At 38.9% G+C, this 576716-nt stretch overlaps 6 protein-coding genes and 2 long non-coding RNA genes across 22 annotated transcripts in view; 3 read left to right on the plus strand and 5 right to left on the minus strand.

Annotated features, from left to right (window-relative positions):
- Positions 1-10632: 10632 nt before the first annotated feature.
- Positions 10633-16253, minus strand: RAN (RAN, member RAS oncogene family). The gene is made up of 7 exons (XM_061355373.1): positions 16078-16253; positions 15114-15156; positions 14151-14235; positions 13937-14062; positions 12718-12905; positions 12019-12189; positions 10633-11912 (listed from the first exon to the last, which is right to left on the minus strand). Exons 2-7 carry the CDS (start codon positions 15147-15149, stop codon positions 11868-11870), a joined length of 651 nt encoding a protein of 216 aa, XP_061211357.1. The 5' UTR covers positions 15150-15156; positions 16078-16253; the 3' UTR covers positions 10633-11867.
- A 115-nt stretch (positions 16254-16368) lies between these two features.
- LOC133213245 (uncharacterized) lies at positions 16369-19523 on the minus strand. Its single transcript, XR_009725740.1, has 3 exons — positions 19409-19523; positions 18277-18376; positions 16369-16534 (listed from the first exon to the last, which is right to left on the minus strand). It is a non-coding gene; the product is annotated as an uncharacterized LOC133213245 (long non-coding RNA).
- An 80-nt stretch (positions 19524-19603) lies between these two features.
- On the plus strand, positions 19604-36491 carry STX2 (syntaxin 2). 3 transcript variants are annotated; one of them, XM_061355376.1, is made up of 11 exons: positions 23545-24347; positions 26185-26256; positions 26441-26540; positions 27974-28048; positions 28956-29029; positions 29221-29329; positions 30392-30465; positions 30573-30710; positions 32123-32233; positions 33536-33596; positions 35046-36491. In XM_061355376.1, the coding sequence occupies exons 1-11, from the start codon at positions 24270-24272 to the stop codon at positions 35144-35146; spliced, it is 993 nt and encodes a 330-aa protein (XP_061211360.1). In that variant the 5' UTR covers positions 23545-24269; the 3' UTR covers positions 35147-36491. The 3 variants fall into 3 exon arrangements, with proteins under 3 accessions (XP_061211359.1, XP_061211360.1, XP_061211358.1); XM_061355375.1 differs by lacking the exons at positions 23545-24347; positions 33536-33596 and adding an exon at positions 19604-19772; XM_061355374.1 differs by lacking the exon at positions 33536-33596 and having other exon boundaries at positions 23549-24347.
- Positions 36492-44798: 8307 nt separating this feature from the next.
- On the plus strand, positions 44799-176872 carry RIMBP2 (RIMS binding protein 2). 10 transcript variants are annotated; one of them, XM_061355380.1, is made up of 28 exons: positions 44799-44920; positions 48809-48919; positions 53038-53262; positions 53943-54077; positions 87036-87173; positions 123324-123413; positions 127919-128041; positions 133308-133412; positions 135704-135754; positions 141557-141761; positions 147290-147441; positions 150065-150141; positions 151093-151202; positions 151615-152424; positions 154502-154653; positions 155019-155486; positions 156944-157093; positions 158329-158487; positions 161384-162109; positions 163794-163911; positions 166945-167097; positions 169938-170122; positions 172201-172369; positions 173061-173164; positions 173743-173814; positions 173971-174105; positions 174683-174729; positions 176506-176644. In XM_061355380.1, the coding sequence occupies exons 1-27, from the start codon at positions 44885-44887 to the stop codon at positions 174707-174709; spliced, it is 4986 nt and encodes a 1661-aa protein (XP_061211364.1). In that variant the 5' UTR covers positions 44799-44884; the 3' UTR covers positions 174710-174729; positions 176506-176644. The 10 variants fall into 10 exon arrangements, 9 of the variants coding, with proteins under 9 accessions (XP_061211364.1, XP_061211363.1, XP_061211365.1 ...); XM_061355379.1 differs by lacking the exon at positions 176506-176644 and having other exon boundaries at positions 174683-175777; XM_061355377.1 differs by lacking the exon at positions 174683-174729 and having other exon boundaries at positions 44802-44920; positions 176506-176872.
- Positions 176873-179327: 2455 nt separating this feature from the next.
- On the minus strand, positions 179328-194643 carry PIWIL1 (piwi like RNA-mediated gene silencing 1). Its single transcript, XM_061355387.1, has 20 exons — positions 194533-194643; positions 193609-193738; positions 192789-192914; positions 191093-191307; positions 190153-190274; positions 189412-189492; positions 188401-188598; positions 187902-188013; positions 186853-186973; positions 186118-186235; positions 185848-185962; positions 184773-184960; positions 184005-184077; positions 183470-183670; positions 183044-183147; positions 182492-182562; positions 181847-182000; positions 180968-181093; positions 180293-180440; positions 179328-179612 (listed from the first exon to the last, which is right to left on the minus strand). Exons 1-20 carry the CDS (start codon positions 194611-194613, stop codon positions 179496-179498), a joined length of 2601 nt encoding a protein of 866 aa, XP_061211371.1. The 5' UTR covers positions 194614-194643; the 3' UTR covers positions 179328-179495.
- A 1942-nt stretch (positions 194644-196585) lies between these two features.
- On the minus strand, positions 196586-337810 carry LOC133213267 (uncharacterized). Of its 2 annotated transcripts, XR_009725752.1 has the most exons (5): positions 337718-337810; positions 332300-332353; positions 302021-302128; positions 197882-197955; positions 196586-196783 (listed from the first exon to the last, which is right to left on the minus strand). It is a non-coding gene; the product is annotated as an uncharacterized LOC133213267 (long non-coding RNA). The 2 variants fall into 2 exon arrangements; XR_009725753.1 differs by lacking the exon at positions 197882-197955.
- FZD10 (frizzled class receptor 10) lies at positions 270468-274346 on the minus strand. The gene has a single exon (XM_061355388.1). It carries the CDS (start codon positions 273309-273311, stop codon positions 271554-271556), a length of 1758 nt encoding a protein of 585 aa, XP_061211372.1. The 5' UTR covers positions 273312-274346; the 3' UTR covers positions 270468-271553.
- Positions 337811-341710: 3900 nt separating the features above from the next.
- The window catches only part of TMEM132D (transmembrane protein 132D), a 269350-nt gene continuing 34344 nt past the window's right edge, over positions 341711-576716 (plus strand). Inside the window, exons 1-5 of one of the 3 annotated variants that reach the window (XM_061355391.1) lie at positions 341711-341837; positions 428491-429379; positions 470500-470646; positions 519363-519546; positions 568369-568512. In XM_061355391.1, the coding sequence (XP_061211375.1) occupies positions 341819-341837; positions 428491-429379; positions 470500-470646; positions 519363-519546; positions 568369-568512 (1383 nt within the window). In that variant the 5' untranslated portion in view covers positions 341711-341818. Of the gene's footprint in view, positions 341838-371203; positions 372173-413975; positions 414105-428490; positions 429380-470499; positions 470647-519362; positions 519547-568368; positions 568513-576716 lie in introns of those variants that run through there. The other 2 variants (XM_061355389.1, XM_061355390.1) reach the window with 2 other exon arrangements.

Consider the following 576716-nt stretch of genomic DNA (forward strand, 5'->3'; position numbering starts at 1 on the left):
AGCTGGTGCTTAATTGGGACTGAAATGTTTTAACAAACATCTTAGGCATTATTTTAAGAATAACCACTAGCTAGATTTTGTAAAACTTATCTAACATCAGAGTCTGTACTAATAAACTAATAAATATTCTGGATTCAAATGACTCCCTGATCAATCTGTTTCTCTGTCAGTAATGGACAGTATTAATATGGTGGATACAGCTGATATATCAACATTCATCCACTTAAATTCAAAACTTTAGTGCTGAGTTTTCTAGCTTGTTACGAACATCCAAGGTAAGTAGTTACAGAATTGATATAATTTGCTTACACAAAACCCCTCATAATTTTATACACTAATTTAGCTAACCTTTGCTACAGAGAACATCCTTCTACCAACTCTCTTTACTCAGATGTACGTAGGTGCAAATTGACTAGATTTGTACAACTGCAAGGAACCAGAATAAGATTCTGTACTAAGCTTGCCACCTTGTCAATGCACACCTTTACAGCAGCAGTTATTTTTGTGATAAGTTATTTATTCACAGACCTCTAAAGCAGACACAGGTTCATAGATTAAGGGCTCACCTCTAACAGTTTGTTACCTTTTCCTTATACCATCTTACCCCAATATAGATTTGTGAGTCCATTCCAAGGAAGACATTTGATAACCAAATGGATTATTAAAACAAACAAACAAACAAACCAACCAACCCAACCCCATTCATTCTTACAAAGTTGGTCTTGATAAGACTGTACCAATGGGAAGGTTTTGCACTAGCTCTCAGACCAAGTTTGACATATTCACTACCAAAGCAGCACACTGGACCTGTATTTAGAAACTCTTGCAGTATTAACACTCAACAAGGTTGACTCAGCGAAGTTTTCTCCCTCTAGCTACTGTACAAGGACAAACAATACAGGATGAAGATGCTGCCCCTGCTAACTGCACTCCCATGATCTGATATGAAAACCAGCTGTGTCAGTCACCTGCCTTGCCACTTGTGTGTGCATGCCTGTCCCACAGCCTCTGCTGTCTCTGGATTGTGTAGTCACCTTCCTAAACTGGGGACTGTGGCCACAGCTGCTACACTGGCTTTCCCCCCCATTTCTAAGGCTTAACTGCCTGCAAGCAAAGCCACTTCACCACAGCCGAGACTTAAACACTGATTACTAAGACAGCATGGTCTACCACACCAAGAATCTGATTAGTTTTGGTTGCTACATTATGCAAACGCTTGCTACAGTTTTACTTTTATTGCTCTTTGCACTATTCAGTTCATTGAACTACAAAACTACTTATTTTTGCATTGAGGCCCAAGATGAATTTCATCTTAACGTCCTATCAACCTGTTTTTACACAATCTATTAAAAGGATGTTGGGTTCGGAGGAATTGGGTGTTCTTTTGTGAGTTTGGCTTTTAATCAGAAATGAACTCATAGATCTAAAGTTCCCTGGAAAGAGCCACCATTTCTTAAGTTTGTATGCTGCCTAGAGCAGTAACAGTCTCTTCTGGGTCTCAAACCTAGGTACAACAACTGTCAAAATAATAAACTCACTACATAAATGCAGGTTAAGAACAAGATGACTAAGGCCGTTCTTGAGGGGGAAAAAATAAAAACTTTTGTGTGCTTGGGTGTGGGGACAGGGTCACCAGCAAACCAGGAGTCAAGAGTGAGAAGCTACAAAGTACAGAGGGACTTGATCATGTGTAAAGAGCCAAATTTGATTTTCCACACTCAGCAAAGAGGAGTAAGAGGTAGCAAAGCTTGGTGTTGGTGTAGAACATCACAGGAGTTAATGAGAGAAAGGGCTGCTCAATCTCCATTACTGGATGTATTGAAGGACAGACTAGACAAACACTTGTCAACTATGAAAACAGTCTTACCCTGCAGCAGAAGGATGAGCTAGATTATTTTTTCAGTCCCATCCATTTGCATTTTGCTATGACATCATGGATATAATTCTCATTTTTTCCTCATAATCAGTTTCAACTTTGGCTAGTATCAACACTAATACTTTCAATGCAAATCCTGAAATATAGATTTGAATTCTCAATACATAGCCAACAAAGCTCCTCCATGCATTATAAAGAACAACTTTAATTAAAAAGAGAATAAAAGCAAGACTTTCTAGATCTTATGGGAAACAATTATGCATGATTTTGTACAGACTATAAAAGCTACTACTGCCTTTGAGAGAATGCATGCTATGGGAGGGACATGGAAGCTTTACTAGCATGGGAAACAGTTATGAATATACAGATTTTATTAGCCTTACAGTACTGCTGTGATTAACAGGCTTATTCTTGATGAAGTGCAGCTCCTCGAAGTTGTGACTTTCAAGAGCTCAAAGATAATGTTGCGAATAAGCAGCTACTACATGTAGCGTAACAAGCTACTATGAGCTTTTAACTGGGTCCCCCACTTTGGTATGGATCCACCTGCAGAAAGATAGCTGCTGAAGAGCAACTCAAATGATTCTCAGATCAGTGAAGAACCACAAAAGCTATGAAGAAAGCTTCACAGGTAGAAAATCTCCAGGCATTACAGTTCTTATTTGCACAATGCCAACTAACAGAAGATGATCAAAGGGTGGCAGTGGCCATTGCATAATCCGGTTGTTAGGATACATCAAGTGGTAAAGACTGTTTTGCCAAAATTAATCAGAAAATAAACTACACTCATGAAAACACTGCATGAAGTTGTCTGACTATACTGAAAAGCACAAACTAAACAGTTCTGACTGCGGAAAAAGCAAACAAAAAATCCTGGAGTTCATTCAAAAAGGCAAACACTACCATGGAAAAATATTTTTCTAATTAAGAAAATGAGAAGTTGCTGACTGATGCCAGAAAACAAAATACAGCTTTTTGAGAAAGAAATTTAGGCCTAATCAGATGAAAATACTTTTACTGTGCTATATATGTAATGTGAATCTGATTAATGTATTCTTTCTGAAAACATTAAGAACTTGATGATTCAGAGACCAAGTAAGCAGGTTAATGACATCATACAATTATACATTTCACTTTTCTTTGAATAAAGGCCCATTTACTAATTAATAGTTAGCAGACTTATCTATTGTATATTTACTCTATCATCCTGTTCATTAGACTTGTGGCAGACTGTGGCAGTGCCTTCAACATCTTTATCCATACACTGAAGAAAACATTTGGGTTTTGAAAAATAGTTTAGACTTTTATGCAAATCCCAAAGATTTAATCAAATCCAATTATCTCAGTGTTAATGTCAAGCTTACATGTAATTAGATAATGATATAAATTAAACATTATACAGACTCTTTTTTACGTGATTAAACCAAATCTTACTTGCCAAAATGCCATTGCTTGTAACTGTATGTTTTGGTATCATTCAAGCAGTGAGACTTTCTTAATTACCTACGTATTTTGTCATTATAAACTTCTGCCTTTCAAGTTTGTGCCAATTTTTCCTCTTACAGATTTACTTAATTATTTGTTGCTCTTCTGGATAAAAGCAACTCCATGAAAGTTTCATTCAGCTGTTTTGTCAAACAAGTTTACAAGCACAAATGGAGAGAACACACCCAGAAGCCAATGCAAATTACTCTGCAGTAAGAACATCTGAGCCTAATTATTGATGTGCATATTAAAGACTTTCCATTCTATACGGAATAGCACAGTTCCTGTCTTTTGTAGTTTTTTACTCTTAAATGGCAAAAGCAATGAGGGTGGGGCCTGAAATCAAAAAGCGAACTAAAACATTGGCAGTTGCTTCCAAATCTGCCAGATCTGAAGAGTCATCAAATCTGGCATGCAACCCATTCATTTAAAAGGATGAAAACTGAACTCCAGAATGAAGATCCAGCCTAAGCCCTGCAATTTCAGATACTGAGTCTTGGGGTTTTAGTTCTCCATTGATAGGAGGATCAATACATAAACCAAACTCTAGCACAAATTCTCTTGCCTGCACTCTCTTGACCAGTGAGATTCCTATTGGTTCAGTCATCACTGTGCTGTAATGCTTATAAATCTGACAGGAGAAATCACATGTTGGCTGCAAGAGCCATCCCAAAGATTATAAAACCACAAAACACACCCTAAAATCATGGAACTAGCTAAACTTATGTTTTCAAAAGAATAAATAAAAGAAAAAAAATCCCATTTATATCTGCCACTGTTTTTACTGCATACTGCAGGAAAGCAAACTAAAATAAAATGAAATGTTCAAAATGTGGTTTTGACCACATAAACAGGCATGATATAGAGATAAAAAAAAAAAAAAATCACCTCTTTTCTTTTTCTAGAGGATTTGTAACTGAGATTTTCATAGACTTAAGTAAATGTCATTTCAGATGTCACTTGCAGCTGGAGACGACTCACATGACATTCTTCAGATCCTTCTTAACTAGAAATACTGATTTTTCAAGATATCGTTTCCCTTCTTTCTCTTGGGCTCCAACCCTTTTTTTAGCACATGCTAATTCAGCTGGGGTAAACAACAGGACATAAAATAATCAAGGAATACCTACATCAACATTCACATCTGTAGAATATAGAATAGTTTTGTAGTCAAGGCAGTACCTGTCAAAATGGCATGACAAAACTTAAAATGTCAGATTTTGAGTAATCAGAGATACAGGCCATGTATCTATACCAGTTTTACCAGTTGCTCAGTGGGGATAAAAACATCAGTCCTCTGCTAGTGGTAAACCACTAGCAGGCAAGTATCCACTCAATAGAGGTCAACAGAACTGAAATACAAAGTTTTGAAAGCATAATTAACCCAAGCAGATAGCACAGTTTTCTTCTATTAGTTTTACAAATGCAGAAGATTTTTATACCTATACATTTTTATTTGCACTTATTCTGCAAGTCTGATCTAGAATATTTCCATGAAAAGTAAGTTTTTCTTCACATGTTGCACTGAAACTTCCAGGTCAGGACCTGGTCTTGGTTGTACAAGGCACTACACACCTATCAAAGAGACAGCACCTACATGTTTAAAAGCCTGTAACAGAAGCAGTTGACAAGCACTTGCAAAATGAATTAAAAGGGAAGAAGCAATAAAACAGGTAATAGAAAAAAGCCTGCCCCAGGGTATGTGTCTTCCAAACTGCAACACAGAATGTTACATGCCTAAAGCATATTTATCCTTCCCATGGTACTAAATGCCCCAGCTGTTTACCTATCTGGAAATTGCAAAGTTAATCACCTACAAGAAAGTGGCAAAACATCTACCTGACAAGTAATCTTCAAGTTGCAGGGTGTTAATTTTCCTAAGCAGCTTACATCTAAATCACAGAAGTTCCAGCAAAGTCAACTGACTGGCACAAAACAAGTGATGGAACCTACTCAATTATGTTCTATTAGTTCTATTTCTTCTATTTAAAGCTTTTTGCTATGGCATAACATCAGCACTACCTTAAGTGCTTTCCAGCAAAGAGCAGTGGGTGATCAGCCCCTCTCATGTAAAGGTACAGGAAGTTCTCACAATCTCTTGGATACTAGGTAGTCTTTATTTTAAATTATCTGTTGTGGAGTACCATTTAGACACTCTCAGTTGCCAGGACAGTTTTGACATTTCCCCTCCCACTCCAATCTGCATCTTTCTTTCCCCCTACTGCCTTCATTGATTTGCTTTGAAATCCACAGCAGACTTCTATTAAGTAAAATGGCTACTAGCTAGTTAAGTTTTGGAATCATAGAATCAACTAGGTTAGAAAAGGCCTTTAAGATCCAAGTCACACCTACAGTTACCCTGTCAAGTCTACCACTAAACCATGAAATTCTGTATTTTATATTATTAATCATTAGTACGCTATTAACATAGGAGTATATTGTTCTCTAGATATTTCTTCATACCTTTTCTGGCAACCCACCTTGTAGAATGCTTTCTTCTTCCCGCTTTTGAGGTCCTTCATACTCCTTCTCACAAATTTGGCCCTTTACAACAAAGTTGTCATCTCACTGCCTCATGCAACATTCTGCTTGCTTTATCTTACCAGCAGTTCTTCTGGCCCCCATGTTAAATTTGAAGGTCTCAGTGGAGGGACATCTCTCTCCCTTATTTACAGTCTCTTTACAGCAAGATCTTCAAGCTTTTTTCTTTACAGCAAGCTCTTCAAGCTTTCTATTAATTTTGTTATTTATACTTCAACTTGACTACGAGATCAAGACATGAGTTACACAACACAGTACTGTAACTAGATTTAACTATTATGTATTCCTTACCATATTTTTGCTTTGCACTTAATGTACAGATACTATATTTCCCCACACTAATGCTATACTTTAATTCCACGTCAGTTATCAGTACATTGGCTGGTTCCTTATAAATTTCAATTTTTTATGTTTTAATCTAAATGTACTATAAAGTAGGCAAAGAAACAAGTACATGATGGCAGTGCCAGTGCAGTGCTATGCTAACAGCATTAGAAAAACAAAAAATGTCCCATAATTAACTGTCCTGGTCTCTTTCAAATACTTAATGGATTTAACTTAAAAAAAAGTAAAATAGCCTTATTAAAATTTCTATTTAAAGTGTTAAAAAAACAACAAAAAACAACAAAACAACAAACCCACAAACTTCTTACATACTCCCATTTTAAATTTTTATCAAGTAGCATCTGCTACTGCATATGCATAGCTATTGCTACTGTTAATAAACCTAAGAGCATCCCTTCTGGAATACATGACACTTGGGCAGCCCCAACAGGTATGTTGCGACTTAACACAATAGTGCTGGAGCTAAGCAGCTACGCAGACAGTGTGCCCCACCATGCGGCTGCAACTGGTACCACAAAAGCATTCCTCAATGTTCCTCACATACCTGGCCAACAACTTCTGCACTTCAAGTTACAGATGCATCTCCAACAGCTCTCTTTTTATACATGATGGTTGAGTAACTACTGCACTTGTCTGCTACATCTTGAAAAAAGTTTTATAATTAGACATCATTTCAGGTATTCAAGTAAAACTGATACAAGTAATTAAAAGGCATAATCAAAAGGCAATGGGTATGTAAAAGTTCTCCTTTACTATGATCCACCTTTTTATTTATAAATTGAACAAGCCTCTTTAGTTTGCTTTCTTTCCCCTAAATACTTGTCCTGCAAAGGCAATCTGAAAGGTGGAAATTTCAGCAGTTTTATGGTGTAATCCATCAAAAAAAGCCTGATAGGAAAGCTGTCTCTCATATTTTCAGTATAAGGAAAACACACATATGCTCCCTCCCTTGTTCTTTTTCAAATGTCACCAAGATGTGAAAGAGTCATCACCAAGTTACCACTGGGCTTGCATAGTGAAAAGATACACAGTAACCACAATAGAACTCAGTATTTCAGCTGGGAAAAGAATCAGACTGTGGCACTGGCTCCAGCAACTTCTCACCTTAGAAACAGAAACCAAACAAGAACTATTTACATTTGTCACTTCACTTGCTACCTTTAGCTTAATACTTAAATCCAGAAAATTTAAATAGTCATATCAAGAGAGATCCTGATGCTTCAGATTATAATCAGTGATTCCATCACTTAGAAAATCATGATCAGGACATTGGCTGACACAGATTAGTTTTCTTAAATATTATTTATCACAACCATCTTATGAGGTTTCTGTGGCTGAAAAGTTTAGCTGACCTTTTCAGTCCTGATTAACATGTCAACAGACAACTAAGAGTAAGCCGAGTTCATGCCTTCTATACTAAGGAAATTCAATTTTGAATATTTGCATTAAATATATTAAGCCCGTGACTTCAGAGATAGTGGATCCAAAATTAAAACTTTTGTTAGTTTTATAAAATATGAAATTCTGTATGAGGACATTTGTTCTCATACTCCCTGCACCCCAAGCAAGTAGGAGAAATACAGGAATATGATTAAATCCCAGAATTCCAGGATCACAGCAATGTAGACATCAACATAGGGCTAATCAAAACAAAATCAAACAACCTGCTCCTATACTGAACTAGTGCTCCAATATAACATTGGCCCTTTTTAGTGATGCAGCTTGTAAAACATAAGAATTTCTGGAAAGTGGCATTCACTCACTGAACAACGTATTCACTTTGTGAAATACAAGAAAGTTACCCACATAACCCAATTAAAACTATTGGGCTTGAATACTCAGATCTGTACCCGAAGATTTAGACTCCTTACCAAATAACAAGCCTTCTATCTCAACATTCCTACAATCATTCAGTAACTAGACATATAAAGAGTACAGTCTGAATCATCAGCAAGTCCCATGAAGTCTTTCCAACAGTTTATCCTATGAAGCTTTCTTCAGCTTAAAATTCTTCCAAGTTTACCTGTACCATTTATCAAGCAGTCAAGTGAGCTATAAATCAAATGAGGAAACTGGACTTTTTTTTTGCCATCTTTGCTGGAAAGGCAATAGTTTGCACCAAGGGACAGCTGCCAACAAATCAGAGGGCAATGAAGACTCAGAACCACTACTGCCTTTCCTAGTCTAAGGACCTAGGTGCTCTCTGAAAAAGCTGCTGGTACAGAACAGCATAGTCATCCATATCCTCCCAACACAAATATCAGGAATGTTTCCTGATTTTGACCACTTGTAAATTATCAGAAGTGCTACAAGACACATTCAAGGAAAAACTCCTTCACAACATGCTCAAATAGATGCTTGTGCTAGGAAAAACATTATTAAAGGCAAAGTTTTCAGCTTAGCGCTAAAATGACCACATATACAAAACTGGCCTATAGTTTAATGCACCCATATGAAAACCAACTCACCAAAGCAGGAACAGACTTAGCTTTTCAGTTACTTCTAAGACACAGGGCCCTCTTAAATCAGGACTGATAGCAATCAGCTCCTGCCACTAAACGAGGTGAATAAAACAACCAGTGCTACCACCCCAGGTCAGAATAACTGGCTTCTATTAGACAGTTTTTTCTTCTTTCAGGAAAGCAAAGATATGAAGAACAATTTGCCTCAGCACTGTTCCCTCCACTAGTTTAGACTAAGGTTGTATGAGCCAAACAACAGAATCAATTCTAAAGGAAAAAGACAAATTTAACCTGCAGGCATAGGAGGGGCAGTTTTCATCCTTCCTGGCAAACGTATTTTCTGTTTCTGCAGACAAGTGTTCTCCACTGTTTCTAAAAAATATTCTGTTTAACATCCTTAAAGCTAGGGTTGCCACTGAAGCTCCTAAGGGAGCCTCTCATACTCCTGCATTTAAAGGTTCAGTGAAAAGTAGCAAAACATTTCCTCTACCAGTTTCTTCAACTGAAGCTTTTGCCTTACCTATTTTGTACTTGCACTAGTTCAACTGCTCTTCTAATACAACACTCTGGGCTTGGACACTTAAAACATCCAAGAGTTTTACCAGAACTAGGAACAATAAATGGCTGAGTGGCTCATCCTGCTTTTGAAAGTTTAAGCTGAGCAAGTTCTGTACTGACAAGTCACTAAAAAACAATTTGAAAATAGAGATCTTCGTGTTGGAAAACTCACCAGTGTGTAGGGAACAAAACTCCCACGATTAACCTGATCAAATCACAGAGCAACCAAGTAGAGCAAAGTCAGTACTGCAACAAAGGATTTAGGTCTCACCAATTCAGTCCTAGTAACAGTAGAATACTGATACAGACTGATGTAACTATTCAGTACAGATGGTCTTAGGATGCAAGTTTTATTTTCCTCATTACTTGACTACATAGAAAAAAACTATTTTGCTTAAACTCAACCACTGGAAAACATCTAAGAAATGTTATTACATAGTTAACTATAACTGAGAAGTGTGCATACACATATTAAGGCTACCTGCATTATTTAGAATGAACAATTTACAGGGACTGAATGTGACAAAGTGTAACACTGTGAACTTAATTCCACTTCCAAAACAGTTCCAGCTCAAGAGATTACTTTATAGCAGGCCTAGTACTACTGCCTGCTTCAGGTAAGATTTTTTGAGTGGGAAGTAACACTGAAGATTACAAAGCAAAGCTCACCATAGTCATACTAGTCCTTAAAACAGCTATTTCACCTTCCATAGACCTTTTCAGGTTTTGTAAGAACTCATACTTGGTACCTTTGTGCAGCAGGCGAGTTGCAAAGATGACACCATACACACACTGAAACAATACAAATGTAACTTCAATGTTGCTTTTTTTCTTCTTAAGGTGTATCAATACTGCAGAAGTATGGAAGTCTTCCAAGTCAGTTTGTGGGTTTTAAGCAGTGCATTTTCAGAAGCCAGACAGCTTGAAGAGACAAAAAAAAGCTACCACACCTAGTAAAGCAGCAGCAAATAGTTAACCTAACACTATTAACTAAGACACACAAACACACAGGTAAATTAGTAGACACAAAGAACCTACGATAGGAAGTTAAAGCAAGAGGATGCAGCAAAAAGATCCAATGAAATGGTAAGTGGGAGTTTGCTTTTTGATCAACTAAGTACATAACATCCCTCATCTTCATTAAGAGTTCCAGGTCCTAAACACAACCCATTTTCATTGTCTTGCTAAAAAAACAAAACCCAAACAAAACAATACCACCACCAAAATCCACAGAACTCCAACCTGCATGAAGTTAAGTGATTCCTTTACAACAGTACTGCAAAAATAGTTACCAGTTAACTTTTTGCTACCATGAGTAAATATTCAAGTAGGCATTACGTACACAAACATGCAAGTTAAAAGGAGTAAATGAAATGCTCCACTTTATTAAGAAACCAAAAATACAAAACTGAAGATTCCAAGGCTTCATGTACTCAACCACTACTGAAAAATGGTATTTTCAACTCAGTTTTGTTTACTAGTGTACTAATATTGATCAAGATTCGTCTCTACAAGGTAGTGTTAGAAGTTGACATGTTCCACCATTTGTGCTGTAACAAGCTAGTTTCAAATTAAGAACTTGGTGCAGTTACAGTAAAGTCTAGGTATTTATATAAATGTGGTTTTAGTAAATATGCTGTTTGTAGCCAAGAGCTTTTTGGCTCAAACTACATCTGTTTCTTAGTTAGTGAATTTTAAGATGCTTAGAAAGAGTTTCTTCTTTAATAAGCTATAGCTCTACTAAATGATGTTCCATGCAAAGATACAGCTCTTATGTCACCTAGAAGACCCAGATGACATTTGTTTCTGGCTACTAAAAACAGAGCTCTGTGAAAGCATATTCTAGAACATATTAGAAGTTAAAGATCCAAAAGACTGTATCTAATGGTAGCATACATAATCGGAACTACACTTTTCCCTCCAAACACCCTGCAGACCACACACATTCCCATTTACACAGGAATGTTGATCCAGTCATGCTTACCAGTCAATTGTTCACTGTTTTAGTTCTACCTGCAGGTAGTTCAGCTTTCCTCAGGTGCTTTATCTGATTGAGGAAATCAAGGGAAGGTTAACTGTTAGCTCTGATTTAGCAAGAGAAGTGTAACATGAGAAGCAGGAGGGAAAAGAACAGAGAATGAAAATTGTAGCAGACAAAGTATTATCAACTGAACAACAGAGACACTTTGAAGAGTTTTCCTAACAATTCATGAAAAGTTCACTTGCTTAGAGATACTTGAAATACAACTTTATTATCTAAACAAAAAAGAATGGGAATGACAAAAACAAGATTTACCACTTAACACTCTGATGTGACTGCAGCAGTCTTACATTTGAAACTCAAAAGGGGAAGTAATTGCAGTCCAAAAAACAGCTAAATATGCAGGTCCAAAATATGAAGTGTTTTGTTTTAGTTTTTTTCTTTTTTTTTTAAACTGCCACATTCACTCCGAAGCCCATTCATCTCTTTCAGCATCCCAAAGATTAAGCACATGTTCTGCTCAGCTAGATAATAAAGTGGCAAACACGCTGCACCACTGACATCACAGGACAGTTGCCTATAAAACTAGACTTCTGACGCTGGGCTCCAGCTTCATCCTTCACAGGTCGTCATCTTCATCTGGCAGTGCAGTGGTTTGAGCAATCTGTAACAAAGAAGCTACACTTAAGAACTGTTTTTTAGTTTCTTGCCCCAGGAGTTTGAATACATTAACAGGGCACAAAGGCAATCACCTGACCTTCTTCACTTACCTGTAAGTCTTGCTCATACTGTGCTGCCAGTGCTGGGTCCATAACAACTTCAGGTGGTGCAAGAGCAGGCATGGCAACAAACTCCAAGTTAGGATCTCCAATTAGCTTTCTAGCAAGCCAGAGGAAAGGCTTCTCAAAGTTGTAGTTACTCTTAGCGGAAATGTCGTAATACTGCAAAAAAGCGTGTATTATACTTCATTAAAAAAAATAATGCATCTCTAACTGATAATTAGGGCATACTGATATTAACATGCATATCATCAGCTCTACTTTTACATCAGTGCTTTCTGACCACAACTGCTCTTTATGCTTTCAGAAACAGCTATGCTGTAAGTGTCTAGAAGCGTACCATTTCAGGCACATAGGTGGAAACAGATAACCGAAAAGGTACCCAATCTGATCAAAGGTGGAACTTTAAGGAAACAACATGCATCTATCTTTTCCTGCGACTTTAGTTTCACTTGTGTCATCTGAGGAGATTCTGAGCAGTGAAAGCAGATGTACACAAGCTTTTTAACAGCTTATCACAGCTTCTGCTCAAAACCAGTGATGACCATTGTTACTTGTCCATTCCCTGATGTTTGGCCAACAGGATACAAAGTTGGCTATTACAACCTGGAGTGACAAAGGCAGTAGACACCATTACTGCACAGAATCCAACCTAACAAATTTGATTCCTACAAATTCATGCCAACATACCTGGAGATTCTTCTTCCTGTGGAAGACAATGGACTTGGCCTTGACTTTTCTGTCCTTAATATCCACTTTGTTGCCACACAACACTATAGGGATGTTTTCACATACTCGTACCAGATCTCTGTGCCAATTAGGTACATTCTTGTAAGTAACTCTTGATGTTACATCAAACATTATGATGGCACACTGAGCTGCAAGAAAATAGTCACAAGTTACCTCAGGAGAGTAAGCACTTGCTTATTAAACACAAGAAAGAAGATGTACATACAGAAATCATTTACATTTAGGGTTAAACAACTGCATTTACTTCTCCCCCTCAGCTTCACAGTTCTGGGAGCCGGTGATTCTGTTAACAAGTTCAAGGCCTAAGTCCACAGCACTCGACCCATCATCACAACACCTTACATCTTTAGTGCCTCATCTTAAAGACCAGCTGTTTTTACCAGTGCAACTGCTCCACTGAGTCACACAGTGTTGTATGCTATGAGACTATACAAGGATTACAAAAGTCAACTTTGATTTAACATATTTGACAGAACTTAGTTAACACCTATTTAACTAATCTCTGGATTCCTACTGAAGGTTTTGGGTAGGTTGAGAACTCATAGCCCACATCTCAGGACACCCTTGTCCAGAACAGCTCTTCGAAGAACATGGGGGCTTGACTCAATACTGATACTTCTAAAGGAAAAGCAACAATATCTAACTCTAATAATACCTTGCAAAATTTTGAAGAGATGCAGGTGACTGACGTACACACAGAAGAGAACCTGACCAAGCAGAAATAAGGGACATATTCTTTAGAAAGGTAACTAGACTCTGGCATACAAATGTGTAACTTCATCACTGTATCCAAAAATCTGTCTGTGCATTTCAAGTCTCTGCCTCAGCCGAGTAGACTAATACAGACATAAATCCGTGCTAAATGATCTTTTAACAACTGAGTTTCATCAGCAATACCCTGTAATTTAAGGTGCACCGCTATTCTTCATTAATATCAAAGCCTGCAATAGCACACCGAAATGCAATCTTAGGTTGTTCCTACACCGAGACAAGTTGCCCGACAAAGGAAATCATTGTACCTACATGAAGAATTTGAAAACCCAGAAACCAGTTCACCACTGCAAGCCACGCTAAAGTTTTCAGAGTGGCCAAAAGGAACAGAATGAAGGACTGAACTGCAAGAGATTCCAAATATTCCCAACATACACACACTTCTTACCTTGGATGTAATAGCCATCGCGCAGGCCACCAAATTTCTCCTGTCCAGCTGTGTCCCATACGTTAAATTTAATAGGACCTCTGTTAGTATGGAACACCAGAGGATGAACTTCAACACCCAGCGTTGCTATAGTAAAAGGAAAAACCAACACACTTGGTAAATCATGAACTGCACTTTAAATTTTATATTAGATCTCAAGTTTCTTCAGACATACCTACATACTTCTTTTCAAATTCACCAGTCAAATGACGTTTTACAAATGTTGTTTTACCAGTGCCACCATCACCAACCAGGACAAGCTGTTGACAGATGAAAGCAAGAAAGTCAGAGCAGTACACTTCTAGAGACATTTACTGGTTATTTTAGTGCACATACTAATTATTCCTACAAAGACCTTTGTTCTACAAGATGCTGTAAACAAAAGACTGGGTTCTCCATAAAGTAACCCACTGTACCAGGACCCAATTTGTTAAGCCTGTTGTGCTATAACTGTAGTCGGCTTGTCTAGCTCCTGTAGCTGAAAACTACAATGCACTACAAATACAGTTCTACTACGCTACAAGTCAGTGAATGAAGAATATTTGGGATTTTTAACCTGAAGGTGACCATATTTAGACAGGAACTCATGTAAGCCCTTAAAGTGAAGAAACCCACCATAACCTTACAATTAAAAAAGCCTGCACTACTAACAATTTGAATACTCTAGCTAAGTATTGTACAAGATGCAATTAACAGCCTCTGAAGAAGCAATCTGAAAGACCTCTGTTAAAAAAAAAAAAAAAAAGAAAAAACAATCAACCCTTCCTGTCCAAATAAATGAAAACATTAGGAAGTTCTGTTCTGAAACATTTTCACTTATCTTCCCTAGAAAAAATAATATATATATATAAAACCCAACAGAAGAGAGTCAATTTTTAAATCAGTTTAAGTACATTTTGCTGTCAGCTTCACTTCTGAAATTTAAGTCACTTTTTCAGCAAAGCACCACTAAAACTTTTTAAACTACAAGTTACATACTCTGCTACCATAAACTAAGCACACCACTAAGCAAATGCCATCAGTTCAAAACCAAACCTACCATCCACGTTGGCACTTCATAGTCGTTCGTCCTACTTTTTTACTGAAAGAAAAAAAAAAAAATAGAAAAAAAACAACCCACAGCAAACCACTCCCTTACCTTAAACTGCACTTGGGGCTCTCCTTGGGCGGCCATGCTGGGTCTGCAGGGGAAATGGCAGCATGTGAGCTCACAACGGGCGAGCCGATCTCAGGCCCCGCCGGAAGGGGACGGGCGCCGTTTCCCGTTCCCAGCTCGCCCGGAAAGGCGCGTGCTCCGCGCGCCAGGCGGCTAGGACGGGCCCGCGCCGCCCCCCACACCCGACCGCACGAGGCGCCCGTGGTGCCGGGGCCATTCATGAGGCAGGAAGCGGCGCCGCGTCTCCCCGCATGTGGCGGGAACGCGCGATAATGGCGGCGGCACCTCCCCGCCCACCCCGGCGCCTCGTAACGGTAGGCGGCTGCCGCATCGCCTCGGTGTCGGGCTCGAGAAAGGAGACACCGATCCGCGGCCTCCGAAGGACACCTCCGCGAGGGCCGAGCCCAGCCTCGCTCTGCAGAAAGTCCTCCCCAGCCCGCCCAGAATCCCTATCCCAGCCAGCACAAGAATCTATTCAATGACTGGGAGCGCCCAGAGCGAGTCCTCGGGGGGGTCCAGAGAGAAGCGGTCCTCTGACCGGGCCCCAGCCCCGCCAACGGGCCTAAACACTCTCCCAGCCCGCCATGAGCCACCATGACTGAGCAGCGCGCGCCTCCTCCCCTCCCCCCCCCCAGGCTCGGGTGGCTGGAGGCCCCGCTCTGTTCCTCCGCTCCAATCTCGCCAGCCCTTTTTCCCGGGACTAAGCACAGTACCGCTCCTACCCTTCCACCTCTCCATTTCCAAGGGCTGAGAGGAGAAAAGCCGCCACAACAGTCAGCTACCACAGCTGCAGCGGTCACTCAGGCCCACCTCACTACAACCCAACCCATCCTCTAGTACTGCTCCTGGCGGTAACTAACGGTGACCGCCATTACCATCATTCAAGGATTTTAAAACGGCCACACCCGCTCCTACAAGGATGAGGGGGACGCCCCAGCCCCGTTACCTTTCCCGAGGCGTCTCTCCGCGCCGCTCCGCTCAGTGCCGAGGCGCTAGGAAGATGGCGGAAGCGAGGTTCAAATACCCAGACAGCGACGCCGCGCGGCCACAGAGAAGAGGAGGAGCCGGCGTCACGTGGTAAGAGGCGGGCGGGAGGCGGCTGGTAGTCCTCAGCAGCCCTGAGAGAGCGGGGTCTGACGGTTCTGGGGCCGGGCTCAGTGTTTCGCTGGTGGCGGCGGCGGATCGGTCGGACACCCCTTCGCGGGGTCAGAGCCCCGGCGAGACTCGGTCTGTCCGACAGCGGGGAGCAGCTTCTCTGTGGTACGGCAGGAAGGACGCGCGCGCACAGCTACCCCCTGAGGGGCTTCCCGCCACGAGCAGCACCTTCCGCTGTAGTGGCCGAGCTTCGCTGGTGAGGGGTGAGGCAGTCTCGGAACCGAGCTGAGCTCAAGGAGCCCGGCATCCTCCCTGCTCCGGCATTAAAATCGCATCAAGAAGCGTTTCAGTCACTTGATGGCACTCATTCTGCAGACAAAGTTTGAAAATTGCATGGAGTTACTTAAAAAACTTCCACACCGCCTCAGGTGTGGCTTAATAAAGCCTTTAAAAGCAGCAGGTGAATTTAATTGAAGAGCATTCAAGTGGAAACAGCTGTGTTCAAAATGGTTTCTCTCAAATGTGCCTCATGACCATGATTGTCAGCAATTCACGCAAACCCAGCTGCACCCACTGGAGAGTACATTGACGAAAATAAACGTTATTTTGTAATCCCTAGAATTAGAGTAGTTCTCTAAGGTCTCAACCCCAAACTTCAGTGGAATCAAGCTGTTCAAAAACTGACTTTCAAAGACCACTGGTGTTTTACATTGGCTGCAAGTACGAAAGTTCATGGATATACACTGACTTTTAAGGTTTGGGTTTGTTTTTTTCATTTTAGTCCCGTATACTTAAACCAACTTTTATGCAGTTTGCATAACGTTTGTTGCGCACCCTATAATCTAGAATAAATAAGTGATAAGATATATGCATATCTTATATTTTATATACATATATATATGTATATATCTGGATTGAACTAACAATCTTTCACAGCACATTATAAATGCAAACACAAATTCCTTCTTGCTTACTTTCTACAGGCATAGATGCAACGTGTACAGAAAGCTTCACAAGAGTGGCTGTACTGTGCTGTAATTTTTGTTTATTTGACACTGCAATGCCAATCCAAACGTTGCATAAGATTTTGTTTGTTTAAAGAATCACTGGCTTGTTGGATTTGCCTTCACTTTTTTTGGATGGGTTGGGTCTGTGGGCTCTCCAGCATTTTTGCTGATCGCCTCTAGGTGTCAGGAAGGATATTTTTCAGAACGCACAACTCAAGTGTTTCTCAGCACAATGCTATCTTTATAAAATCCTCATGAATTCCACCTCTCTTCTTGACAAATAGGCACATTTTTTTATAAATAGGAGCCCATAAACCCACATTAGCCGAGTTTGGCAGCTGTTAATATACACAATTCCAGGGGGAAAAAACAAAATCAATTTGTAACTGTGTGTAGAATACTCTGTATACTTAAGAAACTTCTCAATATTGTTCAAATGTATTAGTAACCTACTTTTTTTTTCTCTGCAAATGAAATTGTTATAATATTTAATACTTTACTTTGAAATAATTAAAATAGGTTTCTAATTTTAAAGGCCCCTAACATGCCATTTGAGCTCCTGGCAAATATTTATTCTGTTATCAGTGGAATCCAGTTTTTATTATCTGTTTCAGCATCATCTATATGTAGGTGTTCTGTTCAGAGGATGCGCAAAGCATCTGCTCCAGATAACCCCATTCAGCTAAGGCAACAAAATGCTTCTAGGCATTCATCAGCAGTGTAAGATTACTATCTAAAGGATTAGAGTCACTAACGTATCAGCATAATAATTACTTTTAAAAGATCTTTTACATTTCCTGTATCTTGACTCAGGTCAACTGTGAACAAATTTAGAAACTCACTGACCAGATAAATGCACAAGGTAAAAGGCAGCCCCTACTATGTGTCTGAAGACACAAATGAGGAATGTTACAAAAGGTAGCATTGGAGATAAATGGGGTATGTGACTAGAACTGCTATCAGTAGGAAGTAAACCATTTTGTAAACTGTAAATGAAGGCAATGATATATGCAGGCAAGCAATGAGAAAAAACACAATTGTACTTCCCAGTTATAGCAGCGATGCGGAAATGTCTCTGGAATATGAGCTCAGGCAGGAACAGAGATCTGCATGCTGGTGTTCAAGGCGACACAGGAAATGACACTGAAAGGTTTGAAGAGGAAATTAGTCACTCTCAGCACAGATTGGTAAAATGGACCATACAGTAGCAAAATTCAATTAAGAGAAGAATTTGAAGGACAAGCTTTATTCATTTTTCACCAAGTAAACCACATCTGACTAGGTTTTGCTAAGACTACATTCTCAGAAGATAAGCATATACTAGGTCAATGATGAAGGGCAGATGTAGACCTTAACTGTTTCAGAAAACAAAAATTCAGCCATTTACTGTAATTAAACTGGTTTACATTGCTAATTCAGGATCTTTAAATTCCCGATCCAGAATAAACTTCTTCAACTACACGACGAAAATTATGCATTGATTATACTCAGCATCCAAAAGTAAGTTTTAGCATTTACAGTTGCTGAACATGTAGTTTAGAAGATAAAGTCTGCACATATAGAACTGAGACACTGATAGAGGCAATCGACTGTATCCTGAAATAATACTTTTTAGATAGCACCTGAGAACACAATACCACTGAGGATTTTCTGCCTTCCACAGTAAGTGCATGCTGTATTTCCTAGAAGCTCCCAGGCTTTGAACACATACCTGGTTTTGTACAGATTTGGGCAAAGTTTGGCAAAGTTTTGGTGTTTTACTAGAGCCCTAATTACCACCACAAGGAAATGTGTCAGCATGTTTTAACTGAAGAATTAAAGTCAGCAGGTTGTCTTCCTCTTTGTGGAATGGAAGCATATAGCCTTGTTTTCATTTCCAGTCATTATATTTATCACTCCTAGCTGTTCTGTGGGTGAACAGCAGGCTGCAGGCTATAACTTCATATTCTTAGATGGTGCCTGTGGCAAGCAGAAGCATCAGCAAAGGGAGGATGCAGCCTGTGCATTTTTCAGACTAAACATAAATAGCACCCAGTCCGATTGCAGCCGAGCCACATCATGGCCCAGGGAAGAGCTAAATAAAACTAAACTCCAAAATAACATCACAACTCGTCCTCTCATGATGCCCCAACGCAGCCGCCATACCCCTGCTCCCTCACGGCTCCCGCCAGTTACCTCAGCCAGCGCCCCGCCCAAGCCACCGGCTCGCTGACGTCAGCAGCGCGAGGCGGGCTCCCGACGAGACGGTTGCCGCCCCCGCCCGCCCCTTTCCCCGCATGCGCGGCCTGGGGTTGCGGCTGCGTGGGGCGGGGCTGGGGGTGTGGCCGCTGCGCAGCGCGCCGCGGAAGGAGGGTGGGGCGGTAACGCAGCGGCCGGCCCAGAGACCGAGAGAGGCGAGGTGGCCCCGGCGGCAGCGGGCCGGGCGCGGGCGGCCCTCAGCGGGGAGCTGGAGAAGGAGGAGAAGGAGGACTGCACCGCGGGGAGCCGCTGAGCTGCTGAGGGGATGAAGGACCGGCTGGCTGACCTGGCAGACGCGAGGGTTCGGCTTAGGGGCGAGCGGGGCGCCGTCCGGGGCAGGGCGGCGGCTGGCGGGAGGGCACCAAACGGCGGAGCGCGGGGGAGTTCGGGCCGCTATCGCCGCTGAGGTAACGGACAGCGGCGGGAAGGCCGGTGTTCCGCGACGGGATCCGCGCAGGCAGCGCCGCGGCCGCACCGCGCTTCCCTGCTCCCTTCTCGGGCAGGGGCGGCTTCCACCGGGAGCCGGGGAGGGTCTGGGGGCCTGGCAGTAAGACGTCAGGTTTCTCCGGTTTAGTAGAACACTTTCCCCCGCTGCCTCCTGACCTCCAGCGCGTCCCAGCCGTTACAGTTCCGAATGGCAGATAAACCGGATAATAGAGTTGTTTTCGAGTTGCCTGTGGTGTCGTGGGGTAGATCTATCCGCTTGGGAACGGTTTAACCAGTAACGCGTCAATAAAGCTATCTGCAGATTTTATTTCCTGCGTCTTTACAAAATGGTAGCTGGCTATGTTTATGCACTCTTTTCCTTTCCCTTATTTGTGCTTTGAAAACGGTATCCTAAAAAAGAAGGGAGAGTTTGAGGGAGGTACCATCCTGTCTCTCTACAGCAGGATATGGCTTGGGTAAAGTAAAAGGATATTTGGCTTGTTTTGGTTTTTCTTCCTGGAAAGAAATGGAAGTGGAAATCACGAAGGACTTCTGTGATAGTTCTGGGACTCTGCATGTATGTAGAAGTTGGCCTGCGTCAACATGCAGGCATGTTTGGGGCTCATTCATCTTAAAATTAAGTTCATATCTTCTGGATCACAAAATACATTTTGGAAGCTCTGTTTCTAAGTGGTGGAATTATCAGTACCTCCCATCTTCCTTCCTAAAAAGATGAATTGGCATCTGAAAAGATTTTGCCTTATCAGATTACAGTATCTTTATCAGGAAAGATGTTTTGGAGGCATGCCAAAGAATTGTGTAATTTGTTTCAGATTTACTTCTTCCTTTTTCCTATTTTTAAACATGTCCAGGTTGTAGGAATATGTGCCAAATGTTGGTGATGGTGCCTGCTTCCTGGAAAGAGGAAGCAGCAAGTAGTGATCTGCCTTGACTTTTTCATGTATAGCCCTAAACAAGTAGACTTCAATCTGACTGAGGGGAAGCAGCAGTGGTCTGTTGAATGGGTTTTATTAATGTAAAAACCAAAAACACGCACACACAAAAAAAGAAACAACAGAAAATAAACCCTAACACCTCCTTTTAGGTATTGTTAACAGTTTTTAAAGCAACTATGAATAGAGGCTTTTAAGCCAGATTTAGTATGTGATATCTGAAAATGTTGTGGTACTGCAGCGCTTCAACTGAAACGTCGCTTCAGGAAGCTGCTGCTTAAAAGTGTTCAGTATTGCTGCCTATAGAATTAACAAATAGCTTAGAGACTTAAAAGTTTTCTTCTAACTAGAAGAAAATATTTAAACATCAACTGAAGTTATTGAAGATCCAGTCTAAATTTTATCATGTAAAAGTGTGCAGTTGACATGAAGTTTTGAAAAGTTGCATACCTGAGGGAGGTGCCTTTTGTAAAACTTGGTTTCCTCAGGGAACTCATGGAAGTAGCAACTTCCACCTTTCATCTATATGAGAAATACTGAATGAGATCAAGTTTTTGTGATGTTCCTTCACTAGTGTAAGCACTTTCAGCTGTGATGCTTGACCACATTTAGATAAGATTGCTTTGAAAAGGAATAAATAAACTGAGTGAGGAACTAATGTATTAACATTTATTTGCCTATTTTCCAAACTGTTTCAGTTTGATTAGTGTAGTTTCATTATGTTTTATTTGGCTGAATCATTAAGTAGAGCATATAAGCCATGGTTTTTGAGCAGGCCTGGGCCTGCAAGATCTTCAGGAATAGCTGTGCCTTGCCTCTTTCCTTTAATACAAGACTTTCATTGTGTTTTACTTTGGTTGGACCTTGCCAAAATAAGTTTCATCCACCCTATTTCCCCCAAAGACCCTTTGAGGTACAGAAATAGTTGAAGAGATGCTGGCCAGTCAACATTGACCCATTTTTACAGTATTCCCTTTAGCAGAAATAGATTCATAGAATCACAGAATAGTTAGGGTTGGAAAGCACCTTAAGATCATCTAGTTCCAACCCCCCTGCCACGGGCAGGGACACCTCACACTAAACCATACCACCCAAGGCCTCGTCCAACCTGGTCTTGAAAATTGTTCATTGAAGTTAACATGTTCTTTTTTTGTGAGCTCCTGGATTTTATATGACAGCAAGCAAACTTTTGTAATTAAAAGTTGTAACTTTTTTCCTAGATTGCCCTTTATCATTCATAAAGAGAGAGAAATGTTACTTATCAGTATTTGTGGTCCATCAACATAAAATGATCATAACTTTTTGATACTTTTGTTAATACACTGTTTTTTAAGCAGTTAAACAGGGCTAAAGTAGCTGCTGGAGAATAGATGATGTTGCATCCTCTTATTTTCTTGCTAGAAAAATTCTTGTACAGTGCATGCTTTTACAGGAGAGAGCAACCATAATTGTATTTGTCCACTTGTAGGGGATTATTTTAATGTACTGTCTAAATGAATCTAAGCAGGCCAAGATGAACTTCTTTTCAGCTGTTAGAATTGTCCTTGAATGCAATTAACTGGATAATTGATCAAATCCCAGACTGGTATTAGTTATTTTGAGCACAAATTAGTGTAAGAATAAAAGATTCTCTCTGATCCCATATGCTGTTTTCAGCAGTGGTGAATGGTATATATTTATGGAAGAGGAAAAAACAAACCCAAGGCAAGTACGTAGCACTGATTGTAAAGCATTCTCCCAGCCTTCAGTGGTTTGCTGTTCACGGATACAAATCCATCTTAAAATGGCTTGAAAAGAGCCATAGGGTCTATGTTCAGACAGTCAGCTTAGCACATTTAGCTAGTGTCAGATGTTAAAAACAGATGCCCTTTTAAAGGCCTGTTAATAAAACTCATTCAAACGTTTTTTTGTTGTACTTGCTGAATCATTTAAGAAAGCATTAAGATGTAAAAAAACCTCTGTTTAGGAGTGATGGTTTGGGTCTCAAGATAGGGAGCATTATTCATATGGCTTTAAAATTACTATCTTGTTTCTGAAATGGATGCAGAGCTATCTGTTGAAATCCAGTTTTCTTGCTTGATTGGTTAACAATTTTAAATACATGCTTTTACATTTCCTTACTCTTCAGTGTTACTGAGGATATCTCTGACAAAACTTTTCAAAATGTATGGTTATAGCTTTTGTTGTTGTTAAAGACCTGTAACTTGAACAGAGCTGCATTGATGTTTTGTAAGCTATCTCTCGGGCATTCACTTAGTGCCCCCAGAGCTGTTTAGGAGCAAGTGAAGAACCACAAAGTCCTGACATTTAAAATTGTTAGAATTGGGTGGAATGGAAACAAAATTGCAAAAGGAACTATTTCAGAAGGAGGAAAACATTACGGGGTTTCCCTCCTCGGGAGTTAACTTCTTACATTAGTCTTTGTTCAGACATGGAATTTTCTGAAGATGAGCTTTATGTTTTCCATGTCATAACAGGCTAATTTCATATAGATGGTTACCATATGATGCTGTTCTGGCTGTATGATAATGCTACTAAATGCATGTTAAAGATTGACCTGCTGGAGCTGCCTGTTTGATCATCTTGGCTGTCTTTAAGTCCTTCTTGGCTGCTGGGATAGAAAAGAATTTCTGGAAACACTGATGCCATAAGGAGAAACTGTAACACTGTAACGTGCTCCTTGGGGTTGAGTCCTTGGAGCCTGCCAGAGGAGTACACATGATCTGGACTGAGAAATAACTAACCTTGGATGGGATTTAAAGGGCAGGTAATAGTTGTGGGTTTAGGTCAAAAGCTGTTTCAGTTTCAAAGGTCGATAATTAATGTGGTAGGGAATCTCAAGCTAGACTGACTTTTGCAATTCTATAAGGTATGGGAAATGTCAGAAGTTTCATAGCCACCAGGATAGCTTCTACTTGAAGCTAAGAAATTATATTGTCTGAGTATCTGGATTCTGTGATACAAACCAGTTTCTAAGGAACTTGATACATTTTACAAGTCTATGACTGTTTATAGAGTTGTATGGGCCAGACTTTGAGTCCCAAGGTCAAGGTATGAGCTGAAAACAGGCTTCATTAGTTTGCTCTTGGCATTGACGTGGAACTTTTATCAGCTTTTTCTGATACTGCTTATGCTGGGGAGGCAAGGTCTAGGAGAAACAATGTGTTTCTGTTGATGATAAAAGTGAGTCCTTGGTTACATTGTGTTGTCGTCAGAAGAGGTGCATCACTGAAGTTCAAGAGTTAGCAGGTAAGCTGTATTTTAGGGACATGGTGATTTAAGAATGTAGAGATGAGAGGTTGACAAGTCATCAGGTATCTCAAGTGCTGATGTTCAAAGTAGGATGTCCATAAATCCTTCACCGCATTGTAGACAGGGGATCTGTCAATGGTGTCATTGCAACCAAATGCAAAAGTGAAATGAACGTGGAACTGCCTATAGGGTGGGGAATCCTGATTGCTCCCTTCCAGCCTGGCATCTACAAACAGGGCTTCCCAGTAAGCTTTTTGTATCTTTAAGATTCACTCAGGTGTTTAATGTTTTACTAAGATCATCTGACCAAGCTGAAAGCTGACATTTGCATCTCTAAGCTAATGCTGTTTTCGTTATTTTCAGTTCAATTAACTAAATACAGTATGTGGTTATAAACAAGTAGAAAAAATATTCTTTACTCAGTAAATGTAAGCAGAAGTTGTTCTTTTACGTAAGTAATGAAATTAAATGTCTTTAATGTGTAGCTCATTCTTAACTTTCAACTGGTAGCTTTGTAGTCTCTGGCATGGGTAAAAGTTGGGTGACTTCAGTTGGGCACTGACTGTCTCACTTGTGTGTGTTAAGCAAGACTGTTGATTAATTACAGTCCCTGAGGACCAATTCTTTAATACTGAATTCTAACAGTCATGTCCTCAAAATGAGTAACTGCAAAAAGTCTTCAATGACACACAGTGCTGTGAGTGATGGGAGGGTGGGCAGGGAAAGTAGTAACATCTACATTTCTGTATTTCAGCTGGGGCTTTATGGGTTTCCATAAGTATAAAAAATACAGATGATTTCTGACAAAGATTGTCAGGGCTTTATGCACTCCCTGAATTTGCAGGAAAAGAACTGTCACAAAGTCTGAGTAATAACTCCTTGAAGATTTGGGGCACTCCTAGATCTTCATTAAATATAACCTTCTCAATTAGATAATAGCAGTGCTTGACATGGGATTAAATTGCAGAATTGTCTTGCAAATAATATACATCTCACCTACTGTAATAAAACCAGAAACAAAGGGCCTATGGGTAAATAGGATCAGGGTTTAGGAACAGAAAGCAGGTGTTAGAAGACCAAAGACAGAGGGACTTGTATGAAGAAAAGTGTCTAGGATGTGAAAATCCCTTGATGGTACCTGTCTTGTATTTTATTTTCCTAGCAGATAACCCTTTGACTATCTGCTAGAATAATACTTTGTTCTAATTTTGGTTTAATGCTGTTCAAACACCAGTGCTTTACAGAGGGAACTAGAGAACATGGAGGCTGGAGCTCTTTGCCTTTCTAGGATGCATGTTTTCTCTTTTCCTTTGATAAAACTTGAATATCTGTTCCTTTGAGGATCTGTGTATTCTGCAGGGCTGGCTCCAAGGGTTAGGGCAGTGTGACAGAGGCAGTGTTTTGGGCTGGATGCCCTGGCGAGCTGCGACAGCCTGTCAGCTTGAGCTGCTGCTGCCTTGGCTGCTGTTCCAGGGTTTATCAATTATGTAATGTGTGTATAGTTTAGTGTGTGTAATTATGTCTAAAGTGGTGTGGAATGGCAGCCTTGAGACATCCAAGGGCAAAACTAATAAGCAGATGTTGGTAGCTTTTACTTCTAGCTTGTATTAGATGTTGAGCTTTCACCATCACAAGGCAGTCATCAGCACCTCTCTTAGCATTTCTTTGAGAGGGATTGATTTACTGTCTCAGTAAACTGAATGTTCATATGGGACTCGCTGTGCAAGTATCTTTATGCTGTGAGAGAACACTTGGATGCCAAATACTGTTTGAATAGTTTTTATGACAGGTACTGAAACTGTGACATCACTCACAGACTGGTTCTGTCCTGAAGGTGTTTACAGAGGAGTACATGTAAATGCCTGAGCATTCACTACTTCATGGTAGTTGGGTGGTTTCTTTCTTTGACCTCTCTGCTTGTTTGTTTTTGAATTGTGGCCCTCAGAAGAAGGAAACTTACTTTTGTGACTTGGCAGACTGTTGGCAGAAATGTGTCAGCAGTAGCAGTGGTGAAGAGGGTGTCATTGTGTTGAACAGGAGCCTGAGTTTTATTTCATAGATTTGTTTTGTTGTCTTTTACAGTATAAAGGAAATGAAGATGGGGAGACAGTTATTGTTGAAAAAGACCATTTTATGGATGACTTTTTCCAACAGGTAAGGTTATAGTTTTCACCATGCATTAACGACTTAGTTATTTTTCTGTGCCTTTTAACTTCTGTAATTAGGCTTAACAAATTCATCTACACCCCATCCCCAGTATGCTTTGTAATGGTGTTCTAAATGAAATGTTGCTCTGAATTATTGTACTGTTCTCATTGCCATATTTCTCTTCCTCTAGGTTGAGGAACTTAGAAATAATATAGCAAAAATAGCACAAAATGTGGAAGAAGTGAAGAAGCAGCACAGCATTATCCTGTCAGCACCAAATCCTGAAGGAAGTGCGTATCACTTTTTTTGGATTTCAGATATGTGTAGCTATGGGAATAGAACTTGAGGTGTTCAGAATGCGAAATGTAACACAATTCATTAAATATTTCCATTTTTAATCTTGGATTAATGTTTTCATTTGCTTATTTTTCATTCTGTAAGTCTCATTTGATTAACTACATTTTCAGCGTATTTGTTGCATGATCCACATCTTTGCTAGAGCAAAACTCCAGTTCAATATGGTATCATGAAATGGATTGTCTTCAGAAACATAAAGGCTATTTGCATTTCTTTTAATTGATGACAGTGTTGAAGTGTCAGCTGACACTCATACAGTACAGCCATCATGGTCTCTTATTCTTAAGTAGGGGCAAGATCCTGCCTAACAGTAACACTATAACCAGCTGCTTCAGCAGTAGTAGACAGTTCGATGATGGAGCCCTATTTTTAGAAGTGCTGGAAGTGCAGATGTGCTTTCTGAACAGAGAACGTAAAAGTTTAGGGAACTTACCCAGAAACCTGATGTGTTCTCAGCACTTGTTAATTCAAGGAATGCCTCTGTTTACGGGAGAAGCTTAAAGAAAAGGGAAGAAAAGATGGGGAGATATTTTTGTGAAATGTTGCAACTCTTTCTTGTTGATGACAACTGAACTTTCTGTGTTAGTTTTTCTCTCCCTCCTATTTTCTTTGTTTACAGATGGGCATACAATTGTATTCTTAAATGATTTTGCAGGCTGCTTTTTGTCTTAACAACTGTACACAGTCATACATACACCTTGGGTTCATTTGAGTGTTTTAACATCTGTGGTCTCAGCTCATGTATCAGCTTGTGTTTGTGCTAAAAATTGTGCTCAATCATGCATTTGAATTGTGTAGGAACATGACCTTGCCTGTAAATAACGTAGGCTCTTGTGAATCTAGCGTCTTCAGTAAACCCAGTAGCAGAGATGTAGTGAAATTCTTTGTGAATTCTTTGTGTAGTATTCTTAATAATATGGAGTGCATGGTTCAGATGTGTTAATAAAGGTAAAAGCCATGAGCCCATGTTAAACAACAGAAGCAGAAGTGGGGAAAAATCGGTATCGTCACTTGATAGACTTCAGTGAACTTTCATTTTGATGAGCGAATGAATGTTACTCTGAAAGTGTTACATTAAGAAAAAATGTGGAATATTTCATCACCTGGTTTAGTTCATGACTTGGTAATAACATTTCCTAACTGTAAGAGCTTCTCATAAGTAGCAGGAACCTAATAATATGCTGCTACAAAAATGGTAAAGTGTTTAGGAGTATAATAAACAAGTCCTCTGCATTGTTATACTGGATGCAGTTATGACATTGCACGGTAGAATTCTAGATAGTTGCTGGCTTACCATTATCAACAGTTCTGACGAGAAAAAAAAAAAAAAAACAACATGTTTTTCATTTTCTCTTTTTTCTTTCAGGAACAAAAGAAGAACTTGAAGAATTAAATGAGGAAATAAAGAAGATTGCTAATAAAGTCCGAGCCAGGTTAAAGGGTAAATTGTGAGGAGAAATAGAACTGCTGTCATGTCTAATGATTCAGGATGTAGCAGTTTTACAGACTTAGCACATTGCAGCTGAACTCCTAAACTTCAAAAGTTGCATTGTGTATGCATAAACCATATTGGATGGCTCTTTAAACTAGAAAACCTCCCCCTCCCTGCCAACTAATGTACAGCCCATGTCAGGAACAGTATTGTCCTCTACTTTAGTCCTCCTTGGCAACCTTCACCGCTGACAAATACCAGGTCTCAGCACATCCCAGTCTGTGGAACAGGACAAAGAGCTTGCTTGCTTTCAGGAATAGCCTAGAAAATTAAAGTGCAAAGTAATTCCTCTGTGTAGAAGTGAATTCTGCAGCTTAAATGCTGGGTTTTGGTCATGGTGTCTTGGAAGATTTACCGCAAGAACAGTCTCCGTAGCATACATACCTACACAGGGAATTGCTTTAGAGTATTTAGTGTGTTTTAAATTCAAACTAGCTATTTTTGCTGTGGCTTTCCCCTATGGCTATGTCTGCATTGTTTAGCATCGGTTTTGAAATATATTGAATGTTTTAATGTTGCTGTATTACAATTACTTCCATAAACACTAGGGTATGGTGTTTATTGTTCAAACAATAAAAGCAGCCAGTATTGTTAGAACTTTGGATATTTTTCTATAGTAACAGGCAGTAGTGTGACTCTGTAAAAGTATTGAAGTGGTTACTGTGTTACAAGAGCTGTACCAATTACCGAAATTATTTTGTATTATCTATATATCACTGCCACACACCAAATGTTAAACATGTCTGTGGGGATCTTATACATGAAGAAAGTATTAATTAACACTATTTACAAAGTAACTGAGCTATTAAGTAATTATACTGACCATTGACTCATAACATTCTTCTATTGTTCTTAGCTATTGAGCAGACTTTTGATCAGGGCGAAAATGCTAATCGGACATCAGTGGACCTCAGGATAAGAAAAACACAGGTATGATCACTTAAGTTTAAATAAAAGGATTCTAGTAAATTGGAGAATGAGTTTTCACCACTGTGAAATTATTTCAGAGGTTCATGTTCTGTTTTGCTGGAATGTAACTTTCAGTTGCTGTGCAGTATTGTGCTGTGTTAAAAAAAAAAATAATAGGTTTTGTTCCACATTTTTATATCCTTATAAAACAGCACTCTGTATTGGCTCACAAGTTTGTGGAGGTCATGATGGAATACAACGAGACGCAAACTCTCTTTCGAGAACGCAGCAAAGGTCGGATACAGAGGCAGTTGGAGATAAGTAAGTGACCTGAATACACGTTTTTAAAAAGTTAATTGTGTTGTTAATATCTACTTTGTTTCTTGCTGCTTAAAGATGGTACAAAGCATTATAGATCTTGAATGTCTTCTTGCAGGATGTGAGAGGAAAAACTATCACATGGCATAAACTCTTTAGTGTTGCTGTTCAGAGCAGCTGTAAAGAAGATAAGGTTAAACTCCATACATTTTTTTTTGTTGTTGAAAACTATTCAAATAACTGTCTTTTCCTTTTGTATCATTTATTTCTGATGCTACAACTTTTGATGAAACATTGAGAAAAGCTGTGTTCTGAAAGTAGTATTAGTAAAAGCCATTCTAAAATTAACGTGTTAAACAGAACATCTCTTTTTATCCTGTGACATTTTTGTCAGTAAGAACATTTGTTAAATTCAGCTGATGTAAAATCAGTGCTGCTGTTAATTTACATTCATCATTTGTTGACTGACTTGCATCTAAGTTATTTCATCATTGATAACTATGAGGAGTATTCAGAAAGGTAATTGTACTCTGAACTACAGCATCTACCTCAGAAGGTGTCTAAAATATCCATAACATATTGTACCTAAAATTAGCCTTTATTATCTCCTGTAAAAGCAAGTACATATATTGCTGAAATAGGAAATGCAAACAGAAAGTTGGCAAATTACAAGGTAACTTTGCTTTTCATGTGATTCTCAAGTTTGTCATTAGCCTCTCATGCTTATGGTTCAGTTCAGCTTTTCAGTTAGGTTTATTGGGCGAGTTGAGTTCTTTACCTATATGTTTAAGGAGAGAGATCCTAATACTTCAGGACATGGTTATGTGTTGCTATTACTCAGAGCCTTCAGCTTTTCCTCAGCATTGTCTTCTGGCTATTACTTGATATTTTCTGTTTTGGGTTGCTTTGCGCGGGTTTTTTTCCATATGCAAAATGGCATTTGATAATGGCTGAAAACAATGCTTAATAGAATAATTTTCTTTGAATTGTCATCCTTCTGGTATGGCAAAATTTTATGTTCAATAATGAGTGATGTTACGTAAAGTATTGTTGTTTCTATCCTAGCTGGAAAGACCACCACTGATGAGGAGCTGGAAGAAATGTTAGAGAGCGGTAATCCTTCAATTTTCACTTCAGATGTATGTATTTCTAGTCCAGTTTATGCCTCTCTTCTATTTTGCTGCTTCTCGTATTTGGAAGTATGTCAGCACATATTTATGTCCATATCTTTTTCGATCTTCCAAAGATTATATCAGACTCTCAGATCACTAGGCAAGCTCTGAATGAAATTGAGTCGCGTCACAAGGATATCATGAAACTGGAATCCAGCATACGGGAACTACATGAAATGTTTATGGACATGGCAACATTTGTTGAGACTCAGGTAAATGAACCAATTCAAACACATTTATCTAAGAGGGATTTTTTATTTTTTTTCTTCCCCTCAGTATTCCTCTGTGAAATATGCAGGAACAATTGCTTCTATTCAGATAGTACAGACTTAGGGTGGGTTTTGACTATGATTAGAATATACGGAAGTTGATCACTAAAGGTTTTTTAGACAAACACAATCTGGATGTACTCGTGGTATATCTATGAATAACTAAGCATAGCCTTTATTTTCACTTGGTGTACTTAATATTTTCTTCAACGTGCTTATATTGCAATAAGCTTGAACATTTTATCCCTGGTTAAGAAAGAACAGCATTCTGCTGGAATGTTTGCCTGTATCTTGGGTGTTCAGGATTCTTATAGGTGTGGTAAAGGACTATTGTGGTAGAATAAAATGTGCATTAGCAAGAATGTATGCAACTTGCACATAATACAAAGGTCTGATTACGGTTCTAAGGTGAATATACAGAGATTGAAAAGTCATTCAAGTAGTTTCTTATGTTTATAAGCTTTATCTTATCTACATAAATTTGTTCATGTCTTTACGTACTAATTATCTAACAAAAATATTTTTAACTTATGTTCTTATAATTCTTTGCCTTATGCAGCAAAGTGGAAAGAGTCGTGTTCAGGGGAGGCACTTCCTGGAAAGGACTATTTTATTTGTTTTTTTTTAATTGGGTCTTGTTCTCCAAGTCCTACATTGCTTTAATGTTAACTATCTAGCCAAGGCAAAAACCCAAAAGGTAGCAGTTTTCTTTCGAATTAGAAATGAACAAAAGTTACTTGTGCATCATTTTTTAATGCTTTGCTGTTTACTGCTGCTGATTATTTCTTCTGATGGACAGAAACACAGGTAATAGAGTTACTGTAATTTTTCACCAATCCTCCATTTCATTACCAAACTTCATTCATCATACTTAATTTGAATTTCTTGTGTCCTGATATGGTGAACCCTCAATTCCACGGAACTTCTGAGGTTGCTATTATATGTGTGTGTGTTCTTAGATAACTGTTGAACCTTGTGTCAAAAGAAGTCAGTATCTTTTCCCACTTGCAGGCACCTCAGAGATTTCTCATCTCTTTAGTGTGTCAGCTTTAGTTTTGGCTGTTAAAACATACCTCACATTCAGTGGTATGTTTTCAGATGTTCAGTATTTGTTCGTGCTAAAGGGAGAAATATGCCTGCCCTGCCCATGAATGCTCCTTGTTTAGTTAGACCTTTGTGCCCTTGCTTCTCATTCCCTTTTCCATTTACACATCAAAGCAGAAAAAACGTCAGCTGCCAATATGTACATTATTTACTGTTTAATCACTTATGTCCTATAGCCTTCCTTCTCTTCAGTTCATTAAGCAAGGATCCATGTATTCTAATAAATTTTATGTTCAAAACTTCATTTTAAGGGTGAAATGATCAACAACATAGAGAAGAACGTGATGAATGCATCAGATTACGTGGAACATGCAAAAGAAGAGACAAAAAAGGCAGTTAAATATCGAAGTAAAGCACGAAGGGTATGCTATCTTTCTGTAATTGTGCTAGTCAGTATATTAACTTAGCACAGTATGAAGTGACCTTCAGTTTTAGTTGTGTTGTTGTATTCAGTCCATTAAGGTAGAATTAATGCACATTTTACTTTTCTGTAGTTATGATATTTTAAATTACAAAACGTTGTTATAAAATAGTATATGACAGGAAGATTTACCAAAGGATTTTACAAGCAACACCACAGTCCCATCAGGAAAAAATCAGAACCTTTCCAAAGTGATTTGTTATAGTTACTAAAAATTTGTATTGCCAGTAGAGGACAGAAACTTGTCTTACTACAGAAACGTACAAGCAATTCATACACAGATAAGGCTATGTTTTCTATTTAAAAAAGCTGTTATTACAGAATGTAAAAACCCCGAAAGAATTAATGTACTATGCCAGTAGATAAATTCACAGGTGGTTCTTATCCATTACTGTGCTACTTTTTAATTATTCAGACTCTAAATAAGCTTAAAGGTTTTTGGATCTTTATCACTGGTAAACTTACCTGGATTTAGAGCTGTAAAACTGCCATGTTAGCAGGAAAAACAAAATTGCTGGTTTTGCTGAAGCAGGCTTTTTTAGAATTCCATCTGCAATTACTCTTTTTACAAATAAGTAATTCTGTACTCTTGTACAAGTACTAGATAAGGGAGATCTTCCCTCTGGAAAGGGTGTGATATTAAACCACTATTCTGAATTTTGTGGAGGAATGCAGTAACGTTCAGGTGTTTGCCATTGCTGTGAAAACTTTTGTGTTTCAACATCTTCCTTCCCATCAGAAAGCCAAATAATATATTCTGGAATCAGACTACTGAGTAATTTATATTTTGTAACTGTATGATTGCAGAGTGAATGAATTGTTCCTTTGACTTCATAATTTCCCCTTTTGAGAAGCTGTGCAATTTTGTGAGGCTTTTTATGGTGAGTTGGATTTGAGGGAATAATATATCTTTCTACAGACAGACAGATATCTACATATAGGTAACACACTGTATTTAAAGAAAATATGCAAGAAGTATCAAAAGAGCCCACTTAATGTATATGTAAATGGTGGTTTTCTCATCTTTGGCAACTATATAAATATTAACTACAGTAGTTTATCTGTAAACAGTGTTTATTCTTACGCAGGCAAGAGTATACAGGTAAATTTATCTTGATTGGAGAACACTGCAGGCTTTAACAAAAATGAGCGTGGATCTAAAACGTGACTATTTTTAACATTAAAAAGAAATGCAAATCGTTGTGCTTAATCTTAAAATAATAAATACCTTGTTTTTTGACAGAAAATGTGGATAATTGTCATTGTGTCATTGGTGTTGATTGCTGTAGTTGCTCTAATTATTGGTTTGTCTGTTGGTTTTCGGTGATGCATGGATAACCGCAGCATGTGTGACTTCCTGCCACAGTGGCAGTAAGTAACTAATCAACTAATTATGCTCTTGTTTTGGCCTGGTAACTTGTATTGTTCTACTAACCCCTAATATCCATGCAGTTAGTACTGGAGAGTAGGCTTAAGATGCATTGGGGGATCTTGTTCATCTCTGGATACTGTAAAAGTGCTGTGCATGTCAGTATTGAAACTGACACCTAGTGGTAAGCTGCCACATGCACAGAATGTGATCACTACATGAGACTCATAAATGCAGAAGGAAATGAGACCAAAAATGCAGTTACTGTCTTGCAGCCCTTTGGAATTCTTTTATACTGAAACTTTACATCAGCAAAAAATCTACACCAATATATGGAATACCAGTTACACTTGGAACTTTATCAGATGGGGTGTTACATGGTTTTAGGCAGAGCTTTCATAAAAGTAAATGTCTACAACCATGTAGTTGGCTATATGCCTTGTAGAACATCCTACAATTTCTTACTCTCAAGCTATTTATTAATACCGGACTAAATGAAGCAGTGGGAAATAATATATTTGTAAAAGGAAGTCTACAAAGATTCCAGCTGGAATTTTAGTACATAAATTTGATAATTTGTTCAATCTTCAGATTCTTGCTATACTAAGCTACCATTTCTTGTCAAGATAACACCTAACCAAGCCACTTAACTCCTCCTGAGTCCAACAGAAAGTCAACTTCTGCATGCAGGATCCTCAAACTATGCATAAGGCACTATGAACAGGGTATCACTCTGAACAGCTTATCAGAAACTCAGTTTTCTGTACTAACACTCTTTTAATAGTAAGGCTTTTACTTTTGTTGTTAGAGTTTCTTCTCAGCTTTGGGTTATAGGCAGGTAACAGATTTACTGTATCATTGCTTAGAATCAGAAACACCTGACCTAATGTCAGACTTCCATGCATGTACATAGAACCGATCAATTTTTCCCCCCTGCAGCTCTTCTGAGGTATTACCTACACAGTGTTTTTACTTATGTTTTATTGAGTTCTATGAATTCCATTAAGCATGCCATCTTAAAGAGTTGAGCAGACTACAAATATTTATCCAGGGAGGGTGGCAGTAACCAATGTAACTGTACTTAGACATGACCCTGATAAGTAAATGTTCACTATTGCATGTTTCTGTATGTAATATCTACAAAAAGTTGGCTGTGAGTAATAACAATTCTACTGTGAAATAAAACACAGAAATGTTTCACAGAGCTCCATCTTCTAAATATGGTTACATGTATGTTAGGAAAGAATAAATGCAGTAAGCATTTATCTTAATTTTTCTAGAAAGAAAATCGAAGCACTGAGATGAGGTATCAGTTTTTCTGTGGCTGTACGTGTATGTGAACAGGGTATTTCAATCTCAACTTTTCTTTTTACTTTTTTTGCAGAAACTGATGTTCATCATTATCTGTGTTACTGTACTGCTTCTGATACTTGGAATTATCCTAGCGACAACACTATCCTAGCAAGCACATTCCAAGAGTTATGAACCTTCAGAAACTCCAAAATACATCTTCTGTAAAACCAAACCTGTTTTAATAAGTGATGCCTTACACTGTTCCATGATGATGACCTATCACTAATGGTTAAAAATCTAAACAAAGTTGCTCTTATTGTTTACTTATAAATGAATACGAGAATGTATTAGGATATGGATGGATTTGCATCATAAACTCTATAAGACTGAAACTTCTCTTAATTGTTTTGAACTAAAGTAAATTAGAATTTTTTTTCTTATCTCAGTGTTACAAACAGTTTAAATAGGGAGTTGAGAGACTTTAGAGTTTTGACTGTTTGGAGCTTTTTCCTATTGCAAATCTGATTCGAATCATGAAATGTAGTACCATACCCATTCTGCTTTTGTTAGCACTCGTGTGAACATTTTTGACATGTAGCCTTGTCTGTAAGTATAATTATTTAGTCACCTATCTAAGCTTTATACTTGAATTTTTTTTTCCCAACAAGTGCTAAAGTATTTTAGCCTGAAAAGACTCCTTATTTAACTGTCTGCCTATTGCAGTCCACTTGAGAAGGAAAAAAACAAAAGCCTTTTTTACATTTCCAGGCTTTTTGGTTTTTTTCTTCAATTTCAAACTTTAATTGCTTTAAATGTTTCGTTGCCTTTGTAATAAAATGTTAGTTGCAACATTTCTGGTAAAAGAATGCAATAATGAAGCACATTAAATTTGAACCTTAGCAGATAATTTTACAAATAACCCTTGTTCAAACACAAATAACCCTGATGGATCAGTTTAGCCTTACTATTAATGTGACAAAAATCATATTTTCTCTATAAAGCCAAGTCACAATTTCTTATTCAGAAGCTTGCTAATGTTGATGTGTGAGTATAGCACATAAACTCCTTCAGGAAAGTCTGAAACATAATAAAAACTAAGACACTGATCTGTTATGAAATTAGTCTTAACATGTATGAAGTGTTTTAGTGTATACACACCCGTTGTACTGCTAGTTTGCAACACTTACAGGCTTGAAAGATTTCAAACGTAACTAAATAACTGCATTTAATGTTACAAGTTATTTTTGTACTTTGTGTGTAAAATATTTGTAACTTGACTTTTTGACTTTTCATTGTTGAAGCATATCTATGTAGATATGTAGATATATTTACACTGTGAGAGAATTAGAGGGAAGTATAATGTGTGCCTTTTAAATACAGTCTAAAAATACACTTGTCAATGTTTCAAATAATTATAATGTTAACTGCAATGACTCCTTAAACTCATGTTTTGTTGAAGGTGTCCAAGATGGAAGTTACTCAGTCAACTGTAAGTCAGTCTGTGGACTTCATTAAATTCAGCAAAGTTTACAGTGAATATTGTATGTATGACTGTTCTTGCTTTGCTGTCCAAATACACTGTGAATGTGCTGGAGCTGTTCAGATGTCAAACATGTTTAAAAAGAAAAAAAATTACTATTATTGGTCTTTTTGCAATAACGAAGTCACTTGAAAAATTTTGGCTTCATCAATGAACAAATTTCTTTACCTCCAAGTCCTTACAAACATGGGTGAGTGTTCTGGAAGTTTACATGCAAAGTAGGGAAAGATTGGTTGCCTTAGTACTCAGTCTAGGTAAAATATATTTTTTATTCTATAGTTTTCTAGATTTTTATCAGTAAATATTATTTATACATATACACAAATTAAGGGGAAAAGAAACTGGTTCTGCTGTTTAACAGCTGATCACCTAAAACGACCCTCAGAATCCCATCATGTTGAGTTTTTTATTTATAATCCAATAATTTCCCCAAAGACAAGAAATTTGAATAGCCTACTCCATAGCTTTTTGTTATACAGCTGTCTCAGAGTTTGTTTTAAAACAAAACTTGTTTTTCACATGAACTTTTTTGTTCTTGTTAATATTGGAGAGGAATATATCTCTAACCTATGCACTAATAAATTTACCTAAGCAAGTATCTTGTGGCTGTTTTTATATTTATGATGTTATTGTGACCTTTGAATATTTCCAGTAAGTGTGTGAATTAGGCTGGTATGTTTTTGTGAAGACGTGTGTCAAACAACTGGTACTTAGAGTAAAAGTAGTATATTTCCTGAACCTTGTTACCAAAAAAGGTGTAGAGATGGTCAAAGTAGATGTAGAGAGAAATATGAAGACATCAGTGGGATTTATACCTTTTTAATATACCCATGGAATTTTGCTTAATATTGAACTTGAAAAATATGTGAATTATTTATTTGAATGAAGCTGTTCATGTATTCTCAAAAAATCCTCATAGAAGTGCATATTTATCACTGCAGAATGAAAATAACTTCCTCTTACCTGCTCACCCCAGAACTGGAATTTCTGGTATGGATCGAGGGTTTTGGTGTCCAGGTGGTAACTGGAGTTATTCCCATTCGCTCGTGTTTGAAACTGGTGTGCCACTCTTGAGAGCTTTTTGCTGGCATTGAGTGCTGTTACCCAAGTACCTGTGGAAAAAGCATCAAATCTGAACACAAATGAATCCAACAGAATGAACTAGAGTTGTTTCCAAATTAATCTGTCTTTATTCTGCTTCTCTTTGCTCTGTAGTGTAAAACACAGAGAAGACATTTCTAGGCAACAGAGGATTTGTTAAACATGGTTTTGATGAATGCAAGCCTGATAAATAAGATTTAAAAGACAAAGGGAAATGAGGGAACTGCTGCCTAGGAGGAAGGATGTTTTTCTGTATAAAGATATTATTTTAAAACAACCCACACCCTTTCAGACAGTTGTGCTGCATGTAGTTTGGAGGGAACAGTTTGGATGTGGGTTTTGTTTTGTTGGGTTTGGAGGGGGAGCAGTGGAGGGTGTGAAAGGGGGTTTAGAGACTTGGGTTACCCAATGTTAAATTTGATTTGATGCGTTAATGTGGCTTGTATGCAACTTCTGAAAATAACCATGGCATTCTTCCCCAAGTGGGTCAGCCTTTGCACCTGTGAATCAGCTCAGTCTTTTCTGTCATGTACAGTAAGCAATTGGCTGCTCAGCTACATAGTGCCAGTTGCAGCCTCTTTAGCTGCCTCTCTCCAACACACAGAGTCCTTCTGCCAGTAGTGAAGCACTTGGACATGAGCATTTTGGAATAAAAAGAGCATTTGGTATGCACTTGTAGCTAGGTTCTGAAGAACAAAAGAACTTCTTGAATAAACTTTTTTACAAAGGAGAATACATGGAAATGGTAAGTAATTACAAAATAATTGTATTTACATGTTGTAAAGAGTGATTGATTTTATTGTCTGTGTTTGAATGCATTTTACTGCAAATCAGGGGAAAGGAGGATTTTTATGCTTAAGCATAGTTAGAGAATGGCTAAGTTCTGATGCGAGTAGTTACTGTACAACGTAGTTTCCAGCTGCGAAGAAAACAAGGATTATTTTGCATGCAAAGATTTAGTTCCTGTCCATGCTTTAGAGAGAACATGGGTCAGCCTGTGCCAATTACTGTCAGTTAACAGTAAACTGAGCTGGACAGCATTATACTAACAGAGTGCAACTCAGTGTGGAGTGTATGTCAGAATGAATAGGAGCTCAACAGAGGTGCTGTTTATGTAACAGCTCACTTTATAGCCTTTTTATGTAATCTTACAGAAAACGGAGAGGCAGCTTCCATACATATTTGACAAGGTTATTTGGTGTTATTACACAGTTGTGTTAACTTTTTGCAGTTACCAGGTTTTTACTTTTTTGAGTCTGCTACTATGTAATTTTCATCAGTGTTTCTAACACTGGATAAGAGTTAAAGGAGTCGTATTTGCCATTTCTGAAATGAGATGTGAAAGCTCATAGGTGAGAAGGCATACAAAAGCTGGTGTCTGGATAACAACACTGACAGCTTGTTGTAAAGAAATCTTAAAGAAATCTTTGTCTTCTTTTTCAAACCTTTTCCTTTCTGAATTGTGGCGTAAGCCTACGGTGAGCATCTCTGTATCAGAGAATCGGAGAATTACGCTGGAAGTGATCTCTGCAGGTCACCTAGTGCAAAAGCAGTGTCAGTGGTGAGATGAGACCAGAATCTCATACTGTTCTACATCACAGAATGAAACACTTCTGATTGTGGTTAACAGAATCTTTTAAATATAAGCATGATTTTATTTATTTATTTATTTATTTATTTAGGGTTGTGTTTTTGGTTTTTTTTTAAACCTCAGACCTTCTGTCATGACTGTTCATACAGTTGGTCTCTGTATCTTAATGTTCTATGCATTAATATAATTGTTTTTATAGGAAGTCTTATCAAACAAAATATTTGCCACTCTAAGAATTTGTAAGAAGAAAATCTGGCCTTGGGAAGAATTTTTTCCTTGGCCTGTTTGTGGAACAGATTTCAGTTATCTGAGGGATGTAAATGGTTATTTTGAAGGGCACAGTCTAGACTAAACATAAAATATATGAACTTGACAAAAGGAGCGGGGGGTGGCAATGATATTTCACAACAGATACAACCAGACAATGGTTTCCTCACTGTGAGTAGTTTCATACTACCTGAAGTATCTTTGTCCAGTCAGATGTTGCTAAGTAGAAGTGAAGATATTGCAACTACTTGAAAGCCTGTTCTAGGCTTTATTTGGATCCCATTTGTAGGTCACTGTAGAATTAAATACTCGTCAGAACTACTACAGAGCTGTTCTACTTGGATGTAGCATTGGAAGATTAAATCCTAGTTTGTCCAAGTGCCTGAAATGACTTGTCCAGGATCCCACATGATCTGTGTGGCAGAGCACAGAGCTTGTACATGGGTGCCCATTTCAGCTTATAAGACTGCTGCTGCCTTCAGACCAGTCTGCACACAGGTGAGTAAAAATGTAAAACAAATCAAATATGTGATAAATGCATCTTTATTAGAGTGGTAGTCTGACTTGCTTAGACATTCAGCTGGTTGTTGCTGTACATTTAAACAAAGCTCAAGCTCTCAGACTGAAGCACTGAAGCTCTGTGATTAGACACAAGGGATAAAAAAGAGGTTAGCTGGCCTGGTGTGTTACATCTCAAGCTGTGAAGTGCTACCTGCTGAAGGTACCACTCAAAGATGCATCTGCAGGTTGACAACTTTGGCTTGTTTTGAGGTTTTACATCACTAAGAAGCCAATGGGAGTTAGCAGTCCAATCCTCTTGTTCTAACTGAAGTAGCATTACATTTTTAGTTACAAACTATGATCGTTAGAATATGGTTTAACAAAGACTATCAAGTTCACAACACAGATGTCTTTATCACTCAGTACAGGAGCACCATGGTCTCTTATTTAGGTGGTCGATAGTGTAATAAAGCAGGAAAGGAAGATAAATGGAAATTGCAGGAAAAAAGTAGTCCCAGCTTGGTAAGGTGGCAGGCTCTTGCCAGGTTAATGTTCGATCCGGAATCCGCCACCGTGTGGAAACTGCTTGTAAGTGCTGACAGGGCTGAAAAAGTGGGTCGTGGAGGAATGCTTCCTTGGATTCGAGTCTATTTTCTTTTTTCATATAGCCTATTTAGCACTGCTCAGCATCTGACACTGACGGAAAGACCAGAGAAAGAAGCTCCTTTTCCCTACACTATCCACTTTATTTTTTTTCCCTTAAAAACCAAAACCAATTAGGATTTAGAAACCACTTTCTGGGATGCACTTTTTTCTACACTTTTTGTTGGTGGTTGATTTAATGGCTAGTAACATCTTTAGGACAGCTTTCAGAATTTTTTAATAATACAGTCTCTTTAATGCTTATTACTTCACTTTTTATACACCACAGCATTATATCAGGGCATACACCAGTCTAGTCAGGCATATTTACCTATTGTTAGCATTTTAGCCTCAAATAATGTCTATATAATGCAAATTAACTTAAATAACTTCAGTATCTCTGGGTTTCCTCTTTGAAGAGGAACTTAAGTGCCATAAAATTTGCTTCTTTCTTCCAACACCAGCACAAACTGGTTTTTAAAAAGGAAGCTGCACCTCTGCAAGATGTGTTTCAACCATCTCTCAGTTTCATGGTTGCTGCTGCTTTGCCTTTTCAAAACGTCAGTAATCACCTCTGTGAAAAAATTAATTCTCAGTTTCAAGTAGTGCTGATTTGCCTTTTGCCTTTTCTATGTAAAGGATTGGATGATGGCTGACTTGCTCTGCAGACTTAGCACTTGTTACTTAATTTCTTTAATGGACATTTGGCAAAGGCCATTTCAAACCCTGTGACTTGTAAACATCAGCCTTCTGCAGTGCTGCAGATTGGCTGGGACCTCACCAGGAAAACATTTGCCATTTTTTCCTACCATTGCTTTAGTTACTGGCACTGCTCACAGGATGCTGCTAGGAAATAAAAAGTTACTCGCTTTCCAAATGGAGTTTCTTTGCTATTGAGCCATCTAATTGCAGGGGTTTGATTTTTCCGCCCATTTCTTCTCTTGGTCTTTGGCTTTCCTTTTGCTTAGATGGTTGCTTATAGACACATTGTCTCTTCTATTATTGAGTCTACTTTATGGTATTTGTACTGAAGAAAAATGGCAATGTGTATTTAGTTAAAAAGGACAGTCGTCCATAATATAGACTTTTCTTTGTTCTATCCATACTGCTGTCAACCATCTCTAAATGGAGAAATACGGCAGCTAGCAAATGAATAACTGCATGAGAAGGCAACCTGAAGAAAAAAATACATACACTCAAAAAACCCATGCTTTTAACCTTCTGAAAATTAGCAAAAAAAAAACCAAAAAAAAAAACCAAAACAAAATAACCAAAAAAACCCATTTCAAAAACTGCTGGGTTTAAATCAGTTCTTACAACAAGTACACATCGCATTTCCAGCTCGTATGTTTGTTCTGCTTTTGATTTTCCCTTTTGGCAATTTATTCAGAGTAGAGTTAGCGGATGGAATCTCAGAGGAAAATAAAAGCTAGTGTTTTGAGAACTAATGAAGTAATTATCTAAAGCATTATTTACAATGATTATTTAGAAGATAATGAGACCCTTTAATTATGTTTGTTCTGCACAGCTAGCCTTTCAATAATTCAGGGTATTGCCATACAATTTTCTCTGTATTTACTTTGCACATTTTTGGTTAGAAAAATGTCACAACTGCCTGTGATGCACAAAGCCAGGACCTCCTCTTTGGTATCAGTTGTCACAGGAGAATCACCTGCTCACTTGGGTTGGAGCAGAAGGCTTTTCTGTTCAGGCTCCTCCAATATGATATGGTACAAATTAAATTATGGGTGAAATAAAGCTAGGCCTATTAAAGGCTTTTATGGCTTTATGGGAGCATTACTTTAGTATTTAAAATACATGCCTTAGTCTAATAATGTTTCTGTTAGTCTTTATCTCACTGGATAACTAGTTATTACTGATATTAAGATAAATAGTTGAATTTGTTATATATTAAGATAACTATTTATCTTGGTTTGACTTGCAGTTTATTTTTATTTTGTGAGTCTTGGTAATTTTCTTTCAAACCAAAGTTTTTTTTTCTAAAAGACCCTTACTCATTTGTCTGTAAGAAATTCATAACATCATTAGCATTTTAGCAGCTAATAACAATTTCACCAGTATTTTCATATGTCTCTGTGAACTTACTGGTAAAATAGGCAATTACACTTGAGTCCATCGTTAGCAATGTCTAAATAGCATATAGACCCTGAGGAAATGCATCTTTTGTCACAGGCTAGATCCTCATTTGGTATGCCAATGAAGTATTGTTTCAGTGACTGCAGTGGTGCTGCTTCACTTGGCTGAGGATGTAGTCCTTGGTAATAAGAAATTGATAAGAAAAAATTAATCTCAGAGAGGGTTTGAAGGTTGGAGTTTTGGTTCCAGTATGGCTGGCTGTTTATTTAGAATCAAATCAACTCCTATGGGAATCTTTCCACTGATTTCAAGAGATGCTGCAAAGGGCGGCTGATCTCCTACCTACCTTATGTTCCTTTGAGGCAAGTACACAGCATGAGGAGGAGTAGGTTTTAATTTTACTGGAGTAGATTTAAAATATGTAACAGGGGACTATTCTAGAATATAGTAGAAGTCTTATCAAACAATATAATTTTGCATGTCACAGGGTTACTATAAAATAAAATCTAAAAACAATGCATTTAAATAGTGGTGAAGACTATAAGTAATTATGAATGAGAAGATAGGTAAGTGAGCTTTGGAAGTACCTGCACATGTACAAATGAGCTGCTTCAATCTAGTTTCTCTGCTGGACTTCTTGTCTGCTGAAGGAGGGGCTTCTCTGGCTCTGTTAATGAAATTCACAGCAATGCTCCTGTTAGCCTCAAAGGTACTTGGTTTAGGCCTACATGTGAAGTAGAAATAAACCTGTGATTCAGAAGATGAGTAATTTGTGCATTAATCTATTGTGCCAGCAAGCACAATTCTAATTTAAATCTGCTAATTCCCCCCAAACTTTTTCCTCCTGTTACCCTCAGAAAGGACATCTTTTGCCTTTATGAAGTGTGCAATACAAGCACATACTGCAGATGAATGCCAGTAAGGGTATTCACACTATCATTAAACAAGCAATGCAGGTATTAGTGAAAGTGCATCTTCAGTATGAATCTTTTAATTGCATACTGTAGACACTGGCTTTTTAGTCCCTGCTGGACAACCCCAAACAGACTAGATAGGAAGCTCTGTGTGGTGCTCAGCAGGAGCAGTCATGCTTCTGATGGCTTTCTCTTTTCAACTGAGGCAAGAAGCTTAGATTGAATTGCTCTTTACAAATGTTGCAAGAATAACTTCTCCTGATGTTAGTTTTAGCTATTATTGAAATGTAAGGGTTGTAACTGGAAATGCATGGTTCAGTGCCTTCGTGACTGACCCATGATTTTAGATAAGGGAAGTGATCTTTGCTTTGTAACTGAATCACTGATTCTGTACTGAATTGCTGGAATCACCTGATATGAATCTTTTAGGACTGCTGGCCTAAGAATACGTTATTTACCTCTGTCCCACTTCTGGATGGGAGGAAGATTACTCCCCTTCTAAAACTAAACCTGTAAGATTTGCTTTGTCTATGGACATGCCTTCAGCTGGCATAGGCTGCCTTGTTGTATGGACATAATACTCTGCTGTTACATACACAAACGTAAGAACTATCTATTATTCCTGGATATAAAACACTTCATTGTTCGCATTGGGTGGAGAATCTCTGAGTCCTGACAGGAAGCTACTTGCTCTCCAACAGGCAAGAGTGCTACTGCTTTTAAGGAGTTTGACCTACTGTCTCACAATACCTACCAAACATTTGGGAAGCTATCTTTCTAACTAGCTCCCAACAATCAAAACCATTTTGGCTGCTTATCTGCAATAAAACTCCTTAGAGGGAAAGGGAAACTTTGAGCCATGCTTATTTCTGTTGTGACTAAGTATCTTGGTTGTCTTTTGAAAAGCACTGGGAGGAGAAAGGCAAAGGCAATTTAATATACAGGTGTGTCAGAATACCCACAAAGCATTGCCAAAGCTTGAATTAAAGACGCAAGACAGGCCATTAACATTTTGGAAGAAGAGGAAACAAAGGCATATCAAAAGGGAAGAAGAAATAACCCAGTAATGTGTTACCTTGAAGCTTAATTAGTGAAACGGTGCTGGCTGACTTTATTAGAAGTCAGAAGTCCCATAAGCCAATATAGGTTTCTCTCTGGAGGGTTTAAATGCTCTCAAGACACTCTTCCCTCTGTTACAGAAGGCAGCTACCAGTTGCATTCTGGATCGTGGCTATTCTGTACTGGATTCCCACAAGGCAAATCAATCACTTTCAGAAATGGATAAGCCCTTGACTAAAGAGGAAGACAGAGTGGTGAGTAATCATTTCCAGTTCAGGATGTGCCAGAATTTGGCTGAAAAATTGCCTAGATTTGTTTTTCGAGGTTTTGGGTTTGGTTGGGTTTTTTTTAGGGGTGGGGTTTTGAAGAATTATTTAAAGTAAGTTTGGGGGTTCTTTGATGTGTTTTTGTTTTGGGTTTTTGTTTATTTGTTTGGTTGTTTTGTTTTGTTTTGTTTTTAATCTTCCCATGCAGAAGAAAAACTATGTAAAGCCTTACTGTTAAAAAGCTTTATATTGTAGGATAGGCCTCAGGTATGCAAAATAATTAATTAAAAAGAACCAGAAATTCTACTATTTGATTGACAACTTAGAAAGTAGAGATATTTTTTTCAAGCAGAAAGTACATGGACAATAAGCAGAATCAGAATGCAGCTTCTTTGTGAGGTGTAAGGCTGTAACATTTACACACATTCTTAGGCTTCAGAGACAGGGTATTCTGGTTATGATGTGGCTGTAATCACAACGCAAATTCTATCAAACAATTGCTCTAAAGCTTGTGGAACTTTTGACAACCGGTAAATTTTGGTGCCCTGATAAGTCTGAAGTGATTATTAGATCCAGATTGTTGAGATCCTAGCTCACAGTCCCAGGTGGCCATGGCTGCTCTCTCAATCTACCCCTATTTTTTGCCCTTCTACTGAGGAAATATTTTTATACCCACAACAAGTAATCCATGTTAAGAATTCTAGTTTAGTACGTGCCTCTCCCTCTTCTGAGTTTGCCACAATGCATAATAATAATATAATGGTTTATACAAAATGTTTCCCTGTTCTGTCTTCAACTGTGTTACCCACATGGGATATCAACATTTGTGGAGAACTGATGTTATTGTCCCTGATGCATTCATTTTAAGTATTCACTGTTGAGATAACTGTAGGTCCTTTTCATATTCCCCACACAAGAAAGTCTCTGCTTCCGAAGCTGCCTACCAAGTGGTACATTTATTTTAAAATACATTAATTTGCATGTGTAGAAGAGTACATTTAGTGTACTCCTGCAATATAAATTTTTCCCACCATGTATTTACACTGTTCTTCAGTAGTTACTGATGGCAAGATTAAAGAAAAAAGTTTGCCTAAAATTAGGTTCAGATCCATTATAAGAACTACATCAAGTTTCTACAAAAGCCTTTCAAAGTGCATAGCAGAATATTGTCATCAGCATTTCTGAAGTGAAGTTGGATAGTTGACAGCCTGTGTGTGAACTTAGGAGGCTAATTTTAGGTTACAGTCATCTTGCCCTGTTCCTGAAGATCCATCCCAGAGAGTCACCCACTTTGTGTGCCAGGACAAGATGGGAGAAAAACTCTGATGTTGTGCTCAGACCCAGAGCCTGACAGCTGGGCATACTTGTGCTCACTTGACTTTGAAGCTATTTATAAGGTTTTAGTCAGAATTCCCATTTATACAGTTTTCCCTAGATTATTTTTGGGTCTGATTTTCGTTCCAATATGAGGCAAACAAAACCATGGAACTAATTAGTCTTTGAAAGAAAACAGACAAAATCACAGGATGATAAAATTCAGCAAGTGTTGAAATGCATTTTTAATTACAGCTGATACATATTGATGCCTAAAAATAATAGAAATGCCTGTAAACTTCAAGTGAGTTTGAAGAACATAAAGGCAACGTCTCAGCATTTCCTTGGAATCCAACTGGGTTCACATATCCATATACAAGAGCTGGTTTTAGATTATATATTTGCTCTTTACATTTTTTTCTCCTCTCTCAGTTGGCTTGTTGCTAAGCTATAAGCAAGCATGTGCTACGCAGAATGACTCAGACTTATAGGCCAGGATGCTTTTCTTGGATTTCCATTGAGCAGTCTTCTTATCCTACACAGATATAAATAAGTGCCCTTGTTGCCTTCCTTATCATTTAGTATGAGAAAGTAAATCTGAAATTACTTTAACTGCATTAAAATACATCTTCTGTGATTAAAGGGGAACAGTTTCATTACTATCTGTTACAACCTTAGAAGTTCTGTTCTTACGTATGGATATATGTAGCAACACAATATAGTAACATATATGAGAAAAATATCAACTGAATTACTGAAAAATAGTAGTTATTTGAAGGAAAAAAATGACTCTGAATGTAACATTCTTATTAAAATGAATAATCTTACTGCACTTTAAGAAAAATCTGACAGCTTTAGGAGGAGGCAGTGAGGTTGCACAGACCTCACTGGTTTGGAAATGAGTGCTTGGGAAGGCAAAAGGTTTTCCCACTTCTTCCTTTACTCTTGGTAGGCTATAGGAACAGAAAGGGAAAGAGGTGTGAGCAAGGTCGTGAAATACTTGCTACCCCTCCAGTTTCAATGCTGTTTTAGATGTGGAGGGTTCCCATCAGTGGCACATCAGATGAAAACAAGAAAAATTCAGAGAATATGGGGAACAGAATATCGTTTTAATCTTCTTCCCAAGCATCCTGGCCTATAGCAGAAACCATCACAGCTCGAACAGTGACAGATGGTTGGTGTTTGTAATTTCTAGTAACCACCTTTGGTTCACAGACAGTGACTATAGAACAGCTCCATAAAAGGGTTTTCAATTGCAAGCAGCTATCTGCCTTATTAGAACCAATTCACTTTTCCTTTCCATTTGGCTTGTTTTGTTGCTATTTCCTCCTACCATTTTGTGCTGGGGGGTAATTAAATAGTTTTGAGCCTGATTAGAAAAACTAATACACTCTGAATTTCCTTTTCCAAATACAGCTTCTTGCTTGTTATTGCAAGTTTCAACCTTTTTTCGAACATGAAATCCAGACCTCAAACAATACAAAATGCCAAGTCATGCTTGCTAAACAGAGACAGCCTGAGTCACCATCAGCAAAGGATGGAAATAAGGGTAGTGATGTTTGGAAAGAGATCTCATCAGTCTTTACTCCCTGGGAGTGGTTTTGGCTATCCAAGATTAAATGTTACGTAAAGTAAAAAAAAAAAAAAACGAGCTGTTTTGCTAGTGCTTATAGGCAGCACATAGAGTGAGGGACAAAAGGAAATGCTATTATCAAATTTCCCTTAAATATGCATGAAGAGAGAAAGAGGGATTAACCTTTCTAAAACAAAGAATACTGAGTTTTACTATATACCTTTAACTGAAAAATACAGTATGGGGCAAATTCCCTACCTCCCTTTATCTTTATTTAGGTTTTAAGTTCTAGGAGACAAGACCGTCTTACATTGAATGTAGCATGCTGTAAAATTGACACCAACTTGAAATTAAAGAAATGAATCAATGCTAAAATGTCCAGCACACTTAGAATAATACTGCATCTTTATTCTGTGACCTGTCAGTCTGTATTGCATAACAGCAGAAGGAACAAAGGTCCCTCTTTGTGTGCTTCTTTATCCCGCTTAATGCCAGGGATGTAGCAGAAAGTGCCCTCTTTTGATTGTAAGTAATCTGATGAAGCAGTGCCATTTAGCATTTAACCACATGCTACTTATATCCCTGTTGTTTTATCCATCTTCTGCATAAACCAAAATCAGAGATTCTTCCTGAGATTGACGAAGAGACCAAATGCCATGTAAGGAACAAATTGCTCCTAGTAATATGAGTTCTTATTTGGATTGCAGTGATATCTGGTCTCACATTCTGTAGCATTAGCACAGTTCCCATCATGTTAACCACTGCACAGGCAAAGAACCAGTAAGAAAGCTCTGCCACAGTGATGTTGTGTCCTCTGCTGTTGACTGAATGCCATGTCTAATCTGTTCTTTTAATTCTCCTAAGCATCAAATCTATACTTTGAAACTTGTGCTTTACTATGAAAGAACCGATTAAAGACCATGGGAATCGCTGAGACATTTTACATGTGTTGTAATATATTTTAATGAGTTATTAATTTTGTCCCACAGTCCAAAAAGGGCAACAAGAAAGCAAAACGAACATCTGAGAAGTCTCCACGCTACAGATCTGAGGGCAGAAGCAAACTGAAAAGCAGCTCAGTGAATGTTAAGAAGAGCAAGGTGAGTGCTACATGCTCTAAAATCTTCCAGTGGCTTTACTGTCAACTGCTGAAATGGTTGTCACAGCATTGATGCGAATCAGAAGTGACTGCATGTAGGGTCAAACGACTGCCAGCACCTTCCCTGGCACCTGATGCACTGAGATTACTCTCACATTTTGCTTCCCAGATAGGTTTGGTTGTTCTGGGGGGGGGTTTATGGCCCAGCACAATTTCTTTTCTTATAATTTTTCTACTCACAGTTACCTGCTGCTTTCATTGTGAGATACCCAGTTTAAAATATTGGTCAATTTGAAGTAACCGCTCAATAAAAAAATGGCATGCTGATGTTAAATTCCTTCTGTTGCAATTCCAGTGTAGTAGTTTGCACATGAGGCTTCTGAAAGAGAGGGATTAACACCTTCCCAAAAAGCACCGAGTGTGAGATTGGCACAGAGACCGGGAACAGTGAGGATAACCTGAGGATACCCTTGTGGTTGAGACGGAGGGCCCTGTTTATCTACAGAGAAACTGCTTTTCCAGTGACACTGGGGTGCATTAGTGATGATAGGGAACTTTATCTGATGTTTATTGTGATTCATCTTTTCTATTCACTAATGGATTCACTCTCCAGAGCTTTCAGTGCTGCTCCCTTCAGTAGATACAAACATGATAAAAATAGCTTAAAAAAATCAATACACACTTAAGTGTCTGGCAACTTCCTGAATTTTTCCTGTATCATTTACTCAACAGTTTAATGCCTAATAGAAGAAACCTGCCTGTTAAATATTCATGTGCAGACTTAGCAGATAAAACACACCACAGTTTGATTCAGGTTTTCCAGCTCTTTTCATTAATGACAAAATTAATCGTTTGAGAGCATAGAAACTGCATTTGCTGGAGAGTAACACCTGATTGACCTGTCTGAGGTCTGTGTCAGGATCTATTTGCGACAAGCTGCCAGTATTCCAGTTTGGGGCAGCAAAGCTTTCAAAATTCAAAATTCGGGGACCTTTTGTTTCTCAAAATTATAAGTCAACTCAAGTCACCTCGGTTTACACACTGTATCGTTAACGTTACCTGAGGCCTCCCTCACCCTGAGGGGCCAGGTGCTGTGCTTGGGTCCGTGCTGACACAGGAGGTGCAGAACGCTGAGCACTTCGGCAGAGGTGTCTCCTCATGGTCGGAGGTGGTGTCGGTCTCTGGTTTAAACTCATGTACTCAAGGGATGGCCGTGCTGAGGCTGCGGCGGCCCCCGTGAGGGGCTGCTCCGCCCCGGGCAAGGCCTGTTCCCGCCAATTCCACCACGGGGCGCGGTCGAGTCCCGGGGCGGGGCTGGTGGCGGCTGAGGGAAAACACATCGGAAACCGGGCAAAACCTGCCCAAAATGACGAGAAAAGTGTGAGAAAGAGCCCTGCGAGCGCCCAGGTAAGAGAGGGGTGAGGAGGAGGGGAAACGGGAGTCCCCTGCAGCAGTGATGGGAGCACACATCCACGCTGCAGCCCATCCCAGAGCAGGTTGCTCCTGAGGGGAAAGGTAGAGCAGTTGGGAATGGAGGTGTGAAGTTGGGCCTGAGAGGACGTGTGTGTGTGTGTGTGTGTGTGTCTGTGTGTGTGTGTGTGTGTGTGTCTGTGTGTGTGTCTGTGTGTTAAGAAGTGGTGTTTTAATGCTTGTCTTTGTTTCTCGCTATCCAAACTTACTCTAATTGCCACTAAATTCAGTGAATCTTCTCAAGTGAAATCTTTTTTTGCCTTGTGATGGTAAATTATGGTTTCCCAGTTTCATCTCAACCCACGAGCTTTCTCATCTGTTTTTTGCCTCCGCAATCTGTTGGGGGGGGGATGTTGGTGAAAGAGCAGCCAGGGGGCACATCACGCTGCAGTAAAAAGAATTAATGTAAATGTTTAAACAATCCAAGATTAAATCTATAATTTGACAGCTATAGCAGTATTTCAGGCTGCTATTAAAATACAAGTATCTGTGATATGACTCACTTGGGGATGTATTTAAGTTTTTATGCAATACATATATCCTTCAGGTTCTTTAATATTTGGGAAGTAAACATTAGTCTGCCATTTTGTGAAGAACGAGAGCTGGTGCTTAAAGACTGGGTTATTTCTGATCAAGTTTTGATCTTGCTCAACGCATCCAATGTTCAGGGGTTTTTATTTAGTATATTACAAATGTAAATGATACTACAAATTAGTTTATTTTTATTTTTGTTGAGCATTTGCAAACTTTGGGTATGCATTAGTGATGTGTATCTGGCAGAGATTTACCAGGTTCATGTTAAGTGACTTCATCCTATTCTTTTCCCTTGTTTTGCACTTCCAATTTAAAAAAAATATATACATATATATGTCAGGAAAGCTAGATGGTACAATAAACAGATACACTTGGTCTGTGGTAATACTATCTCAGTCAGATCTCTGAGGTTTCCAATGGTTAATGCTTCAAAATTAAGAGAATCCTGTGTTGTTGGGTTTTTTTTTTAATCTTATTTGAATATTAGTGTTTCTCATTTTTTATGTAAAATACTGCTTATAATTACTGTAGTTTTAATGAATTTTACTCAGGTTTCTAGATCTCTCTATCAAACTAGTGTTGAATGGTGCTTCATGTATGCCCTTGGAGGGTCTGTTATGGTCCTCCTGAGGTAGTGGGCAGGGCTGGGTTTTTCGAGAGCTTCTGCCCTGAGGAGGAGGAGCCATACTGTGGGCTGACTGAACAGACACTGAGAGAAAGGGAGTGCCTTGCATCGAAATCAGGTCAGTTGAAAGGTGTTTTTTCACCTGTGATCAGTGTTTGGGCCTTCGTCAAAATTAGGGTTAGAGAAATATAATAAAATTGAGTGGGGTTTTTTCCTCTCTAACCCAAACATAAGGGGAAAAAAAACCCAACAAAACCATACCACAAAAACCCAATTTCATAAGGAAAACAAGAAAACTTACCTTATAGACTTGGGGGATTGCACATCACAGCATAATGAACCAAGAAGTCAGTTATCCTCTCTAAAATCAACTGTGAATACATGAACAAAATTTAAACAAAGTGATAACCAAAATAATGTTTTACTCGTCTGCAAGTGAAATCCTACACAATCTTAAATTATAATGTCAGCTTCCAGCTACATTAATATTCTCAGCTGAATATGACACAAATTGAGACAAGTTATTATTTCTCTGATGAAGTTACACCAAGCCAGTCTTACATGTAGACTGTTGAAAATGAGTGACTTGTTCAAGTGATGTGCTGGTTTTAAGAGCAAAACCAGGCTGGAAGCGGTATTCTCACAAGCATGTAATAAGAAGTTAGCTTTTTTTGTCTCTTGCCTTTTTGAGCTTTATAGTAAAATGAAGGAGTTTTAAATGGGTCTGCCTTTGTATATCAGTTATTGAGTGCACAGAATTAACATGTTAATAGGCTAAGTTCTAATACTGTTGCTGAAGGGGTGTACTATCTTACTGCACCAGAGTGCCACTGGGACAAGCCAAGGAGTAAGGTAATTACTGGGTGTAAAGCAAGAGGATTTGGGACATAAGGAGCTGTCAACTGCCAAGCCTCAGAAGGGAGCTTCAGTTTCTTTTACCACTCACAAGGTAAGTTTGACTGGATAGCAGTCAAGTGGCAAGTGACATGACAGATTCCTGGTGAAGGTTTTGCAGAGTGGTCAAGCATGCCTTTTGTAATACAGTACCTTGGATGTAGCTGGAGCTCAGCTTCCAACTGAGCTGCATGTTCAGCAGCAAGGATAACTTATTAGTTGGGTGTGTGATAACAATGCTGAGTGAAGGACCAGAAGCCATGGCTAAGCAGCAGCCCTGTGTTGCCATCAAGTGGTAAATACATTGATACCCATACCGTCAAGAGTGATCCTGGCTGGCTGGCATCCATGGAATGAAGAAAAAAACAAATACAAAAAAATTGCTTTGTATTTCTTTGTGTTATGCCTGTCTCTTTACTGGTGATTGAGCAAGTGAAATTCTCTTGCTCACTTACTGTTTGAATGAAAGATCTGAAGAAGAAAATTCCCAAATAGTGCGTTTATAGTATGACTTTTGAAAGAACTTGAATTACATTCTTTCCTTCAGACAAAGCTTTAGCAAAAATGACATGAAAAATGTATTTTCTCTTTACCAGGATGTCAGCCCTTCAACTTCATTGACATTGTCATCCAATAACACTGCTGTCATCACAAAAACAATTACCAAAACACTTCCTCTACAGCAGAAAATGCACTTTGGCAATGTTAAGGCCCAGCATCTGCAAAATATCAACGAACAACCTGAAAGCATAAAGGATCTGGAGATCCAGCTGCTGCAAGTGGAGTGTGAAGAACTGAAAAATCAGCTAGGATGCCTGAGGGTAGGTAAAAATCCAGTTCTGCTCTTAATATCTAAATTAGCTAGTAAAGAGTTATACTGCAAATTTTACACTGAAGTTTATTCATAAAGGTGTTAAAACCAAGTAGAAAAAAATATCAGTAAAGCTGATTGATTTTAAGTATCTTGCAGTTTATCATGCGTAGAAAAGAGTTTGGGCCTGAATTCACGATACTTGTGGTTTATCATCAAGACTTCGACTAAGAATGTAAATTTGTACTTTGGATTACTGAGTGGCTTTCCTATACATAGTAATTTTTATACATGCCTCAAACTCTTGTCAGCCTTGTCTTGTAACTGATTTTTCCCCTAACAGCAGCATCTCCAAGCCCTTTGTTTACAGCATTGTAAGAGGAACTTCTTCCAGCTCCCAAAGGTTGGAATTGCTCATGTTTTCTACCCCAACCTGACCTGGCGTGACTAATAGCCAGAGTACTAGGGTACTTGAAATACAGGATTTTGTGCTGCTGATGCTATGAAGAGGCACCTTACTTTTTAGGTAGCAGAGGTTTGTTAAACTGAGCACACAAAGTCACTTGCATGGATACAGATATATTGTATAACAGATGTTTCTGTTTAGTTAGAAATCCAGCAATGACAAGTCATATATTACTATTGCCATATAGTTGAGAAAACAGAAATTGAAAATTTCCTGTCTTGCAGGAAGGGCTAATGGGGCAGAAGCCAAGTGACATGGAGCAGTTACTGAAACAATCTCAGAAAGAGCTATTGTGGCTTCAGAGACAGCTGTCCTTTATTTCTGCAGGAGGCCCTCTGTGTGTTTTGGCAGCTAGTAAGGTGAGCTGCTTTATTATTACCCCAGTCTATCTCACTGTTCAAAGTTTAATTTGGATGGGAAGGATTTATCATCACTTTGGCTTCTTTGGTTGTACCAATGCACTGCAAGATTTATTTTGTATTCTAAAGGTACTAAAGTAAAATTAATCTTTTAGGATGTATTTTAAATAAATATTTCATGTAATTCAGGAAGACAAGAAAGAACATGAAATTCATTATGTCCCGTGAAAGGTTACATGGTTAAAATGGCATTTCGTAGAGCCCTGTTGTCTACAGAAAGATCTCTGATGTTCTGTCTCTTTTTCTGAAGAAAATTGTCTGTCAGAAGGCAGGGTCATTATATGGGGATTGCTATTCTGGGGGGATTTCTTGGCCTGGCATAAAGGACTGTAATTCCCTTTTCTCTCTCTGTGGCACTGTTACATGTGCATTTCTGCTTACCACCAACTCTGTCATCAGCATAGCTGCGTCCTGAAAGGGCAGAAATTACTAGCAAGCTATATACTTGATGCTGATATTTGGCCACATAAACTACCAAATTAATAATAATTTGTTTGCTAACAGTGTTCTTAACATCTCACAGTTCCAGTAAAATGTGAGTTCTCATCTGCTGTGGCATAACAAGTTGAATATGTCAAGTTTTCATGACTGAAGTTTCTAAATGTTTTCTTGAGATAAAGAATATGTTTTAAAATCTTCATAGCACTTAAGATGTGCTGATAATGTAAAAAAAGTGTTGATATTTTATTTTTAAAGTGACTTACTAATATAATTTTTTATAATTTTTAAAACAAAATTTCTGGAAAGTTTATGATAATTTACATGTTTTATATATACTTACTCATGGCCGTGTGCAGGTATGTTTTAAATCCACCTATGAAAAGGAATTAGGAGAGTTGGTTTGGTTCAGTGTAGCACATGAATAATGCCATTTTAATAGTGATACCACTTATTTCCAAGTATCAGGTTGGCTCATCAAGTCTTTATTTTGTTTGTACAAATGCACATGAAGCAGCAGGTACGTTCACCTGGTCTCCAGCCTAGACAAGCTAGATTTCCAGAACGTGTCACCTGGAATCTTCTGGTATCACTTTGTGTCATATGCTGCAGATCTGTATGTAAGCGCTGATACAGTCATAGTCAGAAAGAACGTTTGGATTTGACACTTACATGTAGCTCAACTGAGGAAAAAAAGTGATTTTCCAAAATTAGATATTTTTTTATTTAATGTGTTTTGTTTTATTTTATTTTTTTAAGGAAACCATTTATGCCACAAACTGGTTTTAAAAGTAAGAGTGCACTTGCCTGGTGATCACAGCCATAATCTAATCTGGGAAGGAACATAAGAATCCGAGTATGAACAGCTTTTCTTTCCAAAAATATCAGTTTTGTTGTTCCCGCTGCAGTCATGAGTAGTCTCAGGCAAAACCATTTGGGGCTGAGATTGCACAAAAGAGGGGTCTCGGGTATCTTATTTTGAGATGTTGGACTTTCTATTCAGAAAACTCTGATCTTTCTAACACGTGCCATGGTAGACCTTAGCGAAGAAAGTGCAGGTTGTCTGTAACCCTCTTTTTCATCTTGATTTTTCTTTTTTTTTTAATACCACAGAACCAAGGATCAGTTTTTTAGCTGTTTCATTTGTTTAATGAGGGACAGATTTTTCAGAAGCAGTCAGTTACTTCAGAGATCACACTGTGATACTCTGCACCATATTCTAAGCCTCTGAAGGGAAATGCTTTCAATACAGGTGAGAGAGGTGGTACTTGGTGTTGCTAGAAGCTTTGGGGGTAGCAGTCTTAACCACGTGCTCAAATAGATTGATGCTTGGGAACTGGAATATCCAGAAATATAGGCAGTGCCATTTTATAAAGATTCATTAGCTGTGTAATAAACTTCATGGTTCAGGATTCAAATTTACCATGAACTGGAAATCTAGGTAAGACAAAACTTGAGAAAGAGATCATCTGAGGAGTCTCTCTTTCATGGCTTTTAATACTTTGCAGTGAAGCATCTGATATGACAGTTCCTGCAGATCAGGGTACTCTCCATGCGCTTCAACTTCATAAATAACTCTCAAACTTTGGAGAAAATCTGGCTCCTTTTGTTAATGGCAAAGTTTTCTGAGAATTCTCCTCGTGCATGTTAGTAAAATGAGGCGGGGGGGGGGGGAAGGAATTGTAAAATAATGCAGGTATACAGTATAAATGGAGAGATGTATTTCTGCAGATACTTTAATAGAATTCAGTAAAATAGTGCCTTTAGAGTGCAGTATTTCAGAGCTGAACAGAAAATACAGAAGTTCCACTCAGTATAACTTCATACGTTTTCTTAATAATTTAACCTTCTTCAGCCTTGAGAATTCAGCTGTGTTTTAGTGAATGCACTCCCAAAGTGATCAGATCATCTCTCGGGTGAGTGAGTTGGGAAAAGGGGGGGGAAGAAAAGGATTTTTTTAAAAAAGAGGGTAAAAAAATATTAAAGATTAAAAAAAAAATGGATTTATTAAAATCTGTCCCAGTATCCCCTTACAGTGTCTCCCTCTAGCTGCTGGGGAGTTGATTGTTGCACACTTAGAAGTTTTGTGTGAATATACTGTATACAGTTTTCTTGAGAAGAGGGAAGACAGAATGGTTAGGATGCTCCAGGTAATCTGTCTTAATACCCTTCTGCATTTGAGTTTCTAAGCCTTCCATTGGGCAGGCTTGGGAGTGAAAAAAACATTGCAGCTCACAATTACAGTTCATTGGTTCGTGCCAGTAGGCCACAGATGACCTACTGAGAAGATCCTGTGATAGCATTACTTGGAGGTAAAATAAAATCTCCCAACACCCACCTCCTCCCGTGCCCTCCCTCACTGAAACACATCCTTGCTGCGATCCCACTTGCTGCTTGTCAGCTACTGTCCGTGCTCCCTGCTGCTGTGTCGGGGTTAATACTATGTGAAAGAGAAACTGGCAAATAGGGAAAGCCATCTTTGTGTGCGTATGTGTGTGCGAGCACTGCTGTTTCATAGGCTCTGGCAGCTGCTGCATGGCCGATGATGCTTGCTCTCTCTTTTTCACCCTGCCTCCCTGCAGACAACTAATGAATCATTTCTAGCTTGAATACTAGCAGTGCAAACACACCAATGCTGCTGCTGCCGACGCTGCCGCCTTTCTCTACAAGGTTGTAATTTGACACAGTAGACTGCAGTTCTCTCTCTCGGCAATGATCTTGCTGAACATCGGAAGCACTTGATTTGAAGGTATGCTGAGATTTCACCCTTTCTAAAAATAGGTATTTCTGTTAAATGCTTTATGGGCCAAATGAGGGTGGGAGGGCTGAAGATTTGTAAGTGTGGGGGGGGGAGAATCTTCTTTTTAGTTAGCAGTAATGCAGCAGTAACTCTTGGTGGAGGCAGACAAACTTTATTATTCTGCTGCAATTTGATGATGCCCTTCACTGGATCTTTTCTTCTAGGTGCTGTTTAGAATAATAAAATGTGTTAATAGCGTGCACGAACACTAGGTAAAGGGATTAAACTCTTGCTAGATTATTCCATCCTCCCTCCTATTGATGTTTAATCTGATGTCATTCTCCATTCACTTTTAAGGTTTGTAAGGTTTGCAATAAAATAAATACTGTATTGACAGGTTTGATGGTGCCATGTTTCCTTTCTGTGTTAGTGCAAAGTTAGTAGTCATACTGGCTAGCAGCTTCCCCCTCCCAGACCCCAAGCATGGTGCATATTCACAGTATCTGTTTGCTTTGCATCTGTATATTGTTATGTCATGGCTAAGGCATCAGTGTGACTACTCTTCTATAAGGATATTATCAATAAAATTATATGTGGTGTTTGTCTGGCATCTAATGCTAAATTAGACCTATTGCAAGTAAATATCTCATCCTTTTTTGGTGGAAGGGAGAGCTCTTCTGCAGCTATATATGTACATATGTGGACACTCTATACATAGCAGATTTGTGGGAAGTATGCTATGTATATGTACGTAGAACAGAACAACCACGTTTTATTATAGCATATGCATATAAATACCAGTTAATTAGTTAGCACGTACTAGCATGCTGTGCTCAGTGTTATAGGGGATACTGCAGGTTTTTTTTGTTAACCTCTTTCCAAAATTGGCCATTGCTTATAGCATTGAGCAGATAAGGTATGCCTTTCCAAGAGTGATGTGATGGTCGACATTACATTCGTACATGATGTTAAAATAATGAGGAAAGTCCAAGTGCCTGTGAAAGCTTTTGTTTTTCTTTTTAAGCTGATGCTGTCTGTTATTTTAGCAGTAAAACACTGACTGAGCTTTTTTGTCCAGTGCAGGTAGTGATGCAGAATTTATATATAAAATAACTCAGCATAATAACTGATTAATGAGTCTTGTCACTGCATCTAGGAAATGCAGAGTCTGTTCTTTAAGTGATCTTACATATTTTGGAGAAATACCTAAAATCAAAGCCATTGATCTTAACATAAAAAATTGTACCAAGTATGCTGAGGCAGGGAAAGAATGCTGTGACTGCCAACATCAAAATACAAATAAGGACTATTGCTGAGCAAGACTTAGCAAGATAGAAGAGCTGTCTTAAGAAAACATCGTGAAATATTAAAACACAGACCAAGTGGTAAGAGGGAAATTAAAACATCTCCATAAATTCAGTACAATGAAAAATCACAGTATACATGAACTGATAGGAAAGTTACTGTAGTAACTTTGTATTTCAGCTTTTTTAATCAGGCAGTGTTATGTTTTTATTAGAGGAGGGCTTTCAAGTCTACCCAGCAGACATGCGAGAAGGTAATTCAGACCAAATATTACAGATATCAGCCAGGATTCACCACTGTAGACATTCTCTGATACACATACGTGTTACTTCTAGTACCTTAGAGGAGGATGTCAGTCTTTTATAGGTGACTCTTGGTTATTTTTGTCAGACATATGGTGGTCCTGCCCAGTGCCTTTGTGCACTACTTTCTTTTTAATAGGAAAAAGGCCTACTCTGAACTGGTGAAGTGATCGTGCTGCCTGTGGACGAGAGAGCGACCCTGATTTTTCGTAGCTGAGTTCCAGCCTCCTGACATTGAGCATGGCTCTGTGCTAGAGGTAGTGGACAGAGGTGCAGTGTTGTTACATACATCTTTATATATTTGGGTATACCTGGAGCACCTTCTTGAAAAAAAGTAATGTGTTGATTTTTCTAGAATTGTAATTGCATTATAGCTTTAAAATGGCACATGGCTTTTAGGGGTAGGAAAAGTGAGATCAAGCAAAATATGGGACAGTGCAGTGCCACAGATTTTGCATGAGAATGATCTGAATACCTGATACATGCTACTTGGGTTAACTGACAATTAGAAGCTCAGAAATCTTTAAGCATCTCTATATGTGGCCAATCCCATACTGATAAAAGCTAGGTTTGTATTTCTGCATATATCTAAAATACCTATCCAGCTCATTCTATTTTAGGTATATGTTAGATGTGCATACTCATTGTAGTTTAGATAAGTGTGTGATATTGAGTATGCAACAAATGTATAAACACAAGAGACTAGGGTTTTTATGAACTATTAATAACGAGCAATAGTTTATTACAAAAGTCTGAGCTTTTCTGGATTGATGCAGGTAGAAATAAGATACCTGCCATCATGGGATAATTGGTATCCTCTGGTGTAATGGGTTTACCTTTATGTGTGTCAAATGCCGCACTGCTTATCAAAATTAAATACCCAAAATCACGCTGACTTTCTTCTGAAATAAGAAACTAGTTGGTCATGCATCACTGTCCTGTCCTTTATTTACATTGAATGAAGTATGGTTTGAGAGCCAAGGCTGTTTTTCACCATCACAAAGCATGTCAGAGTAACTGAAATGTTAGTCATGACTTTTTTTTCCTGGGACATGGTTTTGGTTTAATATTTAGCAAAAGCTTCTGACTAAAGTGCAAGTTAGTGTAAATTCTTTTGTTTCCCCTTTCATAGCATTAGCGTGTCGTGTCCAGTGAGCTCTTTGACAGAATGGTAAGCTGTATAGGTAGCATTTACTCTCTAATTTGGAAAATTTTTCCATGCGTAGTACTATGTAACTGAAATTTTTCTGGAAAACACCTGGTGCTACTGATGATTCTCTCTCTTCTGACTCTTCTGGTGTTGTAAGCTGACTGTTTGCCACACATGAGAACTGTCATGAAGCATTGCTGACAGTAGCATTTGCTCATTGCTGTTAGAAGTGAAAAATACGTATTAATATTGCGATTAGAAATTGATTAGGAACGTAGCCACAGTGCTGGAAAAATGCAGCTTCGTCACAGCAGCATGTCAGGAAACTTGTTTCTGTACACCAGTGAAAAAGAGGAGTTTTATCAGGCTTATTTGCACAGAGTGGACTCTTGGGAAATGACAGTGGTAACATTGCCCTGGGAGAACAGCTCATGATCTTGTGGAGCAGCTGGTTGACCCTGAAGTTTGAATGTGGTCATCCAGGGTTTCTTTGTTGCCAGTAGCCATCCTGTCAAATAACCTGTTGGAGTTACATTCATTCTGTAAAGTATGATTGTAAAGCCACCTGTGGTTAGCATTTTGCTGGAGAAATCAGAGTGGCTTACAGGCTTGTGGCTCCATACTTTGGCTTGTGCTTGTGATGTGGCACTTGATGAGGAAATCAGTGTGTGACTTCCAACTCTGCCACAGATTCTGTGAATGGCTCTGGGCAAAGCACTTAGTATCCCTTGGGGTCTGTTCTCTTTTTGTAAATGGGAATAATAATGAACCCTTTACACTGCATTGTACTTATTTTATCTTCTTAAAAAAATGAGATCTTCGGACCAAAGACTGTTTTCTCTGTGAGGATACTAAACCCCAATAGAGGCTTCTAGATGCTACTTATAAATCACTTGATGGTCTGTGTTGTATGTTGTTATATATAGAAGAATACTTCCAAGTATCAGAAGAACCTAAACTGGTTCTGAGCTTTTCAGAATAACATTTGATTTTCTAAACTTTATACAGTGCTCACAGGTATGTTCAGTTTGAAGTGAAGAGCCTAGTTTCCCTAATGCTCGCAGAGGTCTGGTAAGAACATTTACAATGCAAAAGTCAGGACAGAGGAAATGCAACTGTAGGTCAGATTTTTCATTTCTTTTTAATTGTCATGAAGTTTTGTATTTTCTGTTACAAACAGTGTAACATTTGGTTATATAGGCACTAAGTATTACTGTGCCAAATGTTTGATGTTGATTAGCAAGCAGCAGGGGTGCACGGTATTATGGTGAAGAGTCAAGGGGAAGGCGTTGCAGATGGTATGGCAGAGTCTCCTTTCTCTGTTCTCATCTACTGATAGTTACAAACTATCTTATGTTTCTTTCTTTGAAGATCATCTTGTAGCAAGCTGTTCAGTATGATACCTTCCTTAAGGCCTGATCTGAGGCACAGTGGTTTGACAGGCAGTCAGCATATGCACCCCTTTTCTTCCACCTCCACTGGGACTACACTGATTTATTCAGTTGTTTGTTTGGCATTATTTTTTTTTATTGCTAAGGAGCATAAATAATTTTTATAGACAGCTTCGAGTAAGTTTGGTTTTTTTTAACTGCATGTGTGGGGAGAAAAATGACAGTAATGCCCCCTCTTGCCAATTTTGAGAGGAACATAAGCCCTTTTAGAGCTAGGTTAGCTTAGAAGAATCCTACCTTGAAACTTAATTCCTTCAGAATCAGGAATTCATTTTGGGGCTTCACCATTTCATCTCTTGACGGATGTTTCTGTACCTCCTTATACAGTTGAAAAAAATGCCATGTTTTTACTCCTGTGTGGAATATCATGGTGCCTTTTCACCAACATGTGAAATGCATCTTTAGTAAGCACATTTTTTGACTCACTTAAAAATATTCTCTGATATTAATTCACAGGGACTTTATAGGTCTCTGCCAGCTTAAACCAGGAGGGGTAGCTCAGCACAGTATCTCTGGGAGTGTGTTAATGTGCTAAACTGTTACTGGAGATGGATAGAGTTGATGGTGCTTAGAGTTCAGCTGGATAAAGCTCACAGTTGTCAATATAACAAGCAGTACGTGATTGAAACTGTCCTGTTTACTGTATTTTCCCTGTTCTGTGACAGTTGTGATTATAAATGTTCGTTAAATCCTGCTTTCTCTTCTCCCTACTTCCCTGCCCCCAATTCTGCATATAGTTTAGAATGTTCAGAATATTTGGTGTCGGTTCCAGGCATGTGTTTCTTCCTTTCTCTCTTGTTTACTGCTTGCTAATTAAATTTTGTAGGTGGCAGTTTGAAATCTTAGTGGGATGTGTCATGTGACTGCTAATGCTCTGCAGATCTCTATTACATAACCTTTAAGTAGTTAGGGAAAATGTGCTTGTGTCATACTGGGCCTGACATAAGGCTCTGTCTGAAGCCAACAGTCTGATCATGTTTTTTTTTTATGTACAATGACTGTAGAAATCTTGTGGATGGTTTGTTCTGGCACAAGATTTGTGCCCTCAGTTGTCAGGCCACTTGTCTCATTTCCCTGAAATGCTTTGCTGTCTGCACTGCCTGCCTTTGCTGCAGGGGAGAAGAGGGGAGGGGTTAGATTTAAACACTAGCACTCCAGGTAATGATCAAATGATATTAAATGCAGTATGCTAGGATACCTTCTCTTTGTTCATTTTAGTTTTGAAGTGACCAGAGTACAGAACAAACATTGAGAACCTCTCTGTCCCCCCCTCTTCTTTACCTCCTACTGATCTTAATTGGGCTCTGGTGCATAATGCAAAATTAAAACATCAATCAGTAAAGAAATTAAAAAAAATGCTATGTAAGGATGATACATTTTTAATGCATGGTAATTCATTAGGTTGCTGTTTTGCAAAAGGAGCACTTTTGTAAGTGACAGCAATGTATCCACTCATAGAGTATTAGCTTCTCTCACTTTTTCTTTGCTTATTGTTTCACATTTTTGTTGCTTAAAACGTATTTATAGACTGCCCAATGCAGTTTAAGCACTCCATTGTTGATGGACCAGCTCTGTGCCTGGAAGAATGTCTCATTTTGGTTTTCTGGCCAGGGTATGGGCCTTGGAGGCTGTGTCTTTTTTATGGCGCTCACATTTGGTGTGCTGTGTGTTCTCAAGTAAATAACAGGAGATCTTTGTGCCTCATGTTCAGTATCTGCTGGGAAGGCTGAGTGTGCAATGAGCTGCTGCAGCCTTATAACAGAAGTTGCAGTTAGAGACTAGGAACAACTAAACTAAATTTTGGGTAGTGGTGTGTTTTGGTTTTTTTAAATTCAGATTTTAAAGTTTATAATTTCTTACTGAAATCAGTGATGTGTGAACCTGCATTTTGTTACAGAGTAGCTGTTAGTCTGCAACAGCAAATTTCATTAAAAAATCTTCAGAAAATGCCTAAGAATAAGGGTTGATACCATTTTGCAGAGGAGAAATTTCAGTGTGCTTCAAGTTTATTTACTAAGATCATTCAGCAAGTTCAATGCAAATCTATGGATATTGTTTGCAGAGTCGTGTCCACCATGTTAGCCATTGTATTCCTTCCCTTAATTAAATCTTGTATAAGAAGGGAGGGGGGGGAATATTGATCTTCTAAAGACAGTCTTTCACATTAAGTTAACTGACTGCCCATGTGATACTCATAGTAAAGAGCTTCCATATTTATTAATTATTTAAAAAATTCCTGCTATGATAAATCATGGTGACTACAGTCAGTCTGTCTGTTCTCCTAATGGCTTATGTACTGGGTACACTGAAACTACAAATGTTTCATTGTTGGAAGGGGTCTCTGTTGCTCAACAGGCTTAAATCATCTATACAAATGTATCTACCATAGGCTCCCTGTGATTTGGTAGCTGAGTCGTATTTGAAGCCTAAGTGGGTGCGCTGCTGTGTAATCATGGTGCTTGGCTTTTGTATGAATTAGGAGGAAAACAAAGAAGCAACTGTAAAGCAGTTTTGTGTTTGTGTGATAGGACAGATGGGTACAGCTAAAGCTTTTGTGGTTTAAAGGAAACCTGTCATTAGGGCAGTTGTTTCTGTTAATGACATGCATAGATGAGCTCTTCAGGATCTGGACCTCTTCCAGTTAATGTCTTTACAATCAGAGTGAGAAGAGAGCTGTCACCCAGGCTCCATCCTGAATGGTTTCAGGATGTTACAGGTGGCTGCCCTGAACAAATGAAGGTATGAAACATGAAAACTTAGAATAGAAGATCTTTTCTTAAACTCTCAGCCATAATCTAGTGCTTGTTTATCTGAACTGCCTGTGCTGTGTGGTACCTTGCCAGTGATGAATGTTGGGGAGCAGCAGCTGTGATGGTCTTTTCTTGAGGATTCCTGCCAGGGAGGAAATACAAACATGGATTTTGTGTGCTTTAGAGTAACATCCTATATATAGAGTGCTGATAGTGAGAAGGGATTTGGAAGAAAGGGTAGGTCCTTCATGTCACAGCAATTGTCATAGCTCTGATGGCTCAAATAGACTTAAGCTTATTTTCTGTAGTGGTGGTAGGTAACTCCTTTTCTTCTTAATTCCAAAAGGTGAAGTGTCTCATGCAGCCAGAGAAAAGCAACCCTGCTTAATGACTTCTTTGTAGATATTGATCCCAGCTGTTGGATGCAAATAAAAGTTTTGCCAGCTTTGATATTGATAGTTACTAATAATCAGAAACCATAAATCTTATGCTTAGCTTGCAACCTTTCTAGCTTTCATTTTGAAAAATTTGTTTCATTTCAGTAAATACTCTTAAAAGGAAATGAAGTATAAAGAGCTCCAAGCTGCTGATATTCTTACTTTACATTATTCTTTACATTCTGTAAATACACATTTTTTTCTTGATACACGGATTATGTAAATTGTCTTAGAACAATTCAGAAAACAACACAAGAAGCAGTCTGATAAGAGCTAAAAGAATCAAATAGGGGAAGATACAGTGTACTGCTGACCCCAGCGGTGTAACAGTGTGTCTGCAAGGCTCAGGTAGTTTTAATGATTCTTTGTGCAAAGCTGCTGTGAGCAGAGAGCAGTAATCATGACTGTAAGCATAACATTTGTACTGCAAATACCCACATTTTGTTAAATATAACTGTCAACATTGATGCAACAAGTATGTGACGCTAAAAGTGACAACAACTGGAACATTTCCTGTTTCTGATCTGCAGGAAGAGCTGCTGGCAAGGTCCTGAGCATCAGTCTCATTGAAAGAGGCACAGAGCACTTCACAGCTGACAGTCAAAGTATACAATTAAACAGAGCAGAGTGATGCAGTATTTGGGGGAGCATAAAGGAGAAGCCTCATTCTTCCACCTTACCCCATTCTTTAGCCACTTTGTGTTGTGTTTTCTTTCCCCTGTCTTCAGATATTCTGGTTTGTGTAGCTAAAATTTAATCTGTTAGGTGAAATGTTACCAGCACATGTAGACAACAGTGTTGTTTTTTTAATACAGTTTTGTTTAAGAGACTGTGCTGGTATTGAAAAGGATATTTTCTCAGCTTTGATTTCCTGTAACTAAGTAACAGGAAATTTTCCTGAACATGACTGAGTTACATTCTGCAATGCGTGAATGGAACTGGACTGTACTTGTATTGGAGGGGTTGTTGAGCCCTGTGTACTTTGGTGTTCTGTTAGTATTTATTATACCTTATTTCAGCCCCTGTAAGAGACTAGAGATTATCCTACAAGCATTTACTGTAGTTTACTTGTGCCTTATTCTTGAGCATCTGATACAAAATTTTTTCTGTATCAAATAGGTCTCAAATCTGATCTAGTATGGCCATTTCTATCCCTTTTCCTTACAGTCTCAAATAATGACTGTTAGAAAAGTGTCTGGATATACATTACTATCTGAATATGGTTTGTGGTTTTTTGTTTTTGGTTTTTGTTATGTTTTTTTTTAATGGGAGTAGTTATTTAGCCACAATAGGGGAAAACCAAAATCAGGTATTGATTTTTCCGTTTACTTTCTTCCAGGAGCCAGAGGTAGTAGGTTTGTGGGTCTTGAGAGGTTCTAATACCATAGTTAGTTTTTAGTCCCCTTACTTACAAGAAATCACTGTTTGAAAGATAAAATGTCGTGCAACTCCTTACAATGATTTTATATGTGCGATAGCTTGGTTGATTCAATGCAGAGTTAAAAATGTTCTCTGTTAAATGATGATGAGTGACAGTATTCTCCTTAATTCCTTGTCATTGGTCCTGTCTTTGTCCTCAGTAATATACTATAGTTTAGCTTTTTGGAAGCTTATCATTTGTGGACTGCTTCCCCTTCAAAACTAAAATTCACAAGTCAGCAAAATGGGATTGTCCTTGGCGTCAAACCTGCCTTGAGGATAAAAATGATCTTTTGTTTGTGAAGTGTAGTAATTGCCAAGAGGATGGAATTTTCATTGCATTCATGGGTTGTAGAAAAGTACAGATTTGAGGCACGTAGCACTACATTTATTATCTGCAACATGCATTAAAAATATAATTGCTGGCATTAACTAGGGCGAATATTAATGCATGCCCGTGAGCTGCAGTGCTTTTGAAGGTGTGTGTTGTTCCTGTTATTAGAATGTCTTAATTTCTTTGAATAACTTGAGGGTGAAAAAGTTTTTTCGTAATGGGTCAGCACAGTACATCTCTCTCACATAAGTGATAAATCTTTTCTCATATGCCTGAATCCCACAGTTGTAATCCAGTACAAGTATGAATGAGAAGAAATACATTTGAATTTTTATAGTCCCATCAAACCTACTTTATGGAAGAAGGCCTGCGAAGTCCCACAGTCACTCTCCATCATTATTGGATTGATAATAGTCTACTTTTACATAAATAATACAAGCATCAAGTAAATACTTCAGGGGAATTACTACAACATCCTACTCTGTGTTGCATGTCTCTTACAATTACCATACACATTTAAAAGGGAAGCAGAGAAATGTAAGAAACGAGCCATATTATTTCCATAATGAATAATTGAACTAATTTATGTATACTGTGAAATACTTAAAATACATTTTAAAGCTCTAACTTTTTGTGTTAGTGTAGAGTTTATGTTCCAGAAAGGTCAATTGGAACAAGCAAAAAGAATGGGCAGTATGAATAAACCAGGAATTTATACAGCTTATATTATGTAAGAAAACTAATGCAGCTTACTCTCTGTAGTCTAATAAATAACTATAAAACTAATAACAAAATAACTAGGTAGTAGTCTGGTTTCATCAGTAATTCTGCCTCTTACAATCTTGAACTTAGTGCTTCCTAGGAAATGCAGATTCTCATTTCAAATTGTTATTCCTGTGGGGTCAAATACATTGGGTTATTATTTCTGCTGTCTCAAGAATATATGCTTGGGGTTTATGCCAAATGAAAGTCAGTCATGAAGACTGCGGGGGGAAATATGCAGGGAAATTTTACACATTAACAGCAAGCCCAGAGGGGAACGTATGTTATTAAGCTGAAGAAATGGGGAAGTGTTTTAAAGAACGTAGTCGATAGAACTCACTAATAGCGATGTAAGAGTAATTTAAAACATGATGTATCTTCATGCCAACCAGATGCAAGGCATCAGCAGTATCTGCACAAAAGCTAATGAAGAATTGTTTAGTGCATCTCTCCACATGCGTTAAGCTCACAGAGTTTGTTTTTTCTGGACTGCAGGCAGCAAGGGTAGTAGAGGTTGTGCTTTGACCCGTATGGCTTGACCACAGGCTGTATCTTAAATTCAGGCCAGTTCTTGGAGGCCCACATTAGCAGAAATCATGATGATCTGATGTAAGAAGTTTTCTTGCCTCTGCTTTTTCGTCACTGTGATGGGCTGTGTCTGGTGCAGGGAAGCTCCAGCCTCTCCCCAGAAAGGTCCCTGCAGCCCTTCTGCCATAACCTGAGCATGGGCACCCAGTGTGTGCATTCTGAAGAGGTCACTTCCGTGTGATCACTCAGATCTCCTGTGTGATGAGAAGCTGGCAAGTATGGGCGTACACACATACTTGCCAGCTTCTCATAGTAACATGTGTCTTGATTTCCACTCCTGGAAAAGAATTCAGGATATTCTGAGGATTCTTTCAGGAAATGGATCAGCTGGATTGATGGTTAGGTGGATGTTGATGGCAGTAGCGATTTTAAGTCTTTGATTAGAGTAAGCAATAGGTAAGGAACCTTCTTTCAGTCAGTTTATGCATGCAAATTCTCCATTTTTGAGGAGATCTGAGCTTGATTCTGGAGCAAAGAGTTTGAAGAAGCCACCAACATAAAACGTTCTTTGAACTGAGTATCATGTAATGACCTCTTTGTTTGATTCAATTGTGAAGATAAAATTCAAGTTACATCTCTAAAGTTAGCAGCAAAACTTCATTACAGTTAAAAACCACAAACAAATAATGTGTCTCAAAGGAAACATATGGGCCATAGTCATGTGAAGGGAGAAAAGGGAGCATGCACAGAACTGAAGATAGTATTTCCTGACAGCCTGTCATGCATCTGTTTCAAGTAGGAGTTATTAATGGATACTCAATTTTTCTCCATAAAGATATAAGAGAAGATCATGCTAATAAGTAGCTACCTTTATGGTAAGCTTTCTGTGTTAAAGATGATCTACTTTTTGCCATTATTTTGTGGTCTTTTAGGTTTGTATTTGTTACCTGAACTGGTCATCATGGGTTATTGCTGACCTTTCCATCTTTTCAGTCTTCAGAAGGGTTGTAGAATAGTTCTGCTGGAGCCCAGCCTGAAAATCAGGTTGCACATGATTAAGCATATAGCAAACAGGCTTATTTGTTTTCCTAGTTGTAGGGTTGGTTTTGTTCCTGCATGTTTTTATCCAGGCAGTTTTGTTTGATACTGGTGGTGCTTAAATAATTCCACCTTAATGAGGTGAAAGAAGGTTTGGAGGCAGAGTCCCTAGCTTTTACAGGCTTCTGGCTCTGTTTAGAAAGCATGGTAGTTTGCCTTTTACAAGCATAGGGTTAATGGTTAAGAAGTGTTAAATTCTTTATTCCTTATTGTTAAATGCTAATAATAGATTTTTATGTTTTATGGTTTCATATGATGCACTTTGTCTTTCATCTTGGGATTCTATAGTACTGAACAGACATTAATTAACAAAGTCTTACTGCACATCTGTTTGCTAAGAACGATTATTATCCCCATTTTGTTTAGAAGGGCATGTGATTTCCCCAAGTTTCTGCAGGGAGTCAGTGACAGAGCTGAGAAAGAAACCTGAATATTCCACCCACATAGCTCTGCTCCACTGAGCAAATTACAGGTGAATGTGTAGATTTTTGTATGTATGAAATGTTTTCAATCATTTTCTGATGCAGAAATTAAAACCGATCAACCTAAAAAAAATCCAGCAGTTGTATAGTGCTGTATACAGCTGGTAGTCATGGAGGGTGGGTGATGAAACAACATTTTGTGAACAAGACACGGATACTTCTATTGGCTTCTTAACAGGTGCTTGTAGTTCCCTCCAGGAAGAGAGTAACTATGTCTGACTCATTCTGCAAGTAGTCCTTTTATCTTTTTTTCTGGATACAGTGGAGGCAGAAGTCAAGATTTAGGTCTAGCAGGGAGTTGTTCCTGTTGCAGAAAAGTAAACTCCATTTATTGCAGTTGCTGGAAGAAGTATTCCTTGCTGATGGTTCAGAGTGATTGATGAAGCAATGTGGCTTGTAATACATTGCTTGCAATTCTCCCTCGGTGTTGTTAGCAAATGTTTTGCCTGTTACCAAATGTGAACGTTTTCTTACTTGTATGTAACATAACAGGATTCCATTGCTCCTCATCCTTATGTAATAATTAGTAGTTTGTAAGATACACTTGGGATTGTGTGTAGCTCAATCTGATTGCTTACAGTTCTGTTTATTTTGGAGTTGACTTGAAGAGTTCTGGACTGACCTATGATGAGCTAAATAAATCTCTGATTATAAGTCATTGCTGATGATTTACTCTCTTAGCTTGAATAGTACAGGTGTATGTATGCTTTTGGCCTTGAAGTCTTCAAACTGATTTGTAGGGATATGACTGGGATCTGAAATATGTAGACCTGTGGTGGGTGACAGGTAGGAATGTTTTATCTGCTGCTACAACCTTAAAAATGAAGAGAAAAAACCCAAACCTTCTTTGGCTCACTGGGAATCATCCTGGTCCTAAAAATCCTGCTGAGAATGAAGAGGTTGACAGAGGTTTCTAACAAATGGTTCTTCCTGAGAAAATCAGGCCAGGATTTGCCTTTTTATTTAGAAGAGAAAGTGTATTTTAAGGCTTCCATCCTCTTCCTACATGAACAGTGGCTGGAGTTTAGCATACTGTCTGTACTGGAAGTTTATTAATCACTCAAGCTGCAGATAGTTAAAACATTGAAGGACTCAGGCTGGCAGTGAGCCTAAATCACTATGCAAAACCAAGCCATACCACAGCAATATTAACCTTTACTTCTGGAGCATTCTTAGTTTCCTTCTAGTGTGCTTATCTAAGCTTGCCAGCAGAGCATGCAAGGAGATGTGTTGTGGTTTTATTGTTAGTTTATTTTAAATTGGAGTTAGGTATTCCAATCTTCGCACTAATGGCTTTCACATAGAATTAAAATAGAATGTGCACTAATCTGCTCTGCGGAAGGTGAGGAGGTGGAAGGTTGGTGTAAAGATTGTACTCTGATTCCTTTGCTTGTATTGTTTTCTTATTCCAGGAAGGAAATGGCAGTACAAGGCTCAGCAGCTCACTTAGGGATAGTGTGGTGCTTTCTTTAACACACCAGAACTCTCTCCAAACAAGGGCTTTCCCAACCTATTTACAGACCTTTCAAATTGATACAGCCCAAGTGAGACTTTCACAAGCTAACTTAGCCTCTTTCTTTTCTCTCACCTATGGCTGTTTCTCTGATGTTTGCGGCATGACGTGGTGTATTTCACTGATGTCATATGCTAAGTGCATCTTGTCAGCCTGACCTGCTGCCTCCTCCCTGCATTCATGACTGTTACGAGTGGCATCACGGAGCAGAGGAAGGTCCATGGGCAAACAGGCAGTTGGGAATTTGCTAGTTAGGAAGGCCTTTTTCAGAGGAATTGCACTGATTGTACATCAGCTAGCAGCAGCTGTGGGCCTTGGCTTTTCCTGTGATGTGATCTGGTTATCTTGTTCTTGTCACTAACTCATGGAGAGAAGAAACATCTTTCTCGTTATGTCATGTGTACAGTCATGACTTGACTGGATTTCGTATTCTGGTAGAGAAAGGGTAGAGTCCTGGCCTGTCAACTGACGTATCAGTTGAACCATGAACTTGATGAAGACTCCTTTTCAGCCATTTTAGTATGCATGAGGTCCTAGTTTAAACGCTACCCCCCTGCTTGCATCAGTAGTTAAAAACATATGATGCCTGTGTGTGAGAGAGAAAAGGCAAAAAAATGTCTATAAAAATTTCAGTACAAATTCAAGGTGGAATTTAAGTTTGTGGAGCTCAGTCTAGATTATTTTAGACAAAAGATTAATATTAACAACATATACTGGCAGTGGTAAAGAAATAAGATATCCAGGAGAAATAGAATCTAGTTACGAGGAAAAATACTGTAAGCTTCAAGGAATCTTCAAAGTAACCTCATTCCTTACACGATGGAAAGCACAAAATTGCAATGAATCTTGATTTCATTAACGGGATCAAAGAGGAAGATAGATGTGACCTGCATACTATCAATTCTATCCTTTTACTTATCCAGGATGCAAATGGAGGCTGGAGAAAAAGAAAATCCTTTAACTAATCTTCATATAACTTAATAGGAAAGTCAAAGAAAATTGATTCTCACTTTCTGAGCTTAATTTTGGACCTGTGATAATTTAGTCATTTAACTTATTCATAAAGCTCCCCTGGAAAAGGCTGATTGTCAGCAGCTATTACAGGCACAGTTTCATGTGAAATGAAGGTGCATGCATAAGTGTATATGGGGTTCAGGTATCTGTTAAATGACTCATAAGAAAAGCAAGTGGGAGGCTAAGGTAAATTTCCTTTAAGCCTAGACGAGAAAGAACTGGTTACACCACCATTACAGAGGGTCCATGACGAATGACTGGTGCTCAGACAGTGTGGTACTCCAGTAATGAGTTACAAAAATTGGATGGAATAGGAAAGCTTTCTATTTTTAGTATCTATCTTGCAGTGGAGATAAATTACTTCTTAGAAGTGCCAATTTTTCCATTGGCTGTAAAAAGGTCCAGACAACTAGATCAAGTGTAGGTGTTTATATACCTCTAATAATAAAAGATTCCCATGAAGAATATTCAATTACTTATTCAATTTTATATTAAAAATGTGATTATTTTTTATATTAAGCACCTTTTAAATGCTTGTTTCTGATAAATGTTGATGCATCATTCGTGATTTCCATGTAGATGGTCCAAAATTCTTATTATCTGAAAAAACAGTTGTATTTCTTACACCAAGTGGTGTTTAGGACCTGAAGGCTTCACTCTGATCTTGACACATATCTTTCTGATCTTAGAGTGAAGCAGTCCTGTTTTATACTCCACAGGCTGAAAATCTCTTTTGATTAGCCCATTAGTGCCTGGCCAGAATGACAGATTATTCACCTGTAGAGCTAAAGCTGTGGACTGCAGTGTTTTTGGAACACAGAGGGAAGCCTGCAGTGCTCAGGTGGCTGTGCTGTAGGGCTAGTCTGTTTGCTAATGTTTTTGGCTGCATATGTAGGCACAGATCCAGCGGGGCTTATGTGAAAGACTTGCATTAGAAAAAAAAATGCTTTCTCTCTGCAGGTTCAATTTCTGTTTTGGCAGATGCATTTAAGCTTGGTCATGAAATCATTTATAATTATCAACAGAGGCCTTATGCCATGTGATCAGACAAACATCACTGATACTGGTCATTGAAGTACTGCACACAGGAAAGGATAGAATAATCATGGACTGTACAATACAGGTTCAGGATGCTGTTTGTTTAGTGAGGGGAGATGCTGATTTTTGCCAAATTGATACATTTGCTATTGCCAAAATAAGGATGTCCAACTCAGATGGTTTGGCTATTGAAAGATACCAGCTGTTATCAGAAGCCTTCTGGCTTTTGTTTGGGTTTCAGATTTCTTTGCAGAGATGAATCTTTAATTCTTATCCTGTTGTTTATATCAAAGGGAGCTGAATGTTTTCCTGACTCTCATTTTCCCATAAAAAGCCACCTTAAATCCTTTTTAAAGGATTTACATTTTATGTTAATAATACTTAGGGCTTAAAGTCCTGATTCTCCTTAGACTTCTGGTAATATCACTTAGAGATAATGCCAGTAAGAAAAATATTAGTTACATGTGTGCAAATGAAAGAAAAAATTATCTGACTGATATATAAGTAAAAATCAGCAGCCCCATGGAAAACATAGTTATTACTTTTGTTAGTGTGTGGCTTCTGCAGAGTGGTACAGTAGCTTGTTCATACATGTTGCTAAAAATTGAGGTTTCAGTGCTGTGCCGAGTGGTGATGTGGTTGTGACAGTCAGTTCATCTCTTAACATGTGGACCATGGAATCACTTCTACTTTTATAAAATCTGTATGTGATGTGTGCATTCATATGTGATGTGGATTTTTAAATTAAAACAAGTATTTTAGAATACTTAACATTGCTGGATATTGAGTTTTCATAAAGACTTCTTTTTCAGTCAGGTGTTTTATACAGAGTTGAGTTGGTGGCTAGTGCAGAGGTTCCTTATAGTCCATGAAAAACAGTTACGGGCACATTCATCACAAGAGTGATTTCTTAGACCAGTTTTCAGTTGCATGAAGGTTGTCCATACTTGCAGCATGAATAAAATGGAGAAATCATCCAGAGTTATGCTAAATAAGCTTTTTCTAATTTGCAGATCAGGCAAATTAATTGATATTCATACTTCATGAAAGAAATAGCTGGTAGGATACAGATGTCATTTGTGTCTTTATCTCAGTTTATGCTTGTAGTTTTTATTTCAGAGCATTAAAAAATCTAGATAGTCAGATGGGTGTTTTCCCAGTAATCACGTTTCTTGCTGTTGCACAGTTTTTATTGATATGTTCTGTGGTACTCTGGGTTTTGAGACCTATAGTTAGAAGTGCTTTTTATATGTAAGACACGACTCGTTTGCATCAGGGCCTCATGAGCAGAAGGTACAAAGTAATGTGGCTTTGAATTTATCATAAAAACTTTGACAGCAGACTCGCATTGAATTTAGGATATATTTCTGCAGCTAGGTGTTTAATTAAATTCAGAGCAATTAGGCACAGTAGCTATAAATATGGGAGCCCTCAAGACTGCAGTGCTTTGGAGAACTGGTGTCAGCTAAAGCAAGAGCCATTAAGAAAATTGGAGTGATTGAGAATGTTTTAAGCTGAAAGGGCAAACCAATGTAATACTGAATGCATAAAGAAGAGTAAAATGAAGGCAAGCATTTGAGGAGTGCTAAGAGGCTTTTGTAAATACAAGTTTGCTCAGTGGAGCTCCCACCAGTCTTAGTTCTTGTGAAGAGGTATCAGTTTGATGGAGGAAATATTTTTGTGTGAAGATTACAGAGTATCTGCTTCAAGAAGTGAAGCAGATGATGAGCATTGATAGGAAAAACTGTGTAAAACTGGTCTGGGAATTGCACTAATATAGTTGCAGACTTCACTGCTCTGTAACAGTGACTTAATGTAATTTGTCAACTTCTGAGGACAACAGTTGGCTTGTTGGTCATGACAATATAAACCACTGGGAGGTGGCCTGCATAGTAGCTGGGCTTGAGATGCAGTGTGGAGCAGAAAATAGTATCAAAATCGAAGTGGAAATGTGCAAAGACTTTTTGCATCTGGTGGCCCTGGTTCTGAAAGCTGAGATCACTCTGTTCTAGGAAGAGTTTTTCAGGTAACACACAAACACAGCTCTTCAAAGGTCTTCAATGATACGTGTTTTGAGTGGCTAATTATCTACAGGCTGGCATTGCTGTCCTGTTCAGGAGCCTAGGGTAAAGCAGGTATCATGACAGCAGTGTACTGGGCTTTTAGCAAATTGGGTCACAAATAGTTGTGGAGGTACACTCTGGAGGGGAATATCAGAAGTGGAATATCTCAGCCCTTACAAGTACATATAATCATCCCAGTCAAATGCAAGTGCCTGCTTATTGGCTGAGACAGTAAGGTGCTAGTATTTTGCCCCATATAATATGGAGCTGGAACCCTTCAGTGAAGATAATATTGCACATTTGAATACACTGTCAAGGCTGTTAGTGGGAATTGAACTGAATGGAAATGCTGACCAATTCCATATGACTGTGGCTCCCACATACCTTCTCTTGTAATAGCTGCATGTGCTGGAAAGCACAGGTTCTATCTTAGCTGCCAAATGCTGTGTTTAAGAAAGGAGGGTTAAGCTAAGTTTGTCACAAATGTGACCAGTGTGTAATTGGATAAATTCCTGTTACTTAAACACCACGTACCAGGTAGATGAGGGAAGAGTAACCCCATTACTATAGATCCTGTGTTTATTGACTATTAAAATGTAACTTTGTGGCTGGGATTCAACTTTTTGAAAGTGTTGAGTAGAAAAGAGATCTCACTTATCCATGTTACAGGAAGGGTAAGGTAGAAATAGACCCTAGGACTTTTCTTATGCCATACCTGGTGACATAAACTACGCAGCCACAGCTGTGTGGTAGCTGTAGGGTTTTGTTTTTTTTTTTTTAATATTTATTGTTCTTATTTTAAAAACCAAATAAAACCCAAGCTTTAGGTAACTTAGGTTACTTTCATTTGAGAGTCATTCACTTTGCCAGGGAGTTCAGTTATCAAATCAAAGGCAATAACAATTTTTTTTCTACAGTTTCTCCCATTGCCTGATTGTGCATTCTTCTGCTGCTCAAGTGTTTTTCTTGTGTCAACTGTTTTTATGTTACCATTCTGGTGATGTAGACTATGGGATGCTTCTGTTCCAGTGCTGTGATTGCATGCCTGGATAGCCTCCAGTACAGCCTATTGTTCTTTCTTACTTTGAGTTGCAAGTGACAAGCGAGCTCTAATTTTTAAATTTATTTATTAAAAACTCTGAACAACAATCCTCCTATTCACAATCAAGATCACCATTCATCCAAAGCTAAATCTGTATAATTACCCTCAAGCTAAACTTAGCATTTTCAGTAATGTTTCCTATTCCTGTCATAATGGGAATTGTTCAATCTGGCTAAGATTGGAAAGATCACTGAACAGACGTTTAAGGAATCAAACACTTCCAGTGAGTGGTTGTACGGATACAGAAAATTAGGAATCATTTTTTCCAATGGATGTGTCATGCCTGGGTTCTTTTACCTACTGAGATACTTCTGTAGTCCATTGTCACTATGGTACTTCCATGGTTCCATGTCACTAATATAGCTTATTCATAAACTGCTTGGCTTGACCAGTTTTTTCTTCTTTACAAAGAGGCTGAATTAATTGTCCAAGGGCAGAGGCTGAGTCTTAGTAGCCAGGAAGTAGATCTGCATCCCCTGAATCCCGTTCTTGTGGTCTGATGACAAATATTTTTTGCTTATTCATTCTTGATCCTGTGAAAGAGGGGACAAGAGTCACGAAGGTACTTTTCATTAGCAACCCAAACTAGTGGAGGAAGCAAAGGTCTCCTTCTTGTCTCACCCAGAAGAGGGCAGTGGCAATACACCAGTCATTTCTTACTACGCAACAAAATGCATGAAGGTTTCCTTCAAGATGGCAGACCTTGTGGAAGACCTGTCTATATTGAGTATTGAGATAGATTTTTGTAACTCAGTTAAGGTGTACTGATAGGAAGTGGGGCAGGTGTATTGTCACCAGAGCCTGAGCCAGTCAGGAGCGTAGTTAATACATGTGAAACGCAGATCTTATCCTACGAAACCTGGCATAAAGACTGCTTGGTACGAGCATCTGCCCAAGTAGAAGAGTTCACTGATGATAGCATTTAATTAGAGCTAGGTAAAATATTGTCTTCTTCCTTCAATCTCATTCTAAGAACATAAAATTATTTCAGAAAAAAAGGTCTACTTGGTTCAGTATACCTTCTTCAGCAGTAGTTAACAGTCTGCTTGCACAAGAGTAAGAACAAGGCAAATGCCTAATTTTATTTTTTGTGCATATTCTTGAGTCTTCAGCAATTTGCTGCTGAGGATACTTTCTGAACAAGAGGCTATGTCCATAATATGGACCTTGGTCATATTGTATCTTGCTTGTATTTTATAGGCTGGACACCTTGTTTTGTATCGTATTGGTTTGTACAGGAAGAATGGAGTGTGAATTCTCTGAGCATTTTGTTTTTCTTGTGGTGCTGAATAGAATAAATTACTTGGAACTGGGTTTCAAACTAGAGGGACAAGCACGAATTTAGTTTAATTAAAGGCACTAAAATCCATCAGGAAGGGAGATTATCTAGCAAGAACCCATAATCTGCTGGGAGATAGCTGTGTTGCTGGTAGCAAGCCCAGTTAATACATGCAGCAGTGTCTGGAACATTTTTGTTTTCTCTTAACTTTGTCATATATGCAGCTGTTTCTCTTGCCATTTTTCTTTATATTTGTTGACACTATCTCCACATATATTGTTTAAAAATACAAAAATGAAACATGGTTCCATCTACTACTTGTCATTCAAAACTATTTTGCCTTTTTTTTATTTTTCCACCAGTTTTCAATGGCTAGTGAGGGTCTGAATTTTTCTTCTGTGTCTGTTTGCAAACAGACCCCAAAAGTAACAGTTCAGGCCACCTACTTATGCAACCTGATTCAGAAGTGATTTAAAATGCCACGTTAGTGCTCCTTTCCTTCACCCACATCTTCCTCTAGTGGAATATCTCCCATGTTGCAAATATTTTCAGTTTCCTGTATTGTACATACAGAGTTCTCTCACAGCTCTCAGCCTGCAATTACAGCTCTCCCTTATAAATATTTAAAAGGCAGTTCAGCTTTCAGACAGAGTACACCAGTGACAAAGATCAAGCTTTCTGACCTTTTGTTAATTTGCTCAGTGAAATAGGATTCCCTTGGTCTCACTTTTTGTATTTAATGGAAGAAATTTGCATGCAGGGAGGGTGTTGGCATTTCTCATGTTTGTTGCTGATTTGGTACGTGTATTCGAAGGGATCTTAAAGCAAAGTCACTAGAAAGTTTTATTGGACTCTGAAAGACAGGATTTAAGGAAAAAAACGTCTAGGCTCTTTATCAAGAAACGACAAGAAATTTCTGTTGTATCATGATGCGAGGAGAATTTCAGCAAACAAAGCAAAAGTGGAAATGCATTTAGAGAATACAAAAATTTGCTATTACTATCCCAAATACACTTGGTGTTTCATAGCCCTCCCTGAGAGATCAATTCCTGCTTAGCACATCAGAAAATTCAGAAGTAATTTACAGGCGAAAAATAAAGTAATAGCTGCTTACTTCACAGATGGAAAAGGGCAAATCGTGTGTCTGGGATGGCAAGGATTTTGTCCTCATCAAGAAGCAGTCTGATGAGAGCCTGAAAACAAGTTTTGGTAATCAAAGGGATTTGGAGAGACAGAAGGCAGGTTAAAAAAAATGGCAGTGTGTGTTGTAAAGAAGAAAGAAATGGCAAAAATAGCTCCCAGGTTGTAGGATCTAATGATCGGGAGGATATGGCTGTGCTTATCTGCAACACTGCAGTAAGGAAGGAACATAAATGAGCTTTAGCTTTCTTCTTTGAGAGAGGGGAAAAAAGAATTGGGTAGAGCTGGTTAGAGATAACAAAAGGACAGAGGCTATTCCTGGTCATTCCAATCTCTTCTTTCACTGGATGTCACTGAAAAGCAGGACCTTTCCCTTACAGTCAGTTAAAAAGTGTCAAATACTTATAAGTTCATTTTAGGAGACAGAGCCTTTCATGTCTCTGGTCACATGCCTACCAAATAAAAAAGATTCTGCAGGCTGATTCTGCTACTTTATATAGTACCATTATTGCAAAAGGGTTATTAATCTTTGGTGTTAAAATATCAAATTATGGTATTAGATTATGGTATTAGATGTTGATATTGAGCAATTCTGTATTGACATGCTTCTCTTTAAATCCAGTAAGTATTTTTCACCATGAGAATGTGTATGTCTTAGTACGTTTATGGAGTTGTTTTTTTGCTAGCAACTCCACTGATACTCATTTAGAGAATGCTTTGCCTTGTAGAGAAGGCTATACTTGCTGCATATGTGCCTTCAAGGGAAGTGAGTTTGTAACTATCACCAGAGAGCTGGTTTGGAAAAAATCACATCTGATTTGAGAAGTATGAACAATGGTTTTGTTTGAATCAGAATACTGCCCCTTTCATTTGAAGCAGTCCTTTGTTAAAAAAAGTATATATCTGCTTGTGTAGATGTTGTAGATATATGAGGGTCTGCAAAAACGGGATTAAATTTGGGCTTTCCTGGTGGAAGGATTGAGGTCAGGATTTATATACAGCAACATGATTTTCAAAGCTTGTCTCTTGTAGGTTAGAAATGCCAGAAATACTAGGAATGGCAAATATTCTGTAAGCCAATACGTTTTCGAAACTTCGTGTTTAAATCTTCCCACCTGATGCAAACAAATGCAAATACAATGCCAAATCAATCTGAACTTCAAGGAATGTCTAAAATCCTATTGAACAGAAGTTCATGTAAGATATACACTGCGATCTTTTCAGCCTGATGGGATCAGTCAGTGGCTCAAATATTAACTCCTCCTAAAAATTGGAATTGGATTTTACTGCAAACTGTGTAAAGGGAAGGTCTATATTTTCATTCATTAATGAAAAGCACTTATGTATATGTGTGTGTATCAGGTCTTTAATGATTGAGTAATAAGAAAAAAAATTGCCAATACAAGTATGTGTACATATCTGTATAGAGTATGTTATTAAGTGTGCTGAATGAATCTGAATGACTTCTACATCTTCCTAGTGCAAAATGGTTGAAAAAGGCAGCTTTCAAAGGAAGTGGCATATTAATTTCATGGCTAAAATGCCAGAAATTGCAAAGGACTTTGCTCTGGAAAGAACCACGAACTACTTACGATAACAGTAAAGCATGCATTTGGAAAATCTCAATTATTGCTTTGGAGAATAAATAACCTATTCTGAAAAATGCAATACCTGCATACCCTGAAGAGTTACTGTTTCAATCATCAAATTGAAAAATTTTGCAGAAATACAGAATGGACTTCATGCATTCACTGAAACGCTGGTGAAAATATGTAAAAGTGTTTGTGTACATAGATACAGCTCTTTTAAGAAACATAGAGGCTTATATAGGAGTAAAGGCAGGCTTAATGTATCTGAACAGCTTATAACTATTTTTCTTGCCAAACAGTCCTTACTGATTGTTTCAGATTCAAATGTAGTAGATTTGTTTGAGTGAATTAGTACTTGGAGACAGCCTGAAAATAGTTTTGCCAACTTAGCTGAACCTCCCACATCAGTTTACCTCAAACAGCAAAGCTTCCTATAATACATCACCTATACTGTACTGACACTCCTTTCCTCTATATAGATTGGTGTTGTCTGTGTCAGGACAGGATGTCGAAGTGTGTGATGAAAATTGTGATCTAAAAATCCTGGTGTATCCTCACAATATGTAGATAACAGACCTGCCATCTAAACTCAGCTGTGAAAACTGTGACCAAGCTACAGGTTCTTAAAATTGGCAGAGAACTTAACAATAAAGTGTGTAAATAAAATCCCTAATTCATCAGATTTTCAGGAACTGCAAAATCATGTTTTTATGAGTCATGGTTTTGTGATACCTAGCTAAAACTTTCGTTTTCTTTGTTATAAATTTATTCTGGATATTTAGAAGGAAGGAATACCTGCAGTTCTCAGAGCAGAGGGTAAGGCCATCCCAGTACTGTGAAAGCACTTGTGCTGGCCCCGTAGTTTTGCAATTTATTCTTTGTTTCTTATTTTATATACATCCATATATGAATGGACAGAGCTATAAAGTTGATTAAAGAAGGGACTTAATTAAGGATTGTAATTAAAGTAGTGGAGGAAATTACAAATGAATTGAAAATTCAAAAAGAGCCTGTGTGATGTAAAGGCTAATGGTGTTAAGGCACTAATCTCTATGAAATAATTGATTCTGTAGCCATTAGTCTTTTCTAATGAGATTAAGGACGACATGGTATGATCTTGCTAATTAAGTTGTTTTGAGACTTTGAAATATGAAGAAATAGTAAAAAACTAGGGGTTGTTCAATATACCATGAAACTCAAATTGTGTGACAAATATCCTCAAAATATTTCCATATGTTCTCAGTTGTAATAAGGATGGAGGATAATATTTGACTAGATACTAGAAAATAAAAACAAATATATGTAATATAGAGTTAATCTCAGCCCTATAGCTGTGTCAGTCAGCTGTTTTGGGTAGGATTTGTTGAAAATGTAGAATTGTAATAAATACTGGTTTGTTTTTTCTTTTTCATTGGAAAAGTAAAACACAAAGTAAGATTTCGAAGCACATGAAGTGTTTTTTCTGACCTCAAAGCTGTATGACGAATAAAGTGTGTGTTTATGTGCATCATTTTTAAAGGTGACTGCCTGCAGCAGATGACTTCACTGTGACCCTGTCAGATGTAAACTGCACAGGGTGAGGTATGGGACAGTGATATAGGAAAATGAGGAGCCATCCTGGAAACTGCAGGCAGTTGTGCAGAGAAAAAAGATAACGTTTTGTGTTTCCTTGGGATTTAACTTTCGGATCAGTTTTTTGTTATGGACCTAGGACCAACTGTGTGTGTGGTGTGCTGGGAATAGTGATAATGCAGTACTCCCCCCCCTTTTTTTTTAGGGTCATAAAGATCACATTGGTTTTTGCACATAATGTAATATTATTTCAGTGCCACTTCAGTGCCACAATGGCTTCAGTTTTTCTTCTTTTCAGAAGTAAAATGTCATAGTTTTTCATTTTTTAAAAAGGTGCCATATACTATGAACAGAGGTTTTAAGCTGCTTGAGGCGTGCAGTATTTCTCTGAGCTATGGGTAGTACAGTGTGCCACGTCCCTTGACTGACGCTGCACTATTGTATTGCATTACCACAATGAAGAGGAGATTGTTCTCTGTGATATTTTTAATATAAGAAATTAAGAGGTGTTTCTACAGCGCTGCTAGACCAGGGTTTGCCTTATTGTTACCTATTTAGAGTTAATAGGACAGTAATAAATTCTAATGAATTAATTATACCCAGTAAATAAAATCTATTGTCTTGCTTAACATGTGTATTAAATATATCTTTCTCTGCACCCATGCATGCACCCACACAGAGTGTAGAGCTGCATAATTATTATACATTGTAATGCTACTGATTATTTCACTAATACTGAATATTTCTCTGATAGAGCCAGAAGAAAAAGGGCATGTATTAAAAGCAGAGGCAAGTCAGGGTAATCCTTTCAATTTAAGAGGAAAGATTGAAATGTATTTTATGAAGGATTTATTGAAGTGTCTTATATTACAAACACCATTTTAAGAGCTGCTTCAGCAGACTGATAAGTTGATAATTGTTGACATTTTGCCTTCCATGTTGAATAATAGTCTCATGTAACTTGGCTACTGATTCTTCAGTCGCAGTCCATTTATCATTTGTAATCTAAGATCAAATTCAAATGCTGAATTATTTTTAATGTATAGTTAGAAATTGTAAAAATATGTGACATGATGTCAACATCTTTCAAATTAATTTCCAAAACACTGTTTCACAACTGTGTCATGTAAGGAGTATTACTGTAATTTGGTTTCGTAGTTATATTGGTGTCTCTTCGAAGGTGATATTTACGCCTCACTAATCAGAAGAAGTTTAGCTGTCATAAAATACATTGGTGGTTGTGATCTGCATGAAATTCTGGTGTAGACTCCAGTATGACTTACAGTTTTAAGGAAAACATAATGAAGGTGTGACTTTATAGATGCTCCTTAGAATATCGGTATTCTGGTTTAGACCTCGGCCTTTTACTGGCATTTGCCTCTTGCTGATTTCAGCTGGAAAATAAATACTCAAACTGATAAAAACCTACACCTCCAATGGACCATGATAAGAAGTCTTGTTATGCTGCACCTTTATGTATCAATACTTTGTATCACTGTATTATGAAATAGCATAATAACTAAGTAATGTTAAAGCTCCTCTGTATTGTGCTTTCTTTGTAAACTTACTGTGCTCTTTGAGCTTCAAACATAGCTGTTCAGCAGTAACTTTAGTCTATCACCTGACCATGTCTGCTCTGCCTTCTAGGTGGTTTTCCTAGAACAACTGTTTTGGTTCTTGAACTGACTTTCGTATCATGTGTATGCTATAGCAGTGATCTCTGGAAAAGATCTGGTTTTAAAGGGTCAACTGTACTTGCTGTGTATGTCACCTGACAATTTCCTGAATAGAAACTGTAACGAGTGTTATCATAAATATAGTCCCCTAAGAGGTCATTTCTTAACCTGCATTTATAGTAATGCAGTAGATACTAGAGCTGTAGATCTTTGAAACTTCAGTTGACTCATTGTAGTTTATACGTAAGAAATAGTAGAATTTCAGAGGAATGGCAGCAGCTCTGTTTGAAAAGTTGGTTGCATATCGCAGGCTTGAGTACCAAGCCTAGAAACTATCCTGTCCCAGTGTTCCTGCAGCTGTGAGCTTGCATTTTCAAGACCTGTGCCCATAAAACATCCTTCTGCCCATTGACACAGACCTTGCAGGAAAATGTTACTTACAGGTGTGAATGTGCTTTACTTCTTTATGTTTTCAAGAAATAAAAAACAAACTTCTATAAACTCATACTGCATGAAGCGACTTCTCAAAACATATCTTCCCCTGTTGAAAGGCTTTAGTACTATGAAACAGTTCTTTAGCAGTCTGCTTGCGCCTTAATGAGTCATTCAGATAAACAGGTTCCAGTGGAGATTGAATTACGATCCTATTCAGCTGACACAAAGCAACCACTAGTTCTTCTCAAGAAACTCATGAATAAATAAAGAAAATATCCTGTGCTTCCGGGCCGAAGCCCAACAGAAATTGAAGGATGCATGTTTTTCAGTGTGATTTCCCATGTCCTACAAGTACAGCCTGATCTTGCCATCAGAATTAGATTGTTGCTGATGAAGACATCAAACATTATGTAAGTAAAGACATACAAAAATAGGTGGAAAAGTGGGGTATGAGTGGAAGTATCTATCATTAACTCTGAGCAATCTGTTAGACAGTAACCTCTGATATTTAGCTTATACATATAGGATGCAATTTTGTGTGTGGAGCGGCATTCTCCAAAGTTATTTTTAGAGTTCTATTTCAGTGAAAAATACAAGTTTTAATGTCTTCATAAGAGCTTAATCGTGTTTATCATCTACCGAGGCCAATAGATATGTCAGCTCTTCTCTGTTGTTTACATTATAGTTTTAGCACAAATTCAGACTCCAGACTGCTGTGCTGCATACATGTAGCAACCAGCGTTATTTCACTGAGAAGTTCACATTTTAGTGGGTGATATGATTAATAAGAGAGAAAAAGGGGGTGGAAGTCATGGAACAACACCAGTGGGAATAAGAGTAACCTTGGGTGTGTGTGGTGTGTCCACCTGGCTGAATTTGACCTATGAAAGCTGCTGAGAATTTTAGGGACAGTTGGATACCTTTGACAAATGCTTATGGAGACGCTTTTTGGGGCCTAAGGAAGAAGCACAGAGATGCTTATGTGGAAGTGCTATTGCGGGATGAAGGTGGAATTGTTGGCTGAACAGAGGAAGGAACTGATACTTTGATAGTTTTTAACAGGGTTTAAGTGGGACAGTGCTGTTTACTGGGTGGAAGGAAGCTATTGTCATGTTTCCTCTGCTGACTGGACTGCACAGTGTAGTGCTGGATCCCAAGCACCCTACACTGTCTGGACTGATTTGAGTGTTTCTGGAATCCTTTCCTACGCTCTCACAGGGTAGCTGAAGTGAACCATCTCTGCAAAGATGGGGGCTCATCTGAATTTAATTTGCTGAGCTTAGTCAGAATATCTTTTCTACTCAAATTTTTTATTTTCTAGTTTTTGAAATGCAACTCAAATAAAATCCCATGTAAAGATGCCTTACTGTTTCATAGCTCTGGTTGCAACACCATTTGTTCCTGAAACAGTTCTTTCAAGATCTCTAACATAATTTTGACCTGAATATTATGAAAAGAGGGGTGTGCAGATAAAGTATGTGGTTCAGAGTGGTGAAGACTTTGTGCTGAAGTAAGGACACAACACAAGTTCTTAAAAGAAATTAAGTGCAGAACACGCCTGTTTTCTGCAGGAGTTGGTCTGTGTGGTGGGTTGACCTTGGCTGGATGTATTTAATCTTAAGAGTGAGAAATTCTTACGGGGAAAAAAGTTACCTTTACATCTGTGTTTTTTCTGTTCTTTTAATCAGTGCACCTAATACTGTAGCACTGTTAAATACTCAGTTTTTCTAGTGCGTGTATCTGACAAGGAGTGTGCTCTACATAATTCAAGGCATATAAATCTACTGACCCCATGCACTTCTCAAATGCTTGATGTGTTCATCTTCTGGAAGTTCTGAATTGGAGTTTTAGTAGTTTTCACCATGCCAATGAAAGTTTTTCTCATACCTGCATGCTGTACTTCCTTTCAGTTCATTCCATCACTTGAATTATAGTCTTGTAAATTAAGTCTTAAAAATCATAGGGCTTTTTTGACAGATCTACATCTGATGATTTTTATGTAGTGAAAAGAGCCATGAATTCGTTACTGTCCATGAAGGGGACAGTCACATAGGTATCTTTATATGTAATCATCTTAGTGATTTGCTAAGCTGCTTCTGGCAATGGGAAGAACAAGTTAATTGCATTTCATGCACAAACAAACTTTGATTCATTTAAAGCTGTCATAATGGTGATGCTGTGTTCCTTTTTTTTTTTAATCTTTTATTTTTTATAAAACTTCTTCAGTATTTTTTGTTTCCTGAGGAAGCTGTTAAAATGCAATTGTTACTTGCTGCAGGTGGTATTAAAACTGATTGACTTACGGTGTAAGGAAGGGAAGCTAATTTTGCCTGAGGGAAGAACTGCTTTACTGGATTTTTCTTGGTTTATGAAGCTAAACCGTCAACAATTAGGACCTCACCCAATGATCAGGGGGAGGTTTTCCATTGGTTTCCATGCCTTTGGGGTTGTGCCTATCTCAGTAACTTACAGTCTCTAATAAGTCATTTTGAAAATGGTGCTTGATTGCTCAGAAAATGCTAAACAAGTATTAAGTAGTTTTGAACTATCCAAAATTCAGGATCTTTTAAGGTTCCTCAGAAACATGTGCATTTCAAATTATATTTACATGAAAATACAGTGCATTTGGGGCGGTTGTTCACAAATCTTCTTTAAAAAGGAAATGTTGATTTTTAAAAAGAGAATGTTGATGTTGCTAACTCCATCCAGAAAAAAGTGAAATATCAAACCGGTGATTGCTCTTAATCTAGGCAGCTATGTGGGTGAGCTGGCAAAAAATCCTCAGGATTTCAAATGGTACTTTGTATAAGTTTTGGTGGAACTTTGTTGCTAATACAAAGAGATACACTGACAAACTCCAGCCTCTAACCATAAGTACTAGTCAGGGGTTTTCTGCTCAGTTTTATGTCCCTACATTTTATAGAGAAAATACTGAAACCGATTTTTTTTTTTTAATTTACTCTCTGAAATGGATTTCCAGCAAGGGACCAATAACCACACTATTTAAGCCTTATTTTGGAGGTTTATGTTGGGCTTGAGGTTTGTTCCCTGCCCTGACAAAGTGTTTGTTCAGCAAGGTTGAATTCACTAGTTTAGATTGGCTTCTGTCATATGTAATGTATATCAAGCCATCACTTTCAAGCAGCTTTTGGGAGCACAGGCAATGTAAAATATATTAATGAAACATGCTGTGTTGTAGGAAGAGCAACTGCTAGTCAGCTAATACAAATGCCATTTTAACAGACTGGTCACTTGACTTACTCTGTTTTTATTCTACACAGTTTGGATATGATCCATCATGTCTGCAGCCTGCAGCATCACAGAAAGTATTTGATCAGACTCAGTTTTTAGAAGAGACCCAGATTTCTAAGTCTCATGTCGCCACCTTAAATCAAGATCATCAGCATTGGCAGCTTTTAGTAAGTCTTATTTCTTTTTACTATTTTATGGCTGATGGATTTAAAGACAAATCTTGTTCTGCATTCTTGCTGCTTTTGTTTGTTCATTTGGTTTTGTTTGGGGTGGTTTTGTTTGCATGTCATTAACAGGGGGCTGGGCTTTTCTGAGGGGGAGTGTTTGGGAGATGGAGGGTTCACCTCAACAGTCTTTATAGCAATAGATTTTGTATTGATTTCTTAGGATCTTTTGGAACAGTAGTAGTACTTAAATGATACATATGTAGTAGGGACATAATTTAAGTGTGAAATGAGAGTTGAGTAAACAAAAATGTCATAGAAATTGTAATTACAATGATTTGTTCTGGATGCATGAGTACAGAAGTGCAGGGCATAGTGCTTAGTGCTTGTGGTCAGCACATTCCAGACTGTTTTGGTATCTACATCCTGACACTTGATTCTGAATGTCAGGAGACTTTTTTCCATTAGGATTTCTGTGTTTGCACGCATTCTGAGTTTCAGTCGCCTTTTTAAATCAGAGAAGGGTCCTTTGAATATAAAAGCTATAGAATAATGTCAGTGTACCTAAAGAGAACTTCCAGAGAGGAATATGTGTGCCAGTGAGGTTTCTTGAATTCTTTCTTTTATATAAAATACTTTCACTTAAGAACAAAGATACTTCAATACATAAATGGTCAAATTCCTGTTTCTTCTTAAAATCAGAGGTGCAGATGGAACACTACATTTTGTTTCCTGTAATTAATTGCTGCTTTGTCTGATTTTGCTTTCATTACACCAAGGAATTTACTTCTTTTTGGACTGTGAAACTATAATGGGTGTGATGTCTCTTTTTAAACTTGTTAATGTAAACAGAAATGCTGTGAAAAGGAAGGCAAGCTTTTTGAAATTGCTAGAGAAACTAGATTGAACTTGTTGTTTTGAGTTGAATTTTGGAGTCAATTTAGTCAATTTTAAGTAGTAAATGCAGCTTGGTGAGTAGAGATGTACTGTGTATAGGGTTATCCTCTAAACACTTGTCAGTTGCTCAGGATAGCAAAGCCATGATTGCATGGTTGTCCTTTTCACAGAACTGCCTGCTTAGTCAAGCTACTTCTGCATCTCTCTGCCCCAGCATTGGTTTTTGTACAGATCAGGTCCTTCTACAGCAGCAGAAGCAGTTGTAATGGCACACCTCGGAATGTGTAGCATGCCTAAAAGGGGTGAGCAATGGGCAGGTGACTGCTCTCATGCTGCTGCCAGCACAAACAAGTCCTAGCACTTCAGATTAATCCTGGGACATGAGAATCCTTCTATGAACTTAAAAGTTGCAGAAACTCTCCATACTTTATCTGTCTTTTCAGAAACACTGAAAAAAACTACAATTGACTTAATTTGATAATGATAATGAAGCAAATAATATAAGAACTCTGCATGCCTTTATTCAGTGTCTGTTCATTGTCCATGACTGAGTTATAAGATCTAGTTCATGTAGCACCTTTGATCTTCAAAGGACTTTGCAACCAGTAACTAATGGAATAATTTAAAGAGAATTCTTTAAAAGATACCATTTTTAAAAGTAGTGTTCTCACTGTTCTTACACTGTACCTCACTGAACTGAAAGTAAAGGCTTAAAGCTTTGCTTCAAGAGCCTGATACTTGAAGCTTGAGGTTCTAAATCTGGTGCTGGATTTATCCATTTGAAGGATATTAGTTTGATTGCATCAAAAGTAATGGTATTTAATATGACAAGAGAAAAGTGCATAAATGTGGTCTTTTGAATGGCTGTTAGAGCCTTCTCTGCATTTCTGCTTCTGAAAAGAATAATTATATAGTTGTGACGTGAACTGAATGTTAAGGTCTGGTGAAAGATACCTCTGGTAAAAGAAGTGAAGTCAATCTCCTAACATTGTGGTTAGAAGTTCCCTTAACAGAAGGCATTTGAGAAGTTAGCTTTTGTGTGTAGACCTAGACCCAGTACATATATAAAAACCAACTTGAGACAAAAATAGGATGTGAATGAAATTAGTGGGAATTTTTGCTGTTCATTTCATTCACATAAATAATTCATGCTTTCAAGCAGCATAAGGTGTTGTAAAACAAAAAGCATTGGTTTGGATTAGGGTCTTCAGAACAGAATAGAGAAATGATTATTTGCAGCAGTTCGTTTAAGTCCGGCATAGGCTGTCATTGAGTCCACTCAGAATCTGTTCTCCCAGCTTAAGTTGTCAGTGTTTAAGTGGAACACAAGAAATGTAAATGATTGCTGGTCAGTGGCAGCCTTCTGGGTGAAGAGTAAACTTTGGGCTTGATACCAGCCTTCTCTTAAAACACTGTTGTTTATATAGTATTGGAGTGAGAGAGGTACTCTGATGACAGGATTAAAATTTCCTAACAACATATTAAGCACGGTTTCTTTCATACTGTAGTTGCAGTGTTTGAGGCTAAATTTTCACCTACTGTTCACTCCTATTTTTTACTTTCTGCAGCTGTATCAGGAAAAATAACTTTTAATCATTTACACTGAGAATCAGAAGCAGTAAGTTCAGTTTTCATTTTGGACTGTATGTTTCGGGAGTGGTTTCACTGCAGGCGGAAAATCCTGTGTTTTAGTAAACAGAGACCAAATTTGTTATTTACAGACAAATGTTCCCTTCGCCTTCTGTCACAAGCTTTCTGTGTACATAAATAGAACAGACTTGTACCACTTACCTGTTAGTTACCATGCAACAGCAGCATTTGACACTGCCTGCAGCTGCACTGAATGACGTGCATCTCCCTGACTGTAAATTCAAGTGCTCTGTGTTTAGAAGTGGGGTTGATGAAAAGGACATTAGTGTGGGTATAATGCCACTTTTGCCGTGCTAGCAACATGTCAGCAGAGTTTCTATAACAACAGCACTTTGCTGAGAGATATAGCCCTCTATCACATGTTCATGATGGAAAAATTGTAATGGCTTTATTCTATTGCAATATGTAGTTTTCTCTAAAATACACACTGAGCTCAATTTAAGCCTTTTTGCCTCAGTGCAAACCAGGAATCTGTCATGTTTTCCAAAGATTAGCTTGAATTTATTTTTTCCTGAGGTCAGAGTACTAGGTGTTTTAAATTTTTTTGTGAATATTTTAGTATTATTTGCTATTCAGAGCTGGTTTTCAGGCTCTCAATGATGGCAGAACACTGGGGCTTGGTGTAGTGGGGTAATAATTAAAAATATGAATGCATCTGATATAGACCTTAGTGTTTAAGCTGGATAGCCCACTCTGTAAAAGGAACTTTTTGAGCTCACTTGTCTTTCCTGTACCCTGGACATGTGTGAGATTTTTAGCAATGACACCAGCAATATCCATGGGCAAAAACAGTGTCTGGATTTGGATAAATGCTGAAATGAATCATAATGTATTTGAATTTTTAATATGTTTGGTCTCTTGTATTTTTAAACGTATAGCATGAAGTGCCAATGAGCTATTTCAATAGTTTATTTCCCTTTACCATTCCAGCATCAGTTTTCTTCTCCATAGCAATGAAATTACTTAGATAATGTTCCATTTCTAATGGTATTTTCTCAATTGACTGTTCGCATTCTAGATTGATTGTTCACATGTAGAATTCTGTTTTGATTTGGTTGATGCAGTGCCAGTATAATAAAAGCCTTTCCTGTCTGCTAGCTGTGAAGAGAACTTCCATCAAAAATAGATCTTTATGTGGTTTTAAAAACCATTTCTTTTTCTAATCGGGGTTAGAGCAGGTTGTTACTTTCCTGAATGAGTGAGAGCAGGGAAAGGTATTTAGAAGCCCAAACAATGAGGTATGTCCAGTGCCACACTGGATTAAATCAGTAGCCATGAAAGCAGGCTGACCTTTTTTCTTTCTTCCCTTGAACATAATATTCTTACTCCCTGAGTTTAAAAAGGTTGTTGACTCAAATATGACCTTTCAATGAAACACTCTTGTAATACAGTTTCCATTTTTTTTTCTTTTATGGAGTAGTCAGTCAAGGGTAGGTCAGGAGAGGCACCAGCTGGGAGCAGGTACTCTCAAGCACTGTTGCTGTTGCTGCCTGGGACTGAGTGGCTTGCATGTGAGAGAGTGGCTGTTAAAGGAGCTCTGGAGAGATGAGGCGTGCTCAGATGTCCAAAAGAACATAGGTGAGTGAGGCCTTTAGCAGACTCAGGGCAGTTTTGTCTGTGCTGGATGCCATGCTGTCTTGTTATGATTCTGGAAAATATATGATATGTATTTTTCAAGTGTATGTCATTGTGGTTTATCTTGTGAATACATCCATTAATCCTGGTGAATTATAAAATTCAAATCTAAGGCCTTCTGATAAGCTTTATTGTATATATTAAAACTGTGAAGATTCTTTTATTAAAAACTAGGCATTTGGGGTTTGTGATTGCAGATTTAGGAGACATCCCAAAATTATCTCAGAATAACTGAGATAACTGAGCAGTGAATTTGGTCTAAACAGACAAGAACAACCAAACACTTTTATCTCTGCTCCTTTATAAGGAACAGAACAAATGAGCTAAGTAATATCTAAAGAAAGTCTAAGATAGACTCAGGAACTGAATGCAGATTATATGGGTAGTGCTTGCAGGGCACGTTTTTCTTTTTGCATACTGTCATTTAAATGCATCCAGCCGACAACCAGCCAGTGATTCAAACCTTCAAAGGTTCCACTTCCCCTAAAACAATTATTTTCTGAACCTGGGATATAAAGTGGGGTTCTGTCTAAGAGACACTGCATATATATTTTTATATATACACATATATATATATGCACAGTCAGTGCAATATATATATGCATATATATACTCTTTTTAATCTTGGTTTTGTGTTTATGGATGTAGTCTATATTTTCATATATCTTACTACCCAGCGTTCTGTTCATTTCTCTCTGAAGAGCTGCCATCTGCATAAGCCTTAGCTGTGTATATTATCTTTCTCCTAAATGTACTGTGTGTTGTCCCGGTCCCAGTTTCCTCCTAAATTGCTTCAATAAATGTAATACTAGTATCAGATAAGAAAACTGAAGAATCTCAATGCACTCTCTGTTACAGCAAAACAAAAGGGTTATGGAGCAAGGTGATTTATTACTTCATTTTTCTGAAATGCATTATAAGATTAATTTTTTTGCTTATACTTTTTCATATCCTAATTACATTTGCCTCTTGTTTAATCATCTTTAAGACAAAATAGTATGTCTGAGGAGAGAACATTATTTAATTAACTTTTCCTAATGAATCAGACTGCAGAATTTTCTGGTAGCTGCATTTGCTAGGCTGCTTGTCCAGTAAATTTTGAGAAAGATATTTTAAATGAAATCCCTTTCTGATATTAGAGTCTGTAATGAGCCCATGGCTTGGTGGTGTAAATCAGAGATAAAATGCATATTGGGGAAAAGCATATTGGATGTCAAAAAGATACATAAAACTGTATTTCTGAGCTGTCCTCTTTCATCAGGCATAACCAAAAAACCAGCTGTGTGAATAGGAGCATATTAGTGTGTGGTGAAGTTTACAGACTCCTGTCTTAACCTGTGCTTAGCACTTATCAATATTTTATATGCACAGATACTGTGTTTTCAACTAAGTTTGGGGATCTCTATGTAAATGGCCACTTTTCTCTCCCTGGGGAATATGTGCCACTAGTGGTACATCATTTGTGGCCTTGGTATGGCTTATTTGATTTTGAAGGGCCAGAAATTAGCTACATTGGTTAAAAGAGTTTTAAAGCAATCATCATTTGGAATGTTCTCACTCTTTCCTTATTCACACAGCTGTCCATAGGTATCTGCATTGCTCTTGAAGAAGCCTTGATAAGCGATTTTCTGTATTTGGGGGAAAGGTGCAATGTAAGTGCCTTGCCTCTTAAACCTAATGACAGTGAGGTCTCATTTTTGGATTTCACGGAAAGTTCCTCCAGAGTGGCTGCACTGGTTCATTTCTTTCTTCTTAGAGAAGTAATAGTTTCAGTCACTGTCAAACCATGAGTTCATCACTACCTGAGAGGCAGTGGGTGGGTGAAGGAAATGAATTGTGCTCAGCAATAATAAGGAGATAATGAGCTATATAAATAATTAGCAACACATTTTAAAAATATGCTCATATAGAGCCAAAAGTATCTTGGCTTAAGTGCACGGTCTCAGAGATGTAATTGAGACTATTCATTTCAGCAAGGCAAATATGGGGAATTTTAGAATTCATAAAATCTGCAGTAATAGTCACGAAGGAGCAGAGTATGATTCAAAGCAGAGCACACTGCATAAAGACCACTCATGAATATATTTGGAAACTTCCTGGTTCCTTCTTTCACAGTAGACAGCGTGTTTTGTGTAGTTGCCATGAAGATTTGCAGATCATATCTATCAGTTTAAATTACAGAAACAAATGGTGTAGGCATCTTCACCTGGAGGTAAAAAGAAAGGCAAACATGTGGAATCTATTGTAACAGCTGTATTGTTTCAGTTAACAGAATAAAATATAAATAAAAGACAAGGCAATTCTAGACACAACCAGTGCTTCCAGAGATGACTGGAGGGTTCATTTCAATGGGATTTGATCTTTTACAAAAATCCAAGGCTAGTATTATATATGAATTTTATTGAGATAAGAAAACAGCTGTATAACTGTTAAGAAGGGAAAGGGTCTGTTATCTCTTCACTGATAGCTCCCTATGGGTAGGCAGGATTTTACATGAATATGGCAAGAAGGTGTCTGAGGAAGCTCTTAGTCACTGTTGTGGTTTAACCCCAGCCAACAACAAAGTGCCACCCCCTGCAGCCCCCAGTGTGATGGGGAGGAGAATCAGGAAAATGTAAGACTTCTTGGTTGAGATAAGAACAGTTTAATAATTGAAATAAAGTAAAATATTCTAATAGTAATAGTAATGTAAAAGAAAAAAGAGTAGAGAGAAAATAGTAATAGTAATGTAAACACACAAATAGTAATAGCAAAGACATAAACAAATAGTAATAGTAAACTCATAAACAAATAGTAATAGTAATGTAAAAGAAATGAGAGACAGGAATAAAACCAAAGACAGACAAGCGATGCACAATCCAGTTGTGTTCGTGTAGCCACATGACTAATCCAGGTAGCTCTGTTCTAAGTATTCTGGCTGAGCTACTTGTGGTATTTTAAAATCCTGTGGGTTTGTTTATTTCCATGCTGTCATATTCTCCCCTAATTGCTGACGTATTTGTGTGTCATTAAAGAATGATATCTGTTCTTTACATTTCTAGTCCAGTTTTATAGGTAGGAGTTAAAAAGTGGTTTGGACAAGTGTCTGAGCCTTGGCTTTCAAGTGATGCTTGCTCCTATATTCCTTATGATAGATGAGTTAAATCCAAAGTATTTTCCAGTATTTTGGTCACATTGCTAATAAAATATATATTCATTCATGAATAATAGTGTCAAAATTGAGAGTTATGTAGACCTCCTGAAGAAAATACTCATCTTTCCTGATCTGCTTTCAAAGAAGTAGTGCTGAAGCCAAGTAAGATCCAGTAACTTTACCTCAGTGCTTTAGCAGATAAAATTAATGTAATCTTTTAACTACACACTGAAGTTCCATGTGCTGGCCTACAGGTGTTGTGTGGCTGCTGGATTTAAATGTGTGCTACAAAGCAGCTCACGGGCAGCAGTCTAACCCCAGAAATGCACTGTTTTCCTTGATTACTTTCTCCTAGTACAAATAGGAAGCAAGGCCAAGGATATGAGCAGGCAGAGGCAGGCTGTGACTTAAGAGATGTGATATGTGTGTTGGTTGGGTTTTTTCTTTTTCTCTTATGGATTTAAATGGAGATGTACTGGAGGGAAGTTGGCCCAGCTACTGCCCTGACAGCACCTTGTTTTCTTTGTGGATTAACAGGGAACTTCAATCTGCAAGGCCTCAATCTGGCCCCTTTCATCAGCACTGAATCACTTTAAAAACAGTGCATGTGATTATCAAAAGCATTTCCATTTATAACATGCTGTGGCAATTCAGCTTAGACACCAGAAAATAAGAACATTATATATTAAAAGGATGTTGAATGTGAAAATTCATTAAATCTATAAACGTGGCAGTAAAATGCACGTATAGCTGTCACTACATGGATTTGTGACTAGCTATTGACACTTTAAATGATCATGTTCCCTTTACTTAGCCTATGATAAGTACACATAAGTAAAGACATTAGAGACTGGAGTCCAAAGAAACAGTGATTAGCATATTTTAAAGTTTCCTGCACTGACTGCTTAAATACATTTGCATTAATAGAAAGATGAGACTCTTCATGAGGTTCTCTGCATGACAAAGGCTAAAAATAGTTTTATTAGAACTTTGGCTGCTGTTCTGCTAAATTTTAACAGTTTGGGGGAAAGGAAAACACACTTTTGAAAGGTTATAATTAATGAGTTATGTGTTGTTGAGTTTTTTAAAGTGTACCAAAATACCATGAAGAAATTGGGACAAGCATGCTATTTTGTGCCTTTGGCATTTTGTTGGTTTGCAGCCTGGCTTCCCACTTGAGATGGGGGCGGGCTTTGCTGTTGCCTGCTCTTAGCAGCGAGCCCTCTGCAGCTGGTGAGAAGAATTCGGTGTGTAGGTTCTGAAGATGATGGCACAGAAAGAAAATTCTGTTCTGAATTTACAAAGCAAAACATTATGCCTGCCACTGTCCCATATTGAAAGGAAATCCAGCATGGTGTAACTTTATTTGAGAGACTGTAAATTGCGTTCGTATAGTTGACAGTTTGAAAACATAAAACAAAGTTTCTTGTTGTGATGGTAGCAAAAAACTTCATCTGTGGCAGTAAAGCATCCATGTAATGCTAGGTGTACTGTTGTGAAGAGAAATGAATGAGGCTGCTGGAGTCAAAGTGAAGAAGCCAGTGTTAGATCATGCATGGAAGTTGTGATGTGTGGAGTGCAGGTTTAGGCCTGCTGCTTCCATTAAGTGCTGTCTGGGATGTGAAAATATTATTTAGGGAGAATAGGAGCTGCTCTTTTCAATTCACTGCTGTAATTGTAAGTGGTATCATAATGGGCAGGGAGATGATTATTAGAACAGGAGCTCACCAGTATTGTCATTGCCATCATTGCTTCATGCTCTAGGGTTTGTGCATGTGCACTGGTAATTGCATTTCCGTTATGAGCATAACTGTCCTGGCACATACGCTTCTGAGAGGGGAAAGACATGATGTTGTAAAAAAGGCTTTTTCTTATTTTCTGTGAATGAACATTCTGCTTTTCTAATGAAGTATATACTTATTTGTTAAGAAGAGTTTAACAGCTATATTCTTAGCTGTCTTTGGAGGCAAGCCCATGCTAAAAATTCAGAGAATAAAAGCTGTAATATTTCATAACTTATCCTTGTAATACATGCCTGTAGAATTCAAAACAGAATGTGCAGGAACCCTCTAAAACTGGAGTAAAAACATAAGAGTTTTCTTGCTTCTGAAAAAGTTTTCATGGTATGAGAAACATGGCATTGCAGGTAGCTAACAAAGCAGTGTTGTAGGTTATATGGGAACAATGCGTTTGTTAAGGAAAGGATGTAGCAGTCCAGTGATGTATACAGATGTAAAGGAAATGTTTATTAGTGTGGATTACTTGTGTGGATGCAAGGCTGGAGAATTAAAGCTCAGTCTTATATATAAAACCTAATTAGCCTTTTTAATTTAGGTACAGATGCTTACAATAATTTTCTCATAACTTTAAGAATGCGTGTGATCAAATGCTTAATGAGATTTCTGGATGTCTGACTCCATGTTGCAGTACTCTGAACACACTCATTAAAGGACTTGGTGTCATTTTATATATTGTATGTAAACTCAGCTGAGAAATACTTAATACATGAGACTTACTAGGAATGACAAGCTATAATTGAAGACTTTGTTGGGTTTTTTTTCCTTTGAACATGCATTTTTCATCTTTTCAGTTTACCTCCTGTATTTAAACAATTACATTATGCAAGTGATGACTACTAAAACATCCATCCACTGCATTACGTTTAACATGTAGCTCATCATGTCTGTGCATTTTTAGAGTTTTTTGGGGATTGGTTTGGTATTTCAGAATTCTGATTGCTTTACCTTTGGTGCATGCTTGAGTTCTGACAACAGCGTATTCCTTAACCTAAATACTAAGAAACAAGAGTTTGCTATTAGCTAAGGATTTTCTTCATACAAATTGTTTAATGAACGTGGGCTTGGTGTATTTTAGACTTGTACTGTATCTTTACTTACACATAAGCTTCATCATGTTAACCCATGAGTTTCATTTAACCATGAACAGGGAGTGTATTCTTCCACCATATGTGCAGATCAGCTCTTGGTGAAGGTGTAGGACTGCAAAAGGGTCCTGTCTGCACAATTCTGAATGTATCCAAATTCATTTTACCCTTAGAAGAAAGGAACTTTTGCATCTATCTTTCTTAAGTTCAGTACATAAAGTATTCCATGTAGTGATGTAGTGCTTCTTTAGAAGTACTTAGACTAAAATAAAGGAGGAAAGCTGTAAGGTTATATCCAAATAAAGGGAAAAAAAAGGAGGAGGTTAAAAACAAAAGAAGGGGAAAGGGTGAGGGGGAGAAGAAATGGGGGAAAAACATGAAAAAAAAGAATTAGTCCTTAGTGCTGAAAAAAGAAGCATTTGGATGTATTAGTAGCATTGTGCCAGATGTGATTTAAATACGGGCAGGTGACAGAATGGGAGGCATAAGGTTGATTCATATCTTAGCAGGAAAAAAGGAGTAAAATAGGTAAGCTGTGGTGATGATGTGGTGTTGAAAGCACTTCTAGGAGTTTCCCCCAGGATATTATGACAACCAGTGGTAATTTGCAGAGCATCTGGAATATTTCAGCCCAGATAAACACCCCATGTGAGAAGCTTATTTATATGTATTGAAAGGCTGGAGCCTCTGAGATCGCTAAAACCTGGCCTTAAAAGCTTAAGAGAATAGTTCTTATACCCTTATTTCTGGCATAACATTTTCTATTTCAGCACTTTTATTATTCTATCAGTTGGCTTCTAGCAGAAAATGTGGATTGATTTTATTTTCAAGGATAATAAAGGTCTGTTAAATTTCAGATTTCTAACAGAAGGTTCAGTTCATAGTTGATTTTTAAAGTTTTAACCTCTTTCGTTTTCAGCTGTGCTCCTGTAGAAAGAAGTCTGTAATCATACTGACCATCGTAAAGCAGAAATAAAGCATTTTTGTTTTAAAACTTTTTGTCTCTTTTTATTAAGTTTTCTATGTTTCAGTTATGAAAGGACAAGAGACAATGTGTTAGTCACACACTGGCCTATATTTACACGCTAGTCTTTGTATTCATGCAAGTACAGTTTCTCTGGGAGATGTAGCTGGAAGAGGAGGAGAGTCAAATGCATGCTCTGAAGTTCAAACCCCTGAGCTATAACTTTGTAATGTGAGCAGTAAGCTTGCTAGAGGCAGTTCCTGATTGCATGAGAGAGATGTTGGTTTTGCTGGATGACGATTATGTAATGGATCTCTGAAACTTGTCTTGAGATGCAGCAGGCTCTGGGGCAGTATTAGGCTCCAGAGCTCTCTACCAATTTTGTAGCAAACTTGATTAAGCCATTAAATTGCAGATCATTGCTGACAGTAAATTAATTCTTAATCTGAGTTCTATTCTGCATGACATTGGGAGACTTTTGCCAGGAGGCCAGTGGCTTGAAAATGGGTAATTAAATTCTGCTGTAAATATATTTTTATCTACCCTTCTGCATGCAGAAGCTGGCAAACAAGCGAGAGCCATTAATTAATACCTGTAATTTGGTTTAGTGGAATAAGCCCTGCTTCTGTCAGATTCTGAAATGGAAACCAAGGCTGTAAAGTGGAGAGTAAGATAAAGAAAGCTGACAAACATGTATTCATAAGATTTCCTGTTCTTATTTCACTTTGTCAAAGATGTTGGCTAGTTTACAAATTTGGAAATACTTGGGTTTGAAGTCAGTGTAGAAGACAAGTCAAAAGCCTCCTAAGTAGAGCAAAAGTAGCAACAGTGGCAAGATGTACTCCGAGCATTTCTGAATTGTGTAGTTAATCCCTATGACCCAATTTGACAACTTCAGGAGGCGATTTTGGCAGATTGTTCATCTTTGCTGAAGATAGAGTTGTGCACTGGTTGTCACACGTGGGTTTTATTATTGTTTGGACTTGAACCAAGAAGTATTGTTTGCAGGTTTTATTCAGAAGTATCAGAGGGAAACTAGAACCTGTTTGCTAGCACTGTATTAGCACTATTCTCTTTCCATTGCTCGGAAACAAACCCAGTTTTCCTACTTTTCTTGCATAGCTTTTCCGTTTCCTTAAGGTCCTGAAAGTTGGATAATTATAAGACTTATTCCTTAAGGTAAGATGCTTCCTAATTCTTGTTAAAGACAGAAGCAACTTTCTCCACAGTGTTTACCTATGGTAAATAGTGTCTAATATCTCAAGAGTTTAGGGGTAGTTCCTGCTCTCCAATCTGGTTTAAGTCCTTCATTGGGCGTCTGACTTTCATTTATGTACTCCTGAGGTTCCTTTCAGAGGATTGAGGCTCATCTAGAGCTCAAATAGAAAATTATATAGCAAGAGGGATGTCAAAATTGCGAGACATCCTTTTTAAAGGATGGTGCTAGTGACCAGTGGTTAGTGATGCCTTGAGAAAGGATTGAGCGTGAGCAGCTTCGTATGTCTGTATCCGAATCATGGAGGGAGCTATCTTCATTGCTTTCCAGTACTCTTCTTAAAATTGTTTTGACTATTTTGTAATTGTGTGAATAATTTTTCCAGAAAAGAAAGAGCAAGAAGCCTGTGGGGATGTTTTAACAGCATTACTGGCTGGCTGTCTTTAGCTATGAGTCAATCTGGGTTATAGTCAAGGTGTCTCCTGGCAACCTAATGACATTAGCCCTAGCAGTGTTGAGACTCATTTACTCTTTTGTGGTTAACATTGCAGACAGGCCTGATTTGTTTTGAAAATGGATGTTTGGAAACATCAGAAGCTAAAAGGTTTGCTCGGCAACAAACATGTCTATAAACTTTATCTGAAATGACCGGATCATATAAAATGGAAGATATCTGATAGTCATAGAGCCAAGAAAACCTCATTTTTTTTGGCACAAATCATAAGAAAAAGAGCTGTGCTATACTTAACTTGCTATATTTAACTTACCTCTGCTTTCTAGGGTTAGGGTTAGAACAAAGGTAAAAATAATTTGAAGATGTAGTGTAGAAAGTTGGGTAAGTTGTTAAAATGCAGTTTAGAAAAGTCCTCAGAGAGCCACAGAGAGACAAGGAGGAAACATAGGTGCTGATTATCTACAGTAAGTGTTTGGGGCAATAAATGTTGTATTTAGTGATCTCAAGTGCCCATTTCAACTGTAGAATTGCAAAGTGTTTGACATTTGAGGAGGTAGTAAAAAAAAAAAAAAGGCAAACTAGTTGTTTGGGAAACAGTGCTTTTTAATGGACCAGGTTATTGATAGCTTGCTTGATACATGAGTAAAATAATTCATGTGAGGGGTTTTCTTTGAAGTGATTGCTTTCCACTAGACCTGTGAAATGCATGGTGAGCAAGCCTGTCACACCATGATCTCTAGTAGCCTCAGTATTCTAACAAAATTCCACAAAATAAAGGTATGGTAAGACAGGCTTTTTTAGGGGTCTGTGCAATTGTTTTTGTTTGAGCTTGTGGAGTCTAAAAGCCTTCGGAGCTTCAATTCCGTTTTGCCTTCTCAACATAATCATCCTGAGATTTCCTTAAGCATACATGCAGGAAAACATATATATATATGTTTTTATGTTTATATATATATAGAGAGAGAATTTTATACATCTTTATATAGATAATAATTTATCTATAAATACACATGCATATAATTTTGTGTATGTTGAAAATCCACAGTCTTGAGATTTGCCGCTTTGGTTTCCAGTGTTATTAAAAATTTAACCATGTCTCCAGCTGAGACACTTTGTCATTTTGAGAGCAATGTAAATGTTAATAATTAAAAGCAATTAAAAATGTGTTAAAAGTCATGTAATTTTTATAGGCTGGCTGACTAAATAATGGATGCCTCCTAGATTTTCTAGAGTGGCAGAGCATTACTAAACAAAGATTTTCTCCCATCCTAGAAGTCCTGTAGGAAGGAAATAACCTATTTGGTCAATTTGGGAATCCAGCTGAGGTTTTGGAGTGAAATTACAAATTACGATTCCTGGTGAGTCCTATAATCACTGTGCCATGTACTACTCTGAAGGAGCTCTTTCTTTCCAGGAATCCAGAGGTACAGGAATCCAAGTAACAGGTCAGATAGAAGCAATGTATGTGAAAAAACCATCCTGAATACATCGTTTCATGTATTCTGTAGTGACCATAAAGCCTATGTGTAACCATATTTTACAGGGCTCAGTGCTGAGCAGTAATTCTTAGGTTTTTAGCAAAGAGGAAATTATCTCCTTTTCTCAAGGCTGATGAGGAAGCTAAGAAACAAAATGCCTCTGCCCTTCTATCTTCTAAAAATAAATGAATAAGTAAATTTAAAAAACCATAGCTGCATGATTAGGTCAAGAGAATTTGACACAAGAATAATAGAATTACTGTGTGGGTCAAGGTAATTGTAGCAAAGAGCAGTCCAACCAGAAGTTTTAGGTCAGCATTTCTTGACTGTATATAAGTACTTCTTACTGTTTGTCCATTACAGCACTGGCGCCATTGTCTCTTACAATGAATCTGTACCCAAGAAACATTGGGTTAAGGGATGTTCCAAAGAGAAGCTTTTGGCTATCATAAAAGGCTCTTCCCTAAAATCTTACTGTTTTGCAGTGTGGTGTGTTTACTACAGTTCCTTGGTTCAGAGAACTGGACAGCAGGCTGCAATACCACCCATACTAAGGTTGGCACTTTAATCCTGGATTTCCTTTAGGGTAAACATTCTCCTAGATGTTGACATCAGTTCCAGAATCAGCATGCATATTGCCACTGTACTGGGTCCAAAGTTTTATTAGAAATTGTATTTTCCTTTATTAACTACTGCAGATATTTTGTAAAATTTTGGTTTTGAATGGCAGTTTTTGAATGTCAGCTTTTCTAGGGCAGAAGTAAATGGGGCTTCTCTGGTAAGGAAGAGCAAGTGAGCTGATGTGTGGCTTGTGCATTTCTGTTGTATGTGAGTTCACAATACTGTGGAAAAGTCTTCAGATTAGGTTTGTAAGCAGGGATGATGTCATAAATGTCAGTGACAAAGCATGGATTTAACAGAAAGTGATGTTAAATAGCAGCACTGATCAGTAAGTAAAAGTAGTTTCACTGAGCATACCGATCAATGATTCATCATTTTCTTGGTTTATATGGCCACTGTCTTTTAAAATATCACTGGGGTTGGATTGTTCCGGGCTGTAATTGCTTTGTTATTCCAGTGAATAAAAAATTCCTGGGTAGTCACCAGTTGTGGAAGACAGTTGGAAAAGGAAGAGCTTATACTCTGGGTTTATGAGACCATACACGCGGAAGGGGCCTCTGGGCTCACACCTTTCTGTGTATTTTTTGTGATGGTAGGAGATGACTGAAAGATCAATACCAGCCTGGGCAGTATATTGAAAAAACAGTAAATATAAATGAAAAAGTTGATTGTTTCTGAATTATTTCATCCCTCTGAACCAACCACGTATTCTATTGAAACCTCATCTTGTTCATTTAGTAGGATAGTTCATATTTTGCAGCACAGCTAAGTATTACTTTGAAAGAGAAAGGTATTCTCTTAGCTCTTCAGTGCCCAAAGGGAAATGATGCAGTGCCTGGATTTCTTCATGTCCTTGCAATGTCTGCATGCCATGTAAATTCTGTCTGCTGTTATGTCTGCAGTGAAACCATTGCCAGCCTCAGAGCTAGACTTGTAGATCAGAAAAAATCTGGTGAATCAAATGCCTGGCTTTCCTAGTTACATTCTGTGAACTGCAGTTTGTGTTTCTCCTTGGCAGATAACAGAAGGGAAAAAAGTACTTTTGCAAAACATCACCAATACGGTAAATCACTGCGAGTTTTCCCCACCCCACTCCCTTGTGCTGCTGTATCAGTGGGGTATTTCTGTTTGTTAGTGAGCTTTCTTTACTTACATTTTGGAATTTAGTTTCAGTTCTGTTTCTTGGATTCTAGCCTCCTGAGTGTCACACGAACCAAATGAGATAGACAGATGAGCTGGGACATACCCTTTACAAGATCTCAACTATTCAGATTCTGGAAATAATTTTCCTGAAATAGGACTGCATCTTTATCTGTAAAATGAATAAGACTGCAGTCCTCCCATGGAACACCATTTTTAGCACATTACTGTATAATTAGGTTGAAAACCAAGACAACCCCTCGAGTGTGATGGGGAAATCTCTACCTCTGGGAAAAAGCAAAAGCATATTTATTAAGCTAAAAAAAATAATAAAAAAAAAAAGTTGGAAAGGCACTGTAAAAATTTTATTAAACCAGGTTTAACACAGCTGAGTACCATGGGGTGTCATCTAGGTGGGGTATTTCTGTTACAGGGAGTGAAGCCCTTTATTTTCAGGCTCAGTATTAACTATTTGAAATTAGTCAGGATTTTAATCTTGCTGTCTTGGGTGGTGCATAAGGAAATAGTCTGTGCTTTAGCAGAATAGGTATTTTAGGACTGCAGTTCCTCTGACAGAAAGCATATGGTAATGTCAGTTCCAGCTTTCATTTGCAGGTTCTGATTTATATACCTCTGATCTATTCAAAATGATAGATGTACAATGGTCAATACTGAAGAAAAGTATGATGATGACTTTCAAGGAAAGCAGAATTTTTGTAAATTTACATTTTGGCAAATTCAAAATAACAGTTTCAACTTATTTATCTGAAAATGTATTTTAAGGGCTTAATTTTGCTTGTATACTGCAAATCGTACACGTGGTGTTTTAGAAACCATATGTTGATGGGTACTTGGTACAAAAATTAAATTGATATTAAGAAAACCCTCCATAGTTCTAAAATACTGATGAAATAAGAAGCTCCAGAAGCTCTGCAATAATGTGCTTATTATCCTTTTCCAAGGCCAAGTCGCCAACTGTGATCTGTGAATCATTAGAAGTCCTCTGGGCATGTTGCTGATTTATCCATCTGGTTTCCATCAGTCGTGTCCTTCTCCAAACTTCACAGTTCTAAGAGCATCTGTCAGTGAAGGAGAAGGGAGCTTGTGTCCCACTCAGCAGTTGCAGAGACTTGATCCAACTGTGAATCGGATGATCAGAAACCAGGGGGTATGCTGGGTGTTCCACGCAATAGCATATGAATGGGTAGGTGTCTGCTTGAGAGCAGTGGCTCACCCTGTGGGAAGGTGTTGCTTGCCCATAGTCTTAGCCCATTAATGGAATGAAAGATACAGACATCTGATGGAGATGACTAAGGTGTATAACTAGATTGCACTTTCAATGAAGAAATGGAGATTGTTCTTTTTATTTTCAGTTGCAAGCACCAAGTCTATGAATAAAGGCAAGATGGTTATTTCTGCTAATGAACAACAGCTTTAATATTTTTATTCCCATTTTCTTCCTCCACAATTCCTGTTTTGAATCTTTTACTTAGAATATGGCAATAAAAGTTCTCAAGCAGCTTTGATTCAAGTGACATTAATGTCCCACCCTGCAAACGTCTCTTCTGGTTCCTTAGCAGGCTGAAAATCAGAGCCTGGGTTGAGCTGTTAGAACACACGCAGAATCTGTGAAGAAAAATTAGCCTTCCTCTCAGACTGCAAGAACAGTGAAAGGAATAATGATGAAAGCTATTGCTGAACAAAACAAATTATTTTTAGAACGCTGTTCTCTTAGCTCACCTAGTTGAAAAGAGAAGCTGTTCTGTGCTTATGTATTTGCCTCTGTCTGTAGTGTAGACCCACTGATAAACCTTTTGTAGAAGAAAAGGAAAATACCTCAGGTTGAGAATGCATCTCAATGACAAATTCAGTCTACAGGAAGAATCTGCTTTGCATCAAAGAAAGATTGTCTTACTGAAAGGGTAAACACTAATGTCTAATTTGTGGTGATGTTTTACTATATGTTTGTAGTAGTTTTCCCATGTTCAAGAGGAATGTGTCAACACCTCAAAAGCAGTAAAAAGCATTTTGCCTTTGAAAATGTGTATAAAGCAGGGTCAGTACCTTGCCAGGGGCTAGCAAGGTGATTGAGCCTGCTGAAGGAGTTTATTGTAGAGGACAGGAGCAATGTGTAGAGGACAGGCCAATGCACACCTTTATGAATAGGACTAAATTTCCTTGCCTTCCCCTAACTAGTCACTATTTGAAGATCATAAAGCACTTCAGGAGTTTCCTGTGCTTTCCACAGAAGCTTCTGCTTATTAATGGTTAGAGGGACACCATTTTTTCTCTCTTTATTTCTCTGTGATTTCACTTCACAGAATGCTCTGGGCAGTTTCATTTGGGTTTCACCGTGATTCTTTTGACTTATTAAGAAAATGCATAGGAAATATGGTCTCTGGGGGTTTTATTTAAACTTTTTATCTTATCCCCTGCCCCCAGCAGGACTGGTGTCATAGAATCATAGAATAGTTAGGGTTGGAAAGGACCTTAAGATCATCAAGTTCCACCCCCCCTGCCATGGGCAGGGACACCTCACACTAAACCATATCAGCCAAGGCCTCGTCCAGCCTGGCCTTGAGCACTGCCAGGGATGGAGCATCCACAACCTCCCTGGGTAACCCATTCCAGTACCTCATCACCCTAACGGTAAAGAATTTCCTCCTTCTATCCAATCTAAACTTCCCCTGTTTAAGTTGTCCAGTTCTAAGATTTGTAAAACCGAAATTCAAATGTGGTATGTGTTTATCATGGAATATTTTATTCTGTCTTAATCCATAGAGTATCAAACATATGTAAAGCTAAAATCTGTAAATAGTAAATGCATGTAGACCATTGCTGATACTTTCTTAAAATCAGAAATTTCACTAACTAATTGGGTTGGGATTTGGCAGGGCATTTGAAACCCGTGTTGTAGGGTTACTGAAAGAGTAACTTAAATTGGAAGATGGCAAACTATTCTGATGCCAGCTTGTTTACTTGGTTGGTCACCTTGGTCTCTTTCATATTTTAGAAGCTAAGAATTCAATCCTCTGAATTCCTGAAATCAAAGACTTAGTGTTCCCAAGATTCAAGTTGGCAAGGAACTGCTCTAGGGCAACAGTGTCAGGTAGATTGTATTTAAAACAAGAACCTTTCCTTCCTTTTATTTGCACAAAGAATTTGAAATGTCAAGCTTTTGTTCAGAGTTCTTATAAAACCACAACTAAAATGTCAGAATCCTCCACAAAAAGGAATATTACCCAAGAGAATTGTAGAGCTTTATTTGCAAAGCACTTTATAACTCTGTATTGGATGACATCTAAGCACTGAATATTGCAATTTTGATTGTGTTGTGATACAGAACAAGCGCAGATGAAAGCACTAAATTGCAACAATGGAATTGTACAGCTTCATTTTTTTTCCAGACATTTAGTGCTGGTGTTCGCTGAAGTCTGAATTGGTGTTTAAAATGAGGACTTGCCTAGAGGAGATTATTTCTTTTTGTTGTGTATGCTTCATTGGACAGCAAAGCAATTAATTCCTAAATTTAGGAATTATTCTCTACATTATAGCAGGATTAGACACATTTTGGCATTTGAGCAACTTTCAACACACATTTTGCACATAAGAAGTAATAATGCCATTTGACAGTCTGGCACAGAAAAAATATTCAAAATTTGGACTGTTTTCCAACCTGTCCTGGGAACAGGACTGGGATTTTCAGGTGTTCTATGCAAAGATGTAGGTTGCCATAACATTCAGTTTGCCATCTTCGCCCTGCGGAGGCAGATCACTTCATTGTGTGCAATTTGGGACCCTCAGGGAGAACTGCTCTGTCATTTTCTAGGTGTGGTTCAGCTAGCAATGGTTGAGTTAAGGAGACAACATTAACTCAAATCCAGTCATTCTTAAGGAAAGTCTAAAGTGATGTGAAGTCATTTGGTTAATGATGTAGTTAAAGCCCAATTAAGGTGATACAGTCTTGGCAATACCAGGACTGAATCATGCTGAAAACAGTAAAGGCCCAGATTCTGATCCTCTGCATCAGTCATGGAAAGTGAATACAAAACAGGCTGGCAGTGAGCTTCATTTCCTCTGGGTAAATAAAACATCATCTGAGTGTTTGAGGGCTGCAGTATTTTGCATTTGGTCAAGATCCTAATCAGGTGGCAGTTTTCATTTTGACAAGGACTGAAACAGAATCTTAAGTCTGAAGAAACGAAGCTAACAAGCTTCCTTCAGCAGCTGCTTTTTCAGCAGAAAATAAAAGGAGAAAGGTAACATGAATTCTCTTGCTAGTTACAATGTCAGTAAGATGTAACTCAAAATTTCTCCCTTGTAGTCCAATTTTGCTACACTTTTTTTCTTTTTTAAACCACCCTAAGGCTGTGTATTTTTTCTCCTGACTCTTCTGCTTTGTGAAGAGCTTCACAAGTCTGTTAAGCAGAACTAAACTTTGCATAGTTGCATGCAATCTGAAATGCCTGAGTGAAAGAAATGGATTAAGCAGATAATCTCCTATCATACTTCAAACAATTTGAAGCATAGCAATTTAAAAAGTAATAATTACATATGAAGAATTTTTTTTTAAAGGAAAGTTATATTCATGACATGCTGCCAGTAAATAATAACTTTCTTAAAAGAATTTCAGAACACTTTGAAACAGTAAAGGAATTACTTTATGTGTAGGTTTGGCCACAAGTAGATTGCTTGTCCATAACAAGAAGAGTTTATTCTACATCCAGTTTCCTTGGATGATAATGATTTATTTCTACCTCTTCTGTCCAATTCTCCACCATTTGCCAGTATTACTTGTGAAAGAAGGAAATATGGGAGGACTTTGTGCCTTCTGCCACATGCTGGGTGTAGTGCTGTAAAGGGGAAGTAGACAGGGAAAGAAATTGTGGAAGTACCACTTTTGGCCTTCACAAGTTGTTCAAGATCAAGTCTTTGAGAATTAGCCAAAGATAGGGATAATAATCCTCTGAAATGTAACAGGCCTTATCATCAGAAATAGATCTTAAAAATAATTTCCACTATTAAATGTAGCATAAATTGAAGAAGAAAATGTGTCTAAATCAGGTACGGGGGAGAAAGCCTGTAACATCTTTTTCTGTGGAATTCAATTAAGTGTTAATTTGCTGGAAGCTTACAAAATAGAACAACAGTAAACCAGTAATGCTGGGAAGGGATCTCTAATGAGGGGATGAGCAAATTGAGGAGAAAGCCGATTCATTGTTCAAAATGAAGTTTTCTTTTTAGCAACTGAAAATGCTCATAGTTTTTCTTACATGCATGTAAACTGAACAAATGAAACTCTGCCTTCCTGTTTGCTTGTGCTTACAAGCTTTAGGCTCCTAAATTTCTAAGGCCCAAGCATGCAGGGAAGTAAAGAACATGTTCATCAGAGCCTCTGTTTGAGAGCACAGAGCTGAAATTAGTTTACCTATGAAGATTGGAGCACTAAATCAAAACTGAATATGTATGATGAAATAAAACATTTGATCAAAACCATCATGTTTAACCACTGCTTCTCCTTCAACAGATCATGAGAGTAAGCCCATGATACTTCCATATTTACATCCACATTTACAGTTCCTCCCTTCTGAAATGCACATTAATACTGAAATGATAGTTCACGGAAAGAAAGCCTCCTCACAAATGCAGGATCTCACAGATGTGCATTCCTGTCAAAATATTTTTGTGAAAATAGAAGTTATTTTAGTGCTAAAGGCAATGGAAACACTTTGCAGTTCCAGAGCTAAATATTCTGCATTATGGAATTAGAAGAAATATTGGTATTTTATGTGCTAATATGCCTACTGGAATGACAAGTATTTTGATTGTTGCTGGAGCAGGGGAATCTGTTAAGAGATCTGATCTCTGGTACCTCAGTGATCTCTGGTAATCACTTCTTTTGCAAGCAGGTGTCATTCTTCAGTAGATAGGAGGGAAAAAGAATCAATGATATGAAATCTGTGTTTTGGAAAACTTCACAAATGTGCAGGCATCTGAAGCTATCTTTAATTTTCAATTTCATTCTTCACTTTGCTGATAGCAGAGAGACTTCAGTGATGCTCAACTTCATTTAAACCTAGTGTCAGTATGATGAGATTTCATCTGGATCTCAAGAAGAGAAAAGACTTGGCATCATTTGCATTTGACATCCCTGCACTACAACATTTAAATTGCATGCATAACTAATATCCCAGTCTATATTTAAAAATGCAGAGGGTAGCTAGCTGCATTTGCTTCTGTGTTACAGTGACAGGTAAGACATGATGCAGTGTCCCTTCAAAGTGCAGAAGCAGAGTTCATCATCAGCTAATACAATTGATATTTTTCAATTAAATGCAGCTAAGCTATGTTCTTTTGAATATTCCCTACTGTCTTGTGGTCTGCTTGTGTTTATCCTGAGGTTTCCTGATAGCCATCCTATGAACACATAGGCTCTCACTGTCTTTTTCAGTTCTTCATGTGCTTAGAAATGCTGCCTAATTCAAAATCTTCATTCATAATGGGAGATAAATTGAACCTCCCTTTTGATTAACCTTCCATTTTGAAATTCACACCATTACAATTCAGAAGCATCACTTAACTTTGTTATCTGTTAATATTTAACCAGAACTAATTTCTTTTTGGCTTTATTAGAGCTGATTAGTTTGCTTGAAGACTGAAGATCTCTCAGCATTTCTTGTTACAAATGAATACATATGGGGTGGGGGTGGGGGGGGGAGGGCGAAACTAATAATTGAAAATGCTTTAATATGAATAAAAATATATGTTAATGAAATTCATAATAGGTAGAAATAGAGTTGACAGTATCTGGTCTCAAGTGTCTGAAGTGCCAGAAACTTTGTGTAGTTTTCAAATGTTCTCCAAGGATTTGTGTGTTGCATAGAGAATTACAGTTTCCTTGTGAGAGATCCATTTCTTGTTTCATTAATAGATTTTCAGCTGTAGGTTAGGTTTTAATTGGTGGGTAGAAAGAGCAGAAATCATGCTGATGTTGTCTGTGTATGGCTTGGGAGATTGCTGTACAAAGATGAAACAGTTAATCAAATATAATTTTTTCTCTTTTTTCAGTTGATAATCATGAGAAAAAGATAATTTTGATAGTTTTAAGAATCACAGCAAACAAATATTTAATAAACAAAGATAAGTTATTTCTGTTCATTGTTTTTCTCTCTTGCACTGATAATGCACAGCAAGTGAGGTTCAGAAACTGTGATGTGAATATAAGTTCAGGTGGAATGAAACTGCACGAAATACATCTTGGTTTCTATCACAAAGGGAAGCCCAAAAACTAGTACTCAAACAGCATTTGTTAGCATATACTAGTTGGCAGTATCTTTCAGTTAGAGTACTGGGAGTTTAAAATCATAATTCATTTAGAAGTAAGTTTTTAAATGCATGAGATTGATATTTGGACATTGTTTTGATGAGTAGCAATATGATATATGTACGAGTAGCAAGTAAGACATTCTCTGTAATTGGTGGTTTTCAGTATCTTTCTTCTTTTTCTTGCCTCTCCTCAAAGCCTTTCCTGAGAACTTCCACCAGGCTTTAAATGTGTAGCTGCCACAACAATTGATTTATATGAGCTCAAAAAATTGAATACAACGAGCCCTAAAGCTAAATATCATTAGCATTGGAATTATTTTCTTTTTGATCTTTAATTCAGCATGAGAAATTTTCAACGCTTATTGTTGTAAAGCGGAATACTGTATTCCAGTAGTAGCAGCAGTAATCCTTTATATTGTCCAATGATTTTCAGAGATGTCCTCGAGTAGGGTTGTTTTCACTCTCCAAAGTTGGGATTTTTTTTCTCCCTTAATATATCATTTGAGTCATGATTTATTTTCAGTTCAAAAATCAAATATTTTGCATCAGTATTCCTCTCCTTTCTATTTCTCTCATGATTATTTGCTGATCAACTGGCATTTTACACCAAAGATGAATTCTGTGCTCTGATTAGACTCTTCCTGGTTGGTTTTCCTGATGGCCTTCAGATTTCTGGGCTGTTCTCAGGTTGTTTATGTTTTAATTATAAAACTCTGATGAAATACCCACAAATGCACAAATCACAATAACAAAGACTGCATATGTTTTTAAGGGGGACATAAAATCATTGGAATTTTATATGAAGTGACATCAAGAAAGATTATAAGAGCTATATTCAGGATATGAGTAATGCATGCTTATGTTAAAAGATTTTATGGGCAAAGAGAATTTGAATTTCCTAGTGCTCCGATTGAGTGGCATAAGTCAAAATCCCTTTTCAGTCTCTAACTATTTTGAACATTTCAAAAAATGAGCAAGTAGCAAAAATATAACACTGTGCTTCCACAGTGTGTCAAGGTTTTATCTTGGAAACAACTATGAATAAACTTTCGTTATTTAAATAATACAGATGCCTTAAGTCCCAGAATGTCTGGTCTAGTTAAGGAATATAGTAATAAGCAGCTGGATACAGCAACTGAGTGAAACCTTGCCGAATCTTCCTGTTCAGCCTCAAGCAGTTAATAATTGACTTAAATAATAAACCAAACTGTAAATATTTACAGATGTATCACAAAAAGCTTCCTTTCCTCATGTACTGTGATACTGTGATACTTGAGGAAGTGAGAAGCTGAGTGTGGCTTGTATAAATAATATTAATCGTACCTTACTGAATTACCCGTTTTAATGTGCTTTTGCCTGATCTCATCTGGTGCCTGAGAGGTGTCAGGCACAAGAAGACCCTCCCCTTGAACAGCCCCCAGGGGAGTGATACTGTCTTTCCAGCCAGTGGCTAAAAGGTCAGCTTTGGCTATTAAGGAAGATTGATTTTAATTAAGGGTATGATGTGGTACAGCTTGAATGAGCAGAAAGAGACTCTGACTCCTTCTGTTTGCCTGTGTCATTAAGGAGGGAAGATGGATGCAGTTGCATATATACAGGACTGCTTTCTGAGTAAGTGGGAGTGAAATATGTTTTACTGTTGCCACATGTAATACTAGGTAATGAAATAATTAATTTTTTAAGACTGAGGGTAAGATACACCTGATTAGTCATGGTGAAGGACATTTAAGATTAATTGGAGATGCAAAGTAATATGCTTGCCAAGACTTGAGAATAGCAAAGAAGTAAGTGTGACTGCAACTTTAATGCAGATTTGTAACTGATGATTTTCTCCATTGTTGAAAGCAGTCAGGACTCTTGTTGGGATTTGTGTCAGAGTTTAATGAAGGGGAAAATACTAGGGGGTTCAGATATTTTGCTTCAGTATTCCACTGCTTTTAAGGTGTTACTTCCTTGTCTGAATTAGGGCCTTGATGATTTAGTTTTCTTTTTATTTTATACTAAGCAGACTAGTTTATCACTATCTCCCTGGCAGCATTAATTAGATTTAGAAAAGATAAAGAAAAACTGCAAATACGTTGTTTAGACTTTGTTTCTTATGTTAACACAAATATGTTAATACAAAGTATTTTGTCTGTGTTCTGCTCTCGTCAAAAATGCCTGGAAAATTGTTCTTATAAACTGCAGAGATACAGAGCAGATTTGTGACAGCAAAATAAGAAATTGTGGTCGTTCTTAAAGGCTTAAAGGCTTGTGTGTTTGTGTAGGGTGTGATATACAGGAGGAATTTTGTGTGTTAGTATCTGTCTCTGACTCTGCTTTTCTATTGCTGTTCAGTGCCAGTCAAATAATCCAGGACCCTATTTACAGAGTGTTCCTTGCTGGTGACTGTTGCAGCTTGCCAGGGATGTCTGCAACCAGGAGGGGAATCCAAAATCAACATACTTAGAAGTACGATTCTTGTGGAGATGCTGCTCCCATTGTCTTCATTTGCACTCTGTCAAATAACCTTTCCTAATGCCATTTTTGTAACTCCAAGCCGCAGAGTTGTCTTCAAGTAGCCACTATTCCTTTTTCCATATGCAGAAGATTTCTTGCTTCCAGAACTATGTATTAATTAGACTTGATTCTAAAATGATTTGAAAACAGCTTTGATTAACAGAATGTGATACATGGTGATTTCCATTTGTTTGAGAGCCCTGCAGATGGCGAAGGGTCATGGCTTACCTGTGTGTTTGTTCTCCCCAAGGCAGGAAAACGAAGCGCTGTGATCTCTGTAAATGGGAGTGAAGTGGTTTGAGGTAGATTTGGAAGGTTTAGAGGTAGATGAAATTTGGTTTGATTCTAGAAGGATTAATGCAGAGTTTTGTACAGCTTTTGTTAAAAAAATCATGCAGGGAAAGCAGTGGCCCATAATACTAACTCATACGTTTGTTTGGTGTTTATATGTACTATCTTAGCTTAACAGAAGATGGAAAAATCAATTGTACAGTTTTACCTGAAGGCTTTACCTGTTCTGGAAAAAGAACTTTTAGAGCATGAAGAGCTATTTCTTGAATGATGCTTCTAGCATCAAACCCTAAAACTATTTAGCAAATTCTTGTCATTATCTGCCTTGAAATGAAAAACTACCTTTTGTTTCCAAGTCATTTATAATTATTTTTTTAATTTGCTAAACTTTGCATAGAGATTGCCAAAATTATGCAACATGAATTTCTACCTAATAAAATTACTCTGAGACAACTGAATAACTGCTAGTGTCACCAGAGTTCACGCGGGTTTTTAACATTTACCTTTCTAAATGTGTTGCTTAAAAATATGCAAGTCTACAAAAAAGCACTGAGCTTGTTGAGCTGTAGCTGATGTTATGCTTAGGTTCAGCACATTTCATCCTTTTTTAGTGCCACAGGACTGAGTTGTTCACCTGCTGGGGCATGATGTTACCATGACAACAGCTGATCTGGTTTGCTGTTCTTTCCTCTTTCTGCATGACAAAAAGGAAAGCTTTTTGAGAAATATTTGTGAAAGCTGATCTAACTAACTGCATTTTAATTATCTCGTGAAAGAGAGCAAGAAACGGTTTTGTTCATTTCCAGTAAGAGTAAGAAATGTCTGTTATAAGAAATAGCACAATGAACTCAACAGTTTAATCAAAGTTGACAAGATCTCTCCGTGAGCTATACCTATCTAAAAGCGTCTGCAACTGGTGTGCTAGCAGAATAATAATATACATGGTCTTTAGAGGATGCTGTAAGGTATTCTATTGAGAGATCTCCAAATTCACATTGCTGTTTACCAGTCTCCACTCTGTGTTTGGTTGATCAGCAAATGGAAACCTTAATGACTTAGTAGATAATTGAATAGATGCTTTCTTTTGCAGCCTTAGCCCTAATGAGCTCCGGTCGTTACCAAAACAGCTTTGCTCATGCTTTTTAGCTAATCAGTTTTGTTCTGCCACTAGTGAAATGGAAGTAAGTGGAAAATGCGGATAGCAAGTTCCTTATGAATTATCTGAAAGTGTGAATGAAGATTCCTGCCTGTGCAGAAAGCACTAAAACCATGCTATGAATTTTAATTAGTCTTAAATATTTGGTGGTGTTTGGTTTGACCTACAGAAATGTTAGATCTGTGGCACATTCAATGGACTCAACACAACGATTCACTAAAATTGGAGATGTGAAAAAAAAATATGTGGTATTGATAGTAAAATAAAAAAAAAATGTTAAGGTGGCAGTGGGGAATGCCCCCTTCAGATCATGCCAGCTTGATAACAGCATTCAAGGGGGGTTAATGTTTAAACCTACACTGTGTTTTCTTTGTGCCTTTATACAAGACCAGGGACCTTTTTCACTCCGTTCTCCTTTCGCAGTGGATAATTTTTCTTTTCCCTTGGGTATAAGCTGTCCCTGAAGGAACTAGAACTGTGCCACAGCAAATGAGAATTAGACCTTCTGTCAGATATAGGGATTAATTTATTGTGTTGAGAAGTGAGTGTAAAAATAATTGAAAGAAACCCCCCTGAGTAAATATTGATTTTACTTCATCCCTCAAATCAAATTGATTAACTTTAATACTGTCCAAGGGAAAACACTGCTGTAATATTAATTTTAAGATTGATTCACTACTAAAGGCTGCAGGAATGTATTTTTTATTGTATCTTTGGCTATGTTTATATTCCCAGCAGCTGGATGTTATTTGAAAGGTAGAGTCTTTCAAATGACCAAATATGCTTGTTTGTTAAGGAAACACTAAGTAGTAGCTTGGCTAACTTGAGGTAAGTGGCTATCTTCAGGAGGGTAACCTGGACAAAAGCTGGAGCACATTGTAAAGGTGCTGTGGGTGGCTGAATTATGAACAGTTGTGTTGTCAGTGGTAGAATTACTTTGGTATGAAGCTTGTATTAAAACTTATGCCTGTCAAAGTATTTTTTGTATGGTCACTGATGAAAGCATTATTAATACTGCATAATTTTGTTCTTTGAACAGTGATCAGTTGAAAGTATTATGATGTTAACGTATGTAAATAACTCACCATTAATGAGAACCAACCTCTCCCTTCCCCTTATTTTGTTGATAGGCCTAAAATTACCTTGAATTGATTCTTCAGTTATCAGCTATACGTATGTATAGTAAGTTTCCACAACAAGATTATGTATGATTTTGCCATTAAGGAATTAAGTGGCTATCCAATGCTAACATTTCATTGCAAATGATGAGAAGGTTTTAAAAGGGTATATTGGAAACATACGATTGCTGTCTTTGCTTGTTGGGATACCGTTTGTTACTTTCTGCAGAAGTTAACAGGAAAAAAAAGTAATACCACCTACTGCCAATTAGAGGCTTTATTCTGTCTGTGTTGTGACCTGATGTGTGAGAAGACACTGGGGCTTTTGAGTGTAGACTCTGGTGATGCATTCCACATACCTTGTGGAGGAAACAAGGCATCATAAAATATGAACATAATAGCAAATATTAAATAATGCTTTCTTGGGGAGTGTCTGCTTTTTTACTGCCTTCATGATTGTTTCCTTCAGCTGTGGCAGGTATAAAGTCCAAAACTAGTCTTGAAGAGGACTTGCATATGGTAATTCATTATAAACATCTGCAAGTGGTATTTATTCACCAGTATGGATGCTAATCAAGCCATTGCACTTAGAGCTATCTAAAGTTATCACTTTACCCATTTTCATTATGGAAAGGGATGAGGGGGTTTTATCATGTACATATGATGTGCCATAGGTGAAGAAAATAATAGGGAGAATAATTTTCAGTCATGGCTGTAGTCTGAGCAGAAGCAAATCAAACATGGGTACATGTGATTTAAAAATGGGAGAATCTTCCAGAGGTTCAGTTCTCTGATCCTGCAGAACATGGCAGTGTAAATAAGTGTTCCCATGGGGGTGATGGATTTGAGATGGTAGAAAAAAGATTGTGTGGGCAGGTTATGAGAAACAGACAAAAAGAGTGTGAATGAAATGAGTTGGTAGCGCAAAGCTTGTTATCCTAAGAGACTTATTGAAGTATAAAATACCATGCAATAACTGTTTGTGCTTCCTCCATAACATCTGGTCTGGTGGCTGTAGTGCCAAGACACTGGTGATTTCCAAGTCCAATAAACTGCTGCGGTTCCTGTGTCCCTTATTTAGTACCACTTTTTAAGGAGTGCTATTTTTATACAGTGTTTCTTATGCTAAATTCAGCCTACTGATTAGAGGGGTAGAGCTGCATTTGTTTTCTTTAGTTAGAACAAAGTATAATTTGCATAGAAAAGGTGCTATTTTTAAAATAAAGGAAATTAAATTGTGATTCTGTTTAAAATGCAAGCATTACTGAGTACGTCTTCCTTAAGAGTAGTAGTAGAAAAACTTATGATGCTTGTTAATGTTGTCTGCAGAAATTCTTAGTTTTTAAATGTTAGTATCATAAAATGTCTACTTCCCTGTACTGCTTGCTAACATGTAGTTTATCATGGCAATTGAAAGGATGAATCAAATGGAAATTGTAAAACACTAAAAAGGAGTCTTAAGTTTGATTATTTTTCAGTGCATTTAATAGTTTTCCACTAACTTATAATGTGTAATTTATTGGAATTGCAACCTTCTAACTCAGAGTTAACTGTGGAAGCCAGTACTGAGCAGAAGTGTACCCTTCATGGAACAGGGAGGTGACATTCAGCATCTTTCAGTGCTTCCTTTGGCTTGACCTACTGGTATGCAGCCAAAGCTGTCAGATATAATGTAAGTTGTGTCAGAACATGAACTAACAGTACCAGAACAGCAGCACCTCTTGTGAAAAGTGCTTGCTCCTGATTCCGTGCTATACTATATAGTGGTTAGAGTTATGCAGGACAGCCTGTATTTTTCTTGCGTCATCCACATGCTAATTACAAAGAGAAAATCAGAAAGGTTTTAATGGCAGTTTGCTGTACAGGCTGTGTCTCTCAGCCTAGCTCTGCTAGCTTGTCCATGTTAAGATTCTTAAATAGCTCTACTGTGTACTATCCAGGATGAGTCAGTTTTGCCTTTAAAATCTAGCTCTTAGAAGAAGAAAAAAATGAATTGGTGGTGATGAACTTGACCTTAGAAGTGAGTCATTTACAGGGCAAAAATACATGAGAGAAGATCAGAAGAGTCTTCATTTTTCCTTTTTAAGTACCTGTGGACTGGAGGTTTTCACTATTCTCTTGGATTAATTCTATTCATGTAACATCAAAATAGAGAACTATCACAGGGGATTATCATCAGAGTGTTCTAATACAGTCATTCCAGGTTACTGGCAGAAATAAGTCTCAAAGAAAAGAGCTACAAATAAATGAATAGTGCATAGCATTTTTTATTTTTTTTTTTTAAGAAAAATAATTGATGGATGAGCACACTAGCACACAGGGCAACAGATGCCTTTCTCCAGGCAATGTAGAGCCTTGTTACCCAGGCAGTGGTGTCAGATTGTATTAAATCTGCGGAAGCCATCCTCCTACCGTGTGTTTTATAGTCAGTCCTTATATCTGTAGGAGAATTTTTACTTTTGCTCTGTTACGAACACACATTTCTGCCTTCTGTTCTGCACTTTAAAAGATGCAACTTATATATAAGGTAACACCATTTATTTTTAATATCTCTCTTTTTTATATATTTTTAATGGGTATTTCTTTAATTGTCTCATGTTTTGTGAAGTATGTACTGGTGTGTGAGCCTTTATATCTGTGTAGTGATTTGGGCACCCCTTAAAAATAGCACACTGTAGGATTGCTTGTGTTTGTATGCATTTGGGAGGGCTGTCAGTTTTCTGATTCAGTTTACTTTGCAGATGCTGAAAAGATCATCCATAGTGGTGTTTTCTCAACTCAAAATGCCTGTCTGAGCTGAATGCCTGAAGCATTCCTTACATCCAGCAGGAAGTATCCTTGCTGTTTGGAATTTTGACTGGCATGCTAAAAACCTTTCAGATTCTTTTTCCAATTATGCTAGTTACGGTCCTGACATGAATAAAGCTTGACTGGCATACCACCACATATGTAACACATGGAAGTATGGTTTGCACTTCATGCATTTAACTTGGTAAAGAAGCTTAAGCTGTGTGCAACTTTTGCCTACATACATCAGGAAAAGCTTGGGTTTGGTTTGTTCTGGAGCTAGTTGATGATAATCTGGGACAATGCTTTCAATGCTACATAGTGCTTCTATGGTTTCTTTCCTTATCATTAATTCTCCACTTTTATTTCCTTGTTTGTAAAATTTTTGGGTGCGTGCTAGACTAGTAATTAAATTTCTTCAAGCCCTTGAAGGAGATTGGTGAGAAGCTTTTCTGGAATATGAAGTACTGCTTCCTTTTCCCTTGCATGTTAGCCTGCTAACATTTAGTCAGTGTTTGCTTTTATGCTGTGTCTTGGACTAACTGGCTTGATGAGTTCTTAATCTTCCCTCTACTTGTCTTTATTAACAGATACAGTGGATTGATTTGCATAGGTTAAATGGTAGACCTCATTTGACTCCAGTTAAGTGTTGCTTCCTAGGCACAATTAAATTGCCAGAATTGTTGCATACAATGAATAAATGAAGAACAGGGGAGAGGGCAGCAGGGGAAAAAGGACAAAACTCTCATTAAACTTGTAAGAAGAAGTCAGAACTATTTATATAAAAAATTAGAAAGGATGAGGGAAGAGTGTGTTGTAATGATTTCCACAAGCTGTTTTTTTGACTGGTACTGGTTTGTTGTCAAGAAGTTTAAAAATCTAGATCAAGTTCCAAAGTTAACTGTGAAATCCCACAAAATCCCCTCTTAGGTCCAGGCAATAACAGTGGTGCCTCTTCGCATGTCCCTTTTAGAATTTGGTAGCTATTAAATTGAGAGGAGGAAGTCTGTAGCAGGGAATCCCTGGCATTCACAAGCAGCCTGGAGGCAAGAAGCTCATGTCCAGCCTATTGCTAATAAGTCTGTCATTTGTGATGTATTTGCTGACCTCTTCATTCTGTTGACTTGGAGGTTCTGTTTGGAACTGGCAGCTGTAAGAGCTGAAGTGAGAAGTGCTGCCCTGTTGTTAATGAATTCAATGCTAGCTGCCAAGTAAAGGAGAGAGAATAGAAAAATACTTTTTTCAGTGTAGCATCTTAAGGAAGTGTAGCCTTCATGTGTGAGAACCTGGGGACTTTTTGTCTCGCTTAAAGCGTGTTTGAAGTTTCAGAGCTGCTTCAGGATCCAGCCATAAATCCAAATTAAACCAACTCACAACATAGTAAAAAGGTAATCAATCAAATGTGTCAGATTCCCTCCAGATGAAAAATACCTTCTTGTGTGTCACTCTGGCCCCAGTCAAATGAATGTATACAAAGTGGTGGTATGACATCACTTTTGAGAGGAGCAGCCATAATCTGGCAACTTTAAGAGCCTGACCATGGGCCAGTAAGAATTTATACTGGAAATCTGAGTTATCTGGTCTGTACATAGAAAAAAACAGTAAAATTGTCATCTTCCTGTATGTGATTTCAGTTCTCTTTTTAATATATTAATTGCCTATTTGTTGAATTTTAGTTTTGGGGTAGCTGGGACTAAGTTTGGTCTGGTTTTGTTGAAGGTTTATATTTAACCAATCTGGAAAATACTGAGGTAAATATTGTTAAGGGACCAAATAGCTGAAATCAATGCATTAAGCAGAAAGTCACAAACTGCAACGATGCATAGCTATTACAGCCATGAGAGAACATGAGATGTAGAAAGAGTACTATAGAATAAGTGTGCTTCTCCAAGTAATAGCATCTGGAAACATTCAACAGTGGAGAAACGGGTTGTGAGGAGCTTCGAGAGAGAGCATAACTGTTGAAGTACTATTTATACATACTGCACAGAAACTAGCTGGTGCTTTGGGCAGTAGTATGTGCTGCTTCAGTCAACCACATCATGGGTTACTTCCAGGGATATGACTGCTAGTACTATGTAATAGCTAAACTATTGAACCTATCAGGATTCTTCTGTCAGAACCCCTGTTTTAAAGGTCCATTGTTGAGAAATGACTGAAGTCAACAAATTGAAGCATATTGTGGGAATTTCTGAGTCCACAGTAATTATGACTTGAATAATTTCTGGAAGCCATAGCCCAATAAAGGAACTTGGCTAAATAATTTACGAGACTTTGGTTCAGTTTCTGGCTTTTACTATATGTTTTTGCTCTGAGACCTTTGGTGCATTGTTTATTCTTTGTTCCTTAATGCTTTTTCTGAGAGCAAGCAAGCTAAATGTTGTAAGTATGCCTGTAACTAAGGACCAGTGAAACTGGGGTAGTTACTGCCCTGCTTCTATTCATCCTTGCAAATAACATGATAAAATGTATTTTCTTTAGATAGGACTAAAACCCAGCCCAGTTGCTGTGCCAGCTTTCATAAACTGTTTTTCATTATGGAGAATTGAAGTAGGGTGTGAAAGATGCTGGCCTAGATTGCCATCAATTACTACTCCTCTCCTTTCCCTTCCCACCACCCCATTTCTGGTTGAGTTCCTTTTAATAACATTATTAAAACCTGGTAACTCATTGTCACTTGTGCCTCATTAAAGTCAGCTGAGTAATATTGATTTGTAACAAGTGGAAATGGATTCATTAAAGTCAATGTCAAATCTGTCTTGACAAGAGCCTGCTGATGTAAAGGTTTCAGAGCAGATAGTGTAGCTTGTTTTCACCTTGTAAGATGCAGAATAGATACGTAATGCTTTACAAGTGACTTTCAGCAGTTAATAGGACGCAGTGATTTATTTGCATATCCAAGGAGCTGTTCTGTGCAGCTTGTTGCTATTATAAAAATATTTACTGATTTAATTCACCCCTTTGCAATGGAAGCTAAGAAATCCTTCTCATTTTGGCCCTCAGGACTGTCTAGCATCTCTCAGAACCTGACTGTCACTTTAATTGCACCCTGAATAACAGCTTTAACAGAGTTGAGAAATTATAATTGCTGAGCTCCATATGTGCCAGGTACATCTGCAGTCAGAAGACTGAACATGCTGCAGTTTGTCCTCTTAGTTTAGTTCAGTGCAGGAGTACTTGATGTGTAGTCAGGAGAACAGCTTCCAAAAGCTGATGAGATGTTCTGATACTGTACCATGGTGGTGCTGTAACATGTCATTATTTAAACTGAACTGATTTTCTCTATCCTTTGTGTTCAAATTTAACTGTAAGACTGGCACTCCAGGTGTGGGCATAACAGGATCGTATGTGGAATTCATTCATATGTTAAAATTGCTGGTACTCGGAATGGTATTTTCTGTGTGAAATGTTTTATAAAACATTTTAATCTCATTTTCTGTAGACAGAAACTATTCATATGATCATACTATTTGTTTAGCTGACCTTATAATTTTGAACCCAGTGGCTGATTTCAAACAGATTTGGATGTCCTGCCTTCTTAGATGTTAGTCACGTAACCAGTAGGCAACAATCTGTCTGCTTCACTGGTTAATGAAGCTTAGGAAACAATTTAGGTACACAGTTTAATAACTTCTGTTAATTGAAGACACTAGTGTTCTATTTAAAGCATGAATCTTGTGTGCAGGGATTTAAGAAAGGTATGCTTGGTACAAAACATTTTTGGTTCAGGCAGTATGAAAACCATTTCAATATCAGAATGTTTAATTTCTTTTTTTTTAAGGCTTATATTGGTAAATCAAGAATTGGCAACTTGGGTTTTTTTATATTGAGAATTTTAAAGAGAAATTGTGATAAAACATGTGAACAGTTTTTCTTTACACCTCAGCAGAATTACTAGAGAAATCTGCTGATAGTAGTGTGGGTTTTAATGGTGCAATATTGGAAATAATTTTAAATCAGTCAGAAGTGGGCCCAGTGTCACCAATCTTAGCATAGTTTTTGGCAAATATAACCAGTGTGTTCAGAAGAGAATGTCTAGTGCACACTGTTGGATGGAAAGATTACAGATTGCCCAGCATGACTGATTGCAACTTTCATAAGGAATTGAATTGAAGATTGAAGCGCAGACAGCTACCTTTGTCAGCTCCTGTGAAACAGAAATTGTGAGATACATTAGAGGATTATGCTGCTTTCTCCTGAGCTGCATGTATTTTGATTTGTGTGACCTGACAAAGCACTTCTGCATGTCTAGTTTGACCTTTGACTGTATATTTGAGTTCTATTTACTTGTCCTTTTTTCCTCCTTATAGTGCTGCCAGTGTAGTACACAGATGGTCTACCCAGATTCTAAAAATACTTGTGCTAGAATGTGTATATATTCATATATTATATATTATATATTATATATTATAAATAAAGTGAAATAGGAGTGCATAAAAATGTGTGCATGATTATACATTGCAGCTGTGGGCTTTTGACCTCAGAATGCCTTCTGAAGACCTAAGTTTGATAGCATGACATTTTTCTGGAAGCCAAGTCCCTCTCTCGTCCCAGCTGTGAGACAGCCAGGTCTGAGCTCTTCGTTACATCCACAAGGAGACCTTTTTTATTATTGTTTTTATTTGCACCAGGCCTGTGAACTCAGATCATCTCTCTTTGCTTGCACATCTTTAATCAGATCATCTACTGAAAACGTGGTTTTATGAGAGAGCCAACTGTAATTGCAAGCTAATCTGCTGCTTCTGTGCTTTCTGCACCTTCAGTGCCTTTTGGCTCTGTGCCTGATATTACTCTTAATAGTTTGTTAATACCAAATAATGCAAAAACATTGCTTCCTTAAGCACTTAATAGGATGTGCTGTAATGGAGATGAATGGTCTATAACACTCTTTACTTGTGTTTTAGGAAAATGAACTGAAGGATGCTGGGCAAGAAAAGAATCGCCTGAGCCTTCAGTATGCAAGTGTGTCCCACAAAGCACTGCAATATGACCAGGTAACATAATGAGCACAGATCTCATACATTCATTTGTTACAGAGATCAGACTGCAGAGTGGATAAAAGTGGATTGTTTCCCTGTGTTTTTTCTTTGCATTTTAATATTTCACAATATAATGTTGAAAATCTCTTGTCCAGCACCAAATGTCCTAAGCTCTATTTAGTAGTTGTTATTTCCCCTGTAGCATGGCACATGGCATAGTCTCAGTTATTCCAGATCCTGATATAAAAGCTATTTTAATAGTAAGCATTTTTCTTCGGTTCTTCTTTGTACCTTTTATGGGACAAGGCATACCTTTCTGACTAGAGTGTGATTATATCTATGGCAAATACTGCATGGTGACCAGCATGGAAGGAGAGGCTGATGTGCCTTATCTCACCACATATGCATCCAGTGGAAGAAACATTACGAACCAGCCAATTTACAGGGCTACATTTAGCTAAAAATAAAACTCCACTCTAGGATTTCTACAGGGCTGAAGTGAGTTGCTCGGCAACCTCATTCATATCAGAAGAGCTGTAACTTACATAGACTCTGATGAAAGCCCATCCTCAAAGCTTGCAAAACAGTGGTAGCTGTACCTTTTCATATCTCTGACATGCGAGTGTCCCAGGGTAGCCCACTGCTGAATTTCCAAACCAGAGGAGCTCTGATAAGTCCCCGAGACAATGCAAATGACTAAAATTCAGAGGTGGATATGGATGTACTCTGCATTTTCTGTGTAGTACCTGGTTTCGAAGCAGACCCGAAATTTCCTGTTGCTGAGGTTTCATATAAAAAGACTCTATGACAGGAGGAAGACATGTATAACAGGATCACTTAATCTTGTTCATGTCTAGAATTTCTCCCTTTCCTAACGTTTTTCCTCTTTGTTGTTTACACATCGCCTTCACTCTTCACAAGGCACATCAAGTCTTACTTGGGTGGTTTTATTTTCTAGCTGACACAGAAATAGCACGGAGCATTAATGTAGTGAAGGCTCAGTATGTTGGTGACACGAAAAATGTTAGCCCTCTTACTATTAGAAAGGCAAGAACTACGTGGTTAATAATGCTTTATTTTAGGTAGTGCTTACAGCAGTGAAGTGCTTGAGGTACCTTGAAATATCCAGTAAAATGAATTTAAAATATGAAGGTAAAATATCAACCTTTGACACATTAGCCACTGAATAATAAAATTACCATTTACTGTTACAGTGTCAGAATTTGTCATACTGTGGGTGTTTGTGTCTTCAGATCTATTCGATACTATGAAAGGCACAAGGCTACAGTTCTGGATGCCTACACTGGTAATTTAATATCCCAGCCTCAGCAGAATCAGAGACTTGCTGCAAGCGTAGCCTCTCACTTCTAGCAACGTTAACTACATGCCATCCTTGCAGTGTGCTCTTATTGCTAACAGACCTCATGTTTTCCTTCTTGCATATAAGAGATTTTCAGAGGGAATTATTCGGGGTTTTCTCTTTGGTTTTGTTTTGTTTTGACTACAAACAGTGAGCTCGAGGATAGGTTGTGCAGTTTAGATTACATTTTACTAATCACAAAGTGGGAAACTGTGCAACTTTGGATGGAGGCTGGAGCAGAATACTGACAGAGTTAGGGCTCAGCCCTGAAGGGGAAAACCTGCCTAAAATAACTTATTCTTGTTCACCCTTGAGAGCTGTCCTGAAAAACAGGCCAACTGCATCCAGTCATATGGGGCTGGAGGAGTATTTATGCATTCTGTTATGTAGCACAGATAAAACTGCTGCTCATTTATGCACAAGGTAGTGGCTGAAATTTGACTCTAGAAAGGAGGAGAGAAAGAAGCTAGCTACCTTAAATCCACAAAATGAAGCTGAAATTTAAATAGCTTACATGATTTAGTTTTGGTACTCTGCATAAGAGAAAGTTTTATTCCGGGAGTCCAGTACATGTGAAAAGATTCTGTGTTCTCTTAGGAGTGCTGTGACACTGGGCTCTTATTTTCCTGTTCATCTGAATGTATATGGGATAGTGCTTTTATGTAAAAAGAGAATAGGTGTTACACATTCAGAATTTATTTCCGTAATACTTGAAACCATACCATTTTCATGGTAGTTTTGTCAGTCATGTTCTCTGAACAGTTGTTTGAGAAATCGGCAGGTCTTTAATGTCCAGAATCAAGGCATATGGTGGGTTATAAGGCTGGTGGAGCTTTTCACCAGTGAAACAAACTGCTGGTTTGCTCTGGGGAGCTGGTGTTCAACTAGTAGTTTCTGTTCAAGTTTTCAGCAAGTGGAAGATGCTTTAGCAGCATACTGGCTGTCATAGCTGACTTAAATGAGGGCACATTTAGCAGGTGTGAAGGTATGGGATGAAAACTGAATTGATTGGGGCATTGAACAGAAGAACATCAGAGATCAAAATGTTCCCTGTTTCTGCCATGAAATTAAAACTGTTTATGATGGCACTTTATTTAGGTCAACTGTTTTTGCCACTGGGAGCATTGATATTTTAATGTGCTCTCTGTGTAATTCAAGTTCATGTATATCCCATATGTTCTTAAACAGCCTATTTGGAGAGAGCATTTAATTCACATTGAAGAACAAATGTTATCTAAAAAAAAAAGAGCAAATGATAGACTCAAGTTTTATGCTGCCTTATGGGTTGTATAAATGTGTCTATCACCACCTTCTATGTGGTATACAGTCTTCAAAGCAGAAAGTATTGGTAAGAATGCCCTTTAGGAATATTTAAAGTTATCAGTATTCCTGGGAAAAACATATAGCAGAAAGGTACCATGCTCAGTAGCTCCCCAGAATGACTCAGGTTGTGATGACAGTAAGTTTCAGCAAATTCTTTACAAAGGTAGTAAGTTGGTGTCAACTGTTTTAGAGACAGGGAAAACTAAAGACTGAGGAAAATAACCTTTTCTTGAAACTTGATCAAAATATTGTACTTCATTCACCCTCAGTAAATAAACTGGGAATCACAGACAATAACAAAATTGTGTTGTTGACAGTGATGCTTCATTGCTTCCTTTTTTTCCACTCCATTATTCTTCAACAATATACACTGACTGATCTGAGCAACGAAATGCAATCCAAAGGATGCAGGAAGTTAATAGATTCTGAAAATCCAACGTTTAATAGTTTCCTTAGTTATAAAGAAAAGAGGGAGGAGGAAAAGAAAAAATCTCTGCACAGAAAAAAAAAATCATGAGGTTGACAATAATTGCATCAGTTCTTGTGGAAAACATGATTTGTTCCATTTTCCTGTTTCTTTTTTCTAGTCCACTGCACCCTAAAGAGCCCTCTTGCAAAGATGAATACCAGGGCTGGCTGCAGCCATTTAGATTGTTTGGTCTATGGCAAAATTTGCAAGTTAACAAACTGAGGCCAGAAGGCAAATAAAAAGCCTGAAGAGTTTCCAAAACATTCCTTTAGAAAAAGTTCAGGAGATCTGCATGTCAGAGACTGCTTAATGCCACTCATTCCTTAAAAATCCTAAGGAATTACAATAATTAAATTGGGAAAACAAAAAAAAGAACTTGTCACTTCCTTTACTAAAGTGAGAAGGAAACATGAGCTGCACCCAGATGAAAGGCTGTGCTGTATCCCAGTACTTGGTACTGGTTTGCCTTTCTTTAGTCCATAAACCTGCCAGCATTGTTCGTGCTTCTGTGCTGTGTTGCACCTAACAAAGGAAAACAGATGCTTCTCAGAACACTTCACTAAAAATAATATGGATCTTTCTTTTGCTTTCTTACCTTCTAAAAGCATGGCAGGGAAGTGGAAATAGTATGTCAACATGATGTATTTGATTTACCCAGGTGTTTATTGCTGATGGGTTTTCAGTCTTAATGTAAAAGTTGCAGCTCCTGATATGATACAAACTATGACATTCCTATTGTTATATATCAATACGTGACACAAAGTTATAAGATGGTCAGAGATAAGAAATAAAATTTTCAGCTGATCTGATTTAAAGAAAGAACTTTTCCATGGCAGGATAAAATAGTTTAGTATTTTATTTTCTTATTTTCTATGTGTGTTTATGAAGTAGTCACTATCACTGGTTCACAAAATCCTCTTATCGAAAGACTTAGTCATACTGAAATGGTTAAGATAGCACCAAGGTACTTAAATTAAGTCAATTTACATTAAAGAATAAAGGTGACTTACATTTCTATGTTTACATTAGATTTCTGCGTCTATATAGTATACCCATTTCTGATGCCTCTGAAATCCAGAGAAATTAGGAGTTGATTGTCATTTATTTTGATAACTTATTTAAATTTGCATAGCTACAGTTTGGCTGCCAGATTGTAGTCCTTGTTGAAAGATGTTTCCTGTATGCATGTATATGAGATGCACACAATTTCCTCAGTGAACATTTCATTCCATCTTTCATGCTTCTTTCCTAAGTTCTTTGAACTTTTTCTCCTTTTCCCATTTTAACATGCAGAAGTGTTTGTGACAGATACAGTTTTCCTTTTGTTAATTAGCAGTTTGGACAATGATTACATTCTGTTTTTTCTAGGTAAAATCAGACTATGACCATCTTAGAGAAACCCTTCTCAGAGTGACCAAAGAACGAGATTTGGCTGTAAAGGGAAAACACCAGCTCCAAGCCAAGCTGGAGAACTTAGAGCAGGTCCTAAAGGTATGTATAATGCCATAAAATCCAACAATCCAGTACCTCTATTACTTGATTAATAGTGCTGATGTTCATTGATTAAATAAGATGGAAGTCAGTAGCTTGGTAAGCCAAACCTTGATAGATGGCCCAAGAGTAATGGAGGATCTGTGATGTGGTAGAAACACAAACTAGTTTGAATGAGCCACAGTTCCCAGTTTTTCTTAGTTGTAGAAAATATGGAAGCTGTGATGTGGAAAGCTGCCACTAAAACATGTCTTGAAGAGCATTAAGCAGCTAAGGTTATTAAAAAACAAAACCCCAAACCAAAACCCCCAACAAAGAAGCCATGCAGTTACAGCTTTTTGCATCAGTGAGTGAACTGCACTGGTGAGTACTACAGTGAGAATTCTTGAGAGAGAAAACAATTGTAAACACTTGTCTGTAATTCAGCCCATTTAGAAAAATGAAGGATGTTTTCAGTCTGTTTAGAATGTAAAATTGATCTGGTGCTGAAACTTTTCTGACAAACTGCCAAAGAGCTGCTTATTTTTCATCTTCTCAAGCCCAAAATTTTCCTTTTTCAAACCACTGAAGTGACTAGCAAAGGAGGGATGAATGCCCTGGGAGTAGGAGATGGAAGTGCAAGTAGATGGTCCGAGATCTGAAATTGTGAGCAACCTTTTCTTTGCAGAGTGTTTTAATAATGCTAAGTGGCTTCAGCCAGTGCTTGTCATAAGTGCAATCACTTATGTAAAGTTGGATTTGTTAATGATTTTGACTTGCATCAGACTCACTCTAAAAATGGGCAAAGTAGTTTTGCAGTTGGCTGCATCAGAATAGATCTGAGCATTTGGAGGTGATTGTAGTTATGCAAATGGATACCTATCTGGATTTTAAGGAGAGGTTTTGTTTTGGCTTGTTGCATTGCTAGGATGTTGTTGAAACCCTCTCTCAAGCTTTATTTGACATTGTTTAAGAGATGAGGAGGAGGTCTTCCAGCCACAGGTGGAAATGAAAGGTGGTTATAAGTCACATCCTTCTTTCTGAGCCTCCAAAAGACTGGGATTATCGGAGGTAAACTGACTGCTCTGTTGAACCAGCTTACTATAGCAGCCTCTAGAAGCATGAGCTGTTGAAATAACCAATTTAGGCAATGCTGAGGGGAGTTTCCTGTTCTATGTATTGTTGTGCAGTGAATTATCAGTGTCCTATTTACCAGTCAATAGGTGGTACTGATGGAAAAAATCTAGAATTATAATAAAAATAAGAAACACATCTATTGGGAAAGGAAAAATGAAACTGTCAAATTAAACAGAAGAGTGATACACTGCTATCTGTCTTTACACTAATACAGCTTTTCCCATGAATAAGTAGGAAGTTATTTCCTTCCTTTTCTTCTCTGGAATGCAAACCTGGCAGTTCCGCAGACCTTTATTATTAATTTGCTCTTTCACTGTGAGCCATGCGCTAGTACCTATAAAGTAGGATCAACACCTAGAAGCTGTGCACCCTCTATCATGACTATGGGATTCCAGCTTGATAGCTACAGAAATTCACTTCAGAGAGCTCGTAGTGTAGAAACATATGAGGAAAAAAGTCATAGAAAAGAAATGAACTGTGAATTCATGGCTCATAAAACAGTTGAGGATTAGATTTTGCTCTATGTAAATTGGCATTAATTCTCATTTCATCAAATTAAAATACAAATTATTATTGTCTGAACTCCTGTGTTGCTAAAAAAACCCACTTTCATGAGCAATAAACCTCTGTTCAGATGCTGATTTTGTGAGGCTTATATGGCTTTGAACACTTGAAACTACTCTTAATAATGGATTTTGTTCTGTTTTCTTAAAACAAATTAAAGAACATACTTTCCTCTTTGGCCATACCAAACAGTTCCACTCTTTAATTAGGTTATCTGCTGGCATTTGACTTAATGATTTTCCCAAATTTCTTCTGTAGAAGAGCTGAATCTGGTTATTTGACTGATTTTCTTTAACTACTACTGCAATAATACTTCTAATGTTAGTGAGAGAAATATCCTGTACATCTCATAGTTCTTACTGTTCTGCTTAACAACTCCTTCAGAGTTTTCCTTCACTGAAAAAATAACCCCAAACTTGTCTGGTGGGTATAGGAATCCTGGCTTTTCATGTTCAGTAGTTTTGTCCCTTGAGCAGAACTCTTATGAGCTGGCAGAATTTGAACTTGAATAGTCTTGAAACCTTTTTGGCACTAAACTATGCCCAAGCAGATGCAGTTAATTGTATATTTCACATGTGTCCTCATATGCTCAGAAAATAAGTAGTTTGAAAAAATGGTTTACAGTTTTCCAGTCATTGGTGAGACAAGGGGAGACAAGTTTAGAGAAATATTTACCCTTGCTTTCCTGTCAGAAGAGGAATTCAGTTTCTCTTTTGAGAAATTCAGGATGTATCAGCACAGCAGAAAAGGGAAGATAAAGAACTGCTGAACTAGCTAACTTCTGAGAATCTTCACAGTGCCTCTCACATAGAACAGCCCTGATTTTCTGATGTGTTCTGCCAGCTTTTCCCATTCATTCCACTGTAATGGTGCCCACCCATCTGCAAGCGCAGATGAAGAGTCCTTTTGTAAGAGTACTTGGGTGGGAATTAAATTTGCTCCCCATTCAGCATCATGTATGAGTTCTGTCTCATAAACAAGACTTTAGGACTTTAGTACGTGAAAGCCATTTGAGTTTGTTCTAGCACTAACCAGTTTCACATTTTAGAACTGTGTGAGTCCCTGCTATCGGAAAGGATGGGTTCCTTTGTTTTGTTTGCAGCTGTAGTCAACTGAAATGTTTGGAACTAGGATGGACTACTCACTGTCAAATGCGGAAGCTGGAAAAACAAGTTTTTGAGCAGGTCCCTGAATTGTTATTTCAGAAACAGCTTATACTGCAGGACCATCTGGATCTGTAGTTTGAAAGAAGCTATTTCAGATGCGGATTTGCTTTCTGATGTTAGAGTAACATTATTAGGACCTCTAGAAAGGGTGCAGAAAGGGAAGTGCAAGTATACATGTCTAAAAAGTTCTAACCCACTTCACATTAAGGACAGTGATAGCAAGGGCAAATGGATTGTAACCACCTTCAAAAACCATGGCAATGTGATCACTGTAAAAGTCAGTCCTGAAGGAAGATGCAGAAGAAATTCAGCAGCTTAGAGCTTTCTCCCTGCTGGTCTTCCAGTGATTCCTGGAGTCCTTCTCTACTTCCCTAACCTATTCCCCTCAGGCTTGGAAGAAGAAATGACAGCAGCTGATGTGCAGATACGAAGTGCAAAACAGATTTGCAGACAGAACAGGTTTGTGAGCAGAGCAGGAGGGGAGGAACTGCTTCTGGTTTGGGGGAGATTTAATTGCTGTGCCGGGGGGGATGGACAGATGCTGGGGTGAAGAGATCCTTGCTGCTTTAAATAGTAAGTAGATCATGACAATACTAAAAATGACAGAGAGGTACTTTAAGGTTAACATAGATGACCAAATAGTTTCTTTTGACCTTAACATCTGTGAACTGTAGATCATTAAATATGTATTTTAGGAAACAGAGAAATTAAAAGCCAAATTTTATAGATTCACTGTGTGGTCATGGTATTAATTATTTATTGATGTCTCCAAAGGACTAGAAATGTTCTGTAGTAGCTTTTGTAAAAGTAATAAGAACTTAACAGTATTAAATAATGCTGTACCAAATCTGGTACTAAATCTTGAGAGAATGAAGGGAGACCTTTGGTTTCTTACTGATAATTAAAGGTGTAAGAATGACTTGATTGCCTCACCATTTCTTGAATATAAGAAATGTGTTGATGCTCCATCAGTGTCAAGTTTTACATAAGACTTGATGGAAGCTGTTGAGCTCAGTAAATTTAAATCATAATACTGGTTAGCAAAAATAGGTGATGTTCATTCAGATGAGGTGAGAATCGGAACCATTATTTTTGGTCATTGTTAAATAGAGAGAATAGATTCTACTCACTAACAGATCCATTTAGCTTTTCTATTACATGCATACTTTCCTATGTGCATACTTCAGAAATGCTGACAGTCAAGACACTGAATCCTCACAACACTCCTGGAAAATAAGCCATAGCTGAGAGTGAAAACTGATAAATTGGAAAGATCTTTGATTTTGTTGTTGTTGTTTCTAATTGATACCTCAAATAAAAATAGAAGCTTCCCAAGCAGAGGCCAAGGGGAGTATTGGAGACATTTCTGCTTCCTTTGCAAACGTACCCAGGTTGAGAGAAGTCAGCCCCCCTGTGCTGTCCCTTTTTGTTGTGAGTAACATGTAGCAGAGAATAACACCTCATTAAAGGTTAGCAATATGCTTGATAAAATTTTCTCCCATACACAATTAGGTATTTTGGGCTCCTCTTGTCAATTTTAGCCATGTGTTGCTATTTCAAAGTGCTGATTCCTAAAAGGTTTGTGTGAAATAACTCATGGTGCTGCAGGTAAGATATTGTGCCTCTGCTCTGTGAGTATTATAGGAATAATATGTAATTTGGAAAATAAAAATCTTTAGTACCAGTTTCGCCAGAGAGATCAGAATCTATAGATATCTTTCTTAACTCCCATTTATGAACAGGGTGTTCGAAAGTTATAATGATATTGGGAGAATAATATTAACTTGTAATGAAAAAGATTTCTATCTGCAAGGGTATCTTGACAAGGGTTCAGTTTCTGCTCTTCCCAAGAACCTTTACCATATTGCTTTGAATTAGTAGCAACTGTACTTTGAAAGTTGTTTTTGAGTACTGTGTAGTCACTTCCGTTCAAATTGACCTCTGTTAGTTTTGCTTTAATTTGCTATAAATAATAGAGATTAGCAAAGGTAAGCTATTTCTGTGGGTCATCATTTGCAAGACAAATCACAAAAGCGTATCATAGATAAAGAGGCATTTAGGGAATTGCCAAGCTATTTTTAGTCCCAATCTTTAATTTTTCAGCAAAATGCCATATATAAATGTGTGCCTGATGAATAAAGTGGGTACTGTTCACTTGTGCATCACAGAGGCCATATCACTGCAATGACAGTCGTATATTGTAACAGAGATTGCTGTTCAGAATGCCTGAGTTTAGCATTGGCAATGTGCCTCTAAGTACTGACCATATTAAAATCCCATCCAGTTTCCCTGTTGCCTAACAGTGATACCAGAGATCTTTAATGTTGAGAACATCTGCATGCCTGGGAATAGCAGCATGTTTGACTGCAGGTAGAATGTGTTAAAGTCTCCTGATAATTTTTCTGCTTCCTTTGAAACAGCATATGCGAGAGGCTGCTGAACGGCGGCAACAGCTGGAGTTGGAGCATGAGCAAGCCTTGGCTGTTCTCAACGCCAAACAGCAGGAAATTGAACTCCTGCAGAAGGTAAGTGGAGAAAGGGAAAGTCAGGGGGAAAGGTGAATTGCAATGACAAGAGTCATGGAACAGATTTCTTGGTTTGAAGGAATTTAAACCGCAGCTGCCAAACTGGTTCCTGCATGATTGCTTGATGCACTTGTAACAAGTGGATGTTTACTGTTGGGTTTACGTGGCTGTACTAATGGATTTATAAATGTTACTGCCAGCAAACATTAACCTGAGCAATATATGTAACTCCTCAGTAGGGAGAAAATTGATACAAATATATCTATTTCCTCTGTATTTCCATTGCTTCCCTCTATATTGGGCTCAGGAATATTTGTTCATTTTTTAAATGTCGGGAAGGAAGGAATCCAGTCTTAATTCCATGATAATCAAAATAGGGGAATCCACCATTTTCTTGTCAGTTGGCTGGAGCAATTAATCATTAAGATTAATTAAATAAGCACAGATTAATTTGTCCTTCTGTAGCCTCTAGGCTGTGGATGTCCAACACACCTCCTTTCCATCATTACAGTGCAATGTATATTGACAGAAAAGTAATTTAAGTAAATGTGTTACCTAAGTAACTATAAAGCTTTCCATCATTAAACAGGAATTGCTGACTCACATTTCATCCAGAGATGACCTCCCAACGTACCAAGTACATGTGTGTTAAATTCCTTCTTCCTTTTTTTTATTGAAGTCACCTAATTACTTTAAAAAGTACCATAAAATTAAAGTAGTGACTCCCCAGGCAGTAACAGGTGACGTTTCACAGTGGGTCTATCTTGTTGCTGTTGTAAAGTTCCTAATGAAACACAGAAATGTGCACTTCAAAACAAAGGAAGTTGCTGGTGCAGTCTGATGCATTTGGTGATACATTTAGATATTCTAAATAAAAAATCCACTGTGTTTTTTAATATGTGTACACACTGATCAGATTTCCAGCCTAAAAGGAAGAATATAATATTGTTCATCAAGGTTTTCTGTTGATGGGGAATCAGATGGTCTTTTTCTCCAAGAAAGCCTTGATGCAAGACAGTTTGATGTAAAAGAGAGATAGCTATTGATGCAGGTTTTCTAATCCTTTATCAAGAACTCATATTCTGGGTAGATTTTATTAAACTTGTAATGATGGACAACACAAGGCTTTATGTCACCTGTTATCATATATTTGGTAATGCTCATGGAGCCAATATTTATCAGGTGCTATCAGTAAGACTTATTACAGTATAGGAAGAAATATGACTGCGTGCAGGTCTGAAGGAGGATTTATTACTGTGCATGACAGTGAAGTATAGCTTGCATGTATGTTTTCAGTTGTGACTTTATGGCTTGACCCAGCTTCCGCTGAAACCAGTAATAGAGTAGGGTAGCCGTCACAGATGATGAAAATGAAGTTAACATAGCTGTGTCAGTGTCCATCATGGGAATTTCTGGCCCATTAAATTAGAAAGTCTGTAGGGTGTTGACTTTTGCAAAACTGGAGTTTTAAGACTTGCCTTTGATGAGGAATGTGCAGATTGTGGTCTTTGGGTTACACTAATAAAGGAGCAAAGAGGCAAAGTTAGTGTATCATACTGCTCTCAGCCTCATAAAATGGTTAATAAAAAACATTTTGCTTACCTTGGGCAGGCTTCAGTAAAGAAGATAGTGAAAACTTAAATGGAAATAAAGTAAGCATAAAACAAGATTTAGACTTTTCCCTACCAAAAATTTATAATTCAATTTCTTAGCATAAAATAAACTTTTCTGCAATTCCTTCTTTTCTTCTTTGTCTCAGTTAAATAGACTAATGTTGCACACCTGTTTGCAGACAAGCTTTCTTGTGGTTGCCTTGAAGTGTTTTGTGAACTATTTATTTAGATGATAATACTGTTGCTACATGTAAAGAATGAGCTTAGGTTTTGTGTTGCTTTCTCCTAGCTGGTGTTGTAGGTGTCTGCACCTCCTGCAATGTAGAATAACAGCTCATTTTTCAGTTTTAATGTAAAGGGTTTCAGAGATACTTCTGGTATGTTCTTGTCTCACAGCGTGTTGAGCATGCTTGTCTTTGTCCCACAAAATACCAGTGCTGCTAACATTTGCTGAGATTCAGTCTCCTAAAAATAAGCAGTTATTTCAGTGGCTTGGAACCAAATCTCTGTAGTAATATTGGCAGAGCCACCCCTTCAAAATCATAATTGGCTTGGGATTTGGGTATACAGTATGCTGCTTTCTGTGGTTAGAGCATACTACTTGTGGTATGACTAACTGATTTTTTTTTTCTTTCTATTTCCTTTTCCCTTTCCCTTTTCTGTTTTTATAAAATCAAGGCTCAGGTTGAAGCTAAGAAGGAACATGAAGGAGCAGTTCAATTGCTAGAGGTAAGAAGATACCCTTAGTGTTACCTTTGCTTGTGGAGGTTCCACTCTGTATGTGATAACTGTACAGTATCATCACTTTGAAAGTTCAAGTAATATGTAGGCATATACTTTATTATTTTTTCTCTTCCAATGGAATTGCATCCTTTAAAGATTATAATTCAGATAGGAGTGTATTAAGCTGAGCTGTTGGAAGTGACGATGTGTGTACCTCACTTTTTCCTTGTATAGAATAGAAATGTTGGTACTGTTTTTTGTAAAATACTGTCAGGTATATAAAAAGGAAGTGATTAATTGTGGAAGTTATTACTATCTGGACTGGAAATATAGCTGCAAATACCAATAAGTTACCTAATATTCCTAATTAAATACTGTGTAGTAAGCCTATGCAACATGCTAAAGAGCCAAAATTTTTAAACCTAATAAAAGAATTTGGACACTGAAAAGCCTTCAAAGGGCGTAGTAGACAGAGAACACTTTATTCTTCTTATTGGAAAACTGTATTTTCTAGGCAGCCTGAACTGGGCAGATACACATTCAGATTTTCAGTTAGAATCATCAGATGATTCTGTTTGGAAGGGACCTCCCTGCTCAAAGAAGGGCCCTCTTCAAAATCACTGTAGGCTGCTCAAGGCTTTGCCCAGTCCATTTTTAAACATCTCTGGGAATGGAGATATGACAGCTGTCATGGGCAGCCTCTTTCAGTCTTTGAGCACTTTCATTATGAAAAATATTATTCTTGTATCGTGTCAGCATTTTTCTCTGGATGCTGCCCATGTTCATTGCCTCTAATCCTATTGCTGTTTATCACCAGCAGTGGCCTTTCTTAGCATTTCCCAGCTATGCTGCAATATGTTTGTAGAATTTGCCAGTGACTATTGGATTTAGTAGGTAAATGCTGTTAAATAAATAAAATTTTGAGAGATGGTTCAGCTATCTGATTTACTAACTTTTAAGGCACTAACTAGCTGCACATACTGACATCATCCATAAAGGCAACATCCTTCATAAAGATAAAAAAAATCAGTGTTTTCATTACTAATTGCTCATAGCAGTTATGACCTTGGCACAAGATATTGCCTCTAAATTCAATAGTAGCTTTTCAAGCCTTCCTTCAACTCCTTATTCCTAAAAATCTCCAGTCTAGTCTTTGATTTAGTCTTTGCCTAGATACAGAACTGCATGTGTCTTGTATAGAAGTGATATGAAGAACAGGAGGAAATTCTTGCTCATATTCAAAACCCATTAGATTTTCTGTCAGTTTTAGTTTGAATAAGGAAAGGTGTGCAAAACCCCTTTGTTCTAGGTTTGAGTTAAATTTTACCAGTTTTAAACTGAGACTCTTATAATAATGGAACCTTTAGAATGGATACATACAATTATGGTTAAATTACATAGGAAACCACAAAAAATGAATTGAAATAAATTAATACACTCAAATATCTGACTGCTGCTGACAGAACAGTTTATTCCCTTTGCTGCTTCTGTTTAGAAATGCAGGTTGACCTACAGTTTTGTGCAAGATAGGACAAATTACAACAAAGTGAAGGAGAAATTATAACTCCTGTAAGGAGATTCCTAAAGCAAACAATTCCTCCCTAGTTTTTCAGCTTGAAGAACAGATTCCTTAATTTCCAATCCTATTTTTTGAAGGGTAAGGTTAAGTGTCAGAAAATACAGATGCAGAAGTAAACCAGTTTTTCTGCCTGAGGAAAAGAAAAGCCACTGAATGGTTATTTGGTCTTAACATAAAATACATATCATAAATAACATGGGATATTATAGATTATAGCAGTGCGTTGTCAACATTTCAGTTAGAAATCTGTTCTAAGCAGAAGGTGATTTCTTTTTACCTTTTTCTGTCTGAGCACTTACTGGTCATGCATTGACAGAAGGTGTTTTTTGTGATGCACTGATCATCTTAAAATATATAACTGTTTATTTGTATCTGTGAAAGTTATTATTCCCACAGAATACGTTTTACTCATTGGCTTTCGTTATCATCACGTATGTTAAGTTTGTCTTTCCTTTAAGGTTATAATATTAAATTATTATTTAATGCCTGGTGGAAAGTGTGTGATGCAGGAAAAGAGAAGTAGAAACAAAGCAGGCAAATGGTTGTTTACCCGCCTCAAGCTAATCAGAATTCCCATTTAGCTGATTTGTCTGTGACCTCTGATTTGCATAACCCCATTGTTTCCTAAGCTTTTGCTTTTCATTGCCATGAGCCTGTTTATTTTCAGTGTTTTATTTAATGTGCCTTTTGCAATGTAAGATCAGCAGTGGTACTGATTTCTGGAATGTTCTGTAGTGCGGTTTGTGTTAATGCATGTTTTTATGCGTGTTAACTGTTCTAATGTATTTTGCTTTGAAATGTAAAAGAAGTGTTCAAAACTGTTTTTCTTTGTTTGTTTCACATCTCTTTGTTTACTATGTCCTATTTGGAATTTATTGCTTTGCACTTCATCCAGAACACCTTGGACAGCATGCAGGTATTTTAGGGCATAAATTCTCCTTTCCCTGTCATGAATCCTGCGCTTTGACCTTTAAAATGAGTATGATAGCCCTGCCTAACCTTGCATGGGATGTGTGCTAGAACCATTGTTACGCAAGCATGCTTGGCATTTATTGGCCTCATACCAAGTCACTTATATCAGAAGTTTTTTTCTACAAGAGATTGATTTTCAAATCTGGCATGACCTAATGAAAACCCAGAAGCTGGTTTTGACAGCTTATTTCTGATGAGCATGCCCAGTAGGAATGGTTTGGTAGCTTATTCAAGAGGGTGCCTTTCTGACTGTGTGGATTTTGTCTGAATTCAGATTGTTTCTTTGTTAATACAGAGATAATTTTATGTGATGTTTTCTCCTTAAGTTGAATTATTGAACCATCTATTGAAAGCCATTGCTTCTGTGTAAACAGTTAAACCATGAAATGGTATCTCCATAGCAGAATATGTGAGCTAATTACTAGTCTGAATTCAAGCTGTCCACCTGGAAAGTTGCTCATTGTCATACCTGTCTTGTGTGAACAGTATTTTTTGTAATGGATGAAGTCTGCTTCATTTTCCATTTAAGAAGCTGTTTACATTTTAGAAATAGCACTATGTATTGTATGAGAAACTTGGCAAGTCCTAGGTGGCATACATTCAAGTGTGGTCTGCAGTAGAGAATGTGTTTTGATACAGCCACTGCTATAGACCCAGGTTTCAGGAGATCTGGTAGACCTGGCACTTTTATGTCATTGTTAGGATAGGCTGTACCACGATATAGAATAAAAATTCTTCTGAGAGCATAAGCACATGCCTTGCTCTGCAGTAACATCCAACACGTAGGTTTTCCACAGGAAGGTGAGTCTGTCTGGGTAACAATAAACCTGCCTCAACTGAAAAAACAAAGATGGGGATGGGCTGCCTCCTACCAGCACTGTTGTGGATTTTAGGACAATTTGTTCTTTACGTAGTAACAGCTTTGTACTCGCTTCTAACTCACAACCTTGATAAAAAAGGTAGTGAAGGCATTTTTCATCCACGCTTCGTACTGTCATAAAAGAACAACTTGAAGTTTGTAGATGCTCAAAAAAAAAAAAAAGTCAAATATAAAGTTGCATATGAAATGCAAAGAAGTTTTAAATTAATAAATAATAATAATACATGAAAATAATTATCTTTTTTCCAAAATTTTTTTATTTTAAGCCAGCCTTAGCATCTTGTTCAGGTCTGGATTGTGATGCTTTTATTTTTTATTTTATGCTAGAGTTTCCATAACTGCATGTGGAAAGGTCAGTATATATTCTTAGTGAGTTGAATACCTCATCCTTAAGTTTCCCATTGGAAAGAAGGGATCTAAAAACCCACATCAGTTTACTACTTTGTTTGTTTAATGTTCTTTTAAAATTGTACATAGATGAATTATTCATGCAGCAAATTAACAAGTAGCAAAGGTTTATATTTTGGTTACTCAAAACCACAGTGAAAAGATGAAAGACAAAAAACCCACCAAAAGTCAAAGCACTTAATGTTTGTGTAAAACTCCCACAAGGTCTCTGTAACCGTATTGTTTTCGATTTCATAATGAGGCAGGTAGATACCCCTGAGACTTCTTTGGCAGAACTAAATTAATTTGTGTTTTATGAATATGAAGAAATTATCCCCTCAAAATTCACTGTATCTTTAAAACTGTATTTGTTACGAAAGAAAGGAGCAAACAGTACCACCTGCTGTAGTAGGAAATTGAGATTTTTGTGTTCTTCTGGGGACTATAAGTGTTTTGTTTGTCTTTAGCTGTGCTAAGATCTTTTTATAATGGTATGTAATATATGTAGTTTTCTTGATATGTAGTATGTGCAAGTCTTTTTATATGAACTGAGAACATTTTTCTTTCAAGAAAAAGACGTTTAATACAATTAAATGAATCCAATTGATATCCAGACTTCAATTGTTAGCTCAGTTGTTTAACTAGGCATATACTATAAAGGGGGTTTTAATGAAGGGAAGTCATGTTTGTTCATCATAAAGCATCAGATTAGGATATAATTTATTAGCTTTTTACATAAGGAGCTTATTACTGTCTTTGTGGAGCTACTTCTACTTGTTCGGGTGGCAGCACATAAGACCATGAGTGCTCCCTAGGTCTAAAATGGTACTTTTGCTCTGACACATTTTCAGAGTACAGAACAACTGTTTGCTCCTATGTGAAAATCAGACTTCACAACTGAGCTTCTCAGGAGCTTTACTGGTTCTTCATTATTTGCAGCACGTGTTATTATGCTCTTTCCTTACTCTCTGGGCATTGTAGATTTGTGGGTTTTCTCTTTGGGAATATCTGATAGTGTATACAAAAAGATATGCAGGCTGTTTATAAATACAGATTGAAATTTAAATGCATTCTATTGAAAAAATCATTGTATCTTTAATTTAGCTGGTACAATGAATGTGCAGATTTGGATTTCACGTTTTGACTCCCCTTATGTATGTTTTGAGTGGAAGTTGTAAAGTCATAAATTCTCATGCACTTTGTCATTTCAGCCAAGGAATCTTTCCATCACTTCATCCATTTTTTCACATCAGGAATTCGTAAACTGTATGTAGGCAGATTTCCCAAGTCAGCACACAAGTTTATCTTTGAAGTTCTGTTTTGTTGAAGGCTGATGCCTCAAAATAAAAATGTTTGCCAACAATGACATTTTGGTACTTCTCACAAGCTTACACACATTCTCCTCTCGGCTGGTGTCTGGATTACTTCTCTGTGGTTTGGCATCTATAGTGAGGAGCATTATTTTTGCAAGGGAATTCAGCCAGTAGCTAGGCTCATATTCTACATGAACCACTGTGGGCCTTTTTTTGTTGTTGTTGGGTTTTAATACATAAATGTTAATCTAGCAACTCAGGAGTCTTCAGCTTAATAGCAGAGGATTGGCAAACCTCAGAAATACATCTGAGGTTTAGGAAAAGTTGGAAGAGTGCACTAAAGTGACATTCAGATGTGTGTAGAAGTCACAAAGCTGCAGGATCTGTTTGCAGGTGTTCTTGGCAGTGATTTTGTTCTAGCACTGCCAAAAATACAATGAGGAAATTTCCCTTTGGAAATTGGGGATTAAAGGAATATTTACTGCAATATTACAGGGCTACTAAAAGGTTTTGTTCTAAACATGGGTGAGAATTTAGGGGCAGAAAAATGTGATTGTAGGCCTGTGTATCCCAAATAGTTTGCCTATCCTGGCTTCCTCGTACTGTAGGAGAATCTGATGCAGTCACAGCTCACTCTGAACTCAGTCAAATGTCTGTGTGATGTCTTGCCTGTGCAGGCCAAGGTCCGAGAGCTAGAGGAGAAATGCCGGATGCAGAGCGAGCAGTTTAACCTGTTATCCAGAGAGCTGGAGAAGTTCCGACAGCAAGCAGGGAAGATTGATCTCCTGAGCAGTAACTCGGTGGCATCCTCAGATATCTCTGGTTCTCCCGGTAAATCTCTGTCCCAGTTAATGAATGGAATAGCCACCTCTATAGGCAAAGGTAAGGACCAGCATTTTATCTGTAGTTACCTGTTGTACCCTATACGTTTTAAGGTGTAACTCGATGTAAATAGAGTTTGCTTGTACAAATGGAGGGCAGAATTTGCTTTGCTCCTGTTTTGTGACTTGTTTAAATTTCAGAGTATCTTTTAAGTCTTCACTGAGGTTGTTCCAGTTTTATTCAGAACTGTAGAGTAGAATTCTCTCTTGTTGAATATAGTGACAAGAAACGTGTTTAGAGTGTTGTATTCTTTATGTAAATATCTGCTTTTCTCCTGGAAGAATAAAGACTGACCTTCACTGTTTCAAGGAGAGGGTCAGATCTGCTGTCTTACTAAAATAGCAGTTCATGAGGAAAGAAAGCACACACCCTCCCACATTGCATTAGCTATTACATAAAAGAAACTTGTAAATAGACCTGGATACAAAATGGAAAAACTGCATGGAATATTTTTGACAAACATGGAAATGTATTTGGTTTAGTTGCATTTGCTCAACAGAAAAGGCATTTCCCCGTACAAACTTGTAAGTAGAACATTAGGAAAACATTTCAGTGCAAGCAAACACTGACTACAAAAACACAGGTATAGTCACAGTGATTTTGGTTGGAAAGGGGCTTCATGGGATATATTTTAACAGAACAGAATAGGGATAATATCTACAGTTGCTTATTAAATTACACCTATATTGTTGGTCTTTCACATATAGCGCTCAGTAACTTCAACACAGTATATATTTTTCTAAGTGAATTTCTGTCTGGTCATATCCTGTTGCCAGAAGCAACTTCTCCTCCTAAGTACACGACTTTGCTAACCATTCATTATTCATAAGAAAATTGCAAAGATGAAGGCAAGAGGTTACCTGAAGACACTTGAAACTAACTTGCACGCAAATCATGTTAGATTGTACATTTTAACTGTGTTGTTATCAAGGCTGAGGAGTATGCTCACCAGCTCCATATCACCCATGCTAGAATGACTTTGTAACTACCCATTCCACAAAGGAACGCTTGTCAGGTAATTTCCATTACTTACAAATTCCCCCCAGGTTGTTTTAAAATAAGTATGAAGAGGAACTGGAAAAATGAAGTAGTCTTGACTTTTATTTATTTCATCTTCCTAAGCTTTGAGAGAAAATTTGAGGCATAGTGCCTAGAAATCACAAATCATTTCCCTATCATTACAGATGAGCAGTTATTTTCAGTGAAGGGTGCTAAACTCAATGTGAAATCAAGTCAAAAGGAACCAAGGTGACATCCTTCTTTCATTTCACTTCAGTAACTTTGTACATTGTATGCCTCGGGTTTTTGAGCACAAAATTTGAGCTGTTTGCAGGCTTGCCCACTGTGCTGCATACTTGTTTAGAGGCGTATCTGGAGCTGCGAGTCTTACATAAGTGGGTATTAAAGTGTGCTGAATAGAGAATTCAGAAGGCATTACCTGATAGCTGTAAGATTTTGTAGAAATTTAATATAAACAGGATTAGCTGCTCATGTCTCCAAGGGCGGGATTTTCAAAGCAACAATTAATTTTAAAGGAAAGGTAATTAGGTATTGGGATGTCCTTTAGGGAGCTAGTGAAGGTCAGTCTGTATCTCTGGATAGCTTAAATCTGGATTGAGATCTGGAATTGATATAAATAGGCCCCAGTCCTCAAGTAAAAACCAAGTAAACTTTCTGAGGTCCTCAGGCAAACTCTCCAAATTAACTTACTTTTATTCTTGAAATGCTAATGGAAACAGCTTTGAAAAAAGCCTTCAAAACCTAACAAACAGACATCTTCCAAGAAATCCTTGAATTAAAACCACAGAAAACACAGCTAAGTGCGTACTGATGTCATTTGAAGGCCTTGCTCTATAAACCTTTTCTTATAACCTACTGATTTTTATATGACTTATTGTTCAGGGACTGCAGCACTGGTGTATAAACATCAGAAATCCTAGGACAATATTCATTCTCAGGATGAACGCACTGATAACGGTAATGTTTGAGCCAGTGGGGAGGATTTCTAATTATTGAAATCAACTGTTTGACACTAATGATGGTAATGCTACAGCAAGTTCTTCAAACCAGAAGTGCAGTTATTTTTATTATGTGTGAGGAAGAAAGAGCACAAGAGGGAACACAAGGACAGCTTTCAAAGCAAAGCAAATGACGGAAACAAGATCAATTTATGACCAGATGCTTTGCCCTAATGGGTGATGTTTGAATGGAAATGAAATAAACCTAGCCAGAGTAGATTAGAATCTAAAAAGTTCACTCTATAGATATAATAGTATCACAATCAGATATAGAAACTTTAAGATCTATTATTAATCAGATAAAAGACTCATTTAAATGGCATTTCTAGATAATTTAGGTAGTCCATAATGAATCAGTAGTTCCAATAAATAAAATGGAGGTTGTACTGATTTTACTTACAAGTATGGCCAGCGCTACTTGTGTTGGGACATTTAAATTAAGTCTGGTGCTCTTCCTTGCCTCTTTCCACAAAAGGGTAGACTTCCTTAACAGATACTTGGCAGTCAGGGGAAAATAAAGGCCGTTTTGAGGGTATATGGATTTTATGAGACTTTGTAGACAAAATCCCTTTGGCTTCATAAGGTTCTTCTCAAGTATTTAGAGGGGAGGGGGGAAAGAGACATTCCTAGAAGCTGCTGTGTGTTCTTAGAAACTGACCTTGTGAATTTTCCATTTTTAAATCTTGGGTTTTTTTCCAGAATGCAAATATAAAAGGAAAGGGTTCTTTGGGGGCTTTTTTTTTTTTTTTTTTTTCCTTAGTTTCCAGTGAGTTAACAAGTTTTAATAGGTCTGATTCTTCCACATTCTGTTGTTCAAGCCCAGGGACAGCAGTGAAATTGTCTAGGATGAACAAGAGAACCCCGTTTGAAATAGTATTCTGGAGGTAAAGTTAGGCCAGGTTTTAAATGTAGCCATTTTTGTCTACTCATGTGTTCCTGATCCCCAGAACAGACAATTGGGAGATTACCAAGGTTCAGGAGAACTCAGGAGGTTTCAGGAGGAATGTGCTTCATGCAAAATGGACCTGTTTCTCTTCTTGCCAAGGCATTGCTCAATGATGCTATGTTGGTTTTTTAAATCCAAATATGACTCTACATACATAGAATCAACATGAATTTTCATGTATTATTTAGGCATCTTCTGACCTTTTTTTTAAAGTCTCCTGTCCAGAATACACAGAAACTGCTACTGTTTTATGGTATTGCTTATGATATGATCTGTTCTTTCCAATATATTGCACATATTAGAATTCATTGAATCTGCATTAGTTTTTAAGATGCTTTAAGAAATATCTCCAATTGTGGTCCCAGATAAAAGCAGTCCCACAGCATGGGATAGAGCCTTAGAGGATCAGCTCCTGTTATTTCACACACTTTTTCATAAAGAGACAGGAGTTGGTGGCACCCATTACAGGTTTTATTGAGCAGGGAGATGTTACATTGCGCAAGTAGCCAAAATCACAGAGAAACAGAGGGCTCTGAATGCAGCAATAAGTTCACTTAGGAAGACAGATCCATTTTGCATAGCTATTTCTGTGACAGAAGCTATATTTAGACATACATTGAGGGATATGGGTATAGTCTTACTCTCCTGAGCAGTGAGGTATCTGAGTAGGCTGTATCTAGTTATTAGCGCCTTCTGGAGCCATAGATGTGTACAGTCATATGAGGCAATTACAACTAGCACAGTTTTCTGTCCTACGTATTAAGGACTCAATTTTACATACCCTTTTTAACAAGTGGAAAAAATAAGGGAGTTGAATAGCTTCCAGCATCTTGATATTTCTGGGGTTCTTGATAATGAGTGTTCCTATCGTGATTATTATCCTGTTTGTATGCAAAGCAAGGGCTGTGTTGTCAAAAAGTCTTTCTCTACATTTTGTATGTAGTGAAACTAATATAATAATAAAGCCTGAAAAATCCAGGAGGTATGAGACCAAACAGCAGTTTCTTTTGAATGAATAATCACAGTTGGGCCGGTTATTCATAGGCTTGGCACTGATGGGCTGATATGGCAAGCACATTAACAGCAAACAGAAGGAGCTAAATTGGCTAAAGGTTTCTGAATGGGGATGACTTTTCTGTTATATATGTGAGAGAGGTTCCAAGAATAAAAAATGTGCCCTTTTTCAGCCTGGGGACTGCTGTAAGCAGGGCTGGTTGTAATTAATCTTTTATATGATGACTTGTATATTTCCCTGCTGTCAATGTGCTTAAGCTGTCCTGCTGTAAATTACAGTGATGCAGAGAAAATTAATCATATCGGACTAAGGAGAACACCAGAAAAACCCTCTGATGATATGTTTTGGAGCTTATTCTCCTCTGCAATATGAACAAAGAAGTTCCACTCATAATTCCTGTGGCCTGTGTCTGGAAAGCTTACAATTCAGTAGCAAAACACTGCTGGCCAGAATTCTGCAGAACTGGAGAGGAAATGCTGAACCTACACATATCCATGGTCTGAAAAAATTAGGGCATAGATTCACTATGTTAATGAGAGAGAGAGAGAAAGGAGAAGGCATTCTTTGTATCTGATTGTGTCAGCAATGCCCTAGCTCTCCGCTTTGCTGTAATTTTTGCAGATGCTGCAAGAATAATTAGGTTCAGTTTACAATATCCTGCTTGTTTTCATGTCATCTGGGGAATAAACTAACAGTAAAAGGGAAAAAATGTACAAGTATTTTTTATTACACTTTATTAGTCCCTCTTGCAACATTGATGGAGTTGTTTTAACTTGTCTCTCCTCACCTCTGGGCCCAGTTTTCACTTGAGTCGAGACAAGAGTGTTCAGCCTCTTGTAAGGCTGCCTCCCTGGGTCCTTTAAATGTGCAGTATAAGCTGTCATCTTCTTTTTATTTTTAAGTGGAGGTGGGATGTCTTCTGTTTTTCAGAAACTGAAGAGATGGCCCTGGGATCAAACTGTGTGTTTTGGTACCAGTGTAAATGAGGAGCTCCTAAGAAATGTGAAGCAGGTGTTCTTGGAACTTTGTCCTGCAAAAAGCCAAATCACTTCCCTTCATTTCCAAATGAATATCCTGCCAACTAAATTACTAGCATTTCAGCTGCTTTCTTAGAAGATAAATGCATGACTTGATTCTACTTTACAGTACATGACAAAGTCCCCAAGGGAAATAGAAGGGTTCCAACAGCAGCTTTTAGTGCTGGGCATGTTAAGCAGAGTCAGACAACTCGTCTGAAGCTATCAAAGAACACAGGTGGATTTTTTTATTTTTTATTTTTTCATTAGGGCAAACTTAAACTTTTATCTGATTTATTTATTAAAATACCTTCACTTTCTACATTATATTCCATTACATATTGTTGACTTATGCAATTTGCTGAAAGGCTGGGAACTAGCAGGCTTAGCAGCTTTTATGTGCTGCAGTCTACCTACCTTATTCTTTTTCTAGAAGGATTTTTAACAGTATGAGGAAATAACTCACTGCTTCTTATTACTTGGCAATGTTTCTGCTTGAGAACAATACTTACGTGTGTTTTGGTCATTGCCAGGTCATGAAAGTCCTTCTGGAAGTCGTTGTGTGATTTCAGAGTTTATCCGACCCCTTCAAATATCTGGAGACAAACCAGAACAATTGTCTGTCAAACCTACATTCCTGTCCAAGTCAAGATCTGGTACCCCAAGATGCAGATTTGATTCAGACGTGAGTCTTTGTCCTTTAAAATTTGTTACTGAAAATATATGTTATGGGGCCAAGACTTCTCCACTCCAGGGGACCAGTGCAGGTTGGTCCACCTGCTTTTAGAAGGTCAAGACATGAATGGTCTCATTTTCTGAGACAGCTTGGTTACCATGGGAATTGACTTGGTTAACCAGTGGGAATTAATCTGGTATTTTCAAAGAAGTCTTAGCTGATACCCTAGTTACACAACATTAAAAAATGGGTGTGAGAGAGCCTTGAGATTCTGTGGAAACCTCAGCCTCCAGTGATGCATTCACTGTTGTACTGCTTCTGTGCGTAGTAAGTCAGCATTTCTGTTTGTGTTTCTTTTGGTGTATGTCTGTGTTATGCAGCTTTATTATTATTTTATCTGCCAAAAGGTGTGATTTTGATACAGCCTGGACAGGTGAAAGAGAAATTCCATGCAGTGCCCTGTCCAGGCAGGTATGCTGTGACAGTGAAGTAGCTCATTCTGCAGGACATCTTTCTAGCAGTCTCCTAAACTGATATTGAGCCTGTAACCTGGAATTGAAAATTGCAGGATGTGGGCAGACAGCTATAAGGAAGTGATCTTCAGATTTTGCTCTCTACCCTGCTGTCTAAATCCCATTCTTATTCATTATGGAAGTAAATAAATTGAAACTGTGTGCATACTTTATATTCATTGCCACTGAACCTGTGGAAGTTGGTAAAATGTTTTAAAATGGATCACAAGCCTGAGTATGGTGCAGGATATTCTTGTACAGTAGGAATTCCATGGGCATATGTAAGGAGAATCCACAAATAAATATATGTGTATATTTATGTGTAGCAGCATAGCTGAGAAGTGGGAACATTCACTGCTTTTCGAAGAGGCCACAGAAAAAGCACCCTGAAGTAGTCAAACCAGAAAAAACAGCTTAACAACGTGACTTAGGGAGGCAAAACTAACAACAAGAAATAGAAGTGCACATCAAGTTTAACTCCCTCTTTCTATTTTGGGTTATCTCACAGAGAATGTCAAGCCCTCTTGCAGAATTGTTCATCGTGTGTCTTCTAGAGTGTAATTATGTGATACATACTTACATTATGCAAGCTCATAGAAATTAAGCTTCATTCTTTCAGGGATACCCAGGACCCAGGAAGAGTGTATGAATAAAACCCAAAAATGGTGCATAATGCTGTGAAGTGTGAAATAAAAGCAATTAACACTGTGAAAATACATCTGCAACTTCCCTGATTGTTACTAGTAACAGAGTCTTCTAGAATAAGCATTATCAGGTTAGGTAGGAGCTTTGTGACATGCCTGTAAAAACTTTTCAGAATGATAACACTTGAAAATGTCTTCATTCCCAAATGCTACACAGGGGGGAGTACCTGTTAGCTGACTTACTGTCTCACCACTGGAAGTGCAGTGTTGGCAGAATAACCCAACAGGATTGAGTGACTTGACTCAGTAATTTTCTGGTGCACTTTTCTTCCGCAGAAAACCAGGCAGGGACCAGTTTAGGCCTGAAAGTTACAGTTCAATATTCACATTTTCCTGATCATAAAATTATGTTCAGTTTTTCTCTTATTTGATCCCACTGTTAAAACTAGTATTTCTATCTTGAAGTTCTCTCAAGCTCAGGTGAAAAGTTGTTCATTTTTCCTGAAAGAGTTCACAGCATACTGTAAAATGAGGAAAGTGCGTCTCTCTGTAAAAACTCTACTAGGCTCAAAGCGTAACAGAAAGCATTGCTGTTTTACCTAGAGATCCCTGGCACAGAGCTAGAATAGGTGGAGTCTGTGTTGATTCAGCATTACAGTTTAATCTCCAGGGTTTGTAGACTGGATTTATAATGGAATAAATGTGTGGCCTTGCAGAATTGAATTAAATGTGATGGTAAATTCAGAGGAAATACATTACTTCTTTCAGTTAGGGGAAAGATGGAATTCAGCAGATGCTGCTGAGGATTGGACTGCCAAGGGGGTTATATCTTACATGATTCTCATGTTTCGAGATGTTTGGAAGTTGACACTTGCACCAGCTCTAAACTCAGCCTTTGTCTTAAGTACTTAGTCACTGGTATGAGGTTTCTACTATGACTTCTGATGAAAACATTAGGGTTATCACCCTAGATTGTCCATGTGATCATGTTGCTGTATTATGCCTGGAAACACTAGGCATACCACTTACAACAGGTCATCTTGAAATAACTGAGTTTACTATATTTTAATGAAGACTTTAGTAAAAACTTAGAAGGGTTAGGTGGTCAGTAAGACTGGTATGGTAAAAACATGTCTTTAGTTGGCAGCATGAAAGGAATGGTGTGGTCAGCATCACATCTCCTTCAGCCATTTCCACTGACCAATTTAGCAAGCTTTTGAGGAAAACCACCATCCATTCTTAGGCAGTGGTCTGACTCTCTAGCAAGATGTCAAGGAATTAGCTCTATTTCTTTGCCCTGTTAGAATTTGACTTGCAGTTCCTTTGTAGCCTAAGCTCTTCCAAGTAAAATTAACCCTGTTATAACAGAATTTATTTATTCTTAAATGTTGCATGTTTGCTGTGTGATTTCTATCACCCATCAGGAAAACAGTGCTTTTTGAAATACCGTTGTATTTTTTTTTGTTGTCTTTACAGATGGATAATGATCAGAATTCCAATACCTCAAAGCAGAGATATTCTGGGAAAGTCCATCTTTGCATTGCCCGATATAGGTACACCCCCCCCCCCCCCAGCTCATTACTTCTATAATACATGTTTGTAATATTCAGTGTTTGGTTTTGCTTCGCTTTTATTCATGCACTAAATTACTACCAGGAACCAGTGTTATGCATGACAGACCCCTTTCCTGTTTGCAGTGGCTGCACAATACTGCCATTTCCATGTGCTTTTATTGTCAGAGAAAGTTTAGCATGGCATGCCTCTTTTAGCCACTCCTGTATTTCTACCCTTCAAGGTCTAAATGAGATGAGGTGTACTTCCTCCTTCATGAAGGATGTCTCAATCTGTTCTTACAGATTTTTTTTCATCAGTGCACGAAAGATTTGAAATTTCCTCTTATCTTTTTTTGCCCATTAAAATTTCAGATATGAAGTACTGTGACAATAAAATTTTCTGTGACTTAACAATTTCTTTCCAGATGGATATGGATTTTAAAACTTTGTAAGAAGTTTTTCTCTATGAGTACCTTGTTTTAGGTGTAAACTCCCTGGTTTTGTCTCTATTAAACTTGTTTCTGTTGAAGTTAAACTTGTATAAAAGACTGTCTGATAGATGGAATATGGGTACAGAAAAAGACCTCCACAACAGAGTGCTTTAATTCACTTTAAAAAAAGAAAATACTATGGCCAGTGTATTCCAAGAGTCCCAACTGAGAAACGTGTGAGTAAATTCTATAGAAGAAGATGTGCTTTTAAGTGTGGAGCACTTCAGCAAATAGGTCGTTTCATGGCAGCCTGTTGGTACGCTTGCAGTTCACAACAAACTGACCTAGACTGAGCTCAGAATGTATGTTTCAGAAGGGAAAGAAGCAAAAAGATTGAACTGAGGAATTACCATGCTGTGTAGGCCTAGAACTATACATCTTTTTCTGATTAATACGCAGTTGTGTGGTAGTTGTGGTGGTTGTAAGTGAACACACATTTTCCATCTGTATTCCATTGCAGTTATAACCCTTTTGATGGACCAAATGAAAATCCAGAAGCAGAGCTCCCCCTTACGGCAGGAAAGTACCTGTATGTGTATGGAGATATGGATGAAGATGGTTTTTATGAAGGTACTTTTTTTCAATCTGTGAATTCATGCTAATTCATGCAGATTGAAAGCAGTTCATCTGTCAAACACACTCCTGATTCCTTCCTTCATCTACTACCAAATAAGTTGCTAAAATTATTCCATCATCATTGTGTCAATTAACAGAGTTTCTGCACCAGCAAAGCCGCTCCTTGCAGGCAAAGCTAATTATAAGATATTTTATGTTGTCAGCTTTTCCTACTGGCAAGCTTTAAGTCGACAAGAAAGCTTACCGGCATTTCTGGGTTTTGCCTCACTGAGCCTTTCTATTCTGAAACTGTGAACGTTGTTTATATGCAGTTTTCACTTATATCTTCTTCCTTATCTTGTCTCTTGCAAGGCATTGACATGTAAAAGGTATGCTCCTTTTTAACGGCGTTGTTCTTTCTTACCAGGGGAACTTCTAGATGGACAAAGAGGACTAGTCCCTTCAAACTTTGTGGATTTTGTTCAAGACAACGAGACCCGATTATCAAGCACATTAAGCAGTGAACAAGATCAGAATTTTATCAACCATTCTGGTCCTGTTTTGGAAGGAGATCTCTTGGAGATAAGTCCACCAAGTCATGTAGACTCTAGTGTAATCAGCAATGGTGCAGGGACTCTGGATGTGAACATTGATGAAATTGGAGAAGACATTGTGCCTTATCCTAGAAAAATCACCCTTATTAAACAACTAGCCAAAAGTGTCATTGTGGGCTGGGAGCCACCGGTAGTGCCACCCGGATGGGGAACCATTAGCAGCTACAATGTTCTGGTTGACAAAGAAGTACGGATGAACGTAACCTTGGGAAGCAGAACAAAAGCTCTTATAGAGAAGCTTAATATTTCTACTTGTACATACAGAATATCAATTCAGAGCATCACAAACAAGGGTAACTCAGATGAACTGCAGTGCACTTTGTTAGTTGGGAAGGATGTCATAGTGGCCCCCTCTAATCTTAAAGTGGACAACATAACCCAGATTTCTGCTGAGCTGTCCTGGCTCCCTACAAATAGTAATTACAGTCATGTGATCTTTCTAAATGAAGAAGAATTTGACATTGTCAAGGCTGCTAGCTACAAGTATCATTTTTTTAATTTGAAGCCCAATATGGCCTACAAGGTGAAGGTCATGGCAAAGCCCCATCAGATGCCCTGGCAGCTTCCCCTGGAACAGCGAGAAAAAAAGGAGGCCTTTGTGGAATTTTCTACGTTGCCAGCAGGTTTGATATTTTCCTCCCTACCCAAAAACGCTTGTTATGTTTCTCTGAAAATACTAAATAATTTAACATTTAGCTTTATGTCACTTTCGTGAGCAGACTGGGGATTAACAGTTTGCTTTATGGCATCTAAAACTAATTCTGTCCTGTGTTACTCTCTTCTTTGTTCTGACTGGAACATTTTGGGGAGATAACTAGGGAAAGCCATGCTTACCATCATCACAGATTGCACAGTTTGTCAGGGTAATCTCCATTTGTATTTAGTATGTCCAGGTATAGTATTTCTAGTAGTAATTTATTTTCATTGGTATGAACAACACTGGGAAAAATACAGTTATTACTTGTGACACATTATTTGAGTGTTGTTTGTATGTCTTAAAGCACTTTTTACTGAAAATGAACACAGACATCTTAGAGAAGCAACAGTCATTTAGGGGATGCAAATGCGTTTTGATTGTTAAGTTGCAATCACATTGTACAATTTGAATTTGTAAAGATAGCAAATTGGCTGTGTTTTGGAAAGTGCTTTCACATTAGGAATGTTGATAAGTGTTAACAGTCCTTTCCCAGTGTTTAAGAACAGTGAAGTAATGTTGAAAACTAGAGCAGAAATAATGTAATGCAATTTAAAGGATAATCTCACAATTTTGGGGGTGTACCTGAAAAATTTGATCATCTCTCTTTATAAATCTATCTCACCAAGGTCATCTAATCAAGGGCAAGTAGAAGACTGTATATATTCAGACTTTCAAAGCACTGAATGTCTCTGAAGCAGGGATAGTCAAATACAAGTGACTCCTGGCAAGTGAAATTTCAACAGCATGTACCATGCTATGGCTTAATTGACTCCCTGCTGAGATTTGATTCTAGAAAAGGGACAGGAATTAGTTCTGGTCTCTTCCTTGGCTTGCGTGACTTATGTGTAAGGAGACATGCAGGAGCGTGATGCTGGTTGAGTAGAGAGGGAGTTAAGCTTGTATGTCTACTGCTTTTGATGTTGATTTATAGTTCCAGTAAAAATGTTCTCAACTCAGGCATTCACTCTTTTGTCTACAGTCATTTCAGTGAGATAAGTGTAGTGCTATTACAGAATCTGCTTGAAGGGGAGTGTGTTTTAAATTTGTGTTGTGTGGCACTTGGGAGATACTGCCTACATGGTGGCTTGAACTTATTAGCTATGTTGACTTTATTATTTGGGAAAGGAAGGCCTTTCCAGTGATGTTTTTTCAGGGCAAACACTTCCCATGCTGTATCTCCCTCTAGCTGCTGAAGTATGCTAAAGCAATAAATGAGCAAACTCACAGCAACCAAGGTTTGCATTCTTCTGGCTATTACACAGAGATGGTTACAGCTGAACCCTGCTTCTGAAGTTTTAGCATGAAACACTTCTCAAGATTTGACTGTTAAACTAATACAACAGGATGCCTGGAAACCAATGACTATAAATTCAACGATATTTTTACTTTGACTTTCTGTCAAAAGTAGAGCTATTTTTAGTAGGGTAATAATGTCTTTTAAGTATGTATTTCAACACTAACATGTTGCAAATGCCTTAAAAGGTTAGTAGGTGTCTTTTTTTCCCTTCAGTGCAAACACATTGAGTCCAGTCATCCTTTAAACCAGTTTGCTGCTGGTTGAAAAGGTTAAAGTTCTGGCTTGTAGTTCACATGGCACCTTAGCATCAATGGGCTTCTGGCCTGTAAATCATTACTTGGAGTCACACACAGTCCAGAGACTTTTGAAAGTGATTCCTGAGTCTGTAGTGTTCATTCAGTGCAGAGATTTATACCAAAAGGTCATTTGCTGTCAGCTGCAGCAGTTTTCCACCAACAGTGCCACTCCGGGGCCTTTCTCTCCGTCCTTCTGTTAACTTTCTTATTATGGGTACGTAACAGTTATGCAGCCTGGAGGGATAAAAAATAGGTCCATGGCAAGTTGCAAGTACAGACCATCTTGTAAAGAAGTTTAGCTTACTTAATGGCTGTAAGCTGAGGGCCAGTTCCTGGCTCCATAACCTACTGAGCCTATGCTTCTATAAGTGCTTTTGAACCTGTATAGTTACTGTTCTGTTCTTTCATAGGTCCTCCAGCTCCACCTCAAGATGTTACTGTACGGGGTGGGTCCACCCCAGCAACTGTACTGGTATCCTGGAAACCACCAACTCTGACAGCAACAGGGACCTCCCATGGGGCCAATGTTACAGGCTATGGTGTTTATGCAAAAGGTCAACGGGTGAGTTCTCCTTTTGGCGTTATAGTGGCTATCCACATTACGTGAATTTCAACTGACAGGTAAAGGCAACAATAAGCATGTGGCAGCACTTGGATGCGTGCAGGCTTTTCTCAGCTTTCAGTAGAACCTACTGTTGTTTGTGTATTATCTTGCTCATTAGCTGCCTTTCTATAAGCACTTCAACTTTTGGACAAATGGATTGAAAGGGTTAAAGATAACTGGTGCTAACTGGTGTGGGGTGTTCCAGCCTGCTCTGTGTTGGCAGTAATTCTCTCCATGTTAAGACTTGAAAGGCTGTACTTTAGTGGGGTTGGAGGGGAGGGAATTAGGTATCTTCATGCTAATATGTTGCTTGTTTACTTCAGGTGGCAGAGGTGATCTTTCCAACAGCAGAGAACACCTTGGTGGAGCTAATGAGACTAAGGAGTTTGGAAGCCAAGGAAGTTACTGTTCGAACACTCTCTGCACAAGGGGAATCAGTGGATTCTTCTGTTGCTGCCATTCCAGCTGATCTACTGGTGCCTCCAACCCCTCACCCCAGAACTGCTCCCAAATCTAAGCCATTAGCAAGTGCCGGAGCCCCAGAAACCAAAGAAGAACATTTAGGTCCACATTTGAAAATGGATGAGTCATGGGAGCAGACTCGTTCGGCATCCCCTGTTCATGGACACATGCTTGAGCCCCCTGCTCCCAACTTCCACAGCCCGCTCCAGGGGAGGAGGTCTCCATCACCTAACCGAATACTCCCTCAACCTCAAGGCACGCCTGTCCCAAATACTGTTGCAAAAGCCATGGCAAGAGAAGCTGCACAACGAGTTGCAGAAAGCAGTAGGGTAAAGGCAAACTTTTTCTTTCAAAAAGGCTTTTTTTTTTTTAGTCTGGCTTTATTCATTGTGGATTTTTTTCATCATATGCTTTAAGGAACAGCTAATTGTTCCTAAACCCCAAAGAACCGTAGTTTGAGAAGAAGCAGTGTGCTGAAATTCTGTGCCATCTTCCACAAGTATGGCTGTAACCATAAAGGTCAGCTTTTGATTGGCATAGAAAGCCCATAACAGCACTAGAAATGTTGTCTCCAAAAATGCAGAGCCTTAGTTCTGGGCAGGGGGTAGTAATCATCAAAGTTTGTGCTTGGATCCTGCAGGACTCAAAAGGGAGGTTTATGCTTGTGTGAGAAAAGTCAGCCAAGTTCAGAAGTACTTTGAAAGAGACCAAAGCAATAAAGGGCAGTTTAAAAATGGGTCCCTAAATAGACAGCTAGACGACAGTCCTGAGCAGCAGAGTCACTGTGAGAGCTAATCTTTCTGACAGTTCACGAAATGACAATTCACCAAAAAAAAGTCTCATAAGGGAATCTAACCAGCAGACAGAGGCATGCTTGTATGCTAAACCCAGCTGAGTAATTCTGGGTCAGTAAGGTTTGCTAAATACATCTATAGGCATGTGTGTATTTCTTGCTCTTCTTTATAAATAAAGCAGACTGGCATAAATGTAATAGAGGGAGAAAAGGCAATAAGTCTGTTTGGCATTCTGAGGTGAAAGTTGATTTAAAAACCATATAGGGAAAGAATTAAAATACTTCCTCTGGTTTTGAAAATTGCTGACATGAGCTGAACCATATTTAATTACATTAATTTTAGTGATGCTTGAAAGGTTTAATTCAGGGATCTGGACAGAATTTTACAGGTGGATTCACTCTAAATTAAATCAAATAGTGCCAATGATATTTGTCATGTTTAGTGCCCAAAAGTAGAAATCCTTCCCTTGCAGTAGGCTGCTGCAGAAGAAGCTGTGTGTCTTCTTCCTGCCCTTCGTCCAGCTTGTTAGGTGGCTGATGGTTATTGTCATGAGAGTAAGCAGAAGGAATCAAGTAGCTGAGGGTTAGAGTCAGAGCAGAGGAAGAACACATTCTATAGATTCTTTTTGTACAGAGGTAAAAAATGCTGCTGTAGTGACTAGGCTGTCTCCTAAACCTTTGCCAAGGGGAAATTGGCATCTTTGTTAGCAACCTCTGACTGTAGAATACTGAGAACTTTGACATAAGTGGTACAGGGAAGAAGGCTGGCAGCTGATCTGATGCTCACATAAAAGTGTATAATTGTTTATGAGCAAGAGGAATACAACAAGCAAAAAATTCTTGAAAACTGAGGTTACAGTCAGGAAACCAACATTGCTTTAAACCGTGAGTGTGTTTAAATGTTGTGTTCTTGAGTCCTAATGTCTTACATTTGCCGTTTCTTCCACTGATTGCAGGAGCTGGCTGCTTCACAATTCTCTTGTTGCTTTCTAGATGGAGAGGAGGAGTGTTTTTAGTGAAAGGAGTAATGTCGCCCAGTACGCCAACTCAGATGAGGAGGAAGATGGCTATGATTCTCCTAATGTCAAAAGAAGGGGGACTTCAGTTGATGATTTCCTGAAAGGGTCAGAACTTGGAAAGCAAGTAAGTAGCCTGATCTTGTTACTGTCTCAGGTGTCTCATGTGAAACAAGGGCTCAATGAAGTTAAATTCTTTGAAGCCTAAAATGATTAAGCTCTGTTACCTACTAGGAATTTCGTCAAAGCTAGATGTGAAATCTCTGTGGCTGCAAGTATTCTCAGATCTGGTTAGGTTTCAGATTTAGTTTTCATGTAAGGCTGAAAGAATTCCTCATTGCTTTAAAAGACTGTGTCAAGAAATGCACTTTGAGAAATAGAGCTGAAATTATGCCTGGCCAAACAGCTAGAGTGTGTTAAGAGTATAGCTTGATTATTAGACATTTATTTTATAGCTTCACCTACTTGTGTTTTAATTGCTCGTTTCCATCGTTTATGAAAAATGCTCACTTCTACTACTGGGTTTGTTAGGGAAGAAATAATTGGAGAAAATTGGTGAAATCTCATCTATGATGGCCTTCTCCATAAGAAATTATTAGCTGCTAATTTCATTATAATGGCCATGTGCTGCCAGTATCTTCCAGAAGGAACTGCTATTCCATGTGCTGATTCCCTATCTAAAGTCTTTTCTTCATTACTACTTGGGGAGGAAGGAATGCAGTAACTTCTAGACTTCTAGTGCTTCTAGAATACCTGATTGTTCAAAGATTCCCCTGCAATCTGACAGTCAGGTGACTCCATTTGAAAATTCAGGAATACTGAGTTCTGTTCATGGTCTGATTTGTTAAGATGTTTACAGAGGCCACTCCTGTTTGAGAGAATGAAAGCTTCGAGTTTCATTAGCTGGCTGTATCATACAATGATGGTACCATCCTGCAAGAATTAAATGCTGATCAGTTTTAAATTACAATGTGATGCAGCAAACATCTGTGAAGAGCAGGTGATATGAGAATTATCCTAGGGCCTTTGCAGTTTGGTCAGCAAGTGCACTGATGCATGAAGGACCTCATGGTTTAAGAATCAAGGCTAAAACTAGGTTGGGTGCTGTGAGTGCAGACATCGTTTTTTTGTATCACCAATGGGATTAAGATTGGATTTCTTGAGTTGGGAGCATAAGTGGGCAAAAAAAACTGAAATGTGATCTCTCCACTAGAACAGACCAGCAAGCTGCATGCTATTATGTATATGTAGCTACTAGTCTGCTGTGCAAACCTAGGATATGCTCTCGTCCTCATTGGTGTTAAACAAGGATTTTCAGCTTTACAGTCAGTAAAGATTTTTCTCTTTCATCCTGTCAATTAGCCTCACTATTGCCATGGTGAAGAGTACCATACAGAGAGCAGCAGAGGTTCTGACTTGTCTGATATTATGGAAGAAGATGAGGAAGAGCTGTACTCAGAAATGCAGCTGGAGGATGGAGGAAGGCGACGAGTCAGTGTGACTTCACACAATGCACTTAAGGTAAGTGTGGCTGTAGAGAAACCTTCTTTGAACATTTCTGTTAGTTATGGATTTTGCAGAGCATTAAAAATCACACTGTTTCCTAGTCCTAGAACTGGGGTGAACCTTGTTTATGATGTCATTATTTATGATGTAAAGTAATACGTGTAATTGCTTTTGGGTTTTGCATTATTTGATAGCTGATCTTTTAACTGACTGTTTTCCTATATGTAATTGTTGAAGTTGCAATTTCTGTTCTGTACCTGGGGACCTTTCCCATGTCCATACAACAACAACAGTGTGCTGTTTCTGAGCAGGGAGTTTTATATAAACATCTATGCATACAGTGAAAGAACAACCTAGGTTTTAAACGTCTGAGTAATTTGTCCCTGTCCTAGTACTAGTCCCATCTCCTCCACAGGCTTTAAAGCATGCTTGTAAGAAAGGGAGTTGGGTCAGCTTTGTTTGAGAAATGCTTTAGTAGCGATTCTTGTGCTCTAAGGAATCACGAGAGACAGGAAACACCTATCAGAAATACTGCTTTAACACTGCACAGCAATGCTCATCCTGAAAGACAGCTTCAGCATTAACAACTAAAGCACACTTAGAATGTTGAACCTACCCAATACAGAATATGTATTTCCCATAGTATATTAATGCATGTAAATTGTGTTTGCTTTTAATGTGTCTAGCAATTACACTAAATTGTGTTTTCATAGAAAGCTGGATGACTTGAACTGCAGGGAAACTCAGAAGTTGATTTTTTGTCCTGTATGCTCTTATTTAACTAAAATCCAATACTAGTTTCTCATGCATACAAGAATTTTGACCATTCTTGTAACTGTTTTCATTCAGTTCTTTGATACTATCATCTATCTTTGATATCTTTGTATCTTTGATACTATCATCTGGAATGAGACAGGTATTTCTGAAAAAGAAAAAATAATCTATTATTCTGCTATTACAAAGGTTGAAAATTGAATCGTAATGCATGCCTCTTCTGTCCCCTTACTCTGGGAAAGAGTGAATTATTATCCCTAGACTGTTCTTGTTCTTTGTGCTTCAGAAAGTATATTTACTTCTTGGTTTTAAATTAGTATTGCCAGTGTTGCTACTTAAAGGAAAGGTTCAGACTGTTAGTTGGTGTAGTAAATCATTTCAGACCTGTTCAAGTCTGCAGACAGACTCCTCTTATGTAGTGGTGCATGGGAAGGGTACGGTTGGTTGACTCATTCTGCAGAAGTGGAATTCAGTATATGAATACTGCCTGGGGAGTTATGAGCCCAAGTCTCATTTGGAGGATATGGCCCACCATGCTGATATGATTTCTGATAGAAAATGCAGGTCAGATTCTGCTCTCAAAGTGCTTGGTCATTTCCCCTTCTTCACTAGATGCAGTTTCCCTTTGCAATAGCAGGAATTAACAAAAGAAATGAAGCCGTGTTTGCAGAATTTTCCATGTCAGCAGATTCCTGTTCCTCTTGCAGCTGAAAGCATGCCAGCCATGCCTTGCAGCTGTAATTGAGAATTCTCTCCCAAATTAATAGATGCTCCAAGAAAACATTTTGCATGCAGGTATATATTTGCCTTATTGGGAGGCTATTATTCAGTCCAGTGGTTCCCCAAAACAAAGGCTGACATGGGTGATCAAGGGAAGATTCAACTCGCTCACCTGATCTAGGATTCTAAAATGGGGGATGTTTGAGCTCCAGTCAAAACTAACCATATTCATATTCATTGACTTTTTTCTACTTTTATGGCAGTTTGTCTCAAAAGTTTCACAAGAGTGATGCATGTTTTAAAAAGGAATGAAAACAGATGAAACAAATATAAAGTAACTTTGAAAGTTCCTAGTGCCTGAAAAAGGAAGATGTCCAAAACCCAGTGAATTTTAATATGCTCAGAGAGAGAGGTATTGCTGAAGTCTTCAAGGTGATCTTGTCATTATTTATGGGTGCAGTTGTGTCCAGAGACTTACTCGATCTGGGCATTGAGTGAAGTACAAGGAGGGGTGATCTCGGTCATGTAACCTCTATAAACCATGTCAGTCAAACCTGACACCTCCTGCATCATTTTTCGCTCGTCTCAAAGTCCAGCGAAGACACTCACATCAGCCCATGTCTGTATAGATGTAATAGAAAAATGACAAAACGTGCCTGTTGTGTTCTGAATGCTTGTTTTAGCCAGTCTGGGATAGTTTTTACCTACTTCTGGTATAAACAGAGGCTTTTGCTTCTGCTGATGGGTTGATTTCAAGTACTGGTTTTATCAAGCAGGTATGAGATTATGAAGGTTTGATGGCAGTGCTGTCAGTGCAGGCTGCCTCTCAGGGTCCTTTCTGTGGAAGCCAAGCTGTAAAAATGGTGCAGGTGTTTTACAAAGGATGTCTGCAGAATAGCTCTCCTCTGGCAGCAGATTTAATATTCCCTATTCATAGGATGCTTTAGTAGATGCAAAGCAAGAAAGCTTGCTAGAGCAGAATTTTAATTCTCAGACATGGGTTCTGGTTACAAAATAAAATCACATTGCAGTTTGGCATGGGGCAAGGAACGTACTAAGCATTAGTGCTGTGTTTTAATGCCATTCTCATTCACCATGCTGAAACCTGTATGTGGCTTTTATTGTTTTGTTTTAAATGCATGGGTTTATTCTTGTAAGAGCATCACTCAGTTGTTTGTACTGACTTCTCATGTTGTATCTGACATCCGGCAACTTCTTAATCATGTCTTTATTTTTCACAGATTCTCATTCAAAGCATGACATCCTTTTCACTAAATAAGCTGCATGTCTTATGTTTGCCATTGCTCTAAAACTAATTCTGTATTTATTTTCTTTTCTTCTCCCTTTTCCCTCCCATTTTATTTTTGTCACGCACTGTTTGTTCCCTGTCTGGTTTTTAACATTACACAATTTTAAGGAGTGCGATAAGACCACTGAAGCCACTTATTTGGAACAGCCTGACTTTACACAGCAGATACATCACAGTAAAAAGCTTTTCAGTATTCCAGAAGTAGCTGAAGAGGATGGTGAATACTCTGAACTGCTGTACAAGCAGGGTTTAGGTATGCCCTATAAAAAGAAACCCACAATAGCTAGAGGCTCTAGACCACCTAGGCCCTACAATCAAGACCAGCATCACAACTTCTGGTACCCAGCCAAGCACAGAATTTCAGGCATGGAGGATTTTGCTGCAGACGACAAAGGATGTAAATATAGCCGGTCTTTATCGAGGAGCCCAGACAGTGGACTAGACTGTGGAAGTGAAGAAGAAGAATCTCGCTTTAATTTCAGATATACTTGTGATTCAGTTTCTGCCAACGTTGCATCTAGCTGTTGTGCAGAGACTGCTAACTGTTCGTGCAGGAAAAGCATGAGGCCACTGCTTGCTCGCAGGAAAACCTTAACCAGACAAACCAGCATTGAAGAGGATTTTGGTGACCTGGGTCCTTCCTTTGTAGAGCCCAGGAGTGAACAGGTCAAGCCCAGTTATGACAAAAAGTATGAGACTCAGAAATGCACTAGACCAGATAATTTGACTAATGAAGATGTTCAGGGAGGCTGGAAGACCGACTTAAAAATGGCTGACTCTAGGGCAGCTGGTCCACTTGCAAAGCCATCCCACAGAGATGCAGAAGACTCTCTGGTGTGTGAAATAAATCTTCCTTCTAACATCTGCTTGCCAAATCAGTCTGGTTTCTTTCTTTTTTCTTTTTCCTCTTTTTTTTTCCCTCCTCAGTTAATTTTTAGAGTCCATCTTTTGTGCCTCTCTGCTACATTTTTTCCTCTTTTTTCTTTTCCCCTCCCCATTCATTTTTATTATTTATTATTCCACATTTTTCTTTCCAGTCCTTTTTGTGTCATGCTGCAATCAGTTTCATTTGCTTTACAATGATTTTCCCACAGAACAAATTACAATAATGGCTGCTTTTATTAAAGGACAACTGAATCTAAATTTTAATTAAGGGTTAGCTGAACTATAATTCTTCCAAAAGACTGTTTTTCTTTATTTTGCCCATCTAAATGTCGCTTTTTTAAAAAAAAGCTTCATTTTAACTGGAAAAATGTTTCATCAGTCATTTTTTATTTGATTTTTTTTTGATGTCAAGGATGTCATTTCATCATGTTGTTTTTATTCACCTCATTCCCAGAATTTTCAGGATATGCTCTTTATCATGAAATATCTCTGGACAAGAATCAAGATTCTCCCCCAAGTGTGACAGTGACCCAGATTTATGGAGTCACAGGTTTCATCATATTTCCATTTGCTACCTTATCTGCACTGTCACTACTTTGCCTTCCTTTTTAGACCATCTCTTCTTGCCTTTGAAGTTGCAGACTGCATCTCTGCATGAGAATGCAGGCAAACAGCTTCTTCCAAAGGGAGAGGCCAGGGCCATTCCATATCTTTCAAGGATGCCTCTGTGTGATCTTGCCTATTTGCATTTCTGTCCATTAATCTATAGAAGAGTCTCCACGCTTTGATAGATGCATCCTTAGGCTTCCCTGCTCCCTAAAGACCAAAGCAAGTTCTTTACCCTCTCAGTCTGCAACAGTGGAAACCTCAAATCTAATGTGTAGAAACCAGCTGCCTGCTCTTCTAGTCTAGCAGTTTATGCTGAAATGATCCTTAAAAATTTCACCCACTGAAATTGGTGCCCAAGCTGAATTAATCTCAATGACTGCATGATAAATGCTCTGGAGAGCATTAAAATAGTACCATTTGGTTATTAAAATAGCAACACTTTCTGCAAGGGTAGTGAACAGAAAGAGCCAGCTGCAATGCGAGATGAAGTGTCTGCACTCCCTTCTACATATTTCAGTGACCTTTAAAAGGCTTTAACAACTGAAGGCCATTATAGCAAAGCAGTGTGCTCAAAGAACAGAAGGATGTACACTTGTTCCCATGCAGCAAACTGGACAAAACTCTATAGCTGAATGCAAAGAAAGGCTTGCCTTTCAGTGCAGGCCGATTTCCACAGCTCTCATGACTGATTGTACTGCTCTTCAGGAGACTGTAACATCATCTTAGCAGCAACAACAAAGGCAAAAGAATATGTCAAAAATTATTCTTTTCTTTTCTTTTTGTTCCGATGTGTGACTGCTGGTTACAAAACTCTGCCATAAATCAAGGAACCATTTTTTCTTTTGCAGGTTTGCAAGGCAACAGTATTTACTTTTCAGCTAACCTTTCAGTTAAAAACTAAGTTTAGTTGCCTTTAGAGCTTATGCTTCCAAATGTGATTGACCTGATTAATGTCCGACCACGTAACCATAATATTGCCATGCATGTAACTTACAAACCTGTTTTTTCTGTTGTTGTCTTTTAGCTTTTAGGTAATCCATCATCTGCAGGACGGCCTGAAAGGGTGGAGCATGCAGGGCGAAGGTCCTCTCATGGCAGTGCAGTGCCACAAAGGTCTCGACCAATGTTGGTCCCTTCCATTGGTTAGTTGGAGAGATTGGTGCATTTCTGTTCTTTGCAGCTCAGAGTTGGGAAGGTGGTCCTTGAAAAAGAAACATCAGACACTTACTTCTATTGAACTGGGGTTCCTCTTAGTTTAAATGGGATGAAATGGAACTAAAACCATCTCCATCTAAATATGAGTGTTCCGGGGTCTCACAGGGGGCTGAATCAGTAGCCATTGACATCACTGGGAGTCTTCATTGAATTTAGTGGGTATTGCAGCTTTTCTAAGCTTGGTTAAACTTAGATACTGTTAGATTTTACCTAAGAAGAAAGCTTAGAAAGCTTTACCTAAGCTTTACCTAAGAAGAAAGCAGCAGGCAGGCTGCTATAGGGTCAGTAAAATGAATGTGTACCCATTCAGCCATCCTTTCAGCCATCCATCTTTCCATTCATCAGCCGTCATTTTGCATTCACTTTCCATTTTCTTGACTACTTTTTGGAATTCAGCTAGGAAAATGGAAGCTGTTAAATGTAACGAGTTTGTGGAGCTTCCAATATATTTACTGGATTTGGTATTTCTTACAGAATCATCCCTATTCTGATTTACTCATGACTTAAACTATATGCTGGTGTATACCAGAAAATCCAAAAAGTAGTGCAGAAAGGATAATGGAATCAAGACACTGTGAACAAATACTTATCTGTTAAAACTTGCACTCTGTACTGACAAATAAGAAACATTCACACTGAAAACCAGGAAACACATCAAAAACCAGTGCAGGAAGAGTTCTGTGAGCTGTTAGCAGAACGTTACTCCATGAAGAGGTAAATTTGGTCTGGTTCCTGTCCCTGACCTGAACTTTAATTTGTGAATACTGTAGGCAATGTCAGGCAATTCTCACCTGACATTTCTGTGAATAAGAGCCGTCACAAATGGGGATTATCAGAAGGGAAGAAACTGATCATTAAGGAATGCTTTCATTTTTAAATGTTATTTTTCCCTTTTCATAGAATCCTCCTAAAATGCCTGTACTGTAAACTAAAAGCAAAATCCTACTGATGGGCACAACTATTTGATATCTATAAATAATAATAATTATTGAAACCATAGAGCAGAGCACACACACAGCTGTCATGCATGAAGCTGTCTTCCTGTGTTCAGTGTAGCACAAGTGTTCAGAGGCTGATCGTCATCCCACACCCTGGAGTAAACCAGGGCAATCTTCACAGATGTCAAGGAATTACTCTGCTGTGAAAAGGGGGAGAGTCAGCTCCAGGCTGGCTGTTGAGCTCCTGGTCACAGGTTATTGTTAGCCGAGCCAAGTAGCTTTTGGGTGCTGCTGTGAAGAACATGAGATTTTCATGTTACATTTATCTGAAAGCCGCCTTTTCTTTCCTCAGGAGTAAAGAATTCTGGTTTATGTTTGTAATACTTAAAGCAAGTTTTGTATCGAAGTTCTTCCTATTATTTGCTAAAACACTTTTTTATGACTAGCGAGCAGCCAGGTTTGCATTAACCCTTTGGGCTCCTTTTAATGTTCATTTTATTTGGAAAGTGTTTAAATTTACCGAGGCTCACTTTATATCAACAAAGTCAGGACATGGAAAGCACTGGGTTCTGAGCTCGCTGCTCGGTAGCTCAAGAGCAACAGCTTAGGAATGAGAGAAATTAATTACTGTGCTCAAACAGGTGAATAGAAAAAAATCTCAGATTTTGTTTCTTTCAGTGGAACTAAAGGAATGATTTGGTGTTTTCTGTATTTTGGACAACCCATTGATGCTCTCTGGGGAAGTTCCATAAGGAATAAGTTAAAACTTTGTCTAATGCCGGTAACAAGCAAACCAATGAGCAATAGGTACAGTAGCTAACAAATAAAATGGTTTGCTGTGAAGCTGTTGAAAGGCCTCATGTGGTTTAGAGTCTGAGTCCTAATTTCTGTCTGAAAGGCCAGTGATTAAAATTGCTGAGAGGTCTGTATGCGATACTTGACTTTCAGCATCATTCTGTATTAAATCACTTTGAGGACAAGTGAAGCAAATGTAAACACTTGATGAAACTCTGCACAGAAGTTGCTTCCTGTAAGCCTGCTGAGAAAAAAAACCCTGGAAGATGGGAAATGTATCAAGAGTTCAGATGATGAGGTAAAACTAGGGCAGTGCATTGTAGAAACCTGAACCCACTGTTCAGAACTCCCACTGACAGAGGAAGTTAACCCTGAATGAGGACCGCAAGCATGGGGTTTGGAGAAGGAAGGTATTATAACTGCATCATTGTAATATGTAGTTCCACAAAGTGCAAAGCAGAGTAAAATAAAGGGAAAGGAGGAAGTAAATACAACTGAGCCAAAGTTAAAACTGCTTAAATACATGAAACTGGTGTTGGTCTCAGCATCCAGCTTAAAACCACAGGTTACAAATTTCTTGGCAGCAGCTTATTCCTTTCCATGCATGCCTGGAGTCTTTGCTGTGCTGTTCAACAAAGGGGTCACCTTAGTGATGAAAAGTTCGTAGGGCAGCTCTGGGAAGCTTAATGAGCGGGAAAGACTTTCAAAATGCAATGTTCTTAGGATTCAGTGACCAAACCTTTCTCCACAATGTTCCAGAATTTATATTCTGGGAGGTAATTTCTCTGTTAAGCTGTAAATACTTGAGTATCTTCTTGCAGGTAGGACTGAAGTAAATGAATGAATTTTTGTTTTTAGGTTGATACTTTAGAAGGTGAAACACAGTTTACAGTGCTCTTGACCTTGCAGATCTGGCAGGTAGGATTGCTTAAACCTCGTAATAAACGATGATTCCTATCCAACAACTTAACAGACGATATTTACAGTGTGTGAACTTTCAAAAGCACAAAATTCAGATGCTTTAAAAAGAGAAGGTGCGCATTTCTGTGATACCCCTGCTGAAGAAGGATTTCTAGAGGCTGAGACATCTGGCAAAGCTTATGCAGTGTTTATCTGTCCTACTATATGCAAGTGAGAAACCAAAGGTAGGCAAAGCCTGCCCGCAGGAGCCTCCGCAAAGGCAACTATACAATATGTTTTAATAGATCATTCCCTTTTTCTCCATAGAAATTACAATGGACAGTAACAGTGAAGGCGCTCGGTCTCGGTCAGGTAGTGAGGGAAATATTTCACCTGTAGAAGAAGAAGCTTATTATCGCAGCATTGGTGGACACAAGAAATGGCCTCAGCAGCGTACCATGGCCTCTGAATCTAGATACGGTATGCCGAACGTTATTCCTCCTTTGACAGACACATTGTAGAGCTGCGTGTTAACAAGTGTGGGTTCTGTATGACAACATTGCATGCAATGCACAATGCCAGGGGAACCTAGCTCTTGAGTCCTGCCTGCTCCCAGGTAAGTTTCTCCAGCTCAGCTGTAAGGGACAAACAGCCCTTAGTCCTCTCTCCTGACACTGCTGTGCAGCCTCTCCATACCTGACTGAGCCCAAGCCCAGTGCATTGCATGAACCTCTGTGAAGCTATGCTGCTACTAATGCCAGTCAGTATGTACTGTACACACCTGAACAGCATCCATCCATGTGACCACATTTCCCTTTGATTCATACAGCCTGGGTAGGGACAAACAGTAGCTGGTATATCACAACCCAATGCCCTATAATAGGAAGCAGTTCAAATATTGTTCTGATTTACAGCTTTGGGCTAAATGAACGTTTGGGATCTTTTCAGTGACCACACAGGACTTTGGCTGTGTCACTTGAAGACAAAAATTATTCTTATTTTTAGGGATAATTACATCATAATGACAAACTTGTGTTGCATAACTAAGGCAATTATACCTACTACTGATAGTATTTGTTGCTTCATCAACATAGAAATCATCACATGATCAACATCTCAGTTTTCATAGCTCATAACACCCTAAATTGAAGTGAAACAGTTAACCCATAAATGCAGCCCAGGCCATATATAGAATTTAGAAACACATAAGGCATTAGGGGTTTTTTTGTTGGTATCTGCAATGAAACAAAAGGGGTCCTGAAATTTTAGTGTAATCATAATGTAATGTTGAGTTTTAAACAAATCTGACTTGCAACCAGATCATCAGCTTGCGTATGTTGGTGTGTATGTGGTAAATATCATGCAGCTGTGGTTGTCACTGTGCATCAGTTGGGAATCCGGCTGGCTGCATCCAAAGACTGAACTTTACATACATGGTTCTGTGTGTACGTGTATGATACACAGCTTTGCCTCTTGAAAATATTGGATAAGTGGCTGACGAGCTAATCATGAGATTGCTTTCTGGTTCACTGAAGCAAATGTGACTGAGTCAGACTGTTACAGGCAGTGCTTTTACCAGAGACACCTTTGGCTACAATTGATGTTTGCAACAAACCCCCAGTAACTGCACTTGGGGTTGGATGCACACATTGGTACTTTTAATTTACAAAACACCCCTCAGCCTACCTGGTGGGCCTGAGTATGACTGTAACCTGACTGTGGGAGGAGGGCAGAACAGGGGAGAATCCCATCCTTATTGTCCCATTGCTTTCTGTCCCATATACGTCCTTTTCTGACACTTCCTTTCTGTGCTTTGTGCCTGCGTAAAGCTTCTTGGCTGGAATTTTTCCCTGCCCTTTTGCTGTTCTGCACTTTTTCCCTGTTCATACTCTCTTTTGCACTCTGGACCCAAGAGTTCATAGCTGTTCCCTTAAAGCTGTGACCCTCAACAGTTTTTTCCTGGTAGTTTAAAAATATCAAATGTTAAATGCATCTCATGTAGAGGCAAAAAGGGGAATTTTACCTAAAATGTTCCATATTGAATGTTTGAACTACTACCAAAAAATGGGAGAGCTCCATTTGTAAGGGGAGATTACAGTAAAAGTTGTGTTAGTATGAAAGTTGGTTGGGAAGACTTTGATACAGTTGAACTACATTTCCATCATAATTCATAACATCGCTTTCTCAGTTGATTCACTGTGAAGGATCTTGTGAACTGGATGATAAGTGTTGACTGAGCAAAGAACAAAAGTAGGTGACCCGCTGATGTGAGTGGGATGTGCACTGTAAGCCAAGGGTTTCGCAAGTGGCTTGTGGTTTGGAGGGCTTTATGTCTGGGGACTTCATATGTGTTGAAAGAGCCTTTTCTTTGGGAAGGCGCTGCCACATGCTCTTTCAAATAAAACCAAAAGCCTTTGAAACCAATCAGTCAAACACTGTTTGCCATTTGGGCTTGATTTTCTAATTCAGGTTTACTGCAGTCCCTCCTTGAGTGTGTTGTTGAATCATGGACATTCTCCAAGTCATTTGGAAAGTGTGAAAGATAGGAGCCAAAATGCCAGTTCTCATTTTTTATGCCCTAATTGATTTGGTGCCAGATTCCAGTGCAGTGTCATTCGGGGATGGTCTTTCCTCAGGAGCCTGTTAATGTGGTTAAATACAGCCATAGCTAACTATTTCTAATGGATTTTAACACATCTGATAAGTGTTTGGGGTTGGTCTGGGGCACTGCCAGCTATGTTAACTACTGACTGCGTTTAAACAAAGTCATAGGCAGTGTATCTCCAACACTGAAGTAATAACTACTGAAGTGTTTCTTCTTGCCTGTCTGGAGAGAAGAGGTTATAACCATGTTTTAAACCTGGTACCTAAAACATGGTCTGCCAACACAGCTGGGATGGGTGTTCTTGTGTCCATGAAGAGCAGAAGCAGCTGTGCTGGAAATCAGGTGGATCCAAAGCATGGTTCTTTTTGCAGTAATGATAAAGCCTATCAGGCTCCTCATATCACTCTTAATGTGCATCATTAATTTATGGCAAGCTCTAGTAAATCTAACAGAAACGGCTTTCTTACCTGAGCTGCATTCACGTGTGTAAATGTCAGTGTGGTGTCAGAGATCAGCACCACGTTCCGTGCATGCTCATCATTACATGCTTTCTAGAAAAATAACAACTTGCTAATCCAAAACCCAACACTGAGCTGAATAGGAGGTGCAGTGAGGCACTGGGGTTTCACTGGAATGCTGAGTGTTTTTAACTGGAATAGGTTGAAGCTGAGGCCAGCTTGTTCTGAATTGTTCTTTTCTGGATTTACTTCCATAGATGGCTATGGTGGTCATGACCATCTTTCTCCAGATATTTATGAAGAATCAGAAACAGATCCTGGCACAGAAGATCTTTCTACTCGAATATTTGTTGCCCTCTTTGACTACGATCCACTGACAATGTCCCCAAATCCTGATGCTGCGGAAGAGGAGCTGCCATTTAAAGAAGGACAGATCATTAAGGTGGGATCTAAACCCAAAGGAAAGGAAGGATTTGTTTTACAAGCAGGTGTCCTTTGTTCCCTGTGGAGAAAGCAACTTGTGTGACTAGTGACTAAGGGGTTTATTCCTCCAGAGGTTCAGGATGTAAATCTGAGTGGATCTGGAACCTAGTATCTAATGCTAGTGGCTTAAAAGTAATTAGGGAATGGACAAAAATCTCAGTGTTGCTATAGTTAGGGGCAGACTCAATGAGAGATTTAGGTGCCAAGACCAAAATCGTGACTCTGAAGCCCTCTTTGCCCATAGCCACAAGTCCTGCAGGAAGAACTGCTTCAGAGAGGATGTCTTTTCTGCAGAGGTAGCACAGAAGTGTTTAGTGTTGCACCTTCATACATACAGGAGCTGCTGTAGTTTTTAAGTGCCAAGCACTCCTAGTTTAATTAATGGAAGTACAGAAGTTAGGTATTTCTCTTTCCCAGTCTTCTGAAGCTGGGAAAACCACCCCCTTTCCTGTCTGTGTGATGTCAAACACACAAGCTGCCTCGGAACTGGGCATGGAAGAGAACTCTGCTGTTTGAAGTGGCAGGGACAGTGTTCTAGCCAGCCCTCCAGCCCAGCTTGCCTCGTCATATGCTTGTGCAGCTGCAAGGCAAAGCTGTTCCGTTTGCTGTGCTCAGTTTTAAACACCAGCAGGTTTTCTGCTGACTCAGCAAATGTAAACATCTCCTCCAGCAGCCTTTTGTGTAATTGATGTGGTGCAGGATGAGCAGAAATGAGAGCGGCAGAAGGAGCAGCTGCTGTGGTCCAGAGGGGGATTGAGATTTAACTGTGCTCTGGGACAGAAGCAATAAAAACACAGGCCCATTTGTTGCATTGCCTATTTCAAAGATAAAATTGTAACTTGGGCTATTAAAATACCGACTGCCTTCCAGTGTGTTGGATTGGATCCTAGCACAGATGTCCATGTCACAATTTGTAATATTGAATACTTTGTTAGATATGTTACTTCCCTCCTTATGTCAGATAAGACTTATGCCAAAAACATTAAGCTTGTTGAAAAGGGCTTGTTTTTCTTTGCTCAGGTATTTTAATTATTTAATCACAAATTGTGTACTTGTTTAGCACTGAGAAGTCTGGAGAGATCCCACATCTGATACTAACTCAGTGCTGTTTATATTTGGGACCATGGTGGTTACTGTTGGATCTGCTGCTTTGAATCTCTCATCACATTGCTCTGGAGATGGGTTAGTTTGTCTTTTGGAGACCCCCACTCTACATGAGCTGAGCTGGGGGGTGGGGAAGCTCCCTCCCTCTGTCTCCCCCTTCCCACCCTTGCTGGCAGTTGGGATTTATTGCCTTTTTTTGGGGGGGGGGGGGTTGTGTTTTTTTTCCCTGAGCAGAGCCACTTGAGCCTCGATAAGGAGCAGCCTGACCTGAGTCATCAGTGTGGCCTTAATAACACTGCTCTTGCTCAGTACAGGCCCTGACCCAGCCCTCTCATTGTTATCAGCCTTTAGGAATTGACTGCGCTTTTGGAAGCTAAGAGAACTTTGGGGTTTACCTGTTCTCGCTGATGAATTTCACACTATTTTGATACCTTGGTTCACATCAGACAGCAGCAGAGCTCAAATAAGTAAATCCATCAAGTGTATTAACTGTCACACAGACATCTCTGATCTTATACAAGCAATTCTATTCAAAACACCATGGCTTTGGCATAGTTTGGCAAATGATTCAGTTTGAAAGGAAGTTTTGATGCCATGTGAATAATTCCATAAACATCAGTGTAATCCCATAACTATACTTTTGGCTCAGCACAGGGAGAAACTGGTGGCTTCTAATGGTGCTTCTCAGGTTTTGTGCATTTCGCTGCTAATGAAAAAAGACATTTCTGTCTTGACATTCTGCTTATGTATCTGAAGTTATAATTCAGATTAACCAGAATTCCAGTTCTGTAGCATCAGCAGTAGTCAAAAGGTAACAGAATCCCCCATCTAAACTGTAGTCATTTGTCTATGCTTTAGTAACCATTTAACCTGCATCAGAATTCCAAGTGCTAAAGCCTTTATTGACCAACATTATCGCTCTTTGAATAACAGGTTTATGGGGACAAAGATGCTGATGGATTCTACCGTGGAGAAACCTGTACAAGGATTGGCCTTATTCCATGTAATATGGTTTCTGAGATCCAAGCAGATGACGAAGAGATGATGGATCAGCTCCTAAAACAAGGCTTTCTTCCTTTGAACACACCAGTGGAGAAAATAGGTAAGAGAAAATATGCACACTTCACTGCTCCTGACTTTGGAGTGCTCTTAACTGGGCTGGAGCTGCTTTGCCTTTTGCTTTCACTGTATGCAGATGCATCTTTTACAGCCATTTACTACGATACCAGTCAGTATCTGGAAGACTTTATTCAACGAAAATTTAATCTTGGTCACATCTTTTTATATTTTGCCAATATAAGTGGATTTTTTTGTTGTGCTCGACTGTCAGTGTCCTGTGAAGTATCTGAGAAAGCAAAAGGACTTTAGCTTGGAAAGGAGGAGAGGCGGTTTGTGACAGAAATGTTGCCCTAGCTGATAATTTTTAGGCAGTTCTTCAGTTCTGGGATGTTTCTGAGAGCTGTTAGCGTCCTGCCCCCAGCAGTTCATCTGTTTTAACACTTTAAAGCATTGTGTGTGTTCTCTTTGATTTAAATTGTTAGCCACTTAAATAAAGGAATGCTGTGCAGAGGATGCAGTGGCTCAGGAGATCGAGGGCAGGCAACTGTCCAGAAAGTATGAAGCATATGTGCGTTTGGAAACCCTTACCTGTATTAATAGGTTTGGTAATCTGTGACCTTTTATCCCTGTGCTAGAGAGTATCAACACTGGGTGATTGACAAGCTGCAGCCTGTTGTCTGTTCAAAGTAACTTTAACAGCTTTCCTTCCCTTCCTCTCCTTGCTGCCGGAACAGAAAGAAACCGGCGGAGTGGCAGACAGCACTCGGTGTCCACGCGGAGGATGGTGGCTCTGTACGATTATGATCCCAGAGAAAGCTCTCCCAACGTTGATGTAGAGGTACTGACAGCCCATGGCTCTGCTCCGGGAGCTGCACTGCTCCCTGAGCTGGTGTGCTCAAGCATAGCTCAGAATTACAACCACTGGTCAAGTGCTTTGGGACAAGCTCATGGTTCCTGAGCAAGTAGATTTCTGGTTCCTGTTCAGTGAAAATCAATGAACAGGCCTTTGTAGGATTTATTTAATACAGCTCATGCTACATTGGCTTTGGATGTATGCTGTGCAATATATCTGCATACCTATGTACAGAACACAACTCTATATGCAGTTATAGAGTAGGGAATTATTATTTTCCAAATATTGTTTTTAAATTCCTGTTGTATGTTCCCACATTTTACTTGCCACAGGAAGTAAAAATATGTTCCAAAACCTAAATGACATGGAAACCCTGGGGGTGTCTGGAACGCAAGTGGAGAGGTGCCGGGGTTAGCAAGCTAAAAAAAAAAATACATTTGAAAAACAAAACAAAGGTTTTGCTCTCAGAAGTTTCATTTGGAAAAGTATTAATGGATTTAGTATTAAAAATGTTCACCTCTGCCCAGCAAAACCTGCTCTGTCACCTCTTTCCTTTCCTGCAGGCAGAGCTGACGTTCTGCACAGGGGACATCATTACTGTCTTTGGCGAAATTGATGAAGATGGGTTTTACTATGTAAGTTGGTGGCTCTTCAGTCACTCTGACTGCTACAGACTGTCAGAGAAACTGGTTCCACTCCTCCTCCTCGGCAGTCAGAAGTATCTCCCTTTCTCTTGGGAACCTACGGTTGCTTCAATTAAAAAATTCACTGGAACTTTTATCCTGCTGCAGGGAGAACTCAACGGACAAAAGGGGCTGGTTCCTTCCAACTTCCTTGAAGAAGTGCCTGACGATGTGGAAGTGTTTCTGTCTGACGCGCCCTCGCGCTACGCTCACGATACACCGATGCGTACAAAAGCAAAAAGGGTAAGCACCCGACTAAGAAAATCTTCATGTCTTATTTTCCATTCCATTCTGTCTCATCTATAATTTAGACATTACTTTTAACATTTTAAATCCATCTGCCCGTTTAAAATTGTTTCAAATATATAAAATAAAACATGAGGGAAAATGCCTTGACTGAGCCTCCCACTAGCTCCTTACCGTTGTCAGTGGAGAAACCAAATTTGCCATCTGATTGCAGTTGTTACATTACCTTCAGTTATAACTGGAGTAAGCAAGTAGTTACCTCGTAATGCTCCTAAACTACTACTATTACATGCAGTACCTAGGGGCAGGCAAAAGTTACTGTGGAGGGAAGTCTGGACCAGGTGTTCCTCTGACCAGGAACTGTAACTGCAGCTGACTGCCAGTATTCATCTCTTGGTCCTTACGGCTCCCTGTTCCAACTGGCAGTAGTTAATTGCCCAGAGACTTGTCTTTTATCAAAGACTAATCATGTTTAGAGTATCTCATTTTTGGTTTTGTTTCATCACTGCAATACTTTTATATATTATATATTTTGTATATATTTTTATTTCTTTGCTCATCTGCTTGGAAACAGAAGAAGAGTGTTCATTTCACACCTTAATAAGGCAATGTAGCCTTCACGTAAGTGAGCAACTGAAGATACCAATAGAGATTTCAGTTAAGCTACCTGGCTCTCTAATGCAAGTCTTGAAACTTAATTGTGGGGAGAAAGAAAAGAAATATGTCTCCAAACCCCTTGGCCACAGAAGAACAGGCTCTACGCTTGCACTGTACCTGGTCAAGTCAATCTAGTTTTTGCAGGAGACAAATCCTTTCAGAAGGAGTCCTCAGTCAATTAGACCTCCCTTGATGAAGGTCAGCGTTTGGAACATATTTCTTCCCAAGCTAAATGTTTGTTTCCATAGAAAGGCGCGTTTGGTGTCTAACTGCCCTACAAACCACAGCTGCATATTGCATTGTTAGCCAAGCCGGGAGGGAGGAATTTCAAGCTCCTGTGTGGAGACAAAAGCACAGACCCCCAACCCTTACCGAGCACACAGATGAGCCGTAAGCCAACACGTGCGGTAGCTGCCGAGGGTATAGTTGGTTTTGAAATTCACTACACTCAAATCTAGCTACTTAAATTATCTGCCTTAAAATGTGTTTTCCATAATCGATTATACCCCAGTTTGCCTAAGGCCAATGATTCAGCAATTCTGAAACCATCCCCTCACATGGTACGGTGTACCTGGATCTTTCCTAGAAAGAGCACGTTTGAAATATCGGCAACTGTTTGGTTTACCAATGCAATACATGTCTGTTATGGAACATGCAGCTCACTGGATGAATGCATTAGACTAAACATATGGTATCTTCAGGTGTACGTTGGGGTGCTTTTACCAAGCTGTTTGTTTTTTTTTTCATTAGAATTAGACCTTGATTTAAAATCAAAGTAGGCTTGAAGCCCCTTTGCTTATCTCACTGTTGCACACGCAGCCAGTAAATTGTAGTGTTTTAACCTGAACTACAAAGCTAGCAGGGGTCCCCATGGCATGGATTCTACTGTGAAAATAGCATTTTTTGAATTGGTAGTAGCGCATTTTGCCAGCCGGGCACTGTAGTTAGGGTAGGCTGAGTATGAGCAATTTCAGCATTTTCATCCAAGTGCTTTTGATGATTAAAATACAAACAAGAACAAAAAACCAAACTAGCTGCTTAAAATGTTTAGGAATGCTGTCATCTAAGTATCGTACAAATGCTCACCTTCATTCAGCAACCTCATAGCTGCAGCACACACATCAAGCAGCCAGGGTCTTTAAGCTTTCTTTGATTGCAATTAAGGTTCATTTTAGTTTTTGTTTTTTCTTTTTTCCTTTTTTTTTTGTTTTGTTTTCTTTCAAGCCAGTGTGCCATCTTCTCAATCTGTACATAAAGTTTGCTAGCCAATTTTACAGAAAAGGCATTTAAAACAAATATCATGTAGCATTTTAAGTCATTTCCTCTGAAACGGTTTGGCTTCTATGGACTGCTGATCTGTAGTAATTAACACACTTCTCTTAATTCCCTAGCTAAAAGTACCCCTCTCTTCATTTCTGTACTCTCACGAGTACTGAAATGCAAAACCAAAACCAGTTTTGTGGCTTTTGTGGCCAGAATTATGGCAAAAGGAGTGTCTCCAACTCCTCGTTTAAAGATGTGTAACCAAACCAGGGCTCTTGGAGTGTTTCCTGTCGTCTCTACTTCCTCTCAAAATGTGTCTTTTTCTGTAAGCCTGTACACTGTTCTAAGCCACAAAGACGAAAGGAACCAGCCCTTTGTTTAAGTGGGTGATGGGACAAGGGATGTTACCAACGTTCTTGATGATAACAGCTTTTAAGCTTTCAGACATTCAATAAATTATAACAATGTACCTAATAGGTTCCTCCTGAGAATACAGGTACATCACGGAGAGCACCATCCCCCACAGTCCATCTCCATTCTGGGTCACCTACGTCACCTATGGGTTCTGGTAGTCCCGGGAGAGGCAGGGATATGTCCTCGAAAAAGAAAAAGGGGCTGCTTTCCAAAGGCAAGAAACTGCTGAAAAAGCTGGGTGCAGTGAAATGAGTCATGTTCTCCTGGACAACTTGTAAAGCTTCCAGTCTGTGTATTTATTTTTTCTTTAAACGTCAAAACTAGGGCTTTCATGACTATGCAGTGCAACTTCCCCAAACCTTTGCATTTTTAACTCTGACATCAATACAATCATGGGAATTGCTTAATCAAAACAGCAAGAAAAAAAGAAATGTAAACCAAAATTGACTAAAATTTTGGGGGATTAAGACCAGAAGAACGTGGTTTTACTTGAAGTCAACTTCACACCTGCAACTCCACTGGATAAATCTCAGCCTTTAGTCTCCTTTAACCACGAGTGGGGCAAGAAAACTCTGTTCATTGACTCCAAGTGCAGAGAGATCACCCTACTCTATCTAATCTTTATCATTAACAAAAATGGTCTTGAAACTCCTAGTTTAATCAGCCTTGATGTTTTGCCTTATTAATGCACAATGATTTGTACTGTCTAATAAATATACAGCGTATACTTTGTATGTACTGTGTATTCAGCTGTCTTCATCTTCCCTCACACATGGTAATTTAAGATCAAGTACTCTGTTACTGACTCCATCCACTGTCTGATGTAACTCCTGGGAGTTTGAAAGTGCTGTGCAAAATGCTTTTTTTTCCTGGTTTTGCTTCTTTTTTTTCTTTTTCTTTTCCAAACCAAACCCCTTGTACTGATTTCTTTTGTCAACTTTTTCACTAAGCTGAACTCAGACACACTGTAAGTTATTCAGCAACTCACCTAGTTCCAACTGTACCACCTCCAGCTTTGGGAGTTCCTGGTTCGATGTTCTAAATTAGGGGGGAGGAAAAAACACAACCCACACCCAAAACCTCCACCACAACCACCCTTCACTCCCCAGTGTGGAGGTACAGTACTGAGTTAAAGGCATTTTGATATTGCTGATGTCAGATTGAACATCGAGTGCATGTCTACAGTAAAAAAGTGAAAAACTGTGTTACATACCCGAGCCGTAGCCAGTAAAAAGGCTGCACCAGGTGATAATCAAATATCAGCTGCAGTATTGGCATCTTCAGCAAACCAATCGTACACACTGATGGCAGTCATTGGCTGGTACTATTTTGTAATTCTTGTCCATTTGTAAATTGTTTTTACTGTTTATACATACTTTTCAGACTGCCTTTCTTTTTGTAATTTCTGGAAGGTTTATAAATGAATGATCAAAGCTTCCCCATTGTGTCTTCAGATAATAATGTAAATTCCTGTAAGATACCGTGTGCTAGATTATAACAGTTAATTAAAGAAAATAACTGGCCTAACTGTGTGGTAAAGTACTGTGTGGGTGTGTGCATGTGTACAACTGTTGTGTATTATATTTTATATAAATAAATAATTTGATATTTTGTACAGTGCAGTATGTTTCGTGAATGTACTGTGTCAGCCCCCACTCCCCTCAGGAAGAATTAGCCACCTGCCCAGGGATAGTGTTCCAAGAGGAACAGGCCACAGCCGCCATTTCCTACCTTTCTGTGGTGGATAAGGACGCAGTTTCCTACTGATCCCAATGCTAGAAACCAGATCACAATGAGTACCTGTAACAAGTATAAGTAAGTGATACAGAACTAGGAAGCAATACTGAATCCTAATAGTGAACAGGGAAAGCTATCACTGTGTGACAGCAGAAGGACGAAAACCCTGCTGCCTCTCTTCATTACAAATTTCGTGTGGAAGAAGCTGGTACAGTGCTGTCAGCCCAGGAAATTAAAAACCTGAACTGAACACAAGCTCTGGTGCTCCCTCATCTTTCAGCGCTGTTGGTGGCTGCTGAAGTTCACTGTAGATAAAGGCTTCTCTGGACACACAGCTCCAGGAGCTTTCCAGAGGTAAAAATGGTTAGCAAGTTCGTTATTCTAGCACATGTCACACCACATGCCCTTGAAGTATTGTAAGCAAATACATCTAACATGAGCAAAACAGCACAGATTACAGCAACAACTTTATTTAACTCTTACAACAAACAGGAACAAGGTTCAACATGCATTAGTTAAAAAAACCACCAAAAACCAGCACTAATCCAAATTAGGCACACCCAGGCCTAAGCACTGCTCATTACTGGGAACTGGGCTGTGCAGCCAAAAACTACTTACTTTCTTGCTCATCAGTGCACTTACATTCTTTAATGGAAATTATGTCTAACAAGAATGCCCTTAAACAGTATCAACCACAAAGTTTAATTCATTCCAATTACAAACTGGCAGCTGTAAAACAACAATTTACTCTGCTGCAGTAAATAGGAAGTGACAAGACTAAGAAAATGCACCTCAGTCCAGTGCAAGTCACACGGCCCCCACAACAGCATTTCAGTTCTAAGCCATACCTTCTTGTTGGAAGCATTCCCTAGCCTTGGCTCATAAATGTGTTCCTGGAGCTGTGATAAGATACAGGAATAATTCTGCCCTCATTTCAATAGCCAAGAAAAACATGGAGGCAACAACTGCATTTTGAATTTGGCAGTGTAATATGCTAGCCTGAATGCTAATCATTCAGTGTAAGGCTTCCCTAAAACTTAAGAACAGATAACCTTTTGTGAAGATTCCCAGGAACACTATTAAATAAGTATTAAAAAATAATGCCAAATAATGTAATTTTTATAGGCAGCAGATGCACGATGCAGACTGTGATCTCAAGCTTCTTCCTGCTACCATGAAAAACTTCCACAACTGCCCATGCTCATTATGCCATGCACATGTCCCTTCAGAAGAAAACCAAACCAAAACCAGATCTCAGACAATTTCCTATGCCCCAGAAAGGAACTACAATGTTTTTTTTAGCTGGTAACTCAACTTTAAAGATAGTAGAGTTTGTCTGCAAGTAACAGGTCTGGCTCTCTGTGAATGCTCTGACCAACAAGGAAAGCCAGTTTATGAGCATACTGGCAGGGAGCAGGTACTCTGATAATACCCTGCAGAGGGAAAAAGAAAAAAGGAATTACTTTCAAGTCATTTAAATAAGCACACATTCACTGTAGCAGAGACCTGGAGTTCGACAGTCTGGGTACATGTAAAATGTACAATTCTTGTAGACGATGCCCATTTGTGAAATAAACATCACATACACTGAGCATGATGAAGAAATCTGCTACACAAAACAACAGATGCCCAAACTGCCAAACTCCATTCCCCTCCTCACTCCAAAAGCCTCTCACACAGGTTTACATTTGACACTGAAGTGTAAGTCACATGCAGAATTTCTGATCACTGAACTGACAGATACAAAGCACATCTCGGGCATGAGCCAACTGCGTGCTGATCTGGGTATGCAACAGAAGAAGCCTTAAGGGAAACGGAAGAACGCTGTTCCATCCCCATACAAAGAACTAAGTATTTCTGCAGGTAAGGAAAAAAATCATTTCAGTTTTGCTTTTGACAGAGAATTTGGAAATAATATTTAAAGCAAGTATTTCCTAGTAAGAATAAAGATTATTTTAATCTCCAGACTTCATCACTCTAGGTCAAGAGCATACCTGCAGGCTTTTTGGATTGTTTTAAGGATGCCTTTTTCTACTTTCTTATGGGTTGTAACTGCACACTGACATGCAATCTTAGAAGAAAAACATTATCATTTCCCAGAGGAAATACTTACCGACCAGTTATAATACATGTGGCAAAGCTTGTAGGTTAAACGTTGTATATGATCAGGTTTCAGTTTGCTAGTGTCATAAATTACGTTGTAATGAGTGGGTGAAACACAACCAATTCTCACTGCCTGACTCACAATGTAGAAATCATACCTGTAATAGAAGAAACAGAACCTCAGCAGTCTGGTACAGAAATAGCTGCTTTGCGTGGATTTGTCTTTCTTACTTTATTCAAGTCACTTTATGCATATTGAGTAAACCCCCAAAATATGCTTATCCTTTGATCACAAAAATCACCTTCCCCTATTCCTGAAAGGCCAGGAGATCTGGAAGAACATAAATAATCTTATGCTATGGAACAAGTCTTAAGACCATGGAGATAATTCACCTTTCTTCACAGAGAGTTTTCCTCCCCATACCCAGCCTGCATGTTTCCTTAAAGCGTATGTGACACTGCGAAGTATACAAATCCTGGGTGTTGGAAACCATGAAGTGTTGCATAATGAAAACTTAAGTTTGTCCATTTCCTTCATCTACACAGTCACTGTGATTTCTTTCCCAAAGGACAGAAGTACAGAAAGCACTACCCTACATGATCTCCCAATCAATTTAATATCAGATACATTTCCTTTATTATCAGGTGGCCAGCAAACAGACATGCTACTTCTATACAAACTCACCATTCTGGTCTGGTAACCTCCACATCAACAACAGTACCAGGGGGTGGGTTTTTAAGTGTTCCCGTACTCTCTGCAAAGAACCTGCTATTCACTCGTTTCTTCACAACTATCACAGTAAGCCTTGGACTAAAATAAGTGAAAATAAAAGAAAACAAAACTAAAATTATGGTTAAAAAAATATACTAGGTATTTCAGAAGATTCTTTAGAACTTCAAATTACAAACAAGCTTAAAAGTTCTCCAGAACATTTAACTTCACATGTAAGTCTTCACCAATTCATTGATTTAAATACAATGTTCATACTTGAGATTTTTAGTTTCAGGTGTAACTGTGGTACTATTACTCACCAACCCAGCTTATATTTAACTTAATAGGGAGACACAAAACTGACTAAAAAGGGATCTAACTACAGACTTTACTTATACTCTCTCCCCCTCAATTTTCATAGAAGAGACAATGTATTTTAATAATGGTTTTGGTAAAGAGCGAACGATTACAGAAGCCAAACAAAAGTAGTTAAGCACTTCAATTTCTACCATAAGTGACTGGATGAGCATCAGTCCTTTCAGAAGTGGTAATTAAAGAACTGACCTACCAGACATGATCAACCACTTGGAAAAAAAGGTGTTGACGACCATATGGATGATGAATGCCTGAAGAGTGTGTGCACTGAACACTCAAGTGGTGTGTGTACTAAAAACTTTTCCTGATATATTACAAGTTAGGTATCTCAAATCATGTAAAGAGCAGTTACTTGAGCTCAAATCAAAATAAATAAGGATGAAAAGACAACATAATCTTCATCAGTAACCACTTTTTGTACCCAGGTGCGTATTTCTCTTGTAGCGTAAAAAAGGGGGTTGCTGGAAACAGACTTACTTGTAGTCTTTACCAACACTCTTCAAGCAATCCAGAAATTGAGGCACTTCGTAATTAACCAAAGTATATAGTTGTCCATCTCCTACACCATCACGATACACAATAATACGAGAGGGCAAATACTTATTCCACTTGAACCAGTCTCTTAGAGCAGCTTAATAAAAATAAAAAAAAAATTAAAAAAAAAAGAGTAAAAGCTGTTAGCTATAATGAAAAATCTTTCCACAACAAACAATGGGTTTTTATTGCTGCAAAACCAGCCCTAAGTTTTGAAACCTAAGGTCCTCACAGTCTTTCACTAATCAGGAACAGGTATGCATCATGATACACAAGTGTTACCCGCAAAAAAAAAAAGAGCACAAGGAGAATCTGCTGGCCTCTATCACAGCAAGGAGCTGTCATCCTTTAAATCCATCTCCTTTAAAGCATTCTTTGAGGCTCCCTGATAAGTAGCATATGCTTATCAAGAAATATGTGAATCAATGGAGGAATGCATACAAAACACTATTAATTTTCAGCAATATTATCAACCGCATTTTTAGTTTGGTAATGACTCCCCTCAAGGCAGCTGAGGAAATGTGTTTTGAGGAAGCTAAACTGTCTTTCTTAGATCTGAATCAAGAAGAACAGAAAGCCTTCCCTTACTCTGCAAGCAGACTTTGAGCCCATCCACAAGTTCTTGCCCACGACTTTGAACAACACAGCGGGAGAACCACCTGTGAAGAACAAAATCATAGATGAGTTTCCAAGCATTTCCCAGGCTTACCTCAATCAAGTTATTTTTAAAATGGCTATGAGCACTTAAGTCTTATTGCAGGTCAATGCAGTCAAGCAAGAGTTAGTGTGCTAGTGCAGCATTTCCCTTGCAAAGCCCCTTAGCAACAATTGCAACTCCGTTCAAAAAGCTTTTACACAAGTCAGCCAAAGGCAGAGGATCCCCAGCTCTGATGCCCTCTATCCATCCCAGCCCTTGTCCCACTACTTGGCCCCTCTCCCAAGCACTGTGGGAGAAGGACAAGGCTATTTCTTAAGGGATAGAGTGGAAAAAATAATTCACAGTATAAAGTTCTCATTAACTATGTACAGGAAATCAATCTGGACACTTTCATGATGACAATATACAAACTACTTCTCAGTTAAGGAAGATACAAAGATTATTTCTTCCCCCCAATCCCCTTACTCCCATTCAAATCTTACCGTGTCATTGTTTGATTCAGGCTAGAGACAAATCCTGCAATTGACTGCTTTCCAGATAGCGTGTCATGGTAACAATCAATTCCCACAACCATTACCTGTTTCAGCTTAAAAGGGATCAATGCAGAACATGTATTAGTACATGAAGACATGCCAAAGCACCCATCATCTCCATCCTACAGCCAAACAAGATCCTAACATAAGGTCTGTGGTTTCAGGATACTTCAGTAAACCTCAGGCACAGAGTTCTTGAATTAAATATCTCCTTATGTCATATTTAACTGCACACCTCATAGACACGAAAGAAACTACACAAACAATACTCAATTATTATTTTTTTTAGGGGGGAGGCTTTGTTTTGAAGTAAGGCTCTAAAAAAAAAAAAAAAAAAGCCATTACCATTAAAAAAAAATTAAAATAATCACTTACTGGGATCTCAACACTCCAAAGTTCTCCACCCATTTTACAGTTCATTTGTAAGGCAATTTTTGTTGCTATGGCCATAACAGTCTGAGACTTGCTTAAAGTGCGAGCCATCACACATTGACTTGGAACAGGACAATCTGTACACAAGTACTTCTTGATAGCATCGTATTTATCCTTTCGGCTACTAGACAAAATACAAACTACCTTTAAAGAAAAAAAAGGAATGTTTTTAAGAAAGTGCACTCTCAGATTTACATAACAGTTGTAGATCTTTAAGTTTCTTACATTAAAGAGGAATATTCAAGTGTTCACAGTGAAAGAAATACCTGTAAAGTTTCAGTGCCCATGCTCCAGAGCTAAGTACAAAGGCTCTTTTCCCAGAGGGATACTCATAGCTAGTCTGGAGTTTGAACAGCAGTATGAGTAGGCATACACCAGATACTCAGGAGCCAAGAGTTCTGAGAATAAATCCCACTAGTCTTAAAACACCAGTAACAAGAGTTTAACGCAATTTGAAATTACAGGTTCAAATACATACTATGTTTGTGTCAGAAGTAATACTTTGATGTAAACCCCTTAAATAAGCTTCTGTTCTATCATCTACTTCAATCCTGAAAAGGAAGAGAAAAATGCTTACAGAAAAAAAACCAACAGCTACTGAAACTTCAGCAAAAACGTAAGTGCTCATTATGCATCAGTGCTGTATGAAGTGTCACTTTTACAGCTATTAATAAACATACAACATTCACACATTTTGAAGATTTTAAGAGGAATCACCCATAACTCAGGCTTCCAACAGCAATGAAATTCAAAGTTAAAAGAAAGCACAGCTACTCAAAGGAAGATGTTTGCAATGAGAACAAATCAGAATACATCCAAAGTCAGCAAGAAAATACACAGAATCACAGAACAGTTAGGGCTGGAAAGGATCTTAAGACTATCCAGTTTCAAACCCCTGTCATAGGCAGGGACACCACACACTAAACCATGTAACCCAAGACTCCTTTTCATATTAAATACAGCTTCACTTGAGAAGGATTTGCTCAACAGCTTTACATCTGACATGGTTTGGTTTTGTCATGTTTGAACCTCCAGTGAAACTCTTACCAATAAAAGTGTAAGAAGTCAGTCACTGGATAAAACTGAACAATTTGCTTATGGAAAGCAACTTTCCTTTAGCACAAATCTCATAGAACTTGGTAGTGTGACACACTACACTATACTCCTCATTTAATAGCCTAAGCATGCTAACAGATATGCCTTAAGAATAAAATGATTTTTCCATCAGCTTTTTAAAGACACTTACATGGTTGCCTTGTTCATTCTGATTCCCATAGCTGGTGTGACTTTAAACAGACTTTGAAGCAATGTATTAGCAGTGTCATAGTTGCGGCGTGTGTATATTAATAACCAGTTGTCCAAGGGCTTGGGACATATCAAGGGAGCTGCCCTCAATTCCTTTGACCAATCAGCACACTGAGGATTGTAATCAAACTGTAAATAAGAGACAGTAAAGGAAGAAAATCAACACCCTCCTGAACAAGCTATACCACAACTACTTCTGATACACATTAAGAACAGATTGGAATGCTTCTGCCTAGAAAAATATAAATGATTCTGAACTGTTCCTTTACTGCTCTTGTCACTGACTGAAAATAAGCTTTACTAGCCCTTTCAAAAAAAATCACACACTCTTCAAATGCTTCATTCATAATGATGCAAAGATACTTAGGATTTTTAGCCCAGATAAGTTCTTGCCATTTGCCACACAGATTCTGTGCTATAAAGACACAGCTGTTCTCAATGCTAGAAACCAGATCTTTTCAGTAACACCCAACACACGCAAAAAAGCTCTTTACCAAATACAGACATACAAAGATACTGTAGCATGCCCTTTTGCATCTCTTGAAAACAAAGACTTCTAATAAAGAACAAATACATAATGTTTTATGGCGACCTTACTGAAATCCAAGTTATTCACCGCTAAGTTACCTCACCTCTGACTGAACAGATAGTGTATGTATTCTATGTACTAAAAAACACAACAGTGGGTTCTCATTTTAAAGCACTGGTGTTTTAATAAATGGAAGCTAGTTAGAAACATCTATAGTCTCCTGTTTGTGTATCTGAAATGACTTTTAGACAGAGAGACTGCTTTGCAAGGAAGACACTATTGTAACACAAGACAGGAAAACCTCCAGGGGCTTCTAAACAGAAGCTGTAAACAAGTTAAGAAGTTTGAATGTCTCCTGTTCGGACAGAGATTTGTGTATAAGGTCTTCACTTAGAATCCTTCATTTATCAACCAACACATGGTACCTCCTTCCTTAAGAACTTGCTTTATCAGTTTATCCAAAATATTTAGAAGTTGCTTTATTTACCGCATTTCCCGACTGAAGGATCTTTTCTCCTTGAACAACTCTTCCCTTAAAGGATAATAAATGAGAATCAAAGCTTAAACCCCAGTCTCGGAGCTCCTTCTGAACATTGTCGTCTCTGTTTAAAAACAGGATTTAAATTAAAACAAAAAAAACTGTTCTTGCTGAAACTTCTTAAAACCAGTACGATTTCCAAAGTTTTGTTACAGGAAAGTAGTTTGTCATGAAAAATTTGTATGATAAAATAGTACAAAAGACATTAAGGTAGCATACTTCTGTATATAGTCAACAAGTCTTCCAATTTCACGTTGCCTTTGCTCAGGTGGCAGTCGTGTATGGAAAGCCAAGTCTTTCATCATGTTAAAATCATTACGCATCTTCTCAGTTAATCCTGTTAACAGCAAAATCTTTTTCTGAGTAAAAAGACTAAGAAAAGCAAGCTTGAAAGTCATGCAGATTAACTATATGTGCACTGCAGACATGTAAAGTGTCAGCAGTAATCAAGGTTTTCAGTTGCTCCCTGTACACACATTCCCATCTCACAGAAAGAAATAAATTCTGGATTTTTTCACTTGAGAGGAAACCACACAACACATGCAGCTCTTGAGTTACATTTTCCGAAGGAAAACAAAACAGTGCTGAGATGGACAGGTACGGTTAGTGCAAAGTCAGTATCTCAGAGGAATAAGGTACTTAAATATCTTACAAAATTATCAATTTATAGTAAATTTACCTTTTTTCTTCAGCAGAAGTTCTATCTCCAATAAACTCTTGAAGTTTATTGTGTGTTTAACACCACGCATAATGACTACACAACATCAAAACCCCTCAAACTCTTCACCTGCATTTATATAACCTAAACTTTTGGCTACAAAACTTCAGTCTAAACTCATGTTTACACAAAGAAAACACTTCTACTTAACTTGGCAAGAGGCTGCTGTCAAAATACCATTTTCAGTATGAATTATGATTTAACAGATGGTTTGATATGAAACAATGGTACAGTACCTGTTAGGAAGCACAGCTCTGGAATTAGAACCACAGGTCCCGGCATCATGTTTCCTCCCTTCCTTCTGCACTGACTGACCAAGACAGGCTGGTTCAAGTCAGTAATTTCTTGATTATATTGCTGTATTACAAATGTATATTGTACATTACTTGATTCATAACAGTTTTCTTAATAATCATGCTCACTTTAGAAAATTAGTATTTTTCCTAAAACAAACAAAACAAAACAAAACAAAAAAAAAGCAACCAGCAACTTTTTCAAGTTAGTACATCTAACCTGAAAGGAATAGGTTTTGTCAGAAAAGGCCAAACAGGGAAGCACTATTGTCTCTACTGGTGAGATCAAATTATTGGCTTTTAAGAGAAAACAGCAATAATGCTTCTGCCTTGCTCTAGGCTGTATCACCCACAGTACCCAGTTCAAGATTACTATGCTCATTTCAGTTCTGTAATAGGCAAAGTTCCTGCCCTACAGAACAATTTAATTCAAGACAACACAAGAATCAAAAAAGATTCCCAGTGAAGTTTCTGAAACTCAATAACCCTTCCCTGCATTTGGCAAGAGTTGGTCTGTAGCAGTTATTCATGTCAACAAACATACTTCATAGATTAACTTTTTCTTAAAGAGAATGATACCTCAGAAATGATCCAAAGGGTAACGTTTATAAACAAAAAGTGAGATCACAGCAAAGTTGAAAAAAGCAGAGAAATTTATCATTTATCCTGAACTAGAATGGATATCCTAAGTTTTGCTTCTAGTTTTTTTAAGCTTCATCCTGTTTTACAGTTGAAACTGATGAGCAGAAAGATTACACAATTACAGCAGTAGGCCTCCATGGTAGAGAAGGTTAAGCTATGAAAGACATATGTAAATTTTGTTTCAAAGGACCAAAGGTATCAAAGAGTAATTCCTTTAAAGACTGCCCATATATTCTACCTCCAGTAAATTATCAGCAAACTTGCTGACAGTACACTCTGCTCCATCATCCAGATCATTAATGAAGATGTTCAAGAGGACTGGACACACACTGACAGTTCAGTTTCCATACCCTTTTGTAGTAGTCGATGTAGCTGATCTCAGAACCATCTGATTTTTTAAAGGTACACTGTGGGTTTGCATCCCAGTCGATGTCATCAACTCTGTATGTTCTGTTATTGTACCTAAATAAATAATTTAATCTTTTTTCCTTTTCTTTTTTTACTTCTTAACTCAAACAGAAAAGAAGTAAAACTGCAGGACAAAAAGGTTAATCGCAATACTCATGTAAGCTGGCAGTTCTGTTCCTATCAGCAGCAGTAACATCAAGTTTTCTGTTGTAACAGGATAACAATTCAGCTGAAAGCTAAACTGTGACAAAAGTAAATGAAAAAACAGAACTAATCCAGCATGTACTTTCTGCCTTTGTAAATGCTGTCACTTTGATTAGCTTGCTGCTTGACAATGATATAATTTTCATCTTTCTGATGCTTCATTGTAGACTTCAGGACATGCAACATCCCCAAAAAATAAACAGATCTCCAAGATAACAAGAATACAAAGAGACTTACTTTGTAAGAATAATTAAACCTATCAGCTCTTTAGCACAGGTATCTCTAAATCTTTGCTCTTCAACCTGGTAATATAGACTATACATAAAATCCAACACTGTTTCACTGCGAAGAACCTTATGGCTCACATCTACACATAACATAATGCTTTCCTCATATTGGAGGATAGAACTTGTGAAGCCTGGCCAAACCATCAACCTGTCAAAGAAGAACAAACAGAATCTTAATATGCTTTAAAGCATCCCTATTCTCACCCCTGGAGTCATCTCTGCCTAATTTCCCAGACATCAGAAAGCAGTCAATCATATGATCACAGAATAGTTAGGGTTGGAAAAAGATCATCTAGTTCCAACCCCCCCCGCCATGGGCACAGACACCTCATGCGATACATTGAGAAAAATTATCCAAATACAAACAATGTTCTGAAAGTAAAAAAAAAAAAAAAAGAAAGGAAAAAGAAAAATATTAATGTTTTACATGAAGATATCTTTAGTCAGTGTCGTGGTATTTTAGTACAGGTATTCAAAACACTTTAAAACCACCAACAGTTTATATGATGGGGCTCCAGTCAAAACTCAAGCTTATTAACTTGTACAGGAGGCCTAGGGCTAGCCATAAGCAACAGTCACACTATCGGATCCTGTAGGAGGTAAATGACATGGCAGCTAGCAAGAGGCAAGTTCCAGAACTACCCATACAGCCAGCTATGACCAGGTATGAAAGGCAAGACACTTCTGAGCTTTAAAATCAAAGTACTCAAGAGATCTCAGCCTTACAGACATTTAAGCAAGGTTTCTGACACTGGAGTTAAATGTAGTATCAGGATACACACTGGTAACGAGTAACAAGATCTTCCACATACAGAAAACTAAGTGAGAAGGAGGTCTCACGCTTCCCAGGAATACCAATTTAAGTCCATGGTTTTATTACAAAATAAACCACCAGAACAGTACCAAAATATCATCCTTTCTCCCTGCACACCCCTAAGCTCAAGTATCCTTTTTTCCAAACCTGTGATTAGGGATGCTGATTGGGTCATTGGGGTTGTAGTAATTGCGTCCAATCTGCTGTAAATTCAACATCTTCAAAAGCCTGGAAGTTGAAATACAGATGTCATTTACCATTATTATTCATTTTATCAAACTATGCATGACCCCATCCCTCTGCCCAACCTCACTTTTTGTCCATCTGACCAGATAAAACAATCACACATGACCTTTTAATTAAACTCAATTTAGAAAGGCCACGGACACTTATTAACGACAATTAACCACTTCAGAATATTAGCATACAACCCAACCTTTCACCAACCAGCTGAAGGTAGCAGTCTAAACAAGCCACACTTCAGATGAAGCAGGCAGCCCAAGTACCAAGGTTAAGTGCAAAGACTACAGCAAAAGAAGTAATTTGCCAGGTCAAAGTCCTGCACCACCATTTGCTTTAAGCAGCAAATCCACAGACACAAAAGGAGGGCAGATATAGGACTAACTGCCCACAAATTAGCACCTTAGTATAAATCTGCTTCCACAGGAAAAAAGTATGAACTCATTTCATACTAACATGGGCCAGAAACATGCATATAACTGCACACTAAGATGTTCCCAGATGTGACTGGCCACACAGTAACAGCAGCTGCAAAAGCTTACAAATTTATATTTGTAATATTGGTTTGCAGTCCTCTCCTTGGAAAGGAAAAACAGGTCATACATTTTTAGAATGGCTTCTTATAAAGATACAACTTGGACAGCAAACCTTCTAAAAATGATGTTGTAAAATTGCAGACATGTAGGGGAAGAAGGTGGCAACTCATTAGTCAATGTGATTGTTATCTTCACATCCTCTCCATTTCGAGTCCTACTAAACACTTCAGTAACCTGAGAAAAGCAAAGTTAGGTCAATGAAACTAGAGGCAAACTAGGCTTTTTCTGCACTTTGCTCCATTAATATCCAACTGGACTTGCATGTTAAGATTCCAAGACTTTGCTCAAATGGGAATTTTATTTCTACTATGACTGTAAACTACTTTAGGATTCATTCATTTGGGTAAAGATGACTAACAGAGAAGAATGGAGCCTTAAAAAAGCAGCTGAATTCAGTGAGACAACAGAAAGATCCCTTACTAATTACAATCGCAGGAAAAAGAATCAACTTGAAGAAATAAACTTAATATATTACCATCAGTACATGGCGTTTCCCTCCCATTTTAGACAGAGCGGAGCCATCAACTTTCCTGACAGGCTCAGCTCTGGTCTAGTCATTCTGTTGTGAAGCCAGCTGGAAATTTCCAGCACAGGGCAGGCCCACAGTTTTTCCCACTGGGGCCATCCAAGACCACCCAGGTATCAAAACCGTGCCACATACACCCACTACATCTACCCTTTTGATTATTTTAGATGTTAAAATACAGAAGTTATGCAAAGATATAAGCAGAAAGAAAACTAAAGGAAAAATACTGTATGTACCATCTACTTCTATGCAGAGGATTATTCTTGCCTGCAGAACCTAAGCGTGAGAACTAGAAGTTTATCACCAAATTTCTCTACACAAGCAAATTAGCTTACACCAATATATTCAACCCAACTAAACACTGCTTGTGGGACATCAATTCTCTAGCTTCCAGACCAGTAAGAAACAAGATGCATCATAAAATGCATGTCAAAAGAAAAAACAAGATAGCATTCTTGTATCACACCTTATTCACTAGTTTTTTTGGCAAGAATAATATGGATCCATCAAATGCATGAGTCTTTCCAATTAGCTCTTCATGCTGGAAGAGCAAAGCTGATCGAAGCCGGCGTGCTTCCATCTCAGGATTATAGCCAACATGGTACTGATATAAAGCCCACTGTGGTCGAGACGTCAAACGGAAGTAATTTGCAGTTAGTTTAATCGTAACACCCGAAGTACCTAAAATGAGAGGAAAAAACGTCAATAGCTACAAACTTTTACCAGTTAATCAGAATTCAACAGTTCTGGGACATTTAAAAAAACTGAGGCGTTCAGAAAAAGATTAGAGGTCTGTTGTGTCCGGCAACTCAGTAAACTATATGAAATGCTCACACAGGTGTAGTGTTATCCTACACTCACTTATTAGAGCTTTTTTTTCCTTCAGTTGTCAGAAAAACTCTCACAGCAAGCATTTAGATCAGTAACCTCTTTCCCAAAGGATTTGTACTGGGTACGAGAAAGATGAATTTTCACCAAAAACTAAACTTCTTTTGTGGACAAATTAATCTTGCCTTACACAAATCATAAACATAGAACAAAACCTAACAGTGTCAATCACTAGAGATATCCACATTCCCATTCACATGTTACAAGATGACATCTTTTTAGGTATTTCAAGATTTTTCAAATGAACAAACAAGCAAACAAAAAACCCACAACAGTAAGAAGTGGCTTCAGATCACTTATTTAAAGTATTTCTTCTGATTTTTTCATATCTCATTTCAATTTCTCTTAAAGACACAAGTCTCATTTAAAAAGTACATTGCAGACAATTATGGATCATCCATTTTAATTTGGGTTTCATTATTCATTTTTCCCATCTGAAATACAACATCTCAGGTGAAAATAAAAAATAATGAAAACATACAAAGCATAACTGTATGAAGCTATAAAGAGAAAACAAAAGGCCAGGAATACAGCTGCCTGCAAAGTACAGTGATCCATGACCTAGCATCAGCACAGATCTAGACAGAAAAGCTAGGCGTGAATGAAAACTGTACTGCTTCTGGCCTAAAGTGACTTGAGTAGAACCAAGCCTTGCCATTCTTGGGCCTGTGGCATGCTCCAGTCATTATTCAGTTAGTCAAAAAGGGACTACAGTTGCTGTTACATTGTTGTGACACTTCACAGCTCACTTGCAATACAAAACTACTATCAGAACAGAAACTACACTGTTGAACATTAAGAAGGATTGTGTTCTACCAAGAAGGCAGAACAACTGCTTTTTCTTCTTTTCATATGCACAATTTCATCTCAGGGAGAGAAGTGCATCACCTGTTATTTACACTACAAAGTTTCTTCAGAAGAAGTCTCAAAATCCATATTTATCAGATCTTTAGGTTAGGCCAATGCATTACAAACCAGAACTTCTATAAGCAAACCTACAGAGTCCTGCCTGAAGAAGTGGACATCAGGAACATATAAGGGTCATCGCTTGTATATAAACAGTTGCAACTGAAAATGCAACACAACTTCTGTCTGAAGCCCTCTGTCATCAGACATATCATCTTCAGATACTGGGAGCAACTTTCATCTTTACCTAGTACACAATAAAGATGTTTTTTTTACTTGATCCTCTAGAGGATACTAAAAGCAGAAATAAAGCAAAACTGTTGTTCATTTCAACTTGCTTACAAGCCTACAGTTTAATACAAACATACCAGTTTTTGATTCTTGAACATGTTCTATGGCTTGCCGAGTGTTCACCCCAAGGTCATTGAAATCTCTGCGACGCCCACCCCTGTCTGCTAAAGACAATTCCTGAAATCCCACAGAAATCTGTAATCCTATTGTTTCAAAATTTGAGGAAGAGAAAGAATTACAGTCAACAGTTAAATACAAATAAATACAATTCCATTTGAAAATGAGATATATGTAAGACCAAGAGAAATCATGAAATGTTAAGCTACAGCTTTTGCTATGTAGTAAATCATCTCATAATAACATTCAGGTAACACATAACAAATTCCTAAAACTTACAGACAGCTAACTAGTAAGCAAACAGAACAGCTCACAAGCCAGATAAAAAAAGGAATGTAAATCCTCCAAATCAATTCTTTTGCAAACACAGGGAGAACAGATCTTTCATTTCTGCTCCAGCTGGCACCAAAATGTTTAAATACACTGTGATCTGAAATAGGCAAATTTAATTTCCTTATTAAGATTCAAAAAGCATAACAAAACAACAAAATGAAACTGATGATTGGTATTCATGCAGGTAACTGTCACAACTGCTTCCTAATTTATTGTTTTTAGAGAAGAGATGGTACAGATGGAGTAGAGCACACTTAAGATAGTTTTCATAATTCCTGGTTCAGTTACACTGAATCTTAGAATGACAATACTATTATCTCAAAGGATGTAGAGTGAATGTTTCCAAATCTCAGTAACAAATCTCATTTTGAGAAGAAAAATTCAAAATATAGTCTAAGGAATGTCTTAATTGTGCTGAGGGCAATGAACTTTTTCACTCTTTCTGACCTTCTGGCCGCCTCTCGCTCTGGCCCTGTGGAACACTCTGGCGTGCACGGCCACCAGGTTCTTCTGATAGTGATGCATGAACATGTGGCTGATGATGGCCAGGTGGCTGAACTGGCAAAGCCTGACGAATCTGCAATAGTTGGGAATAACTTTTCCTACTGCAACTGAAGAAACAGCATACTCCCAAGAGTAAAGCAAAACAAAGTCAGTAACCAAGTACAGAATACTCAAGTACTAAAGTGTAACAGTTGCAAAAGTTTAAATCTTTTTCCTGTATTAAGTAGCAGAGTTATTACTTTGTACCTCAAACTCCAAAATAATTTTATTTTTTTGCAAGTTAATACTCATTTAAATAGTAGTAAATTCAAACCTCTTTCCAACTCTATAACTAAAATTTCTGGACTTCTCATTTTTAACAATCCCTCTGATACTTCAAGTACTTACTTATTGTATAGAAACAGACTAATGACATGAAAGATGATTACTGACAACTGACAGATTTGAGAAACTGCTTTAAAAAAATCTCCAGCTACGTGGCAATGGCTTCAAATACAGATCAGCCATTTTCAAGCTAGAGTTTGAGCAGGGCAGATATGCAATAAAACAAGTCCTAGACACTAATTCAAATGCAGAGACAAAGTCCTGCATATTAAAATTAAAACCAACAGGAACAGGTCAGAACACCTGCTACACACAGGTTCTGCCCAAATCTTTATCAGCAGCAGCAGCCTTGTATGTTCTGCTTCTCTGTCCTTTCCAACCCTAACTATTCTATGATTCTACACCACAGTGAACAAAACAGGCTATGAAAATATTACCTATTTCCACTAGCTCTATTATGACAGCAAAATAGTAAAATAGGAAGTAGTTAAGCTATTAGATTTCAAAGCCTAGTATCATTCATTAAAAAAGAAATCAACTTACAGATGCAGCTCCTGCAGAAGAAATGGCAGTCTCCTTCCCTGGAGGTCTTCCTCTTGATCTCGCTCTAGCTCTTCCCGTCATCTTCTAAGACAGACCACCTACAGCATTAGCGTTCAACCTTCTCCTTCCCCCATCCTTTTTCCAATAAATATTATGAACAGCACTATCGTATTTGCCCTTAATAAACAAATAATAAAATATACCCCCCTCTGCAAAAATCCCTGCTACTGAATCTCCACACACAGCCACAACACGTAGCATGGGGAAATTACAGCTTCTTGTATTCAAGTCTGAACTGACTCCATAAGCTGTGAAGAAAGTTAACTATACTGGAGAGCATAGCAGATCTGCAGCCTCAGACAGGTGTAACTCAGGGTCTACTGATGTTACTTGCAAGTCACACCTGAGACTCAGCCCAATGTGTTCCACTACCGCACAACGCATGCAAGACACACCAGCCCTTGCTGCCAGAGCAGTGCCCCAGTGATGCAAACCAGCCTTAGAGACTTCTCTGTTCTCTTCCCCTTCCCAGCAACCCTTCTTTCCCGCTTGTGCTCAGCCTGAAGTCCTCCACCAGCCTCAAACAGCTTGCACGGCCCAAATCCCCATCCCGAGGCGTCCCCGCCCCTGCGGGCCTTCAGCGTCACCTCAGCCTGCCCTCAGGCCGCGAAGGAATTGCTTCCACCCCAGCCACACACAGCCGGCCGTCCTCCTCCCAGCGCTACAGAACTTCGTTCCCACTCAGACTAACAACCACTCCCACAGCCGGTATTGCCCGCAGGTCACTCCTCCGGGACACAAACCCCTCACAAAGCCCGCCGACTACCACCGTCCGACCCTCCCCACAGGCCGAGCGCTCCGTGCGCAGACGCGCGGCTTCTGGCCGGCACGCGCTAGTAGGGCAAGGCGGGAACGCACACTCTCCTCTGATTGGCTCCTGAGACCCGAGCGCTGCCGGAAAGTCCCGAAGAGTGGGGCTGGTCGTGGTGGACCGAGTTGAAGGTGGGGCTATGGCGGCCGTTAGGGCTGTGTACGTGGGGCCTTAGGCGCCGCACGGTGAGGTGCGGGTGTCCCCAGCACCCCTGTGCACCCTGGCAGGAGCGGCCCCCGGGCAGCGCTGGGCTGGAGGATGACGTTGTCAGCTGGGAGAGGGTGAGGTTCCCGCTGAAAATCTCTCATCCCCCGTAAATCTCAGTTAACCAGAAGGTGGAGCAGTAAAACAAGAAATAAAACTTGTTTTAGTGAAGGGCTGCGCTTGTCGGCTACATTTAACAACGGTGCCGCTTGCACTTCCTGTGTTTCTCCAGAGGTGTACAGAACACGAACAGGAGCGGCTGGAAACGAGCACAGTGTGCGTGGCATCTAAACTGCCAGCAGACAAATCAGATCAAACACGGACAGTTCAAAACACATGAGCATCTGTCCTCTCATTCAGATACATATAAAAGGGGGGGAAAAAGCACCTTTAAGTACTGAGACTGATTCAATCGCTATGATCGTTACAGAGAATCACAACTTGTATTTTAGGTCACAAACTAGCAAATCCTATGACTTAGAAGTGTCCTGAACTGGGAATGAAGCTCTGTGGGAAGCTTTTCCATGCTTCTGTGGAAAGACGGGATGTCTAGACAGCACCAGGGCTCAAGTGCACCTTTGCTTAAAGTTCGATGGCTCTGATGCGTCTGCAGACACTGACTTCAAGGGACAAGAGATAACACTGTCTAGTTAAAACCTTACCTTTATAAAAGACTAGTCTGATCTCATGAGGTCATTTACAGTTTTCCAGGTACCTGCAGTGAATAGAGGACAAGGTTCCATTTCCCTTGTTCTCTGTTATGTCAGGTAGAAACGGGTGACACTGTTAACATTAATTCTTAACATAATTAATACAAATATCTCTTCTTGTTTTATTTAGATTGTCCCTAAAGCTAGTTTTATTGTGTGTACTGACATCAGTGTAGTACCCACTTAAGCGCAATTTTCTTTTACAAGTTAAAAAGCAGAGCCTTCAAACTATGAAAGTGTAGGTATTGCTACTTAAAAATAGCTGGAGTACTGTTAGCATGTGGTTTTTATTATTCTCATCTAAATCTGGATAAATATTTAACAAACTCCATACATACACTTAGATTGGGCATTTTCAGTGCTTCTGAGAGTGCTGACTACTGCTTGCCGAGGGCTCTTCACCCACAGTGGCAGCTTTTATTGCTCTGTTGCCTGCAGAACTTTCCAGTGCGTCAGCGGGTTAGAGCTGCAGAAACACAAGATGCAAATTTTCTTGGCTGAGCAGTATATAAACATAAACAGAATATAAAGATGTTGTCAAAGTCATTTACCTGGCTTAAATCATGAGAAAGCAGCATGTGTGTGTAGGAAATAGTAATGTTTGTTTATTCATTAAAAATATCTGCTGTACTTAATGTTTATTTTTTTATGCCAGATTCCTTACATTTCACTGCAGAACTTAATTATCTTTAGACGGGAGTTGTTAAAAGTACTTAATCAGGCTTGCTACCTACAGCAGCTCCTCTAAAGTGAAAACAAGCACCAACAATAAGCACCCTCACTTTTATATGTGGGCTGTCAGACAGTTAATTAGTAGTTAATGAAAGATAGGTTCCAATTTGGTTTTCACAGTCTTTCAGACTTGCTTTTTTTATACATATTTATTTTTTTAGCAAGCCAAGCCCAGTAAGAACTGTGACTCTGCAGGTAAGCATAATGAATTTTCACAGGGGCAATGGCAATTCACCAATTGCAGCAGGTGCAGCATGTCCTTCATCCTGCCTGGTTTCTGAGAGGCACTGAGAAAAACAAGAGTTAGCCCATGGTAACTGTTTGGTAACCTTTTGCATCATATTTTTTGTGTGTTGCCAAAATCCTACCAATGCTAGACTTCAACACGTTGAAATACCACATATGAAATAACTTTTTCACAGCTACTTGGCTCACACTTCGCTTTGATGTTTGTTTTACCCATGATGCAATTGGTTTTGCCTTCTGTCTCCTGTTGCTACAATAAGCCATTTCCCATACATGTCACCTCCAAAAGGGAAAAGACCACATGGAAACAGAACAAAGAAAACAGAACAAAAGAAAACCAGGGATTTTTCCAAAGGCCCATTTGATGTACAAGTATAAACAGGAAAAAGATGCCTGAGGAGGTGGGAGCCAGGAACTGTGCTAGCAGACAGCTGTTAACTTACGTAGCAAGCAGCACTTTGGGGTTGTGAATGGTCAATAAATAAGTGATTCCAATGCACACAGTGAAGAAAACACTCACTGCAATACCTCTAGCGTAATGTTTAAGTGTATTGCAAACTCATAGCAATATAAGTTGAACTCTTACCTTCATGTCTGTCTTGTAACACTGAGTCCAGGTACCAGTAGCTCTTTTGGTTCTAGCCTCAGAAAAGGCAATACCTCGAGAAACCGGAATAAAAAGTATTGTCTGCTGTGATGAAGCAAGAAAAGTAAAGAACACAACAGAACAGAGCAAATAGACTTTTAAAAGCCCAACATCTTGCTCCTGAATTTTATTAAATATTTGTTCAAAAATATTCAAAGGGGAATTGCTCAAAACTAACCTTTAAAATAAGTTCCTGTGGTAGGTGATAAGTAGTCACAAATTTGGACCACAGTGTTTTTACATTCTTAATTAGTTTTCTTCTGAAGTGAGAGCGCAAGGTTTTAAAGACTGACCTACTATCCAAAATAGTATCTTGTGAGTTAATAGCCCTGCTTCTTCCCAATGCAAGTTTTTAATATCACATTTAATTTATTATAATTATGCTTGAATAGAGGACCTGATCTGAATACACAGTGAAGCCCAGTTTACTTACTGCTTTGGGTAGAGTATGTGGGGGCTAGTCTTTACATACCTAAACAGAAAGCAAAAGGCACGTTATGGAAAAAACCTGCTACTAAGGAGATAATACCCAATTCTCAGCATAACAAATCAAATGCATGTATTTTCCGTCAGGAAGAGAGAAAATGTGTTTTTCAGGGTTGTATTTCCTCTACTGTTTGAGGGCATATATTTTTCTATCCCTAATTTCTGTTTTTCACTTCAGATCCTTATTTTGGTCTGAGCCCTTCTTTCAAACTCATAAAACATCCCTCACTCTATTCGTGGAATCTGTGTAGGACTCTCTCCCGTTCCCCTTGACAACAATGTGTTTTGTTTCAACAGAAGCAAACTGTTTCTGTTTCATGTGTTCCCTGTTTACCAGGGTATCTAATCACAGCAGTTATCACTGCTCATTCCAAGCCCTGTTTTGTCAGACTGTGCCCTGAGCCCTCTTTTCCTGACAAGAAAATGGCCTCATTTAAAACCATCACATCCCTGCCAAAATTTCCTGCACTGTATCAACTTCACTCTATTTTCTGTTAATTTCTGCCCATTAGAAACTCACATCAGTCATAGCTGACATTTCATTTGTATCCAAATCCTGAGCGAAGTGAGCAAGCACTGATTTGATGTAAGTTCTCAGTAAACAGCCCATATTAAATGGAGAGGTCACATTAAACAGACAGGAACAAGGCCACCAGAACTTAAAACTATAATTAGATTTATAAAGTGTATTGTATATGTAAGTATGAAATTCTGTAAGATGTGGTCCAATCCTTTTTTATTTACATTTTTCAGCTAATAAGGGGAGATGGAGACTTAGTATATGGAGTATGTTAAAATACAATGGAAACAGTATTTTGATTCAGGTTTTACATAGTAAAATATTGTATTATTCCAAAAAGCAATGGGATATATTTCAGGAGAGAGACTAGCAAGAATTCTAAGTTTAGACAGATTGATTTCAGCTTATGTAGCAACCTGGTTTGATCTAATTGTCTTGTTATTGCTCTGAACTTTCATTCCTGAATTATGCAGAGAATTTGGGTTATGTGATTTAGTGTTGGATTAAAAAAATGTCACAGCTTAACTTTCTTTAAAATAGTAGAGAACTTTGTTCACAGTCAACGAAGTTCATTATTTTTTTGTTCAAAGCCCAGCTGCAGGCCTGGAGCATTTCTCATAAATATCAGGAAGTACCCGAAGCCACAGTCAGGATTAAAGAGTTGATCTGAACCTTAGATCTCAGCTTTAAAGCTGTAATGTACAGTGAATTTGGTTTCATGGTAAAGGAAATGGTAATTGCTGAAGTATGTTTTCTTAAGTTGCAAAATCATTTTTGAAATGTTTTCACTGAAACCTCTGTCAGCGCTGTGCATGAGAATGAGTGGCCTTGCAGCACAGCATTTACGTGCGACCACAGCACCGAGTTTGTGTGTTGGTGCCACTGATACAGGGACACCAGGGTGGCTGCTCCTTTGTGCACACACTGAGATCTACAGTCACAATATAGAGCACTATCCAAGCAAGTGAATTAACAACTTTAGTACACTATTTTAAGAATTACTTCTGAAAAATGGTCAAGATCTTAGTTATCTGGCAAATACACTGTCATGAGAAGCAATAACACAAATGCACAACTGATATCCTTAGTTACAGAAGTGCAGAGCAAATTCCTCAATATAGTATTAAAGTATTAGAAAAAGCACTTTGCTCCTGGCTCACTACAAATACTACGTCTGGTCTGCAGGGATGAAAGGAGTGGAAGAGCACAACTAAATTACAAACACGTTCCTACATGTCTCTTACACCTGGGTAGCTCCATCAACCAAACCACACGCCCTGTATTCTGTTTCCATAGCAGTTTATTTAATCAGAGTATTTCATTGCATGAAGGGAACTGTCTATTGAATTGACAAGAAAAATAAAATATGAGCATTTGGTGCTCCCTGACCTTTTTCAAAGGATGTTGCATTTAAACATGTACTTCTTTCCACAAGTGGCAGCATTTACTCATATTCTATGGCTTCATTCATAAGTGATGCAGATAAAATATAATTCTTAAGACTGCTGCACTCTTGAAAACTTGACTTTCTTGTGTACTTCATATAGCAGGCATAGAAGGTATGCTTCAGATAGCTCTTACAGAAATAGGAAGCATGGACAGAAGTATTATCTACAGTCTACATAAGCAAAGACACATGCCTGTTTTTGCATTTTCAGTGAATTTATCACAAGCTGCCTATAAAGGCAATAGGTTTTAGTTAGGTGGCTTGTGAATTCATTGCTGTGATACCAAAACCTAGCCCCAGTTCTGTGGGATTCCATATAGATGGATGCTTTAAGATCCTGACCAACAGTTGTAGACTTCCTTCAAAGGTTCATAGTTTTTAGAAACTTTGATAGCTCATGTCAAAGCCATTAGTAAGAGTTTCTTATCTTTTCCTCCTATGTCTGATTGTCAAGACCTAGAGTCACTTTTGTAGTCTCATATTGCACCCTCTCTACAACAACATGAATATTTCAGAGGTGTCTTAGCATTTAACTTCACTCCAGATGCAGTCTAGTAAGTACCTTGAAATTAAATGCATTGCTGCAGAGTTAAGGATGTCATTTTAAATTATTGAACAGCAAAATAATGAAGGCTTGATCCCAATTTTAAACCTTTTCCTTAAATCTTCTTCTAGCACCTCTCATTTAGAATTAATCAATCACAACGACTTGATATATAATACAGTAAGTTAAAATTAATAGGCCTCAGTCTCTACTGTTACATATTTAAAGGGAGCACATTTGTCACTACGGAAAGATATTCCTCCTACGTGTAAAATGAATTTAAAACAAGCAGCACAGAATAAAGTGATGCAAAGATTGCATGAGAAAGAAAAACAAGTGCATTGTTTCATTATGAAATGTTTCAGCCTAGACCTTCCTCTCAGGGCACAGGAGCGAGGCAATGTGCTAAACCAGAGCTATTGAGGAGCTGGGAGCACAAGGTATATAAACATGTTAACAGAGGCTGCTCCCTCTGCAGCAATGGCATCTGATTTCCATGATAGTGGTCATGTTGGGAAGGTGGTGGTGATTAGGAGAACGAGAAACAATTGGAATGGCTTTTTTTTCAGTACTTCCTAAGTATAGCTGTAACCTCAGATACCAAAGATGCATTTCAGTTCAGGGTCTGAATGTATTTCTTACTGCTTACTGTAACACTAGTTTGGTTTTCATATTAGCTCAGTCTTTCATTTGTGTGTTTGAATTACTGACACAGATGTCAATAACAGGGGAATTCACAGGAGCTATTATCTGGACTCTGATGGGAATCAGCTCTCACAAGTGAACTAATTTTGCTGTAGATAGTATGAGCAACTGTTTTTAAATAGCCCTACCTTAGCAGCTGGGTCATTCTGGTAACCAGTAGCAAGCAGGGCTTTGTCTACTGGGAAAGTGGCAGGTTTCTGCAGAGCTCCTAATTTATTCTAAGCACTCCAGAAATAAAGACATGGATTTTAATTACCTAAATCACTTACGTGACAAACTTTCCATTGAGGTAGATGGAGGAACTGTGTGCTTATGGTGTACAATACAGAACTTGAATCCCAAATGGATACTGGAATCTCCTGCTTAGGTGGTGCCTGTTCTTGAGAGTGCCTAATTTCATATGCACTTAACTTTTTGATTTTCAATTTCCTCAAGCACTCTTAGTTACTATTTTGTACTTTCCCAGCATAAAATTGCCTTGACAAAACTGATCCTGAACAGTGACTGATCCTCGAGGAGCAACTTAGGAGAAAGCAGGTCTCCACAAGCCAGGAGCATGCAGTCTGTGGATCACATGCATGACAGTACAGGCAAGATACTGAAAGGCCCATAAGAGAGAGAGTGACCAGGAACAAGCAGCAGTCACGGAATATTTTGCCTTCTGAAAAACTAGTTTCTGCGTGCTCTCAAATTCAGCCTAAGCAAAAGATACGCCAGCTACATGGGCTTACTCCCATAGGGGCAGCCCAACCTTAGCCATTCTTCATCTTGGACATCTTTCAAGCAAGTGCCTGATTGGCATGAATTACCTGTGAACTGACTGCACAGTGACATTTCAGCCAAGAAATGAGGAAACAAGAGAGAAAAGGGACCATAAGCATCAGCTCTGCCTTTGAAAAATCTACATGACTTGTATGATCAAAAAGGATGGACACCACTATTTGAAGACAAGAGCCAGAGGGCATTCACTTGAGAGGGGGGTCTAGTGGAATCTAAGTGGATGACAGTACACTCTTGAAGCCCTGAACAAGGCCAGGAAATAATTTTTGAGAGTGGTAGACAACAGGACTGTAGCCTCCTCCATGGCATGTGCTACTGCACGTGCTTCAGGTGATGTGATGCGGGAACTACTGTTCCTCTGCAGAGCTTTCCAAGCTTGCATTCATCTGTAAACGCAAAGAAGAGGACAGAGGGAGGCAGTTCAGCATGCAGATGTTAGGCTGGCTATTTGGGACTCCCCCTGTGCAGGAGAACTGTGGCCAAAAGCCAGGCATATTTATTACCTTGTGAACCCGGTTTTTAAACTCAGTGCAAAGTCTGCAATAATTTGTTAGTTTCTATTGTAGTTATAAACTCCTTGAAGTGGGTCCTTTCAGCGACAGAAAAATTATATGGTGTCCAAGTCTGCAGGAGCATCTCTGAGATGGTCTGGGAACCCCCACAGGGTGTTGGGAATGTACAAATCCCTGCCCGCCAGCACATAGGGAGAACAGGCAGTGTTTTGCTGTGTGTTATGTACACACAGACAGGCAATAGTCAGCTCCCCGAGATGTAGGTCAGAAATGCCTGCTACATTCAGACTTCTGTCAAGGGAAACAAAACCCCGTCCAGAACAGAGAAAGATGTTTGAAAACAGGTTCCCTTTCACATTGCTTTGTTTTGTTTTTCTCACTCTCAAACATATAGTAACTCCTGCCTGACACTGTGCTGTGGAAAGCAGTCTGGCAGATGCTTTAAAAACACAGTGAAATCTTCCAACCTCCCAGTAAGGGAAAAAGGCCCTGCTTCCAGCCCTTAGAAGTCATTAAGTGCATTTTTAAAGAATTTAGTTTTTGTTTTAGAAGAACACAAATTTTTCCTAAACTTCGAGTTTTCAATGGTTCCCCCCAAATTCAGGTTTATGGTCTTACAATGACAAAGACAACATGTGGTTGTACAGAGCAAAAACTACAAATCAATCCTAATACCAAGCCAGAAAAACCTCTGAGCCATTGCAGTTTTTCTGTACTGCTGGTAGCAAACAGGAAGGTAAAGGATAGAGCAGTGGTGCTGGAAGATTGATCAGCATTAATCTGAAATGAGCTACAAAATGAATTCTTAAGATTTATCATTTGTAATTAGTGAAGAAAAATTCATGCTAAATTCTACTTCCTATCATTTTACATATCCCTGGCCCATTTCATTGATTTCATCTCACAGAGTGCATTTGCCCCTATTTCAGCCAAAGGCACTGGTGACTCTAGTCTTAACTAATGGCCTTGTGACAGTTCCCTGATCAAAATCAGGTTTTTGCGCTAATTTTTTAGCCTGGTGTTTCCTTATTTCTGTGTGACTCACTTCTCTGAGAGACGCTACAAACAGAAGTTCTTTTAAGCAAAGGAAGGATGCCCTTTTGTACAGGAAGGATGCTTTTCCTGAAACAAAGATAATCAATGGACCCATCAGCAATAGCCTTCAAGGAAAAATAAAAGAACAATCATATTTATTAGCTGGTCTCCAACTGCTGTTGTTGCATTCAAGACTTCCATACTTCAAATTTGCTTTACTCAGACTGTGCTGTTATTTCATCATTGTCATTACTAACCTTTTAATTTCCATAGATTTTCATCTCTAAGTATTTTAATTAAGCAGAAATAATGGACTAGTGAATTCACTTGATAACACCTCGTGAGCCAAGTACAAGATGGGTGATGCTAAAAATACTTACTCTGCATTTTAGACAGGAATCATGAGCTAAATGTCATTGCTGCTGTTCAGGAAAGAAAAAAGAAACAAAAATCATAATACAAAAAAAAAAAAAAATACACAAACCATATACACAGATTCACTTCCATTTTTCCTTTCCATTTGGCTTCTCTGTCAGCTTCAATGGAAAACTGGAGGGACTGTATGGACCATTGCTCTTGGAACAGATAGCTACCTAGATGCTACCTAGATAATTAAAACTGTACTAATTTTTTGCCTTAAAGCTGTTTAGCAGATTCATTACAATGGCTATATTGATACTGCCTGACAGTCTGTTTTATTATAGCCTACACAAATGCTAATCCTTTACTTAATTAAGAAGATATATAGATTAAAGCAGATGCAATGTCTTTTTGTAACAAAGAGCCTGCCCAGTGTTTTTGGAAGCTGACAGAATATAAGACATGTCACATTTGAGCCAAATAAAAAAAAAATGCAAGTAGGGCATTAGTCCAAGGCTTTTGTATTGTGCATTTCAAAGTTTGCACCCAGTGGGTGGGGCAAAAATAAATCAGGGCCTCCTATGGTGAAAATATATTTCGGATTCAAGCATCTAGGATCTGACCGTATCTTCTGCTCCCTAGGAGTGTCAGCTGCTTCAGGGGTCATCTGATATATACCTCCTTTTCTCACTTCTGAGAATTTTTAGCTTGGAGTGTGTTTGAAAACACTTCAGAAAAAGGGTGGAAAACAGAGAGTGCCTTCTTTGAAATACACTCCTTTGTTAAATTCCTTTCCCAAGGGTAAAGAGACTCTCAAACACCTGAGGGCAACAAATGACTCTATTCAACCCTCTCACAAATGACCTAATAAACTCCCAAAGGGTTACAATAGCTTATTTGTCATCATTTCTTGTCAGCTATTTATAGCACCAATGTAAATTAAAGCAAAACAATAAATACCTGGGTTATTTTCTTTATTTTGAAGATTCTTTAAAGCCCAAATGGTGCTTTACAATTTTAACCCCCCAATAATTAATTTTGCAATTGAATTTAATATAATACTCACACATTTTATGTTATGTTCAAAAAAGTTTTTATCTACTTACATGCAAAACATGTGTCACCATTTCACTCACCTCCCTTAGAATGCTTTCAGGTAATGACTTTATAAATTCTGGTTTGCGTAACTTTTAAAATGTCAAATGCCTGATGGACCCTATTACAAATGATCCTGGTCAATGAATTTCCACATGGACTTCTGTGAGAAAGCATGGTGATCAATATCATAGCAGAGATCCTGATCTCAGCAACAGTAATTTGAAGATATAATAACTCCATTGTATTTTAAATGTGTTCTAAATTCTTATCCATGTTGCTAGCTATTGCATGGCTTTGGCATGTATCAAATACAGATGTACTATCAAATATATAATCATATATTTATCACATCAAGTGGGTGATGTACTTACGTACATGGATTCACTGACTTGAGTTGGGTAGATACATGTTAAGTGAGTCTAGGACAAATGGCTTTACCACTGTCTCTAATGCTGTGTAAGCAATACCTTGGAAGTATCACCATGCCTCTAGATGCAACTGAATAAATTACTGAGAGCTCATCAAGCTTTCTTTTGGTGTCTCCTTTGTTGCAATTTATTTGCCCAAATCAGTTCAAGTCAGTGGAGCTGTGCCAATTTACACTATCCCGCTAAAGTGGCCCTAAGAAATCAAGACACATAGTGTATTCTCTGAGATGTCTCTAGAGTATTTTATGTGGAGTGCATAATTTGTAATGCAGCACAACATGTAAAATATGCCTTTCCATCTCTTGCAACATCTTCTGCAATATCCTTTGACTTATCAGCTTCATTGTCATCCCCACCTCCTTGATATATTTCTTTTGATGTCTGTGATGAAAACACCCATCTCCTGGCTGCAGGAGTCAAACATCTTGGTTACTAGTTTCACTGGTCTGTATACATATGTATATATGCACATATATCTATGTATGTATTTAAATTTCTGTAGTTATTACATGGATTCCTCCTGGGAAAAAGAAGAAAGAGGCAGAATTCACATGAGGCAATTCTGAACGGCACTCAGATACCGCTGTGGTCATGCTGCAGCAGACACCAAATTGAGAAGAGTAAGGAGGCATTAGGGGCTGTGAAAAGAAACATTCCTGTGCCCCAAATAAGTTTCAGAGAGAAACAGGCACATAAATCCTTAACTTCAGTCTGCATAATTTCTTCAGCATATGTCTAACCCTGGATAGGCCTAAAATCATTCTTTGACCACTTAGTTTCTATGTCCTCACAGTTTTGTTTTCTGGACAGAGGTGGTTGAGCAGCTGGGTGCAGCTCCTGCCTAAGCCCTCCTGGAACACAGGACCTAGTAGGAGTACAGTGCTGACTCCTGAAGGAACATGCCAGATACACATCCATAGCCTTGAGCTTGGCACAACTGCAGTGTTTGTGGCCATTTGTATTTTAAAATAACACATCTGACTTTTACATGCCATGGTTTCATGGTGAGAAAGCTCAGCAAGGAGGTATAGGTTCAGAAAACATACCATTATTTTATATTCATTAGGAACAGGAAACTGTGGGTGCCCATGTAGGTGTGAAGTTCTTCTTCACAGTGCTGTGCTGTGTCTGTTACTCCTAGTAACCTCCTTGTAAGCAGATTAAAGATGTCCCAAAGGAGAAATACATTTCACTAAAAGTACCAAAGAAGAAAAATATTTTTTTCAGAGTTTTCAGGGACGAAAATAGGAAACAAAAGAGGAAATTTAGCTGTTAATGAAATGGTAGCTGTTAATTTTAAGAAGAATTAATGATTCTGATCACTGCATCAAATCATACTTAATAAGAGTGAATCATCTCATCCAGTCTCTGCTATCTACAAATTAGGAGTTTGATCCAAATGAGTTATGTGGACTCTTTCAGTGGGGACAGAATACCTAGAGGATATTCTTCTGCATTGTAAGTATTGATAGAATGGTCATATTCTGCAGGTGCTGGTTTCTTTCCATTAGTGATACATTCTTCTCAACTAATCATCAAGGTTCATGCCTGTTTTAGATGGCTAAAGTTAAAAGAAAGTAAGTCTGCCTTTTTGTAGACATTATAATTTTGTGTGTAGTCAGTATGTTCAAGGAAAGAGGAATGCCTTCAGGCAGCTGCAGACAAAGCAGCAAAGGAAAATATATATGCTCACTAATATCTGGAAAAGCTCTTCATGTTGCAATTGTATTCCTGTATCCATAATGGCTTTTGGGACTGAGAGACCCAGGTTTGTATGCAACTCATCTTTTGTAAGATCACATGACAAAAAAGTGGGCTAGATTTCAGGCGCACAAAACTGTCTGCTATTTATCTTTGTTCTGCACAAGGAGAACTTCTTTTCCATGATTCTGAAGCATCATCTAATAGGTATGAGTAATAATAGCAATAAAATATTACAAACATACACAGGTAGCTAATGTCAAGTAACAAAATATAAATAAATAAAGCCTGTTCAGATCTGGATTCAAAGTGCTAACAGTGATGATGATAAATGTTATTGAAATACTATTAATGCAGACACATGCTAACATATGTCCTCTACATCTTTTCTAACTTAATATATGATAAACAAAACTTCAAGCAGGCCTAAGGAAAAAGAACAAAAAAGATGCTATAATATGGCCATAATACAGTGATAAAACCGAGTGCCTCTCCAAGCCTCAATTTACGTATTTAAATGATCTTTGCCTTAAACAATGGGTGTAAGCGGACAGACATATGGTAAATACCTCCCGATCCATTCTGTGCTATTCAGAGCCAGCAAGCTGGTCAGGGAGGGGGAGGTTCGGTATGAAAAGTGATCTGGTGTTATGTACACTCAAGTAACCCCTTCATGGGGAAGAGGAGGGAGGGGAAGAAAAGAAAGAAAAAAACTTTGTGAAAAGAGGGGAAAAAAAAAAAAAAAGCGCCTTGCAAAGCAAAGCTGAACACTTTGCTGCTGTGCAGCGAGAGTGAGGAACGGTCCCCCCTGCCGGGGAAGTTGATGAATAATCCGCAGATCTCAAGCTGAGCCTTGGGCTCCGAGCGGCTGGTATCCCATACTAACACTAATCAACCAGTATGAAACATCCATTTTAAACGCAAATGAGGGGGGCCTTTTCAAAGGAGACCCAAGGAGGGGAGGGAGGGGGAGTTCAAAGCTCAAAATGGTGCTTTCTTTCTCTCTCTCTCCCTTTTTTCCTAAAGAAGACAGAAATATGGTTGGTTATTATCTAAGTTATTGCTACAAAGAATTTTGAAATTAAAAGATAAGCTTTCAGAGGAAGCTCAGTAATTTTCATAAAGAAGGACTTAAAACAGATGTGCCCTCTTTAATCGGGGTGTGCTTGAAAAAATACAAATGCATTTTTAACATAGCAGGGGGAGAAATCATATGGTTACACATTTGTCTCCTGGGCAAAAATAATTAAAAAAACCTCTCACTGCATGAAGCCTCTCACAAATAGCCACCACCAGAACTTTCTTATCTAGCAAAAAGTCGGGTGGGTGATTAGCCACTGTTTAGAAAGCAGGAAAATGTCTTATGTTGTTTGCTGTTTTTTTCACTCTAGCTTTTTCCTATTCAAATAACAGCTAAAGTGAATTAACATCTTCATCAGGGTCACTAGGGGACTGCCAGTAAACCCCTAATATTTACTGATAGACTACTGGTTGGTTTTCATCTCAGTAAACTTTTTCTTATCATTTCTGTGTCCAGGAGCATGCTGTGGCAAATCAATTCTCTGTCCAAAGTCTGGTCTCTTACCTGTCTTCTGGCAACAAGGGACTGCCCTTACGGATTCTGCCCTGGAAAAAAGGTGCCACAGAGACTGTTTCCTTGAATAAAGGCTAGGCACTGAGATGTTAAGGATCCAATTCGTTCTAAATGTCCTTCCTGTACACTACTAGCTTTGAATGAGCTATTTTTCTGCTTGTTTTCCTAAGTCCCCACTGAAGGAGGGTGCCTTTTCAGTAGGAAGTTATTGCTAGAATATAGAATAGCAAGGAGCTAATTTAATTTTCTGGAATAAACACAACCTTCATAACAATCCTCTCCCCAAGAAAACCACATGTTCTGACTGGTTGCTCAACTACAACTTGTAACAAGTCTGACAGCTGCCACGGGAAAGCTTATATATAGGTCATTACTGACATGTTTTGTTAATTACACAAAGAGCAAATAATCCTGCAGCATTAAACCTCTGTACCTTTTGGCTGGGGTAGTAAGAAGTTGTAACTTCTTCCTTTTCAAGAATGCCTCTTGAAGTGGCTCTTTCTGAGAAGCACCCTTTCCATATATCACACCTGGCTTTCAAGTGCGGAGGAGATCTCCCGCTTATGTCTGAGGGAACAGCACCTCCTACATCTATGCTTGCTTCTTGTTGCCATCCAAATTGTTTCAGGCAACAAGAGGTGTCTAGAATGACCACTGTGGGCCACATCCATGACTGATTGTGCAGGGGGAAACACAGACCTGTGTCCTTGAAGTACACCTTGCGAAGAGTCACCTCAAGCAGATCAGCTCCTGGTGTGGCCCATGCAGTGGGGCACCAATCATTCCATAAGCCCACTTTCCCAAGACAGCTTATTTACTTTCACCCAGGAAACAACTTCAGCAAAGTAAGCCTTTCTATTGCCACCTGAAGCCTTCAAAGAAAAGATATGTCAGGACAGGAAGGTTCTCCTTTATTAGTTATCAGGCCCAGCAGAAGTTTTTTGACCTTCAAAGTACCACAGGAGCCTATAGAGAGAATCTGAAGTAGGATGGTAAAACACCTTTCAAACAGCAGCAAGACAAGCAAGGTGTAAATGGCTATTGCACTTTTCCTTAGGCAAATACAGAAGGGAGCCTTCTGTCTACATGTGGATGGGCTCCCAACATGATCCCCTTATTTTGTATGAATATTTTTTTTTTATGTTAAATTCACATACTTAACAGTGCAGGCACATCAGTTCAGATATTATTTTGCAGGGCACAGTTATAGTCTGGAACCTGATACTGCAAATCTGATGGCTGTAAATATGCTGTGAATTTTGAAGGGAGTTGTCTAGCTATGAGGAATGCGGTCCTTCCATTACCAGTTATGTCAGCTGACAGCTGTACTCACAACTAAGCCACAGAACAATAAAACAGCACCTAATTATTAGAGGGAGTCAGGCACAGCAGGAGACCTGCTTTGACATTTGCCCATTTATGACTTAAATATTATGACCACCCAGCAGTAGGAGAAAAAGCAATACAATCTTTTGACATAAAAAACACCTATTATCTAGTTTTCCTTTTGTATAAGTACCATAATGTTCTCGATACACATTACAGCTCTTTTAGTGAGAAAGTCAGAGGAAAGAAATTTGCGGAAGAAAAATGAGATGCCAAATGCAAATGTTTCTGTTCTCAGCATATAGAAATCATAGGCTTGAGGTATGGCAGTAGCCTCAAGAGTTATGTTCCCTTTTCTGTAAACATGAATATTTTCATTTGGAATTCCTCCTTTAATTTCACGGCAGTATAGTTTTAGTATAACAGAAAATGATGCTGTATTCTGCTCCTGCATTGAAGAGCCTGATTTCAGGGCTGAATGATCTCTGTACTAACACTTTATGTGTTCACACTAAACCAGCTGCTTCCCATAAATTGTTTGTGGATCATGAAGTCGATCTTCTTTATGTCCCATGTTAGATCTCATTCATGACCAGCAGCCTGAGAATGGACCAAGTTAACAAAATCCTGAACACAAATAGCAAGCAGTTGACCATGTTTCCCCTTTGGGTAAGCCAGGCAAAGAGGGGGACAAGAACTAGAGTGCCCATAAAATGAATTGTTGTCACCTCTCAAACTACTGGTTCTCTACCCTGCTCTGTAGTAAACTAAATAATAGTATTCTTTAATAATAAAATCTTAAAGTGTTTTGTAATGCTGATGATAAACATGAATTCACTGGAGTTTTTTGGTGTTGTTTTTTTTTATTGAGGAATCTTTCAAGTTCTCTGGCCTTCACTTAATAGCTTGCCTAGCTGATAAAGTGATGCTGCTGTGTCACAGCTATTACAGTGGCACACATTCAATATGGATACAGTATGTCAGTCAAGCATGATTTGCAACTAAACACAGAAACTTAAGAGTTGTTGTAACTGATGTACCTCTATATTAAGGATTACAATAATGTAATGTGCTTATTTTATACAAATTTTTCTCCTATAGACAGGAATTTACTACGGATTTGCTCTTGTAGGCCACTGCAATATTTACATTTTACAATTCTGGAAAAAAAGCCAGCTCTTGTTTGCTGTACTCCCATGAGATATCTCATGGAGCACAAAAGTAGAACAGCATTTGGGCCAAAAATCCAACATATTTCAGAACAATCTGCTGCCCTGTGTACCTCTCAAATTTCTTTGGAATTCTTTTAATTCAAAGTTCTTTTAGCTTCTTTCAGCTTCAGCACAAGTTAATCTTATAATAGAACAGCACTCATTAAGAAAATGTTAGTTACACTGTAGCTGTGATTAAGACTAGTCCTTGATGTTATAAAAGCAGTACACAATTTTCAAGATATAATTGATACCCATGATGATTTATTCAATCTATGCACACATTTTGCTAAATCTTTTAAACACTTTACATTTTCTTTTTAGGAAACTAATCGTTAAAATGGAGTGATTTCTGCAGATTATACATATTTTATGGTCAACTTCATTTCAAGTTCCGTTATGTAGCATATTAGACGTCTCTTGATTCTGTTTATGGATTGGTTTGAGTTGATATAAGCTGTATAGTTCTTAAGTGCCACTGATTGCCTCTACAGAACAATAGTCTACCACTTGGATGTCCTACATTTGTAAAATAAATCACTGCATTTAAGCTGTATTTGGTTTCTAGTCCAGTATTTGTAGCATTAACACTTTTGAGCTGTCATATCTGTTGTAAAAGAAAACAAGTATGAAATCTCCTTCATGATTTGCTTTTAAAACGTAATCGAATTCTACAGCCAAGTGCATTAATCATGGTTGGTTATTTAATAGAAGTTTTCAAGTCTGTGAAGTACTTCTTGAAGTTAATATTACCACCCTGTTTTTCTTAAGAATGATTATTTACAGCCAGTTTGGATGGGGCTACCAAAGCAGTGGGGTTTTTATACTCAAGCTAGAGAGAAGTGGGTCATCTGGTCTCTTGATTTCTGTAGCATTTGCCTGACATAGGGTCTCTGGAGAATCCAAGTCAGATCAGAACTCACAATTCATGCTGAAATGACTATATTAGTTGAAGTTTGCTTTCATATAGTATTTTGCAGTATTTCTGCATGCAGGCACATCCTGTGGTATTCTGCCCATACACAAATGATATTACTGTAAAATCTTCAAGTTTAGACAAGTACGTCCTCATTATCTGTATTTTAGGTCCTCTCAGACTCATCTTTTCCACATGCTGATTCCACTTCATGCTGAAGTTGTCATTATTTCTGTGGTCTTAACTCCTTCCCCAAATGGAAAATTGCCTCCTTGGTTAAGATTTAGCTGCAGAGAGGAAGTATAAAGTGAAGGAACTGAGGGAAGGAATAACAGCTTTGTTTTGTTAGGAAAGAAGGCTGAGAGATACCTCTCTCATATCAAGCAGAGATTAAACAGAAGGGGCAACACAAAACAGGGAGGAAATAATTTTCTCACAGAGTGCTCTCTCAGCATAAAAGAGTTTAAAGGAAATTATGTCTGTAGGTTTCCGTGGGACAGTGGCAGAGCTGTGCAGCTGTGGCAGAAAAGAAGCATCACTGGGTTCAGAGCAAATTTTGGTGGGTGGGTACATAGCCTGTATGGGGACAGCCTCTTCTTGATTTGAAGAATCTAGTTGGTTTATGTTCATATTTCTCAAACTAAGAGAAAAAACTTATAGCAAGTCAGTGAGAAGATACTTTTAATGATTTTGCTCTTTATTTTTTCCTCCACACACATTTCTGGTGATCTAAAGCAGTGATTCAGTCCTAAGGCAACCAGGAGAGGTGACTTTCCATGTAACCTACAAACATCCTCATTCTGGTTTCATCTGGGCTTTGTCTATGTTAGCAGAACTGGTGGCTCTTCTTTTGTTTGCCTTGCACTGGAGCCAAAGGAAATAGTCACTCTTATGTAAGAGTGGAATGGAGCAAAAGAAAAAAGAAGCATTTGAGTAACCAGAGTAATGGCCAAATATACACAGGCTGATCCGTGAGGTGGAGATCTGTAAAACCATGGTAGGGAGGGATGGTTCTGCAAAATCATCAGCTTCAGCTCCATCTTTCTAATAATGGAGCTATTTATTACTAGAAAATGCATTTTAATCTCTTTTATCAGTATTAATTTCATTCAAAGAAAAAAACTTGCTCACAAGCTTAGAAACATGATCGTTTCCAAAAACTGTATTGTCAATTTTCCAGGACCTGAATCCCCTAGTGCCAAAAATGTGTATTGCTGTATGCCTGTGGCCATAATCCTTTATGTATGAGAAGGTAATAAATAGATTGTGCTTCTAATAGGAAAAAAGGAAACAATATAAAACGATTCTTCAGCTTAATTAAAAGCATAATTCTTAAAGGGGCAACTAGACCGAGAATCCAGATTGTCTGAGAAAAAAAGTTTATGGATGTTTTGCATGTCCTACCCTCGGTTCAGATATCGGATCCTCACTGAGCAGCAATGGTACTACACTGGAACCTGTGCCAGGTTACAGCAATAATTGCAAGCCCCCCAGGATCCAAGCTCAGAAATTTTTGTATGTTCTCAGGAGACAAAGATGAGTGATCATCAAAGGCAGAGGAACACAGCATGACTGTCATAAGCCTGAAGTTACAACTTAGACATGCAATAGAAAATATCATTGGTACCTCTCCAGTGCATAGCCTGTAGTAATTAAAAACTTGATCCCTGCTGTTTTATCATCTCATTAGCAATGGGGGCACAAGACTTTTATCCTTGTTTGTCAGGAATCAAATATACCAGAGGAACTCTGATTATAAATTGATGAAAGTAAAGTTAAACTTTTAAATAAGAGCAGTTTCAGCTCACAATGTTTTCAAAGCTGATTAAAGAGATCTCATTTCAGTAAGAAATAATACCTAAGTCCAGCACAGATAGTAGAGGTCATCACTGGGAAAAGGATATGAAATAGCACTTGGAAAAGTGCACAGACTTCTAAAATGTGCTGGTTGGGAAGTAAATATAAGCCTTTTCTGATAGCTTTAATACAACAGGTTTCAAACTTCTGATGAATTTTAATTCTTCAAACATTTACAAAATCTGAAGATTGTCATGGGTTTCATTACATGAAGTTACTGTACAGAGTGGTGGTGTCACCATGTCAGGGAATAGTGGTGTTTCATTTCTATTAATGATCAATTCTGTTAGTAACAGTGGAAGTGGCTTCCCCACAAATACCTTGCCAACAACCAATTCAGCATTTGTTTCAACAGTGCAGGATTGTGGGGTAATTGAAAGCCTCTTGAAATCAATGCAGAAGGTCCTATTTACTTCTGTGGGTTTGGGATCCGCCCCCCTAAGAATTCTTCAAGTAGTTCCAAGATGATTCCAGTTTTCCAGAAATATTATCATTTTACTGCATTTTAATACATCTCTGACCTGAGCAGTGGAACCAGCACTGAACTGGGCAGAGATAAATTTGGTGGGAGAGGACTGACAGTAACATTCTTTTCTTTTGTTTGATACCATCTAAAATCACATTCCCCCCCCCTTTCTTTCTCCCATGAATCTCTGTTTCCTGCCCTTTCTTCTTCTTCTTCTTAAGATCTATGACTTTCCTGTCAGAGCTCTAACAGGCTAACGTATCTGAACTACTGTGCTGATTTTATTAACTAGTTTTTTATCCCAATGAAAAAGCTGGACCTATGCCTTTTCATAGTGAGTAGGAAGCCACCCTTGATGTTTTGGGTCATTATAAGAAAGGATACCGTTCATTATTTCAGAGCAATGGTGAATCAAATGTAAAGAATCTGAATAATTCCTTTCTTTTAACCTGGCAGAAGACAAGTCCTTTAAAACAAGAAGACTAATCAAGAACTCAAGGACTTTCAAGTGAAAAAGGCAAGCAAAAATGATGATACAGTAACTCATTATTTTACTGTGATTACGTTATGAGAAATAAAGTTATCAGATTCAGCAGAATTCATTATGTCTGAGCAAACGATCCTACAAAGACAGAAGAGAATTACATGTTGAACTAGATTCTTCCACAGAAAATAGCAATTTTAAAATACTGTTTTACAGCAGATCAGTGAGGTGGTTGCTTAAATAATCTGTCATCAGTGTAAAAACTCAGAATTACTCCAGATGAAATATACAGAAGTAGATAGGGTATTTTCTGAAAAGTTACAACAAGGGATTTATTTTCAAGATGGAAAAATATCCTTTAATTTTTGAGCATTTAATTAAATTGAAACGGATCAAACAGACAAGTGACAATGAGGAGATCTCTTTCATAATGAGCATAATTGGTTTATTGAACTGTACAAACTGTGGAGACAAGAACTTAATGGGACTCTATGAAAAAACAGATACTTCACAAAAAGTTTTGTGAAATTATGCTAGCTGTTTTTTAAAGGGATATAAAACTTTATACTTCTGGGCATAGTCTGTCTCAAACTGTTGTGGCTCGGGGAGAAATCTGTCCCCACAGGCAGGTTACCCCTGGGTTACTAACTGAAGCATTCCTTTTCCCTTCCTATGCAGCATCTGTTACTAGCTTCTGTTAAAGACAGGATACTGGGCTAACTGTACCACTAGTCTGATCAAGTATGGAATTTTGACTATGCTCTAAATGAAAACAGAACTCAGCAAAGTAAAAACGTTTTGAGCAGTGGGATATTTTTTCTGTACAGGGACGTTTAGTCAGAATTGTGTAGCTCCTAAATGGAGAAAGGACTAAGAGGAAACGTGCTACCAAAACCAAGGTATTTACACTGAGTCCTGAAAACATATTTAAGAACATATCTTAAAAGGTTGAAGACAATGAGCCCAGATAGTTGGATAGATAATGATATAGGCCCGAGGTTTCCATTTACAAAAGCAAAAGCCAAAATAATCTAAAATCTTAACTGTCTGGATACAGATATTTTCCTGTGGCACATGGAAAATCTGAAATCTGCATGATTTCCTCCTCTTAGCAAAACTAACATTTCCTCTTACCATTCCTAGTGAAATACACTGTACAATCTCCCAAACAGAAAGTATTTTCTATCTATGCACATCTAAAACCTCCTCTATTTGTTATGATCTAAGGTATGAATTGTTTTTCATAATAGTGCTAACAATCTGCTGCACATAATTCTAATATTAAATCTTGTCAGTCTTGATTTTCAGATTAAAGAGAAATAGTAGAGAGAACAAAACAAGTCTGCCACCAAGTCACTTTGAATCCTCAAGCTGAAAATGCAGATACCTCAGACTAAGTTAACCCACATGGACCAGCATGACATTTCCAGAATATCCTTTCTTCAGCCTCAAACCTTTAAATTAACAACAGTTGAGGAATGCATCATGGTATGCATGCTGCAGCTAAGGAAGAAATGGTCTGACAAGATTGCCATTCAATTCTACATGTGACTTTTCATAATGATTAGTATTAGCAGGAATGATTTATCACACTAGATTTGGTCTCAGGTCTCTGTGAGGGAGCATTGCTAAAGGAAGGAAAAGGAAGCCTGTTTATTCATTTATGTCATTTTCCAGAGTGGCTAGTAATCTTCATATTAGGCTGTGTGGTTTGCTTCAGTAACTTTCTGTTTGTTTTCCCAGGTTGATAAGAATAGGATGCGTACATCTGTTAAGGGTTTCTTGAACAAAATATTAAAATATAAACTATTTCTACTTCTTCCATCCCTTTCTTTAACCCATTAATTCATTAAACATTATCTAAAGACATCTATGAAGAAGTCTTATTTTCTATGCATATGCTCGGTGTTCAAGGCTATGTGCTTCTGCCAGTAAATCTCAACACAGGATGGTCAAATGAAAGGAAAGCACAAAAAAGAGACATCAGCTAAATAGTCCAAATCCTGTCTTAGAGGATAGAAAAAAAGTCCAAGAAAGAAGGGTAAAATAATGAATTCTCAAAGCTTTAGCAGTTTTCCTACCATCAATTTCACTGGAAATTGCACCATACATGGGTTATTATTTGGTCATGATAGTTCTTCTACTTCCACATGAACCCTGTTTCCTCCCACACTCTGTTCACAGGTATGTAGCTTGAAAGCTAGCACTCCAGGAAAGTAGGGAAACAGATTTTCTGCAGAAGTCATGGAGCAACAAGGCCTGAGAGAAAACTCCCCTGACGCACTCTAGAAGTGGCTGGCTTCCATGAAGCTTTCAGAAATACAAAATCACTGCCAAGTTTACAAGAGTCTGGAGCACAAAGCAGTGGCAATCGGATCAACATCCTTTTCAACACCTGGCAAGTCAGTGGTGGAAATGCTCTGAGCACTGAAAAGCAGTGCAAGGTGAAGCTATACTTGTTAGCATCATACTCTTGAATTATTTTGTACCAGTACTGTGGAATTTCCTGTCCCTTTGTCCAAATTTCCCATCCAAGGAGAAACTGTGCAAGTAGCAGCTACTGCTGTCGCCCTTTGACTTCAGCCTGGATAATGTTCTCTGTGCCAGAGCTGATCTCCACTGTGTGCTTTTCTGATCTTGAAACCGAGGTTAGTGCACATGGGAAAACATGCAAGTTTCCATTAAATTAGTAAAACTAATTGTTTACTAAGGCAACATTCAGTGTGAAGACAGAAGTGGCCATTACAGTGATTCTCTCAATTGGCATAAATTGCAACAGTTCAGTGGAAATAAATGACAGCAGTTTGCATCTGGCGAGTATGTGCCTTTCTCTATTTAGCCATTAATGTCTGCACTGGTGCAGTTCTAAAAGCTTTTAAGCAGTAACATTTCTATTACAAGCCAAAATGCACCACTATTTTAATATGAATTTGTATGATATATCTCTATAGACGTGGTTTTTTTCATTTTAATGACAGTAAGAACAAGTTATAATTACATATTGTTAGGACCAAAACATTCCTCTAGTTAATTCAAGTTCATGTGGATATACCACATAGCTGCATTTGACCCCAAGTCATTCAGAAACTTAAAGAGAGCTTGTACACTTTAGATATTCCAGTAATGCAGGCCCCAGATATCATTAGTACTTGCACAGAATAATAGTTTTGCATATACAGTAGCTTTTCCCCATGGACACATGCATATGAATTACTTGTCCACTGTTCCTTTTTTTGTGCAACCCAGCTCCTCCCATGAGTTCATTTTCCAAAAGGATTGTCCAGTGAAAGGGAATATAGTAATGGCACTGGAGAGAATATACCTTGCAGAAACGTAGCAATTGCAACACTCAAACTGGGATTTGCAATAAAGAAATCAAAAGACTGCCTCCAAAAATTACCAGAAGAACTTTCTAATTCCCTGATCTACCTAAATGCAGCTGGATAAGTAATAGAAAAAGCAAGTTCCACCTCCAAATCTGCCATAAACACATCTGAATTGTTTTGTTGCATAATTCAGAATAATCTGAAACTACATATCCAATCTTCTTGTTTGTATTTGTAGAACTAGCAGGCTACTTGCTAAGCCTATGTCATGAATGTAGTGTAAAATCCTTGTGGCTAACTCTCAGAGATGCTGAGCACCACCCACTGCTTACATTCTGCATCTGCTCCAAGACCCTCTTCTTTCAAATTGCGCATTTGGTTAAAATAAGGAAATCAAAGCTCACAGCGGTATCTCTGAAGTATACTTGAAATTCATTCTTTCTAGTTTAGCCATACTAAGAAAATAGAGTGCTAGTTCAAATACTAAAGGAAGATGAAGCAAATACTGCTTGCTCTGAGATACAAAATGTTAGGAGTTTCTTACCAGACTACAACGTACACCATGTGAGATCCTGTGTAACAGCCTGGCACTGGTGATACCAGGCATACTTACAGGCCAGTTACTATGGGTACAGCAAGGGAAGACCACAGAAGCCAAGAACATTACAAAGACCCTTGTCAGGACGTCCAATACTCACAAAGAACCACAGCCAAGAATAGCATATGCTTGCTCCTCAATGTGCACAGCCCTCTGAAGAGATAGGCAGCTGCACTGATGGCACGTACTCCTGCCCAAGGGCAGAAGCTATGGGGACAAAAGAATTCAGTCATGAAGACCGTGGAGATACCTGTTAAGAGTCTGAGAACCAGCATGTTTCCAGGGTTTCCAGGCTTCTAAGCAGTTTTGTTTCCACCAAAACTGCAGAAGGAGGCAGGAAGAGGATGATCGAACCATGCAAAATCTCAGTTTATTCTTGATAGGCATTCACATTGTGATGAGTGCTGCATTTGGCTTTTCCCTTGGGGCATCAACAGCAAAGCCTCATTGGCCCATGTTAAACTGGGGATTTCAAAGCTGCCTGCAGCATTTGCAGGCCTGCTGAGCTCTCCCTAAAACCCATGTATGGTTCTCAAGAGGATTGCTCCCTAAATTGTTTTTTTTCTTTCACTACCCGACAAGTGGTCCAGATTAAGGCTTGAGTGCTTCCTGCGACTATGGAATGCCAGCAAAAATAAAACACATCTTAAACAGGGTGAGTACTAGGTCAAGTCTATCTGCTGTAACAACCTTCTGAGCTGAGCAGAGTTTAGAACAAAATCTGGAGTACAGATCTCTTTCTATAAACAAACTATAAACAGTGTCACAGAGAAACTAAAGAAGTCTCTTAAAATCATATATGTACCAGCAACATATAAACTGGGCCTGCTATACAGCAGGTAAAACAAACACCTTCATTACCTCTTCTTCTTTTTTCTTGGCACTGCTATTATTTAAAATATGTCTCTTTCCTCTGAGATGAGGAGAAACACTTCATTCCCAGGCACAGAAGGGGAATTTCAGAGATAAATATGTTTCTGACTCACCCAAATCAAAGCTGACCCTGTGGTTGAAGTTGGTGATAAAAAAAAGAGAGAGTAAAAGAAAACTGTTCCCCTTCACTACAAGCGGAAAAGAAACTTCAGCAAAGATAGGGTAAAAAAGGAAAGAAAAAGATTGCTCACCTCCGACCGGCTCTTTTAGGATCTTATCATTAATATAACATTTAACAGACAGCCGTCTCAAGCCTGAACCAGCCATTCCCCCTCTTGAAAAGTCTTTTTGCTTAGCCAAGCTTAAATCTCTTCTTTTCAAGATAAACATTACACAAAGTGAAGCATAAATGCAGTAAAAGTCACAAAGCTGCAGCATGCGGCCAGACTGTATGTAGTGTTAAAATACAATCTTTCCCTATGCTTACATCCATGACACATGCCCAGGCCTGATCCAGAGGCCACTGAAGTCAGGAAGACTGCAAGAGGGAAGTTTGCTGCCAAAATACCAGGATAATGTCCCTGCTGATGGGATAGCGCAGATCCCATGGCCGGGAAGGACACCCCGGTGATGCTCTTGTTTCTGCATCCCTGCTCAGGTTCTGCAGAATTTACTCTCTGTCCTGTCCAGCTGGAAACCCCATCAGAAAATTTGAGAGATGGAAACAATTTTTCAGGGAAGGAGCCATTCTACCTGAAACGGATGCAATTCATACAGCTGCTCAAATGAAATATTTGCATTTTGCATTGTTGCACTAGTCTCTAGTATTTATTATACACACAGAGAGACAAGTTAGGTGACAGTTACTCAGGTCAAACTCAAGCACTTAAAAATAAGAAAATGCCAGGAGCTGAGGTGCTCCTGGAGCAGGATAAGCCTCCTGCTTCCTTATACATTATGGCAGAGTTATGAATTACATGATCACTTTTTTCCCCCCCGAGAACCCAGGCCTCATTCAGTACATGGAGGTGCTGGTTAATGCTTCTCTTTATCTCCAGTGTTTGGTGTGTACACAGCACTAACTGGCCTTGAGACAGAGTTATTAATTTCCTAATGCACCTTTCTGTAGCACTTAACACTGAAGTATCAGTATTTTAAAAACATAACTTACGCTTTCCTGCTCTGTTTGATAGAGTATTTTAACGCAAAACCACCAAAAATTTATTCTTCACCATACTCCCAGAAATGCCTGAGCCAGCCATCTGAGATCCGACTTTTCAAGACAAACAGATACAATTTGGTAGAACTAGGAGCAACCAAAAAGTGTTTGGTAACAGCAAGCATTGGGCAACCTGCCTCCCAAAGAGTGCAACTGCCTCCAGTTGCTAATTTGTGCAGGAAATATATGTTGCTTCTTGAAAAACCCAAAAGGGATAATGGCCATGCCCTTTCCTCCTGCCCCAAAGAATTTATGGGCTAACTCAGACAAATAAAATACATAGTTTATTAGAAGTCAGGGAGCCATTATTCATCATAGAAACAGCATAATAGACTTCCCCTGAAAAGGGTTTTAAAGAAGGAATTTAAGATATCTGTCATATTTGGCATACACGAGAATGTATATACGCCTTATGCAAACACTGTTGGATTAAATGTAAGTTATATGATGAATTTTGAATCTTGCCCAGAGGGAATAGTTAGAGGAGATAATGGATATGAGCGTGACAGGGAGATGTTGGGGGAAATACACTCTGGGGAAAGTAGCCAAATTTATTTGCAGTTGTTATGCATTAATAGCCTGGTGTACGTAGAAAAAGAACTTCACAGGGACAAATGGGATATATCTGCGTCATTTGGTAATATGGATTCAAAAGGGCAGATCCAGGTGGTGCTGCCATAGGGGACTGAATGACAGCAGATGGAATAAAATAGATTATTTCCAGTTATAGTTTAAAAATATCTACTCCCTTTATATGAAGAATAGTTCCATAAACTGCACGGAAATTTTCAGCTGGTACTTTCTCATCCCATTTTATACCCAAGACATTACAGCAGGTCAGCAGAGGCCTGGAGTCCAGTGCCTGTATGTTAGACATTAGTGTTATAGATGTTACTAGCCAGACCTGACACTGGAAGTGCTTTGCTTTTGCAGGAATAGAACTTCCAGCTACTATAGGACTGGCCATTTGCAGATTTTAACTCCAAGGTTTGTCTTTCCATCTGGTCTGTGCAGAAGCGCAAGTGGGGATTTTTGTCCTCCCAGTTGTGCACAGCCAGCTGCACTGGTGGGTAAAGCCAGGCCTCTCCATCTCCCTGTGCCTATGCCATTTGGGTAGCCTTGTCTGCTTTCAGCTGACCAACCAGACACCACTGCTTACACATGCAGCATCTGCCACAGCAGCTGTTCTGTGTGGATGTGGGAAGGTTCTTTGGGCTTTACAATTACTGTGCCCAAGACAAGTTGCACTGAAACCCAGGAAATAAAGGTACTCAAAGCCTGGGAGGCCTTGCTTTGCATGGTCACGCATCTATTTCCTCACTATCCACTTAAGGAAAAAGGCTGAAGGCTGACCGTGCAATGGAGACTGAGCTATTTCTTTATCAGAAAAAGCAAAATACATGGAACATTTTCTCCCTTTGCCACACATGCACACCAAGCAACATGGATTTACATGAGCCTGCACCACACAACTCAGCCAAGCACATTAAGCTATCAGCACATCATCAAACCATCACAAACACTTCCTGCCTTCCTTTTCCCTGCTTCTTGTTATGTACCCTTCGCCAGGCAGAGGCAACCACAAGCTGCAGCTTAACAGCTTGCACTACACTGACAAGAAACCCCTGCACAAAGAGAAGTAACCACAAAATTATGTCACTCAGTAGCAATTAGCTTTGTTTTCAATATACACAAACTTTAGGGCTGGGGAGGAATTTAAAATGTAAGAGCAATTGTGCAGGGAAGCAGGTGAGTGACTCTGTGGCTTATGGGGGATCTATTACTTCTCCTGGGATGGATAAAGTCCGTATTTCACTGAAGCTATTGCAAATCCAAACACTCTGGCATATAGGGAAAACTGGTGATTTGTATCTGATCCGAAACCACAGAACAAACAGGAGCAATGTTACAGACTTCTGCCCTCATGCAGTGGCTGACACGATTTTTTGAACAGCTATTACATGTCTGAAAATTGACATACTAGTGGTAGAAGCACAAAAGGCACTCTCTTTCAATAGCTGTTACTCAGCAATCAGTGTCCAAGCCTTAATGTTTTCTTTTGTTGGAGAAAAAAAATCAGAAAAACTAAAGTAAACCACAATCTGGTTCTGTGCCAACAATATTAACCAGCTTCTTCTCGAGCCTTTGAAGTTAGCAGGGGGCATCCAATCTTGTGGTGCAAGTAAAGAATGATACTTTAAGCGATTCCTTTTCATCCCTTTAACTTAATGAAAGATTAATAGCCTTGTTATTTTTGTTTCTGCTTTATTTTTTATACTGGGGGGGGGTGGGATTTTTGGCACTTGTTGAAACTGAAATGTTGCCTATAATGGTTTTATGGATCAGCGAAGCACTGCGTTGTTTGGGTGTTGGGGTGTTTTTTTCCCTGTCTGTGAATCCTGTTTAACAATAAAAGGCACAAAGTTATTTACACAGGCACAAAGTCCAAAAAACGAACCATGGATATACTTTTGGGAAGTGGGTGGAAGAAGGTGGAAGGAAGCTTTTATTGTGCACAGACCTAGAAGAGAGAGAGTAGCGAGGGGGGGCTTAGAAAATCTTTTCAGTCCAAGAGCTGTGGATTAGTTATAAAAATGTAATCCACTTCCTAGCTGAAGAAAGCAGCTTTATGTCGCTGCTGGCTGTGAAGATACAATGTGGGTTTTATAACCACCATTTATTTATATATTTTCAACCAAAGCCAACAAGGCAGCATTCCTGGCTCGTTGTTGCCATTCAGGGCATAGGAGATAGGTAGCTTTTATTTTGTCTTTCTGTTTTCATTGTGTGTTCCTTTTAGGAGGTGGAGAAGGACTATAGGTCTCACACATACTTCCTAAAAATATTATTGCATCCATCTATTCAGTCTGCTTTTGTAGTCCCATTATCTGGGCTACATTGTGTAGTTACATGTTACCATGTATGCAAGCCCATACAGAAAAATGCAGTGAATGCGTGGTGTAATGTTGTGACCCACAAGAGTTCATTTTGCCAGCTAAGGATCTGGCCAGACACCTCCCCTGAGCTTGCAGAGCGTTGAATACGAAAATGCAGTTGTTACTTGTAGTATTACACCTCAGACATTTGATTCTGAGCATGGGTAGGATGGATGCAAATGTGGCCTGTGAGCGAGACACCTGACAGTGCTCTAAATAAACCCATTATAATCAGCACTTACAATTTGGTTTTTGACTTTGGATCTTTTATTCAAAAGCTCTTTGCACATAATAAACTTCGGGTAGAGTGTGCATATTTGCTCCAGCTTAAGCAAACCAGAAGAATATGTATTTTGACTTTCATTTTATGAAACTAAAGCCATTACTGTTTCAATTCCACCACCAGGAGCAAGGCAGCTTTAACTGGGCAGGCCTGTATTATATTTATGTATTTTATATAATGTAAATTATAGTAATGTAATTATAGTATAATACCTTCATACACTTATAATAGACTAAATTATTATATTCAACAAATTACTCTCTCAAAATCATACAGAGATTTGTGACGGAGCCAAGACCTTATTCCAGATTTCTGATCTCCTATACCAGGGTTTTATCCATTTATCCAGCATAAAGTTTCATTCAGAATTTCACATTAGCATTACAATTGGTGAGATCTCTGCGGCATCTTATAGCCATTATTTACAACACTGCTAAAGTTTGTGGAATTCCTTGATGGTCTGTTTTACTTCAGATTTCCTCTTTAACACGGTACTAAATTTTGCATCTGATGTCTGCTTCAGCTCTTCAGGTAATTGTAAATAAGAGTGAATCAGACACATCAATACAATTACTACAAGCAGTAAATTAACTCCCTTCCTCATGAATTGTCCATCAGTGTCTGACAGAGAGAGGATGGGATCCAGCATTTTGAAAGGGGAGAAGTACTGAGCACTGTGATATACATTAGCAAAGAGATGGCAGAAATGCAATAGTGGGTATTGCGTGCATGACTTACCTAAGCGTGCAGTCAAAGTTCTGTGTATCAGCTAGCCCTAAGCTTGGCAAATCCACTGAGCCAGCCTACCTTCCTGACATGTAGCCATCCTGACATGTAACCGTCCTGACAGACAGAGTATTACATGCTTCAAAAGTTGTCTTCATCAGAATTCAGAGGAAAGATGGTCCCAATGTACAAAATAAAACACATCACTGCTCTTGATAACTTGTCTATTTCAAATGAGAAATCACAGTAGTGTAATGCTGTAAAAATTAGACAGATTTTTTCTGCTATTATACCAAACAGCCTACTTAATAAATGGGTAATGAAAAAGAATAATTTATTACAGCTTGTGAATTTTGACAGTTCTAAAAAGATGTTCTTAGAGTTTCCCCAAAGGGAGAAGAAGAATGTTTCTTCCTTAACACACTGGCGTTAGATGTAATTTCTCTGTCTGTAGAATTTTGCTCCTGCCTGGTAGAAGGGATTATATTTTTTTTTCTTACATCATAACCTATTTTAAGCAATTATAATCTGTGAGTAATAAATCATTTTCATTCACCTCTCATGGGGAGAGAAAAGATGTGAGAGAGCGTTCCAGAGTTTTAATTTATATCAATGTTTGCATTACTATTAAATGAATTAAATGGAATCTACAAATGTTCTCTCATAGATCTGCAATAAATTATGGAGCATCTCAACCTAAGACATGTAATTGTCTCATTTACCAGCTTTTGGTTTTGTTTTGTCAAGTGGATACCACAGTCATAAACCACACTGGAAAACTCAGAAGACTCTTGGGTATTGCAATATAGGACATAACTTCAATCATTATAAACATTACAGATCCATTTGAATTGCAGGAATTTGTAGACACACGGGTTCTGCCTCAGAAGCACATTACCTTCTGCAAGTACTGACACTTCTACTGGTGTCTCCAGGGGAGACCATTCCTAAACAAAAACACCCACCCTGGGAAAATCAATTGGGATTTTCATCCATGGTTCATTCCCAGCTTATCTTCTGATGGCACTGCATAATTATTAAATAGCAAGAGAGAATAAATAAACTACGCTGACTAAAGGTAAAGCAGGGCTAAAGCATACATCAAGGGGAATAAATATTTGAATTTACTAACTATTGAACTGAATTTGAACTAACTTTCTTGTTAGGTTTTGAAGGAACCTAGAACATGTGCACAAGGGTTTCATAAGAGCATCACAATTTTACTTAGAACACATTGCAGACATGGGACTCTATCAGACAGATCATCTGTGCTGTTTCCTGCTTCTGACTACAGTCAATGGCAGAAGCTTCCTAGCAAATTAAAAGAAATCACATGCTGTTATTATCTGCCAATAGAAGATGTCCAACTTCATGCATGTATCACAAAGCAAACCCTTTTAAAGATTTTTATTTCAACCTGTTTAACAGAACATCAGAGTTTTTAGCTCACTTCCCCATACTCTCTCAAAGGTTTTAGTGTCACTTATGTATCTTTCCAAGGGATAACTGTTCTTGCAGCACAGCAAAGTGTTTTACTTCCATTCTTTTATTCTCTTTGCAGTATAGTAGAAATTCTATTTTGCCCTCACCGAACCATGTAATACAAATCTAATGTTTTTATGCTATCATCAGGCCAAATAAATCAATTCACATATTTTACGGAGTGAAACCTTGCACTTAAGTCCTCATACTAAAAAAAAAAAAAAAAAGACTTGTCCTATTTATGTCCATTTTTACCCTTTGAAATAATTCATCTTTGAAGAAGGAACAATTTGACAGGGAATGAAACTGCTAACCTCAGAAATATTTCTTTAGTTCAATTTGCTCTCTCTGTCCAAAACATCCTATTTCTTCAACTTTTCAGAACTGCTTTGCACCAAGCTATAGTCACTATATAACGTGATTACTTTTGAACAGCTAAACAGTTTCTCTTCAAGTCTTTCTTAGCTTATGACTTTATTGAAGGTTTTACTTTGCTTGGTTATTGGATTTTCCTTATCAGCCACTGCAACACAAATCTTTATACTGACATGTTTTGTACAGAAAAATAAAATAATTCCATTTCAGAACAACCGTTTTAAATGGTCAGTGTGATGTAGAAGAGCTACTTACTCATTATAGCATTTACATGTACATTGACATAAAGCAGAACATATGGTAAAGCTCATCATACTTAATTACACCAAAATTCACCATTTCCCATTTCAGTTCTAAGTGTATAAAGTGTGAACATGAATTAGCAAACAACCTAAAACTGAGAGCAAGTGACTGAATCTTCACTACTTTGCAATAGGACAAATGAGCCTAGGTAAAGTCTGGTGCTGCTGAAGCCGAGGAAATATTTATAAGTCTCTTAGATCTTTCTACCATCCATGACAGTGTGCAGTATTTTTGGAGTGACTTGAGTGAAAAGCTCCAATGAAATCCCTTCAGAAGACCCAGATGCTGAAGGAAGCCCTCCTATTAAGGAACTCCATGGTACAGCCTAGTGAAAACTGGGCCTGGGGGGAATGCAAGGAGGAGTCTCTGCTGGCCCTCCTGCCCTCCAGCCCAGAATTTCTTAGTACTTTTTGGTCTCCTTCTAGCAGAGATTACATTTAACACTTCAGTTTCCTTCTGCAGTGTTTTATGTCATTAGTGCTCTGTATAAAGGTATAATTAGTTTATACCAGTAAAGCCCATTAATGAAATTTGCTGGTATACCTTTCCAGTAACAATATCCACATTTTATAGAGGCAGAAAGATTAAACAAATTCCGTAAAGCCTGAGCCAATGTCTACCTGCAATTAGAAAGTCCGCAAGTTACCTCATTCTGTGAACGAAATACTGACTACTGCTGGTGTCTGATGTCTTTAAGGACTTACTAAATGTTAGGATGAATTTTTACCCAATGCATATTTAAAAACACATTTTCATTTATCTGGAAATTAATCATTTGTTTTGCACTTTGCTGAATTGAGCCCCAAATGCATAAAGACAGATCACATTCTAAACGTCTTTTCCATTAATTCTTACTGTACAAGTGCAGTGCATTATTCTGCGAATTCCAGAGTAAAGGATATACTCATTTAGATCTAAAGCAAACATCCATAAGTGGAAAAGCCACAGAACTGGTGAGCTGTAGGTTTTTTGCTTGTTAGTTTAACCAAACATGGGGCTGCCTTGTAAATATACATTCCCAAAGCTGGCAATGGCATTTGGTGCCATTTCGATGTCACATTAGTCTGGATATACCTCTGCAGTGGGATACTCTTTTAATGTCAAATTGAGGGGAATGGAAGGAGACCTAAGGATTCTGAAGGAAGCAAGAACATAAGATACCAGGAAAGGATAATGATACCAAGGACGTAAGGACATAAAACTATGTAGCATATGACTGAATTAGGAGCAGCTGATCCACATCCACACAAATTCATGGAGCCATCATGAACATTCTTAATAATGCAATTGTATCCAGAATGTGGTATTAGTTCAACAGAGACTTTACTCCCAGAGCATCTGCAGACTTTGATTTGCACCCAGGGAATTGCTTAACAGCTGGAAAATTTTAAAAGCAGAATGGGGATTTTGTGTTATGCAATTTTCTCATCTTGATGAATGGGGAAATTAGAAATGAGACATTAGTTAGCACCCGTGGAAGTCACCCTTGCATTAGTAGGTACAGAAAGGAGACTGATACCTCAAGATCTTGGTGTGTGCTAGCTTGAGCTATGTATGTGATACACACATACATCCGTGTGCATGCTATAAAGATCAGTAATGACTTCAGTGCTGGCATGAAGTCTCATGAAATAGTCTAAGATTTTTAAGCAAGCATCTCAATTAGACATCAACAGATGAAGATTTTGAACCAGTACAGTTGTATTGAGGAACTACTTGTGAGGACTATGTGTGACTAGAGAACGACTTGCGAAATGTAGGTCTCACATGTGACATGGGGTTCCATCAAGAGGAAAACTGCAGATCTTCATTTGCTTGTCTCTGCCACTGATCAAAACCTCCCGTGCATTCTACCTCCTGTCCTGCTGTATAAATTTCTGTCATGGGTCTTCAATTAGCACTAATTATGTATTCAAAGGAAGAGCAAGGATGTTCCTGTTTTTCTAGAGGGGGTGAAAAATCATGTTTCTCTGAGCTTAGCTTTAATATCTCTGTACCCTCATTCTCTATTTCAAAAGCAAGGCTGATGCCATGAGGCACTGCAGGAATTTGGAAAATATGCTTTGCTTTTGAAACAGAAGCTTCAAATCCACTTTAAATCCCATATAAAAGTTAGTCCAAAAAAGTCAATGAATGGATTATGATCAAAGTCTCCTTATTGAATTTTCTAACAGCTTCCAACAAAATATGTTTTAAAAGGAACTGACTGCATCAAGTGCTTTCCAGAAACCTGAAATGATAACTCTCAGTTCATGATAGCTGAAAGGAGTAAGAGATGAAACGTCTGTGCCTATGTAGCATATGGATTATTTTATATGATTTCAAAAATATACTATGGGAAATTTATCATTTCAACTTTCAACAGAGCAATGCAAACATTGTGTTTCTTAAGGACTACTGCCAACCAAAAACTCTCACAGTGCACAGTGCAGTGTTCTGGGAGGACCTCTGACTTACTTGTGCTGTGCTATCACTAAGACACACTTTGCCTATAAAGAAAGGTGCTGGTTCTTACATTTATTGAATCTAATTGCTCATCTTGGACATTTTAAATGTGATCTGTCATTGCTTCTTTCCTTCTGCACAGCAGGACACAGTTGATATGAAAAGCTCAGAATGATCAGGATGGAAGAGTCTAACAACTAGTTTGTTCCACCATGACTGCTCAAGATACAAAGCAAAGAAGAATCAACTGTGATGCTACAAATAGCCAAATGCATAGGTGGTTACTGAGCAACTATTTGAGTTTACAATTCTACTAAAAAGCCTTAGGATGAAATACTTCCGCCATTCAACAGGGTTGTATTTTTTGTTGCTTATATATTGACATGGGAAAGGTCAAATTTTTGTATTTTGCAGACAACTTTGGTCCTGTGAGTAACAAGGCAAACCACTGTATTCTGCTGAAGAGGTTGTGCTTATCAGGAAGCCTCGGGAAACAATTCCAAAAATCGCTGTCATGCCAGGGCACAGGAACATTGGTAAAGGCACTACAACCTAAACCCCCTCAGAAGATACGGCCAAAGATTAAAGCAGTGGTGTGGAATACACAGACATCACTGTAAAATGACAGCTACTTATATTTACCTGTACAGAAAAGGAGAATTATGACGTAAAATAGAGTGCGAAGGTTGAGACTGTTCCTTGTAAGGCCCCTTCTAAGTAAGATCTTGGACTGAGAAATTCAAGGGCAGGTATGGTTTTCCAATACCTGGAATTTGGCTGTGAAGTGAGTAATGCTTCACAGCCCCACTGTGATACAAATCTGTGAGTTGACTGTCAAATGAGATTTCAAGGAGCTTTTGTACTGTGACTGTTAACACAATTACTGATACCTTTCTTGATACAGAGTTGTACTACCTTCAATAATTTTTTTGGTAGCATTCAACAGGATGCTCCATAATGCCAACCAACAACAGCAAGGGTGCTGGAATCCAGCCTTTAAGTTTTTGCTAACTGAGTCATTGCTGAGGTGAATAATTTACTATGAGGACAGAAAGTTGAGCAGTGATAGAAGGAATTTGCTGAATTACGATTTCTGGTTCTTTTCTTCAAGTCTCTGCCAATAAAAATTCTAAATGCTGAGTTAGACAAAGTTAGGTTCCATTTATTGTTTCAAGACTGTTGTGCCCACAGCATTTTCCTGCATTTAAATCCCAGTCTAGGAATTGTACTGCACAACAAATCTCACAATAAACATTCACAAAAAAATCACCTTCAGAGGGTATGTGAAAGCTTCCTGTGTTTATAGAATGTCTGTGGCTTCACAGGGAATTGAAAATATTCCTCATCTCTTACATGGCACTTAGCATTTCTTGGTGTTTAATAGTAATGCCTCAGTTTCTCTAAATGTTGCCCATCTGTTTCCGAAAGATAATCAAAAATGGGTATTTCTATTTGTGAAGTGCAGTATTGTGCTAATGGAAGATATTGTGGAAATGTGAAACATTTTTAGCACTAGATTCAGGGAGAAGCTATTTCTCTCTTAGGCTCAGATGTTCCTCTGTTGTTTTCTGATAGACAGTCTGGCCCCCATTGTACAACATAACACCTAGACTGAAGGTACGAGAGTTTGAGGGTTGGCTGGATACCAGCAAGGAAGGGAGAAAGATGCTGCGGGAGAAAGGCTGATTATGGGAAAATGTTCATGACAGATTGGTATTGGTGCACTGCAGGACAACATTTCAGGGAGCAAAGAAAACACAGAGAAAGAGAGGGACAGAGAAAAACTGGTCAGGTAGGAATGGCTTTCCAGTATAATTTCCAACAAGCATGGGTATTCTTGACCACGATTCAAACAAGTTGTAATCTCAGATTGTTTCAGCAATTGAGTTTATGTCTCATTTCCTGTTGTCCCTAGATTTATATCCTATCCTGTGTGCAACCATCTCTTCCTTGGGTTTTGGGACCCTAAGAAATTTTGATAGAAAGAATGATGTTTACCTTTAAATCATTCTCCATGTAGCCCTTTTTTCTTCTGTGCATTTTGTGTTAAATTCAATAGTTGAGCACCCTACGTTTTTAGCTACCACCTCATAGCCCTGACCTATAGCTTTCCCCATATTGTATATAACCACAGAGAGGACTGTGATGTTAAATACAAAAGAGAAATAGGAGTGTTGTAAGGTCATGTGCTTCTTGCATAAGGGATTTCAAAGGAAGCAATTGTTTAAAGGACTGGAAGATGACAGAAAATAATCTGTGTAATCCAACAATCAAAACCTGTATTCATTAGCACAGGGAACTTTGTTGGGTGCCTCAGAAAATGGAAAGGTGAGTAGTCAAACTGAGAGCAGCTCTTTAATTTCCCACATTTCAAGGCGCAAAGAATAGGCTCTGTGTGTTTGGACTATTGTAGTTTTGACTTTCATATTTCTAAACCTCAGGATTTAGATCTGAATCTTGAAAGTGATTCAGACTTTCGCCAGTTCTCCTGTCCTCAGCTGAAATACAATGTGGAGTTTTTTTGAAATAATTGTGTAGCTATGACCATTCCCTCAATAAGGCATTTTCTACACGAGCAGGATTCTTTGAAGTGCGGAGCCATGAAGATGGTGAGGGCCAAAGGTGAAAGCTGTGCAATAGAAGTGTACATTCCAGTCAGAGGACGGGTTGGAGGGGTGAAGGTATTAGTCTATTGATATTCAGTGCTTTGACCTGCTAACAATAACTGTGGCGCAGGGGTTATAACAGCGGCACATCCCTGCATTGTGTGTCAGTGGAGAGAGACAGACCTTATCTGCTTTAGTTCGCTTCGGAGGAAAAACCAGCAGGGCTCTTGCCATGTGGCCACCAGTCCCTGATACTGGGGAGAAAGGGGGAGAAATCGTTTCTGATTCCTCCATCCTTGCATTGGGTGTAATAATAATTCAACTGCACATCTGCAATATGAGGGGCATTTTTTCAAAACGTGATGCTGGAAAAGAGGAAATAAATTAATAGGGTATTCTGTGCTGGATTTTAAAGGGCAGATAGACTAAGGAAAGCAACTCCCTGCTGCTTTTTCCCCTTTAAGATTAAAAAAAAGAAAAAAAAGAAAAAGAAATCCTCTTTTTTACTTTGAAAGTGTTTTTTCTAAGAAATAATCAAAGCAACACCAACAATTTTTTGACACCAGAGAGTACTTTTCCCTTGGTATACAGCACATTTCTAACACAGCTCAGCTAGCCCTGCGGGTAAAATATAGTGCTGGGGATCTGCAATTTTCCTAACACAAACCCATCAAGATTTAGGCCATACGGGAAAAGGCCAGTTGACATTTAGCTAGCAAGGCACTCTGGGGTCTGGTTCTGCCTCCAACCTCTACCTGTAGCAATCACTTCCCAAATCTCAGGTTCTGCTATGCTGCCTGTCATTTTCACCACCTTGGCAAGCATGGCATATCAGCTAGAAACTAGCAGAATGCATAGAATAAAGTAGTAAAATATGATGTAACATGAGGCACACGTCAGTGAACAGTTTAGATTCCATTTGCTCTTAGGATTGCAATATTTAGACATGTAGGTAACTTGTTTAAATCACCTAGTTCACTTTCTTGGCCACTGTAGGGCTGTTTTCAGGCTTTGGTCTGCCTTCTTTTTTTATGAATTCAGACTGGAAACTTTCCCCTTTTTCCCCCATATATAATAAATCTTGAGCTTAGTATTCTACCTTACCTAATACACCCCTCCTCCAGAGCTGCCAGCCCACAGAAGTCACAGGCCTAAGACCAGCGGCTGCCTACACTGGTCCCCTGTTGGCAGCAAAAGTGCTGTGTTGTCACTGTCCAGAATCCCAGGTCAGGCAGTGAAATCCCTGCCAGCCTATTAAAGGGCAGTCAAACAGCAGTCATAGCACTGTAAGAAATGGTGTGGTGAATGCAAACTATGCTCGTTCCCAAGGATTTTGAAAAGATGAAAAAGGGCTTTTTACATGGCAACAGGATGCCAACATTTCAGAAAAGCATGGCAGAGCTCCCAAGACATGATGGGGAGATGAAGACCTGTTGTTTCTTAAGAATAAATAGTATCCTTTCTTTCCAGAAGCTGGTCAGAGATGAAGCAGTGACTCAGTACCTGGTTGGTACTCTACCTATTGAGTCAATCTGCACTATATTAACTTGCTTCTCAACAAATATGTGAAAACCCCAGGACAGAAAACTGCCTAGTGTCTTTTGTTTAACATAGTCAAGAAACAGCTTCATAATGGAAACCCAAAGGACAGAGAGATCACCTTTAATTTTATTTGTGCTTATTCAAAAGCTACCTCAGTCAGAAGGAAAGGTATTTGAGTAAGAAAAGCGTCCAGCGTGGCTGTAATTGCAGGTGAGGTACTATCTGGGCAATAACCAGCCTAATCTCCAATGCAAAGCCAACTGCAAAGCTACTGTAAAACCTACTCCCAAGCAAACAAAAAACAGTAACAGGTTTTCATTTAAAATGGAGATTTTAATCCTTCCAGTGTTGTCTTGAATCTTACATTAAACTAAAGCAAGCCTTACAAGCCCCTCATTAATAATTCTTAAACATAACACAAAGTGAACTAATGTGCTGAGCTAGCAAACTGAGCTGTGTGAATGGCTGGAGTGGAACATTCAGCCCAGCTTGTACAAGCAGTTTTCTTCAGAAGATCATAAACCCTATCATTTCAATAATCATTTTTGTATATTGCTGCAACCACATCTCTCTTTGCAGGGCCGCTGATGCAATGGAAGTTAGCTACAGGCAATGGTGGCACTTCAGCATGCTACAAGGCAGCAGTGCTCAAAAAATCACAGGCTTTGCCCAGTGTGGCAATTTACTTTACCCTGAGGTGAACTTTAGAGAGGCAATTCAGGAGGAGAAACACTCCCCAACTGTTTGAGTAGAGCTCTGATATGCCAAAGGCTATCTACAGTTAGTTAGATAGACCCTGTTTTAAAAAAGACTAGAGTTGATTCAATTCTTGTTAGTATTTTAGATGTCAAGCCTAGTTACTGATTTTGAATAGTTTTAACTACATATATGCATATATATATATACATAGTTTTCTAAAATAAACTCAAAGTTGACATAGTGGTCAATATATTTAGCCCTGGACTTGCAAAAGGTATATTCAAATCCCTACTCTCCCCAGACCCCTTTTGTGACCCTGAGTAAGTCACTTCACACCTCCCTGCCTCAGTTTCCCATTTGTATAATGGAGATAAAATTGTTTGTCTAACTCCCGGGGAGATAGTGAACACGATAATCTGACAAATCTCAGCCTATTTAGATTATTGACTTGTGCATTACTGCGGTGCTGAAGATGTGTCACAGGATTCCACGGAGGTAGGTTTTATGAAAAACATAAGAAAATGAGGGAGTTTGTCTAAGAGAGAGCTGCCATTTGAAATAAGAAATGGATACAGATGGGAGAGTCCAGCAAAATAGTGAAACTATCTTAATCAATATGACAGGTTGTGATCTTCAAAAGGCAGCAGTCAAATAGTCAAAAATGAAAGCTTTCAGTGGTGCAATGTAAGGCTGTACCATGAATATTTAAGAGATGCCTCTCAAGAATGAAGGCAAGTGTGGGAGATAACACAAAGGTGTTTGAAATCGAACAATTAGGTTGGTTAGTTAAAGTTTATGTATTTTTCTGCATCTGCAGAATAAACAACTAGCACACCGGTGAGAGACAGTGAGCAGCACACATCAGTTAAATGTGATTTATAATCCAGTCATGTTTTCAGCTCTGCTATTATCCTTTCATTAAAGTTATTAAGAGAGATTTGTTACGAAACTACTGTTGTGAGCACTGTCCAGCACAGCCTGCTCGGCTAGTGGTCAGTTAATGGTGTGAATGAACTGTGAGAGGAGAAGCCACGTCTTTTTCTCAGCTGCCCCTGTTTCACTTCCCCCTCCCAACCCCATACTGAATTTCTAGTGGTTTTCTTTAATTTCACATGTTGAAAAGATTGAGTGATCCCTTTCCTCAGATGGTCTTTCTAGAACCCCCAACAGAGTGTGAATAATTATTCCCACTCTGTTGGGGCTTTGATAAGACTCTTATGGCTGCCTTTTGCTCAGCCTCTCAGCCTTTGTTCCTGCTAAAGTTATTTTCCTTCTTAGGAAATGGGGGGAAAAGAAAAAAAAAAAAGTAAAAACTGTAACAAGATCCAGCGAAACTGCAAATTTAATAATAGTAAAAACAATAAAAATACTGACTTGAAAACTATAAATGCTTGGTCAAATCCTCTGATAAGTGCTTAATCATCACGTGTTTGTTTCTGTTTCTAAAGAGAACACAATTTAGAAACTGAATGAATTGGCTTGAAAAGAGTTTGAGAGGTGTCTGCATATGAACTTTGACTTCTGTCTGGAAGTAGTATCCTGGCCACCTAGTTCAGCCTGAACACAATCTGTAATGTTTAAGGGATGTCATAGGTTTGACAGTTTTTGCAGCCTTGTTGCCAGTACTGAGAAACAAGCACATTTAGAAACATATGTGACTAAACCGGGAGGCCCTGTGACACAGGAATCAAAGCACAGAGCTGCCTTCTCTTCCCCATTGAAAGAAGCATAGAAGGTATTACTGTTGACCAAACAAAAAGCTTTGTCTGAACGTATGTATGCTCTGATGCTCACGGGACTCCGGAACGAGGTTAATCCTAAATTCAAACATCCCTTCAAATACTGATTAGCTATCTTAATACAAAGGACCACACATTACAAAGGAGACCATTTTAACCTTTCTACCTCAGTTCACGTTCTACCAAACAACCAGGGCCAACTGTGCTCACTGTTACTGTAACTGCGGTCAGAGGTAATTCAATAAGGCTTACCCAGGTGTAACTGCAGGCACAATGCGTCCTAATGCACACACACACAATGACAGGAGGATAAAAGAAGGAATAGCTTCAAGAAAATAGGTTATTCCAGACTTTTCAAAAGCAACCTGTAGTTATGTTTAGGTCTATTATTGGAATTAAATATACCTGAAGCCTATAGGTTTCCACAGCCATCTTATTTTAGGCGTTGCAGTGCTGGGTAGCACATGAGATCAAAGTAATGGTGCATACAGATATATTGGTGTTTGGAGATTGGAAGATAAATAATTCATACACTGAAAACAGAGTTGGGTTGGGGATATTATAGATTAATTCCATATCACTTTTTTTCCTCTCTCTCCTCCCCCCCTTTTTTTTTTGCTAGTGGGAGACCTACTGCCCTTGTCCCTTTCTTCTGATTTCTGAATCCGCCACAGGCACTGTTAGAATTACAGCAGTGATAAGAAAATATCAGGCGTGGGATTTGAATTAATGCTTTTAGACAAATCTCCATTCCATCTCTAATTCTAATGCTAATTACATTTGCAGATCAAAGCCTGTTCGTTAAAGTTTTGCTTTTGAATACATGTAAAGATTTTACTTTTTTGTTTGATTCCCCCCCCCCCCCCCAGTTTTTGGAGAAATGCTTCTTCCAGTGCAGACCAGATGTTCCTAAAATATCCCTTTGGAACAGCACAGCTTTGGTGCTCTGTTTTCCTTTCTTTGACTCTTTTGTATGCGTTGGGCACAGCATTGTTCTGTTACTGTATAGGCAATCCATCTTTCTGACTGATTTGGTTTCTAAAAATCCAGCAGTAACTTAGTGAGTGCAAATAATTGCAGATATGTGTAACTGCATGCTCAGCATTGCCAACTGCAGGTATTCAAAATCTGTATCAGCTTCAATAAGATTATGAGATTACAATGAAGAGGTTTACATATATTTAAAATACATATAGAGGGAGACAACTGAGTTGTTTTCCCTCCGACTTTCAGATTTACATGATTTACACTTAACTGTCTCCTACAAGTAGGAGGATTAGAAGTTATTTCTTTTCTTCCTTATTTTTTCCATATGTGAAGCAGAACCTTTCTAACATGGACTCCTTATTTGGATTTTCAGAAACAGAAACATAGACAAAATGCAACTCGTGATAAAACCATAAAAGCTGGCAACACAGGCACAAGTCTCATGGCACTCAAATTTAAGGTTAGCATGTCCATACATGTTTGTAGGATCAGAGCCTATTTCGCAAGTGTCAGATAATGAAAGTCAGAGAAAGTCAGACATTTTTAACACCACAACATAAGTCTGAGATTTTTAACACCAGAGCCTCAGGGGTTGTAGCAAAAGAGAACAAACTCATTTCAGGAGGAAATAAAAAGAAGGGAAAAGAGAATGGTGGAATCGAAGTGTGGAAAGAGGGGATTAGGTGGTGAAAGGGGCTGGGGGTTGCGTGCAGGAGGAAGCAGAAAAGGTTCAGAGGGTGAAAAAGCCAATTAGTGGAGTATAAATCTAAAAAAGCCAATTTCTGAAATAAAGAGGTGTTAACTTAAAGCAGCTATAGGGAGGATTAGTCAAGGAAGTGACAGGCTGCAGTTAGCAAAGGGTGGGATTCTCAAAGCTGATCAGAACTGGAAACAACTACACTATATTACATATATCTATAAGATATTTGAACTACATAATGAAAACTGGTCCTTTTCTAGGCACAATGCAGGCTCCCTCCATCACACCTCCCCCCCACCCCAAGAGGTGTGCTTTAGATAGCCCAATTCTAGCTCATGTCTTCTATCTGCAGGCAGCAGCAGCAAAGGGCCTGCTGACTCAGGCGAATTGCTTGTGGAATCTCCTTAGATGTCAGGCACAGTGTGACTCTTCCTATCTTTGCAGCAACAGGAAAACAGTCAACAAGAATCATTACCTCAGCTACGACAGAGCTGTTCAGTGGCTTCCTTTCCGTCAGATCTGACAGTTACAGAGTACAAAAGGTCCTTGCTCAGCATGGGGCAGCCTTTCTGTTCCTTTCCCCAAACACCGAGGAGTATTGCAGACTCAATTCTGGTATAGTAGCTAAAATCCTCCTGCACACATAATAGTAGTAGCATTATAAATGCTTATTGCCCCTCCAAAAAGCTTTGGGTTCCTATCACCAGGAAGCCTTCCCTTGGATTTTTTTTTTTCTCCAACATGTGCATTGAGTTACAGCATCTTGGTTTTCTCCCATGGCAGTCTGTTACTATCTCCCTGCCACTTGTGCAAAAGCCTGCAGCTCATCTACTCAGGCAGGCATGATGTGTTATTCATACATACCTGTGTAAGGAAAGAGTAACAGACATCGCTTCTTGCCCATTTGATAGGGATACATTTTTTTGCAATGGAAAGCTGAAAAATCTGGAAGGGGAAAAATCAAACCAGAATCAACTTCTGCTCACATGCATCCACACGTATTTGCAACCAAGTCAGTAATTTCCAGTTTTAGTCAATGCATTCAGAGACCTCTGGTTATAAATCGGCAACCTTGAAAATCTCTCCCCAAAGATTGTGTATTTGGCAGGAAGTGTGCAATTACCTGGGTGTTAGGAGATCATATAAAGTGCTGCAAGAAAAAGCTGCCTGCAATATACACCTACTTCTACTGATACACAATCCCCAGGAATTATAGTATTTATTTTTGAATAGCATTTGCTGCTCTCTCATCTATTCCCTAGAAGTTTACATACGTAGACATAGAGATCAAACTTGCAACTATAGGGATTTCCCATTGACACAAGATTACTAGAAAATATCTAACTTAAAGAAATCCTCTTCCCTTCTGTCTTCTACAAGGCTGCAGGATGGAAGAAGATACGTTAGGCAGATTCAATCCACCATCCTAAGGCTTATGCTTAGGAAGCATCTGTATTCAGTCAGAAGACATAGCTCCATATGGAAAAAAAGAATAAAAAAATTAAAACATGAAATGTAACAGGCCAAGCTTTCAGCTGAGTAGATCAGCATTTCTCCCTTAAACTCACTGGAAGCGTGCCTATTTATATCACCTAAGAATCTAGACAGTTATCTGGGCTTGCCAGCTCACTGTAGGGGTAAACATAGCTTGAACCAATTGTTCATTAGAGGCAAGACGGAAAGGATAGCAGAAGCCAAAACTCAGAACCAGTCAGCACTTATGCTCTTGTTCTTTTATCAAACGAAACACAAACATTTTGTGGAACATCTTTTTCTGCAAGGGTAAGCGTAAAGCCTACTGTAAATACTGGTTTAGATCTACTGGGGGTTATTTTATCTATGAGTTTGGGTTGGGGTTTTTTTGCTTACTGGTGTGTCATCCTTCTTAGCATAGCACAGTTATCTCAGTATAAAAGTACCTCTCACTTATCACTAAACTTACAGGAGTCAGAGATGTGATATAGATACCTTAATCTGTAAAACTACTTCATAATAGTTTCAAACTGCCATGCTGTGATACAGAATCGCATGGATACAAGCCCTAACGTGCATCCTACCTCTTAACATTAATCTGACAGTGAACACCTGGAAATCAGAAAAGAACAGGAGCAGTTAGCCCAAAATGTAATTTCCATGTTATGCTTAGGAGACTGAAATTTACCCTAGTATAAAGTAATAGCAAAAAGGCTCATACACCATGGATGTCTCATTTAAACCACAGTCAGATTCAGCACCATATGCCCTTTCACAGTCACCCTTGATTCATGACTTGCAACTTAATGGAGGGTTCTAGCCACAAGGAATATAAACCAATAATCATGAAGAGTCAGCAATCCCTGACATCTATCCTTTCGTGGGTTTTATCACTCGAGGTCGTCTCCCCGTGTGTTGGAGCACTGCCATCATGACTCACACACAATTGCATTGCAAACTTGGACATGCACATGTTACAAGCTGTTCTTCAAAGGAGTGCAAGAAGGCATCTCATAATCCTGAAGCAGAACTCTTTCAGAAGGTACACAGCCAGAATGTTGGCTGTTTTTTTCAAAGATTATAAAAAAAGGTGGTAGAAAGCAGTAAGAGCTGATAATTCAAAATAAACAGGAAAAGAAATACTCAGCTATCTTAGAAACAAACCCTTCTTCAAGTCTGGTGCTCTCTTTTACCCACATAATATCTGGTTCAGCTGTTGGTTAGCTTTTCCCTAATGTTGTGGTTCTAAAGCATTTTTTTTACTGACATCCATGGGATTGGATATGGTGGCTGCTTATGACTGACAATAAATTACAGTCATCACCCTTAGACCATGGCTCTCACATTTACAATATCTATTTAATACATTTCTCACTTTTCTTATTCAAAGTTCTACTTTCAGATTTTCAAATATTTTGGAGTTGGAAGAGGACAGGGTGATTGTTTTGATGATCATCATGCTTCTAAAGGCATGAAGAAACTCAGCTAATAAAGAAGGTACTACAGCATTTTCTTAATATAGGTGAACGGAAAAGAATCTCTGGCTGAGGAATGAAGAAGGAAACCTAAGAGGACTTGTCAAGTCTTCGTCATTAATTTCTGTGGTTTCTCAGCCAATAATGAAGTCTCATTATCAGCACATTTTGTTCCAGTTATGCAGTCTCTCTGAAATGATGACACTGTATTGTGGACCATTGCTATAACAATGGCTATCCTAATATTGAGCAATAGTACATGGGAGATGCAAAAGCAGTACAGCAGGAACCAGCAGTACTGCCACCAACACTGCAACGGGTGTGTCTGCAGGTGTGTTCTATTGCAACAGAATCAACCAGCAAATAGCAGCATCATTGCTGAACAAAAGGGGCATTTATAGAGCCCTCTCTGCACCATTAGCAGCAGTTATTACAATATGATGCCTATTTTTCCTTGTATAACTTATTTTTCCTATGATTTTTATCATTCAATACATAGGATGAATTAGTTTTACAATATGACATTGAGATGAGAGAATATTATCCTTTTTAACAGACGGAGCATTGCAGAGATATGAAGTCTGGAAATATTCATTAAGCTTTGAGATATGGAAGGCCTGATCTTCTTCAGAGTAGTTTTTATTATTAAGTGCAAATTGCTTTGCTCTTCTGCAAATCAGACTTAAGAGTCTCCAGTTAGATGTGGACTGGGAAATACCTAAATTAATAATGTTTTCTGAAAAATGTGGTTTAAATGTTTGCACTGGCATCACGCTCCACAGCTGAATTCAGCTCCCCAGGACAGATTCCTAACTAGGAAACCATCTTCCCTCTTTATGCGAGCTTGTGATTAAACACACTTTAAATTCTTCATGAACCCTTCTTTAATTCTTGGTCCCATTGACTCCAAGTGTCAGTCTCCTTATCCTGACAATTCCAGTCTTACCAAGATCTTTATGCAAACTAAAATTCTCCAGCAACTTCATGTCTCCCTCTCACCTTGACACTTCTGCTTTCTCCTGACATTCTGTAGTGACCTCCTTCTCTATTTTCAGTGTTCTTTGCCCAGCCATTCTCAGGGCTAGAGGAGGTGAAATGACAGTTCGATCAAATCAAAACTTGCTGAGAGATTCAGGTATTCATACTGCTCATTTATGGATAATGAACTATAGCAAGTTTTATCTTCAATAACTTCATGTGAGTTTTCAAAGGAAAATCAAGAAGCCTATGCACAATGCAAAGAACATCCTCCTGCCAAATTCCAAGTCTTTACTCCAAAGTATAATTTGTCTAGAGTGTTTCAAAGTAAAAATTATCCGTTTTCTTAGCACAGGATCATATTATGGCTAATGCTGGTCACTTTTAATAATAGGTTGCAATACCAGCTCTGTCTATGATGCAAGCCTTTGAATCCATAGACAAAGTTATATTCCTGGAGGCATCTCTGCACCTTTTATCTACATCTGTAGCTGCCACATGTATGCATCTAAAGACAATTTTTTCCTTTCAAATTGAAGTCACGATTCCAGTTTGCTTTCACTTTACTTTATAATCTGTCTGTAAGATCCCCAGATGATATTTCCCCACATTATCAGCAAGGTCTGATTAGTTCATGGTAGCTGCAATAAAATTGTGACAGAGAAAATCTTTGTCTTTTGAAGTGTCCATCCTTTCTGCTCTGCTTGTTCTCCACTTGCAGTAATTTCCTCCACCATTCAGGCACCACGGAAGTTGTAATTGCCAAATGGGAAAACTAATCTTGTTATTAGCTGCAGCTCAGACTTTTCAGCAGCTTCCCAGGGTGAGCTGTACAAAGAGCTTTCTTACTAGGGAAAATATTGACCTGGGCGTTGTCAAATCTCTTGCAGAGACAGGTCAGGTGAGTCTCTGATCATGTATGAAACAAAAGTAATTATTTTAATACAAAGTAGTTTAAAGGAGAGAGAAAAAAAAGACCTCCTTCCAAAAGCTTAATAGCAGAATTCATATTAAGGAGTTTAAATGTGGACTTAAGTTCACTAAGATGGAAAATTACTACATGAAATATGCATGAAAAATTGAAGTTGCTCACAAAGAAGGACAGTTTACTGTTAATTTCTCCAATCTAGGCAGTTAAAGAACAGTTTAAGTGTCCAGGATTTCAGGAAATGAGCCAGTTTATAAAGAGTAGAAACCCAGGACAAGTTCTGTTCTCAGGGTGAAATTCACAGCTGTAAAATATCTATGCATATCCTAAAAGAAAGCTAGTTTGGTACATGCAGGCTTGGCCTGGAGTCCACATCATGCCCAAATTCTCTTTCAGTGGGGCTTGGAAGTAAAATCTGCAGCAGAATAAATGTCAGCATATTTTGTTGTAGATTTCCTGTACCTGTATTTTCATGCACACTTTCAACAAGCTAGTGGTCCAAATATACATAAAATCCAAAATGAAGTGTAAGTACATTAGTTTATAAAGTCATTACAAATAGACTGATTTCTGCATTACAAACAATATCTACTGATCTCTGATATCTTCTAAACTAATGTTTTGTTTTCCCATTGACCATTCCAATTCACAATGTTCAGTTCTGCAAATGAGAGCATTTTTCAACAGCCAAGTGCCTTGTGTCTTTCATAACAACCAGCAACGATGTTTAGAACCTGGACCTGACACACCAGGTTTCATCTCAATACCTGTATTACTCCAGAAGTAAAAGCACTATTTTCTAAGAGGAAAATTAATAAACTGGATGAATGTGTACATCATGAAAGACAGCTGAGCTTGCACTGACCCAAAGGAAGGAGGTTTCCAGCAAACTGACAAGCTCACATAGCTCCCATTAGTAGTGCAAGTTATGCACATACAGAGTGAGGAAAATGGACTCCAATTAATGTGTTTATAGAGGAAAATGCTACTTCCAGTATGCTGTTCCCCAGCTGAGCTGAGAGTGACTTTCCAAGATAAGACCCTGCTGTTACTCAGTTCTAAATAAGGTAAGGGAAGATTGGGCGATGGGAGGTTCAGATGGCAAAGTGAATTTGCCGTGGTGAATTTGAAGTGCTTACATTGCAGTCTGCAGTTCAGCCATTTACCTGGTTTCTGGGTGCTTTTTTATTTACTGTCAATTTAACAAACCTTGTCCTCTGTTGATAAGGATTCCTAGTGCTCAGCTTAGTCCACCAATTTCCCCTTTGCTGTCCCAAGCTTTTAGAATGTCACATTTCTTTTGGTGACTACAATGTGTTTGTCTGTAAGCCCTCAGACTGGGCAGCACTGTATGTTGATTCATTAAGCCTGACAGAATGTAAAATTACGACACAACAGTAAGAATGTTGTCCCTGTACTGATGTATAACTAAGGCATGGTCATCCAGGTAAACTTGAGTTCCCTTCTTCAGGGAAACCTTTGCAATTCAGAGCAGTTAAAACCACTAGTTATTCAAGTAGGTTAATTCTCTCTCCGTATCTTCTCTTAGATAGGTATCTTGTGAAGGATCTCTGATGTGGGCAAATAGTATGATCTTCATCTATTCCACCTCGGGCTCTGATTTCGCAAGCTGAACAAAGCTGGACTGACTCCACACTGGATTAACAGACTTCTAGCAAAAACAACTTGCGCTACAGGAAATGTGGTGACATAACAAATTCAGCTTGGTCCTGATCACATACGGTCATCAGAGGATTTGTTGGAACTTTCAGTAGGAACTGAGGTGCTGCACACTCTCTTCTGAGCAAATCTTTTTGGATTCTTTTTATCAAAATGGATTAAGTTACACTGTGCCTGCTTAAAGCTTCCTTGTAGCCTCACTTGGATGAACTGTTCTTTCTCATTTTCTATGCTGGGTTGCTATGGCTGGATAAATTTAAATAGTTGTCATGCCTTGCCTGAAGTACAGATTAAGAAGTATATTAAATGATCTAGAGTAGATAAATAAATACAACAACAAATTCAAATTCGGCTCCTTTTCTGTTTCTAGCAGCAAATCACATCATTCACAAAGAAATCAAAATCAACATGAATGAGATAGGCCCCTTCTTTCAGAAGGATGGTATGAGTTAGTGGTAAAGGTGTAGGCTGTTGTTGGCTAAAAACACATGTTGTTACATCTCACTCTCACTGCAGGGGTGTTGAAGGCAGAGGGCCAAAGTCAGAAGAGTAAAGTCCCACTCCACTAAGTGTGGGATTTCAGCAGTAGCAGCACAGTCTGCAGCCACCTCACCTGCTAGCAAGCATCTGTGCTAATTTCTGACATTCATTTCATGTGCACACGAAGCACAAAGGATATATACTGCTTAAATTCCAACATCCATGATGCAGACCAGGGCTTGTCCCAGCGTGCTGCAAAAGAGGTAAAAGTCTGCAGGAGCACTTTGCTGACATGGGTTAGGAATTGAAAGAATGATTAGGAATGGCTATTTTTGTTTTCAGTAACACAAACAGTTTTAATCTTACAGCAGCAGAATCCTCATCCCAGTCTCCACTCATCACCAGTCTGGCCCATGTTCTCGGAGGCCTGTGTTATTCTGACCATAATTTGCCTGCACAAACCCACACAAAACTGTGGAAGCAACAGAAGTGGCTGCATGAAGCAGAGATGCAGCGCCACAGATCCTCTCTTGCCATATGCCTGGAGACTGTGGGACAAATGATCCAAGGGAAAAATAGACCACTTTCATTTTTTTTTTATAGCTGAGTATGCCCTTTCTTTTAATTGTACAGCCATCTGGCTAAAGAGTTTACCTGGTGTGAATACAATGATTCACACTGGTGGAGCACCGGGTTATACCAGTGAAGTTTCAGGGAGTAAAGAATGAGGAGAATATAGAAGTAGTTCATGGGATATCACATATTTTGGAAAAACAGAAACTTCCAGGAGTGCCAGAACTGTTCCCTTTCCTTTGTTCTGACTCTTCAAATTTTTCCTCTTGCACCAAAATAGACTATTTGTTTATTACAGCAGGAACTAATATTTTCCCTGTAGCCAGTTAAAAGAAATACATCCTCTTTGTGGCTCTGAAAATCCCTACAGGATTATGAATGAATACTTCAAGAGTGTATTATAAATTCAGACATGTCTATTGGGCTTTCAAGTATCACAGCAGGAGCTTCTTACTGAGGCAACCTGAGGGTAAAGGCTTTCCCACCTTTCCAAAGTGACTCCTCCCACAAAATTTTCCTAGGCTGAAGTTAAAAAAAACCCACCACCCTACCTAGTTGAGCTTCTTACAGCCACTTCATTCTAAGCAGAACTGAATATAGATATAATTTAGTACAATCACATACCTAGACATTGCTCTAGAGCCTGCTCAGTTTTCCTGCCACTTGCACTATCTTGCACACTCTTTAACAGCTATTCATTTTGAAGTCTGAGCAGGTAGGTAAAGGACTTGTTTTGCAGCACGTGCTGTCCTAGATGTGCTATAAGCACCTGTCATTACCTCCTCCAAATTCCGCTGTTGCTCCTACGTGCCAACTGGCAGCGTCACAGCGTTGTGACAGCGATTACAAAGTAGGATTAGACATAGCCTATTTCTCCCATCCCCTGCTGCGAGTGCTGAACCAGCAACTTTCCCATGTTTTGATCAGATGCACTCCGCTCTGACATATAAATCAGGGACAGTACTAAAGGGAGAGGGGGAGAAATCAGCAACAAAGAGGCAAAATCAAGGGCAACTTGGAAGGAAAAAAACAGGACTAAAGAGAGTTTAAAAAGCGCATAGCTTTGAATCCATATGTACTTACTTCTAAAGGGGATGAGGGGTGTTGCTACTTTCAAAAGAACTCAACTTTTTCAGGTTTTTGAATGCACATCGCCCCAGTAAAAAAACCTCCCGTGGGCTGAGCCTCAAAATGAACTGCAAGATGAAAATGAGTTTTAGCTGGAAATTGAAGGGCAGTTGTTAAGAAGTCCTGACAGACAGTCTTTGAAATTTAAGAACCACCTGCAGCAACTGGTGTAGGTGGTACTTGTAACACTATGCATGGGGCTGACTTAATGGCTCAGCAGATGTTGTGCATGGGTGTAACATCTTCATAAAGATTACCAGAAAGGCTTAAAGACATAAAGACATTATCTTTATGGATGTCAGCTAAAAATACAAGACAGTATCAGGAAAAAGTCAAAGAGGATGGTGATCTTCCAAGAATTTTCCTTGATCTGTTAGGTACCCATAAAGCAAAGCTGGTGGCAAGGTGCTCCAACACTATAGCAATGCATCAAGATTTGGGATTGGTAACTATTCTTACAATATACAGGACACAGCACATGAAGATGAGGAAAGGTGTTGTATTTGATCATGTCTAGTGCCTAAGTGTGTATTCCCAGCACTTCACTAGCATTTTTGTGGAAGTAGCTACAATTAAAGAAATTAGTTTTCAAAAGAAACATTCGGAGTACGAGCTGTAAAGAAAACCTCCAAAACAAGACATACTTGTTCCTGCACTATGTTGCTATACAATTTTCCATACTGCAATTGTAGTTGAATCTAAGTATCTGTAGAAATCTTGACTTTACAATGCAAAATCCCATGGGTGCAGCAGGAAAACTTGCATAGGACAACTAATGTACACACACTTCCAAACTCTTCAACTTTAAATGTGTATGAAATTTCTCTCAAGTCCCTTGAAGCGTATTTAAAGGACGTAATATATGCAGGCACTTTTGCAGGAAAGTGGTCTAAGACACAGTCACTCCTCAAATACTTTACCATGCATATAATCTGACATGGGCCTATGAGATTTAAGATCAGCAGAGTGAAATGACAACAAAATCCCCTGATTTCATCCAAGCTTAAGTAGTAGGCAAAAGCCTTCTCTTAGTTATTCCATTTCATAGTGAACTTCTTGGTCTGAATGCAAGCTTTGTGCATTTTCACTGTTGAAATGATATGACTGGCTTTGTCCTATGTTCTCTGTCTGGCTTATTAAACCTGCTAATTTGTATTTTTTACTATAACTACATATATCAGACCCCAGGTCAAGCATTTTCTAAAATTCTCTGGTATAGACTCACCCAGTACAATACATCCTTTAGTTTTACTTGGCAAATGTAACAGAAACACAAATGAAAGCAGTAAGATCTTAGGTACTTGAAAAAACAAGATTGTTATCTCCAGTTTTCAATTGCTATTAGTGAGAAAAGTAGCCAGCAATATGTAGGTCATCATCAGTAGCTGCTTTGGTAGTTTGAGAACAGTTTAAAGGAAGGAAAAGGTTTCTCTTTGTGGTTGAATAAGTTACTCTATATCCATGAAGTAGCTGTGTCTCACCCCCAAAGGGAGAAGCATTATCAGCAAATGAATGCACAGGGCATTCTGTGTTATGCCAGTAGCACTGTCTTTGAAAACAAGGGAGACAAGAAAAGTAGATTCAGTGTGGCTTTTATTTGCCTGTCTACCATTGTAATGGAGCTACTCCATTAACTCATTCTTGTCAGGTTCAATTGAAAGTGACAGTTAATAACTTACACCAGCATCTGCTAGCACTCGATGCAATAGCAGTAGAGCTCTGCAGTGTCCTCACTGTGTGTGGGCAGACCTGGTTCATGGGAAAAGGTAGTAATTAATACTATCAGAGTATTAGACACCGCTGGAGGAAACATATAGGTGTTCTTGGGCCAACAAGCTCTCCTTTAGGTCACCTGGAAACTCCAGTTCTTGCTGATATACCGGTAAAATCTGATGAATATAAATATTCTGCTTCAACTAAGTTATCAGAAGTTCATTTCCTTACTGATACCACACCACCCACTTCATTACGCTGCACTGAGTTTTCCCAACAGGCAGGAGCTGGATCTGAGCTAGAAAAATAATGAATATTTTGATTTTACAGCCATATGCAATGACTGATTCAGGTGATAGCCTCTTCCACAATGTGGGAATTCAGCAACTCAGATCAGTGACAGGGAAAACTCCACTTTGGTGGTACTATTACTCAGTGTGATGGTGCCACACAGTGATCTGCCCAGTTGAGACCTGCATTACAATATGATGGGTAGGCATGTCATCTGGCAGTGAGTGCTTCAGTCTTGTCTTAATTATCTTTTTAATCCCTTAGACAATTTATATCATTACCACTGTATATTATACCATCACTATATATTATATCATCTCCTCAAATCTGTTCTAACCTAGAAAAAATTCACATTAGCCAATACGTTGCTGTACCTGACCTGGCCGTGCAAGCAAAACTTCAGTACTGCTCCAAAATTCACATTTGGGCTTTTCCATGAGACTTTTTAGTGCTCAACTCAAAGAAGTAACAGATCTGTAATAGGTTTGAAGGCATGCCTGGATCAAGTCATTACCTATCATTGCATAATGAGATATATCACACCCTTTAGTCAAACTGTTTAAGCCTTCCTTACCATTTGCTTTTATCATGACACTTTCAGTAATTTTCAAACATCAGCATCTGTTGGTGTCAAGCTTTGTTTTGTCCTTCCATCAGTGTGTAGGACAGCAGGTTTTGGTACATTCACTTTATTTCCCCTGTCAGGTAAGATAAATTCTGCCTTTAATTATACCCTGCTCTCAGTGAACACTTGTGTCTGGAGTGCTGATGTTTCCAGTATTGCTGCAGCGATTGTCTCACAAACCATTTGTCTGGGTTTTTTCACATTGTCACATTGCCATTTTTTTGTGATGTGATTTATAGTATTTCCCTTTCATCTTCACCTGTGCCCTTTTCTGAATGGGGAACATGGGGGAAAAAAACCCTCAAAAGTGGGACATATTTTCCCAGTGATAATCTTTACTATTTCACTTTCTTTCCTTCCTTTTCCATCCCTCCCCTTATTTCACTAGATTCTTTTGCAGTGGCCTAGATTTAATATCCTTTTACAGCTGATTCTTGCAGCTGCAAAGCCCTGCTAATATCATATTGTACTAGCTAGAAAAAGTTATTTAGGGCAGGGACAGTCTTTTTGGTCTATGTTAGCACACAGATGTCTTGAGCCAGAACTGAAACTCTGAGGTACTGCTACAATATGAGGGGTAGCAGGACAGCTAAATATATTTGTATAACCGTAACTGTATAGAGAAAGGGGAAGGTAAATGTGTCTAAAGTTTGAACAAAAGCTATCCTGTTTACTCACTTGATTTCTGATCCATAATGACCCTACTCTCCTCCAGTTTTTCAGAGGTCACCTACTTCCTTACTTGCCCTTCTGCAGTCTCAACATTTTTATTTCCTCAAGCTCCTTGCTCCTCAATTATTGGTGTATTGTTCACAGCTACTCACCATAGCAGAAGGTAACAATGGTAATGATCCACTGAAACAACTCTTAACACTGTTAGCTAAAATTTCTAGTGTACCAAAGCAGTCTAAAGGAGACAATGCACAAACGTGGCAGTAAAAGGCCATGCAGGAGTTGGCATTACTATTCCACTGGCCACAAGTCCAGCAAAACCGATTCCTGGTTTCCCTTACAACAGAAGCTCATTTCTGCATGTTTGTCACAGATTACCATCTGTTCCATTTTGCTGATTCAGTGTTTGGATGGTTGAGCTCTGTACTGGGCCTTGTGTCAGTTTTGAAAACAAAACCAACAAAAGTGAACCTTGCTTCTACTTTAGTTACTATTTTTAAATCAGAAAATGTCACAGTTCTGCTTTGAGACACAACCAAAATAAAGTACTCATTCAGCAGAAGAGAATAAAGGGGCCAAGAATAAGCAGGAATGAGATTTTCATCCTAACTTGTTCTAACAGGACATGGAATCATGGGCTAACAGTATGCAGAGGCAAAAAAAAAGGAAGCCTTGTCTGAAGAGCTTGCAAGTAACTCAGCAGCTGCTGTTCCCTTCCCCTCCGTTGAGTGACTGTATCATCAAAGGGCTTTTTGCATCCATAACATCCAACAAACTAGCTTGAAAGTCTCAGGAATTTAGATAGCATCCTCTTCTTGGGTTTTGAATGGGGCCTGCTGGATGTGATACCAAAGCTTTGTTCCCTGGTAAGCTAAAGATCCTTTTCTCTATTTAAGTGTGGCTGTGTCAGAATGGATGATCTCAGCTTCTTGAGTGGTTTTAACTGTACAGGCTAATCATCCCATATAGGCTGATTTCATTTAGTCTGTCTGTGACACAGTAAGCCTCTATGTAGCACAAACAATACAGAATAAATAAACCCAGACATTAATTATTCCTGGCATCGTAACTGCTGAGTGTTGCAGGGGACCTATGTGAAAACGCTGACAAGCGATGCAGGGAGGTTGGAAACAGACATATGTCTCCATTGGTATCACTTCTCTATGCTAAATTATTTTGGACAAAAGAACCTTTAATCCTTACTGATATCTGAAAAGCATCTGATTCACACTGAAATGGGATGGACTGCACGGGCACTCTGTACTGTCAGAATATTTCGCAAGGAGAATATAGTCCTGTCCTGGCTTCAGACTATGATCAGAAAACCTAAAAATTAATCCGTATGGGGACTCAGACTTCCTGTATCACAGTGGGCAAGTCATTAATTACTTTCCAATTACTTACGGTGTTATGAGCAGAAAACCTTTTGAACCCCTCCTCTCAGAACGGTCCATTCGCTTATTCTTTCACCCAGGCTGCATGTGTGAAATACACGTTTGTGCATGACAGCAAGGACTGTTTGGCAGACACATCACACATACCTTAGTATGTAACTTGCTGACTATTATTAGAATGATTTAGGAAACAGCTTAATGAAAACAGTTTAAAGCCATGTTTGCCATTAAGGATCAGGAGCCTGTTAAACAATCCGTACAAACACAGCCTTTTCAGCCTCTGCCATTTACTGCCTGGCTCCATCTTCGGACTCCCTTTCTTTCCAGACACTCACAGAAACTTAATCTCCCTCCTGTCAGGCATAACCCAGATGTGCAGCTTCTCTTCCTGGGCCGCAGGAGGAGGTAGGGCTCAAATACATTTGTCTTCAGTGGTATCCCACTGTACTTGTGGTTTGCTTGCTTGCACTTGCCTCTTTAGATGTATAGCTGTACAGAGACTGTTCTACTCCAGTGCAGACAGTGGAGGATAATAATACAACTTCCTCCACAAACAGAAACATATTTTACCTGTAAGCAGCTGGAACTACCCTGTCTCCAGCAGAACTGCATGAAAAAGAGAGCTCTCTCAAAAGCAAAGTGTGAGAGTTCATAGGCTAGACTATGGGGACTCTAGGATTTTCTGACTTGTTCTGATTTTAACTCAGAGGTTGAATTAGTAGAATATCTTTACACTAATAAACTCATTTTAACTAAAGGGAAAAATGAAACTGAATGTGCTTAATCATGTTGGTATTTAAATTGTTCTAGTTAGATTTTGAAGTTCATGTATAATGTAGGTAAAAGGGATAAAAGATGGCCATGGCTCCATTTTCGTGGGTTTGCTTCCAATTCTTTAATTTAGACTATGGTGAGGCAGGCGTGTTTACACTGTACCAGCTGCTCTTTGGTAACAATGCTGACTTTAGAGTTAATAAGAGCTTTGAATTTGTTGAATAAGGAAAAGTACAAATAAATTATCAAATCACTGTAGAGATCTACAATATCTGTCCCTTTTTTCTTTGTTGCCCCTCTTGATTTTTTATTTCTGATTTTAATGTTCTCACAGGAAAAAGAAAAAGGCAAAATTAAAGAAATCAAAGTTTACAATTTTCTGTCTTATGTTTTCACCTTTTTTCCAGAATGAAAAGCAAGCCCTATGCCTGTCTCCGTGTTGCTTCTTTCCATCACCAGAGACAATACCTCTAGGTAAAAGCAACTTCAACCCTTGCAATACCTCCAGGGGTCCTCCCACTATCAAACCAAGCCTTAAGTCCTTTTCCATAATACACCCTGGTTTTTCTCATTGCCTTTATGATTCCCCAAAACAGCTTTCTCCCACCTTCCCCAGCCACCTTTGTTTGCTCTTCTGGATGAGCAAGAAATAGGAAAAGCTTTGACAGGCACAAATCAACATTTGCGCTTGCTAAGCAGCTGGTATGTATATACCGCTAGGCCATCAGATATGCCTGCAATACCAGGCTGCCTATACTGAGCATAGGAGAACAAAGCCCTCCCTGACTTCTACTCACTTACTTCTGAACTCCTGAAATATGTGGGAATTCTTCAGATCTCCACCCTTCTTTTAAGTTTAGTGGAAATTAGCTGATAGGATGAACAAAAACAGAGGGAGGGAACAGACAAACACTGTGAATATATTAGCCTTATCTCCTTGGTACAGCAAGTTCAAAATGGGTCAAAAACCTCACCTACAGTTTTGTCTACCCTTTAAAACTAATAGGTTTTCTGTTTCTTATATAGATTTATATGGTCTCTATTGCCAAAGCAATAGCATCCTCATACCATTTAATGAATTCCCCCGTCTCCTCCAATAAAGATGAACAATACTGTCTTCCCAATTTTAAATGTAGGAACTGGGCCAGAGAGAGACTAAAGCCTTAGTGTGGAAAGGTCTAAGCTAAGGGAGACGTGCGCCGCAGCACACAGCACACTTCATTGTGTGTAAAACCTTAGAAACCCGTCCTATGGTGTGGTTCCCTTCAGCAACCACCATCTCAAAAATAACATCACTTTCTTCTTGCCACATTGATGCTGAAGAGCAAATGCAGAGCAGAATGGGAGGTAATCAGATCAGGACCTGGTTTTAGTTTCTTGCTCCATTTCTCACTCTCCTTTCTTTCCTGTTCCATTTCTATATTTTACTGCTCTTTCCTCTATTTTTCCTCTTCTCTTATTAAACCAGCCATTAAAAAGAGGCATTTCCTATCTGTAACACTTGAGAAAGAGCTTATTTCAATAGAGCTTGACTCAGAGCCTTCCAGCTCACACCTGTGGCTCCACAAAGGCAGGAAAAACTTCCTATTAGTAGCTTTCTTGAATTGTTTTATGCTTGTCATAAATCAGTGGCTCTCTTGACTCTGGGACCTCCTTATTCAGAATGCTTAGCTTTCCACCTTAAGAGGCTCTATTGACCTTGCTCTGTAAAAAGTTCATACTTTGAAAACCAAAATGGCATCCAGTTTTGATTAGGTCAGTGAAGGCTCTCATTGTACAGTTTTTCCACAAGCTTCTGATGCACCTGACTTATTACAGATATAGATAAGTAAACAAAATATCCTTCTTTTGTTAAAGAGGTTGAGCTGTGTAATCAAAAGTAATTCAGTACCTGTTTAGCCTTGGTACTGGCTAACAAGAGGCAGATTCCATGCCCTCGTGGAAGAAAGATCAAAGGCTCTTTTGGCATTAATGAATGCTAAGCAAAAACCCCAAATATTTAATCAAGAGGGAACAAAACCTTACGAATCATGCAGCTGTGAGCATTTTTACACATTTTCATAGTTTATACTTGAATCATATCTAAGGGTTTGTTGCCATAAAGATGAACAGGATTAAAGTAAAGTAACAAAGGGTGGGATTTTCAAAGTGTTTTTAAAACAGACCTGAATGGGGCCCTGGTTGGGACAACAGGGGAAGAGCTATTATTACAGGCTGTCACTTCTGAAAAAGCATTTAATGTGATGGAGTGTGATTATGACTCAGAAACACAACAAATGCTTTAGACCGAGGCAAAAAGGAAAGGATGCACCTGACTGGTTTTGTGAGGCTTAGTTACAAGTGTTACAATAATTCTTTCCCAACCAAAGAGGCAATCAGCCGATATCCTGAAGCAGAACATTTGATTAGCCAGCTTACAAAACACAATGCCAGTTGTCACATAATTACCCCAAATAATTATCATCATGTATTATTTTCACTGCAGTTATGCTAGAGAGCCTTGGTGATGGATCAGAATCCACTCTGCAATGGCCCAACACATACAAAAGAACTGGGGGCTCTACCCAGGAAAAACACATGCAAGCTGGCCACTGATACCAGTCAGCACAACAGGAAGCAATTATATTACACCAGATGTTTAAGCAACGCTATTTTTGCATAGACATCACAGCAGAGCAGACATCTTGAAAGGTATTACAAAGATTACAGTGCAATTACTTAGGAGATGCTTAAGAGATGTTCCACCTGTACGCAGAGGTAATACAAAAAAAAGCAAAGGGGCTTAACTGAAAAATAATAATCAAGTGATAAAGGTGACATCAAAAGGAGTAGTTGTGGATATGACACAGGTAGTGTGTGAAAGACGTTAGCTAATGAAATCCACAAACAGCCTTGTAAATATTTGAAGTGGTGGAGAAGGGGCATCTTGTAAAGGCAAGCCACAAGCAGATCATGCCACAACACAATCCAACCAAGATATTAGGAAGATAATCTCTGTAGTAACGTGTTGATGATAAAATTGAGATAAGATGGAATTCATTGGGATGGGCAGAAATACATTATACGTACTAAGGTACAATATGCAGTATCTGCATTTCACCCATATATATGGGAAGAAAAGAAGGATTTTAGATGTGTTTTTCAAGCAGAAAATTAAGCCTTTCCATACAGCTTGGATGTGATGATCTACAGCGAAAAAAGACAAGGCAAAAATAGAGTTCAGGTTGTACACCTGGTGTTGCTTGAGGATGACAAAAGGAAAGGAAGCATCAAAGTTTATTGGCAAACTATTGTGAAAAAGCAGTGTTGAGATTTTAACTTGGATAGGGCAGGAGTTTCCTTTGTAAGCAGAAAAAAAACCCCACAAAAACTACCGAAAGCCAAAACAAAAAATAGCATCCTGGTAAAAAAAATGAAATAAATAAAAAGACAACAGAATGAAATCAATATTCCAGTTAAAAGAAATGAAATCAGTTAGGCCATCATTTCTGGTTTGGCCACACTTAGTAATGTCAGTTGTCATCTTTCTGTCCATCACAGGACAATTGTTTATGCTTGTGAAAAATCATTAATTGCAAAAGAACCTTTCAAGTGTTGATGAAATCAGTGTAACAGAGGAGTATTACTAAAGGTATACTCTTGCATATGAGACTCTAATTACAGTGATGAAGTACTGACTGGAGAGAATCCCACTCTCCCAGTCCAAAATGAACGTGGAGGACTGGCAGTCAAAAAAGCATTATTTAACTGTGGCAACTGGTACATTTACCGTGGAAATCAATGAGCCAGAAAAAAAGCAGAAGATTCTGTGCAATTTGTAAGTGTCCACTTTTAATATAAACCACATGAAATATTCATTTAAATATTGTGGAGTGAAATGTTCAGGTGATAAAAGCTGGGGAATCTCCTACAAAATCAATGAAGCTTTGAAGGAGCTGAATGTGCCTTGGTTACCACTTTACCTTTTTTTTTTTTTTAATATGGTTGAAAGCTAATATTATTTACGTGGACTACATAACACTACAAAAATTGAGAAATCACCTGGCAGATAATGTTTTAATGTGGATAAACCCAACCAAAAGTGAACTGCTAGAAAAATCTTGTTGAACTGATACTTATGTGAAGTACTCAGCTTCTTAGAATAGAACATACATGATGTTGAGTATTTTTATTACCCCTTATTAAGAATTACAAAGAGATACTGCTCTTTTAAGCCACCAAAGCCAAAAAGGAATTTTTGGTACAGAAAGTGAATAGAAGGAAGTACATGACATATAGAATGAGGTCAATGTCCATTCTTGGAGATCCAGAAAATGCACTTTTCAGCACATAAATTCTGTGTGGGAAATGATCTATAGAACTGCAGAGGCGGAAAAGAAACTTCATGGAGGCCAGAAGACGTGCCAAAGGCTTCACCAGGATTTTGGGTATCTGTAGGGTTGTACCCAGAGTTCAAATTGCTCAAAGAAAAGAAATAAACATTCTTCTTGCATTTCCACATGCTTACCTCTGAGTTTGTAACTGGGGCAATTACCAACTCAGTGACCTGCCTGCATCTGTAACTAGGTGATCTGCATATTCAGTTTGCATTTTTGTGGTACTGACAACAGCCTTCATACTCGTGTCCTGTACTTTCACTGAGGTCTGGTAACTGAATCAAAGGACAGAGAGCTTAGAGGTTTCCAGATCCTTATACAGGCTGAGTCACCTGTTGATTCTGTTGTGTCACACAGGAACCTGAGTAGGAGTGACATGGATTAGTGATTCTCACTGGGAAGAAGTTGTCTGCAGAAACAGATATTGCCATGTTTACAGATATCAGAAAGGATGCAATGCTGAAGATTTCTACTGTAGGGCAAAGCTTAGTACTGACCCAGAATCTCCCCGCCCTCTACAAAATTCTGCATCATCTGAGTTTGAAACCAACATATATCTGCAAAGTAGCATTATTTTGGTATTGTGCAGATATAATATCCAAAGATAAACAGATCAATTGTTTAGTTTCATAGCAACATTTGTCTCAAACATTCTTTCTCATAGGAGCTTTTTGTTGGAAAAGAGCATCTGAATCATCAAACCCAGGACCCCCCAGTTAGAGATAATTGTGCAATAGATGCTCATCCAGAAGGGTCCACAAAATTGCTGCTCCCAACCTTTCACAGACACCCCACCATCACATAGAGAAGTTTAGACCTGAAGTAAAAGGCTGAAGAACACAGTAGTAATTACTATGAGGAATGGGGCAGAAAAAATGAAGTCCATTACCAGTGATTTATGCTTCTGCTAAGCACTGTATTTGTTCAATTACTGTACAAGTGTGTATTGCACATTGCAGAAGGAAAAAAAAAACCAAAACAACAAACAAAAAGCAGTCTAAAGAAGTCAATGATCTGTGCCAGTCTGACCCAAGAGAAAATTCCTTCTTTCCTGACCCCAAATCAGGCAATCAGCCTAACTCTGGGTGTGTGAGCAAGACTCATCAGCCAGGAATTTGTAAGAGTTTAATACCACTTGCCAAATCCACCCTCAAGCTGTGGCCAACCTCCAGTGCTTCAGAGAAAGATAGAAAAGGGGGTTTAGAATCACCATGCAAAAAGAAATTTGGGACTTTCCATAGAGCTTAATTGTCATGGACTAGAAAGAAGCGGGGGGGGATTCACTCTGTACGCTCTGAGGATGACAATATTTCCACTCCATTCCTTTTTTAGAGACTTTAACTGTTGTCAGAGAAATGTGATGAGATTTTAGTCTGGACAGAAGGGGAGAATTTCTTTTGTAAGAGCTATCCCTTCCCCACATTAGCAAAATAACAACATTTAATACTCAAGGGTTTAAAATAGTCAGAACAGCCCATTAAAAAAAAAATAATAATCCAATAATGTGGGTTTTTTTTCATTGAGTTTTGATTACCCCTGAGGACAAAAAGTAGTCAAATTATACATAAAAATGGAAAACATCCTTTCTGTCTCTTACAGTTAGCTAGTGAAATACCTACCTCCAGATTCCCTCCTAAACTATGATACCTTCCATACACTTACTCAGCTCATTTCATTTAGTTTCAGAGCTTGCCAATGGAAAACAATGCCTGCTTTCCAACGAAGTCTAACTAGGAAAAGAAGCTAAGAGAAAAGGCACATACATAGTTTATAAGAGTACTTTCTCAGCTATCATAGAATACATCTATGTAGCTTGTTGAAGCTGATGGGATAACTTCTCAATGATATTGTTATCAGAAAGAACAGAATCTGTCCTGTCAGCCGGAAAATGTATGATCATTCTGTATGGTCCATTACTGATAAAAGTTTTGCCAAGATCTGATTTGCCTTTTTACTCAAGCTGATGCATTTCATCTTAAAAAACTGCATAATCGAAGTAGAAAACTGCACTCACTTCTGAGAAATTCTATGGCCCACCTAAAACTGGGGTTGCTGTCTTAAAGCCTGCAGCTCACCAGAGGAACCCTTTAGCAGTTGGGGTCCTAGCTCAGCTAGGAACTGAGCCTTTGTGTCTTACGTGGCATTCTCCTTTTTTTTAACCTGTTTGTTTGTAAGGCACAATATACTGGGAAAAGACAAAGCAGACCAGTGAAGCACTACTCAACAAATGCTGCTTCCACAGGAATCGATTTCAATGGCTTCAAGTCACATATTATTCTGGGCATGATGTGGATATCCATGTCATAAACCAGTCACATCTACCCTGCCCTCTATAAAAGGATTGGCATGAATGTCAGCTCAGCACAGGAGATAGACTAGCTGAGATTCATGTTTCCTCACTAATAACATGCCTATTTCTTTGATTTTGCTCAACTTGTATGATGTACTTTCAGCCCCGCTTTTATCCTACCTGCATGTATATTATGGTGAGTTGTTAATAGACAAGAATATTGATTGTGGCTGATACTGATTTGTTTGATAACTCCATGAATTCAGTCATCATGTGTACAGCTGCACAACGATGAACAGACCAGTCATTCTGGAGAAAAGGCAACAGAAAGTGGGAGGCTGTTGCAGCAGCATGGAAAGATAGTGCAAAAGTCATGAGTGGGTGAAGGAAACCAAAGCTCGGGTGGAGCAAAAAAAGAAAGGGGTAGGGTGTGAATTGAGATGATGGGGAAGCTTCAGGCAACGGTGACACATTCTATACAGTTATTACAATGCTTTTAATTATCTCCCATGCCTAACATTCCATGAGCACCATGCTGCCATGGGTGGAGACTGATGGGTGGAAAGGGGCATCACTCCCCTCCCACCCTTATGCAATTCAAACCACAATGATAACTGATAAATCACTGGAGATAAAGCCCTCTTATTTATTCATTCCTCCTATATATGAGTTGAGCTTTCTCTAGGTGTTCTGTGTTTCCTCTCTCCCTGAATGTTATTTATCTGCTGAAGCCCAAGTGCAACAGACATACTGGTGTTTGCAGTTATTAAGATTACTGAGGCCAGTCTTTCTTGTCCATACTATGCTTACTGAGGGTGTGTAGCCTAATTAACAGGTGGAGCAGGTTAAAGTCAAAAATAGAAACATAGGCCATTTTTTCCTTTTCCTCACTGACAAAATTCCTAACTGACTGGAAAAGATGCTTTTACAGTAATTGCATCAGCTCTATTGCTGATTGGCACAGGCACTCCCAAACCATAGCCACCAACCCTAGCCTGTGCCGGAAGCATGAACAAAGAGAACTCAGTTCAAAATCCCCCTCAACCTACAGCAGTTTTACAGGCACTGCAATAAAATACAATGTGGTTGCATTATTTCCAACATGTTTTAAAGATTCCTATTTGGGGAATAAGAGCTAGAATAGGATTTTGTAAACTTGCCTTATAATTTATTCTTCTCTTGACAAGATTGATTCACAGTGCTCATGGGATCAGCTGCCTCAAATCTCTCTTACAGTTACCTAACTTTTAGAGGCTGGACAGAGCACGGACTCTATGGCAGCAGATCTCAGCTGCTATCTTCACTGCCTGTGAAACGGCTCTGAAAACAAGATGTCCTCTTCATGCAGTGAAGATCATCTCTGGTTTTCACCATTTCTTTCATGAAAATTCCAGGGAATGCTTGCAAATAATCCTACATCTTGTAATTCAAACCCTTTCTCAGAAATATTCCACAAGCTTAAGTTTTTGAAAGGGAAAAAGAGATACTTTGCCTGTCTTTTTGCAGTTCTGAACTCAGTTCTAGAGGCACCATTATACGTATATATACAAAATGAACTAATGAAAACTAAGTCTTAAATTCCTGATGGAGATTATCTTCTTAGATAACATGGGCAAATTCTAGATTTTGGCAGATGAATGAAACTTCTGCAGCAAAAAGGAGTGACTGCAATGAAGAATCTCTTGACTATACAGTAAGTATACACTAGCAGAATAAATAATCAATAATTAATAGTTATATTGGAATATCCAAAGCTGAGGTGCAGCTAATTCATGAAGTGCCAGACTGGAGATGCTAGCGTAATATGTTACGATCATATTGTCACGGGAAAAGCTATTTACTATCTTTAGTGCCCATGTTAGGAAGTTCTGATTATTCCCAGAACCTCATCATAGATACTATTTTCTGAGCATTTATAAAATAAGAAAATAGAATTTTAGACACCCAATAATGTTTTTGATTTTATAAAACAATGAGAATTCAGGAAGTCACCAAGCGTTCACATATCTTACATAGACTGAGCTCCACTCTCTCCCAACCTTCTACCATTCAAACTCCCCTTCAAAAGCCATACATCTCCGCTTGCTGTCTTAGCTTCACTCCTACTTTTGAAACTGGTAATTCAAGGTTTTGTTCTCACTGAGTTTATGAAGATGAAAGAGCCAGCACCGAGGCAAGATATCAGTCTTGCCCTTATACAAAAAAGCTGGTTCCCAATTACCCACAGGAATCCAGGAGGATATGGAAGCCCTGCCAAGATATCAGCCTGCCCCATGAGAGACAACAAGTCTAGTGGCTTGCTTTATGAATTCTCTGGAACTGGGAGCACACTGGCTAGATATCATCAGTCAGCTCTAACTAGTTCCTGAAAGACACTGACACTCTGCTCTTTCTGTGATCCCAAAGCACATCTTCCACAGCACCTGTGGGAACCACTGCTCCATGTAGATGTATGATATTGTTGATGCTGTATCTAAAAACTGGGGCTCCCAGCTCAGCTGACTGGGGGTGATTTGTCCCTCCATCCAGTGTGAGTCAGCTGCCCCACAGTGCCTGCAGCCATTCAGCTGTGCCTGTCTTTTAACCTGTTCCTGCCTTACTACCTGGGAACGATTTGTCCACACTTGGTTGCTTTTCAGTTCGCTACCTGTAGTAGGATGATGTAGCTTTGGTGTTAATATTTAGATGAACAAATGCTAGTTTGAAGTAAGCAGATACTACATTAACTGAAGCCATATAAAGATCTAAGATAGCAGATGCAAATTTATGAAAATCTGAGCAATTATTGTGGTTACTGCCGCATGGTTCTGGGCCCTGCTCAACAGCACCACAGAGTGACACAGTATACTTAAAGGGATTACTTTACTGTCATTTTTATTGTACTAGCATTTATTTTTCATCAGAGGTCTAAGATATACCAGTAGCACGTAAGTCATGTGTCACTCATGTGTCACGGGAAAAACAGAAAAGAAATGGAAACCAGTCATTCCTTTCCTAACATGAACAGGTCTCAGTAACTTGGGAATTTGCTTTGCTAATCAGTTTTCTTGTTTTCAGAAACTACTTCTGCAAATAACCAGAATAAAGAGGAGATAATTTAGGGAGGCCTTCGTAAAAATGACAAAGAAAAAACTCACCACATAGTTTCCTGAAGTGCTGCTTGTACATTTAAAGTACAAATCCAAAAGATAAACCTGCCTTGAAATAAGATTCACTGATGTGAAATATCAACATACTCAATATTCTCATAGTGAGAGTTTTATGTATGGTCAGATTGTGATGATAGGAAAGGATATTCTGTTGCATACATTTACTAAACTACTCACAGACTACAGCTATTTGAGTCCTGTATAGTTTTGAACAGATATAATGTAAAACCAAGTCAGGAATCACTCACTGGAGTGACCTGAGGTTCTTACTGGAACTGTGTTATGAATTCTAATCAGTCACAAACTAATTCTGTACTTGTTAAAATCAGTTGCGAAGCTTGCCCTAGATCAGTGCTTTAAAAAGACAACTTCAAGAAAAATGTACCATGGTAGAGCCCCAGCAGTTTTTTGTTTGGTTTGGTTTTAAATGCCCTAACATGAGGCAGGTATAGATTTGACTCACTGAAATGGCTGTGCCCCTGACTGGCCAGATCCCTCTCCTATCAATGACAGAAACAATTGTGCATTTCAAAGGAACCTCCCTGCAAGTCCAAGAAACTTTTTGTTATGCAGATGAAACCAACTTGTTTGGTTTTGTTGATGTTTCTAAATGCCAAGTTGTAGATATGTCTGTTGTGTTAAACACATCAAACAAGGAACCAGAACATCAGTCTCTTGCATTATGAGTTCTGCTGTAGACAAGGATAGTTTGCTTAAGCTTGCATTTCAAACAGCAACTCTTTGATGCTGTAAATACCCAGCTAAACAGTGATCATTAACACAAGAAGGTGGGAACATGCAGTCAAATGGAGATTACTTGCAGGAAAGGGACATCAACAAGGGTTGCCAAACTGAAACAGCTTATACCTCAAAATTACTTCAAACTAGCACAAAAACATACACAAAACCAAAACCTGTTACTGCCATTGTTGATATTTTAAACATCCACTGCTACTGTAAGTGAAAAAGGGGGGGGGAAGAAGTCGTCATCCTCTTCAATCTGGAAACAGGAATTCTTCCATGGACATGGACTGTGGCTTAGGTACCATAGGATTCACCACAAGATGGGAAATGACAGGACCTGAGCTATGCTCCTGACTGGCATTACAGTGAGTCTGGGCATGTCCACATTGCACAATGGAGATCTCCAATCTGCACAGCTGCAGTGCAGAGATGAAAGCTGCAAACTGTGTCCCAACACTTCAGCAAGTTTCACAGAAAGGTCACTGACACTTTCAGCCCTTTTGAGCCTTATGGTTCCCAAGTTAAAAAGAAAGCCACTAGTTTGCTTTCTGCTCTTCACAGATACATGGGAGTTTCAGCAGGCAGAGATTTGAGTGCAGATTTTGTACAATGAAAACAGAAGCTTGAGTTCTCAAAGTAACTTCTGAATTGCTGCTTTCAGAATTTTGATTTTCTAGGAAACACATAATATTTATAGATAAATGGAATCTGCTTTTTTATCCGAGAGTGTATGATCCACTGAGCACTTACTCTGGCTGTGATTCTGCTTTGGTGTTGTGTCATGCTTTGCAACCCTGTGGATGATGGCAGTTGGAAGAGGGCAAGGCAAACTCACAACTGTTCCATTTCATAATATTTCCAATACACACAAGAGAGCAGATTACCTAGGGCTGAAATAAACAAACAGTTGGACCCTGTCCAGTCATTCTTATGCTGATCTCCACTTCACTCTAAATGCAACAATACCCCAGTCTCATTGTTTTCCTGTACTACCTAATAAAAGCAGAAGCTGGTTTATTAAGTACCTTGTTCAGAGGTCACTAACCATCAACAGCTCATCTGAAGCCAAATGTGGATGTTAAAAAATGAGTAGAGAACATACCTTTTTCTGCCTTTAAAATGTTGGTTTGATCATATCCTGCAAATGAAGGGCTCTGAGTAGTTTTCAAAACTGATCAAAGAGCTGCATAACACAGCCCTTCACAGACCAAACTATGTGGGCTCTAAGAGTAGAAATCTGAAAGCACCATGCAGGAGAACCTGTTGCCCCAGATAAGTTAATTAACAAAACCAGTAATGGCTGGAGTTCTGAACTGGATTAGTCTTCAAACCTTCCCCTGTCACCGCACTGGAATTTGTTTCAAAAGTGTACATATGTTAGTTAGCAGAATGGTGCTATTGCATTGAGAGCGTATGGTCCTCACATTATGCTTCAACAGACAAAATTTTTAAGAGGGAAATCACTAATACACCCTCCCCCCCCCCCCAAAAAAAAAAAAATTAAAAAAATCTGCAAAACATCTAAAGTGAGACTTGATCTTCCAAACCCTATAGTTCAAATTTACTCTACATGGTACATGGTAGGGTGCTGTCCTTAAAACTACCTTTGCAGTTATCAGCATGCCTACACTGGGAATTTCATCAACCTAATGAAATACTTTTTTTAATCTGGTTTTCAATTGATCAAGTTAAGTTAGCATAAAAATCACATGCAGACATGTAACTTGGGTTTTATTCTCTACTAAGTGTCTATAAATAACTTATGAAAATGTTACCAACATGTCTTATGTCAAACAAGAAAGGCTTATTGAAGAAACTAAAAGGCTGCATTGAGAGTGTAGCAAAAGGATGATAAGTCTAGGGAAACTGTCATATCTCATTACTAAAATCAGTATCCCAAAGAACAAAAAGGATCTTTTATCTAATTTTAAAAAGAAAAAAAAGATGACAGGATTAAAAAAAACCCAACAACTCAACACCTACAGTAATTAAAAAGCCTAAAACCTCAATAGAAAACTGTCCTTTCTTGAAAAATCCATTTACAAGACAAAATAATGACAATATGAAATTGAAATATTTTTTTACCAGATTCACTAAAATCTTAAAAAGAAGATAAATGGACTAACTGAAAGAATATCAAGGGTTCAGATTTCAATACCATGACTTCTAATGTTATCAAATTACTGTAGGGATCATAGTCCAGTTTTTAAATCTGTTTAAAGAGCCATGAAGGTCAAAATCAGTCTCATGGATTCTATTCGTAATGCAGTTGTAAGGGTAGCATTCCTATAGCTGTGAGGAACTAAAGATATGAGAAAGACGGGCTGAAGGCAGACAGAATGTTCCTATTAGACCAGCTGGGTTAAACTGGGAAAAACTTGCAAGCTTTGAGGCATACAAAACTCTCCTCAGGCTAAAAGCTTTTGAGTGCAAGGTGAGGTTTTTTTCCCATTTTATCAATTGATCAAATGTTCTTTCTCCCTTTGCTGTTTATTATTTCACAAAGGTATTAGTCTCAGATAAAGGAAATAGAAAATAACAAATATACAAGACAGAACCAAACAATGCTTGTGTTCCACAAAGTGTATTTTGAAGTCTCAGGCACCTGCTCAGAGCTGGCAGTCTCTTCTCAACAGTCGCCTGTGTTCATCTGCACCTTTGGTAGCTCAGAACTTTGAACCTCTATTTCTTGCCACAGTCCTTACCCAAAAAGAAAGATAAAACACAAGTTTTGAAATATCTTTTCGTTTATGTCAAACAAAAAAAACCTCAAAGCAGTCATAGCTACTGGCCAGTACCACAGAAAGCTGTGTGTGGGCAGATTAGAGACTAAAAGGATGGGATCACTTGAGAGGAGGGTAACAGAAGCAAGTCACATGCAGATGATGAAAGACTGATCAGCAGTCGAAGAGAGGGGAAGGGGAACAGAAGTGCTGATCAGTGAAGAAAGCAGGAAACAAGGAGCACATTGTGGGCCTAACTCAAAATGTTGCTGCTCATCAATAGCTCCCACAGATAATATAGGTCTAAGTAAAAGGCATGCTCATGAGCAGAGATATAAAATGAGTGAAGAATGATTGATAGGGTATCCTGCCAGTAGGAAATCCAGATTTATTAATACTGAGCATTCTGCAGTAAATAGATGTGCAGTGTTCTCAAAAAGCCTATGTTAAATAAATAAATACAAAACTTCCACTCCATCCCAACATGATCAACATCCATTTTGAAATGACACTTGGTTTTGCAACACACTATTCTTTATGCATTTTAACACAGTCTCACATTATGAAAATATAATTGAAATCATTTCCCTCACTGATTTATTTTCTTTTTATATAACGAATTTATGTCCTATCAGGACTTGCAAAATAATGCTCTGATGTGGGGGAAAAAAATAGTCAAAATAATGACTTTTCCTGTAGCACATGCTTTCCTTGGGATAGGAAGTCCAATTCAAAGCGTATGCTGAAATTAGCTGGACACCCATTGACTTCAGTGGAGCAGATCTGTGAGGAGATCTTGAAGAATAGAAGGAAGAAACTAGTGACAACAAATAAAAGGAATTCCTTTTTAAACAATGCCTTACAAATATACACAATGATCACTCAGTCCAGCCTTTGATGTCCAGCTCCTAAAGCTTTAACTTTGTTACTACAGGAAAAACAGAATTGGGCTCCCAAACCAGACCGGCACGAATCACATCTGTTCTTAGACACACCAGAATTAACTAATGAGACACTGCTGACTGCAGCATGTATTTGCATCTAGATTGGCAAGTCCATACCGAAGTCCTCCATAGACAACATTAAACAATCTGTAGCAATTTGCTTATGTGATCTGCCATATGGCCCTTGGTGAAGTCAAGGACTTGTGTTGTGCTATTTTGTAGAAATGTTCATTGCATTTCACAAGTAAGAAAAAGCTATTTGGAACAGTACTTACTAAAGCTAAAATCTAACCTTACAAACCAGGACCTGTTTTGTTTCTCAAACCTGATCATCCGTCCCTTCTAGATACACATGTAAAGATACAGAAAGCTCGAGCAGAACAGATTCATGGGCAATATATACTATACTGTTTGGACAAAAAACCCCAAACAGGTTCATATGAGCACCCAGGCTAATTTAACTTGCAGCTCACTGAAAATAAAGCTTTTGTTATGGGAATGTTGATACAACCTTAACTGTAACAGCACAAACACTGCTACTGAAATACAGTTTTGAGTAAGCCTCATCAAGGAGTATTTTGTAAATGAATAATGACTTTGCTTATAGCTAATCAACATCAAGTGTGTTAGAAAAGATGAAATAGTGCTGGAAGGCAGTGGGAGGTAGAGGAGCCTCAAAGTGCAAACAGGTGCTGATCTCCCTTCAGGGGGGATTGAGTGGCACAGACCTTACAGGCCTGTCACTTCTGATCAAAGCAAGCTGCAAGACCACATAATCACCATCACCCACCTTTTAAAGGATGCCCTGATTTATCATCTGTCAGTGTTAATAACTCAGCTACTCTGTCTAAAATACTTAAGAACATTACACAAGGATAACATTTCAAATTTTTTTTAAAGAAATGTGTAAATGTTTTAAACTAAAATACACTAAAGTTCCTCTTTTGAGGCCATCTGTTTTTGGAGACCACCTGTCGTCAAAAGACCACCTGAGCACATAATATCCCATCATTACAGAACTATCCCCTTGAAGCCATGGCTTTTCAGTGTTAGAATAAGAGAAGTGTATGTTACAGACACTGTTGTTACTGGGCTTTTCATAGTTTGAAGCCATGGGATGACAGCCATATGTGAAAAATAGCTTTTTTATAGCACACATATAAAATGCAACTTTGGGGAAAATCTGATAACAGATCTGAACATTCCTTGATAGAGCTCTTCACATCCTTTCAACCATGGTGCTTGCACTGTACTTAATGCTGAGACAGTCTGCATCCTAAGAACCTACCTACTTTGAGACAATTTCTACCCTCATGGGTCATCTACAGCTCTGACCAAAGAGAACAGAGCACTTGTACACAGGCCTATGGCAAACGCCTGATTCTTGATTTACAGTGTATCTATACACTAACAGAATGATTTTTTTTGAGCTATTTTTACCTGATAAATGCCACTGGACTGTGATGAAACTTCCTTTCCAGAAGGACATTTGGACTCGTATTACTTCCTCAACAAGTTTGCAATGGAGTGACTGCATTGTTAATACATCTACATGGAGATATTTTTCTTAAAAGTCTGCTGATAAGCAAATACCCTACAGGCCTTGACAGTACTAAGAGAAAAATCCAATAAAATTCAACAAATATGAACATGATTTTACTAAAATATAAAATTACTGTGACAAGTAAATAAGTTTAATATAGAATATTTTTGTGATAGTTTCTTAGACTTTGTTTTATCATTATCATTTTACTAATATGCAGCCTTCTAAGACAAGATTCTCTGTTAAATTATTAATAATGTTATATTCAATCACTGAAATGTTGTGAGAATAAGTATATCACTTTCCATTAACAGTTGTAAGCTTCCATTTCCTTAAGTAGCAACTTCAGTATGAAACTGGTAAGGCTATCTGGAGTTATGGGACAGCAAGAAGTACGATTTCTGAAATAATTCACTCTTTAAGATGTCCTTGAAGACAATCGTTATACTTGGCTGCATCTACAGTACATTAGATCTGATGTGATAAAATCAACATCATTATACACTTTAAGAATCTAGCTTGCTTACCAGTAAAATAAAACAAAATAATTGAATAACTGCAAAGCTGAAATAAAATCTAAATACTTAAGTTTACAGTTCAGCGAGAATCTATTTGTAACGTGATACATCTAGCCAAGCATTCGTATTTGGTATTTTCATAGAAGAACTTGCAGTTCTGCTGTGCTGACAATGAAGGGCCTAAGCTGACAATGATTAAATTCAGAAAGGCAGCAGGAATTCAGCCACTGCTGAACATCTTTCTTCATTTTTTGCCTCTTCCAGACTCCTAGTAGCAGACTGTAAAAATACATGATCAACAATGAAAGCAAGTAATTGTCTATAGTCTACAAAAATAGTGAGCTGTTTATTTCAGTGGCTAATGTATTTTGGAGTGAAGCCTGAAACCATTCTCTAAACAAATCTTGTCACTGGTAAAACCAGCACTAACATTTATATCAGAGATGAAATTGGCATAAGTCAGGTAGGTTACTGACAACGTGCCACGCACCATCACAAACACATACTTGAAGGATTCCTGTAGCAATTTGCAATACACAGGTGATTTAAAAACTGTATTTCTCAGATCTAATATAATTCGTCTCAACTAGAACATACACAGATGGAGAGGCATTAATTCAGTAGTTTCAGGAGTGGTTTTGGTTCATGGAATGTCCTACTTTGGCTCCGGCAGGGTGTCCTCTGACAGGATTCACTTCCAGGGCATCTAAAAGCTGTGTATCAAACAGTGCATAACATGTATTTCCTCCTCCCCCAAAAGATAAATTTTACATTGAAAGCTGCTTTGCACATACGCAATTTAGACAAAGATTATTAATAATACCTGCAACCTAATTTTTGTCATTCAAGTTCCTAGCTGTTGCTAGAAACATTTTAAAAGCTTACAAGAAGACAAACATTTATCTGTCACACTTGCACAGATAAACGGAAAAACCAGACCACTAAAAAGGATCCTTTTGTTAGAGTTCCTAGACACAAGATGACTGTCACAGGGATCCTCACTCCACCAAAGCCCATTAAGGCCTCTCTTCTTTCTGTGATGAGACACCTGATAAAGGGTTTTCTAGAACAGCCAGTGTGAGAAAGTGAGGTTATGTTACTATCTCCCCAGGTGATCACACTGCCCGTCAGTCAACTGCATGGAAAACTTCAAGTTCATTCAAAGTCGTGCTCCACTCTAAACTTTTTGAAAGTGCATATATATTTTTAACAGCTAGCTTTCCAAAAGCAGTATTCAAACAGTGTGGTTTTATTTCCCCTCTTATTTCTCCCGATCTTCCCTAAGTCTTTTCCCAAATAACACTGATACTTTCAGTAGTGGTAGAAGAAAAATCCCTGAAGAGTCGAGGCTGAGTCACATTCACACTGTGCTGAAGTGAGCCAGCTATCTTTAATATGCTGAACATACCCCATGCAAATCTGAAAGGGGTGTTAACCGAGGGTCACTGCTGTAATCTCGGCGCTCTGTAAACACGGTACTACTCTCCATCTCTGCAGCTTTTTTACATCACTAAAGCTTCTTCCCATTCAGATTTCTCAGTTGCCGGGGCTCACAGAAAGATGCAACTTCAAAATCCCATTTGTTTAATTCCAACTTGCACTATCTTTGGAGGAGATTCTTCTTCTATCTGTTTATACTTGCAGGCAAATACAAGTATTATATTCAGTGTGTGCTTTTAGCAAGTTATTGAGAAAACAAGTTTATTAACCACATAGCACATCAGAGAAAGTTTAGAACACACAAAATTATCAAACTAAAGAACATATTTTATTTTTAATAAAATAGTGGAGCATGAAAAATAATTGTATATTACAAATATATACAGCACACACTGTGCACCCCAGCACAGTAAAGAGCATCACTCTATACAAAGCTTCCCTTTGCAGAATCTAGTGCTTCTTGATCTATTCATAGTGAGAATTTGTTTAACAATAGAAAGAGTCAATAAGCCCTTTGGGTCTCTTTGAATTGATCCCCCTATTTTTTTTTTGCACAAATCAGTCCCAACGTGTATAACATTGGCTTGATTTCCATTAAAAAGCCACAAAATGTAACACTAAAGGGTTTCTGAGGACTAGACCTCTTAGTTCTTTTGTTAAGAGATTTCTTTTGTTGTCTTTATGTACAGCAAAATACTTGTTTCTCTTTTCATGTCATGGTAAGAAAAAAAATGTATTGCACATTATTCTTATTCACAAAGTTTGTGTCTGGTGCAGGAAGTTTCTCTGTTAGTGAAAGAATATTGGTGAGCATTATAGATTGAACCTATTTTTAGGCACTCCAAACCCACTAGGCTGAGATGAGCTGTAAAGGATTTCTTTCTTTCTCTTGTTAGGTTAGTACAGAGTTGCTCTCCCGGATAGTGCACTCACTGAGGACAGGCCTCTTCGGGACCTTAGTTTCCCTGCAGAGACAATGCTCACTGGGCACTTTCAAAATCAAATCATTGCTCCAGAAAACTCGACTATAGCTTGTTACTCAGAAACCTGCAGGAAATCCAGCTCAGCTACATGAAAAAGTTAAATAGGGTGTTTTTATGTCTTTTAAATAAATCTGAGGGCTGGGTGAAGTACATAACTACAGATTAGTAACAGAAGAGACTGGTTTAATACACAATATTCCTTTCTTGAAAACCTTTCCATGAGTACATTTACCTTCAGCTTCTCACCAGGTCCTGAATTCAGCGTGATACATTTTTTGCCTTGAGATATTAAACTGTTCTGAGAGAGAGAGAAAAAAAAAAAAAGCACCATTTACTTATTTAATTTCTGACTGCTACTGTGGGCATCTGTAAGTCTGCCAGGTGAGATAAAGTCTTTTCTAAAACCTGGTCACACACAAGTGGGTGGTTGTAATGTCGATTCGTATTTTGCAAGGTGAGTTTTCTGTGGATGTTGAGGTTTTTTGTAGATGCCGCTACTTGTGATAACACTCGCAGGTTTTCTCCTGCTCCTCTTCTTTAATCTTCGACTACAAACATTTTGCCAGGACTGAAGGGTCTTGGAAGTCCAGATCCACATCCCGCTAGTAATGCCCACCACTAACAACATAAAAATCTTTACCATAAAGATTTCTACTGCAGGAATAGAGTTATTCATCATGCAGTCTAAATTTTTTGTCTGGTTGTTCATCTTGCATTTCTGCTGAGTTGCCACAATTTTCCAATAATCCATATTAAGTCTTTCATAAAAGTAGCAAGCTATCACACAAGTTGCAGGCACTGTATACAAGACTGAGAAGACACCAATCCTGACCATAAGTTTCTCCAACTTGTCAGTATTTTCTCCACCTGTTTTCATCACCCTCCTGATATGAAAAAGGGCCACAAAACCAGAGAGAATAAAAGAAGTGCCAATGATTAGATAACAAGCCAAAGGAATGAGTACAAACCCTGTTAAGGCATTCACATCCATGCTTCCAACATAACACAACCCTGTCAGCTCATCTCCAGCCACCCTTCTCATAACTAGGATCATGATAGTCTTCACAGCCGGAATGGCCCACGCTGCCAAATGGAAGTAGCTACTGTTTGCTTCAATCGCTTCATGCCCCCACTTTTTCCCAGCTGCTAGAAACCAAGTTAAAGTCAAGATTACCCACCATAAGGAACTTGCCATACCAAAATAATACAGAACCAGGAACACAATGGTGCAGCCAGTGCTCTCCAGTCCTTCCTGGATGACATAGAGTTGGCCGCTATCCCTATCACAGGCAATATTTTCAGCACCTGAAAAGAGGCGAATAATGTACCCCACTGAATAGACACAGTAGCACATGGAGAGAAAGATGATGGGCCTCTCGGGGTACTTGAAACGTTGAGGATCTATCAGAAAAGTGAGTACAGTAAAAGCACTGGAGAAGAAGCACAGAATGGACCAGATGGCAATCCAAATGACAGCAAATTTTTTGTCATCCTTGCTCCAGTAAACATCAACCCCTGGCGTGCAGAGAGGCGCGCAGGAAGCACTCTTTTCCACATGGTGGAACTTGCCAGGATTTTCACAGGAGGTTCTGCTCAGACTGTCCTTATGCTGCTGCAGATCGTGGCCACTGCTGGGCCGCTGCGGCCGAAACATGGGTGGCAGCATGCTAGATCCTCTCGGTGGCTCATCCGACCCGTTGTTGGGGGCTTCCATGCAAAGGTAATTGGGGTCATTCTTGTTGGGCAGTTTGCTGCAGTCTAAGGAGTCTGGCCATTTGAAATTGAACTGCTCCATAATAGGAGAGCATTTCAGCCTGGCCTGCTCGCACATAACCCTGCAGGCTGGGATCGGCGTAGAAACCTGCTCTGTGCACATAGGGGCATAGAGGGAGCACAGGAAAAATTTCAGATGGCTGTGGCAACCGTACTCCACCAAAGGAGCAAACTCGTGCAGCTGAATAGCAGCTTCCCTTTGGTTTTCGTGTCCCATCAGGTTAGGCATCCTTGTCATGTTGTACCCTATATCCTTGCACATGGGGATTTCTATCGGCTGGCACCTTCCGTCACCGGGGCGGTCAATGTCTATGGAGCTTATCCCCGCGCAGAGGCCGCTCAGCCCGCAGAGCACCAGCAGGGGCTGCAGGACGCTCCTCGCCGCCAGCCCCATTGCGGCGGCCGCAGCGGCGCGGGCCCCAAGCGTGCGGCCGGAGCTCGGCTCCCGCCGGCGGAGTCACTTGAGCGGCTGCTGCCCGGGACGACACCAGTACCGGGCCCGGCCCGCCCGCGGGGGCTCGGCGGCGGGCGGCGGCGGCGCGCAGGTCACCATAGCCCGGGCCAGGCAGCGGGGGAGGCGGGCGGGCAACTTCCCAAAGAGCCGGGGAAAGGGAAAGTACCCGCAGTCCACAGATGCGCAGCACTTACTGCGGGGAGCCCGGCAACTTTCTTTTCCCTGGGCTTTCACTTTTACGATCCGTCTTCCCACCACCCTTCCTCCTCCCGCCGCTGCATCCTCGGAGCACGGGCTGAGCGATGACGGAGCCGTTCGGGTCTGGGCAGATCCGAGCGACCACTGCTCCAAACTGCACACGTCCCGGCCGGCGTTTCGGTCCAGCGGGTTTCCTCCGGGGATTTTCCTCTCCCTAGAGCGGGTCACGGCTCTGGACTTTCTTGTCGAGAGGTGGGGATTGGTTTATCCGAGCGCAGAATGAAGGAGGAGGAGAAGGAAATATCTAAGCCACTGCAGAGGGGGGCCTAAATGCCCCCCCACCCCGTTCTCGCCGCCCTCTGCTCTGGGTTTGCAATAGGCCGGCCCGTGTTGTGTGAGCGCTGCCCGCTCCGCTCCCCGCCTTAGCAGGAGCTCCCGCGGCCCGAGCAGCTGGGGCTTAGGGGCGGCTGAGTCCGAGGGTGAAATAAAATAGGAAAGAAAAAAAAAAAACCATAAAAAACAACCCTGTGCAGGATCCGCCTCGCATACGACATCCACTTTGCATGAGAAAGGTGAAGCTGACACGGTGATTACTTTCCAATCACTCGGAACGCCTTGAAACCTCCTTAAGGACCCCTACAGGTTTTCCTTGATCAGCACAGATTAGAAAAAGCCCCGTTTGTTTCTCTCCGCTCCCGCCTGTCCTCCCGTCCCTTCTCCTTGCCCTCTCTCGAAAGTTTAGCGAGCCCCGGTCCGCAGAAGGCGCCGGCCGAGCCCCCGCTCAGGTAGGCAGCGGAGAGGAGGAGCCGCGGCCGGGGGGGTGGTGCCTCCCGGGGTGGGGGGAGTGGTGCCTCTCGGGCTGCACCCCCCGGGGCAGGGGGGGTGATGCTGTAGCAGAGAGGAGGATGTTTTATGGCGAGTGCTGTAAAGTCTTCGCTGTCAGGGCCATAAACCAGAGCTGCTTTCAGCTGTTTTCAAATGTCGTGCTTTGTCTCGACTCCCTGCATGAGCAGGACAGGCAGGCTTTTGCAAGTACCTGGCTATGGTTTTAATCACAGGATGGCATCACTCAAAAGTTGCTTGCATTTTTTTTTTCCTTTTTTCCTCTTCCTTAAATAAGGAACCCTAAGAGAACTCGAGACATCCCCTTGGGAAAGTTACTTCATCCACTGTAGAAAAGGTACTTAACAGGTTTTGCAGACAGGGATCGTTCTGAAGTGAGTTGTGTTTACTTTTTAAGTTAAGCTTTGAGATTTATCCTGCTTACTGGTCTATCAGAGCTAGAAGAAGGAAGTTAAATCCCACGCCAAACTAGAATTCCCAGTTTTACAGACCAAAAAGGAGCACTGTGATCAGAAGTCAAAAGATTAGTTCTACTTTTTTTTTTTTTCTCTCTCTCTCTTTTTCCTTTGAGCTTAGTTTTAGCGAACATATTAATGAGGAAGGAAAATCTCCCTTCTCTGCATTCGTGCTCGCCCACACAGCCCGGGCTCCTCTCCATTAGTGCCTGTTTCTTATCGAAGCGAACACGGATTCTCCTGGAAACCACCAAATCCCGCAGGGTCGGAGTTAATACCCCGCTAGGCTCTAGAAAGGAAACTCTTGGCTTCCTCAACTGTGATAAGGGTGACACGGAGCCAAGCAAGGACAACAGACTAGGGCTAATGGCTGTCTTTAAGCCCCTGAAGATGTGGCTAGTTACTGCCTAAAAGTAAAAGCCCTCATAAAAATGTTTTAAATGAGTAGTCCTCCTTCTTGTGGCTTTTCAGTGGATGGAGGAGATAATACTTATAGAGTGTTGGTCTTAGGGGCTGACCTTTCCTTGAGCACTTTGAAATTCCTTAGGGAATGTTACAAAAGCAGGCAGGGTTATGGGCAAACCCCCTTTATTTAGTTTAGTGTGTCTCTGTGTATGTATGTGTGTGAGAGAGTGTGTGTTGGGGCATCTCCATTCTTCATTAATCTAAGCCTGTTTTCTTAGTATTTGTATGCATCCTGATTCCTTTTCTGGAGAGCTCAGCTGGGGGTAGGAGGGAAGTGTGGGGAAAGCTTTTACATGGGACAAGTAAATTCTACTTTTAAAAAGTAGGATTTAAATAATAATGAAAAGTAGAATTCAAATAACGTGCAAGATGAACATATGCAATATTTGGTTTGTTCAACTTGTTTGGAAGCTTGGTTTTTATTTTTTAGTAAAAATATGGGTTTTTTCAACAAGTATTTTCATAAAGCACATTATATCACCATTCATATTAATCTAAATACATGAACTAAACCATGGCCTGTTTTCCTCTATAGCACTGATAGCAACCCTTTTTTCCTAAGGGGCAAAAAGAAATACAAAAGAAAGTGAGAAAAGAAAAAGGGGGCAGGGGGGAACCCTCAACCTTTGTAGTTGTGTCTCTCTTAATTGATCTTTTATGTGGCAATTTAAACCAGCCTTGTTTTTTCCAGCCATTACTTTAGCATCCTGCTTTAGATCATTTCTTTTACTTTCTGTATTTTAAAAGAGCTGTCTGGGGTTCTCTCCCATTCAAGGAGCTGGAGTCAGTGAGATCAACAAATAGAACGTTATTATAGAAAAAATGAGAGCGCTGAGAAATCAGCAACTGGAAGATACCTCTGTAACTAATAAATGAAAAGAGCCTTTTGATGGCTCCAGCTGAAAAGATATTTTATTTTATTTTTTTTTCTCCTGTGTGTGGGATTTGAGATGTGTGATTCTATGGAGCAGCCAGGCACCCCTGCTGCTAGGCCCTGGCTAGGAGTTGGCCCCCCTCTGGCAAATGTTATGGAGAATTGGGAGGAATTTTATGGCTGTCTTTTCCCTCAGCTCTTTTTTCTTTTGTCTTCTTTGAAGAATGACTTTAGACATTTTATTTACATATTTAACCATGGATGAAAGAGGAAAAAGAAAGCATTTGGGCCGTTGTGGGAATAGTGATATGTTTAAATTAATGGAAATCTTATTAGGCTTCTAAAATTTTAAGCAAAAGATTTTTAATGAAACTTTATAATTAAACATGATTTCAAATAATGTGCCAACTCACAGGAAAGATGCATTCCTCCCTCTAGCTATCTATCTCCCCACCTCTCCAAAATGTGCAGAGGAATCATCTATATCTTAAAGTCCAGCTCTGCTGTCCCATAAGCAAAAGATTATAAACCCCTGAGTATTTAATAAGGCCTGTGATAACTCAAACCATAACTGAATATTTTGTAGGTAAAGCAAACCATAAACAAGAGAAGAAAAAAAAAGACACCATTCTTCCCTGCAATGCCAAAGTTTAAGCTGTGTAATCTATTGCAGTGACAGTTTAATAAAATACTTTGATATGGGCGACTGTAGAAATCAAAGTTTCATCTATTCTGTACATGTTGGAGTCAATGGAAATTACAGCGCTGGGCATGTTTTTCTGAAATGGGATTAAAGAAAACCAAAATAATCCATTTGAGATAAAATGTTCTGACACTTCAGCAGCAAAGAGGAATGAAATGATAAGTTCAGGGAGTTGAAGAGTTAATTAATACATTAAAGATTTTCAGTAAAACAGTCTAAATTACTTACGATTAACAACAGTGTTGTGGCAGACCATGAACAATCTTATACTGAAGCCTGTACCTATACCTTGTTTTCAGGTTTCATATTTTTAGCCAGCTGTTTATTATGCAAAATATAGAGATCAGTTTAATGTTACTCCCATTCAGTAATCTTGTCCTCGTCTTTAATTGTATTCATTCATTCAGGCACTTTTGAACTGCTTACATCTGCCACATCGTTCATTCTGGTAACAAATTCTAAAATACATATATACACACACACACACACACACACATATATATATATATATAAAATTATCCATTTAGAACATAGCAACTGTAAAAGAAAAACATCACCCACGAGAAAAAGCAAGCTGGGAACTGTTTTAGCAATTTTAGAAGCCTGCCTTTCTTACTTCATTTCCACTGGCCATTCACAAAATAAAATGGCATGCAGCAAAAATGTTTATTTTTAAACCAAATGGGCTTATTCTTTCATAGCCCCAAAGTCCTTGTAGTAGTTTTCCTCCAATATTTAAATAAACATGTCGGCCTAATAGGACAGGCATACTGAGAAATATTCCCAAGCAAGCGCGAATATTCACAATGCACAAAAGTTTTGCTTGCCTTAGAAAGCCACCACCACCAACAGTTAAAAGAATTAAAACCAAAAACAAATCATAAATGGATGAGTGGGTTGTATAGTATTGCTCTAATACAATTTAGCTGGCTATTTTAAGGGCACTTCCCTTGAAATGTGGTTTGAAATATTACCAAAGGTTCGACGGGGTGCATTAGTGTGAATTGCAAATCAGAACATTTCTTTAATCCCCTTTTCATGGCCTGGCTTCGGATCAGTGGCATCTAAGGGACTCCCCACTGATTCTGGCTCAGGAGGAACCATTCACTGGGGCAGCTTCCCTCCTCTATTCCCACAGTCCAGAAAACAACACCACAGACAGACACCCTCCAACTAAATTAGATTAAACTCCTTCTCTTCCACAGCACATTAGCCTTTTCACTGCCCAAGATTCATTATTCAGCTACTCCTAATTTAAAGATACAGTATTTTTCTCCTCTTAGGAACAAAAACAACAAACAAAACTAAAGCCAAAGTAGAATAAAAAGGATCCTCGGTCAGAAATAAACCCAATAATTCTAAAATGACACAAATATCCTTTCAGTTACAATCTAATATTACAGGGATATTATCATTTTAAAGCACAGGCCACAGCAGACAGTTCTATAGGGACTAAAACCAAGGACAGGCTTAGTAAAAAAGAAAATGCACAGATTTTCATTTCCTATATACACCATTCAATAGACTTCATTCATCATTCTTTTTGCATGCACTGTTTGCATGTCTTGCAGCCAAATCTAGGCTCGGCACGGCATAAACGTACAGAAAGCCGCATATGATAGTGAGGATTAGTTAGTTCTCTTCCAGTCACTTTCTCCCTTGTTTTCCATATGGAAATTTCCCAATCTTAGTTTTCAAGATAAACCCAACATTTTTAAAACTCTCATTCAGACACAAATCTGTAACTTCACAAATAAAAATGCAAGCGGCTAATAATAGATGGGAGTATTAAAATCTCAAGCAAACAGTCTCTTGGGTCTGAAGGGTCTACATGGCTACTGCTGCACTTGCATCAGGCACTGCAGGCACAAGAACCAGGTCCATGGAACTCCCACTTCTGGGCACCGTTTTGTATAACTTACGTTACTTGTGTACAACCTGGATGATGCAAGAGAAGAAAAATGCTAATCTCCAGCCCTTAATCTTCTCTGATTTAAGAAAAAATGAACCACCCTGCTACAGAAGAATCTTGATTCCTTATGCTCTCATGTGCCCAAGTAGCCAAGAAGGCCAACAGCATCCTGGCCTGTATCAGCAACAGCACAGCCAGCAGGACCAGGGCAGTGATCATCCCCCTGTACCGGGCACTGGTTCTGGGCCCCTCACAAGGACATTTTGGTGCTGAAGCAGGTCCAAAGAAAAAGCGAAGCTGGTGAAGGGTGTGGAGCACAAGTCTCATGAAGGCCTGAGGAAACTGGGGTTCTTTAGCCTCAGAAAAGGAGGTGGAGAGGAGACCTTACTGCTCTCTACAACTACCTGAAAGAAGGTTGTAGTGAGGTGGGGTCAGTCTCTTCTCTAAGTAACAAACAATAGGACAAGAGAAAATGACCTCAAGTTGTATCAGGGGAGGTTTAGATTGGATATTAGAAAAAATTTCTTCACTGGAAGAGTTGTTAAGTGTTGGAACAGAGAAGTCACCATCCCTGGAGGTATTTAAAAGATGTGTAGATGTGGCACTTGGGGACATGGCTTAGGGGTGGACTTGGCAGTGCTAGGTTAACAGTTGGACTTGATAATCTTAGAGGTATTTTCCAGCCTAAATAACTCTATGATTCTATGTTGTTTTGTAAAGCATCACTAAAGTATCTTTCTAATAAAATTCCAGTGCAACTATTTGCGTCATCTAGCTTGAACGGAACTGGTACTTTGACATGAAGTGTTTTCATCCTCAGCTCCAGGATTTGAAAGTGTCAAAGATGCCACCAAGTGTTCTGTGTCCATCACTCACAACCTGTTTCTTACCAAAGTAATCTGTTTTCAGTATCTTACATCTTCAATTTCAATACTTTCACATTTTTTACATCAAAGTAGAAAGTTGTTTAAAGCTTTATAAAGATCACCCAACTTGTGACCTAGAAGGCAATAAATAAGATGATATGTTCTTTTGGTACTTCTGTAACTATCCAGATTTAAGAAAACATGAAGATGATGCACTTATCTAGAAACAAAGAAAAAAAATCTGAAAATCAGTGTATTTTCACTTTTTCTACACTTCTTGGTATACTATTAAAAAGAAAGAAAGACCCCAGTGACTTAGAAGCTTTGACCTACAAAACTTGAAAAATTTCCCTCACTGAAAACCACTGACAACTACACTCTTTAATTCTCTTACATGCTTTTTGCAATAGCCCTATTTTATAAGATGGCATTGTCTTTCATCAACTGTTCAGCAGCAGAGAGTTGGGATGCAATAGACAAGGCAGTTCTCTTTATCTTGTGTCTTCCCAAACCACTGATTATTCTGGTATTATTTCTATGGTCTTTGTCACTTCAGAAGACTGGTTTAGACTTTCACAGTGCCTTACTTCTTAATGCCTGTATGTTTATCCCATACAAGAAGAAGAGAACAGTTCTAGAGTTTTATCAGCAGTCTCTACAGTGTCATGCAGTGAACTCGGGTTAGCAATCTATTTAATGAATGGAAGGTGATTTTCTATTTTGAGAGGCAGGCTAAAATTGCAGACCTCGTTATGCAAACCCTCATGCCTTTTAACCATCTTTAACTAAAGTTGTTGTCTTAAGGTAATTTGCGTTTGCATGATTTAATAATAGTATCAATTTCAACCTTTAACAGTCCATGAGCCACTTACCTGAATGTCAAATTAATAGTAGTAATCCTTGCAGGAGGGACAAAAGCATACTGGAAGAGTTGGAAAGTGATTTGCAACCTAATGCAAGGGCCATTCTGGCCCAACTTCAGCCCGAGAGCACTACAAGAGCTTGCAGCAGCTTGCTGACATATCCTCCCTTTGTCCTTGTTGCTCCACTATGTGAGCCAGAGAGGCCTAGGCCAGCTCCTTTGCCTGCTGCAGAGATACAGGATTCTCACATGTTCATGGAGTAAATGGTAAAGATCTCTCAGGTCCTTTTATCTAACAGAGTTCCTTTATAGCACTACATGTTACATTGTATGGCACTTCACAGTAAAGGTGGTGGCAGCCACAGTAGCACCCTTTTCTGAAGTTCTGAATAAAGGTTTTCAAACAATTTTTCAGAAGATGGGTAAGAGACATTTACTTTACTAATACTAGACTGGTTTTCTTTGATTTATCACATTATCTCTTTGGAAAGTTTTTACTCTTAACATTATTTAAAAAAAAATCTGAAATAATCAGTTTGGAAACCTGCAAGGTACCTTCTCTCATGCTCCATGTAGACCACTATAATAAAACCAGCCCGATACATCAGCTGCCTTAGCATGTAGAAACCAATCCTAGCATAAGTTACCCTCCTGCCTCAAGTTCTATTCTCTTCGTAAGAGCCTTTTAAAAGAGACTATAATAGAGACCCACATCTCTCAGTGTTTTGCAGGTATGGATTAATAAATTCCTTGTTCAGTATTGCAGGTAAGTCCTTTGATAATCAATATAAAGAGGATAAAATGTGATACAGAGTATGTACACTGTGTAAGAAACCAAAAGAAGAACATAGTGAAAAATAAAATGCTGCCATTCTAGTTCAAACCTTGCTCCTTCTCCTGAATGAATTTTTTTCTCAGATCTTTAGCAACACCTTCTAGTCACTGGACAACCCTCCAAAGCCAGATCTGAAAGGCACATATGGTGCCTGTGGACTTTCAGAACTGGCTATCTTGTCTCCCTACAGCATTGGATTCTTTGTTGGTGATGCCAAAATGGAGGGCATGTCCTGGTAGCTTCACATTAAATTCTACCCTCACCTATTCCAGAATAAAATAATATCTACTTGAATTTCACTAGTATCCAGCAGTTTGGGTGAAATCTGACTTCCATGATGCAGCTCCTGTGGTGGATTTGAACTAGAATCTAGTAATTCAAAGTTTCCCATCTGTATATGGTAGGTATATGACATTCCCCACAGGTATATGTTAATTCCTCAAAATATAGTATGATATATTGAGAAAGTACCAAATCCACAATAGCTTTGTGTTTTACCCATTCTCAGACCTTACCCTGGGCATTTGCTAGAGGACACAGTCAGAGACAGGGTACCATGCTAGATAGACTTTTGCCCTGACCTACATATCCAAACCACATTCCTATGTTCTTAGGTACCACAAATGGGTGATATGGGTTTAATCACTGCTGTGTGTTGCTCTTGGACATTCTCCATCTGGCATTTTAAGGGCGTGATGACAATCACACATTCTCTGATGCAAGTATGAAAAGTGAGACATTTAAATAACATTGTTTGGAATGTTATTTATTATTTCCAGATCACAAAAAAGAGATGCTTAGTGTATCTCGCAAGTAAGAGTCACTAGAGAGACTGGGCCAGAAGCTAAGGCAGGCATGTCAAGTTTCACAAAATAAAGGTCACATATAGAAGTTGGTTCTGTCCAAAAGCCACAGCTGATGTATTTGTAGTGCAGCCTGTCATTCATCTGATGACACTAAAAGCTATTACAGCTGGCTGGCAGAATCTCTACTCTAGGATGTCAGGCTGCAGGACAAGAGAGACCTGACCAGCCTATGTTTTAGCCAGAGTATCTGTAACCTATTTGAGCCCCACATTCACTCACAGCCTAAACCACAGTCCACCCTCACGTCACAAAATCCAGTATCTGTATTGGGCTGTATTTCCCATGCCAAAGCACAAAACTGAGTCAAGCTGGCTTAAATACACGAACTGCCAGCATGGTGCAGAGTAAGACACACAAAGCTGTCCTATATAGTGAAGTTATACCAGCATAAAATACGGTGAGGAAGTGTTACATTTAGATCACTTTCAGATGTCCAGACTTCTTTTTTTTTTTCATATTTAGTTTTATTATTTGGAAATTATTGAAAGAAGGTGGAGGAAAAGACTCACTTAGTATGAAATACTTGTTTCTGCATACAGAAGTGCACAGACAACAGCATGGGTTAACTATAATGATATAGTATTACTGGAAAATGCCTCTGTGTACACAAGCCCATTGTCTAACTTTGTGTTTCCCTGTCTTTAAATGAGGAGCATTCTGCTTTATGTTAGTGAGTGGGAAGTGCTCAGACACTGCAGTGTTGGAGTATACTGTTACTCCATGAGAAAGTAATTAGAAAATTCAGACATTTGGGACAAATGGGACAAATAGACCTTTCCAGACTGATTGCAAGTTTAGTACACAAAATAGTCCAGTTTTGTTAATCTCCTGTCCAAGAGCACAGAACCAGTATTACATGTTGCACACATTAGGTAACCAAGTATACAGAATCAATTCAAAGCAGCTGTTGAAGTTCAGACATTTTAGGGGAGCTATAGGGTGAATTCCTCCATCTATACATCTTTTATTTTTTTTTGGGAAGGGGAATGCAAAGGAGGAGGGAATGAAAAATTGATACTGCTCTGTGCTCCAGATGAAAGAACAAACATAATTTTATTTTCTTTAATGACTGCACTGGATTCTGAAATTAAACCCAGCGGGTAAAAAGATCCTGCGCAGATTTCAAAAGAGATCATGTAGTCTGTCCGTGTGCTAAGGCAGGCACATTTTTTAAGCCCTGCCATGTTCTGTAAAACTGAAAAAGGGTTATCCCTGTGAGCAGTCTGCTTTTCAAAGCTGTCTATCTCCACCTACCCCGAGTTAGTGGATATTCCAAATAAATGTCATCCTAACTCTAAATGTCATTTCATGGTGCCTCCCTCTAACTTTAGAAGGAGAATTCCTGTACTCCCTGCATTAAATATTATTAGAGCTCAGCATTCAGATAGCATTCCTTCTTTTTTTTTTTAAACATTTCAGCAGAGCCACACAAAAAAAAGCGCCCTGAAAACAACAACAAAAAAAAAACCCAACCCCAGCCGTATAAATAACTGAATATAATCCTCAGCAGAGATTTTAAACCAACTGAACTGAGCATAGCTAACCTTCGCTCTGAACTCACTCCAGCTGCAGGTTAATGCAGTTAATTGCAGAGCACCTGGTCAGAGCCTCAGGTATATGAATCATCCCCACAGCACACCTTTCAATCTTTTATTCTTAGGTAATGCCCTGGGGCAGCTGACAGTGCCTGTTGAAGCTTTGTTCCTGGTGGGTGTGCCAATACGCTGTCAGAATTCCCTTATTATATGCAAAAGGAAGGTTGTACTTTGAAGCGTATATACGGATCTCCAAGGCTGTGGTTTGAGGATACGCCGTCTCCAGCAGCAATACCGACCTAACACGTACCTACCCTCCCTCCAGAGGAGCCTCTGCTGCGTGCTGCTGCTCCCAGGCTAGCTCACATTCCACCAGTTTTGCTAACACAGCTGTTTGTGGGGTCGTGCTGGGAGCAGGATCGGAAAATTGAGACATCTTAAAAATCAACCCTAACAATATTTATGTTTTTAACACCAAAACAAGGCATAACATTAAGCTAGTATTGATTCTGGAATCATCACATTCTCAAATGGCAGCCTGTGAGCGTGGATACATAAAGCAATAAGTATATGCATTTGCATACCTATGTACTTTTATTTGTATGTATTTGTAAGACAAATTTTTTTTTGGTGTCTATGTACATACACGTCACTTCAGATCTCCTACAATACCTCCTTTTAAAACCAAGGCAGTCCTCCTTAGTTTGGTAAGTTCTTTTATAACTCTAAATTATTGCATAGCCTTTACCCATGGAAAGCCTGTTCTTGGACAGAGATTTATTTATAAACATCAATAGTAAATAGGCAAACTGAATTAACTGCTTATCTAAATACTGCAATGCATATACTACATGCACATAACGTAGGTACAACCATGTGTGTTTTATAAATAAATACCTATGTGCACATGTATCAGGCACTGAAATGCCTACAGGGTCTTTTGGTATGGGTGAACTACTTGTGGATACTTGTAAATTCTTGCTAGTCTGGGATTGATTATGTCCTGCTATTAAAGTGGTTTGCAGCTTTAAACTGGTAAATATAATTTTTAAAGGGCGGGACAGTGTTTTCAAAACACTTGGTCACTGTGACTATGAAAGTAAAATCTTATCACATATTAACTGAATTACATTTCTTTACACAGGTTTAATGCAATTCTTATTACATGACGTCCTTCAACTATAGGTTATACATAGCTAGAGAACTTGAAACTAAGGGCTATAAGGAAGGTTAGTGGAGGAAAAGTTTTGGAGAAGGCAAATGAGCTACACTGAAAATGTACTTTAGGCACAAAATTAATGATAGTTTGTACAAGAATAGTGTTATAAGAATGACAGTCTGGAAATTATAAAACTGCCCTCTCTTTCAATACTGATTTGTTTCTTTGATGTGTGCTAGCACAGAAGATTAGGTTACTCCTTAAATTACACACAAATAACAATCAGACATTGTCACAACAATCTTGATGTTGTCATCTTTTCCATTATGCTATTCCACTACAGTGGTTGGCAAACTACCACTCAAATATCAAAGTACACACTCACAATGATTACGATTTCAAGCTACTTATTTTCAGTCTGCCTCATACTCATTTTTGGCCTCTCGCTTCATTAAATATCTCCATATAATGGGTATGTTGCAAGGGTAAAATACTAAGATCCTGATTTCATAGCATCTGATGTTTGCTTTGTCCAAGCCCAATGGGGGAGCAAATGCAAGGGAAGCGTTGAGCTTCGTATTGTAAACCTCCACAGGCAGGAGCCTTCTGAGAAACGGGGCTGCTGGTCTTGCAGACAGAAAAAGACCAAATCTGCCTTCAAGGAAATCAGCATTAAAACTTCTGCTGACTGATGCAGAATCAGAACTTTGTAGCTGGAGAGGTCATGTTCAAATGCGACATTGGAGCCTACCGTGAGAACACACCTCAAGGGTGAGTGACAGATCCAAAAGGGCAGACCATTCAGATACCCTTTCAGGTTAGAGGTGAGTGCCAGTATATAGAAACAAGAATTTCTATCTATTATGCCTAGTTTAAGACATAGTTACCCTTGATGACCTATAGGAAGACTGGTGACTTTATCTAAAGCTATGGCAAGATTTAAATAATCTAAACAGTTTCATGGAATAGTTAGGATTGGAAAGGACCTTAAGTTACCTGTATTTACCATCAGTCACAACACTATAATCCCATCAATATTTAATCAATCTGAGGTCATCACAGTGTTATCTTCCCCCTTTGTAATCAGCACTGGCTTCTTCAATAGGGTGGGACACTTCATATATTGTAATGACACAGATATGCATCTACCCTGATGTGACAGGAGAATCCAAATCATGCAATTTATCATCTAAAATGATAACATTTACTGTAAATTAAGATCATCTTTCTGTAAGGGCCTGAGCAAGGTCTATGCATCATTTGAGCTCCTTAAGTAATGCCTAAGTGATGCACAGTAGAGAATTCCACCATGAGAAACAGGGTTCCTCTTATATCCTGTCTCTAAAACAGAATATTTTAAAGTCAGAAGCGATTCAAAGTCCATGACACAACTGGGAAGTTGCTCCAGCATCCCTAATTTTGCGCAGTTACAGTTCCTAGAATCTAGTCTAATGCTTTTGATGTTTCCACTGTCCTTGGCTTTAGCTTTATTAAAAATTCAACTTTAAATTCAATTAGATGATACTTTATGGTATTAGAATAAATATAATTTTATCATCAGTTTGGTTACTTCTCATTTTGCTTCTCCATGTCAAACAGCAAAATAATATAGTTACCATAATCTCCCTATTTCTACTGGTCCCAGGTATTCTTGCAGTCTTTTTTTCCAATTGTAGACCAAGTGCTCACAAAAATACTCTGTCAAAGGTAAATCAGAAAACAGACACATCCCTTCTTGACTCTTACGATGAATGCTTGCTAGCATAGGTCATAAACTTTATAGCGTTTATTCCAGATGAAAGCCTGCTACTATGTAGTGGGGGTTATCTTTCACAGGAAAGAAAAGAGGAATGCTTGTCCTTGTTTCTATAGGTCAGTTTGATTTTAATACTATTTAGATGTTATTATAGTGTTTGGGGCTTTTTTTTTTTTTTAAAGAGGGAAAGAGTGAAGTTCATCTTGCTCAGCTTCTAATCTCTTGCCAGATGAGTTAGCTAGAAGCATTTATACTGAGAAAATACAGTCTAAGATGCAGCAGGTCTGACTCATCTGTTGCTGTTCAGTCTCCTTTGAGAACGTTTATTGTAGTCAAGGCAAGTTTTGGTCCACAGAGTATCTATTAATCTTCCTCATTAGTGGAGATACTTCTTCAAGCCTGGGATCTCACTGCCTTATGAAATGATAGCACAGGAGAAACCCACCCAAGCTTACGGGCTAAGGCAGGTAATCAATCACTGTGAACAACAGTGCCATACAGACAAGTTTTAATAAGAAGAATGAATGGAACCAGCTAAGCCCCGAGGGACAGATGAACCTACTTCTCATTTTCTGTTTATTAAAACCATTCATATCAATTTGTCATGTGGAAGCATTTAGTTCATTCAAGCACAAGTGTAATTTAAAAATCCTATTCATAATACTTTAAAATACAGACTGTCAAATTCTTTACACACAGGTGATAAGGGAACCAGAATAGCAGTTTAACGTATCTAATCCAATCTCAGTGCAAGATTTACTAAACAATGGGTCAAACTCACTTGTTCTCCAAATTCTGAAGCTAATAGTCACAGAAGGCATGAATTCAGGAACACTCATCCATTCACTGCCCTCCAAAGGTCTGATGCCAGCTTCTCTGAAGTTGCCTTCCCCCCCCCATAAATTTCCTGAGATTTATCTTTCTATTTGCTCTAACTGGTTGTGAACTAAGTTCAGGAAACTTGAAAGAGTTCCTAGAAATTCAAAAAAGCTTTTTTTTTGGTCAGGAGTAAGAAGTATCTTTCAAGCTCTTCCATTAGCAAGGCTGAATGATACCCATTACGGCTGAAAGACACTTGATGGATTTTCATACTTACTGCAGGTCTCTCTACCCAGGCCACAAAAGGAGTCAAACCCCAGACCTGCTCTGCTCAGACCGTGAACAGCTGTGGATGTTGCTCTTGGGAGAATGCTCTTTCCAAGACATTTAATTGGAAAGTTTATGCAGGAAAAGTAAATTGCTAGGGAGCAAGCCCTGTCACCCTCTTTCTCTGCACTAGTCCTTGTGCAAATGTATGTATTTTTATGAATTAGATCACATTTGAATCAGAGTTGTACCTGTCCCTGCAGTGAATTGTGCTTTTAGGCATTATCCAAAGCTTGCTGAAATGATAGTCTCTTCATTTACTGGAACTACCTATAATTCAGGCCCTACATGTCAGGATAAGAATATGATAAATGTCTGTTTGTGGACTTTGGGAGTGTAATTGCCAAAGCAATTTAAGATGCAAACCAGAATTTTTCCTGGTGTGGCCTTGCCTTTGCCTTACCCTCTTACATTCATCACCAGTAAGCCAGACACTTAGCCCTGGCACAACATCCATCTTCACATATGTAATTAGTATCACACCTACAGGCTCTGTTTCTTTTAAATAATCCTTTGATGAATGCTAGAGATATTAACCATATTATTAGAAGGAGATGGTGTTTAGAAGCAGCAAAAAAATGGTATGCTACCTGACTGCTTTGTTCTTTTGAGCTATTGCATGGAAGAGAGAGAAAACAAAACCCTTTCTCTCTTCCAAAAGAATATACAAAATCCTGTTACATATTTGGTGGAATTGCTTCAGGTTCAAGTAGGTACTAATAATCTAAGGCAGGAAGGAGAGGAAAGACAATCTCAACCTCTCAAAGTATTCAAATAAAGTCATGGTTCAGGAACAGCTCAATACATGACAGCTTATAAACCTCAAGGCTGGGAAGTTGAACAGCGGCTTGGTATGAAATGACCAGACCAGACCTCCCTCCTTAAACTAAGAGACTGCAGTACCTGGTAAAGTTTTATAGCCCTAACAAGATCTTTAACAAATTAAAGCCACTGGAATGATGACTTTGTTCTTTCTTTTCAAGCTGCCCACCTTCCCATTCCTACCCAGCAATGCTACTGCCCAACGGATGGTTTTAATTCAGGTCCCAGAATGGTCCAAAGCCTGGTATTCATACAATAAACCTTTCAAAGAAGAATTAAGGTTTATTGGTGCTGTTAAAGTGTTGTAGAAGCTCCACTACAATAAATAGAGACTTCTGTCATTTTTGTCTCTTTGTTATAATTGGCTAAATCTATTGGAATATATTCATAGCTGAGGGAAGACTGGGATCCCTGTGACTGCACTTATATTTGCATTATTTATGTAGCAACAAGAACTAAATAAGGCAAAGAAATAAGATCCTTGATCATCATCTCCTTTGATCATCTTCTCCTTCCCCCAGCACTTATGCAGAGCATACCATAGAGGTATTCTGGTTCATAACTGGAGCTCCACACGTCAGTTCCAGGAATACTAATCCAAAATTTACCCAACATTTGAAGGTACATAGGGTTGCTACATTATGAGGTTTTACTGAAAGATTGTGTTTTTGATTGTGGCAATACTAGTACCCCATATAATGGCCTGCAAATAGATGAGCATATATACATGCAGTGTAAGTTATGCTGTGTTGCCTCCCTGTCCAGTAAGCAGGTAGTCAACATGCAGTTCAAGCATGAGACTGAAATACACATTATGTAAATATCTTACAAATTAGGCAGATCAGTCTTCATCAGAGCTCAGTCTAAAGTGGTCATATAGAAAAGACTTGACCAGCAGCAGTTCAGTTTACCCTCAAAGATACACAAGCTCTCAGCAGAGTCCAGGTTCTGTCTGCTTTTGCTCTCCCAGGTAGGCAGATGTGCCTGTGCTGTGTTTTCCATAGTGCTGTGGATGTTCTGTAATTTTCTTTAACTTCCTCTAAGAACCTGCTATTTTCTGTGGACTTTCACTGTTTAAATTACCAGACAAAGAAAGAAGCCCATCAGAACACAGGCAACAGCCCAAGGAAGTCTCTAGGCATACAAATACGAGACAGACACAGCAAGCTTTTTCCTTCACTTTGAATTCAAGTTTCAGCTTTAAATGACATTTCATAAATGGTTTTTTTTGCACTCTGTTCAGGATAGCTCTTGGTTTTAGTACAAGGCTACAGGAAAAAAAGCAAATTGGTACCAAGATTTTGCATAAAGGAATGCAAAAACAGATTCATACCCATATAGGGTGTAAGCCATCTCAGTGAGCAGAAAGAACATGCTAGGAAAAACTTTGTATGAAGATTTGGGTTTAGTTCTAGGTATTTTGCATTTTGAATTCATCATCAGGTTTGGCATGTGCCCTTCTATTTCCTGCACAGGAGCCTAAGAATCAAAGAGAAATCCTGAGGATGTTGCAGTTGAAATCAGATCCACATTTCTTAGGAGCTTTCATGGTCCAGGTGTAAAACCTTCCATAAACATTAGACATAGCTCAAACAGAGAAAACCACCCCTCAGTTTGACAAGCTGCTAACCACAAGGCCAAAAAGTAAAAAGCAGCAGCTTCTGACATCAAAACACATGGTATTCTTAACTGACACCCATAAAACAAAAATCAGTTGAAACACATTCTTCACGAGGCTGAAGCTGCATTTACTGCACACTGAATGAAAATCCCAACAAAAAGGTTCCAGTTGCTGAGACTGAACTTGGAAGTTACATTCTCAGAATATCCTCACTGCAGGTTTAAACTTGATTTAATGCACTTCCAGAGGCTCTTCACTGACTTTAGTGATTATTCTCAAAACATTAAACCAAGTTTTACCCCGACAAACCAGAAAATAACACTATCTACAAACAAAAGAAAACCCCAACCCCAGGAGTTCTTAGGGTGTTGCTCCTCATTAAAAGTGCAGGACTGACAAATAAGTTTACAAGACTATGTAGTGAAAGTCTATACTAATACTAGTCCACTTCCACTTAGCTGAACATTTCTTCCTGATGACTGCAAACACGCACTTCCCAGTGATGAGTTGTCTTCACATTTTCCATAATACATCCCACTCAAAATGGGACAGTGTGCATGCAGACTGCACTGTGGAAATGTATACATTCTCTTACATTCCACTTTAAATTACAAGCAGCTAATGAGCCATGTGTTAATGGATGACAGTTGCTCATTGCAGAATTTAAGAGACTGATGGTTTATAACTGCAGGTTATTAATGTCTATAGCAAATGTATTTGTTGTTCCTTGCTGCAGTTTCCAAGCTCTGAAACAGCAGCACTGTGCAGTGGACTATCTTGACGACTTGCAGTGAGAATTAAGTCTTATGACTTGAACTATCATTAGGAGAACCAGACTTGATAAAATTCTCTTTCCATACGTGCAACAATGTCAACACAGACAATATTTCAAAAACCATCAACCATATCTCCAGGTCCACAAAGTTGTTTTTTCTTTTCCTATAGCTAAGTCATCTAATTTCATTTTCATTTCAATAGATGCATTTTCAATTCATGGTTCTACTGTATGCAAATACCAACACAATTACATTTGCACAAATAGTTGTGCATATACAAAAATAAATATATACACACAGTGCTTGAATCATATCTTTTTGCATTTATGTTATTTGAAGTTTGCATATGCTTTATTTAATGTTGGATACCTTATTCTTCTGGTCTACATATATGGCAGCTCACAGACCTCTTTTCATTTGTTCAGTTGGTTGAGCTTGAGTGTTTGTTCTTAATTCTGTCTACTCTAACAGATCAACCATTGTATCCTTTGGCACCAATACAGGGAAGAAAGGAACACAAAATATACATTACAGTGGGGGTAACCATGACTTTGGAATGACACGGAATTCATTCCTTCTTTTTAGTGTCTGTACTTCTGTGTCATAAAACACAGACTTTCTTATAAATTAAATTTGTATATGTGCTTGTGCTTGGCTCTTTTTATACCTATATAGCTGTGATTGTACAGAAAAATCCTCATAAATGTAGGGTCCTGTATCAGGGATTGAATACCTGCTGATAGTCAAACCTCAACTCAGACTGTCGCAAAGCAGGAAAAACCACACCAGTTCTGCAATGTCTTCCTCACTTGAATAACCTCAAAGGCTTTACTGGAGGTACATGCATGGGATATAAAAATCATGATTTTTCTAAGTAAAGCAGCATGCCAACATTTTGGACTTCTTTCCCAGCAAATGCTGTGCAAGGCCAAGATGTGTTCAGCTTCCACTGAGTAGGTGACAGAGCAAAGACCCACGGCCCACATTCAAACAGAAGACTGCTGCAACTCAGACCCCATATTAACATCTTGCCACCACTGAGCTAAATGCAAACATTGTGATAGCAGTATAAGGTTTTGTAGCACTTCAGAAAAAGTATTCATTTTCTTGCAACCTCCCCTGATACCAAATGTGGTAAGGTAAAAGCTGGAGGGGTGAAGCACTGTGCCAGTAAAAGTTTGTTTTCTTCTGCCAAGGAAACGGCTGGTTTCAAGGCAGATTCAATTAAAGGCAATGGATGTTACCTTGAGAGCTACTTTGTTTACATTTCAAAGGCCTAGTCCTCTTGTTAGACTGATACTGTTTCATGCAGCTCCTTAATGAAAAGCATTTGTTTGGTATTATACCTCAACAGCAAATTAGATTCTCCCAGGACAGTTTGACTATGTGAGAAAGCCTTTGTGACTGCCCAGACTTTTGTGGTGTCATTAAGATAACGATCCTCACATCTGCACTTTCAAATGCTGTTCTCAAGGAAAACAAAAATTATTCACATCTATTACAAATTTAGAGGATTTACCACCCCAAGTGGATTTAGACAACTTATCTGCCCCCTAAACTGCTGAACTCAAAATAAATTATAATAGTGAACATCTTGAAAGCTTTCCTTACCCGCTAACTTTAGCCAATGTCCCTTTCAGACTCTGGCAGTGTCAAGCAAGCAGCAGTGGCAGATTGTTTCAGAGGGTTTTGGAAGGGTTCTCACTGTACCAAGAAATGAAAATGACAGAAAAATGGCCAGGCAAATGACTGCAACCATGTTAGGCATTTCCTGCCTCTTGCTTCTCTTGTATTGCCATTTCCACTGCCAATCCTAGAAACTAAAGTAAAAGTCTACCTGTAAAGTTACATTCAAAGAATTTTTGTTATAAGATCCACAGAAAACTACAAGAAGTGCACCTACTTTGAGGAGCAAACTGTGCTGTAATGTGAAGTAGCTATAAAATAGTTACATATACGGAAGCTAGCAAGGAAGCATTTTAATAACCATCACTTTAGTGTCAAGCACATGGTAGAAAATAACTATCTATTGAGAGATATATGTGGTGAATGCTGTTGTCGAGTACATGTTAATAAAAAATCCCGCAGTTAAATGATAACTAAAATCTAAAAGCTGTGTAATCCTTTCTGTTATTGCTGGTATGCTATTCCAGTCAAGTTTGGAGTGCTCCCTGAATGAAGCATGGAAAATTCATCCCAATACTGCAAATATATTTAGAGGAAAACACCATAATTATGATTTATTTATACTCAAACCTCAAAATCACTCTAGTATTATTCGCCACCTACAGAAATTGAACACATGCAAGTTACTTGCCAGCTTCACATTCAGTCCCTGGCCCCTGATAAACAAGGTAATTTCACTTTGCCAAAGAAAGCCAAAAACACTGTATCCCCAACCAGAAGATCTTGAACGACAAGTGACTTGTATTAGGAATTCCTTGTGTTCAATCAGCTACCCTTGATGTGAGATAAAGGGTGTTGATGAAAACAGAACCCAGTTTCAGTCTTCTCTTGGGAAGAGTGAGGACCTTTTTTACATAGGGACCAATGCATTCCTGGCATAAGGCTTTTTACTTTAGTGGAATTATACCAAGGATGAAAACAGGTCATCTTGTTTTGTTCTACATGCTTCACATCAATGATGAAATAAACTGGGTCTCAAAGGAGAGGTGATAAAAAGTCAGCACTCATGCTTTGTTGTGATTTCTTTTAAACTACAAAACCTTCTAACGCTTCGTTTTTAAAATCTATTAGTTTGATTTATCATTGACTTATGCAACACTCTGTGCAATGACAACTAAAAGCTTTTCATGAAAAATAAAACACTACTTTCTGAAATCATCCAGACCCAGCAAAGCATATGTATCACAGCCCTCACAAAGAAAGCAGAAGTCACCTGCCTTAAGTACCCAACTGGAAGGAGAAAAAAACATCAAAACAACAAAGACTTTCTAATTATTCTGGAATCTCCGTGTTTGTATGCTTGATTTGTGCTGCTTCAATGAATCCTAATTCTCAAATAAATGCTGGGAACCTGTTTACTGCAAATTAGGCATATTATACAAGGCATTGAAAGACAGTTTTTGGCAATATTCAAGGAGAACAAATTGAGCTGGATATTTATTTTATTATTCTACCCTGGTCTGAACTATAGTTTTTGTAACCTGAACATCTCTTTTGTGCTATTCCAAATATATTTAAAGTGCTCTGCAGTAATGGTTGCAAATGCTGCAGTCACACTATCATGCAGAGTCAGTGATACTGCTTTGATCACCCTGTTATTTGGGTTATTTTATGACAGTTTTAAATGGCTGAGAACTGCACAGAGATGCCTCAATTGTACCATTAACCATAAACAACAACTACATGTTAACAATCTGTAACTACCCCTGAACAATGTAAACAGGAAGCTGGTGCTGGAAACTCATTTTGAAGATTTCCACTCTTCTTGCAGATAAAGTTTCAATGATCCAGGTCACAGGCACAAATTAGAAGTGCCAGTCAGGAGTTTTCACTGTTGCTGGACCAAAAGAACGAACATTTCAGCAGTTCTTACAGAGGTTTTATGTCATTACCTTCAATAGAACTGTATGTGAAGTATCACAGCATTTTAATTTAGTTAAACTCCCAGTGATCTCTTACAATGTATATAGTTGTGATGCATTTTTATTATTAAAAAGATAATCTCTATTAAATATGAACAAGAGCATTACATAAGTCAAAATAAAGTTTAGAGATCAGAAATGGTCCTCTCAAAATCAAGGTAGTCATGATCCATTCTTGTACATCTAGAAACTAGAAACTAGGTCTACTCTAGGGATTGGCCAGATATTTGGCCACTGAGGTAATCAGAGTTTTAAAATGTGAAGAGAAATGGAGATAACTGAGGCTTACATGATATGTATTGAGAAAAAGAAGAAAGTTTTATTGGATGGGAAAGTAGTTTCAAATCCAGTCCAGAACCAAGGCACGTGGATTTGATCATGGCTTCTTTGTCCATATACAAAACACACTCTAAGGTATACCCTGGTTTCTTGATCTCTTAACTTATTCTTGGGGATCACCTGCACACTCCAGCTCCCTCAGACCTCTACCCACATTTTGCAGCTTCATTGCCTGACTGCTCCCACACCTCCCTTCTGTCTGCCCCTACAACATAATTTGCCACTGCCACAAAACAGAATTACATTCATTTTGCTGAGAAGCCTGAAGCCAGGTACATTTAGATCTGTTTCCAAATACTGTGTGTGGAGGTTCTGGAAGTACAGCAAGACATCCCTTTGGAACATCTATTGGCTTAACTGACTTCAATAGGAGTTTTAGTGACCTAAAGCAACAAAGAGAAACCATTTTCTACTGTGTGTTCCAGCCAGTTTGATATAATCTAGAGAGCAGAGCAAGTTGTGTCAATAATTATATTGGATTTTACTGAAAAGCAACCTCTATATAAACAACAGAGCAGATCAGATGAAAACAGTAATCTGAACAAATGTATTCAGTACTAGAAAGTGTAAGGTGAGCAAATTGCTGCCCTAAGGACAAGGCGAAAATCCGTAGCCCCCCTTTCCAAAGCAAACAAATAGTAGTGAAATGTAATGTGATGCTCATTTTCACCAAGAGAAAACATTTTGCTAGTCACCTTTGTTTTTGAGATTGCCTTAACATTGTTTTCTTGTAATGTGATACTAACAACTACCCTCAGTAAGGATCTTAATGGCTCTCAGGGGAAGGCAGTTGACCAGTAAGTATACTAACAAGGCTGAATTATGCTGGACACTTCAGTACTCCCCTTGCTCAAAGATGCTCAAACAACTCAGTAAATATAAAGCTAGATATGTTTTACTGCTCTTTGGCCACAACACCCATTTTACATGTGGATCAAATGTGGTATTTTTCAAAAGCATCAGTTTCAAAACCAGCAGAATGTTCAGGCTTTAAAAACTCTGTAGAAACTGCAGGATTGCAGTGAGTGAAGATGTTTCTCCCCAGATACCTCAAATTTTAAAGCACTACAAATTGAGAACTTTTCAAAAACCCGGACATAATCGCTACCTGAAAATCAAAAAATCAACAACAAGAAATAGAATCCAGAAATTTTACAATTTAGTACTTTATTCCATCCAGATTAGTAGTGATCAGCTGAGATAGCTTGTGATTGTGTGTTGAGGACTATGGTATGTTTTGGGTTTTTTTTAAGTGGGCTTACCAGCAAATCAAAGCACCACCAAAGCTGGTACCAAAGTTACAGGGTTTTTATGCTTTGATGAAAAACTATTTCACTTTGATTTCAGAGTTTCTTTATAGCTTTTGAGTGACAGGCAGCCCTTTACATTATTAATAAATGTTTTGAATTTAAAGTCCTTAAACTAAAAGGTTTTTTGGGAGGAGCTTTGAAAAAACCTAGAAATAAAGCAACTCATAACACTTAAGAGAAATCCCCCCCCCCCCGACTTTGGTTTAATATATCAGAGCCATGATTTTAATCACAAATTCTATCTAATGTTGAAATAAATGCTGAGGATAATGACTAGAGGAGCTCTGTCTTTATAAGTCTCCCATCAAATGAAAAAGGAAGGTGAAATTCACAAGTGTGTACCAGGAGGGATCACTTCATCCTCTCAGAACAAAACTCAGTCCTGTACAGTGGGTAAGTCCAGAGCTTGTGCACTGAGCAGAGCGGAAGAATAGCAAACTTCAGCCTGAGAAGCTCCTGCTCTGATCCATGGCTGAGAGCAGCCTGTTTTCCACCAGTGCCTGTGGAAGGAGTGGAAGAATTCCTATCCCCCAAGCTAAAATTAGCCTTTGAAAAAAAAAAACCAACCCAAAACTTAACCTGGTTCAATGTCTAGCACCAGTGGAAAAGCTCTTCCTGAACTGCACAGAAGCAAAATACTGTACGAAGACTGTGAGATAATGCATCTGGCCCTAGGGAATTCCTCTAGATCTGCTGCTATTTTCTTTTATTGATCTGAATTCCTTTACTCATTAAGTAGACAGGCTTAGTGCAGTAAAGAGTTTTCTTTTCCCTTAGGTCACAAAACAGCAATAGATCTACTTCTGCCACAGCCTCTCAACACCACATAAAATCCAAGCATCTATATTGGCTCAGATTAAGGTCCATGCGGCCCAGCATCCCATTCAGCTCTGTGTAACTGACTCTCCCTAGGCACAGCCAACCATATACAGACCAAGACTGATCTGCAAAGCAAAGCAGATCAGATTAAGCAAACAAAACAGAATTCTGTGGTCCAGAGGTAAAGAACACCACATTATTAAATGAAGCAACACATAGTTACTGTAGGAATGTCTTTAGGAAAGTAGGAAAAATGGGAAGGCTAGTCAGCAACCTAACCAGTTTGGGCTGGAGAAAGAGGTAATAAGAGGCTGCTCTGTGAAGGAAAATGAAAGAACACGGAGAAAATTAAAGCCAGGGGTGAGAAGTAGAGTTTTGGGAAAGTTAAGCAAGAAGGCTCAAGGGCCAAGTGTGTTTAAATGCCTTTGTGTAGGTGAATGGAGAGAAAACTGAAGTTGACCTCAAAGCAGCCCCACTCTTTCTTCCGTACTCTTGGCTATTGCCATCCAACACTTTATTGGAAAGAAAAAAACAAAGGAAGGGGATGGGCCTGATTCTGTCTCAGCAAGGGAGAAGGTGTGAGGTGGAACCAAAAGCCCTTACTAATGGTGTTCTTCTACAGTTATTAAAAAATGGGTCTGACAACTGCAGATGATCTCCTAATCACTCTCTTCCCCAGACACTGTCAACTCTATACACCTAACTTAACAGCTTCCTTGGCTACAGCAAAAGTAATAGAAAGGAGGAAACAAATGGTGCTTGAGCAGCTGGTCTCCTCTTGCCCAAGGAAGACAATCTGGTACCCACCAGTCTGTGCTGCATATGCCTAAAGCACCCTCGTGCATTTAGACTGACTCATAGGAACATCATCCTTGATGCAAGCATGCACACACATACACAGGTCAGAGGTGTCTGAAGTGTCAAGAAGAGAGATTTTTAATACAGAGATTATGTCATCTATCAAACTAGCAATGAACTTTGCAAGAGGACCCTCATTTCCCAGTCTCACAGTTAAGGGAGGCAGTACAAATCATCCTTGCTTAACACCCAGTGTACTATCATTCAGTATGATATTACATCAGCAAAGCTCACTTACATTTTCTGCTTTCAAAGGAAATTTCTACTTTGTTGTTGTTCTCGTTTATGGTTTCACCCTGAAAATTCTTACGTATGAGCAGCAAAATTTGCAAATCGTTTGCATGCCAGAAGTGTGAACAGCAACCAAATGTCACAGCCCATTGCAAAGTCCTTCACAATAATTATCAGTAAAAGTGTTTTGGTTTCAAACAAGCAATATGCAGCAGCAGTAGCATCATTCATGTTAGAACCATGCCTCACTTTTAGCAAGAGGGTTGGCATTTGACATACAGGAAGCTTACATTTTGGGAACATAAAATGTTAAAGTATGGTAATAAATACAAGTTTTAATCGTATGTTTTGTTTCATCATAAACTGACAGGAATGAGTGAATTAACCATACCTCTCTATCTCTTTTTACATAACTCTCTTACTAGTTACTCACCTTTCATAACATAAGGGTTTTTTAAGCACATTTTAACTTAAAAGAGCTTCAGTGTTTATGCAGGGTTTGTACAGATTGATCTGCTGTAATCTATCTAGAGTTCTTTGCCTTGATGAGAGATATTTGAAGTGGTCCTTACTGTATTCTGATGCTTCACCCATTGCATAAAGAACTACTTCTGAAAAAGCCCATGATGTACTGGGCTAAACATCAAGAGCAATTAGATTTAGCAAAATTATTCAGAAGAGGCCCAAGATCAAATAAACATTGCTTTTCCACAGCAGAGGGGAACACTCTCTTACTTTCTGCCTAACAACAAGGTACTGACAGCAGTGTTTCAAGCTGGATGGGGCCAGACTTTGATCTCAGCAGGGGGGCTAGTGTTAACCACAACTGTGAGCTGCCTTAAAACCCACAGGTCAAGCAGGTATTTTTAGTTCTATTTTGAAGATATAGAAACATACTTTCTCTTATTTCAACAACAGGTCTATTTATTTTGGGGCAGGAAGGGAGCAGGAACTGCAGACATATATTCAGATAAAACCAAAAGACATTCAATATTTATCCATTTTGAAAAAAATAGAACAGTTCCTGCGTGACAGAATGCCGCCCACCCATTTTAACAGCTCTATCCCTCAAAAATTAATTGTCAAGAATTAAAGAACAATGCTTCTCAGCCGCAGTCCTGAACATTGCAGTAAGACTTTAAATTGTAGTATTTTGGATAATACTTGTAGATCATTTCAGTATTCACTGAAAGAAAATAATCAGACTAATTCAACAATTGAAATACTGCTAGGGTGGGAGCAAGCTATTGATTAATCCAACACACAAAGACGAAGAAAAAATGTGAATGGAGACCAATTCTTGAAAGTATCGAGCTTCCACTGCAGATACATATAAGTCAGGTTTAATAAGGCAGCCCCTAATTGACCAAGCAAGAATTGATCCCACTGCCTTAGGCAGTGGTCATCAGTTCCTGTTCTTCCAGTCTTAAGTCCAAATAGACATAACAGTTTATGAAATCACATACATAATCTAAGTCTGTATCACTGTGTGATGTAGTATGCAGCAAGTCAGATGATCAAGGTTTTCTAATGTTGTCAATTTATAGAGAATAAACTAGAAGGAAAGAAAGAAAACCAGAAGAAAGTGATCGAGCAGAAAGAAGACTGGGAGAAGTGTCTGAAACTCAAGTGACAAACAGTGAAGAAGGGGTGGGCTGAGGACAGACATTGCCTGACAGACAAAAACCTGCCATGACTGCAGGTCTTTCAGAATATTCAAAGGTCCCTGCAGCATGGACTGACTGGACTATACACTTGTCTTCCCTCCACGCTTTTACCTCAACACCAAAAAGCAGTGGGAGACGAAGAGGTACCACTTGCGTCCTCAGTCTCCTCCTTGCAAAGGTCTGAACGCAAAGGATTCTGGCAAAAGCTGTACCGGAAATAGCCTGCATGTGGTTATGGCCCCAAGCCTGCAAAACTTGCACACATGAGATTCCCACCAACTTGCATGGGAATTTTGTGCCTAATCATTTCAGTGTCTGACCACAAAAGCCATAATTGGAATTAAAACATCAAGTGAATTGTTAAATATCCAGAACATTGGCACCAAGATAATATGCTTTAGCTTCAGACTGAATACATGACATTTACATCTATATATTATCTTATGGAATCCTGGGCATTTTAGTAGATTTTAATTTTCTGCACAGAAAGAATGAATTAAATGTTGCCCTATATGGTGGTAGTAAGGATATTATAAACATATTTTACAGCAATTTGCCACCAAACACCCACTTAACCCATGGAAGTTGTTTTTATAAGTACAGTGCAAATCATAACTTTTCCCTTGCATTTATTATAAAAGCTTTCTTTCCCTTAATGTTTGATCTAGCTGTAAAAGGCAAAAATGTTTTGTTAGTAAGCCATAACCTTTGGCAGCCAACAAAGCGACTAAATTTCCTGCAAATAATTTTAGTTACTCTTTTGTTTAACAATGTGCTTGTTTCCCATAATTCCCCTGGGAAGGTATAATGTCCCTGTGCAGATGTTCAATGTTATAATTGGGGAGCATTCAGCAGAGATGTCATCAGTGACACAACACTTTAACAATGAAAGAAAATGAAATAGACATCACAGGGGACTCCCATTTCAAAGCAAACCTTCAAGGATCTGAACAGGAAGCATATTTTCCATATTACAAGTTCTCATTTAAATTACAAAAGTACATTGACATTTATTTCCTAAGCAGATGAGTTTATCACTAGTTTAGTAATGAGTATCAATGGCAACTGAAATTACACTTCCTTTCATACAGAGCTTCTTTTGATAAGTGCCTTTCCTTTACTCACATTCTCATACAGACTTATCTGAACTAGAACAGCCAACATTTTGTATAATTTTTCATGTTACCAGAAATGGATGCTGCAATGACACGTTTTTGCAGGACAGCATGAACAACCCATTTCAGCCTGGACTTGTGCCAAACCCTACTTTCCAGTCAGTCCAACTGTAGCTGAGTATCTGGTCTCATGGTCTGAGACCAAAGGGATATAGCAATAGTGGCTGCACCACTCTCATGTTTGGTACTGGCTACAGAAGCTGATGTAGTAACAAGACTAGTCACACTGCAGCACCCCAAACTCAGGGAAACTGTGCTGAAAAGCCTTTCTGTGCTTGAACAATTATATTCAGCTAAGTGGACAGCAGGACACAAAGGCAATAGTTGGTTTCTTTTTGCTATTGTGAGACTACCCACTTAGAAATCCGAGGCTCCCCTTAGGAGATATGCTCCATGAACCATCATCTCACTAATAACCAGCCACATGGCAACCTAATGTGAAGAGTACTGCATAAAATAAAAGCAATCCCACAAACTAATATCAAGAGGATCAATCTAGAGGTATGTCTAAAAAGTTATGGAATCCAAATTCTGTTCTCAGATATACACAGGGTAATCCTACTACCCTTATACAGTTAAGAAATCAGAGAAATCCAGAAACAGAGCAAAACACATCTATATTCTACCAGCTTCACCCAGAAGACAAGTAAAACTGGCTTCTACAGTCTGTCCCATTTATACAATGGTGATCCTTGCCCAACTCAGTAACAGATTACCCAGAAGTGTACTTAAATAGTTACTACAAGTATTCTACAGGGAAGCTTTGAGGCACATCAATGTTGATGTTATAAACCATTGATAGTCATGCCATACACAGTATGAACCTTTGCCATTTTTGAGGCTGACAGGATACACCAATTAAGTAACTCAATGCTGAATAAAATAATACCCAATTTTCACCAGATGCCAAACAAAACCAGCATATAACAATCTTTTGTGCTCTCTCACCTCTTATTCCACATGTATGGCAGTGCACCATTTCAGAATCTCTATGGAAAGTTCAGAAGGATGATCCTCAGTTAAACTCTCCTCAGCTGGAGAAGGTTTTGCATCTGGCTGCAGAACAAACAAACAAATTTAGTGCAGTGCAAGAAAGAAAACTTTGAAGTAACTGATGCAGTCTGGCGTACAACATGATAAAGAAGTCTCAAATGAAGAAATGCAGGAGTCTATACCTGAAGGGGAAATCAGGGAGTATATACATTGAAGGAATTCACACACCACATTCTTCTTCAAAGCATCATGTACATTTGCAAGCCTTGAAGCTATAAAGTGCGGTTTGGTCATAAACATTTCGGTAACATGTGGAAAAATACCAGTATATAGTCTATATCACAGCTACCATCATCTGCTGTATTAACTGAACCTCAGCTATGAAGCCTGTTACCCTAGACGAAGCCTCCAGCATAACAAAGATCTCCATGCAATATTCTTAGGTAACAATACACCACACAGTTACCACCACCACAGTGGTATTTCTCAGCTGCTATAGTAATTTTCTCCAGAATTAGAAGACTTTCCTTAGAATTTCTGTAAGTTCTTCTGGCCCTCTCTGTGCTTTGCCCTTCTGGAAGTGGACAACCAAGCAAGATGCTAAGAATAACTGCAAATTTATTAGATGAAGTGGCATATGTTGGAGGAAGAACCCCTCATGTCCAAGATTTCAGTCACCAAACTAACAGCCTTTAGGTTGCTGCACTCCTACAGAGTAACAGCTGAACAAAAAAAAATCTAAACCCAAATCCTATCCTGTCTTTCCCCAGCAGAGTTTGACCCTTCCAAAGGAGACATTCCTGGGATTTTATGAAGTCCACAGGAACCTGGTTTTGGTCTTTTGTGGAAGTCATACAAATGCTGCTATCTAAGGATGGCTCTAAGATAAATGATGTTTCATACACACGCATGACACACACGACCTCTAATGACAGGGAAGGAATAAATGTAGTCATTCAGCCGCCCCCTCTGCCCTCCTCAACTCAAGCCATCTTGAGAATTTGTTGCTTTCTTAAGCTCTTGCTGTTCTGCCTTTTCCCACCTTCTCCAATCCTTTTATTCAACTGCATTTTTTTTCTAAATTAAATTCAAATACTTGTTCAAGTCTCTGCAGCTGAAGGCAAAATTCCGTGTCTTACTGCAGATTTTCTTCCCCTCCTCAGTCTCTCTCCTGAAGGTTCACATACCACCAGCTCAAGTCTCCATGCTAAGTTCTTATGCTGACAATAAGGGAGTTTTGCCATCTCGTGTTCCTCTTTCCTGGACAAAACCAACATACAGACTCTACAGTGACTTCCATATCTAGTGACCATATTTTCCCCTTCTTTTAACTATTGCCATAGTTGTCAACTATGGGTTTAGTAACACAAGACTATTTCAGCACAAGCAACTAACTGCGTGCTTCTGATTGCTCCATTTTGAACTATAAACCAGTTAATTCAGCTGTATTGGTGTGTGACACCAATTATTCCACATGGAACCAAAACACATCATACAAATCCAGAATGCTGAGATGAAAGGAAAGTAAAAAGGCAGTGGGAAAGCTGAAAAATGATAAGTAGAAGGGGATCAATTTCGTATGGAGGTTCTGATAATGAGTAGACCCTGATTCCATTACATTCTCCTGACTGTAAAAGCTGACCTTGACACTGCAAATTTTTAGATTTTGAGATAAAATGGAGCAACACTTCCAGGAAAGCAGTTATAAAACTTTTCCCAGGTAATGCTTGCATGTATGAGATACTGACCTATTACTCTGAATTTAACAGTGGAATTTTCAAAATCAGTGAACACCTTTTAGAAGTTACATTGCATTGCCTGTTTTTTAATGAATCAGATCTCAGTTTGTTTATGTGCTTTGGTATCTCAACAGGAATACAGCAGCTGGAAATGAGGAATTCAAGAGCCTACCCCACTGATTCCTTTGCCATAATCCACAAACTCAGATTCTGCATTTAGATCCTTTAAAATAAACTATCAAGGGCAGAGGAAGGTGTTGAAAACAGCTTAGAAAGTTACCTTAGATCCTCTACCATACACTACAATGTATTTACATCTGCTGGCTCTAGCAGATGGTGGAAAGTTTGCTTTTTATTTTTTATTTTAAGTGTAAAAGAGACAACCAGGCCTCTAACAGACCCTCTTTGATCTCACCTGGGAGGAAAGTTATAATCTGTCCCTGAGAATCTCTACAGTTCAAGCTTAAAAGACAAAAGAGAGGAGAATGTGAAAAGAACAGGAAGCAGCACATAAAATAAAGCAAATGGGCTCTGAAAGGCAGGCTGGTTCCAGGGAATGGCAGTGTCTAGTTATGTCCTTGGAACATTGTTTTTTTAAAAAAAGCTATCTCAGAGATGTGCCAAATCACTTGCTTTTGATTGGGGTGGCAGCAAATGGGACATGACAAGTAGAACAGAGCATAGCTGCTGCACTGCCCACAGCAAAGAAAATGCCGTTTAGAGGCTAGGAAGAAAAAGAAAGGTGAAATTGTCCATCCACAAGAGAAGGTTTAAAGAAAATGCCTAGAAAGCTGTATTTTAGAAAAAAAAAAAAAGCCCATTGGAACATAAATGTTAGCATATCTTTAATTGTATTTTGTTTCCTGCAAACACAAGAAAAATTTGTAACTAGTTACTGTGATTAATAGCCCTTAGATTATAGCCAAAAGTAAGTGTAACAAGTTAAAAGGTACTGAAAATCTGTAATAGAAAATTAACAGTAGCTGCTACACATCAGAACCTGTCCATTAATGCCAGCTGACACAAGCTGCTGTTGAAGCTGTCCCATTACCACCCTGACAAAAACTGCACTGCACTGATACACTCACACAGTGCCTTTTAGCCCAAGTGTCGACCTCATCCAAAATTAGTCCCCTCAATAGTCAATTGCTGAGCTACAGAAATTCAAATACTGTATTTAACTTTATTTTTCTAATCCTGGTGTCTGTGTTGACTCCTATGGTCTTTCCCAAGGTATTAGAAAGAGAAATGCTGTCCTAACAGTAATCACAATTTCAGCAGGAAAAGGCACTCTCAGAAAACCCACAGATAAACCTACACATTCTTAATGAAGACCGTGCTTCCTCTCTTATATACAGAAAAAAACTTGATACTAACAGTGTTAGGATCTAGCATCTGTGGCCTTGAAAGAGCTTCACAAAAAAGGAATTGCCATTTCTGAGTTTGCAGCAAGACCAAAACTTTCCCAAATTAGCCTAGCTCTATTGATCAGGTTAAAGTATCCAGCCACTGTATGGGTACATAAGCTCCTCTTGAGAGAGAAAGGAAAGGCTGCACTTTCTTGGACACATTTTATGTTCACATTTGAAAATCTGGGGACTCAGTGGGATACATCCATAACAACCTCTGTGTGCCCATCCTTTTAGTGTTTCACACCCTCCCAGCTGTCCTCACAATACTGATATACCTGTTGGTTTGGCTTCAAGAAGCACTCTCCCCTTTTGATCATCAGGTAGAGTTTCATGCATGCCATCACATGCCTAACTATTGCGTCCATGGCTTTGCTGTATTGACACATCCAGTTTGTACTTGCACCCTTTACAAATATCACTCAACCTGCCTGAAGATGATGCACACCCACTTGATATCAACGCTCAATCAAGCCTGTGTTTCTGCTTAACTTAAAAATAAATCAAGGAAAGATCTCTTACATCATTTTCTATGCCTTTATGCCATAAGATTGCTCCACATAGAATTTTATCAAGAGAACTTGTATCCAGTGAATGAAATATGGAGTGATAGGGCCTGGTTTTAGGTGGGGCTATTCACCTACCCTAAAAGAAACATTCAATTACTAGGAGTGTCTAAGTATTTACTTTTCAATTTTCCTAAGTGACACTTAATGTACCATTGTGATTAAAAGACTGGCTCACAATATTCCACTTAGCCAGTAGTTTGTCCATATCAACCACTGAGTGATGCGTTTGGCTTTTCACCACATTTCTGTACAACAAAAGATTTCCTGCTGTCAATATTCAGTATGAGATTTTTTTTTTATTTTTAATTTTTTGCTATTTGTATCTAAAATGAGAGTCTCTCCTCTTTGGTTTGTACAACAAAACCTATTTCTATAGGCCCCTTCAGTAAGCAGGTATTGCTCTCACAGTTCAAATACATCAGCAATCACTTGTGTCTACTACTAGTGTACGGAACCAAATCCTTATCTTGTTCAAACTGGCTTAGCTCCACTGACTCCACAGCAACAGCTGCCTACCCTCATTGAAGATCCAGCTCAAATACTAGAAAGAACTTCCACTTGATTCACAGCAACTGCTGCATAACAGAATGCATGCATTATCCAAAGCAAAATTATTTCATCATATCAAACCTCTTATTATGCTTTATAACAGTATAGGCAATTCTCAGGAAAGGACAGTGATATCCAAGTACGACCATAGTCTATGTACCAGCACACAACTTACAGCAATAGCTAAATAGCATAGTGAGTAAAGTCTAAACCAGATAATTCCAATCCTGTATGCTCTCAGAAGCCTTCACTGATGACACGGTACTGTTGTATCTCATATATTGCTCCATCACAGGGCTCACAAGGCTGCACATTTACTCTTTCTTCACAGTAAGGAGTTGTTCCTTCTCAGTTCATGGTAACAGGGAAGGAACTCCACCAAGTTATCTCTTTTTGAAGTCTTTATAGTTCTTTCTCCTAGCTTCATTAATGAGCTGATGGCCATGGTACACCTTTCAAAAGTAGTTTAGCAACCTGAGTAAGAGTGATTCCACTCCAGCAATTCTACCTCCTCCCCCCATCACACACCCTTTTTAATTGCACATTTTCTAAAATAGTCTGAGATCTGGATCAGTAAATGGTCTTTTCTGTGCCAGCACAGAACATATTAATATGTGAAAACATCCTGTGCAAACTCATATCTCTGCATATCACAGATCTGACATATATATGTTTGGTTTCAAACAAATACATTTCCAACCACACTTTCTCATAGAAGAAAATGGTGTGTGGTAGCTTGTTCTTTCTTTTCTTGGTTTTGGATGTCCATGTTTTTCTGTTGGTGTTTGGTTTTAGTTTGGGTTTGTTTGGGTTTTTTACTCCTTATTAACAAGGCAAATCCTGTTTTACCCGTTTACCCTCAAGGAACTCTATTAAAATTATTTTCATAATTTTAATTGTAGTGCAAATGTATGAAAAACTTCTTTCTAAAATACTAGCTGCATTTACAACAGTACAGTGTCCATTGCATATTCAGGACTTGTTGTATTATTATATTATTATTATTCACTGTCAGAATGTACAGCAAATCTCACGTCAGAGGTAATAAAAATCTCAGTACAATACTGCTTCCAAACCTCAGTCACTCTCAAAAGGCCAGTGTGTGTGTTGCACACAGCCCTCAGTGTGGCTGTTTCCAGGAAAGTTTAAAAGCTTGGGCACACAGCCATACAAATGCACAAAGCCAGCTCAGGTGTATCTACAAGCTTCCCAAAGCTTCTGATTCCAGATACATGGCACAGGCACACCTAAACTGTCTTAATATCTGAATAGGTTTATTACCTTGGGCCCAGCCTTAGCTGAATGGAGATCTGAGCTGACAGCAGAATCAGTCATCTGCATATCACTTGCAGTCTGTGTGTCTAGCAAGCCTTTCTAGGGTAGAATGTGTTGAGAGCTGGTTTGAGTGGCTTGGTACCTGTGATTCCACTTCCCTGTAAGCAGGACAGTAAGGCTGCAGATGTAGAACTGAAGGTAGACAGTATGGAAGAATGGCCTATGAAGTTACAGAGAAGAGGTACAAGAGCTTGCTAAGAACTCCACAGCTTGCTTGTGGAAATTTCTGCCACTTTTTCAATTCATAGTCCAGATACTTATGATTATGACTATCCTTTCTTTAAAAAAAAAAAAATAACAAATTATAATCTCAGTCTTAAAATTTTGCTTACAATGAAAAGAAGCTATGAAGTAATTAAAGGAATACATATCAGATATATCAACATACACTGTATTTTTTCTCACTACAGGGAAAAAATTTGACATAAAAATAGAAATACTATAGTTTCACATAGTGAAATAGAAGGCAAATGAAACTAGCAATGCATAAAAGATTCATATATGTATGAACTGACAGGCATTAAACAAACACTCATTAGTCAAAATCTTGATCTAGTTTGTAGGATGTCAACATGCACATCAGGAATATCTCTGAAATTGTCACTCTGTAGACAGGAAGAGAAATCCAATTTGCATGAAGATAGTAAACATTAAACTAATATCGATTTCCGCACATCAAATTTATATCTTTATTTTGATTTACTGGATATCAGGTCTCAATTTAAAGTGAATGTCAAAGAATATTAATTTTCAAACTTATGAAAAGAAGAAATCCCCCAGAGCAGTCAGCAAAACAGATCATGTTTCCTATTCCAAGAGATTCTAGTTATAGAACTTTGATGGTAAAATAAAACTCTTTAATCTGTGGCATAATCCTGAAGATAGCATGCTAAAACTTGAAGGACACCAGCACGCAGATGTTCCAAGAGACATGACTTTAACCCCTGGGCTACCTTGCTTGCCAAGAAAATTTAATCTTCTAACATGTACATTCATGAACAGTCTACTGCTAATAGTGTCTATGGACAGCAATGCTTCCTGCTGAGAAGAGTCTGATCCTGAAGCTACTGCGTCTGGCATTTAAATATGGTGGTGAAGAGATTATTTTGAATTTAACACTTTCTGCAAAGATTGCAGCCTGGTTTGTGGATGTTTTCTTAAAAATCTTTATTGCAAAAGCTCCAATATCATATATTCAATGAAAAAGTTAAGAAAACCATTTCAGATTTGTGCACCTGGCAAACACTGAACTTCAGTGATGGAATAATCACCTCAAAAATCAGCAGATGACACTTGCGAGTAAAATGAAGCACATGGTACAAGGCTTTATAGAACTGAAGCCTACTAATCAAACAGACTTCTACAGAAAACTCATGAGCTGTATGTATATAAACCTTCTTGTACTTTCTCTTTAAAAATAAAGTAAAAAAATGTAAAAATTGACTGCTGAGCATAAAGCATATTACCAGGTAATGGTGCAGACATGCTGTTTGAAGTGATCACAGCAGAAGTTTTTAGATGCAATCGCTTAAAATATTACAGGCAATGCTGCATGAAGTGCACACTCTGAAAACCCCACAGGGGCTGTGAACTGGGAAGTAGTTTGTGCTGCCCACTGTACAGAAGTTAGAAACAAACAGTTCATGGTTCAAATTCTTCAAGAACCAGTAAGCCCTACTTTTTGTAAAGTTTACTGCATCTTCCCAATGTGGAAAGGATGGAGAATTACAGGCTACCAAGTGCATATACATGCTGTTGAGATCATTGTAGCCAGGTTCTAAAGAAGGAGACGCTGTGCAGTGCTGCTTTCAGGTGCAGGTAAGATCTGAACAACTAACCAATATAGCTCGTTTCACAAGAACACACAGAAGATGGGGAATCCAATAAAGAAGTAATCCTATAAACAGCACTAGTAAACAGCACATTTGATTAAGCTCTCAGTTGAACAGATGCAGTTTCCAGCATAATCCATAAATACACAAAGATCTCAAAAAAAAAAAAAAAAGATAATTGAGAAAATTATAACAAAGATGAGAAAATACTGTTACTATTTCCTAAAATTTCGAAAGATAGGCATGGGACTGCATTTTCATCTCACCTGCTAGAATCTTTACAGTATTTCATACTCCACCAATGTATTTCATGTGAAAGCCTAACTTTCACGATTTCATCATGTCCTAGTGGGGAGTTTTACACTGTCCATTAGTAATTTTCTTTAAAAGGGCACATATCAGGTTATTCCATCTAGCATACAGACTGATAATGGAATGGACTGTCTACAGATTTACTAAGGTAAATCTTACAATTACATATCACAGCTGCAATAATGAAAGCTGTCAGAAAGCTGACTGCTGGAGATACTCAAATTCCTCTGTAATTAGCACACTGGTAAAATTCAAATGCCAAACTCTAGCAACCTCAAGGAGCATGCAAAGATCTAAGTAACAGAGCAAAGAAGTGACATCTACATGACCCTGGCTTTTTTTACACAGTATCAGGCAACTGAAAGACTGCTGCTCCTGGAGGAAGACGGATGCAGGAAGGAGAGCAAGAATAACAAGCTACTGCTTTGAGAATTTAGTACTTTTATAATGGGGACTTTAGCCTTGAACAATTTTCCAGAATTTTTTTGTTACCGAACTAGGAAGTAAAATAGGAAGCATTTTTATCTTAACTTGTTTTGATTAGTCATTATGAAGTCATTACTCATTATGACTAATATAGTCATTAGTCAATACAACCCAGGACTCTACTGCACTGTAGATCTACTTATGACCTAAAATTGCACCAAATTTGAGTCTTGTTTTGATTTTTTTGTAGATATTGTTCTTAAAGTCGATGCAACTTTGCAATAATCTTTGGGAATGCATATTGGTATAGATCTAAGCCAATTAAAGCATAAGTTTATTCTACACCCCTCAACAGCTGATCCAGGTTTAGGTTTCAGGTAATATGTGCTCATGACAACAGACCTGCACCTATTATATGACAGAGATGCACCAAATTCCCGTTAGTTTGATAAGCAGAAAAAGCTCACTTCATGTATTCCTCTAGTCAATAGGAGTCATCCAAGGAGAACTGTTTCTAGTTGGAGATTCATGTATGGAAAATGACATTGAAGAGGAGTGAAGAGTATATTTCTTACAAGCATAAATGCCCCCAAAACATCAGACTACCTCAAGACAAGGAGGTCGGGCCTATATACCTTCATACAGGATCCTAGGTCTTTTAATTCACTTTCGTTAGATTCTTTCCCAGTGGCCAGTACAGGTCAGCCAGCATTTGAATGTTAGGTGTTGTAATCTGTCACTACCACAGACCAGCAGCAAAACTGCAATGTTCTAAGAGCAGCAGCAGCAAAGCAAGGCGGGAATTCTGACTCGGGGATGTGTTTGAATCATGGGGCCTCCTGAAGGAGAGGGATGCAGTTTATGCAATTCTTGATCAGGGCTCTGCTTTGAGCAATGTCTAGTCTTTCAGATCACAATGGAATGGAAGAGCAATATATGGCCTTTAGCAAATATCACAAATGAACATCTCATGAGAGCTCAAGACAGTAAATGTTTATTACATGTTATGCAATTTATATAGCATAAAGAATTATATCCTTACCTAATCTGAGGCTGCTTCTGTAATAAACAGCTTCAAGAAATAAGGAAATCATTATTTGATGGGGAGTGTACCAATACTGAAGATATATTTCAGAGCAGACCAGATTTAGATGCTCAGCCTCTTTTAACAGACTTTGAACCTCAGCCTTGATTTTTTTCCCCACATATATTAATAAACATGAAACATTATAGAAGCCTTATGCTTCTAGGGTAGGAACATCAAATTTTCCTTTGCATATGTACACTATAGAATCTAGTACATAATAGCAGATCTCCCCAAACAATAGGTTAACTGACGATCTAGAGTAAAACTATTTTGAAACCAAGACTGAGTATGGCACATTGAAGACTTCAATAACATAATTTATACTATGCCTCATAATTCACCAGAATTCAGATGCATTAAGGCATGAGTCTCCTTTATCTCTTGTCATCAGGCAGTTGGCTGCAAATGCAGTTGGTATAAGTAATAGAATGTATACTCCAAAAGGAGAGGAAAGCTGATTCAGAACTCCTACAGCTGCCAATGCCTCCTCCAAAAGGCATGTCTTATAAAATTCATCTAATTCTTGAAATTAATCTGAAACTCAGAAAAATAATGAAGGGAAAACCAGCCTTTTTTCACTAGTTTACACTTCGAGGTGTGATAAAAAAGAAGAGCAGAAGTGATAGTTTTCCGGCTTGTCAGGAAAACATGAATTATAAGGGCCTCTAGTTATGATTTGGAATAATGCCACTTTGGACTCAAAGTTGAGCTTGGGAAACAGAAGTTGAACTGGGTTTCAATTCAGCTGCAGCTCAGGTGCAAAATTAAAGCTGCAAACATCCAGCTCAGCAAACATCCTAGCAGCTGCTTCCATCCAGCCATGGTTTGTAACCTCCTGTAGGCTCTGGCTATACTTCTGAGAGACTTGCAGCCCACATATAACACTGAAGCAGGAAGAGGCAGTAACTAACCTTTTTGTGTGCTTTTGTCCCAGGGACAGTGCCTCAGAGTTGTCTAACACACTGCAAGGCTCGAACTCATAGAAGGCTTTCTCGTTATTTAACAGTACACAATGTCCTTGCTTCTACATGAGCAACAGAAGCAAAATGCCTCTCCAAGACTATCAGAATTATTTTACATTACACATACATCTGAATTGTGCTGAATACACTGACAACGTTAAATTTACACATTAAATTTACAAGTAAACATTTCAGCAAGTTTCCATCTTTTTTTTCCTGCTCTTAATCCTTTGTCCTTCAAATTTGGAGTAGAGCTCACATACTCAAAGATTTAGCCTTCACTAGAAAAAGGAACACAAAATACCTCCAGTAGGGGTTTACAGCAGAACAGTTATGCTCACTTTTCGCTAATTTCTTGCATTCTCTATGATACACCCTTCTTCTGGCAAAGACTGAGGCAAATGGGTTTGTACTCTTTTTTTATAACATTTTGTATTTTTAAGTTAATGCAAAAGCCTTCATAATCAAAACATACATAGAAACAACTGAAACAAATTAGCTCTTTGTGTTGTCAGTGCTTTATCCAACATACTACTAAAGACACTTATGAACCAATGCAAGAAGCAAAATTGTCTTTACATAAACTGCCAAAGGAGATAGAATTGTGAAGGGTTAGTGATTAAGCACTATGCTTTCAGCTCCTTATCTGAAGTTGAAGTTGCTTTACAGAGCAGTGCAAAGTCTGATGTATCAATGTAATTGAAGACTGTAACACTACATTTGCCTGTGACATGTTATCATGTCCACTGAAACATTTTTTGATCTATAATATTATGGACAAGTTTCTGCAGTCTACTTGCAGCCCAATATGAGCCGTTGTTTGAGTAAATGCTTTTGCTTGCTTTACATTGTGTGCTATGTCCTGTTACGGAAGAGCACTGCTTCCTCTCAGAAGTATGGCAATAGCATAGAATCAGTCAGAATTTCAGGGCTGGACACTCAGCTGTCATGCTAATACAAACCAGACACACAGAAACTTGAAAATTAAACAACTCCATCCTTGCTTTATTTCCTCAGCTATAAAATTGGGATAATTATCAGCTACTTATCAGGTGTGATTTGCAGTTTGGTATTTATCACATTCCTTGGTATTCTCAGATAAAAGGAGTTTTGTCTTTATGTATTTTAATGAACAATATTTCAGAGAACAAAGGAAGCCAAAAGCCAAAGGTATCATCTTTTCAAAGATACTTCTTGTACTAGTTTCTCTAGATGACCAAGTAAACATGTAATATTATATCATTATGGAATATAAGTAAGACAGAATCTGACCCGAAGTAGCTAGGTAGTCCAGCAGGAAACACATTTATAAGGAGCTGATGAAGATGGGGAAACAAGAAACCTTATTGCCACTGACTTGCTATAAGCCTTGAAACAGACTGCTTTATTCCTCTACTTCCACCACATTCCCTTTTGTGTGTCCATTTAGACTGTAATTGCTTTGAGACAGAAACTGTCCCAGCTTTAATAATAGTCAATAAGCAACCTCTCTAATAATACTTGAAAATCTGAGGTTATTACATTCTAGAAAACAGTTTTTTTCTGTGATAATTATTCCTAGCATAGCACAGCCTGAGTTACCACCTGCTTTAATATAAGCAGCAGACAAACATTTAGAGCTACAGAGGCAGAAAGACAAGAGAGTTATTTGCCCAAGTTTATTTAGCAGGTCAGTGACTGAATCAGGAATAGAAATCCTGGTTCCTGAGAGCCGCTGGACTGCATCATTTCTCTAAAGATCCCAATACTTGGCTCTTCTACAATTGTGCCATTCACCCGGAAAGCTACAGGCACAGGATTTTACTTTGCAGAGCCCATATGAAGCAGATAAGGATCATATACTGTGCATTTGGAAAACATGAAAGAAACAAGCTCTGTTTAGCATGATTGTTTTCGGTCTAAACAGCCAGTTGGAACGACTGAAACCAAATCCAGGTAAGAGCGCTAAAGCACTTAAGGGTGTGCTCAGCTCTCCAAAGGTTTAAGACAGACATTAAGAGAAGCTACTTTGATACATGTTTTAGACAACAGCTCAATAGTTTGCAGGAAGGTTAGAAATACACACACTTCTGTGCCAGGAACACTCTAACAGAGCTTTTCCTGCAAAATGGCTGTATCACAGCTGAAGTCAAGATGATGCCAGTATTTCCTGGTATGCTCTGTGTGGTTATATAGCTTTCCCACGTAGAATATCATAGCTTCTTAAACTGTCTTGGAAAGAGACAGACATCAGGTGAAAAAATCATGTAAGTACTAGGACAAGGAAGAGAAATAGAAAATCTACATTTTACCACAGAATGACAGCAATATCAGCTTCCTGTACCAATCCATAAATATCCTCTCCATGACAAGACAGTATCTTTCTCTCATAGTGTATTCTCACCTTTCATTTATTCTACAATCCAATATAAAGTGGGCTTAAAATGAAGCCAATCAAGCAACTTTACTCTTTCTGCTGCTATGGTTTTCCTCTAGAAAATTTAAAAGGACTACTTACACTGTACATATCCCTATGGCATGTCATATTAGAGAGAATGGTAAGTACAAGGATGATAACAATAAGAAAATCAAGGAAGCAATGAAGTTGAGGTCAAGAATACAGCTGTCCTGATTCTCTTCACAGATTTTTTCTCTTGTCCTTCCACAACAGAGCTGCAATAACAGCCCTTTATTTGGCTCTGTAAGGTATAGCTAAGGAATGCTCAGTAAATCAAACAGGTGTGAAGTGGATGCAGGAAGCCTAACCCTTGCTTTCCACATAGAGATTTTATACAAAGGAACTGTGTCTGAAAAGAAATGCAGGTTTTTAAAATTAGATTTATTTTATATACAGAAGGTATAAAAAATTTTAAGGACGTGAAGTGCTTTCTACTAAGTCTAAATGTCACTGTAAGATTTCTCTGAATTAGAGGATTTCTTGAGGAACATAGATACTGCTCTGTGTGTGAAAAGCTAAACACGTACCTACACTATTCACAAGGTAGCTTCTGATTCCAATCAAAGTAACCTGGGACTAACATAAATGGATGGTATATAAAAAATGGACAAATCAAAAGGTGTCAAAAAGCCTCTTGCTCCTTTCCCTGGTTCTATGCAGCTTACCACAGGCACTGACACACCTTAATGCCATTCAGCAGCTAGAGGCAAGTGATCTTTTCCTGCAGGCTCAGTATGCACTGTAGGTCTGTAGTTTCTTCTCCGTCTCTCACATACTATTGCAGTGCATTTTCCATACAAAAGTTTGATTTCTCTTTTGGTTGATCTTAAATTAGATTTGGAAACTGTACTTAAAACTACATACCCTAAGGTGTCTAACTGGCAGTCTCCTGATCCCTAAGGACCCTTGGAGCTGCTAATATTAATATCAGTACTGTAAATTGACAGTAATCATTGAACTGGTGTCACAGAGGATGGATTTAATCCATACACAGTTTGAGCTACAGTCTAGTTACAGTGGTAACTATATACAGCTCAATGACTTCAATACAGCTTTACTAATCAGAACAATAATTGAGGTTCTGATGCATTGTACTACTAAATCTAGAATTATTTCCATCCTCATTTCCTGTTTTGGTTTGTAAGTGTCTAAAGTATTGTAATTTATGTGGAAGCTTTTCTTTTGTACAGGTGAGCAGAGTGACTGTAGTGCTTGATATAATAGGATATAATTCTTACATGCAGGAAATACATTACTTCTATTTTATAAGGATAAAATATTTATTTGTTTGTGCCTGGCTGAAACTATTATTGCACATTAGCAGTCAGTAAAGCACAGTTGCTGAATGAATGTCAATATTCTCATTAAGAATGGTTTCATATGCACCCACCAAAACTCCAGCTCATGTTCTACATTCTTTACCTTTCTTTTCATTACAACACCAGCACAGTATCTATTTCTTTGAGCTCCACGAATGCCCTTTCCATTAGAGGCAGCACAGGTTCCAAACTGTGGGTGTGCTGACTGGTTAGCCTACAAGAGAAGGCTTCCTGGTTGAAAGGCAGGGCAAATGAGAACTGTTCATATTATTTGGTAATATTTACTTATAAACAAACATCAAAATACATAATACTAAAACCCCCAGAAATGGATGCTTTAAATATGCACTCATGTAACATTGCTTTTGTACATTTTTTTGACTTGTTCGCAATTCTGCCCAAACTGTAATCACCACAAACCAGCACTAAACAGAAGGCTTACAGGGAATAGTATCTTCTGTTGGATCTACTGACTAGAAAATACATATGGGTCCATGGTCCTTCCATCAGCTTTGACAACAAATGGCTAAAACAGGTTTAACCTAATTATGCTAATCAGCTAGACAACTTAAAAGAAAAAAGTCAGTGTGGAACAAAGAAAATGCTAGCAAAGAGGTGAAAGTTCCTGAAACAAACTTTAAAACTCTGAAAGTCAAAGCATATGAAGTTCCTGAGTTCCTGTGAATGCCTGTCAACGTTTGCACTTATTAGATTAGTTCATTTTGTTATACCACAGCTTCATTAAAGATTAAAAACCTCAACAATTCCCTAAATCTCTCTATTTGTCTTTCTGCCTTTGTCTTTAAACTAATTGATAAGAGCAGGTAAACAACAAAAAAAAAAAAGGCACTATGATTTGCAGAATCCTACTCCTGCTTCTTCACAGCTACATATGTGGTGGAACCAACAAGTATTCCCCTAGTACCTTTTTTAAACAAGGCCAATGGGAAAGCACCCTTGATATAAAATAATCACTGAATGGACGTGTGGCATATAGTGTGTATAGCAACAAAATGAGCTACATCAAAGAAAGGACAGCAGCAAAAGGAGCGTGGGATAATGGCAGGGTGCATCACTATAAATACAATGACATTAAACTCAGTAGTTTAGGGCAGTAGGGGCAAGACTGTCTGAGAACACCACCTGAGCAAGATAAAAATGTATCTTCTTAAAAGGACCATGCTATTAATTTCTAAAAAAATATGAGCTCCTAATCTAAGGAATCTGAGAACTAACCTAACAAAATATAGATTAAGGACATGTTTGGCCAGATTATTACATATCTAATTTATATCAACTTTATCTGAAATCATGTCACTGACACCCGACAGTAAAGTACAGCATTTGCAGATTCATTGATAAGAAATCAATCTTTCTTTTTTTTTTTTTATACTGTTTTTTACTGAATGGAGGTCTGTCTGGCATTTGTATACTCGAGTGTTGTTAGATGGCGTTCTCCAAGGTATATTTATCTCTTATATATAGTAAGAAATTTAAGAAAGGAAAAATATTAGACATCTTTTTACTCTCATTTTTAAATTAACCTCTTAAAAATCATTCATGTGTCAGTATCCACCTGGGATGTATGTTTCAGCTTTAGGCAACGTTAGACTGGTAACTCTGCCCCTGTGTGGCTGCAAATACATGAAGATAAAAAGCAGTATGTATTTTACATGACTTTCCTAGCTCTCTTCATTTAAGTAAAGGTAATTTAGTGAAACCCAAAACCCATCTTAGGCGACTTACAGCAGATGCTCACTGGAAGCTAAGACCAGGGTGAATACAAATTCATTCCTGTGTCTCTTCCAAAAACATCTCTGCCACCGTAAAAAACCTTACTTATCTGTTGAAGCACCGAATGAATACAGGCAATAGTCATGGGACAAGTTTATGAGAGCAAATTCTTACTTTTACAGCTTTCAGGTGCAGACTTCTGGAATAATGGGAATAAAAGAAATTAAAATGAAAAAAGAATGTTCAAGTATTTGTGCTTATGCATATCAATCCCATCACAAGTTTGCTGATAATCTACCATAACACTACTTTTACTGGCAACATAAGCTTGTCACACATCTGGAGTTCACAAACAAGTGGCTACCAGAATGAGCACAGAAATATCTATATGTTGTAGAATTGATCTGCAAGCATATAGCAAGTTTGACAATATCAGGAATAAAGACCTGGAAAGCATACTTTCCAGATGGTTTTCCTCCACAAGTTTTGGTGAGTTTGGAAATAAAGCTTTGAATATGTAACCCACTCTAGCTGATTGTACAGTTTACAGTGGTTTTGGTTTGGGTTTTTTTTTTCTACATTTTCATAGTCTTTTTGTAGGATTAACTTTTTTTTTTTTTTGAGAAAGTAGCAGATAGAAGGCTTTATTCTTCCACTGATTTCAGCAAAGTTTGGCATTTAGCTTGTTTCAAAATTTACCCTTCTTAGTTGCAGCTTCAAAAAAATCTTAATCTGCACAAGGGGAATAATGGAACTGTTCTACTTGAAAGAGACACTGGGAAGATAGCTTCTCTGGGGACATGCTCATACTGCTTGACAAGACCAAAAGAATAAAAACGAACAGACCAAAAGAGTAGAAATCCCATGTGTTTATGACATCTTTAACACAAGACAGCAACATAGCACATTTCCCATGACATAGCTTGGTTGTATTTATTAGGATAGTACAAGCTATTTTGTATCAAGATCTAGACACAACCTGCACTGGAACTGTGATCTGAATTACAGAGCTGAAGAGGTCAAAAGCCTTATTGCTGGACCTGAGCTCCCATGGGAAAACTATTTACTGGCTATTGTAATCAATGTGAGGCTACCTAAAACTGCAATCATTATCATTTTTACAAAATGCAGACTAGATTAAGGGGATGGCACAGGGGGAAATGGTAGTATACCAACATATACTTCTAAACTCTATCAAACAAACTGATAACAATAGTCTGTGTTCCAATTAATTTACATTTCAATATGTCCCCTCTGCTGACTGTGCCCAAAGGACATGCTTTCAACCTGGTTACAATCTGTTCTATTCCGTTATAGATTCAATTTATATTAGTTTTCATATCTAGACTTATATGTAACTTCCAGAATCAGGGAGGATTACCACATTGCCTTGGGGTACTTAGCTGAAATGGAGCATATGGCTATTAACATTATTATGAATCTCTTGCTTTAGGCTACATTAGACTGCCTTTGGGGTTCCGATTCTTTAGAAGAAAGGATTGAAATAGTCACCCTCTTTTGGTGCAAAAGAGTTGGAACAAATAATCACTCTTTTCCACTTTTCTATTTACATGCCTCACTTTATGTAACTTTCAACATGGAAAAAATCTAGACAGGGTTCTGACTCATCATAGTGTTTGTAGCATATTTAGCTTTAAGCATTTTTTTGTTTTCCCTCTTTTGTTAAAAAGTTCATTATATTCCTATACGACTTAATACTTTAAAGTCATTGTGTTAAGAGTCATTTAGCTTTAGAATTGCCTGCTTTTCTTCAATTCAACGTCTTGGATCAATTACTGCACTTTCATTCACTGTAACACCTAACACAAGTTACTTTCTTGAACTACTGTATTTCAAACTATTATGTCTTATGCAAGAATAACCAAACTGAAAAGAGTTGATCTGCAAAGAGAAGCTAAATTAACATAATTTATAAGCTGGGTAACTTGAATTGCTGAGAGCCAAGTACATCAAGCATCAGTTGCAATCAAAGCTTCGACTTTTCACCAAACTAACTAGCTTGTATTTAAAGCATCAGATCAACCGAGATAGATATTTGCATGGGTGAATAAGTTGAATTAGAAACAAATCTTAAGGACTATTTTGGTGTTACGATATACTGCAGGTAAATCCCAGATTTCCATCACTCACCAAGCTGGGGAACAACACACACAGTAACAAAATTATGTCAGAGGTCTGGAAAGTGTCAAAGGGTATCTAAGGCAAATGGAAGAGTGGTATTTGGACAGACAGATTTACACAGAATTAAAGAACTGGACTTTCTAACTTTTGTCTCTAATAACCCCTTTTTACTCCCTTAATAAAATAATACTAAAGGAATGCTCAAGGAAGGGGGGAGAATTGAGATTGCTTAGTACCTTAAGTCCCACAGCATGAATAAATGAACCCTCTTTTAACAGTGAGAGGGGGAGAAGAAGGAACAAAGATTTACTAGACTGAGAGAACGTGAGCTCTGGAATTGCTCTGATTTGCAAGACAGAAAGATCCAAAAAAGAAGCAACTGTGCAACCATTTTTTAATTTTAAACTTCACATTGTGATTACTTGGTATCTGTCCTCAAACAAGAACAACAACCTAACATGACTGAGAGTAAGGAAAAGAATGTGAGTGGTGGTATTATAGTACAGAGTCACCTGAAAATGAACTGTCAGCAGATACAGCTGACAAAAGCAAGATAAAAATCAATCCTTACCTAGTACATAGCACTGTCCTCAGGGAACTGTGCTCCTGTATGTGGGGTGGATCTTGTTTTACAGTTTGGCAATGCTTAGCATGGACAGAAACAACTGATATTATATAAAGCAACCTACCACTGAGCTCACACAAGGCTAAATGTCCCAAGAAATAATACCCACAAAAAATATAGAAGTCATCATCTAATTGCAAACTGCAAAGCTGCATGTCTGAACAGGCCCTTGGAAATGCCAATATTAATCTACAAGTTCACATAATTTTACACACAATAAAGTATGCTGTCTCTCAAGGTATGTAGTTTATTTTGCGGGTCCCAGTTTGCATACTGACCTGCAGAATGCAAAAAATACTACTTAAAAGTATCTCGTGTAACCACATTATGAGACCCATTCTGCACCTTAGTTTACAGCACATCTTGCACAGTATTTCAAACGATCACTCATACTGTAAAAGTCTCCTTCACACTGCCACAGCCTGAGTGTCTTGCCCTGTATACAGCACACTTTCAAAGTGTTGATTCACAACCAAGATTTACCTTCTCCCTCCCTCCTGAAACAAGAGATAGGCATTCTCCCTGTAACTGATACTATAAGATTTTATTTTGATAAATCTTTTTGTCCTGCAATGTTTCACTACCCAGCAGCACTCTGCTAATCTACACTTCAATGGCAGAATTCACCAGAGGTATAGGTTTAAATAACACATCTTGATATGTGAACAATGAAGGGGGGGATGGCTCTACAATAAATAAATAAATAAAGCCCTATCACACACTTAAAGCCAAATGCCTGCTGGGACTTAGGTTCAAAAGCGCATTTGGAAACTGATCCCTAGAGGAGATATGTTTGTTACGGTCTTTGGCCTCAGGATTTAAAAGGATTTGCTTTTAAGCTGTTACTTTACTGCAAGTATGTGACTGGAGGCCTCAGGTGTGAAAGTCCTTTGATAAAAGAAACTAGTGTGTGCCAGATACAGCAAATGAAAAGCATTAAGACTAACAGGAGCTGGGAAGTGGAAAGCAGGGAAAGGAGGTGGACAAAGTCCATCACATTTAAGGCAAGCAAATGCTTGGAATGCAAGAGGGATGAGAGACCACAAAAGCCCTTGAACTTGTTGCTTTGCACACATGAGTGATTACACTAACTTAAAGAACTGAACAAAGTTGCAAGGAAGGGTCATTTCCACTTCATCAGGTGAAGACGGGATGGAAGCCACACACAGAAACCTCCATAAAATACTGTCTGGAAGAAACCACAGGGGTCATCTAGACCCTTTGCTCTACTGCAAGATCAGCTCGACTTAAGACACTCCAGACAGACAAATGCTTGCCTACCTGTGCTTAAAGACCTTTAACACTGGAGGCACTGTAGTTTTGCCACAGGAAAGCCTATTCCAATACTTGTTTCTATGTCCATCAGTAAGTGTTTCTTAAGGTCTGATTTGGATACTTTGTGATGAAATGCATGACTGGTACTGCTCAGCCTGTCTGTAGGGGATAAAAGAAGAGCCTAATCCTTTTCTCTTTGCCAATCTTATGTATATTAAGATGCTTTGGTCTCTGAACTACATTAGTCTCACAATACTGTGCTCCTCATACACCACTGATTACATGAGCAAAACTGCACCAGTTCTCTAATCAGAGAATCCCTGTATTATTTGCATTTTAAAAGTTAGGTGCACTTCAAATGATTATACTTTATTTCCACAACCATTCCTATATAACAGAAGTTTTCCTTCCACATTAAAAACTGCTCCACAAGAAACTGCAGCATGTTGCATTGAAATTTGGAAGACTCTCCACAATCTGCTTCATACTGGAATTAAGCACTGTAAATTATTACCCCCCCTGCATTCCCTGTAGTATGTCACTGCAGACTCTTTCAGTGCTCTAAAATGGCTACACCTGCCAAACCTGTGGTCTGCACTTATAGTCTGCAAGATGCTGGACAGCTTAATGTATCAAAATCCAGCATCAGAAGCTTACGCTTATAGTACAAGCAATATATTTATTGGCTTTTTTTAACTTGAAAATCGTGAAGAACTATGTATACACGAACCTAAACTAGATGTAGGCACATGAAAAAAATATATATATTCCTTGATATCTAACAAATTTGACTTAATCTGTAGAAAGTGCATACAGTCCTAGAACAGAGCTCTTGTTAGCTGTTATTCTTCTACTGAGATAAGAAATAAACTGAGCTCTATTACATCTTAACTACTTCAGGTCATTCAACCACGTTTGTTGTCATTACCCATGCCATCATTTTCAGAGAAACAAAGATTTCCCAGCTATGACTATAAACTCCTCAGCACCAAAACTCTGCTTATCACATTGTGGTTCCAACCACAAGTTACAGGTACATGGCCTCCAAGAAAAGTCAGGCTATCTACCTTCTGCGTAAGAATGTTCTCGGGGCACTACTTCACTGTAAGAGACTGTCAGAATATATAGACATCATGCTCTGGAATGGCACATAGGCATTAAGCTGACTGAAGGGAAAAGAACATTTTTACATGACAAATTCAGAGCTGCCTTGCCAGATAAACACTGCACATACTGTTACACATCACACAGTTCAAGATCAAACTCAATATATACTATATAACTTCAAGGTATGAAGGTATAAGGAAAATAAAGTTTTTTTTTCCTTTCTGACAAACAGTTGCTTTCTGGGAAAGAAGAGATATATTGACTTTATAGATTGGGATTACATGAGAAGAGAAATGTAAGAGAAGGTGCAACGGGAGCAACATTAATCATTCTAGGCTTTTGGTGAAATACTTAACGTTATGCAACAAAACTTTTTCAAAATAGTATAATGTCCTAATGATACAAGCACACTGATGCAAAGAATGCAAGCTCTCTGACCAACAAGTTCACAGCTGTGAAACAGCACTGAAGAAACTCATGCACTCCTGAGAGGACAACCTGTTTTCTTAGCATACCATTAGTTTATCATTAATATATCATTAGATGTATTGTGTCTAAAAAATATGACCTTAATCAACTAGTCATTCTTTTCTTGGGTGCAAACATATCTCAGGAATTTTTGAAGTCATAATCAAGCAATAACCTACACTTCAGCTGCTTCATAGTTAGAACAACCTATCCTAAATGTAAAATACTCACTCTTAATGTAGAAACTGGAACCTGAATCATCTTAAATGCTATTCGTAATGAAAGCCTCTGAACGGTCACAACCACACCTCTCTTTGTAGTGACACCACCCCCACCCCAAATGTTTTTTTAAACGGCAGTCTATTTCAGCTTTGGTGACCAAATGGTCTTCATGCATGTCACACAGTATCACACAGTATCACTTCGTCTACTGAGAAGCAAAATCTCACCACTAACAAGTATACAGCCATTATTTCACATTACTTCAGTGAAAAGCCATTCTCAAACATACTTGTCAGAGCGACCGAAAACCTTGAAAATTTACATAGCACAAACCCGATTTTAATCATTGGATGTAGCGCTACCTGGTGGCCTAACATATGTACTGCATCAGCATTAGCCAAACTAACCACCTTGCAACAAATACATGCTTACCTTACTTCATTTCACTTTCATTGCCAAAACCCACTTTTTAATTTCAGCATCAAGCAACAGAAGTAAAATAGAGATCTTTTAAAAACAAAATGTTATTTGTACATTAACAATCTTGAACCGTGAATTTAAGACCACCCCCTAACAGATCTAGATTATTCCCTAGACACGAGTTCAAATAAAAATGCTTAGTTGCAGCTATGATCCAAGTGTAATATATACGTAATATATAACCATACAAATAGAAATTGTGACTCATTTTGCTTTAAGATAACGCAGCAAATACTCCCAAAAGCTAGCAAACACAGGGCTGCTGCAAGACTATGTGTCACTGCTCCAGAACAGGGCGTAACAGTGGATTAAGGCCTTTAAACATCAAGGAATATAGGTGGATGACAGCCCTTCTGACAGTGCAGCAACAGATACAAAATTACATGATGAAAACCATGGCAGAGGCTCAGATACCCGATTTTGCCACCATTCAGGTCTAAAATGTTACGGTTTTGAATTTTGCAAAACAGCAAATGTTTTTTCAGTTTTATCTAGCTGAGATTCTGCACACAATACAATTAAATGCTAAAGGGTGCATCTTAACCTTCTCTGTACTTCCTGTTACCATTGATCTTTTTCCAAAGAGGGAAATTAAACTGACGTGTAGAATACAGATGAAGACAATGGTTAATCGCGTCAGGCAATTTTGAATTCAGCAGCCCATACATGCCAGGGAAGACAGATTTATGTGGTCTTTAGAATGTAACACAATCGTTTGCATTTCTTTATATTAGAACTCTTTCTAGATTTTTATTCATGAGATAGAACTGCAGAGTACATCTCTAAAATGTGAGACAAAACAAATTATCTCACTCAAAGCAACAAAATGGAAAAAGAATGGTTGTGATGCTTAGTTAAGGATGTTACAACTTAGAAAATGAAAATATTATTCCTTTAATCACAAGGAATGACTTATTAGATCATACCAAAGACATAGTAGCCTAGTACCCCACCTCTGGCCACAGCACCAGCAAAGGCATAAGAATAAGGCACAGAAAGAGTGATACTTCTGAGAACACTTCTCCAGTATGTAAAAAATTGTGACTATACAAGCTTCCAAAACAGTAAATGTGCTTGAATTTAACAGTTCTTGGTAACTGTTTCTTGCATGAAGTCACTAATGACTGACAAATACAAAATTCATATATTGTCAGTATTGTTTTTGGAAAGCAAATTCTGAATATACTTCTCTGAACAGGATGTCACGATTTTGTCTATGTATCTTGGAACAGCCATTGGTCAGGGTGCAAGCTCTTAATGCCTTCTCTGTAATACCATTCTATTCCTACATGAAAATCTAAGAACCATTTAAAGGCTTTTCTATTGCATTGCAATCAGATAACCACATACATTCATATGTTGAACTCACATGAAAATCGAAGTATTTTCTTTTACAGAGTATTTAGACTACATGATGTTGAGAAGCTAGAGAAACATGAAGTTGATAATTATTAAAACCATGCACTACAAAGCCTTTAAAAGTAAAAAATGCAGACTGAAAGAAACTGCATTTAAAAAAAACAAAGCTTACTACCCAGCTGGAAAGCACGGTTCAATCCTTTAACAAAATACAGGTGACCAAGTTGAATTCTCCCCTGTGCCCCATAACCACTAGATGTCAGCATCCACTACCGCCATCATTTCACTACATCTTTCCCTGACAAGTGGAAGGCTGAGGATGGCATGCACAGGGAATTCGGCTTTGCATAAAATCTTGGTATCTCCCCATTACTGTTCATCTGATCTTCTTGAAGACATTTCAGATCTTCAGAGATAAAATTTATATCTTTGTGTAAGTATAACTATTACCCAGCACTGATCTCTGTGAGATTTTGGCTAGACATTCTTCAGAAGCATCTACATGTATATACAAAAAATATTTATATATAATCTCCTACCTTCTAAGAACATTTAAAGAAGGAAAAAGCCATCTGTATTTCAAATTCTACGCTGACATCATGCACTCATGTGCAAGACTTGGGGATTTTTTCAATTTTGTTAAAGTTTTGACTATTTGGGGTACGTTAAGGTGTATTGGGTGTACAGGATGAAGAACAATGGACTGCTGTTGCACTTCTATGAGGCAGTAACACATGACTAGCTTAACAGTAGTCAGCTGTTTTTGCTTCAGAGCAGGTACTCAAGCAAACATTTACTGGAATTACACAACATCAATGAACTTGGCTTAATTCATCTTATTCTTACCAGTCTTATTCTTCCATGAGTCTGACTCAAATGCAATCAGGTCTGTAACATCGCAGGAATGAAGCTTTTGTTATTTTTATAACATGGAATACAATTCCTAGCCAGTGTGAGCAATTGGTAAAGTTTTCCACTTAGAAGATTTTCAAAGAGTTCTTGGCTTCCACAAACTCAATTGGGAACCCTCTAATTTGTTTTCAACAGGCAGCAGGTTAGACCCCATGACTTACAGCACCTTCAGACTGCTGTGGCAGATACACACAGCTCAGATAATGCCAAAGAATAAATTACTTATGTAATTTGCATAAAAAGTACTCCAAGCTGATATATCCTTCCCTGTTACATTTTATGTGCCATTTCAGAAATCATTCATAGATCAATGAACTCAGTTACTTTAATTCTCCCAAATTTTACAGTAAGGATGAACCAAACATAAAATACATTGGCAGATTCGGGCAAAACAAAATTCTATATTCTATAAGCTATGAACATTTTATCACATCACTTCAACAAAGGGCTGATGAATGATCCTGGCATTTCTGAATTTAGCAATTCTTCCTTGCTCAGATATGAAGCATTGCAGAAGCTATAAATGTCCAAAGTCCTGCCATTCAATCTCACTAAATTATCAGATATTCATTTCTCTTTCAGCTACATTACTTAAGAAAGGTTGCATTTACGGAAAGAAATTTGACAAATAGCATCTTGGTAGGCTGGTGGGGCAGGCCTAAGCTACAGAGCACTTCCCAAACTGAATCCAAGATAATGTTTCTGCTGAGAAATGACACAGTAATTTGTGTACTGATTGTAGGTGCAAGCAAGGTGCCAGTGTCACCCCTAACCAAAGTCAATATATTTGGGTTGTAATTCTATCTGTGGTTTCAAACAAGGCAAATCATTCAAATCTGCATTTTAAAAATATAAAGAGTTGATTCTAGAAAGGAGTGAAAACATGTTCTCTCCTTAAATGTGAGGTGTACATTTTACTGAACCATGACAGTATGAACAACCACGTTGATCAAAATATCAGCCAGCACAAGAATACTACAACAGGCTTAAGAATAACTAACTAATACACAAGATAAAACAATAAAAGCAACATAACTTATCCTAAGCTGAAATCTTGACCCAATATAAGTCTGTTAAAACTTACTCTTTTCTTTAAAATGCCAGGAAGTCAATCTGTATTATCTTTATTGAATATTAGTAGATTAGGTCCTAATTTAAGGGCTTTGACTTAATCTGAAGTATATGTCTATCTACTAGGTGGAATACTAGGAGATGAAAAGCAGCAGCACAATGTACTCCATAATGCCAACATTCACAGATTTAGCTTGACGTTCACTACAGGCTATTTCATATTTTGTGTAGAAATATTAAAATTATTTTCAACATGTGAGTTACTTTTCATGTACTTTTTTCCTAAGCCACACAAATATTTTGCAAAAGACACTGTGATTTGAAAAAGTCACTGATCATTACACATACTTGGACTACATTAAGTTACTTCACTGGTAAAGACAAATTTGCCATTAAACACTTGCCAATTCCATTAATTTCAATAAACAATGTCTGTATCTCATCTCTTTTCCTTAGTCAACTAAGTATGGGCATTTGTATACCACAGTCTTTACTGCAGAAACTCATAAGTAGTTCAAGCCCTGCTGTGGGTTAACACTGTGCCTGTTCAAAGCACCCATCCATTGTGCCCAAGGTCACAGAAGGGGCCTGGGAGGAGGTGCAGATCTTTCTCCTAAAGGCCTTGTTTACACTGGATTCTTTTTTTTATACTGCTCTCCACAGCTATAACATAGCTGCAGCAGCTCAGCTAGTGGCAGTCTTGCATTACACAGGCCACTGGCACTTTAGATAAAAGTTTTTGAATTTGGGCCATGTGCCAAGTCCCATTAGCTTCCAGAAGGCCTGACTTCAGTAAGTGGCTTTGAAAACCCAAATCCTGACACTTGTTGTTTCTTGACCTCTTTAGATCTTTTTTCTTCCATTATTAGTTGTGAGTTCAGGACTACATCTAGAAGAATCATGGTTAAAATGCCTGCAGTACTTCCATCAGGACCATCTTTACTGGAAATGTAATAAATCCATGAGTAAATTTGGAAATTTGATATAGAATTTGGCTGGCTGTACAGTACTGTACTGAGTACAGTAAGAACCTTCTGATGTCTGGACATAAAGTATTAGGATCTATACTTTCATCCAGGAGTCCTGGCTAAAATTAAACTAGAAATTAAACAACCTTGCTGCTGAGCAACAAGTATGATTTGCTCTAACAGAAAAGCAGAAAATAAAAGTTACGTTCTGCTTGGTCTTTCCCACTCTAGAAAAGTAATTCTGTCCATAATGCTTTATAGGCAGATATTTTGAAAAAGTTAATCCTATTGTGATAATTACATACAAAGAAGTGTTCTGTTCAAAAAACCAAGCAAAGATACTTCCTTGAGAGACATTATCAAGAAGAGATACTACCTTGATTTTTATTAAGACCCAGTATTTTGATATTATTTTAGAGCACACATGCCCAAAATTACAATGTTACTCATGTTGATTTTCAGACATGAAAGCCTGAATAAAGTTGTCCCTCTACATTTGCTTAGTGGATACAATACTTGCTATTGAAGGTACTAAAATAAAGTATATAAGTTATGTAGGCTAAACAATCAGAAGGCTGTTAAGTGTACTAAATTCTCACAGTCTAAAAGCATTGTCATTTTATTTGTACCTGGTTTCTAGGTATTGTAAAAGCAACTGCTGCTAATAGTATAATTAGAAAATGGACTGAGGTCTGATTGTGATTAACAGTGAAGAAATCTTTTCCTCCGCACTACCATGTCCAAACTGCCTTTCCGACTGCTGTTATGGAATTAGAGCATAGGAGGAAAGGTGTTTCTCAAACATTCATATAACTAATGTCCATAAAACAAGCTCAACAATTTATGATGCTCTTTTTGAGCAGAAGTTCATTCAGGAAATCCCCATTTGTTAGGGTGTAGCTTCCTCCAGTTGATGAGATTGAGCTGCATATTTTAATCAAGAGTTGATTAACATTTTTTTTGCCCATCTTCCAATAAAGGCTCAGTAATAGGTTCTGCCCAAGGACTCCATGCTCTATTGTTTCCAGTGGAGACAGATGAAGCTATATTCTCTGTGGACAGCCTAATTTCCCAAGAACACATCAGCTGATCACCTGCTAACACTCTTCTGTAGCAGAGACATTTCTTTTTGTACTACTTGTAATTTTTTATTTAGCATATCTGAAATAGTACAATTAAAACCAGACGTAATCACATTGTTTAATATGCCAAAGGAGTGTGAGCTCTTGCAGGCATGACTTTGGGCATTGAGCTTCGTGACCAAACAAGGAATGCAAGCAAATAACATTTGAACATGGGTTGAAAATAATCAGCTTCACTGGAAAGTAATTCTCAGTGTGTGCAAAAATCAAGTCACCTCTGTATGCACAGAGTACACAGTATCTCACATTATCGCTTGCTTCCACCTCCTGATTAACTGAAAACCAGAAGATGGGACTAAACATTATTTCTGAAGGTACATTTATCACAGCAGCTCTTCATTTCCTGCCCACTCAACTCAGATCTTGTTTAAACCCCCCAAAATTATCTGTTCATATAACTGGCAGGTTATATTTTACCTTTTGCATTACCTAGAAGAGATACAGCAATCAAGACAGTTGCAAGGAAGCAACCGTACAGCTGACCCCCTATTTCTCCAGTAAGGATGACATAAAAGCTGTATGTAGGAAACAAGATTACATGGGATGACCAGTAGATGACAGCATATACTTAACACTAAATTGCTTCCAGTCTTAAATCCCTTAGTTTTTATTAAGCTGAATGAATACACTGTGCAACTCATTAGATACACCTGACAGCAACACAAAAACCTGCTCAAAAATAAAGCCAATATATAATGCCAATAAAAAGTATTCTAATTTACCAAATGATTTTAAACTGAAGAAAGAGTGGCCCATCTCATATACAATGTTTAGATTAGTGGAGATTAGTGGAGTTTTAGCCAAGTACACCAAATACACATCAGTTTTCTGTCTACAGAACAGTTTCATTCCCTTTTTTGTTTCAGTTGGTCTCCGCCCCTGGGAAACAGCATTTTCAAAAAGGTTTACTGTAAGATCATTAACAGTTCACATGCTTTAAGCAGAAGTTTTGGTTTTTTTCCTCTTTTTTCTTTAAAATCTCTCATTACACTTAGTCCACTTGACTGATTGCTGCCACTGAAGCATCACTAGCCTTACTTGCTCGCTCCTAAGATCTGCCTTCCCACCCCCCATTACTGATTTGTTTGGTTCTGCATCCCAGTCTTTTCACTCTGGTGCATCCAATTTAGAGAAATCATCACTCTTCCTCTTTTCATTAAACATGCTCAGAACACTTGGTATAAAATAAATAAAAATACTGACTAGTTCAGAAAATATGTATTTTTGAAAGGAGGTTTGAAGCCAAAGCACTAATTAGCCAACACAGATGCAGGAAGTTAGATTTTGATGATGCAGTCAGATGTAAAGGATGATAATACACAGTCAAAGAGAGGAAAATGATACATTATACCCTCAAGAAAGGGATTTGATTTGTTTGCCTTTTAAAGTCAAGTGCTTAAGCCGAATGAGATGAAATCCAGTTTTAATGCATGGAGAGGAACATCTGTGGTGCGGATGGTCCAGAATACACAACATATGGAGTGATCAGACAAAAGCCCATTTCAACTTCAGAGGAAAAAAATGCAACTATAGGTCCTAGAGAAAATCCACAAAAAGGGAGGGTCAGTGGTAACTAGCAAACACTGATGTTTCAGATGTAGCTGTAAGCAATACACCTGTGTAACAGCTGGTATCTTGGCCCATCCCTGGCTGAAGCAGACACTTTTCCTTTTAATACCAAAAGCAGATTCATTTCCTCTGTGGCGCAGTGAAGGAGAAAGACAACTCATACAGAACAGAACTGTAAAGTCACTCTTAATGTGTACAATCCAGTCATTTGGTGCACAAGATCTTTTTGCTGATAATGCTTTGTGCACCTATCTAGAAAGCTCTTGAGGCTACATAATGACATGAACATCAACATTAGGAGATTAGGACACTATGCTGCTATTAGTCTGAAGAGTCACCAGACAGTGCTCTCAATCTTCTCACTTGCCCTTTTTACTCTTATTCCAGGAATTTATGCACTAAGTAGTGTGATACTCAAAGCCCTTCTGTACTAACTTTATCTTTTGCAAATATTTGACAAAATCATCCTGTTCTAGATTTTTTGAGGACTTGAGCTGTAGAGACAGGGGAAAGCAAATACCTACTTCAGTCTCTCTTTGGGGAACGAACTAAAATAGTATGTCTGGGGCCAAGGGCTTTGTCTCCTACCCTGATGGACTTTGACACTGCAAATTTCAGTGACAGCAGGCATTTGATAGCATCTATCACTATATAAGCTGATAAAGTTCAAACTAATCTCATTTTAAAAAGTTACTTAGGGTGCTGCTAAAGTTCCATACTTTCCGACTCAGAGTGAAAAATGTATGCATAGTTCTTTCCTACTGATAGGAGCTTTTATCACTAATAGAAATCACATATTAGAAAACTAGAACCCTTTAAAGAGAATTACATTTGTTTACTCAACCACCCAGCTGGTTTGGTAGAAAAGTATTTCATGAAATTCTCAATTATTGTTCAATATTAGGAAGTTATTTCTGAAAACACTCTTGAAGGTATTTTAGAAGGAGAAAAAGTGATAGGCAACATGATAGAAGACAGAATTTTTCTTATCTTTCCCAAAATCGTCTCATGCTGAAGATTAGAGATCAAGTATTCTACACTGGTTTTAGGCAGGAAGTTCATACAGGTGTTGATGACTAATGCAAATTCTGGTTTCTTGCATACAATATTTAAGCAGGGGAGAGGGACAGATCTCCAAAAGTTGCAAAGTACATAAAGAGCATTTTGGTCAGATAAACTCTTACCTTCCCATAGAAGCATGAAGACCTTTCAATTATCTTGTTCTTCTAGGAGTGCTTCTATGAGAAAAAAGTTACAAGTTAATATTCTTTTGTTTCTAAAGTGATAAACTAGCAAACTTAGTTGTCAGATCAGAGAAAATAAATCATTCATTTTCCACTTTTTTTGGGGAAGATTCTTTGGTTTCAGAAGAAAAGCCAAGGAAGTATCCCAGCTGACATAAAAGAACCTTTCAGAGCCTTGAGAACTCTTCTAAGGCACACCAGTGCCATTACATCTATTTTCTAGAAAATATTTTTCTTGAAAAAGTGATAGGCACTTTTGTGATTTTAACAATTGGTGTAAATTCAGGATTTGTAAGCATTGCCCCTCATGTATTCTGTTCAAGGCTGCACAGTAGATCAGTATCAGCCACAACTAGGAATCTGGATTTCCGATTTCTCTATTTGTGACACTTTCACTAGATTATAATTTTTCCCTTGAGAAAAACTCACAAATGTTATTTACTCAGCTACTATTGGATACCAAGCTGACAAATATTTTATTTAGTAGATAGCTACAAGCTGCTAATGTTCCTTGTAGAATTGTACAAAACACTTGGGATTAAGTGGCAGAGGCACCTTAAATCAGGGCTAAAGGACTGCCATAAGCATAAAAAGCCTCACTGTCAATGATATTTACAGTTGCCATTTCCCACCAATAACTATGGCAATGTGCTTGTGGAAGTATCCTGCATTCCAGCTTCTTCTCAGACTCATTTTAATGCTGTTCCAATTCATGAATATACAACTGTAGATACAGCAAAATAAATCTGTGCAAGCCACATGAGACCTTCTTGAGGTATATGTAATAATGCATGCAGATCTTTCCCTGTTCAAATGACAAAGCAGCACTTTAGGCAGCTCTCACATGAAGTTTTTTTTTAAAAGCTCTGAATACAGAATCAGGCTTTGAATTCACATAGGCAATGCTGTATTGGCTAGAATGGAAAATAAGATTTGTGCATGTCAAAAGCCAGAATAACTGCATGAGAAATAACGGCAGACGCAGAAGAGTTCTTAAAGACAGGAAAGAAGCTCTCTTACTAAAGAGATCCAAATTAATACAACACCACATCTGTATAACTGAAAATACTACCAGATAAAACAACATGTGCTCAGTCTAAAGGCAGTAAGACATTAAAGTTCCTATAACATTTTAATCAGAAAAATCAAATACAAGAATTAAACAGACATGACTTAGGCAATTATTTTAAGTTTTAAAAATTAATTAGTTTTGCATTCATTCATACTTGAACTTGTACATTAATACCAAATAGAGTTTTCCAATAAGTCCATGAGAACATACTCTGCATACTTAAAAGCAGATAAGAGTTAACTACTTATGAGATATAAGCAGAAATAAATAGCATCATGACAATTTAATTTCTTATCTACCGCCAGGACCACCACAGTAAACTGGAGGAAAGCATCAAAATTACACCTGTTGGCAAGGATGCATAAAGAGCCATTACAGGCACAGGACTGACAGCATAGGAAACTCCAGTTACTACTCTTCATACTTCTGACATTTGTGCATTAGAAGTAGGAAGCATAAAGAGCAAGGCTACAACTGAACACCTTTGCTACACTGTTTCATCTGCTCATCACAGGCATCATCCCCAAAGACCCTCATATTTGGATGATCCTTAGATATGACATTAAAAGCCTATTTGGCTCTGACATCTCAAACACTGGATCCTTGTAGAAGGAGCCTGCAAGCAGAAATTTGACAGATGCTCTTCGAAGTGAAATGAGTTTCTGTAAGTCCGTTAAATCCTAAGGAAATAAGCTTTTGGTTCACCAGTGTTTTGAACTTGTGTAACCATTAGTTATACCTACAGAAATCCAATATAATGGTAGCATTTGCCTCCAACACATACAGTACAGATGTCTACAAAGCCTTTAGTACTATTGTGAGAAGACTTATCTTTTCACTTAAAAACTGCTTATTAGATATTAAAAGATACAAGTACACACAAAGCAGAATGATGAATTGTAAGTTTTATAGATTCTACTCTGCAGGATATAGTCAATAGCAAAAATGTCATTATTTACTGATAACAAAAAGTTACATATAGTTATCACAGATAAGCCAACAACTTGTCTTCATCTGGAATGGCCTATTTGCAAATTGGGCCATAAAAAAAAAACTATTTCTGACAACCAGCTTAAATTTCTTTTAAAAAATTCCCTCAATGATGCTAAAAAACGACTCATGATTCATCTTGTGTGTTATGCAAGGAGGTACCACTGCTCATGTTTCATAGCTGAATGATGAGCCTTGTATCTCTATGCCAACTCTAGCAGGAAGCCTTCTGTGCCTTGTGCTGGTCTGTATCACAGAGCAGCTTCAGCACTTTTCCATTTATGTCCACATATAGCACATTAAAATTATAGTTATCACTTTCAAACGTTCCTCTTCTACTGGTGACAGTACTACCAGTTATTCAAGTCAGCATGCAGCAACTCCTTTACTGCATAGCACAGGGCAAGCCATTTTACTTTTGAGTGCCCTTCCTGCAACCCCACAGTGAGGATTAACTAATATTTCCAGACTGTTCCTGGAAACTTAAGTGAATTTCTAATAAAGATTTGTTACCTCCTGCATCTACAAGAGCAACCATGCATGAAAGTCTGAGGGTATTTCTGAAAAAGCTCCAAAAAAAACTGCTGGAAAGGAAACATTCCATTCCAAAACCAAATCCATGCATAGCTCATGTGCTGATGACTATAATTACTTATTCACTTTGAAATATACTGTTATGATAGTTAAGACTTACTAACTTGTGGAAAGTACCTGAAAGAAACTGCAAAGCTATTTTAGGACATGAAGCACAAAACATTTAGTGTTCATGTATTTTTTTTTAGAGCCCTTTGTATGTCAAAAATTATTTCCTCAAACAAAGGAAAGATTGTTCTTGGAAGACATACCAAGGAAAAGAAAAATACATGTTGTCAGACTTGAAGTTAAACCCCAAATAGCAAAGTAAGCTTAAAATGTTTGGTCTTGTTATTTATTTGGTAGAAATTAGAACTCTGAACTCACCTGCAGACTCTTACCACTGTCTTTTAGGTGTAGAGAAGACAATATAAGAATAGTTGATTTTGCTTTTAAAAATAATGTTAATTCTATTCTGTGCACATCTTACGGTACTAAGCATATAGAAATAACAAGTAGAGATGTTGCCTTCATTCATCCTACACTAAGCAAAAGACTTCAAAACAAAGAGGTCAGTTAAACATCAGGTCCTCTGTTGGTTGGGATCAGATCTATTTTTTTCCTAAACAAGCTTTAAAATTAAGATGTACAATGATAATCAGTTTTCAAAATTTCATTGACAGAAATTCAAGTCTAAGAAGCTAGGCCTATTTCTTAAAACCTTTGGGTCAATAAGTAAAAATCACTTTTCTTCCCAGTTCAACACAACCTGTTTTACAGCTGCTGTTTGTCAGCTCAAGAACACTTTTATGTACCTGAAAGCAATATGAAAGTACTTGATGCATTTTAGAGAATGCATTATTGACATTCTCATATATTATAAGCTGAGGGAGAAATGCATATTGATACTAGTAAAGTTGTTCCAAAAAACAAATAAGAAAACATTTAAGATTTTATTAGATACTTTATGGATGTTGGATTACCCAACTTCAGCAGTGACATAAGGAGAGCACTTCCAAGCTTTGGTATTTTGTGCATTTCATTTAATGTAAATACACATTTTACCAGACAAAACATCTCAGCTGCTTTAGCAATGGCGCCCCACTGCCAAAAACTCTCCCTGTGATATCTTGAGCCCAACAAGACCAACAGCAAGTTTTATTTCAATTTCGATATGGGTGGATTTTATTTTTGTTAAGATACTAGTCATTTAACTACTACCATATGGAAACATCAAACTTCATAAAGTACAACAAATGTACTGTATGATTTATTCCCCAAAGAGAACTCAGCGTTAACAACATTAAAACTTCTTTCCAATCACCACTGGTACTGCTTTTCTTTTTCTTTTTTTTTTTTTTTTTGAAAAGTCAGGATTAAACAGCAATTACTTAGAAAGCAGCATTACACTAAATTTGCTCATTTGCAGTACTGACAAGCGGTACAATAACTAGATATAGTTACTAGGTGTAAAAACCTTATTAAAGAGAAATAAGGATTAATTAGGGTTGCAACTCTAGAATCAGAAGGCCAGCTTCCTAAGGTTGCTTCATGGCTTTTTTTTTTGACCTGCAGATTGTTACTGTAATAAAATGCCCTCAGCAAGTTAGCTCAATGGGGAATCTTTTATCACTCACATACACTATGTGACTAAATAACATGATTCCAAGTCAGGTTGAAATTATTTATGTATTAGAAGGCCTTAAGTTTTGAGTTCAGACCTTTCAGTGGAGTGAGTGGGCAAGCTATCTGGCTAGGGTTAAACCACGACAAACACACAGCAACTGTCTGCCATGCCAGCAGTCTGAACCCAAACACATAGGCTTGTTGAAGTTTCTTATTTCTATTGTACTTGACCATATTGTAGTAAGCCCCAATCTTAAGTATTATCTGTTAAGAGATTTCTCAGAGTAGTAGCTATGTACTTTTGAAGAAAAAGAAGCAACTTTAAAGTTTCAGGCTCTTTTGACATCACCCACTCCAGTAAATCCTTCTTTTCTGTGATATTTACATCACATCCCAGGAAAAATAAATCTGAAAGCATTATCAGTTAACTATCTAGACTCAGGAAAAAAGCCTTGGGATACCAAAAAAACCCCAACCAACAATGAAAATTCTATTGGAATGTCAAAGGAAGAGCACAAAAAAGACAGTTTCCCCTTTTATTTGAAAACTCTTTTGGGAAAAAAGAAATTTTAATAAGTGCCATAAATTGTGATTACCAACAGGCCAGAACACTGTTTTAAAAAGACAAAGCAGCTTAAACATGATAGGAACACAATTCAAATGCAGCGTTCACTGTTGCAGCATAAGACAGGTCATTTTAGACCAACAGGCACTATGTTGGCCCTGCTGGACTAGCTTCATCATGAACCAGAAATGAAGCTAGTTCCATTTCTCCTGGTCATGTTACAGGTAAAAACATGCAAAGAAATATCCCGCCTCCTGTGTACTCAGCAGAGGTAGAGATGACTGTTACCTGAGGAAGAAAAATCAGTCTCAAAGCCTGCTGTCCTGACTTACCTCAAGCACTATGGCCTCTGTTTCCACAAAGAGAATTCTTATGTATTGAAATAGGAAGGATACAAGTGCTTGAAGTCACAACCTGGAGGAACACCACAAGGTGCCCAGACAACTAGAAGAATCTCCCTCCCGCAGAAGGAGCAACATGCTACCCGGCTAGAGCAAGCTGCTCACAGCAGACAGCAAAGTCAACTTCTCACCTCAAACGAGCCACCATTATCACCTCAGCGACCGGACAGCGCCTTCCCGCCTTCGCCTCGCGCCCCTGCTTCTTCCCGCCCAGCACCAAAACTCGCGCAGTCGCGCGCAGCCCTTCCCTCTCGTGTGCCGAGCCCTGATTGGCTGCCGGCTGCCGGCTGCCCGCTCTTTAGCCCGAGGCGGCAGCGGCCGTTGCTTGTTCCCGTTGGTGACTCGCGTTTTCAGTCCTCAGAGGCTTCTCTTGGTGGTAGAGGTGGGTGAGGGTGGTGCTGTGGAGCTCAGGGGGCGCCTGGAGAGTGAGGAGCTGCTGCAGGAAATCAGGTGAATTTCTTTGTGGCAGTCTCTCTTCGTAGGTGGTGTTTGTTGATCTGTGCTGTGCTGCAGTTCTGAGGAGAGGGAGAAGCTGAGGGGGGCTGTGCTGTGCTGTGCTGTGAGGTAAATTCGGGACCTAGAGGGGGGTGCTAGAATTAAAGTAAGAGTAAGCGTTATGGAGAAGGAAAAACAGACCAGTCTACAGAAACAAGATGGCAGCTGTGCTCCTTCTGCCTGTGTTAAGCTTTGTTTATCTTGGGGTTGGAACTAGCAGTGGGTTTTGTTTGGTACAGGGACACCTTCCCCTAGAGCAGGTTGCTCTAAGCCTTATCCAACCTGGCCTTGAGCACTGCTAGGAACAGGGCAGCCACAGTTTATCTGGGCAACCTGTGCTAGGGCCTCACCACTCTCTCAGTAGAGCATTTCTTCCTAATAATTTAAATCTACCTTCTTTCACTTGAAAACCATTACCCCTTATCCTATCCATGGCCTCATTTTCTGGAAGACTGCTTACCTTTTCTGTTCAGCCACAGTTATGCTAATCCCTAGAAATGCATGATACATACTTCTGATAGTAAAAACTTACTCAAACCTGTTTTTCAATCAGCATGCTATATTTAGCAATGTAATTGCTGACTGAGGTAAACCTAGCATCGTATAGAAAAGGATCAGAGCATAAGTTCTTTAAGAGTAGCAAACTTTTCACACATCTTTAAACGGAACTATTTAACTTAAAATGGTCTATTTTGCTGATAATTTTTCTTGGAAAAAAATCCAAACACAAGCATTTGAGAAGGAACAAATCCTTTACTGTATCTGTATTGTTGACCCTGTTTTGTTTTGTGGCTTAGATTTGAAATGTTTTTCTTTTATTTCAGAAAGTCACTGCACTGGAATAGACTTCTGAGACATAAAGGTAATAGCTTCAAATCTGCTGAAACTCCTAAGTGTTTGTTACATGCTCTTAGTTACCCATAACTGAATATGCAGTTAAGATTTACTTAATTTGTCTGAAAGTATTTCAGTTCATTGGCTTTTTAAAATCTCCTGGGTTCATCATTACATTAGGTGCATAATTTCCCTCATCCCTTTATTTTCCAGTTAATGCTCAAGACATGAACAAAGTGCACCTTAGGTTTACTTGCATGTATTTATGTCCCAGTGAAAATCCTCATGTTGAAAGCATTTGGGTTAATTTTACTCTTTAAATTTAGCAACAATATTTATATGAGTAAATATTTTCACAATTACTGTTGTCCCAGAAAAGAAATGAAATTTGAAGCCTAATATATTTTTTTCTGTGAAATTTAATAGGAGAGCACTGCTTTTTCATTCTTTTGTTTAAAAAAAATGGGTAAAATGCTGAGATTTGTTAAAGGGGGTCTGTCAAGACTTAGTTTATAAGTTGATAATATGCAATATAAAAATAAATAACATCAATATTTTATGTTGGTAACCATGGTTTTCTGTCAGACCAAAGCCTCTATAAATTTTACTACAGTTCTGCATTCAGATTGGGCAAAGAAATAGCATTATTTTTTGACAAATGTACACCTTCAGCCTGGTTCATGTTTATGTCCACATGAAGTTTAACTGAGATGTTATTCTTTGCATACCTGCAGGGATATATGTTTGAAAGCATTGGTGTTAAAGTCTGTAGAGTTCAAGCTTATTTTTTTTAACATAGTTGATGTAGATTATGCCATAATTTGTTCAAGTGATGCAGATGTGACGTATGGAATTTACTCTTATTACAGTTAAAGTAGCATCAGTGTGCCTTTTTACCTTGCAGTAATGGGTGCTTCCTAGGCTTTTGTTACTTCACCATCATGAAAAGGGCGCTATCTACTTTCTACAGCTTTTTAGCTGAAGTGCCTTTTTTTTGTGTTAAATCAAATGAAAAGTATTCAATACAAAACTGTTGTTGCTGTTTTGTTACCTGAAGCATTTACATAAAAAAAAAATAAATCACTGAAATATCCCATAAGATTTCCCTCCATTATCAGCTTGACAGCTGCATAGTGTTTGGTTTAGATTAGTGGCTCATGATGGCTGCTGATAAAACTTTTGCTTTCCCCAAAACCTGTATCTCAAATAGTACTTTTGTGGGAAGATGGTGATTGTTTTGAAGGTGAATTGGGTTACTTTCTATTTTTTTATTTATTTATTTTAGTTTTTTACAAAACATGGCTTTATTGGTTTTCTAGTAATTTAATATGCTCAGTTGAAGTTGAGAGGAGCTACCTGGGAATTCTGCAGCCAAGAACTCATGTTTCAAAGGCAAAATATTTAAACTGAGCTAAATAAATTTTGCAAAACCAGGGTGTATTTATTCCTTGGCGAGGTCATTTCTTGAAGTCTTTACTTTGAACAAATGGTTATGATACCCATTTCTCACTTTGATTGCTCCTAGGGAACTGCCCTAAGGCCTACAGGAGTTATTTTCCCCCAGCATTTGGGACTGCTTTTTAATTAACTGTGCTCTGCTTCTATTTGACTTCACTTTAGACTTCCCTAAACATATTCCATTATATCCCTTGTGTTTTTGGCAAAATCGTATGCTACCTTCTTTGGGTTTAATTGAGATGAGAAGCAACAACAGGCCAAGCAACTGGACATAACAGACCTAATCATAAATATGAATTATTCGCTCTTATAGTTCAATAAAACAGAAGTATTCCCAGTTCTTCCATTTGCTGTATTTTCATTTAAAATAATACAATTGAAACAAATGTGTAGATGCAGTTAGCTAGGAAGGTGATTATGAAAAAAGCTGTATCACAAAATCTTGATTGATACAGTATCTTAAAAAACTACTTTGTACTACAGTGATTTTGGCCTGAGATGATTGTGGGATTTGGGGAAGGGCACCCTCAAATCCAGTTATAATAAACTGCATTAGAAGTGTTTGAGCTGTAGTTTGACTGTTACACAGTCCTCTATGCAAAACCTAGAGCTTTCTGCATTATTTCCTCAGAAGCTAGCTCTGTGCTGACACATCTGTGTTGCTTCCAGAGCTGAGCTAATCCTGGTCAAGTCTGAGCTAGGTCAGTCTTTGTACAAGCAAGATGAAGAAGGTGGAAGATAATACAGAAAGGTAGCTAGAAAAATTGACTTTGAAAAGACCTTTTTCTAGAAAAAGTTTTTTAGATACTAAGTTTTCACAAGCTTCTCTGCTGTACTGATTGTAATTGCTTCGTACAATTCATATATTGATTTACAAATATGAGGGTCCTGCTTATAACGCATCTATGAACTCCTTAGAGATTGATTCACTTATCTAAACAATAAAGAGATTAAAATACTGCTTCATTTCTTACCTAAATTTTGCATACTTTCAGCAAGCATGAATTAAAAAAAAATATTTAAATAGCACTAACTCTAGCAACTCTAGTCTCAGTGTGCTGTTTTATCTTCATGAGCCACCCTATGCATAGTCTCTGACCTGTCACCTGGAGAAAAAGACCTGTTGCTCACTTTTTAAGGAAAAAAACTAGTCTTCACAAGGGCCATAACTTTTGCCTGTACTGTTCTTCAAACTGCTGCTGTTTCGGGTATATGATGTACCACAGTCCGGCACCCTAGTTGTTATTTTCCGATTATCCACATCCTACATGCATCTGTTAACTTGATGCAATGCTAAAGCTTGGATTTTAGGAGCAGACCTTTCCATTTTCAGTTGAAGAATACTGATTTTTACATGTAATTCTCTCAGCTTGCTTCAGATTTCCAGAGATACCTGTCGCCTACTGTAATGCAGAAATCGAAATAGCAGAAGGCTGGAAAGAGATATGAATCTTCTTGTAAACTGTGAGTTACAAATAATAAAGTTGTGCTTAACGCATACTGAATGTAATATGTACTTGAAATGAAAACAAGGTATTTGGATTATGATAGTAAATCTGCACTTAGAAGAGGGAATAACTACAGTATCTGACATTTTTGTATGTTATGTATCAGAAAAGACTTTAATAATGTCAGTTGCAGATAAAATTCTTAGATCTTTCCCCAGAGAATATACACAGGGAACAAAACACTTGCTAGGGTTACTGTGAGTTATTCAGCCTTGCTGAAATACTCTTAAATTATAGAAAACTCAACTGAACTGGTATCTCTCTTGTAAAAAGATAATAATTATTAGCCAACAAATTTCCAGTAGCGTTTCACAATATATTCTCCTTTTAAATATTGGTAATAAGTGTTCAGTGGGAAAATGGATATGAACTAAAGCAAAGGAAATGTTAGATCATCTAATGAAATTGATGTCAGAGTGAACCAACATGATGAGGGATTATATTTAAAGGCGTGGAAAGTGTTTGAATCTGTATTGGGTAAAATGGTTGTCTTTTTCTGATTCGGTGTAGCACTGAATAAGAAGCCTTTATGCACCATTTCCTGAGCAAAGAGGTAGATTGAAAACTGAGTTCAAGGAAGACGTTCAATCCAGATATACGGGCAAAAGGCAGAAAATGTGCTTTGGATATCCAAATCCTGCTTTAGGAAAACCTGTCTTCATGGTAGAAGATGCTAGTGTGCCCATAGTATCCACTAATTTTTCCAGTCCTCAGGTATACTGCCTTATAGAGATTTCAAAAGCTAAACAGGTATAAAAGCCATATAGGATATATTTCATCAACTGTAAAGTTATGCAAAGCTGCTGAGTGTGCTTAGGTTGAAGCAGAGGGTAATCCTGTCCTATGGGATTATTCAGTCTTTTAATCTAAACACAGTTAGTACTTTCCCACATTGGTTCTGAGACTAGCAAATATTTAATACATTTGTATTAAGCTGCACATGGAAGGTTGAAATCGGTCATCCTCCTAAACTTTATGTGCAGTCTTACAGGACATGAAGGTTTTTGTTATCTTCATTTGAAGACTGGGGCAGAATTTTGGTCCTAACTGCCCATTAAGTCTGCAAGGGGAAAATAGAAAGAACTGTGAAGAGGAAGAAATAGTGAACAGTTTGAAATGCTAATTTGATAAAATTTTCTTTATTTTACACATCATATACAGATCTCACAGTTGTTACTTGTTCACTGCTTTTTTCTATGGATGTTTCTCTGAGGAAAAAAGTTGCAGTTATGTCATTACAAAATGACAGATACAATGACAGCTATTGTTGATGGTTTATCTCACAGATGACTTGTAATTATTTTCTGTGATATTTGTGTTTTCTCTTAATGCATAGCATAAATGTAACAACTTCCAACTGACTCAGTCTTGAGAGAAAATAATGATTGTACTTGACAGATGTGTTACATGATTCTAACTGCATCTGCTTGTAACAGAAACCAGGATGAAAAAACATTGCAAAAAACTCTACAACCCCCTCTCCATTTATTACTTCACTCAAAGTTGTTGTTCACATCATGAGAAATATGAAATATGTACCTAGGATTTTAGAATCAAAAGTATTTCCAGCTATCTTGGTATTAATTTTTTCTTCTTTTTTTTTTTAAACTGACTCATGAGTAATATGAATCCAGTACTTCGTATTCAGACACTTATTTTGCTACAAACAAAAGCATGCTTTGGAAGATCATTTCACCTTTCTCTTAAATGATGATCTAATCAAGACAGTTAATATTCAGCCCTCAGATTTCTGGCAGCTGAACTTTTAGTCAAGAAACATCCTTTTCAAGCTATGTTAATCATTCTCTTTTTGTTGTATTTCTTTCCTGTAAAGATTTAATTTCAGTTAACAGTTCACTAAACTTGTCATGCCCTTTTTGAAGGACATGTTCAATTCAATTAGAAATTAGGTTCCTGGGGTTTTCTGTTTTGATGGATTGTTGTTTTTTTTTTGGTTGTTGTCTAATCAGTAGAAGTTGACAGAGGATTCTATTATTATAATCTTTAATTAGGTAATCCCACATTTTCTGCATGTCTTGGGGTTTAATATTGCCATTTGTTAATATAACAATAGGAATTGTATCAAAATCAGAACTACTGAGTTCTCTGGCACCTGGTGGTGTGAAGAAGAGGTCAGTATACTATTGTAGTGCATGAATGTGAGACTTAGCTGTGAACCAGTGTGAGACAAGAAGTAAATGCTCATGTCATGATCAAAAGATTAGCCAAGTCTTGGGCAAGGCAGTTGATAAGAGAGAAGACAAATGTATATTGAAGTGACATATAGCAATGAAAAATAATGTAAAAATGTTCAGTGACAGCCTGGGATCAAGTCCAGTCCTTAAAAACAAGTGAGCACACTAGGTCATGCTTGCTTTCTGCTATAGAGACAAAGGAAGTAATGTTTTAGTGCCTAGGGTGAACAGAAAGAGAAAAATTTGGAAGCAAATTGCAGCTAAGAGACTTAAATGACAGTAGAGATAGTGCCCTGGAATAAATTGTCCTGGGAGGGCATATGGTTGTATATGTACTGTTCATCACTGGGAGGACCACAAGAAGAGGCTGGACAACTATCTGTCACGAATGACCTGTATGTCTTACCTTGGAGAAGGTAGATGTATTAACAACCATTTTATCTTACAATTTTAATATACAGAAAAATACTCCAAGTGAGAAAAGATGTTAGGAAAGTCTTTATCCAATGCATGTGTTAACTGGAAAAATATCAGGAGGAAAACTGTTCTGGGTTTTTGTTTGGGTTTTGGTTTTTATTTTTATTCTTTTATTTCCTAGTCAGCCACCATCTCTCCAAACTAATATAAAATTTTTCTAAGCAAAGGATCATAATTTCTTTTCCAAATAAAATGGTTTCCCCATAAGCTTCCTTAAAATTTCAGTATGCTCAAAATGCTAATGCCTTCCATTTTAGTTTTACAGTACGTGTCTGAAGCCAAGTACTCACAGAATCCCCCAGGCAAATAATCTGAAGCCATGTTTACTCTAGTGCAGTCTTCGATGTTAGAGAAAAGCAGGTTTAGCTGGTAGTTTAGCAGAGATTTATTGTGTGTGCTAGTGTCTGTTGGATTTTTTTGGTAAATGAGTTTGAGTGATTGACAAGAAAGGCACCCAAATTAAGTTCTCTAAATTAAGCATTTGAGAGAGGATGCTCAGATTTTATTTGGCAGTAGGAGTACAAGTAATACCATCTGGTTACCTTACTCAATCCTGTGATACTAGAACCTCAATCAGGCTGTAAAAATTACTTAATATGAATAAAATATTTATTTTCCTTCTATAATGGATGAGCTGTCTTAAAATAGTGCCATATGAATAAACCCCTCTAGCTCAACAGCAAAATGCTCAAGTTGTCATCATGCCTGTGTGTATGAGGCATGACTGAATCAGTTCTGCTGAATGAAACTATAATAATAAAATAATAAGACTTGGGGATTTCAGTTGCCCCAAGAAGGGCACCCCAGCATATGCAGAAATAGTCATTGTGGTAGTACACTCCAAGCTTATGTCTGTACAAATGCATAATTTTGGCTGTTCTCAAATTCAGTCCTAAAATCCTTTTCTTCAGGATGTGTGAAATCCTAGCTCAAGTACCTAGTGTATGGTGTAGAGTAAAAGAAAGGGACATCAAGTTAGGTATCAGTATTTGCAGTGGAACTGATTAGCACCAGCTGAGAGACTGGCCCGTGCACAGAGGAAATAGGTAAAAACATAAAAAGGTTATACTTTATATACTATTTTTAGTATACTGTCTAAACTATACTCTGCTGTGTAATAAGTTGAGATGATGCTATCAAATCCTTGAGCTTCTTCAACCCCTGAAATTCAGCATGCTGCCAGTCCCATGCAGCTGTATTTTGTAGCAGAGTGCTTTTACTTGAGGAATGCTAACTGATGCAAGGGAAATAACCTTGATACTCTTTTGAAGGGAAAGAGATCTGCTTTTGTTTCCAAGGGATGGCAGAAAGTTCACTATTTTTGCTAAAGTAACTTGAAGCATAGGGGACACAAGATGAGTTTGCGTTATGAAAGCGAATAATCTGTAGAATCTCCTTAGGTAGTGCCAACCTCTGCAGGTTTGAGCTCTTCTACTTGCATTATGGAATGCCTGGAAGGTATGTAAGCTTGGATCTGGAAGCAGGGTGCTGTGACTGAACTCCTACAGCTCTTACTATTCCCCATTCTGGTAATGTGTTGGATGCTGCTTGTTCAGTTGTCCATGGACCGTGCCTTCTGTAACAAAGGCTTGCCCTTAGGGATTAAATTTTGAAACAGATTGCAGAGTAGATGGTAGCTGCTTTAACAGATCCTTCCAGTGCTGTAGGGAACAAGGACACAAGATACACTGTATTCATAAGCTGTTTTCTCAGGTGTAACAATCTCTTCTGTGTATAACACCCAATATAACAGGCTCTTGATATATTAACTCTAGATGATACATTAATGCAAACACTAATCAGGGACATTGCCTGAGCAATATTTCTGATTAGTCTATTAGTATTTTGAGACCAAAATTACACAGCAATTTTTTTCTTTTTAACTGTCCAGTAAGCACAGATAGAACTGAACAAAAAAAGCAGCAAACTATGAGCAGCTTCAAAGATGTTTTTTTCAGTAAGCATTTCTGGTCAGGTCTTGGTCAACAAGAGGTCTGTTTAAGTCTAAACCTGTTTTGCTTTGCTTTGGAGAGCGGTCCAAGGACTAGGTATCAACAGCTGAGAAAAAAAGCTTCTTTCTTAGCTGCATAAAGGGACCATAACTAACACCCCCCTCGTTCCTCATTAATATGCTGCTAGACAATTTATATACCACTTAATTGGTGGCAGTTTTTAGGCTAATGAATATGCTGTATTTCCAGAGCAAAAATAAACCAGTATGAGGAAAAGAAAAGCTACCATAAAATGTCTAGTATTTTTATATCTATAGTTGTTTCAGTGAATTACAACCCTACAGGTTGAAACTGTTACACTTTGCTTCATTATGCAGAAATGCTGCTGGAATAATATCCTTACCACTGTCAATGCTTTACCTTTTGAATTATCAAAATATTTTCTGAAACAGATTCATTATTGCCTGTTTGGAAAGCAAACAAATATTTTTGTAAAATATTTAAAATAACAACCTGAGTTTCAAATTTTACTTGCTTCACAGTATCCTTCAAGCTCCAGACTATCTAAGCAGTCATTCTGCTTTAGGATGACTCTGACCATGATTCTAAACACTGATGTGTGACACCTCCTGCTAAATTATTAAATGCTTAGGAAAAAACTCAATGAAACCATTCTCAATATAAAAGCTATTGAATTTAAGCAAATAATGTGAAGCATTTTAAATTTGACATTTAAAAGTCATTACTTTTGTTATACTGATGAAGTCTGATCTTGGTTATTGTATTGATGGAACACCTGTAAAGTTTTTAGCGAGCTCTAAAAGTTTCTTAAGCTTCTGAAGACTGTTCCACCTTAGATCTTCATGTAAACCCTCCAGGGACACCTGTTTGTACTAGGAGTAGATACTTGACTGATGTGTAGATAGTAAATTGATGGAAGCTTATGTGCTGCTGTATTACTATGTTCCCACACCAACTAAACCTTACTTTTTTCCTATTTCCTAATGATTTACTTCTTGACTGTGCTAGGGTGTATGATCTTGATGTATAATGATGCTGGTGACATCCTGGAAGGCTTGTTGGTAGGGTTACTTTCTAGAAGATAATACAACCTTCTATTTAAGACAGTAGTTTAGTTGTAACTTTTGTCTCCATGCAGCTTTGATTCCTCTGGACTATGCTTTCAGGTGTAGGCTATCAGTATCACAATATATAATCACAAATAATAATCTACTGCTTATTTCCAAATGGCAACAAAATTTTTGTTGGAATCAGAAGTGTAATAAACATGTTGTAAGTTTATCTATTGCTGGCATGTATGAATAAAGTAGTCCATTTGGGAATAGGTATGTAAGTGTTATCACTGCTTTGTGAAAAACGGGTAAAACCCTTCCTCTTCTTGTCTTATACCTGGTCTTTGGCTGCATAAACCTTTTCTGATCCTGAATGATGCTGTGGAATTTGTATTACTCTCAGAGAAGGCTCATCTGGATTTTCAGTTTTCTGTCAAGTAAGACTTACCCACTCTATTGCTTTAAGCAAGACCAGTAGTAAATATTTAGCAAACTCCCATGAAGAAAAGATTGTATCTCTTCTCAGCAGTATTAAAACCTTTTTTTTTTCCAGCCTACAAGTCAACTCTGAAACTATCACTAATTGCTGTCAGAAAAACCAACCAACCCATTAAGCTCGGGCAGCACCATGTTAAATGTTACTTCTTCAAAGAGTGGCACTCTTTGGATCATATTCTATTCAAATGTAGCAGATACATTGTCTTTATAAGGCTTTAAGGCTTTAATCTCAAGCCTTATATGCAGGCCAAATAATTTTACATGATTAATACTTTTACACAGCCACATAAACAGAAATCTGAAAAAAACAAAGAATAAGAAGTTCCTTCTTTGCACAGTGTTCCTGAACTGATTTGAGAATTTAATTTGCTAGAGAAGTAGGAAATCGCTGTTTGCTTAAAACTGAAAAATTATCTGGGGAAAAATTGGAATAGTTGTGCATTTTAATTACTGGTGTAGTTCTATTGCAGTGGATATGTAGTTTTCTTCTTCTAGTTAGACATGCTTACATGCATCTAAATGATGAACAGTAACCCCTTGTGGAGAAAGTTTCAGATAATCGGGCAAGACCCAAAATCCAGTGTGCTCTGAGCACATTATTTACCAGCCTATGCAAGCTCAGATCTGTTTGGTCTAAACTGTTCCCATTTGGCTTAGAGGCATGAGCTCCTCTCCAGACTGTTTCAGCCGATTACTGTCTTTTGTGCTAATAAGCACAGAACTTGTTCTGCCTAATGATGGAACTCTGTAACATGAACATCTGGGGAAGCACAAGGTGTCTTGTTAACAGTCTTGCTATCTCCACATGTCGGAGTTCAGTGAGTCCTTGATGCTGTGACAGTTTCTCAGATAACTGAATTAATTAGCAGGCTTGATCTAAAGCACTGTTGCTCTGATGTGGTGCCTTCCTCCGAAGGTCTCTTGATGTGTCAGCACAACTTTCACTGTACCTGTGAAATTGAGAGAAAAGTTGGACAAACATTGACTGTTACTGAAGTTAATAACCTGAAGCATTTGATTTCATTCTCTGAAGCCTTCTGGCAAACATTACTTTCTTCTTTCTGCTTTAAGCAGTATTATGTTTAGGGAAATACAGAAAGGCTTACTTGGCTTATCTTTTTGTCCATTGTAAAGAATCATATAAAATCAGCATGATCCATTATAGTCATTTTGTTACAAGTCCGTGAGGAAAATGGAAGTGAATTAAGACAGGAGAGGCATGCCCAATTAAATGAAGAATTTGTTCTTTAAAAAAATCTCATGGGAAAATAGTCTGTTGAGACTCTCTTTAAAGCTTGATACAGATGTCAGAGGAGTAGGTTGCTTAGAAGGCTGAAACAAACTGATTGTAAACGACAGATGAGAAATGGTAGAGCATAAACGGCTAGGACACTGGAGGTATGTATGTCACAAAAATTGACCTTTAGTCTGATTTAAAATGTTTTTAACTTCTGTGTCAGATGAAAAATGTCAGTGTATGTGAGGTAGTTTTAATGCATTTATTAGAGCATAGGCAAATACTAGAAATGAGCATAAATATGACTAAATGTGTAAAAAATGTTTATACAAAATATACAGAAAAATATTTCTATTTTGGATGCATGATAGCTTCAGTATCAGTGGGATTCGTGGAGACTATAGCACTTGCGCAAATGACTATGGACACATTAAATTCTGCTTTCTAGAGTCAGTTGCGCATGAGCTATGGCTACCACATTGCCTACCAAACCCTGCACTCCACAGTTTTTGTCTTTCACCCAAGAAATCCATAGAAAAATACAGCCAAGTCATGTCAGAAACTTATATACACTACCCCTTCCTGATTTTGTCTTTGGAACGTGATTCTGAAATACGGATGCACTGTCCCCCACTTCACTTGATGGGAAAGTTGAACATGAGACAGTTGAAATGTCTTGTGAAAAAAGTGGGAATTAGACCTTTTATCTTCTAGGTCTCAATAAGGAGCTTTTTCTTTCCTGTTTCTGTGCAACTATCATATGCTGAACAATGGCTATGGAGGAAGGGAGAATGCAGGTTGACTTCTCCCTACACAGCATGAACCTTATCCTTGTTTTGTTTATCAGCGGAGCTCTCTGAGGACATAATTGCCATTCAGATTCATTTCTTACCTACTCCTATTTCATCTAATTTTAGTGGAACAGTAAATTTGCATGGTTCAGTGGCTGCATTGCTATGAAAAGTTAACAATCATGATGACTCTGATACTGACAGATTACATGCAGGTAATTAAGTTCTTTTTTATGACATCATCTAGGCAGTTAGGTGTGACTGTAATTTCTATTTACTATATACTCTTAAAAAAGAAAAAAAAAAAGGCAGATAGAATGTGTATTGCCCCTTTACCCTCTAGTAGGTTTAAGGTATTTATTTATATGTTTATACCCTGAGAACTTAGCAGGAAGCCTAGGCTGGAAGACTTGAACTGAAACTTGACTATCTAGGTTAGGGGCCTGATTACCAAACAAGATGTAAATCTGTGGTAAAGATAATAGAATCTTAAATACAAAAAAACTGCCCTATGAAAACACAGAAGAAGCAAAAATAGAGTTCAGCTGGAAGGAATATTTAAGTATGTATGAAAATAAAAATGCAGAATGTGTAGAGGAAATACCTGCTCAAGTAAGCATGTGACTGGCTACCTGTGCTGCTGAGAACTGCATCCTCAATGAGACACATGGCCAGATGCTTAGCCACGTGTAAATATATAAATATAGCTTATAGATGTGTATATACATATATATATTTAGAGATGTATGTATGCAGGTAGAGCTCCACTGAGGCCTGTGTAGCTGGATTGATTCAGATGAGCTAGGATCTAGGCCTGCTCCATTAGAGGCATGGACAAGCTACTTTGAGATTCAGTGCTAGAAGCCTCTCAAATCCAGCAGAGTACTGAATACACAAATAGCTGGAGATCCAGGTAGTGCCACTGCTTCAATTTGTCCGTTTAATAATGATGGTGCTTCATTTAACAATGGCTTCTTGTTACCTTTGAAGTTCTCTGTGCCACTTACTGTTCTGAAGGCAGATCTCTGGCATTCAGGTGCTGGTAATATTCTCTGAAATTTATTTTAGAGTTGATATTTTCAAAGAGAAGGGCAGTAAAAAGGACTTGCTACTTTTGTCTTACATGAGCATGCGAGAAAACTGTTTAGGAGTTGGTAAAGTATTTTTGAGGTACTGAGAAACTTAGCACATTGAGTACTTTTTATACTTGGATTTTAGCAGATTCCGTGTAGTTTGTAGGTTTATATTAAATACTTCTAAAATTTTTCATAGTAAATCTAGGGTATGCTGACAGAGTTGCAATATGGGATGCTAGGAGTTAGCAAGAGACAGGTAACATACACTCTTCACCCAAAATATGGTGGGAAACATTAAAGCTTTAAAAATGAGTCACAGTGCAAAAGGGAACTGATGTTCCTGTAAGTGCAGACTGGCCATTCATGTGTAACTAAATAGATAAACAGATGAAGGGACAAGCTGCTTTCCAGACAGGTAACATTGTGCTATTAAATTATTATTTCAACTGTGCTAATGCACTTTATGGTTACAGTCACTTCTATTTCGTCACATTAACTAAAACTGTAGTTTCAATGTTCCCAGCACTCTTCAGATTTCTCTTTTGAGCAGGGCATTCAGTTGGTGTGCCACAGTGAGAGGAACAATTCTTTGTTTTTCTCCTCCTTTTAATGAAATGATTTATCGAGTTGTGTGAGTGAAATTCCGTTTCCTTAAACTCTTCTAGAAGTAATGGCAAGGATAATGACTCTAATAACAGCACTACTGAACTGTAAAAACTGATCAAAAAGTCTTGAAATTTAATTGCCAACAAAGCCATGAATTCTGCACACCATGGTGGAGAAAGCCAATGGGCTCAGCTTCAGTGAAAAGATCAGTGTATTGAGGCACTAAATGTCAAGAAATCTGTTTTTGTTTTTTTAAATGTGCTTGAATTGACTAAGTAGATGTATAAAATGACAAATTATTCTGTATATTAGATGATAAAGCCACATTTTGCAAATTAAGTCTCTGAAATGTGAATCGGGTTTGTAGTTGTGTTTATCTGCTTGCTGATCTTGATGGACTAGATTAATGTCAAAGGAATAGAACGCTAGTTTTATAGGAAGAAGCCAGAACTTTTGGCAACAACTCTGAAGTGATAACCACTTTTGAGATGGTTTCATATAGAGGCATTTACATGTGACAGGGTGGCAGCATCAGTTCACATTGAAATGGCTGGCAACTTTCCATTAAGATTTTGGGAATTTTAGTCAATGGTGGATGCTTCTGTGATGCGGTTGGATTCACGCTGGAAGATTACAGTGGAAGTTCACACGGAGAAGAGCAAGCCATCATTAAAAAAATCTACTTCATTTGTTTAACTTTACAAATGACTCTTTATTAGAATTGCACTAAAAATACTAGTTTGTGTCCTCCTCTCTTTTAGAGGTGCATTATTAGCTTTTCAAGATGATAGTTTCAGGTAGTTCAATTGTTTCTCAAGGGCACTTTGTTTTACAAGGACAAAGCTTTCTTGATAGTCTTGTTCTTAATTAGAACAATTAAGTCATTTTAGGTTAACTTCAGCAGCAGGAAAACCCTGCATGGACTTCAATAGGAGCAGAATGAGCTTTGAACTAAACTTAGGCATGATTTTTCTTATTCCTTTGAAGACACAAATAAAATAACCTCTCACATGGATGGATTTGCTAGTTAATTGCCCACATCATCTGCAGCACAGAATTTAGTCTTACGCTATCTAAGGTTTGGCAAGACAGATATATGGCTCTGCAATCAGACAGTTGCATCCTTGCTAAAAATACTTTCGACATCTGAAATTACCAAGAGCCAAACGCTGGCTTAATTTGGTGCGCTTATATGTAGGTATATCTGTTGCAGTGCGTACACATTCAACACCAGTTTATCCTGTGCTTCCCATTGAGATACGCGCTTTTGAAAATCATGAAATTCTATCAATTCTCACTAGAGGTAGGATCTGAGATCCTGAAAAATATAGAGGCTTTCCTACAATGAAATAACAAAAAGTTATTGTACTTGATATAGACTTGGCAAACTTAGAACTGTATCTCACCAAGGGTTTAGGAGTGTTCAGAAATGAAACTGGTGTTTGTCCTGTCCATTAGAGTTCGTCACAATGTCTGGATCAGATGAAAGTACAAAATTTAAAGATAACTGGGGATACTTCTTTTCTCTTTTTCACAATTACATTTGAACATACATAATCCTGACAGGAACTTCTGTCTGCTGGTTGTGTGTGTAAAAGCAGTTTCCAACCCAGAAATGCCTTTATCAGAGCTAATGGCAACACTCTGAACATACTAAATGTCCCATCCATACCTTTCCTTACTAAATGGTTCCAGTGACCAGTGCTCCTGTTTGTTAAAATTTGTGTGAGTTTCCAGTATAAACACAGTCAATGATTATTCACCAGTCTCTAAATACTTGGTCTTTTTTTCCTGAAACTTGGCTTTAGAACTCCTTGATACTGTTTTATGTTGATGAAATGCTGTTTGGTTCATTGCTGCTATGGCTGATATTCAGTGTTGAAAATGCAATAGGCCCCACTTTGTTAGTGTTACCTCTGTAGTCCCATTATTGAGATGGAGGCTACTCAGAGAAGGATGATATTTTTCACTATTTTGGGAAGTGTTACCGTTCCCTGAGGAAATGCAAACATCCCACACTCAGTTACTTTATTCAAGTGTAATTTAAAACCAGCTCTCAAGCATAATGGGATGTTACAGCCAATATTTATTTTTCTTTCATTAGATAAATAGTATTAAATTGCAATCCTTGAGAAAATTGTACAGACTGTATCACATCTAAATGTGTTTGAGCTTGAGTCTTGCTCAGGCAAATTCTCATCATATTCAAATAACCATCATTATGCAAATAAGACCATCCTCATTGCTGAGCAAGTTTAAAATGGATGTTTGTTTTTATCATGTTGAATTATCTTTCTCCTGGTAGCAGACAGCTACGTGCAGTTCAAGAGCTGTACAGGTCCTGTTTACTCTTCAGACCTCTCTTAACCAAGCTTTTGTTATCACCAGAGTTTTTGGCTTGTTGGTGTTACGAACAAATTCAGTTCCTTTTTGTAAACTGGGCAGTAACAACCCAAGGTCATCACTTTCCAGAGGCAGGCCAGCATTTCATATCAGCATATGTATATCCACCTTTGGCCTGCAAATCAGCTGTAAACTGATTTTGCAGGTGTAACAGGTTCAAGACTGAAACAACCTCTGCAACTTCAACAAGTACCCCTCCTTTTTCTAAGGTCAAAGGAGTAATGCCTCAGCAATTGTACAACATGTAGGCTTTGGTACTGAAATGGCAGTGGTTACCTCCTTTTACAGAATAGACAACCTGAGATTTAAAGCAGCATCTACAAAGACATCTTATAGTTGCATAAGGTCTTCATGCAGAGTTAGGCGCTATTATTTTTTGAAGATTCTGTATCTAGAGTAATTCCAATATTCCTGTCTCCTCAGTGTAACAGCTGCTGCTATGCCCTGTGTTCACCTATGCTTGTAGTGTGCAGCAAAGGATATGACTTGACATCCATGGGAACTGGCATCACTCCAGCCCATCCAAGTATTCATACACTGATTTCTTATCCGATTACTTTGAAGATTCTGCTGGTTTGTAAAGAAACCTCACCAAATGCATCAGGCAATACATTTATGCCTTGACTCCATCCTGGAGCAACTCATTGCAAGTGTTTGATATTTAAAATAGGATTCATTTGTTCTGCATTTATGCCCCAGTCTGCACAATGGAGTCCTAGTTATGGCTAAGGCTTTATGCACTGCTACAGTTGAAATGATATATAAACTAATGCTATCTGGGTCGCAAAGATGAAGGAAGGGATTGTAGTAACAGTTAATTTTTCTGTTTGACTGTTTTCTGCATTATCTGTCTGGACCAGTTTTTACTTCAGTGATGTCCAGTCTGCGTGGTAGAAATGCACATTTAAATCCCCAATTTTCAGAATGTCAACTCAGAAGGGGCTTTTTTAGGCTTTCTTTTGATGTTTCATGTACTTATTTTCCACAGTACATGAAAACAACTACTGCAGCTATCATTATGTCAGAGGTACTGTACAAAGTCTGCAAATTGTGGTTTCCTTGTATAAAATAAGGTTCTGCTGTGAGAGCCATTTTGTTCTATCAGCAAGTGCCTCAAGGTAGAAATTAATTATAATTCAGGAAAGTGTAAATAGACGGCTGCAAAAGTTATCTTCATTTTTTTCTTTGTTTTATATGTTATGTAAAAGGAATGGTAGGTGTAATAAGGGTTACAGTATTTAGCCAAAACCTAGGATCTCTGTTATCACGTTAATTCTTAATACTTAAAGCTAAATGGGTCGTTATGGAGATGAGTCATGCAAACATTTCTTTACTTGCTTTGTTAGACTATTAGATACCTCTCTAAACTGTGCAGAAAATGAAGTTTTAGTCCACTTAGAGATACTGTAAATGTACTGCCTTGTTTATTTATGTCAAACATAGGTGCAAAGTGACACATAATGCCAGAATTATCTGTTGTAAGACATGCAGATGATTTAAATCCATTTAAGTTGAAAATAATGGTTCTATGAAGTCAGAAGTAAATCCCATCAGTATCCCAGAATTTCACATAATAAATTCATGTATAAATTCATCAGTGCTCTCTTTAGATAAACCTGTAAAGCCATAGGTTTTTCACTCAAAGAAAATGTCTATAATCTATTGCATATTAATGATTTTTTGTTTTTTCTCCTATAATATTTCAAAGGCAAAAAATGCACAGCAGCAGTAATTTCTTTTGTCCTAGCTTTACAAAGTCTTGTTAGTGCAGTGAACAATAAATAACCAAACCAGTCCTCCTCATATTTGGATACTGCAACCTTCCATGCCCTTTCTGTTCTTTTCTCTGTTTTTCTGCCAAGCATACAGAGGATTAAGAAATCTAAATACCTGAAAAAGTGCTTAATTCTCGGCAGAGGCATAAGAGAATGTAGAATTGAGTTAGAGGCCAAGAGTCCTTGTATGATAGCAACATTGCTGTTATTTATATTTACAGTTAATGCTATAGCTTTTCTAAATTAAAAATGCCACCAAGCTACTTGCAAAGGAAATATAATCTATAAATAGCTACTTTATGCACACTGTATCATTTCCAGTTCAGTTAAGCAAAAAGATTTTTTCATCCTGTAGTCTAACAGCTTATCCTGTGAAGTTATGTCTGCATGCAAGTATGTGCTACAAGCCAATATCTGCTTTCATTTATATCTTTGTAGCATTGCTGTCTTAAAAGAAATTGAACAAGATATTTTCTGTGACCAGATTTCATCCCTAACCATTTCTGTGTGTGATGCTGAAAGAGCCATAGCTCGTAAGCATGGTTGATTGTAAGCACTTGCTAGTGTGCTTTATTTGTGTGTATTGTCTTATGTATATTTAAATTTCTTTGCAACTGATTCTTTTGTAGTTAGGTGTCCCTCAAATCACCAAATTAATAGAAGAATTTGGTTTAGTGTAGATCTTCACAGATGCATGAAATCATGATATTTAAACTACTTTTCTAATTGGGGGGGGTTTGACATTTTAGTTTTTTTCTCTTAAAAAAAAAAACAACCAAAAAACCCCAAAATGAAACCACTCAAATAAACCAAAACTTTGGAACAAAATATATGAGGATTCTTATAGATACTGTATAAGAGGGAAAAGTCTGGGGAGGGAATATTAGATTTTGTTGTAGCCTTTTCCAGTAGCATTGATTTGGAACTGCTTGCTCCCATCAACCCGGCAGTGGATAATCAGATTTGTACTTTTAGTCTTCACACACAGCTAAATCCTGTAGTGCTCAAATTTGCTTTGTTTTCGAAGGATCAAAGATCTTACTGAGGTTTTGCACACAGTCTGCTGTCTGCTTTCACTTTAATTCAATTAGGAAATAGATGATAAGCTTTTACAACACTCAAGGGGTCACTTGGATGGAGTTAATGGAGAAACAAAAGGTGTAACAAGGCAATGCTCTTTTCTGAGTGACTAATGGTTGAAGGGGGATAGCTCTATTAGGAGCAGGTGAAGGGGAAGAAAAACATACAGCAAGTCTGTCCCCACCATTTATTGACATGCAGTCTTAGCTTAGATGAAAAAGCAGCAACAAATGTTAACTGGAATGAAAAGATACATATTTTAAAATCATAATTCTTTGTTCTGGGCTTGGGAAAATAATGACAAGAAACTGTTACAGTCTCTACAGTTTAAAAAAACCCCACACTTAGATCTCCAAAGTGTAGATGAAAAAGTATGGTCCTGAGCAGTTCTGCTCTGCACTTAACTCCTGTTTGTAGTCAATGAAACCTTTATAAAAAGGCAAGCAGAATAGCCCATCTTACGGAAGGTGACGTGTATGCACTCTATGATAGTTCGCATAAAGCAAGTATATATAGTTACAGTTTAAAAAGGAAAATGGGACACTGGATAAATAAAATTTTGGTTTTGTTTTGCTTTATTTTTAATGGAAGGCAGATAGCATTCCATGGCAAGAACCCTCTCATTCTTTGGTGTTTTTTGTTTTCTGTGCTGGCAATTCTAGAAGCTTGGGGCATGTCCTAAATACGGAAGACAAACTACATTGAAAAACAGTCCACAACTGATTTGACTGGGGTATTGACACTGTTAAAGGAAAGAAACAACTGCTTTGGGAAATTTGGCTGCACCAATAAAATTACAGACCAAGCTATAGCCTCTTTTTCATTGTAGTTGAATTCAGATTTAAGAATTCTGTAAACTTTTGCTGAGCTTCCACAGTCTGTATGTGTTTTACTATATGGCTCTTTGCGCAAAGAAAATTGAGTTCTATGATGGGGCTTCAGAAGAGGCATTTTAAGAAGAAGCTGTGGAATTTTATTAGTTGGGCTGCCAGTTAGACCTGATAACGTTTAATAAGGTGAAAAACATACTAAATCTTTCCCCAGTTATGAAGTTATACTAAGTGTGATCCCAGTAATGAGGTGCTAGGGCTGGTGAACTTCAGGAAGCCATCAGTATTCTGCTTTCTGGAGGAGAGCGGGCAGATCCCTGCAGCAGCGACTGTGAGCTGGTATGCTGGTACCATCCATGGGATGGCCAGCTTTGGCCCAAAAGTATGAATGTGTTGATGCAGACTTGCAGCTGACAAAGTTTGCTCCCTACACTGCCATGAAGGGCAATGTAGTTTCTTGTCCCACCACACTTTGCCTGGGGGAAGGCGTGGCAACTGGTTTGCATTTTATTGTCTCTGGCCAGGTCAAATGGGTGGAGAGGCATTATCTCAGTTATCTTTGCTAAAAGACAACTTTCTTGTATAGTCTGGGGTTAAAACCATTTTTTTTCTTTTACTAATACAAAGGTTCTTAATTCCGATAATGCAAGTACTGTTTATCTAGGGTAGGCAAAATAATTTAAATTATTTATTAATGGCACATTTAATTGAATAGCTTGGCTGCTTAATGCACATAGCGTACATGTGCCCTTAATGACAAATAGTTTATTTATTTTCATCTTTTTAACTAGATGGAATGGTTTCGTGTGTTAACTGTTTATGCTGTTTGGTTTACTTAATGCTTTTGATAGGCTAATAGCTCACTTTGAGGAGTGCACAGCTTTAATTTCTATCTTGAACTACTTTAGTAACAAATCAAATTGTGTCATTGTTTGGGTGACATAAATAGTCCATTTTCCTGATTGGACCATTTGCAAAGTTTAGCATAATCTAAACTGCTGTGGTTTAATATTTATGGTTTATAACAGACTTCATGAAGGGCCAGTACTTGTTTCAAATGTTGTAATTTTTGCTAAGCACAATGCCTCTTAGTGTCCTGCAATTTAAGAGTCGTTACAACACTATGACACATTCTTAAGTTAAAATGTACTAAGCTCACATAGAGGGGGTAGAACAAATAAATGAAAGTGAAATCAGCTGCTCTTAAATAAGAATTGCAAAAGGATGTAGCATAGCTTGTGAGCTCCATTTTATAATTATATTTACGCCTTTTACTGACCATGCGTTTAATCAATGTAAAACTGTAATAATGTAACAAGATCCTGCAATGTTTTCTGACAAGTGCTTGTAAATTTTTCTGGAATACTACTTGTTAAACAAAGATTAAATGCAGCTATTAAGAGCTGGCAATAATGCTGCAGGAAGAGAGCTTTATTTCTGCACATGAAATGGGCACTGGGAAGGGATTGTTAAACTCTGTGAGCTTAAAAAGATGAGGTAGTGACAGGAAAGCTGTTACTTTATATAAATAGTCCAATAAGCAACATTGCACTCCCCTAGGACTACATGACTGAGATTCTCAGCAGTACAGAAAGCAGAGAAAAACTGTGTTCATTACATTCCTATACAGCATCACTTCAGATAAAATAATATGAATTGCATCAATTACATGTTCTAATGGATACTGTTTGATTAAATCACCTAAATGTGCATTGCTAAGATTATTACTGTGTAGTGGTGGCACTAGCCTGACTATTATCAATTTTAGCTTTTGAGTATAAAACAACTTGTAAGTTAAGATGCGGTTTTCTTTCTAAATCGCAGATGAGAAAATTGATGAGTGCCAGATTAGGAATGTCCTCACTGCCATTGATAAACATCTATGCACATCAAAAGTCTTTCTGACCTGCATGTCACCACCTGTATGAGCTGATACTCATTATAAAAGTAGAGAAGTCAAATTCTTGATCTTTGAACGAGAGTTAGAATGCTGCAGAATACCCATTTAAGAATTAAACAAATGCTAAGAGCATGACCAAAGCTTATAGTTCTTCTAGGAAAGAAAGTTAAACTGATGTCCATAAGCAATATGACCAGCTGCATGACAGAAATAGAGTGTCTCAGAAATTTGAAGTGATTTAGAGCTGTTGCTTGGTGGTGGTTGGCAGCCTTTAAAATCTCAGGAAGAGCAGGCAGTTGGACATGATTCCTCATTGAATGGCAGGATTCCTCATGGGCAATCAGGTATCCTAGCAGAGCCTTAATTACTTATAAGATTAACTTCATGTAATGATCTGTAACGATTGTAGTAGAAAAAGTAGATTGGTTTAGAAAATTCTTATTCTTTCTATTTGAGAACAAGTAGAATGCAGGCAAGAAAGTAAAAACGGTCATATGCAAGTGAGACTTTGAGATGCAGTAGGTTGTTGTGCTTGTACTGCAATGTTTGTAGTATGCTTATTGCAATGCAGTAGGTTGTTGTGCTTGTACTGCAATGTTTGTAGTATGCTTATTGCAAAATATCAGCAACGGTATTGGCAAACTATGTGTATCAGGACGTTACCTCAGCTGTCTTATTAAAAAAACACAGGACCTTCAAAGGTATCACACAATTAGAACTACAGAGGACTAATTGAATCCTGGTACTTCTGACAGTCTTGCCTCTCAATTGCCCTACTGTTTTTAATGTGCCTGAGTGATCAAAGTGAGAATGTATTGAGTATATTTCACTGATGCTCAAAGACTGATTCCAAAGAAAGATCATGAATGTGCTATAGATTTAATAGTGCTGCTTGTCTTGTGACCTGAAGGAGCTGAGTGTTCTTGTTGATCTTCCGAACAGAAAATAAATACCCTTCTATACTTTACCACTTACAGATCTTCATGGAACTTTTACAAGAGCTATCAGATCACTGGCTACATCATTAAAGCCTTTTGGGCAGGTTTCTGAAAACACCAGAAGTAAATCATAACTTGTCTTAATCTCTCTTAAATGGCTGAAGGCTGTTTGTAAGTTGAGTTATGCCAACCTGACAAAGTACAGTCACAATCTGGCCCATTCCTGATGGTCAGTGCAATGATATGTACTTTCAATGAATTTGTCATAAAGGCTACTCTTTCCCTAAAATATATGTAGTAAGTCCAATTATAAGATTTTCATAGGAATTCTACTGTCAGAAAATTGAGATGCTGATAGAAATACAGCATTTGTCTCTGGCCCTGGGAAAACACATATTCAATTTTGAAGTCAGCAGGGTCTTCAAAGAAATAGGTGTTACAAGAGCACCTATCATGACCAGCTCCTATATGCCTACTGAGGCAATGACAAGACCCGAATGTAGTAGTTAAGAGGTATGTTGTGCATTTATACTATGGCTTTAACTTTATCCTCTACTTTTGTATTTTTTAACAAATTCCCTACATTTTCTATGGGAATAACTGTCATCTCCTTCGTATTAATATTTTTCTAATTCCCCATATAGTATTTATTTATTTTCAGATATGTGATGTGTCTAGTAACATCCAGAGATACTAACTTCCATTTAACTTAAAATCTATGCTTCGAGTCTGAAAAGAAAACTAATTTCCTGCAACTTTGCCTACTTTTCAAACTTAGACAAATGTTGCTTCTACCTTTGTCTTGTCTTCCTCATGTATTTATGCTATTGTGATTACAGCATCATTTACTCATAAGCATTCCTAAATTCCTATTAGGCTTTTGGACTACTACTGAGCACTGAGCCGATGTTTAAAAAAAAACCCAACCAAATAACAGAAGTATAATGACTTTTAATATCTTGTCTTTCAAGTATTAAGAGCTAGTGTCAGTCTTGCAGTATGTTTTTCCCCATATTAATCCCTTTGCACTTTATCTGCTTGCAGGCATCATGCTACTAATCACACTGGGCAGGGAAACAGAGATGAAACTGTATTTAGGTATGCTGATATAAAAATTTGAGACTGAGATTTGGTCAGTTCAGCTGGAATCTTGTTTTGGAAGAATACTAGTAAGCAGTTGAACCTGCAGTGATGAAATGTTTTTTGTCTTTCAGTTTGTAATGGCTTCATTTTTATATTTCATCTCTGTATTTGCTATAGAAGCTGATATAGAAGGAAAATATTTTTACAGAATGAATCAACTGTAAAATCCTTTGTGAAATTGAGCTAGTATTCTGCATAGTGTTTGTGCACTCATAAAGCTAACTGTAGAGATGAGAACGTGGCACAACAGACCTCAGACCTAATAAAAAACCTCTCAAGATTAGATATAACAAAGAAAATCCAGGTTTTGCTCCTAACTGTACTACACAGCACTTTGTGATCTAGCTGTTACTTCATTTCCCATTCTGTTTAAAATTTCCATCTTAAGATGCATAAGAAGAATGCTGTTACATTTGTAAGCTATTCTGAGATGCCGAGGTAGAAAATGCTATAAATTGAATACAAAGCATTTACACTGAATGTAAATCATAGTAGTGATCATGATTCAGGGCATTTTCTGGGAGCATTAACTCCACAGATGTTTGCTTCTGTTCATTAACTTCAGGAAAAACTAGTTGTTAATAACCTTAGGCACTAAGGTGCTCTCTGAGCTGCATGTTTGTCCTCAGTGGACTCTGAGGTGGTAGCTGGTGACTCAGTCTGTTGTGTTTTCAGAGGATTTTATTTTTGTGCTAATATTATAACATTATCGGGTATTTGCATGGAGTCAATACCCTCACACGTTAGACTGAATCAAGGTTTCAGAGAAAGTAATCTAGATTCAATTAAAACTAGATGGTTTTCTTCCTACGGGAGTGCCAGTGAGGCCCTAAGAACCTTTGCAATAGAGGACCTCTGGAGAAGAGCTGTTCTGTAGCAGCAAAGTCATGGCTGCTATGTCCAAGACCAGGGCCTGTGCACATTAGAAAGCAACGATCAAACTTCAGGCAGCATCTATCACTAATAGCTGATCTAGATGGAACAAAAGTGATTTGAAAGGTGACAGCATTCAGTTTAGTACTTCCCAAAAATATAGTGAGCTTAAAATAATATTCAGAATGATGGCACTTCACAGAAAGCTTTATCGAGATCACTGTGGTGACCTTGAGCCTAGGCATCCCTCACTGGTCTTGTACAGGTTGAAACAGGATAGGTAATGCATAGATCAGCATCCTTGATAGCTGCAGCTTTATATTCCAAAATCAAAGACTTCCTTCAGGTTTGATGGCTAAAGTAGTCATAGATATCTTTCAGCATTATGAGAATGTAAATATTGTTTGTTTGTTTGTTTTTTGTGGTTAACACTACAGAAAGTGTTGTGTTTTTCAAGCCTCTGTGTGTGAGTGTGCGAACAACACCCTGGATGACAGCCCAAATCATGAAAACAAGCTCTGTGGAGGAAGGGAATTCACAGATGCAAATATACAGTAGAATTAACATTGTTCAGTGCAATGAAAGAATACTTATTTCTAAGGCATTTTAGCTGGATGGCACCTGTGGGAATACCTCTAACTACAGAATAATCACCTGTTTCCAGTAAGATGTGCTGACTGATGTTTAATTGATTATTTGGGAATTTTTTGTTTATAGAGGGAAGATTTTCTTTGGGAAAGACTTTGGTCCTATGTGATTTTTGCCCTGGGAAATAACCAAACTATTGTAGAGGATAGAGGGTCAAACTGATGTATAAATAATCTGATTTGTTTTAAGTTGGCTTGATGTTAATCTGTGATTGGTGCAGGAAAAAGACTGTTCAGCTACTTCCTTTGTCTGTTCTCTATCTCCATTGGCAGCACTGTTTCTCCTATGATACACTCGAGTGCGGTATCAACTCAGTTCTGTGTATTTAAAAGTTTACATTCCATTTTCCCACTAGAAGCTGAAAAAGAAAACACAACTTTTAATTTTGCCATATGGATTTTAGTAGACTCTTGGAGTCACTGTTCAGCTCTTATTCACACAACAAATGTAACAGCCAACAAACTTGTGCATTCTGTGGGTTGGAGACTGTAATTAGAACAGCAGTGTTGTCAGACTGAATGCCAGCAGCTCCCTTCAGGTGGAATTTTAAGCATCATAAGGTAGTCCCTAAAAACTGGTTTAGTAGCAAGCCCATAAGAAAAGTTAAACTTTGTGTGGATCTCCTAAACCATCTTACTCTCTCTACGTTTTCTTTCAGTTTTGGTACTGTAAGTTCCTGGTGGGTTCTAATCCCCCTTGTTTTCCAATTTTCCGTGTAATTTTGTAACTTTTTGAACAGAAACTTTTTTTCAAGGGTGGAGTGAGGTTTTCTGCCACACATTCATGGAGCTAGTGTAATTTCCCCCTCCTGTCTTCCCTTTTCCCACAGTTCCAACTTGAGAGGGCAACAATTGTTTATAGTGAGAAGGTTAAAATATTGTAGATCTTTGGTTGATTCCTTCCAGTTACTGACTCTGTAGTTTCAGTATGAAATGTACTATAATGTGGAAGCTGTTTCCAATATACTATAAGGGCTTTCTACCATATGCTCTCCCATCTGTGATAAGAATGAGGGGTTTGGAAAAAAAGGCAAAAATTTTATTGTGTGATTGGAGTTGAACTGTGAGCAATAGCTGCCTGCTTTAGGGAAGCTTTGAAAAGTAAATATGTGTATTTATACATGTCATGAATTCTTCTACCTTCTGTTTATTACACATCGCTGATCAAGCATTTTCTGTGGAAAAAATGTGATGACTGTGAGGCCTGGAGAATTAGTGGAACTGAACACATCTCAAGAGCTGTAATTCAGTAAACAGTTTGCAGTCACTTCAGTTGATTGAAGTGGCTTTTAGACCTTAGTGACTCCACTTTGGAGAGGGTATATACCTTTGCTAAAGATTAACCACAATGATATAATAGTGCTTGTACGGATGTTTAACGTAACTTCTTTAAGGCTTTCTGCAAAACCTGCCTCCCCTGGTTACATCTGCTGTTTCTCATCTAAGTGAGGCAAGAGCAGGAAGAGTACGTAGCTCTGCATCTTAAACTTACCCCCCAGACAAAACACCCACAGAAGAAGGGAAGAAGAGGAACTGTTTTATGGAAATTACCTTAAAAACTCTTTAAGTTTCTGTATCACAAATATTTACCCTCTTGATGTGTTCCTTATTCCTAGCTCTTATCATACTGAAAGAATGAAATGAGCAAAACTATGGTGTTAAAAGCCATAGTTTCCTATATATTAGGCTTGAATTTGGCTCTGTATAGCTACTCATTTTGCTATAATTAATCTTCCATTCATAGTTTATAACAAGCCAATAAATTATTAAATTAATAGCACTACAATACATGTATAGTGCTAAAAATTTTAAGAAGCACTTCAGTGTTGGGTACCTATAATCAAGTAACAAGAACCCATCATGCAGAATGGTTATCCTTCATTAAAAATCTATTTGACTTGCACTTTATAGATCAACCCTTACTGTACAGTGAGATGTAAAATATGTAGCATTAAGTAGGCAGACAAAAATATTTCAGAAGAAATCAGTATTTTGGACAACACCATTTATTCAGTAGCCAGGAGAGATTTAGGAAGGGAGTCAGAAGAATATTTTGTCCTTCAAACTGCCATTTGCTTTGCTAATTTAAGTAATCCCATGCTTTTTGAAACTTTACTAAGTGTGTTTTAGTCAGCATGCTTTAAGGGACTGTTCTGACTGTAACCTTTGATATATTTATAGGTAATAGCAAACTTCACAAATCGGAAATTCTACTTTTTCTTCCAGTGTCTTTTAGTTCCTTCATCTTCGCACTTCTGTCATTTATTTAGATGCAGTTCTTGTTTAATTTCAGAGAACCTCTAAAATGCACCTCCTGTAATTAGTCTTAAAATGTTGTATGGAGCCGCATGGCATAAATCCAGCACTAGGGGACACTAGAACTCCATCGTTGACAAGCAGCTGGTGGAAAACAGGGTTGATGCTTGTCGTTGCAGCAAGCCTGTTTTGCTATGAAGCAAATATCTGTACTGCCAAATAGGCAACTGTTTTAAGGTCTAATGTATATACACAAGTAGACACCATATGTGTTTACAAAGATATGCTTATGAAAGATTTCAAGCTCTTCAAAGCTACTATTCTTTGCGTATTTGAATTTCTCATTCCTTCCAAATTATTGGGCCATATTGTGGTTGTGTATTTCGACCCATATTTCACTTAGTCTTGAGAAACTATGTACCTTTTAAATCTAAGTCACAGTAATCAGTATGTGGCATTAATAAATGCTGTACCTGAGAGTTTTGGCAGGACTGGGTTCCTTTTGATTCTAAGAGCTGTTTGGCACAGAAGGTGAACTGGTTCGCAAAAATATTTCTAATCATTGAAGATCTAGCCCCTACTCACAGTATGGTGTTACAAAAATATAATTAGTGTATTTAATGAGCCATAGACTAAAAATGTCAGTTGATGAAGCATAAAAGTTGCATTTTAATCCTGTTTAGTAAAATTACTATATTTTCAGGGGGGTTATATTAAATTGAAGGTCTGAATGAGAATTAGAAACCCTCTGTAGATAAAAAAAATCACTATCTGTAGTGGATTATTAAATATGAAAAAAGTCTTGGGATGGAATTTATCAGAAAAGACGGAAAATAAGTTTTTTATATACACTGTGAAGTTTTTCTTTTTCAATCTGTGTAACAGTAGAGACACTTTTATAAATCAAAGGTTTTATTTCTGGTTCATATTGAAAATGCTGTAGGTTTTTCAGGGATGACAGCTGAGTCCTGTTCTTTCTCAAAACAAAACATGAGCATATAGTAAAGGTCAGAAGTTCTTGGGTGCGGAGTAGGTAGTGAGGGTTCTGAATGTGAGGGGTAGTCAGGCTGTGGAGATCCTTTCCTTGTGAACCAAGATGGTGATGCCCAAAGTTAACACAGGTCCATGAGGAGACCTGTAAAAGTGAAAGTTGTTGAGGGTTTCTAAGAACAGCGATACCACCGCTGGTTCAGGTGTTGAAGGCTGAGAGAGTGTTCAAGGGAATTATTGTGTATTCTGGCCTTACTTTTATGTTCTTCCCTATGCATGTGGTTTAGCCACTGTGGAAGACAGCACGGCATGCTAATCTGTCCTATTCCTCTGTTCGTTTTCATTTGATATAAACAAAGATATTATTAATAAAAAGGAAAAAAAACTGGCAGTGGATGCAGGCAAATGTTTGCATTGTTCCCATAGTAATTTTAAATGGCTTTACCCTCTTTACTTCTAAAGCATCACATCAACTTCTCTTTAGTTACATTTTAGAACAGTCATGGCAACATTCTCTGTGCTGTTACTTGGTGTTATCTGCTCCTACAAGCCACTGGGAATGGTACCAGATTTCAGATTGGACACTTGCATGTTAACATTCCAGCCATTTAGATCACTTCCCCTGTTGTAACTTGGCAAGTACTGGTACTAATACATCACATTTCACTGTTGTGGAGGCTTAAGTTCAATCCAACCAGGAAGAAGCAATTTTGTTTGTGTCTTTTAATTTTGTCATGAGATACGTATTTCTTCCTATAGTGATTTTTTTTTTTTCTTTTTCCTGATATGCACATACTGTTTGGTTTATTTACTGAGCTCTCATTCAAGCTGGCCTCTGTATCTTACAAGACTTGGTCCTTATAAATCACTGCACTTTATTGTATTATGAGGATGTAACTTGCAGCCAAAGCAGCTTTTAAAATTCTGCCATCAGATGAAGCAGGTTAAAATATTAGCTCATGAATTCAAATAAAAAAGCCTTTTTAGATACACTTTTTGTCTATTAGAGTGCTGTTGCTCTGGCTGGTAACAGCCTAACTGTAGTGCGATAAGGTTCTTTGTCATTTTTAGAACTCATTTGTAACTAAGCTATTTCCGCGTCTTCATTGGAAACAAGTAAAGGAGAGTGAAAACTCTGACTGACATCATCTACTTCTTCAGCTATTGTGAACTGACAGCAAGCCCTGCAGCATAAAGTAGCCTGATAGAAATACTATTCACTACTAAGGTTAGCATTTGATCATTAAAGAGATAGGTGCTCTAAGAGGTATTTACACTGACAGCAGAACTGCAAGCTGTCAAATAGGTTTTATTATTTCAGCCTAGTAAAGATTTTGAACTAAATCTGCTTTTCTCATACAACAGAAGCATTATAAGAAATCCGGTGCTTTTATTTTTTATTTTCCTATCTGGTATGAGTGAACAGATGTGAATTAGTTTTAAACAAATTTACAAAGTTTAATGTGTCATTCTGCTGTCACTGAAACAAAAATCAAAGTGTTGGTGAATGTCAAAAGAGAGTAAGATCCAGAAATTAAGGTGAAATTTAAGAGTGTGACTCGGTTTGGTCTTTGTGGCATCTCCCATTATCTTGTTCCGATTTTCATATTATTTTTGTGGGAGCATCACGAAAGGACTTCAGCTGGTGACTGTGCCACTGCTGCCCGGGATGTAGTGTACACATGTGGCAAAGAAGTCCTATCACTAAAGATTTTGCAGTACCTGAACAAAGAGAAAAGCCTGCAGGTATGTGTGATGAAGAAATGAGTGACGCAAACATAAAATAAGAGTGGAACAGGTCATGCTTTGCCTTACGAATAATGGTCACAACTTCATGGCTACTAAATGGTTTGAAGGCAATGCATTAAATCATTTGAAGTTGCAGGGAGGCCAGATTGCTTGGGAGTTTCCTTTTTGTCTTCTGAATTTACAGTTGGAATTGTTCCTTACTTTGGATGTTGTGCAGTAGCAAACCCAGATAATAATTTCAATGCCCTCTGTGTAATCTTCGAAACAGGAGTAAAAATCTGCCTTTCTAAAAATCAGTGGTAAAGTATGCACTGACTTCAGTAGCACCAGGATTCTTCTCTCAGTGTTTAATTGAGAGTGAAAAATAGTTTCAGTGAAAAATGTGTAATCCACCTGCTTACAGTCTTTTCGACAGTCTGCTGTTTGTTGCAGTGTTAACAGGGCTTCTCCCAGAGTTGCACTTCTAGATTGTCAATGAGGCAACATTACTGTCTCAAAAAAAAACCAAAAATGTGAATTGATAAACTGATTAGAACAATTAGCTATTTTAATTACATAAAGCAGACTACATATATCAGTTGATAAATCACATTGGAAATGAAGCAAGAACTCTCACGGTAGTGATGGATTTTTCTCATTAACTTCTTGGATGTGGATTAATGGTTTTGCCACCTTTACAGGTAGCCACAAGTTGTGGGGACGAAGGTCTTTTCATTCTTTCTTTTGTTTTCCTAAAGCCAGTTCTTCGTTCACAATTAGTTGTGTTAATTACCCAGAAAAGATTAGACATACTTGCCAAAATATCATATTGCTAATAAAACAGGAAGATGTTCTCTCGTTACGGAGTAGTATGAATTGATGGTATTTTCTATGGGAGGTGTTTTCATCACAAAGGTGTTATCCCAGCCAGAGACTGTACAGTGCAAGTGTCATCACCTGCACTCGTAAGAAGAAACTTGCATTGGGACACCCGCTGTTGCAGAGTGGGATTTGGCAAGTGGCCTAACCTTCAGCTGTCACTTCACTACAACACCCACCAAAACAAAGGGGATGTGATTTCTGTGCAGGTGTCGTGGTTTAAACCCTGCCAGACGGTTTGTGCACTTACTCCCACATGCAAGAAATGACTACACTTATTTCCAAAGGGACTGAAGGCAATGGTTTATTCCCGAGTCGGTTGACTTTGAGAAGGCTTGAGACTGAAACCTGTTTTGTTGGGATAACAGGATAGTGGAAGAGGAGGTGACCCCTGAATGCCTGGAAGGCAGTAGGACTGTGTGTATGAAACATCATCATATGCTGCGCAAATAACAAAGTAAAAGCCAGGTACTGTCCACAGAGTCAGAAACTGTAGAAGTGCAGAGAAGAGAATCTTGGTGGTTTGGTTGTTTACTGTGTTTTGATTTTCTCTTTTTAGTATGGGATTTTTTTTTTAAGTTGGAAAGTTGGTAGCAGCCCCACTTACACCTGTATCTGGAGAGAAAGCTTTTCTTTTTTTGCACTTTTTCATACTTTCCGTAGACTATAGGAAGCTTCTCTGTGTCCGTCAGAACACAGACTAGCTAGTGTATTATGCTGGCATGTTTCATCCTGCTGCTGAATGGAGCTGGGCATTGACTTCCTTTTCCAGATGACTGATTTATCTTGGATAGAGAGTATTATTTTATAATATTTCTCCTACGTTGGACAACAAAGGTTTTGGCCACAACATGCTATATATCATGTCAATAACAATTATTTATCTTCTTTCAGCCAGTGGATGCTCCGAGATGATACACTTCTGTTTCAGATACAATGTCAGTTGCATGCTTCATTTCAGGTCTGGGGAACCTCTCTGGGATTGTTAGAACTGATGTGATTTTCTAAAATGAATTCATAGCATCATGCAAACCACAGCCGTTTCTCATTGCATAGTTAAGACGTACTTCTTGGTGTTGGCAAACAGAAGTGTATATTTTCAAAGTTTATTTTGATAGACTTGTTTTACAGTTTCAGCATTGTGGATGTTAAGATTAAATTAGTGTTTTTATTGCTCCCAAACATGTTATCTGTGAAGGAACATACTGATATTAAGTTCTTGTAGCTACTTTTTTAAGTTTGGGCTGTGGTAAATTGCATTCTGCTGCCATTCTGTCTGCCAGGGATAACACCAATCTCTATTAGGCTTGGCCAAAGGGTTGAATGGTTCTTGCATTGATACCTTCCATAATCGAAAACCTGAAGTCAGTTCTTTTTCCCCAGCACTGCTGTTTAGACCAAATATAGGTGTTCCCCCTGTTCGTATAATACAGATGCAGTATTGTGCTACACAGTCCTCGCGTTGTTCCTTAATGCCGGCCGTACAGGCATAGTTCGGCTCGCTCAAAAGAGTGCCTTAGGGATGCTCAGTACATGATGCATCTGGATGCGGGAAGGAACCTTCGCCAAACCACTTGCAGGAGATCACACATGCCCGGCGGCGGGCTCTGCTGCTGCCGCCAGCCGCAGCGATGCCAGCTCTTCGGGTGCACGGGGCAGCTAGGCTTGTGCTGGCCCCGGTGCGCTGCCGGCAGCGCCTCTCCCCGTGCCACTTCAGCCGCTGCGCTCCGGGAGCCTCTGCAGCGCCGTTAACACCCCCGCATGGAGCAGCCGCGTCGACCCGCAGCCGCCGCCGCCGCCGCTCTGTGCCCCGTGGCCCCCGCCCCCTGCTGAGGCTGACCCACCACCGGGCTCCAGCCCCCGGGAGCGGCGGTTCTCGTCTTCCCCCAGCACCGTCTCCGGGGCCGGGCCAGGCATCCCCGCTCCGCCCCGCTCCGCGCCCCGCTGCCCGGGGATTGGGGCTGCCGCGCTGCCTGGTGCGAGGCGGGGCTTGGCTCGGCATCTTATTTATTTATTTGTTTCCCTCCTCTTTTCGTGCTTTCCGCGACATCTCCCGGCTGAAATCTCAGTCTCTGTGTAAACAGCAACCGCGGCACGCGTAGGATGGGCCGGGACCGAAGGAGGCGGGCTGCCGGGCGGGCCGGGGCCGGCGCCCCGCTACGGGCTCAAGCCGAGCAGCATCGGCTGGAGCGGGAGGTACCCGCCGGCCGCTGCACCCGCCGGCCCCGGGAGCAGTAGGCACGTCTGTGGCAATGACCTTCTGGGGAGAGCCGCGCTCGCCCCCTCCCGCTCTTGCGGAAAGTCAGACAAGTCAGTAAGGAAATCGAGAACTTGTAAGAGGGAGAGAGGGAGCGCAACAACAAACCCCAGCCTCCGCGTCTGGATGATTTCAGGGCTGATCAGCATCACCCAAAGGAAAACTTTGGTGACGCCCGGGGAGCCGCCGTGCTTTTCCAGCGGGATGCGAGCGCTGGCTTCGTGAGGCGCGAGCATCAGGAGCGTCTTTGCCCTAGGAGCCGGAGCCCCGCGGCCCCTTCCCAGCACCTTGCCCCCACCGCTCGGGGTGTTGTGGGGTAGGGGGCTACTTCCCTGCCTCAGGCTACTGAAGCCCCGGACCGAGATTTCAGCCTGAACTGTTTTCCTATTTATTTACTGAGAGGAGAGGGGTTTTCATTCACAGCATCATCTGTTTTGAAGAAAGAAAGGAGAAAAGGGGAGGGTTAAAGCTAAAGAAGTAAGTCTTCTCCCCGAAGGAAATGCCTTTACTCCCTCCGGATGACCTGCTCTGATAATGTAGCCTCTCCAGCTGACCGAGTTTTATTTTGACTACAAAGTGTGCAAAACTGAGTCATAACACACCCTAGGATGTGCACTTCTGGGATTAGCAATATGGGGTATCTGTTGTCACCTCTCCTTTTGAGCCTGGCAGCAGTTTTTTCCAAAGGTAAGTCTCAGTCTCTTCACTGCATCTTGTTTCTTGTTTATTTTGCATCCACAGCCTCTGCCCCCTCTCTTTGCAGTGCCTTGACTGTCAATACCCACAGTTCATGAGTGAAAGGGGAGAGTCCTGTGCTAGTCTGGAGCAGAGATACCTTAATGGGAAATCCCGAGTGGCTGGGGTTTTGTTGGTTGACTGTGACAAAAGTCTGCCCATTTACTGAGGTATTTGTTACCTGGCTGTTGCACTTTCGATCATGTAGTAGATGCTGTTGATGAGGTTTGTTGGTAATTCAGTTTTGGATGGCAAAAGATTTGTTATCTGCAAATGTGAAATCTTGAGAGGTGCAAGCTGTTGGAGTTAGCTGCCTCTCTGTTATGTTGTAATAAAAAATTCTGTATCTCAGACTGGCTGGCAAGGTTTTACTGAGCTAGAGGTATACATGCTTACTGAAATGTTCAGCAACTTTCATGAGAGCCTGAACCAGGTGTCTGGTATTCATGCTGAATAGAGTTAGAATGTCCTGAGAGCATGACTTCAGATGACGCAGTGACACCTTGTTGCCCTCGAGTGTGTTGATAGTAAGAATCAAAAAAACAGCATATAGGCAATGCACATGTGTTTGTGTGCATTCAAGACCTCCTCTGAACTTAGTTTTCAGTGGTAGCCTCTCCAAAAGGTGAATGTATTTTTGCAATGCTTAATTTAGATGATTGTGAGCGAGCATTCCTATGGAATATAAATTAGGAGAAATGCACATTTTAACTGAGCAGAGATTGTTCATCAACAGCTATACAGTTACATTTTAGCAGGGAAATAAAATTAAAGTTCACTCTTGGTTAATCTTAAGAGAGTAATAGCATATGTATTTCATCTATGATTTTGCAAACATTCTTATAAAGAGTTCTGTATATAAGCATCACTGTTTAAAAGAGTTTAACATCTTTTTACTCTTCCAGATACCAGCACCTTTCCTTTTTCTTAAGTGAGTTGTTTTTACTACTTACTTATTTTACTAGTCCCAGGACGGAACTTACAGACAGAAGGCAAAATACACAGCTTTGTGTTTCTGTGGTGGTTCCCTGTATAACATTCCTTTCTCCATTTTTCCTTAGAACAGGCTAAGAAAGCAAGCAACAAAATTGTAAGCCTGCTGAAATGTTACCTAAATGCAGCGCCTACATAAGTACAGTTTTAAAGTTGCAATTGGAAATGCATTAGCAGCAGGGACTAGATGTCTTTTCAAAAGATTGCTTCATTCACTTTGCACACCAGTAGCTTTTGATTTCCCAGCTGGGCTGCAGATGATGTATTTCATTATAAGGAATATCAGTACTTTAGGTAGGCTGACAATGCAGTAAGAATGTAAACTTTTTCATCTCCTGTGTTTTTTGGTGTGTTTCAGTTTTCAACCTTAACATGACATTAACATAGCTGAAATCTCAGCCAAACACTATTCCAAGATTGGAGTGTAAGTGGCATTTCAGTCCTACAGAGTACAGTGTTTGTTTTATTGCCAGCTCAGCAATTACAGCACTCACATGACTTTATTCTTAAATGTTATTTACATCTCCTTTGAATGATAAACATAGGCAGAAAACTTGACTTGGAAAGGGGGTCTTTTGTGTGGAAAAAAAACCTATAAAAACTGATGAGTGAGATTTTTCTGTGTATTGTGGTTATGAAGTCTCATTAAATCTGATATGTATTGGAACAAGTTATGCCAGGGGAGGTTTAGTTTGGTTATTGGGAAAAATTTCTTCACCAAAAGGGTTGTCAAGCATTGGAACAAGCTGTCCAGGGAAGTGGTGGAGTCACCAGCCCTGGTGGTATGTAAAAGATACCTAGAGGTGGTATTTGGGGAAGTAGTTTAGTGGTAGACTTGGCAGTGCAATATTAACAGTGGATACTATGATCTTAAAAGGTCTTTTCCAACCTAAACACATCTGTGATTCTATGAAACCAGATACATGAGAGCCCATTAGAATTACTGATATTGTCTGTGCTATTTATTTTCCACTTCAGGTATCCAGTATATAAATGCATGATTGCTGTAACTCTTTGCTGTCTAGTATCTGTCTTTAATGGAATAATGTGTTTCCATATTCAGTAGCAGACTCCATCTGTACTATGATGCCTTTGCGTACTCTGGGAAGACCAGAGTGTTCTGGAAATCTACAGTATAAATTTGACAGCATAAAAGGTTGATTTTCTCCTCCTTTCCATAAGAAGATAGATGTAGTAGTAATCAGACTTGATTACTACTACAGAGTATGTTTCTTTGATGCCTTTTTGTGGCTAATAGAAAACCTCTCTCATTTATGACATGATGACAAAGTTTTCTTAAAGAGGTAAAAAACATCTTCTAACATGCAACAGCAATCAGCTGTCTATTGTGCATAGGTCTGTTGCTGATTACTCAGAACCATGGCAACACACCTTTTTACTGCTGTATTTCCAAATCTTTCAGGTAATAACATTGAAGACTTGAGATTACTATTGTGGTTTTGGTTTGCTTGTATCATGTAAATGCAAAAAACAGCTCCAGCCTGAAAAATGAAACCTTGTTTTCAATAGAGCTTCATGTTCTAATCAGAACAATTTGTTACTGATGTAATCCATGTATTTTAATAAATTGTCAGTCTAATTATACATATGTGTGTGTGTACATATATGTACATATATATATAGACAATGGACAGTTTACAAGAGAGTGTAACTGTAGTCATAGGGGCAGTTGCATTGCACAGTTCAATTAGGAGTTTTCTGCAGTTAGTTCTAGGGAGCCAGTGCTTATCCTGTGTCAGTTTGGTATTTTGCTGTTTGTTATCAACTACAAAAAAGAAAATCTTCAGAAATCTTCAATTAAAAAAGAACTGAAGTCCAGTTGACATTAATGAAAACACTGATACAGCAGGCACAGTAAAGTGGACATTTCATTCCTTCATTTAAGGGAAAACCTCTCACTAGGCTCATTGGAGCAGAATAAAAACTTTAATACTTTACTTGAAATTCAGGTTCCATGCTTGGCTTAAGTCTGTAATGAACTGAGCATCTCCTGCAAGATGCTAAACAATTTCAGGATGTATATTGTGAGACTTAAGATTGAGGAGCCTTTTACATTATGAATGTTTGCTGTCAGATAAAACTCCTGAATAAATTTCAAATTTCAGGTCTGAGTTCAACAGTAACTAAACAAATGAACATTTTAATGATTTTTTTCTGCCTGCATTCTGCTGAGCGTTCCTTGTTCTTCTCTGTCATCCTGGGCTGCAATCTTCCTGCGAGTTGCTTTCTAATGAGATCTCAGGCCACACAGCTGCTGTTTTGATTTCCTTTCTCTCTGTTTTTTTGAAAGTGGAAACTTGGCAACTGTATTAGGCAGGATTTTCTTGTATACCCCTAAGAGTGTTCCTCATAGCCTAGAGATGTGGATAGTACATACACAGTGATGCCAATCTCCTTGTTATCTACAAGCTGTTGGAGTTAGCTGGCCCTCTGTTATCTTGTATGTGTGTGGAAATCTCCCAGAAACCTAAACCCCAAATTGCTTAGTTTTGGTTACATTATAATAGAGAAATATCTAGATATTTGGATTTAAATTGCTTCTGTTTCCTTTGGAATTTTCCATGTTTCAGTATTGTTTGAACCCTCTTGATTTCTACTAAATGTTACAGTATGGATTTTGTTTGTCTTCTTATGGACAAACTCTGTCTTTGGCTTACCCTGTGTAATTTTACTGATGCTGTGATCATGCTTAGTATCCGAATGTATCATTCTATCCACATAGCATTTCTCTTAGTATTTTAGTGGATTGTATCTGTGAATTGTAGTTGTATAGGAAGCTACTTCACTTTCATCTCACTTGCGCATCTGCTGGCTTCAGTGGGGGTAGTGGTGTACATAGAACTACACAGCTGAGCTTATTAGTTATGTTCTGTCTTGCAGAAGGCTGTGGGCCATTTCTGAAGATCTGTATGTGCAGATCTTCTGCTGACACTGAAGTGCAGAGTTTAACAGAAGTAGAAACATGGAAAATGAAAAGCTGAAGAGTGCAAAAATCTGTGCTTCAGCACTTCGTACTTTGAAGTTCATTAATCCGGAATGTAATCTGGTAGTACACTGGTAATGGAAAATAATGCTGTATATGGGATCTGAGAGACATACTCTTGTTTTTCCCCTCCTTGGTGGTGACTAGGCAGGAGTTGATGTCTGAGTCTCAATTCATGTTGAAAGATTTTGATTGTGATGATGAGGGGCTCATTATTTTTCTGAAAGTAACAGTTCTGACATTGCTTGTGGGCAGACTCATCATAGGCACCTCTGATGCTCTGTCTGTGCAATTGATACATATAGAACATTTAATGCATGCTGATTTCAGATGACCACAAATTACATGAGCATAAAGTACAGGTCTGATCAGTCGTTTTTCTTGTAAGCTTTGCCCATGTGCAGAAACCCAGAAAGTTTTCTTAAAAACCCAAAGGGTAAAGGAAATCTTTTTATCTTAAGGTTCAGGATGTTCCCATAAACCCAAAGTTTTTGTACTTTGTCCCAGCTGCATTTAACTTAGTGTTGTTTGAGACATTATCCAAGGGAAAGGGAATTTAACTTGCACTTTTTTGCTCTTACTGTGTTTCTTGCCACTGTGTACTTCTGGGAGAAGCCCCATTTTTATTTCTTTCAGTAAAAATAATAAATTCAGACTAAGCAACAAAAAATCTACAGCTAGACCCATGTTTTATTTGTCAGCTGCAATACTGGCTTAATGTGATTTTGTTTCTAATATTTCCCTGTAATGTTCTCATTTTTTACTTCTGTCTTTTCTTTTATTAGTTCCATTGGACTGGCAGGCTCTCTGACACCAGCCAATGTTTTCGATATTAATAAAAGCAGCTTTATTCAATGAAGATCAGTTTTATTTAATAAAAGAGAAAAATCAAAAGATAATCTGATTTTTCATGCTGCATTTGCACTAAATCAGCCTCCTGAGGTTGTTGTGGATGCCAAGTCTAGTGGCAGTCTATCACAGGTCCTAGGATGCATAAACATGACTCTAGACGGATTGATTGAAGAGAAGCTGAAGAGGCAGCTGAGATTCTGGTTCAGAGGTTTGGTTTATAAAGTGTTACATTAAACTACTTCATTTTCAGCAGTCTTTGTAATATTGCCTGCTGCATTATTAATGGCAGTTCAAAACGAAGTGGATTTTAGATAGTTCAGAGACATTTAGATAACACTAATTATTACAAGCACATTTGAAGTATATATTTAAAGTATATATTTGAAGATGTTAGGGTACTTCACCCTCCTCCATGGGGAGAAAAATTAACTGTAGAATGAGGATTGGCTTCTTCATGTTCTTGATTTCATCTTTTATGGAATAGACTTAATTCCAGCATAAGGTGTTAGTCTGATGGCCCCACAAAGCTAATGGATTGAAAGTCTTCATCCTTCAAAGTAGTACAGCCTATGTAGTATCTATGCAAGCTTCCACTTTCTAGTTTAGTGGTATGACCTAGTTTTTTCTAGTTTAGTAATAAACTTGACCTAGAGAATGATCTAACTTCCGGCTCTATGATATAAGATATTGCATCCATCTATTGATCCCCAGTGGGTGTGATCCAGAGCCTGTTACAGTCACTGCATACAGTTTCATTGCCTTCAGTAGGCTTTAATTCAGAGCGTAGACAGTTTTCTGGAGTGGTATTTTTCCGCCTGTGGCCCACACACTAGTGGTGATTCATAGAACATCTGAGCCGTGTTGTGAAACCAGTGCCAGAAACCTTATGCGTGCAAGCTAGGAGGAAAAAACAAGGGAGGAAATAGAAGTAACAAGGCCTCTTTCAGAGTGCATCCCAATTTGTGTTTGGTTGTAAACAGAGGCCTTGTGACAATGTGTAAGATGGTCTGGATTTCTTGCAAAAAGTTAGATAGCTCTTGGCCTTAAAAGGATTGAGGAAAAACTGCTGTAGCAAGACTAACTGTAGTAATTTAAAGTGTTTCTCTGAGCTGTTTGGTATTGCCTCAGTACTTCAGACACAATTGCTGATGGTGTGTGTTTCTAATCCACTGCAGCATAGGGTCACTTAAATCAACATTGAGTAGTGGTTCAGTGAAGCAAGGTAGGAGTAGTCTGCCAGTCACTTAATGGTCAATTAACTTCCTAAAAGGCTTCCGCTGTACTCACAGAGGATGTTTGTTTGTTCTTGCGCCCTCAGAGTTAGTTGTTGGGGTATTTTTAATTAAGGTTTCCAGAAAGGTTTTTGGAGTGAGTTTTCTCTGTTGCAGATGTTTGTCTCTCTGAAAGCTGCTCAGCAAAATGCACACATTTTTGTTTCTTGTACAGATCACGTAGAAATGGTTGGTAGTGTATTATCTGTGCTGATGCCACACTACCCCAGATTTACAAAACAGAAGGCTTGTTCCCTCCTTCTGTAGTCACTTCACTTTCTCAAAGGCCCATTGAGCTCTGTTTTTAAAGTTGAGTTGGTTTTAAAGTTGATTTGGTTTGTTATGTGGGGTTTTATTTGTAAATAAAGACTTAATGTGATAATGCTGTGTATAAGATGCTTTGGATAAGGCTTTCCAGGATTTTGATATGGAAATGGTTAGTAGCCATTTTCCATCCTTAATTTATTCAATCTTATACTCATTTGCTTTTCTTCTAACGGTATCTCTTAATAGCGCCTCTTCTCTTGGTGAAATGCATTTGGCCTCGTTAGTTTGCAGTTTTGCAGCTACAGCAAGCAAAATAAAACTGCATATAAAATTGACCATGGAGACTGTAAAACACGAGGAAGGACATTGAATAACGTAGGTCCTGCAAAAAGCGCAAAATACATGAGTTAGCTAGTTAAAGAGAAAAAAGTAGCAGTGGTAATACTGAGTATACCAAGCAGCAATGTGGAAAGGTGTCGACACACTTCTTATTCTTGATGTATATGACTTTACAAGGCCAGACTAAGAAGCAACAGAAGAAGTGTCCTCTTTAGCTGAACCAGGATGCTCTACAGCATGCCTTTTGATCTCTTTTGCTTTCAAGGTAGGCAGACAGTTGAGCAGTCAGTCTGCAGACTTCTTGCTAAGGAATAAGGCAGGTGTCCAGATGTTAACACAGGTGAGGCTGCATGCCTTACATGCTGAAAAAAATCCTCAGATTTTTAAGCCAGAGAGATTAGTCTCATCTAATTCTAAATGATCTCAGGACCTTAATTTTGTTGGTCTTCATCATCACTTGCTTGCTTTTTATTTATATTTTTAAAACTGTATGTCTTCAGTGAACATTCTGTAAATTCATTGTACAAGAGGAGGAATCCAAAACTGCCCAAGTAGCTAATAGTGTCTCTGAATATTAATCCAATCCATAATATAAGAAATGAAACAATACCTCTTACTTTTCAATCCACTCACATATCAAAGATTCTGTATTAGCCCATAATTGTATCCTCCACTTTCTACTGAGCCATGGTGACTAATTCCATTTGTCTTCAAGAAAATAGTGCCAAAGATGAAATATCTGTATCCTTCAGAGTTGTGCTTCTCTGTCTTAATGTAATCAGTCTTGCTTGGTTAATTTTAATTTGGTAATATACATCGGGTAGTTAGTTTTCTTGTCTATGCATGGCAAATTCTTGCATTTGATTTCCTACATTGCTGCTAGCAATACAGTGTATATTGTCAGGTTTCCCTGCTATGAAGGTGGGTCCCAATGTTGTTTCAGTGGATTGTGTTTTGAGCTATTGTTAAAGGAACTATTCAGCTTTGCAGAACTTCCCAGTGTAATAAACATGTAAAACCACCATGGATCAGCAGTTACCCTCCTGTCATCTTCAGCATGTTTCAGAAATAGAAGCAGTTTGGTCAGGTAGCTCTTGAGCTGGAGAAGGATATCTTTATGTGGTCAACAGCATGGGACTTGGGGCAAAATTGAGCAGTTTTTCTGCCTAGCAGAGGAAATAGGTGCATACACATTCTGTAAGTTTATTATAATGCTTTGTTACACTGTAAGCAGCATTAAATGAATACTTTCAGTCTTCACTAATATGTCCAATTTACACTAATTTTCACTGCATCTACTATGTTTAGGAACTATTTAACTCAGATCACAAGATCTTTATAAATCAGGGGATTTGTTAGGTGTCAGAATACTAGAAAAACTGGGGCTGCTTCTGTAAAAAGGAATGGAAAAGGAACATATGCAAAAGGAGTGTCTCATAATCTGCTGGTGTGCTAGTGCATAGCTGATACGTGACTAATTGAAATTTGTCATTTTCTAAGACTGGAGAGGCAAGGCCGCTGCTTCCTGATGTCTCTAATGAGATTCTTTGTATTGACTCTTAGAAATCTTGCTGAAATGCCAACTGCTCAGCAGTCCTGTAAATCAGAATATGAAAAGATGAGAATCCAAAATATAGTAGACACTTCTAAAACCTTGGTTTAGTCTTTCTGAGTTTTCATATCCCTCTTACAGACAAAGAGTAGTTATACCCTTAGTGATGGACAATAAAAGCGATGTATTGCTTTTTGAAGCTTGATATGATCCTTTCCATAGATCCTCCCTTGTTTACTCAGGGTTTATCAGTTAAGGTTCTCTTATTCTGTATCCTTTTCCGTATTATTAGGCAAATAGTTGTAAGGCTATCATGACTTCAGCTGTGCTGTGCTCTAACCTTTGTGGTTGACTGTCTTCCCCTGCAGCAGTTGTCTGATACAAGATGATTTCTTGCATACTGAACACTTGTGCACAGTAGGATTCTGTTTCATACTTCTGACTCTTTGACACCGTCTGCCCAGTAAAGTGGTTTTAATGGGTTTCTGCTGAGCCAGCCTATACTACGGACCTGACAGCATGCTCTGTGTCTTCAAAAATAAACAAAATCTCTTCAGAAAAGCTACCCATGAACATTGACTTCTCCAAGATTGAGGGTTACATACTGTTTGATGTTTTGTGGAGGCAGAAACATCTATATTTGATAGGCTTTAAAATGGGAAAATGACTGATGGCTTGGAATGGTCTTCTAATACTACTAGTTTATATTTTTAAATGACCTTGTAAAGCATGATTTCTTGTCCCATTTTTTTTTTTTTAGTCAGGTATTATTATCCTTTTAGAGAATTGCAATTGTTTTACCTTGTTGGAGTTATCTTTATGAAAGCTGGGCAACGTAGTAGTTCACAATGGTGATTTAGGAGTCAGGGTACCCAGTGGCTTTCTGTAACCTTTGGAAAATCAGTTTTCTGCTTTCCCTTTTCCTTTTAAAATGCCTTGCCTGCTCAGAGCAAAGGACCTGTTTTACTTACTGTTTGTAGAGCATCCGTCCCTCTTCTCAGATGAGAATATACGTTTTTGCCACATTAATTAATTACTAGTAGCTGAGTTAGAAACAGGAATATGGCATTGTGATTGTCCTGATTGCTGGACAACACGAACAACTCGGAGGCCTGTAAGAATAGAAGAGCAGTGTAAGGGGAAAAAAATAAATAACAAAATCATCTGTGTGATTAAAAAGTTCTAAGAGCATAAGTTGATCCCATCCTATGATGTTACAATTAATAACTATCCAAACCTTCTCAAACAGCAGCGTGATAAAGGGCTGTTTATCAGAAAAAACTTCAAGAAGAAAGATGTTATAAAGATGTTTTTATATTTTTTGTTATAATCCATGTTACTAAACTATTAGAAAAGACTTGGAATATCAGTATTAATAATGCAACAAACCACTTACAGTGAAAAAATGTAGTTTTTGACAGATGAGACAGATCATAGAAATACTTAATTCATTCTCTCTCTCCCTCTTCAAGTCTTTGGGGTTTATTTTAAGCTCCTTCATGTTGCAAACAGTGGGTGGTGGTGGTGGTGATGAGACGGACTGGTGAAAAAAACTGTTGGCTAGTGGTTTCCTTTATTGCTGGGACATGAAAATTGAAGCAGACAATGTAAATGGAGTCTTTCTGCCGAACGTCTGAGCTGACTTGAGAAGAATGCACAGAGAATCAGACACAATCCTTTAGCTTCTTGTTTTGTAATTTATGTGTAGTTTTACCTCCAGCTGAAATGAAGACTTCCATTGAAGCATGAGTGTCTTTTGTCTTCTCTGTGCCCTATATAGTGCTAGTTCTGGTTTGTAGATCTTGTAGGGAGCCAGTACAAGATACTTGAACCTTTTTCTAGTTGCCCATTTACTCAAGAATAGCAGTTGCTGAAGTTCCCCCCAAAAATGATCTTCAGTGGTACTGTGGCATTTTGAGTGAATAGACCACAAGTCTAAGGCAGCTTTTCAGTATATTCTGATGTGCAAAGCCTTCATATAAAAGAACCACTCACAACCATCATTAGCTTTGGAACCTTTTGTTCAATAAGGGTGTTTTGCTTTTTTAAGCTGTGGGATATGAACACGGTGGTACCATTTGTGAGAAGGTTGGCGAGATACTTGTTTGCCACTGAAGAAGCAGACAGTTCCGTCATTGTTTAATAAATGGTCAACAGCAGAGCTGTGCATGTGAAGCTTTTAAATTATGTGAATCTTTTCTGCTTGCAGGTTCCCTTACATTTTCTGGCCAGTTTGGTTTGAAGATGTGGACAATCTTAGCAATACTGCATCCAAGTGCAGGGTCCCTTTATGTTCTCATGTTCGCATCTTTGTGGATTTCTTCGGGCTTGCTGTTGCTTGAAACCACCCAGCTTCTCAAGGTCTGAAATTCAGACTGAATTTACTGGTTAGAAAAGTATAAATCAGATAGCCCTATGAATTCCCTTGAGAATTAAAATGGTATTTCCTAAGTACTGTCCAGCAGGCTGCTATTTCAAGTGGTATATCAGTGCTCTTTTCTCTTTGCTTTTGCTAATGCTTCATTTGTATAATGGATGAAATGCTAACTAAGGGAGATACCTAAGATCTGTGATCCTTACACAGTTGGTAGCTGCTGCTGTTGCCTTTTCTCCCCCCTCCATCTTATCACAACTTTGGGTATTGCTGTAAATGTTCCCTCTTGTTTCTGCTGCGGTAGTTTAAAATACATGTATCAGCATCAACTGTGTCATTTCTGCCTTTTTATTTAGGCTCTTTACCTGAGTAGCAGTAGGTCAGGGTAATGGTACAGTAATTGCTCTTGAAGCATTTATTTGTTTCTTTTCTTTCTATGCAGTCGTATCTTCCTTTCATCCTTTCATCTATTCCTATCAGAATTATGCATGTGGTTTGGATCAGACCCTGATAAAAGAGAAATATTTTTAAGTAGAGGATACTATACATAGCAGACCTTTGTTATGGTATTTATAGTCTTGATGTTTAGAATGTCTTCGTATGCATTATAGGTTCTCATCAAATAATCAAATTGCATCAGTAGTAATAAAAGAGATGGTTCATGAAGAGATTCTTTTGAACTGTTCTCTTTTCAGCAGCTTCAGACAAAACGATGAAGTTGGCAGCATATTTGCAGTGCTAACAAATTTGGGCTTTGGCAGCCTAAATCAGGAACAGTGAATTCAAAACTGAAGATTCCTCACGAGATGTCTTGATAGTAACTGTCTTTAGGTGCAGGGGGATCATTCACAGACCTTGGGTGATTTTAGCTGTTGCAGTAGGTCATAAGATAATCTTTCAGTTAATCAGTTGTGTCAAACCTTGTCTTTATGGCCTACAACTTCTACCTAGGAGGTTGCTGGGAGACAGTTAAGATCAAGGGATGAAGAAAAATTCCCGCCAGAATGCAGAGAGAGCATTGCAGGATGTTATTTGGTGTAACAGGACTTCTGTTGTGTCTCAGTTCATAATGTGGAGTGCTAAAGCTCATCATTTTTTCCCAATGTGTTTTTCTCACTTGCATTTTCAACCTGGGAATAGCAGCCATCCTAGTATTCCTATCTGTGGTGACACTGCACTGTTCTCTCTCAGCCTATTGTCTATGGACTTTGACTTGTTGCTGCTAGTCTGATCAGTTTGTCAGAGAAACTACACATTCTCAGGCTTGGTTTATCTTCTTCTGACAGACAAGCACTATCAAAATCTCGTCTGGAGCCCATGGAATTATTGTAGCAGGTTCAGTTATGTTTTATGTTTCTGTGACATCTGTCTTAGGAATAGCTCATCTGTTGTATTCGTCTCTGTCTGAATGTGACTGGTCCTTTGCAAGTGCTGATTTCCTCTACCTCTTCATTTTCTTCTCCAATGACTGAATAAATGTTTCTCTCAGGCACTCAGTAAGTGAATTCCTCCATACTTCTTTGACTTTTCCTTGCCTCGTTGATTATAGGTCAGTGCCTTTACTGTTTTCCTTCCAGTTGCAAGTTTAAGTCTTGTTTTTAGCACTGACGTGAACAGAAGGAAAACAGACTATATATTTCATGTTAGATTTTGAGATGGTACTGAACTTGTAGTACTGATCCATAGGAGTTATCAGAAAATAATCAGAAACCTAGTCTGGGAGCCCAGAAAATCAAGTTTGAGGGCAAGCAACAATAAATTTATGAAAGTTAGATGACAAGAACAAGTAAAGATCAAACTTTGCTACTGCTCTGCAGAGTAAGAACTGGTAGTGAAGAATGGGATTGTGAACACTGCGTATATAGAGAACCAGAATATCTGCTGCCCATACTCTCCAGCTTGCTTCAGGCAGACAGTAAGCGCACAGACTATGACCATTACCAGAACAGTCCCAGGAGGTCGAGTCTTCAGACTCCCTCACATGTGGATGTACTATAGTCCGTGGGCAAGTTACACATATATTTGACCCTATCCTATAAAACTGGTATCCTACTGAACCACAACATTCCCCTCACATGAGTTAAAGCAGCTTGAACTCAGAGGACACAATCCCTTCAATACAGAATGGCCAGGGGTCAGAGCTGTTTTTCTCAGATGGTTCCCAAAATCACTGTGCTTCCTGCAGTTATGTTCTGCCTAAAGAACTTAGCTGAGGTGGGAATGGGGGATCAGGCGTCTACCATGCAGTCTGATATGGAAAAACTGGGAAAGCAGCTTTGCTCTGTTCAGCAAAACAAGTGAAATGCTCTGGATTTTTTAAATCAGTGGCACATCCTTGGTGGGGGGAACTGAAATTTTAACTCGGTTTCAGACTTGAAAAAAATACGGTGGTTCAATATTTAGTTTATGGAATAAATAAATCTTAATTTTACCTGTGATAAATTCAAGTAATAAACAGCCAAGACAGGTTTTTGCTTATTTTCATAATAATTTTATGGGAAATGGTTTGTACTTTATTTTACCCACATGAATGAAAGACTAAAATAACTGGTGCTCACTTCTTTTTATTCAGTGTTTGAAAATAATTCCTTTTAGTTTTTTTCAGTAAAATATTTTCTCATTCACGTGAGCTTCTTAATTCTCACCTTGTTTTCCAGTAGTAAATAGTAAAGGTTTTCTCTCAGCATTTTTTCCTTTATGTCATAGAAGCTGTCACACTTTGCAAAGACCCTTCGTGTCCTTCCTTTACCTGCTGGCAAAAGGTGATACGGAAAATTTCTTAGTTTCCTTTTCAATTGAAGTAGATTGCACAGCTCTCACAATAGAGCTTGCCTTCTGCCCTGGACAAGTAGTCACCAAATGTGCTGGTAATGGAGAAATGAGGCATTATGTGGCACTACAGGTACTGTGTAGCTTAAGAGAAAGAAATAATGCAATGACATAGTATTTTTCTATTGCAGTGAAAACTGTGCTAAGTGCTGTGAAAACACAGCAAAGAACAATAAGTCTTTCGAAGTCAAGGTCTGGATTTAAAGGAGAGATGTGCAGAATTTTTATGATTTGGCTGTAGGAAGAGGTTATGACAGATCCTGGAAATTAAAAGACTATTTTACAAGCACAGTGCTAGCACAGTGTGTGAACACTGGTGCCTTTCTCTGGTTTGGGTGTTGAATTTTGTTCACTTAAATCTAAACTGGAAGCAGTCAGAAAAAAATTTGTAATCAGTCTTTGTTAGGTTGAATCTGATCTGCAAAGGAGCATGGGTGATGGCGTGGTTCCTCAGTAGGTGAAGTCAGCCTCAGCTGGGGCTGCTGCACTCTCTCTTTCTTGTTTGGCACTGGCAGTCATGCAATTGAGTAATGAACCATGCAGAGAGCTGATGGAGCCGGCTGAAAACTAATCTTCTTTTTCTCATTTATGTAGGTTAGGGTTTTTTTGCAGGCACCAGCTCCAACTCTACTGCAGTTGCATATTGAGGTGGTTCACCTCCCTAATCTGATGGAAAACTAGCTCACCAGAAAGAACAGCTTTCCCACAGATATGGCACTGTGAGTAATCTCACCCTAAGGCCAAATGCTCACCAGATCTGAGATGAAAAAGGCTGAGCGTGTGCCTCAGTAGCCTGCAATTATGCTTTCTTTGTCATATCAAGCTATACCTCCAGTAATTTGTTCCCAGGCTTTTTTGTTCTCTTGGAGAAAAAGATCATGATTATGGAAATTAAATGGTTTTCAACCTTATGGAGTAGCATGGAAACAGTCAAAATGAGAAAAAAATTGACAGTGGTCACTTAATGTAACTGCTATTTTCAGCTGATAAACCTTACCAAAGAAACATCCCATTCCACCTACAAAACAGCAACATTTTTTAAGTATAATAGTAATATGTAAACTATGTAAGTTAGACAGATAATTTTACATAAAAAATAGTATCAGGCACAGTTCTTCCTCAGAAAACTCCATTTCATGGCTTGGTTGACGTTTTTGAAGGGGGAGAAAAGCCTCCCACTGTTGTTGACAATGTGATGATTACTATACTTTATGCTTTTGGATTCAGCTATAGCACTCCAAACTGAAGTGGACAACACCAGGTTATTTTGATGAGCGAATTAAGATTTTAGAAACTTCTTCATATTCTTAATGTAGCCAAACTAATTCTGAGTAGCTGAATTCGGTAGCAGTGATGGTAGAGGCTGCAAGAAGATGTAAGACACAGGAGTTTCCAGGAAGAAATTTGGATTTCATTTCCTTGTCCCAGTTGCATTGCTGCGGTCATTTTCAGCCATCACTAATCGCTGCTCTTCCAGCCATTTCCAAAAAGCCAGGCATCCCCCTTTGATAATCATGGATCTGGGCATTTTCTATTTGGCTTTCAGTGCAAACTACTATTGTGTGAAGTCTCTCACATCTGCCTGTCACCCGGCAGCTCCCAGTTCTTAGTCACTTGTGTTTTCTCTTTCCTTATGAACTAGTGCTGTGACTAAATGGGGAAGTTGTAATGGCTCATATGTCTTGTGTAGGCTTCCTGCTTCCGACTGCCGTTTTCCACCACCAGAATGTACATAGTAGACAAATGCCATCTGGGAATTGTAAATCTGTCACAAGTACCACTATTGGTTTGTATGTATCAAGATGCAAGGACGCTTGCAAATTCTTCTTTTAAATTATGTCCATCTTGATTCTTAGGGCATCCAGCTTTTAGCTCAAAGTCTGTAAGCTCCCAGGAGTGTTTTATTTTATTACAGTGGAATTGTTAGACCAGAATAGGGGCAAATAGCTGTTTGGGTCGTGGACCAATTCCTAATTACACCTGTATGCTTTCTTAATGGAATTCAAATAAATGATTTTGTTATGTGAAAGAAGTGGCATTACATTTATTTCTAAGATCTTTTTAAAATGTCAGCATGTAGCCCTGAGGATGTGAAAGAAAGGTAGAGTTCATCAGCCTCTCTGGCTGCTCTGAATTAGCCTGAACCTATTGGAAATGAAAGGTTCAGAGAGCACAGATGGAATAGATGGAAGCTTTGAGTGAATTGAAAGGGCAAGTTTACTGGCTAACCATGATCTCTATTGGCAGAACGACAGCTAATAGATTGAAATTGTCAGACATTGTGCACTCCTGGCTTGAGGCTTTTTTGCTTTCCAGTTCTGTTTTATGGTAGCCACCTTCTTTTTAATTAAAATCTGTTTTATTTCCACATGAGTAAAAAAATGGAAGCATATAATATTTAATGAATATGTAAGGCATGAACTGTGCTTATCTTGGTTCATTTCTTTCAGGTAACAAAATTCCATGAATACATCTGTTTAGAGATTATACGTCTTTGCTCTGTAGATGAAGGGTAGGTTATTGCAAGCATTTAGTTTCACATTTCAGTACCAAAATGAGTGGAGAGATTTTCAGTCCATCGCAACATTGACTTGTGCTTTGGTCCACCCAGAAACGTTGCAGAGGGAAGTGGTGAATGCTGAATGCTTCTGAACCCTCCCATAGTAACTGAGGGAGCAGAGCACTAGAACATCCAGGCTTTGACTCTTGAAAACTTTGGTTCAGCTCCCAGCTCAGTGGATAGAATCCTGGCTGGAGCTTAAGGATGCTGATGTGGTATTAAGAACTATTGATACTACAACTGAAGTTGATGAAGATGTCTTTTTAATTTTGGCTTTAATTTGCTTAATTTAGAGAAAGTGATCTCACACTTAACAAACTATTCTATTTAAGCAGTTCTTAAAGCTAAGGGAGAAGTGCAGCCTCTGTTTTGCTACCCTATTCTGAACTTTATTATTCAGGCTGATCTTTAAGAAATGCAATAAGATGTTAAGATACACACTCAAAGTTTCCATGATTTAAAAAAAGCAACCCAACCCAAAACCAGACTTGAAATGAAATACCAGAATAAATTTACATCCCTGCAAAATTCTTAAAGCAAGAGAATTATCAGGTTTTGTACTGTCTTAACCTGAAGTGGAAGAAAATACCTTCTAATAGTGATATTAATGAGATTACAAAAAAAAAATAATCTTAGGAAATGTGTAAATCCTTAGGTGGGAGTTCAGTATTTGAAGGATGAAACTGGATTAGAGGATTAAGAATTCCAGGGGGATGAGGAGGTGCAGGGCTGGGGGAGGCTGCCTTCTGTATTTCTTAGTTTTTCTGAAGGACCTTGAAGGGACTGAACATCAGCAGCCCTGATGTCCTTTCCGAGCAGAATCACATTGATTGCATTGTTTTTAAGACTTTCATTGATCACAGAATTGAACTGAATTCTCCTTTATCCAGGATTTCACAAATTACTGCTATCTTGTAAGATAGCTTTTATCATTCTCAAATAAACCTTTCATGCTTGTTGTGCACACAATACGTTCCATGTCTGCTCCCTAGAATTGGGTTGTTCTTACATTGTTTCAGAGCTGGTTAATAACATACTTTCTTATTTGGATTCCCACTTTTAGCAGCTGCTCCCTTAAGTAGGGATGTACTTGTTTTTCTTCATTTTGCTTTCTGATAGTGACATTCAGAGCATTCTGTTAAATCAGATGTTTCCAAGCTGACCAAATTTCCAGTTCTTAGAAAAATCTTTTTTCTATTATTAAGAAATAATAGGGTTGATGTTTTTTTTTCATTTGCTCTTACAAGCAGCAGGCAGGTGAGCTGTTTATATACCATTTCAGAGACACTGGCTGCTGAGACATGATTTAAAACAGCAGAATAACTCATTTCTTATTTCCCTTGAGACTTTCCTTGGAATATCTAGTGAGCATCTTGTTCAGAGGCAATCCTCCTTGGAAGGCTGCTTGTCTAAGTAACTCCATAGTTAATCATGACAAAGGCCTTGTTTAATTTGTTTAGCTGGGGGGTGGGTGCAGGGGCAAAGCAGGAAAAAAGTGGGAGAAGAAAACAGTGCTGAGAGAGATTAATTTAGCTACTGGTTTTGGAGCATAACATAATAATCCTATAGTCTCTTCACAGTATATTAATGTGGCTGTTTGTGGTTTTGTTAGGTTTCTGGGTTTGTTTTCCTGCCCTAGCAACACATAAATACGACAGTGTGGTCCAGAGTTCAGGACTAAAAGCTAGTAACCCAATTTATAGCTCTTCTGATTCTGTGGACAGAGGGGCTTGAAAGGCATTGAGTCTCTCTGTTTGTAATATCAAACACGTAATTAAGACTTTTTTCATTGTTTTACCTTTGTACTGAGTCTAATATTGTACATTTAAAAAGGGTCATACAAAATCAGACCTATTCTTGTTTTGTTGTCTTTAAAGCTTGTTCCTGTTGATTATCACCTTGGAAATTAAAAGCACATGCTTTCCAGTTTGAATTTTTCTGGTTTCCAGTTCAAATGTTCCTGTTTTGCTTTGATAAAGGTGATTTTCTCTTAGGTTAAGGATATCTTTAGTGCCCAGTATTCAGACCCTTTAATACATCAAAATCAGTACATATCCAAGTCCTGTGGCAGTGACAAACAGGACTTTATACAGACCAATCCCTCTTAGCCAGATGAAGCTATCATGTAAACATCTGTAATGTTTTTAGAATTAGAATTAATTCTGTCAGGTTGGATTTCAACCTATTATCATCTGTGGAATACAGCCACAATTAAAATTATAACTTGGCCCTCAGTTTTAAGGAACAAATCAAGTCTACTTTTGAGTGGTTCTTGGGCTCTCTAATCACTTAGTTTTACCTCAAGAAACAAGCATGACAAAGTCTTAGGCTTTTAAATGGGGCAAGGTATAATATACTATACAGTGATTGTATAGTACATTAGAACCAAAGAATCTCCTTGTCTAGCCACTTTACTTGGTATGGTGGAAAATAGTGCCACAGTGGTTCTTTCTATGTAACTGTTTCCCATTAAAACACTAAGAAATGTGTTTGTCTTTCCCCTGGAGCTGAGTACAGTCCCTGTCTGAGATCACATATAAAATTGTTTATCCCCGTCTGAATCCATATCAGACCCATTTAGGTTTTTTTGATACCATGATGGTTATGGTTGGTTTTAGAGAGGAACTGCATCTGTGGACAGCCATCTGCATCCATAGCCACAATTTCTTTGAAGGTCCTTCTGGATGACTCACCCCATGCTATTTGTAGTGTGATCAGTACAGGGAAGTAGGACTCTACTGACTTCAGAGTTGTAAAGACCCAAGAGCTTACAGTGGGCACATAAAATGTGAAACAATGGGTGGATGAAAAATCATCAGTGAATTTGTTCTACAATTTGCAGCTACTCTGCACAATATCCAGAATTCTATTCTTACAAAAAAGGAAACCCAACCTTCTTTAAACTACTTCTGGGAGCACCTGCTTATAGTTGGATGCAATAGATTAGAGCATGGAGCTCCATTCCTAGCATATGACACCCCCTTCAACATCCTCATAGTACTCATCTATCCTGAATGTCTTCATTTTTTTTCAGTAACACACGAGATAGATCTTGGCATAAAGGAAAATACTTAAAGAAATCAGAAATTAAGTATTTCCATAAAGAGTAGGTGAGACACCAGAATACTATTAGGCTTTGATTATTAATAATTCAAGGAGGGGAAAAAAAGAGTGTTAACGCAACCTTGGCTGGAGTTTATGGATTTAAAGAAAATGATGCCTCAGAGGAGCAGTAGGACTCGAACTTGATTAAACTGGGATTTCAGAAATTCTCTGCACTGAATGAAATAAAAAGGCATTCAATCTAATGAGATAGTATTGTGGAGGGATAGGAAGAAGAGAGGAATTTCTGACCCATTGTCTTTTTTATATAACCTTTAATCTATGGGAGGTGTCACTATTATTTTTTTAGATTTCTTTTTCTTCCCAAAGGAATTTGGCTTCAAATTCTAACCTTTTGATAACTTTGCACAGCAAAATTTGGAGAAAAGCATCTAATGGTCTTATTAAAACATACAGGCTTTCTGGAGGCATTTTCTGTAATTTTTGGTGGTTTGAGTGTATATTTTGGTCAAATACTTTGCTTCTGTTTTGATGAGAAAAAGATATTCAGGAGGAAATGCAGCTGTTAATTTTTCTTGACTGATTTCCTTTGTGCTACTTGCTCTATTTCTTGTTAGAAGATGCTCACAAAGAGCCTGGAATACTGGCCAGCAAAAGTCAGTAGGAGTTGCCCTTTTATATGCTAAGGACATACAATTACACACTGTACTAGTGTGTTTTAAAATGACCCTTGATCCTCTGGAGAAGATGCTGTTTCTGCTTAGAGAGAGGTATACATTAATTTTGATGGTTTAATAGAGTCACTCCAGACTGTCCCATCTTCTCATTTACTGTAATTTATCAAGCTTCAAAATTCATGCTGAACTCCATGATAAACAGGCTTAGGCCAGGAACCTTGTTCCCAGGTGTGTGGTGCAGCTGACCCACTCACATTGCAGAAGGATTTCCAGTCCTGGTCTCCTTTGGTATTTTGGTGTTAGTTTATGTTCATGTGACTTGGGAAAAGCTGAGAAGCTGCATATGTCTTTACTGTCAAATCTCTATTTGTTTGGACAGCTTGGCAATCTGCAAATATCAACGAAGGTGCTGTGCACATTTTAGTTAAAGCCTCCAGGGAGAGCTTTTTTTATTTGAACATTGCTTATGCAAGCAAATTCCTTGTGGCGTAGTACGTCACAAGATTTAACAAGTGTGAGTAATATGTTTCCCTTTTCACAGTCTCTTGTTTCTTATATTCTTGAATTAGTAGAATTTTAGATCTGCAACCTACTACAAAGTTCAAAATAGAATTTGATTTATGATGGTTGAACTTGTTTTAATGCCTATTTGCTAGTCTTGTGTTTGCTGTCGTTATGTGAACTACTCCCTTTGTTTTTGCCAAGCTGAGTTGGTGAAGAAGACATTACAACTGCACACATTGCACTTAAATTAGTTTGGCGTCTGGGAAAATTTAGAAGGAAGAGAAGCTCAGTGTTCCCATACCTCCAGACTAAAATAGTTAATGTGTTCTGCAACAAAACAGCATCAGGACGAGAAAGAGCAGGTTTTGAAGTGTAAACTCCATGCTCTAGGTTCTATTTTCAGAGTTGGGAAGGGTAACTTGGAAGGACAGAAGTTATGGTTTGGGCTGCTTCCTGTTTTATTCGTGACTGGTTTGTATGTACTAAGGATGGGTAAGAATTAAAACAATGAAGTAATTGTGATAACATTTAAAAACCTTGTGATTAATATGGAAACATGATTTGCAGGTTTTCCAAAACATAAAACTACCAGTTGTGTTTTTTTTCTTTTCTTGGTTCTGTCATGTCTACATAGTGTTATCGATGTCTCCAAAACAGAAGCAGCAACAAAACTGTATTTAATAAATATATTGTATTAGTAAAAGAAGCATCTGTATCCCTGTGGTAATAACAGCCCACCCACTACCTTTAATTCAATCACTGTAGTGGTTTAGGCTGAGGAATTGGCTGTAGCAATTTGTGTAATGGAGAAAACAACTGTTACTGAAGAGTGCTGAATGATTGAATTTTATTGATTCATTAAAAAAAAATCTTGGAGGTTAATATCTTTGTTTCATGAAACAGATGTTTAATTCTGAGTCTGGGCAATTGGCTCTTTTATGTTTGAAGAGGAAAATATAGATGTTTTAGATTACAGTTCACTGTGTAATTGTATATGACAGATGTATTAAATTAGCCTTTCCCGAAGCCTTTGGTGTTTTGCCTCTCTGAACTGTAAATTTTACTTGACTTTTTCATTTGCAGGTGGCATGAGACCATTCTGCGCATGTTTCATGAAACATGTTTCATGTTTCTCAGCTAGGATAAAATAATCCAAGTTTGCTGCGAAGTTATATACTACTTACATATGGATAAAAGGCACATTCTGTGGCATTTCTTGCTTCAGACTATAATGTGAATGAGGGGACAAAAGGAAAGAACCCTTAAAAAAAATCTGTATATGCTTTTGATTTGCCTAAACCCAAAAATTGAATGCTGTCCAGGTTTAATGTTCCAATCTGTGTTACAGTCTGCTTTCACCCCTTGAGTGCACCAGGGCATTCTGTGAGCATTTAATGAACCAGACGCGTCTCAAGTTGTATTCAGTATATGAATCGTATGTCAGCCTGGGTCATCGTCCTCTCCTGATTAAAACATGACAGACCTTTTATAAAATGGGATGCTCTGGTGTGTAGATAGCACTTCTGGATCTTCATTGTCATCCGATTTCCAAGAACCCCAACTAAATTCAGCTTCTTGTTATCTTGATGTAAAGATGGAGCAGTTCCTGGGGGATTACTGTGGATTCAGTTTGCTTTAATGGGAAACAGAATTTATCCCCTTTGTTTTAACAGGAGGAGAAGCTTTCTAATTAGAGTCACTTTTGCTTTTACAGTACATATATTTGATACATGTGCTTTGCCTGATTTTATTTCCAATGTGGTAAGCCTTTCTAAGATCTTTTCCTTAAAAGCTGGCATCTGCTTTGTTTCTGACTTTAAAAATTACCTTAAGAAAACTTTGTGTTTGAATTCCTTATTGTTTTCACTGTTTTGATGTATCGAAGAATAGAATTTGAAAATCCTATTTGGGGCTTTCAAAATATCTTTGTTGAGGTCAGATTATTTATCACTCACTAAAAAAAAAAAAGGAGGTATTAAAATACATTTTTCAGCAAATATGCCAATAGATGAAAAAACTAACTACACCAGATAAGTAGCAGGTTTAAATACAGGCAGCTTATAACAAGGAAATAGATTTTTCTCCAATTATAACAAGAGCTGCTTATTGTTTATTTAAGCAAAAATTCTGTCTTTCACAGAAAATTGAAGAACTACTGAGACAATAATACATCTTAAGAATGGGAAATCTGCAAAATCTTCTATAACTAAACACATTCTCGTATAATTATTTCCTAAAAGCTTTCTTGAGATGTCTTCAAAAGATGCTTCAGGAAAATTGGATTCAGTGAAATTAAACCAATGACTTCAGCAGATTCTGCATTGAGTACAGGGAGTTGATTCTTCCTCGAAGAGTTGAAAAATTTCTTGGAGGGTTTTTTGGAATGGAGATGCAACACAAAAGTGAGCCTTGGGAGATTGAGTGTGATCATTTCTCACCATTAGAGTTGACTGATGAAATAAGTACATTATTCTGTCTCATTTTATACCACTGCAGAATTTGACTCTTGATCCTGCCAAGCCTATCCATACTAGTCATTTGGAGCTGCAAAAATAATCCAGCCTTTTTCAGTGTTTCTGCTTAGGTGTGGTGGGTTGACCCTGAGTGGATACCAGGTGCTCACCAAAGCTGCTCTACTGCTTGCCTCCTCAGCTGGACAGGGGAGAGAAAATACATCAAATGGCTTGCGGTTGAGAGAGGGATGGGGAGGTCATTCAGTTATTAACACTATAGGTAAACCAGACTCAGCTTGGGGAAATGAGTTTAATTTATTACCGATAAGATCAGAGTAGGGCAATGATAAAATAAACCCCAAATATTAAACCACCTTCCCCCACCCTTCCCAGCCTCAACTTCATTCCTGATTTTCTCTACCTGCTCCCAGTGGTGCAGGGGGGAAGAAGAATGGGGTTTGTGGTCAGTCCATCACATGTTATCTCTTCTGCTCCTTCTTCCTCGGGGTGGACTCCTCACATTCTTCCTCTGCTTCAGCATAGGAGCAGTCATAAAGGATTTTTTTCCAGTGTTCCCTCTCCCCCCCCGCAAGCTTCTACAATGTTCAAAGCAGGTTTTTCTTCTGTGAAATTTCCCTGTTCCTTAGAAATGTTGAAATCAATTTGGATGGATTTATTAATGGTTCCTTTAATTGGTTTGTTAATGCCTATATTTCCAAGACTGGCTGCATAAGTCTTACTTCCTGCTGGGAAGAGTATAATAATTATTGGTCTCTATACACTGTATTCAGAAGAAGTACATAGAGATTTACTGCTAACAAAAGGAGCTTTTGAAGATGATAACTCATTCAGATTTTTGGAAGGCATTTGTCTATTTCTTATGAGTTATTAGTACTAATGGGAGTCATATGTACAGTGGGAGGCAAAATGAGCTATTAACCTACATAGCAAGTTGTAGAGCATTGTAAATCCTTCGTGTCTAGGTTATGATGGGATCCATTTATGTGACAAGCAGGATGAAGACAAAGTAGTTGTGTATCCTTCAGAGACTGAAAAATGGCTGAGAGAGCAAACAGACACAGCAGGGCCTTGGTGGTGATGCAAATTCTGCCCTTCGCCTTCTTGTGTGCTGGAGAGGGCTGGGCAAGGGTTTGCTGACACTGATAGTCTGAACCTGAACTTGAAACCAGTTTTCAGCAGAGGAAGTTTCAGTGTTATTCAGAGTAAAACTAGATCTGGAGGTTTCTGGGATTTTTCTCTAACTTCTATGAATTCAGTCTGTTACAGCACACACACAGAGCCTTGAGACCATTACGAAGTCCCACATGTCTGTGGTCGCCTAGATGTCCTTTGACAACATGCTTCAAATCAGTATGTGACTGACTTTTCTGGCAACTGAGTACTGGGTAAAGCCTTCTGTAGCAAAAATCTGTGGGTTAACTCAAATAATCTAAGAAGTGGTATTCAAAAATTATGGTAGGATTCTGGAGTCTGAAATGAATTCTATGAAGAGAAAAATGCTCCAAGCTTACAATCAGGCATACTTTAGAACTAATACTCTCTTTGTTAGGTAGCCTTTGTCTTTTCATTTTGTTTTGGTTTGTATTCACTTTTCCATCTTATTTTTATATATATAATAAGTCACAGGGCTTTGTTAACAGCATATTTTTAATCATCTGGGATTTGAACACCTTAGTGCAGCCAGCTGCCTGCATAAGGCTAGCCAGAAGAGAGGATGGCATACAGCAGTAATGCTTTACTATCCCAGAAGGACAGCACAGGAGCTCATTGCATTACCTATATGATTAGGACTGTATTTAGTGCCTAATGGGTACATCATACTTTTTGCTGTGTGTTCCTATCAGGTAATGCAGTAATAACTCTGGAATTATGGAAATACAAGTTATGGTAGACAGGAGAAAGGGAATATGTATCTTTGTTTATAGAAATGGTGTCCAAATGCTCTATAAAGATGAAGGAAGAACCTTCCCCAAAGACCTTTGTTTATTCCCCTTGTTTTTTAGAGTACACGATACTCTAGAGTGTGGAGGTGAAATACCAATTTTATTGTGGACTTGATACCTTCTGACAGTGCAATTTATCCTGAAAATGCTCCTTTTAACTTTCTTATATGACGGACCTTCATTAGTTGCATTTCATTCACAAGCATGAGATAAATGCAGAATCCTGTAATAGAGTACTTCTGTACTTGTGGCGAGTAAGTGTCGCAATATTGATCGCTTAGTCCAAGAACTCGTGACTTTGATTAATACACAGCACATCTTTGCTCTTCACTAGATTAGCATAATCATTACAGTCTGGGTGCGTGGTTTCACTCAGACCATCCTTCTGTAGCGGTCAAGGAATTAATTACACAAGGTAGAGAGACGATTCTTTGCAAAGATTTTTGTAAGTTTGTTTTTTAAAGGAGCTCCCTCCTGCTGAGACTTTACTAAAGCTTGGCCAAGTGGCAGGACTGAATTTATGGGTCAGTGATCTTCTCTTTGAAGAATCGTAGATGATGATCTTTCTCTTGTTCTTAAGGATCTTCACTTTGTATAGGCCAGAGTGTCACATAATATATGCAGAATTTAACGTTTCCAGTTCTTTCCAAAAGAAATACAGTATTAATGGTAGGGTCTGGCTCTGCGAAGAAAGTTGTGCTTACAAAGCTCGAGGGAAAATGGACTGTCACTGTATACTGAAAGGAGTGTACATGAGGAAAAAGAGCCATATAAAATCTAAACATTTTGTTTAATGAAATTCTTCATTTAAACTTTGCTTCTTTGTTTTGTGCCATTTCATACCTTGTCATTTTGGTCTGTGCAAGCATGTTGGAGTAAAGGTACAGGAGGAAAAGGGAAGGAGAGAGCGGATAAGTATGGCTGGGCTGCTAAGGTTATTTTTGATTTTGAGAATAACTTTAATAGATACAGCTTGCTTCCTGACAGCTGTGCTATCCTGACTTCATTCCAAATTTAAACTTGAATTTCCCTGACATGGCCTTTCCCATTTATATCTCTTTAGGGAAAGGAAGTAACTTCACTTTCGTTTTTGATTTCCAGAGTTTCACAAATCTTTATTGTAGGAAGAATTGCAGAGACAAGAGGTATTCTGGCATCCTTCTTTTAAATGAGCCAGTGGTAATCAGGGGCTGCTTAGCGTAAGGAGAGATGGCATCATCTTTCCATGTATAATTATCTGTGGAAAGGAATATTGTGGTGTTTATTGGATGACAGTTATGGGTTCAGTTTTCCATATCTGCTGAGTCTGCTGCACTGGAAAGATTCCGATGGGTGAATGAAGATGTGCTGGAATTTTACTGAGTTTGAAGGAAATTTTCTAGTTACTTTTTGCCCCTCCTGCATGAATCTGGAAGACATCACAAACATAATGGCGGAAGCCACCTTCCCTCCTTTAAACATGACAAAAAGAGGAGTGTGTAGAGCCATACCTGGAGTATCATGTAAGATGTACAGACAATAACTACGTGTTTGCACAATTACATCCTTGTTTCAGCAGCAACAAATATTTCCAGAACACAAATAACAGCAGTAGAGATATGGAACCAAAGACAGATGACAGAGCATGTTTCAGTTGGTGGTTCTGTGAGGTAAGTAACACAGCTGGTCATGGCCACTCTCATGGAATCCTCATCACCATTTGCAAGGAAAGAAGACTGACCTTATGTGCTGCACAAAACCTTGAAGGCAGGAGGCCTTTAAAAAGCATGTCACTGTATGTTGGAAAGTGTGTTTGTTAAGAGATGGAGAAATAATTACTTGGTTTGCATTCGTATACCTTGAAATATTGGGAATGATAGCGTGGCATGCTTTAGGGCTTCAGCAGCTTTTTAGATAACCCTGTAATACTGTGTCTTCTTCCATCCTGTTCTGCCTTCACATATCACTCATGTAATTATTTTCACAGCAGTCAGGAAACACTGTTATTAATGTTCATGCTCTAGACCTGTGTGAGCAGAAGCTTTCATTTGCATCGTCTGTCTGTAAGGGCACACTTCATTTCACTTAGAATAGATTATCATACATTTATCATTAGTTAGAAAGTTATTACATTAATATAAACAAATACGAGGCACAGTTCTTCATGATTACCCTTTAATCACGTAGGGGATGTGGCAAGCACTTTTATATATGTTGTCCTTAATAGATGTGTTCTCTTTTTCCACACTTGTATTTAAATGTAGAGAAACTTGCCACTGATTCTTTTCTGGTAGCTCCAGATCTATTAGGAAGAGGATTATGAGCCAAAACATCCCACCCCAAAACAAATAAGAAAAAGGTATTCACAGTGTATTAGAAGATGATACTCCTTTCACTGATCTAAGTGGAATTTCAGTCTTCACTGTTAGCTGCAAGGTATGGGTTTTCTTGTTGGGTTTGTGATACACTGAAGCTACAAATAACAGATGTGATTGCTGCATAGGTAGATTAACCTGAATTGGCTTTCATCTAGCTGATGTAGGTACCAATATCTATGAGACTTCAGCCACTGGAAAGCTGCTACAGAATATGCTGAATCCATTAGCTTCTGAGTTTACTGCTTCTGGCAGGTTGAGACAGCACAGCTCCAATTCCCATCTCTCTCTCACATTTGTCTTTTGTTTCCCTTTGCGACTGTGGAGAGCATCTCCCTCCCATCATTCATGGTATTTCCACGTTGAAAAGACTTTTCTTCAGAGCTTTCTTCCTTAAAAGGCTGTTTAAAGCAGGGTGGTTGATCTGAATGTATGTTTCCTCTTCTGTGCAATATTATTTGAGTTGTGGAATTTCTACAGAGCAGATTCAGGTCTTCTCTCTCCAGTCTGTCCATCTGTGTATCATGCTTATTACCTTAAACTGAAATCCCTTCTAACAGCAGTGATCATTCATTCATGAGCACAGCATTTCTTCCCATTTTACCAAAGGCTATCATGAATACCATGCTCTCAAAGCCTGGCAAATTTTATGCAGTAATACTGATAGGTAAGATTAAAAGTATGGTTATATAATGCATTTGGAGGATTGCTTAGGGTAGAATAATCAGTTTCAGGGTATCTTGTGCTTTTCAAAAGTTACGGATTTAGTTATGAATCCCACTTTCATTTACTAAAAAAAAACCTTCACATTTCTGTGGTTTTGGAGGAAACCTTGAACATATTTGAGTCTTTAAAGTTTATATCTAAAGATAAATAAAAAGGAATCCTTAATATTTCTGTGCAAGTTATTGTGATTCCTTCTTTCTGAGACAGGAAGAACACAAACTGAAAGTATAGTTATGAGACATATTAACTCTTGAGCCTGTAAGTGCAGGCTGAAACTTTAGAGCTGCAGTTGCTTTGTTTGTGGGGTTGCTTTTTTTCCCCTTGATGTTTTGAGTGGAAGGAGAAATTCAAGAAGAACAATGCAATTCTGTGTTGTCAGTTTGACTTCTTGTTACTTCTGCAAAGTTTGTTGGAACAACAATATTTATTACGCCTCCAGCACTCTCAGATAAGGGGTGTTATAGGAATACAAAGTCAGATTATACAGTTTAGTTACTGACTTTGTTTCTGGTCTGTGCAGACAAGAAAAGATGTCTGCAAACCTGAAATTACAGACAGTACGGATATTTACTCTAAGTATGTATTTCCTTCTCAGGCTCAACTAAAAGAGTTACCCAGTTTTGTAGAATGCTCAACAGCTACACTGGGGACTTGACCCTAATATCTTCTCTACTGCTGCTTCTGTGCAGGGTTTTTAGCTGCATTTAGATCATTTTTATGTCTCGGATACAGAGGAAAAAAGGCTGCACAACCTCCAAGTAAGCTATGGGAGAATCAAGAAGCTCTGTGTATCACATCTTCCATATAGATCATCATGTGTATGGGTATCTCCGCCACAAATTTTCAGTGAGATGCCAGTCTCTCTCTGAAAACCAAGAAGTTAAATACCGAAGTACTATTGTATAGTTGCATTTTACATGCAGCCTCAAGGTGTAGTGTTTCAGTTGCTTGGTTTCACTCACTGCAGTTTTTACTTCAGGCTCATTTCTGAATTCCAGTAGGAATTCTGAGTCATTCTAACAATGCAGGATCATATTCTGACAAAATGGGGAAAAGATTTATTCTCTTAGTGCTTATTTCTTCCAAGGTTATTGAAGAATGATAAAAGTGGAGTTTTCTTCTAACTCCAGCTCCACTTTTTCTGTCCTGAGAAAAGAATTGCTGAGCCAAAGCCTAGTGGGTGACTGATTAGAACTGTACAGCATTTTGCAGTGAACGTATTTTGGTCTTGAGTATATCTTTGTCTGAAAGGACATCTTTCTCCATACGGAGGCATGGTTGGAGAATAGATCTCTAAGATAGAAATGCAATCCAGTATCTGCCACTTGCTAAATAAGCCAATGTTTTATTTAATCTGAAGCATTGAGGCAACTTACCTAGCCTCCTTCAGTGCATGTTATTCTAAAACAGTTACTATGGAGTAAACCTCAGCACAAATCTACATTCTCCTTTACAAGATTATAAGGCTGAGTCAAAACAATGAAGTTATTGAAGAGGTATATAGAAGCCCAAGACAAATATTAGTTGCACGATTTGTTTCCTTTGATATATATCTCTGGTTACTGCTTCAACAGTTGGAAATTATCCTATGCTTTAAACAGCAATAGGATTAGGTTTTTGGAAGGAAATAAGGGAGAAGTAAGTTCATGATACTAACTTTGTTTTAAAATGTTTCTTCTAGTCAGTAAGAGCACATGGTTGAATATCCACTTGTATGATGTTAAAAGTTATGAAGGGGAAAAGTAGAAACACAGAAACTTGCTTGTTTGGACTAATTTGCTTGCATGAATGAAAGTGTGAATTTGTGCCTGAAAAAAGGGTGGTGAAGGTGTTGTTTTAATTTGTCTCTGCTTCTCACTTCCAAATCTATTTTAATTGTCAATAAATTAAATTATTCCCCCCCATGAGCCTATTTTGCTGCTGATGGTAATGTGTAGGTGACCTCCCTGTCTTTATCTCATTCCACAAGCTTTCTCATCTTATTTTTAACCCCAGCCTTTTGAGAGGGTGACTGGGTTGGGCATCTGGTAGCCAGCCACAGCCAACCCACTGAGTCCTGTGCACATATTTTTGTGTTTCGTGGGGAATGACTATCATTGCCAAAGTCATGAGGAGTATGGGGCTTCTCCTTGTCCAAAGCATTTGCGTACATTCAGATCTTGAACTAGTTTTCTAATGTTTGCCCTTGAGTCATCCCACTGGGATTCCAGTAAAATAGAAAGGCCTCTCTGAAATGGAATGTTGTATCTGAGCTTCTGCTCACGTGAGTAAATATATTATTAGCAGTATGTATATAAAGCTGTTAATTTATGCTGTGCTTTGCAAACACAGATAAAGCATGTTCTCTAACATTAGGAGGTTGCAGTTGAAATGAAGTGTGCACAACTACAATAGACTGCAAAAGGGTATAGGAGTATTAACAATAGGAAACAGGAGATGTTGAGGAGGAATCAGAAGAGAGTAGGAGTTCCAGCTCACAGTCTGTCATCCCAGATTTATGCATGAGAGTTGTAAAGAGCAGAATTCTCCTTTTCCATTCTCAGCATTTCTGGAAATTTATGGAAGAATATTATGAAGAAGTATTACGAAGAAGTTGTGGGAGTGCAAAAGGGCTGTGGGGCATCTGAGTATTACAGACAGGCTGATTTGTTCTCCATTAACTTCTTGTTTAATGTTTCATTTCAGCCTGTGCAAATAATTGGCTGGGGGTTAGGGAAGAGCACTGCAGGTATTTACTTTTTGGTGTGGTACCTGTGTGAATACACATGCAACTTTAGAGTCATTTTGCAGCATGTTGTTGCTTGTACTTTTTGGAGACCAAACCCTTTGGTTTCCTGAATGTGTTACTAACCCTGTTGCAAGTTTAGCTCTTTAAGTGCTGTAAATAACCGCAAAAATATTTTCCTTATTGAGAGAGAGAAGTTATTTTCATCTACATGCACATTTTTTCATTCATTTTTTGATATGTCTTTCTGATCTGGATTTCTGGAGCACACCCTCCATCCATAGTATTTACTGTCACAGCTCTACTGAACTTGAAATACTGATTCTTTTTACAGCTTTGTCTACAGGAGGTCCTGCAGACAGTTGAGGCTAATTTGACTCTGTCTTGCTGTGAACTCTCTCAAATAGTACTCTGAAATTTAAAGACATGAATGTGATATGTATTACAGGTGTAAAATATCCAGCCATGAATGGGAAATTTGTAATCTTATGAAACAGAGATACTAAAGATTTTAAAATGTAATTCTGTGGCTAGGAAGTGAAGGCTAATACAGAATCACTTTTACAGACAACTTTGTGGAAAAATCTAGGCTTACCTGCAGGGCTAATGGCTTGATGGTCCCAGAAGACTTCTTTGGAAACAGTCTCTTTGTCATATGAGTCAAGTAAGGTTTGACCCTAACACTTGATGGAGATCTAGTACAAGCCCCAGGAACTGCTGCACTCCATATCTTATTGCCTACTTGGCTTCCAGATCTTAAAACTGGGTCTAATACTGTGTTGTTTTGAGGAGTTAACTGGTACTGCAGAATTCTTTCAAATGCTTAATGTTAAATGTTGTAATTGTGCAAAGTAACACTGTTGTACCGGGTCACTTTTATTTTCTTCACTCTATCTGCTTGCTCAAGGCATTGAGTTTTCTTCTTGTTAATCCTGGTTCAGATGAAGTATGAAAGAAATGCTGGATGTAATCCTTAAATATTAAGCTCTCCAACAGTTCTGTTTGCTAGCTGACTTTGCAAAGGCTTGTTTCCATACCTGAAGCAGTAATTTTCCTTCTACTATATATTAACAACCACAGAAGCTTCTTTATTCATTGCTAGATGATAAAATGACTTGGACGTTTTAATAACATCAGGCAAATTATTTTCATTTCCCCTTTAGAATGATTAATAATAGTCTCGATAGACATGTAGATACAGTATCTTTACTATGTGAATTCATGCATATATAATGTAATATGAAGGCAGAATAGATAAAATAATAAGCAACAGCAGAATCTATAGTCAAAAACTCTAATCTGAGCACTTAAAAACTTGTAAATGAAAGATTCTGCATTTAGAATGTAAAATCAATTTTGAATTTTGCAGCTTCACTATTGAAAATCTATGCCCAAGCCAAAAGAGCCAAATTCTTCTGAATTAAACCTTTTGCTGACTTTTCATGAAGTGTTTTGCCTTGTCCGGACAGCAAATTGTCTGCATGCACTCTGTTTGCAGTAAGGACGCCTCTCACTTGGGGCAGGGTGCTTTATAAAACTACATACTGCTGCTTTCTTTAGATTGGCTTAGGTTTCTAATTGACTTGGCTGCTGACACCATTACTGTAAGAGTTCAAGAATTATTTAAGGTATTTCCAAAGGTGCAGTCAGCAAATTCCAGTCTTAATAAATAGGGCACTTGCATGTTAACTGAATGGGGAGTTTATGAAATTCATTACTTAAAACTCTAAAAAGTACTAGGACTCCAAGAGTCATTCGGAAGGAGCAAGAGTAGCCAAAGAGTAGGTTGCTTTAAAAGGATCATAAAAGATATCTTGGGTTGTCTTTTTCTCAAGGAACTGGGACAGATGAGACTTAAAACAATTCTGAGATGAATGAAGTGAGATTATTTGGCATCATAAACAAGAGCTGACAATCCAGAACGCTATAACGTTACTGCCAACTGCATGTGTTTCCTGGCTTTTGACAATTGTGATGTACAGACTTCAGTTGTGTGGTTTGCATAATGTGTTACAGAATTGTTTTACAGACTATGTGGTACTGGCTAGAACTGGTAATAAAGAAGTAAAATTTCAGTTATTATATAGCTGTTAATTTGAGTTCTGTATTGGTTTCATTGCAAATACGGGAGGGATTTGATGTGTTCCCAACTGCACATAGTTCAAAAAAATATTATCATCAATAATAACAGTGCTTTTGCGGATCACAGTAAATCAGTATGCGTTAGACCATTTACAGCTTTGTTGTTTGTTTATCTTTTTTAAGCCCCATTTGGATGAAGTTTAATATTTGCAAGGATAAAAGCTTAATATTCCTAAGAGCCTGTGAAAAGCTATTTTAGCCTCATCCTTTAGGCTTAGGAATTTTGCAGTTAGATTCCCTTAGGACTCTTATAATTAATTCAGTGTTTCATCTGTGTTTAGATTCAGGAATGACATTTAAGTCTCGTCGACTTGTTATCATAGGAGCTTGTGTCCATCTGGACTGTGGAAAGTGTCTGTGATTTTCAGAAGTAAGCAAATTGAGAAGTTGAATACTGGAATAACCCTATATATCTCGTGGTTGTGCTACAAAACACAAGTGGTTGATTGGAGTATGATGAGATATAAAGGTCTCTTATCATTAGAGTCTAATAAAAGCCTAAACTTGCAACTTGAATTTTCTCTCTGCTTCAGTTGAATTTGAACCTTGTTCTAGGATACCTGAAGATCCTGGCTTGAATAAGCAACAAATCACTCTTGTCCTGAAATTCCAGAAGTGCTGCTGAAATGGCTTGGAGCAATGTCTTACTTAAACTGTATTTTAGCAGTTCTGCAGGACCCAAGAGAATTGCCTGCTCTTAACTTGATGTGGTTACTTCTGTATCTAAACTTTACTGAGATTTTTAATGAGTTATTTTTTCAAAGCTCGTCATTAGAAGCACAGTTTCATTTATCCAGCTGGTGATTTCGCAGCTGTAGCTTGAAGGAAACCTGGTGTAGGGGAATGAGTGTAAGTCTTTTCAGTCAAGCAGCTAGGATTTACAATGTGTCACTGACTGCTTGTTTGACCAAGGGGAACTGAATTTTTTGCTCACTCAATCAGGGCACTAGTGGAAATTTTATTTGCTTAAAATATCTATCTACCAGCACATCTGTAAAGTTGTGGTTATGCAAGTTTGTGTATTACTCAGTACTTACATACAGAATGTACCTTGCTTATGGCTGTACTGATATATCTTGAGATCAGTCTTGAAAAACTGGTACCACAGATTTTCCTTGCAGCCCTACTTCAGCATGAAATTATTTTCAGTGGTTGTAATGGAATTAGGACTGATTTGGATGTCTGGATTTGGTTGTTTTGATTCATTCTTGCTTCCTTGCTCCTGTTTCTCCTCATGGCGATAGAATCTGTTCCACTTAATAGGATTTTTCTTACTGCATGAGTGCATGACTTGAACTTATTTGTATAATTGTGGCTGATGGTCTGCTACTGGATCAGAGGCAGTCCAGCAGGGAATTTTTGGATGCTCTCTCCCGCTTTTCTCCTGATGCTTCCATCTCATTCCGCTCTCCTTGGGGTACCTTTTTTTCATAGTCCATTGTCATACTGCACTATAGCGATAAAAATGGGGATCTCTGCCTCCATACAGGCAACAAGAACAGCTTGCAAAGCGCTCCTTCGCTAGCCTGTGAGCGATTGCTTTCCAGTGCTAGCCTGTAAGCACAGCATTACTAAAGTTCCTTGAGTCTTTATTAATCACAGCCCTGCCAAATCTGAGATTTAAAATATAACTTGGTAAATATCAGTGCTTTTTTATATTCTTAACTGTGTTCCAAAGGCCAGACTGAGGAGTTCAAACGGCCTACTTCGCAGCATGCAGTTTTCCAGTATTTATTTAGTGCAAAGCTGCAGACCGTACAAAGTAATCCCAGTGCAATATCAACTCACAAACAATTTTCTAAAGCATCTTTAATGTACAGTGTTACTGTACCCAGAGGTGTAGGAGAGCAGTATTAATGTGGGCATGATAGTTCTGAGTGTTCATATGAGTCCTCAAGGAATAATAAACAGCTTGAAATAACAACCAACAAATTCCCCAGGTGCTTTTTATCTGTGTGTTGGCAACTGTGTTGATTCCAGATCAATGCAGGGTATTAAGACATTTATATGATTGAGCTAAAAAGCTGCCAGGTTGTCCAAGCATCAGGCTTGTAAAACATAGGAAAGCTGAGTAAAGCCAAACTTCAGAAATGGAACTTCCTGATAACAGAACAGATAGTGTCAGTGGGAAGATTTTGGTTTTAGTTTAGTGTGCCTGCTGGGAAAGTTGAGGTATATGTAAATCACTTATTACCTGATCCCAATATTTGAATATTTTGCTGATACAGAAATGAGTCTCCTGGCTGTAAGGCACAGCTCATTCCCTAGACAGCACACAAAGCCTTTATTTCAGATGCAGTCCCAACAGAGCTCACAACATGCCTGTCAGAATGATTACTACTTTTGCCACTCTTGTTCCTGGATCAGCATAGCTACATGATGCTCATCGATGCCACATTTTTGGCCCCACACAACCTCTCTGAAAAGTAGTGAATTTATAGAGTACTTCAGTTGTTGTCTTGGCTTCTATCATGGCACAAAATTTAGACAGAGAAGCTGATCTTAAGATGAAGTCCTTTGGAGCTCTTTCTAATTGGCTGTGTGGAGATTTGGATCAGACTGTTTTTTTATTACACGTGTCAAAAGCACACATGGCTGCATAAAATTGAATTTCATCCAGTTTTTCTTTGAAATCCTTTGATAATACAAAATCCCCCTGGCATTGCAGACCCTGGCAAGATATTGACTCAGACTCCTATGAAGTGAAATTACTGGTTTGTGTTCAGCTCTTACGACCGCGTACTTTTAACACAAGAAAGCTTGGAGCAACAAAATTTTTTGGGATCCTCCACTCCTGACTTGTGCCAACAAGATAACCATGACATTAATAATCTTCCTTAGTGGCATGTTTTTGCATCCCACTGAACTGGAGGCCTTCTGTGGCAACCTAGCAGTGTGCAGTCCCAATTAAAAAAAATGAATGTAATAAAAACCTAAACCAGAGAAGTATCCATGTAGGAATATGCTCTACTATCTAAGCAAATATCTACCTGGATAAGATTTTAGTAGTCAGTAGTATTTTTACAGATAACAAAGTATTTCAGCTTGGGTTAATCCTCTGGCAGTGGCATGGAGGAAGGAATAAAAGCTTGAGCTGCCTGTTAGTTAGCACCAGTGCGTGCAGAGGGTGCAGAGCCCATTTGTGTAGTTCCGCAGCACCGCTGCTCCTCCTGGGTTAACCTATCTGAAATCCACCCAGCAGTGTTGCAGACCTTCTGTGTGTCACAAATCTTCATGAAGTTCTGAAATGTTTTTAGAGACTGCTTTTTCCTGACAGCGTGTCTGCAGCTATGTGTGGTGACAAGCTGAAAATCTCAATACCATCTTTGAAAATGGCTACAGGCACCTCTTGGGCAAAACATAATGAAACGTGGGGATTTTTGTTACTTTGCTTGTTTTTCTTTACTCTTCCATGAGTAAATACTGTACCTTCCACTGTTTATTCTTAAGTGATTAAATGTATTTCAGAATATTCTGGGTACTCACACAAGTGCTCTTTGTTTGAATTTCACACGTTTTGCTTCAAGAATGTTTTGTGTGAAAGCTTATTATTTGTTAGTTGTCATTTGCCATTCCTCTTGTTAAAAAGGCTGCCAGCAATTTAGGAGATCTGAAAGTATTTCTTTGATTTCATTGACCTAATTTCATTTTTAATTGCTTTTCCAGGTGAAATCCAAGTGAGGTAATATTCATCAAAGAGAGAGAGAAACAAGAAAAAGAATAGAGATTTCTCACTTTTCTCCCTGAATCCTGAGCAGTAGAAAATATGTTTATAAGTGGCTGTTAGCTTTTTCAGAACTCCCAGGCTTTCATGGCATGTTAGAGTAAACCCCTTCTTCACAGGAGTACGTCACATGGTTCTAGCTGGATACTGCATGAAGAAGAGCCCTCTAAATGCTGTCACCTTTACCTCTTGGGGCTTATTTCTGCAGCCTTATTTCTGTGACAGAGTTACTCATATGAGTAATCTCATGGTCTTAAATTGAACGCTGTCAGGAATAACAAATGTGTGAGTAAACTAGTGATTATTTTTATCTCTTCTTTTGAAAATGGAGGTGTTAGGACTGTTCCCTCCTAAATACCTTTCCAGTGTCCCTTGCACCATTCAAGTTACACTGCACTACATAAAATTCATTACAACTCAATTATAAGGCTCATTAGGTAGAGGCTGGCATTTTGGTTATCTTACCAAGTTGTGAAACATACTCATTTATTATCCACGGTATTGTTAAAATCACAATGGAGCAGTGAAAGCAAACATAACATAAAAGATGGTTCAGAGCATAAAGCCATGGATCTTTGCCAAGAAAACGTTTTATGTAGCCTGCTTTGAAATCTCCCTGTGCTACATTCATGGCTGAAGCACAATGGGAGAACTGTACTTTGGAGGTGATAATGAAGTCAGAGCACCTTTGACAGATTGCCACTGCATGCTGGCTCGTGGTAGGTTTTATCCTTTTCATCTTTTGAATTTTTCCAACATGTAGAAAGTATATTTATCTACCTGTACACCTTTAAATATGATCCTGCTCTTGCTTTCTTTGTTAATTAGCCTTGGTTTCCACGAGAGTGCTGGCAACAGCGGAATCTGTGACAGGGACTCAAACTTCCTAAGAGCTCTACACAGCTAACAGAGTAATTTGTCCTGTTTCAAGCAGATTAAGTTTCCCCACCCAGGATGGCATTTACCAGTATTCAGAAGCTTCTTTACTTAGTGGGTCGTTAAAGCAAACTGCAGCTGATAATTTTCAACACTGAATCTACTTCTGTAAGGGTGGATTCCATGTGTGAGGTTTGGAAACTAGGTTAGCAGGATTTACCTATTCCTGTCTAGAACTGCAGTTCTTTTCTTAGTTCAGTGAGTATTTGTGCTTGTAAATGTTTTGTGTACTGCAATTATGTGTTAATTAGTGCAGTTTATATGCGCTATTTCTAGTCCTAAATTGGCTCTTCCGTTGTGGTGTTCCTTTCTTACTAACTTAAACAGGGACAGAAGAAACCTCAGTTTAAGCTTTTTTCCTCATCCTGTTGTTTCTTGGCACATTTCTGTTAGGACCTCCAAGTTCTACCTTTAAGTATCCTTAAGTTACCAACTCCTTTCTGTACCTCAGCAGGACCTTCCAGTATCTGGTTATGTCAGCTAGTTCAGGCTGAGCTCCTGCTGAACCTGCCCAGTGGGCTGGTTTCAGTAGCAGTTGTACATCTATGCAGTTATGGAGACCTGCATGGACCAGGGAAGGAAGTCAAGCAGGCAAATAACAGGATGTCAACTTCAATAGAAATAATCCTGCATCTCTTTAGTGATTCCTACTACAAAAAGTATGTTTCTACTGTCTTTGTGGATTATATGGTGTCTCAATGTGATGAAGTCACAACTCGTGTACTTCCTTACACAGAGATTTTTGTCTTGATTTGCTGTACTGTTTGCATCTTGATGGGTCTTTCTATCATAAAATAACAGATTGAAAGTTACAGCCTTGAACTGTTTGGAAGCAGACACTGGTAACTGAAGGCTTCCTGAGAAGTAGAGCTTTGACTCATGCTTCTATTCTGCAGTGAAACCTGTTGCTGAGCTTGACATGGGGAATTTTTCATTGATCGCCCATGGCAGGCTAGAGAACAGTCTAGCACACTTCATCCCCTGGTGCAAAGTTGAAAGGTTCTTAGTGCCCAAAAGAGAGGAAAAGACCACCTAACTGTGGAGAAATCAGAATAGACTGGTACCTTACTTCTCAGGTGGCCTGGCTGAGATCTGTTGAGCTGCTCACAAAGCAGGGGTTTTGTGAGTGTGGTGGTCACAATCTGATTCCAATTAAGAGCTGCTTTTCCAGCCTCAGGCAAAAAGTGTGCATACTTCTTAGCAAACTGACAGTCAGGTATTCCCAGGAGTGTATTGACCAGTTTTACTTATTCCTCTGCCATTCTGTCAAAGTGAGATGAAAAGCGTTGTGTTTGTTCTTTACTCCCCTCCTCAGTGGCCCAGGTAATGAATCTTCTGTAAGACTGTCAGTGTCTGTGTCCTCTCCATTACTCAGAGACACTAAGCAAGATAAATGGTGCTGTGTAATGACTGTGTAGAAATTCCAGTCATGATTTGTCTAAATGGGCAGGGCAGCTCCTGGAGTTACACACTATCACCTGCAGGTCTTGTTTCAGTTGTACTTTGAACTTAGCTTTTGATGTTTAACTGGAGCCCTACTCCCACAAATCTCAGATTAAGTGGAGTCTTTTATAATGTCTTTTCTTGCTTGGTCATTTCTTGTGCTTCCTATTTGAGAAGATAATGGACACTGTAAATTCTCCTATAAGGGCACCTGTGTCAGTGAGAAACTGTGCCCCAGAAAATTAAATTCTGCTGTATTAAGTGTTGAGATTTCAAGCTACAGAAACCTTCTGAGTAAAAGCTGCTCAGAGCATGGTTTCCCTATTAGCAAACTGCTCTATACATTAAATTATATTGCATAGCTTCCTCCTATTTAGATAAGCACGTAAATAAGATGTGCTGAATCCACTCTTTTTGCAGACAGCAGTTCAGATTAGGTGTTGCACTGCAGCCGAAACTTTAAAATGGACATTATTTGTATGAATGGGAGTAGTTACCAGTTAATGCACAGACCTTCATCAGGAAAGTAACACTGCCAAGAAAGGTCAAAATCCCAACAGCCCCTCTGAAATTTCTTGCAGAATTGAGCAGTATAAAATGTTCAGAGGAGTATTAAAATAATATAGGGAGGATATTTATTATTCTTTTACCTAATTGTGGTACATTTACCTTTAGTTCTTTTCCTTGCAGTTTTACTTATAGACAGAAATGTGTGCTATGCATTAGTAAGTGCTGTTCTGCTCTTGATAGGCTCATTTCCATGTCTGCATTTGGTGAGCACTGTAGTGTATTTTTGAGTAGGATATATGTGACCTTTAGATATGAGGGCTATGAATAAAAACTTGCTGTGCATTTATTTTTTCCATTAGTACAAAGTTTTCACTGGGGTACAGGAATACATAGCTTCATTTTTATTGTATTTTCCTTTGACTTTATTTATAAAAATATTGCTTGGCTTTATTATTGGCATGAAAATCTGATACTTGAAACATTTTTCCTAAAGGTTACCCTCTGTCTCTGATCAGTAATGTATGCTGCTAAAACCTGCCCACTGGAAATTGGTCAGAGACTAAACCTTCCTATAGGCTAACGAACACAGGGGAACAACTTTACTTAAACTTAATCTCACCACGATACCATGATGACCTAATTGATCTGCACTATAAAAGACTGAAAATCATTAAGTACTTGAAGCAGTGATGTGAATTAAGCTGTATTTCGGTCAGGAGACACTAGCCATGAGACAAAGCCCCTATGGTTTGTAGCTTTGATTAGATTCTTTTTCTTCAGACATTGTTTTCTTTTAGTTCGCTGACTTCTTATGAATGCAGAATACTAATGCCTGGAGGCCATCCTAGTTAAGGTTTGAGGCAAAGAGGAGCTGTTTGATTCTGGATCTTGACTGTGTTTGGACATAGTTGAAGGTTTAAGATAAAAAAGCTTAGATTTGGTTTGAGATGAAATTTCATATATTCTCTTGAGATGCAAAGATCAAATGTCTGGGCAATCCCAGAAAAATTCCATTGCTTGGAGCTGCACTTAAATCAGGGCATAAATAAAAAATAAAGATGTGGAGAAATAGACTCTGAATATGATCATGGGGCACTGTCAGCTTTAACGTTCTGCTTGTCTGAGCTTGATCTCTGTCTTACTGAGCTCTTTGGTTCGCTCTTGGCTTCCTTGGAATAAATTTAATCACAACCAAGCTGCATGGCACTGAAGTCTCTTGTCACTAAAGTCACAGGCATGGCATGTAGCTTCAAAAGCTATATAGGTGTACTTTACTTTTGATACTTTATACACTTTATGGGTACACATACAATGTTCATGTAGGTAAGACAGAATAATAGGAACAGGTTAGGATTTCTACTCCTGTGCAAAATTATAGTTTGGATAGTGTTCTAATGCTGTATATTTCTTAGCACATTTACGATAGGAGTGTTTGTGTGTGAACATGTATGTACACGCTCCAGGTGATACCCACCAAATCTACAGTGCTCACCAAAGAAATCAATATATTTGACATTTACCTTATTGGTGAACCTTTTGAAATTTATTTTAAAAGCAACATAAATACTTCTTCACTATTTCACTGTAGCCTTTTCATTGTCCATCACTCCAGAACTAACAGGCACTGGGCAGTATTAGAAATCCTGTGATCTGTTCCTGCTACTGGAAGGTACACAGTGCCTAAGATTGCAGCTCTTATATCTGTCCTGATAAAGCTGAATATCTTTACAATCCATATCATAGCTTTAGCTCTTGTTATGGAATCCAATAGAACCAGCTGGAAATCATCATTATCCCAGCACTATGTGTGGGATTTAGCAAGGTGCAGCTGAAACTATTCTTCAGAGATCTTATTCTCTTTAAAGACTTGGAGAACTGTTACTTCCTCATGAGCAGCAGTCAAAAACTTCCTCTGCTCCTCTTCCTCTTAGCAAGTTTATGAGAACTTTTGGTCTTTACTTCTTTCTTCCCCCATCCCCCTTAAGTAATGAGAAACCTTTCCTCCACAGGTCTCACTCAGCCTGCACACCAATTAAGCTAATTGGCAACATATTTGATAGACTCTCTAATTACAGCTGCAGAAATCTTCCAAGAACAACCTTGCTGCAGTTTTTCCTACAATCAAAAAATAAAAAGCAACACCCCCCCCCAGCTGCAGCCGTTCCCTGTTAAAATGCTTTCAGAAGGATTTGGGAAGGTGGCTCCCTGACTTCCCGGTTGCTGTGGCCGCTCAGTGCTAGATGTTCAGTGAGGAGGTAGACCCCTCTGCAAAATTGTCTCATAGGAGATTTTCTGACTCTTACCTTTGGGCAGCTGGTGGTATCAGTCAGGAAAGGCATTACTGGAGCACATAACATTCTGAGTACTGTAAGAGCATAAAAGCTTGTAGAAAGCTTTCACAAACTAATTTAACCTGGAGCAGCCTTGGGGTTTTGCTAAGTTATGCAATTAGCCAAACCATCCCCTGGTGTGGGCTCTAATTAAATACAGAGTTCCTCCCCTCACTCTCCCTCTTTACTTAAAGAGCGGTTCATGCTGTCTGGTGACCTCAGTCACCACTTAAAATGGATTTGGAAGGACAAGGTGGGATGTAAAAGCTTCAAATGCTGGTTTATAAAGAAAGTAAGTTGTTTTCTGGGGGTGGTGGCGTGTGTTTTTTGGTCATGGTTTAGTGGAGAGAGCAGAATTCTGTTTAAATTGAAGTATTAATCATAGCTGGTAATAAACAACTTGCTGTGATAGAAAAGAGCTGAGCTGCTCTGGTCTATGAATGAGACTAACTTCATCTTTGTTGTTTTTTTTTTCAACTTAAGTAGGAGAAAGAAAGATGCATCTTATGTTTTAGTTTCATGTTTCCTGCGGATTGTTGGTTTTATGGCTAATCTCTCTCCATCTAGCGTTATTTCAGCTGAGCTGCCTTGACTTAGTTTTCATCAGTCTTCAAGCACAGTTACCAGATCAAGTCTTCTTACAGAGAAGTAATTTGTTGCTTTGGCCCTTGTGACTACCAGGGAATAATACTTAAGCAGGGACAAACATATAAGAAAGAAGACTTCCTATATGGCTTCTAACAGTGTTGAAATGTCAGACTGTGACCTTTAAAGAGACTGAAAAAAACCAGAGGGCATAAGCCCTAAGGGTTGTTTCTGCATGAACAAGGGTGGGAGTTGATATTTTTGGATTTGTGAGGAAAGGTGATCTGTTGCTGCCTTCAGTTATTCAGCCTATGGAATTATGCGTGTTCCTAAGCAGGGATCACGTTGTACTCTGTTGGGGGAGTGAGAAGAGTCCTCTTTTCAGAAAGTAGAGCTGACAGTAAGTGCATATGATGGTTGTGCGTTCTCTTAAATGTAAATAATCTGCAACATCCTGACAGGATCACTACTTTAAAAAAATACCAAACAAAAAGCAACAACAGCCACAAAGAAAACAGCCTCCTCCCAAAACAAAACCGCAGGTACTGGGCAGGAAAACCAATCTGAAATCTTCAGTTAACATGAGAGAGAAGGGTTTTGTTTCACACCATCTGTGAAATACTGAGTTGTTCCATGCTCATAGGAGAGTGCTGATGATGGCCACTATGGTGTGTTTCCTTGCATGTTCTGCTGTTCAGAAGTAGCCTGTGGGTCCTGATATGGTCACAATATGTGGTAATTGTGGATTTTGGATGGTATAGGGAAGCAACAGGCAGAAAACAAAAATGCTGAGATGCTCAAGGTATTTTATTTTCCAGCTGATGTTGCATTAATAGGTAGGCAGAATTTAATTGTTCTGTGCTGAGGAAGGGCTGGCATGCACATGCAGCAGAGGCATAACAACCTGGAAGGACCAGATATATGACTTTTTTTAGCACACAAACTGCTTGCACTGCTGATTCCCATGGGGTACTGCATGCACTTTATCTGATGAACTTTTTATTGGGAGCGTTTCTCCTATTTCTGTACACTATATGAGATTCTTCACCTATTACAGGTATCTCCTCCCAAGGTATTACCAGTGAACTTGATCTGTCTTCTTCAGGTAGTATAGTAAGGTATCAAAATTACTTAAGATTAGAAGTTCTTCTGATATGGTACCAATAATACTACTTGCTATATATACAATTTAATGCCCTCAAGTCTTAAATTTTATATGTGGCACCTCTGTGAACTATATGCAATTTGGGAAAGCACTTTTAATGTGTCACTTTAATGCTTTTGCTTTCCTTCACTTTCAGTGTTTTGTCTTGGTTGATTTATTCCTGGATATTTCCTAAAGTGCCAGGCAGTAAATGTCTATACAATCTGTGATTTGTTTGATCAATTCAAGCCATTTTGAAATGGTTGGACCAGGAAAGGGATCTTAAGTATTTATTGAATGCATACCATAGATATGTAAAGAAGCTTAGAAATAGTAACATAAATTAGATTCAGTAATCGCTAATTTTCTGTTTGCTCTTAATTGTATATTTGTTGTCTTCCAAATACAGGTTTAATCCTTATCTTCGTTATGTAATAACACAGCAGCTGGTAGTGATTTGTGGATCTTGGTAACTAGGCATAAAAATATTTGCTCCATTTTATTCCATTTATCCACTGAGTTGATTATTATCTAGATACACTAATGAGAGGTAGCTTGTATGTTTAAGAGTGCTTCCCTAAGCATGGCTAATGTCAAGTTTTAAATGATCTGCCTTTATTATGAATGTACTAGATGAAAAAAAAATCCAGTGCCTCTTATACATGCCAATTGAATAGAAAGGCTGTGGATTAAAATGGAGACACAGAATAGCTTTCCTGTGGAAGTAACATTCAAAAAGTAAGATGGAGTTTGCGAAGAAAGATTAGAAGCATTAATTTTCTTTTAAAATTTTAAAACCATTCTGAAGGTTTTATTATGGTGTGGGGTTTGTGTGGGTTTTCTGTTTGTTTGGGGGTTTTTTGCCTTTGTTTTCTTCCTTTTATAGTGATGCAAAGTAAAAAACCTAAATCTCCCTTCAGATTGACCTGAGAGAATTGGTTTTGCATTTTGATTAGTTTAGCTGGGCAGCTGAAAAACCAGTTATTCAGTCTATAAATTAGCCCCACTGTATAAAAGGTAGTGGCCAGCAGTTGTTCCAAATGCAACTTAAATTGGGTAATGCCTTTGTGCTGGTTTTCTGCTTGCAGACAAATCCTACCATCTGTCTTGCTCTACCTAGTAGATACTGCTCTTTGTTCTGTAGACATTCAATTAGAGAACCTCTTCTTTTAATCTGTTATTTACAAGCAGTGATGTGAAACATCTGTCAATTATACAGTTGTAGATTCCACTTGGTGCAGACTTCAAATACGCTATTTAATAGGTTTGCTTGCAGTAGGATTTGCTCTTAACTACACACAAACATGGACGCTGAAAATAAACTATTTCAAATGTGCATATGGATTCACATGTGCAAGTATGCATCGAGACACTCATGAGGACAATTGTTTTGTATGCTCAGAGAACCAGCCTAAGTGCTTGCTATGACAGGGGCTTCAGTTTGTGCTCTTTGTAAGTGGAAGACCTGTTTGGCAGAAAGCGTATCTGTAATTTGATTTAAATGTAGGATTATTGTTTCTGAGGTTTCTATTGTGTGTTTTTCACCAGTGCTTCTGAAATCTTTTGTTCAAAGCTTCTCAGTGGGACTAGAATGCAAAACTATTCATGTCCAAGTAGCAGGGATTTTTAAGTATCCAAGATAATTGCAGGGTAGGGGAAAATAATCTTGAGCTCTCAGTGCTTCTTGTACAGCTCCCCTGCAGTCTTTATTGCTGCTGAATTTCAAATATCCTCCACATTTTCCAGTAGGAACTTTACTGCAATTAAATAGCCAGAGTTTTGGGCTCCACATCATGGCATCCTCCTCAGGGGATTCTGACTGTGCCACCCAGGTATAACATTCCAATTTCTAGTCAGGCTTCAAGAAAACAAGGTATTTAGCTGAGGCAGATATTAATATGACCTTTAGAATCTTCAAGGAGATGTGAAACTGGCTCAAAATTGACAGAATGAACTCCCAGAGAAGTGCCAAAGAAAACACTGGAGACCATCAGGTGCAAAAAGAAAAAAAAGTCTTATCTTTCTATTTTTAGGTGTTTACAGAGTGTCAAATGCTGTAGCATCTCTATCAGTATCATCTTATCTATAAGCCACTTTTAAAGAGGTATGAGAAGGAAGAGAAAAAAAGTGATTTGAAAAGGTTTAATCAGTTTCCAGATAAGACTTTGGAGATCTGTATAACCAAAGAACTTTCCCTAGATTTATGTGGATGAATACTGGGTAAGTTCAGGATTCACACCCTTTGCAGTTTGTCTGCATAGGGAAAAAAGTTCTTACAGGGCTATAAAATGGTAATTTCACTGATCTTACCTTTTCTGCCTCTTACGCTGTAGAGAGAGTTGAGAGAATAGCACATTGCTTTAATATTCGTTGTGTTCTTGTGCTGGAAATAAAGATAGAGTAATATGGCATGTATATTTCTAAAGGGCAAAATGCTTAATTACAAAATCACCTGTCATTGCAAAATAGCATTGTTTTAAAAGAAGTAATAGTATTTCACAGCTCTGTTAGAACAGTAAGTCAGACTTTCAAAGGTATTTTAAGTCTGGAAAGTTTTTTCTGAGCCAGGAAAAAGTAGATTGTTGTTGCCAATGTAGATGAGCTGAGTGATCTCACCTGAAAGGCGAGATGACCATTCAGTGGGTTTTTCATTCGTTTTTCCTCTCTGGCATACAAAGAGGCAGACAAAATGCCATGCCTGATGCTATTAGAGATAGTTGAGCATCTTTAAGTATGCTACAGGCCTTTTAGAAGTTTGGTGTCATTCAGTGGTTGGAATAAGACTCCTGAAAACTTGCCTGTTTAGTTACACTGATGTTTGTGTGCCTTTTTTCAGACAAATTCTTCTGAGACACCTTAGTTTCCTGTTTAGATGACAACAAGATGAAAAGGCTCAGGAATGTGTCAGGGTTATAGGTGTACAAAGAAAGAAAACCTGGAGCAAAGAAAGAAAACTTCATGTGAAGGATAAAGACCTTGTGATTCAAAAGTTAAGAACATGTCAATAACGTTCTTGTTCATCTCTGTTAATGAGTATAGCCGCTGTATTGGAGGGAAAGCTGGTGAGATTTGGACTGCATGTGTTATTTTAGAGCAGCGTTATAGGACAGGAATTAAACCTTTGTTGCCTAGAACTTTAAAGGAGGATGTATAGATTCAGGGCAGCGTGTATTCCTGTGTTCAGTGTGTCTATACCAGAGATCACAGTGAAGAGTAGAAATACCCAAGAAGCAGTGTTAATGAGCTCTGGCTGTGTTTCATGCCATACATTCTTGTATCTGTGCTTGTGCATATATGTGTATATAACTTACATATACTCTATAGCGTTCTCCAATTCCAGACTTTTCAGGTACAAATCATAGAATAGTTAAGGTTGGAAAGAGCCTTAAGATCATCCAGTTCCAACACCCCGGCCATGGGCAAGGATTAATATCTTCTTTCTGAGAACACACTTAAATATTTATAAGTTGCGCTTCCTTTTAAGAATCCAAAATGGTGATGTGTTTAGTGAAATATTACTAGTTTTATTGGCATTCCCAGAAATATACTGCGTGTACCATCACTGTGGTGTAATTTAAGTAAGACTTATAAAAGATAAATCTTTTGCTCTTGTTAACGAATGTAGCAATAGATGATCAATACTGTGATTGTTGGTTGTACAAATTCAGTGTTAGGGATAGGGACTGCAGCGAGATGTAAAGGCACAATATGGATTTACAAATTTAAACTTCATTTTGAAGGAACGTACTCTGGAGGAGGAGAATGATCAGCCAGCAGCCATAAACACTTGTGCTGCAGTTCCCATTCCACTGGAATTGGATTAGCATCTATAGACGTGGCTTGTCTCATGAAAGACAGGCAACAGAAACTGGCCTAGTACTTTTGCTGAGTCAGGTGTTAATGCTTAGAATTTTTTTCCTGTCATAGATAATGGCTGGGGATCCTTGCAGAAAATGAAAGGGAGGGGTTAGGCAAATATTTGAGGCAGAATCTGGTCAACTTCTGATTGTATATTTAAGGAGTATAAGGCTGTGCTGTACTGCACAGTCGTCTATTTCTGTCCCTCTTGTGAGGAATTTGACAATTGATGTCAGGCTCCTGGCGCACTCTGCACACACCCGCTACCCCACCTTACTTTCCTTTTGTTGGTTCCTGAACACAATTACACTAGAAACGGTATTTAAGTCAAGATACTCTTGGCAAGAATTTCAGCTTCATAAGTTTGTGAGTTTTGTTCTTTAAGTATTTGAAATCATAATGCCTTTCTTTCTCCATAGTTAGAGGCATAGGAGAGGAGGGAGGACACAAACTATTGCCATTGAAAGCCTGAGAAATCTTTCAGTGTGTTAGAAACTGAAGCCCTTGGCTCTTAGCCATTTGACCATAGGGGTTCCTTGAGCCATAGTGGACAGCACCTGGCCTAGTACTATATTCATTGAAGAGAGATTCTGTCTTTTAATGGTTCATTAAATAAATGCATCAAAACTCCAGAAAAGCAAAAAGAGATGGAGTGTGTCAAGATGGCCCAGTGAGTCAGAGACAAAAGCTCACTGCTGTAAGCAATGGCACACTCGAGGGAGTGATGCATCTTATGGCATCTAGTACTTTTTACTCCTTGCATCACATGCAGCTGATGGTTTGGGGGCAGCCCCCTGTATGATTATTGATGCTTTGCATCTGGAGTGTCAGAAGAATTTTGCTTCCTGCTCCTTCCCTGTTCCCCAGTAGTTAATGTAACTGTGAGTTGGTTGTTGTTTTTTTTTTTCCTGTTTTTCTTAACTTTGTGGTGCCCATCACTGCTTTGCTCTTTCATGTTCAGGCTGACATCAGGTCTTGTGTGAAACAATGCCTTTTATCTTAATAATTTTCTCTGTAATTATTACTTTGCTGCATTTTCAGCTAGGAGCTTGCCTTTGTTCTATGCTTTTTCTCTGATCATTTTTGCATCACTTGGTACTGTAAAGGTGTGTGTGTTCCTCTGCAGCCCTTTTATTTAAATTATTTCTTTATCTGTCTTTCAATGTGAGTAATAAAATAACTTCAGGATTGTTCATCTCTCTGCAGTGATGAGGTGGAGTCTGTTCTGACATCAATGATTAATTTACAAAAGTTTCTTTAAACTTCAGTAAAATGGGATATTCATAGAAAATATTGTGTCATCAGGCTATAGCACTGTTGTGAAAAGGACCTTATCTGACTTGTAATCAGGCCCATTCATCAACTGGATTGATGCAGAAACTGGGAGTACAATCTGCATTCACTAAGTGTGTATCAGGGATGAGCACGTACAAACCCATCAAGTCAAGTAACAGTTAAAGTATGAAAAGTGCTGGATGAATATGTGACCTGCAATGATCCTTGAAGTCATGTCTGTAAGATTATGCATACCAAGATCAGATGCCTGCTCTCACTGCAGACATGGAAGTCCTTTGATGTTCTGATTCAACTTTCAGACTTATCATTTATGGTAGATTACAAGGGGCTGCTGACAGGCAGGCTTGTGAAATGGATGCATTCATTTTGGGTTTAGTTTATTACCCTGCTTTTGAAGATTCTGATAGTGGCTCATGTTAAGACTGAGAACACCTTTCTGTGGTGCCAGCTGCTTTGGTGGAACAAGAGCTCCCTTTCTAGAAGACCATTTCTGAATGTTTGTAACTTCTACGTTTTTCTGTAAAATTAAACATTTTGTTCCTGCGTGAAAGATCTTGTGTGGAGAGACCATATGATAAAGTCATTGTGGTCTAGTAACATCTGATTGACAACATAAATACCCCTGTACTGGTCACAACAGGCGAATAGTCCAGTCGTACACTTATCAGCGTGTACTTGCTCTGGGATACCATGATCGTGGCTACAAAGTCTTTCATCCAGTTTTGCTGCCCTACTGTAGGCAAAATCAGAAGCATAAGTCCTTGAAACGCTTGTGTGACAATTCTTTGAGTTGGTCCAAGTGGTTCATCACTGAAGATAGAGCATACTTCTTAACTGAGGATTGCTCTGCAGATGTGTTTCTTGTTTTCTGAACCAGCATTGCATTTGGAGACCCTTCTGGGATGAATTTTATACTGTATTTCATTAGGTTTTCTTCTTTTCCTACTCGGGTCATGGAAATTTCATTGTGGAGTTAATGGAGAAATTGCAAGATGGATTACAAGATGGCTCAAGAGGAGCAATCTGGCATGATTGAAGAAAAAGAGGCTAAGATACGCTTTGATGGACAGGCTTTAATATTGCCTGCTGTAAAGGCTTCCAGCCTCTGTTTCAGTAAAGCATTAACTACTTTGTCTTTCTGCAGTGAACATTCGGATGGAGTTTAAGCCCATTCTATCAGAGTACTTCCTTCTTTGTAGCACCCAAAACTTAAAAATGCTTCCTGTTTCTTACTGTAGTAGCAATGCTTAATAGTTTTCATAGAATGGTTTGCAAGTGTGTATTCCTCGTAGAAGTAATGATCCAAACGATTTGCCTGTATCTCTGCAAAGTTTAATTTGCTTTATTCAGCATTTACTTCACCGTTGCTCAATGTATGTTGCACTCTGGAACAGAGCTGCAACTTTGAAATTCTGTTGCAAGGAGCAAGGAGTCACCTTTTTACAGAGGCACTATTCTTCATGGTCTGTGGCCTTGATGTTCAGGTAATCTTTCCCTTGCTTTGTAACAAGCTCTACGCAGGCATACAGAACTGGAGCAAGAGTTGGAATAACTTGGTGGAAGGGGGGATGTTGGCAGGTTGGGAACAGCATTGTTCTTGAGGAATGATAATTTCCTACAAGATGAAACAGTTCCAGAGAGCATTATCAAGTGAAGCAGGTAGAGCAGTCTGAAATGCTGAGAAGGAAAGGACTTCAAAAGAAATCGGTGACTTTTGGCTTTGAAGACATTTTCAGTTTGCTGCAGATAAATGTGTGACTCTTGGGTTCCAGGGTTCTATTTTTGTTTTCCTATTTGTGATACTTTGATTTAGCTTTATCGCAGTTCTGTTGGTACTTGTCCTTTAGAATGATGGTGTTTGTTACCAAAACATGAGTGTCTTTTGGGAAACTGTTCTCTAATGGTGTGACCACACTGGGACGAAAGATTAGGATTCCTGCTGCAGATAGGGTGGAGTATTTTATTTATGCTGGTATGGAAGATGGATGCTGCTAATCCTCTTCCTAGCAAGCAGGAGAAGAATGATGGGAAATCAGTGCTCCAGTGTGAATAGTGATAGCCTCACATCAGTCGTTATTTCAGTCTTGTGTTACACAGCTTTGTTGAGAATAATGTGATCACTGAATATTTTTACATGTCATAATGTCTTCATAAGGAAATACTTACTTGTAAGACATGGGAACATAGTAAGTGGTGCATCTTGGCAGAGTCGATCATCCCTCTGTTATGAACTGGCTGAGATAGGCCTGGGGATGGTATTCACTATGATTTTATGGTCAGTTTTAAACAGGGGCACTAGTGGGTTCAGCCACCTAACTAGGTTAAGACCAGAATGTCTTAGAATCACGGAATAGTTAGGGTTGGAAAGGACCATAAGAGCATCTAGTTCCAACTCTCCTGCCATGGTCAGGGACACCTTGCACTAAACCATGTCATCCAAGACTCCATCCAGCCTGGCCTTGCACACTGCCAGGGATAGAGTGTTCACAGCTCCCTTGGGGAACCCATTCCAGTGCCTCACTACCCTCACGGTAAAGAAGTTCTTCCTTACATCTAACCTAAACTTACCCTGTTTGAGTTTAAGCCCATCAACCCTTGTCCTTTCACTACAGTCCCTAATGAAAAGTCTCTTCTCAGAATCCTTGTAGGCCAAGACGTTTTACTGGAATATGTATCCTTGTGACTTTGGATTCCAGCTCTGGAAATAGATCACCCTACCAGACTGACGTTTCGGTGGGGTGGTTTTCCTAGAGCTTGGCTAAAAACCAGTTAGAATTCCTAACAAACTTAGGAGAGCAAAAGTGTTTAGAAGATTCAAGAACAGCTGAATCTAAACAAAATTTCTCGTAGACTGAAAAGAAGCACTTATCTCAACCCGCAAAGTACAGTAACAAATTTCATCTGTTGCATTGCCCATCTGAGCTTGCAGCTGGTACGGCAGTTTGCCTAAGAAGTTGTTCCCGTCAACCTACAAGAAAAAGGCTTTTTTTCCTAGTAGCATTATATAATTGATTGGAAGAGTGTTTTATTTCTCATGAATGCTGGATGATTGGGGATTGAACAGCTTTAACAATAAAGTAACTGTTTGGGCATGAAGTCCCAAGGATGTAGCAATATAGAATGGAGTTAGTGGTCTGGCAGATTTCTTCAATTTTCTGAGGCAATGGTCAATAACTTTGCAATAAAACTGAGCTATGAACGGTGTGTTTGTCACTGACTGAGAGCTGCTGTTACATGATATTAAAGAAATAAAGATTGAAGATTTTTAGCCAGACTGCAGTATGAAATTAATAGCCTAATGAAGAAAGCAGTATGACCTTTTGGAAGGTAAATGCAGCAGGTTTACAATGCTGTGTTGGGGGATGTATCATACTCACAAGCTTTGGTTGTGAGGGAGGAGACTGATTGTGTTGCCTTTTTCTTGGATTTTTTTCATATTCACTGACCTGCAAAGAATTTGCTTCTTCCATCAATGACAAGTATTTTTAAAACAGTGTCAGTCAGGGGAAGATGTACTAAGGAGAGAGGAGCGAAAACTGCCCTACTGCATCATCTCTTCCCAGGTGGCCACTGATTGAAATCCTCAACAAACCGTTCCCAGCAGGAGAGGTCAAACACAGATGCCGTTGTAAGGGATTGAGAAATAATAGCTTCTGGCATAAGCACAGCATCAAAATTAGATTTTATTGGTTTGTTTCAAGCTGTTGGGGCGCATCTCCTGAATCCGGAATGCCGTAACAGCACCCTGCAGTTGCAGTAGATCTTCACTAGACCTTGCAGTGTAGCAGCTTATTCCAGTCAAGGGTCTGCCCCTTGAGGTTCCATAGTACTGCAAGGCATTGCTTGGTGTGGTCCTCTGCAAGAAGCTGCAATGTCTTGGCTTAAGATAAACTGATGTTACAGCTTGCCACGACGAATGAATTCAAAGTTGAGTGAATCTCTGTGGATTTTAGGAATCTATCCTTATATGATCATATTAAACTCAAAGTTTGTTTCAGTCTGATAGAATGCCTTTCTCTATCAACCCAGAGTATGGCGTGCTCTGTGCCATACATCCACACATAGAACTAGTAAGGCAGGTTAATATTTGGTACTCTTACACTCGGTTATCCTGCTGCCAAGCTCCCTGTGTACACAAACCTTCTGATGCGGTGGTACAGTAAAGATAAATTGCAGTTCCCCAGTTTAACTCTGTATATTTTTTCTTAATGTTTTTTCTGTAGCAGCACTTCAGTTACCCATCTTTTATTTTGTTTAACACATTGAAGCTGAGGCATTGTGTGATTCTTGTCTTATTTATTCAGGTGGGTTATACCTGTATTATGATGGCACAGATCTGATACAATATTTAGGGTAGATGATACAACTGAAATCTTTAAAACTCCACTTTTATTCTGAGTCTTACCCAGCAACTCACAAGAATGCTAATCTTATGTGATTCTGCCTTTGTTAAAAAAAAAAAAAAAAGGAAAAAAAAAAGGCATAATTTTTACCAAAACAGCCATGGTTGCAATCCAAACCACTGATAGTTGTTTTTGTTTTCAATTTCCTATCCTTCAGAATCCTTAATAAACTTTCACGGTCAAGATCCAGATGGTACTGCAGAGCTCAGTGTAGGTTTTGAGGTTTTTTTTTCTGTTTGTACTGATTATAACTCTCCCCAGATAAAAGTGTAAAATTGGTTGAATTTTTGGCCTTTGGCTGTTTGGAAAGCTGCTGTCTGCTTCCAGCAAAAGCCAATTCGTATTCTGTGCTCATCCACAGCTTGATGGTAGTAGGAAGTGCAACAGCCAGCAGACCAGTTTACCATTGCCCCCGAATCTAAAACCCAGTGGGCCCTGCTCTGACTGGTGAGATGGTTTCCTTTTTGTAATAGGCAGTTCACCTGTGTGTTTCCATTTGTGGTGGTCTCCTGTTCCAAAGAGTCATTGATTTAGAAACTCTCAGGAACATTGTCTTGTGGAGATGGAGAATACATAAGGAAGATATTTAATCCCTGAGATAATTAAGTACTAAAATAAATGATTAAAAAATTATGAGACGAAACACTGTTAGCTATAATATAAAAATAATGTACTTCTCCCTGTGGAATGCAAGGGAGGGAGCTGCAATCAAAATAAGGGAAATAAAAAATTGAATACCCTGAGCTTTTTTCCCCTCTCTCTAAGTTGCCTCCTTGATGCCTCACTATGTTTAATGGTGCTTTGCCAGGCTGTTGGGAGGAGTACAAAATGAGTGTGGAATTTATAAATGGGACATTAGATGGAGGAACGATGTTACAGGCTGGGGGATCTGAGGAGTAAAACAACAGAACAGATTTTGCCTTAGGGCTGGATACAAGAGATGCATCCCTGCAACTCTAAGTACTAGCAAAGCCATTTAGAGTTGTTAGAAATCTTTGTTGGGGGATTATCTCAAAAAAGGTCTTTAAAAACTTCATCTGCTCTCAGTGAATATCTGGGGAAAGAGTGGGAGCTGAATGCTGAGAAGGCCAAGACTAAACTAAGGGGTGTTCTTGTATGCAAAGAATCTCTGCAGTTTACTCTTGACTGAAAACAAGCAGAAAAGCCTTGGGTGGAACTTCCTCTATATTCAGTCAAGAGCCAACCTGAATTTTCCACCTTTAAGGATCACAGGACTTCAGCCTTTTGTTGCTGTTGCGGTTTGCAGTCTCGCATGAGGATGTGTGCTGAGGCCATTTTCCTGATTCTTTAGATGGATTTTATTTCTAATTCCAGGTGGGGCCTTAGAGTTGACATTAATTAAACTCCTAAAAGTAAGGTTTTTATTTTAATTGCTTATTGGTTGTGCCCTTTCAGGTTTTCAAGATTGAAAGATTTGCATAACTGTGATCTTCTCTGCAGTCATTTTTTCCTGACCTCTTTCGTGCTGAGGTTTGTTCCTTCTGTCTTACAGCTGAGTGATGCCCACCCTTATCTAGGGTTTGGTATTGGTTTGTTTCTGTGGGTTTTTATTTTGTTTTTAATAGCTGCCTGGTTTTGCTTTTTCATATAGAAAGTTTTTGCTCCAGTTTTCTGGTTTATTTTTTGCATTGTGTTAGTGCCTGGAGACCTTAGCTGAGATCACAGCCCTGTTGTTGTTAGGTGATGCTCTTACATAAGTAGTAAGGTAAGTCTGTCGCATTTGCAGTTTACACAAAGGGTGAGGGGAAATAAATAGCAATACTCTTAGTTGCTGGGTATAGAACAGGAGCACAGGAATCCTAAAATCAACTAGGTTGGCAACAAAAAGATCATTAAGTCCAAAAGTCTGTGGCAGATTGAGATTCCCTGCGCTAACTGCTTTGTTATGGGGGTGCCCTGCCTGACATGTCAGTTATGGGTAGCATCAGTGGGGCTTCCTTTGTGGCAAAGGTGAATTCCCCATTTGAGTTATACAGCTCATAGGGAGGTAGAATGGTCTTTGCTGTGAGAGGTATTCTCCAGATCATTTTCAGGGAGCACTTGTGGTCTGAAGTTGGAGGGTTTTAGCAACTAACAGTACCTTCCCATAGGGTTTGAAGATAACAAGCCTCTTCCATCCTGTTCTAGGATTTGCAGTGAGTTGCAGCACATAAACTGAAGGTTGGTGGTTGGGAGTAACCGACATCAGTTTAGGCCGCTGCAGTACTTAATGAACAAATATTTAGGTCAGATGTCAAAACAAAAAATACAGACTAGTAAAGCATCTGTGGGCTAGAGCTTGGAAACTGGGTTGCCTTTGAATGCCATCTGTGGTAACCCTTTGTCACTCTTCTGAATGAGGGCAAGGGTTTGAATTTGCTATGGAAAAAAAGGTATTTATTTCACTCCTAGGTTGTGAAGACATAAACATGAAGGTAGGATGTTCAAAAGGTCATTCTATATTTGCATCTGTATTTTTTAAGAGTATGTCTTTGCTCTTTGGGACTGACAGTTCCTAGAAAGGATGGAGAGCTTATTCTTTAATATGATAGCCTGCCTCAGGTAATTGCTCGATGGCACAGCTAAAATAGCTATCTTGTGCTAAGAGAAGCTCAGAGTCATTGAAAATGTTCTTTCAGTGTGCAGTGATGTACAGCCTACAGATAATGCAGCTGTATTAAGGAACAATGTAGGGTTAGGCAACAACAGTGCCATGAATCCTGATATTTACAGGAGAAAAACTTTCTTTTTGTAGATGAAGTGAAATGGAAGGGACTATAAATTGGATGCAAATAAAGCTCCTTTTGAAATCCTCCAGTACCAGAGTGTTGTAAAGAAGCTTTTTTGTAAATAGCTATTGTGCTAACTGTTCTTAAAGGGAAATTCAGCCTTGTGAGGGAAACCACTTAAGGTCCATGTATTGCTTGAGAGTGCTAAAAAAAAGGTTGAAGTGAGCTCTAAGTGGTCCATGTGCAGCATTTGATGTAAATCCATCGCATTGGTTTCCTGTACAGGTGCAGATTGCCTTAGTGGTCACAGCTTTTTAAATGTGCCTGTGCAGTGATCTTACATTGCAGATGCTGATGGGGTAATTTTACTCTCCAACAGTAAATGTGTATTGCAAGTGAAGATGTGACCTTTGAGCATGAGTAAACCTATATAAGCTACTGCTTTTAATCTAGCTGCCATGTAGAACATGTCATAACCTGTTGTTTTCTAAGCTAATGAGACAGATTCTCATCTACCTAGGTGAATTCTGCATGGATTGATGATGCTTCCTGTTGCCCCTAATACCAACCATAGCGCTGTCAATCCCCTCAGTAAAGGCAGTGAGGTTATATCACAGTATGACTTGGAGGTCTGATTTTTAAACTCTCCTTTCCTTTCAACAGTGACTGAGAGTCGAGGGATCCTGGAAAGCATACAGAGGTTTTCTTTACTGCCGACTTACTTGCCTGTGACCTATCGTATCCACAATGCGGATGTTTCCTTCTTTCTTAAGGAAGCCAACCAGGATATTATGAGGAATTCTAGCTTGCAGTCCAGAGTGGAATCCTTTCTGATATACAAATCCAAGAGGCCACCTGTGTTAAATGCCAGCTATGGACCTTTTTCTGTTGAACAAGTAGTGCCCCAGGACCTAATGTTGTCTTCAAATCCATTTGGATCTACTAACAAGTTCTCCTTTAATTGGAAACTTAAGGCCTTCATCATGAGTGACAGAATTTACCTGAGCAAGCCCAAAGTGCAGGTGCTGTTCTACATCGTGGGCAGGGACTGGGATGACTATAGCACCACGGAGCAGCTACCCTGCCTGCGGGTGTTCGCCTTCCGAGAGACGCGGGAAGTCAGAGGCAGCTGCAGGCTGAAGGGGGACCTGGGGCTGTGTGTGGCAGAGCTGGAGCTCCTGCCAAGCTGGTTTAACCCTCCCACTGTTGTTGCTGGCCGTAAGAAAGCCATGGATCAGTCTGAAGGGAGCCCTGTGGAGCTTTACTATGCCATACAACCAGGAGATGAGAAAGGGGAATGCACCAAGGAGGATGTAAGGAAAAGTAATGGGATCCGACTGGGGCGCAATGACATTGATGAGTCAGGACCTCCCTTGCAGAGGATTGGGAGTGTTTTCCTTTACCAGACACATGCTGTCCCTTCTTTAAATGAAATGAGGTTGGATAATAATATTGCCATCCAGTATGCACCAAAGACTGTCAAGCAAGGTGACATTTTGACTTTCCTTGTATCTGTTGCTAAAAATTCAACAGAAGATCAGTTCACACTGAGGTAAGGCTGTTTTGTGTTTCTTTGGTACCTTAGTTTTTGTTTCTCTACTCTTGGTATGGGAAGTCAATTTCACATGTATAAATTGCCTAACACTCCTTCAATTGCTGCTCTACAGAAATTGTATTGCAGTTGGTTGACTCAATATTTCTCCTGTTGTTCAGTCTAATATGGTATAAATTGTCTGAGATGTGGTCTCTGTGAGTGAGAAAGGCCTTTTCTTGAAGTTATCCTTTGAGGAGTACTTACAAAAATTGAAATAGTAGAGCTGAGACCTATCTATGTGCTAATAGGAGATAACATTTAAAGTCTCCTGAGCTGGAGTTTGCAGTTCTCTTAATCTCTCGTTGAACTCATGTTAAGATTAGTACATCTCAAATCCACAAAGGTATTTATAGGAAGTGAGCAAGAATTAGGCATCTAAGTAGGATTTATATGCTTAAACATCTCTTCCCAACTTGTTATAAGCCTGGTGCTGCTTTTATCCAAATATAGGATATTTGATACAGCAAAACCATTTCTGAAAACAAAAACCAGTAGATGGTGGTTGTGTTTGAATGTGTTTGAATGATGGGGGTGGGTGTTTTTTGAATGTAACGTCAAGTGCCGTGTTCATGTACTTCATGGCTTTCCAGGCATTGGGGCATTACAGTGGGAAGCTCTCTCGGAGACCAAACTTCTCTGGCTGGAGTTGCCTAGATATGGTTTGTTTCCCCTCACCCCTTTTGACCAGGGAGATTTCTGTGGGGATTTCTGTGGGAAGTGGTTTGCTATAAAATGGGGTCGTTCTCCTTTGCAAGTGCGTGAGATATAACTGAATAACCACAGCACTTAGGTACTGACTTGAGGAATGTTATTTCCTCCTTCTCTGGTGAGGACAAGCACCAGTAGGATATCTGCTCTCCTTAACTTACCAGGTTTTGATTTTCTGAGTCAATCTGGCTGAGATTTGTTTCCCAACTGATAATTTCAAGACAGACAACGCCATTCCTTGTAGTAGGCATTCAGGGATCCCTTTCCCTCCCTTCCCCTGTACTAATGACTTTAGAGATATATTACTTCAGGCATGCATGGAAACTAATGCTATACATGAAAGTTGGTTAAAATATAAACATTAAAACTCTTTTCTGTCTAAGGAGCCAAGGTAAAAACTGCTTGTTGCTTTCTTACTCTGTAAATTCTTGTGTCTTAGAAATGTGACTTCAAAGCATCTGTATTTCTGTGAGGTGTTATCAGTTGAAGTAGAGCTAGTTATAACCATGATATTACTTGTAGGTTTATAAAACTTTCAGAACTCTTGCTTTGTTTAAATTAGGATGAAAACTGAACACCCAAACTTACAATTGACTGCTGCTAAAACTAATTTTCTGGAACTAAAAGGAAACAATGTGTTTGAATTTTAGCTTTCTATTTTGAGATCTAAGGTATCGTACCGCAACAAAGAAAAGGTTAAAATAGATAGCGGAAATTGGTTCAAAATGGAAAATGTGGCATTTTCTCCTTCAAAAACATCAGTTTACTGTTACCTTTTGATATATAAGCTCCTGTAACAGATTACTGTTACTTATGTTGCTTTTCTGAGTTTTGATTTTTCTTGACCTGTTTTTCTACCAGTAACTGGTTTTCAGACTGCAATCTGTTGCAATACCAGAGTAATTATAATACCTGTTTTGCTCTGCTTCTAAAGCGCTGTTGCCTGCCTGTGTTTGATCTAGCTACAGCATGTCTGAGTTTTTGTTTAGCTGTTTTCTTGGTCACAATTGTACTATCCATGTTCTGCATTCAAATCCATGACATGTACACAGCAAATTCAGCTTTCAGTGGTTACTAATTTTTAAACATCCCCTTCTGTAAGGGGGAAAAGCAAGTACCAGGTAAGAGCAAAACCTGATCTTTATTAAATCCTTTGGCTTAAAAAAACCCTTTTACTCTGGCTTCTCCTATAACCCCAGTGTCAAACAAGATGCCTCTTTCATGGCCTTCTCTTTTATAGTAAACATGTGTCCAAGTGATTGGATAATTGAGATAGCATTTGACTGAAGTAAAGCTCTGTTTCAGGATTTACAATCTTATGTTAGTCTTGTATATCCATTTTTCATAGCTAAATCATCTTTAAAGGTCTATTCCAACCCAAACCATTCTGTGATTACATTATGTAGGTTCTCTTTTAACATGGTCAGCTATACAAAAGATGCATTTGAGATATGCTGCCTGTTCTGACTTTGGAAAAGAATCTCCAGCTGGCATTTTGTAAAAGCCATCAGAGACCTCTTCTGTGATCTAATTGAGTTTTAAGTCTCCATAAACTCTAAATTCTCTTGGTTTGCAGAGGTACAGGCATTGCATCAAGACAGATGGGAAGAAACTTCATCCTATTAAAACATGTAAGTACAAGGACTTGAACAGGCATACAAAAGGTCCTCTCTCCTGGAAGTTAAGATGGAGCAAAAAGGAGCAGAAATGACCCATTTGTGTAAATAATCAGTAAAGTGATCGATTATAATACATAGGAAAGGATAACAGACCTCAGACAGGAATGGGGAGACAAAGAGAGGAAGAGCTCCTTTAGACAGAAAGTGCTGTGCTGGTGGCTGTGTGCGCTCTAATGGGTATTGTTGGTCTTTATGGTTTCTGCTCCTAGTTTGTAAGTATCAGTCAGACAGTTTGTGCAGCATCTCTCTGGTCTCTACTCACTCTGAGCTCCTCTCTGATAGAGGAAAGCCCCTGACACCCCTATTCCCCCCCCGTATAACTCTTTTATGAGAAAATGGTATTAATTTTTATTTTGAAAGTCCCGTATTTTTAGAAGTTCTACCTTGAGTGGCAGCAAGACTTGGAACTGTATTCATGAAGTGAGGCCAAGGGCTGCTGGCAAAATGCTTTTACCATTGCTTTTGCTCCAGTGGACTGGAAATCATGGCTTGAACAGATGGAAAATATAGGATAGACAGGTCAAAAAAGAGGAAACAGCTATGCAAAACAACCGAAAGGCAAAAATTATTTATCACAGATGAATGTTTTTTTGTTTGAAAATGGTTATATTTAGAGTAAACTGTATCCCCTTTCTAACAGGAAATTGTCTCCAAGGGGAACCTTCTAGAAACTGATAAATACTAAAATATATGGGGAAAGGTGCCTTTGTGATTTTTTCCTCATGCTGTTGTTGTGTGCAGGGGAAGATAGAGAGTCATGAGCATGAACCTAATGCACGGTTTTAATTTTGTGGAAGAGTTGGACCATCAGGGCCAAGGTTTAGGGTTTGTTTTTTAATGAACTAGAGAAATTAAAAATATATATCTTGACTCTTTATGGGTGTGAGAGGAAAGGAAGGAAGGAGATAAAACCTAAATGATGGGTAATGGTGGAATACTGCTGGAAGCGCCAGGTTGTAAGCTTGGAGCACTAAGTCTTATGAAACTGACTGATTTGTGATCTTAACTCACACACTTGCTTCCTCTTTGGTCTTGGCCAAGTCACTTAACCTCTCTGAAGCCATTTTATCACTGCTAATATCAACAATTACTTGAATATGACATGCAATATACAAGCATTGAACAATTCTATCTTCCCAATGAAGCAGTATTAAATGCCTTTATAAAGTAAGTGATTGAATGTCCTGTGCTTCTATCCTATTATCTTCTCTCATTTTAAATGCAAATTAATTATTCATCATTTTCTTTGTAACTGGCCCCATGAGAGGGTTGAGTGCAAAGGCACAAATAGAATTGTACATTCTAGCCCAAAGAAAGCTGCTGTAGAGCCCACAGCAGGGCTCTGTGATCAAAGGCAAACCTCAAAGTCCCCTACCAGTGACCAGCTCTGGACACAACCTGTGCAGTAACAGACACTGTTCTGTCATCTTTTCACATGCAACTGATCAGGGAGGCCAAAGACTCTCTGTCCTTCCCATCAAAAGGTGTTGAAAGATCCCTAAAGTTTGTGGGAAGTGTTCTAGTCTGTTTCGGTTTACTGTTTCTCTCCAGATTTCAAGATATGTATACTGGAAATGGCAGTTGAGGGCAGTCTTTATCTGAAATGTTTTGCTGATGGAGGGAAAGCATGTAAGTATTATTTCATGTCAGTCCTTTAGAATGCTTTCACTAGTTAATGCTTCAAAGCTTCCAGTGTTATGCAATTGCAATTCCTGTTTGCTGCAAGCCCAAATTACTGCTGCTTATTAACACTGTGCTGTGTTACATAGATTACAATTAATATATGTAGGGATGACATAGTTTTCCAAACCGAGGAACATGAGTTTTCTGAATCGACAGTGTAGAGCCAGTTATTTTTCATTAGCTTGTTGTTGCTAATGCTAAAATAAAGTCTAAATACAACCTTCTTTTTTGTTTAGAAGTTGGCAGTGTTGGTACTTTCTGCTTGCAGTCTTTTAAATCTGTTTTCTTGTTTCTGGAAATGACTCAAGAAAGAAATAATAGAGAAGAAATTGACTTCAGGAACTTAATGTCAGGCATAGATATATAAACTGTAGCTTTTTTTCTTTTTCTTAAAGCTACCCAGTTTATAATTATACTTAGCAAATCCTGTGTGCTAACTTAGAACAGTTTATCAGGGCATTTGGAAATGTGCCTTTTTGTTGCATCTGTCTCTTTTCACATTGTGATGTGGACTTTATCAGAAAGAGACAGCATGATATAGTGTGCTGGTGTGTCAGGACAGCAGGAAGCATCCTGGTGCACAGGGAGGGATGCAGGATCTGGTGCTGTTCCCATTTCTGATTTGTATTCTAGTTTTATTTATGCTGTAATGTCATTTGTGTTGCTATTCTTGCATGTCCTTTACTGGTTAGTATATGAGGGGAGAGATGTATCCTTTGATTATCTGGTGGAGCCCAGCTCCACTGTGGCTTGTTTGGGGGTTTGTTTTGGGGTTTGTTTGTTTTCCACCAGTTCATCTGCTTTGCCAGAAGTATGCAGCAGAAGCATTGTAGTAATTAGACTTTTTTCACCAAGCATCCAATAGCTTCACCTCTCCCTGCAGCAGAGCCTGCAGCATGCACTGCCTTATTGTAATTCCTACACTCATTTCCTCAGGTAGTAGAACTTCATTGCATGTAAGTGCTGAGCTCTCCAGAAAGGGCTGCTAAGAACTGGTTGGTAAGAGGAATTTGGATATTGCCATGTAATAAGACACGGGTTTTAGGCTTCATAAGCCTCATACATTCATGGGATCTCCCCAGAGTTGCTCACACATTGGCTCAACACAGGGATGTGTCTTCATGGTAGCTGTATGTTCTGTTGGGTGGTATCTGAGGGGCGAATGTTCCTCTACCACTGCTGCAGCCCAAGGTGCACCAGGGTTATGCTTGAAGTGAACTTGCAGTGGGCTGACAGAAGTGCCTGGTGACTGAAGGTGCTCCTACTTGTTTTGCACTCCTACGGCAAGTAGATTTATATGCAAAATACATACCTTGCAAACAGTTCTTTTTTTGCTCACCTGCCTACCTGAGGCTTTCATTCTTTTCTCCTTCCTGGGAACGTGTTTTCTGCCCTGCCGAGATCAGCTAAATTTGTATTATAATATATGATGACCTCACTAAGTATGGGAGATGATGGTAAGAAGTGAAAACATATACTTGCAGCAGAGGACACGTAGGAGTGCAAAGGGGTGTGGGAGTTATGTGTTTGGAAGAGAGGACCTTTTCACTGGCATTCTATTGCCAGAAATTGCAATAGGTTTATATGAAGCTCTAAAAAGAGAAAATTAGTTGATTGAGCTGTCTGCTTAGCTCTGCTTTTTCCTTCATATACGTGACCTAATGCATTCAAGAGGTTCTGCTTCAGTGGAAAAATAAACTCCCAGAGAAGAAAGAAAATCTTGTGATTGACAAAAGTGATTGGAAGCTGGGACACCAGCTTTGCTATTTCTACCTCTCTCATAGACTTTTCGTTGTGACGTGGGAGTCCAAGACCAATCTAAAAAATAACTCCATGTTCCAAAATCACACTTAAATAGAATTTAGTTATTGAATTCAAGTGAGCAGTTCACCAGGACTATCCATTTGCCCAGGCACACAGGTTATAAAAGCAACCTAACAGCCAGTGCACTAGCGGCATCTGTGAGAATGTGAGCCTTGAAGTAGACATGGCTCTCTGATATTTCCTACTGACTTTGCCTGTGCAGATCTACACAGATAATCTTAAAATTTAAATCCTTTGAAGGTAGGCACTGGAATTCATCAAACCAAAATCCTGGTTTCCTTTGCATCCCATGTAGAAACTACTTTATGTTTTATGGGTATGCTGATACCGGAATTTAACTTTCAGAGGAACTGCAGCCTACGGCCTGCCAGGTGGTAATGCCAGTGGAGAGCCTGCTGGGGCATGGTGGATTGGAAGACAAGAGAACCTTTGGGCATCGTGGATGCAGCCAAAAGGAATTTGTAATAAAAATAAATGCAGCCTCAGGTTTTGAAAAATGAAGGCCCAGTCTTTGCTTTCATCACCTGCTAAGAAGAAATTAGTAATATTTATCATGGTAAAAATGTGTTATTTCTTGGAGATGAATGAAGTAATTAATCTGAGATCTTTGATTAGGAGATATGCAGTAAATATAAAAGACAGTTAAAATTCACCAAACCCCACAGGTCATCTGTTAGCTCACTTCTTCAATAAGGATTGATTGGCTTATTGGTTTGAATTCTGTTTGTGTTTGAGAGAGAAACATATTTTATCAGCAATGAATTAAAATAGTGATGAATTTTTTACCATTTCATAGGATCTTCTTTTTGGTGTATATATTTTCTCAATCAACATTAAAAATTATCAAGCAGAATACACAAGTGGAAGAGATCCAGATTGGTTTTCCAGTTAAAGAATCCTGCCTATTAGTCCATGTTCATATCCTTGTGGCCTTAAATGCTACCTTTAGCTGTTGCTACTGAGTGAGTAGCTTTTGGAAAACCTTTTCCTTTGGAGGAAATCCAGTTTAGCTTCAGTATCTCAAAGAAATGTTGATCCTAACCTATATATATAGTTTGGGGTTTCACAGTCAAACTCCATCACCAGATTTCTGTAGGAAAAGGGTAGAAAGTGTAAAATATCATTATTCTTAGGAAATGACTGAAGGTTGTAATGGAAACATGTAAAACTCTGAGACTCTGAGGTGAGATTTTTGTATAAACTGTAGCTATGGTATTTCTGTATTTGTAAACCAAACTTGAGGGTCAGAGGTATGTAGGTACCACTTTTATAAACCAATGAGAGCATTTGTGGTCTGTCTGTGATATTTTTAATGTCTCCTTTCAGATAGTAATTGTGGGAATACGATAACTAGTGTGAAATTGTGGTAGTGAGTAAGTAATGCTCATTGATAATCAGGAAAATTTTCTCTAAAAGGCCTTTAGAGTTTAGATTACATGAACTTCTCTAATTTATCATTTTATGTAACAATCAATAAATGATAATCCAGCAAGCATGAAAAAGGCTGCATAAATACATGAGGGGAGCAGAGTCAAGATCATTAGCACTCAATTTATACAGCAGAAGAGTTCAAGCAAGGCTGATATTTTCTCCAATTGCTTGTGTGCTCTTCTAGTGCTGAGCTATATCAAATTTTGTTCTTGGTGCTGAACTAAATCATATTCTAGTGGTAGAAACAATCAGGCAGTAAGTGGTGATCAGGAAGGTTACTAGCCACATAAAAACTCTGTAATGAGGTGGGCTTTTCTCTAGGCCTAGGATTATGTGGCTATTTCATGGTATTCCAACCCTGAATTTGTACCTCTTCTGCCAGATCAAGAAGAATTTTAATGTGTGCTTTTTCGCTTCATCCCTCTGTAGTTTCAGTTTGCTCTAATACTTAACCATCCCCTTTCACATTCAGGTTCAAACAACTCTGAATTTCAGCTGTTCCGCTGCTCAGTCTTGATGTAAAAATGAATTTAATGGTTTTCCTGGGTTCTTTGTCCTTGCAAAGAACCAGGGTAGGGTATGGAAAAGTTTCTGTTGATGGTTATTTCTTCAGTTTTAAAAAATACCCTAGATCACTTAGTTGATTACCTGATGGTCTCCAGGTCCTGATCTTGTCCAGCAGTAACATACTACTGAACTGGAAATACACAACCCCTCAGGAAGCATTAGCTCCTCAGCTCATGTTGTTTCACTTGCTTTGTCACTTTTGTGGAGCTTTTACTATAATGTCTTTACTAAGGGTTGGTACTGTAGGCAAAAGGAAGTTTCTCTTGGCAATGCAACTTTAGCAGATTAGGAAGTCTATCTCTGATTATAGCAACTCCTAGGATTCATGTGTCTTACGTTAGTGGCTGAATATGAGTTTGATTTTTTAGAAGGCATAAAAAAGTGCATTTAAGGTAACTTCAGAAGATTTTAGCTTTCTTCCCCCTTCTCACCTCTCCCCCTCGCCAAAGCTTGGTAAATGTCTTTGGTGAAATGAATGACCTAAAGACAGCTTCTGGTGCTAAGGAAATCTGAAAACTTAAAACCCGTCTAATCCTTCAGAGAGAAAAGAGGATAAAAGATACAGCAGTCTGAGTCTTCTTTTACACAGACTAAAGGAAAAGTAACTGTTTAGGAGAGGCAACAATGCCTGATGCTATTTAGCAGCACCTTGTCATTTTAAACAGCAAGCTCGCAGTATCCTCAAGGTTCCCAGGCCTTGCAGCTTGGTTTGCCCTTTTTGTAAAGGTGGCCTTTAACAAGGTGAATCACACTTGATGTCCTCTGGGCTGACACTTCAGTTTGTATTTAGTGGCATAAACTGAATAAGTGACATGTTGAAGTAAGTGGGAGTTATATGCTGGCATGTAGAAGATGGCAATCTTGTGTCTTTATTGTTTCATTGTAGTAAATGTTATTTCCTCATATAAGCTTGTACAGTGATGGCCTTTCTAAAGTAGTGCTAAGGGGAAATCACACCTCTGCTACTGGCTGGTCAAAGGCTTCACTCAAGATTTCTCTCTTTTTCTGCTGTGTTCAGCATACTGTACAAGTATGAATTAACTTTCATAGCCTGTTTATGAGCTAGTCAAGCAAATACAATTTCCCTCGTCTTCTAGATGGGAAAATAGCTTTCCTACATTTTGAAGTGACCTGCTAATGGCCCCGGGGTTGTCAGTAGCAGTATGGAGGCAAGTACTTCAGAACTGTTGAGTTCGAGGGCACTCTGTTACCTGCTGTGGCACTGACAGATTGTTAAGAAAATCGTTCTTTCTGTTAAAATTACGCCAGTTAAGATCACTGCATTGAGAAACAAAGTCATGTTGACCAAGCAGATGTCAAAAACTGAGGGCTACCTGAAGCCAACCATTACTCCATGAGCGGTCCTTATAGCTGACTTGTTACGGTCTGTTTCATTGCAGTAGTGCCTAAAAGCTACAACCATGCTCAAGGCCAGCTTCTAGCCTTTGCAAGGAGTAAGCACCATTGATTGGACCATCAATAAATGTGAAGCTGTGTGATCAGTATGTTAACATTCAGCTAACAAATACCAGGATAGCTGCTGCCTACACTGGGTAGTCCCGGTGCTGCTGTGTACAGATGTGCTCCCTGGAGCCACAGTTGGCTGTAGGGTCACTTGTCTTTCCATGCAGTTATAGACTGGGTAGCTTTATTTTGCTTGTCCTGCTACATTATGGAGATACTGGGGGATTTAGTTAGGGAAAACTATGTTTTCAATATAATTCATTAATTTAGGGAGATGAAGAACATGAACGTCTGGGAAATACAGGTTTGTTTTGGTTTGCTATTTTGTGATGGTTTTGTTTTTCTTTTTTCTTTAGGACTGGGGAGATTTGTATTACTACAAGTTAAATTTCTGAAATCAATGTCTTTGGGTATGATTTTCTTCCTATAGAACTTCTGAGTTCTCAATGGAGAAAACATTACAGCCTCCGTTGTGGTAAGAAATAAAACAATATGAAAGGCTGCTGCCAGGTCCGTGCTAGATAAATGGAAGACAGATGGTAAGTGTGATTGACACTGACAAGGTGTGAGCTGCCTTGTTTGCAGGTGCTGCTCCTGTCATCCATCACACTTTCACCTAATAATGGGAGATGTCACTGTGATGTACTTAAATCCCCAAATGACTGGTAAAGTGAAGCCAACAGGAAGAAGGGTTTGGGTGGGGGCATCGTACTGGGAACAGTGTGACTTTAAGGTCTGTTAGCACAGATAAAGAAGCATCAAACATTGTGTTTTGAGATAAGACACAAGGTATTTTGCTGTGCCCATGCTCCACCTAATGCTGTTTGATATGTGCAAGGATTTCTAACTGCTTTGTCAGGACCAGGGGATTATATGTCCCACACCAATGCCTCCTCTGAGCTTGGGGCCAGGGACAGCCCTCAGAGTGGGTCACTGCTAACCTACCTCCCACTTCCTTGAGAGTAAAACGGTTTAATGTTGCTGTTGTGGGACAGGGAAACAGGCCCCTTGAGAAAGTCCAGAGGCAGTCACAGTGCTGAGTTCATGTCTGGTTTGGATGTCTATTTCTAAAGCAAGGCTTGTGGAAAACCCAGTGCAAACTTTCTTTCTAGCTGTGATAAGCACCAGCCGCTACATGAAGTCACACAGTGGCAGGAAGTCATAGAAGTATTTTATCACCCTCTCAGGTGTCTGTTGAGAACCCTCTGCCAGCTCAGGTCATTGTGATGACAGTGTATTTCTTGTACTTCTCTAATTATTACTGACAAGTTTAGGAGCTGGATATGGGGCTATTGATATGCTCTTCCTGTATTCTTGCAGAGTGCCCAATTATGTCTGTCTTCACAGAAAGCTATCTATGTATTGCTCTCTTTGTTGTCTTAATCTAGGTGGCCAAATATGTAGAACACTCATGTAAAACTTTGGGTCAATGAATTTCCTTTTTCTTCTTCTAATATCTGGTAAACATGAAATTCCATCTAGATGGAACAGATCTGACACATCCTTGTAATACCTATGTAAAGCCATGGTATATTTTAATAGATTGTCTTGTTACTTTATCGAATTCCATTTGTTCACAGATATCCAGTTTCCAAACAAAAGCTCTTTCACATCTGCAAAAATCATAAAATCCACCCATCTCTTCATGCTTACTGTTGAAATACAGCACTGAGAAGGGAATCCTCAGTCTCACTCTACACAGAACAGTGGCAAAAATCAAACAAAGTGAGTACAATTTGAGAATCAGGATTATCTGCTTCACAGCCCTTTCCTGTTCTCCATGTCGAATGTTGGAAGCTGACCTCTCCAAGTGTCCTGAATGCTGCCCGGAGGTCCTCTCCCAACAAGCACTTCCTCAACCAGGTGGATATGGGGGTTATAAACTGGTACAGAAGCAAGGTCCCAAAGCACTGTTTGCTCTGCTGGTGTTCATTTGACTTTGAATCACCCCAGGTCCTGAGGGAGCTGGGGACAGTCTTTGTGGCATCACATCTCAAGTAGAATTGTTCCATTTCAATCTGCCTGCTCTGCTTCCTGAGGAGCTGCTTTCTCTTCCTTCTCCTCCTGCTGTTTTCACAGCATCAGTCACTTCTCAGATCAGTTTTCTCTCTCTTTTCCTTGTTGCTATGTCGCTTTGCTGCTTGCAAGCGGTGTCACTGAGATGTCTTCCTATTCCTGCCACCACCACTGCTGAGGATGGTACCTTCATCTGTTCTCAGCATTAACTGCTTTCAAACCAGTGATCTGTATATTTTTCTACCCAACCTTATTTATACAGTTTTATTGTTGCTACCACCTATTGTTCCTTTGCGCTTTCCAGCTTTGTCAAATGTTAAGTCTGAGGCAGTTGCTTTCTGTATCCATCGAGTTGTTTTATTTTCCTTTATTCCTGGAATGTGATTGGTTCCTAGACCTTCTAGGAAATCTTAATCCTAAAAATATTATTTTCCTGATTAAAAATTCAAAAGCAGAACAGAAATTCAACAGCTTTTGTTTCTACTCTTCCACATTCAACAGATCCTTAAAAAAGGTAAATTTTCATAGGAAAAACCCTTTAATCTTCTTGACTTCTTTTGTTGGGTGCTTCCACTGTGGCCTCTGAGGTCCTTATACAATTTTTGCCACTGGTGTAGCCAGAATGCCATTCTGTGCAGGAGAGTTGTATCAGCCTGACCACTCCTTTCTCCTTAAGTGAGTTCATGCACTGGCAAGAGTTTCTTAGTCCTGCATGGGGCCCCTCCTGCTGTTACGTTTACAGCCCTAAGTAGGATCTTGCTTTACAGCATCGTACCCTGAAGCCTACAGTGAACCCAGTCAGACTCATCTTAACAGCATCTCTTGCAATATTCTTGTTCTGCACCTCTCTATCCTGTTTACATTTCGGTGGCCTTTCCCAACCTATTACTCTGCAATGTCTTTCCCATCTGTTTTTCTGGCTGCCATATCAATACCTGCTTCCCACGGTGTGGAAATCACAGACTGGTTTCTGCTGGGAGGGACCTTAAAGCTCATCCATCCCCAGCCCCCTGCCATTGGCAGGGACATCTTCCCTAGAGCAGCTTGCTCCAAGCCCCTGTGTCCAACCTGGCCTTGAACACTGCCAGGGATGGGGCAGCCACAGCTTCTCTGGGCACCCTGTGCCAGCGCCTCAACACCCTCACAGAGAAGAATTTTTTCCCAGTGGAGAGAGTGGAGCTGCTGTTGTGAAATCAGTGTTTATGCAAGATGATTTATTTAACTCCATCACAAAGTTTGTCAGTAGTAATAGCCTATAGTAGATATTGCATTGCACAAAACAGTTGATCAGGAGTATTGTAGTAGCTATAATCAGATCTAGATCTGGAAAAGTTAATTTAAAAGGATGAAACATTAATACTGGCTGTGAGCACAGGAAGTATTGCCTTGAGGATATTAAAGACTTCACACCCTGAGACAAGCCATCTAGTGTCATTGCCCAAATTGATAATGTTCTTGAATACTTAGTACAGCATATATTCCATTAGTATAGAGTTTGTGTTCAGTATTTTGATAGAAGTTGATATATTTGGACTCTGTGTCTAAATCTGATTATTATTTTGTTTGCATTAGTTATTTTTTGTTAAATGCTCTGTAAGTGAAAACTTTTCTCATATTCTCCAAAAAGAAAATGGGCAATTCTCCCTGCGTTCTAACAAGGATGTGCAGTGGTTTTGGTACCATACAAGCTGTAGGGAAACTTGATTTTCCTACCCTTCTTTTAACTGTGGTCTTCCCATTCTTTTCTTGAATGTGTCCTATTAACATTGGTGCAGCATGTTTTGTAAAAGCTTATCAACAAAAGGATATCTTTATAAATCTTTGGATCCAATACCTAGAAGCTCTGAAGTGTTTGGGTTTAAGGATTGTCTTCTTTTTGAGGAATTGCCTGTTTTAAGTATTCATTACTCAAGCTAACAGGTACTGAAAATGGCTTTAAATCATCTGGTGGGTTTTTCCTTGCTTGCTTGCTTTGCTTATTATGTTATTTAAGGGATGGGATTGCTTGCCTCTAGTTTTTGAACTTCTAGAGTCCATGTATAAAGGCTTTTTTTTCCTCTCTGTATCTAGAAATGCTAATTGGCACTGATTTAGCAACGTAAAAGTAAAAAAACCCAACAACTTCTGTGTTAAAATACCCTTTTAAAAATATGCCTGTGATCTAGATTTTGCAGACAGTAATTGCTTTGCCAGTCTGTAGGTAGGAGCAGTCTGTAAAACCTGAAAGAAAAATGTCAGTTGCTACCAGCTGAAGCAGTTGTGTGTGGACAAATTCAAACCCAGAAGGGGGAAGTAAATTTTTAACATTACCACTGTCGTTCAGAGAGATGTTTAAATAAGGCTTTCACTGCTTAAATGGAAGGGGGAGGAAGGTGAGCTATAGGTATGTGCATTCCTAAGAGAGAAAGGAGCTACAATGATGAGAATGATGTTTACATCAAAGCTGCTGGAAGGAATAATACAAACTTGTAATAGAGTTTCAGGAAAAGCAGCCGTTGTATTTCCCTCTTTCATATATCCTGGCTCCCCTTCCTAAAACACCTTCTTGTGATAATGCTGTCTCTCATCCAGCATCATTTCCGTTGCTCACACAGATGCTGGAGAAGCAGAAAGCAGCCCTTCCTTCCAAGCATTCAGACAAGTGCCAGATTCAGCACTACAAGGGCCGTATTCTGAGGGCCACGGTGAGCTGGAGCAGGGGAGAGGGATGGAACCAAGAGAAGGATGCTCAGCCTCCAGGCCAAAGAGGGTCAGTGTGTGCCTTACAGGGGAAGGCTTTTTCCAGTGTCTGTCTGGAAAGGCTGCAACCATTTGATTAACAGCATTTCTGAGACATGTTTCAATCTCAAAGTGCTGTTTGCAGGAGCTGTGGAAGGTTTGCAGTAGCACAGTGTTTTGGGAAACCAGCAGTAACTTGCTAGGCCTGAGTCCAAGGTGGAATTCAAATTTGGGCGGCAAAGCAGCTTCCTGTACCGTATAGCAATGACCTAAAATCTGTAGAAAGGAGATAGTTTCAGAGGACTGATTTTGTTTGGGACAGCATGTCATAGCACATGCTGTAAGTGTACTGGTTTTGTTGCACGCTTCCAAATTCATGGAAGCAAATGGAGATGAGCTGTGCAAATACCTGTACACACTCTCTAATCAGGTTGTGTGATTTGGGAATGGCACAGGGATAAGTCAGGGTGCAAGAATTTCAATTACCTCTTGCTTTTGAATATTTACGTCTTTTTTTTTTTTAAGAGATGATACTGATATGGGCCTGGTACAGAACTGACTGCACAAACAGGTTTCTGGTTTACTGAGGCATTCAGTATTTTAGTACTTGCTGCCTAAGGAATGGTCAGAGATATTTTGTACTCTCTGAGCTCTAAACAGATGACACAGTTGAGGTAGCTTGTGTTGCTAGAATTACACCCAGGATATCATTGTAAGTAACACATCTTGCTCTAATGTTATGCAGTCTTTCAGGCTTTTGGAGACCCTCAGTAGTGCTCATGCAGTGTGTGTCAACTGGAGAGGAGGGCTTCCTACCAACCTGTGACAGCCATACACAACCATACAGATGTGCAGTCTTTGCTGGCACATGATAAAGAAACCAAACCCCAGGACTTCACTCACCTCTTATGACTGGGAGCTTACTTAAGGACATGCAGGAATCTGTATTGATTTACTTTAAGTTTTCCAATATAGATTAATAATGAAGGAATATGGGGAATTTCCATCATTGTATTATTCTAGCTTCTTGAACCTTTTGATAGAATTTATTAGCTTTCAGTTAAAAATTTTCGAAGCCAGGTATCTGTGGAGAAATGCTGTATGTGTGGCTTTGAAATCTTGTGATAATTAGGTGAAGTAAACAATTTGGAATACCTGAAAAATCTCATTATTTAGCTGAACAGGTTTAGACTTTCTTAATTATCCAGAGTTGGTGATACTTTTCAGCTGTGAGGGAAGATAGGCAGTGCCTTGGATCTTCGCATGTTTTGGAAGATAGACTCCAAATGTCAGTTCAGGAATGTTTCAAAGTAGGAAGCTGTTCACAAACTTGCAAATGGATGGACTAGGACCTAACCGAATATGTAAGTTGCCTGCAGGGAAAGAATTGTAAGAGGGAAAGGAAGAGGCAGGAAAGAAGGGCATCCCCCAAGATAAATTAACATCTGTGCAATAAGACACTTCTAAATGTATGCTAATGGCCTAAATGTTTCCATATTCAACTAAGTAATAAGTCCCGAGTTGGCAATATCATCCCAAAACATTCATTTACTAAGCGAAGGCTCCTTTGGGATAGCGAAGGCACCATAATGAACTGGCGTGGGCAGTAAGACATGATAATGTCTACTTCAGAGGGAATTACCACTTTCATAATGCAATTTACAACAAGAATTTAGTTGTTAGAAGCGTGTTTTTTTTTTTCCTCTTCATTATGACACTGTAATTATGACTCTAGTGGCTCAGAATAATTTCAAGAGGAGTGAGTTACCAAAGCTTTTGTACTGAGTGTTCTCAGGCACTTTGAATGTGGGACTAAGTGCTGCTGATTTGATAAATAACAATCAAATGGAAGGTTCACATAGGACAGCAGCCTACTTAGAGCCGATCTCATCCTCCTTCACTGCATTCCACTTAGTGTACTTAATGTGTTCTTTTTTTTTTTTACTGTGTATTATTATTTATCTGTTTGATTAAAAAAACCCCAAGCCCCAAACCCATAATACCTGCTGTAAATCAGCCTACTTCAACAATAACTATAGCAACAAACTCTGATACAATACTTTCATTTACACATGCAGAGGCATCTGTACAGAATGGTCAATGTCACCATCCTTATTTACAGATGGAGAACTGGAGACAGAGGAAGGCTGAATTGAGCTTTGTGGTCTCTGAGCCAAGCTGTCTGAGAGTTGGGAACAAAGCAAAGGGGTTGGGGTTGGTTTTGAGCCTGAGTATGGTGCCCATTGCTCTTTAGTCAATGAAACTGTGCTAGGCTCTTCCACTTGTTGCATTGGCCTATTGTGCAACTGCAATAAAGAAATACAGACTTAGAAGTGTCTCCAGTAGAAACCCCTGTCATTGTCAGGAGCTGTTACAATAGAGCCGGGTTACTTTGGTGTAAATCCTGAACCCGTAAAGAGAGCATTATTTCCGGAGCTTGCAACTTACAGCACTGGCACCCAGTGTTTGTCCCTATCCAACACTGTAGAATGGGTGACCTTGAAGGTGTTCCGGTTGTGTGACCTGAGAACCTGTCCTGTGTAGAATTGTATAGGTAGCTGTTTCATGCGTGTTGTTATGAGCATAGGATTACTGGCCATTTTGAGTAGACTGAATTTTCTACAGCCGTTTATCCATAACAAGTGTCTAGAATCCCTCTGGAGTTTCCTTCAAGACTACATCTAAATGCAGTGAAAGATTCTTCCAGTGGCTACTCAAAGATGTAAGCAATTTATCAAGTCGCTGTCTAGTAGACTGTCTTTAGCCTTTGAAATTGAATGAGTGCATTCAAGCATGGAAATAATCCCTCTTGATATTTTGTGCCCCCTCTGGTTTAATTCAGGTATTTCTCTGTGTTTTCAGACCAGCCAGGTATTACGTACTCAGATTCAGCAGTATTTGGAATAGCTGCTCCTGGATAGACTTGATGTTAGTTTGTTTGGGCTTCTTTCCCCCCTAAACTTGTCTTGAGAAAAAATTGTAAAACCCAGCACTTGGCATATATTACAATAGTCTTGTAAGACAGAAACCTGTTGGGTGCAATATGCTTTTTGCTATTCCTCTGTCTGTAAGGCACTGTAAGATTGACTGAGCATTTGTTTCTTAAGGCAGTGCTTGCACAATCTTTTAAAATTATGGCAAACTTCTCATCTTTGTATTGTGGTGGCTTTTTCTAGAAGCTGAAGTGGATTTGCTGGAGCCTGGAAAGACAGCTCAGCTAAAACAAAAGCTATCTGCTCCGGTGAGGCATTTTGCTCAAGCTTGAAATAAACAGCTTAAATGTAATGCATGCCCTTTCGTGCATCATTGGCACTGTCAGAGTCTGCTGGTGATTGACATCTCCATGAACAGGAAGATGATTTGGCAATTCATTCGTATCACAAGCTTGCTGCTGATAGAGTATTTGTTTCCATAGGTGACTGCAATACCATGTGAAAGTCAGGTACCAGTAACTTTGTAATCATGTCAGGTGGCTCCTGATGGATCTGGATGTCACTTGAAAAAGCAACCTGTGCATGTATGAAGCATATAATACATTCATAGAGGTGCTGACAAGAAGCTTCTAGGCCCTTGGTAGCCAAACTAAAAAATGCTTTTTGCAGGACCCTAATGAATACACGGCTAAATGTATTAGGAAGCTTTGGAAAAACTAGAAATTAATAGTATGGGATTATCAGATGCCTTTTGTTGCTTAAGATTAGCATAAATGCTAAGCCCCACCAAATGAATAATAATAATAGAGAAAAAGGACTTTTGCATTTATGAGACTCTTCTTTAGATTTCATAGTTGTTTAGAAAAATCTCTGACTCCATTTTGCAGGCTGTGAGCTGAAGGAAGAAAGAAATGTGAGGCTGAGTTGCCCAGTGTCAAGTCAACAGGGGAGTTATTTTCCTTTTACACAGGACCAGGATGCCTTGCAGCCTTTCTGTTTGGTATATTAAACACACTAGCAGGCTTTGAAGATAGGTCAGACGATGTGTGGGGAATAGCTAGGAATTTTTTTCTCCTTTTGTGGTATAATTGACTCTTTTGCTCTCTTTGCCTTCTAAGGGAACCAGTAAATTTAATATCCAGTTTCTCTCATCTGCCATCAGAATGCAAATGCGATGCCAGATGAATATACTTTCAAGAATACTTAACCTAAGTGCCACATAAAGCCTACTAATTTCAGTTGTTTGTCTGCTCTCTCATATAATTGTTTTCAGTAGTAGGAATGTGCCACGCTGAGACATCTTAGTGTGAACCAGTGACAGCTTTGTGTAGCTTATTCTTACCATAGAAGCATAAGAAACAGAATGTTTTTGGTCATTTTCAGTGCCCTGTAAATACCATTTGGAATATGCTGCTTTGAATACATAACCATGCTAATAACCAAAATTTGGCATTTGATCCACCTGTGGTCCTACATATCTAGCAGCAATGACAGGCTTTTAATAGTATGTGTCGCACAAGCAAAAATGGTGGAAGAGCAAAGGGCACATTCTGGTTGATAAGAGGATGCAGCCATCTATTTCTGATCCTTGTGAGCTTGTACAGAAAAGAAACATCATGTAAAACAGGAAAAATAATTCATGAAAGTTCATTAGTGTCAAATTTGTTAATAACAGTAAAAGATGAGATGAGTCATCTGGTTCCTTACCTGCACTAGGCAAGAGTGCTGATGGTAAAGCCATTTGGAACAATTAACTGTAGTGGATGGAGCTGGGAATCATACAACAGTATATGGTATGTTTCATAGTACGTGTTTTCATCAAGAGCACAGGAGGTGAGGCTTCAGAGATGTTCCCCAAGTGAAGACTTTTTCCAAAAGCAGCCCTGTGCCTGGGGGATGCCTGAGTCTGTGTGCAGGTTTGGGCCTAGGCATGAGTTGGTCTTACACTGGGTCCATTCCCACTCAGAGCTTCATAACTGTCAGTCTTATTTTCTTCTCCTTTCCTAAGTAGGGATGGTGTGTTTGTTAGCATCAAGGGTGGCCCCACAGTAAGCTGGAACAAGGATGGAGCTCCTGCATAGCATAGCTGGAGAGTGGGAGACTCCCTTCAACTGAAACATGTTAGAGCTTTCGCTGTCAAGAGCAACTCAGATTAGGCTGAAACCTGAGCACCAGCTTTCAGTAACTATCACTGCTGATAGACCAGTGTTGATTGCAGTGCTGTCAAAGTGAGTTTCGTATTTGAGATTCTTTGCTGCTATGGTTCTGGTACTTCACATATTTGTAACACTGGGCAGTAGCTTCTCTTCCAGTTGGACAAGTTGTGCTTTGGCATATTCCGCAAGCAAGCCTTGTACTGCAGTTTTCTGTTGCCACCCATCCTAGCCTGGTCGTATAATTGAACATAATGAGGGCTGTGCATGATATTCCAAAGAAGTTTAATGGATAATTTGCTTTAGAGTATTTGTAAATAAATTCCCCTTGAGGCCTGTTTGCATCTTTAGGCACCTAAGCTCTTAATGACAAGCGAGTTGGTGCTAAAACAGCAATGCTATGACTTTTAGGTCAGGTTTCCTCACCTTGAAGCTAAATCCATGAGGGGTTCAGGAAAAGAGAAGTTAGAATTTGCTTTTGCAGACATTTCTGGGACTGCAGTGTTCTACCTGGGGCTGAGTGACTTTCTGAGATGTGTGAAATGCCTTCCTGGCTTTGAAAATACAAAGCAAAGTCAGAGACATCACTTCAATTTGAACCCTGGAAGTGAATGGAAGTCCCATGGAGCATTATTCGGGAGGAGCAGGTGTGTCGACCTCGGCAATGAATGGCTTTGGCAGACACTCACTGATGGATGTGTAATACCTGCCACAAGGAGCTGTCTGGGGCTTCATGCCGGTGTTTCTCTGCTGTGCAGGAGGGTTGTGCAGGGAATTCATTTTCACCGGTGTCTTTTTGCTCTTAAAAAGTTACCTTTGCAAATTGCTGTATGTCTTCTTAGACAGCTCGTATACTCTCATAGCATAATTTTTATGTCTCCTCATAAAGTCATGTGTGAATATTTCTAGTTCTTTAGCATTATCTTGACTTTTTTCTTCTCTTTGGAAATGAGCTGCATTACAAGAAGTACAGTAAAAGCAAACCTCACAGAGGAGTTGTCTGGGTCTCAGAAATACTTGGTCTCAGAGATTTAGGTAGAAATCCAAGAAATCCAAAATCCCCCTGCTTAACTTTGTAGCTACAAGGAGATTTGTAGTTGCTTAGAGTTTAAAATATGAAGTTACTTTGGCACCTGACAGCTTTTGCATATGCTCTGAACTGTAACCACTTTGATTGGGGGGGGGGGGGGGGCAGACCAATAGGTGATCCAGTTTTATTCTTTTGGTAGTAACTTCTGGCACCAATATGAAATGGCAGGAGGAATTATAAACCATAAATGTTTTGAGTTCTGTGCTCACAGTATTTCTGATCATTGCTAAGAGATGTGAATTGTTGAACAAGTACTGATGGGATATTTTTTGCATGGTATTTACAGTCTAAGAAGGTCTTTGGGTAGATGATGCGCTCAGAACAGAAGAAATAATGCCTTGATGAAGCTGGTTTTGGCACAGATTTCAGCAGTGGAGCCAGCTAGTATCTGCCTAGGTCTTGTCCCAGAAGAAATTCAAGTGCGGATAAAGCACACAGAAGCGGGAATTTGGAATGTGCTCCCTGGTCTCTTGGTTTTGACATAGCTAATGATGCCTATCTAAATGCTGTAGAGCAATCAGGGTTGGAAAAAGGATATCAGATTGACTCTTTAGTGTTTCCTTTTGTCTGGTTTAGTCATCTCAATGTAGAGCACTCTGTGCTGAGAATGCCATTCCGAAGGGAGTAACTCGACCCTTTTAGAAGGAACAAGGATGTCTAATTGCGTCCATAAATGTAACTCCCCCATCATTCTCTTTGAAGTTGGGTGCAGTAACGTACTGCTCATGGATTTTTCAGCAGAGCAACCTGAAGTTGCAAATGAGCTGCAATATGTATTTAAGAAGCTGTATTTTTGTAAGTGATTAGATCTTACTAAATCTGCATGGCAGCATGATCAGTAACAATCTCAGTTCCTATTAGAATAATCTCTTATTTATGACTGACCAATATACCCTAATCTGTCATCACTTCACTCTTACAATCTGTTCACTAAATAAAATCATAACTTTACCATATGCTTGACAGAATTATATAGCAGCTTTAGCATGTTTATTTTGCACTCTGTGTATTTCAGTCCACACTCAGTTTGAAAGTCTGTTCTTTATTACTGTTGTAAACTCAGCTGGGCCATTTATATCCTATGGGTGTTAAGAGAACAGCCGTTTAGGTTCAGATTTGTCCAGTGACAGAGTAGAGGAGGCAGCATTCAGAATCTTTAGGAGAGGCATTACCTTTCCTTCACAGTGATTATTGTTTAAAGGTTTGAGATTTACAGAAAATTGTTTCATGTATCTTATAATACACTGTCTCTTACTTCCTCTTACTGGCAATCAATATTTTACAGGATGAAACAGAAGCAAGTTGTTCAGATGTTGGACTTCCCATTGGCTCAGGCAGTGTAAAACCAGGGGCTGGATACAATGCTCCTGTGATACAGTGATTTATCTTTGAAGAGTATGTTATCAACAGATTGGGGGAATTAAAACCTGGCTAGCTGCCATAGGAAACTCAGCAAGCTACTACTAAATCTTGTAGTTCATAGGGAAAGATTGGCTTGAAGTAAAAAAACCAAAAAGATATAAACAGTGAGAGAAGGCAATACATGTGTGTATTCCAATCCCAAGAAAATGGACTTCATTTCAGAAATGCGTCAGAATTGCCATGTATTTTGTTGAAGCTGGTAACTGAACTTATTAAGCCAAAAGAACTGATTGTATCAAATCTTAATACAGTCTCAGGAAGAGAAAAATGTTGTTGTGCTAAGGTGAAAAAATGAGACCTTATTCTGTTCCAATCACACTTGCTTTGTAAATGGAGCCTTTAGGGTAGGTTGCAGCCTGACTCAGAAAGGGGTATGATGTGGGTTTGGCATCTGAATGCATTTTTAGATTATGGGTTGGGGTATTTTTTTTTCCTTTTTTAATTGGTGGGTAAGGCTTTCAGAGCACTTTCCAACACCCAGGTGACTTTGTAGCCTTTGGTCCTGTTGATTGCTAATGGTGCCATGTCCCCACTGTGTTTAAAAGCTCCTGAAATTGTGTTACGGGAAAGGTACGTCTTGGGGCGGAGACTGGGAAGTTGGGAGTAGTTACTTGTACAGATCTTTCTGGCCTTAAACGTTACTGACAAAGGACTGCACAGCTATAAGCCTGATTACTCAGGTTGTCACAAAGCCAGCACAGGGCCCCATTTGGTGAGGAGCTGTATGCGTGTGCTTTACATCTCAATATCTCAATATATCTTTGTAAAATGGGAGTTTTTTTCAAAGATTTAACTAATAATTTACAAAAATGTACAAATGTGTAGTTACTATTTAACAGAGGAAACCAGGCAAATGTTATCAGCAGTGGCGCTCTAATTCATAGTCTGGGGGTTGTTGCAGTAGAAACCTCAATGACAAATCAGGTTAAGTGAGGCTCAAGCTGATAAAATACATCACAGTAACACAAAGAAACTAAGTATCAAATATCCTTGGAATCCCAAAAAACACCTACTTATGTGACATAATTAATCTTACATACATGTTATCTGTATTCAGGTATTAAGAAATAGTTTGTTTCAAGCAGAATCCCAAACTAGAGATTCTCTATTTAGTGGTAGGGATTTTTAAAATAGGTTCATAATGGGAAAGATTAATTTAGTGGAGTGAAAATAAATTTAGAATAATAATATGCTTATTCATAATAGATGTAGTACCATCTCTTCTACATTCCTTTGTGTATGCTAAGTGCCCTCTTTTTATCTTATGTAAATTATGTACTACTGTGCATTGTCAAAAGTTGTACTTATCTTTAATAAGCAGTAATTAGTAACTACATGGCAAAGTCCTATCTTTAATAGGCTGGTAACAATGCAGGGAAGATTGGGCAATAGCATTAGGAAAGGTCCTTTTCTCTGGAGTGCGAACTGGAGACAGCCTGTGAACATTGTCATGGAATACAGAGGCCTTTAAAACACACTGTAGTTGTGAAGATACTGAACCGCCAGAAACCCCTTCCTGAGAAGGAAAATACAGAATTGACAAGGATAGATTTGTGTGTTTAGTAGGTGAGCTGAGGGGGGAAAGGTAGTTACACAAAAGCAAATCAAAGTATAAAACCTTCATCTAGATGAGTATACTTTGAAAAGCTTTTAGTACCTTTACAAACACTGATAGACGTGGTACCTCTCAGGGCTTAAAAATGAATGGTGCCTCCTATTTTTGTGGGAAGTTTATAAGATCACCCATGCCCATCTAGTTTTGAGAAGATTTATTAAATTGCTTGGAAGTTTTATAGGTGTCTCAACTACTGGTGAAAATTAAGTATGTTCTGGAAGTAACGTGGCTTGTTTTGAGATACATTATGGATGCTGCAAGTGCTCCAAACCTTGAATAAATCATTTCACATACTTTTAACTACCTGTCTGGGAATCTTGACACGAGATGCAGACATAGTAAATAATTTATTGTGCAGAACAGGAGCAAATATGTATATTACACCCTTTGATTTCCAAACAGCCCTTACTGAGCAAAGCTATGTGATTTAATAACAGCTTTGCAATGGATTGCTCTTTCACCAGTGTCTTAAAATAAACTTACATGCAGTGAGCCTGAGAAATCCTCAGTGGCCAATGAAATCAATGGGCACTTTCCTAGCAATAGGAATGGCAGATTTACAATTCGGCACTCTCCAGTAAAAGCCTTGTTCTATTTTTCTGATCCTTGAACTAACTTAGCAAGGGGTGGCTTTCTCATCTCAAACTAGCACAGCTTTGAAGCAGCTCCAGTTGGTGTCAGTGGCAACAGCCAGAATTTCTGAAGGGATTTCTAAGGAGGCCAGAAAGAAATTAATGGACTGTGAAGTTCCTTGATTATAAGTAAATATTATATTTTTATTGGGTGAATGCTAAAAGGACAAGACCAGAAAAGAGAGGCTAGAAATTACAAACATGGAGTGGAGATGGTTTGGAGAGCTCCTTAGGGATAAAAGGGAGAATGAGGCTTGCAAATTTCTGAGCAGCCAAGAACACACAGAAAAGGTAGTTTTCTGTGTTGAGGGAAATGGGATTTGGATAATCCCTGAAAAGCTACAGTGAATGCATTACAGAACTTGAGGGTTGCTATAAAACTGAATAAACTTTGCAGCGATTCCATCTAGTCTGTGATCTGCTTGTGATCTTACCCATGAGAAGCTGAATTCGAGACACACACATTTGCAAATGTGAGCATTCATCCTGGGTGTCTCATTTTGGAGTGTATTTCTGTGAAAGACAAGTCTGGAGTTGTAGCTTGTAGCACCTTTTGAAGAAAATGCCATTCCTGGATGTTAAACACCAGAACACTGTAGTCCAACTTGACTGACTCCACTTTTTTCCTGTAAAGTATGTGACAGGATAGGAGACCTGCTAGTAACTGATCTCTATTTCTGGTGCATGGTCTCACCTGAACCTCCTTTGGCACTTCCTTTGCACAGGATGGTACAGCTAATATATATATGTGTGTGTGTGTATGTATATATATTTCCTGTAAATATTTCATTCCAAGGAGGAGTACAGAAATGTCATTTTTCCTTGGAGCCTTGCTGGCATCCTGCCTTATGTCACTGTAATAGTCACTTACTTGGCATACCGTGAGCTCTGGTGAAGTGATTGCAGTTTCTCTATTTATCTCCCCAGAGCGAGTGATAATACTGTTGCAGGAACGTGGCATACTGAGGACAGCAGAGCTCATTTTCTCTCCTTCCTCTGTTCTAGTTGAGGGGAAATTCTCTATGATGCCATTAAAAAAACAATGTAATGACTGCAGGGTGAAGTGGTTGCAGGAGCCAAGCCAGTGTGAGTGAGTCAAAAGGAAGGCCACCTAGCTCTAAGCTACCCACCTAAGGCTGATGAGCTTGCTTTCTGTTACTATTGGCTTGATGAAACTTCATTTTTGACCTTTGGAAGTACAATACCCTAATGGGACTTGTAGCTTCTTTGCTTTCAAAGTAACTTCACAGAACATGAAACTAGCAAGAAGAACATTTCTAATATCTTGCTCGAATTAATTCTGAACTGACTTAGAGCCAATTTGATTCAAATCAGACAGTGCAGATGAGAGCCAGCAATTTACATAGACATAGCAATTTGGAAAGGGTATGTAGAGGAGTTTTTAAAATCCACATGGAGTCTGTGGCCTCAGTCTCTGAGCATAGTTCTTTCTGTCTCTCTTGTTTGCTCGAGTCCAAGTATTCAGAATGAAAAATATCCCATTGGATCATGGGGTAAATAGGTGTGCTTCTTAGCAGTGCTGGGATGGGAAATTGATGAACATCTGAAAATGTGAATCTAGCATATTGCTGTACTATCATTAGTTTGAGTATGTATTGCAAATAACATTTTAAAGACCATGTTTGTTTTTACCTGTGAAAGAGATGAATATGAATTGTTGAAATAATGGGCTAAAGTCACATTTAAAATTGGATTCTGTTTCTTTAAATGGTATTTTACTAGGAGTTTGTGTTTTGTCTAATGTAGCATTTAGGTCTCTTTGGTTTTTACCAGGTAATAGTCTTTTCCTGCATCACCAGTGTCAATAGCATTTAGTTTCTATTCTAATTAATCCATTATTCCAAGCAGAGCACATCTCAAGACAGTGTTATGGCACTGATCAGTCAACGCATAACCAAATATGATAATGCTTCTGATATCATGCTGAGTGACCCAGTTTCCATTTTTCACTCTAACTTTGCTCTGCTTCAAGGACAAACTTAATGTACATTTGACATCAGGTAATGCATTCTAACTGTATATACCAGAGCTATTGCCTACCTGCTGATGCAAATAGAGTTTGCTAACAGCACTACCTAGTATTTGACTCTCCAACATTGTTCATGGCTTTGCTTCCCTTCAGAATGGTATTTTATGGCTAGGTGGGGTGAAAGTTAATTAGCATACCCTCTACACTGTTGCAGGACATACATATGTATAGTGATAGCTCTGTCAGAAACAGTTTCCTAGAGGGAAGGTCTTCGAATTAGCCTTCAGAAGGGCCTGTCAGATTTCTCTATTTTATGTTATTTTTTAGCATGTACCATTTTAGTACATCTCCTCCAGCAGTCACTCCCTGACTTCCAGGCGGATATTTTTGGAAGAGGAAAAAATTCCTTATTTAACAAAAGCTTGGGATTTATTTATTGCCCCTTGTACCAACAACTCTGTCTCTACTTGACTGCGTTCTGTGCAGGGAATAGGGCTGTGTGCCAGGTCTTGCACAGGGGACCTGGTGTGCCCATGACAGCTGCTGTTCTAGCTGATCCCAACATCTGTTTTTCAACATTAGAGCAAGGAACTTCCAAAGCAAATGCAACATCAGGGCTTTTTGCTCAGGAAACAGCCTTTCCCAAGGAGGCTACTCACAGGCTACTCATCCCTATGGATGGGGCAGTGGGATGTTACGTGTGGTGACTGGTGCATTTATGTCATCTTTCCCCAAACTAGCCCTGTTACAACAAGTAGCTCCTGGTAATGTTTTCAATATTAGTGATTCCTAAAACACAATAGGAGGCTTTTGTTATTGAGATATAGCTGCATTATAAGCTTTGCCATGTATTTTATAAAATTCTAATGGACTGTAATCCTTATAATACGACAGGTTTGTGACTGAGATTACTAAAACATTTACCCCCGGCGTCTTTCTTTTTTAATGCATTCGTTTCCTATCTTTTAAGCAAAAGCAATACATCAACAGAAAACCAGAGGTTTTCAGTTTGTTATCAGCAGCCAGCTCTTCAGCCAACACGAAAGGCTGGGGTTTTTTAATAATATGTTACACTGGTTTTCCTCGATTTCCTGGCTGAGAAAGGCAGTTCCAAGGGAACCTTTGTAAGCACAGGAGGAGTGGGGTTTATATCTGTCTTTGTATAACCATCTGTGCTGCAACATCTTTATTTCCTCAGCCCCACACTGACCTTCTGCAGTTCTGCATAGTCACCTCAGAGTCCCTGGTCTCAGGGCTCTTTATACACTCCCACTACCACACACTGATAAAAAATGGATTTAAATGCTTAAATCAACTGCTACTTCCCCCCCCCCCCCCGCCCCTTTGGCATGCATGGTTATTTTGATGCTTTAACTGGGCCCTTTGCTTGCAGCACATGCGTCATGGCATCACCAGTGTCCTCACAGCAGGGCCCATGATGGCAGGGGCTGCTGTTTAATTAGTCCCTCCAAACTGCCTCGAGTTGTGCAGGCAGTTGTTCAAAGGGACGTGCAGTAGAGTGTGACACATGCAGAGCTACCTTTATTGTGGGCTTGAAATAGGTCTTCAAAGAAAACTTTTCTGTATAAAGAATCTGTGTGCAAAATAGCTCATGAAGTGCTAATTTCAATGCAGTTGAATGAACCGTGGACTGAATTCTTCATTGCCATGTTTATTGATTCATCATTTACCTCTCTGCAATTTGGGAATAAAACAGTGTGATTCTCAGAACAACGGCACTGTGTGCACAATTTGTGCAGGAGAAATTTGAGCTATGGCTGGAAAAATGTTCTTTATGAAACAGATGTCCGTGTTTACCTTGTCTTAAACTCATTAAAACCCTCCCAAAAACCTTAAAGCAATCTAAAAGGTGAGAGTGGGATCTGTGACTTTACTTTTCACCAGGTGCCAAGAAATGTGTGCTGGTTTGGGCTTGGGCAGAGTTAATTTTTTCCATGGTAGCTGGCATGGGGCTGTGTTTGGGATTTGTGGTGGTAACAGAGTTGATCACACAGGGATGCTTTCATTACTGCTGAGCAGCACTTACACAGAGACAAGGCATTTTCTGCCTCTCACCCCACCCCAGCAGTGAGGCGGATGGGGTACGCAAGGAGTTGGGAGGTGGGGATGACACAGCTGGGACAGCTGACCCCAGGGATGTTGCAGATTGTATGATGTCATGCTCAGTGAAGCTGGGGAAGAAGAAGGAAGGGACATTTAGAGTGATGGTGTTAGTCTTCCCAACTTACTGTTACAATTGATGGAGCCTTCCTGGAGATGACTGGACACCTGCCTGCCCATGGGAAGTGGTGAAGGAATTCCCTTGTTTTGCTTGTGCGAGGCTTTTGCATTACCTATTAAAATGCCTTTTTCTCAACCCATGAGCTTTTTCCCTTTTCCAGTTCTTTTCCCCCATCCCACTGGGCGGGAGTGAGCGATCAGCTGAGTGGGGCTGAGTTGTCAGCTGAGGTCAAGCCATGAGAAAATACCTTGATCTATAAGCCGAGCAGGGATGGGGCAGCTCTGCTCTTGTATTAGAAATCTTCAGAGATTTGTGTTGTACCAGGGTTCCTATGGGTGAGGCTACTTTCCTTTCAAACCAGCATGCCTCTCTTGGCCCATTGTCATCTGTGGGATTTTATCTACTGTTAACTTCTGTCTATTGTGTTAAAAAGCTCAAGTACGCTTTGCAGATTTTTCAATACTGAAAAATTTAACCCAGTTATCAAAATACCAACATGTATGCTATTCTGCCAACCTCAGTTGCCTGTGATATTTCAGTGGGTCATAAAGCTAGGTTATGGATTCTACAGTGCCTTTCATGGGAATAGAACCGTCTGAATGTCTCAAAGCAGTTAGTGTGAAAACAGATACTCAAAGAAGACCATGGCTCAGAAAGGGAGGGTGGGGTATTCACCACCAGAGAGGCCTCTGCTGCTACTGGCATCTTATCTGGAAAAGTGAGGTTTTTTAAAGGATAATACTCAGTCACATTCAGGTTTTGGTGACAGATTTTTATCTGTTCCATCTTGCAGTGTCAGTTGGAATGTAAACATTACTGTTCAGTTTGCATCCTAAGCATACTTTTAGAGTCTCTTATTTGTCCTCACCTACTGTGCTCTGATTTATAATACAGAGCAGTTGTGGAGTACACAAGTTAGATTTCTTCCCAATGACACTAAACCAGAAGGTGTAGTCACCTAACACACTCCATCAGCTAAAGGAGTAACAAACCACAAAACCAGGCTGGGACAGCAGCAGGTACAGCCACTCGGTCTTCTGTAGCATAGAAAGGGGAAGTTGAGGTTAGATACAAGGAAGAGATTCTTTACTGTGAGGGTGGTAAAGCACTGGAATGGGTTGCCCAAGGAAGCTGTGAATGCTCCATCCCTGGTGGTGTTCAAGACCAGGTTGGACAGAGCCTTGGGTGACGTGGTTTAGTGTGAGGGGGATTGGAACTTGATCACCTTAAGGTCCTTTCCAACCCTAACTATTCTTTGACTCTGTGATTCTATGACATGGTGTCCTCCTTATTGTTTCACTCTGTACATAGTTTCCTTTTGCATTATGGACACCTCTCCAGGGCTCCCTTATAGACTCTGATACTAATGGCAGTGCATGGCATGTGTGAAAGGAGTGAAGTGTATCCTCAGTGCTGAAGCCCACAGGAAAGCCTGCAGGGTCTGCTGTAACTCAGACAGGCAAGCTGCAGCATCTCTGGGTGCTTGAGGGCTGCAGCAGCCCCACACCAGAATAGCAAGTGGCTTGAGCTTGGGTGCCAGGTCTGCACCAGCACTAGATGTCATGTTCCTGCTGATGACACGTGCTTGCTGAGGTCTGACTAAAGGTGTACTTGGATTGTGTTGAGGGTCTTATCTGGTCTTCATACCCAGGTTTGGAGGTGACAACGCGTGGCACAGACTTGTTTCTGTGCACAATCAGGAGAGAACTGCTGTGTGTGGCTGGAACAGAGAATCTTGCTTGAATGTTAATTGTGACCACAAGTCTGTCAACACTGTGAACCCCCACAAACAGGTTTGAGTTTGTGAGTGCACATCTACTTGGCAAGAGCAAAAGGAGTTCATTGCTGTGAGGCAAAGCTCAGCAAGCAGGCGCTGGGATTTCACTGAGTCCAAACAATGCCCTAATCCCTGGGCAGACTATTAATTTCCTTCTTACTACAACTGTGTGGGTTTCCATGCTGAATGGTAGTGTGATGCTGTGTTGTAACACCATTACTGTGTAACAGGGGCATGGGGATTCCTGACACGATAGCTCACATTTCTTGTAGTTTAAAGAATGAGGGAAAGTCAGTGTCTGATAAACTTATGGTTTAAGTTATTTTCCTGTGCCTCCCTTTCTGCAGTTTTTCTCTCTCCATCATGATTTCTCCAGCCTGTGTGTAGTCCATCACTCTCAGCACTTAATCATCTAGCCATTTCACCCAATGTGTTGATGCTTTTGTTGCCTGATAAACCAACTCGTAGCAGGTTTTCTCCTACCAGCTGGTAGCCAAGGACACAACTTTTCACTTTCATAATCAACTGCCTTATGGTCACTTCTGCCTAAACCGTGGTAAATAATTTAGTGTTAATGCTTTTGGCTGATTGCTGCTGGGCTTTTGCTGCAAAAGGAAAAAATGTCATTGGCACAAGTAAGGTTTCTGTATGTCAGTTCATTAAAACTTTTAAAACCCCTCTCTTTTCAGAAGAGCAGTCTACTTCCAGAAATTGTGACACTTCGAATCTGGTGCCTAAAGCTGTAAAGGTGTTGAATTCTTGCTCAGTCTGTGTTACAAGTTCCCATAGTCTGTTTTATGATATTTAACTTTGGCCACCATTGGTGGGCAATAGGGGATTCTCATACATTTGAATTCCACAGTAGGGTAGTTAGAGCAATTGCATGCTGTGAGGAGAAGTCTCTAACTCCTTCTTATCTTTCTGATATTAAAACTCACAAATACAATAAAACAGTCCAAGGATATGCATGAAATTTGAGGCTGAGACGAGATGAAATTATTGGTTTTTCAGGATTTCTGTGTGGAGGGGATTACCAGCTGCCTTTGTGTTCCTTGCGAAATAGCTGTCTTGGAGAGCAATCGACAGGGAGGGTTTTGTGTAATTCCAAGTGCTCCCTGCTTCTGCTTGCTTGAATCAGCCAGGCCCTCTTCTATGGCTTTTCCAGTATTAAAGCCATAACCATGTGTGTGCTCTGACATGCACAAGGGTTAACTGCTGCAGCTGGACATGGGCAGCGTTGCGTGTACCCTACATTAAGGACACAGAATAATTTTGGACAGTGTCATTTTTGCATTAATTGAACTCCCTTCTGCATCAGTGGCTTCACTGCGCTGTTAGGGTTTGCCTGCAGCAGACACCCTTGCTGCTATTTAGCAAATGTTGCTTTGGTAGCCGCTCGTGCAGATGACAGAAAGGTGGTTAAATACGTCAGCATAGGGGTATAGTGGTCAGCCTGAGATTCTTTGTATAAACCAGAAATAGGTATTTGAATTGCTTAGTGAGTATCTGTTTTATGCCAATAGCAACCCTCCGGAGTGATGCGTTTTTTTCCTCATTAAAGAACCCAAACCCTTTATTTATACACTTCCTTAGATTTTCTTTACTGTAGACCTGATTCTGTAAACCTTAAGTAATGTCATCAGGAAGCAGTGGAATTGCTCCCAGGAGGGAGAAAACACCTTTGTGTAAAAGGGTTTGCAGGCTCTGGATATTTGCAGTGAAGACTGTTAGATGTTGTGTTTCTGCCTCTCTAATGCTATTCTTTGAACATCTGACATCCATGTCATTGAATGAAGGACAAACACAGTCCACATGGACCCATGGGTCTTTTACTAAATTTTTGGACAAGTGAAGGTAATGGTACAGCTTGCTGTAAATTGCTCCTGTGTTACCTCCTAGAGGGGGCTGCATATAGGCAATGGAGAGAGAATTCCCGTGTAAGAGAACTAAGTATTCACAATTTCTGTGATGTCCAGAAAATGATTTTATCTGCAGCTGTGAGAAGTTGCTAGGGAACAGCGCTAACTCATTTTCACTGATAGGTCTTTGTTAGCACTGTCAAGGTAATATTCTCTTCTATTACTATTGCTCAGTAATACTGCCATTCATTTTGCATTAAGATGTGATTTTGAAATACCTCAGCAGCACCCTTCTTGTGGAATTCAAAATAAACTTTCTGCCAAAGAACCTTTGTTAGGTCACCTCCAAGGAGCAAACCCTTCACCAAGAGTGTTTCTTGGTATTATAGAAGAGAATATATAGCTCTATTCCTATGGCAGCAGCTCTTTGTTTTGGAAGACTTGTGATGCATGGTTCACCAGCGTTCTAGTCTTTGTTCACTGATCTAATGTTCTCAGCCAATTTAAGTGAATCCAGAAGAATTCCTCCACTTGTTGCTTGCCCATTCAGCATAAAAATACATGTACACATATGCAAACACACACTTACAAACGTCCCTACAGCACTTAAAAACCTGTTTCATTGTTCTATGTTCTGTTTTACTCCATCTGCAACGGGTAACTGGGGACTCCTTCATTACCCTTATCTTGTAGTCTAGATGGTTCTCTGGAGGTTGCTCACCACCAAGTTCTCTCACACGCTTGAAGTGTGGCAGCTGTTTCCTACCACGTTTTTCACCTGTGAAATGGGGCAAACAGCACTTTATTTTCTCTGCATAGAGTCCCCAATATTAGGCTTTGTTTTTAATACCATTTCTTAAATCTAATGTAAAAAAAATTGCTGGTTGCCCAGGCTGTGCTGTTAGTGGCTTTGCCGATGTTTGGGCAGGACGGGAAGGGACGTGTTCCATTGTTTTCTTTTTAAAAGCACTTTAGAAAGATACATTTCAGGCCCTACATCATATTTTTGCATTTAATTTGGGAACAGTAGCTGAAAACAGTCCACAGGGCTCCCAACCACTTTAAATCAGCAGGCAGCGCTATTTGTCTTTGTCTTCCATTGCAGTAAACAAACACCTTCCTTCACACCCTTGAATATACATAAATGTTTTGTTTAGTATTGTTGCTCTTTATTGCCATAAGATCCATTCCTGTAGGAGAAAGTGCCCTGCAGCTGGGAGAGGTGACAGCAAGTCAGTGTTAGGTCACAGCACTGCCTTTGCTGAGTAGTTCAGGGTAAAAAGAGATGATGGGTTACCTCCTCACCTTGACCTCCAGCTACCAACCTTGTGACTGTATTTCCTCTTAAACATCTCTGTGCTTGTTTTGTAACTCCTGTTGAGATATGGCTATGTGCAGGAATACCAGCCTCTGTCCCTTAACACAATAATACCTCCTTCGAACAAAGCAAACAGTAACCTTGTCAGTTGTAGCAGCGGTGTTTTACCTGTCATCTTACTGAGATTTTGCCAGCTAGTACTGTACATTTCTGTAGTGCCACTTCAGGTTATAATGCTGCTGTTTTCCTCTTCTTCACTGCTTTGCCACTTATTTGGTATCACAGACAGTCCACGCGATGAAATTAGGAGGGTGCACCAGCCAGCCTGCTGGCTGACACAGACACAGTGTTGATGAAAGACCTGTTTCTGACTTTCCTGTCATGTTGAGAGTCCCAGGATGACTGCTGCTGGGTCCCTGGATAGGCACAGTGCTGTTTTTATGGTTTGTTTCCTGAGCAATAATTTAGGGACTTTCTAAATCAAGAAGATGCAGTTCTACAGGCCACAAAGGGTTCTGGATCCCACTGAGGATTGGGTGCTCTCATGATTTGTTTAGTAAGTGAATAGAGGTCAGAATTGCAAACTCTGTGTTTGTTTCTGCTTTGAATTGTTTGTGTGCATTCTTTCCTTTTAACTCTCCAGGGACTTGTGTGGTTTGTATCTTGCAAAACATACTTTTCCTATGGATTTTCTTTTTGAAAGCCACAGGAATATGATCTAAATCTGTGTGTAATGATTCCATGTATACATATATATGCAACTGCTTGCAGGCCCATAAACTGTAAGCACAATAGACAGTTGAGGCAGGTCTGAGAGATGCATATTACAAAGGGATCTATTTTATTTAAGTCCTGTTATGCACAATTCCACTTTTGAAGCTTAAATAGGTCGTGCGCCCTTTCGCTAATTAAATTTTGTTATAAATCCACCTGGACTGTATTTCTGTACTCTCTCCATTTGAATGAGGTTGGTTTAGTGTCTGGGTGGAATGGGTTTTCCTCCTGAAATGTTAATTAGATGGAGAACATGTTATGCTTTGGAAAAGCTGCATTGCAAGCCCATAGATAAACAGATTGATTTAATTTTAATCTGCTTTCATGGTGATGCATAATGATAACTGGTTTCTGTCTCACAGGGCTGAAAACCACAGACCTTCATAAGAGTTTGTGGGTATATTATACAGCTTTAAATAGCTTATGTTGTGCTAGACCGTTCTCCATAAATTATTCTAACTCCATCAGTATCTCAGGGAGTCCTGATTCTCTTCTGCTGTGGATTTTCAATCAGTGAAACTATTAGTGTAATCCAAAGAAACTTCGAGGCATCTTCTCTTAAAACAACTGACAACACGGCTTTGTACAGCAAGTATTCAATGGGGAAAACAGAACAACAAAAAAGGCTTACAGAAGTCAGCTCTGCACATAAAATCCTAGTATCCAAATCCTATCTTTTATAAGCCATGCCAGAACTGATCATGATACTAAAAGCCAGACATTGAGATGGTTGTGTTGAATTGTCTCACTAAATGACTTAATTTTGTGATAGGTCATTCCTGTTGGCCTGAGAAGCCTTCAGTTTTAGAGTCATAGAGTGGTTTAGGTTGGAAGGGACCTGAAAGGTGATCTGGTTGATTTTATTTAGTCAGTTCTAAACCAGTTTGCTTAAATGGGCCCCTCTCAACTACAGTCCCTTCCACTGAAAGAGTTTCAAATGTGAAAGTTTGTTCCTGTTAATAATCTTTATTTCTTCAGGGGTTGTGATAGATATAAATCCAGAAAGCCTCTGTACACTTGGTTTTCATCAGCTTGCTGCAAATAAGCCTTAAGTCTAACAAAAGCAGGCTGAGTTCTGCCTGTTTTCTCAATGACAGGCACGTTTTATTTTTGACGTTCAAAGAGATAAATCTTTTTCAGGCTCAAATTCTGTTCTATATTAGCTTCAGCCATAAAAAGCAATGAAACTGCAGAGGGAGGCAAAAGAAGGGTATGGCCTTAAAGTGTATGGATTTAGCATCACCCTAATGTTGTACATAAAATCAGAGGTGGAAATGTTGGGAAGGCAAATTCCAACCAGTCCTCCTTGCACTGTGGAGTGGTTAATTTGATCAGCTCTGGTAGAAGCCAACAGGATAAAAAGGCTTTTGCAAAAGAAAGTGACTGGGATGCTGCTGATGAAAGTGTTTATTCTGATTCCTCATTTGCTCTTATTCCTCACTGCCCCACAGTAACACCACTTCTACTGGGGTGGAAGAAGTGTTACCAAGAGTCTTGAATCTATTGAGGACTTATCAAACCGGTGGAGAGCCTGCCCCAAGTAAGAGCCTGCTGACCCCTGAATTACCACTGGTTTTTGCTCTCACTGGGAAGCTTGCTCTGCTCCTCTTTTACTTTTGTCATGTCTGGTGTGCTCTCTAGCTAACATACTCAGCTCTTATTCCAGTGTTATTTGTTAGCTTGCTAGCTTTTCTGGCATTTACAAACTGGGATTGTTTGCAGGGGGTGGAGCATCAGGATGCAGATGTCTTACTGAAGTGTTGTGGTGTCAAAATGGTCTCACTTATGCAACATGCAGCAACAAAGTGACCTCAAGATACTGCAGAGGATGACTCTTAATATACTCAAAGTGTTAGCTTTTGAGACAGTGATCTTAGTGCTCTTAGTGACTCACCAGCAAGAAACAGCTACCTGGGAATCCTTTGAATAGGTCAGCAGCTCAGGCATGCCAAAACGGCTATGTTTTAGATCCCATGGGGGTGTCCAGTTCCCTACTACCTGATTCTCAAGCTATGACATTTAATTTTGGTCTTTAGAAAACCCCTGATGAGGTTTGTGCTCAGTTTGGAGGACGGCTGTTGTACCTCTTCAGCCTTTTCAAAGCTACCATTAGTGGAGCACAGACTGGATGTTTCCACCTCCAGCAGGTTGAGACCATGAATACTTTTCAAGGTTTCTTGGAGGGAGCACTTTGCTGCTGTTGTCAGTGCATTAAACTTTCCAGTGGATGGAAGTGGACCTGATTTCTGTATCCTATGACTTGAAGAGCCATTTTCACTCACATTTTGCTTGTCTTTGGCTTGCAATGGACCGGTGGCACAAAAGCCTCTCCTGCTCCTGTTACTGCTGTCCACAGGTGGGGGATGTTAGTGAAGTGAAGACTGACATCCTGTATGGATAAACACTGCTCTGGTCTCCCTCCATTGCAGGGTTAAGATTAAGCCCTGGAAAGGAAAGAACATGAAACAGGAATAGCAACCTCCTCGAGTTATATTTGAGGTGCTTTGGGGAGATGCAATAGCAAGGCAAATTCATATTCCACTGCCATGCTTGTTATGTGCCCCGAAGCTCTCAGAAATGTGCCCACCCCTCTGCACACAATCTGGCACCTTCTAGTCACCACTGGTAACAAGATGATAACCGTGGTAGCACCTGTGTTAACAGCCTCTCTTTGCTTGTCAGTCCTTTGATGTTGAAAGGAGCTCACTTGTTGGGAAGGAGCATGAAAAGTGCCCACAAATCCTTGCCCTCAGCACTCACAGCAATAAAAAACTAGATGCAATGTCACGGGTTTAAAACATCTTTATTTGGAGCTGTGTAGGGGTTAGAAACCTGTTTATTTGCACTTCGCTTTGGAATGCAGGGATGGGTGGTATGTGTATGCAGGACATTGTCAGGAGTAAAACACGGCGTGGGGAGCCCTGCCTGTGGCAGGCTATCTGTGGGTCTGCACTCTCCTTCCCTTTGATCTCTTGCAAATCCTGAGGGTGAATTTGCACTTGCGCTCTCTCTCTGTCTTTGCCTTCCCTGCAGTGTTCAAACCAGACACTCTGTTGACATTGTACCACAGCACTTAGCAGCACACGTGCTGTAATGCTGTTATTTCTCACCAGCCAGCTGTTCCACTTTATACAACACTTAAGTAACGATTTCACAGCCATTACCAGCCTGCAGTAATGACACGGGCTGAAAGCTGAGCGCTGGCTGGTTGTAAACTGCAAAACCTGGGAGATGCTAAACCAGACACTTTGATAAATGAGAGAGGATGTTGCCTGCATCTTAATTGGTCGTGCTGAAGTCTCTTTTATCATCAGAGTAAACACAGTGTTCGGTGGGTCCTGGGATAGAATTGGGAATCGCTATCTTTTTGCACTTAGGAAATGTATTTCCTTGATTTCAGGTGTGATGTATTGATTCTAGGAGTTCCTTCTATGATCTTTTTCTTTCTCCCTTCCTTGATTTGTACCCTGTCAGCACTGATGGGTTTTCAGGAACTGAGGACTCCCAAGTGCTTTGTTTGCCATGATTGATTTGGTGCAAGGGATGAGCTACTTATGAATCTAGTAACTGACGCGCTGCACTATGAGCAGTGATCCAGGGGTAAGTAACAGCTTCTGGAAATAATTATGGAAGTGTTCAGTTGGATTGGCTCCTTGTTTGAAAAACCCAAACTAAACCATGATCGAAATGTTTAATAAGGCCTTTTTTTCCTCATTCTTTTCCAAAGTAGAATCTGGCCCAAAGTGAAGTGATGGGCCCAAAATGCTCAAACAACTTCACTTGTGGCCCAGGCACAGTGTTTTAAGCAAAGGTACAATCTGATCTACTTAGCCTGTTAACAGAGCAAATGTATGGAGAGGCTTTGGCATACACCTTTTGGTATACTGCAGTTGAGAAATCTCAGTCGGCTGAACTGTGGCTGAACCGAGGGGCTGTCTCAGGAGCACTCTGGAGCAGCTGAAGGGTCGAAGGTGAAGCTTACCCTGTGACAGCCAGGTAGTTCAATAAAGCAGATTTGCAAGAAGTAATTGAGCCCTGACAGCAGCCATAGTGTTCCCACCTTGGGGATCTTCAGGTTTACCTGTTGACAAATAACATACCTGCAGTTATTATTAACCCTGTTTCATCCAGGTCATCGTGAGGTGCTGCTGCCATTGTAATTGATGTGAATAAAATTCTGCTATTCCCCAACAGTGGCCAGCACAGCTTCTATGTATGCTAAAGGAAAAAGGATTTCCTGGGATCGTGCAGTTGAAGCTTTTGTGCTAATTATAGAAGTATATTTAACTGATTCTTTAAAAACAGTTCCTAACCTCTTAATTCTGTAGGAAACAACAATCGTGTTGCGTTATTGTTTTCAGGAAAATTAGGGGTTTGGGGCTTTTAATAGATGACTAAATTAGGCCTTATCAAAAGCTCTTCTAAGAAGTCCTGATCCATAGACTGCAATTACCCAAAGGAGTATATACAAGAATCTGCATTTGTTTGGAAACATCAGAAATCAGTGCAGGATGGCAGTTTGTTGTTGGATAAAGTGAACATCAGGGATAAAAAAACTCAGCTTGCCTCACTGGTTTTGTGTTGTTTTTTCTGTTTTACCTTATCACTCTGGAACTTGAAGAAACCCAGACAGAAAATAAGGGGATGCTTTCCGTTTTGTGTCTGTGTTTGTACACTTATTTTGATCTGGTTTTAATGCTGTTTAAAACCTAAGTGAGAAATTTCCTAAATTTTCAGTGTGTGGCTGTCTATGTAGCAGTACTGAGACCCTGCACAGCTTTCTGTCACAGTAAAGCTATTGCATGTGTGCCAGCAGAGCAGGGTAGACTGTGCTATGGTCTAAGGCTGCTTTTTTCTTGACCCCCCCTGTTCTGTTAATAAAGCACATAACTGTTGTATAGTCAATACAATCTGCTGTGTGTTCTTAGCTAGGAATTGTAATATGCTAATTGCTTTTAATCTCCAATCATAGGAAAATGGTTACTTTTATGTAAGGCTACTGCCTGCTTGGGTTTTCTAGGATGTGCGCTCTTTACCTCTTCCTGTCCTGAAGTCTTGTCCAGGAGTATTCAAGGGACTTGGAAGTCCTGGACAAAACCTGAAGAGCCAACCCTACAGCATGAGCTCCAGGCATATATGGCTTTGTGAAATGAAATCAACTGCTCTCTTGCAACCCATCACTGGCTTTGAGCAATTTGGTTGCTGTCCTGTGCTACAGCTCAGCACAGTGACTTGGCTCCATTGAGACAGCTGCCTTCTCAAACGCATAAGCTCAGCTAGGTGACCCAAATCCCACATGGCACCTTCTTATCAGCAGTGATTAACTGCTAGAGAGACAGTGACCTCATTAGAGAGCTTGAAGGGTGGATATGAGTTTCTTAATCATGGCCAGCTTAATTTGCAAAGATCTGAGCCACCCTCTTTTCCCTGTGAGTGGGAGTGATTTTTCTGTCACTGGTCTTGGTTGACACGCAGCAGTTTTCCTTTCTTGAGGTGGACAGAAAGGTGGGGCCAGATGCTGGTCACTGGGAACAGCAAAAGACATATACCAAAAAACATTTCACATATAAGGTCTAGCCTTTTTCCGTGTCCCTCTTTCTCCAAGATGCCAGGAATGCAGTACAATTTCCACTCTTCTTCAGCTGTTGATCTCTGATCCTGAGGGGTGTTTGTGGTGTGGCAGCAGTAACTGCACCTGCTTCAAGTACATTTTGTGAAGTCAGCAAAGAGGAACTTGAGCACAAATTGGCAGCCTTCATGTATTAATCCTTCCAGGTGTGCGAAGGAAATTGCAGCCACCGCTGTTGAGTTAGTGGTAGGAGAAATGAGACATAACCCTTTTTGTCCAAGACAGTTGAAAAGAATCCTTTTGGCTTTTTATTCTGAAAACATCTGTGTGGATGTTGTCCTTCAAAGATTTCTCAAGTAATTTCATGCGGAGGCAGAGCTGATAGTGCTTGTTTTACTGATATTCGCATCTCTGCATGGCAGCAGCTGTTTATACAAAAAAATCACATACCTTCTTGTTTTTCTGCCCAGAATTGAGAACTTGCCATAACACCGAATGGATTTTGTGTATGAGATTTTAAGCAAATATAATTAAACTGTCATTTCCTGACAGCTCATATATGAGGCTGTTTGACTACAGTGGACTTTTTGTTTTAGTAAACACATTCACAACCCAGAAGTTAACACCACCAGAAACTCTCCTAATTCAGTAAGTTGGCCCATGATAGATAGCTGTGGACTAACTCAGTAGTGCCTTAAGATACATATTTAGATATTTAGTTAAAGAAAGGGAGAGGGAGGAAAAGAATTAAGGAATGCAACACCTGCTGAGAGTAAATAAAACACATTTAAATATATATATATATGTATATATGTATAGCTCCATCTTCTCCATTTGAACCCAGAAGCACTGTGCTAACACGTGAGAACCAAAAAATACTTCTCGGTAGGAGCCCCTTCAGTTGTCCTGGCTAACATTTTGTCGCACAGCTTTTCCTGTTGTTTAACCTCATCCGTAGAAACAGACTTCTGAGGAAACCATTTGCCTTTGGAAAAAATCAGGATATTTCTGCGTATTTTAGGATCAGGGCTGATAGAACAGCTAAACCCAACAGTATTAAAAGGAAATGAAGATGTTGTGGACTCAGATGATGAAAGATGGAGCAAAGATATGAAATGTCATCTTCGTGTAATCCGGGGAGGGAGAGAAGAAAAGGCAAATTTTGCTTGTAACGTGAGACCTAGCAATAACTCCTTAATCCAGATTTATGACCCAGCAACAACCTGACTTCTTTTGTGACAAAAATGGTACTTCCATCTCCAATACAATAACTTCTAGTTAAGGGAGAGCTGTAACGTGTCCAATGGTGCGCACAGTGTCGGTAATGGAAGCACAGGAGTGAGGAGCCTGCTCCAGAGCCTATATACTCCTTAATTTAGCTATGACTGAAGCTGTAATTACCGTAGTTCAGTAAGATTTCTATCTTGATAACATTTCTTCAAAATATGGAATTCTTAATTAATTCTCTCATCTCTTTTCCTTGTAACACTATTGAACTCTAATGAGTGGTAGCATTTTCTGTGGGGCAGTAATGAGAAAATAATGAAGAAATAAGTAACAGATCGAGCTGACATTCTGTATCTAATTGATGAAATATCCTCTCGTTCCTCCCAGGGCAAAGGTGAAGAAAGGTGTGAACATTTTCAGTGTAAGAGCCAGCAGCCCATACTTATGGGACATCAGAGAGAGTGTGGATTATACTGGGAAATACGCACCAGCTGTTATTGTTTGCCAGAGGAAATCGGCTGCCTCTGAAAACAGGTAGGTCACAGCAGCCTATCTTTTAACAACCCAATGGCTGTTTTTCCTTTTCACAGCGTTTTGCCATGATTTTAATAAGTTTTATTATAATGCATGCCAAAAATGCTTTTGGAAAACCTGTGTTTATATCTTGGAATGCATTGCTAATTCTACCACATACACTTCAGGAAAACAAAATAATGTTATTCCATCATAATATTCAAAGCAAGTTACAGCTAGCAGGAGATGCTGTTTCCAGAGAGTGTTTCATATCTTAGAATTTGGTTGTGGTTGGTTTAATCTCTTCCAATGATTTGCATTATAGCAAGGGGTAATTACATAGGGCTGGTTTTGGTGGGGTTTTTTATTTTGGGTTTGGTTCTTTTTTGTAGCTCTTTCTTGGGATATTTTGGGGTCACAGAGTTACAGAATTCATTTTGTTTGGTTTTGGCTTGGGGATTTTTGTCTGTTTTTTCTAATCTAGAGGAAACTAAAATGTACTCCAAGTATCAAACCCTTGACAATGAGTTTGATAGGAACTTCTAATCTGCAGAAAGGAAAAGGTTTTCCATTTCCATTGTGCAACAGCTTAAATAGGACACTGACCTGTCTTAAACAACCTTCATCTGACAGGTGGATGTTCCTTCTCCAGTCACAACTGATTGCTTTAATGAATGCATTTCTATATCGTTTGCTGCTTCTTGTTCATTGTTTCTGGAACTGCATGTCAAGTGCATATTTATAAGGCTCTGACTGCCTGCCTATGTATTGTGTTTGGCATTCCTGTTAGAAAACTTGCATATGAGATGGAGTTTTGTGCTGTGATTTACTTCTGAAATTTGACAAAATCTGAGAGGCCTTGTGGATTTATTATGGGGTTTAGAATTTTTAAACAAATACCCTCTGAACCTAATAACTAGGAAGTTTCATGTCTTTGCAATGTGGGTATATGGGAAAAGGAAGAAGGGAAGTATTTCCCTTCATAACCATGACATTAATCATTTTTGCCTCATTATAACTCAGATTCTACACATTTTCTCTGCTATAGTATCCTGTATTTTCTGATCTAAGCCATATGTTGTCTCATACCTGACTGAATTGTATTGGTCAATGAAGCAGTGCCAAGGTCAGAGCTTCCTACTGTCTAGCACAGTCTGTCAGACAGATTCTTTAAAATCCCAGTTCAAAGCTATTTGAAGACAGTGTGAATATTTTCATTGACTGAAATAGGCATTGGATCAAACCCAAAGATTATTTCAACAACGAGTTTTCCATCACACTATCTTGTTGGGTCCATGCAGTGCATTTGCCTGATTTTTCTTCCTCATCAGGAAAATACAGTGCAGCCTCATGGGTGAACTGAAGCTTGGCAACTTACTTCCCTTCAATATGCGCATTCAGTGGCAAGTATTCAAAATGTTTCCTTGTACACAAAGAAGTAAATTATGATGTCACCTGTCATGCAGTATTTGTGGATTCTGTGTACTTTCACATGCTGAGTATGAGGATTGCTTCATGTTCATTGAAAGAAATATATACTCGTATAGGATTTTACTGGAAAGAAAATCGAATGAAGACAAGGTACATGTGGAAATTCTGGTTTGACTTATTCCATCACAGTTTCGAGTTGAGATTTGTGGTTTTCTCACATTCAAGGACTTCTTCCTCATTGTTTGTAAACAAATGTAAATATTTGTACTGTATTATTCAGTATTTTGTTTTCCTTATCAAATTTAGTCACATCTGTTTTGCTCTTCCTTGTAAGAAGATGAAGCTTGATATGGGGAAGGGGAATGTGCTCAGTGTTCTGGGGAAGACTTCTTTTTCCTTATCTAGATGTGTTTGTCACTATATTTGCACAATGAATGACAGCTAAATATTGATGCCTCTTATCAAATTGTTTGCTTCCACAGTTCAATTAGGAACTTGACAAACTCTGTCTGTATGTTGTGTAATTACTCCTAAAAATCAAGCGATCTGATCATGTGAATGAAAAGGGGGCAATGTTAATTAAGTTGAGATTCGATACCTTCATGCTTCTGATAATTTTACGTGGATCAGAAGATAGTGTTAATAAAGCTAACTTACTGTGACAGGTGTAATTTCATGGATTAAGGAGGCACTTGTGCAAGTGACAAAGTCAACCAAGATGCCTGAGCATTTCTCTATCGGAGTTTGAAATATATCCGTCATTTTGATTGGAGAGGTTTTGGCACCACAAGCTTGTCGTAACAGGATTACTATACAAATATTATCACAGCCAGCAGGGTGTTTTAGAATGAATATTAACAGCAAATATTGTGAGTCTGTGTGAGAATAACTAATTAAGCCCATCTGTCAAATATGATTTGAAGTTCTCAGTGCCTTGCTTATTATGGGCTTGCAACAGTGTTCCAGATTAATGGTGAAGCAGTTATAAAGTTCTCCCCAGTTCTTCTGGTTTCATTCACAGGCAGTAATCATTTTGTAACACTCTGAATCCTGACTCATGAGATCATTAGATGGGCTTACTTCTTGTAGCATCTGTACAGTGCTACTCCTAAATGAAGGATTTCTCTTCCATCCCGCTGTTTTCATGCAAATGACCAAAAAAAACCCAAATAGAAAAAGATATGATGGAAATTAACCAGTGGTTCAGAAATGTGGCTTGGGAAACACTGAACAGTGAATCAGGGAGATACATCCTGATATGTGCCACTTACTCCCTTTGGAAGTTGGATGACCTTTCTTAATTCTGCATGTAATGAGGTGAATGCCCTAGAAAGATGAGATTAAAGGAGTCCTGCATTTTCTGGATGTTTTCTTGGATTGGTGCTTTTTCTCTTTGTACCTGAAATTGAGCATCTCTGCTGCACTAGCGATGATTGAGAACAGCCAAAAGTGGAAGATCTGGGATCCTGTGTTTCCTGTTGGATGGGAAGCATCCTAGCTGGGATAGGTTCAGAAAATTACTGAGGTGGCTAAAGATGCAGATATACCGGATGTGTTCTGATTTGCATCTGTTCTGGTATGATGTTAATATGGTCACGATCCTCTTGAAATACTTTATTCATGTTTATATTTTTGTGTGCAAAAGTTTGTTACTCCATTAAAGAATACATTATTGTTTTCTGTGCTTAAGGCAGGAATGAGGCCATTGATCCAAGCAAGTGCAAAATAATTCTAGACAAAACTTGGCCATCTCTAGGTAGAACCTCAATGTCTGGATGTGACTGTTTACTGCTTCATCTCCAGATGTATTTGAATTATGTGATGGATAAGCTTTGCTTGGCAATTTCCTTTTCCCTGTGCTCGTTGTTGGAAATGTTACCAAGATAGCATTTCTTCTGATACTTTCCCACTTGACTTTTGCGTTGCAGTTCTAATAGCATTGACGGAGTTATGGGCTTATGCTGCCTGAAACCAGATGCTGGTCCTGCTGTTTGCAGAGAAACTTATTTTCATTTTGAACTATGAGTGGCTGAATCAGTCTGTGACAATATTGACACAGTAAGAGGCAATGACAGTGTTTTCTGGGCTGTATCCCTCATTGTTCCTCTGTGTCTCATTTTTTATGATACTGTATTTTAATGCTTAATTTTCTTAACAGTTTTATAATACAAGGACTTAACTCAATATTAGATAATAACAGGGGCAGGAAAACCTGTGACAGCATTGCCTTTGATTTTCCTACACAATACATTCTTTTTATTACATTTATAACATTATCCTTAGTGCCCTATATTTCTCATTTTCAAATCTAGTTAACATTTAGTTTTCATGTTGTAACAGCACTGAGCTACTGCTTCATTCTCTTACTTATTGCATCTGCCAGTACATTTGATAGACTCTCAAGAGTGCTATAATCCTAAAATGTTTCTGAAACAACAAAAACAACAAATCTGACATAAATAACAGCCTAATAGCCACAATAATTACATTATGTCTCTTGCTGGTGTTCATCAAAGTGCTTCATAAAAATAGTTTTATGGTTTAGATCACCATTAATTTCTTTCCCTTGCTGTTTCTGTGCTCACGTGACTTTAGCAACTAGAGGTATTTTGTTGCTGGGAAAGAAAGTTTTCTGCTCAATAGCATTACAGAAAAGGTACATCATGTAGCAAAAATAATTCCCAGTGTATTTTGTCCCATCACATCATGTGTGATTCCCATGAGCTTCAGTTTATCATGATGATACCAAAGCAAGAAAAAGACTGTAGACATCATACATGCTTTTTAGTAAGATATAGTCAAGTATGATATCAAAAGGCTGGACCGGCAGAGGGGGTGGAAGGTTGGCTTAGGCTGATACTTCCAAGGCATATGGGTAATGATCAGGTGCAGATTTATTTACCCTGGGTAGCTTTAGTGTTTTATACTGTGTGCCATTTGGATTTTTCTTTCACAGGTTTTTCTTGTGCTATTTGAAACCTCTCCGGTTCTAAGAGTTTATATGTTATGGTGATGTGAAAGTAGTAAACATCTCAGAAGTCATGTTTACATCCCACTGTTTGAAAGCAATTAGTCACAAACTCCCATTTCTTGTTTCTCATTTTAAAACTTAAATGTGCCCTCTGAGAGAGAACCCTTTGAGATCTTGAGGGAAAGTAAATTGGTGTGAGCCAAGCATCAGTGCATCATTCTTTTACATGCTGACCCACTTTTTTTCATTTTCTTTTAAGAAGAGAACTATTTTATTTATCAAGAAATGCAGAATCTCTCTTGAAACCATCCTATTCAATGCTAATAGACAAGAAAAAAGGTTCATGGTTATCATCTTGAAGCAAGTCAAAAGAAAAGAGATGAAATATTAACCAACAACTATTAGATAAAGTTATTATTAGCCAACTTTTCCACCTGTTTGAAAGAGACTCAATTCATTTAAAAACAAAAGGCTTGCAGGAAGGCACTTCAAAGACATGCTGTTAGCTGTCTGGCATCTTAAGGGTGGACTCTGCTCCTCTGTCTCTGACATTTACATGAAGGAGATGCCATAGGGCAATTCAGCTGTCATTGTGAAGAAGATTGCTTTTTATCTCAGTTGAATTTTAGGGTTCTCCTTAGAGAACAAGGCTATTCCTGTGTTCTTTTCTTTGTGAGCATGTTGCTGGAAATGGGAAAAGTGACAATGAGCATTGAGTTGCTGATGCTGCCTTTTGAAGCAGTTAAAAATAAAGTAATAATTCCATCATTTGGGGATTATTCTTTAGAAATACAGATGTCCAGTTAAGACAGCATTTACCATCTCCTGTTGGCTTGCAGTTAGTGATGCTCAGGGCTGCATCACTGCTACATGCATGTCATCTTAAAGAAAGTGGTTAAAGGGAAATAGCCCTGAAAAGTAACTCAATATGTCTTAACAGTTCGCAACAGGACTGAGTTGCATCACTGTGCTCAAAGGAGTTGTTGTTACTGTTCAGATTAAGTAGTCTGCCTCTAAAATCTGCAAACAGTAATTGATTTTAGGAGCTTAATCCTCATTCATTGAGAGTCCTTGAAGTGCAGAACTGGAAATTAAATAATTTGAGAGAAACAATACTTTGGTGACAGAAGTCACAGTGAGCTGATCATTCACAGACATGTTAGGGTGGTTTTGTCCTCTCTTCTCTCTCATTGGGTGATGTGTAGGTGTTCTGTGGGTATTTCTGCCACCTGCATTGTAGAGGAGATGCCCTTTAATCTTTATTTTATCCTGGTATGATCCAGTGTAATAAACATAATACTAAACTTGAGGAGCAATGATTTCCCCTAAGAAACTTAAGGATTCATCATCGTGCTTGCTCTGTGTCTGTGGTCCTTAAACTTTAGTAGCCCCAAAGCTCAAACTAACAATTCCAGTGGGACAAATCCAGTTTGCTATCTGTCACAAAATAGATCACAGGTTAGTAATCTCCTGGCTTTTAGAAATCTAATATTAAATGCAAAAGTGTGTCTTGTGAAAATATCTCTGATGGTGCTGTTGATTTTCTTTTCCTTGGAGGAAATCTTGTAAGAAGTAATACAAATTACTGAGAGAGTGAGAAAGTGAGCGGATGACTTTAAATATGAGCTGAGCCTGAAAATATGCCTGTTGCTGTTGAGGCATGGGGGTTCCCTGGTTTTGGATGAAAAAGGTAATTAAATCTAGCTAACACATACAAGTCAACAGACATCAAAGTGTGGATTGGAAGGTTAACAGAATGATGTTATACCATTTAGAATCCATGTAAATAGTAAAACTAATCCTAACTAAATTACATCTGCAAGTACAAAGCTGAAGTTCACTGGGCATTTGAGTTATTTTATGGCTTAATGTATAGATTTATTGATGACATGGGCAACTCAAGATTGCAATATTAAAAATCTGTGGTTGGTTTATACAGACTGATGATGCAGATATAACTCATCCTCTAATTATTTTGCCTTAGTCACCTCTTGGATTTTTAATCACCTCTAATGAGGTAAGAAAGTGCTGCTGCTCTGTCTTAGTAAAGGTGCAGAGGGGATATGGACTAAACCTTCAGGCTGTGTACTGACAGTAATACACCACATCATCTGTTAATGTTTATGCTGTGTTAATATGCATGCAGTGAAGTGGGGTGACATAGGAGCTGCTCTGAGCTGTCACAAAGACAATGCAGAAGTCAGCAGTGGCTTGTTTTATGACCCTTGTAACTGCATGAGCCCTAATAACTCGTGTCACATGGGAAGTGTGCCTTCTCATGTGCTAACTAGTCCCTTGAGAGTCAACTAGCACCAAAGGCTGCTTGCTTTTTTTCTAGTCAGGAGAAGCCTTCCTTCCCAGTCTACTATCAGGAGCTGATAGTGTGAGTTAGACTTCTTTTTGAAGACTTTCTGTCAGCTTCCATACCAAAAGAAGAAATTGGACTTTGTTAGGATAGTGGGATGCCTTGTCTTTGTGGGTAGCATTGATTCCACCATGCATACACACAGACATATATAAAAATTGGCAACAGGACTGAAAACTGAGGTGTAAGATTCCATAGGCAGAGCTGTCTATGTGATCACTGGATATTTTGGGTTACACAGAAGGAGTGTATAATGTGATTCATTCCTCCCTCTGCATGGCAATCTGCAACAACAAGCAGTACTTCCACCTCTACCAACACACTCCTCCTTCTGCAAACGTTTTCCAACCTAAGATGTAATCTGGAGTATAAATTTTTAGTGTTATATAGGGCTGTTTTAATGTTCAATGCACTTTCAGTTTGCGCCTCCGAATCTTTCAATTTGAAATCCATCCTTACTGTGTAAGTTTATGAATCATGTGTTTTATGCATGATAGCTTGACACAAAAGTGAGCATAGGAATGCATAGAAAAGATGTTATGTAAGATGTTAGACAAAACTACATTTCAGAGTGTGTAGGAGTGGGGAGCCAGGCTGTATCTTCTACGGCAGATACGGGAGCCAGCAAGCCTGGCTTGTTGCGCAATTCTGTGGAAGAGTACAGGGACCATTACAGGCTACATTTCCATTTGTTACTCAGGAACCCTGAGAGCTTTTCCATGCAAGAAGCACAAATATGACCTCATATTTGGTACACTTTAAAATCCGAGTAACTGCCAGCTCTGCTGTTTTGCCTTTGATACAGGCCTAGCCTTTACTGGTCCTGATGTAGCTGATACAGAGCCTGTCTAGCACTTACTGTGCACTCCTGTTGATGGTACAAAAAAGATAAAGGCATCAGTTGGCTGTGATGTCTCTGTAGTTGAAATTCATTGCCAGGGTGGTAGTTGAGGGACTGCCTGGACTTATGTAAATGTATTAATATTATTCCTTGTTTCAGGGATCACCTGAAGCTAATATTCAAATGTGCAATTAGTTGAACAGATGACTGTTATCTCCATCCTTTCTTGACATAATTTTTTCTCTGGAATCTTGCAAGAGCACGTGCCTGCCTTTTCCTCAGGTTTAACTGAAATGCTTGTAGAATACCTTCAGTATTAACAAGATACTGTATTTTTAAAATCTTGATGCTCTGGAAGCTTTCCTAAGTCCAAGTTTTGTGAACTTCAGCATGTGGTCTGTGGAACAGGATAGCTATTCAATATATACCACTGAAAGTGAGACTATATTACTTTCATCTTCTTACACTGCCTTTCTAAATCAACTGTAAAATCAATCACAAAACATCTGATTCTGGTATTTACATAATTCCCTTTTTAGCTGTACCTTAATGCACCAGAGTCTCCATAGGTTTGTTTATAACAACACTGACAAGTGCAGATGTAGTCTTACCCTATATTAAAGATGAAGTCATCATACCAGGAGACCAAGAAACGGAAGTCTGTGTGGCACAGAGTAATGCCGTGTGAAGATAAATGTGCCAACTTGGCTGTGACACTGTGCAGCCTCTTAGAAAACAGGCCTATGTGTTGTATCATACATGGCATATCACTGTGAGCCCATGAGAATGTAAAGTACTGAGTGGAACTTCTTCATTTTCCGTTTATTTGAATCTTACATTTAATTTATACTGAAAGCAAATAATTAGACTGAACAATCTCCAATCCAATTAATCTATTCCTAAGTGGCAAATATTGTACCTGGAAACAGATCGATTATGAAGTGTTTCCTCTGAGATACATTTTCCTGTTAATTCTTGAAGCAATTAATTTTCTTACAGACACGTGCAGACCTTTGCATGAATTAGTGAAGGCAAGAAAAGCAAAAGGCATACAGGAGAACAAAAGGCAATAATAAAATACTAACAAAGAATTAATAAACATAATGTATGCACAGTGTGTTTATATATGTTGTACATCCATTATACTTTTGTCAGCGTCCATAATTGACAAGCTTTCAAAATTCCAAAGCAGAAATTAGGACATCTTAGAATTAATCTTTCGTGCATATTCATTAAAACTGGTCTTTCTTACAAGAACACATGGTACTTCTCCCATAGGCTTATGGGCAGAGGAGAATTTGGCAGACAAACTCTGACAAGTCTCTCTATGTTGTATTTGTCAAGATAGCGTCTCCCCCCACCCACTGAGACTTACAGTTTGGAAGAATGTGGGAAGATTTTTATAGTGAAAACAAAATGCAGTTTTACATCGTGGATGCAGAATCCAAAGTTCACCCAAATAGCCAAACAATACATCCCTTGCCAGATTTTAAGTCCTCGCTTGAAAGCATAAGAAACATCACAGTGTTCTTTTATTTTTGAAATGCTTATTTGCAATTCTAAGCATCTTTTAATGTGAGCAGACAATGCCATTCTCCTGAACCCTACTGCACATGTTGAAATGGCTACAATGTTAGCTTGGTTTTCCCCAAAAGTTTCAATCAAGACATACCCCTGATACGAAAATTTATATCTGAGTAGCTTTGGTTTTGGCAAGACTGTCAGGACTGCGCAACAAATAAATTTGGATGGTCTTAGTTACATTTGTATCTATCATACCCACAAATGATGCATTCCTGTACTCTCACTGAGATCTTTATGTTAGAGGTACACATACACACTCAGCGGTTCAGACATAGTGTCTACATTGCAATTCTTTTTTCAGTTCTAATAGATTGAATCAGGTCTGATTTTATGCACATTCAATACCAAGAACTCTGGAAGAGAGGGGTTGTGGGGGTGTGTTCTATATTTGGTTTATGTATTTTTTGTGAGATTAACCCCTGACTTAGTCCTTAAGAGTCTCAAAGAGAATTACAGTGTCTTGATGAAAAATTACCATTTATTAAAAAATCAGAACTTTTCTCATAAATGACATGAATATAAACCTTGTTTGCAGCAGCTCTAAGCAGCAGATGATCAAGGATTTAGCTGGCTCTAGTGCATGGGGATAAATGTACGGTTCCAGAAAATGCAGCCTTCGATCAAGCCTTTGAGATGATGGGAATTGGCAATTGTTCTGTAAAAGCAGTTTTTTGCTCTTTACTTTAGGTTTCTAGTTTTGGCACTCTCGTCATGCTTATGTAACTCTCTAGTAAAATACCTCCTGTTTAGGGGTTTAAGGGATTAATCTTGTTTATGAAAAGAAATGCTGCTTCTGCTCCTTGGATAAACCACAAATAAAGATTTTACCCTGCAATTGTAATCACTACCTGCAACCATGTTGAGAAAGTCCTAATGAACTGCTAATGATAATCCAGATGCTTCCATCAGAAGAATTAAGTTATAAAGGAATGTGCAATTACCAGGCAGGTGAAAACTCTTAGGGGAATTACTGGTGAGCACAGTACTGTGTATGTGGATCTGCTGGCCAGCTGGGGTGGAAGATGATGCTCGTGTCCCCCTTTCTCTTGAGAGACTGAGGATTAATTTTTCCATAACAAAAAATACAATAAATGGAACTTTTGAAAGCAGGGAAGGAAGAGTTTTGTTAGGGGCCACATTAAAGAAAACAAATATTTACATGAAAAGTAAAAGAAAAAGCGGTATGTGTATTATGAAGATCATTGCAGTGCTAACACGGGAAGGATTAAATTACATTGCTTCATTTGCCAAGCTGACATCCTTTTAATATAGTTTTAATAAATGCATTTGTTTTTCTGTATTGCCGGTTAGATTAGTCTGTAAATCCTACTTAAAGGTTTGGTAATAACAGTTGCAGCGCTTCACTGATGGATATTCATGCTCTGGTGTTTGTCCAGGTTGCCCACTTCTGCAGAGCTATGGATGCTCTGCCCTTCCTACTCTTCAGGAGCCTTCCTCCTGAAGAAGGCTTCTGAAGCTGAGGTGCCAGAGAGGGATTCCTGAGAACTAAGGCAGATATGTGGGCATTCACTCATGTGTAGGCAGAGCAGAACTGTGTGTGTCTGAGCCTTTCTTTGTTTCTCTTTTTCTGTATTTACCTTTTCTGCAGTGCTGAGCTGGAGGTGGGACACTATCAGAGCAGCTGTGTGCTGGGTGCTAACGAGGCATTGCCAGAACACTGCTGAAGAGGGAAACTAAGCAGTAAAGGGAAGGGAACACTGCCTTTCTGATGGCACAAGGGGCGTTCAGGTCGGGTGTTGGTTCAGTACCACAGCATGCCTGACCCTCCTGGCCAAGCTGTGAGCACTGATGTCCTGGTGACAGCACATCAGCTGTGACGAGCTGCCTGCTGCCTTCCTCTAAAACCAGGGCAATTACCCGCTGCAGTGTGGCGTGCTGTGGGGAAGGTTACCCAGAGCTATTTTAAACAGTCACCTCCCAAGGAACAAGCAATCTGAAGCTTGTTGTTTAAACATCTGCCTGTGGGGCAGCATTCCTAAATACTATTTTTCATGGCAAGATCTAAGTCACTCGGATGCTCTGATTTTCAGTAGCAAAAATTTGTACTTAATTCCTTCAGAAAAGTAGCATTTTTGGTCTGTGAGTGTGCAGAACTCTCCTGGTCTAAAATTAGAAAGTCAATTTGCCTGTTAAGCCAGGGGAACAAGAAGCTCTACATGCCCTCTGAAATTAGCAGTGAAACGAGCTGTATTGAGCTCATCTATAGCTTTACACCTTCAGGGCAGTGGCTGGAACCAAGATAGACAATATTTCTCCAGGCTGTCACAGTTATTTTACAAGAGGAATAAGAGGAGGAGGGAAGATAGAGTTGCTTTGGTCTGATCTCTAAATGAAACGACCAGCTGAACTTTTAAAATCATCCAGAAGATAAAAGACACTTCAGTCTGCTGTGTCAGGTTTTAATTTATTCTGCTGAATATCTTTTCCTTAATTGCCACAAACCTAAGACATTAAAGTTAACAGAGTCGTGTGCTCTGTTAAAAGGTGCTGTTACTGCAGAGGAAGGTGTTACTGGAGAAAAGGAATGCAGAGGGAGGTCTTTCATGTAGTATGGAGCTAGAAAAAAGACAATAATGTAATGCTTTTGATTTTCTATGGAGGGTACTTGGGAAGGATTTAGCATTACTGTAGGTATGTGAGAATCTGTGTGATTTTTCTTATAGTAGAAGCAAATGTCATTGCAAAGGGTTGCTCAGGGAGGTATTAAGTAGATGTGAAGGTGCTAACTATAAGCAGCTTGAATTCCCATAGTCTTCCACAAAACTTGAGGCTGGAGATGTGGGGATTTGGAAAGCTCCAGAAACTTTGATGGAAAAAATGTGACTTAGCTGCAGAAAAGTGCACGCGACTTCTGCTGGGTTTTACCCCCAAGGGCCTGGCTAGCAACTTAAAAAGAAAGTAGTACGGCTCCATATCAAGCCTTACGAATTATTTCTATGGCTAATAAATAATTCCAATTAAGTTACATATATGTATGCATTATTAGGTGATTGCAATTTTTATATATCGCAGATTAAATTTACCTGAGAATTGTGCTATGCTAACCACATCTCAGTGAATGTGCATAAAGGTGTCAAGTTGAATTTGCAAGCTTTCGTCTCCTAAAATCCCAGTTTTTTTTCTGTAGCTACGTTAGTTCTTAATTTACATACTGCTGCTGCACCCTGTGGATATTACGTTTTTGTTTATACGTCAACAATATTCATGCTTTCTATTTTTAACATTATAATATTCCTTCTATTTTAGAAAGATGTCAACAGGCAAATACATACATTCAAGTACTTTAGCATGCTGTGCAGATCCATCACTAATAATAGGTGTATGATGCTTTTTTCCAGCATATAGAATTGATGCTTATTTATGTCATAAATCCAGCTAGCAGTACTATACATGGGCTAACTCAAAACTACATTCATCATTTTTAATGAAGTAAATAAAGCAAGTAATTACAGCTGGGTCAATTTTTCCCGAGTTTTGTTGTTTTTTCTTTGAGGGAAAAAGGAGGACTTTATGCAGGTTTTCCTTATGTTATAATGCTGCCTATGCTTGTGTGTTTGAAATTTGACAGCAGCAGAGCTGGCTCAGAGATGGTTATACTCTTACACATTGCATGAAAATATGCAGGCAGTAGAAGAAAAAAAGACATTAGAGAATCCCCAGGCAGCTGAATTCTTATCAATAGCCAGTTCCCACAAGATCTTCAATAAGAGCTTGTACTTTCTTGGACACGAGAGTCAATCAGCTGTGAGACAGATCTCTGTAGGAAGCTCCGTCCTTATGGAGCTTCTTATTCATACTTATGTAATTTCCAGAAAATCTTGCCTCTGTAGTGCAGACCTGGCTTCAGTGCATAACAACTGACAGTGTGTTGTAATGTTGAAAGGGCCCTTGGTTGAAAATAAGATAGGCTGGATTTGGAGTTCAGTAAAAATTCCACTTCGATGTGTCCTGAAAGGAGGAAGGGGGAGTTAGCCTAAAATGCCAAACCAAAATGGTAACAGTGTAAAGCTTTTGTATTTCAGTGGAGTATTTCAGTGGAGTCTTTGACCTACAACAATAGTAATAATGATTGTGTTTCAATTTAGGTACTCCCAAATCTCCCAGACTTTTTGACGCCAGGTTCTCTTCCTGAGCTGGGTCATCTCTGCTGGGATGCTAACAGTCCCAGTGAATCCTGCAGTGCGTTATCTTTTCCAAGCACACCTGGGAATGCTGGAGACAAGAAATTGGGTAGAGAACAGTCACAGGAGCAGGCACCAGTTGCCTATGGGAGTACAGGGAGGTGTGTGCCCTGGAAGCTGCTGCTGTGTGTTGTACAGGGGTCCAGAGATCCACCTTGTCACGGCAGGCTCCACACAGACACAGTAGCCCCTCTTCGGAGGAGCTGTGTCTTAGCTGAGACCTGCAACCACAGGTCTGTCATTCCAGTCAGTGAGATACGCTGTACAGGAGGAGGAACTGGGAAAAAGCTAAATGCCATGGCTCTGGAAGCCAGATGTACGAGCTCCGTTTCACTGGAATGCAGCGGAGGTATCTCCGCTGTGCCTTTTATATACTTCCTTTATTTTCCCATTAGTTAGACTTATTTATAAATGCATGTCTCCTTGTAGCACACTCATAGCTGAGAGCTGATAAAACATGGTTCACTACAATCCTACTGAGAAAAGACCCTGGGTGAAGAGGTTCAGAGCAGAGGAGGTGTATGGGGTTAGGACAAGCAGTGGTAATTGCTGTCCCCTGTTCCTCTCAGGTGAGCAAGCTTCATGCTTACACCTCTGTTTGCTACTTGCTCAGTTTCTCAGGAGGATGTGAAAGCAGGGTGATGTATCTGGAGTTTGAGAAGAACAGGGTTGATCAAGTGCCTTTTGGTTCTAACAACTGTACTTCATTCTGCCTGACAGCAAGAGAAAGGACCAGGCAGAAGGAGCCCTTCAGAAGTTACTGTTGCCCGAACCCTGCGGTTTCACCTGAGCTGTGAACATAGCAGTGTTCACTTTGAAGAGCATCAGACAGGAGCTGTGGCATGGAGGCACACCCTGCTGCATCTCTCTTGCCTCCAAAATCCAAACTATAAAATTTCTGAAGCGGATAATATCTTAGTAGGGAAAATGGAAGTCAAACGTTCAAGGTTAAAAAGTTCTGTCTAACCTTTCACATTATTGCTCTGAATTATTTTTTAAAGTTAATAAACTACAGGCGTTCACCTCGTAGAGCTACTTTCCTCCCTAAACAAATTGCTTTTATAGTTAAAACTACAAATTCAGGCATTGTGATCAATACCGTCATTTTATGAGCTGTCAGTAAAGGGACTTGAAGATGCAGCTTTGCTTGATTGCCTACGAATAAAGATTGATCAGCCCCGCTGCTTCTGCTGTATAGATCTTGGGTTGATTCACATACAGTATACAAAGCAAACCACTATCACCTCATCCCTCTTCAAAATCATATAGTCAATAGCTTTTTCCCTGTGCATTTCTGCAAGCACTTGAGAGTACAACCCCAATTGATGTTACGAAGGGCAGAGGGGAGGAACATGTTTTGGTGTTGGGGCCTTTCCCTGATAGAAAAATCTGATTTCAATTCCAAACTTTTCTTGGCTCCTTAAACAAAAGGTATTGAGCCAATACTGTTAGCTGGCACTCCTAAATGTTTTCTTTTATTGGTTTTTTCAAATGAAGATGGGGGAAAAGAGAGTGTGAGATAACAAAAGACTGCTGGCCCACTGCAGCTGTGGAGTCTGATGAGGCACAGCCAGTGTCATGGGCTGCTCCCATTGCACCTGTCAGAGAAGGCAGATTGTTCTACAGGAAAATGGAGTCCTTACATACACTGTTGTGAGAGAGTTTGCTGGACATAATGATTTCCAATGGAAAAAGAAAATAGTGGCTGAGCTATTTTATTGTATATATTCAATTACCAACTCTAAGTATTGCTGTATTTATATGTTGCTTCTCCTTCGTAACCTGACCTTACAGGGTTTATACGGTTACAGTTTCTATAGCCAGTGCTATAGAAACATAAAGTTAGTTCCCTGAAATGGCTTACTGAAAGTCCCAGCGAACATGGCAAGTCAGCAGGTACAGCCCAGCAGCAGCACCACTCTCAGGGTGACCTTAGCCTAGTGGTAATACATTTATGGCTTAGTTTTTTCACATGTGATAGTAGGGACAATAATACTGTCTAGATCCTAAGACTGAGGTGATAATATTGAGCATTACATGCTTAGTGCATATAAAACCTTTTGAAAACCTTGGATGGAAGGCTTATAAAAAACAAATATATAGAGTGAACATCATTCTAAAAGTCCTGCATATAAGGATTGGCTTTCACTGAATCTTTTCCTTAGGCACATTAACTTTGCTTTCATAGTCTATCAGGAAGCACCGTATTTAGCTCTCCCTGTTCAAGGTTCACTGACCTATAATCCTACTGAAATGGAGTGGAAAGCCCATGAAAATTTCACTGCATTTGCACTCAAGTGGCACATGGCCATGGCGTTAATTAAAAAAAAAGAGAAGAGAAAAAAGTGATAGTCCTCTGGTCTCCATGGAGACTGGGCCTGCAGACAGGGGTGGGAGTGGGGAATGTCTTCAATCGCAGGCTGAAAGGCAGAGATCATAAGTTGTTCTGGTTAAAATGCGGCGCAGATGCCAACGTGACAAGTTGAACGGTAAAGCATTTTGCACAAATACTGTGTAAAATGGTTTGGATATGAGATTAAGAGGAAATTTCCTGTACTATTTTTAATGGGTTATTGGAATAGAACTTGGTGTGTGTTGTCTGTGCCTTTGTCAAATTTCTACCACAATGCATAAGCCAAAAAGTATGGTACCCATCCTGGCAATAAGGAATTCTTGTTTTACAAGGTAGCATTCAAAATCGTTTAGAGGATCATAAAAACTAAATAAAATCCAACAGAAATTGAGACATTCCACATGATTAAGATGTTTGGCTGGCAAAGAAGCCTATAAAATAAGCTTTCCCAAACGCCTTAGGAAGGGAAGAGTGAGAAAGAGAACTACATGAAAAGTATTCCCCCAAATGGGATGGCAAACTTATTTTTTTGGTAGCTACTAAATTTGGTTCAGTGCTATTTTTCAGTCATTTGGAGGAGAGGAAAGAACAGATGATAAAGCGTTACTGGAGAGAAATGAAAATTGCATTACTGGTTAAATGCAAAATGGACAGCAGGAAAGAATGAACTTTGTAACTTTTTATTCCCAGATGACTGTAGGAGTAGCATATTGGTGACATACAGAAATCATGGTTTGCATGACATTAGCAAAAATGCATACTAATGTAGGTTCTGGGATTGAAAACACACTACTTTGAGTCTTCTCAAAGAATTTCATCCTGTAGAATGATTCACACATAATATTTTAAGGTCAGAAGTGTGACCGCATAGTGCTTTATTCTCCCTGGGAAAAGTAAACTGGGTTTTCTGGAAGCAGCAAAACTTCAGAAACTTGGTTTGTTATAGGTTTGGCTTACAGTTTTTCATCTTCATACTCTTCGGCAGTGCTGCTAGCATTGTACATTGAAAGCATCCTCCTCCTTCAGGAATTCCCAGCTCCTTACTATGTTCCCTCATTGCAAGCAAAACAAGTGGGCAACATCTCTGATCAAATTGGCAGGATGGGTCTGACAAGTAAACGGACAGACAATTTGCCTCTGTACGATGATTTCCATGGGAAAATCAGGTTAAAATAGGACAGAACCATCTGGCTGTTCTTCTTCTTTATGATTTGGAAAGTTTATTGAGTCCCCCCTAGCTGATAATGGGCAATGCTATAAATAAATGGAGCTAAAGAGATCTATGCATTTAGGAGGCTAACAGGGAAAAAAGAGAAGCAGAAGTCAGAAAGAAAGGTGGTTGAGATGTTTGTAGAGACAAGTCCTTCTATTATTAGTATGGATGCTACCTTGCTGACTTTGGAGTCCTCATTTATTGAACAAACACAGGAGGCAGTTAGGTATGAAGTATGACAGACTGCTGTCTTGTTCTCTTTGGGTCTGATTATGGATTTGCTTGAATTGGGAGACTAAATCTTATTACTTTGTGATGGAGTTCTGCCAAAGGTTTCTATATTAAAAAAGATTTTTATATTAAACTACTTTCTGAGTAATATTCAAATAATAACAAAAGACTCTGCCCTCTTGCTACGTTTAGACCATAGCTGAACAAATACATAATTTGGGGAAGACATGGAAGAGCAAAACCACACACAGAATGCAAAAATATATTCAGTATTGCTGTCTGCCTTGAAATTGGTTTCCTCTGTCAATAAACAACTAAACAGATGGAAAAGGTCTGAAACAAAGGGAGAACATTACCTAACAAAAATGATTAGCACTTGTTATCTGGAGAGAGTGTTTAAGTAGAGGCAATCTTAATTTAGGGAAATAAATGGAAGATTGACTTGTAACAATGAAAAATGAATTTAAAAAAGAAATTACATCACTGAATTTTGGTTTATGAAGCAGCAAACTTTAAATGAGAGAAAGGACATTTTATGATATAGTTGCTGGCACTACCAAAAAACCAGTTGGTTTGGATAATTGTTAATGTGTCCCAGCAGGCAGGGCAGCATTTTTCTTGTCATGATCTGTGTGGGAAATCTAACTGGTTTCCCTTGGCTCTTATTTTTGTTCACCAGAGTCAAGCCAACAGCAGATTCCTTGAGTTTCTCCATTTGCATGGAATAATTCAGTAACAAGCATTTTTGTCTGTCATGGATCCTTTCTGTATTGCTTTGACCCTATAATGGACAGCATCAAGACATGGCTCAAACTTAGGGGCAAGTTGTGCAAGCAACAATTTCAAACTCCTTTATTGCCCAGGGACTGAAAACCACACCTACATTTTGAATAGTGTTTTATTTGCTAGGGTAATCACATTAAATCTGTTTATTCTTCCCTAACTTCTTTTAATAGAAATTAGATGTGTAATTAATTTAAGTAACAGCAGCTGGGTCAAAAGAATTATTTTGTGCCACCTCATGGTGGGAATTAGTAATTTCATTTTGAAGACTGTTGTGTATGCGGGAATTTTCCATTGCAAAAAGAATAATTACTGCTGTTGTTAAATTAGTAAGATTTATCTTTGGTCAGCTTTACATCCCAGAATGCTTGAGTAAACAGAATAGTTAAAATGTTTTCTTTACTTAATCATCACTGTGACTATATTAATGGCAGTTCAGTTTTGGCACATGTCAACTCTTTGGATCAGTGGTAGTCCACTTGCTTTGATATTTGTGATTAGCCTAGTTTGAAAATGGAAACTGCACCTAGAATGCACCTGAAAAAACGTACATGCAATCAGCTCCCTGTGTGGCTTTCTTTAATCATGCATTGTTGCTAAACTGAATTTAATGTTAAATGTTGGTGGGCAGGCTGGCATGGAATGTACTCTTGAAGCAAAAAACCCCAGGAAAACCTTGGCTGCTCTAGCTTATTTCTTTTTTAATTGTGATTTCTGAGTGCAAAGAAGTTGTGTGTCCACCCCAAACCCAGCCAGCCCCCCTTCTTCTGTGTAGATCAAGACGCAGAGCTCTTAAAAAACCACTTCTGTTTTCACTTGTAACATGAATTTGTTTGCTAAAGCTGTGAGTGGGTGTTTATGTAAAGGACCCTGTGAATAGCCTCCAGTGCTTAATTTAGAATTTATACAATTTCCCACTTCTCTTAGATAAATCCTAGTGAAGGAAACATCTCTTACATCTAGGGAAAGTTGTGATTTCCACCCCATTTATACTCGTGTTTTATTTAGAACATTCTATTTCCTCTTCTCTTGGGGCAGTATCTAAATTCCTTGTCAGGTAATTAACTATATTAGATGCATTAGATTAAATTTGATCTTTTTTTTTTTGGTCAAGGAAACAACATTTAATGAGCTAATTCAGTGCATGTATTCTCAGTGGAAGTTTTGTACTCGTTTTCTGCTTGTCCAAAATTGCAAGAGCTTTTTCAAGGCCTTTAATGGAAATGTGCTGCTGATGTAGGTGCTTATGTTCTCACGTTCCTATATGCGTTGGAAGCTCTTTAATGGCTCTGATGGTACAGTCATGTGTTCTCCCGTTCTCTGCCTGCTTTAGAGAGCTTAGTACTTGAATGAGCCACAAGTGTCCATTTGTAACATCGTATGAAAAGTATGTTGAATGCAATGATACCTATCCCTGGGGCAGTAAGTTCACTCTCAGATCATCTCTTTTCTGAGGGCCACCGATAGCAGTTCCTTTGCCTTAGGTCTAGCAGTGTTGCATAAAGGAACTCAGCTACTTCCCTGCTGTGGAAATTGCTAAATGGAGTCTGAGCAGTGGAGACAAGAAGTGTCCTTGAATCTGAGAGTTTTGAAACACAGTTAATCCAGCTGCATTGGAGTTTGGTGGTTCTTTGGGGAGAGAGTGAAACAGTGGAGATACGGAGCTGTTACTGTTTCAGTTGCTTCAAATTAAGAGACTAAGGTTGTTTATAAGAATACAGATGCTTTTTCATTCCTTCTTCTGCCACACTGAACTGGCTGCCTGAAACCAGAAGTAGCTCTCTTTGTGTATGAGTAAACTGATGTACTAAGATGTATGTAACCCAGTGTGGTGGTGAATGCCAGGGAACTGAGAATCAACACACCTGAGATGCTGTAGCTGGTACCACTGCTGACAATAGAGAAAAGTCATTGCACAAATTAGCCACAGAATGAAAAGGTAGGAGAGAGGACTAACCAGCATGGAATGTGACAGGAGTGATCTCTTTCTTGGAAATGGGCACTGTTTCATTGCTCACACCTGAACAGAAATTTGAAACTTGCTTTGACTGGTTTGTTATATCCATATTGATTTTACAGTTTTCCTTACAATTAACAGATAAGATGCTTTTCTACCTCCATTCAGCATGTTATTTATCCTCCCTAGACAAGGGTTATTACACGCTGTCTCTTTCTCAGGCAAAATCCAATAAATTTTCTGATCTCTGCTGTAAAACTGGGGCAAACGGATAGTACAGAGGAGTCATCTGTCATGATTCCTTCTTAGTGTCTTGGAGGAAATGAGTAGCTAGGAAGAATATACCCCGCCTGAAAGATGGCATTTCCTTCATTTAGCTCGACCTCAAAGAACCCAGTCTCAAACAATAAAGCTGATATGGTGAATTTCACAACTTCCTTCTCTTTGCCCCTGCTGTTTTGTTTTAAAGTCCCATAAGCTTTTGGGGCTTCTGTTCTTTTTTGGCTTTGGATAGAAAAAAGTATCACTTCAGTTAGCATTGGCACTATTTATTTACTTGCACTTCATTAGTATGCACATCCTTAGTCTCCTCTTGATTACTCTTGCTACAACACAAGAAGAGGTGGGAGGTCAATCAGCGTAACTAACGTTCATCTTGTAGGCAATAGATAAAACTGTGGTAAAGCTAAAGAAAGAAAAGTGAATGCCCTTCACAGAGCACCACAGTCTGGTAGGGTTAGCCAAGAAGAGAGACCTTGTTTTGCTCTACAGGAAGATTTAGAAGTGTGGGGTTACTATACTGCTATCTTCACACCTTGGTAACCTACCTCTGTAAGGCTGACCTACAACACACACTATATTCCTTCCCCAGCTCTTGATTCACTGAACTATTTAAGCCTAGTCTTAAATCTTCCTGGCATCAGTGAGAGTTGAGCACTTGCTTGAAATTCAGCAGTGGTACTTTCTTGAAACATTTATTTTAAATTAATCCATTGGTGGGATGGATTTAAGAGCATGTTTCAAAATGGAGGCAAATTGAATAAAGAACAAGTATGAAATGCAAGCTACGGAATCCTGGCTATTAGGACTTCATGACAAGATACTGGTAAGGTTCTTTAGCTAGGGTAAGACATTGGACATCCATTGCTTAATAGGGTAACACTAATTTATAGAAAAGGCTGGATAAATACCAGCTACATCAGTGGGTTCCTCTGGACTTACACATGCTTTGGGTTGGGCTGCTCTCAGGACTAGTGCCATTTTGATAGATAGGCCTGGAGCATTATAATAATGCAGGGTCTTTATAATAAACAAGACATTCTAAAGTGAGTTCTGATTTTGACTGCATCAGATTTGAAGTTTGCAAGTTAGAAACTGAACTGAGACTTGATTTCCAGAAATGTTTCAATACTATCTTCAGAGCCAGGGATAAGAAGTTCAGCCACAGTTTTCCCAGTCAGGCACATACATCATTATTTCTTGAACAATCTTGACCAAATGGAATTAAAATCTTTCTCCCTTTTTCTAAGCTTTCTTCAGTTTCTCCTTTCACTGCTCTTCAGCAGTGCTGGTACAAAACAAAGAGAAGACATTTTTCTGCCTGTTTCTTACCTGGTTCCAAAGTGACCAATAGGAGATAATCTGCCAAGTCTTAGGCCGGACTATTGTGTCAGAGTTTCCCACTGAGGACTTAATACCGCTGGGTTCACACAAAGAGAGAGGATAAGTCAACTTCAAAGTTGTGAATGGACAGCGTTCTTAGCAGTTCTCAGAGGTTACTGATTGGCAGGTTACCTGCAGCTGGTTTTGAATTAGTGGAATAAGAGCTTTAAATATATAAACATAGAAGGGGGAAAACATCTTGCTCACTGGCTGAAATCTTTGACAGCAGTGGTTCGCCGTCTCTGGGGATTAGCGTATTTGAGGTTGAAAGTGATAGTTAGATAATGCTGCATTCAACATATTGGTGGTATTTGCAGTATTTTAATAGTAAGCTCAATAAGGCAGTCATTTATTTCATAAAGAAAGCTTATGTCAGTCTGGTCTAATAGCCAAGCGAGCTGATTAAAGTTTGGCAGACCCTATTGACATTTCTAATAAAGAAATCACTACCACAGCATTTTCCCTACTTAAAGGAACAAGAGCAAGAATGGCAAAGAAATAAAACCCTTAGAGAGAGAAAGAAACTGTTGACAGCGGTTTTTAATTTCCTACACTTAATCACTAGTGCTCAGCTTTTGCCACCACTGTAACATATAAAACAATAATACTGGTGATTTATTCATTACCCATCATTTACCTGAGTGCCCGGAAATTAGGAACGTGCAGAGGTTAACTCATGCAAAAAGTTATTAGAAGAGGATGGAGAGTCTATGGAGAGTGCCATGCCACAGTTGCAATAAAGTAATCCTATGGCACATTTATTCTAGACCTTCTGACGGGCTGATTGACTCAGATTTTCCAGTCTTACTCGTGTTGTAGATTTCCCAGTGGAAGCTTCATAATTTTCCTCTTTCATGCGTTACTTCACATGTGAACCACTGCTCAGTGTGTATTGCCAAACCCTGTTCCACACTGGCTCTACAAAAATAGTCCCAGTCCTCCAAGCTGAGCTCTGAAGGACATCACCAAAGGCCCTCTGATGCCCTCTGAAGGGCATCAACCAAAGTGACTTAAGCATAGGAATGGAAAGGCAAGATATGAATACTGGAGTTGACTTTCACAGTCCAGAGATGAAAGAGTGCTTTATGTCCATACCTTTAGCTAAATTAGACAACAGGCATCATTTAGTTAATCCTTAACATATTACAGTGGAAACTAGGTTAATTGCACAACAATATTAATTCTGAGCCCATTTGTAGCACTCTTAATCTGAGATTTTCCAAATATTTTATTACTGTAACATTATTCAGTGCGATGTTATTTCAAAGACCTAAAGTTTCAAATGGATTCAGAACCCATTTATTCATAAGTGCTAAATCAGTGTTTTAAAAGATACTCCCATTCCTGGTTTACCCTGATCTGCTTTGGGATGTCTAGGCCCACACCTTGTATCATCCCTATGCTTCTCTAGGCGTCTGTGTACAGTCTTACTCTGTTCTTCTATAATCACGTTGCAGTCTTCTGGGGTTGGGAGCCATCTTTTTGTGCTATGTTTGCTCCCACAGGTACTAGAGTCTGTTGCCTGTATCATGTTCTGCATGACCTCTGCTGAAAAAAGGAATAATTAAGTATGTGTGTGTCCAGGAGTGCAGAACTGAGTTAACTCCATCACTTGGGCATCCTCCTGGGAGTGTGTATTGACGAGAAAAAATTTATGAGCAACATTCATCAGATGGTTTGCACTGCTTCTAATCTTGGTGTCACGAATGACAGTATTTGGTGTTAATTTACCTTTGGCTTTATCATACTCATCCATCACTTATTAGGTCAGTATTTACCTTAAAATAAATGATGTGGAAATTAAGTGCTGCAGAGGACAAGCTTGGTTCATAAACTACAGCAATATTTATTGTCCACTCCATCCCATGTGTCTGTCTTCCCTCTACTGTGAAGCTGTGTAGGGACCAAGGAAAATAGCATATGAATTATCCAAAAGTCTTGTCTCCCACATGATACTTACTACTTTCCAAGTGAACTCTTGGCTGCCTGTGCTGCTGCTGCTGCATATTTATGATCAAAGAGTACTTCAATCATTTCCAGATAACTTCATAATAAAGTTGTACTGTCCAAATATTCTGTGTAAGGCTCAAAGATTGATGTACCTCAGATGTGAATGCAGCAGACAGACACAAGTAACCTTGAAAATCTTACCATTAAAATATATACCTTTTGGCAAATGCCTGTGTCAGTGAAGCTTGGAGAACTGGCAGATTTTCATCATCTTTACATCCACAGGTAGACCAGTTTTCTGTGCTAATGACCTCTGCCTCTGGATGAACTTTAATACGTGTGCTTTAGCGGTCTGTGTAAAACAAGTGGTTTTTAATGTGCATGCTTTAGCACCCTGCAACACATCTCAAGTTGTGTACAAAAGATGCAAAAATCAAATCTAAAAATATATCCAAGTGTCAGACTAAATTAAAATGCGTGCTTCATTAAGAGGGTACAGTACAACTCAAAAGAGGTCTTGGTAGAAGCAGAGCTGCTGATTCTGTTCAGCAAACTGTGACTCAGGAGCCTCAAATCTCTTTACAGATGGCATTGAGTTAATGGTATCAAGCAGTGTGGTTAGCTCTTGGAATGATTTGGTATAATTCCTAGTTTGCCAGAATACCTGATTTTTCTTTTACATCAGTCATTATAGCATATCTTCAAAATGACTTTAGGCTTTATACATTCACTTTAGATTGGATGATCCATATTCTTCCTATGAATCAAAAAATATGTGCCAGATGCTGTAGCACACCTGTGATCTGCAAGCTGTTGCTCTTATGTGATATGTAAAGTACAACTTTGGTCAGCTGGTGTGTATAATGTGAACATACACAGCATATGTAGCTTCTGTGGCTGGTTAGATTCAATGTAGTGGTTTATGTGTGTATGTCTGTGCTGAGCTTTTCCTGCCCTTTCACGTTTTAAACCCTGCTTTAAAGAGAGATTTCAGAGATTTACAGCTTTTCTATATCAAATAGTGAGAGCTTTTGCAGACTGGGAAACTTCACCGAGGTCCCAACAGGTTCCTGAGCCCCAGAGCAGAAGTGCTGTAGCTGAATGTTCCACATTGTTGATTTTGTGTTGTTTCAGCAGTGGATATCAGGAGATCAGAGTACATGTGTGAGCCGAGGGCCGAGGCTTCTTTCAAAGTATAAAATCCAGTGGAGTGCTTTTTTGAAACGGGCAAGTTGACATTTGACACAGAAGCATCGATTTTCTCCCTCTCCTTTGAGTTCATGTTTTTACATTTCCTTGACTTCTGACATTTTGCAGATTTTGTGCAAATGAATGTGGTGATAGACAGGAATAAACTTCACTGTGAGAGCCAAAGATGAACCAGAAAGGAATGCAAAGTAGGTCAGGAAAGGCAAAGGTAATGGAGCATTCCGGCAGTGACATAAGGGACATCTCTACCAGATAAGACAGGAAGAGATTTCAATCCTACAAAGGAAGCAGAAGATATTTCTGTGTGTTTTTCTGCTACTCCTTAACCTTCACAACCCCAAGGAAAAGTCCACTGATGTCTTTCCTTAAACCCAGAGGAGTTTGGATCAAACCTGTAATGTACTTCAACTGGAAAACAAGTCTCCAGCTCAGCACAGCCAAGACTTTGACTTGGTGATGGCTGCTCTCAGATTCCTTAGGACACCTTTGAGCCATGATGTGGGCTTGAATGCACTTCACACCTACCTCTGTGTATCTGTTCATGCCATTTGAGCTGTGCCAGTTCATATAGTAATTCTCTGTAATAATTAATTGACTTGGAAGATTGACTTTAAGCATGGGAAAAGCCAAATAAAGAGTATCTTCAATGGCAAAAGGCTATTTTACCCCTTAGTGCATAGAGATATCCACCAGTGAGCAGTCACTCCGAAGGTTGGATAGCTTTCCTGTTTGAGAAAGCTGTAGTAGCTTATTTTATTGCCTTGGTGAATTCCAGTATATGTTGTCACTGTGCTTTCTGAAATATCGCAGCTCTCTGGGGCCAGGGCAAGTTTTCCATGGAAAATGATAATGTTCTTCGTGCTTTATTTTAATTAGTATTTTAGTGGAAGTGAGAAATTTGCTGATTTATATAACTGTTTAAACCAGGGCAGGGCAGCAAACTTCAGAGTAATTTATTTCTTGACATATATATTGCAGTGATTCTGAACACTTTTTGCAGCAGTTTGCAGTCCTTTTCTGCAGAGCAAAATATTTGCTTCAGACAGTGGAAGTCATCACTGGTTTATGCACTTCATGGTTATTTGCTATTTTTGCAGCCTCATCTGCTCAATTTTTAGTATATGGCATCACACAGACATGGTTATTTCTATCTGCTGTGCGGTAGTATTTATGTGGATTGTTTCAAGAATATGTTTTTACCAGTTTAAGCTAAATCAAAGTCTTCATTTTAAATAATTGTAGTTATGCATGAACTTTTTTTCTGTATGTGAATATCTTTTACAGGCAAAGATGTAACTTAGCTTCTAGCAACTGATTACTACCAGATATAAATCTCATCCAGTTTAGGCCATTTCTAGACCATTGTAGTATTTTTACTTACAAGACATGCTTCTGATTTGCTAACCAATTGAAATAGAAAAGCAAGCAAAGATACTTTGTTGAAAGATTGACTTAGGGCCTGAGAAAGCAAAAAAAACCCTTAAGGATGGATACATTCCACCTGCCGATAAAATTTGTAGTAATTCTCTGCTTGGAAAGTAACTGAAATTCCAGGTATCTCCACCAAATCCACCTGGGGAGTAATCTGCTCCTCTCCTGCTTTACTGTCAGGCTCTCAGGGACATAGCCTTTATCTTAGAGGGCTTAAAAATCGCCCCTGAGCTCCATTAATTCCTGTCCTTGGTACCTGTCAGTGGGAGTTAGGTGAGGAGCCTTCCTGTTTGTTATTGTACTCCTCGACTCCTGTCTGCACCTTCAGCAGGCTGAATAACTGCGTCTGTGCTAATACACACTTCCCATCCCACCACTCGGACCTTGACCCTGACAAAAGAGGTATTAATATTTGAAATATATACAAACAGTACTATAAAATGTCTCATCTGCCATGAGCGTAAATTCTCATTGTCTTAACTAGAAATTCGAATGCTTGTGCTCAGCCATCTGCTCCATCTCTCTCTCTCCTGATACTCTCAATGTTTCTTGCTGGGCTTTACTTACTCTTGTGTTTCTGTGTGTTGATGGAAACAGTTTTTATCATAAATCCTTTAAAAGATAAGGAGCTCAAAAGTGATCTTTATTAATTCCAAAGAAGATTGAAACCAGACAGCAAGTAAAGAAGGGCACGAGGGCATTTTACACAATATTACAGCAGTGGCAGAGTGATGCTAAAGAACAGCTGACAAGGGTACATTGAAAATATTGTTCAGGTACAATATTGGATTTTAAGCATCCTTGAAATGAGAATGTTGGAAGAGGATCCATCTTCCCCCTATCACTGTTGCTGTAAGGATTTGGGGGCTCAACTGGGTACTTAATTGTGAAGGACCCCTATGGAAGACAGACCGTACACTGGCTCAGTCACAGATGGCATAATTGTCCCTTGAGATTGCAAGATATGCGAGTTAGTGTTGAAAGGGTTAATGCTGGGGCCAGAAGCAATGTAGATGTGGCAGTGTGATGCTAGTTAGTCATTCTGGTTTCCCATCATGTGTTTGCATTTCTGTTAAAACAGTGAGTTTCCTGTACTAAAGTTTTTCTTTTTTGCACATGCTCTGTTTTCCTTATTACCACATTATCAGGGCAGCACATAATGTTTCATGTGGTTCTCACTGTAACATCCTTGTCAGGTAGGGAAGCAGAAATGGGGAGATGAGGCCTAGAAAGACTCCATGATTTGTCCACCGTCACAGGAAATCTTGGATTTATTAATTTAGCAACAGAATGATGCAGTGACTTACAGCAGACCCCAAGATTGCTGATCTAAAGATTCCTAGATTTAATGCCACTTCTAAAACACTTCAGCTTTTAATACTGACCCTCTAATACTAGATTTTCAAGAATCCGTACGTATTGTTCAGTTACTGGCTCCACTTTCAATGAAAAAAATGGTTTTTGAAGTGCAAGACAGTGGCCCACTGTGCAGAGAAAAGTGTGAAAGATCAAATGCATAATGCAGTAGATTAACTATATTTTGCTATCGTGGACAAAAAATTTAAGCATTTGATTTTTAAACTGCTTTAAATGTGGCCTTCTAGAAAATACATGCTTGTAATACTATCAGAGAGTAATTACAGGAATATCTTTGGGTATCATGGAGTTGTGTGTTCCACTGGAGTCTCCATCTTATGTGCTCAATTTGTCTCATTCTTCCATGATCCTAATGGGCTGCTGCAAATGGGAAAATAAGAGGCTTGGTTCCCTCTAGTGTACAGCTGCTGCAGGAGTGAAGAGCTGTAAACTACTCTGCAGACTTCCTACATCTTGTTTGTGAAAATATGATTATGTGGTACTCATTGCATTTTCAGCACCCAGTCCTCTCAGTACATCAGCTGGCAGGAGCTGTCTCTGGTGATGTCCCATTTCTATCATGATGGGGTTTTGCTGCTTATGAAGATAGATCTTCTCCAGTCTACATCTGTTTACCCTTATGAGTTTGAAAGGTATTTTTCAGTGCTTTATTCTCTCCCCTGTGATTGCAGTGCAGTTGATGTGGGCACTTTTTAATTTACTTGTATATTCTGGTAGAGACTGTATACCTGACACTATTGTTTCACTACAGCTGAGATTTCTGCTAATCCCTGGTACGAATTAGACATTGCCCTGGGTTGGACATAGAAATACTGAGATGAGGAAATTTCACTAGTTGCTGTACCTAATCATGTAAGTCCTTTTTGACTGCAGCAGGCTCAGCCTTGTTTCAGTGCAATCATACTCTTAGGCTTGTTATGCACAACTCCAACATGAAAATGGGCTTAACCATAGGAAGGTGTTTTTCCAAGTGGAGATAGGTTTAAGGATGTAATTTTAAACTACTTTGTGCATTAATGTCATCTTAAGTTGAAATGATTTACAGGGCTTAAATGCTTGCTGAAAATCTTTGCTATCTTTATGCTTTTCTGTATAGCAAGTGGGAGAGAATTTGGCATCGGGTCGTATGTTGAAGGTGATGCAGGAAGGTGGCAGGGCCTGGATCAGAACCCCTTTCTGCTGACTCGCATTCCTCTACTTAGACATGATTTCCCCTTCCTTATGGAGGCAAAAGCAAACTTGGCACCTCATCAGTGCAGAGCGCTTAGGCTTCCCCTTCACTGGCACACACACAAGTCTAAACAGTGACCAGTCGACCTCCTCCCAGAGAGTGTTACTAATCAAACTGCTTTTCTACAACAATGACAATTGGCATAGACCTGTAGGCACTTCAGGCATCGCTTTGCTCTGACAGGTGCTGAGGTCTTGCTGGGAGGCAGCAAATTCTCCTCCATTTGATCATTTCTTTTTAGTCTTTTCCTTTCAGTTCCTGACCTGAAATGGTCCTGCACCTTAGCACCTGAGGCGCATGTTGCACTGCAAACGTTGATGCAGGTTAAGCAGACAGAATGCTTTGTCCCTGGTGGCTGAAAACTGTTCATACAGTGAAATCACTATATTGAAAAAAACATTTTTTTGAAAGCTTAACTGTGCTTAAGTAAAGGCTTTGCTTGTATAAAATGTCATAAAAATCAAGTCTCATCTCATACGGCACTACTGTGCTAAGGAAAGAGCGGTTTCTCTTGTAGGTTTGGCATTTGGCTGTTGTTGCTGTGGAGAGTAACCCCCCCCAAAAAAACCTCCAAAAAACCCCTCCATGAACAAAACCAAAACCACAGCATATTTTATTGAGGGAAATATTCAAAATTAAAAATACCTCTGGAGGTGGTGACCAGTTCACTTTTCTTTGTGGTTCATGAGAAAGAAGGTTGCAATAACCTGTCTCAATAGTCCACCTTGCAGTAGGTAGTAACATGTAACTGCATTTTGGACACAAAAATGAGAAGGTGATTTACGGGGCTGTGTCATTTACCAATTTGTTGCCTAATGTCTGTAGTCTGTGCTGCTTTGACAGAAGGTACACACGCTGCTGCTCTTCTGACTGTGCCCTGATTACGGGTGAACTCTGCGAAAGCCCAGCTTTGGAGAAGGGTCCACCAGGGTTGTGTGTTACCTGCTACCATCCTGGATTTCTGCTGTCCATTTCCATCTCCTGGTGATTGTTTTAGAAGTTTCATTCTGTGACTAACCGAGAGCAGTGTCTCTTTGGGGGATATTTTCCTCAACAGTTAGGCACTGAGAATGTTCCCTCTGGGTAGTCTCAGCAGTCTGTTTAACAGCATCACATTGCTTCTTCACAGGGCTATAGGAAAGAAAACAGTTACACAGCAGGGAACGTGCCACATGTGGTGGTGTTATTTTAAAAGAGGCTTGAGGAAGATTGATCTCAAACTTCACCCACAAGGTGAAAGTAATTCCTTTCATAAAGACAACTCCACAATAGGATCTCTTACAAAGGAATCTGCATTCCTTCTGTGTGCATGGGTGTGCTCATGCTGCTTAATTGTCATTGAAAATAGAACCTGCCCTACTCATACCCCAAGGTTTATTAACGTAGTTTATTAAAGGGACAGGGCAGAAAAAAAGAGGTGTGTGCTCCACAAGCAAACCGTCTGCAGGCTGGCATACCTGCTATGGATCTTCCAGGAATCAATCATGTCTTGAAGAAAGAACAACATGACTAACAGAAGTTTCTAGTCCAGTCTGTGGTAAATATCACACTAATGTTTTCAGGATATGGCAAAAAAGCATCCCAGTGTGGAACATGGCGTGGAACATTTTATGTGCCTAAATGTTATGTTGCTCTTTGCTTTTACATGATTGCTTCTCCATCATTCTTCAAGTTATGAGACTGGTTTTTAAGGTGATTCATTTGACAGTGAATCTGGGTTATTTTTTCTTGTAAATAAATAAAATTACCTCACTATCAGGAACTTGTACTTTGATTTCAGTCTCCCTGAAAATGCTTGGAAAATGAAACACCCACACATCTGCTGGGCCTAGAATGCCTAGGTTTAGAAGCTCCGTGATGTTGAAGGTCCCTATATGTGACAGGGCTGCCTCACAAAAGGGTTGACAGCTCAACAAAGGACTTTGTTGATTGTAGAATACTTTGTTCTCCATGGAGAGGCTTTTGGTTTCTCTCAGTGTTTGCAAGGGAGCAGTGGCAGGAAATAATGCAGGCTCCAGAGGGGCAGATTTCTGCATCCAGAGAACATCTCTGACCCATGCTGAGTACACACTGGTGTGACTTGGAGCACGCTGTAGGTGTCGGTGCCTCGCTGAGGTTTAGCAGCTCTGAATAGCTGGGGCAAATCTTGCATAAACCTGTTGCAAACAGTTGAACAGGTTACCAAACACGCATATAAACCAAGCAAAGGCAGTGCCACATGAATGTCTCATGTGCTGATATTTTCCTGGTTGCCATTTAGTTCATATAATTTACAGTGACGTTTCATGTTGTGCTAGGAATAAAAAAATCATGTAATTTATAAAAAGAAGTGAATCTTAAGAGACTGTGAGTTCAGCTCAGTGTTTGTAGTTTGACATATGCTGAGAGGCCAGATGAGCTTTACACAGGATGCTCTTTAGCACAGTGCGGTTCAGCAATGTTTCACTATCTGTTAATAAAATCTGAAGCTTACACGTTGTTTTTGTGATGTCAGTGACAATTTACCACCACAAATTATTGAAAGTGATAATTCAGTGGAGTGATTCATCTACAGTGTGCTCTTGTGTTGGAGAAGGGAAAGCGTAGCTCTCACGTTGTTTAGCTGCTGGCACAAAATGACTAGCAATTGTCAGAAAGCATTTATTTTTCTCTCTTGACATTTCCTCCTAGCAACATGTAGTATATACATTTCCTATAAATTATAAGGCTTTTGTTTCCTTTTCTCCTCCAATTCTTTGGGAGGCAACAACAAAATACTAAGTACAGGGAAGAGCACATATAAGCATGTAGCAGGCGTATGACCCTCAAGGCCTGTGATGGAATTCCTTCTTGTGCACCCCCACGCAGTGTTTTAAAGGCATTCAGATTTAACTCTCATCTGTTCGCACCAGCAGCTCTGAGGGGGATTAAAGAGCCTCCAAGAGTTTTGCAATAGCTCTTGAGAAGCTAAGAGCACACAAAAACCAAGCCTTGAAACCGAAACGCACACCACTTGTTATACCTGGATGGTTTTAGAATTGTTGTGATTTGCAAGAGAAAAACAGAAAAGGAAAGGGAAGAATGTTAATAAATTCTGCAGTATTTCTTATCATGAAGTTATATTAAAAACTGAAGTTAAAGACATATATATGTATGCAAACTATGCATTCTTTAAACTCTTGTGTATGAGGAATTGGAAAGAAACATCACTATTTCGGTACACAAACCTAGGAGATGTGAGATAACAGCTAAGTATTGTAACAGCCACCTTGAAGTATTAATTTCTGCCTTTTTTATCCCTGGTCTTTCAAGCTGTATCTCTTCTGCTTTCAGTAGATAATTGGAGGTAAGTTGTGTCAGAGATCATCATGTTAACGCAGTCACTGAGGTATTTCCATCATCTTAGGGCTCTAGAACGAAGAGTCCGGCTGATAGTTTCCAAGCCTGGGCAGTGAGCCCTGCAGCATTTGGAAGTGATCGCTGGAATTAACGCAAATCTAATGGGGTTCACGAGGTCCAAGGAGGTTTCTGATTATCCATTCTTCCACTTGGACAAAAATTTGCTGCATAATCACACAAAAGCTTCCTCTCAGAAAACACATAAGGAAAGGGGAGAGGAGTCGGTGGCAGGGGAAAGGATAATCTTAGATGTAAGTCCCTACAGCTTTATTCAGCTTTATGCAAAAGTATCTCCAGTGGGCCCCTTCCTCACTTGCAGCAGGCAGGCAGACTTGCAGCCATTTTTTTCTTGTTTGAAGTGATGCATGTTTTTGCTAAGTAACATTGAGGTACAAGGAGAGAAGGCAGAGGGAAGAGATACATGGAATTGTGATGATGTGTTTTTTATGTCTGGAAATGACCCAAAAATATTGGGTCAGGATGTGAAGAACTGGTATGGAATCATGAGACATGAGACTTGCTTTTCTTTAGGGTGACAGTGAGTTCAAACTTCATCCTGACAGCCTCTGCAGCGTGGTCTGATGGATATGTCAATAGTCCAGGTAGTCAAGACTATTACAGTGGAAACTGCGTTCCTCATTGAAATGGTAAAATCCCCATTTATTTCAACCAGGGACTGGGTTTTACCTCTTTTCCTCGCTCTTCTAGTAATCTACTCCAGCACCTCCATTCCATCAAATGGATTGCTGTGCAGACTGCCAGGCCAGCAGCAGTCATGCTGATAGATCAGCACAGCACCATGGGGAGCTACTAACTCCTGTCTGCAGAGTAACGCATGACATTAGTGAGCTGCTAGGCAGGGATGCTCTGCAGACCTCTGCTGCTCTGGCCTTGGAGGCAGACAGGCCCCAGCAGCCCAGGGGTGTAAGTGCAGCACCCTGCTCCACTGCAGAGCTCCCCACATCATCTTGTTTGTGTTGCTGCACTTCCGGGTTTTGTGCTTTCTGTAATGGGTGAAATGCCTGTTGCTATTCCGGCATCTTCATGAACTGGTTGAAGATCTCTGCATGAAAGAGACTAGAGGGACCTCAGTGTTATGGTTACTATTTTGACTATCAAAATGTATTCTCTCCAAAGAAATTTCAGACTCATATGGCAAGGTCTCCCAGTGTATGGGTAGAATCTCAATTGCCTGCATTACAGCTAGCTTCTTGGGTTTTTTCCCCTTTTCTCTCTCTCCCCCCTTCAGTGTTTGAAATAATAATCAACTCTGCAAAATTCGGGGATAAGGCTGCAGCTGGCATGTATGAAGATTTCTTTGGCTCCTGCAGTGGGGTGTATAATTGACAGTAATGGCTGTAAAATCCAGAGCTCAGGGGCTAGGTTTATTTTTCAAGCCATCACTCTGGAACATACTGAGTTTGATCAATGACTGAGCATTTCAGACTGGTGTTAATAAATGCAGAATGTTAAAGATCTGCTTTAAGAATAAATCAATTCAGTTTAGAATCTTAACTGTTGTTTAAAAAGAAATAAGAGCAATAATGAAAGCAAATTACCCTTTATTTAAATATTAATCTTGTATGGTAATTGTTCCTGAATAAATATTTCAATTGCAGAGAGTGGATTCTGTTGTCAAACATTGGAAACTCTGCTGTGACCGAATTCAGTGTCCTGTGTTTATGCTTCGTAAAAGAGGAGCTTAAATGCTTTGAAAGCTTTCTTCTCTTTCTGTTGTGTGTGTGTCACTGTGTGTTACAGTGGTTCTCTGTGAGTGATGGATGTTAACTGAAGGAAGGAAGGAAAGGACGTCAAATTGGCACAGGCTCCTCGCTGGGGTTGCTTTAGCCACATCAAAATGATGTATATCTTCATAAAGCCAGCAGCATTCATAGCACTGGGGGCTTTGTATTGTCTAGGAATGCAAAGCACAGCAAAAAATTCTCTCTGTTGTAGTTTTAGGGGGAGCTGGAGTAGCTGATACTGTACGTTAGTGCTACTGACCTAATCTAGTTACAAAGTGGTAACGCCACTGAGTTTTACTTCTTTAAATAGACATCTTAGATCTCTGGTCATTTAGAAAACTGTATCAGTTACTGCTTTTATTTTCCATCTTTCCCTGCTGACTCTTGTGGAATCACTGCATTGGTGTATTGCCACCTAAACAGCCCCCAGGTTTGAAGGGCTTCAAAACAAGCTAATGAAGGATTTAATATCTTCATTTGAAAGACTGACAAGAAGGCCATTTTTCCAGTGACAGATTACACATTTGAGTGCAATGGAGTGGAATAATTAGCTATAAAAGAACTCAGTTTGTGAAACGTAACTCTTCATCTCTTTGTTCATGGACTACCATGGGCTTTGCAGCTCATGGAGACTAGAAAGGTATGATACAGAAAAACTTATCGTTGTTCGAGGTATTCCACTCTGACACATGTACTGCCTGGAACTTCAGCAGTGGCATAGGATAAGTGGAAGTTTCTCCCTCCACCAGATATGAATTTAGCTGTATTTTTGAGATAGATGAGAAGAGCAAAGGATCAGCATATTTTCAACATATGACTTTCTGAAAAGAGAAGCACACTTAATTTCCACTCATCAGTACTGACGGAGATGTCACTTTTTTCATACCTATGGAAGAAATATCTCCTATGGAACCGCTAAGTGCTTCAATCCTCTTCATTTCTCTTTCTTACAGAAATGGTTTCCAAGTTGTTTCATCTTTTCTCCACACAATTCATCTGCCCACTTCTCACATTTATGTAAAAACTTTTGTCATCAATCCTAGGCTGTTTCATATCTGAGAATATTTTGTTCCTTAGCATTAGAAAAGTGTGCACCAGAGGTTTAGATATGAATTTGTTGCTTCTTCTTTTACATCTGCATAGATTTTGCAGAGCATGATGGTTCTTTCATGAACAATAGAGTTCTAAATTGTTAAATATGGAAATAAGAAAGAGACATATTTGGTAGCTCTTTTCCTTTGGAATTGTCAAAGAGAAATATTATTCATTCATGATACTGCATGGTTTTAGCATGAAAACCAGTTGATTCTTTTCCCTTCCTTATGTTTCAGAATTACTGCTGCTCATTGTATGTCCTAGGATGCTGTGACATAGATAATAATCTCTGCTACTGATCATAAGCACCATAGCAGATATCAAGTGTACTCAATGCTGGGAAGCTTAGTAGCGAGACTAAGACTCATTTGTTCGCGATAACATTATGAATTTTGGTTTGCTGCTTTATTCAGGATGTCTGGAGCAAAAGTGTAGGTCATGCTCTTAATTATGTGGGAGACCTGGTTCAGGGATTCTGTATTCCTACAGGGGTCATTTTCATACAGCATTGAACAAGGGTCAGGAGTAATTCTCTCCACATATAATTTGGTGAATTTATTGAGTTGAACTGGTGATTTTGCTGATAAATGAGAGCCTAGCTCAGCAGAGTATTTAAATTCATTTCTATTTAGCAGAGTACTTACACATATGCTTAACTTATAAAATGAGATTGAGTCCCAGAAGACTGAAGGAGCTTGCTTCAGTGCTTTGCTGAGTAGGGGTCAGCTTCTGAACTGGAACTTTAAAGAAAATCGGGAAGCCATAAAACTGAAGGAGTATTTTGGTGAGCAGCCAAAAGATAGAAGCCTGGTTTCTGTGTGCTTGCTTCTTAGGAGCAAGTACGTACCTGGATTCATAGGGAATATACTGCATCTCTTCTGGCATAGGGGTTAATCGCTCAGTCTCTTCTCCTCTGCTGTCTACCTGCTTCAAAAAAGCTTAATAATTCTTAACCTCTATCCCCTGCCTGGTTTTGTTGAAATTAGTCTAATGTTACTGGAGGGAATGACAGAAACACAGATGCACTGATTACATAAGCCTTTATTCAGGAACTAGGCAAAAACTGGAAAAGGCTTGTTACAGCCATATCTGCCACTGAAAAAATATTTATTTCTAAGCATTTTATTCTGTCTAATTTAAAATGTTTCCAGTTATTTTTTCTACCATTTCCTTTTGTGACTCTCCCACTGTCCTTTTGCTTTGAATTTGGTCTGTGTTTCCTGTTGTTTCTAATTATACTCTCCTGCCTACCTGCTCTAGCAATTTTCTCTCCTTGATGCTTAAATCCTTGAAATATTTGTGGAAAGTTCGCACTTTCTGTTTCTTCTGCATTTAAACCTCACCTACTGTTTCTTACAGCAAATCACCAACCTACCTTCTGCTCTTCTTGATCTTACTTCAAGTATTACACATTGAGGCCCTCTGAAAATGTGGCAGATTATTTCTTTTACTGTTTTTAGAATAACTTGTCCATTTCCCTCAACCATTGTGGCTCTTATTTGTATTTTATCCTGCTGTGCAATGAAAGCATGACTGAAGGCAAGCAGCTTGAATAGAAAGCCATGCCTAAAAATCTGTTTATATTCATAGTCTGTAGTGATAATTTTGGCAGTGCTGTTTTAATTTTGCATGTTGTTTGGTTGCTTTTATTACTCATAACAGCCGCCTGTTGGATTTCTCCACACACATTCCTAGTTATGAGGCTTGAAGTACGTTGCCTATCTGAATTTGCCATCTTGCTTGCTTGGAGAAGATACTTACGACTACATTTTTGGGGGATTGTGTCTTCCCTTTAGTACACCCTTGAGGATTTTCCTTTGCAATGAAAGAAGAGTAGTGTGTATATTTGCAATGGTTTCAGGTTTGCCTTGCAAATAAAGAGAGTTTACATTCAATTAAGTCATTAAGGCTAAAAATTGTACTATGAAACTAGAGTGCAATAGCAGTAAGTATAACCCAAAGAAAAGTCAGTAGTTCAAGCTATGTGATATTTAGGTGCCTGTCATGAGATGGAATCCTGCTTGAGGAGAAATTGATCTTCACTTACTGCTTTTCCCTGTTATGTGAATGATTTATGAAGCTGTTGAAACTATTAATGATTACTAGCATTACTGAATTCATAATTATAATAATTAGGGTCTCTATTACCTTGCCTCCAGTTCAATAAAATCAATATGTCTTTTTAAAGGGCTAGATGTACATCTTTCCACAGTCAATTACAAAGATTTCTAAGTACTGTCCTGAGATTTGTACAAGTAGAAGCAATGTAATTTGTGCTGCTGTTCAGCCCTAGAGTTGGTGGTTTGTTTTCCACAGAATCTTCTTTTAAGTTCTGATATTACTATCTTCAAACATATCAATAAAAGTAGCTTTAAAGACCAAATTGCATTACGTGGAAGTTTGCCACATAGTAAGGAAGTTTGTGATGTGAAAGGTCCATCACATTAGCTGGTGACAGTGAGAGCCTCACTCTTGTTAGGTGATATTTCTTACTCATACCAGTTTATTTCTTTAGTATTCGTGAAGCATTTCCCTAATTCATGCCATGCCTGTTTACCTCTCTCCTCCAGTTTCCTAGTTTATAAGCTTGATAATCTTACTTTTACTGAAAGATTTCTTTACTTTTGGAAATGACAAACAACTGTATTCATATTCTGACAGTATATGGAGATGCGGTAGTGAGAACCTACCGTATCTTAGCTTGGTGTATATTTAAAGTCCACTTAAATTTGTCTGCAGTAATGTAATTCTTTTGTTTACAGCTGTATTGGGATAGGGAAGGAGTTGTTTGTCTGGGGGTGATTTGAGGGCACAGAAGCTTGGAAAGAATAATTTTAAATGAGGGAGCTATTATCTGCCATTACATGATTCCAGGAGGTCTGCAGAGTTACTTAATATTTTGCTATGAGCACTTGTTGTGGGAAGTGAAGCTGCATTGGGCCGTGCTATCCATTTCAATGCCAGAAGCGTGCTATGGTCCGGTCCCTTTGAGCAATGGCTCATAGAAGGCTTCAGTTCCAGCCAGGGTGGCTCCTCAGACTGCCTTAACCATTAGAATAATCAGGTTCTGGAACAGCCTTTCAGGGGAATAGGGATTTAAAATTCCTAAGTGCTTTTAAAATGGAATTTGATAAGTTTATGAAGAGCTTACATGATGTGGTGGCTGCTGTAACAGGGAGCTATCCATATGGACCAAGATCTCTTCCTGTCCAGACCAGCACGTAAATGCAGCTCTGCCTTCCTTCTTGTGCTGAATTTTTTTCATCTAGAATGAATGATAATAGTTTTCATATGGACAGTTTGTATTTGCATTAGTAGCTCCTGGACCATTTGCATCAATAAGATTAAGATTGTTTTATAAGCAATTGCTGATGGTCAGATAGAAAAGCTAGACCTCACCAAGGACTGACTGTACTCATACATCACTGCAAATTGCTGCTATCTACAGTGTTATACTTTACTGGTCTCAGTACCCCTTCTATTTGATAATTCTCTGCAGCATAATAACTTGCTCATACTATTTTCTTCACTGCAGTTTCTCAGTACCCAAGGGTTGCCAGGACACTAGTCCTGAGCTCAAGTGTACCTCAGCCTTAGGCTCACAGTGGTGAAAAGTCAGGTGCATCAGTGCTGGATGTAGTCAGACCCAAACTTGCTTGACTGAATGGAACAGTTCATGCCAGTGAGAACATGAGTTCTGTGAGCTTCTGAACTCACACAATTTTTAATGTCACAAGTACATCAAAAACTATGATTTGATGTGACAGGACCTAGGACTCAGCTGCAGACCTGTATCATCATCCTGTCTGTATGATTTCATCATGGCTATCAGATTATCCCAAGGTGTACAGAGGGGAAACATCTGCTCAGATACTAAAACTGAACCGTAGCTGGAGCAGGGAAGGTGTACTATGCCTTGATCTTTACAGCCAAAGTAATTTAATGAGCGTACCTCTTAGCCCACCAGGTCAAGGTTGAAATACATGGATAAAGCAAAACAAATGCAGTGTATACCCAGAGATATCTGTACCTTACTGCCAAACATGTATAGTATATAAAGCAGAGATCAACATTTCCATGTCTTCAAGTAATAAAAACTGGTAGAGAACAACATGGCTTTTTCTATGTCCCTGTTGTTCCCAAATAGTTATATTTTACTAAACTTCAAAGATTTATGTTATCAACCAGGTCTTTAGGCCCTTTTGTGTTTTGTATGCTTTTTTGATTAGGGTCTTGTTTCTCCTTACAGCACAGCAGAGACTGATAGCATTGCTGAAACAGATGCTGCATTTCAACCAGCTTGGTTGTGCTGAAGCTCACAAGTGCTGTGTGGCTGGCAAATGGGTTTGGGAAGGGGCTCGTATGAAAGCAGGGGTGGAAGTTAGAGCTGGTGATCAGATAGTGCTTTGCTGTAGGACAGTCTTGGAAATAGCCTGGCAAAGCGTGGTATAATTTAATTTTCAGGTTTTAGTAAATGTCATCACCTTTTTTAGTGTGCTTCCAGATCATTATTTTCACCAGAAGAATTTGTGAAAGGAGCTTTCTGATCATTGCATATTAACAGTGCCTTAAAATTAACTTTGACAGAATAGTTTGTGAAATCACGTGTGGTGGAAGAGAACAGAAGCCTCATGGATATAGAAAGAACTTCCAGTTACTTGGTCATGGCCGTTTCAAATCTGCAAAAGCTGATAGAAGACTCTTCTTACTTCTGTGTTCCTTACACATTGGTGTTAGTGTATGAATTGATGGTTTAAGCGCTCAGGCTATCCCAGCATTTCCATAGGATCGCAAAAAAGACTCTAAATTATGCACCTCTGGAAAAGAAAAAGGGGAGACAATTTAAACCATTCACACTTTATCCAGCACTGAAATTGGCCCTGCTTTGAAGAAGGCATTAGATTAGATGGCTTTCAGAGGTCCTTTCCAACCATGATTACCCTATACTTCTGTGATTTAAAAATCTATTTAAGCCCAAAGCTCTTTCACAAACCTGAGAGGGGTGTGAGAGCCAGGGTGTGTATTCCCCTTTCCTCTCTTTAGTTGATTTTTCATGTTGTCGCTTAAAAATAAGAAAGAAAAGTGATTCTGGAAGCTTCTTTTATTTTACTATTAAGGAAGCTGGAAAGCATTTCTGGTTTAATTCTCAACTTGGCAGATACTGAACATATGGGTAAAGAAAACTTCTCTTTTTTTTTTCAATTTGAAAAGAACTTCATACTTTTGCAAGATGTATGAGTTCAGCAAAAATACTTGCTGAATAGTTCACAGCAGAGGAAGTTCCTGTAGTTGAGGATACTTATCTCATATATTGGATATGCCTTGGCAGATGTCTCCAAAGAAACCACTGATTTTGAAATGTAATAATGCCTTGCATCTAGTGAACTGTAATGTTGATGTAATTACATTTGTTGAACCAGTGTGGACACTAATAAGCAAGGCCTATAAAAGGTATGTTACAGATCTTACCTTGGAGACATGAATGGAGCTACATGCTAAGGTACTGGATCTCCCACTCTGGATTTAAGACTACAGTTAAATTTGTTTAAAAATGGGTAGGAGACATAATTTTTAACTCATTTGGATTCCAAAGTTAAATGACCAACACGGGCATTAAGGAGAGTGGCTGATGTCTGAAGCATGCAATAAAGCAGCAAAATGCTGTGTCTTTGATGGGAATGCAAAAATAGTAACTTACCATGGTAAATTATCACTTCTCAGGAAGACTTGCTCTAGAATTCACTTTTAAAGCAGTTTCTCAACATTTTCAGGCTGGTGATTCCTTGCTTGAGCCTTTTTAAATATAAAAATAAAAATCAGCTCTCTATCAAAGGTAGCCATGATAAGTTTATATAAGCGATCTGTTATGTGTGTATTTCAGGAGATGGGTGAGAGCATGAAATCATGAAAGGAAATAACAGGTGGAGGTAGAGGAGTAAGGTTTTGACCCTTTAGCACCTCGTAGCCCCTTCGATTGCTTTTACCGTGGCCTATGATACTTCTTGGAAAATGTTGCTGTGGACCCTGGACAGATGGGCACTCTGTAGAGGATTCAGGCTGTTCATACATATTCTGCATGTTCCCTGTTGCAGGGAGTGGATTTCATAGGACCAGAGTCAACAACTGGATTGCCTCTTTGTTCACCTCAATTTTGCCTCACCACAGTAGAGTGGTTTCACAACAAGGTACTGAGTTAAGTCTCAGACTCAGCAAGTGCCTCCTGCATGGGCACATCCATTCACATGAGCCAAGGACTCCCCTTGGCCTTGTGTATGGTAAGCATGGGAACAAATAGCCTTTGTTAAACAGGATTCCTGAACTCGGGGGAAGCTTGCTTGTATAGCACACATGCAGATAACTTCATCTATATGGTTGTCTTTCAGAGATAAATAATTACTAAAAAAAAATACTTAACCTGAATTCAGCAAGTCTAATCCCACATACATTTATGCACAAGTATAAATTTGCCATTCATAGACATAAGGGTTTTTAGGTAGATAAATATATACAGACTGGATTTTGCTGCAGGGTAGTGTACTGAGCACAGTGCTTGATCTCAGATTTAGTACACTGGGATTACTCAATAGCAGATATTCACAGCACTGGCCCTGTAATATTTTAGTATTAAAATAGTGGGTCTTGCTCCCTGCTAATCAGTGTTGTGCTTGCACGACTCAGCCCACTCAGCAAAAGGTTTCTTTCATTTTCAGGAGATGGTGACAGTAAAGCCATAGTGTTAGCTGTCTGGGAAATCATAATGTGAATGAAGTATCTAGGGCTTTTGTAAGGAATACTCTGGAATTGATGTAAAGGCTTAGATCTGGGGGTCATGATGTAAGAGTCAAATTCCTATAGTGCTGACGACCCTGGGCAAAGCAAGGGTGTGGAGTCAACACATTGCTTCCATGAAGTTTTATTTAATTGAGGCCTTTATACTTGGGTTTTTCTAGGTGTAAAATGACTGTAAAATGTGATCCTTCTCCTGTTTGCTTTTGTCAGTTAAGAAGACAGCCATCACATTCTGCAGTTGTCTCGTTCAGTGTAGCCTGAGCCTTAGATGGATCCTGTAGAAACTTTATCAATTGATAATGGTCCTTTGTGGCTGTATGCCTGGCTTCCTCTTTCGCTGTCTTATCACACTTACATGAGCCTAATGTTATATTTATTGTTATTTTTATGCTGAGGACAACAAAACCAGCAGGTAGAGAAGCCCAGATTGACAGTGTATTTGCAGTGGTTTATTAGGCTTCTTACTGTCAGTAGAAGTGTTTTCTTAGCCCTGCGATTCAGTCCCACCTGCATAGTAACTGCGGTTTTTCTTCTGTTGCCTCGTGATTGGGCTGCTTCAAAAGTACTTGATGGTTACTCACTACTGTGTTGAATAATTTATTGAATGATGATTAGACTGGATGTAATAAAGTCAATGTTAATTTACCATTCCCTTAGCATGATGTGGTAAATGATCAGTGGATTTACTATGTTAAGAGATGCTCAGAATCATAGTTCTGAACTCAAATGCTCACTTGGTGGGAAATTATGTTTTAAATTTATATTATATTAAAAGGTTTGCTAATTCTTACCCACTTTAGAATGGTTTGAGTTATTTAGGAAAAGTGCTATCAACAGCTGGAAAATTGTATAGTGAATAATTCATTTGAAAATAGCAAAAAAACCTCAAATGAATAATTCAGTGACTATTTCTCGACCAGCACTGCTGATGTCATGCTCCAGAGAGATGGAGCCGTTCTTAAAAATAATCTTATTACATGATTAGCAGAGTCATTTTTCGTGATTCTTCTTGCTAGTTGGTTCACTTCATACGCTGATTCCTGAAGAAAAATTACTTTTTAGCCTACCCATCACTGAATTTTTAACAGTAAGATGACAATGAATAAAGTTATATTTGAATGTACCACTGTATGTATCACCTTATCTTGATATATCAATGGTGAATAATGATCTTTGCTGTAATGCAGTGGGTTAGGTTCTGTAGGTACTGATTTTATTGAATACCCTTTCTGACCTTGGAAGAAAGGTCAGATACCCACGCTTCATGCCTCATTTTGTACACAGTATTTATTCCTTTTGATTATTTGCTTAGACTAGGACCAGGGACTGGTGTGCAGAGTGTGTGTATACTAGTTCATTGGCAACGCATGGCGCAGGTATTGCGCCATATTCTTTTGTTTTAATAAATTTCTAACTTTTGGGGTAAAATTAAGCATTTTATTTTCAAATTCAAAGGAGGGGTGGAAAACCTGCTGGCTTTGTCAGCTAGATCCGTGCCTACTGAATGGATGTGGGAGATTGAGAGCTGGATGTGTTGAGCTCACGTTCAGGAGCCGAGCCAGCTCCTCAGCTGGTGAAAGGCAATATCATGCTGCTAACTTGTTATGCTTAATGTCAAATCTTGCCATATTGATTGTGTCCTTAAATCCTAGTTGTAGCAATAAAATTGTTCACCGGAATTCTGCAAATTTTATCCTGTATAAAAGCTTTAAAAAAAAGAAATCATGGAAAATATTAAGAAGCCAGAAGGAAAAGTCAAACAGATTCATTAAAATAAAGGATGTCTCTTTGCCTGTAGGGTTATTTTGAGGGCCTTTAGCTTATGGGTACAAGAGAGACATAAAGCTTCCAAGGACTGCAGTCGGTAGTGGACCCCTTTTCCCAGCTTTGTCCTCCTACGTTTTACTGGGGAGTTCAAATCCTGCCTGAAGCAGGCATATTTGTGTACATTGGTTTAGGGTAGGAAACCAAAAGGGAGCACATTTTGATTGCTAAAGATAAAATGCATCAAAAAAACACCACCACATAAAAAGGAGATTAGATATGCATGTGAGGTGTACACCTATCATCATCTCTTGCAAAGGCATTTTTAAATGACCACTGGCTGAACTGGAAGAAGTTACCAGCATTTCCAAAGCAATAGCTTACTGTGTAGTGATGAGCACCAAAGAAAAGCCAAAATACGTTAGCCTGCCATAACACAGTGTTCTTTTCTCATTCTGAGCTTTTTATTCCTCACATGTCAGTCGTATAGTCTCCTTGTCTGTGATCCCACACTTTTTAGTTACATAACCCATACATTTAATTTCTAGGGTGCTGGCAAACATGCCAAGCAGAAGTAGTTTATTGCATTGCAAGTACCTGTTTATGCAGAAGAGATGTCATCGCTGTCTCTGGCAAATATGGAGAGGAATGCAAATGTGTCCCCCTGCCACAACAGGTTGGCTCTCATGTAAAGGCTTCTTGAAACAAAAAACCCTCACAGAATTATGTGAAACAGGAGTTGTGGGTATTTATTAAGCATTCAGCAGAGTAGCAGGCAACCTTTTCTTGGTGAAAATAAACTAAAAGGTTATCAAGATCCTTTCCTGACTACTTTAAATACAAGTGGAAAGACTGACTCAACCAAGAAGGCAGTTTGAAACTGTGTTTTCCCTTTTGGCTATTGTCTACGCTGGCTCCCTTTCCCTTTCATCTGCATTTTTAGGTGTTTCTCACAAAGCACCTATGTGCTCCAAGATTTTTACTTATTTTTAAATGAATTCCTTTCTGAAATGCCACTTTGCGATGCATAAATCATCTTATCCCTCTTTTTATGGGAAAGTAATTTTCAGTTTAATTTTCTCTCCTGTAAAATGCAGATAACGGTTTTCACAAACTCCCTCAGGCCTCATGGGGTGCTGCTGTCCCCCTCTCTCATGCTGCAAAGCTTTTCCAGTTATCCCTGGAAACATTTCCCCCTTTTCTGAGCACTGCTGATCCACCTCTTAGCCTGGCCTGCACAGCATCTCAGAGCACAGACTCCTTCAGTACAGGAGATGTACTGGAGACCTGGGTGTGTGTGTGGAGGGGAAAAAGAATAAAGATTACTTTCTTGCTCTCTTCTTCTGAAATCTCTTTCATTAACATTCCTAGGATATGTCTCATTTAGCATATTCATGGCTTCAGGCTTCTTGTGTCTGATACAGCCTTCTAAAGACAGTGATAAAACTTTATACATCATATTATGAGAAACATTACACGCCCAGTCATTTTAGGAGGTTCAGAAAGAATCTTATTGTATAAAGATCAAAGCCGATACCACAGTGAGTGAAATCAGGAATGGGATACTTGGATGGAGTAACACTGCCAACATCCAGTAGCTTCTCTTGGTTTTACAGGGTCTCCTCTTGAAAACTGTCTTGCAGGGCACAGCATCCCTAGAGGCCCAGAGAGTGGCTGGTTCTTTCTCTAGAAGGTTTCTCACCACTGGCAGAGGTGTTAGCATTGGCCAAGGGCTTTGCTACCAGCCTCTTGGGTATGGAGGGACTGCTGGGCTGAAGGGGCAGAAGAGAAGTTGAAAACCAGAATCATTTGCCTCAGTCAGGGCTGTGGCAGGAGAACCCAGCGCAGAGTGGCTCTGGGAGGTAGGAAACACTCCCCTAGGGAAAAAGAGAGAGTTTCCCATTGTTCTTAATTTGTCAGAGCTGCTTGATCTTTTGTTAGACAAGAAATAAAAAGCAGATTAAGAAATACAGTAGGAGCATGCCTGCACTGTCCTGGCTGACAGGAGGAAAGGCTGGGCTACTCTGTTCCAATGAAGTTTTCCTTGTTTTCTGTCTTCCCTGCCTTCAGGTTGGGCTGAAACCCTTTAAAAATGTGTGTGCACAGCTCGGGAGGGCTGTGTTCAGCAGTGAATTCCGTTCGCTTACGAACAGCAAAGCTCTGTGTGAAGGATTTGACTTCAAATTAGTAACAAAAATCATTTTGCTTTGACCACTGTTCAGCTCAGCTTGTTGTGAACCTGTGAGTTTGTCCATCCTACGCGTTCTCATTGTGAAGCTTCCCATACTGTAAGTGACACTGTTGCGGTGTTCAGAATAGCAGTAATAGTTTTACCATTAGCAAAATGGTAAGAGAAACACGCTGTTGCATTGCAGTGGCCATTAAGTGTATGCCTGCCTTGAGGAGGACTAGGCAGTGCATCATTTCAAGTAGCAATGGCTGGCTACCCGATAGAAGTATTCCTGCCTGCACCATTAGCCTTGACTTTGGAAGAAAAGGCACAAATATTGTTGGTGACTGAACTCCAGTAATGAATACTCAGTGTCCAAGTTTCTCCATTTACGTTTTTAAACTATTTTCTGAAGGGCAACTTTCACACTTCTCTGTTGAAATACTTAAACTGCTAAATACTGCTTAGGAAGGCTGTAAATTGGGGGTAGATTCATAGGACTTGCACATGGAAGGATCATCATAGTAAGTGAACTAATAGTAAACTAATTACACAAAAGTTCCTGACCTGGTGCTAACAGCCTGGGTCTGATAATAGGGCATGCAATGCTTTCAGAAGTTTTTAATACATCTTTAGTAAAAATAGTAAGATTATTACTGGGTTTTGGGGTGCTTTGTAATCTTGTCATTTGGAGGTATTTGGTATTTCTAAGAAGTAGTTCAAATAATTTCTGTCGAGATCACACTTGTAGCAAAGTGGAGGGTTTTCTTCCTTCAAGAAATGCTACATTAAAATACCTGCTTTGAAGGAGAAATTAAAAGAAATATTTCCATTCTTTTGGGGTTACTGTATTTGTGCCAAGAACGTAAGGACCATGCTTCACTTCTCTCTCCCCATTTCCAGTGCCTTTCACTGTCACCTTTTTTTCCTTGTGCCCTAATCACTTTATTCCTTTTCTCCTAATCACCAACATCCTTGGAAAAGATGAAGCTGGTTGCTTTTTTTGACAACCATCTGTTTTCCCATGGTATTCTGCCTTGCAGCACTGTCCTGTGCAACAGTCCCTTGCTGCTGCCACAGGAGACGTTCCTGGTGACAGCACCAACCCTGCCAAGCCAGTGACTGGTAGTAGTAGACTATGCAACAATAAAGAAAGGCACCCTGAATAGAATCACAAACTCAAGGTTCATTATATGAAGATTCAGTTAGTTTTTTAAACACAGAAAATGTGATAGAGCATACTGTACAAACCGGGATCACTGTCAGGTATTTATAGGCATTCCATTGCCCATTCCTGCTTGTACAATTAAAGCAACTGAGTTTCAATAGTCACAGCTGCATAAAACAGCTTTCTGATCCTACCTAGGTCAGTGTGAGCTAAGACTGCATTCACTGCTAGATTAGAAGTTGTGCTCTTTGGGTTTTTTGATCTTTCTGACATGAAGAAATGAGAAATCGAGTACAATATGTTCCATTTTGGAAACACAGAGGCTCCTTTGAAATTCCATCCAGGATAGCAAGATCTCACTGCATCCATTAAAACCTGAACCTTAAAGATGATTGGATTAAACTCTTCAAGCAGTAGCTTTGGACAAAGCATTGCATTTAGCCAGCATGATAAAAATTTCTGAGTATTTTGGAAAGAATCCCAAACCAGGGCTGTTGTCATAACTGGTCTTCATAAAGAGGTAAACCCAGTCTTAGTTCTTGTTCCACAACAGCTGGGAAACCTGCTGGATTTGGGGCACATTCTGGGATTTTTTAATTAGTTGCTGTAATTCTTAATTCTTCTAGTGGCACCCTCCAACACAAGTGGCCTGTGACCCTTCAGTGCTGTGCTGTCCTTTCTCGCCTTGAGTATTAGCCCCCAGAAAGAAATTCTGCTCTTTCCCCTCCACACAAACACTGAAGATCTGTTCCTTTCAGTGCTTCATAGGTAAATGCCCTGTCATTCTCAGTGTCCCCTGGATTTCTGTACTGCTGCAAAAGTCTGCATTCTTCAACAACTTTGCAGTAAATTGAGTATTTTCTTTTCTTTATATATGCCACTAGACTATGGAGCTCACCTTGCCAAGATACACAGCAGAAGCATCACTGCATTGCTTTCTGTACAGTAGCTGGTTTTATAACAAGCTTTGCAGGAATTGTACCAATAAACCTCATTCCAATTTTCCCTCTTTACATTTCTGCTTTGTCATACTCACTTATGTGAACCATTTATCCTTAGGAAGGGCAGCATGTAAAGACAAAGTAGCATTGATAAGGTATTAGTTACCCTGATGTTGCCAGAGTATCCTGGGGAATCACATCTCATAACTCTCTGTTCTTTTCTAATGTTTTTTACTCAAGGATCCTGGCAGTATTGGCCAGTATTAAATAATCCAGTTTTGTAACTCTCCTGTCCTGCAACAAGCTCAATTGTCTGTAACTCCTAGTTTAGCAAAGGACAAAAGGAGCTTCACACAAACATGCACAGCAAGGTAGCAGTAGAGCCAAAAATTAATTCCAAGTTTTCCAGTCCTTTGCTGCCTGCTGCCCTGGTTCACGGACCCCATCCTGAGCTTTGACCTCTCTTCTGTGTCTCTCTCCTTAAAAAGCAGAAAATGCTTTCAGTGCAGTGATTTCCCATTTGCAGGAGTGACTCCCTTTAGATTTGCTCATGTGTTGCTTTAACATACAATGTGCTTGTTAAAGGAAAGCCTTGGAGTATGGATTTTTAGGCTGTAGCTTTAGCCTTAGCTCTACCTTGATTTTTTTTGGTTTCTCCACCTGTGAAATGGAGCAGTGGTTACTTATCCATGTCATAGTGTTCCTAAGTCACTTGAATGTGTGAGAAATGCCCTGAAAACTTAAGTGCAAATGATTATTCATTATTAAATCCGTCATCCCACCAAATCATCTCCTTGGAAGAGCTTTAATCCAATGTTTTATTAATATAAAAGTAATTATATTGCTGCCTTATCAGTCATGTGAATGGAACATTTCTTATTCTTTCTTCCTTGCAGTGCGGATGGTCCTTCCTCTGAAATCATGCAGATTGACTTCGAAATTGAAGACCTAACTGACCTACCTGGGACCCAGCTCATCACATGGCAGGTAGAATATCCTGGAGAGACAACATCTGATCTAGGGATCTCCAAGATCTACGTAAGCCAGAAGGACCTCGTAGGAGTTCTCCCTTTGGCTATGGTAAGAAATTGTCTCACATTCTGCAAGTTTTTAATACTGTTTTCCAACTTGAGTGTCTGACTGATGCAAATAATCTGCTGACAGGGGAGGGAGGAACAGAATGTTTCCTCTGAAAAATAGTTGCTGACTTCATTCAGCAGTGAAACCACATGAGGAGTGACCACAGCTTCCCATGGCAGGCACAGTTGTGTTCTCTTTGACTTGAAGACAGCAATTCAGTTCATGCCGTTTCCAGCATTCAGAACTCTCTCTTCTTGTTAAATGAAGTGGTAATCTTGGACACTCAGTCCAGTGTGGTGTATGCCTTACTTGAATCACAGGTACTCTTACATTTGGTCTAGTTTTTAAGGACTTCCTGAATCACAGTTTTTTAATTCTGACTCTATTCTTTTGAGAGTGAGAACTAAGGTCACAGTGTGCAAACTACAGGGCTTGAGAAACACCTAATCCTTTAGCCTTGTTCTTACCTAAACCACCTGTTGGATACTCAGATTCTAAGTACAAACAGAAATTTTCTTTCTGCTTCTCCCCCCTTCGCATTTTGTCATCATTAGGGATGAAGTGTGCTTGTCCAAGGTCTGGCTGTGCCCCATTTTCATTCTTAGACAATCTATTAGAAAATATTGACACATTATTATTTAACACGGAAAGAAAAAACAGAAATCCATCTCAGAGTAATGTAACCTGGATGTTTCCCTAGTGAGAGCCAGTTAATTATGCCATTATTGAAGCCTGGAGGTGTTCCTTGCACTTCCAAACTCACAGAGCTGGCTATTACTTTTATTTACAAACTTGAGAACCACTCAGCGGTAGTGATTCTTTATTTCACCAAAAATATTTCATTTCTAATGGTTCATGCTTTCATTACCAAGGTGTATGCCACAGTTGAAATAGCTCTTTCCAACTGGTATGGTGGCCATCATACAAATCCAAGCTGTGTGACTAATCCCTTTGTTTTGCATGGCTGTTTTCATGGGCTAGTTCCTGTTGGGTCATCTCTGCTGGTTTGCTGATAGGAGAAGAGGCTGTCAGGTCTGCAGATGGGACCCTAATGCACATTCACATGAGTTACGGAGTGTTGAGGGTCAAGGCTGTAGAAGTGATCTGATTTACATAATGTGAAATGTAGGGGGTTTATTTGTTCCATCCCTTAATGGGAAGATAAAAGATTTCATTTCTAGTTGTTCCAGTCACTGCAGAAAACACTAGCTCTTCTCATATATGTCCATTATTCCTTTAGGGGTATACCAAGTGGTATAAGTGGCAAAAAGGAGTTCATAAGAAGAAAGATAGATTCTTGGGCAGTTGCTACAAATCAACTCCCTCTCTTCATTTACATTAAATATAAAAAAGAAGGTCATTTTCCAGAAGCTCAAAGTTCTGTGCTCAAAGGTCACATGAAGTCTATAAAGTTATTAGGAGATGACATTTAGGAGGCAACAGGTGTTGGGGTATGGGTAAGAGAGAAAGCAAAGATAAATGGCAGGGATCCCCTAATTATTGACAGACTGGGAATAGTTTTAACCTTCTTTGCAGTAACTGGAGCGTCAGGGAAGCAGCTCTGGGGTATCACAAATCTCCAGATCTTTGACGTACTTCATTTTGTGCTTAGGAAATTATGATTCAGGTGCAGACCTTTGAAGATGTCTAACTTAGATTAGCTTGGTACTTCAGCTGTCCCTGGGGTCTTAGCAAAGCCAGTTTGTAATGTACAAATTTAAAATAAAAAAAATAAGTGAATTCTCCTCTTCCATTTAGGAAGAACCACAGTGAAAAAAAGTGTTATATTATTTCTCTGATTCTGGGGTTAATATGGGTCAGTTTTCCTCGGCTTCTTAGCAGAACGTGTGATTTCATGTTTAGAAGCACCCAACAGAAATGATGTTGAGTATTTCAATTACAGGTTAATTTTTCAAAAAAAACCAATTTTACTGCTTTAACTTGAGGCAGAGCTTTGATTTTTTAATAGACTAGCACATACCACCTCTGCACCATCCTTCTTTTCCACAGGCTTTTCTACTAGCTCTTATGGGTTTGGAAATTGCAAAGCAGAAGACTGGCCAATTTAGAGCTTCCTGTTTTCTTTTTTTTGAGTTACAAAACACCACAGTGGAAAGCCTTAAGTGTATGTATCGGCATCAGGACGTTCTGGAACTGCCTGCCTTCTGCTGAAGTTATTAGGGCAGTTGCTGCACTTACCTTACCTTTCTCCAGTGCTCTTTTCTGTTCTTGGTTTTCCCTATGGCGTATTAACATTCCAGCTTTTGAGCCCCCTGAAGGGCCCTACACCAATAATGGCAACACAAGCCACAGTAGGGCACTCAAGGATATTGATGAGAAAGGCTGTAGGTGTGTTTTATGGCTGTGTGGGTACCATGAAGGCTGATACTCCTCATACTTCAATAATACCTTTTCTAATTGTAAAGTGTAACAGAACCTGTCTTGGTAAGCTGTACATGGGACCCCAGCAGGCCTTTGGTAGTGGAGTGGGAATAGCATGGGAGAAGATATTTAATATGGGAGCATTGTAAGAACTGTGAGCTCCTGTTTGGATATTTGCAGTGTATGATCCTTTCCCTTAAGCCTGATGAAATACAGGCAGAGATGTTTATCCAGGGTTATAAAAAGTTATTAGCCTTTTACCATGATTGCTTTGCAGTGGCTTTTATAGCCACACAGCAGTGTCTTGCCTTGTTGACAGAAACTAAACCATTCACTAAACCCCACTGAAGAGGCAGGTATTTGTATGGTATAAAGTTCTTCACCAGCACAGTTTCACACTGTAATTTGTGCATTTCTTGCATAAGCAGTATTCAAAACTCTTCCCATTTCCCTGCCAGTTTTTTCCTGTAAGGTCTGTGTCTCCAGGTAGAGTGTGGCTGGGGAACCGGAGAAGAGGGGTTTTGATAATTCGTTGATTGGTACAGGGGTTATAGAAACAGAGAGTGCTTTATTCTAGATGGGGAACTCTGGGCAAGGAATGCCAGATGATTACTCCATAGTAATTACTGAAAAATCGGTACTTTGGTGGGGGGGTGGGTGTAATCACACGTAAATAATGAAGAAGCAGAAGCCTTCTGTGTTGTTCTTTGTTGTCGACTAACATGCATTGTAATTCTCTTTAAGCATCATTCTCTTAACATTCACCTTGGACAGGGTATCCTTTGAGACAGAAACCCAGCACCTCTTCAGTTCAGACCTTTGAAATAGGATATTAAAAAGGCACATGGTCCATTTGTTCATTAGCTGTCTTGAACATGCAGAACGGCTGAGGCTTTTCGAGTTGAGGACTTGCAGTGTAGTGTGAGTGTCAGTGAGAATAATATGCCTGAAAATTCTAGAATATGAATTATTTTTATTAGCATCCTAAAGAATCAGCTTCCAATTCCTGTTTGACTTCTTTCGTGTGTTTCTTCCCTATTTTATTTCACTCTCATTTTGTTAGGTGATGAATGGCACAGTTTTAATCACTCAGATTGTACACTTGCTGCTATTGATTATTGTTGCTTTTCAAACATTCTGTCAGCTCTTTCATAATTACAGTGTTCACCTTTTGTTGAGCCTTAATGATTAGGTGAAGATGAGATACAGACAAGCTCTGTAGCCAACTGTGCACATACAAGATAATTCCTACTGAGAAAGGCAGAGGGCAGATATGACATGCTGGTAAATGGATCAGTTGAAATCTCTTCTGCAAATAATAATAGTAAAAATGGTGAATAATAAAATACCTGGCTGGTTCTTAACTGAACCAGCTCTGAGTCTGGAAATCACCTGTCTTGCTCTGTGTATATGCCCTAAACCTATTCTATCTGTGTCCTCCATTTATTTAATAATCTGATACGAAATCAGGGCACAACACCTGTTTTGCAAATCTCATGGGGGAGATGTTGGTCCCAGTGTTGATAAATCCATTATTAGAGTAGTCCTTTGACTAGAAAATACACTGTGTTAACTTCACTTCTCCTAGAGTACAGAAAAAACTGTCTGCAGGATGCTGTGTCCCTTCAGAAATTCTATGAAAAGGTTGCAGGTTTAAAATTAAAATTAAAGGTTGTATTTTAAATCTGTGAATCAACAGGTTAATATTAGAGCCAGCCTGGCTCACGCAAATGTAGTTGACCTGATATTCAAGGCATTATTAGGTTTAAAGATACCAACATGTACCAGGTGTTTCAGGTAGTGGTAGGACATATGAAGATGATGCAGAAGCCCAGCAATTGGATAATGAGCACCCTTGTGTATAAAAAGCTTGTGAATCTGGATTGCTTTCTCGAGAGACTCCCAACCCTTTCAGATGAATTGATCTTAATGTAATAGACTGCCTTGTATGATCTGTGCAACTGGGAAACAGCAGAAGAGTTTTGCCTTCCAGAGCAGGAATCCTTGAATACAGCAGAGTCATGGTAGCAGGATTACCTCATAGCAATCATGGTATTGATATTTCATTGGAGAACTGAAATGGGCAGGAAGAAAAGATGGGATTTGAAACTTGATTAATGGTACAGTGTTGAGGTTGCAGTCTGCTCGGCAGGGGAAACATCTCCAAAGGCAGCTTTCCATTGCTCCCAGCCATGTTTCAGTAGGCAAAGGCAGGAAGTGAACATGTGAATTACAGTGAATTACAGACGTGTATCAACAAGTGAGCTGCCATTATCTCTCTGGTTTTGGTCCATTATTTATTATCCTGAAGCAGTGCAACATCGGCCTCCAAGACAGTCAAATGGGGTGTGAGGCAGATTTAAATCACATGTAGGAGAAAACTCTTGAGAAGAGACTCCTGATTTATGGCAGGCTTAAACAGAGTCAGTGACCAAAGTCCAACTCATTACTTTGCAACAAACATGTTGTAGTGAAGGCAAAGAATTATTCCTACTCATGTGACCCTACCAGTGAGTCCCAACTTGTTGAGCTGACCCTGCTCTCAAGTATTCAGGAGGGTTCTTTCAGAGGAAAGCTGCTTTGGTGAAGAGCAAATTGACCTTTTTTCAAGCTGCAAGTGAAGGTCATTTAAACAAACTCAGGTGAGCTGTTAGAAAGAAAGATCACGTTATCCTTCACCTCAGGTGACTTACAAGGTTAGTACCCCCCAGGAAAGGGTCACTGGTAGCAGTGGAGCTAGAAAACCTTCTAAAGCAGCATGATCATTTTTGCAGTGTTTGTGTCTCCACAGCTGCTATTGTACAGAACACATGGGGAGTGTTTATTTTACAAGGTCACGTTAATAAGCTAGCTGTAAAAAAGGAAGTGTCTTTATTTGTTGAAGAGAAGTATTTTGTATTGCTGAGCATATAGAAAACTTCATGTTTAAGACGATATTTTGTTAAAAGCGCTGTTTTGGTACATCCTAGCAAAGTTACCAAAGCAAAATGGGCTGTAAAGCAGTTCTCCCATTGCAGGTGGGAGATGGTCTTGTCCTCAGAGCCATTAGAGCCATTTTGGTTGGTGAGAAGTTGTATTTATGGCAGTCATATTAAATAAATTGCATCCCAAACCTGAACACCGGTTTAACATTATACCTTTTAGATAATTTATTCTTTCAACTTGCTCCTGATGTTCTTCATAAAAATGTAATGAAAACGTTGACAGAAAGTAAACTGTTGTACATACCATCAGTGTAAGAAGCTGGATAAATAAATCAGATAAATAAACAAAATCAATTGCTGCAGCAAAGAGCCTATCTATTATATAGGAAGCTTTTCTGTATCAAAATTATTTCTAATAATTACAGGAATCAGCTGTCATGGCAGTGCCAGTCATTGCTGGATTTAAAAAATGCTGAGAGTATTCATGTCCTTAAAAATACATGTATCGGAAACATTAATTGTTTAGCTGGTGCTCTTTATGTTCTGTTGGAGACTGGATAGCTAGCTCAGAGTTAGCAACCAGGGTGCTCAGTGCTGCATTTAGTTATAACCTCACCCTGAAAAACTTAGAAGCCAGAGCAGACTAATGATAAAAACAGAAAGCAAATACTGGTCCCTTCCTACAGAAGAAGAGATGGGGATGGGCAGTGCGCTCAAGTTCCTCCTGAAGTCCACAGACTGCCTTCTCCTAGACCAAGGTTTCAGTTTGGCTTTTTTTCCCACTACAGTGAATGGAATGGGTGGATCATGGTCCGGGAATGCAGACCTAGCTGTGCAAGTGCTGGCGCTGTTGAAGCTTACAGCCCACATGTAGCTCTAAAGACAACATGGCTTTCCCTGCCTTTTCCTTAAGCCCTTTTTCTTTTCTGGTGCTTTGCTACTTCTCAGGTTGTCAGAGTGCTGCTGTTTTCTGTTGGGAGCTGCTCAGGAATACAGTGGGGATCCATGCTGGCGTAGTGGAATGGAGTATTGGAGGCTGTTGCAGCCTCCTCTCTGCTATTTAACATCTAAGCTGACGATTAGGATGCTTTTGGATTAAATTAATGCTTTTCTGTGGGAGAGCTGAAGTGTGAATCTCCATCCGTGTGTATGCTATAGATGAACAAATTGATTACAGGGAGGATCTGCTTTTGGCTGTCACTGGTCTGTGTTCTGCCTGGCAGCTGAGACGTGCTGGATCACATCAGCCAGAATCAGCTGCACTACTCAGCTTTAACGAGGGAATATTGCTAAACACTTCACTGACAGTCAGCTTTATGAAAAAGGAAAAGATGTCTAGAGAGTAGTTAAAAGCTTTTACCTTCCTAATTCATAGCTTTTAAATTGCAATTACAATAATTCGGCAAGTTTTCAAATATTTAATTAAAATGTTACCCATTTCTGAAGAGGGACCTTTTAAATCAAAATGATTAGTGAATCACAGATGAAATCTGCTCATGGGAAAGAGAGAAACCTTTGGGTTTCTGTGGTATTGCAAGCAACTATTTCATTTTCACAAGTATATCCTATTGCTTCCTAAAATCAGATAGATCAAAGTCTTACAATTTCTTGTCATACAGTTCATCATAGAAGGCCTTACAGTTTCTTGAACATTTCTTGTCCAGCTGGACAGGGTGCTGGGCCATCTTGTATGGACTGTGCTTCTGCTAAGAAAGGTTGGACTGGATGATCCTTGAGGTCCCTTCCAGCCTGGTATTTTGTGATTCTGTGATCTCTTGGCACTACCAGATCTGATTTTAATTCATCTTTCTTGAAAATAGATAGCCAAGATGACTACAGGATACCAGATAATGTCCCTTACCATTGCTGTCTGGACATACATTGTTTTTCTCCATACGAAATGATATTATGATATCTGGTTGTTGGGGGTATTTTGGTTGGTTGGGGTTTGTTTTAACAATGGCATACATTCATCCAGTAACTGAATATTATATCCAGATCTTTCTTTTTCTCGGTTGAATGTGTCTTACCTGTTGTCTGAAATTCTTGCTGTTGGTCCCCATGATTAAACTTTGCATTGTGTGGGCTGCATTTCATTCCATTTTTCAGTTCTTTCTGAATCCTTGGGTTTATCTGGTGCTTCTTATTTAATAGTTCAAACTTCGGTGTTGACCATGCCACCCAAACTGAAGCTGTTAGCAAAGTTTAGTAGTACTCTGTTTCTTCTTTTTTCAGGGTCATTATTGACCCTAGGCTAATTCTGAACTGTTGCTGTACCAGTCTTACGGACTGCTGATCGCACAGCTTTGCCTGGACCCAAATCATTGGATTGGTTCTGTGTGGTTCAGACAACTTCAACAGGATGGACTTTGTATTCAGAAGCTCATTAATCAGCCTTTATGCAGTGCATGAGTCAGATTCTATTTCACATTCTAGCAACTGTGATGAGCCTGTGCAGCTAATAGGAGAAAATGTTTCATGCAGTGAGCACATAATCGGTTATGGTTCAGAAACTAATTGAATCACGGGTATCTGAAACTACTTTCCCGTGTGTAGATGTCAAATATTTATGCTTTTTCAGAGCATGAGATATTGGCATCTGTCTGTACCCAAATGATGGACCAGGCAGCTGAGTAGTCCCATCAGGTGTTACTGTTCTGATATTCCTACATGACTGGGTTCCACAAGTGAATATAATCAGTTGCACAGGGCTAATGTGTAGGGTTCATTTATTTTCCAATTAGAATTGACTGTTAAAAGAGGCTTGGTTTGGTCTTCAGCTGTTATTATCACTGTTATGCTAAACATTGGCCTTACTCTGGCAGGCTTTGTTGTCTAACTACCACCAAACTGACAGATTCGTGAGTCACTAGCACATAGCATTTTGTTTTGTATAGAGGGAATGAAATGAGAAAATAATACAAGCACTTGGCAATCTCCAGAATCCAGAAAATGCCATATTCTTTGGATGTTTCCTTCCAGAATTAATGACAACCCTGGGGTTCTTAACATTTGAAATAACAAGCAATAGCTCTTTCCCTTTACAATTAGACATTTTGTTGACCTGTGAAGCATGCAGTGAAACGGTAACTGTGTTCATTGCAACATCAATGCAGACGTTTTGCTACTTAAATTCCCAAGCAGTGAAAACCATCAAGCAGATCTCCCAGTTTAATCCAATTCTTGTTCTGCCATAGGTTACTAGAGGCTTATGGAAAAAGATCTTGATGATGTTGTTGAAGACAAAAGGATAGACATGTTGTTTTTGTATCTGGAGCTGCAGTTGCTGGCTGACTAATGCCACAATCACCTGTAATAACAGAAAGCAACAGTCACCCAGTTTTTGTCTGAGTGGGGCAGTGAGTAATGAGGGTTTGGACTGGCTGCTGGCAAAGCTGCTGCAGCCACACAATTTGCTGTGGAGCATTGAAAATTGGGTTCCCTAGGGAGGCAGGAACAAACACAAGGATATTTTTCTTATGCATTAAAGCCTAAGAAAAATGGGTTTGCGTAACAGCTGCTCTTCTTCCTTAAGTGCGTGTTACATATGTTTTCCTTGATTAGACACATACAGTTGAACTGGGTTGGAACAAGCCCAGTCCTTCAGCCCTGACACTCTTTCTATGTTGCTCTGAAGCTACATGATGATATGAGATGTAGAAGACCTAGGGAAGCATGGCAGATCTGAACTTAGAGCAAGCTTTCACTTAGAACTTGTACCTGCCTCAGTGGACACAAGCTTTAGAAACGCTGGCCTGTTTTCACACTGCTGTAAAGCCACAGGTATTAAAAACGTTATGCGTTTAAAACAGAAAAAAATGCTGGTGAATTGAGTTTTCAGAATAAAGGTCCCATAAATAATTGTTAATTTGATGATTTTTGTGCAACCAGTTTCAGCCAGCTCAAAGGGACCTTGTCTTCAGTAGGCAAGTGCTTTGAATGACTTTAAAGTCGTGATGTCTCACATTGGTGCCCAGAAGCACCAGTAATCACTACAGTTATTGCAACACCTAATTTGGATTATTTTTCCAGTACCTTTATATCTTTCAGTTAATCAGACTCAATGTTAAACACATTGCAAAGGTTTTTTTGCTGAAATACAAAAATCAGGGATGGTGTTTGCTTACTTGTATTGAAATCCAGTGAGACTGGGTTTATAGAAAACAGATTACTGCCTTCTGTTCCTCTGTTGTTTCATGTCAAGTTTCACTTGCAGGATTTTGTAACACAATGCTGCCATACAGCACAGAAGTAAATATTGCGAAACAGTCTTTAATTCTGACTGCTAAATTGTTTTCACTGGCATACAAAAGACCACACAGAGTCATCCTTTGGCAAATCTGGTAACAGCAGGATCCAGAGTTTACACTGATTTAAGAAGATTCCTTCAAACATATACTGATGGAAGTGCTGTGTGTCCCTCCCTCTTCAATCAGGGAATCTCTCAGACCAGCCAAGATTGAAGAGAGCTCCAGCTAGTCCCATGCTGTGCTCAAAGAGCCTGTTGCTCTGGACTGTGTCTGCTTCAGTCTTGAATGCTTCCAGAGATGGAGAGCCCACAGACTCTCTGGGAAAACTGTTGCAGTATTGGATTCAGCCTCATGGTTATTTGTTTTTCTATGCATCTAAATGGAATGTGCCGTATCCTAACTCGTGTCTTGTGCCTCCCATCCTAATCCCATATAGGCCTGAGGACAGGTTGGCTTCATCTTCTGTGTATCCTCTGATGGAGTAGCTGTAGAAAGCAGTAAGCCTCCCATTCGCCTTCTCTTCCTAAGGCCCAGCTCTCTCCATCTCACTGTTTGTGAACATTCTGTGCTTCAGCCCCCAACCAGGTTGGTGGCTCCATGCTGGCCTCGCTTCAAGTGCGTCAATACCCTTGGCTTGAGCTACTGCCTCCCTTGGCTTCCCACCTCTTAATTGATGTGGTTATGAAAAGATTTTTCCCTTTTGGCACAATGGAAGGGATGCTGCCTTAATTGGTTCCCTTCAGATTAGTTATTTGAATAAAGCATAGCTGAAAAAGAAGCAGCAAATTTCTTCCTACTGAAATAGATCATCACCACTGCGGTGCTGCAAACCAGGTGCAGATCACTCTTCTCAGCTTCTTGCCATTATTTTTAGATGAGTTTTTTGATTCTGAGGTACCATTTGGGGGCCAGGAGCTTCCCTTTTTTCTTTCTTTTTTTTTCTTTTAAGGATTAACGCTTTTGAAATTATTTATTTATGAGCCATGAAAATCTCCCCAAAATGGATTTTAACAAGTGTGTAATTGGATAATTTGACAACTGGTAAGCTGAAGCCCCAGAGATCAGGAATTACACTTCGCTGCAGAATAGTCATTCTTCATGTAGAATTAATTAGATTTCCTCTAGATTACAAGTAGTAAGAAAAATAGTCAATTAAGAGAATTATTCTCTGACTTTTCCATCCTTCCTTTAATTGCCAGTCAGTGGTAGTAAGAATTCCTTTTTCTATGTGAGATGAACTCGGAGGCAGGATGCCAGAAAGAGGATGAGGGACAGCGAATTAAACACTGGGCCAGGACTCAGAAGAAGTGACCACCAGCTCTAGGTGTGACTTCTGACTCACTTTTTGAGGGATTCGTTATCCATTTGAGCTGAAAGCTGCTGGTTCATTGGAGGCAGACAGCAAAGGAGGACAGGTTCCTGCTCAGATGAGGATGATGCTTTTCTTCAGCATAGCTAAGTCAAGCAACACTTACTCTGCCCCACCAACGCTCCTGGCTGGGTTGGTACGAGCACCTGTGCAGCTGCTGCAGAGCTGGGCTGAGGACCTGAGCTTGGCTAAAAATAACCATTCTGGGGTTTTTGGGTCATTCTGAACCCAGCTCAGGTCTGCAGTTCGCTTCATCACCTGCGCGTACAAAAGGAACAGTGGCACAATCAAAAGAACAGCTTAAAAATCGTAGGCAGAAGCCACTTCAGGCAGCATGGCTGGTGAACTGACAGCTTCAGGAACAAATGCTAGCAAATAGCCTACAAGGTCTGAAGGGAAGCTCGATCCTTTGTCATAGATGAATAGGGCATGGACAGCTGAACAGGGTGGAAAAGCACTTGGTTCTGGCCAGTCCTCTCCTAGAGCAGGGACTGGGACCAGTCTGCTCCAGGAACAGGGAATGGAGCTGTTGACTTGGTGGAGATTTTGGGGCAGTGCAAAACAAATTTGGCAATCTGAATTTACGTGCAGGATGTTTCTGAACCTGAAAGCATTTGTATAAGTTTCAGTCTTATACCTCCTTTTCCTCCTTTCTTTCACATTGGCTGTTGGAATGGCTTTCTGTGTGGGACAGCAAACAGCAAATGAGGGGCTCTGAGGGGGAAATAATTTTGTTTAGACAGGAAAGAATAAAGCAGAGCAGACAGCTGTGATTCAGATGGATGTCTGAGTCATTCATCGTACCTCCCAAGGCTCTTCCTGATATAAGGCACCTTATACTGTGCCTAGAGAGAAATTTAAACTGTGGGCTCTGCAGAGGTGTATTTTTACGTGTTACTAAGTGTTGGCTGGAGGAGCAATACGAACACATGGCCTCCCCAAGAGTGGTCCTGTTCACCATGGAAGAAAAACAGTAGAGACTTGCCTAAAGGTAGATGACATGGACCCAAATCACCCAGAATTAAGATCTCAGAATTTAATGTTTACTGAATGTAAAGAAATAGATTTGTAAGAGGATGTTTGTTTCATTTTCATTGTGACCTTCAGAGAAGGGATGAGGGGAAAAAGTAAAATAGGAAATCTGTGTAGCTGAGATTGCAGAGTACCTGATGTTGTTTCATAATCACTGATGTCATTCCTAATTGTGGGAAGAATACAAAAAAAACCCAACAACATCAAAATGTGAAAAAACATTCCTTTTAAAAAGCATGACATTTAAAGAAACTAAACTGTAGGCATATAAGAAATGTAAATGTGAAATTAAAAAAAATCTGGTTCTTTTTTTCATACCACTTACTAGTAGCTCTATCATAAAATAGCAGAATTACTACCCTGGAGTGGGATTCTTCAAAATTACTACCCTGGAGATACAGTAGTTACAGTTCAAAGTGACTTTTTTCTGCACTGCTAAACCTGTATTTCCTAAATGCCTCAGCTCCAAACAGAGAGAAAGTAAGTGTTTACGCCACTCCATACCTTGCATGAGAATCAGTCCTGACAATTTGAAAATGGATTGCAGGACTTTCATATGTTCAACCCAAGAGTAAAAAACAATAGATGTTAAAATATCTACAAGAGTAGTGCAGCTTCACAAAGAACAGCAGTACACTGCAGTGAGAAGTCTTTTCATTGTAATTCATACAAAAAAAATCCCAAATTCTGCTTGTAATATTTGTGAGGCAAATTACCCTTGAATTTAAAAACAATTCTGCCTGTTTCAGTGGAATAAAGGTGTGTTGTTTTCAGGTATGTATTTTCTCTTTGATCTGAAAAAGATGTCAGAAAATAGAGTTAAGTTTCCTTGTCATAACTGGGTACAAGCTAATATATGTATATGGCTCTTTGCTGATGTGGTGATAAAAAGAACCACTATAAAAAGTAAAAAGCGTAGATATGAGGGGAAAAACAAAGCATTTCAACATTTAAAACGGAGAGGAAAAAACTGAACATATGTAAAAATATGTAAAAGTATATATCTAATTTTGTCATAAACAAAACCAGAAAAGAATAGATCTGTATTGCAGCTGGCATCCAAGAAAGCCAATGCTCTCCTACTTTGGGGACTTGGTTGAGCAGATGCAGTAAGAGCTAGTGTCAAATATTGTAGTTTAGGGGCATGTTTTGTTCTGTGCTCTGTTAAATGATTTATTCATTCTTTATTCTGAAAAACTTTATTTCTTTTTAAAACTCTGCTTTCTTGAAGCAGTTCTCAGCTTTCTGTCCCAGCCCCAGTCTGTGTTTTTCTGGCTTCTCTAGAATGAGTGGAAGCTTTTCAATAGAAAGACAAAGTACAGTTGCAGTTATCTTACTTTCCAATGTAACTTTTCCATATTAAATTGGGAAGACATGCATAAAGAATAAGAGAGTGTATTTGGTATTTAACCAGAATATAGGTGGACTATTCTACGAGTTTGAAGGTGTTGCCTTTCGTTGTTTCTGTTTTCCTTTCTGTGTGTCTCCACAGCCTTATTAAATAGTATGCTTTCTGAGGCAGCAACTGCTTTAAATGCATTATGTATGTATAGTGTGCATAACAGCATGGCTCTGATTTCAGTTGGATGTGCTGGGTTGCAATATAATGCTAAGAACAATATATGAGCAAGCTCAAGTAATGGAGGTTGTTTGCCTCCTCAATTTTTCCATGGGGGCTTGAAGATGTAATTTAGGGCCCTGTGACTGAGCCCTGGTGCTCAGAACGTGTCCCTGGGATTCTGAGAAATTAACTTATATGCAGGGAAAAAAAAAGCCAGAACCTTCCATCCTTGAAAATAGGTTTGGCTTTTTCTCTTTCTCTGCCATGGAAATGTGACAGAATCCAGTCTGACCTTTTTTTTTGTTTTGCTTAGGAAAAACCCATGTGCTCAGGTTGCTTTGCTTGCCCTTATGCTGGTCCAGCGCAAGGCTCTTCTCTATTGTCTGCTAGTGTCTGTACTATGAAAGAAAAACATAACATGATGAGTTGTCAGACATGAATTTTACCTTTTTCATTCTACAAGGGAGATCTGCCAAGTTAGCCTGGTTTTGTGACATTTCTATTTAAAAGTGCAGTACAATACAAAAAGAGAAAGGGTTTGTAGCTGGAAGAAGTGATTCTTCTTCCAGGGTAAGCACAGCCAAATGACCGTAGGCAGAGGAAAGCAGTGGTTCTGCAGAGCAGACTGAGATGCCAATTGCTGGCATCCTAGCAGCCAAGAATAGGTTAAGCCCTCTAGAAACTGAGGTTTTTTCAGTGTTTCGGACTATAAGTCATAAAGAACTAGGCTCATAACTGGAAGACTGGGAAACCCCTGCACAAAATCTTCCTTTCACTTCGATACATTCAGTAATCCAGATTAACAAAATAGGAGGAAGCATCATCAGGGATCTTTTAAGAGATTGCAGAGGCAGCTTTTACTGCCTTGTACATGTCTCTTAGGGATTGTCATAGTCCAGAAGACTTCAAAGATTAAGGTAAGAGGATATGCTTTCCTGTTTCTCCTGATAAAATTCCACAGGAACATCAGTGAAGAATGTAATGTGCAGAGGAGCTAGAGTAAAGGGAGAATTGAAATTATTTTTCTCGCATTGGCCATTTATCATGGGCATTGAGGTTTCTATCTGGAGCTCTATCACCTTTTCCAGTCCTGTTGCAAGCAGAGTCTGAATAAAACAGAAGCCAGCACTTTTCCAGGGACCTTGAGAGCTGACCTGATTTCATCAGTGTAGTAAATTCCCTCTGGGCATTGTTCTGCCTGATAGCCAGGTTTTTTCTGCTTTTGTATTGCCAGAAAACCTCCCCTTCGTGTGATTGCTGTACTGAATGGTCCTGCATGCCTATGTAAACAGCTGGACAGTTAGCACCTCTGCAGCATCTGGCTGGCCAAGAAGTGCCCTTGCTCCTTTGTGAGCTGGGTTTGACGCAGTACTGTGAACAAGGTCACCCACCTTGCTGTCCTCAGTGTATGTGGAGGTGCTGGTGCTCTGATCCTGTGCTCATTTTCTGTTTATGCCCTGTTTGGATGTACAGAATTTCTTGTTACTTTCTGGAGTGTCTGGTGTGGAGCCACTTGAAACTTCAGTGAGTTTATGATAGTGGTTTTGTTCTCTTTCCAGTGAGGGCTTTGTTGAGCAGATCTTAATTGTAAAAGTTCATGTTGATGATGTCTGAAAGCAGTTAGTAAACATGAATGTCTATATAAAGACATAAGAACATGCCAACTGTTAGTAGGCCAGTATTACATTGTGGCAAAATATTTGTAGGTTCACAGGCTATTTGTTTATGTCTATAGATAATGAAGTAAAAGCTCCATTAAAAAAACATGTATAAACACAAGTATAAACACAGCCATGGTTTCTTCTGGTAGAGCTGCACTAGGATCTTCTTGCTACTTTTCATACTGTTGAGCAGCATATCTGGCAGAAGAGTGTTGTACAGGTCTGTCCTTCATAATCCTGACACGGCACAGTTTTAGAGAAAGTAACAACAGATTTATCCTTAAAATAGCCAGGATATTTATATGCAGTCACAACTGTGACATGGCAAACTCAAATAACAAGTGACATGGGTTTGATAATGTAAAAAAAGCAGCACATTATCTTTGAGAAACTACCTGAAACTTCTGATTGTGACAGGTTTTAGGCAAGGCCAATTAGATAATGGAAGGGAAAAACATTGGTATGGAAGCACATCTTGGTAACATTAGGTATAGACTCAGAAGGAGGTAGTTTTAATTCCTCCTCTGACAGTGGCTTTGTAAGTGTATGGAAGATCTCAAACCAGTAGCTTTGGTTTAGTCTACAGTTTCATGTTATACTTGAGGCATTTAACAAATAAATTCAAATGTCAACTGCTGTGGAAAACAAGTGTTAGTCCAGCTGTACCTAACGCAAGCACTTCACCTTGTCACTGCACCTTTGAAACCTGTGAAAGAAGAAAACTCTATGTTAATGTATGTAGCTGTATGTTAACTTAAATACATTATTTAACATAATGTAAGTTGAAGCTCCAACTGGCTTTATTTAAAGAAAGATAAATATCTTTATGGCCAAAGAGCAGCTTTTGTTTTGTTGCTTCTTTTTAGGTACGTCTGTTTCTCTTTCTACATCAGGTTTCTGCCTTTTGATTGGAACTCAGGAGAGAAAGCCAAAGTGAACATTTCACACTGTGCTTACATAAATGGTTCATATTGTTGGAAAAACCCCTACGATTGAGCAAATGTAATTATTTATGTAAGAGGTCCACGGGAGCTGTACTACTATGTGACTACAATTCTTTATGGCTGCACGAATTACTTGCAGCTGTCCTCCTCTAAGCTGTTCATGAGGCATTAGAGAAAAGAATTGATTTTCAGAATTCACTGGAAAGAAATGGAAATGAGTTTATTAATGAAGGTATTGGTTTAAGAGCGGTGAGCCACAGGCCTATTGACTTGTTCTTCCACCTGAACATAACTGTAAGTGGACTATCAGTTTCTTTTTGTCTCACTTACACTAAAGTTGGAATCATTCCCATTTTGTGAGTTTATGTGAAGAAGATGATGCCCTACTTCTGCCCTAGATATGGGTGTAGATGGATACAAAAAGATAATCGGGTGATCTTTAATCAGAAATACTTTTCCATTTGTAAATTGTCGGCACTGAAGAAATTAACTGGAACAGGCAGTGTTTAGTACTCCCCTGAACTGCCCCTTGTGCCTTTGCAGAGCTGCAAGGTATTTATTGCCTTTCTGCACCAACCAGCCCCAGGAAGGATGCGCCTGTGCCTCTACAACTATAGGTGGTTCATAAACAGCCTTCCAGGAACTTCCCAAACCTGGGAAAGCAGGTTCACCTTCTTTTGTGTTGCTTTATTCTTTTAATTTCTTGGTACTCTTTACTCTGCAGAAGAGCTGAATGGGGCTGTCTATTAAAACTTTGGGGGTAGTAATAGGTCTAGCTGGTGTTACCTGGGAATTCCCCTCACACCCATAGGCACAGGACCCCCATTTCAGCTCAGCCTAGATCAGTCGGTCCTCTCTCACATCACCAAATCCTCACAGCAGCCACAACCTCAACAGATCATTCCTCCCTTCTTCCACTCCTTCATTTCTTCAGGTGTGAATTTTCTGCTTTCAGATGTGTATGACTCACATCGGTGTAGTGATCAAAAGCCTTTGAGACCTGTTGCTGGGAAAACAGGTTATTCTAAAGGGATGGCAAATTCCCTCCATCTTCCTCTGACTCACTATGGAAAAGATACTTGGCTTGCTTAAAAGTACATTAAGAAGCCATATTATATATTCTGCAGAACTTCTTTATAGCTCTCACAAAGGAATGTTTTATTTGGAATAGATGATTGTTGCAGGTCCCTTTTAACCACAGTATTCTGTTCTGCTTTACTCTATTTAAGAGGTATACATTTGTATAGTTAGATTTTGCAGGACTCAAATTTTCAAGGTAAGAAGCAGGACCAGAAAGAGCACTTAAGAATCACGGCATTTAACGTGCAACATGGAAATTACAAATATATGTGGCTTTTATTTCCCTAACAGAAGTGGTCTATTCTTTAGCACTTTAAGAGGATTGTATAGCTTGATTTTTGTAACCGTATCTCCAGTATCTTTAACTGTTGTTAAAGACATCTGAATTGAGAGGTAATGACCACAGCTTTTCCATTGCCTTTATCTGTAAAACTCAGTAAATGCGTAAAAATGCAGTTTCTAGTGTGCAAGAAAATGGTAGCTATATAATTAGTAGAGGCTGAATGTGTTTGATGGAAGAAGAAAATTATTTTAAGAGATTGAAGGTGTATTTTTCTTCTTCTGGGAGTGTTATTTATATTGTTTCTTGCCAGTGGCATTCCATATGAAAACATGAATTCAGCTTCAAAAGTGGCTCTATGCTTGTTGCAATTTTATTACTATTTCTTAGACAAAACCTGGAGAAATAGTGGTGCTTATTATTTCTCTGAATATGTCTGCAAAGCACAAAGACTGTGATCCAGCCTTGGTTTGAGGAAAGTTTGCTTCTGAGTCCCAAGTAAAGGAGGAAAGGGAATGGCCAAGGAAAGGAAAGCAGTTGCCTCCAGGGACACTGTGAGAAATGCAGAGGATACAGCAAAGGGAGAAGGCATATAGTCACCTATGAGTTTCATACAGGTGTGTCCAGAGAGCGCCAGAGAGTAGAAAAGGGAATAAAAAGAAAGTCATATATATATATATATATATATATATATATGAGTGATATCTTGGTAGCTCTGGCTTTAACTGCTCACCAGAAGCAAAACTGTTGTTAGTGCATCGTCCGTTAAAGTGCTTATACACCATTCATGCACTAGTGAGGGATTTTAATACAGTCTTCCTCTCATAGAAGTTTGAGTTTTACTGCTCCTGGCTTTGCCTGCTAAATATCTCATCATATCGATACTGTTTTGTATTGTAGAGTTTTCCTTCTCATGTCCTTAAAACTTTGGATCATTATTATGTGTTTTCAGTTATAAAACAACCCTACTGCATGCATTATCTTTATAATGAGCTTTAGTTATGTTTTCAGGTACTGGTAGTCAGCACTTGTAACCCATCCTCTGGGATGAGCATTTTGTAGATGAGGTTTCTGTACCAGTCCTTGTGGGATGTCATTAAAGGGTTACAACTTCAGTTTGGCTGCAAAGAATTTGATTAGTGAAGCAATGCAGAGTTTAGTACAGCCTGTCAGTGCTCTCTGGCCTATGCAAAACTGAATGCACGTATTGAAGACATGGAGGGCATGAACTGTGACCTGAAAACATCCTTATTGCTTAAATATACCTCTTTGCATCATTTATCTTAAAAAGCAAAAACGAACGTGTGGAATGTTTTTCCTGAGCATAGCTGGAGAATAGATTGGAAGATTCAGAGCACCTGAATGTGAAAACCCATTTCTAGAATATATCCATAAATACACTATTTTTCCTCACTGTTCTTTAAATGGACCACGGTGAAAGACTGCACCAACAAACCCCTACGTTTATGCAGGCAGAATAGGTAATTACACTCTGCAGTGCCTGTTTAAGGGCACAGGTACCCATTTCACAAATACTAATGAGTCTATGCAAGTGCTGGGTGTGAGGAAAAAAAAATCAGCATCCTTTGAAAATTTATCCCTTTAGAACAAATTCTGTCCTTGAATATGCACATAGAATTGCCATTGACTTTGATGGGCTGTGCCTGAATACATTTGACAGAAGAATTTCATCCTTAGAATTTCCTTTCTTTTCTGTAGCTTCTTGCTTGGCTTTCACATTTTTTCTTCTTTTGGTTTAGCTAATGGAAATATTCCTGCATTGCTGCATTAAAAGGCATTTTCTTGGGAGAATTTATGGCTTAGTTTAAAATTATTCTTTAAAATCGTTTAAATGAGATGCCTACCATAATAAAATAAATCTTTTGATTTTACGCCTGTGTCTTTGGCAGGTAGCTGACACAGTAGCTTTAGAAACTGCCATGTATAGTTACAACTGAAAGGAATATTGTTTTTCTGAACATGGACATTGAGTATAGAGAACCTGCCTAAAATCTCTTAACAATAAGCAGGAGTTCCATGTATTAAATTGGGCATCAACCTTTTATCTTTGTTGGGCACTGGATCTGTGTATTAGGCTCTAGTCAGCTGATGAGAAAGAGCCTGGTGCTTGAGTGAGACAAATCAGCTGGAGCCAGGTGGCAGACTAAGAGAGATTGATTTTTTTAAACCACTGACTCCCACTGGTGTGATTTGATGCAACCCCACCTCCAGCGAGGCTTGAGATCTTGTTAGACTTGTTCAGTTTGATGAACATTTCAATCAACAACTGCGGCCCTACCGCTGCCAGTCCCAGTGCCTATCTCAAACTATCCTTCTTATTCTGTAAGATGGCCAGGTGAGTGAGCTCTGGCCAGTCCTTCTCTTCTGTTAAGGGTATAACTGGGTAAGCAGAGGTCTTCCCTATGACACATTAGGCTGTGAAGCTGTCATCTTACATTAATGTTCATCTCTCTGTGTGAGATGTGGTAATCTTATCTTGCAAAGATGATTGTTTCTAATGACCAGTCTCAAAAGTACATTGTTTAAACTCAGAAAATTAGAGGACCTGTAATAAAAAAAATACTTTGTCATCAGTCCTGCCTCCCATTTCAGTGTGAGGAGAGGAGAAAAGGAAAGGAGATGTTTCCAATCCGAGTTTCAGTTAATGTTTTAGTATTTCTGTTGAAGACTTAAATTATTGCCCATCCAGGCTGACTCAAAAACCCAGCCCTTACTTTGCTTTCTATATTACTGCTCACTGTTAACTTTTTCTCTTAACCTCACCCTTCGATGTTTCTTGTCTTTCCCTGCTAAAACTTACCTCTGCTTTCAGCTGTAGGCAACAATGAAAATGGCAGATGACATAGAATCACTGAATGGTTTGCCTTGAAAGGAACTGTAACGCTCATCCAGTTCCAACCCCATGCCATGACCAGGGACACCTTCCGCTAGACCAGGTTGTTCAAAGCCCCATCCAACCTGGCCTTGAACGCTTCCAGGGATGAAGCAGACATTGCAGTGTCCTTGGCTTTTTCAGTACCTGTTAGTCAGCAAAATCAGCTTTGCCTATCAAAGGTGAAATGTCTGAAAGTGGTCTGTTTTCTCCCCTGTGTATGGAGCTAGATACGAATGCTCAAAATGGAATGGAATTTGGTATGAATGTTTAATGCAGGAGGGAAAACCCCGTTCCATGGCATCTTCTTTCCCATTTAGGTAAATTCAGGTATCCAACTGATGACATTGGTGCAGTGTTGGGAATTGTACTTGATTTCTGTGATATTATCTATAACATTGGAACAAATATTTATGTGTTTATGTTGGAACAGGTTGTAAACGATTCCTTTGATAAAACCCTGTTTCTGGTCAGAATACGAAGAAAGCAAATTGTTTAAATGTCTGTTACAGTAAGTCAAAAAAATGCCATGCTGTACATCAAATGGGGAAGTGCCTCATTTATTTGCTGATATTTAGGGGGTGCCAACACGGTATGGTTAACATCATTACAAAGCCTCAACTGGGAATAATCAGAGTGTCTAACTCCCTATGACAGTTTTTGGAAAGCAGGTTGTGATTGACTCTTTAATGAAGCAGCAAGTGCAGTTAGGTTTGCATTACAGGAGAATACTGAAATGAAATGAAATCTCATCCTCAAAAGGAAAAACCCCTAACTTTCTAGCCCCTCTTCTTCAGATGCCTTCATTTAAATGCAAATAGCAGCTTCATCCACAATGAAATAAAAAAAAAAAAAGCCTCTTTTTTTCCTGTGAAACAATGATGAGGGTAAATTTAAGTCATTTCATTTTTGTAATAAGATAATCCTTTTCAGTGCTCATGGTAATATTATGATAAAGGTTGATCTAAAAATTATTATTTTTGATTAGGGAAAGGTATTTTTGGCTTTCACAGAAGCGAGTATTCTGAATTCACTGTAAGTCTGCCCAGATGCTGCTCCTGGGTCAGGATGTGATACAGATTCTGTTGAGCCCAGTGGGAAGATACTCCATAACATTATCTGCAACTGGGTCTTGTCCCCTCTACGCTTTTTCTGGTTGATGAAAATGATGGCATGGTTCCTGTGGGGTTTCTTTATGGTATTTGTGCACAAGCAGATTTAATCAGCCCAAGACTTCCCATAGCCCAGACTAAGACTTAACCCATAGCACTTCCCTAATTTATTTATTTTACTTCCTTCCTTTAAAAAGAAACCCAAGAAATAAATTTTCTCTTTCTCTAGTATCTCAGTGAAGCCCAGAATATATAGTATGCAGTATTGGAAAGAAGCTGGAGATTGTTGGTAGAGCAATATGAATTTTATAAAACAACTTAATATTCAGAACTCAGAATCTTTCTATTTAACCATGGGAGGTCCAAAGGCAACAGGATATCATAGCATATAGGTATCCTGCAAGATCTTTCCAGCAGTCCAGCAATCAAAAAAATCATTTTATTAATGTATCCTGTGTTATAAAAAATAAAATCATTAATGTAACTATTCATAGATACCAGAACACTTGTTGATATAGCTGTTGAAAAAAACTGGGTACCTTACTTATTTCAAGAGATTGGCCAGCCTTTCCCTATATGCCTTTGCTGGTTTGGAGGTATTTCTCATCTAAGTAAATAGCAGCCTTTCAGACACATACAAATCTAACAGAAATGAGTGGGAAAGTTTTGAAATTGGCAGAGACCACTTTCTGTAATTGGTATTATGAGTATTAGTAATATTAGTTCTAATAGTACTGTTACTATCAGGTATATGTATAGTGTTTACTTGGTTATATGAAGCCTTTGTTTTATTTTGAATACACATCTCTAAGGATATATCATGTTAATGTCAGTATTCATGATTGCTTCTTCAGATGCTTGAGTTCTGCATCACGTGTATTTTGAAGGCCCTCTCAGCACAGCAAGAGGGAAATAACACATGCTATGTCCAAGATGGTCACATGTATTATGTCCAAGATGGTATTTCAGTGCACTATAGATATACATTACCTGCATTATGCTTTTCTTTATATTGCATATTTTTACATTTTTAGACTTTAATTAGTGCATTAGGTACATAGTTTCCCTTTATGAAGCCAGAAGGGTTTTCTTTGCAGTGAAAATGAGTGGTTCAATTACCCTCCTATTAATGGATAAAATGTAATTAACATTGTCTTGAGGCTAATTTTCATTTATGCTGCCATTCTGCATAAGCTGAACATCATTTTCTGGAAAAAGTCAATGTGTCACTTTTATTAGCCCAGTTTGCACTTTAACACTAAGAAAATTAATTCAAGATACATTAACGTACTTAACTTCAAATACAATGAAACGATCTGATGACAGAAGATAACTCTAACGTGTCCTTTATGAAGTCATGCGGTTTGGTTGTGGGTGTGCTTGATAAATGGGATTGTATTTACGTGTGTGCACTTTGTGAAAAGGACAGAATGTAAAAAGCATTTCGGAGCAGCTGCTCCTCATAAACTTGCCAAGGTTTACATCCCTTCACATGTGAATGATAGCCAGAAAACCTTTTTTAGTTGGACTTTCTTTCCATCAGCTGTGTTATCTTCAAAGACTACAGGTGTGCAGTTGTATCTGAGGTTTTTGCCCCCAGAATACCGAGAGTACCTGTTCCATCCATTGTAGCACAATTATGGAATCATTGGCAATACATTTGGGGCATATTTTAGTGCCTTAGCAGCCTATAAGTAAGACCATTTCAGAAATATGGTGGAGGAGAGCCTTAAAGAACATTCTCTGATTTAAATATCTAGTCCATGCTGACTGGGACTTCTCTGCTTTCACTGGGATTTTCAGTTAGGTGATTGTTAGGAAACATTTCCCCACATTTAAGTTACATTTTCCATCACCCACTATAATCCTAAGGTTTCTATTACACTCCTCTCTGGGCCCCTGAACCACACTTCTTTTCCCCCACATTATTTGGGTCTAGCACTGAGAGACTGGCTGCCTGCTGTGGAAAATGCTAGAATGTAAATAAGAAATAAATTGCTAATCAATTACTGTTCCGGTTTCTTTCTAGCAGTTGCTCTGATTGCTGCTGCTGTTGGCATTGTTTCACCCACGCCCTGAGCTAGCTGTTGGACATGTATCACCATAAACGGTATTAGAGTGAGATAATGAACCTCCCTTCACCTTCCATCAACCCACCCCAAGAACACACTCCCAAAACAGAAAGTGGCAAAGCAGGCCTCTAAAATCTTCATCTTTTCCAGGAGGGATTCATTGATGCTTCATTTTTTGTTCTGATTGCACAAGTCACAGTCTGACCCTGAAGCATGTCTGTGGAAGTCAAGTGTTTCGCTGTTGTTTTTCAGTTCTTCTATATCCCCCATGGACAAACCTTTAGCACCTGCAAATGTGAAACAATAATAACCATGGTGATGAAGAGAGGCTGCGGTGTGATTATAGCTTTGCTTTGCCCTCTATTGGGAGCACCTTTTTACATCAGTAACCTTCCTGTGTAACACTGTAAAAATAAGTGGGATAGAATGAATGCATGCCAGGTGTGCAGAGGGAGATAAACTCAAGTAGTACTGTATTATGACAGCAAAATGTACTGGTTCTTGTAGAAAAACATGCCTTTAGAAGAGATCGGATGTTTCCACAGTGAAAAGCTCAGCAATTTAACTTCATTTTCCACTAGAGACCACAGAAGCAGGAGTGAGCAGCATAAGACAGTTGCACAAATAGTCACCTTCACCAGCCTCTGCTTCTGCAGAGCCGAGTACCCCACTGCAGCAGTTATTCTAGCCCTATACAAAGCGGTCAATTTGAGGGTTTGCTGTTCTTTGCATACTCAAGAACAGAGTTGAGTTAATTCTGCAGAATGTGGATGAAACAGTATTCAGAGTGAACTTACAATGTGTCTTTGGTTTTGGCATTTAGAATAGTTCCACATCCATCACCTGCCTCTAGGGCAAGAAAACAGTAATAATCACAGAACTATCATGAATGCAAAGGTATCTTTTATTGATGAACTCTTCTTTCTCAACATACTTTCAGGTCTTTTTTGCCCTGGATAATTATCAGTGAGCAAAGCTTGGAATCTCTAAGGTAAGTTAGTTGAGTTTAACTCAGGCCAAGAGGCTGGTCTTGGACCAGCTAATTGCCTGCTGTAATCAACCAAGGGTCTGATTTCAGGCTGTTTTATATAAGTGAGCTGCAGATGGGTCATCACAGTGTAATCGGTGCAACAATGATTAATAGTTGAGTTAAATGTGAAAAGGCCAGGAGGGATGTATCTCATTTAATGCTTTCCTTCAGTTGCCTTCTCTTCAGGTTGTGTAGGCATATCCAATAGGCTGAGGAGTGGGAGCGAAATCTGACTTCTAATGTAGCTGAGAAAATAGGATAGGGGAAAAAAGGCATATTAAGACCTGTGTGTTTCAGAAGAGGAGGGGATTACAGTACTAACCTAGCACAAACACCTACTGGGAAATGTGTATATGAAGACAAGATCCTATTTGGACTCAGGCTGAATCCATAGGTAAAATCCCAAGGAGCCTCTAGGTGAGAAAAAGAACACCTGGTGATGGGCACTGTAATCATTCCCAAGTACAAGACAGGTATCAAGTCTTATGTTCTGTAAGAGCAGTGGAATGGAGGAGGTGAAATCTCTTGCTTATTTCACTGTGTGGAAGCAAAACTTGTGGGTTTGGAAACAGGGAAAACATTAGGGACAAGTAAAGTTGTGTTTCCATCTGGCTTCCGGCTCAAGCCCTTGAAATTGGCACCTGCACCACAAGGTGCCTTCCTTGGGAGCAGCAGAAGAGTAACCCACGGGCTTGCTGCTATCCAAGGGAATGAGCCATAGAATCATATAAAGTGTATCTTCTTAATTAAATTTGGCAAAAAAGCACAATAGTCACTAGGTATGGGCATGGAATAAAGCCTTAACACGGCTGCTTATTTTAGCAAATTTTCAGTGGCTGTAGCTGTTCAGGCTGAGCTTTGATTTACCGAGTTAGGTCCAAATGCATGAAATAGGTGAAGAAACAGAGCAAAAACATTTAACTCCAGGGATAAGACATAATCTGCACCAAAGCAACAGATTTCATCCTATTTTATGATTTTGAACATAGTTAGAAGAAGAAAGACACTCTAAAAAAATAATCTAATCACTATGGCATTTTATATATATGTGTGTGTGTCAGTGACAAGGTTGTAAGAGGCCTGGCTGATAAAGTTAACATAAAAAAAAACACTTTTTCCTGTAACACACAGTCCGGTCCTGTGTACAGATTGTGTTAAGAAACAGTTTCAAAAGACACATTTGCTGCTCTGGGTCTAATCTTAGCAGGGATGCTCAGCCCACCTGCCCATTATTGCTCTCATTAAATCACTGTGCCCGGTCTCAGTTTATTTAAGGGTCTGTTGGCATTTCCATTTAATAACTGTCATATGTAATACATTGGCCTCTACCTTTTTGTGTTGCACAGAGGTTATCAGTATTCAGTGGACACTGCCGTATTTTACAATATGTTCAAGAAACAACAGGATTTAAATTTGATTGAACAGTTTTGACTGTGATACTGGATTAGCATTTCAAATACTTTTTTTGTGCTAACCTCTTTGGTAAGCCCTAATTATTTCAAAGTAAAATGCTTTAGGAAATAGATGACATTGCTAATTGAAAGAGCCACAAATGAAAAAATAATGTACATGCTGTATGTTAACCAAAATAATTTGCCTGTCTCTAGGGACCATTACAGTAATCAGAGGCAGATTAACTAGGGGGAGGAGCAGGGGGAAACGGAGTGTGTAGCAACATGTACTACTCAGTCTTTCTGCTATCTGATGTTGTGTATTATTATTGCACATTATGGGCATGCTGCATAATTTCATAATGCTATTCCTAGAAAATTGTATTCTATTTTCCTATTATTAAAATGAAAAGAAAAGATGAAAAAATAGAGTACAGTAAGAATCAAAATAAATGTAATATCTTTGGACAGCAGAATTCTGCTTGGTACTTCCAAGAGCCATCCATTCGAATACAATTTGAAGTCTACATGCGTGTGAGCTGAAAGGTTTCTTCCTCCTAACTGTGATCTCCTTAAGAAACGTTTTCTCTTGATTCAGTAGGAAAATGTGACCAGTATTGACAAGGGAAATCATAATGCCATTCCATCGCAGGAGAACGGGGAAGTTTAACTAATTACGTTTTATAAGACTGCGAAACAAACAGTGCAGCATGAGCCCTATTTTGGCTCTGTGCTAAATATGCTGCTACAGGGATCACAGCTGAATAGATTCACACACCTGATAGATTCAGTAGCTTACAGCAGCCACATCCAGGGGACAGTCTGAGAAGCCCAGCACACCCCTTAGCAGGGAACGCAGCCAGCCCCAGCTCCTGATGCTCTCAATGTACAAAGCAGAGGAGTGACAAAATCTTGGATCCAAAGGAGTCTTCTGGCCAAGCTCCAGTTTATTAATTTATTCCCACCATATAGAAATCCTCTTCTCTTCAGTACCTTTTTGCCCACTTCTTAACCTGTGCTGCTTCTGCTTTGGCTCTGTAAGTGAACTATTTCAGGCATGAGCCAAAGGACATGGACATAAAAGTACAGCCAGGTTCTTTAGTACCAGATCCCCCCCAGTTCAAAACACCTTTCCACCAAGTAGCAAGCCACATGTCTCTATTTCAGAACCGAAGCTATATTCTTCACAGTATTTTGTCTCTTAGGAATTGTTCAGAGATAAGAGAAAAAAATATTATGGGCTATACTACTGAATTTTCTGCATCATAATGTAGTTTCAGAGCAAATCCCTCCATGTCGTGTAAGTAGAGCATTAAAGAAAACAGCACTCAAGATGATGCTGTAAAATATGCTGTAATACCACAATCATTTATTATGTTCATGTTGCATCTTCCATAATAGTAATGAATTTGAAAGCAAATATTTATGCAACATAAACCTAGCTTAGAGTTTAGAAAGCTCCAAATGCTGTTCAGAATCTCTCACAGGCACTTGAAAACCTTAAATTCTCAGTGCAGGATTTTTTTTCCAGTGCAGTCTCTTCCTTTTCCTCTATTTCCCCTACCCAGGTGACAGTCCTTCCCTGGGGCAGCTGTGAGATGGGTATTTATACAACTTGAAGCTTTGCCGTTCAACCTTTGTGAAAGCCTTAGGCCCTACGTATGAGTCCCAGAGTAAGCAGCAGCCTTTGGTCTGATGTCTCTCAGGAAGCCTGAGTGGAGTTTTGGTGGCTTTGCTTTAACAGGCTATATCTCTTGAAGGTTTTAATAGTGCTCTCTCTGCTCAGTGGTGCCTGCATTGCTACCAGATGGACATTCCCAGGGCCTCAGATTGTTGGGAGCCTTTTGTAATACAGATTGCATTTGGCCAGGAGAAAAATATATGAGGAGCCTCTTAATACCACAACAGAGATGTGTCTGCCTCATTTTGGCTTTCCCTTTCTCATGCGTGCTAAAGCCATTTCTGTTTCTTTGCTTCCATAACTCCAAACTGAGCTCTAAAGTTTGTGCCTTGCTCACTATCCATAGCCATAATCTGTCACCCCACTGGCATGTCTTTACTGTTTAATTCTGAGGGCAGACTGTGGAGAGCAGTTGGATATAAAATGAAGCCATTACACTACGTATAAGAAAGCTTAGGTGTGGGTATAAAGTAGACTGTCTTAGACAGGATTCAAACTTCTGGTGAATTTAAAGAGGTTGTAAACTGGAGGCTCAGGAGAGGAGACCTTATTCTCCCTTGCCATTGTTACAAGGTGAGCCAAGTCCTCTACCCTGTTGTGCAGTCTACTGGTGAATGTGTAGTAAATGTCTTCTGAGCCTGACCTGTTCATGATAGAAGTCTGTTGGTGCTGGTGTTAGGGACCACGGCTGTAGTTTTTAGTGTAGATCTACAGTTCACTAGCAATTTTGTTGGTTATGATAGCAGCCCTCACACACATTCCTCTGCCAGTTTAGGAGATAACGGAAAGCAGAGTTTAACCCAGAATAAATTGCAGTTGGGGAGTATGAAAACATTCTCTCCCCGGTTGATCCATTTGTTGAAATCCCAATACTCTGGTCCTTATTCTGGCAGGGCAGCCTACCTAACAGGACATCACTGGTAGGAGTTTTTCCTGAAAGCCTCCTGTGAGATCAGGGCTATAACCTGTAGAGCACTTCAGGTTAGAAAGGAGCTGTATACATTTAAAAACTCAAGTGCTGCTCCCAGCTCCCACTTAACTTTCCTGGTGCTTCAGGAAGATTCTTCTGATGCTGGAGAGGAGTGAAGACAGATAAGTTTCCCGTGTCAAAGATTTCAGCCCTGATGCTGAAAGAATATGTCACTATAAAGCTATATTGACAATTAGCAAACCCCCTGCCTCTCCCATATCAAGTCTTATTCAGCTGAATGGCAATGGATTATATTTTGTGTAATGAAGTGTTATCTATCCCAAGTATTTAGCATAAAGGAAAACAATAGATCATTCTGAAGTTGCCAGCATAAAACATTGTTGCTTTACCTTAGGTAAATAGTGTCTCATTATCCTCAAGACTTCATGTGAAATCAAGAGGCAGGAATTGTGTTACTGTGTTTCCAATGGTTAATAATTATTTTAAACCACTGGAGTGAATAGGTTTTAATTCATTTGTACCTCCCTTTTGTCTGCTGTTGAAGAAGACTTGAGAAGTAGCCATGCTTGTAAGCACTGCTGTGTGCCTGGCACTGATAAATGTATCAAACTCTATTATGACTTTATCTGGGAAAGAGATTTTGATAGCTTGCTAGGATTTAGGTCATTGGATAATTCAGTGCAAACTGCAAATCTCAACGCTATTGACAAAAGACGGAGCACAAATAGGCAGCACTTTCTATAAATCCCAGACCTGTAAGTAGCTCTCTTTTCACAGATTTATAGTAAATGTCCTTGAAAGCTATCCAAAAAAATGAACACCCTGGGCCTAGATTGACAGGTTGGCTTTTCAGAGTTTTTGCATTCGTGTTTTTTCCTGTAAGACGATGTAAAAGACCTACTCAATAATGGAATGTGAATCTGTGCAGAATATAAACTTCCTAGGATGCACATATAACCTCCTTCAGCATACAAGGTGGACTCTGTAATTAGTAGGGTCGCATGGCTTCCAGACTGATTTATCTGGGACTCAAGTAAGTTCTTCCTACTCATCTTTTGAATGTTAAAGTCTTGAAGTGAGAGACTGAGATGCACCTCAGAAACCAAGGAGACTGGTTGGTTTGTGTGGGGAGAAGACAGGAGACAGGGAAATTGGGAACATCAAAAGGAAGGGTAATGTCAGGTGAAAGGAGACATACCTGCCTGATACATTCATTGTTTTTTGTTAGCTTTAATTTAAAATATTAAAAAAAAATAAAGAAAAATAACAGGAAAAATAAAAGTCATTCAAACAAAGATAATCCAGAAGCTTCCATCTTCTGAATAGGGACTTTGTGAGCCTTTCTCTCAGAACCTGGTCATCTATTCCATGCTAGGAATATATTTTAAATAGTGTGTCTGATTTGAAAGTTTCTTTCCTACTCATTTTTAGAAATTCGGGTCTAGTCTAGCCTGAAACACTCCATGACAATAGAGAAGTAGCATACATCGCACCTAAAAAGAGAGTGCCAACCGAGTGGCAGTGGTTGTGCTCAGATTAATCTAAGTCCTGGTTCTGGCATGCTTTAGTTAGCAGTCTTTTAATTCAACTGTGAAACACAGAATTAAAAAATCTTTGTCAACCTTAGCACCCTTCTCCACCAGCTGTAAAAATTCACAACACAGATATTAGGTGTTTTGTCACTAAGACTCATTCCTTGCAGTTTACTGCCATTTTAATGAAAATCAAGATGATTAATACCTTTGAATGACTTTGAATGACCTGTGAATTTGTAAAGCAGGCTCTACTCACTAATCTAAAATCTTAGATCTCTTACCTTAACAGAGGTAGAAGACTGTACATGTGAAAAAACCCACCCTTAGTGTGCATTATTATCACTGTGCTTATTATTATCACTCTGTTATTATTATCACTGTGAAGTAAGTTTCAGAATTGGGTCTGGTTGTCTTGTGGAATTAACAAAATTTCAAGTGCATCAGGGAAAACTGTTCTGTACTGTTTTCCTTCTCAAAATGAGGAGCTCTGAAAATCCTGCTCCATCAGTTCAGGAAGCTCATACTCTCATCAGATCTGTTTAGACAGGGTGATGACAAGTTGTTTGTAGAAATAGATAGTGAGACCTTAATTTCTGAAGTTTTTTACCACGAGCGTGCTTGCCCTTCTTCAAATGCTGTCATTTCATTTTCTGATTCTTTCATTCTTCATCAGTCGTCATTTACTTAGAGCTTGAAGGCAGCATTCAAGTGTCGCCTCTTAGGTATAGCTATGGTAACAAGACAAGAATTAAGATTTGTGGTCTTTCAAGGCACATTTGCCTAGGGTTAATAATGATCCCCATGTTGACAGCACTTAATATTCCCAAGCAATTACAGAAGGAATGGGAGGAAAATGAAGGAAGATGAACGAGGATACTGACACTGATAATTCAGAGCATCAGAGACCAGCTAGGAAGGAAATTAAGTCCTCCTGTGATACATGGGAGAGGCTGAAGTTCAGATTCCGCTCTGTGCCTTCTTTTCTGGAAATTAAAGATGGACAGGAAATGGCCTATTTCATCCTCCTTAGACCCCTCATCTAGCAAAGGGAAGAGCTGGGCAATCCTAAACCTGTTTTGGAGATGGGGATGGGCTGTGCTGGTGGTGAGCACTTCAGAGGTCATACGAGTGCTCAGGTGTCTCTTCCTATTTCTCTGCAAGCTGCTGTTCTCATTTAACTGCTCAGTGCCTCCCTGGCCGTCTTGATGAGGATTCTCCATCCCATCCTGTCCTGTCTGGTGGCTCAGCACTTGTCAAACCCAAACCTGAGCCATTTCAGCTAAGTCAGCAGAAAATTAGCCCCTTAAAATGCACTTAACTCTCTGCTGTCTTAGCAGGACAAAAACGATCAGCACAGGGGCTGAGAAGCAGGAGAGGGGAGGGCTGTGGCAGCCAGGGTTTGCATTCCTCAGGGAAGGTGTGTTGTGTTGTGTTCCTGTTTCACAGTCAATAACATAAAACTGTGATCCTGTAGCTTCTGCTGAAAAAGTGCTCCCAGGCTTCAGCTCTACCTGCTCATTCACTGCCATCCATCCTTGGCTCATGTTTCTCCCTTTCCCAGCAGGGATATCAGATTCATGGCTTCTTGTCTAAATCACAAACCGTGAGGTTTTCATCCCCCCCATCCTCTGAATTGCCATGGATCTGATGAAATGTTCTTGTCAGCATGCTGGGCTGGAGTCATGAGCAAAATGCCCCATCTAACCTCTGGCATGATCCTGCTCTAACTACAGCTGTCACTCCTGCACATTGCAGCACATGGAAATATTTTGTGAGATTCATTCTACTTGCAAGGAAGCAAAGCTCAGCTCCAGCATTCATCATGACCAGCTTTCAGATACATCCATTTCCAATATGAACGTCTCCTCCTCTTTGAACAGCACTCCCTGAGAGGGCATTAAATGTACTGCATCTTGACCTGGTACAAAGTTCTGGTAGGATGGTAGCAGTACTAGTAGATTTTAAATGCTTTGTCACTGTGACTTAGTTAGAAATAGTTGATATCTGTTCATTGTGACTGAGCTTCTCACACTGATCTTTGCTTTCTCTTTGGTCTGGTGATGTAGCTTAACAAACCACCTTTTGTCTAAAGCTGCTGCACATCTACTTGTATTCTTCAGCAATCATAAATATACCTGTTCCTGCTTAAAGTCTCTGCATGCCACCCACACATGCCCTGGAAAAGACCAGGAGATGATGTGAATACAGATTAAATTCTATGTTAAGTATTACTTCTCTGATTGCAATTTCTGGTTCTCCTGATGAAGTGGTCTTTCTGTTTCATTTGTGTTATCAACGGGAATGGTTTGAAAATTGCTCTGATGCGAAGGAGAGCAGGAGGAAAACAGTGCTCTACGGTAAGCACTTTGAAAGAATGTTTACACCCAGAGCATCGAATTAATTTCCCCAAAGAACAGGCTGAGTTGATCAAAACTAGAAATGATCATTGGTTTTGCACAGATTTGAATACAAATAATTTCATATCAAAAAGTCTGTTAAATGCAGCAGCTCATGGTTATTTCCATATTTCCTCAAGCACAACATAAGTGAGTTCTTAGGCTCCATTTTCTTGTTTATGTTAACGTAATTGGAAGTTAACATAAATTGAAATAAGTTATAGCATCTTTTCTCTGGGTGCAGGCAGGTGCAGAGGCCGCTCAGTGTGGGCAGAACCAGGGCACAGCTTGAGACCTGATATTCCCCATCTTAGTTCACTGAGTTGCCAGGCAGTAGAGCAGCAGCACGATATTCTGTCTTCATTTTTTGTTTTAAAATGTTTTTCTGCAAAGCTTTTGGTTCTCAGTTGAACTGCTTCAGGAATCCTAATGGAAAAATAGTTGAAAGCTTCCAAATCTCTAGAAATCTTGCCAGATCTTCATGTGTTCTCATAAATTCTTTAGCATTTGTGAGAACTGACCATCACCAGCTTTTGGAATTCTGCAGGGACTATTTAGCTTCTGGCTGGAAGAGGTGGTAGCCTGTGTCAGAGCAGGTGCATAGGGTGGTGCAAGACCCACGTGTGTTGGAGAGAGACATGTGCCTCCTGTATAGCCACTCTGGTTGTGCTGCAGTGGTGAAACGAATTGTCAGATGGCTGATGATCATCCAAGACTCACTTCAGATACTCATTACTGGCCTGTTGTGATTGGGAGCGCTGAGGGGTGTGCTTGACCCCCAAGATAAAAGAGCTCTGGGTCACCCTGCAAGCTGTTCGAGAAATAACAGCGATGGCTGGCAGAGATGCTATGGTCACACGGACTGTAGGCAGGCAGAAAATGCACAAAATAACAGAGACTTCAAGGGATCCCTAAAACACAAGGGCATGGGTTTTTAAAATGCAAGATTACATCTCTTTGTCACAATGGGATAGTTTGCAAAGTGATGCTGGCACTTTTCATTTTACATACTATGTCTCACCCCTTTATCCAAAGAAAGATTTAAAGGGTGTTTGTAAGTACTGTCAGTATCCTCTCTCCATAGGAAAATGTGAATTTAATTACAAGGAAGCTAAAGTAGAGACTGACATTTTCAAAGCAAGGATCAAATTATAATGTAAGCATTTCAAATATGCCACCTAAATTCATATCCAGACTGAATTATAAGGAGCCTGGTCACTGGAAGTGGTCAGCATACAATTCCAAGACTGCTCATTTGTATTGAATTTTAATGGAGTAAAGTCACTTAATTAGGTCTGTAAATATGGATTTAAGTGAGTAATGGCACACAAGTTTGAGAATGTTGTGCTTTGGCTTGTCCAGTAACCTTGCAACAAACATGTGATGCTGCTGCAGACACAGTGTGGTTAAACACTCATCTGCTCCCAAAGAGACATAGTCAATAGGTTATTGGTATTTTTAATCATAAAGCTTCTTGCAGGAGAGGCTTCTCTCTGGCCAGAGAACAAAAATAAAGTCATCCTACACATACAGTCATCATACACTGTATCAGCATCATTCATTATCTCAGCATAATCATAAAGAACTGTAGAGATAGCTATTCCAGATTTTCATTAGTCAGGAAGAGAGATGAAGTTCTTGTCCCCAGTAAAAGATGAAGCTCTGTGCATGTCCTAACTTAAACATTGTCAGTAGTTTCAGTGAAGTAGTTGAAAATCAGGAGATGAAAAACGGCCATCAAAGTATTGGGAAATCATGTGAGTTAGATGAGGTGATGCGAGAGCAGTAGTACTAAGAGAATGGGGTTACTTGTCAGACAACAGTGTTCAGGATACTGGAGACAGCATTTTGTAGATGACGATGTAGAATAAATAAGGCTCATATGGAATCTGTTCACAGAGTTGTGGAAGAGCAGACTTTAAGGTCTGAGCATCAGAGTTTAATATGAACAAAATCTCTAAACAGGGAGTTGGCGGTGTTAACAGAGGTAATATGAGATTTGAATGAGAAACTTTGTACAGTTAATTAAAAATCAAAGCCACAGTTATAATAAAAGTAATTATTCAGGAGTATTAAATCAGTTGCAAGTCCGAGCCTATAAAAGAATTAATCAGGAATAATTTAGTATTTGATATTGAGGACTTGTATTTTCCACTAATGCCAAAATTCGTTCCATTAACCAATACAATTCTTCAAGTCTATCTGTAAAATGAGTCCCTGAAAGCAGGACAATGGATGAACAAATCTGTGTACCTGGGAATTTAATTCTACTTTTAAACTTCAGTTGCAGTAAATAGAGTACTGTTTCTATCTAGAGAATCACACTGGCTAAAGACAAAGATTTCCCCATATCCAACAGGGGGTGATAGCAAATGCCATGGGAATGATGTAAGAGCAAAAGAAGCTACTTTCAAGGGTGTATAGCTCAGCATGTTTGTGATTTGGGAGTGTGAGCTATTTCTTTCTTTAATTTATCTGATTGCTTTTAAATTGCAGTGGAGCTTAACGCATTCAAACATTGCTGTTTTCTGTGGCAAGGAATTTCATTATTAGCTACATTATGTGGAAAAAAATCATCTTCTGTTTGTTTTGAGCTCTGCCATCTGGTAATGTTCCTCTTTTGTGATGCAAGACTATGATTCTCCCGTCTTGGCTTCCTTTCACCAGACCACTGATCATCTCATGGGTCTCACCTGCAGCCTTTTTTCTTGTATTACCTTTTTAGCCCTTTTAGGGCCCTTCTCAGTTGTCCTAGACATGAACCACAAACCATTTAAAGGTTAGAGAGGGAAAGCAAAAAGGATGATCTGCTTTTTTGAAGAGGGAATTGAAATGCTGGGGACAGTGAGGGAAATTCCTAATGTAGAAAACAGAAAAGCATAAAAGAAGCATTGAATGATGGCGATATTGTGGTTACCATCTAACCACTGATAAGCTATGAATGCAGCTCAGACTAGATCTCACTGAAGTCACTGCAAGCCATCACAGGAATTCTGATTCTTGGAAACAGGCTTTTGTTGAGCAAAACTGTCATTTTATCAAGGTAGGTCAGGAGCTTTGTGCAGCTTTTGGCTGCAGGGCCCCTGGCTTGTAGTAAATTGCAAACGAACAGGAAAACCTAAGCAAATGAAAGCAGAAGTCTGATTGTTTCAGTCCCATGTGTCTGGCGGCACCTTGAAGAAGAACCAAGCTTTTATTGCTGTCATCTAAAGATTTTCTTCTTCTTTTTTAACCCAATAAATAAGCTTGTCACAAGCCAGTACTGAGCCTACTGCAGCCGTTTATCAGCGTGGCTCCTGCAGGAGCCAGTGTCTGGAGGCAGCCTATATAGCTGGTAACAGGTGATAAATGGTCACACCAGGCTCAATGTTGGCATCTGGAGGCAGTTATTTATCAGACAAGAGCTTTATAATCTTAAAAGGCTGTGTACCTTCCCCTTCCTTCCTAACAGTAAGCTTGCCTCTGAACAAGTTATCTGGAAAACACTCCTTCCTCATGCATCTCTTTCTTCATTTTGAAATTCACACAAAAAGGCCAGAACCTTGAGATACTTGTACTTGCATTTGGTTAAGATTTTGGAATATCGTATCACAGTAAGACAGATGATCTGTTAGTCATCAGGGTTACACTCATTAAAACCACTGAGAATCCTGCTATTGAAATCACCAACTACAATATGAGTCCCAGTCCCTTCTAGATGCCTGACCCTGAAAACAGCCTCCTGTGCCATTATCTAACACTACAAATAACAGCGTTTATTGTCAGTGTGGGTGTTGCAGCCTAGAACTGTTCAGGTTCATGACTTCATAGTCATGATAGAGTGACTAGCTCTTCATTTGAATGATTTTTTTTCTCATACTTGAGAAGAAGCTGAAGGAAGAAAAGAAAGCTGTTACTCTGGGAGTAGCATCAGAAGAATCACTGGATACAGATCTCTGCATACATCAGATTAGGAAAATACTTCAGATGTCCTGGGTACAAAATATGTAATTTGATGTCAAGTTCAGATTTATTTCCTTGAGGACATTGGACTGTCACTAACGTAAGTTCTCTACCAATCATCCCAGAAGGATTAGTCATTAAGCAACAGTTGCAGAATGTACAACATAGTCTTAAAGGCATTGAATCAACAGCATGCATGTTCCCCAGGATATTATTACAAGACTCTTCATGTCTTTTTCTAATGGCTTTTTGGATTTTCTGCTTTCAGCCTGACACAACCAGCTTTACAAGTGTCCAACCGCTCTTTTTTCCCTGTTATTAATTCTTTTCTATTGCAAAGCATTTCTGATCACTCTTCTGTCTTGTCTAACCACTTCTTAAGTTTATTGCTTTTCTGTGGTGCTGTTAGGGATTTTATTTCCCAGTTGGTATTACTTTTTAACTACTCATGTAAATCTGTATCAGTTCAGATTCATGCAGAAAAAACAATTTGTCACAAATCTGCGAAGGATAAATGATCAAAGCAGAGCTTGCAGGCTCACTACTTTCTATGTCTGCCTACTTCATCAGACCTAAAAATACTGTCTTCGTTCAGATTCTTATGGTTCCCTGTACTATAGCCTCTATATATGGCAAGGAAAATGAATGTATGGGTCAGTATGTATAAGATCAGCAAAATTGCACCCATTTATATCTGCAGAGGGTCTGGCAGCAGTTGTCACAGGCTAATCACACAGAAAAAGTTTTAAATCAGTAGTGCCACTAAAATCCAGGCACCCAATGCCTTTATGGGCATGGAACTTGTAACTGGGGAAGGGTTTGGAAATAAAAATGTGGTTGCTGTGTCATGTGAATATATAAAGATCTGTCTTTACCAAGAAAAATAGCAAAGTGCAGTTTTTGGGCTCCTCACCTGTAGACATGGCAGTGTTATAACCAAAGGTATGTGTGGATAAAAGGCGCTTGCTTTGTTGCCCTAGAATTGCAGTGTCAACACATGGTGTGACCCAGCGAAGGATGAGTGTACCCACAGTGGCAAGAGGGTGCAGCCTCTGCAGGTGCTGCAGGCAAGGACCAGCATCCTCACCAAGTCCCTGTCAGGGACTTTTTCTAAAGACATACTGTGACCCAAATTCTGTCCTGGGCATCATGACGTCCTCACAAAGGTCATGATCACATGTATCAGAGCAGACTTTGGCCCCATTTGCCATATGGGAACTGGAACATCATATTTTCTCTGAACATCCCTCATGTTTATTTTTGTGTTTCTGTTTGAAGTTCAAGTGAAGAGCTAATTACTGACCCAGCAGAGCCCGATGGCTGCAGGCTTCCCTGCTGCTCGCCCTTAGTCTGCTCATGAATGAATTTTTGGTTCTGGGGCAGGTTTCCAGGCCCCTGCGATGATCCCAATTTAGCTCAGACTGCTTATTGCTTGACATTACTAAATATGAATGTGCTACAAACACTACCAAGGCCAACTGGAAGGAAACTTTGGAATAGGCAACTTAATAGCTTCTCCTCCACACAGTGACCAGGAGACCATGACTTCTCTTATTCCTTACAAACCTCTTCATTTCTTTAGAATTCTGAAAAAATAGTTTGGTCCTTGCTCTTTGTCTCTGCCGTGGGAGCTTACAGTAATTACCCCATAGGGACAGATTGCATCCTTGAAAATCTGCTTTTTTTTCTCAATGCCACTGCATCGTTTTCTCCTTGTCTGCCCACTGTGCTTGGTGCATCATCTATGTTACTATCAGGGTTTTCCATAGGCAGCAAAGGGAATGGGATGCCAGAGCTCCAGAGATGCTCCTGGCTTTGCAGCTGGCACTGTGGTGGCTTGGGCAGCTCTCCTAACCTTACTGCTTCTGAGGCTTTGCCTCTGGAAAACTGCAGGGGTGACAGCAGAACTTTTAAAATGATGGGGAAATCAAGTCAGAGTTCATAAATGTGTTAGGACTGTTGCTGTGGTAGACAGTGGCTTTCCTGTCGAAGAAGTACTTTGTAGACGTGGAGGGGCCTGGATCTCTATATAGATTTATAAACACCATATGTGCATCTTGATTTACCTGTTTTGCTGACAGGTCTTCCTTGACCTCACAGGATTAAACCAAAGTTGTGAGGGATGGGAGGAGAGGAACAAACGTGTCTGTTCGAGACTTGCAGCATCCTGTAGTCCCTATGGGAGAACTGAGTATTAAAGAAGGTTGTGAAGTAACTAGCTCTGTAGGTGTGCTGGGAAAAAGTACAGATGTGCTGCTGACAGAGCTGGCTGGTAGACATTAGAAGCTGGGGAAATTGTTGGAGATAACAAAGCACATAGCAAGGATGGGGCAAAAAATGTCACGGGCTTTGAGGTGAAAATGAGGTATTTGCATTGTGTGCCTGAGTTGTGGAGATCCTCAAGTCCAAAAGACTGTGATGATGCTGTGTGCTTGGTGCTTGGCAAGCAGCAGAGGAGAAGGGGATGCTTCTGTTGAGATCCAGAATAAGGATGGCGGCATCTGCGCCTCTGCCCACATCAGCCAGGCTTCAGATGGGTCAGTGCAAACATGTGGCCAATAAAGGAAACAGGAGTCACCAAGACAGGCCCTGGGGGTAGTTTGATACGTGAATATAATGGAATATTTCACAGGAGGGCTTCAACAGAGGAACAAAACTGCACAAAGCACTGTCAGGCAGACCTCAGCAGGTGCATCATCACACATTACAGGATGATACTGAAGTTGTTTTCGGGTGTCAATTTGTTTGATAGTAAGGCAATAGAAAATCTAAACTCAATCAGAAAATAAAACATGGGCTCTCATTTTATTCAGTCTGGTTTGCTTATTTTAGGTGATCCTGGTGGGGCCTGATTCCCACACAGCCTTTTACAGAAAGCTTGTTCCCCAGTGCCATAAAGACACACATCATTTACACCTCTGTATATATACTAAGAAATATTTTTCTAAGGAAGCTGCTGTAGCTGCTGTGATCGAGTCACTTATACATTCCTAATCTAGAGTATCAGTAATTCCAGGCAGTGCAGAAGCAGGCTTCATCCCGTGTGTGATTATGTGGGAGAAAGGGAGCAGATAGCAGAGCAGCTTGTGTGAGCAGGGAGGTCTCTGCTAAAACAGCTTCACTCTTCAGCTCTGCCTAGCATCCATCGCAACACTGGCTACATGTACTTTATTTTGCCAAGCCCTTTAACAAGGGGCATAGTACCTTACCTGTATTTTTTTTAGTCAGTGGCCAACCTGCACTGGAGAAGCTGTGAGTCCCCCTCCTTCCTCACCCCTTTCCCCATTATCTGTCTCAGATTCCTTCCCAGTCCTGTCTCTCACCCTTCCAGACTCTACTCTCTTTCATCTTGTCACTTGCTGGCTGTAACAGTGCTGAACTGTAATTGTGGCCAGAGCAGACAGTGAGGACTGTGGCAGGAGGGAGGGCCTGGTGGCACAGTGGCACAGAGCCCTGCTGGTCACCCACCCTAGGGGCAGCAGTGTCCACAGGAGGCGAGAGGAGCAGGGTGTGCAGGCAGGGAAGAATGCAGATTTCATTGCTGTCTGGCTCTGGGAAGCAGAGAATGACAGAAAAAAACCCTGTCAAATATCTCTGCTGGATACTTCTGCATCCCAAGGGTTGCTCTCATCTGCTGCATGTTGGCCAGGCCCCAAGGAGCTGTATGGCAGATGGGGACAGGGTTCCCCGACCGTGTTCGTTAGTATTCCCTTTAGACCACTGAGCTCACAGCGTGATGTGGAAGATGGGGAGGATTCATGTGCAGCTCATAGTACAGCCTGGGAGTGACAGCAGAAAGAAAAAGAATTAAAACCCCAGTGTATTATGCAAGGCAGTGATTTGTTTTGGGATTTTTCGTATTTGTATCCATGAAAGCAAAGCTGTTTCAGTCACTTTGACCCCAGTCATTCTGGTTCTGCTACATGTTGCACCAAATATTTGCTCTGCTAAATTGCATTGCTAGAGTCTCCTTGGCATCTCTTCTTTGAAGTGATATCCTAGAGCTTTCATTTTGTTGCTGGAAATTCCTACATCACATCCCACAGTCCACCCCTTACAGAGCTCCACAACCCTTGCAGGCACCAAACCTCTGCATTAGGCTTTCTAACTGCAGGCCTGAGAATCAAAAGAGCCTTCACACTGGCACATCAATCCAGGAGCTGAGATACTGACCGCATGTGTGAAATTCTGATTGGGTTTAGCTAATTTTGCATGACATGTCCCTACCAGTCTCTCCAGTCTTAGCAATTCAGCAGCATCAGACACAGCGTATCCGTGTACCTTAGGCCAGGTCTCCCATCTCTGCTTCTTTGAAAGGTCTTCCTTTGACAATCAGGCATGCCTTTCCCTCCTGCAGCGATGTCTAAAAGCAGCCTGCTTAGGAAAAGCAAAGAACTCTTCCACTAGTTTGTTTGTTTGTTTGCCTTTAAGAGCAAACCTTGTTGAGTATCAGCTAAAGCAGTTTGTCTAGAGACCAAAATCACGTATGCACACGCAGCTTCGTGGAGTTACAGTTTGGAGCCTGTGAATTAATTAGCAATTTCTCTGAAGAACCACAGCCTGACAATAAACAGACTCATAGCTCTCTGACTTTGATAAATTGAGAACGTACATGACAGCTTCCTGGGATCATGGTAGCCTACTTAGTGCTGCAAACCACCAAAGCACCAAAGGAGAACTTGCCAAAAGTATGCTAACACAACTCCTAAATGTTAGACATCAAAGCATGAAAGGACTTGCCGAAAGTATGCTAAACACAACTCCTAAATGTTAGGTATCAAAGCATTAAAGGGACTTTAAACCTGAGACAAATTAGAATTTGCATTGACTCTACAGCTAGAAGAAAGTGAACTCCCATGAGAGGACTTGGTTCCTCAGCTCTCTGAGCATCAAGGAAATCCAATATGGCTTGGGTAGCTTATTGGTAGTGTTACAAACTGCCTGTTGCTAAAGAGCTCATTACCCTCTCTATAGATAGTTTGTGTGTATGGTGCTGACTCCCAGAAATCCTCAGAAGAAAGTACAGGCTTAAAATTACACACCTCTGCTTCGGGAAGCCACTGCAGAAAACATTAAAACCTCGTGTGCCATTATCCCAGCAGCAGGGCTATAAAGAACAGCTAGCACCAAAAACAGGGGCAATGTCCTGCCACCCTGACTTTGCTCTTGCATTTGTTGTGTGCTTGCTGTTTCACCTTAAAGAAAACTGTTATCTCTTGTTAGCTGGTCCAGCAGCTGGAGCTCAGCTCTGAACTGTGAACTGGACACTGCACAAATGCCCCAAAAAGATCCCTGTTTTGAGCAATGTCAATCTGGATACGTGAGACAGACAAAGGCAGGGGAAAGAGGCACAACAAGCAAAGACATTTTTCTCTCCTTCAGAGGTGATTTATTTCCTGGCTTTTTCATCACTTAAAGATGTGGACCACAATAACAGGTGGTGTCTGCAAGCCAGGATTGCCTAGTTGTAACACCATACAGATGTGAAACAAGCCTGAGCCGCCCGCAGCCTCACTTCACTGAGGCAGGTACAGCAGCACCCCTATTTTGCTTCTAAGATGTGTTTCTTTCCTTCTAGAGCTTTGTACTGAATATCACTGTCTGTGTAATGAGAGACCTCTCACTGCTGGTCAGTTTATTAATGATCCCATTTTTCCTTTGCAACACCTACCTGTTGTTTGCGCCTTCTCCCCTAATTGCTACACACAGCAATGTCTTACATAGTTAGCTCTTCTTTCCTCCTCCTCAAACTTAGCAGTGCTAGATTCTATCTATACAGAGATGAAAGTTCATGATTAAAAATATAGCTAAAAGGCTTTGCAAAAGTTCACTCTCAGATTAAATATTTTTTCCTGAATGCCTCATGTGTGACAGTAGGAGGAGCAGACAGTCACTGTGGTTGTCCCATGTTGCTTGCTTTTTCCTTATGGCAAAATACAGCCATTGGCTTTTCTCTGTTTTTAACTGGAAATTTGTGATTGCTGTGCTTTGTATGTGTATGTGCTTTCGTTTCACTGCTCACCCTTGCCAAATCTGCTCACTCCATAAGCACTGACTGGGCGCCAGTGGAGGGGGAGCAAGAGCATGGCTGGAGGTAAGTTCCCCCTATTCCATGGCCTGAGCTGCCATGGAATACCAGACTGAAGAAGAAAGAAAGAAATATATATTGAGACACTTACTGTGCCACCCATTGCGTTCTAAACAATGGGTTTGCAATCACCTTTTGCTATTAAAAAAATCAAGTTTTGCCTCCCTACAAGCTGTGTGGAAGACTAGGAGTCAGCAGGTAGATCTATGCATCTATGCAGAGAAACACACATTTGGGGTTCAGTTGATGGTCCTTGTGCCAGCACATCTGATTGTGGAGCCCTCTTGTCTGTACCAAGGAAAAAGGAAACTGATTAAGTAGCAAGTGCTTAATTTAAATGTGATTAATTTGCTTTCCTATCTCTCTCCCATTCCCAGTGACTTCACATGTCACTCTGCACAGTTGAAGGTGCATGCGTTAAACAGCTGGCTTCGAAGTTCATGTCTGTCTTTTCACATTTTTGCATTAAGGCTTCACCATTGTTTCTCATACTTCTGCAGTCTTTCAACTTGTACTTGCAATTCTTCTGTCTGTGTTAAAGGCCTCACAAATTATTTTGTGTTATTGCTGGCCACAGTTCCTTTATACTTTTAGACCCAGAAGAATTATTTATTTATTATTTTTTTTGGTGGCCTCCTAAAGGCTTGGAAAGCACAGGGCAAATAAATTACAATTAAAGTTTATTTATTTCAAGCTGTTTGCAAGCTCAGAGCTGACAATAATGTTTTACAACCAAGGAAATCTGCTTTGGAGCATTTTCAGCTTCCCTGGACCCCCATGTATCTAGCCCCACCAGCTGCTTTTAAAACTTGTATTTCAGCTGCCATAATCTTATCCTTAAAGGTGGATTTAAGTTTAAAGAACCCATGAACAAACCCTGTACTCGCAACCAGAAGCTGGGAGATGACTCTGCATTTAAGGTGCAAGCTCAGCTTTACTCCAGCACTGGGTGCTAATCCAGTATAACCGAGTGTCAAGATGGTGTGAACTCACAGCTCCTTCAGAGATGCATGTATTTGCTTTATTGTTCAGCTGCTGCTTTCTGCCTTTTCAAATCCCTTCTATGTTGTTATTTTTGTTTCTTGTCCTTGCAGCGGCAACATGAGGAAAAAAGCTGAATTTGACCACATCCATGAGGATATCAAGCAGTTAGACTTTATTGGTTTAGAAGCTTACTAAATTTAAACAGAAGCATTAACATGGCCTTAGGCTCTCTTGACAGTTATAAAGTCTTCCTTGGGGGGATTTCTGTAATGCTTTCTAATCAGCTTAAGGAGTTAATTAAACAGCTGTCACTTAGCTTCTTAATTCTGAGACTTGATGCTAAATAAGATTTGAAATTAGTTATGCATGACTGAAGCATGGATTCTCTGATATGAAGAAGATGGCTGCTAGCTGAGGGGGAAGAAAATCTGGGTCTTTTAAAAATAAATAGTAGAAGGATTCAAGGTGGTGCTCTGGAACAATTCTCCACAGGCTGATTAATAGAAAAGAAAAAAATACAGTAAAATGAAATGTATTAATGACTGCCAAACGGGATGGATTTTCAAGCAGCCATTCATTCCCATTTGATGGCATGCCCTGGATTTCAGGAGATTTCAGTGAGCATTTTATTCTCTTCCCGATGCAGCCTGTGCATAGTAAACCCAAAAGCCATATTCCTATTGAAAACAAGTAACATGCTTGATTTTACAAGTTAGATATTTTGCCTGCAAAATGCATTCTACTACTGCAGTAAAAAATGTAACTTGAGGTCTGTGTGCTATAGAACATGTATTAAAGTGTTGTGGGGACTCTTTAATACATTTTCCTTGTGTATTGTAGTAGGACAGGTACTTCTCCTTCTAAAGGGTATGAGTTGCAGATGGAGTGATGCGCTTCACTCGCAAGAAAGAAGCAGAAATATATTTTATTGAGATAAAACGAGATAACAAAGGTCAGTGGTAAATGCAAGAGTGGTTTAACAAGGTCCAACAGCAAAGTACACTGAAGTATTGACTGCATAGAGAACAAGGCCAGGCAAAACTGTCAGGGACACCCTCCCGTTGAGTCATGAGGTTCAGAAAGGACCCCTTGTGTTCTGAACTCCTTCTCAGAGGTGAATTTAGGTGCGGCTGGATCCAAACTCGGTCAATGGTTTATGTCTAAAGGATTATAAATGGGCAGTTAATCCTTTGTATCACTTGTCCAAGATTTCAAAGTTTCAGTGTACTTATTCCTAATTCATTTACCGATTACCTGATGTGGAAGCATGCAAAAATGCTTTTGGAAAAGGGTGCAGACAGCTAGTTATAAACTTTTCTTTGTCTTTTGGGGGCCCCAGAGCTAAGCATAAGTTAGTCATGTATTTATTTCTTTTGTCATTATTAATACAAACATTAGGAAATACTGTGTAAATACAGAGAGAACTAAGGGGAGAAAAAGAAATTCCTTAAGATTTGTAAAGATATTGTTAAAGTCCTTTCTTTCACCACAGGAATTATAAGGCAAAATATGTCCAAAGGGAAATTAAATTGCAGGGAAGCTACAAATTAAAATTGAAAAAAAAATAAAAAATAGGTATTCAGTTCTGCATTTCCACTTAAATAGATGCTTATTGTGTACATCTTCTGAATATGTTTCTGCTGGAGGGCTTAATATGCTCAGTTATTTAATATGCATCTCTTCAGTAGGTAAGGAACACTTACTCCAGAATCTTCTTTAAACTATTACTATTTTTTCAACGTGGTAGCAATGTGAGAATAAATATTACCTGAGCTTCCATTTCTGTTACATGGAGAAAAATGCTTTCCTCTGATTCTTATTTCATTTTAGTACTTGGGAGGATCGAATTACAGAGATATGCTACATAATAGTTAGAGAAAGTTCAGCATCTTTTTAATAACTGCTCAGGGAATCAGCTTCTGGCTGATAGAATATTTGGCTATAGCTTTGCAAAAGCGTAGCTATTCCCATCTTGCAGTGCCCTGACGTCGTATCTCCTATAATCTGTGTTAGTTATGGATAAAGAACATAATATTTCTTCAGAAGATTCCTTTATCTCTTAAGCAGCAAAAAGCAACACTTTTAAATTAGTAACTATATAAATTTATAGAATTTGCATGCTGAGACTCTGAACTATAAATCTCTGTGTACCTAATAAGTATCATGTTTGTTCCCTGAAAATGAAATAATTTTTATATGGATTCAGCAGGGGAACACTAAGCCCTTTCTAGCCATTAAACAAATGGCTGAAGAAGTGTTTTACGCTGCTCCTGCTGTGTAAATAGGTGTAAATGGTTATTATGCCTCGATGTTGAAGGGTGGGATGCAAACCAGGTGCCTAAAGAAATAATCCTCCACATGCATAGATGCAGAGGTACTTCAAACAGAATGCACAGCTCAGTTATTTTTGTGTAGGTTAGCACACCTTCGGACCATCACCAGCTCGCTTTCCCCTTCTTTTACTGTGAAGAGGTATTGGGTGGATTTGTTTTCCTGAGACTGAACAAGTACTTGCTGATAGGAACTCCGGAAATTTGTATGACCTCCAGGCATTGCTTCTTGCCCCCCACGACCCTCATTTCTTTTGGGGACAGAGGGGACAAAGCCTGGTTTGGAGAATTTTATGGTTGCCTAAGAATCAGCAGCGCTGTCTCAGGTGATAAGGACTGCACAGTTCTGGCGGAACTCTGCTTCTGAACATAGATCTAGAACAGACAAATACTACGAGCCTTTGAATTTGGAACCTTTGACTCTGGATAGAAACAACGTATAAATTTGCTGCCTTGCCTTAGAATCAAGTATGAATACACTCATCTCCTTGCATTTAAGTACTGTTATTAAAGTAATTGGGATTACTCACACAATTGGGTAAAGCCAGACTGCAGCCCCAGATAGAAAGCTCTGAGGCAGGACCTGAGACCATGTTACTGAGCTTTGAAGCCAGCTGTGAGTCTGGACATGCAGAATTGCCCGTGGATTAGATCTGCTGTGCCCATGCTTTAGAAGGTAGCAGAGAAGGAAAGCAGGGGAGTGGTGGTGATGCAGCAGACGGCCTAAGTAGCCTGGTTTTGCATGTGTTGCCATAAAACGGCAGGAAGCTGGTGTGTTAGACTGCAGTCTGTATTATGAATATCTAAAACCAGCACTTGGAAAATTCAGAAACTTGAAAGAAATTCCTGGAGCTTGTGAGAGCCGTTCTCAGTTACTAGCTCTTACCAGGGGAAATTACATTTGCCTTTGGTAAGCAGACCTCATTAATCACACTGTTTCAAAGGCTTGATTATTAAACTTCCCATTGCATTAGAAAATAATTGCAAGGGTCATACTGTAACGTGTCAGTGGAGGAAGAAAGCTGTTCCTGCATGGGGGAGCAGGTTTTTTCAGCTTAGTACAAGGTGTTAGTAGCTAGGCATGTGGTATGGCCTCAGGTAGTCCCAATGAAATGAGATTCATGCCCAGATGTCATCAAAATCAGGACCTAATGCTAGGATTCTGTAATTATAGAGAATGCATAATAGCACTTGTTAAGCTGAAGCTGCTCCCATTTGCAGCTCTGTGGAGCCTAAAGGAGAGTGGCAAAAGTATCTAAATAACCTGCATGCAGTAACTTTGCTGCAAAGCCCAGATGAGAAACTAATAAAAGAACCTGGAAACTTAATTGCAAATCTTTCTGAGATCTCAGTTTCCTGAATAATATATTCTCTACTGGGAACAAATGTGCACTCAAGACAGAAGGGCCTTATGGTACAGGCAGATATTCTCACCTTTGTATGAATTACGATATCAAAATATGAAGGGCTTTTGCGCTGAGAGAGGGAGAGGATTTTCTTCTTATGCTCCCTTTTTTGTGAAAACTTATTTCACCCTCCCCTAAAACTCATGTTGAGGATGGGGCAACTTTAGCAAAGCAGCTATCAAAAGACCTTTTTTCCTTTTTTTTTTTTTAATATAGCTTTGAGTCTGAATAAAGTGCCTCTGTTTCTTTAAGTAATAGGAAAAAGGTCTTTTTGATCTGTGTCCTTTACACGAGGGAAATCTCAGCTTCTCTTTAGCCCATGAGGCAGTAGGGGGAATCGTCTTCTGGTAACTTGGTTTCAATCTCCTCCTTTGTTGTCTTCCACAAGTAAAATCAGGTCAGCCTCAGAGCTCATAGCATGAGCTATTTAGATAATGAGGAGTTAGCACTTGGGGGGCTTTGGAAGCTTTTATTTCACAAGAACCAACTGAAGTCAAGAGCCTCTTGTTCTATGGGATAGTCCGTGGTTCACAGGCACAGTTCTGAGTAGCTCAGAGACCCTCCCAGGAATGAGCAGTATCTTGCAATTAGGAGCCAAAGAATTCAAGCACCAGTTTGTGTACTCTGTGTATCTTGGCACAAGCCAGTGGTATCTGCTATGTGAGACTGATGTGCCACCCAGGTAACTGAGAGCACTGTTCAGTCTCATGATCTTCATATAATCAGAGCTCAGTGCTTTTAAGTTAGAAGTGATAAATCAAATAGAAGGAATGTATTTTGCAATAACCTTCACAGCAGTGTTGTACCACACTGGTGACACAGGTCACAGAAGAGCTCACTTTGTTTAAATGATTCTCAGCATCCTTCCTTTTTTGGAGAGAATGGTTTTGCACAAGAGTCATTTACAGGTAAAGAAACGGTTGTGAACAACTGCTTGCCCACCATTAGGCGACAAGAGCCAGGATAATCCTAGAAACCTGATCAGGGCCTGATTCCCGTTTAACTGAAATGGTGGCAGTCTATAATCCCTAATTCCCAAACCAAACTTGTTCCCTAACAATTATACAGGATTTCTTTGGTCTAAACATTAACATTATGTGTCCAATAGTGTCACAGAATTTCAGTGTTTGTAGAAAATCTTTCCGAAAACAGTTTTGTGGGTAAAACAGCAAGACTTAAGACATGAATTCTGTGTGATCATTGAGGTTACTGGTGAACTGCTCAGGATGGAGATTTCACTGTTGCTAGATGCAAGGTACATCTTGTTTATGTGGTGCAGGGTCATTCCTCCAGTTTTTGGTTTCTCTGATACTTGATGAGCATCCATGAAATAGCAATTAGGGCATGACAAATACCTTAACAGGCCTGAATCAGAACTGGGAGTTTGGTTCAGGGATTGAAGGGAGGAAATTTTTCTTTCCTACCTGGTGCACTTGGAGCAGTGCTTGGCATAGCCATTAGAAATTAAAGTCAATTTGAATCTAGGTAGTACTAGTGAATTAATAGCAACATATATTAATCAAAGATACTTTTATTCTTGTCTCTTAGGAAGCAGAGATCCTGAATACAGCTATTCTGACTGGAAAAACAGTGGCTGTCCCTGTCAAAGTGATCTCCGTGGAAGATGATGGCACTGTGACTGATCTTCTGGAATCTGTGGAGTGCAGATCATCAGATGAAGATGTCATTAAGGTAGGATCATACTGCTCTGCTCCATTACACAAAGACAGAGGCCCTGCAAACCGGTGCTGTTCTCTAATGTCACAAATTCTTTCGTCTTCCTAACTGTTCTACCCCTGGAAGATGAAGGTTTATTATCACTTAGGTACAGATTGGTTCGGTGGAGCAATAAAGCAAACACAAAATCACACATTTTTCATCCTGCGTGTCAAATACTTGGAATTGTCTGTCACTTCCCACTTTTAAAGTATTTTTGGAGTTCACTCTACCTTTGCCTTTTAGTTTTCAGCTATATGGGCTGTGTAGGAATATTGTCAGCTGATGTTCTAGAGAAGGAGATAGTTCCTCTGAGGTTGCTTTGCCACATTGGAACAGGAATTGTATGGCTCAAAGTTTGGGTCTTTTCTTGGTCATTACCCATCAATGTATTGAAAACAACAATGTATTGAAAACAAAACTTCAAATTTGGAATTTTCTTTGGTCACAGTTGCTACTAGGATGTGTCACAGGAGACATGTTGACTGCCAGTCATGGACTGGAAACTGCTGGATGAGACATTTGACCAGTAGATTTACTCTGTACAACAGCACTGTAGCCTAAACCTCCTTGAAATATTAATGGCAAAACAATAAGATATTGCTGATCTTAGTTCTGACTCAGAGTATGTGCTAGTCAGTGGTGAGGAGTGAGCCTGCAAGAGTGTGTTTTAAGAGCTGTAATCATGTGGTCAGACTGGATCCTCAGGAAGATTGCTGCTTGGAACTTTCAGCTTGTACCAGTATTGCTACTAAAAGCTTGTAAGAAGTCCTGCATATTCCTGCTCAGCTTGGTTAATGGTTAACACACCTAAATGGTAGTGGAAGGACATGGTCAGCAGCGGTGATTGTGGGAGACGTGGTAGAAAGTATTCCAGCATAGTGACAGAAATGTTGGCTTGTCTACAGCAGCTTTTATCTTTTCACAAACTCATCTGTGGCTGTCACTTGAGAAGAGGAAGTGAGAGACATGGCTACAAATAAAAGTTAAAATTGAATGGTTTTTAACATAACCAGCATGTTGCAAAGCCATTACAAATACTACAGGCTGCCCCTGCAGCTGCTGGGAATCCCTGTTATCCCATGCGTGTTTGTGAACTGCACCATATTGAGGACTTGGCCTGTGTGAAAGTTGCTTTAGCCTGAAGCTGACTGGATTGCTAAGCTTTCTCCCTGTTATGGTAGTTCATTTTAATTTGAATTCAAACAGCCAAGGGTAGCATTCAGCTTCAAAGCAAGCCTCTCTGGGCCCCATCATCTGAAAGAGATTCTTCCTAGTGACCATTTTTTGCCTTTATAGGCAAAGATGGGTGTAGGTACTTGGCTGTTACTGTCATATGGGAACCTGTTGGGGAGTTAAGACATATGTACAGGTTTAGTAACTTCATGTCACAGAAGGACTGATAACTTTGAGCAGGGTAATTGAAGAATAGAGCTCAGTCCAGGTTTAAATGATCTTTCTTGCACTCTCTATACAGATGTGGTTTTTTTTCTCAAATATAATTTTTACACTCACTGGACTTGCTTCAAGTAATTTCTTCATGATAATTTCTTACACACAAGATGAACCCAAGCAATTTCAAAGTCCAGCATTTTTTATTTTTCCCTTTTAGAATCTACTCAGGGTTTCTATTTCTCTGAACAGGCACCATGTTGGTATTTTCTGATTAAATGTGTCTGTCTAGCTGTCTTAAAAAGAGACAATTTTTTTGCTTCTATGAAGCCCTTTTGAACCTGATAAATCAGCCAAGTATAGCAAACTCTTAGATTGAAACTAGGTTTAAAACCAGAAAGAAATTAATTGGGGTCCTTGTCTTCCCTGTGGAAGTTAATAGACTAAGTCTTCACTCACTAACTCACTCATTAGCTAACTTTTTAACTGTATAAAAAGAATTTGAAAGCAAATACATCATTTGGAAGATACCTTTAAAATCAGTTTTGTTTTCTGCAGTTTTATCAGAATTATTTGGCATGTTCATCGGATGTTTGTGCAACGGTTTTGTCTGATACAAATCTACAACAATCTGTAGGATAAATATGCTCAACTCTAACCCTGGCAAAGAAATTAAAGTTGTAATGCTGCTGAAGTGAATAGCTAACATTGGTTATAAGTACATAAATATACCAATAAAGGCTTGTGTGCTTATCATTGCACAACGATGCTAATGATAGGCTCTATGTCAAAACAGGAAATCACTAGTCAGAGATCAAGATGTTCTGGGCTTCTGCAAACAACCCCTAGGATTCACTGCTCTGAAGCAGGAAGGCAGGTTTGAGCAGCGTTAACTTCAGTTTAACTTCAGTCTCAGAGTTTTCAGTTTACCTGCTCGGTTTCATTTCAAGCCTTATTCACAGACATCTAATGAAGATAAAGATACATAATTACTGGCCAGCCTTCAGCGTGCAACAGTAATTAGAGTTTCTGTTCTCTGGACATAAGAGTAGTGAATAGAAAACGGAAGAAGAAGTCTGCTTAAGATGCCCATTGAAATATAAAGAAAGATTAAATTGCTTTGTGTCTTTCCCATTGCTTTTTTTCAAGGCATCTGTCATGTAGCATCTAGCAGATTGATTACGTCTTTGTGGCTTAGCTTTTATTCCTGTTTCCTTGGTGTTGATTAATGATGAGTTTAAGCTCATTTTCCTCGCAGAATGAGGATACCTCATTTTTCTTTTCGTTTCAGGGACCACATTTATTACTCAGTTCTTTCATCTGAGACTTCAAAGATCTTTAAAGAGCTGGACCAAATTCTGCACTAACTTGTTTCCTGCCGGACTTGGTTGAATAAGTCAGGACACAATTTAGTCCATTGAAACAATATTTTTATTAACAAATCATTATCTGAAATTATTTGGTCCATCATGACGGAGTAACCACACCAAAAATAACATGGAGGCATGTTGTGGGCTCTCTTTCACACATGAGGAATCCAAGACACAGAAAGGTTAAAGTGAGGATTTCAGAGTGCTGTGAAGGGATTCTGAACATTGAAGTACATTGTAGAACTCCTACTGACCTCATGGAAAAGAGATTGGTGAGCAGACTTTTTTTGGATCATGTGGATCAAATTCTCAAGACGATTTGAATCAAAAATTAGGAGAAATGAAAAATCAGTGTCTTTTATTCTGCCATTTTGAAAAGACATTCCCATTTCACAATGGCCTTTGTTTTCAAGGCTCAACCAAGCCTAAAAGTCTCCAAAGCAACACTTTCCAATGCTTTGGGTTTCCAATTTGATAAGTTAATTGAAAATCTGCATTTTGGTTGCCCTGAAATGAAAACTCCTTTAGGTTCATTTTGTTTGATCAGTTAACTAAAAATTCCAATTATTGTCAGCTCTGCCCAGAAGCCACTTGCCAGAAGTAACCTAGTGAACGGTGCCAACACTGGGAACACGGGATACAGTTTCTCTGTCTCTTTTATGTAATACACTGTGTATTTTGTAGAGGATTCCATTCAAAATATGTGTGTTTTCCAAAATTGTGTCATTTTCTAACAAACTACCTGTAGCTTATTTCGTCCTAGAGCATCTTGTTCTTTTCTTAGCTAAAGGTGCAAATGGGAGGCAGACATACTAACTTCTGTCTATATTACAAGCAAACTCCTGGGACAGAAGGAGTGAAAGGAGGGTTGCGACTTCTGGTATCTCTTTCATGACCTGTGACTTAATGGCGAGCCATGGGGTTGTGCAGGATGTTATGGTGTGGCTTCTCCTTCTGAATTCCCATTTCCCAAAGCTCTACAACCACTTCTGGCTCTGGGAATATTGGCAGGCATTTTTGCTTGTCCTCTGCAGCATCTCGTCTTTCTGGCTTTGCGTGAGGAGTGAAGCAGTGGTGTTTTATCCCTGCTTGCTGTTTATCAAGCAGCTGTGGAGTTGCAAAGCCAGATTGTGCCTACATGATAGGAAGCTACTGCTCATGGAGAGAAGGGTTGTTACCCACTTTGTTCTGTTCATTTTGGACTCTGTTAGAGGGGATAACAATGCACCTGGCAACTTGTAAAATATTACTGCAGGCTAATAAATCTTTCAGTAACACTTAGTGTGGTTTTATCAGTGGCAAAATGCCTTCTTTTTAAACAAGTGACAGACTTTACGAAAACTGAGGTGTCAGAGCCTTTAAAATAGCCTGAAGCAGACAGTGTTTTAAAACATTAAACTTTTAGCAGCTGTTTCTTTTCTTCCTTACACTGGTTTCTTTTCTTACTTACACTTCAGGGAGAAGTTGAATTCTACAGTTAGTGGAGTGACAGAGTAAAAAATCAAAAGGAGGAGATAATTGAGTCCAGGATTTTATCTGCTCCTTGGTTTAGCCTTGACAGTTCCAGTGCTGCAGATATCACAACCATATTGCTAGTGGCAGTCCATTTGATATTCTTTTTACAACACATTCTTAGGTGCATGTGATCACACAAGTTTTCAGTTGCAGCTTTTAACTGGAAAAGAAAACCCACGTAGCAGGTCAAAGGCATGGGGCCCCAAAATGGAGGTACTGCAAAGATACACAAGAAAGTATGGAGAATCACAGTTTTCCTGTGATCTCTGGGGTTTAAGCCCAGTTGAGGGTGATTGGAGGTGTATGTTATTTATTGCCTGATGGAGTTGAAGAGCTCAGCTGGTCAAAGGGAGAAGCCAAGTAGTCACCCTTCCCTGGTGCTTCCTCTAGTGATTTGGTTGAGGGAGAAGGACAGAAGGAGGAGAAAGCACCCTGCAGTGGGGCAAAGCAAAGTGGGAGACAAAGAAGAGTGAGCAAGAGCAAGCCCCTCTTTCAGAAGCAGTGATCTTTTAAACCAGCTAACCAGAATGTGCAACATCACATTCAAGTGAAGTTGTCACATGGGTTTTGGGTGTTCAGGGTTCGGAAGATACAAATAGAAGGAAAAGCCAGATGTAATCAGCATAGTTTGATGAATGATATCAAAGAAAATACTTTCCCATCAGCAAATGGTATTTTGTCTGGATTGAACGCTTGCCTAGAATATGGTTGTGTAGGGCTGAATTTTGTAATGGGAAAATAAATCTCTGCCTTGAGGGCTCAGTGAAGATCAAGTTCATGCCATGTTTTTCCACATTATAATGTGTTTTCTCTCACCAGCTGAACTGCCTTGTTCCATCCCAAATAATTTTGATCTGTCTTGAAACACACATTTGATTTAAGTCAGCAAATGGATGTTTTTATTTTCTGCAGTGTCCAAACATTTCATTCTGATAGAAAATGATGAAATCATGTCCTGTCATTTCAACTCAGTTTCAGGATTCCTGACATCAGAATCTTTCTGAACTTTTCACCTTACGATGAAGCAACTGTGAAGAACAAAACACTTCTTCCAACTGCTCTAGCAATCGGGAGACAGCAAAAACTCAGAAAAATGTGGTACCTAAATTAAAAGTTGCAATAATAATTGTCAGTGCGTGTCCTGTTACTGTGGGTTATAAAGGGAGTGGGACCAGTTTTATTCTTTATGATATGAAGAGCAGATATAGCAAAGGAGAGTTCTGAATGTAGAACTGTTACAACAGTACCACATGTCCCAGGAATCGACTGAAACACACCTAAAGCTGTTGAAGTTACTGGATTTGTCCCTTTTCCATACTGCTTATTCACAATTTGGATGTGAATCTTGACAAGTAACAAGGTCTTTGTGGAGATGTTTGCCTTTTTGTAATCATCCATACTGTAAATCCCAGTGTGAGTGCTACAGTTGCTGCTGTCTACAGTTTCTTTGTATTTATGCAAGCCTATAAGCTTATAAGATATAGAACCTCTCTGTAACAGAAAAACTCCAAATAATTCCTGATTGAAGGCTTCCTCAAAATTATACAGAAGATACCCAGAAATCTGTCACTTTGTGCTTAATGGGAAAGAATATGTGTTCTTGTAGAGGCAGGGATGATCTCTTTTTTCTTTGGGTATTTCTGTTCCTTTATTAAGAGGAATATGTCTATATTCATAAAAAGAATAAGGCAAAATCTAGAGAATATGCAGTCGCTAATGCCAAAGGAGATCTGAGTGGGCAGATTTGATCATTTGATGAATCCAAAAGGGACTGATGAATGTACCTAATGTGTTAAACCATTGCTAAGGTGCAAATCTATGCTGTTTCAAAGGAACTAACACGGAGCTGCCACCCCTGTCTTTCTGCTGGCCGTGAGTGCAGCTGAGTGAAAATTAATCTTCCCTTTTGCTACTGCTTCTTTTTTTCTGTGGATGAGCTGTCTGCCTGCTCAGCTCCCTGCTCCCTCACTGAATTCGTTTCACATGCACACAATGCTTGTGCCAGCACTGGGAAAGAAGTGACATTGGAGTAGGAATCAGTAGCTAAGGGTGAGAGATGGTCAGGAGTGCTTCTTTCTCTGATGTATTTGCTTAAATGACATGTGAATTACGGTTTTGCACAGGCATTCTCATGCTGTTGCATCATTACCATCCATGTAAAAGGTTTGCCTGGCCCCGTGGCTGTGAATCCCCCCAGTGAAGATGCTCAGGAGCTGTTGTGAAGATATTCCAAGTGGCTCACCCTGTTTCTGAGTGTCAGATTTGTGCAGTGAAAGATACCCATGTAGGAATGTCAAAACCACCTTGCCTTCCACAGGGGACTAGGAGTTTTAGTGCCAGTGTTGAGAAGTGCTCCATCATCTCAAAGAAAAGAGATGGGTTGATTGCTAGAAAAAAATCATAGAATCATAGAATAGTTAGGGTTGGAAAGGACCTTAAGATCATCAAGTTCCAACCCCCCTGCCATGGGCAGGGACACCTCACACTAAACCATCTCACCCAAGGCTCTGTCCAACCTGGCCTTGAACACTGCCAGGGATGGAGCATTCACAACCTCCCTGGGCAACCCATTCCAGTGCCTCACCACCCTAACAGGAAAGAATTTCCTCCTTATATCCAATCTAAACTTCCCCTGTTTAAGTTTTAACCCATTACCCCTTGTCCTGTCACTACAGTCCCTAATGAAGAGTCCATCCCCAGCATCCCTATAGGCCCCCTTCAGATCTGGAAGGCTGCTATGAGGTCTCCACGCAGCCTTCTCTTCTCCAGGCTGAACAGCCCCAACTTTCTCAGCCTATCTTCATATGGGAGGTGCTCCAGTCCCCTGATCATTCTTGTGGCCTCCTCTGGACTTGTTCCAACAGCTCCATGTCCTTTTTATGTTGAGGACACCAGAACTGCACACAATACTCCAGGTGAGGTCTCACAAGAGCAGAGTAGAGGGGCAGGATCACCTCCTTCGACCTGCTGGTCACGCTCCTTTTGATGCAGCCCAGGATACGGTTGCTTTCTGGGCTGCAAGCGCACACTGAAGCCGGCTCATGTTCATTTTCTCATCGACCAACACCCCCAAGTCCTTCTCCTTGGGCTGCTCTGAATCTGTTCTCTGCCCAAATGTGCCAAGGAGGTAAGGAATAGACAAGCTGAATACAAAGAGAAATTAGTTCTTTCTTCCACTGGGCTAAGCCGGCAGTGCATTATTGAAACACATGATGTCACACGGGTAGAAATGAAAGCTAATTGGGCTCACATCATCCAATAGCACCTGTCTCCAAAACTGGCATTAATCATTGTAAGTTGTGATTATTTCTCTTCAGAAGATCCCTTCAGCTTTAAAACTCTTTGAGTTCTTCAGTTCCAGTGACCGTCTGCCACTTGAAGATGTGGTATTTATAGCTCTTTGTGCCTGCTGTAAGCCAGCCTCCAGATCATGACATAAAATTCTGTGTTGCTTTGTTACCATGCAGTGAAAAGTTACAGTATGCCATATAAATTACTGTCTTCTCAGCCCATTTTAGGACTTTTCTGGATGCCTGAGGTACAGATGGATGTCATTCTGGATGCCTCAGCCACAGAATGACTTTGCTTTTCCTTATCATTTGGAAGACTGTCCCAATATTGTATTAGCTATGGAAGGGAATGGTCTTATTAAAAAAAAAAAGTATGTGACAATATATTTTCAGCTGATTTAAATACACTTAGATCCCATTACTGTAATCATGGCCTGTTCTCTCTTCTTTAGTGGTGATGAAGAGAGGAGGTATGGTCTAGTGGTTAAATCTGGGTTGGGATTTAGGCATTACAGATTATAATAAGGGCTCAGTCTGCATACAGTGTGTGACACTTGATTTTCATTTCTTTTGCCTCTGCCTTAATTAAATAGGATAACAGTTGGATAACCTA

Source organism: Neopsephotus bourkii, unplaced genomic scaffold, assembly GCF_033783945.1.
Source record: "Neopsephotus bourkii isolate Nb327-2 ecotype Australia unplaced genomic scaffold, CSIRO-AGI_Nbou_v1 NB_795, whole genome shotgun sequence".
In the NCBI taxonomy this organism is placed as follows: domain Eukaryota; kingdom Metazoa; phylum Chordata; class Aves; order Psittaciformes; family Psittacidae; genus Neopsephotus; species Neopsephotus bourkii.

What these genes read in the sequence shown, in the direction of transcription:
- RAN (XM_061355373.1), bottom strand. Translation starts at nt 15,149, where the DNA reads ATGGCCGCCCAAGGAGAGCCCCAAGTGCAGTTTAAG. An exon ending in ATTTGAAAAGAAGTATGTAG is followed by an intron (nt 14,063 to 14,150) that starts GTATGTCTGAAG and finishes CTTTTACTATAG; the next exon opens with CAACGCTGGGTGTTGAAGTT. An exon ending in AGTATGAGCAAGACTTACAG is followed by an intron (nt 11,913 to 12,018) that starts GTAAGTGAAGAA and finishes TCTTTGTTACAG; the next exon opens with ATTGCTCAAACCACTGCACT.
- STX2 (XM_061355376.1), top strand. Translation starts at nt 24,270, where the DNA reads ATGAACGTGGAACTGCCTATAGGGTGGGGAATCCTGATTGCTCCCTTC. An exon ending in TGGATGACTTTTTCCAACAG is followed by an intron (nt 26,257 to 26,440) that starts GTAAGGTTATAG and finishes CTCTTCCTCTAG; the next exon opens with GTTGAGGAACTTAGAAATAA. An exon ending in AGCACCAAATCCTGAAGGAA is followed by an intron (nt 26,541 to 27,973) that starts GTGCGTATCACT and finishes TTTTTCTTTCAG; the next exon opens with GAACAAAAGAAGAACTTGAA.
- RIMBP2 (XM_061355377.1), top strand. Translation starts at nt 44,885, where the DNA reads ATGGATAAGCCCTTGACTAAAGAGGAAGACAGAGTG. An exon ending in TGAAGATGGTTTTTATGAAG is followed by an intron (nt 151,203 to 151,614) that starts GTACTTTTTTTC and finishes CTTTCTTACCAG; the next exon opens with GGGAACTTCTAGATGGACAA. An exon ending in AATGTTGGTCCCTTCCATTG is followed by an intron (nt 163,912 to 166,944) that starts GTTAGTTGGAGA and finishes TTTTCTCCATAG; the next exon opens with AAATTACAATGGACAGTAAC.
- PIWIL1 (XM_061355387.1), bottom strand. Translation starts at nt 194,613, where the DNA reads ATGACGGGAAGAGCTAGAGCGAGATCAAGAGGAAGACCTCCAGGGAAG. An exon ending in AGAGCTGTGCTTCCTAACAG is followed by an intron (nt 186,236 to 186,852) that starts GTACTGTACCAT and finishes TGCTGTTAACAG; the next exon opens with GATTAACTGAGAAGATGCGT. An exon ending in TTTGGAGTGTTGAGATCCCA is followed by an intron (nt 183,148 to 183,469) that starts GTAAGTGATTAT and finishes ATCCCTTTTAAG; the next exon opens with CTGAAACAGGTAATGGTTGT.
- FZD10 (XM_061355388.1), bottom strand. Translation starts at nt 273,311, where the DNA reads ATGGGGCTGGCGGCGAGGAGCGTCCTGCAGCCCCTGCTGGTGCTCTGC.